At 36.1% G+C, this 530,301-nt stretch overlaps 2 protein-coding genes across 2 annotated transcripts; both read right to left on the bottom strand.

Moving 5' to 3' along the window:
* Positions 1–88,611: 88,611 nt before the first annotated feature.
* Positions 88,612–225,334, bottom strand: LOC150107635 (uncharacterized). Its single transcript, XM_090392145.1, has 8 exons — positions 225,326–225,334; positions 223,808–223,944; positions 211,372–211,534; positions 192,954–193,057; positions 169,166–169,271; positions 144,453–144,582; positions 113,993–114,156; positions 88,612–88,836 (listed from the first exon to the last, which is right to left on the bottom strand). Exons 1-8 carry the CDS (start codon positions 225,332–225,334, stop codon positions 88,612–88,614), a joined length of 1,038 nt encoding a protein of 345 aa, XP_090248271.1.
* A 22,904-nt stretch (positions 225,335–248,238) lies between these two features.
* On the bottom strand, positions 248,239–525,157 carry LOC150107634 (uncharacterized). Its single transcript, XM_090392144.1, has 12 exons — positions 525,009–525,157; positions 485,963–486,007; positions 470,525–470,611; positions 431,285–431,498; positions 404,192–404,482; positions 382,056–382,189; positions 373,587–374,453; positions 344,671–344,778; positions 298,069–298,287; positions 290,503–290,701; positions 248,500–249,410; positions 248,239–248,265 (listed from the first exon to the last, which is right to left on the bottom strand). Exons 5-12 carry the CDS (start codon positions 404,451–404,453, stop codon positions 248,239–248,241), a joined length of 2,727 nt encoding a protein of 908 aa, XP_090248270.1. The 5' UTR covers positions 404,454–404,482; positions 431,285–431,498; positions 470,525–470,611; positions 485,963–486,007; positions 525,009–525,157.
* Positions 525,158–530,301: the final 5,144 nt, after the last annotated feature.

The raw sequence follows: 530,301 nt of genomic DNA, 5'->3' as shown, positions 1-530,301 counted from the left end.
ATGAAAAACAAACGAAAACCATTTTACAGTATAATGTTACCTACGGTTTAGTCCTGCTTATACAAATTTTTTTTACACGGAACTCAACAATTAATCATAAGTTGATTTATGATATATCAAAAAATAAAGAAGAACTATTTTAGGTATATTTTTGTAAATTTTAATCAAAAATTACAGTGCTATAATCGGTCTAGGATACAATTTCAGAATTTATTTGAAATTGTATCCTAGAACTCTTATCTTATATTTTTTGACATCTTTTAGGCGCCTGTTCTTCTGCGGCACCTGTGTATATTGCACACGCCACCAGCCAGGCCTGCATAGGGGGAAACAGGATGCACCATCCCAATCAGAAAAGACATACACAAATGGCACATTAAATACCTCCACTATGGTAAAACAGGCCAATCAGACCATGCACTCCAAACATGTCACTGAATCGACTGCAAAGGCACCGAGTCCCTACACTGCACCAAAACCTGGTTTGAGAGAAATTTCAAAGAAGCTTGTGAAATGCTAAAACATCATCCAAACCTGAACAAAAATGATGGATTAATCATTCAAAGAATGTGGAAGACACATCTGAAACCCTTATAACAACCACAAGAAGCTCGGAAGAACATCTCAATACAAGAGGACTCTTTAGAAATGTTTAATGTAGTTCTGTTTTTAATTTTATTTATTTATTAATTTTTTTCCCCACAAGAGGTCAGGCTAGTTTAAAAGATTAAGCATCTAGATCCATTTTACCTTTGTATAGTGCAGTGTCATGTATCTTATACATACGCATTTTTCCTGATGATGACCTCAATACAGATTGAAACATCAAATGTTAATTTCCTAATGGCAAAGGTTGGTCGATTGGTAGAGCCTCTGCTACTAATGGCTCAGTTAGGTAAGTTTGAGCGTGGTTAGTAGTTGGAAGGGGTCCAAACGTTCGATGCTGTTGGCACACTCTCCCTCGATGAGTCTTTGGACTCTCTGGAGGTGTCAAATAATACTACTACTACTACTAATAATAATAATGTTTAGTAAAGTAATTATTCTAACACGTGTGTTGTGTCTCCATAAATTCTTCATTATGAATGCTGACCACTGTGCAACCTTAAAAGAAAGAAGTCCATGTTAATAAACCTGTTTACTCCATAACATATATCGTTGTAGTTATTCGTACTTTTTTTTTGTGCCATATTCTATCATCAAGTCCCACAGCCTTATTAACATTGAGTTTGTTCATTTCCCCATATCTCTCCTCCTCATCATCATCCACTGCTCCCAAACTCTCTATGATGTAGCATTCACAAGGATGAAAGACCTTTTCAAACTTCTCATTAAGTTGTCCTAATACCATTTTCTCCAATCAATGCCATCCTACCATAATCATTCTTTGTCTTGCAGGCTACTTTTTAACCTTCTAATTCTTGGTTATACATAGCCATTTGCTTCTACTAGATAGTTCTTGAATATCACCCAAGCATCACTGATCTCATTTCCACCAGCTCCTCATTCCATGCTACAGCTGCAAGCTGTCTCCTAAGCTTCTCATAATCAAAAGGCTTGTAATTCTACATATATCCTTTCCTCACATGGCTGGCAACCACATGGATAATCGCCTCGTGGTCACTCTCACCAAATGGAGGGAGATTTGACACCTCATTTATAATAACATCCTGTGATGATATGATCAAATCCAATAACCTCAATCCTTGTGTGCCCTCTTTAGCTATTGCTTGAGATAGTTGTCCCTCAGACATTCGAGAAACTCATTTTCTTTACTTCTGGTTGCTATCTCATCATGCCATAATTAAAATCACCCATAACATCACCCATTTCTTATTTGCTTGGTTAATTTACTTATACATTTCGTGGTCACTATCCTTCACATTACCAGGTCTACAGTAATATCCAACTAAGTATTTCATTCTATTCAACTCTATCTTACACCATACTGATTCAAAAGCACTACCATTATTTCTCCCTTGCATCTGTACCTTGTATGGACATAACTCTTTTTCTATTGTCAATAACACTCTACCTCCCTTTTTTTACCCTTTCTATCTTCATGAAATAAATCATACCCTTTTATTGCTTTTCCTGTCAGGTTGTCATCCCCATCCAACCATCTCTCACTTACTCCAACAATTTTTGGGTGAACAAGTTCAATCAATGCAACTATTTCATTTCCCTTGTTTCTGATACTTCTAGCTTTCATATACAAACATAACAGCTTTAACAAGTTTCACAGATACCACTTATTAGATCTTCTTCATACTTTCCTCAAGTCATTTCTTTTCCTCTTTACTTATCCCAGAATCTTCTTCAAATCCAAATGTTTTCCCTACAGTCTAGACCAGGGGTTGGCAACCATTTTGGATTGAAGAGCCATTTTTAAAATTATATCTTTCAAAAAAAAATTTAGGGAGCCGCACGCAGTGATTAGCAACCAATGGTCTGTGGGTTGCATGCGGCCCTCTCAGGTTTTTTGTGCGGTCCACAGTGTTCGTTTTGTACGGCAGAATTAGTATATTTTAATTAAAAATCTATTTTATAAATGTTGATTTTTACATGTGGATTTATTTGTGCAGGTTAAAAAATTAAAATATAGCTAAATGGAAAATAAATTAATACTTTCTTATCAAAGAAAAAGAAAATATTCTTTATGCGGATCGAACTGAGTATTTGATTTACTATTTAATTGCTCATCACTGCTTTAAATTTAGAAACTACATTAAAAAAATATTATAATTAAATTATTTATTCTTTTTTTTTTTTTTTTTTTTACAGTAACACGTTATCATACTTGTAAAACAGGGATGCATGTCACACCAAATTATATGATATTTTTAAATATTAAATAATAAAACAAAGATTTGCTCCTCCTTACAAAAACATGTGTATAAAATCCAATAACATACCTATTTCTTTAATTTTTTTTTTTAATTTAAAATATCTTCTTGGTGCAACTTTTGCTGTTGAACTTCTTGGGATAGTTTCTCAAAATGCGGCAAATACGCTGTAATTTTCATTTTCAAACATGAAGAAAGACTCACGTTTAGTAGGTTTCTCAACTTACTTTTAATAAAATTCATATTAGAAAATATTTGCTCACAGAAATATGCCGATCCGAAAATCGACAGAAGTCCAAATGCGTATGTTTGAAATCACCGAATGTAAGTGTCCGGTAAACAATTCCACGTGTCAAATACAATCTGATCTTGCTTTTTAAGATCTTCTATTTCATACCTTTTTTGTATTGCAAAGGTAGATTTTTGTCTTTCCAACTCTGCTAGGTCAGCTTTAAGATTTCTAAATTTTGATTTCCACAAATCCTGGGTTTTCAGGTCCTCTAACTGAAGTTGAAATTCAGCCTCATCAATTCCAGCAGAAGGTGAAAAATTTAATTCGGCAGGATTAATTTCTAGTGGTCGCAATAAAAATGACATAGTTGCCTTGTTCTTTCTAAATTCCTCAAATCTCCCATTAAATGCAGATCACATATTTACCACAATTTCTTTGTAAAAGGTTAAATTTATGGAATTATTATCAGCTTGTTATTGTTGATATTTCTTCAATGTAGGAAAATGTAATAATGTGCCTTTCTCTAAGTCTGTTGCAAACAAATATAATTTTCGTTCAAACGAAATCACTTCTTCTAAAAGCAAAACTGCTGTATTTCCCTTTACCTGTAGTTTCTTATTTAGTGTGTTTAAATGGGAAGTCATATCCGCCATAAAGTAGAATTTTTGTAAAATGTAAATAGAATGTAAATAAGAATTATTGCGTATGATTTCAAAGAGTTCAAACATGAAAGTTTGTTGATATTTCTTCAACGTAGGAAAATGTAATAATGTGCCTTTCTCTAAGTCTGTCGCAAACAAATATAATTTTTGTTCGAATGAAATCACTTCTTCTAAAAGCAAAACTGCTGTATTTCCCTTTCCCTGTAGTTTCTTATTTAGTGTGTTTAAATGGGAAGTCATATCCACCATAAAGTAGAATTTTTGTAAAATGTAAATAGACTGTAAAGAAGGATTATCGCGTATGATTTCAAAGAGTTCAAACATGAAAGTATTAATTTTTTCAGCATCACATGTACTATTTTTGATTGTAAATGTAAATTCTTGACTTAATGTAAAATGTGATTAATTTATTGCAAATGCTAAATTTAGGGTTTTTAGTTTCTAATTTAATAAATAACATTAATTTTGCATTATTCAAAAATAGATTGTTTAATAACAAAAAGAGCCACAGGTTGCCAACCCCTGGTCTAGACCATGATATTCCCTTCTCATCTACACAAGCATTCACATCCTCTTTGAGCATCAACCTTTCCCACACTATGTTCCCCTGTTTACCCTGAATATCCCCGCTTCTCTGTTTGCCTTGAACAATTGTTCTCTCATTCTCTGAACTCATGCTACCCACTTCTTCATTCATAAGCACCACTTCAATCTCTTCTTCCTTACTATCCCACTTTTTCACATTGTTTCTTACTTACTTAGATTCATTCTCTGCACTCATTACTCTCCAAATGACTTACACCAAAGATTCAAATGCAGGCTATCACTCTTATACAGTTCAATTCTTCATTCAAACTCATTCCACACATTAACAATCTGCACTCCTCTCTGTTCACACATTGTCGCTAACACATCATTCATCATCCTTACTCTCTTCATCTCATCACTGTCATACTTGGGCAACACACTGACTACCTCTCCTATCATACTATTATCTTTTATCCTTTTCAACAACCTCCTGATATCCAGTGTTACATCCTCCTTATTCCCAGTCAAGTCATTTGTTCATACTATCACTACCAACTTTTGCCTGCTTACTCCTCACATCCAATGCCTCAATCACACTATTCATTTCACCTCCTGTAAAGCAAACATTGTGCATTTTCTTATTTATCACACCTCTAATAATCGAATCCTAATACAATACCACTTGCTAGTCTTTCATTACCTTCTTCATACTGACATCATTCACTTTTGTCTTCTTCACTCTTCCATACATATCTACAGTTCTCTTTATTTCACTCTGCATCCATCTTATCTCAACCAACTCAGCTTTCAAATCTTGCACCATTTTTTTTGCTATCATTCATGCTTTGATTTTTTGTCACCAGTTACACTCACTTGTTCACCAACAACTCCACTGGCCATAGTTCCCTAGCACATTCTCTCAAAACTCATGGTAAAATACCATTCAGTCCCACAGCTTTATTGACATCCAGAGTACTCAGTATTTGAAACACACTCTCCTCCTCTACCTCTAAACCACGAACCTGCCCTATCACTCTAGCATTAAAACTGACTCCTCCAGGATGAAATACTCCAATAAAGTGGTCATTGAACAATTCTACTATGTCCTCTGCATCAGTCACTCTATTCCCATTTTTATCCCACAATATCATTCTTCCAGAGTCATTTCTCCTCCTACTGGCCACATATCTAAAAAATTCCCTAGGATTTTCTTTGGATCTTAGGGCTAATCTCCTCTCATATTCCAGTTTTGTCTTCCTTACCATACTAGTCACTCTTCTGGCCTGTGTCTTATATCTTCATGCATCTTCTCTTCTCCTGTCTCCTTATATCTCTTCCACAGCCTCTTTTCCGCATGCAATACCTGTTTAATATTGTTTGTCATCCACTTTACTCCAAATTGTATCCTCTTGTTCACTCGTGGTATACAACTTACCATTGCTGCTAACAAATATTCTTTCATAATTTCTCACGCACTAATGATATCCCGGCCTTCCAATTCCTCCCTCCATGAAACTTCCCCAAGTTGACGTCTTAGACTATTATAATCACCTGTCTTATAATTCCACATACGTTCCCATTTCTTTGAGACTCCTGCATGTCTATTCATTTTCCAAGTCAAAACCATATGGTCACTCTTTCCAACTGGTGGGAGAGATGTCATCTCAGTTATTATCAACTCTTCTGATGCTATAACCAAATCCAAAACTCTTGAACCTCTTGTTCCCTCTATTACATGTTGCCTAAGACATTTGTCCCTCAAGCAACACCCCACTAAATATCCTGTCTTGCCTACCTCTACCTCACACCATATGCTTTCAAAATCATTAGTGTCACTGCCTTGAAAAAGTCTCCACTCATAGTGGACATAGGTCGTCACTTATCATAAACAGTACTCCACCACCACGCTTTCCCTTCCTATCCTGCCGAAAAATGCTGTACCCGGCGACTTCTATTCCTGTTATTATATCCTCTTCTGTCAACCACGTCTCAGTGATCCCAATAATTTTTGGCCAGGCTGATGCTATCTGTGCCACCAATTCCTCTCCCTTATTCCGGATACTCCTGGCATTAGTATATAGCATATAAATGCCGTTGTTTCTATACCCAGCATTATTCCCTCTAGACTCCACTGAGCTCAGTGTTACCTGATGTCATCCCCCCTTCTCCCAAGTACCCATTCCCACAAGAGGCCAGTCCTGCTACCACTGACTTTTTCAGAACAGCAATCTCTCCAGATGCCTAACGTCCTTCCTCATTCAAATGTAAGTGGTCTCTTGCGTACAATTCCTCTCTGTCCTCAAACACACTCCAAGCATCCACATATTCCAGTCCTCTCTTATCACACATTCTAGCTATTATGTCATTCAATATTACCGCTCTTCTGCTCAGTTCGTCATTATCATACCTAGGCAACACACCACACACAATCTTTCCTCTCTCTGTGTCTTCTTTCATACCACCTCAAGCAAGAATCTCATCTCTCTCGCTGCCCTATTTACACCACCACTCAAGTCATTTGTTCTCACCATCACAATCATTTCATCCACCCTTTCACCTCTCTTAACTGCCAAAGCAATCCTTTCTATCATTCCTCCTGGCAAACACTCCTCATGCATCCTATCTTGAACTTCACGGATCATTGAGTCCCCATACATTATACCTCTTACCCTTCCCTCTCTCCTATTGTTTCCATTTTCTCCTCTTCTTTCATTACCATACCTCTCTCTCATTCTGTTTTCATTTTCTCCTCTTCTAGCACTCCCATACCTCTTTCTCATTCCATTCTTTCCTCTTCCAGCACTGCCATACCTCTCTCATTCTGTCTCTCCTACTACTTCCATTCTCTTCACCTCTAGCGCCCCCATACTGCTCTCTCTCTCTCTCATTCCGTCTCTCCTACTGTTTCCATTCTCTCCTCTTCTAGCATTCCCATACCCCTCTCTCCTACTGTTTCCATTTTCTCCTCTTCTAGCACTGCCATACCTCTCTCTCATTCTGTCTCTCCTACTGTTTCCATTCTCTTCTAGCATTCCCATACCTCTCTCTCTCATTCTGTCTCTCCTACTGTTTCCATTCTCTTCTAGCATTCCCATACCTCTCTCTCTCATTCCGTCTCTCCTACTGTTTCCATTCTCTCCTCTTCTAGCACTTCCATACCTCTCTCTCCTGTTTCCATTTCCATATCCAATTCCATTCTCTCCTCTTTTATCATTCCCAAAACTCTCTCTCTCCTACTTGGATTTGCCTTGCATTTATCTCTTCCATTCTTCTAATCTCATCTTTCATACTTATTACTTCTCCCAAGACATTTCACCTCTTCTTTTGGCTCCTCTATCTTCCTCTGCAGGTCAGTCACACTAAATGGAAATTCACAACCCCAAACAAAACCATCTAAACTTTCACAGGCACTCACGCCTTCTACACTATCAACTATTATTTTCTCATTCACATTTTTTTCTTCATTCTCTCCTATCACACTACTCATCTTCTTGTATTCATTTCCCATTCCTGGAGCAACAAGATCGGTTATTGAGATATCTGCTGCATTTATTTCCTTCCACTGCCTGCACTTTAAACACACACACACCCCCATCCTCTGTCACAAGCCAGACATCCAATTCCCGAGACGCATACATGCCGCAAATACTGCATGCTGCCACAAACTCCCTTATTATATTGCTTATAATTATTCCAAGAATTTGGAGGATCATCTTCAACTGTACAGCATCCAGAACAACCCCAAACAAAAGAAAATCTTAATACCAGAGGACTCTAGAAATTGTTTAATGTAGTTCAATTTATTATTATTATTATTGTATTTAGTTATTTTTTTTATTATTTATTTTTCCACCAGAGGTCAGGCTAGAGTAAATGATTAACAAACATTTAGATTCATCTTTACCTATGTGTAGTGTATTGTCATGTGACTGATGATAACCTCAATACAGATATCGAAACGTTGAATGTTATTTTCTTAATGATAAGTAAAGTAATTATTCTAACACATGTGCTGTGTCTCCATAAATTCTTCACTATGAATACACCCTTACAAACTTCCATGACATGAAGCTTTTGTCTCTCCACTGTTTTGAAAAATTTCTTCTAGAAGCATTAGTAAATGTTTCTATTGTATCCTCCCCAGTTTTCTATCTATCTACTAGAGTTTGTGAACTTCTTCTTTCTTCTTCTTCTTCCTATCATGGAATATAGGCCATGTGGCCTGTTCCGGTCTCATGCCATCTCTTTCTTGGTCTTCCGATTCTTCTTTTTCCACTTATTTTGTATCTTAGTTTGTGAACAAAACCTTTAATTTTTCTTTGTTGGAAATATTCAAAAAGACCTGCAGCTATCATGATCAGTTTCCTCTGAATTCTCTCCACTGCTTTCTCATCTGATCAGTTTCCTCTGAATTCTCTCCACTGCTTTCTCATCTCAAGGATTCCAGGCTAGTAAATCTATGCACAGTAATCAAGATGTAGTCATATAAATAGCTTATAAGAAAGGATAAGAATTTTCTTACCTCTGTCTTCAGTGTTTTCTTCAAAATCCATGTGATGCTATGAGCAAATGTGCCCACTTTTCACCAAGTCTCTCTGAATTTAACTACTCATCCATCGCTGTGCGAAATAACATAGCCTGTCTGGTTCCATCAAAGTAAGACTAGTCTTTACATCGTAAGGTGTGCAAGGTTACATTTTGCCACTCTAAACCAGTCACATTATCCTTTTCCACATTACAGGTCTATTTAGATCATCCTGTAGGAACACTGCATCACTTCTGTTAACTATTGTCATCTTTGGTTTAGCATAATCAGCAAACAGGATATTCCCCTTCAAATCAATGTTTGTGCAATATCTTCCATAGCACCAAAAGTTCACAACCCTACACTCAATTGCTGACAGTATAAACAGTCCAACATACAAACTTGCTAAACGTTTGGCTAAATTACTAGCTTTAATTTATTAAAGCTAGTAATTTAGCCAAATTACTAGTAATTTGGCTAAAATTACTAGCCAAATCTAGTAATTTACCTGTAATTATTCAAAGTTACACTACATGCTGGTTATTTCACATGGAAAGGGAAAATATACAACTAATAGTAGATGGGGACAGCCATGGGCTACCCCCCCCTCTTCTCCAATTTCTACATAGGACACTTAGAGAACAATGCACTCAACACAGTCACTCTCAAACAAGTGGTTTAGCTGTGTTGATGATGTGTTTGCTATTTGGCTACATGGTCCAGACAATTAGATATATATTTGGTGCATTTAAATAGTCAACATTAAAATCCACTTCACCATGGAAAAGGAATCTAATAACTGTCTGCCCTTCCTAGATACAATAGTCACATGCCATCCAAATGGTTTGTTATTTTTTTTCTATTTATATAGGAAAAAAAACTACACATACTGGAACCAGAGCTATCTGTTTTGATCATAATGCTCTTACCACTGAATTCATCTACCTTCACCACACTTTTTTAGACAATGGCTATAATACCCCAAGAATAGAAAAAAATACTAAATGTCCCTCTCAAATTACTTCCCTTGCCTAATACATTATGCCACAACAAAACCATTCCCATCCCACACATTCAGGGCACATTTGAAAAGATATCCAGAATGCTTAATAAATATCAGCTCATCACTACATTTAAACTATATATCAAGTTAGCAACCTTCGTCTGTTCAACTAAGGGCAAACTTTCTCCTTTTGAAGTGTCATGTACTTGTGACCTGGCTTACTATGGACAAACAGGAAGATCTATTGGCATCTTTCCTGGAGAACATAAAAAATACATTCTGCACCATCATTATCGCAAGTTGGGACTAATAGTCTATGTCATGGATATCCCTTCATACAGAATCAGATGGAGACAGACAAAAGCGCTACACAGAAATCATCATAAATCAGAGAGACACGGAAACAGCTGCAGCAGCAGCTTTAAACACATCCCCCAAACCTCAACAAGTATGGCGGTATCAATTTACCAAAAATCTGGGAGACAGTCATTTTAAAATGAAATTAATATTTCTTAACTCGCTCTTTATTCAACAACAGATGGCACCAATTAGGAACTTGAGTTCTTTGTGTTGTCTGTTACAATTTCAAACAGTTTCCACTATTAACTAATTGTTGCCGTTCCATACTATGACAAACTGTTTTGTGCTCTCAAGATGATGGGTATAACATCAGCAAACTAACAGCAAATAAATATTAATTATTTTCTTATTATTCTTGGGTTGTGAATTAAAACTGATAAAGAAATAATAATGATAATGTGACTGCTTATGTAAGTACCTTCCAGTCAGAGGCGTAGCTAAAGGGGGGGCGGTCCACTCCGGGCAGCACTTTGAACCTTTTTGAACTTTTGCAGTTAATTCTAAAATACAGTCTCGAGAACTCATTTCCAAATATTGTAATACTATATTTGGAAATGCGAATTTTCCTCACAATTGCTGTAAGTGTTGTTAGTTGTGAGAGGAGTTTTTTCTAAATTAAAATTGATTAAAAATTACCTACATTATTATGAAACAGACTTTGCCAATGTCATCGACGATTTTGTTAATAGAAAAGCAAGAAAAATAACATTTTAGAATGTTGGAATTAAAGTTTTACTTCAAAAAACAAACAAACAAACAGTGTTTTAATTTATTCCCCTATATGTTGGTTAGACTTTTTGTAGTATTTTTGGTGTGTATTGAGAGGGGCAGCAAACTCAGGGACTGCCCCGGGCGGCAAAAGCTCTAGCTACACCACTGCCTTGCCATATTTACATTCTGATGTGAGCATCCTAAATTTATGATAACCAAATTCCTGATGTGTACCCTCTAGGGATGTGTGTAATGATACTATGATAGTAATACATGGTATATATACATTGTTATTTACTTCCGAGTTACAATTTTCCTCTAACTACATCAATCTATCAAAGTAAGATACCTCTAACTATGCTAAACCACCTAGACCATGGTCTTCTTCTTCTAAGACATTTTTGTAACATTCTTGCATCAAACACCTATTATGTTAAATGTTCTTCTCCTATTCTGTTTAAATGACCATACCACCACAGATTAAATATGTGCACACACTCTGAATGCTAACAATATCAAGTTCCTTTGTAAAATTTACATTTTTAATATGATTCACTACTGATGAAATCTATTTGCTCTCCTCTTTTTTTCTCAAAACTTTCATATCTGTGGTCTCTATCTAGTCTTTGATCATCTGTTTTTTTTCTAATCCGACTCTCAGATCCAAATGTTAAACTTGGTTTGAACAATGCTTTTATACAGCTACTTTAATGTTTTGACTAATTTCTCTTTTATTCCACCCATTCAGTTAACTCACCATCATACTAGCATTGCTTATTCTGCTGTTTATTTCCATATTTAATTTGCCAATCTTCACTAAAAATTGTGTGTATTTAGCTGAAATATTTTACTTCTGAAGATTCTCTATGCAGGCTGCAATTTGATAGTTTCCATGTGAATGCCTATTTTTCTATTTAAAAATATTTTTTTCTCTTTGGAAAAAAAATGCCAGGCAACAAACTGCATCTCTGCTATCAGACTTCAAGATGGCAGCATCACAGAAGATCCAAGTAAAATCACTTCTGAAATCCTGCAATACTACAAGAATGCATACAGCTTCACACGAACATCCCATCATGCCATTCACGAAATACTGAAACAAAAAAAAATCTCTGCAAAAGACCAGAACTACTTAGAAAACAAAATCATGCTAGATGAACTGAAAACTGCATGCACATCCTTGCCAAAGAACAAATCTCCCAGCCTTGATGGTCTAACATCAGAGTTTTTCCAAGTCTTCTGGAATCAGCTCGGACCACTTCTCCTCAAAACACTGCAAGAAGCCTATCTTAATGGGCTCCCACAATCCGTCACGACCTCAGTAGCGTGATTGATACCGAAGAAGGGAGAGCATATAGGTGTCCAATCTCCCTAATTAATACTGATTGCAAAATCATTTCCAAAGTTATAGCAAACCGAATAAAGCCAACACTGCCAACATCAAATGTACTCTGTTCCAGGAAGATCAATACATGAAAACCTCCATTTAATAAGAGATCTCATCCACATCGCGAACAGCCAACATGAAAACCTAGCACTCTTCAGCCTTGATCAGGAGAAGGCTTTCGACAGGGTAGAGCATGAGTACCTTTATTATTATTATTATTATTATTGTTCCAGGCAACTCCAAGGAATCAACAGACTCATCGAGGGAGGCCCTAACATCATGTCAAGAACAACTATTCGACATTCACACAATATCTATCACCTTGCCTTGAACTCATTCACGGTCGTAGCACCCACAACAGACTCTGGAAGCTTATTCCACTCATTCACTACTCTCCAAGTAAAAAACCTAGCTCCAACACCCTTGTCAACCACGCTCTTGCCCAGCTTCCATTCATGGCCCCTAGTCCTCCCACCACCAGTCATATTTTCAAAAATATCTTCTGGATCAATCTTATAGAAACCCTTCAGTAATTTGAATGTCTCAATCATATCACCCCTCCTTCGCCTATCGACCAATTTCTGCAACCCACAAATCTTCAACCTATTCTCATAAGGTTCATTCCACAGACTTTATGAAGTTCTAAAGGCATTTGGCTATGGTCTTCTAATCATTGAAACAGTGCAATTGCAATATAGAGATGCATACTTCTGTTTAAAAATCAACAACAGGCTCACTCACACTTTGTCATACTCTCGAGGGATCAAGCAAGGATGTCCTCTCTCTGGACAATTATACACACTGGCCATAGAACCCTTCTTAAAAAAGAGTACATAACACCATCATCTCCAAAGGAACCAGCATAACAGATCCTCATAAAAAAAATAATCCTATCAGCATATGCCGATGACGTCACTGTAATAATCCGAAATGAAGAAGAAATGACAGTAACCGAGGAAGCACACAGACTATATGCACAAGCCTCAGGGGCCAAATTAAATTCATCAAAAACTACAGGCTTGTGGTCAGGCAGATGGAAGGATAGAACTGATTCTCCGAATGAATGTACCTGGTCAACTGAAGGACAAAGATACTTAGGTGTGTACCTTGGCAACAGCAGAATATATAACACACTGAACTGGACACAGCTGCACAACTGTTTTAAACAGGTGCTAGGTAAATGGAACAGCATTCGTTCCATGTCTTCACTTAGAGGAAGAGTACTAATAGTTAACCAGATGGCTGCGAGTGTGTTATAACATACCCTCAAAGTACTCACACCCCCTGAAGAATTTATCCATCACATTCAAAAGGCAATCAAACATTTAATCTGGAACAATACTAACTGGACAACATACTCTGACCTCTGTAAGCCACTCAATAAGGGAGGTCAAGGCCTGATTTCTCTTGGAAACAAGATTACATCCTTCAGGATAATCCTTCTCCTAAAGACACTTCAGTCCAGTCATATATGGTGCTTACGTAACCACCTTTGATTACATCATGAAATCATCCACCCGAGGATTTACACTTTCCACAATCCTCCGAATGGCCGGAAGAGAGATGATGCAGAAATGCATCATCTCCTCTTAAACTACTTCATTTTTACAAAGATACCCAACAGCGGTGGAAAAAGACAGAACTTCATCACACACTGACAGGATCAACAGAGTCAGCTGTACTATCAGAACCACTGTTTTCTAACAGAGACATAGCAAGTCTCACAACTGGCCAGCCCGTTGTTTTCCCTACATGGAACTGGGCAGGAATAAGAATCAAAGGGGAATCAAAAACAATACCAACAGATGCAAGCTGCTATTAGAAAAGCCTATCCAGATATCGCTACATCTCAGGGAATCCGTATTTCTTTTAGAAACTACAGGGAGCCTACCTTTCATCTTGCATCATCTGAAGACTCACTTCCAATTATTCCGTCCAACTACAAGAAAATATACCACTTCCTCATATCAGTGCCTCCAGCTTCGCCCCTTCATATATTCATCCTTGACTCTCTCATTTACTAAGCTGCACACGCCACCCAGTTTTCAGTGGGATCTTCCATATAAATCGAGGTGTGCCAAACCAGATTCCGACATACAGTGGAGGCTATGGCATAACATCTTGCCAACTCCTACTAAGCTCCACAAATTTTAGCTAAGACAATCAGATCAGTGTCTATTCTGCGAAGTTTCAAGCACCTTGGAACACACATATCAAACCTGTCCTGCAAACAAAGCAATGATCATCTACGCTCTGAATACAGCCTCTAGCACCTGTAACTATGCACACAGCCAAGAAGACTACTGGAATTTAGTCCATACAGAAGAGAACAAACACAAAATATGCAATTTCCTCTTCATCTGCGGCAAGGCCGTCATTTATAGTTTCTACATGATGTCTACAAGCTCTCATCACTCCTTGTGCATGTAATGTGCATGTAATGCACAAGCTCTCATCACTCCTTGTCTTAGTATCTCCCATAATGCAAAGCACATGCATTACATGTGCTTTGCATTATGGGAGATACTAAGACAAGGAGTGATGAGAGCTTGGTCCACCTTTGCTACGAGTTGCCAACAGATGTACCACCTTGCCTCAGTCCTGAAGATATTTTCAGGCGCAAACTTGTTTGCTTACACACTTGGATAAAGGATTAAACTAAACTTATTATTATTATTTTATATATATATATAATATGCATTTTTTTTCTTTTAATGGTGATTTTCATGTGAAATTTGTGCCAATGTGGACAGTTATCCTGGTGTGAAAAAGAGCGATGCTCTAGGTTGTGTTTATAGCGTACATCCCAATAATGCCTCAATGTTTTTTTTATGAATGTTCTCGATGTGTGTAAAAGGACCAAAATCATTCAGAGACCTAAGAACAGTAAATGGTGTAGTTCATCCGAGATACTGGAATGCATGTAAGGCTTTGAATTAGATAGAAGATGATTCTCACCGGTCCAATTGTCTTGGCGATGCAATAATTTCAAACTGACCATCATCTATGCACCTTTTGTTCACTGTAATGTTGGTTCATTGCAACATGACTGATCCTCATCACTATGGTCAACTTACAAAAATAATTTTTTGGAAGAATTCTCACACAAAGAATATTCTGCTGATTCTCAGGCTCAGTTTAAGGAAACAATATATAATGAGGCATTACTGAGACTTGAATCAATTGTTAAGTCAATAAGTGATAAAAGTGTTAAAGATTTTGGTCTTCCGATACCAAATAATCCTTTGCTTCTAGATACAGATTTAATCCAGGAAACCTGATACAATTTCAATGAACTTGAGGATTTATTAAGTCGGCATGAACAATCACTAACTTCAGATCAAGCTGAAGTTTTTCACAATGTTTTAACATGCTATAAAAATCAATCAGGGAAAACTGTTTTTCTTGGATGCTCCAGGTGGTACTGAGAAAACATTTTTACTAAATTTGTTATTAGCTAAGTTGAGAAGCCAAGGTAAAATCGCTCTGCTGTGGCATCCTCAGGTATAGCAGCTACTCTACTGCAAGGTGGTCAAACTGCTCATTCTACTTTCAAAGTACCACTTACAAATGTGACTAATGATACACCTATATGTAATATATCAAAACAAAGTAATTTGTCAAAATTATTACAAAAGGTTTCTACGATTGTTTGGGATGAATGTACAACATCCCATAAAACATCTGTTGAAGAAGTCGACAGAATAATGAGGGTTATCAGATCAGATGATCGAAGAATGGGCAGAATAACTGTTTTATTTGCAGGTGATTTTCGCAAACACTGTCTGTCATATCCTGCAGAATCAGGGCAGATGAAGTGAATGCTTGCCTTAAGAAATCATCATTATGGCATAATATAGAGAAGTTTTCTCTCAAAACCAATATGCATGTTCATCTACTCTAATGCACATTCCTTCTCCTCAAAAATGTTAAAAATTGGCAATGGTGAAGTACAAAGAGATGGAAAAATTATATTAACACACCTAAATATTGGGAAAATTGTCCAAACTGCAGACGGACTGTTGCGCAGTGTCTACCCATCTATTGAGAACATAACAGAAAAGTCATGGTTCAGGGAGAGAGTTATCCTCACACCTTGAAATGATGCCATGTCAATAATGAACGAGTTGGTTCTTAATAGGGTTAATGGATCTGTTCGTGTTTACAAATCAGTAGATACTCCCGTGGATGCAGATGATGCAGTTCATTTTCCCATTGAATTTTTAAATTTGCTTAATCCACCTGGATTTCCTGGTCATGAAATTAAATTGAAAATAGGTGTTTCTATTATGTTGCTCAGAAATCTGCATCTCCCCAAATCTTTACAATGGAAATGGCTTCATGTAAAATTGTTGAAACCAAATATGATAGAGGCCATGATATTTACAGGTCCTAGTATCAGAGAAATTGTCTTCATACCTGCAGACATCCCTTCATCCCTGCATTTGCAATCAAATGGTTACAATTTCCAATAAGAGCCTTTGCAATGACGATTAATAAAGCCCAAAGACAGAATCTAAATCTAAACCTGCAGACCATTAGGTATGCAGGTTTAGATTTAAGAGGTGAATGTTTCAGACATAGGCAGTCATATGTAACATGTTCTCGAGTTAGCAGTCCTGAGAATTCAATTATTTTTGTTGAGGATGATGAAATTTCTAATGTTATTTACAAAGAAGTGTTATAATGCTCACAATTCTACACCATGATGAAAGCACCAGCACCAAATACTCACGTAAATACCCTGAAGTGAACTGCTGGCAGTTCACCTCAGTGAAGTGGGAGGGCTCAGCTAGTTTCAATATAAATTGGCAGATCAGTTTGAAAGTGTATATGGGACAGATTTTCCCCAAGGCTGTAAGCTGGGCATATCTGATATAGATAAAGAATAATAGAGGAGATAATAAATCATACTTGACAAGAAATTATATTCTTGTTAATTATATTCTTTATCCAAGTGTAAGCAAATAAAGTTTGTGCATGATGAATCTTTATGACTAGGCTACTTGTATATAAAACCAATTATATATTTGGTTTAATCCTTTATCCAAATGTAGGCAAACAAAGTTTGCGGCTGAAGTATTTTCAGGACTGGAGCAACTTGTGGTAAAGGTGAACAAGTTCTGATCACTTATCACCATCTCTGGGTCTGGCTCCCATTGATGAGACCTCAATAAAGGTCGAAACCGATCTGGGTAGTGGCCCTTCCCCTTAATGCATAACATTATATATGTCCGCAAGGAGATGTGCTTTGCATTATGGGAGATACTAAGGCAAATGATCATATTCCACCTTTACCACGAGTTGCCCCCAGTCCTGAAAATACTTCAGGTGCAAACTTTGTTTGCTTACACTTGGATAAAGGATTAAACCAAATATATAATAGGCTATTGACTTCACATCAGTTGCCTTAGTATTCCATAATGCAAAACACACTTCCTTTCAGAAGTACATATTGCTATGCATTATGGGAATGGTCACTACTCAGACCAGTATGATCTTTTTTGAGGTCTTTTTGTTTGCTTGTGCTTGGATAAAGGATTAAAAAGAATATAATTTCTGGCAGCAATAATTTACTTCATAAATAAGTGAAAAAAATTTCTACAACTATCTCTGATTTCAGAGTATTTTGATAATAAGGTGATACACCTTTCAACTACTTGTAGATGGAAAATATATAACTTCTGCATTTATTCAACTTTAATATCTTCCAAGGTATGGTTCCCAAATAATATTCGTCTTGTTTCCTGGAAAAAGAGTAGTTCGGGTTGGAAGTGGGTTTTTGCCAGTCACTTGAGTACAGCCACTGCTAGGTATTCTGTCCCAGAATGATAACTTTGATGAATTGAGTGATCCTTTTGGTTGTTCACTAAGATTTAGGGCGATCATGTAGATCACTCATAGTTTTTGGATAGGTACCCCCCCTGCACTCTAACAATATCTTAATAAAGATCATATTCAGTCTGGGTAGTGACTATATGTCCAAAAGGAAGTGTATTTTGCATTATAGTTGTCAACTGATGTGAAGTCAAACAGCCTCTATATACAAGGAGCCTAGTCATGCAGATACTTCACATACAAACTTTGTTTGCTTACACTTTACCATTCCCATTCACGAAGCCCTGCAATGTACATTCCTGCCATTTGTCCTCGTACTCAACATTCCAAAGATCACTGACCACTTTTGTGAATCTTCTCTGGACCTTTTCCAACATATCCTCATCATCATGAAAACCTGTGCACAACAATCCATATGAGACCTGATCAAGGGCCCACACAATGGCATCATAACCTGTTTATTTCTGCATGTCAAGGTCCTCTGCACTGTTGCCATTATTCGATGTGACGTCATCACAACTTGTGAATGCAGCCCTGAACTTCATGTTCCAGTCCACCACTACATCCAGATCTCTAACCTCCTCCACCTTCCCCACCAAGTACACACTTTGCTTCCAATTGTTACTTACCAAATTTCAAAATTCTACATTTTACAACATTGAACTGATGGTTCCACTCACTTGCCCATTCATGTGATCTATTCAAGTCCTCCTGCAAGGCCATAACATCTGCTTGACTCTGCATTGCTCTCCAATTTTGCACCATATCACTAGTTAAACCCATCATAATATCATCAGTATACAAACTGAACAACAATGGTCTCAAAACTGACCTCTGTGGCACACGACTAGTGACCCTCCTCTTTCAGGACACCACATCCCCACACAAAACTTTCTGATACCTATATGACAGCCAGTCACTGATCCAACTCAGAAGTCTGTTATCTAATCCCATCTGCTTCAATTTATTTAACAGCTAGTTATGTGGCAGCCTGTCAAAAGCCTCTGCAAAATCCAAGTACACCACTGTATACATATCTCCCTGTTCTAGGTATTTATTATTATTATTATTACCCCAAGATCTCATGGAGACAAAGACTCATCTGGGAGGTCCTTTTAGAACACACACAGCTCATCATACTGTGTCTTAAACACACTCAAACTTCTTGCAGACACCACACTCTCAGGCAAGACATTCCAATCATTCACAACTCTGCACGAAAAAAAACCTGTCTCTCACTACCCTACTCACACCCTCTTTACACAGTTTCCAGGGATGACCTCTGGTTCTCCTCCTAACTCCCACTATTTTATGTAGAACTTCTCCAGCATTAATCATATAACAACCCCTTACCAACTTGTAGGTCTCTATAATATCTCCCCTCTTCCTCCTGTCCACCAGACTCATCAAATTACATCTTCTCAATCTTTCCTCATACTAGACATTCCAGAGGTCAGAAACTACCTTAGTCTGTCTCCTTTGGACCCTTTCCACCATCTCTTCATCCTCCTGAAAACCAGGTAACCAAATCTGGGTACAATAGTCCATGTGTCGCCTAATCAAAGTCAGTGTCCTCCGCATCATTCCCAGAAGCCTTTGTGTTGTCTTCACAATTTTGGCTACGTGTCCCCTAAATTTCAGATCTTTATCCACTATCACCCCCCCCAGATCTCCCATTTCCTCCACTTCCAACAATATATCCTCACCAAGTATAAATTCTGCATCCCATCTTTGTTTTCCAAATTTTAAAACCTTACATTTTGCAACATTAAACTTACATACCCATTTCCGTGCCCAATCACTCAATTTATTCAACTATTCCTGTAAGGCCACAGCATCTTCACTACTCTTCATGGTACGTAACAACTTCGCATCATCTGCAAACAACTGAATATCTCCATCCAAATCTTCACCAATATCATTAATATAAAAGTTAAACAGTAATGGCCCTAAAACAGACCATTGAGGCACTCTACTAGTGACTTTCCTTTTGCAGGATATCACTCCCCTACACACAATTTGTTGATACCTATCAGATAGCCAGTTTCCAATCCAATGCACTAGTCTAATATCGAACCCCATCTGATCTAGTTTGACCGTCAATTTATCATGAGGTACTCTATCAAAAGCCTTTGCGAAATCCAAGTATATTACTCTGTATCCTTCTTCTCTGTCCAAGGAAGCAGTCACTTTTGTAATAAGTAAGTAGATTACTAAAACATGACCTCCCTTTAGCAAATCCATGCTGTCCATCAAAGATAATACCATTGTTGTCAACCCAACTCTGGATCCTAGTTCTCATAAGCTTCTCCACCAACTTAACCACAACACCTGACACACAGATAGGCCTATAGTTTGATGCTTGAGTTTGATCACCTCCTTTATAAAGTGGCACAATCTTGCCCTCCTTCCACTCCTTAGGAACTTGACCGAGTGCAAGATTCGTATTAAAAAAATATGTCAAGGCAGGTGTCAACTCCCTGGCACATTCTTTAAGAATACGTGGTGATATATTATCCAGTCCCACAGCCTTATTAACATATAGTTTACTCAACTCCTCAAACACCTCTTGCTCACTTACAGTCAATCTCTCCTCTCCCATCATCAACTGCTCTCAATCTCTCCATGAAGTCACATTCACAAGATTGAAAGACCTTTATGAACTGCTCATTAAGTATCTCCACCACACATTCTGCAACAGCTGTCTTTATACCATTTTCTCCAATCAATGTCATCCTTCCATAATCACTCTTTCTTTTGCTGGCTACATATCGAAAGAACTCCTTAGGATTCTGCAAGAATAACTAATTCCATGCTCCTTGCATGGAATTAGTTATTTCCACTTCTCTTATGCTGCCTCCGCAATGCCCTCTTTCTCTGTATCGCATGCTTAATCTCTTTATACATCCATCTCACACCTACCTTATTTAACCTTCTCACCCTCGGAATATATTTAGACATTGCATCTATTAGATAGTTTTTGAAGATTCCCCAAGCTGCATTGATCTCTTTTCCAGCGAACTCCTCATTCCACGCTACACCCACAAGCTGTCTCCTTAGCTCTTCATAATCCCCCCCCCCTCTCTTTGTAGTTCCACATATACCCTTTTCTCACAGAGGTCCTCACACTGCTGGTAACCACCCAGTTAATCACCTCATGGTCACTCTCACCAATTGGTGGATGATTTGACACCTCATTTAGAATTACATCCTCTGATGAGATGACCAAATCCAAGACCCTTAATCCTCGTGTGCCCTCTGTTACATGCTGTCTGAGGTAGTTATCCCTCAAAAACTCAAGAAACTTATTTTCTTTACTTCCAGTTGCTATCTCATCTTTCCAGTCTATATTGCCATAATTAAAATCACCCATAATGATTATCCTTTTCTTATTTGCTTGGCTAATTTGACTATACATTTCACTATCAGCACCATCCACATTACCTGGTCTATAACAACATCCAACCAAGTATTTGATTCCATTCACCTCTATCTCACACCATACTGCCTCAAAACCACTGACACTATTTTCCTCTTGCACCTCTACTTTGTATGGATATAACTCTTTCTCTATCATCAATAGCACTCCCCCTTCCTTTTTACCTCTTCTATCCTCACGAAACACATCATACATAACCTTCCATCTCTATTCCTGTCAGTATGTCATCCTCTTCCAACCATGTCTCACTTATTCCAACAATCTTTGGGTGAACAGAAGCAATTTTTGCAACCATTTCATCTGCCTTGTTTCTTATACTTCTAGCATTTGTATACAAATTATACAATATATATTATACAAAAAATAAGTATACAACAGCTCATTTCTGGATCTACAGCTAGTTCCACCGATACCACTCACTTGATGTGATCTCTCCATGGGGCCATTTTCCTTTCTGCCCATTCTTTCTAGAACCCTCCCTAATTCCAACTGTTTCCTCTCAATCTCAGGTCATCCATTCCTTTCCTGTCTACACATGCTCTCACCTCCTCTTGGAGCATCCACCCTTCTCACACTCTGTACCCCTCTCCACCCTGAGTCTCCCCATTTCCCTGCTCCTCTTGCACACCCTTTCTCTCATTTTCTATACTCATACCACTCACTTCCCCATTCATAACCACCTCTTCAATCTCTCCTGCTCTTCCACATCACTTCCCACTTGATCTGATTCATTCTCTCTATTCACGTCACTACCTTCCTGCAGCAGTCTCTCCAAGCGACTCACACCATAACCACTCAAATGCAGTCCATCGCTCCCATACAGTTCACTTCGTCCTTCAAACTCATTCCACACATTAACAAACTGTACTCCCATCTCCTCACACATTTCAGCCAGCATATCATTCATAATCCTTGCTCTCCACCTCATCTCACCACAGTCATACTTAGGCAACACGCTCAATACCTTTCCTGTCACATTATTCTCTTTTATCCTTCTAAGCAGCCTCCTGATATTCATTCTGACTTGCTCTTTGCCCTATGTCAAATCATTCGTTTCTATTAAAACCATCAACTCCTTTGCTCGCTCCCTCCTCATCACCTTGTTATTTATAATTTATTTCTAGGCCTCCATTTTCTCCTTGATGAGTCAGAAGACTCATCACAGCAGTGTATACATGAGCACTTAATTACTTCAGTAGAAGTAATATTTATTATTTGCTGTTTCCATTTTTTATCTTGCCTGATGTTACTCAGTAGGTTAAAAATTAGGTAATGTTTTATTGAAGAAACACACACACACAACAGAAATATAGATAGAGACTTATTTTGAACAAAATATGCAGAAACAATATTTACATGGAATTAAATGGAAAGCCCAAACATAGAGGTGAAGGAAGAGAGCAACATGTTTTGCTTCAAGAGCAGAGTTTCAGGCTTATTTAATTGTCCATATGCTTACTACTAATGTGCTATAGTCTAACATGTATATATAAAAAAAAAGATGGTAATGGAAAGTTTTTTCAATATACGATAAGCAGAATTATGCTTAGCTTCTATACATTTTTCAGTGGCACAGTAATGACCAATTCAGAGATCATTATCTGCCTCACTTCTAAAAAAAAGTCATCTATTATAACATCACTTATCTGAGGGTTATCCTCAAGGCTCGACGAATTATGAAAAATCCTACCTCACCATAAAAAAACTTACTTGTCCAAGACCCACATGTTTCCAATTTTTTTTTTTTAATGATATGTCTCAATAACTCAATAGGAGTTCATTTAAGTGATTAGTAGTGCTTTATCATTTGGAGAATGTAAAAACCATTCCAAGAAGGAAAAGTCATTAAAGAATAAGAATAGGAAAAACAGTAAAACCAACATGGATTTTTTTTTTTTTTTGGAAAATATAATATGTTACATTATTTTTTGCAGTAAGAATGACCCTTTATATTATGCATATTTTTCTATGCTTTCTTAAATAAAAAAAATAATGTTTGGAATAAAAAATATTTTATTTTGTCCAGTCTGCTACTGGCTAGCTGGCAAATTCTACTCACCACAGGTGAGTGGGCAAGTGCATTTGTAAAGCCCTGGTTATCCTTATAACTTTTTTGGCCACTTGCTAACTTGTGCTTTTGTTACATTTTTGTGTATCATGTTGTAGGATAAATCAGAACTTCATTGGACTTAGGAAGATAAAATGCAGTTATAAAAAAAAGTGATCTATGCCCTCAGTCCTACCATATCACAAACACAAAAATTAATTCATTAAAAATAATTTCAGAAAAATCACATAACATAATTGTTAAGAATGACATATGCAATCAGGCGAAAGTTACTTTATCTTGTATGAAATATAAGACTGTAAACTAGAATGTCTGAATGCACCTAATTTTGCCAGCCACATGGTCAAGTGAATTGTAATGTTTGTGCAGCTGTTCTGCACAAACAGGATGGGCACTTCTATCATTCAGGTTTTGTTAATTATAATTCATATTTTGCTTTTTTAATTTTAATAGATAATAGATAGATGGTGTGAAATCTTGATCATAACAATACAATTAGTGATTTTGCTGATACATAATAATTTATGAATTATTTATGTTTTTATTTTATTGTTCATTCAAACGCTGCTGGCCCATTGACAGAACACTCAGAACAATGCACAATAATCATTAAATTCAGTTGATGAAGATGCATTATCTCAATAAAAAGGATAAAACATATTTCATTTAACAGTTTGTTAGCTTTGTTTATAGCTTTTAAATATTTAGACATATGGAATGTGGGTCTCCATCTGTACTCTTGCCACCATGGGCCTTAGGGCAGGCCTCTGTGTAAGAGTAGCTAAACAAAACTCACAGAAAGATTTTGTAAGAATCTAGATAATAAATATTAGAAATGTTCTGAAGGCTATTGAATAGTAGAAAGAATATTGTAAAAGGAATCAAAAATCAAAATGGTGACATTAAAACTGAGAAAAAAGATATGCTGAATATTTGGGATAATTACTGTGGAAGGTTGTTAAATGAAAAAAGCAGTGACAAAAGTGGTAGAAAATATCAAGAGGAATGAAATCAGAAGCACATATTACTTGAGGCAGAAAAAGCCATAGGAAACCTTAAATGCAGAAAGGCAATTGGAGTCAATAACATCTGACCAGAAATGTTCAGATGTAGATATATAAAAATTTTACAGTGACTACACCACCTAATTCAAAGAACCTTTTTGGAGCATAGCTCTCACAATACCCATCTATAAAAAAGAAGACAAAACAGAATGTGAGAATTACAGAGAAATTTACTTACGGAGGTTAACCACAATTTTATTATCTCTTCTCAAGTATACCTGAGAAAAGACCAAGTAAAATTGCAGATGCCCTGGTTATCCTTATAACTTGGGGAAGAACATGATGGATTGAAGCCAAATCAGGGATTGTCAGGATAAGGTTTTTCACTTTATACATATTTTTATACACATTTTTACCATTCAAGATTAATTGAGAAATTGCAGGATTTTTTGAAGATCTTGAAAAGCATATGACAAAGTGCCAAGAGAACAGTTGTTCAAAATTATGCAACTATATGGTGAAAATACATCCTGTTTATAACAATATGGCACAGTCAGAATTGAAGGAGGTATAGGAAGATGGTCTGATGTAAAATCAGGTATGATACATGTACACTATCACCACTGTTATTTATTTTCTATATGAAAGAAATGGCATTAAACCCAGATGTTAATCTCAGCTCTCTATGCAGATGATGTTATACTATTAAATAAAATCCAGTTAAAAGTGTGCAGGATCCCTTAACTAAATTGGATAATTGCAGTAGCAAATTTGGTATGGAAATCAGCAATAAAAAGACAAAGAGTATGAAAATAGGCAGAAATACTGAAAATCAGCTGTATCTAATGGGAAACTTAGTAAAACATTTCAGCTATTTAGGCAGTGAAGTGGCAAATTAAATTTATACAGAATAAGAGAGATCAGTCAAAACACTAAACTACTAATTTTTAATTTATGAATCTGAGAGCTGGGTTAGAAATAAAACAGTTGATCAAAAATTAGAGGCCACAGATAAGAGTCCTGAGAAAAATTAGGAGAGTGAACAGATTGTATCGGTGATAGAATATTAAATTAATATTAAAATTGAAGTATCAGCAAGAAACTGAACATTTTTACCTTCAAGAATGTATGAGCAGAGCTAATTTAAGAGGTGGGGATAAACATGATCAATTAGCTGAGTGGTTAGTATATCTGCTCTCCAGCCAACAAGCTGTGTGTCTGAATTCTACTGTGGGCATAGATTTTGTGACTGCCTTTAGGTGGGAGACCAACTTTATCACAGTGTGAGACCACCACTTCACTTAGAGATCTGAAGTGGCTTCAAAAAGTTTCACGTTTGGTCTCTAGAGCAGGGATTAGTTAAAAAAAATATAAAAAAGATATTTACTTCACCCATGATACTACATACTATAGGTTTACAAAACCTTTTGGGGGGGGGGGGGGGCTACATAAAAAACATGGAATGGAAGACAAAAGATTAGTAAGACAACTGTCTGAGGCTAATTTAAAAATATAATAAATGAATAAAATAAAATAGAAGTAGATCAAGACCAAATTCTAGAAGGGTTGATGCAGTTAGAAGAGTGTCTTAAAAGACTGAAATAAAACCTATCAATGTTAGCACCAAACAAATAGACTAATCTGGAGGAAAACTGTTGACAAGCAGTCAGTAATAATGTAAACGTTTCATGCAGTATTATCTGAGTATGTTGTACATACATTGGGATGCTGAGCATACATCAGAAATATGATGTATTCGAGTGCTTTGTCTATTTTGTGGGAACATTTTTTGAATAAAAAAAAAAACTTATCATGTTTCCATCTATGATCAGATAGCTTTGTACTTCCTAAAGAAGGCCTATATAAAATTGTTGTTGTCATAACTGGAATTCAAACCCACTCTCTTTTCCAGACAGTTGGTATATGGGGAAGTCACTCAGCCATGATCATGTTAATTAGTTTAATCATATACACAGTTATCAACTGATATTTATGTAAGGTTAGATCTGGACCTTCTATTCCATATTGCAAAGATGGATACATTCAAGTTTCTATTTTTTCAATTTTGAGAACTGATTATTATTATTATTATTATTTTTTTTTGAGGTCCCAAATAATTTATTACTGACTACTTCAGAGTTATTTACCTGTAGTTTTACTGATTTTTGAGCAAAGTTGGAAAACACTTAATCATAAACTTTTTTATGCTGCAAAACTCAACAGCAAGATATTTGAATTAAAAAAAAAATGCATAAAAGAGAGGAAATAAAAAGATAGTTGTATTCCAAAAAATGAATATATATATATATATATATATATATATATATATTCAATAGTTATATTTAGAAACAATGATGAAAACCATATTCAACCTTTATTTATTTTTAATATAATCCAATCCAAGAATAGTTATCAAGTTCAAATTTTCTATATTACTTAATAAATATTATGATAGCTTGCTAATGATTTCTTCCACTTAAGTTTTTTATTATTCAGTTTACTATTTTGTGTTGTCTTAAAAATAGTTTCATTTTATGAATGAAGGTCTCAATAATAAATACTTTTATTTCATTGCACAGTTCACATATTTTTAAAACAAATTCAAGTTCATTTTTACACAGACAAATGCAAAATGGTATCAAAGATGTTAATTCAAACACTCGTTATTTTTACTTCTAAATATAAGTAGCTACAAATAGAGATGAACATTAAGTTTGTACAATTAAAACTGTAAAATAAAACGTTTTGTATTTTTTAAATGAATTATATGCAGTTCTAAAAAGTTAGGACAAATTACAGGATGATTTTTCAAAGAAAATAGAATTATATTAACTATATATTTCAAACTCAACAATGGATAGAAATTTAACAATAACAATCTATTTTCAGTGAGCATTTACAGAATGCACAAAGAAAGTAATTTAAAAAAAAAATCAGGAAATAATATATAAAAATAACACCGATACAGTATTGACAAAAGGATGAAGAAATAAATACAAAGAAAATAAAATGTTTCCTGGAAATGCTTCACTTTTAAGATAAAAGAGTGAGAGGTGCATAAAAAAATAAAACCATGTGTGATGTATATATGGCTAACATGCTGCAAGAGAAACTGCAATTTTAAACAATGATCATTACAGATAACAGACCATACTCATAATATGATGGGGGGGGATTAATGTTTTATAATGAGCATTTAAAGTGATAATAAAAGACCATTTTGGTAACAATATATGCATTTTAGTGGCAACCATTATTTGATATGGATTATAAATTCATAAGATGCATTAAACTGATTAGATTAAAATACTTTCAAATATAAGAGAAATGATAAAACACTTAATGAACAAAACAAAAGTATCAGTAAAAACACACATGCCAGCCTAGTTGGCCGAGTGGTTGGCATATCTGCTCTCCAGCCAAAAGGCTGTAGGTTTGAATACCGTTGTAGGCATGGATGTTTGTGTCTGTGAAAATACTAGTGCTGGCAGATGGTAGATGTAGTTGGTGGATTAAGTGGTGGAGAGGAGAGTTGTAGAGTAGATGCCCTCCTTCGATGAGTTTTTGGACTCCTTAGAGGTGTCATGTAATAATAAACAAAACAACTGATCTCAGATATGCTTTTAGACATGCAATGGAGTCTTCTCTCTCATGTTATCTTTATTTGATAAGTTAATATGAATATAACTAGCTCATATGACATATGACTAGCAAAGCAGTTATATCATAAATCAATATTTCAGTCATGGATAGTAGTTATACAATCATTCACTTCTCAACATCATAATTTGAGAAGTGAAGCATGAGGATGGCGATGTGTTTATAGTTTACAGAATGAATTAAATTCTCTCTCTCTCTGTGTGTGCATGTGTGTGTGTGAGAGAGAGAGAGAGGAATACTTAAATATATAATTGATATACAAGTGTTTCCCTAATAACTGATATCAGGGAAACACTTCAATGAATTAAAAAAAAAAAAATTATGCTATTTGCATGTTTAATCACTTGTGAATCTTCGTTCAGCTTCATATATGAATGTACATTGTGAGCCTGCAACAACGTGAAGAGCGTACAATAGTGACTGATAAAAAAGTAATTATATGAATCATTAGTAGATGTAATTAAGACATTTAAGCAGATATTAATCAATGTTAATAATTAACAGGTTTGTACTACTTTTACAGTGATATAATTGCATTAATAACATATGGAAGTCATAATACCTATAATAAATATTATAATTTTTTTAGCTTTCAAATTCTTAAGTACAGATCATTGGTTAAAAGACTGGATTTATAAAATGCACAAAAGAGAGCAATATAGCAGATACAAGTAGCTAATAAGCAACAAGAAAACGTTGATATTGTATCTGAATCAAATGAAATTGATAATGGTGTATCATCTGAAATCTCTAAAGAACCAACTTGGAAGAAGATGAAAAAAACTTTAAGTATGATATGAATTACTTGAAATGTGGATTTTCATATATCGTAAATGAAGAGGAACCTATTCCATTATGTACCATTTGTGGTGAAACTTTAAAAAATGAAAGCAGGAAACCATCTAATTTAAATCGCCATTTTGAATCGAAACATAATGAATACAAGGACAAACCTGTAGAATTTTTTTTAAAATAAACTAAAAAATGTAAAAGAATTTCAAAAAACGATATGAAAATAAGACTTTAGAAGCTTCATATTGTGTGTCGCTATTAATAGCAAAAAGTGGTGCAGCGGAAACAATTGGTGAAGTCTGCAGCAAAAATAATAGCAGAAATTATGTTTGGAGATAATGCAAAATGGTCTTTTAATCAGATTTGCCTTTCAAATAGTATCATCGAAGAATCATTGAAATGGCTAAAAATATAAAATAAATGTTGTCATCCGATATACATAAGAGTCATTATGTGTTGCAGGTTGACGAATCCACCAACATTACAAATTTTGCAAATCTTTTAGTGTTTGTTAGGTACAAAAAAAATCAAAAACTTCATGACAACCCTTGCCAGAACATACAACAGGAGAAGAAATATTCAACAATATAAATACATTTATGTGTCAAAACGTCGACACACTGCTGCATACACAGGGGGGGGGGGGCTTTGGCTACATATATGATGTCTACAGACCTAAGAAAAGTTCTGGATGAAGCTGTAAAAATCATAAAGTATAAATGCCAGACGCCAGACTTTTCTTCTTGACTTTGCAAAGAAATGGGAAGTAATCATACACAACTTCTTTTCTATACTGATGTTCGTTGGCTTTCTTGTGGAAAAGTCCTTATTTGTTTATTTGAACTTCGGAATGAACTACAAGTTTTTCTTGATGAAAATTTTGAATTGAAAAAATATTTACATAACTGGAAATGGCTCAATCAATTAGCATACCTGGCAGATATATTTACAGTATTAAATAATCTTAATTTGTCTTTACAAGGCAAGGAAATTTCTATATTTCATGTCCAAGATAAAGTGAACGCGTCACATTGGCAAAGATGACATTATGGTAAAAGCGGGTTGGCAATGGAGAATATGACCCGTTTCCATCTCTTCTTAATGAGAACTGTTTGCAAGTTCAAATGAACAAATTGTTGATTTTGTGAAAATTACTATCATGCAGCATTTACAAAGCTTACAAATCAATCTAGAAAAGTATTTCCCTGAATTGGACATTAATATTGAGTGGATAAGATACCCTTTCAATATTAACAAATCTATGCCAAAGGGTTTGTCACCAACAGAAGAAGAAGAACTTTTAGAACTAGCTTCAGATGGTTTCCTGAATTAACAGATAAAGCTAAGATTCATTTCCAAGTTATAGTATTGACACAGAAGGCCCCCCCCCTTTTTTTTTTCATTAGATGGCAGGAAGGGAAAGAATGAGGGGAGGGGGGGGTCATCCATGGAAATTGTGTGAAGGTGTGGTTAGCACTAGATTTTTTGCTTGTAGGGTGGTGAATGGATTGCTAGAGGTGGTTGTGAATGTTTTGTCAGCGAACAAGGAGAGGTATGATAGGTATTATGTGAATAATAGTTAATGCATGAATAATGGGTCTCCCACAATGAGTCTTCTAACTCTGTGGAGATATTCATATGATGAGAATAATACTAACACACCCATTCAGATTTACAAGAGAAATTAATATGTATAAAATAACCATTGTAGATTAATCAAAAGGCAAAAAAAAAAAGGGCATGTGCCAGAGTGTGGAATATAAAAGCAGGTAAACCATTATTTCAGGTATAATTCATATATTTTTTAATGTTTGTAGATATGTAATGATTTACATAAAATTTTTATGAATTAAATGAAAAAATAATCTTATATTTTCCAGCATTAAATTTTAAAACAAAAGAATGCATTAATGATTGTCTTGGATAGAGCATTCGTTATTTTGCATCTAGGTGCAAGTGTGGCAGTTTTGGCTTGTTCACAAAGCTCACAGCAAATTACTCCTCTTAGTTCAGAGTTTGAAAAAAAAATATCCTTAAGTTATTATATTATTACCTAATCTATTGTTATTTCTCCTGCTAATGTACAAATGGATTAAAAATTATTTATAACAAATTTATCTTAGAGATAAATCATATCATTTATCTGTACCATTAAAAATTACTACAGTTTTACTATAATAGTAAAATTAACATTTTCAAAGATGGTTGAAAGATGGTGCAGTGTTAAGGATAAACAGTCTTACTTTATCTTTGTTTCATTTTGTATGTTAATTTATCTATAAAGATAAATTAACATACCTTATGATAAAAAATTAACTACAAATTTTTGCTAGAAGACTAAGATGAAGACTGTTGTAATAAGATTTTTGGCTTGGTTAGAAAGTAAATTATACTCAACAAAAAATATATTATTGTTTTTATTCTTTAAAGTGTGAGTAAACAAAAGTGGTGATACAACTTTTAGCATACATTTAGTGATAAGCAAATACCACGATAATTGTAGATGTATGCTAACCACTTGATGAACTGAGCTGAACTAGTTTCTTAAGTAGTTGGTTTTTCTGCTCTCCAACTAACAAGCTGAGGGTTTGAATGGGAAATGTCAGTATGAGCAGGAAAAATAGCACCCATCAGTGGCACTGAAGGCTTCAGTAAGAAGTTGAGTTCTGCCTCGGATTTTTTTCCAGTGGATGCAATGCAAAAATTGCTCCATGTATGCCCGAAAAATATGAAAGATTTGTGGACTGTTAGAGTGAATGAAGGAAGGAAAGAATTAATGTATGTAAAAAGTGTACTGATACCAAAGGTTAGTGATTAGAAATGGGAACTACAGTCAGGACAGTAGTAGAAGAGCTTAGCCAAGGGTTAGTGAAAATGAAAAGTGAAATAAGACACCTGGAAGATGATATTAAACACCTAAAGCAGAGATTGACTGAGGAGAATGAGAAGGAGGAAATTAGCATTATGAATAAAGTTAAAGGATAATCGTATATCATTGTATGGGGGGACTTGATCATTAGAGGTTTCATGACTAATAAAGTACACAAAAAATGCTTTCCTGGTGAAACAATGTAACAAATAACTGATGCTTTGCAGAGAAAGAGAGAGTGGGCATCAGAATTAGTGGCAGTTGTGGGCACAAATGAATTAGTTGGTCAAAAAATTAATGTTAATAGAGAATTGAGGAAGTTGTTGGAGGAGGTAATAGATAATAGTATTGTTGGAAAAGTCAATAGAGTATCGACCAGATATGACAATAGTGAATTAAGGAGCAGAGATAATAAAAAGCAAGATGGTTGAAATGCATGAGGCAAAGGGGGTTCACAGTTTGTAAATTTAAAGGAAAGTTGGAATGATTTAAATTCGATGGATTGCATCTGAATGGGTTTAGTATCGGGTATTTAGAAAGGCTATTATTTTCTGAGAAGCAACAAAGTCAAGAAGTTAATGTAGTAAATGATCAGAGTCTACTTGTGAACCAGGATAGAACACAACTACATGGATTATATGAAAGGAGGAAGATGGATATGATGCTGAAGATGTGGTTGCAGCAGCACAAGGTGATGGAATGCATAAAGGTGAGGATGAGACAGGTAGGAATGGAAATCAGGTTCATGATCAGGGAAATGGGAGTGGTCAGGCCAAAGAGAGATGTGTGGTATAGCAGTTAGAATAGAGAATGTTGGTGTTGGTAGAATAGCCTCAAAGACACAAGGATTGTTGTAAGGAGTATTTGAAATAAGCGAGCTGAGTTTGATTGAGTCAGTATGTCCAGAGATAATCGGTATAAATGAAACTTTGTTGTTTTAGGATGATGTGCTATCAGGAATAGAAATAGAAGGATATACAATTTTCTGGGGGAATAGAAGATGAGAAGAGGACAGGAGGAGGAGTACTGTTAATGATTGCAGAGAAATTATGTCCACAAATAATAAATTTAGTTTAATCCTTTATCCAAGTTGCACCTGAAGTATCTTCAGGACTGAGGCAACTAGTGGTAAAGGTGGATTAAGCTCTTATCACTTGTCTTAGTATCTCCCATAATGCAAAGCATATCTCCTTGTGGACATGTATAATGCTATGCATTAAGGGAAGGGCCACTAACACCAGTTTCGACCTTTATTGAGGTCTAGTCAGTGGGAGCCAGACCCAGAGGTGGTGATACTAAGGTGGAAGTAATGGAGAAGTCATATTTACTTATATGAGTTGCCAAAAGGTGTCTCACCTTATTATTAAATTACTCTGGATTAGAGAAAGATGTTGGAAGTTTTTTCCCACTTGGTTAGACTATAATAAATTTAGTTTAATCCTTTATCCAAGTGTGGGAGATACTAAGACAAGTGATGAGAGCTTAGTCCACCTTGCCACGAGTTGCCTCAGTCCTGAAGATACTTCAGGTACAAACGTTGTTTACTTGCACTTGGATAAAGGATTAAACTAAATTTATTATAGTCTAACCAAGTGGGAAAAAACTTCCAACATCTTTCTTTAATCCAGAGTAATTTAATAATAAGGTGAAACACCTTTTGGCAACGCATATAGGTAGATATGACTTCTCCATTACTTCCACCTTAGTATCACCCCCTCAGTCTGACTCCCACTGACGAGACCTGATCTGGTCTGGGGAGTGGCCCTTCCCTTAATGCATAGCATTATACATGTCCGCAAGGAGATGTGCTTTGCATTATGGGAGATACTAAGACAAGTGATGAGAGCTTATCCACCTTTATCAGGAGTTGCTTCAGTCATGAAGATACTTCAGGTGCAAACTTTGTTTGTTTACACTTGGATAAAGGATTAAACTAAATTTATTATAGTCTAACCAAGTGGAAAAACACTTCCAATATGTCCACAAAGTGTGGATGCTGATAGTACATGTGAAGATTCTGAATCCGTGTGGTGTGAAGTTGAAATTAAGAGGTTGGTATATCTGATAAATTGCTGTTATATGCCAGGGAATATAGAGAATACTGAGTGTGAAATGTTTAAGCGAATTGGTTGGGCATGTAAAAAGAAGGTGATTCTGAGAGGAGACTTTAATTGTAAAAGTGAGTTTGTTGAATTTCTGAGAGATAAATACCTCAAGCAGCATATGACTGAAGCAACTAGAGGTTCTAATGTTTTGGATTTGGTAATAACTTCACAAGATGTAGTTGTTAATGAGGTATTAAGACTGTTACTGGTTGGTGAGAGTGATCGTGAGGTATTTGTTTGGGAGGTGGTGAAACAAGAATGAGTTACTACCAAAAACAGATACATGTGGCAGCATAAGGTGGCTGATCAATGGAAATTTTTAGTCATCTAGCATCAATATGTTAGGTAGATTGTGCAAAAAAGATGTTGACATCATCATACGTTCACTGGGCATCCACAGATGCCATATGGTCACTCCAATGCTTGGTGATGTTACACACCTGGCCTCGCCATGTAGTCGTGATGTATGCTTTTCTGGAGGCTTACTCTCTCTGAAGATCAGCCACTCCACTCCACACACACACACACCATCCATCCATCTCATTGATGGTCTACCCCTTCCTCTTTTTCCAGGAACTTTACCTTCCATTACTGTTCTGAGAAGTCTTCTTTCCATCCTTTCAATGTGTCCAAAATATTTTAACTTTCTTCTGTCAATATCCTTAAGGAGCCTTAAAGTTCTAATGATCTTTTCTAATTCATTTGTATTCATTAGTATATGATGTCCTCAAGAGCCTTCTGTAACACCACATTTCAAAAGCAGCTATCCTTTACTTATCTGACTTCTTTAGGTTCCAAGTCTCATGCCCATAAGTCACTGTTGGAAAAACAACTGTATCCAAAATCGTGAACTTTATTCCCATGGAGATAGATTCATCCTTCCAGATTTTAGACAAGTCTCTGACTGTTGTTTTAGAAATTCCTAATCTTTGCATGGAAACCAATAAGGCAATATCTGACATAAGCAGTGTATAACTGCATATCAATTGTTAAGTGAGTAAATATGCAAAGGGATATTCAGTTGTTTGCGGATGATGCAAAGTTGGGAAGGATTATCAGTAATAGTGCAGATGTGGTAGCCCTGCAAGGATTTGAATAACCTAGATAGATAGGCAAATGAATGGGGGTGTCAGTTTAATGCAGCAAAATGTAAGGTCTTGAGGTTTGGGAAACATCGATGGGATGCCTGCTGCATACTCTATGGGAGGAGTTATACTGGAGGAAGTAGGGGAGACAAGAGATCTGGGGTTGATGATTGATAGAAACCTGAAATTTAGGGGACATATTGCAAAGGTGGTGAAGGTAACACAGAGGATTGCTGCAATTATGAGAAGGACACTTCCCTGCAGAGATAAAAGAGTTATCATTCCGTTGTATAAGTCTGCGATCAGACCACACTTAGACTATTGTTCTCAGATTTGGTGCCCAGGATTTGAAGGGGATAAATTAACTGTGGAAAGGGTACAGAGACGGATGACAAAGATGGTTTCAGGACTGTACAATTTTGGTTATGAGGATCGGCTGAGGGAATGTGGAATGCAGAGTTTGGTGGATAGAAGAAGGAGAGGTGATATGATTGAGACTTTTAAACTGTTGAGAGGTGGTTACAGGGTTGACACTGGGGAGTTCTTTTGCTTGGTTGAACAGAGGGCGGGAGTGATGACAAGAGGCCATCCCTGGAAGTTACGAAAGGAAACTGAGCAAGCGGGTGAGGAGTGGTTTCTTTGCATGGAGGGTCATTGAACCATGGTATGCATTGCCTGATGGAGTGGTGAGAGCGAGAACAGTCAATGAGTTTAAGGAGTGGTATGATAGACTGTGTTTCTTAGGAAGGACCTCCCACGATGAGTCTTTTGACTCTATGGAGGCCTGAATAATAATAATAATAATAAAATAGACTAGGAGTGAAATGGATGAACAGTGAAATCAAGCAAGCTGTGTTAGAAAAGAAAATGTCACGAAGACGGTACTTGGTGGTGGTCGGATCCATAAAGAGTATAAAGTGCAGGCTAGAAAGGTGACAAGAATGATAAAGAAAGAAAAGGTGCAGCATGAGAGGAGATTGATTGATGAGGTCAAGGTTAATTCAAGTGAATTCTTCTGCTATATGGCAAGCAAGAGAAAGAATAATTATAGCAGGTTGACAATGGTGGATCTTAAAGGCAACAGAATGACCATTGCAAAGAATATAGTGGAATTATTGAATGAGCATTTTATCAGTGTATATCATACTGGTGTAAATGATGGTGTACAATGTATAGAAGGGAGGCAAATATTAGCAGAATGGGAAGTGAAAGAATCAGGGTTGTATCAAGTGTTGATTGGGCTAGATGTTAATAAAGCTGTGTGAATGGATGACATAGCACCATATATTCTTAAGGAATGTGCATAACATTCCTTAAGAATACGTTTATTCTTAATGAATAAATTAATGTATTCTTAATACATTTATTCCTTAAGAATAAATTTATTCTCAAGGAATAAATGTATTCTTGACCAATTTATTTCATTAAAGTCTTGCAGTGAGAAGGTAAGTAAGGACTGGAAAGGCAAAACAGTACCACTCCTCAAGCATGGTCCTAGGATAAAAGTTTCTAATTATAGACCAGTCTGTATAACTTCAGTCGTAGTCACGGTGTTGAAGAGATTGGTTAGGAATAGAATACAAGATTGGGTTGATGGAAATAGCATAAGGGAGAATCATATACAGTGGTATTCTTTGACTTTGCAAAAATGTTTGATAGATTACCATCTGATAAGTTGGTGTACAAGCTACAGAGGATCAGGACAGATAGTATATTGGTTAGATGAATCGGAGATTGGCTCTCTTAATGATACTAGAAAGTGTTCATAGAGCAGTGCCTCAAAAAAGGAGAATAACCAGTGGCATGGCCAGGGTTCAGTTCTTGGGCCCCTGCTATTTAACTTGTTTGTAAATGAAATATGAATTGCAGATTTTGGTGGATAGGAGGAAAAGAGGTGATATGATAGAGATGTTTAAGATAGTGAAGGGATTTTACCCGATTAATCAAGAGGGGATTATAAAAAGAGTAGAAGGTGAGAGGGGAAGAACCATCCCTGGAAATTATGTTCTAAGAGAGTGGTAAAGAAGGGTCTGAGAAGTAGATTTTTTACATGGAAAATTGCAGGCAAATGGAACTCATTACTGGAATATGTTCTTAATGCAAGGAGTGTTAAGGAAGATTCAGTATGACAAATATGTTGTCAATTGAATTAACCTCCCAGAATGAGTCTGCCAACTCCATGGAGGGTGCAATAATAATAATAATAATAATGTGATGAGCAGTGCTTAATGATCAAAGCTGTATAACTGGGAGGAGACTTCCACATAGCCTTTTAAGGAATGTAAAGAACACCAGAACATCTGACCTAATGTCCAATCCACACCTTCTCATAGTGCACCGTGTTAGTTATCTACCCAGATACTGAATGAATGAATGAAGATGGGCTGGCAATTTGGGATTTAGCCAACCAAACTATATTCTTATTGGTTTAAACCACAATGTAAAATGATGTTAACCTCCTAACCAAGTGAAAAATAAATTTTCAACATCCTTCTCCAAATCCAGAGTAATTTAATAAAAAGGTGGCACAACTTTTGGCAACTCCTATAGGTAAAGATGACCTCGCCATTGCTTCTGCCTGGTATCTCCACTTCTGGGACTGGCTCCCACTGATGAGACCTCAATAAAGGTTGAAACTGGTGCGGGTTAGGTTTGGGTTCTGAGAGGCTCTGCTTGGGGATAGGTTTTTGCCTGTCTCTGAGTAGAGCCACCACTGAGCTCTACTCAGAGACAGGCAAATTATGGCTCTGTCTGGTGGTGGGTGAGCCTGCCACACTGGGTAGAGCCAACACTGAGAAGTTCTTCTTGGTGACGGGGTGAGCCTGTTACTGAGTGGAACAAAGCTGAGTTGGGTGATCTTTTGGGATCGTCTAATTTTTAGAGAGGTCTTTACTTAAATACACCTCAATAAAGGTCAAAACTAGTCTGGGTAGTGGCCCTTCCCTTAATGCATAACATTATACATATTCACAAGAAGATGTATTTTGCATTATGGGAGATACTGAGATAGGAGTGATGTTAGCTTGGTCCACCTTTGCTACGAGTTGCCCGGTGTTGTACTAACTTACCCCAGTCCTGAAGATATTTTCAGGTGCAAACTTTGTTTGCTCACACTTGGATAAAGGATTAAACTAAATTTATTAAGGTCCTCATTGTTTTCATCAGGGAACCAGGGCAAACAGAGAAAAGTCAGCTACTGGACAAATTCTGGAACACATTCCAACTTAACATCAGCAGAGCTCAAGATTGGTATTATCAACATAACAAGCATCAATGGTAAAGAAACAGTACTAGCAGAAGAACTGAATAAGTACCAGATCAACATAATAGGCATGACTCAAAGAGACAAAAATAGGCAAGATCTTTCTGAGCAACAAATACAAAATGTTATATTCAGGCAATAAAAATCAGGGAAAAGAGGGAGTAACTATAATATTCAATACTAAATATGAGGATAATCTTCTTGAAGTGATCACTATCTAGTTTCAAGTAGGATAAAACTGAATTTCATATTAAAAACAAGAGTGTGTAAGGAAGTTTTAAAACAAATCAAAGTTGAGTAGCTTTCAGAGTTGAACTGTAGACTGAAATGCACAAACATCATTGAAGAAAAAAATGAAAGAGTTTGAAAGCAAGTACCAAACCTTGGAGATTCAATGGCAAACCCTGAAGAAAACCTGAATTGATTCAGCCAGAGAGGCATGTGATAAGGTTATCCATATGGATAGAAAAATCAGAACTCCATAGTGGACTCAGGAAGTTAAAGAGGGAGTCAAGGGAAAGAAGAAAGCATATGGAAAGATTCTGGCAAGTAAGTCAGGTTGTGCTCTTAGAGAATACAGAGCAAATTTAAGAAAGTGAAGCACTGTGTAAAACTAGCAAAACAAAAGTCATGGGAACATGGTAAGAACATAGAAAATAAATATCAGGAAGGTGGAAAAATATTCTAGAGGCTATTTAAAAAGTTTAGAAAAAGAGGAAAAAGTACTGTAAAAGAAATCAGAGATGATAAAGGTGACATGAAAACTGAAGATAAAGATATTCTAGATGTTTGGAGTAATTATTTTGAAAGAGTGCTAAATGAAACAAGCAGTGACAGCACAGTGGTAGAAAACTCCCAACAGGAATGCAGTCAGGATTACATATCCACCTTTGAAGTAGGAAAAAAGTCATCAAAAACCTGACACGCAGAAAGGCAGCCAGAGTATATGAAATTTGACGGATGCTCAAATATGGATGTATAAAAGTTTTACAGTGGCTGCATTACATAATTCAGCAGATCTGGTCGATTAGAGCAGAGCTCTCATAGTACCCATCTATAAAAAGGAAAATAAAACTGAATGTGAGAATTACAGATGTATTTCCCTACACTTTTTTGTAGGGAAATACATTTGTACATCTTTAATGGTGAAGAACAAGCTGGATTCATGCTAAATAAAGGTTGTCAGGATCAGATTTTCCTGATCAAGACAAATAGTTGAGAAATCTTAGGAAGACAACAAGGATTTATATTTAAGTTTTGTTGATCTGGAAAAGACACATAACAAGGTGCCAATAGGAAAGCTCTTTAAAATACTACAGTTATATGGTGTAAATGGGACATTATATTGAGCAATGCACGGTCTTTATTCAAGCTGTAAGTCAGCAGTTAGAATTGAAGGAGATACAGGAAGATGCTTTGAGGTAAAAGCAGGCGTGCGACAAGATTGCACATTATCTCCACTGTTATTCATTATCTATATGGATCACATTATGAAGGAAAGTGGTATTAAATCTGATATCAAACTTGGCGATATTAATCTTAGCTCTTTACTTTATCAGATGATGTTAAACTTCTAAATAAATCCAGCACGAGTCTGCAAGATTCCTGACACTAAACTGAATAACTGCTGTAAAAAATAGTAAATTTAGATTTTAGATTTCAGTGGTGGTGAAGATATTCACTGAACTGCCAGTATAATAACTACACTATGTGAAGACACAAAATATTTTATTAAACTAAAAATCTTGACTAATTTCATGGGCTAACCATTTTGTCAGAAGTGTGCTTACATTATAAAAGAAATCAAATATTTATCTTTGCAGTGGAAAGATAGAAATTTTGCCAGTTGGGGGTGGGTGGGTGAATGAATCACTGGCATCCACAATGAATCGTAATGGAATCTTTGGTTTATGAATCTTCAGAGTGCTCTGTAAATTCTTGGAACCAGTGTGTGTGTTTTGAAATAAGATTTTTATTTATATTTTTTAATATCTCTAGCCAGAAAGCTTTTCTTTTCTTTTTAAATCAAATCATTGGTTTTGAGTATACACCAAGTTGAGTTTGAATCTAAAGCAGCATAGATGTTATTTTCATCTAATAGGCTATTTATTTTGGTAATATATTCTTCAGAGCCAACACAACTGAGGCATTTCCTTTATCCATTTTAATGACTATGATGTTGTTGTTGTTGTAATACAATTTGTTTGCTTGAAATAACAAAGAAACTCTTGAAATGCAGATACGGTCAGTTGGATCGCTTAGTAAACATCCAATCATTTTGCTATATTAATTATTCTGCATTCTTTGTGGATATATTCGAAAGTGGTAATGAATGCACATATGTGGATGGTCAGCACACAGGAATGGAATAGCTAGGAATACATGGGTTATTGGGTTTTGGGGGCTATGTAGGGCAGAAGATGAGCAGAGAGGAGCAGGCGAGAAGAAGGCACAAATGGAGAAGAGCATGAGGAGGACTAGTTATAGACCAAGCAATAAATTGTTATGTTTATTTTTGAAAGCCAAGAGTATCAGAAATAATGGAGATAAATTGCTGCATTGATTACATTAATGTGTCTGAAAAGTGAAATATGATTGGATGAGAATGACATCTTGAAAAGAACACAAATGGAGGGATATAATGTTTTTCATGAAAATAGCAGGCAAGAAGGGGAAGTGCTGCTGATGATATGTAGAATTATGTCCACATAAAGTTAAGATACAAGGAGAAAAAATTGGCAGTAGTTTTGAAACAGTATGGTGTGAGGTGGAAGTTCATAGAATGAGATATTTGGTGGGGTGTTGCTACAGACCAGGGAATGTGGAAGATGGAGACAAAGAAACGTATAGACAATTTGGCTTAATGAGCAAGCAAAGAGTAATCATTATGGGTGACTTTAACCATGGCAATACTGAATGGAATGAAGAGATAGCATCTGGGGATAGGGGGAATGATTTTCTGGAGTTCTATAAAGAAGGAATATATAGAACATATGTATATATGTTCTGTACATATGTGTACATAAATACATACATATATGTGTATAAATGAATATATGTATATAAAAATAGGCAAAATAGCCATAAAAATTAATAATATCTATATCTATAGAACTACATATATTCCTTCTTTATCCAAGGCTGGTAAGCTTAGGAGACAAATGGGAGCTATAGTGTGGAAAGAGGAGATAAGTGGGAAGAATATGAAGAATATAGATGCTGTGTGGGCAATGATTAAGAGCTATGTAACAGCAGCAATGCCTGAGCATATCCCAAAGGTGAAAAGACTGAATAAGGTAGGAGTAAAAAGATCAAGCATGAAAAAAAAAAAAGAAAGCACCATGGAGGCAACACAAGATGAAGGTTGATAATGACTGGCTGCATGAAGAGTACAAAGAGCAGGCTGGGAAGGTAACTTGGTTGATAAAGGGAGCAAAAGTGCAGTATAAGAAGAAATTAGCCAATCAAGCTAAGAAAAATCCTAGTGAATTCTTTCAACATGTGACACGTAGAAGGAAAAATGACACTAACACTGGCAGATTGGTAACCAATGCAGAGGATATAGTTGAATTATTCAATGATCTCGGGCATGGCAAACCTGAGATACCCAAGCTAGACCTGATCTTACTTCATGCAATATACACTTGGTATATCACATCTGGAGACTGGTCTTCTACTCTTCTTTCCCTCTACTCTCTCTTACTTCTTACTCCCCCCCAAGTGCTATTAGAGCAACTCGAGAGCGAGGGGGTGACTCTTTCCTCTCAAACTGTAGTTTCTACTATCTACTAAAAAAGATGGCTGAATTCAGGTCAAGGAGTGGTGGTTGACACTTGACGAAAACTTAACCATTGAAACCGAATGAACTCTAACCAACCTAAAGATACATGCTGGCTTGACCATCGTCTGGTCAAACAAGGGTCACGCCCGCCAAGACAAGAAAAACATAACAAGCATAGGAACATGAATGTAAGAACTCTTCACTAGGAAGGAGCATTTGGAAATACCACTGCATGAATTAGATAACTACCAATGGGAAGTGATTGGACTCTGCGAAACCAGATGGACTGGAAAAGGAGAATTCCACCATGGACAGTACAAAATCTTAACTTCAGGCAGGGAGGACAACAAACACCAAGAAGGAGTAGCATCTATATTAAAACCAAAGGCTCAAAACTCTCTATTGTCCTACAATCCTATCTCACCTAGAATAATTAAAGCAAGATTTAAAACATCAATTGGATCACTAACTATTATTCAAGTATACTCACCAACTTCGGCATCATCAGAAGAAGACATTGAGGAGTTCTATGTAGATTTGCAAAAAGCAGTACAGCAGACATCAAGTCAAGATCTTCTAATTGTAATGGGGGACTTAAACGTAAAAGTAGGCAAAGACTGGGATACCTGACCAAGAGTAATCGTAAAGTTCGGGTATGGAGAAAGCAATGAACGTGGCGAAAGACTGCTAAACTTCTGCTCAAATAATAGACTAACAATAACCAACACTCTCTTTAAACACCCAAAACCCCAAAGAAAATGGACGTGGAAATCACCAGACAGGCAAACCAAGAATATGATAGACTATATTATTGTAAACCAAAGATGGAAATCAAGTATCCTAAACTGCAGATCCTTCTCTGCAGATTGTGGATCAGACCATAAGCTAGTATTATGGTCAAATTAGCAAACCTAAGAATAAAGTTAAAATCTGGGAGCACTTTTAGATCAAAAGGAGACTGAATGTAAAAAAACTACAAGACAACAATATTCTAAGAAAATATCAAGTAGAACTAGATAAAAACCTGAAGGAACTACCAAAACAGAATATAAACATCGAAGAACATTGGTGCAAATTAAAGGAAATAACATTAAATTCGGCAGAAAAAACAATAGGTTACACAGAAAGAGAAAGTAAAAAGGATTGGATCTCGAATGAAATAAAATGGTTAAGCGATCAAAAGAAAAGCATGAAACTAAAACAGAATTATAACAGAAATGAATATAATAGATTAACTAGAGAAATTAGAAAACTAGTTAAAAGAGACAAGAATAACTGGTTAGAAGAAAAATGCAAAATGGCAGAAAAGCTATCAAAAGAAAGTAACCTTCATGGATTATATAAACAAATAGACCAAATTAATAAGACACCAACAACAAAAATTATAAGGATCAAAAACAAAGAGGGACAACTAACTGAAAGTAAAACAAAAAGAATGGCCAGATGGGAAGAATACTTCAAAGATTTATATAATAAAAACAGCTCCCAGGATATTATGATTCCAGCCACTGAAATGGAAGAGGAAACAAATATCTTTACCAAACAAATAATAGCACACAGCATAGAAAAACTCAAAACTAGGAAAACACCTCGTATTGATCAAATACATGCAGAATTCTTAAAAGCAGGAAAGGAACAACTTTTGGAACCATTAAAAACCTTATTTGAAAGGATCTACAAAAACGAAGCAGTGCCCACTGATTGGACCAAATCAGTCATAACTCCTATATACAAAAAAGGAGATTAAAACAGAATGCAATAATTACAGAGGCATTAGCCTCCTCAGTATTCTAAGTAAGGATTTTACGAAAGTACTCCAAAAACAAATTAAGCCATATATAGAACTGGCACTAGGAACAAGCTGGTTTCAGACCAGGGCGAAGCACAATTGATCAACTATTCACCTTAAGACAGCTAATAGAAAAGACACTAGAGTACAACCAAAGTTGCTACATAAATTTCATAGACTTTTGTCAGGCATTTGATTCAATCTGTAGAAGAGAACTACGGAAAACTATGGAAGAATTTGGAATTCTCAACAAAACCATAAGAATAATAAAGAATCTGTATGAGAAATCTGAAAGTGCAGTACGAATGGAGGACACCTTAACCAACTGGTTCCACACAGAGAGCGGAGTAAGACAGGGATGCAATCTGTCACCAGACCTGTTCAATCTTACACTGGAAGAAGCAACCAATAAGGCCTTAAACAATGAAGACTCTGGAATCAAAATATATGGGAAAAATGTGACAAATTTAAAATTTGCAGACGACATTGCTATACTTGCAAGCACAGAAGAAAATCTACAGCAAATTTCAGATAAAATAAAGGAGGAGTGTATAAAATCTGGATTAAACATAAATATAGACAAAACAAAAATGATGTAAATAGGAAAAAGAAGCACCAATCTGAAAATTGAAATAAGAATCTAGAGCAGGTAGAAAACTTCACTTAACTTGGAGGCGTTATCGAGTACAATGGTGAAATTATAAAAGATATAAGCAGACGAATCAGTCAAGCATCCCAAACTTTTGGACGACTTAATAAAATATGGAAGTCAAGAGACATCAAACAAGTAACAAAAGTAAGAATCTATGAAACAGCGGTCCTCCCAATACTCCTCTATGAAAGTGAATGCTGGACTCTCAAAAAGGCTGAAGAGAAAAAATTATTAGTTACTGAAATGGGTTGGCTAAGAAGATTACTTGGAGTATCTCTGCTGGATCAACTAAGAAACGAAGACATAAGGAAATGACAAAAACAAGAAATAACAATAATAGATAAAATCCAAGAAAGCAGACTGCGATGGTTTGGCCACGTGACCAGAAAGACTATCATCTAAAGCCCCGAATACAACGAAGGTAAAAGATCCAAAGGACGGCCCAGAATTAGATGGATAGACAAAATAAAAGAGGACCTGAAAACCAAATCACAAAAAGCGACACCAAACTGGACAGAATTGTTCGGACTCTCCCGGGACAGAAAGAAGTGGAAAGAGTTCATTCAGCCTTATCATCCACATAGATGATGGAAGAGAGAAGAAGAAGAAAAAGATTCAATGATCAGTTTATTAGGGTATGGTCATCATGAGGACGACCATCTCAGGAGAAGCCAGAGTGTAGAATGAAGGACTGATGGTGAATAAACAGGAAGTATATGAGGAATTAAAAAAACTTGATGTTAATAGGGCAGTAAGATTTGACAGTATATTGTCATGTGTCATAAGAGACTGCTCTATGGAATTAATGGAACATTTGGCATAAATATTTAACATGAGTTTTGCAACAGGGTGAGTTCCAAAGGAATGGAAGGCACAAAAAATTGTGAGAAAAAAGTCTACAAATTATAGCCCAATCTGTGTGTCTGTGGTTGTTGTTAAGATCTTAGAGAAGTTGGTGAGGACTAGGATTCAGAAGTGGGTTGATAATAGCAGTATTCTTTATGATGGTCAGCATGAATATGCTAGGGGGGGGGAGGTCATGTTTTGGCAACCTGCTTGTGTTTTACAACAAGGTGATAAATTCACTCGATAAAGGAAATATATAGTGGTGTATTTAAATTTTTTAAAAACCTTTGATAGACTGCCACATGAAAAGCTAGTAGCTAAACTGAAATGGATGGGACTAGATAACAGAATCATAAGTTGGATAGCTGATTGGCTGTTAGACATCAGTAGGTTGTATTTGGAGGAATGGAGTCCCAATAGAAGAAGGTCAGTGGAGTGCCACAGTAATCTGTTTTGGCACCATTACTGTTTAACTTGTACATTAGTGACATTGGGAGCAGCTTAACTGGCAATGTGCAGCTGTTCGCTAATGATGCAAAGTTGGGAAGAATGAGTAGAGCAGACGTTGTGGCCTTGCAGGAGGATATGAATAGACTATCGGAGTGGAAAAATGAGTGGAGCTTTTGTTTAATGTTGCAAAGTGCAAATTCTTGAAATTTGGTAAGCAAAGTTGGGATATGCAGAGTACACAATAATGGAGAAATTTTGAAGCAGGTGGAGGAGATAAGATATCTGGAAGTGATGGTGGACAGAGAATTGAAGTTTAGGGGCCACATGCTAAAATTGTAAGCATATCCATTAGGATTATGGTGATAATGAGGAGGACACTCACATGTAGAAATGAAGAGGCTATGGTTCCCATGTATAAGGCTATGCACAGGCCACAGATTTGGTCACCTGATTTTCAGGGGAATGAGGATGTATTAGAGAAGATCCAGAGAAGGTTTATTAAATTAATGTCAGGTTTATGGAATGTAAGATATGAGGAGAGATTGAGGGAATGCAATTTACAGAGCCTTGTGAATAGATGAAAGAGAGGGAATATGACTGTGACATATATGTTGGTGAGAGGTTGTTACCAGATTAATGTGGACAAGATATTTCATACAGTAGAGGGAGACAAGGATAGAACTAGAGGCTATCCATGGAAACTGTATAAGGGGAGTAAGAAGCAGATTAATTGCATGGAGAGTAATTGGTGAGTGGAATGCTTGCCTGAAAGTGTGGCAAGTATGGAAACTGTGAATGGATTTAAGGCATGATTTGATGATTTTTTGGGATGAGAGAGTTTAGACCTCCCACTACAAGTCCTTTGACTCCATGGAGGTTAGATGTTAATAATAATAATTGTAAGGATTTAAAGCAAAATTAAATCCCTTTGATAATAAATTCTCTGATTGAGACAAGATATACGAGAGTTGTTTGAAAAGTTTGGAAAATTTCCAATAGATGGCGACACAATTTGTTCGTTCATACCAGTCGGCATGTATCATCTTTTTCATGACCCCTGGCAAAATTTTAGCCATGTACAACGCGTAGTTCTTGTTTGGTAAACATTTAAAATGATCGTGTTTGCATTTTTCATAAAAATTGAGAAAAACGAGTTTTGTGCAGTGATAAAACACTTTTATTTGAAGAAGTGGACAGCTGTGCAGATCAAAGCCGAGTTAGATGCAGTTCATGAGGCCTCTGCACCAGCATTAAAGACTATTTATTTTTGGATAAATGAGTTTAAATATAGTCATAAGTCCATCAAAAATGAAGTGTGCTCAGGACACCTCACTGAAGTCACTAAGAAGGAAATGATTGACAAAATCCATGGTATCGTTATGGAAGACCGCAAAGTGAAAGTGCATGAGATTGCAGGCATCTCAACTGAACATGTGTATAATATCCTGCATGAAAAAGATGTGTGCATGATGGGTGCTGCGATTGTTGAATGTCGATCAAAAACGCATGCGAAAAGATATTTCAATGCAGTGTTTGGCAACGTTTAATCACAATTTGCAGGATATTTTGCATCAATTTGTAATTGTAGACGAAACTTGGATCTACCACTACACACCTGAGTCCAAGCAGCAGTCAAAACAGTGGACAATGTCTGGTGAAAGAGCACCGTAAAAAGCAAAGACCGTTTTGTCAGCTGGGAAGGTGATGGCCACTAATTTTTGGGATTTCCCAAGGAATTATCATGATAGACTATTTGGAAAAGGGTAAGACAATAACAGGAGTCTACTATGTGTCATTGTTGGATCATTGGAACTGAAGAAAAAATGGCCAAGATTGGTGCACAAAAAAAAGTACTCCTTCATCAAGACAATGCACCGTCCCACACAATTTTGCTATTGCCACAGCCGTCGCAATAGCAAAATTGCATGAATTGAGGTTCGAATTGGTTCCACATCCACCATATTCTCTGGACTCGGCCCCTTGAGACTTCTTCTTGTTTCCAAACTTAAAAATTCAGCTCGGTGGGAAAGAATTTTCTTTGAATGAGGATGTCCTATCAAGGCTGTCAATGACTATTTTGCACAATTTGACAAATCCTACTTTTTAGATGGGATGAAAAAATTGGAAACTCGCTGAACCAAATGTGTAGACCTCGATGGAGACTATGTTGAGAAAAAAATTGTGATTTTTTTCAAAAAAAAAGTGTTTAACTTATTTTTTACCAAACTTTTCAAACAACCCTTGTATGATGATGATGGACTGATCATGATCTTCAATAGGGTAAATGCCTGTTCTGCATTTCCTTTTTTTTTTTTTTTTTTTTGCACAGTGGCCTACTGAATTTTTTTCTGTAAATTGGTTTTTCTCCTTAGAAAAATTAAAAGTTTTGTTGGTAGATAATTTGTCTACAATGTCCTATAAATCTGAGATAGTGAGGATATAGGAAGAATGTGTTGTAATCAATCTTAGATAGTTTATATCTGGTTGCAGCAATGGAAGCATCTTTAAATTTCAAGACAAAACAGTTATATTTGATGTAAGCATTTTTTTTTTTTTTTGGAAAAGTATTGAATGGTCTTCACTGATCATGTGAAAAACTAAACCAGATTTGTATTTCCTTTTCTTCTTGACATCTTTAAAACATTCTAACATGTGGACCACTCCAGAACATTCTGTGTGACCAATATGCATAGCAAAGGTCACGTGAACAAGAATCATGCAGACCAGTTTCTTAGGAAAGCGGGGGGAGAAGAGTTTCGAGATCACAAATCATAGCATTTGGCTTGAACATGAAAATAAAAAGCAAAACTGGCATTTCCCCCACTCAACATCATAATCCATTTGTCTTCACATACCATGTCTCGATTATAGAAAAACATATTATCAAAGGAATATAATTTTGCTTTTTTTTAAGTTTCTTACAATAGTATCCTCAAAGTTGACACCATAGGCAGTGTAGAAAAAGGACTGAGAAGATTACCATGCGATTCAGTAGATGTAATCCATATTCAAACAGTTTCTTTGTTGAGCAAAAAGACACCAGTCAGAAATATTCCAAAAATGGAACCGACATCACTAAAAACATTATGCAGCAAAAACATCACTGGTCATTAAAGCAGATAAAGGAAATGCCTCAGTTGTTATGGCCTCTGAAGAATAGATCACCAAAATGAATAAATAACCTGTAGTTACACCTATCTTACTCTAGATTCAGCTTAAAGTTGATACACACAAAATAAGACCAATGATTTGAAAAAACTTGATAACTGGTCTGAGGAATTAAAAAAAACAGCTTACTTCTAAACACCGACTACTCTCAAGAATTTATAGCCCCCACATACTCATAAACTAGATTTGTTTTTCAGGCTCATTGTAGCTGGCAGAGATTTACCTGCCTCAGAATCCAGCTAAATATCTATTCCATACTGGTGTTACCACACATAAGAAAAACAGTATCATTTGCCAAATACAGCTTCCACTTCATTGAGAGAATGAAAGAAATAGAAACAGAACTATCAGACCTTCTGGCACATGAGAAATTATCAATCCATTCATAAAATGTACCCAAGGAAAAAACTTTAGAACTACTTCAAGATCTCCTCCTTTCCTCCCAATGGATGGTATTATCCAGACATTACACAGAAAATACAAATCTCCTTCCTCGATGGATGGTATTATCCAGTTTAAGACATTACATAGAAAAAAAAATTTTTTTTTTTTTCTATTCAAGAATAGGTACTGGGAATAAACACAAGGTCTTGTTATGGGCTCCCTCCACTGATGTCCAGTTTTGGCTAACTTATTTATGGAATCCTTTGAAAAAAAAAGCCATAGCATGATACCATTAAAAACCTAAAATTTGGCTGGCATATATTGACAATATCTTTCATTATTTCTGCCCAGTTTCAAACAAAGAAATAGCGGATTGTAAGAATTATATTAGCAGCCTACATGGTAATATAGTTTCTCGAAAACTACCTTTCTTGCTATTCTCCTAGCAGTCTCTGAGGATAAAAACATCAGTATAATAAAACCTCCAAACACTGGTTCATCCATGCTTCTTTTCACCACTATCCCTTACAGAAGATAGGATTAATAAAGCACAAAGGGACATAACCTGTAACATCTTCAACAAGAGAAAATAAAGAATTTTCTTACCTTACCCATGCTCTTCCTCTTAATCCATATGGGTGCAAGATGATACAAGATTTTACAAATCCCACCCAAGGCATCAAATAACAAACAAGACTTCAAAGGTGTCACTTTGAAGTCTTGTTTGCCTCCACAATGATATCGACAAAATCTCTTAGTTTCTTTGATGTCATGATGACAGAAAGGTGGCTTTCACTCCACTATACAAGATCTCCAGATTACTAAAGTCACCAAAAATACCCCCCCCCCAATCAAAAATAAATAAATAAATAAAAAAAGAGAGAGAGAGAAACAAGATTCACTATGTGATATTTGCTATGTTGGTTAAACAGGTATTTTTTGAAGAGATTTGCATGTCAGAGCATTTTAATGATATCGAAAAGAAAAAAGAAAAGAAAAAAACAAATATGGTTTGCTTTTTGCATAATCAATGAAAATCTGTTTTCTCCCTCCCCCTAAAAAAAAACAGAAATGCCTTATATCAGACATAGCCTTTTGTCAAGAAATTGAAGGTGGTTTCTCAAGTGCTGTACACTCCTATACTCAGTGCAATAAGAATCAGGGGTATCATCCTACATCAAGTTTGGTCTTCGTTCATCAAAAATCTCACATTTACAGACCTTGGCTGTGACACCATTTGCTCTTTATTTTCATCTGTTGTATTCTTGTAAAATGTAAAATACTTAATTTAATACATTTTACATCTTTAACTTATGAAATCTTTTGTAATATAAGCAAGCTGCTGATGAAGTGTACCTGTCAGCACAAAACTAGTCAAGATTTTCAGTTCAATAAAGTAATTTATGTTATTAACATTATTAGGTCATTAACCTGGAAATTCCATGAATGTCTTTATGGCCACCAAAATCTACAATTTTAGCTCTCAGTATCTCCAAGGACTAAAACGTCAATGAAGGATAAAATGGTCTGGGTAGAGATCCTTTTCATAATGCATATCATTGTATACATCTGTAAGGTGTGCTTGTATATTATGGAATACTAGGGAAATCTGATGTGAAGTTATATGCCTCCACATAGAAGCAGTCTAGTCATGAAGGTTTTTTCACTTGCATGCTTTTGTTTGTTCGTGTTTGAGTAAAGAATAAAAACAAGAATATAATTTCTTGTTAAGTACAATTTACAAAGTAAATCTATTTTCTTAATTAAGTCTTAGATGCTCTTAAGAGACAAAGAATATCTTGTATGTTTTCTTTGTCTTCAAAGAAAACACACTGAATATAATATGCAATTTTAATGAGTCAAAATGTTCATAATAATAATAGAACATTTATCAACACAATGTAAGTTAAATATAAATATTGACAACAATATAACCTAACAAAAAAATACATGACTGTCTATATGGCCACTGCTGTAAATTAACTAAGCATACAGAAAGGTGTTAAATTCAAAAATAATAAAATATTACATCAACATATCTCCCTCTTTTCCAATATTCCGATCTTATGAAAGTCAGAAATTATTTACCATAAAAGTTATGCAGTCAATAAAAAAAATAAAATAAAATAAATCTTGCCAGGAATTTTTTAGCTACTTTTTAAAGCATCACTCATGAAAAGTCTCCAATGTTCAAAATAAGTGATATAAACAGTGAATTTTCTCAAAAAGTTTTAATAATACACATCCCTTCAATATAAGTATTGTACCTACAGCACATTTTGATAAAGCCTATTTTCAAGTTAAAATCTGAATCAATATGTGAAATGTTCTAAAGCACTGAATCACATAAGAACACAACAAAAAAGAGAAGATACTGTAATATCAACAATTTTTCCCCTTTCTTGAATAAATAATTAATATTCATAGTCAGAAGAATGTGAATTATAATAACAACAGAAAGTGGAGAATTTACAGCTGCTCTATTTTGTTATTTTCTGCTTTCTTAATAATTTTGAATGCAGAGAATTTGAAGAACAAGTGGAATTGCAAATAGTGCAAGCAGCAATTCAATAGAAATAATTTAATAATTTAAAAAACCATGATCACTGGAACATTTTGATAAGTCACCTGGTTAATCTAAAACAAAAACCTAGGCACATTTATTGCCTAAGGCTTATTACAATCACATAAGGTTGTTATTTTTTCATTTATTTTTGAATGACACATAGTGCAACTGTTCAAGTATTTGTGTTCTGTGTAGTGATGGAAACAACTGGTTTATTTAAGTGACAACTATTACTCTTTTGTACTTTGTACAAGGAAGACATAAGTTTTAGAACTAGTAATCCGTGTACAAAAATATTTGACATCATAATTTACCAATTAACAGAGTGAGTTTGAATGAACACTGATTTCTTTCTAATAACTTTTATTAAAACTTACTAAAATGCTGTTATAAAATTTAACTTATAATTTCAACCTCTATATAGCTATGTAAATACTATAACAAGTAATGGAGTGTTCTGAAAACTTTCAAATATGATAGTTATCATGGTCCATTAAAAAAGATTATGATGAAAGACAGATGCAAGTGATTAGGGCAAATGCAGAGTTAGATAAAATTTCCTAATGCGACTACAAAAACTTGTAGACAGATCCAAAGGATGAAATTTTTGTTATCAAAATAGTCGCTAAATTTCAACTTGAATATGTATAAGATTTTAAATCTATTTTATGAAAATGAGAAACAAGTATGACTATGAAATTGATGGTAAAATCTTTAGATTATTAAATATTAAACTGTCAATATTACACAAACAAACAAACAAACCAAAAAGGTTTAAAATATAAAAATTTCACATATTCAATACAGTCAAAGAGAAAAACACCTTTTTTTTTTAAATTGTTATCATAAATATGCAGATAAGTAAAGGCAAGAAGCATTATGAAACTGTACAATATTTTGCATGATTTATATTATAATATATTTATAATTATTATACACCAATGAAACGTCAATTATATATATACTGTATATCCAGTGTTGTCCAAAATTGCAGACTACATTCTGCATTTTTAATGCTAAAGGAGTTTTAGCATAAATTTAGACCATGAGTGATTTCATGTGAACTCAATAATCTGCATATTACTTAGTTTTACATTTTTATAAGTCATTATTTTAATGTGACATTTAAAATGTCACATTAAAATTCGCTTGGTTGCATGCTAAAGTAAGCCAATCAGTGAACGTAATTTTTTTCAATGTCACTAATGAAATATGAGCATGTGTGCTATTAAAATTCACATTTACCGGGAATAAAAAGCATCCTGTGCAAGTTTACAACGTGAATCAATATTTGAGAAATAAACTTTATTTTTGATCTCAGCCAATTTTGAAGATATTTGCATCTTCAAAATTGATCATCTCTCCCTGAAATGAGAAATTTTATGCCAATTTCAAAGTTTTGGGAAGTGATTACCATTAACTGTTCATATTTTTCTTATTTAAATCTAATTGTAGAAACTTTTACAATTGTTCATTTGACCTCTAATAGTGCATTCCTGTCACTCTCAGCTGAGATTGAGACACCGAACTAGTAAGCACATGCCATGTGACTCATTCTTATGATTCGTGTTTTGAATGTATTCAACAATCATCTGTTCTTTTTCCCTGATGATGTCCAACATTACATTAGATAAAATATATTCATTTTTTTTTGTTTTTTTTTTAAATGAATTCTATACGTTTTCTATATTATTATTATTATTATTATTATGTGACATCTCCAGGGAGTCCAAAGACTCATCAAGGGAGGGCTACTCTACAACTTTCTGTCTCTACCACTCAATCCACCAACTACAATGAACCTTTCTCCCTACTACACAAACACCATCTACTGTCCACCACCACTAGTACTTTCACAGACAATCACAAACATCCATGCCCATGGCAGGATTCAAACCCTCAGCTTTTTGGCTGGAGAGCAGATACACTAACCATTTGGCCAACCAGGCTGGCAATATACTTATATGCATTAGCCATATAAGTATTTAGAAATAAGTTTATGTTATATATATGATCGTGTTTTCCTTATCTTTAAAGCTCCCATTTGTGTCCTGAAATAAAAGTTTTATTTATAATTTATCATATTAATATTATATTTCTTTAGAATAAAAATTTTTATGTGTTTATATTTTTATGTCATGTTTTATGTTTCATTTTGGTATTTTTTAAAATTATATTTTTTTACAGAGTCCAGAAACTGCTCTGGACACAAGACATTGAAATTTTCCAAGATACTAGAAGCTTCCATTAAGAAGGGTAGTGGTTTTTCACTGGTGGCGGAGTTCATCTCCCACCCAAAGATTATCACAAATATCCATACCCATGGCTGTATTTAAACCTGCAACCCATTTGTTGGAGAATGGATATGTTAATCACTCAGCCAACCAGGCTGAAAACATGATATGATTAATAAAATTTCTACAAATTTCAAAATCACATGGGGTAAAATGATATATGAACACACACACACACACACACACACACACACACACACACACACACACACACACACACACACACACACAGTGGCTGAAATATTTAAGATATCCCTTGCTAAATGGAATCCACTAGTAGTAACATTATTATTATTATTTAAGCCTCCAAGGAGTCAAAAGACTCTTCCCGGGAGGTCCTTCCTAGGAAACACAAGTCTATCAAGACTCATTGTGGGAGGTCCCTCCTAGGAAACACAAAGTCTATCATACCACTCCTTAAACTCACTGACCTTTCCGTTCTCACCTCTCTATCAGGAAGTGCATTCCACGCTTCAACCATCTTCCAAGCAAAGAAACCACTCCTCACCCTCTTGCTCACAGTTTCCTTTCATAACTTCCAGGGATGGCCCCTTGTCATCACTCCTTCCCACTGTTCAACCAAGCGAAAGAACTCCCCAGTGTCAACCCTGTAACCACCTCTCAACAGTTTAAAAGTCTCAATCATATCACCTCTACTCCTTCTATCCACCAAATTCTGCAGTCCACATTCCCTCAGTCAATCCTCATAACTCATATTGTACAGTCCTGAAACCATCTTTGTTATCTGCCTCTGTACCATTTCCACAGTCAATTTATCCCCTTCAAATCCTGGGGACCAAATCTGAGAACAGTAGTCTAAGTGTGGTCTGATCAGAGTCTTATACAATAGAATGATAACTCTTTTATCTCTGCAGTCAGCATCTTACTCATTATTGCAGCAATCCTCTGTATTACCTTCACCACCTTTGCAATATGTCCCCTGAATTTCAGGTTTCTATCAATCATCAACCCCAGATCTCTTGTCTCTCCTACTTCCTCCAGTATAGCTCCCCCCCAATAGAATATGCAGCATCCCATTGATGTGTCCCAAACTTCAAGACCTTACATTTTGCTGCATTAAATCGACACTCCCCATTCATTTGCCCATCTGTCTAGCTTTTCCAATCCTCCTGCAGGACTACCACATCTGCACTATTACTTATAAACCTTCCCAGCTTCACATCATCTGCAAACAACTGAATATTCCCTGTAATCCGCTGACAATGTCATTGATATAAAGGTTAAACAACATAGGTCCCAGTACTGAGCCCTATGGGACCCCACTTGTAACCCTCTGCCCCCTTGAAACTGCCCCACCATACACAACTCTCTGATACCTGTCGGACAGCCAATCTTGAATCCAGTTGACCAACCTGACATCCAAACCCATGTGCTGCAACTTAAATATGAGCTTATCATGTGGAATCCTGTCAAATGCCTTCACTAAATCCAAGAAAATGGCAGTATATGCCTTTCCCTCATCTACTGCTCTTGTGACTTTATTATAAAAGGCTAGCATATTACTAAAACAAGAGTGCCCCTTCACAAATCCATGTTGACTCTCACAGATAACATTACCCTTATCTGCCCAATGTTGTATACGGTCCCTAACTAATTTCTCCAAGATCTTAACAACTACTGATCTTAACAACAAAACTGGCCTATAATTAGACCAGTCTGCTACCGCCCTCATGCAATGGCACTATCTTATCTTCCTTCCATTCCCTGGGCACCTTTCCCATAGCCAGACTTTCATTGAAAAGCTAGGTCAAAGAAGCTGTCAGTTCATTAGCACATTCTCTCAAAACTCATGGTGAAATACCATCCAGTCCCACAGCTTTACTGAGCTTATCATGTCGAATGACATCCAGAGCACTCAGTATTTGAAACACGCTGTCCTCCTGCACCTCTAAACCTGCCCTATCCCTCTACTATTAAAATTTACTCCTCCAAGATGAAATACACCAATAAAGTATTCATTGAACAATTCCACTATGTCCTCTGCATCAGTCACTCTATTCCCATTTTTATCCCACAATGTCATTCATCCACAATCATTTCTCCTCCTACTGGCCACATAGCTAAAAAATTCCCTAGGATTTTCTTTGGATCTTAGGGCCAATCTCTTCTCATATTCCAGTTTCACCTTCCTTACCATACTAGTCACTCTCCTGGCCTGTCTTATATTCTTCATGCATCTGCTCTTCACCTGTCTCCTTGTATCTCTTTCATAGCCTCTTTTTCACATGCAGTTCCTGTTTAATATTGTTTGTCATCCACTTTACACCAAATTGTGTCCTCTTCTTCACTTGTGGAATACAGCTTACTATTGCTGCTAACAAATATTCCTTCACAATTTCCCAAGGACTAATGATATTCCAGCCTTCCAATTCCTCCTTCCATGAAACTTCCCCAAGTTAATGTCTAAGACTATTATAATCACCTCCTTTATAATTCCACATAAATACTAACATACAACTAAAGAAGCATGGCAGGCACTGCATATAAATAAGCAACAGATTGCCTTTGGAAGGTATGCACTGAAATGCAAGTATGTAATGCAAAGGGAGACTTGAAACATGAAATGGTGTCCTGTTAGGATAGTCAGATGCATGAGTGTCTCACAAATACCAAGAAATATGTAACTGACAGTGAACATCAAATTAATATTATGCTTGTGACAGGTAATGGCAGATTAATGAAAATAGGGAGATGAAGGATACACAAAATCAATAAGTTCAAAGGCCATGTTACAATTGCTTAGTGACAGTGTAACACAATCAGGGACTGCAAGAAAGCATATCTCAATATACCATGTGGCAGACACTGTCCCTAATGGATATAAGCAGCAAACTACTAGTGTACCAGTGGAGAAAGGAAGCATGGCATGATGAATCCTGGCTCCTGTTATTTTGTGTATATAAAATGGGTGGGGGAAGGATAAGGTGACAAAATGGAGCCAAGGTCAAGGATCGCATTGGTCAAAACAATGCAAATGTTCATGGCATAGGAATGCTGGTTTTGGGCACATTCTCCTTTAGTCCACCTGATACCGAAAAAGCAAAGGTGATGGACACTTCTAGCAGGGCAAATTATGTGCCCCTGTCATGGGACATATTTGTTATCTACAATGGTTACAGAAACATCATGGACTTCATCCAAATGGAAACAGCTCTCTCAGTTCATTGATCTCAACTGCACTTAGCATCTCTGGAATTTAATGGGATGAGATATCCATGATATCATGAATATCATAAAGTATCAGTAAATTTGATGGTGCTGATGCTTCATCATGTTCACCTGGAATACCTGTGAAATATTTTACAGAGATGATACCTCAGTATGTTAGTTATGCCATCTGAAGACTTGTGATGGTCTGCCATGTCTATCAGGCATGTAACGTTAATAAACTATAATAACTACTAATAACAAATCAGGATTTTCCTGCATTTCCACACTGTGTTAGGGATTTTTTCACATTATAAACTTAAAAAAAAAAAAATGATAATTGCTATTTTATCTTCTCTTCTTTCAGAACTTATTTTACAGTAGAGTAACAAGGGCAGTTTATGAAGGTAAGGCATACACTGCCATTTTTTTGGATTTTTCCAAGACATTATTTGACAGGGTGCCAATGACAAGTTGATTTTTAAGCTGCATCAGATGGGTTTGGATATCAGGTTAGCAGATTGTTGATTGGCTCTCTGATAGATATCAGAGAGTTGTATATGGGAAAACAGTATCAGGGAGTAGGAAGGCTGCAAGTGAAGTTACACAGGGTTCAGTCCTGGGAGCATGGGAGGGTTATTAGTAACAGTGGATGTTTTGGCTCTTCAAGAGGATTTGAATAAGCTGGAAGGGTGGGCAAAGGCATGGGAATACCAGTTCAATGCAATGAAAGGTAAGGTTTTAAAATCTAGGATCCACAGAAGAGATTCTTCATACTCACTTGGTGGAATTATACTGTAAGAAGCAGAGGAAGTAATGGATCTTGGGGTAATTGTGGAAAGTTCCAGTGACATACTGCAAAAGTTGTGAGGACATCTCAGAGAATTGCATCAATGTTGAGGAGAACATTGACTATGAGAGATAAAAGTGTGCTAGTCCCACTGTATACAGTTTTGATTAGGCCACATCTGGAATTTTATGCTCAGATCTGGTCACCAGGATTTGAAGGGGATGAAGTAACCTTGGAGAGGATGCAGAGATGGATAACAAAAATGATATCAGAACTATACAACGTTGATTATGAGGATAGACCGATGGCATGCGGACTGCAGAGTTTGGTGAATAGAAGGCAAAGGGGTATATGATCAAGATATTCAAGTTGTTGAAGGGTTATTATCATATTAGCAGTAAGGAGACTTTTCGTATGGGAACAAAAGATAGGAACAAGGACAACTGGCCATTCCTGGAAGTTGCAAAAGGAGGTTGTGAGTAAAAGGGTAAAAAGTAAGTTTTCTACATGGAGAGTGGTAGGAGCATGGAATGCATTGTCTGAGAGGGTGGTGAATGTGCAGATTGTGGATAATTTTAAGGAGTGATATGATAAATTTTGTGTTCACTAGTGTTAACTTCCTGTGATGAGTCTTGTGATTCCATGGGGGGGGGGGGTCCAGGAAAATAATAACAACAACTTTGTACTGTCTAATCCTGATGCTTTATCTTTTATTTCTTTTATTTTTGTTCATGGCCAACACAATTTTTCGCAATATTTCCACTACTGTTTGCTCTATTTCTTCTGTGTTCTTCAGATATTTTCATTCATAACTTAATTTTTTTTTTTATCTTACTTGTGATCAGGAACTGTCATCTAGGATTGCTGTAAATTAGTAGTTTATTCATTCTATTATTCTTCTGGATTGCCCTTTATATCTATATATTGTATTATTGCAAAGTTTTAATTTCTTATAGATTAGAAAGTTTGAAAGTTCTACATTAGAATAAATACATTAAGTACATTTTCTTTTTTTTTTTCTTGAATAAGTGGTAGATGGCATTGGTGTAGTTACAGTTTATTGTAGTAGTTGGTGGATTAAGTGGTGGAACAGAGAGTTGTAGAGTAGGTGTCCTCCCTTGATGAGTCTCTGAACTCCCTGGAGGTGTCACGTAATAATAATAATAAATGAATAAATAAATAAATGACACCCCTAGAGACCGCGTCCCCTGGATGGCAGATAGGGGAACCCACCGTGTGTGTGCGCATGCATGTGTGCGTGTATATGGTGGGATGGTCCGAATATACTGAATAAGGACTCGTGGACCAACAGGGCCATAATCTTGATTGTAAGGGAAGTGGCACTCCCATGGACCCCTAGCTGGATCTATCCTCTCCTTCTACTACTTTGAGGAAGATCCACTTACTTTAATCTTTCGTATAAGGCCTTATCAGCCAACTCTTCTTATTTTATGACCCCCTATTAGAGTACTTGAGGGCCATGGGGGCTTTCTTTTCTTGCCTTACAATTATGCCCTCTCTATAAATCTTACTATAATTCCTCTATAATCTACTCTTTCCCCCTTCAATATACCCTATTCCTCCTATGGGTTTAAATTCAGACGAAGGCTAGTTCAGAAGCCTTAAGGTAGCAGCCCTACCAGTGAACTATTCCATCATCAGGCCCTGACATGGAGAACATAATTCTACTAGTAAGCTGAAAGAAAAAGATAATCTGATTGAATCTATAGGAAACGACCCTGGAATGGAAAAGGTAAAACAAAAATGGAAACGACAAAATACAATACACATAGCAAACTGGAATGTAAGAGGAGTAGCATATAAAGAAATAGAATTAGATCAATTATTAAATGAAAGAAATTTTAAAATAGCAGTAATCATTGAAACAAAAAAGAAATTAAAAGGAACCATGAGAACTGAAAATTTTAATGTGATATACAGTGGAGTTGACAGGGACCAAAGAGCACAAGCAGGAGTCATGATTTGGATTCATAACTCCCTTTCAAAACAGTTAAAACATTATAAATTATGGAATGAAAGAATAATAGAAGCTAGAATAAAAATAGATAGAGGCTATTTAACAATAATTGGTTTATATGCCCCAGAACAGGGAAGAGAACAAGATAAAATTGATTTTTACAATCAGCTACAAAACATATTTAATAAAATAAATAAAAATGATTACATAATTTCAGCAGGAGACTTAAATGCAAGAATTGGAAACACAAAAATTAATAATAATATAGGAATACATGGAGAACATACTCTAAACAGGAATGGTAAAAAATTGATTGACTTTGTAGTTTATAATAACTTAAAAATAATGAATTCCTTCTATAAACATAAAGACATACATAAATATACTTGGGCAGCAAGAGGATGGAAATCAATATTAGATTACTTTATACTTAATGAAAAGACATCAAAATTTTCACTAGATGTTAGAGTTCACAGAGAATATGAAATAAGCAGTGACCACGTCCTTGTTAAAATAAAATTAAGATTACCACCTAAATGGCTACAAGTAACAAGAACAGAAAGAAAATTTGAAACATTTGTTTATAAAACTAGACTATTGAATGACACAAATGTACAATGGCTATATAAACAAAGAATTAACCAATATCTAGACAAAATAAAACAAAATGAAGAAATAGAAATAGAATGGCTTAATATAAAAAACGATACTAAATGCAGCAGGAAATGAAGGAAAGACCAAAAAATTCAATAAAAGAAGAAAAGCTTAGGAAAGACCAAAAAATTCAATAAAAGGAAAAAACTGAAGATCTGGGATGATACAATGAAAGAAATAATCAAAAAGAAAAAAGAAGCCTATCACAAATGGTTAAGCAGCAAAATATTAGAAGATGAAATAGAATATAAAAGAATAAGAGCCATAGCTAAAAGAGAAGGCAGAAAAAGACACAGAGAATCATGGAACAAATTTGTTTCTAATTTAGAACATGATTTATATAAAATAAGACCCAATGTATAAACTATTTTGAAACACTTAAATGCAGATACCAAAGAAAACATAAAATTAAACACTGAATTGAAATTAGAAGAATTTCTAAATTACTACACAGAATTGTGGACAGACAAATATTTTAAAAAAGACAATTGGCAAACAATTAACAAAAATGAAAAGAAAATAACTAAAGAAGAATTAGAAATCAGCCTGAAAAAAAAAACAAAAAAAAACGGAAAATCACCTGGAGAAGATAAACTAGGTTCAGAACTATATAAATATGCAGGAACTAGATTCAAAGAAAGACTCTTATTATTTTTAAATAAAATTTATTCAACTGGTATCCCCCCCCCCAATAGAATGGAAAAAAGCAATTGTGATTCCTATCTTTAAAAAAGGTAATAGAGATGACCCTAAAAACTATAGAGGTATCAGTATACTAAATTCCTGTTACAAAATATATAGCAGAATCTTAAATAGCAAACTAATAAAATATTCCTAAAACTTTATTTTAAAAGTGCAGAATGGATTTAGAAAAGGACGATCATGCATAGACCCGGCCTTCTGCCTAAAATTAATAATAGAGAAAAGAAGAGAATACAATTTAGAAACACATATTGCATTTATTGACTTTGAAAAAGTATTTCACAAAGTTAAAAGAAACATATTATTTAACATATTAAAAGAAAGACAAATACCAAATAATATCCTAAAAGCTATCACAAGTATATATGAAAATAATCAAATACAAATAAGATTAAATCACGAGCTATCATATACGAGAGAGATAAACCAAGGGGTCCGACAGGGATGTCCCCTCTCAGCAACTCTTTTTAATATCTACTTAAATGAAATAATAATAAAATGGAATAAAAATTTACATCAAGGAATTAAACTTTCTCCTACAGTTAACTTAAACACTCTCCTCTTTGCCGAAGACAAAATAATAATTACAAATTCTCAAGATAACTTACAGAAAGCTAAGCTATTTTAGATCTAAATGATATATCCAAAGATTATGGTATGATAATATCAACAGAAAAATCAAAAACTATGGCCTTTAAAGGACAAGATCCAGCAAGAACTAAAATAGTAATAGATAACAAGATCTTAGAACAGGTGAATTCATTTAATTACCTAGGATGTATGATCACATATGAAAATGAAAAAGATATAAACGTAAAAATTGCAAAATATTTAAAAATAACAGGTGTAATTAACTCTATATTTAAACCAAACCTAGTTCAAAAACAAACCAGACTAAAAGTATACAATACATTAGCCCTACCAGTCTTAATGTATGGAAGCAAAATCTGGACAATAAAACAAAAAGACAAACAAAGATTAATAACAGCAGAAATGAAGTTTATGAGAAAAACTGCAAAGTATACCCTATTTGATCACAAAAGAAACAAAGAAATTATGAAAGAATTAAACCAAGAACCAGTAATAGAAAAAATTAAAAAATATAAACATAAATGGATGGAACACGTTCAAAGAATGAAAACAGAAAGATTACCAAAACAAGCCTTCAAGTACAAGCCATTAGGAAAAAGAAAACCAGGACTTCCTCTTAAACGATGACTTCTAAGGCCAGAACAGGCCATGCTAAGCCTAAATCCTTGATATGCATGATGATGATAAATGATATGAAACAGGAACAGGTGAAAAAGAGAAACAAGGAGAGAGATTGAGAGTAGATGCATGAAGACTATAAGACTCAGGTGAGGAGAGTGATCATTAAAGTAAAGAAGGAAAAACTTCAATATGAGAAGGAATTGTTTCATTATGTGGTCAGCAGGAAGAAGAATGATTGTGAAAGAAAGACTTTGTTAGACAAAGATTGTAGTAACTCTACTACAATCTTTGTGTGAGACTGAATAGTGGAGTTGTTTAATGAACACTTTATTGGGGTATGATCCCTGGAGAAGTAAGTTTTAATACTAGAGGGATGGGGTGGGTTTGAGGTTTAGAAGTGCAAGAGGAGAGTATGTTTCAAATACTGAGTACTCTGGATGTCAAAAAAGCAATGGGACTGGATTGGACTTGTTTTGCTTAAAGTGTGGGAGATTTACTGTTTTCAAGTAAAGCGTCATAATGATAACATGAAATGTTGGCTCATTTTTCTCACTTCATGATAAACGAAAACCAGAGGTATGATGCATAGTAGAGTGAGAACATTGTATAACTGTTGTGAGAGAAATGAGATGTTTCTGGAACTCAACTGCAGATACTTATGAGGTCTTTCATACAGAAAGAAAAATGTTTAAAAGTTATCATTTATATTTTGTCAATGCTGTAACATAAAGATACGAGAGGTTGAGTTTTTAATGACTGTTCAATCATTTTTTTGTAGTTTTTCATATAGAACGAAAAATAAAGTTCTAAACCTTAAAGAAGAATAAAGGATGGAAGAAAATGAATATGTCTGGTTTACATTATGACTTTTAGAGAAAACCTGCAACTAAATTTGAAAGTATTTTTGTTCTTTAAAGGGGAACACCGTAGAATTATAATTAAGCATTTCAGATTCAGAAGTTATATTTCCAGAGACTGGAAATGTAACTTCCTTTCTTTTCTTCCTAAACCTTCTTTAATATATTCATTGGCAGCCACCCCCAATCAACTTGACAGGGAATGAGATTCTGTTTTAAAATGAAGAAGAAAATAATATATTCTGAATGCATTTAGAACAAAGCTAAAAATTCACTTGCTGCTTGTCCCTCATAACTTGTTTCTGGCAAGTGGATTTCTGGAGTCCTGGTTTATATCTATTAGTGAATTCAACTATTAATTGGCATAATCTATCAAAGAGTAACTATATCTGTGACTTGATTTTTATATTTGTCATGGATGAAGAAGCAGAATCAATTTCTCTGTTCCCTCTCTTTCACTTCCACTGGTTAACAGTAAGTGTCAACCTTTCAGCTCTATTACATTTCCACCATTTTTCCCCCCTAAAAATATAATAGTTCATTTAAGCATATTATGTTCCATTTTATAGGCTGTAGCTGTTCTTCAAAATCATAAATTCTTCTATCATTCAAAATTGATCCCATTTTACAGACTGTCAAATAAAATGAGTCTGGGGAGCTAGCTTGATGATTAGGATTGACCTGATGCCTAATACAATATGAAAGATTTCATTTCCTGGCTTTTTTGAATGGAAGACTATTTCAAAAAGAGTAATATGGACAAACTTCAAAATATGAAATTGCAAATTGACACTTATTTGTGTCTATGGTCCTAATGAAGGTATAAGTAAAAAAGAAGTAAAGGAAGTCTTAGAAACATCAGAGAGGAAAATTGGCATGAAGAAAAGTTGTTTCTGGAGACCTAAACAGTAAAGAAGGAGATGAATCCCTTCTTTACTGTTTAGGTCTCCAGAAATGATTTGATGAAATGTAGAAAAAAAAGGGAAATAATGACAATGGCAAGTACCTGCTGGATTTCTATTCAGGACATGGACTGGTTAGTATTAGCAGCAGATTTCAACATAAAAATGCATATAAATTCACATGGAGAGAACACAAAAATTAAGAAGAGTTTTATTATGTTACTACTGACAGTGATAATGCAAATAAAGTTTCTATGTGAAGTCACTTCACACACAAACTTTGTTTGCTTAAACTTAGATAAAGGATGAAACCAAGAATATAATTTCTTGGCATCTTTAATTTATAATATAACCAAGTACTTTCAACATCTATCTGTAATCCAGAGTATTTTAGTAATAAGGTGTGATACCTTTTGACTACTTGTAGAAGGGTGGTCTGAAAAATTCTCGGCTTTGAATATAGATAGCAACGCTATCAGCAAGATTTTTTTTTTCTACGTTGGTACATCTGTTCTAAGCATCCATGTGAAATTGCAAGTCATTCTATCAAGTAGTTTGTTTTATACAGCTGTCTGAAGCAAGTCTTGTCTGCATCCCTTGAAATGGATAAAACTGAGTATCATTCGGTTATAAAATTCTTTGTAAAAGAAGGTTTAACGCCTAAAGAAATTCATTCAAAGTTCATAAAAATTTTTGGGCACTGTTCTCCTTCGTTTTCGACAATTAAGGAATGGGCTACCGAATTTAAACATGGCCGTACCAGCCTTGAAGATGATCCATGTGAAGGACGTCCAAAAAGTGTAGCAACACCAGAAATCATTGATCAAGTGCACGATATGGTATTGGATGACCGGCAAGTCAAAGTGCACGAACTTGCTGAGACTATAGACATTTCAAAAGAATGTGTAGGATATATTTTGCATGAAGCTTTTTCCTTTGCAATTCTTCATGCAAAATATATCCTATATATATCCACAGCAGCCAAGATGGGTGCTGTGCTTGCTCACAGCAGATCAAAAACGCACTCACATGAAAATCTCTGAACAGTGCTTGTAGCATTTTAACAAGAATAAAACTGATTTTATGCATCGATTTATTACTGTGGATGAGACTTGGATTCACCATTACACACCAGAATCCAAACAGCAGTCAAAACAGTGGGCAGAAGCCGGTTGTTCAGCATCAAAGACAAAGTCGATTCCATCAGCGTCATGGAATCCATGTTTTGGGATGCTAAAGGCATTTTGTTTATTAATTATCTTGAAAAGGGTAAAACAATAACCAGGAAATATGATTCTGATCTTTTAACCCGACTAGACAAAAAATTTCGACAGAAAAGACCCGGTTTGCAAAAGAAAAAAAATCATGTTTCATCAGGACAATGCACCTGCCCACAAAGGTGTTTTGGTAATGAGAAAATTAAGGGATCTGCACTATGAACTATTGGAACAACCACCTTATTCCCCAGATTTGGCTCCCTCTGACTTCTGTCTCTTCCCAAAACTAAAACTCTTCCTCACTGGTCAGCGTTTTTCTTCGAATCAAGAGGTAATTGCAGTTGTAGAGGGGTATTTTCCAGATCTTACTGAGAGCCACTACAGAGATGGGATAATGGTGCTGGAGCATCGCTGGAATAAATGTGTTAGTCTTACGGGCGATTATGTTGAAAAATAAAAATAATTTTAAAATTATAAATTCCTTTTTTCATTGTTAGGCCAAGAACTTTTCAGACCACCCTTGTATATGTAAATATGACTTCTGCATTACTTCAATCTTGGTATCACTTCTGGGTCTGGCTCCCACTGATGATAGCTCTGATTTCGGCAAAGTTAAGGATTTCAGTTTTCTTTCGTTTGTTTTTCAGTTTGATTTTATTTTACTGGTGCTAGTGGTGGTTTCGTCCCCACTAGCACTGGTTTTTTTTTAAAGTAAATATTAAGATTGGTGGCAGTGCAGTTAATATATGCATTATAGTAGTTCAAATAGGGCATTTACTGGTGGTGTAGAATCATTTCTATATAATGGTCTTATTTAAGTCTTATGACTAAAATTTTTTTTTTTTTTTTCTCTCTCTTACAATTAAACACAGAGGTTTTAGTCTTTTTCCAAACCTGAGATAATGGTACCATTTCTTTCAAGAGTGTGAACTCTCTAGGAATTGAAATTTCAGGGTGCGAAGAAGCGAGACAAATGAATAAGGTTTCAAAAGAGATAGGTGGTGCTAGTAAGATTTATTCTTTCACCCTGTACGACAGAGCGAAATATTTAATTGTAGTTAAAGATGTGGAAATAAAGGACATCATAGCAGCTGGAAATTGGAAAGGTATTGAAAACCCTGCATTAGGCAAAATAGGAGGACACCCCCAAGAGCGGAAAAGTGGAAGATGCACATTTAAAAACATATCTTGACAATGCTGAACTAGTAGAAAAGTGGAGGATTCACAATCTTAATCTCCAAGCTTACACGTACATAAATTAAAGTATTGGAACCCATTTTGATCAAATTTATATTTCTTCTTCCTTATAAATAGGATAATTCAGATAAAACATGTTGACATCAACATGTCAGATCATTATCCAGTTCTACTGGATAATGATCTGACATATATAATATTATATATGTATGTATATATATATAATTATATTATATAATAATATATAACATATAATACTCTACTTAAATTCCACTGCGTGGAACAAGTAGAGATCAGTTCTGGACCATAGAGACTTCCACCAAATTTTCTGTTGACTTCCTAGGAAACACAGAATCTCACAAGATACACTTGTAAAATTTCTAGTGCATCATGTTTCTTTCTTAACTTTTCTTAACACATTGTTCTATGTACATTATTTTATTATTATTATTATTATTCAGGCCTCCATGGAGTTAAGAGACTCATCATGGGAGGACCTTCCTAAAAAACACAAAGTCTATCATACCACTCCTTGAATTCATTGACTGGTCTTGCTCTCACCACTCTATCAGACAATGCATTCCACAGTTTAATCACTCTCCATGCAAAGAAACCACTCCTCACCCTCTTGCTCACAGCTTCCTTTCATAACTTCCAGGGATGGCCCCTTCGTCATCACTTCTTCCTGGTGTTCCACCAAGCGAAAGAAATTATGGCGACAACTACCATGTCATAACAAAACTGTAGTTTAATTTAAATCAAAAATAATCATCCACATTTTGACTATCATATCAAGTTCATCATATGGAGTATACATTATATAGAAAGAGACAAGCTATGTTACGATACTCATAGTATGCTAAAGCATACTAATTTGGTCAATCATTAACACTACTGGCCTGACCTCTGGTGGAAAAAAAACACCTACTACATCAAAGCTAAAGTGCTGATATCTGCTTGGGTAAAATTACAAACAGATAAATTAGAACAAAAACAGTTTTGGTGGTGACCAATATATTAAATAAGTGATGAAATTATTTCTGAGAGTCCTAAAGTGAGTGTTTGATGGAGAACTTAAAACAGAAGTTATGCAGGCTGCATGTGTGTTCTCCATATTCTTTGGATTTTTAGACCACTGTTATTGTTTGGATTAGGATCATTGATAAAAATTTCACAGGCTTCCTTGAATTTATGTTGATACTAGGTTTTTGTATGATATGATATGATATGACAGCCTGCAAAATCTTAGCGATGGCCAAAATCAAGTAATGAACTTGAAATCTGAACTCCAGTTACGTGAATCCTGATATTTGGAATGTGCTTGAAAGGATCACTGACACTGTAAATAACAGTGAACTTTTGCTACTTGATAAAGGCATAAACTCTACAGCAACACCTACAACCAGGGTTGCCGTATTGGCCTTTTTATGGTCAAATTTCAACTTTTTGAAAGTTTCTAACTGCAAATTTTTTATTTTCAACATATTTATATTTATGGCCTTTTTGCAAAATTATATTTACATTCATATTAACATTTTTCTTGTGGATGTATCAAAATGCTGAATAACATGTTTAATCTAGAGTTAATATAATAATAATAATAATAATAATAATAATATAACATTTATGCTTTGAAAAAAGCAAGTTTAGAACATGCATAATTTAAAGATACCAAGAAATTATATACTTGGTTTAATCCTTATCTAAGTGTACGCAAACAAAGTTTGCACCTTAAGTATTTTCAGGACTGGGGCAACTCGTGGTAAAGGTGGTATGACTTCACATCCCTTGACTTATTCTATAATGCAAAGCACATCCCCTTGTGGACATGTATAATGCTATGCATTATGGGAAGGGTCACAACCAGACCAGTTTCGACCTTTATTGAGGTCTCATCAGTGGGGGCCAGACCCATAGGTGATACCAAGGTTGAAACAAACTTTGTTTGTTTCAACCTTGGTATCACTTGCAAACTTTGTTTGCTTACACTTGGATAAAGGATTAAACCAAGTATATAATTTCTTGGTATCTTTAATTTATAGTATAACCAAGTGAAAAACTTTCAACAACTTTAGAACATGTAACGAACAAACTGTATGGTTTGCCATGCAGGTATTAGTCTCTAATACTTAGTTCTATTGTTTTCACATGTGTGGGTAAAAGTGAGTGCCAATTTCAAAACGATTTTCTATAACCCTTGATCAAAATATCTAAGTAGAAGCCTTGTTATGATAGTAAGTGGATATTAAAAAAAAATGAGAAGTTTTCATGGTTAAAAAAAAAGCAAAAGTAATAGTGAGGATGCTTTCTGCAAATTCTGTTGTTGCACTGTGAAAAGTAAATCGTATGATTTTACTTAACATGAAGCTTTTTTAAGCATAAATCTAAAACTATTGATTTGAACTAAAGTACCCTCATCCGCTCTCTGGGCCAAAAGGCTATGGGTTCGAATCCCACCATGGGCATGGATGTTTGTGATTGTCTGTTGTGAAAATAGTAGTAGTGGTCGTAGACAGTAGATGGCAATGGTGTGGTTGTGGTTCGTTGTAGTTGGTGGATTGAGTAGTGGAGACAGACTTGTAGAGTAGGTGCCCTCCCTCGATGAGTCTTTGATTCCATGGAGGCGTCAAGTAATAATAATAATAATAATGTCTTTTGTGGCTAGAGAAAACTCAGACTCTCAAGAAAACATTAAACAGGTTGAAATTAAGTACACAATGAGAAGTAACAGTAGCAGTTACTTCTCATTGTGCAATGTTGGTTGTTGATTATTTGAATGAGGTAATAAAAGATCATGGAAAAGGTAGCATTCTTGAAAGTATAAAATTGCATTGGACTCAGTGCATACAGATAATTGAAAAGGTGATTACTTTGGCATTGCAGGTAGATTTGAAAGTAGATGTTACAGTTAAAATGTCTGTATTTTGCTAATTGATGAATCAACTGATACTGCTATACAAAAGCCTTTGTATACACAAGTGCCTGTACTTATATATACAAGAAAAATTTTCTGAAAACATAGGCACTAAAACTGCATTTTTAGGCATATTTTCCATACCATTGATAGCAGCACAATCTCTTTATGATGCATTGAAGACTGAGCTGAGTAAAAATGATATGACTGGAAGTAACAATTCAGTGTAGATGCGAATAAAGGACGTAGCACTCAATTGTGTGCAAATGAAGTATGTTTGTCATTCTTTGGCATTGTGCATTCTACATGCTTTTGGAAAACTTCCATCTAAGGCTTGGATTCCTCATAAGTGAGATTCCAAACTTTGGTTCTCAAATAGTCAATTATACAGAGACGAATAGAAATCTGTATTTGAAACATTAAATCCACAAACTGGATCTGAAAGTGATTATCAATCCTTGCCATTTTGGAAGACTTCTAAGACTAGAGGGTTTGTCAAAGGAAAAATAATGCTTAATATACAAAGCCAGAATATTAAAAGAAATGTTTTATGATAAAAGGAATCATCTCTATTTTGCATCTGGTACACCAAGTGTAAGATATTTTGAAGATGTTAATGCAATGCTTCAGTCTACTAACATAAATTTCTATAAACTCTCTAATGAATTAAAGTTACTCAGAAAAATTCTTTGGAACAGAATTTACAATCCTGATGGAACTGAAGAAGCTATAGAAAATGTTGATCATGAAACCAAATTTAAGCAAGAAGTTGGTACTCATCTAAATGAATTCAAGAAGACACCATACACTAGTAAAGAAAGTTCTTGAGGTAAAAAGAAGATGCCGAATGTTCATTAATGAGGATAATGATGAAGTGAATTCCAGACTGTGTGATGCATCTAAAGTATCCAAAGATCTGTCATTGCTCCATCCTGATATCACATTAAGCCAAGCACAGTAAAGGGTAATTTTTTAGATCTGCCTATGTTGCATTTAGCTGAAAATAATTTAGATTAAATTGAATAACAATATAGGAAAATTAATTTAACTGATTGGATAGTAGATTATGTTTTCAAAAACAATGAAATTCCAAAAGATACAACAAAATTTTGGCTGGGTGTCAATTGGTACCAGCATTTTAAGCAGTTGGCAACATATGCAGTTAATTGTCTGGTAAACACCAATAAGTAATACAGTTATTGAAAGAATTTTTTATCTTAACTGGTGTTTAAACATGACCAAGAAACAGAATACAACTTAACCTCCTAGATGCAGTTATTAGAATTAGAGCACATCTCCTTGAAAATTCAATATACTGCAAGGAGTCTGTTATAGACAGCATGCAGAATAATTTCAAATCAGATATAGTTTATGGTCTTGACACTACAACTGTCACTGCAGCAACTCCACAGATTTGCAGTATCTTATATATAATTTAGAAATTTGGCCAACAGTTAATAAACTGTATGTTATACACTATACTGAAAGGGGCATTAAATTTCTTTAACTAATATAGCTGATAAATTTCATTTGAAAACTTGTAACCTGTAACATTTTGAATAATACCAAAGCAATATGTAGCAATCTCACCAAAACAAAACTAGCAGCCATCAAGTCCTCAAAATCTAACAAAGGCTGCCAAAGGTAATGCTACAGTCATCTTAAACAGATCAAATTTACCTTCATCAAATAAGTCAATTAGTTTCAGACAGCAACATTTATCAACTTGTGAAGTATAATCCAACTAACAGGATTAAAAAGAAAACTGTTAAATTACTTAAGTCTGTCACTTCTTGGCTATCAGATGCACTGTTAAAAAACCTTTACCACATTACAATCAATCTCCTAGAAATTTTGGTGTTCCTGAAGTACACAAACATAATATTCTGCTTCAGCCAATAGTTGAAGGTATAGAGAGCCCTAAAATTATCATCTGCTTCAACATTCAAGGAGTAGATAGGTCATTCATCTCCTATATAAAGTACACACAACCCTTCATAAACAAAATTAAAAACACAATACTCAGCAAAGATGACTTATTACTCAGTTTTGATGTTTATGCTCTTTTCACAAATGCCCCAATCAGTGACACAATTCTTTGCTTACACAACAAATTTCTACCTAATATTACGGCTCTCTTTGCCAACATACTAGGTTCTTGTGTGGCAAAATAATTTTTACTTACAAAAAGAAGCTACAGCCATGGGCTCATCACTACCCCCCCCCCCCCCACCCATCACTAACTTTCATATGGAAGCTTTTGAGCAATGTACTTTAGATTCCTTTATTTTAAAATCTACAGTCTGGCATAGGTACGTTAATAATGTTTTCATTATTTGGCCACATGGCTGCCAAACTTTAAACACCTTCCTCAGTCACTTGAACAAACAACATGAATGCATACAATTAACTACTGAAATTGAAATTCAAAACTCACTTCCTTTCCTGAATATACTTGTCACACATCTTTCCTCAGGCATAAAAGCCATTAACCATATTTAATGTGTAAGAAGCAGATGAACATACAATCATCTTTTCTTCATAATCCATTATTAATCATATTTTTATCATTAATATAGTTGCATAACTTAGTCACTCTAACACACAGATTTGCACCATTCTTCCTATCACAGTTTTGTTTCCCTGACTTTATATTAAGTCTCATACCAATAAATAATTTTTGAGACTTCCGATACCAAACACATTCAAGTGCAGGCCGTCCCTCTTAGATAAATCCCTTTTTTCCTTCAAACTCACTCCATATAAAAAAAAAAAAATAAAAAAAAAAAAAATCATAACCATGCTTTCTAAATAGTCTATGCATCAAATCATTTGCTATCATAGACCTTCTTAATTCCATGTTACCATATCTAGGTAATATATTGACTATGTTCACTTTCTCACTCTCTTCTTCCAGTAGTCATATCCTCTCTCATGCTGTATTTATCACTAGAAAAATTGCTTGTTCCTACCAGAACTACCATCTCTTTTACTTTTCTTTTCTACTTTTCAGTTACAATAGTTAAATTTTTGATTTTAGTAGTAGAAATCTTGTAGTAGTAATACTGTCATTAATTGCAATGTTTAATAACTGAATCTCCATACCACATAATATCCTTCTTTTTAATAATCAATTTTATCTATTTGATTATCATAACATAATAGTTTACCTGATTCAGTGTTTTTTGTTTCTCATTTTACAGCTTACTGTTCATATCCTTCTGATGCCTCTCTAACTGCCTTTCAAATTTTTTTCCAATTCTCTCATTGCTTTTGTGTAATGATTGGTTTAGTCTAGATATTTCCAAAGTTAATTTATACTCAATATCTCTGTCACTTTCTGAAATGCCATAATTATGTTAACTGGGGAAAGCCACCTTGTTAACAATTTCCTTAGTATTCCTCTTTGTTGCTGCTGGATTGTTCCTGTAAGGTTTTGGCTCCATTTTATAGTATTACTTGAATATTAAAGAAATCAACAAAATTACAAAAAAATATATCACATACTATAAACAGTCAAAAATCAGGGGTAATATTACTATAGAAAACAAATTATTCTAAGAAAAGAATACAATAAAACTATAAAATCACTAAATTTCACAAGGTGCTAACTACTGACTGTTCACTACATAGCCTCCAACCAACCAGTGACATTTGCATCACTGGCTTTGTTTTGTTTAAACTATTTCTTGGTTTCTTAATAATATCACACAGCTAATCAAAGGAAGAAGAAAGAATGTTCATAATGTTGTTTTCATTTCTATTCTAGCTTCACATAACTGTCCATTTGTGTGTTTGCTCTTATGATATGATCTGATACTCATCAAGAAATACAAGTGTTAAAACTGTATTTTTTCATCAACAATATTGTATGTGGATAGTCAGTTTATGATGCTTTTCAACTATAATTAGTATTAATAATAATAAAAAAAGGAAGAGTATTAACATCTGCAAATGCATTTTTATCCTTAAATAATTTATGCATATAGTCAATCAGTTCATCATGTTTTTTAGTTATCTTGGTATTAATAATCAAAAAGAAAGAAAGAAGCTTTAACATAGCCTTTGAAAAATATAAGCCATAAGCAGGACACCATTATTATGGCAAATCAGGACTAGCATATCACATGCAGGACATTCTTCCCATTATTAGGTTTAATGGAATGTAAACACCACAGAGAAAGAATAAAATACCAAGGTTTATTGGATCCTATATTTTGTCTCTGTCACAGAGACATCGTCAAGAATACAATCGTTTGATCTCTGGCATGGGCAAGTGGGTTTTTTCTCCTGGAAACTCAGGTTTTTCATCCCGTAAACTCAAGAAAATCAACCATTGAACCCACACTATTTCAGACATTAAAAATATTGTGTTAGGGTTAGAACCACAAGATCTTGAGCACTTGTTGAGCCATCTCTGATTGGCTACCAGTGGAGAATGAACTGCCTACTCATTCTCCAAAAAGTTAGATAGGGTTAAAATGGCATCACCTGCTCACATAGCAAAAGTGACTGAACAGCTCATCAGGTTACTGAAGAATACTTTGACGAGCAGAGACAAGCAAGTTACTGTTCCTCTTTATCGAGCCTTGATAAGACCCCATCTTGACTGCTGCATGCAGATCTGGGTGCTAGGGTTTCTTGGTGATGAGGAGGTGGAGAGGATCCAGAGACGAGTGACCAAGATGGTAGCAGGTCTATGGAATAAACAGTACAAGAACAGGTTGAAGATTTGTGGTTTACAGAAATTGGCTGATAGGCAGAAAAGGGGTGATATGATTGAGACATACAAATTATTGAATTGTTTTTACAAGATTAATACAGAGGAAATTTTTCAGAACAAGTGTGTTGGTGCTAGAACTAGGGGCCATCCATGGAAACTGAGTAAGGGTGTAGTTAGCAGGGGTTTTAGAACTAGGTTTTTTTGCTTGGAAAGTGGTGAACGATAGAATAGGTTGCCAGAGTCTGTTGTGGGTGCCATGAGTGTGAATGAGTTAAAGCAAAGTATGATAGATATGGCACAAATGTTGCATAGTTCTTGATATGATGTTTAGGGCCTACCTTTATGAGTCTAAGGACTCCTTGGAGTTGCCCGTAATAATAATAATAATCTTAAGATTGTAAAAGCACACACAAAAATACCCAAAACAATAAAGGAAAAAAATTAGACTAAAAGCATGAAGTTCTATGAGGGGGGTGTCCTCTATGCTGCTGTTGTTCCACCCTTAGCAGGTTGGGTGGAAGGAGTAAGAATTAAAGTTTCCGAAATCCTAAGATGTTTAAGAGAACCATTTTATTAAGATTATGCTGGTTTAACAAATCTAATTCTGATTCTAAGAAGTCTTGAAAATTTTTACTTCTCTTGAAAGTACTTCACTGTACTTTGAAGAGAAGTACCATGAAGCATAGTTTTTTTTTTTTTTTTTCCAATTTGATTCTGTGCCAGGCATCCAAAAGCATGGTCAGTTAGATCAGACTGATAGTTATAGCAGTGGATGCATTTCTTGTGTTCTTCTAGGTCAATGTTGCAGATCTCGCAGAATGACCATAATAAGATAATCTGTAATAACAATAAACCTTGTAAACACCTGGAACAGAAAAGGGAAGTAGGTGACTTTAGGAGAGTAGATAAGGGCAGCCACCTTCAAATGAGGTTTCGAAAGCAGTATAGAGATTATGTTTTTTTTAGAGTGTTCTGGCTATTTTTTCTGAGGTTCTCTGGATACAGGGAACAGTAACAGCATTACTGTAGTCTGTATGTTGAGAGAGGGGATGGGAGGAAGAATAAATTGGTAATCTTTATGTATGGTAACTATTGGACGTGAAAGTCTGGAAAATAAAGGAGCTCAGCTAAAAAGCTTGTGCAGAACAGAGGTTGGAGGCTCATCACAAGGAGGGTCTTGATAACACCATACTTGTGTGTATGTGTGTGTGGGGGGGGAAGTGATGGGAAAGTTGATATATGTATCAATCTGTGTGAGTGGGATTTTCTGTAAGCAGAGAAAGAAAGAAAGTGTGCCACTGTAAGATGTGGGATTAGAGTATCTAGAAAAGGCAGGCTATTATTATTTTCTTTATCCATGATGAACTAGATTCTGATGCTGGTTGTTGAGGTAGAAGAGGAAGGAGTCTAATCATCAATATATCTTAGCCAGATAGAAGGTTTAAGAATAGCAGTATCAAGGGAATATTTTTCAAAATGTTCTAAAAAGAAACTGGTTAGAGGGGGAGAGCTATAGCTGTACCCTCTATTTGTTTATATGTGCTATCATTCCAAGAGAAGTAGTCAGCATAGATGGCAAAATTGAAAAGAACAATAATATTGCAGGCAAAGCATTTTTCAGTAAAGAAGTCAGAAAGTGGAGTATTGGTAAATAAAGAGCTGACATCAAAGCTTATCATGATATCATTATTATTTAAAACTAAATTTTGAATTAAAGATTTGAACTGAATGGAATTTTTAATATATGATGAATTATGACTTGTAAAATGGGGGTTAAAGATTTATCTAATTGTTCCTCTAACTGAAAGAGAAGGGGGGGAGGGTTAGTGGCATATACTATGGGACAGAGAGAGTTATTAGGTTTATTAATATTAGGCAATCTGTATATCTGGGGAGGGGGAAGGATTTGAGTTCTTTAACCATTTCAAGAGGCCAAGATGTGACTTTTTTGGAAACTTTTTAATGTTTTTTTCTGAGAACTGGTGGAATCATAATCTAGAGATTTGTACCTAGAATGGTCTCTGAGCAACACATTAATTTTCCAATTATAATCACTAGCACAGATGATCAGACTAGTGTTATCCTTGTTGGCTCTAGCAAATATTATGTTTTTGTCATTGTGTAATTTATGGAGAATATGCAACTGTCAGAGAAAGATTATTTAGGTGGCAATGCTTGCATAAAGATAAAAATAAAGGCAATGTTTTGTCGCTGGGACGTTGTGTAATAGCTCTCTATGAGGGCATAAGAAAGGTTGTTTACAACTTTTATGTAGGAGAAAGTGCTTACAAGCTCTGCGCATAAACACCTCCAAAGTCAGTCTAAAAGTTTCAAACAACTTTCCGCTGGTCGACAACTTATGATCAAAAGTGTGCATGGATGAGAACAAAGAGTGGGTTGAACTTAAAAAAAGACAAAAGAGTCATGCCGAATTCTTCGGGGTTTACTACCCTTAGTGCAAGGACCCAAGATTGCAAAATAAAAGGGGACTGAGCCGAGCATAAGGAGATTTCAGTCATCAGCAGAGAGTCACCACAAGTCGGAACCTGAGTGAAGGCAAACTGCAGACCATAAGCAGAGTCTGAACCAGAGCAGTGGCGGCAGAGAAAAGAGATGAGGCAAGACCCCAAAGTGATACCACTGTAGCAAGATACTCCTGAAGGAAGTCTAAAAGTTGAGATGAAATACTCTTGACTGAATGTGCAATACATTCAGTCAAGAGTCTTATACAAAGGGAAAGTTACTTTCCTTTGTATATTTTCTCTTATAATCTAGGAGATATGTTGTATATGGACTGTTAAGAATTAGTTTAATAATGATAAGAAGTGTCCATAAGAGAGTCAATTGGCATGTTAGAAGTTGATATCTAATTTGTAAAAATAACCTCTTTGAGAGTAAACTAGAAGTTTAATAAGTTGAGAGGTTATTTTTCACTTGGTTAGACTATAATAAGTTTAGTTTAATCCTTTATCTACCACAACTTTTGCAACGAGTTGCCTGGTGTTGTACTACCTTACCTCAGTCCTGAAGTGCAAACTTTGTTTGCTCACACTTGGATAAAGGATTAAACTAAACTTATTATAGTCTAACCAAGTGAAAAATAAACTCCTCTCAACGTCATTCTCTGAATCTGGAGTAATTTAATAATAAAGTTGTACACTCTTTGGCAACCCCTATAGGTTGGTATGACCTCTCATTGCTTCTGTCTTGGTGTCTCCACTACTGGGCCTGGCTCCCACTGACGAGACCTCAATAAAGGTCGAAACCGGTATGGGTAGGTGGCCCTTGCCTTAATGCATAGCATTACACATATCCACAAGATGTGCCTTGCATTATAGGAGATACTGAGATAGGAGTGATGAGCTTTCTCCACCTTTTGCAACGAGTTGCCTGGTGTTGTACTACCTTACCCCAGTCCTGAAGATACTTTCAGGTGCAAACTTTGTTTGCTCACACTTGGATAAAGGATTAAACTAAACTTATTATAGAAGTTTAATAAGTAGAATTTGTAAGCAGAGAGTAAATAAGTTTTAAGAGTTAAAGAGATTATTTAGTGTTGAAGTGAAAGGGTTGTAATTTTATGCTAAAGATTTTTTAGATGGGTAGAGAAAGCAATCTCCCTGTCATCTGATTCATGTATATTTCATATTAATGTAAATAAATGTGTTTTAATTATTTGTTAAAAGAGTGATGCCTGATCCTTTATTTTACAACTGCAATGTTCCTAAATAAATCGGACTTGTGAGTGGGAAACAACTAAGGCATTAGAAGCACAGTTTTATTACTTAAGAACCATGACTGTTTATGTAAACTTTGTTGAAGGAAGTTATGCTAGTAAGAGAGAGAGAGAGAAATCTACCAGGAAGTTTTATTGAGTCTTATGCCGAATATTTGATTTATTGATGGCACAGTCTGACAAATAAATTTTTCAGTGTTCATAGGCATATGACTAATAAATACTGAAGGTGGATAAACATAGGAAGCAAGAAAGATTACGAGAGAGAGAAAGTGCACATAGCTAATTAGTATAAAGAATATAAAAGAAGATATTACAATAACACAACAAACAGCCTCAGTTTACAAATAAATGCAGCAGACAGCATATTTGTTACAGTGCATGAGAATGAGGTCATAAGCTGTTAAATAACCTGGATATGAATTTGGCAATTGGGATAAAACATGTACTCTAAAGGAATGTTCAGCCAAATTGACTTAGCTGTTGACATATTTATTTGTTATAAATTGAGTCTCAGCTCAGGCAAGATTTCACAGGAATAGAAAGAATGTAGTCATGTTGTACAAGGGTAGTGCAAAAATTGATGTGTCTGACTACCAACATATCTGGAGTAGTGGTGATGATTTAAGTTGGATAGAGAAATGGGTAGACAGAAATGCTATACTTTGCAAAGAACAGCATGTGTTTATCAAAGGGAGGTCATGTTTTTGCAATTTGCTTATTTTTTATAACAATGTGATAGCTGTATTGGATAAAGGGAATGGATATGCTATGGTACTGTTGGACAGCTAAGGTATTTGATTAGGATAACACCTGAGAGGCTGTCACATTAACTAGAGAAAATAGGAATGTGACAGCCTCTCAGGTGTTATCCTGAGAGGCATATAAATTGATGACCTGGATAAGTGGATGGCACGCACAAACACACACACTTATCAGAGAGTGGTATATGGGGAGAGGATCTGTAAGATTTAAGGTGACCAGTGGTGTACCCCCAGGAATCAGTTCTTGAACATTGTTATTCAATCAACTGAGAAAGACCTGACAGGAGATGTTCAATTGGTCACTGATGATGCAAAGATAGATAAGACAATCAGGGATATTACTGATATACAGCACTTACAGAATGATTTGAATAAGCTGAAGCACTGGGAAAATGATAATGGTAATCTATTCAGTGTAAGTGTAAAGTTTACACTGTCTAAAGTTTACTGTTTAAATAACTATCTAAAGGCATTTTATATTGATGGGATTAGGCTCGTGAGCCATTTTGTGGCCACCCCTGTTATATACTGAAGTCCTCTGCTCATAATTTATTCAAAAATAATAATAATTCAATCTCTATTAAATATATGCTGCTTTGAAGCACTTCTCCAACAGGAAATTTCATGTATTTAACAAATCTTTTATTTATCTCTCTTTCTCTCTCTCAATGGCTATAACACAGAAGTGATTCAAAAAAAATTATTAACTGATTCTCTGCATATCCTTAAAACCAAGATGAAATCTGTCAAATCCCCATGCCTTATATGAAAGATGATTTCAAGCGTGTTAAGAATTTTTTCAAGAAGTTTTAGTTCACTGCCTCATTCAAATCTATCAAAACACCTGTCAGCTATTGCATTCTTCTGAACACAAGCTTGTTCCCTTGTAACTATTAGATGTTAATCAAGTCCCATGCTCTTGTAAATAATCATCTATTGGTCATATGGGCTGTTCGGTTGAGTGGCAAATCTCTGAATATCAGGGATATATTTAGCTGATTAAACCTCATAAGTCCAAGTCAACATATTTGATAATAACCATGGGATCCTTTGGAGTAATATCAAATTGTTTCACTGATATCCAGATATGATAATCTGTGCAGAGAAAGCTCTGAAACCATGTTACATCAATTGAATCTTAATTCCAGTCATGTACTATCCACTCTCAACTGTAATTTCCCATTACTTAACAATATCTCCCCCCCCCCCACACACAAATTTTTGATAATGTTAAAATTTTAAATCTAGTACACATTAACTGTGGTTAAAAGATAATCAGTTTAACAACATATAGTGATAATTCTGCTACATATGAATTTCCACTGTGTTCTTAGTTTGAACACTGACAATGTTTTTGATACTCAAAATGAAATATCTGTTAATTAGTTAAATAGTTTATCCTTTTTCACTATAATTACGGTTTCTCTTCAATATAGAAACCTCATAGACTCCTTTACAGTAAAGAAATTTAATATGCTAAAATTTCTGAAATTGTAAAGTTTATAACTTTTCTGATTGTTGAAATATTTTCTGATTACTAGTGATAATAATCAATCTTAATATTATATGAATTGAATAATGAAATTTATTAATGTGCTCATGTTTCTTTCAGTGAAGAGTCGCTTACATGTTTATTTAAATTATTAACAGATTTGCTATACATTAGTGTGTATAGCAAATTATAGTGCTATACATTATATATTTTATAAATTTAGATATAACCTGAATTTTACTGTAGACATGACCGTTTTCTTCATGGATTTGGCAGATCTTTCACATTTTATGGCTAATGGATCTAATTAGAACAAATCACAGAGCATGTCCCAACCCAAAGCAAGAAATACAAAATGTTATATTCAGGCAATAACAATCAGGGAAAAGAGGGAGTAGCTATAATATTAAACACTACATATAAGGATAATATTCTTGAATGGCAAGCAATATCAAGTAGAGTGATGTGGGCTAATAATCAGATTGGGAAAATGGACAATCAGACTTATTTGTGCTTGGTCAAAACGAAGGTTCTACTAAGGTAGAAGTGGAGAAATATTTTGAGGCTTCAGAGAAAGCAAATGACACAATGAAAAAGGAAAAGTTGGTCCTTGTTGGGGATCTAAATAGCAGAGTAGGAAATGATTGTCAGACATACAAAAATATTTTGAAATTTAGAAAGAAATTTAGAGAAAAGAACAAAGCTAATAATAATGGCAACTACCTGTTGAATTTCTGTTCAGGACATGGACTAGTTATTACCAACACAATGTTCCAACATAAAAATGTGCACAAATTCACATGGAGAGAAGAGGCAAGGAATAAAAAAAAAGTCTCATTGACTATGTTATTGTTGATAGTGATGTTTTCTCCCTGGTGCTGGACACCAGAGTACACAGAGGATTTGAAATTGGAAATGATCACCATTTAGTCTTGAGCAGGATAAAATTGAATTTCATATCGAAAAGAAGAACATGTAAGAAAGTTTTAAAGTGAATAAAAGTTGAGCAGCTCTCAGATGTGAACTGTAGAGTAAAATATACAAATATTATTAAAAAAAAAATGAAAGAGTTTGAGAACAGGAATCAAACCTTGGAGATTCAGTGGCAAGCCCTGAAGAAAACACTGATTGATTCAGCCAGAGCAGCATGTGGTGAGGTTGTCTGAAAGGACAGAAAAATCAAAACTCCATGGAGGACACAGGAAGTTAAAGAGACAGTGGAGGAATTTTTTGATGCATTAGAGAATGCATCTGACACAGAAAAAAAGGAAAAGTTGGTCCTTGTTGGAGATCTAAACAGCAGAGTAGGAAATGATTATAAGGCATATAAGAATATTTTGTGAAAATTTCGGATAAAGAGCAAAACTAATAATAATAGTAAATACCTTCTAGATTTCTGCTCAGGACATGGACTAGTTATTATAAATACCATGTTCCAACATAAAAATGTGCACAAATTCATCACATGGAAAGAAGATGCAATGAATCAGAAAAATCTCACTGACCATATTATTGTTGACAGTGATGTTTTTTTCACTGGTTCAGGATACTAGAATGCACAGAGGATTTAAAATTGGAAGTGATTACCATTTAGTGTTGAACAGGATAAAATTGAACTTCATATGAAAAGAAGGATGTGTAAGAGAGTTTTGAAGCGAATCAAAGTCGAACAGTTATCAGATGTGGACTGTAGACTGAAATACACAAACATTATTCAAGGAAAAACTGAATGAATTTGTAAACAAGAACCAAACCTTGGAGATTCAGTGGCAAGCACTGAAGAAAATACTGACTGATTCAGCATGTGGTGATGTTGTCTGTAAGGATAGAAAACTCAAAACTCCGTGGTGGACACAGGAAGTAAAACAGGAATTGAAGGAAAAGAAGAAAGTATATTGAAAGTTCTTAGCAAGTAAGTCAGCTTGTGCACTTAGAAAATATAGAGAAAAATGTAAGAAAGTGAAGCATTGTAAAACTAGCTAAACACAAATCCTGGGAAGACTTTGGTAAGAATGCAGAAAATAAATATCAGGAAGGAAGCAAAATATTATAAAGGTTATTGAAAAAGCACAAAAATGGAGGGAAGAATGCTGTAAAAGGAATTAGAGATGATAAAGGTGACATGAAAACTGGAGAAAAAGATATCCGTGATGAATGGAGTAATTACTTCGAAAAATTGCTAAATGAAACAATCAGTGACAACACAGGTAAAAAAACACTCAACAAACATGCAGTCCGGAATACATATCCATACTTGAAGTAGAAAAAGCCATCAAAAGCCTGAAATGTGGAAAGGTAGCAGGAGCAGATGATATTTGGCCAGAAATGCTCAAGTATGGAGGTATAAAAGTCTTACAGTGGCTGCGCTGCATAGTTCAGAAGGCCTGGACAGAGGGACGAATTCCAGATGATTGGAGTAGAGCTCTCATACCACCCATATATAAAAAGGGAAATAAAATTGAATGCGAGAATTACAGAGGTATTTCATTACTGAGTGTTCCTGATAAGATATATGCAAGTATACTTGAGAAATGGTTGATAGGATGGTGGAAGAAAAGCTTGGTGAAGAACAAGGTGGATTCAGGCCAAATAGAGGCTGCCAGGATCAGATTTTCACTTTATGACAGATAGTTGAGAAATCATGGGAATATAACAAAGAACTGTATTTAAGTTTTGTAGATCTGGAAAAGGCACATGAGAAGGTGCCAAGAGAGAAGCTATTCAAAACATTATAGTTGTATGGTGTATGGAGGCAATATATCAAGCAATACTGAGTCTTTATTTGAGTTGTAAGTCAGCAGTTAGAATTGAAGGAAGTACAGGAAAGTGGTTTAATGTTAAATCTGGTGTCAGACAAGGATGTACATTATCCCCTCTGTTATTCATTATCTATATGGATCACATTATGAAGGAAAGTGGTATTGATATCAAAATTGGAGATGTTAATTGCCCTCATATATATCTTGATATATATGGGGGCAATATATCAAGCAATACCGAGTCTTTATTTGAGTTGTAAGTCAGCAGTTAGAATTGAAGGAAGTACAGGAAAATGGGTTAATGTTAAATCTGGTGTCAGACAAGGATGTACATTATCCCCTCTGTTATTCATTATCTATATGGATCACATTATGAAGGAAAGTGGTATTAAACCTGATATCAAAATTGGAGATGTTAATCTCAGCTTTTTGCTTTATGCAGATGATGCTATACTTCTAAATAAATCCACTACAAGTCTGCAAGATTCCCTGAATAAATTAAATTGAATAACTGTTGTAATAGATATGTTATGAAGGTCAGCATTAAAAAGACAATGAAAATAGGTAGAAACATGGAAAATATCAACTGCATTGTGAATGGAGAACCTATAGAACAAGTAAACCATTTCAGCTAATTAGGCATGATTTTTAGCAAAGATGCTAAATTAAATATGGAAATAGACAACAGAATCAACAAAGCTGGTATGGTAGGAAGTTAGCTGAATAAATATATATGGAATAAGAGAGAAATTAGCCAAAACACTCAATTAGCTGCATACAAGACAGCGTTCAAACCAATTTTAACTTATGGAGCTGACAGCTGGTTAAGAAGACTACAGATATGAGAGTCCTGAGAAAGATTAGCGGCATGAACAGATGGCATCAATGACAATATCATATTAAAAACGAGGATATTAGGAAAAACTTGACATTGTCAGCATCCAGGAATGCATTGGCAGAGCTAATCTCAGATGGTATGGTCACTTAAACAGAATGGGAGAGGAAAGATTAGCAAAACAAGTGTTCTCTGCTAGATTGGCAGGAAAAAGACCCAGAGGAAGACCAAGATGTAGGTGGATTGATATGGTAAAAAGTGCCTTGAAGACAGAAATATAAGATCTGATAATATTGGAGTCTTGACAGGTAATTAATTTGGAGGAAAATTGTAGATAGGAAGTTAGAAATGATGTAAATTTTTCATGTAGTACTATCATATCCTATACATATCAGGAATTTGATAATGATGATGAAAAGGGACTTAGAAAGAGAGAAATATACGATCTGATAATATTGTAGTCTTGACAGATTAATTTGGAGGAAAATTCTTGATAGGAAGTTAGTGATGGTGTAACTTTTTCGTGTAGTATTATCCTGTAAGCGCTCCCCACTGAGGGTACATATCAGGAATTTGATGATGATAGATCTAATTAAGTTCATAAAACAGATATACTGTATATATGCTCTCTCTGATAAGATCAAGCCTATCTGCCATTCATGTGTGTATACACATATTTTTTTTTTTATTATGCATTCTTTACTATCAAACCATTGGTATGTATGTATGTGAGAAAATAAAATTTGGGTCTTAACATAAAAAAAAAGCACATGCCTGCATGAACAATTAATTATATAAAAAGCAATGCTTTCATAATGAGCAAGCAAGAAACAAAGCTATGACTCATCTATCAAGGATAGTTACACTAGTGATTTCAAAACCCATTCATAATTTTTAACCTCAACATTAGAACCTTAAAAATTATAAATTAAAGATGTCAAAAAATAATATTCTTGGTTTAATCCTTTATCCAAGTGTAAGCAAAAAATGTTTGCATGCAAAGTATCTTCATGACTGAGCTTCTTGTATATAGAGGCTAATGACTTCATATCAAGTCATTGACTTGATGTGAAGACTTGATGACTTCACTTCACATTATTGGGGTATGTTAAAGTCCAGGAGATACCTTGCCAAAAATGCTGAGTGATTTACAAGATTACTAAATCTCCCTGGGTGACTCTAAAGGATCACTACTAAACTCATCAATCTTGACCAGAATCAGGAAACTCAGCAGTGACTCCACTTAGTGACAGGCAAAAACACACAACAAAGCAGTGCTGCCTCTACTCCCCAGGAATCAAGCAAATCCAGAGACTAACTTGATCAAATGTCATCAGTGGGAGCCAGACCCAGAAGAGATACTAAGGTTGAAGTAATACAGAAATCATATGCTACCCATATACAAGTAGCCAAAAGGTGTTACACCTTATTATTAAAATACTCTGGATTAGAGATACATGTTGAAAGTTTTTTTCACTTGGTTTTACTATAACCTAGGCAATTAAGGATGCCAAGAAATAACATTTTTAGCTGAATCCTTTATCCTCTATACAAATAGCTTAGTTGTGAAGATACTTCACGCAGGGCCGTACTTACACTTTTCCTGATTTGCTAGAGTGCTCCAAGAAATAACATTCTTTATTTAATCTTTTTTCTTATATATAAGTAGCCTAGTTGTGAAGATACTTCATGCATGGCCATATTTACACTTTTTACGAAGCACTAGAGTGCTCCGGGGTTCCTCCCTCATTGTTTGGGCCCTTAAATCGACCCAAATTTTTTGGGACCCCCAACTAGAGCCTTGTGCACCTGTGCATAAGTACGGCTCCGATTTCATGTGCAAACATTGTTTGCTCACAGTTGGATAATAGATTAAACCAAGAATATTATTTCTTAGCATCTTTAATCTATAGTATAACCAAGTGAAAAAACTTGCAACTTAAAAATTACGTCAGAAACTTATGTAAGGTGTAATGTAGTGTATATGGATCTTAAAATTTAAGGAATTAAGCAAAAGTAAAGATAAAAGGAGCATACTTGCTCTCCAACCAATAGATTGAGGATTCGAATCCCACTACAGACACAGATATTTGTGATTGTCTTTAGGTAGGAGATGAATTTCACTGCCCAGTGTGAGACCACTGTCTCACTTACTGAAGGCCTGAAGTATCTTGAAAAAAGTTCCATGTTTGGTATCTAGAAAAGGATTTCTGGACTATGCAAAAATAAATAAATTATAAAAAAAAATATAAGACTGATAAAAAATGTAAAAAAAATTATTAGCCCATCCAGTACTAATGTACTATAGGTTTACTAATAACTTTTCATGGGTGAGAAACACACACACAAAAAGTAAACTACAAAGCAATATAAAACAGTCTGTGTATGCATCAGCTGGCTTCTTAAATAAGAAGCTAAAGTGATTTGGATAAAAGGATATGAAGTCAGAAGAAAAAGAGAAAACACAGAAAAAAAAATCAATTTCAGAAGTGTAAGAAGTCGCATATGGTGCTGAGAGTAGATACTATGATAATGTTGGACTTTGCTAAGGCATGTGATAGGATGCCACATGGAAGGCTGTTGCATAAACCAGAGAATATGGGATTGGAATATAAACTATTCGCTTGGATAAGTGGGGTGGCTGATGACCAAGTATCAGAGGGTGGAGAGGATGTGTCAGATTTAAGGTAACCAGTGGTGTACCCCCAAAAATCAGTCCTTGGACTACTATTATTCAGTCTATATGTTAATCATATTGGGAAGGACCTGATAGAAGACCTTCAGTTGTTTGCTCATGATGCAAAGATAGGCAGGACATATATTGATGGAATTATGCTTGGAGTAGCTCATGGGTGGAGTAGTTATAGTTGATAGAAAGTTCAGAGGTCACATAACAAAACTGCAATTACAACTCAGAGGATAACTGCAATGTTGAAATGAACATTGAATGTAAGGATATGGAAGTCACTTTTCTTCTCAAGGCCTTGATACAACTGCACCTGGCCTACTGTGTGCAGATTTGGTCACCTGGATTCCAAAGAGATAAAGAATCTGTGAAAAGGCTACAAAGAAGATTACAAAGATGAGGGATTATGGAATATAGATTACAAGGATAGACTGAGAGCATGTGGACTGCAAACCTTGGTAGACAGAAGAAAAAGGAGTGATATGATAAAAGTCTATAAGCTTTTGAGAAGGCATTATAGAAAATGGGCTGATAAAATTTTTCATTATAAGGAAGGTAGGGAGACAACAAATGGGCATCTGTGAAATTTAAATTTGTATGCAGTTAAGAAAGGAGTAAGAGTTTGATTTTTCTCTCATAGAGCTGTAAGTGAGTGGAACAGTTTGCCCAATGAAGTAGTGAGTGCATCTAGCCATGAATGAGTTTAAGAAAAGGTATAAACAGCTGGTAATGTATGCCTCCATTGATGAGTCCTTGACTCTCTGGAGGTCTAATAATAATAATAAACTTTTGTCTTTAGAAGAGAAAAGGGTAATGGATTCTCATATAATTAAATGTATGTTACACATTGATTAATTAGAAAGCCTTTTGCTAATAAATGCTATCTTACGTACTGTATAGTATATAAAAAAAAAACTCCTGTGCTTTCTTTCCAAGTTGTTGCCTACATTTTATGAAAAAAAAAAAAAACTGGTTTCCAGTCTAGAAAGGGATTAAATAATATTCCCTCCCCCTTTTATCAGTGCCTGTTTATTGGGAAAATTTTTTTAAATTAATCTTGTTTTACAATCCAACTGTTTTTAAATCCAATATCTGAATTTATATTTAAAATGAATTTTTTTAAACTAAAATTTTTGTTGCAAAGTTATTTTTTAAAAATTTTTAAAAAATGCAATAAGGCATTTATCAAATAACAATTGATGAAATGGATAAATAAGGTGAACTGGCAAACCCAATATATGTGTAAATGGCTAACTCTGACAACTGTATTGTGAATATATATATATATATATATTTTTTTATATTACTCCCACACAAAAAAAGGCAGAAAGGTCTATAGCAAATAAATGCAATGTATGGGCAAAATGTTGCTATTCTCAGTAATCACATCAAGATTTGATTGTATTTTAGAATAAATGGCAAACATCCCTAGTAAATACTACAATTAAGAGTACTGTGTAATGAATTATTTTATTTTTGTAATAAACATTACTGATCATTCCAAAATATTTGTGATCCTAAAATTCAGAGTACTGATTTGGCATAAGTAAGTTTTCAAACTTGATTGGCACTTATTAATATGAATCATGCTACTGTATTTAAAAAAAAGTTCATAAAATTTTACTGTTTATCATAGCATTTTTATGAGATTTTCTTAATTAAAAAAAAAGAGTAAAACTAGAAGTAGCAATAAACAAGTTGAAGAATAATGTTAGTCCATTACTTAATTTTTTCTTCATCCTGTTTAATAATTTCCTGTTCACAATTCATCTGTTCTATAACTTTCTTTAATTCCCTAACAGCAGTCAAAAGTTTCTTATTATCTTCTCTTCGGTCTGCAATTAACTCTTTACAGTGACATGACGGATGAGTGAGTATGGAATGCGTTCCTTTTAACCCTACTACATGCATACATGTAGCTAGGTTATCCACTAGTGAGAGGTACTGTAATATTACAAAAGTAAATATTAAAGATACCATAAAAATCATTATTACACAGCTTATTATTATTATTATTATAAACAAAATTTGTACTCAATTTTTACTTATTTTGCAAAGAGAAGAGACAGGAGAGAAACAGTATAGTGATTTCGTGATCATGGGGGGGGGGGGTGCTGATGAGCACATGAGAAAATCAATCTTTCTTAGTGCAATTAAAGATATTAGTGAGATGAACATCTAACAAATACAAAGGGGGGGTTCATTTTTGTAGAAACAAATAATTTAAAAGATGATAAGTATTCCTGGAATGAAGAGGATGAAAGAGTTACAGAAAGAAATGAAAATAAGAGAGAGAGAGTAAAGCTTGTAAGTCTACTGCTAAGGTATGATAGCAAGTCGATAAAAAGAAGAGTGAAAATTAGTCTATGCATAGGTTGATTAATAAATGTATGGAGTGAATCTGATGAATTAAAGGCCTAGTATATGACTAATGGACTGCACTTAAAAGGATCTGAAGTTAGGTTGGAGAATGTTTTGTTTAGTAAGAAAATGGAGGTGGATCACAGGTGGGTGCAACATATGCAACAAGTGTGAAAAAAAGAGAAGATCAAAGAAGGCTAAATGCAGTTTCACAGTCTCAAATCTGAATGGGATAGTAATTAAATGATGCAAGGTACCTATGGTCCAAGGGGGATTTTGAAATTCATGTATACTAATGCCAAAAGCATCAGGAACAAGGATGAGGAGTTTTTGGCATTGGTTAGCTTAGCATGGCCAAAAATTATAGGCAATTTTAATTCTAGTGGGAGATCAAAGCCAAAAAGCCAACAGAATAAAAGACATAGTTGACTGCTGCTGAAAATCAGAGGTGCAAAGGGAAATGCAGATGATATATATTTTAGGCAAATTAGCTCAATGAACACAGGACAAGTAATCATTATGATAGGAAACTTCAATTATAGGAATATTACAGTATCTGTATAAGAAATTTAGTTTAATCCTTTATCCAAGTGTGAGCAAACAAAGTTTGCGCCTGTATCTTCAGGACTGGGGTAAGGTGGTACAACACCAGGGAAACTTGTTGCAAAGGTGGAGCAAGCTACCAACACTCCTATCTCAGTATCTCCCATAATGCAAAACACATCTCCTTGCGGATATGTCTAATGTTATGCATTAGACATATCTGCAAGCCCTGGCTCCCACTGAAGAGACCTCAATAAAGGTTGAAACTAGTCTGGGTTGTGGCCCTTTCCTTAATGCATAACATTAGACATATCCGAAAGGAGATGTGTTTTGCATTATGGGAGATACTGAGATAGGAGTGTTGGTAGCTTGCTCCACCTTTGCAAGGAGTGCCCTGCTGTTGTACCACCTTACCCCAGTACTGAAGATACTTTCAGGTGCAAACTTTGTTTGCTCACACTTGGATAAAGGATTAAACTAAATTTATTATACTCTAACCAAGTGAGAAATAAACCTTCAACATCTTTCTCTAAATCCAGAGTAATTTATTAAAAAAGGGTGGCACACCATTTGGCAACTCCTATAGGTAGAGATGACCTGCTAATGCTTCTGCTTGGTATCTCCACTTGGGCCTGGCTCCCACTGAAGAGACCTCAATAAAGGTTGAAACTAGTCTGGGTTGTGGTGCTTCCCTTAATGCATAACATGAGACATATCCCAAGGAGATGTGTTTTGCATTATAGGAGATACTGAGAGAGGAGTGTTGGTATCTTGCTCCACCTTTGCAACGAGTTGCCCTGGTGTTGTACCACCTTACTCCAGTCCTGAAGATACTTTCAGGCGCAAACTTTGTTTGCTCACACTTGGATAAAGGATTAAACTAAATTTATTATACTTTAACCAAGTGAAAAATAAACTTTCAATTACAGTATCTGATCTGATCAAAAATATTTGAATGCCTGCTCATCCCAACTCTTACTCAATTATTTTTGATCAGAACTGCTGATTATACTGCTGCAGTAATTCCTTCCATTCTTCCAGAAGAGCATTGGTGAGGTTCATTGCTGAAGCCAGGTAATTCAGCCTGGCTTGCAGAAGGCATTCCAATTCATCCCAGAGGTGTTTGATGGGATTGAGATCAGGAAAGTAAAGTTCTTCAACATTCACCTCATCAAACTATTCCTGTACAGACTTTGCTTTGTGAATGAGAGGATACAGGAAAGGGGCCATAAAAACTTGGAAGCACAGTATTGCTTAAAATGTCATTATAGGCTGCAGCATTAAGATTACCTGTCACTGAAACTAAGGGGGGCCCAGCAAGAACCATGATGCCTTGTCCACCAAGGTTCACAGCTAGCACAAAATATTTGGACAGGTAGTGTTCTGAAATCTGCCAAACCCAAACTCATCACACTCGCCATCTGGTGAAATGTGATGATTCCAAACCCAAACTCGTCTGTTGGACTGTCAGATGGTGTAGTGTGATTCATCACACTTCACCATCAGCAAGAGCAACACCAAGTGTTGCCCTTGCTGATTAGTGTGTAGCTGCACGGCTATGGAAACAAACCAATGTCCTTCAGCTCACAATTAACAATTGTGGTGCTGGGATTGCAGAGGCATTTTGGACTTCAGTAGCAAATATTTCAACTGAGGGTGATTTTTTAATGCATGCTTAAGCACTTAGCTCTGTGATTTTATGTGGCCTGCAAAGTTTCAATTGTGCTGTTGTTGCTAATAGGTGTTTATACTTCACAATAACATCACTTGCAGTTGATCGGGGCAGTGCCATGCTGAAAGTTACTGAGCTCTTTAGTATGGCCCATTATAAGATATAAAAAGAAGCACATGTTTGTTTATGAAGGCTACAAGACCATGTGCTTGCTTTTATATCTGTACAAGCCAAGGTTGTGATGTGTACAGCCATATACACTACTACAAAAGGGGCATCCAGATATTTTTTATCGTATTTTTATAATGTAGATGGGATATAGGAAAGAGTATATGGGGAAAGGAAATAAATTTATGCAACTACTAAGAGATAATTACCTAAAATGACGATGTAGAAGGAACCTCAGGGTTTGAGTGTGCTAGATCTGATAATAGCATCAGAAAATTTGATCATAAAGTATGCCTGCAACCAGGGAGTGTGAGGGTGATTGTGCAGTCTTCACTTAGGAGATAACTAAGAATGTAGAATTTCCAATTAAGAAGAGGTATATATGGAACTACAAAGCCAGTAATTATATCAAACTTAAGAAGTAGCCTTAGGAGTAGTGCCATGGAATTAAGCAAATGCAAAGGAAGGATTATTAGCCATTCAACCACCAAAAGTCTGTGATGGATGAAATATATCAACCATATTAAACTTCATATCCAAGTTTTGTATGACAGTTAAACACAGCATGGCTGGTAGAGTAGTTAAGGAAAGCAGTAACAGACTGTATAACAAGGGTAAATCAGGTAGTCATTAAATCAATGATAGCAGCATCAAGCAAGAGCTAAAAAAAAAAAGAAGATGAAAATGTTGTAGAGTAATTATAAAGAGACGTAATCAGCAAACTCATGAGCAGTAGAAAGTTTGGATGAGAAGGATGATGAGCAGTGTAAGAAAGGCAAAATCAGATTATGAAATAAAATTAGCCAAAGTGATCCAAAGGAAATCTCAAAGTTTTTTCAAGATATAGCAAGTAAAAGGTAGAATGATTATGAAAGGATAAGAATGATTACAAAAGGATAATTTTAATGTATGGAGGTGACAGAAGCAGAAGAAATAGTTGAAATACTGAGTGATAATCACTTTTGTGAGGGTGTATCATTTCAGGTAGAGTGACTAATGTGCAACAGATACAAGAAAAGGTAGAATGAACTGGATGAAATATCAGACCATGTCTTATGAGAAAGTGCAAGAGAAATTGACAGCACTTTTAACTAGGCTGTTTAACTTTATTCTCAATAGTGGCAGAGTTCCAAGTGAAGTGGAATAATGGCAAGATAGTCCCATTACATGAAATCACTAGACTGAGGTAGCAATTATAGACCGGAAGTTAAGGTATTGGAAAAGTCAGTAAAGACAGAATTCAGGAATAGATGAATAGGAATATGATACGCTGTTCCTTTTTACAATAACATGATATTGCTGCATCCTGCAAAGACATATGGCAGAATATTGCACAGAATGTTATTCTATATGCTGGAGCAAAAAGGATGAACATGAAGCTGGTGACATGGATAACATAGAGGCTGATGGATAGTTATCAAAGAGCAGTAAATGCACTAGAGTGGAATTCTAGATATGTAAATGCATGTTATGCTACCAAAGTGCTCTGTATGTAGGCTACTGCTGTTTATTCAATTTGTAAATTAATGATGTAGGAAGTAATGTGAGAGAAAATCAATTGTTTGATGACAATGAAAAGCCACATAGGGGCAATAGTTAATAAAAGTGAAGAACAGATCCTATAGGCTGATCTAAATTGACTTGCAGTCCAGGTAAAGGATACCAGTTCAAAGTGTATGGTGCACTTTACACTCTGACTACTGTATAATTAGACATAGGAAACTGGACTGCAGGAAACCGATGAGGCTAAGGATTTGGGGGTGAGGATGGAGAGCAGGTTGATAGAGGAAAAGTGGATAGAACAGCTCAAAGGATCACTTGGTTGAGAAACACATTGACAACCAGGGATAAGTAGTTCATATATGTCATATATGGACTACTATAGACTGGAAACAGACTGCTCTCTGTCAGGATACTGAAGGTCATCATCATCAAATTCCTGCCATGTACCCTCAAGGGGTGTACAGGATATGATAGTACTACATGAAAAATTTACATCATTACTAACTTCCTATCTACAATTTTCCTCCAAATCAGTCTGTTACTTGTCAAGACTCCAACATTATCAGATCTTATATTTCTATCGTCTAAGGCACTTTGTACCGTATCAATCCAAGTGTACCGTATCAAAACAAGTGTTCTCTGCCAACCTGGCAGAGAACGCTTGTTTTGCCAATCTTTCCTCTCCCATTCTATTTAAGTGACCATACCAACTGAGATTAGCTCTGCTAACGCATTCCTGGATGCTGACAATGTCAAGTTCTTTCCTAATATCCTCGTTTTAATATGATATTGCCATTGATGCCATCTGTTCATGCCTCTAATCTTTCTCAGGACTCTCATATCTGCAGTCTCTAGTCAAGTGTTTTACTTCTGACCCAGCTCTCAGATCCATAAGTTAAAACCGGTTTGAACACTGTCTTGTATACAGCTAATTTAGTGTTCCAACTAATTTCTCTCTTGACTTCCTACCATACCAGCTTTGTTGATTCTGTTGTCTATTTCCATATTTAATTTACCATCTTCACTAAAAATTGTGCCTAAGTAGCTGAAATGTTTTACTTATTCCGCAGGTTCTCCGTTCACAATGCAGTTGATATTTTCAGCAATTCTGCCTATTTTCATTGTCTTTGTCTTTTTATTGATTACCTTCATACCATAACTATTACAACAGTTATTCAATTTAGTCAGGGAATCTTGCAGATTGGTAGCGGATTTATTTAGAAGTATAACATCGTCTGCATAAAGCAAAGAGCTGATATTAACATCTCCTATTTTGATATCATGTTTAATACCACTTTCCTTCATAATGTGATTCATTATGGTCCCACCTTATTTGTGACCATAGGCATAAATGTCTCATTGTCCAGTTCCCCATTCTCATATTTGCCCACATCACTCTACTTGAGACTGTGTACCGTTCAAGAAGATTAGCCTTGTATTTAGTGTTGAATACTATGGCTACTTTTTCTTTTCTTTGATTGTTATTGCCTGAATATAGCATTTTGTATTTATTTCTCAGAAAGATCTCACCAGTTTTTGTCTTTTTTGTTTCAGTCAACCCTATTATGTTGATCTGGATCTGGTACTTATCTAATTCCTCAGCTAGCTCCATTTCTTTGCCATTCAGGCTTCTTATGTTGATAGTACCGATCTTTAACTTGGGGTGTGTTTTCAGATACTGAAGGTTTGGGTTAGAAATATGGAACACATGAAGAAAAGAGGGGGAATGTGATAGAAACATATAGGTTTTATAGATCAGAAAAATTTCTTTTCGATACAATATAAAAAGAGAGGAAAAAAAGTATTGGTGAAAAATGGGGAGAAAAAAAAAGTAACAGTGTGAGTAACAAAAACATCAGGACTAAATTTTTTAAGTGGAAGGTTGGAAGTGATTGTGAGCACTTTGCTAGTGAATGAATTTAAAGGGAGTTTTTATAGTCAGTGCGAACCATCTAAGATGAGTCTTCAGACTACAAGGTTATTCCTGTGCTATAATAATAATGATTAAAATAATCCTGTTTCATTTTTTAAAATAAATCTAATTAAGCTCATTAAAAATACTGCCTTAACTTTTTGCAAGCTATGTAAACTTTTACATAAACTAAACAAAATTCAGTAATACTTTGGAATAATCATTCTACATACATAGAAGGTATGGATTTATTATTATTTTTTTTTTGATAATTTGCAAAACATATTGAAGTAATAATATTTACAGGTAACTTACTTTATGATTTTGTGCATGTTTTATAATTCAAAAGCACAGATTGCACAGGCAACTGATAGCTGAAGTGTAGTATCTACACTGGTGTCCAAAAGCTAAGGATGAATTACATTTTTACCTGTATATGAAAAATTTTTTTTGTGACTACAGCCAAATGTGGACACATATATTTCTTGCCAAAATACTAATAAATTACATTACACAAAAAAATTGTTGCAAATTTTGTACATATTAAAATTATGATACATTTTTGGCAAAAGTTACAAATTTCCTAAGGGCATAGTTAAGGAATTAACGTACAGTGCTTACACAAAACTATACAGAGAGAGATTTTAGTATAGAATATGTCCACTCTGAACTGTGATGTAGCTCTCTCACAACATTCTACCATGCTTAACGCCAAGTGATTCAGGAGTTCTTCAGGCAAACTAGTCCATTCATTTTTCAGAGTAAGGATAAGGCCTGGTTTGTTTCTGGAGAGGAATTTTGAGCAGCAATGAGTTTTGATTCGATTAATATCCTAGTCTCAGATGTATCTCCACTGCTCGCGTATGATGTGGTGTGGCATTGTCATCCATAAAAATGATTTCTCTGAATTTGGAAGTATAATCTTCAAAAATAGTGTTCGCCCTTAGGTTTTGGACACCACTGTATAAACAGTATTCATTTCATATAAGTGAAACATTAATTTCATGGCTAAAAAAAAAAAAAAAAAAAAAAAAAAAAACTGAATTTTTCAATCATTTAAATAAAATTGATGGGGAACTTCAGAATTAGCTGGAGATGCCTATCAATTTATATATATATAAGAAAGAGAGAGAGAAAATAAATATGTGTATGTGATGCAAATTTTACAAGCTTATTTTAGGATGCCCAGTTGGTGAACATTAATTTTTGCATTCCATTGCCCTGATGAGTATTATAAATCTCATCACACCTCTAGTATCAAACAGAGTAATTTAATTTATTTATCAAATTAAAAATGATTAATTTAATATAAAATATATATGATACTGATGTATATTATACAAAATATGAAATCTTCTTAACATAAAGTACTGTTCTGAAATATAATAAATTTAGTTTAATCCTTTATCCAAGTGTGAGCAAACAAAGTTTGCACCTGAAAGTATCTTCAGGACTGGGGTAAGGTGGTGCAACACCAGGGAAACTCCTTGCAAAGGTGGAGCAAGGTACTATCACTCCTATCTCAGTATCTCCCATAATGCAAAACACATCTCCTGAAAGTATCTTCAGGACTGGGGTAAGGTGGTGCATAACATTAGACATATCCGCAAGGAGATGTGTTTTGCATTATGGGAGATACTGAGATAGGAGTGATAGTACCTTGCTCCACCTTTGCAAGGAGTTGCCCTGGTGTTGCACCACCTTACCCCAGTCCTGAAGATACTTTCAGGTGCAAACTTTGTTTGCTCACACTTGGATAATGGATTAAACTAAATTTATTATATTCTAACCAAGTGGAAAAAAAAACAAAACTGTCAACTACTGTTCTGAAAGAAAAAAGTTTTAATCAAAGCAGAAATTGTTACCCTGACAATGGTTTTGTTTGTGTTAAAATAATTACATAATTTTCTTTTTTAGACAATTTAAAAACACTGACTTTAAATAATATAAATATATAAAAATGTGACTGAAAATATGCTACATGGTACCTACAGCATTTAAGATGCGCAATACATGTGCTCAAGCAGTTTTTTGCACAACAAAGTGCTATTTTCAATTTCCTAGACCACTATAGTTCACTGTTACAAAACATAAGAGTAGTGTGCCACAGTGGACAGTAGTAGTTTGTTACATACATAGAAAGTAGGGATTTTTTTTTTTTTTTGATAATTTGCAAAACATATTGAAGTAATGATATTTGCAGATAACTAACTTACTTTATGATTTTGTGCATGTTTTATAAGGTGAATTTTTCTTAGCAGAGCACTGCATCTCTGCTAATGGAACTTTGGTTGAGGATTTTCAGTAGTCTGTTAGAGAGAAATTGAAATAACAAATAATTGTTATTTTTACATTATATTGAATATATATCCCCCACCCACCCACCCCTGCCCCACATTTTTCTGCTTTTGTGCTTGGACCTGGACATGACTTCTTTTAATTATGGAAAATTTTAAAAGCAATAATAATAGTACAGTGAACTGTGTATTATTCCAATCTCAATTAACCAGGTACCTCATATAATTGAATTAAAAATTCCAGAGCTAGCTAGTTCCATCACCAGAAGTGCAATATTCCTGATATTGGCACTGTGATTTGTTTCTTTGGTTTTTTGATATGGATACATACATACACACATCAAATGGTCATATGATGTGTGTATGTATGTATCCATATCTAATATTAAGGTGGAAATTAAAAACATGATTTGTTTTTAATTTCCACCTTAATATTAGAAATTTTCCCAATTAAACTATACTGCAAAAAGTTCAAAATCAAAGACTAACATGAAATATTTTCTATTTTGTTTATACGTTTGGTGTTAAATGCAATGCTACTGTTTTGGTATGGTAAAAGGTTGATTTGAAAATAAAATTTGCAAATATTTCATTTCAAAAATGTTACTTTGTGCATGAATCATGCACAAAGCCTTAGAACAACCGCTGATGTTGAAAGTTTTTCTACTTGGTTATACTATAAATTAAAGATGACAAGAAATTATATTCTTGGTTTAATCCTTCATCCAAGTGTAAGCACACAAAGTTTGTGCATGAAGTAACTTCACAACTAGGCCATCCATATATAAAGGCTAATGACTTCATTATCACTTGCCATAGTATTCCATAATGCAAAGCACATATCCTCACGTACATGCATAGTGTTATGCATTATGGGAAAGGTCACTTTCTAGACTGGTTTCAACCTTTACTGAGGTCTCATCAGTGGAAGCCAGACCAAGAAGTGATGCCAAGGTTGAAGTAATGCAGAGGTCATATGACCATATACATGTAGCCAAAAGGTGTCGTGTCACACCATATTATAAATAACTCTGGATTAGAGATAGATGCTGAAAGTTTTTCCACTTGGTTATACTATAAATTAAAGATGACAAGAAATTATGGGATACTAAGACAAGTGATATGAAGTCATTAGTCACTATATACGAGTTGCTTGGTTGTAAGTTACTTCATATGCAAACTTTGTTTGCTTACACTTGGATAAAGGATGAAACCAAGAATATAATTTCTTGGCATTTTTAATTTATAGTATAACCCACTGGAAAATCTTTCAATATCTATCTCTAATCCAGAGTATTTTAGTAATAAGGTGTGACACCTTTTGGCTACTTTTATATGGAAATATACCTTCTCCATTGCTTCAACCTTAGTATCATGATTAACAGTGAATTGTGAATTCTGAATAAGCTGGTGTAAGATCCTTTGGAGTGAAGTAATGTGAAGTAATGGCACATACTAATTCTATAAAATAGTGATCTTTTGCTTTTTGGTTTGATCAAATATTTGACTGTATGCATATATGTAAAGTTTTATATATGTTTTGGTAAGTTCTATAATTCAGAAAACTTTTAAGTGCAAATTTTTTTTGATTCCTATGCTGGTAGATCGATTTGACGGGATATTAATATTGGGTTCTAGGACCCACTTCTCAAACTTTATTCTAACAAGATTATTACCACTTATCAAACATGACAAAACCTATAAATGAAACCATATTCGAAGAGGTAAACAGAAAATTTCTAAGATTAGGAAAATTATTGAGTGACAACTGGCCAGGGAAAGTAAAGCTGTTCGATACATCCCCCCCCCCTCTACAGCAGTCACAGATGACAGTATGGATGATTTAAATCACGGAAGTATGCTGACTCAATCAGAATTAGGATTCTCCACAAATCTAGAGGATGCTGCATCCCTAGATAGCATTCAGCAGTCTTTGGAAACTAACACAGAATTCCAAATAGTCAAAAAGAAGAGGAAAATCTCCTCTACTGCAGATGCACCCAAAACAGCAGAGACAGAACCAGATAATGAACCTAAAGAAAGGGTTCCCCCAGTCATTCTAAGGGCCAAAGAGCACTGGACATCCATTACATCCACAATAAAATCTTCAGATATCACCTTCACAAAAGCTACAAACACAGAAGAAGGAATACGTATACAGCCAAAAATGTCATCAGACTACAGAAAAATAACCAAATTCCTAGACAACAACAACCTGCCATACCACACATTTGCACTCAACAGTGAGAAGAATCTAAAAGTGGTATTAAGAGGGGTAACTGAAACAATACAGATAGAAGTCACAGCAGACCTCTAATTTTAGGGATTTAGCCCAATTAAATTCAGCCATGCAGAGAACTGATAAAACACCCTACTCCCCTAATTCTAGTGGAAATAAGTAGACCAAAAACACATATACAATCTCTAGACCATCTGTGATCTAGCCATAAAAGTAGAGGCATTAAAACATAAATCAACTACAACACAATGTCACAGATGCCAAAAATTTGGGCACGCACAATGATTCTACAAGGCTGAATTTCGTTGCATGAAATGTGGTGGCAAACACGCAAAAAATGAATGCCAAAAAAACCTGCACACATCCAGCAAAGTGTGCAAATTGCGGAGGCCCAAACCCTGCAAACTATGGGCTGCATAGCATTTCCTCAAAACCAAAAGACACAACTCAAAACAGCAAACCAATACAAGAACGCACGTCCTCCCATCAAACGACAATCTCCACAACGGATGGAAGATCGTATGCTGAAGTTACAAGACCAACCTACCTACTTACAATGCTCACAGTGAGCGGGAAAATTACCCACAATAATCCCAGCACCCACAAACTAAAATCCAGATGAAGGGATGAAGAGTCAAGGACTCAGTCCATCAACCAAAGAAGTTCCAATTCCTTAGTATCATTTTTTGGTCCAGCTGATACCAAGAAGTTAAAAAGGAATTTTTTCAGCTATCAAAGAAGCATGGAGAATTTGGGCTTCCAGTCTGAAAATTACTTGTATACAGAAGCTAATGACTTCACATCACTTGCCTTAGTATCCCAAATCTTTAATTTATAGTATAACCAAGTGGAAAAACTTCCAACAACTATCTCTAATCCAGAGTATTTTAATAATAAGGTGTGACACCTTTTGGCTACTCGTATATGAAAATATGACCTTGGCATTACTTCGACCTTAGTATCACCTCTGGATCTGGCTCCCACTGACGAGACCTCAATAAAGGTTGAAACAGGTCTGGGTAGTGACTCTTCCCATAATACAAAGCATTATACATACCTGTAAGGATATGTGCTTTGCATTATGGGATACCAAGGCAAGTGATATGAGGTCATTAGCTTCTATATACGAGTTGCCTCAGTCCTGATTATATTTCAGGCACACTTTGTTTGCTTACACTTGGATAAAGGATTAAGCTAAGTATATAATTTCTTGGTATCTTTAATTTATAGTATAACCAAGAGGAAAAACTTCCAGAGTGATTTGTAGCTGATGCTGATTCTAAAAATAGTCTTTCAGACCTATAACGACATCTCTAATAAAGATAGTTTCTTCCATCTGATTCTATATCAAGGATGGTCTGCTAATCCTGACTTGTCATGTAGATGACTGTGGATGTAATTTTTGTGTTCTTCACGGCAGATGTTAACTGATCTATTAGTCTCTCCAAAGTAGGCCAAACTGCAGGCATACGAAACCTTATACACTCGTGCAAGAGGATGAAGTTGATCTTTAGGAGAAGGTGGTTAACTGAACGTATGATTTGAAAGCAGCATGGAGATCACAATTGCAGAGAACGTTAGCTATCTTTTCTGATGTATCCTTAATATGTAGGATGGGAATAGCTTTTCTGTGATCCTGTGTGTCGGCATTTTAAGGATGGGGATTGCATACAATAGCTTATCTGTTTAGACACTGGTTAAAAAGGTGTTGCAAAGGTCCTTGAACTCAGTTACAAGATGTCAAGGGTTGTGTCATTTGAACAAATAGCCTTGACTCGTTGAGTAAGTGTTTTGAGGATGCTATAAAGTTGGCAATGGTCATATGATATGTGTATGTAAATAACTTCCTGTATGAGTAGATTTTCTGTAACTGGAGATGGATAATCAGCCATTAGGAAGTCATGTCTTAATAGGATTAACTTTATGATTATACTTGATCGTATTCATGACAACAATGGCATTATTGTTGTCAGTCTTCATGACAGTGTTCATGATATTATTGGTGTTCTGGCATAGGGAGCAAAGCGCATGTACTTCTGAGAAGGGTATATTTAAAGGTGGTGGTTTTGCTTTGTATACAATTTGGGAAATATAAAAATGTAATTTATTAGCTTCATTTGCATGTAATTCTCAGATACCTTTTTCTACATTTACCATAAGGTATACTTCAAGGAAACAAGAGATAGATCAATCTACAGTGTTATCAGCAGGGATCCAACAAAAAAATTGTTGTGAGGTGGTTGATAGAAAGACATACGAGGGTGGTCTGAAAAGTTCTCGGCCTCAACCATAGATGGCAACACTATCAGCAAGATTTTTTTTTCTTAAGTTGGTACATCTGTCATAAGCATCCATGTGAAATTGCAAGTCATTCTATCAAGTAGCTTGTTTTATACAGCTGTTGGAAAACCAAAAGTGTTGTCTGTATCCCTTGAAATGGATAAAGTTGAGTATCATGGAGTTATAAAATTCTTTGTAAAAGAAGGTTTAACTACAAAAGAAATTTATTCGAAATTCATAAGTTTATTGTCACTCTTCTCTTTTGTTTTTGACAATTAAGAAATGGGCTGCTTTAAACACGGAGTTTAAACACGGTCGTACCAGCCTTGAAGATGATAAACGTGAAGGACGTCCAAAAAGTGTAACACCACCAGAAATCATTGATCAAGTGCATGATATGGTATTGGATGACAGGCGAGTCAAAGTGCATGAAATTGCTGAGACTATAGGCATTTCAACAGAACACGTAGGATTTTGAATGAAGAATTGCAAATGAAAAAGCTTTGTGCAAGATGGGAGCCATGCGTGCTCACAGCAGATCAAAAACTCACTTGCATGAAAATCTCTGAACAGTGCTTGAAGCATTTTAACAAGAACAAAACTGATTTGTACATCAATTTATTACTATGGATGAGACTTGGATTCACCATTACACACCAGAATCCAAAGAGCAGTCAAAACAGCGGACAAACTGGTTGTTCAGCTCCAAAGAAGAGAAAGTCAGTTCCATCAGCAGGAAAGGTCATGGCATCGGTGTTTTGGGATGCTAAAGGCATTTTGTTTATTAATTATCTTGAAAAGGGTAAAACAATAACTGGGGAATATTATTCCGATCTTTTAATCAAACTAGATGAAAAAATTCATGAGAAAAGATCCGGTTTGCAGAAGGAAAAAAATCATCTTTCATCAGGACAATGCACCTGCCCACAAAGGTGTTTTGGCAATGAGAAAATTAAGGGATCTGCACTATGAATTATTGGAACATCCACCCTATTCCCAGATTTGGCTCCCTCTGACTTCTGTGTCTTCCCAAAACTAAAACTCTTCCTCGCTAGTCAGCGTTTTTCTTCAAATCAAGAGGTGATTGCATCTGTAGAGGGGTATTTTGCAGATCTTACTGAGAACCACTACAGGGATTGGATAATGGTGCTGGAGCATCACTGGAATAAATGTATTAGTCTTAAGGGAGATTATGTTGAAAAATAAAAATAATTTTGAAATTATAAATTCGTTTTTTCATTGTTAGGCTGAGAACTTTTCAGACCACTCTCGTATTTAGTTGGATGCTGCTATGGGCCAGGGAATGTGGAGGGTGGTGATGAAGAAATGTATAAACAACTTGGATTAGTGAACAAAGGAAGGACGATTATTATGGACGACTTTAATTATGGCATTATGGATTGGAATGAAGATATAGCATTTGGGAATAAGGAAAATGAATTTCTTGAGTTCTTGAGACATAACATGTAAAGGCATGTAATGGATGCAGAATCTCAGGCAGCATGTAAAGGAGGGCATGCGAGGATTGAGAGTTTTAGATTTGATCACTTCATCAGAGAATGCAATTCTGAGTGGGGATTCGCACTTTCTTCCAGTTGGTGAGATGTGATCATGAAGTGATCATCTGGGTTGTGGCTAGCCATATGCAGTGTGAAGAAAGGATGCATGTGGAAGTACAAGGCTGGTGATTATGACAAGCTTAGGAGACAGCATGGAATGAGGAGTTGAATGGTAAGGTTATAGATGCTGCTATGGAAATGACAAAGAAACACATAACAGCATCAATGTGTGAATGCATTCCGAAGGTCAAAAGGCTGAATAAGATAGGTGTAAAATGGATGAATGAGGGTCTTAAGCAGAAATCTGGAGGAGGTACTTTGGAGACAGCACAAGAAGAATAATGGTAATAATCAGTTACATGAAAAGTAAAAAGAACAAGCCAGGCAAAGAAAAAAATCCTAGAGTTTTTTAGATATGTGACAAGTAAAAGGAAGAATGATTATGGTAAGATGATGTTAATGGATGAAAATGGTAGAATGGCAACTGCTGCAGAAGACATTGTTGATGTATTCAGTGATCAATTTATAAGGGTATTTCATCCTGATCAGGGTGGAATCATGAAAAACTTAAGTGTAGAGGACACAGGAGAGGATGGCTTAATTGTGATTGAGCAGGAGGTATACGAGGAAATAAATAACCTTGATTCAGTAAGGCGATAGGATTTGCTAACATATCACCACACATCTTAAGGGAATATTCCAAGGAAATGGCAGTAGCATTGGAATGCCTGTTTAATAAGAATTACAACAGCACAAGTTTCAAGGGATTGGAAAGAAGGTAAAATTGTTCTATTGCATAAAGGTGGTGTTAAGGTTGTGGCTACAAATTATAGGCCAATCTGTATATCTAGAGTTGTGGTGAAGGTACTAGAGAGATTTGTGAGAAGTAAGATACAGAAATGGGTTGATAACAGCAGTATTCTCTGTGGTTATCAGCATGGGTTTGTTAATGGGAGATCATGTTTCCCTAGCTTACTTATGTACTATAACAAGGTGTGGATTTTGCAAAGACTTTTGATAGACTGCCACATGACAAGCTGTTAAATAAATTGAAACAGATGGGATCAGTTAACAGATTTCTGAGTTGGATCATTGACCAGTAACTGGCTGTCAGATAGGTATCAGAAAGTTGTACATAGCAGGGCAGTATCCCGAAAGAGGAGGGTCACTAGTGCTGTGCTGCAGGCATCATTTTTTGGACCATTCTTGTTCGGTTTGTATATTAATGATATTGGAATGGGTTTAACCAGTGATATGCAGCTGTTTGCAGATGATGCAAAATTGGGAAGAGCACTGCAGAGTCAAGTAGACGTTATGGCCTTACAGGAGGAACTGAATAGATTTTATGAATTGAATGGGCAGGTATGTGGAACTATCAGTTAATGTTGCAAAGTGTAAGGTTTTGGGATGTGGTAAGCATCAATAGGATGCAAAGTATACACTTGGTGAGAAAACTTTAAAGGAGGTAGAGGAGATGAGAGATCTGAGAGTGGTGATAGGCAAGGACCTGAAATTCAGGGGCCACATTGCACAAGTTGTGAAGATGTCATACTGGATAATGGCAATGATGAGGAGGAGGGCCCTGACTTGCAGAAACAAAGAGGTTATGTCATTGTATAAGGCCTCGATCAAGATTATTGTGCACAGATTTGGTCGCCGGGTTTTCATGGTGATGAGAATATGTTAGAAAGGGTCGAGAAAGATTCACAAAGTGGTCAGTGTTTGGAATGTGGAGTATGAGGACAGAGATTGAGAGAATGTAAATTGCAAAGCCTCGTGATTAGCAGGAGGAGGGTAGAGATATGATTGAAACATATAAGCTAATCAGCAGTTGTTATCAGGTTGATAGAGGAGATTTTTCATAGAATGGGATAGGGGTGTGTAAGAAGGGTGTGAGCAGAAGAGTGAGGAGTAGGTTCTTTGCATGGAGAGTGGTTGGCGAGTTGCCAACCACTGAGTGTGTTGTGAATGTGGACACGTTGAATCAGTTTAAAGCATGGTTGTGTGCAATAGCGTGTACCTCCCATGATGAGTCTCTGACTCCATAGATGTTAGATATTAATAATAATAATAAATTAAATAAATTATTAGCAAATGTACATTTGTGAGATGACACTACTGTTAGGAAGTTGCAAATTCATCATGCCTGTCCACTTCGTCTCCATGATCTTACTAAAATAGATAAGGAAGACAATTCACAATGCCCAATTAATGGACTATATTGGCTCTCCAACTGACTACCTTGAAAAAAACATCTCTCTGATCATCTTTGGAATCTCATTGACCATACTGCTCTTATATCAAAAACAGTGTTGACTTTAAAGAGAAAATGCCTGTCCACTTTGTCTCCATGGTCTTCCTAAAATACATAAGGAAGACAACCCACTATGCCCAATAGTGGACTACAATGGCTCTCCAACTGACTACCTTGAAAAAACATCTCTCTCATCATCTTCGGAATCTCACTGACCATACAGCTTTTATATCAAAAACAGTGTTGACTTCAAAGAGAAAATAAAAGATCTACATCTGACTGATAATGAAATTATGGTTTCTTTTGATGTAATCTTCTTATTCACCAACATATACTACAAGACTCTCCAGTTTTTACAATCTGATTCCCCAGAAGACACTGTCAACCTATTTAAATTTATCCTCATATGCAGGCTATTTTACATGGCCTAATAAGTTGTTTAAACAAACAGAAGAAACAGCAATGGTGATCTTATCTCACCAGCCTTAGCTGATTATTTTATGGAGCATCTAGCAAAGGAACTCTTTGGTTGCAATTGCAAATATGTCATCAACAAAATATAACCATATATAAGGCTGAGGAAATATAGTGTTGCTGACATATTTGCAATAATTCTGACTCGGTCCCACACCGAGTCAGAATTACTTCAGTTTCTAGAGAAAATAAACTCTTTGTATTATTATATCACGTGAATTCAATAACCAACTACCCTTTTGGATACCATAATAATTTGTAATCCCACAGATGTTGAATTTTCGGTTTATCGGAAACCATCCTTTACTGGCATATACATTCACTCATCCTCCCACCTTCATTCATCACAAAAAATAGGTATTATTAAGCATCTTGTACTTAGAGCTCATATGATTTGCTCTTCTGATGCCCTTTTGTTAGATGAACTAAAAAAATTAAAAGCAATCATGATATGTAATGAATACAACAAAACACCATTCAAAAAAGTAATGATAATTATCATCCTTCTACCCAGACTACAATCCAATGTGAAAATAATTTCAATACCCTGCCTTAAAGGACTATTGGAACAAATAGCAAGGATTATTTAAAAATTCAATCTATATGTTTCCTTCAAATCCACTCAGAAACTGTCTTCCTTCCTACCATCAACAAAGGATATATTACCACCTCTTTCCTTACCAGGTGTCTATCAAATAGCCTGCTCATATCATCTTTCCTATTTTCAACAGACTGGCCATTCTGCCTTGATTAGAATTAAAGAACATCATGGCTATATTACATTTTTGAAATCTCACAAGTCTGGCCTTCCTTCCTTCTCACACTAATGACACTAGGAACAGAGTTCTATGGAACCAGACAAAACTTCATCATTCCAGCAAGTTCAAATTCGACCATATTTTCCTAGAAACAACTACACTTTGAAACCATCTGAATCTGAATTCATCAGACTGTATGCCAATATCCAAGTTTTGGGAAGTGATCACTATTAATTGTTCAATAAGTTATATTAATAATTTTTATTTTCATTTTTTTAATTAATAATTATTTTAAATAATTTTTATCTACACAACTTACTACAATTGTTCCTTCAAACTATAATAGGGTATATCATATATTTCAGCAGTGACCAGGCCAGAAGCTAATATACGTATGATTTATGATTCATTATTTTGATTCATATTTTGAATGTAGCTGATGGTCCATTTCCCTGATGGTGTCTATGTAACATTGCATGAAATATATTGGAGTTTTTGAATAAATTGTATATCATTTTCATTACATGTATAAGATGTGAAAGTTATTTTAATACAATTTAAATTGTTTCCACAATTAGTTAGTTTAGTGCTGTGTGCCTGTCACAGTTATCATTGTGTTCTGATGACGACAGGTAGAAAATCAGTGAAATATCAGCAAGTTTAATAAATGTATATTTTCCTCTTGGTGTTGTTCATACCTTAAAATAACATTATCAATCATCACGACATGATGGTCTTAAATTAAATACTTGAATATCAGAATGATATTTGCTCACATCACTCTACTTGATACTATCTTCCATTCAAGAAGATTATCCTCATATTTAGTGTTGAATAATACAGCTTCTCATTTTCTTTTATTATAATTGAATATAACATATTGTATTTGTTGCTCAAGAAATCTCACCTATTTTTGTAATTTTGTTTCAACAATACCTATTATGTCAATCTGTTACTCATCAGATCTTCTGCTAGTTCCATTTTTTTCCCCCATTGATACTTCTTATGTAGATAGTGCCAATCTTGAACTCTGTTGATGTTAATTTGGTATTTGTTCTGGTATCTGACAACTCACTATTCATTCTGGTTCCTGGATGAAAACAACAGTTATAATTTGGTCGGCTATATCCCAAAGTGGCAGCCCATCCTTGTTTGTTCAATATCCATGTAGATACTTACTAATAGAGTGCAACATGAAAAGGTGGAGATTGGATATATATATATATATATTTTTAAGTCAGAAGCCTTGGTTGTATCTCTGTATTCCTTAAAAGGTGATGTGGAAGTCTCCTCTGATTATCCAGCTTTGATCTTTAAGTACCAAAAAAGTTATTTTCTTAATTAAATACTTGAAATTTGAGTATTGTTATAAGCATATCTGCAGTAATATGGTAATTATTATTAAGTAATAGTGATTTTACAATTTAGAAAAATGTTTCAATTTAATTATTTTATTTAATTTTCTATCATAAAAGTTTTCAAATCTGAACCTGTTATTTCTCTGATAATGCAGACTCTGAAAAAATTTATTAATGAACTTTATAATAAATATAAGTATTTGATATTCAAATTTTACAGTCTTCTGATTTTTCACTTCAGTTTCATCTTTTCAAGTCAGCCAAGCGATAATGTGAGTTAATGCCAGCTGCCTCTCTATTATAGGAAGAACTAGTATTTTGTAAACATTCTTCTAGTTTCACTATCGTAAGGTGGTTACCATGCTTATGCCCTCAAAGACATAATGCCACATCAGATAACTTATATTTAGTGTAAAAGTTTTATTGAGACATTCAAGTGCATATACCTTCTTTAAGAATACTTTAAGAATAGTTAATCCTTTTGATTGCAAAAGTGAAATCATAATAATTTATCAAAGCAATACAAAAATGCCCTATATCAGTAATGCATGCAGTTTTTGTATCATCATGTTTTTTTTTTTTTTTTAAATTATTACTAGCATTCTTAGGTGATAATTAACTTGGAATCAAGAAGATAAATTAAATTTCTCTTTAAATATACCTCTAAAATCATCTTAAAGCAATTTTCTCATTACAAGTGACTACCAATACTGCACATTTCTGTACTTGGAAAGTTAACAGAAGTTCTATGAAACTGAACAAAGCTGCAAACTAAGCAGCTGCAAAAAAAGCAAAATGTAATAATTTTTATTGTCAAAATTTAGGATTATGTATATTCAGATAATCATCTTTATAAATAAAGGAAAAAAAAGCCTTTAAAAGGTTTTAGAATCATGGAAGTTTTTTCACTTGGCTATGCTACCAATTATATATTTGGTTTAATCCTTTATCCAAGTATAAGCAAACAAAGTTTGCCTGAAGTATTTTCAGGGCTGGGCAACTTGTGTGGTAAAGGTGCGATAAGTTCTGATCACTTGCCTTAGTATCCCATAATGCAAAGCACATCTCCTTGCGAACATGTATACTGATATGCATTAAGGGAAGGGTCACTACCCAGACTGGTTTTTTGACCTTTATTGAGGTTTCATCAGTGGGAGCCAGACCCAGAGGTGGTGATAAGGCAAGTGATCAGAACTTATCCCACCTTTACCACACGAGTTGCCCAGTCCTGAAAAATACTTCAGGAGCAAACTTTGTTTGCTTACACTTGGATAAAGGATTAAACCAAATATATAATTGGTAGCTTAGCCAAGTGAAAAACTTCCATCAACTATCTCTAATCCAGAGAATTTTAATAATAAGGTGTTGGCACCTTTTGGCAACCGGTATATAGTGATATGACTTCTGCATTACTTCCGCCTTAGTATCACCACTTCTGGGTCTGGCTCCCCTTCCCTTAATGCATAACAGTATACATGTCCGCAAGGAGATGTGTTTTGCATTATGGAATACTAAGGCAAGTGATCAGAACTTATCCCACTTTTACCACAAGTTGCCCAACTCCTGAAAATACTTCAAGTGCAAACTTTGTTTGCTTACACTTGGATAAAGGATTAAACCAAATATATAACTGGTAGCATAGCCAAGAAAAAAACTCAAATCTAAGAGTGAAAAGTGCAATGAAGGCGATAGAAGATGCAGTTGAAGAAACAGTACCAGAAGAAAATATCAAGAAGAAATGGATCAGACAAGAAACACTGAAGTTAGTACAGGAGAAAAAAATGTTGAAGATAAGAAGGGATACATCAGAACAAATAGAGGAAGCAATATAGAAGAAAGTGTAATGAGGTGAAAAAAGCAGTCAGAATGGATAAGATGAAATGGTTAGAAGTCCAGTGCAACAATATAGGACAGTACTATGGAGAGCATAAAACAAGGGCAGTATGCAAAATGATCAGAACCATTAATAAAAAGTGACAACCAAAACAGACCACAATTAAAGATGAAAAAGGCAAAATATTGATGAATAAAGAAAAAATTGTACAGCAGTGGACAAGATACTGTAGTGAGTTATACGAAGAAAAACTAGATTTAGATAGCATTGGGAAATTGACTGAAGAATTGAAGCAGATATCACCACCAGGTAATGAGCATGATATGGACATTTTAAGAGGAGAGGTAGAAAAAAGCAATAGGATGGCTAAAACACAACAATGATTAAAATTGAAAAGATTAAATATGGTGGTGAAAGTATGGTTACAGAAATGCACCAACTATGTAATATGGTATGGAAAGAAGGGAAATTGCCAGAGGAGTGGGTGAAATCAATATTAGTGACATTATGCAAGAAAGGAAATAAGCTAGAATGAAAAATTATAGAACAATTGCCTTGACAAGTCACCTTGGTAAAGTGATGATGATGATGATATTGACAGAAAGATTGAGAACACAATTGGAAGCATACCTTGCAGACTTGCAGCAGGATTTAGTTATATATATACTTGCTTTGTTGATTTTCAGAAAGCATTTGACAATACTGTCAAATGCTTTTTGACAGTATTGTCGACAGTATTTTTGACAGTAATGACAGAAAGTGACATTAGCAGTTTTGGAATCCTATGGAATTGATAAAAAAAACTAATAGCTATATTAAAAGATGTTTTTAATATAGCTATCAGAATGCAGTTGCAGCAGTTAGAATATATGATGAGTTTGGGAAATGGTTTAGAACAAGCAGACATACTAGACGGGGGGGAGGCAATATCACCAAGCATCATTTTCATCGCACATTTAGAAAGAGCAATGGACAAACTGAAGGAAGATGCAAAAGGAATATCTGTACACGGAATTAGAATTAACAATCTGAGATTTGCAGATGACATTGTTATTATTGAAGAAGACGAAAGAGAACTACAAAAAAACACCAAAACTGTTAAATGAGGAAGGGAAGAGATTTGGACCTTGTTATGAACTTGGAAAAAACAAAGATGATGGTATTTGGTGAGAAGAAAATGAAACAAAAGATACAAGTGGATGGAATTGATAATAGAAAATGTAGAACAATTCATATATTTGGGAAGTAAAACAATGATTTGGACTGTAAAAAAGAAATAAAGATCAGGATTGCAAAGGGAAGAACAAATCTGAATGCCATGGATAACATCTGGAAAAGTAAAGTGATCAGCCTGCAAACAAAACTAAAAGTACTGGAAACAAGTATCTTTAGAGGTGTACTGTATGGATCTGAAACATGGGTAATAAATAAAGAATCAAGAAAAAGAATCTTGGCATTTGAAAGAACTTGTTACAGGAAGATTCTAAGAATAGGATGGATACAGAAAATCACAAATGAAGAGCTCTATCAGAAGATACAACCAAAAGAGAATCTAATGCAGAAGATTATAAAATGGAAGCTGCAATTATCTGGACATAGCTGTAGAATGAGTGAGAACCGGAAGATAAAGACATTTATGTTTGGTATTTTGGATGGTTTACACAGAAGAGGTAGACCATACAGAGAATGGATAGATGATATAAAGGACTGGTGTGGAATGGGTGTACACAAACTGCGACACTGGACAAAGAAAGGTGGAAGAAGATAGTGAAGAGGCATCGGATGCCAACGGGCAGTGAGCCCATGGTTCGTGATGATGATAGCCAAGTGAAAAAACTTCCATCAACTATCTCTAATCTAGAGAATTTTAGTAATAAGGTGTTGACACCTTTTGGCAACTGGTATATGGTGATATGACTTCTGCATTACTTCCACCTTAGTATTACCACCTCTGGGTCTGACTTCCACTGATGAGACCTCGATAAAGGTTAAACCAGTCTGGGTAGTGACCCTTCCCTTAATGCATAGCAGTATACATGTCCACAAGGAGATTTGCTTTGCATTATAGGATACTAAGGCAAGTAATCAGAACTTATCCCAACTTTTTCCACAAGTTGCCCCAGTCCTGAAAATACTTCAGGTGCAAACTTTGTTTGCTTACACTTGGATAACAGATTAAATCAAATATATAATTGGAAGCTTTAGAATCATATTTTAAAAAAGGATAAGCAATACTGCTTCTAACATTTGGAAGCACATATACACATATAAAAGAGGAGTGGCATAGTGAGATTTTGTTGCTCTAGGCATTGTCATGCATTTTTTGCATGACAATTTAGATAATTCGAAAAATATCCTGTTGGCAGTGCCATAGCATTTCTATGCTACTGCAAAAGAAAATAAGGCACAAAAAAAGTACTGCTTACATCTTCTCATGTTAAATGAAGTAACTGCAAACTATAGTTGCACTATGACATGGAAAATTCTTTTCCTACAGTGTACAAATGCCAATTATTGCAGGCAACTTATTTCTCTTTGCAAATGAAATGCAATTTACTTTATGCAGTTGACAGATATTTATAAAATAAGAATAAATATTTTTCTTAATTAGATATGAATGAAAGACAATTTGTACTAAAAATGAATTCTGATACTGATTGGTGAAAGTACTGTATATTTTGTGACAGCCACTATAACATAGTGACTGTCAATACTATGCTCTGACACCAGCCAAAGTGTTGGAAGAGTATAGCAATGTTGCAATTATCCAACTTTCTATGAACAAACCTTCAACCATGTTTTGTATAATAAATTTAGTTTAATCCTATTTAAATATAAAGAGCCAATAGGCTTCATTTCGGTGATATAAACATTATTTATATCCCTTAGTTTAATCCTTTATCCAAGTGTGAGCAAACAAACGTACCCCAGTCCTGAAGATACTTTCAGGCACAAACTTTGTCTGCTCACTTGGATAAAGGATTAAACTAAATTTATTATAGTCTAACCAAGTGAAAAATAAGCTTTCAACATCTTTCTCTAAATCCAGAGTAATTTAATAAAAAGGTGGCACACCGTTTGGCAACTCCTATAGGTACTTGCTAATGCTTCTACTTGGTATCTCCACTTGGGACTGGCTCCCATTGAAGAGACCTCAATAAAGGTCGAAACTAGTCTGGGTAGTGGCCCTTCCCTTAATGCATAACATTATACATATCCGCAAGGAGATGTGTTTTGCATTATGAGAGATACTGGGATAGGAGTGATGTCATCTTGCTCCACCTTTGCAACGAGTTGTCCAGTGTTGTACCACCTTACCCCAGTCCTGAAGATACTTTCAGGTACAAACTTTGTTTGCTCACACTTGAATAAAGGATTAAACTAAATTTATTATAGTGTAACCAAGTGAAAAATAAACTTTCAACATGTTTTGTATATTTAGTTATCTAATCCTTCAATTATTTAACTGGCAAATTCTCTGCCGCTGCTGTGATTAGATAATTGAGGGATTGATGTACATCATAATTAATTTTTTTTTTTTTTTTTTTTTTTTTAAATGTCATTTGTAGGTGTATGTAACTTCAGGATGTGGTTCTGAATGACATACATAACACATTTATATATAATTAGAATGACTGAACAAGTTAAAATTTCACTAAATTGAAAAACTGTTCTTCATCCCTTCCCTTCCCAGGTACTCATACAAGTTAGATCACTGCAAATTAAATATTGTGCTAAAAAATATAATATTTACCACAAGACTTAATAACATACATGTACTAGATTATTTGTTAGTTTGTTACAAAAGAAATAGATAAATTGAAGGTATAGAACTTCTATTAGGTCTAATATTTAAATCATAAAAATTTGCAAGCATAGCAAACTTACTGTTTCTTCACTCATTTCTAAAATACTATACAAATTTTCTTCCTCAGTCATAACTTGGAGTAACTTGTTTTGTATGGTATCTGAATAAGTGGCTGTACAGGATGCAATATCCTTCAAAAGGTTTTTAATTTCTTCTTCTTTAAACTTAACTGGATGATCATTGTCTGTCAGTTAACACATATAAATTAAATGAACCTTAATCATTTGATCACTTATAACAAAAATAACAATAACTTCAGATCATCGACAGAAAATTAAAAAACAAAGAAACTTTCTCTTATATTAAATTTAAGTTTCAGAATGATCTATACTCTCTATCCACTCCTTTTCTTACTTTTGCAGTGAATAACTACATTAGAAAATAAACTGTTGTTTTATTAAACTTGGTATGACAATTATAAAAATGACAGTACCAAAAAATTGTAATACAAATCATATAACATATATATTTTAATTTTTATTCTAAATATATAATTTGAATAATTATATGTCACTAATGTACTTTGAAAAATGCATGTTATTTAAACATAAAATTTGGAACTGCTACTAAAATTTAAAAAAAAATCAAAAATCTCTTGTGATTCTAAATTCATTATATAAAGCATTCAATGCTAACAGCACCTATACTGATTTGATAAGAATACAAAGAGCAATTTTATGACATTCAGAATTCTATATTTTAATATTCAATCAGCAGTTCCATCAAAAATCGATAGTCCTCCTCTTTATTCCTGCAGAAGTTTCTGTGGTAAAGAAGTTCAAGATAATTATTTCAGTTTTGTGACCACATCTTTATTAAAGAAAACTGTTTTTAAAACTAAACAAGTACTAAAACCAAGACCCGACAAGTTTCGTTAGTCGTCAGACTAACATCTTCAGGGGTAAAGAGAACTAAAAGTTTAAAGCACAAACTACTCGAAGGTACGAAAATTAGTTCATTTGTTGGTATTTGTAAACATCAAAACAGTTCGTTAAAAAACTGAATAACAGATCTATACAACCGTTAATGCGTGTTAGCTGGAGACAATGCTATTTGTTGTTGCGTTCTGTGGTTCATGTTCACTCTGTCCGAGGTCTGAAATTGGTAAATTTTTAATAAACGATGACCAAACTTGATTTAAAATCAAACCTTGGTTTTTGTTGCACTGAGTAAGAATTTTAATCATATTTTCTGCCTCTGAATTTCCTTGTGAAACAATTCTTATCTATAATGAATGTTTATTTTCTTGATCATCTAACTAGAGTAATTATTTGGACAATAGATCAAGTGTTAACTAATAAATATTTATTAAACATACTAGTTTGACCAAACTTTCGCTGTTGGCATCTTCAGTATACAAGCACTTAGGTTAAAACACATTACACAAATATGAATAATTGTAAAATTCTAATGATTATAGTTGCAAACTGAAATAGCATTGAACGTGAGTGATACACGTATCGCGTGTAAATGATTAACTAGTTGTTGCTAAGGAACATTCTGTAGGTTGCATTAAAGTTCATTTCCTGTGTGTTAAGAGAACTAATTAGGGTTTTCCATATCTCTGGGAGTATTAAACCTTGGTTCTTGTTAAGATTATCAGCAGAGCGAGCGACTGTAGATGCTTCTTTAAACATTCGGGAGTGGTAGTCTTCTTCTATGTAAGGGGAACAGCTTTTGTCCCACTCAATGACCTGGTTAGTTATAGAAAAATGAGATGACAGGCCTGATATGTCTTGTCTGTTGTTTTTGACGTAACCAATGTGCTCCTTCTGTCTAATTTCGAGGCTTCTTGTTGTCTGCCCGATGTAACTTGAACCACATGAGCATGGAATATTGTAAAACTCCAGCATATTTATAGAAAGGATGGTTATCTTTTGGAGATCTTAGTAGTTTATGGATTGTTTCTATAGGTTTGAATGTCACTCTTATTTTGTGTGGTTTGAGGAGACTAGCGAGCTTGTTGGAGATGCCACTCACATACGGAATCGCGATAGTTTTGATATATTGAGTATCCTCTTACTCTCTTTGTGGTGGTTGAGAAAAAGATTTTGTTGACGAGTCTTCGTGGGTATCCGTTCAAGTAAAGATAATTAGATATCAATGTTAACTCATCTTGAAGGTCCTTGTTATCTGTTGTGATGTGGACAGCTCTTTTCTTTAACATGTGTACTATGCTGAGTTTGTGAGAAATATGGTGAGAGGAGATGAAATGTAGATAGCGACCTGTATTCGTAGGTTTCCTGTAAACTGATAGGTTTATGTGGTCATTAATTTGCTTCTTAATTAAGATATCTAAGAACAGCAGTTGTTTGCCTCTTTCAAGTTCCAGAGTAAATTTAATAGAATGATGAAAGGAGTTGATCTTATTGAGGAAGTCAAGTAGGTCATCCTTTTTGTGGTTCCATACAATGAAGATGTCATCCACACATCTCCACAAAATTGTTGGTTTAGGAATTATTTGAGATAGGATTTTATTTTCGAGGTGTTCCATAAATAGGTCAGCACAAGAAGGTGATTGTTTACTTTATCCTATAGTCCTTGGTGTTCAGTATTACAGTAGTGTTGCCTTTATCTGCCTTAAGTATTATGATGTCTTTGTTCCTTTTTAGATTATGAATAGTTCTTCTATCTGGAGAGGTGAAGTTTTGTTTTGTGGTTCTAGGAGAGGAGAGTATTATGCTACTTTTTTAGTCTGAGATCATTTGCTATGTGTAGTGGTAATAATGAGATTGCTTTGTCTAAACTGCAGATTAATTCCACTTTACGTATCTGTTGAGGAGTTATGGCATAGTTGAAGCCTTTCTTGAGAATAGTGATTTCAGATTTCTTTAAGATGTGGTCTGAGAAATTAAGAATAACTTGGTTATCTGGTAGAGAACATTTAGACTTATTATGGATTGTATAAAGGTAGATGAATTTCTTGATCTGGGTCTGTTTGCTTTTATAAAAAACTTTAGCGTAGCTAGTGTTGATTATTCTACCCAAGACTTGCCAAACTTCCTTATCTAGAGAGCTGGAGAGATCCATGAAGAAGTCATAACACTGTGAGTCTATTTGACTAAGCAAGAATCTTGTGTGTTGTAACCTTTCATGAAGGAGTAACATAGATATCTTGAAATAAATATTTCTGGCCCGACTAGAATTGAAATGATGTTTAAAAGTGTAAGAACATAGGAATTATACTTAGGAATTATTCTTGTGCTGACCTATTTATAGAACACCTCGAAAATAAAATCCTATCTCAAATAATTCCTAAACCAACAATTTGGTGGAGATATGTAGATGGCATCTTCATTGTATGGAACCACAAAAAGGATGACCTACTTGACTTCCTCAATAAGATCAACTCCTTTCATCATTCTATTAAATTAATCTGGAACTTGAAAGAGGCAAACAACTCCCATTCTTAGATATCTTAATTAAGAAGCAAATTAATGACCACATAAACCTATCAGTTTACAGGAAACCTACGAATACAGGTCGCTATCTACATTTCAGCTCCTCTTACCATATTTCTCACAAACTCAGCGTAGTACACGTTAAAGAAAAGAGCTGTCTGCATCACAACAGATAACAAGGACCTTCAAGATGAGTTAACATTGATATCTAATTATCTTTACTTGAACGGCTACCCACGAAAACTCGTCAACAAAATCCTTTTCTCTGAACCACCACAAAGAGAGCGAGAGGATACTCAATATATCAAAACTATCGCGATTTCGTATGTAAATTGCATCTCAACAAGCTCGCTAGTCTCCTCAAACCACACAAAATAAGAGTGACATTCAAACCTATAGAAACAATCCGTAAACTACTAAGATCTCCAAAAGATAACCATCCTTTCTATAAATATGCTGGAGTTTTACAATATTCCATGCTCATGTGGTTCAAGTTACATCGAGCAGACATCAAGAAGCCTCGAAATTAGATAGAAGGAGCACATTGGTTACGTCAAAAACAACAGACAAGACATATCAGGCCTGTCATCTCATTTTTCTATAACTAACCGGGTCATTGAGTGGGACAAAAGCTGTTCCCCTTACATAGAAGAAGATTACCACTCTGGAATGTTTAAAGAAGCAGCTATAGTCGCTCGCTCTGCTGATAATCTTAACAAGAACCAAGGTTTAATACTCCCAGAGATATGGAAAACCCTAATTAGATCTCTTAACACACAGGAAATGAACTTTAATGCAACCTACAGAACGTTCCTTAGCAACAACTAGTTAATCATGTACACGCGATACGTGTATCACTCACGTTCAATGCTATTTCAGTTTGCAACTATAATCGTTAGAATTTTACAGTTATTCATATTTGTGTAATGTTTTTTAACCCAAGTGCTTGTATACTGAAGATGCCAACAGCTAAAATTTGGTGAAATTAGTAGGTTTAATAAATATTAATTAGTTAACACTTTATCTATTGTCCAAATAATTACTCTAATTCTTATCTTAGGACATGTTTGTTCTATCCCAGAGGACATCATGACCGGTAGAGGTTGTGTGAAATGCCAATCCTGATTTATGTTCTCTCTTATTATGTACGTCTCTTTGATGTTCGCTCATGCGGATTTCTCCCAATCTCCCCGTCTGGCCCACATAACAGATGCCACAGGAACAGTGAATATTATAAACCCCTGGTTTTTTCATTGGGTCATGTGGAGGATAAAGAGATCTTGATATTTTTTTTTTCAAGTGGGAGGAAAGTCACTTTTATGCTGTATTTGTAGAGAAGTTTGGTTAATTTATCTGTTACATTCTTGATATAAGGAAGGGTGACTGCATTCTTGAAATCTTGTTTATTTAAGTTTCTTGTAGGTGATGTATTGAGAATTTTCTTAATTAACTTAGTTGAAACCATTCAGTTGTAGGATCTGTGTTAAGTATTGTATTTCTTCTTTCCGTTTTTCTTCTGTACTGGAGATATATGCTTTATCCCTTAAGATTTTTATTAGGCCTATTTTTTGCTTGGGGTGGTGATGTGAAGTAGCATGCAGAAATCTTCCTGTGTTTGTTGGTTTTCTATAGATGGAGAATGATAATCTGTTTTTCTTTTATTTATTTCTATAAGGATGTCTAGGAAAGGAAGTTTTTTAGTTCCAGAGTGAATTTTATGTTAGAATGTAAGTTATTAAGATAGTCTTGAAATGTAGTCAGTTCTAGTGCTGTTCCTGGCCAAATAATGAAGATATCGTCACATAGCGGAGCTATATTTTTGGTTTTTTGTGCCAGTTTTGTAAAGCTGTATTTTCAAAATTTTCCATGTAGAGGTTTGCTAAAGCTGGTGAACCCACTGCTAGTCCTTCTTTTTGTTCCCAGAGTTTGTCTTGGTTAAAAAACACGTTCTTCCTTTAAGAACGTGTTTTTTATGCAATGTTTGTAGAGCTGTACAATGTCTGGTGGGAAGAGATTTTCTAGGATGTTTAGTTTCATTTCTTGGAATCTTTGTGAAAAAGCTGACTACATCTAAACTCGCTAATATCATCCCCAGTACATTCCAGTTTTTTCTGAATGATCTTAAGTAAGACTTTACTTGCATAGAAATCAGTGCTATAGTTCTGTAATTCTCACACTCTCTTGCATCGCCTTTCTTCAATAAAGGTATATAAACTGATTTTTTCCATTCCCTAGGGAATGGAAAAAATCAGTTTATAGATTTAGGCTATAAATAGATTATAAATCTATAGATTTATAGATTTATAGTTTATAAATAATCAGTTTATAGATATAGGCCATTTAGTTGTGATCCAAATTTGCTGACATAGAGCCGAATGGCAATGCTTTAACATTTTTTAACATTTAAAAATTAACATTAAAAATTTAACTGTCTCTTCTCCCAGGGCTTTGAGCAGCTCAATAGGTATTCCATCTCCTCCTGGTGCCTTCTTACTGGATAGCTGTTGCAGTGACCACCTCACTTCACTCTCCAGTGGTACTGGCTCCTGTGTATAATCCTGCTCTTCCAATTTCTCAGTAATTTTGGAGTCCTTTCTGTAAAGGGCTTCTATATACTCTTTCCATCTTCTTTGATATCTGCAGCTTCTGTAAGATATCCTTTGTGTTTATTTTTCAATATTGTCACATTGGTACTAAACGTCCCTATTAGTTATCTGATCTTTTTGAAAAGATCTCTTGTTTTGGTCTTCTATTTGTTGGCATTCCTGGTTAAAGTATTTTTCCTCGTCTCTTCTGGCTTGTCGTTGAAACTCTCAATTCAAATGCCGTACTTCCTGCAAATTTCCTGTGGCCTTCATTTTCGTACTTTCCTGAGCAGTTTTGATGGCATCTTCTGACAGCCATTTAAACTTCCTCTTACAAACTGTTGGAATATTCTTCTTTGCTTCTGTTTTAATTATATCTTTAATCTCTTCCCATAGTTCATCTGGTTCTCTTTCACACAAATTGAGTGTGTTGAATCTGCTCTGTATACTAATATTGTATTCGGCTGGTATGTTTGCAAGATTATATCTGATCGACATTTGTGTTGTTTTCAGTTTCCGTAATTTCACATGCATTGTAGCCACTAATATTATGGACTTTATAACCATGTAATAAATTTAGTTTAATCCTTTATCCAAGTGCAAGCAAACAAAATTGGCACCTGAAAATATCTTCAGGACTGAGGTAAGGTGGTGCAACACCAGGAAACTCTGAGCAAAGGTGGACCAAGCTCTCATCATTCCTTGTCTCAGTATCTCCCATAATGCAAAGCACATCTCCTTGTGGACATGTATACTGCTATGCATTAAGGGAAGGGGCCACTACCCAGACTGGTTTCCCTTTGTTTAAGTGTGGGGATACCTTTCCAAAAATTCATAAAATCCCCAGGATCACACAATAATGAGCGACCTGCAGGATCAGAAAGTCAGAAATGCTCCTTTGCTCATCTAGAAGGGTAACAGCAACAGCCCTGCCTCAGTTAACTTCACAGGGTACAGCACTGCCATTCATTACCCCACCATGCAGGCCCTAGGTGACAGCAACAGCCGAGCCTCAGTTAAAACTTCATGGGTTACAGCATTGCCATTCATCACCCGAGCTTCCAACTGGTTTTGACCTTTATTGAGGTCTCGTCAGTGGGAGGCAAACCCAAACGTGGAGATATTAAGGCAGAAGCAATAGGAGAAGTCATATTTACCTATACAAGTTGCCAACAGGTGCATCACCTTATTATTGAATTACTCTGGATTTAGAGGAAAGATGTTGGAAGTTTATTTTGCACTTGGTTAGACTATAATAAATTTAGTTTAATCCTTTATCCAAGTGTAAGCAAACAAAGTTTGCGCCTGAAAATATCTTCAGGACTGAGTAAGGTGGTGAAACACCAGGCAACTCCGAGCAAAGGTGGACCAAGCTCTCATCGCTCCTTGTCTCAGTATCTCCCATAATGCAAAGCACATCTCCTTGGAGACAAGTATACTGCTATGCATTAAGGAAAGGGCCACTACCCAGACTGGTTTCGACCTTTATTGAGGTCTCCTCAGTGGGAGGCAGACCCAAACGTGGAGATATAGCAGTATACATGAAAGAGGATGAAAGAAGATGTGCTTTGCATTATAGGAGATATTGAGACAAGGAGTGATGAGAGCTTGGGCCACCTTCGCTCAGAGTTGTCTGGTGTTGCACCACCTTACCTCAGTCCTGAAGATATTTTCAGGCACAAACTTTGTTTGCTTACACTTGGATAAAGGATTAAACTAAATTTATTATAGTCTAACCAAGTACAAAATAAACTTCCAACATCTTTCTCTAAATCCAGAGTAATTCAATAATAAGGTGGTGCACCTGCTGACAACTTGTATAGGTAAATATGACCTCTCCTATTGCTTCTTCCTTAATATATCTACGTTTGAGTCTGCCTCCCACTGACGAGACCTCAATAAAGATCGAAACCGGTCTGGGTAGTGGCCTTTCCCTTAATGCATGTCTGCAAGGAGATGCGCTTTGCATTATGGGAGATACTGAGACAAGGAGTAATGAGAGCTTGGTCCACCTTTGCTCGGAATCGCCTGGTGTTGCACCACCTTACCTCAGTCCTAAAGATATTTTCAGGTGCAAACTTTGTTTGCTTACACTTGGATAAAGGATTAAACTAAATTTATTATAGTCTAACCAAGCGCAAAATAAACTTCCAACATCTTTACAACCATATTATAAATAACTATTTTAATTTCCTGACATTTTGACCTTCATATTAAGGTCACCATCTGGAGTATATACAAGGACAAGCTAAGTTACATTTCACACAGTAAACTAAAGAAACAATGATTAGATCACTGGTTATTCTACTGGCATGACCTCTAGTAAAAAAAAAAAAAATACAGATAAAATTATAAATTAATTAATTATTTAGAAACTGCATCAAAGCTAAATTCTATTTAAAATAACATGAGAGTTTTAGAAATTATGGACTTTACAACCATGTTATAAATAACTATTTCAATTTCCCAAAGTTAATAAGAAGGTCAAAATGTTGGGAAATTAAAATAGTTATTTATAACACGGTTGTAAAGTCCATAACCTCTCATGTTATCTTAAATAGAATTTAGTTTTGATGTAGTTTCTAAATAATTAATTAATTTGTAATTTTATCTGTATTTATTTATTTTTTTCACTAGAGGTCAAGCCAGTAGAATAACCGGTCAAATCATTGTTTCTTTAGCTTACTGTGTGAAATGTAACTCAGCTTGTTCTTGTATATTTGTATATACTCCAGATGATGATCTAATATGAAGGTCGGGAAATTAAAATAGTTATTTATAACACGGTTATAAAGTCCATAATTTCTAAAATGAATGCTGATCACCACACAACACTAAAAGAAAACTAGTCACTAATAACTCAAGTCTGTTCTACAGTCTGCACCTGGAAAAGTCTTGATAGACTGAATTGTACTTCTCCATCTTCTTTGTCCAAGTATATAGTCAATTTGATTTCGGTATTGTCCATCAGGTGATATCCATGTGTACAATCTTCTTTTGTGCTGTTTAAAGCAGGTGTTGTTAGCAACAAACAAAGAATTGTCTGCACAAAACTTAACTAGTCTCTTCCCTGCAGTGTTACGAATACCTAAACCAAAACGACCTGCTATTCCTTGTTTCTCGGTCTCTCCCACTTTTGCATTCCAATCTCTGATAAGTAGCCATAAATCATGCTTTGGTGTTGCATCTATCACTTCTTGTAACTTGCCATAAAATTCTTCAATGTCTTCTTCTGGTGCCTCTGTAGTGGGTGCATAAACTTGAATGATGATCATATTCATTGGATGTCCATTCACTCTGAGAGAAATGATTTAGTCACTCACTGGATTATAACCTAATATACCTAGCCATCTTTTTCCTGAGTAAGAAAGATACTCCATTTTGACGACTTGTCTCATGTCCTAAGTAATACACCATATAGTCCCCTGACCGAAAAGGGCCCATTCCTGTCCATCTAAGTTCATTTATTCCTAATATATCTAGCTTCTTGTGCTCCATTTCCATCTTTATTATTTCCAGCTTACCTTGGTTCATACTTTTAACATTCCAAGTTCCAATCCTGTGGTTTGTTATGAAACAGGGAGCCTCCCTTTTCCAACCAGCAACATCCGTGACCAAGCTTCCTTTTGGGATTGACCTGGACACATCATAAAAACTAGTTCTATTTGTGGAAGCCCTCTGTTCTTCCCCAATTGCATGCCTTCAGGCCCAGGGGCTGAAGTACATATATACAAGCAGGGGTGGCTTGTCTATAGGGGCCGGGCCCCACCTATATTTGTATAACTAGCCCAATAATTGTAGTTTTAAAAAATATGTTTCTTGTAATTATTATTTTTTGATCTATTTCCAACACATTTTATTGTTTAATAAAAAAATTACTGTAATATTTTGTGAAAATATCGTATAATGCGACTTAGTACGGTCTCTGGGGCCAGCCACGGCTGGCCCTATTTTATACATGTAGAACACAGGGCATGCATGAGGCAAGTGCACTAGCGATCGCGTTTGTTTACCAGGCACAACGCTTATCTTGGGGCCAGTTTAGTCTGGCCCAGTCACTGTATTTTCACGTACGTACATAGCGTGCAATTCTTTAATTGTGAAGCACGTGCACTAGCGATCGTGTTTGTTTACCGGGCGCAACGCTTATCTTGGGGCCAGTTTAGTCTGGCCCAGTCGCTGCGTTTGTACGTAAATAGCGGGCGATTCTTTCATTGTCTTATTACTTATTCTTGTTGATTTGTTTTATTGTTTTTAGTGTGTTTAATTATTGTTGTCGTTTTTTGTTATAATTTATTTTAAAGTTTAAATTTTTATTACGTCCATAAACAATACATTTTAACTATAAACAAAATCGACAGTTTATTGGAAAAACATTTCTCGTTATTTCTCAGAATCTCGGAAGTTTCGACATTGATTCATAAAATAAATAATAGAAATAATAACTTTTCTGTTTTAACACTTGAAAAGTGAAACATTCTGCAGGGCGGCCAGCTGGAGTCGAACCAGCGTCGTTGGATTTGTGGTTCACTGCTCTAGTCCATTGAGCTTTTTTTTTTTTGCTCTAGTCCGTTGAGCTTTTATTTGTATAATCAACATGCTATGTACATTCGGAAGTATATACAAATATTTACAATCTATGTACAATATTTACATAGCATGGTTGTTGTTGTTTACATATTATTTTAATATGTTGACAATATCAGTTTGCAGAACATTTTTTTTTTTTTACTTCATATTAACATGTCACTTAACATTCCGCCCACCTTTTTTTTTTTTTTTTTTTTTTTTTTTTTTTTTTTTTTTTTACACATAATATTTTAGATATATCTATTTTCATATTATGTTACTAACCAATTACATTAGTTCTATATTTCTATGATTTTTTTTTTGCATGTTATTTTTACTCTTTACATCATTCATGTCTATTCCCACAGCTATACAGCTGGTGGGTCTAGTCCGTTGAGCTATGCCCGCAACTGCAAATCTTTAGAGTTATCATGTTGAGCCTGTATATGTTAGGTCCTAACAATTTAAAAAAATTAATAGCTCAATGCATCAATAGATTCTGACTAAACATTATTGTAATAGAAATAATAACTATAAATCAATAATAGAACCCACTATATAAATATAAAAAAATTAAGTTGTTTTTGGCCCTGGCCCCACCTGTTTCTATTGTCACCAGCCACCACTGTATACAAGTATAAAACTAAAACCTGTTTGGAATTACAGGATTAAAATAAATTTGAACATTGCAAGGTCTAAAAAAAATTACATGATATTACAGTTTTCCAGATTACGTATAGAAAGTCCGTAATAAATTACATGATAACCACAGTAATTAACTTTAATGAAATGAAAGTACTGTACAGATATTTCGTACTGAAATTAACAGCACATCATCATCAGTGTGCAGAAACAAGCAAATCAAAGGAACCGGAATACAAAGTACATACAGCAGTTCGGTGGTTTACCAATTAAAAACTGTTGCTGCATGCTGGAAATTAATATTAATAAATAATATTATTAAAAATATTATTAAAAACTATTTTTGATGGTTACATAAGATAAGAATCTCTCAAACTTTTTGGAGAGAGAGAGACGATCTTTCCAATTCAGATTTGGCTGATGTAAAAAAGCTTCACAACTTTCTTTGAAAAGGTGTTCATCTAACTTATAAATGCATCTATTCACTTAGATCTTAGTCGCTGGGATTTTTTTCCTGCCATCAAACATTTCTGCTCACACATTCTTAACTGCTATAATGTGCAATTCCATCCCAATATTTTCATTTTTCATATAATTTCATCTGTTCACTATAATTTATCTCAAAACTATCATATATTTATGTTCTCTAATTACTCATCATCAAATTCCTGATATATACCCTTAAGGGGGGGGGGAGGTACATGATATGATAGTACTACATGAAAAATTTACACCATTACTAACTTCCTATTATAGGATTAAATCAGTTTTAATTTAGTTTTAAACAATTTTCCTCCAAATCAGTCTGTTACCTGTAAAGACTCCAATAATATCAGGGCTTATATTTCTGTCTTCTAAGGCACTTTTTTACTGTATCAATCCACCTACATCTTGGTCTTCCTCTGGGTCTTTTTCCTGCCAACCGGGCAGAAAACACTTTCTTTCCTCTCCCATTCTGCTTAAGTGACCATACCACCTGTGATTAGCTCTGCTAATGCATTCATGGATTCTGACAATATCAAGTTCTTTCCTAATATTATTATTATTACGGGCAACTCCAAGGAGTCCTTAGACTCATTGAGGAAGGCCCTAACATCATGTCAAGAACAACCATTCGACATTGACACAGTATCTATCATACCTTGCCTTGAACTCATTCACGGTCGTAGCACCCACAACAGACTCTGGAAGCTTATTCCACTCATTCACCACTCTCCAAGTAAAAAACCTAGCTCTAACACCCTTGTCAACCACGCTCTTGCCCAGTTTCATGGATGGCCCCCTAGTCCTCCCATCCTTAGTCCTGTTCTCAAAACTATCTTCTGAATTAATCTTATAGAAACCCTTCAGTAATTTGATTTCTCAATCATATCATCCCTCTTCCGCCTATCAACCAATTTCTGCAGCCCACAAATCTTCAACCTGTTCTCATAAGGTTCATTCCATAGACCTGCTATCATCTTGGTCACTCGTCTCTGGATCCTCTACACCTCCTCCCCATCAAGAAGAAACCCTGGCACACAAATCTGGGCACAATAGTCTAGTGGGGTCTTATCAAGGCTCGATACAGAGGAACAATAACTTGCTTGTCTCTACTTGTCAAAGTATTCTTCAGTAACCAAGTGATTTGATAAGCTGATTTAGTCACTTTTGCAATGTGCCCCCCCCCCAAACTTCAACTCCCCATCCACAAAAACTCCCAAATCCCTGGCCTTGTCAGTCTCCTGGAGTACAGTTCCACAAATTTGGTATACTGCTGCTAATCTTTTCACCCCAAAATGCATAACCTTACATTTTGCCAGATTAAATTGACATCCATTCTCCATAGCCCAGTTCTCCAAATTATCCAAATCTTCCTGCAAAATTTTGACATCCTGTGCATTCACTATTGCTCTACCCAACTTTGCAAAATCAGCAAACAAATGAACAGTTCCTCTCAGATCCTTTCCTATATCGTTAATGAACAAACTGAACAGTAGTGGTCCAAGATCAGAACCCTGCGGCACACCATTAGTCACAAGTGTCTTTTGGGCTCTACTGCTGAATAAACAACTCTCTGATATCTCTCTATCAACCACTACTAATATCTTTGTTTTTAATATGATATTGCCATTGATGTCATCTGTTCTCTTCTTCTTCTTCATCCTAACATGGAATATAGGCCATGTGGCCTGTTCCGGTCTCATGCCATCTCTTTCTTGGTCTTCCGATTCTTCTTTTTCCACTTATTTTGTATCTGTATAATATTTTTGGTAGTCTGCTGTTGTCCATTCGATTTAAATGTTCTAGCCATTTTTGTTTATACTGTCTTATGTAGTAATTAATTGGTTTTATTTTTAGGAATTGTAAGATTTCTTCATTTGTTTTGTGGTATACCCACTTGGTATATCCAGCTGTTTTTCTGAGGAACTTCATTTCTGCTGTTTGAATTCGTTTTTCATCTTTCCTTTTCATGGTCCATGTTTCGCTTCCGTATAGTAGAGCTGGTTTTGACAAGACATTATATAGTCTGATTCTAGTGTGTTTTTGTACCAGGGATGGCTTAAATATATTATTTATTATGCCATTTACTTTGACAAAGTTTGATATTTTAGTGTCTATGTCTTTTTCTTCTTCGTATGATAGATCACATCCCAAGTATCTGAACGTGTTTACTTGTTCTAGTATTTTATTATCTATCACTATTTTACTTCTTATTGGGTTTTCTCCTTTGAATGCCATTATTTTTGTTTTTTCTTTGGATATTGTCATATTATATTGCTTTGAGATATCATTTAATGATTTTAATGATCTTTGTAAGTCATCTTCTGATGTAGCTAATACTATTTGATCATCTGCAAATAGTAGTGTATCTATCTTCATTTGCGGGATCATTTGTATACCAAATGGGTTATGCTGTTTCCAGATTGTTAATATTTCATTTATATATATATTGAAAAACAGAGGTGAGAGGGTACATCCTTGTCGTACTCCTTTTGATATATCTTTCCATTCTGAAGTGTGTTCTAATTTAACTGCTATTTTATTTCCTGTATATATTTTTTGAATAGATTGTAAAAGTTGGTTTGGTATGTTTAAATTGGTTAATATTTTAAACAATTTTTGTCTACTAATTTTGTCAAAAGCTTTTTCATAATCAATAAACACCACATGTGTTTCTTTTTTGAAATTCTCTTCTCTTTTCTATTAATAATTTTAAAGTAAAAATTGGATCTATGCAGGATCGGCCTTTTTGGAAGCCATTTTGTTCTTCTAGTAATTTGTTTTCTACAATGCTGCTTAGTTTCTCTTTTAATATTCCTGCATATATCTTATATCCTGTGTTCAGCAGGCTAATTCCCCTATAATGTGCAATTGTCTTTATTTCCTTTTTTATAGATTGGGATGACCAGTGCTTTTTTCCAAGAGTTAGGGGTTTTTCCGGACATCCAAACCATATTAAAAAATTTCTAAAGTCTTTCATTAAATTTTTCACCTGCATTTTTGTATAGTTCTATATTTATATTGTCTTCTCCTGGCGTTTTCCTATTTTTCATCTTCTTTATTATATTTTTCAGTTCTAACATTGTGATATTTTCTATTATGTCATTCTTTGTCTTATAAAATTTTAATTCATTGTTCTCATCTGTCCAGAGATTTTGGAAATAGGTCACCCATTTTTCTAAATCTATTGTTTGTATTTTTATCTTTTCTTTTATTTCTTTATTCATGTATTTTATTACTTTATAGGTTTTGGGTTGTGGCTTAAATAAATCCTTTTCTAGTTCTGTTACGAAATTGTTCCATCTTTCTCTATGTTTTTTCCTTACTTCTCGTTTTGCAATTGCACTATTTCTTTTATACTCTATTTCTGCTTCTATTGTTTTGGAATTTAGCCATTTCTGGTAACTGTCCTTTTTGGTTTTTATTATATTTTCTATTTCTTTGTTCCAGTCTCGCAGTCCTCTTTTTCTAATCCATTTGTGCTTTATTCCTAAGGTTTCTGTTGCTGCTTTTGTGAGAATTTGTTTCAAATTTTCCCATTCATCTTCTATGTCACTTGATTCATGTGTGGTTTCTGTTTTTAAGTTTGTGCATTTCTGATATTGTAGTCTAACTTGAGGATCCTGTAATGAAGAAATTTTGTAACTTGGCTGGTAAGAATTTTCAATTCTATGTGTTTTTAGCCACTTTGGTTTAAAACAAATTTTTGCTGATACCATATAATGATCAGAGTTTAATTCAAAGCCTCGATATGCTCTTACGTCTAAAATTAACTCCGCTAATTTAAAATTTGTGATAACATAGTCAATTACTGATTTGTATCCTCTGGCTGACCAAGTATATTTATGTATTTCCTTGCGTTTAAACATTGAATTCATTATTCTCATATTATTATAAATGACAAAATCACGCAATCTGCGACCATTTTGATTACATGTATCTTCGCCAAATTTACCTATGTTTGTTTTGTATTTTTTGTTTCCTATTCTGGCATTTAAATCTCCTGCTAGCAGTAAATAGTCAGTTTTGTTTGTTTTATCTATGGCATTCTGTAATTCTTTATAAAATATATTACTGTCTTCTTCTTTTCCCTCTTCTGGTACATATGCACCAATTATTGTTATGTGGCCTCTTAATGTCTTGAGTCTAATTTCTATTAGTCTTTCATTCAAATAGTTGTAATATACAATATTGTTCTTCAGGGATTTATGTACCATAATCATTATACCTGCTTTTGCTCTTTCTTCTTTTTTTACTCCACTGTAGATTTGTATATAGTTGTTTGTTTCTTTTGTACCTTTTTGTTTTTTCTTTGTTTTCTTCTTTTTTTACTCCACTGTAGATTTGTATATAGTTGTTTGTTTCTTTTGTACCTTTTTGTTTTTTCTTTGTTTCTGTTACTATACATATCTTTATGTTAGCTTGGTTTAGTTGTTTATCAAGTTATTCTTCTTTGTGTGCAATGCTTCTCACATTCCATGTTGCAATCTTCATTATGTGTTCCTTTTTCCAATTTCGTTTACCGTTTCCTGGGTTGTGGTCTTTTCCCTGACAGTCCGTCCGGCTTTTCTTTGCATGAAACTTGAAAGTATTGTGAATTTCCCCAGGGCAGGTTACTAACCTGTCACTGGGTAAGTCCAGTGGTAGGGCTGCTACCTAACGCCTCTGGACAGGCAGATCTAACAGCATTTACTCTGTTAGGGTGATAAGGTTATACCGCCCATACTCGGTTGCCAGTGCCTCGTTTGTACTTTTAGAACAGGATGGACCATGGTAAGGTGAGGTTGACATTTGAGTGGGAGAGGCTATGTATTGCACTTCACCACCCCTTCCACCCCGTCATCTGTTCATGCTCCCAATTTTTCTCAGGACTCTCATATCTGCGGTCTATTCTTTGGTCAAGTGTTTTACTTCTAACCCAGCTCTCAGATCCTTTCCATATTTAATTTATCATCTTCACTAAAAATCGTGCCTAAGTAGTTGAAATGTTTTACTTGTTCTATACATTCTCCATTCACAATGCAGTTAATATTTTCAATGTTTCTGCCTATTTTCATTGTCTTTGTCTTTTTAAATATATATTGCAACAGTTATTCAATTTAGTCAGGGAATCTTGCAGATTCGTAGCAGATTTATTTAGAAGTATAACATCATCTGCATAAAGCAAAGAGCTAAGATTAACATCTCCAATTTTGATATCAGGTTTAATATCACTTTCCTTCATAATGTGATCCATATAGATAGTGAATAACAGAGGGGATAATGTACATCCTTGTCTCACACCAGATTTAACATTAAACCACCTTCCTTTACTTCCTTCAATTCTAACTGCTGACTTACAACTCAAATAAAGACTCAGTATTGCTTGATATATTGCCTCCATATACCATACAACTATAATGTTTTGAATAGCTGTCACATGCCTTTTCCAGATCTATAAAACTTAAATACAGATTTTTGTTATATTCGCATGATTTCTCAACTATCTGTCGTAAAGTGAAAATCTGATCCTTGCAGCTTCTATTTGGCCTGAATCCAGCTTGTTCTTCACCAAGCTTCTCTTCCACCATTCTCTCAACCATTTCTCAAGTATACTTGCATATATCTTATCAGGAACACTCAGTAATGAAATACCTCTGTAATTCTCACATTCAGTTTTATTTCCCTTTTTATATATGGGTAGTATGACAGCTCTACTCCAATCATCTGGAATTCATCCCTCTATCCAAGCCTTCTGAACTATGCAGTGCAGCCACTGTAAGACTTTTATATCTACATACTTGAGAATTTCTGGTCGATTATCATCTACTCCTGCTGCCTTTCCATATTTCAGCCTTTTGATGGCCTTTTCTACTTCAAGTATTATTATTATTACGGGCGACTCCAGGGAATCCTGAGATTCATCGAGGGAGGCCATAAACATCATGTTCACACAACTATTCGACATTCTCACAGTATCTATCATACCTTGCTTTGAACTCACTCATTGTCATAGCACCCACAATAGACTGGCAGCTTATTTCACTCATTTACCACTATAAAAGTAAAGAACCCAGCTCTAACTTCTTTAGCCACTTCATAAGACCCGTGCCGGTATACTATCCAATCCCACAGATGTAGTAATAGACCATTCACCTCCACCTCATTCATCACAATTTCCATATAAACTAATGGTTCCTTCATTCTTTCAATGTCATCACCTGGATGATATGTTCTTGCAAAGTGCTCTCTCAGTAATTCCACTATATCGACTGAATCAGTGACCTTCTTACCATCAGCATTCCTTAAAATCATTCTGCCGTGTACAATTTTTTTTTTTTTGCTTGCAGCGTATTGAAAGAACTGTTTGGGATTCTCTTTAGCTTGCATCGCTAGTTTCCTTTCATAAACAGCTTTTGCTTTTTTTTACCATAATCGTTACCCTTCTGGCCTGTGCTTTATACCGTTCGTGTGCCAGCAGTTCACCTTTCTCTTTAAATTCCCTCCACAGTTGTTTCTTTTTTTTGCAGCTCAAGCTTAATGGTGTTATTCATTCATTTAACGCCTACTTGTTTTACTATTCAGACCCTAGGTATACAGTCAGCCATAACCTCCTGTAAATGCTCCTTGACCACTTCCCATGCTCTATCGACATCCAGCCCTTGCAGTTTTACATGCCATAGCACTGAACCAAGCAATCTCCTAAGCTTGTCATACTTGCCAGCATGGTAATTCCACATATACCCTGTCTTAATCAAAAATTCCACACCTTTAGCCACCTCCCAGGTTCTATCATATAGGTGGCAACATGGTCATATTCATTACAGTCAAATTCTCAGATGCTATTACCAGGTTAAGCACTCTCAAACCCCTAGTATTTTCAATTACATGCTGTCTCAGATAGTTATCCCTTAATAATTGAATAAAATCCAGTTCCTTCCTCGCATGTGTCCTCTCCTCCTTCCAATCAATGTTACCATAGTTGAAATCCCCCATAATAATTACCCTCCTTCCACTCATTTCATCAATTTGTTTATGCATACTATCTCTGCCATCTATTCCATCACCTGGTCTATAGCAGCACGCAATTGTATATTTTATATTTTGTTCTACCAGTCTCAATCTCACACCAAATAGCCTCAAATTAGCTCTTTTCACTATTCTGTAATACAACTTCAATTTTCCTTGGCTGCAGTTCATCAGCTATCATCAATAACACTCTTCCCCCCATTTTATTCTCTCTGTCCCTCCTAAACACACTATAACCTTCACATTCTATCCAACTAACTATATCATCTTCCGTCAGCCATGTTTCACTAATACCAATAACATGTAGCCAGGAAGAGCCAACCAAGGCCAAAAAATTCTTACTTCTTGTTCCTAATACTCCTGGCATTAGTATACATGAAATGCAGAGGTCCCTTTGTCCCTTTTGTATGGATATGTATTCCTGACTGCATGCCTAGTCAGTATTTTTTATCACTGTGCTGTCATCACTGCTTGTTTAATTTAGCAATTTTTTTAATTAATTACTCCATACGTCAAGGATACCTTTTTTTCTGTTTTCATGTCACCTTTATCATCTCTAATTCCTTCTACAGCACTCTTTCCTCCATATATTTGATATTTATTTTCTATGTTCTTGCCAAAGTCCTACCATGACTTGTTTAGCCAGTTTTACACAGTGTTTAGCTTTCTTACATTTGTCTCTGTATTCTCTAAGAGCACAAGCTGACTTATTTGACAGGAACTTTTGATATGCTTTCTTCTTTTCCTTCACTGCCTCTTTAACTTCCTGTGTCCACCATGGAGTTCTGATTTTTCTATCTTTGCAGACAACCTCACCACATGCCTCTCTGGCTGAATCAATTAGTGTTTTCTTCAAGGCTTGCCACTGAATCTCCAAGTTCTCAAACTCGTTCATTTTTTCTTGAATAATAATTGTGCATTTTAGTCTACAGTTCACATCTGAAAGCTGCTCAACTTTCATTTGCTTTAAAACTTTCATACATGTTCTTCTTTTCAATATGAAATTAAATTTTATTCTGCTCAAGACTAAATGGTGATCACTTCCAATTTCAAATCCTCTGTACACTCTGGTGTTCTGCAGTGGGAAAACATCACTATCAACATCACTATCTTTTCCAGTGGGAAAACATCACTATCAACAATAACATAGTCAATTAGACTTTTCTTATTCCTTGCCTCTTCTCTCCATGTGAATTTGTGCACATTTTTATGTTGGAACATGGTGTTAGTAATAACCAGTCCACGTCCAGAGCAGAAATCCAACAGGTATTTGCTATTATTATTAGCTTTGCTCTTTTCTCCAAATTTTCCCAAAATATTTTTGTATGTCTGACAATCATTTCCTACTCTGCAATTTAGATCTCCAACAATGATCATCTTTTCCTTTTTCAGTGTGTCAGTTGCTTTCTCTAAAGCCTCAAAAAATTCCTCCACTTCTACCTTAGTAGAACCTTCTGTGGGACCATAGGCACAAATAAGTCTCATTGTCCAGTTCCCCATTCTCATATTTGCCCACATCACTCTACTTGAGACTGCCTGCCATTCAAGAAGATTAGCCTCGTATTTAGTGTTGAATACTATGGCTATTCCTTCTTTTCCTTGATTGTCATTGCCTGAATATAATATATTGTGTTCATTGCTCAGAAAGATCTCACCAGTTTTTGCCTTTTTTGTTTTAGTCACTCCTATTATGTCAATTGTACTTATCCAATTCCTCAGCTAGCTCCATTTCTTTGCCATTCAGGCTTTTTATGTTGATAGTACCCATCTTGAACTCTGGCGATGTTGACTTGGGTGGGTTTTAGGATTTGTTCCAGTACCTGACTTTTCAGTGTTCGCCCTGGTTCCCTGGCGAAAACAATGGGGGGCCTTGTTTAACCGGGCGACGACCCAGCCAGCATGAAATTCTGTCATGTTGTACCATTATTTGAAATTTTTGTTTAAGCCAATAAGAATTCAATTTGGTCGGCTAAATCCCAAATTGCCAGCCCATCCTCGTCCGTTCAGTATCCAGGTAGATACCTAACAGGGTGCACCACGAGAAGGTGAGAATTGGACATTAGGTCAGAAGCCCTGGTCGGTTCTCTGCATTCCATTGAAGGCTGTGTGGTCTCCTCTCAGTTATACAGCTTTGATCCTTTGACACCCCTCTCTCATTACTCTCAGATGCATAAGTTAAAACTGGTTTGAACTCTAAATTAAAGATACCAAGAAATTATATTCTTGGTTTAATCCTTTATCCAAGTGTAAGCAAACAAAGCTTGCGCATGAGGTATCTTCACTACTGCACTACTTTTGTATACATCCTTTCAGACATGTATAATGCTATGCAATTTTGAGAAGTGCCACTACCCAGAGTTTCCACCTTTATTGAGGTATGTTAAAGTGCAGTTATACCTCTGCAAAAACTCTGAGTGGTCTACAAGATCACTATAAATCTCACTGAGTGATCCTAAATTATCGTTATTACTAAACTCATCACTCCTGTACTGAATCATTCTGGGACAAGAAACTCAGCAGTGGCTTCACTCAGTAACAGTGAAACAAGCAAACCCAAAGGTAAATGTTATTACTGTTCAAGTGCTGGTTTTTTCCAAAAACTCAGGCGATCTCTCAGATCACCAATCAATGAGTGACCCAAAGGATTATTTAAGGATTAGTCACTGGTAGTGCCACTCAATGACAGGCAAAGACTTGCCAACAGGCAGACCCTCTCTACTTTCCAGGACACATGCAAGTCCAAAGATGAACATCAATGTCATCAGTGGCAGCCAGAACCAGAAAAGATACCCAAGTTGAAGTAATGCAGAAGTCATATATTTCCCACATACATGTAGTGAAAATACTCTGTATTAGAGATAGATGGTGAAAGTTTTTTGCTTGGTTGAACTATAAATTCAAGAGGCCAAGAAATTATATTCTTATTTCAATCATTTATCCAAGTGTAGCCAAGCATCTATCTCTAATACACAGTATTTTAATAATAAGGAGATACACCGTTTCACTACTTGTATAGGAAATATATGACTTCTGCATACATCAACCTTGGTATCTTTTCTGAGTCTGGCACCCACTGTTACCTCAATAAAGGCTGAAACAAGTCTGGATAGTGAGTGGCCCTACTCATAATTACATAGCACTATACAAATTTGAAATAGGTGTGTTTTGCATTATGCAATACAATGGCAATTGATGTGAAGTCATTTGCTTCTATATACAAGTAGCCCAGTTGTGAAGATACTTCATGTGCAAACTTTGTTTGCTTACACTTGGATAAAGGATTAAACCAAGAATACAATTTCTTAGCATCTTTAATTTATAGTACAACCAAGTGAAAAAAACTTTCAACATCTATCTCTGGCTTGAACACTTTCATATACAGCTAGTTTAGTGTTTTTTGCCTAATTTTTCTTATTGCATATAAATTTATTATTATCTGGTTCCTCCGAGGAGTCTAAGATTTTATTGAGTGGCGGGCCTTTTTTTTTAATCACACTCATGCCTAAAAAGTCAAGAGTGACAAAAATGGAAGATATAATAGGGAAATACCTATCAAATCTTCCATACATTTACATCTAATGGTAGTCCATTCCACATACACCATGGGAAGAACCTGGACCTCACATGGTTTCTAACTGAATGATTAGCTTCTGGCAATAACTCCAAGAATTGAAGGTTTATTTTTCACTTGGTTAGAGTATAATAAATTTAGTTTAATCTTTTATCCAAGTGTGAGCAAACAGAGTTTGCACCTGAAAGTATCTTCAGGACTGGGGTAAGGTGGTACAACACCAGGGCACTCCTTGCAAAGGTGGAGCAAGCTACCAACTCTCCTATCTCAGTATCTCCCATAATGCAAAACACATCTCCTTGGGATATGTCTAATGTTATGCATTAAGGGAAGGGCCACAACCCAGACTTTCGGATATGTCTAATGTTATGCACTAAGGGAAGGGCCACAACCCAGGCTAGTTTCAACCTTTATTGAGGTCTCTTCAGTGGGAGCCAGGCCTTGCAGATATGTCTAATGCATAACATTAGACATATCCGCAAGGAGATGTGTTTTGCATTATGGGAGATACTGAGATAGGAGTGTTGGTAGCTTGCTCCACCTTTGCAAGGAGTTCCCTGGTGTTGTACCACCTTACCCCAGTCCTGAAGATACTTTCAAGTGCAAACTTTGTCTGCTCACACTTGGATAAAGGATTAAAGTAAATTTATTATACTCTAACCAAGTGAAAAATAAACCTTCAACATCTTTCTCTAAATCCAGAGTAATTTATTAAAAAAGGGTGGCACACCATTTGGCAACTCCTATAGGTAGAGATGACCTGCTAATGCTTCTGCCTGGTATCTCCACTTGGGCCTGGCTCCCACTGAAGAGACCTCAATAAAGGTTGAAACTAGCCTGGGTTGTGGCCCTTCCCTTAATGCATAACATTAGACATATCCGAAAGGAGATGTGTTTTGCATTATGGGAGATACTGAGATAGGAGTGTTGGTAGCTTGCTCCACCTTTGCAAGGAGTGCCCTGGTGTTGTACCACCTTACCCCAGTCCTGAAGATACTTTCAGGTGCAAACTTTGTTTGCTCACACTTGGATAAAGGATTAAACTAAATTTATTAAACTCCAAGAATTACCTCTCCCATCTGCTGTAAGTTGCTAAATCTTACTTGCAGCTATGCTTCAATCTATACCGTATGATCTCCCCTTATTAATTTGTATGTTTCTATGTCTCCCTCTGTGTAGTCCTAAAGCATCGAAGACCACATTCCTCAAGCTGTCCTCATATGCATAGGATAGTCATCATCTTGGTTATTTACTGCTGACTGTTTTCAAATGTTATCTCATCTCCTTGGAACCCAGGTAACCTTACCTGCTCACAACAGTCTAGGTGTTATCAAACCTTGGAAAGTGGGAGAATCACTTTCTTTTTTCTTACAAGTCAGTATTCTCTACAACACTGCAAATATCCAGTGTGTTTAACCATCGTAACATTATGGCTCCTGCACTTTCATTCTCTGTTCAACATAACAGTTTGCCACTAGGTAGTGAAGAGAGAGATGTGCTCATTGAGATCTCTTTTAAAAGATTAAAAAAAAAAAAAAAATCAGCTAACGCCTTTTTATTCCCGTATATACGGGAGTAGGCGAGGCCATTTAGCCCTATCTAACTTTTGGAGACTGAGTGGGCAGTTCAATCTCCACTGGTACCCAATCAGAGACAGATGGCCCAAGGCTATCACTAATTTAGCGGTACGCAGTGAAGAGAGACGGCTCAAATGTGCCGCCATCTCGTGGTCTCTAACCCTAACACAATATATTTAATGTCTGAAATAATGTGGGTTCTACGGTCGATTTTCTTGAGTTTACAGGACGAAAAACCCGAGTTTCCAGGAGGAAAAACCTGCTTTCCCGTGCCAGAGATCGACTAACTCGGGAACCGGTCGAAAAAAGGCTTAGAAAAATTTCCTCTAGTCGCCGACTAGACTCGAAACCAAGACTTCCTTCGTGCGGCCTAGCGCGGTGGTGTGCAAACGCCACATCCACTGAGCTACACAGGCTCTTTTTTTTCTTTTATTAAAAATCAGCTAACGCCTTTTTATTCCCGTATATACGGGAGTAGGCGAGGCCATTTAGCCCTATCTAACTTTTGGAGACTGAGTGGGCAGTTCAATCTCCACTCTTTTAAAAGATAAGTTTAAATTTTAAAGTTGTGTGCTGCAATAGTAATAATTTATTTAAATATTGTGGTATGGTAGTTGTGATCAGTTGGTGGTGTTCAGTACAGTTAAAGTTCTATAATTATTAAATTTCTTTTTGTTTCTTGTGTGTAGCTTTGAGAGTGACTAAAATGGTGGTGAGATGTAGATCAGTGCAAAAGACAAATGCAAGTGGCCCAGATTTTTCAAAAATTGTGAGGTGCTGTGAATGCTGAATGCAATATGTATACTTGGGGAGAGATTAAAGATATTTATGTGGAGGGAATTAATAGGAGAGATGAGAGAGTGTGGCTGTGCAAGAAGTGTAGCATGCTTATAGATTATCAGATATCACTGAATGTGAGATGCAGCAAGCAAAAGATTGTGGATGTAGCTAAGGGAGTAAGTGGAGTTGACATACTGTTATGTTTGAGTGCTAATGTTGAGCAGTAAGGCAGCATGTGAAGATGGTGGCAAGTTAGCAGAAGTGAGAGGTAAGAGCGTGGGCATAACTGGCAGTGAGCAGTAAGACAGCAGATGTGCGAAGTAGTGAAAATGTGATTGGCATAAATGGCAGTGAGAAAGTAATTGAAGAGTTGAAAGCAAAGTTGGTAAAGATAAGACAAAAGATTAAACATATGAGTAATGAACTGAGAAGAATTATGGATTTGCATGGAAGTGTGATGAAGAATTATATTCAAAAATAATGGAAAAAGTCATCAATAGCCAACTTCTCCACTACCTAGAGGCCCATGAATTAATCAGTGACCATGAGTATGGATTTTGCCATACTAACATCTGAGCATGTGCTATGGAAAGACTTGGAGAAATTTGTTGCTTTCAATATTCCCAGCGCTTTTGATCATATATGGCATTGAAGCCTGCTAAATAAATTGCCATCCTTTGGTCTACCTCCCAACAATTATATTGGGTTTCCAGCTTCCAATCTGGTTGTTCACTATATATATCATGGTGGAATGCTACCTCTCTTTGTGCTTCACTACCAATGCAGGAGTACCTTACAGCTCTGTCTTATCGCCTACTCTCCCTCTCTTTCTCCTGTACCTAAATGACTTACTCTGAAACATCACTAATCTTATTGATAGCTTTGATAAGCTGTGAATTGCACAAACATCCCAGGAATCAAGAACGTCTACAACCAATGTCTTAAACATTAATTTACATATCCTTCAATGGGGGGGAGGATGATCTGGTCATCTTTAGTGCCACCAAAACACAGTGTTGCCTCTTTTCTCGCAAAAGAGATCTCAGTTAACCTACCCTTACCCTCAGTAATACACAAATCACCAAACATGATTAGATCTCTCACTGTCTGGACTTGCACTTACCTCCAGTCTCTCCTAGTATAAACACATCATATCAATAGCTTTGTCAGAATCCAAAAACTAGGCATCCTCTTTTGTTTATGATGCTATTCATTTTACATCCAACTAGCTCTTAACTTTATACAAATCCCAAATCCACACAACCTCATAATACTGCTCATGTTTGTGGTGTTGCACTTAAAACTTCTCTAAAAATTCTTGATGCTGTCCAGAGGAGAGTAATTTAGCTCGCAGATAATCCCTCTCTTACAGATTTACTTCACCCTTCATTTCAGAGATGCAAGGTTTTGGCACTGTGTCTATTTCTACAGGAACTTCCAAAGTCAATGATCCAGTGAATTATAGTCATCATTCCTCCACTTGCTTGCATTTGATAATACAAGAGTAGTAGTGGCCCAGCACCACTATATGACTGCAAACACATCAAACCTGCTTCTCCTAAGCCTTTATGAATTATTTACACATAAATAACTTTTATACTTATACTGTACAGCCTTCATAGCTTAGTCAATTACAGTGATGACTTTTGGCTTGAAAAGCATAGGCTTACTCAAACCCATGAATTCAAATCCAGGTTTTTCCTCCTAACAGAAATAAAAAAAGCTGGCTTGAGAATACTCATTAACACACACAATAGACCACACAGATAGGATTACTGCCTTTCAGAGAAATAAGTTTAGATGAAGCCAAGGTTCAAGGTTCTCAGAGCACTGTAGCAAAAAAAAAAAAAAAATGTATTGGACAAAATTCAACTAAATTTGGTATAAGTACACTCTAGAATATGGAGTTTTGATTTACGGGGGGGGGGGAGTACAAAATTCTGCCACCAGACAATTGGCACAGCACATGATATTTCCATAATCTCACTGTTTCTACTAATGAGTTGGTTAATATAAGGAAATCTTCTGAAATGAATTTGCATTATTCTGTTTATTCATTATTCTATGGATCTCACCTTACCAGAACATGCATTGTTAGTCAAGCTTTACTATGAACAACGCTGCAACACTAATGCCATGCTTCAAGAATTCCAGCATTTGGAGGATAGGAAAAAAGATCCAATGACAATAACAAATCTTAGAAAAATCAGTTTACAATTTGAAAATAGCGGATCTCTAACAGAGAGGTCAGAACAAGGGCATAAACGAATTGTTCCTCAACAAGTTGACGAAGTTGCAAATGCCGTTGTGGCACATAGAATGAGTAATGCACAAGGGTCGAGCAGTGATCGGGCAATATCAAGGCAAATGGACATGCCATACTCAACTGTGTGGAAAATCCTGAGTTTTTTCCCCTTCCAAGATCTCCCAAATTCAAGGTTTGCTTCATGATGATGGGAAACTCAACTGCAGTTTTCCCGACTTTTTAGCTCGACTGGAGGTGAATGATGAATGGCTGTGGAAGATCTTGTAGAGTGACAAGGTACATTTTTATCTGATGGTAGTGTTAACTCAGACAATTGCCACATTTAGGGGTGTGAATAACCTTCGTGGTACTCATTTCCATCAGACCCCTTTACACTCACCAAAAGTAACAGTGTGGTATGGTTTCACTGCATTGTTTATTGTCGGTCTGTACTTTTTCAAAGAACCTCGCTCGATAGGACCAGTGACTTGTATCATCTCTGCTGTTGGATATCAAGAGATGTTGCACCACTTTGTTATTCTGCAACTGCAGCAGCGAAGATGCCTTGACTCTACCATATTCATCTAGGATGGAGCACTGCCTCACACTGGATTGCTGGTATAGCAAATGTTACGAAAACACTTCTCAGAACACAGTGTGATTAGTCGTGCATTTCCCACAGCATGGCCACCTCATTTGCTTGATCTCAACCCCTATGGCTTTTGGTGATGAGGCCATTTGAAATGCATAGTGTATGAGGGATATGTTCCTGATTTGGCAATCGTGAAAGACAGAATAACGCAGCACGAGGCAAATCAGCATAGATCTGTTATGTTCCACTACAGAAAATGTCATTAACAGAATGCAATTCTTAGAAGATCTGAAAAAAAGACATACGGAACCACATCTATAAGTTATACGAACACGAAAATTGATTTGTAATGAATCTTCTAGTCATTATTTAATTATTCCCAAACCACATGCTTATAGTACCAAATGTCCCCTGGTAGTAGAATTTTGTACTATTTTTTATCTTCTGTAAATAAAAATCCCATGTTCCAGAGTGTACTTACACAAATTTTGGTTGAATTTCATCCAATACATTTTTTTGCTACAGGGCTCTGACCACCTCTTTAATTATGGCCACCCTGTGTATACACACACACACACAGACAAAGAAATTAGAACACCAAGAAGGAAGCATAGGATTCAACTGAAATTTTATTGTTGTAATGATACAGGTGAGTGATGCACATGATGGCAAAACCAGAGCTGAAGGATAATTACAAAGGGATCTGTGGTACGCAATCCGGTCATCATCAATAACGTGTTGCACTGCCTCGTGCGGCGTTACATGCTGCAATACGGTCCAGCATGGTGGCGAACAGACACCTGATGTTGTCCTGCGGTAGACTGTCCACATGTGTTGGACACTGTGCTCCAAATCCCGGATATTGCAGCACGGTGGGAGCTGCCGTTTCAGCTGCTCCCAAACATGCTCGATAGGGGAGATAAGTCTGGGGAGTGGGCAGGCCATGGAAGTATCTGTACACGATGTAGGCAGGCCTGGGCAACCTGAGCCGTGTGCAGATGGGCATTATCATGCTGGTATAGCACTCCTGGTATCATGGCCAGGAATGGGAGAATGCGGGGCCGTAGAATGTAGTCTACATACCACTGCCCCGTCAATGCGCCATGTACCACTATGAGGGGGATGATCGGCTATCGTAAGCTATGGCTCCCCAGACCATAATACCTGCAGTGTAGGAGGTGTGGTGCTCGATAGCGAGATCGGGATTGTGTCCTTGACCAGGGATCCTCCACACCCGGACACGATGATCATCTGTACCAAAGACGAAGCGGCACTCATTACTGAAGACCAGTCTGTGGCGTTCCATGTCACTCTCGTCTGGCACCACTGCAAACGGAGTCGGTGATGTTGCAGTGTTCATGGGAGCACACGTAAGTGGCGCTGGGATCGTAGATTCGTCTCCGCGAGGCATCGCGAAATGGTTTGTGGGCACACAGGAGCCCCTGCATCTGCCTGTATAGTGGACTGGATCACCGTGGGATCCCTCCGTGCTTGCCACACGATCCATCAATCCTCCCTAGCGTTGGTCCTCCTGATCCAACCATGTGGCAGTGCTGGAACGTGTCCACAACTCCCAACACAGTCGGATGGTATGGTCAGAACGGTTCATGTGAACACTTATATGTGTGCTGACCACCCCTCCGGTTTCAGGCTGATGATCATGCCTCTGTCAAAGTCCTTAAGTTGCTTAAATCGACATCTCTTGCATCTACCCAGCTTTATTGTCACTCTGTACTCCAGATTATGTCGGCCGGTGCTTTTCGCTTTAATCAGTTACATGCCGGCTTTATAAGGCTGCCGGTTCGTGCTTGCAGCACCACCACAGGGTGTGTGAGCATGCGCAATCGCACCAAACTTGGATCATTTGCATGCTACTCCGCTCTAGCTATTTGCTTAGTTTCGCCATTGTACCATGTTTTCTTCCAGGTGTGCTAATTTCTTTGTCCGTGTGTGTATATATGAAAAAATTAGTTTGAATGACTATAATACCGAGAATAAAAAGAATAAAGTTTAATGCTGAGATACTACTAGTTTTATTGAACAAAATCCAACTTCTTCAGGTATCAGACAAAGAATTATGTAAAATAACAGAGACATAATAAAATTACATCAACAGAACTAATATAAAAGACCGAAGTATGGTTTAAAACAGGAATGCGTGCTGGAATTCCAATTAAAGTTGACTACATGTGAGAGTTGTCATGAGAACGCAGTATTGGACAGTGGCAATGTGTGCGTCAGAAAGATTGTAACTAAGGCTGTTGTTTATATGGGATGAATCAATGGATATTTCTTTAGATTCGACTATCTTTCTTTCGAACTCATCATAACTCATCATCCTATGAACATTAGAAGTTTGTGGCCAGTCTACGAGGTGTTGAAGGCCTTCATCCGAGTTAATAGATAAGAGAACGTGGCTTGAGAGAGCGCTGGCCCTTATCCTATTGTAGGATATGTCTCTTCTGTGTTCCTCAATACGTAAAAGGATAGATTTAGCCGTCTGACCGTAATATGCTTTGCCACATTCATAGGTGTTATGATGAGCTTGAAAGGAAGATAGTCGAATCTAAAGAAATATTCCTTGATTCATCCCATATAAACAACAGTCTTAGATACAATCTTTCTGATGCACACATTGCCACTGCCCCAATACTGGCGCTCTCGTGACAACTCTCGCATGTAGTCAACTTTAATTGGAATTCCAGCACGTATTCCTGTTTTAAACTGTCCTTCAGACTTTCATATTAGTTCTGTTGATGTAATATTATTATATCTCTGTTATTTAACATAATTCTTTGTCTGATACTGAAGAAGTTGAACTTTGTTCAACAAAACTAGTAGTATCTCAGCATTAAACTTTATTCTTTTTATTCTTGATATTATAGTCATTCAAACTAATTTTTTCATAACATTATCTACCGAGTAAATATGTACGCTAATATATATATATATAATATACCATCATATATATATAACATTATACATGCATATTAAAATAATATTTTAAAACTTAAAAATATTCCATACCATTTAAACCATTAAGAGACAGGGTTTCTAGGAATTCTTCTAAGTGCTGCAAAATTTCACTTTGCCTTTTAAGCACCACACTATGTTTTTCTCCTAAACATTTTGTACCAACAGTTAAGAGTTTCTGTTCCTATTTTTAGAATAACAATGTAATGCATATTTTGATAATCAGATTTATAAATTTTATTAAATATTTTAAAACTCAGAAAACAAAACAAAAAAAAATATTCACAAACATCCTATTTTTTCCAAATATAACATATAATTTTATTAGTATAAATAGACAACATAAATGGTGTACATTTCAATACAAACAGTGATGACTAACACATGGTGTCCCAAAAATCGCTGAATAGCAAAGACTGCACATCGTATCTGCTATGATAAAAAGTATGTTGACATGTAGCAATAAGTAGGTGATGGTGACTCTATATAAGGCATTGGTCAGACCACATATGAATTATTGTGCTCAGATTTGGTCACCTACTTTTCACTGTGATGTGGAAACACGAGGGAGGGCTCAAAGATGAATAACCAAAGTGATATCAGGAGTCTTGAGTGTTGGTTATGAAGAGCATTTGAGAGAATGTAGATTACAGAGGTTTGGTGGATAGGAGGAAAAGAGGAAATATGATAGTAACCTTCAAGTTAGTTAAGGAATTCTAATGGATTAATACAGAAGAAATGATAAAAAGAGTGGATGTTAAGAACGAGAGGCCATTCCTGGAAGTGTAAAGATGTGGTGAAGAAGGGTGTGAGGAGTAGATTTTTAAGATGGATAGTAGTTCAAAGCTTATTATGATAGACGTGTAGCGGGTCGAGTGGGCCTCCAACAATGCGTCTGTTGACTCTATAGAGGTTACCAATAATAATATTATTATTACCATATTTTTCCGTGTATAAGACGATACTTTTTTCTAAAATTTTTAGACCAAAAATTGGGGATCGTCTTATACACAGGGGGGGGGGGTAACCAGTTGCCATAGCGAAACTGCCGGTACCTTGTCTCTGCGAACAGGCTTCTGCCAATCAGCCTTTGCTAACTCTGTCGATTCATGTCATTAAAGCCGATTCTGAATAAACCAATCAGAACTCTGAAAGCATTCATATGTCTGCAACTTGTTGGTGGGGTAAGTTAATGCATTAACAATATGTTGAGCACTAGCCCATAAAAATGCTCAAAAATAAAAAATGATTGTCATATTCTTCAAAATTAAAGTTAAAAGTCATCAATTATGAAAACGAACATGGAAATAAAGCTTCAGAGAGACAGTTTGGACCTCCTCCCACTGAGTGTATGATTAGACAGTGGAGAAAACAGGAAGGACAACTACTCAAGATGCCAAAAAAGAAGAGGACCTTAAGAGTAAAAAACAGCAAAATGGCCAAACTTATAATAGGTGCTCTCTCAATTTTAATGTGCCTTCCAATAGAACTGTTGATATGAAAGGGATCAAAACAGTGGCAATCAAAACAAGTGGTCATGAAAAAGACACACTGCCTCCTATGCTCATTTTTAAGAAAACGTATCCTAAAGAGAACATACCACTTGGCATTCTTGTCAAAGTTCATGAGAACAGCTGGATGAATGAAGAAATCATGGCTATTTGGTTTGCAAAGATCTGGTCCAGAAGACCTGAAGGGCTCTCGAAGAGACCAGCTCTGCTCGTGTTTGATTAGTTCCGAGCACATTTAACAGAAATGACAAAAAGGATTGCAGCAGATTTGCCAACATAGCTGGCAGTTATTCCTGGTGGACTTACAGGGCAGCTACAGCCACTAGATATTTCTATCAACAAGCCCTTCAAAGCTCTGATGACAGAAGAATGGAACAAAAAGCAGGTAATAATTTGACACCGACAGAAAAGAGTGAAAAAAAAAAAACCATTACTGAGGTATGCAAATGGCTCCTAAACTCATAGAATGGAGTCAAGCAAGAGGTGGTTGTGAAGTCCTACAAGAAATGTGGAATCAGCAATGCCATGGATGGAACTGAGGATGATCTCATATATGTAGACAAGTTATGCCCAGAACTGAGAGTGATGCATAATTACTTAGTATGTATCTTAAAAATATTACCTAATTACTAAATATACTTTGAATATTTAAAAAATATCAAATGTGTTCTGTTTTATGTTTAAAATATTGATTTCTTAATTTTGGGTTCAAAAAAGTAGGGTTCATCTTATACATGGAAAAATACGGTATTTTGGTTAAATAGAATAATTTTCAAACAACTTAATGATATGATTATACAGGAAAACCTTGCTTAATGCGAATTCGATATGAGTTAGTATGAAGGAGTGAAATGATACCATTTCCTACAAGTGATTAATCAGTTTAGTGCAATTTTTTTTTACATTATGAGAAAATTTTTTGTTGACAATCTGCAGTGAATGGAAAAGCTGGAGATCATTAAGAGACATGAAAGTGGTGCTAGTAATACAGTGATTGTGTGAGACCTGGGATACAACGAGTCTACAGTTTGGACTATATTAAATAAGAGCAAAGAATACAAAGAACAAGGAAAAGTTGAAACTGCTTTTTTAAACATGCAGATAACCTGAAATAGAAGCCATTTAATGATCGAGATGGAGTGTCTTCTATCACTCTGGATTGAAGATTATAACCAAAAAAGAATACCTCTTAAGTACAGAGCATATTCAGGCAAAAGATCTCAATATTTTTACCAAATCAAAAGAGACCAAATTTCAAGAGGAATGTAAAAGCTTTACTGTGAGTTTAGGATGGTTTGGCCGTTTTAAAAAATCCAGCTGGACCATAACACAAGAATAACCAGGGAATCTGCAGTGCTGTTAAAGATTCTGTGGCCAAGTTTCCTGAAGAATTGCAAAGCATAATTCAGCAGGGTTATTATGACAATCAGCAAATATTCAACGTCGATGACATCTCTTTTGGAAGCGTATGCCAACAAAAACTTTCCTATCTAAAACTGAAGCATCTCAACCAGGATACCAAGTATCTAAAGATTGTCTTATGCTTTTATTAGGAGACAATCCAGAAGGCGACTTTAAACTGAAGCCTATATTAGTTTATTGTGCGTAAAATCCAAGATCTAACATTATTGAAAAAATCAGCACAATTGGAAAAGAACTTGGATTTAATGAACTGGATAATGAAGATGTGAGAAACTTTCTCGATTCTCATTCAGAACAGTTAAGCGAGAATGATCTCCTTCAACTAGAAGAACAGCATGTATATGAAGAAGATAAGGAGTGCGAACAAGAGAGAATGTTACGACTAAGAAGCTAACTGCAAAAGAACTTGAGCTAGTTTTCAATCACATTGAGTATGCTAATGAAATTATAATAAATTTAGTTTAATCCTTTATCCAAGTGCGAGCAAACAAAGTTTTCCCCTGAAAATATCTTCAGGACTAGTGTAAGGTAGTACAACACCGGACAACTAGCAGCAAAGGTGGAGCAAGCTAACATCACTCCTATTTCAGTATCTCCTTAATGCATAACATTATACATATCTGCAAGGAGATGTGTTTTGCATTATGGGAGATACTGAGATAGGAGTGATGTTAGCTTGCTCCACCTTTGCTGTGAGTTTCCCAGTGTAGTACTACCTTACCCCAGTCCTGAAGATATTTTTAGGTGCAAACTTTGTTTGCTCGCACTTGGATAAAGGATTAAACTAAATTTATTATAGTCTAACCAAGTGAAAAATAAACTTTCAACATCTTTCTCTAAATCCAGAGTATTTTAATAAAAAAAAGGTGGCACACCGTTTGGCAACTCCTATAGGGAAGGGCAACTACCCAAACTAGTCTGGGTAGTTGCCCTTCCCTTAATGCATAACATTATACATATCCGCAAGGAGATGCGTTTTGCATTATGGGAGATACTGAGATAGGAGTGATGTTAGCTTGCTCCACCTTTGCTGCCAGTAGCCCGATGTTGAACTACCTTACCCCAGTCCTGAAGATATTTTCAGGCGCAACCTTTGCTTGCTCGCACTTGGATAAAGGATTAAACTAAATTTATTATAGTCTAACCAAGTGAAAAATAAACTTTCAAATAATGAAATTTTGTTTGATGCTGATCCTGATATGGAATGAAGCTTCGCTGAATTTTTGATAAAGCGATTGCCAGCTATTGCAAATTACATGACAAGATGAAAAAAGTCGAGCAGGATTCAACCATCTTTACTTAACGTTTTTGTAAAAAAGTAGCTCAATCAAATGGTTGGACATTAAATAAAAATTTAAGCAATTGATTTTTATTAACTTTGATGATTTTATCCTCTAATATAGTTTATACTGTAAATTGTTTTTCAAAATTTACGGCAACTGATGGATGAATTATAATTATTCCTATTGTTTATTGTATTCGCTTAACGCGCTTTCGCTTAGCATGATTAATTGATGGATTAATGAATCGCATTAAGCAAGGGTTTTCTATATGTCTATTTTTAAACAAAACACAAGTATTTAAATTGTGAATAAATTTAAAAGAACTGGATCTGTGCATATTGATGAGAAATCTGAACACCCACGGACAGCACAAGAAAGTATTGAATCTGTTTGTGATGTCTTTAAAGAGGATCAGAAATTATCAGCCACGAGTGATAGGTCGGTAAACGTTGCTGCTGAAAAGCTAAATTTTATTTTTATCGAAAAAAGTAGTGATTTAGACTTGAGTTTTGGAGGTTTGTTTAATTTTTATAGTTTGTCATAAATGAGTGATTCTGGAGATTTGTGTTTGAAACAGGTTTTTATTTTTACTATTTTTGTAGCTTGTAATGAATGACAACAAAATGGTGGTACAAACAAGATCAGGAATTCAGGAAAATTGGGCTGCACAAAAATCAAATGTAATTAATGCCATGGACTTTTCGGCAATGGTACATTCCCGAATGCAATGTATACTGTAGTGAATGCAATGTATACATTGCATTGTATACATTGTAGGGAATGTACTGTATACCTGGCAGAATGTGAAGAGTGTGTTTGTGGAGAGACTGAACAGGAGACAAGAGAGGGCATGGATATGTCTAAAGTGTGATATTCTGTTGGACTACAAGTTATCGGTAAATTCAAAATTGGCTGATGATGGAATCAAAGAGTGCATAATTGATGGAGCAAATGACCATCTGCTCATATCATGAATCACAGAACAGAAGCAACTACAGGAGTAAATGATTGCATAAATCATGGAACAGAAGCGATGGGAACTGTGGAAGCAAAGGAATGTTGGAATGAGAAAATTAAAGAAACAAATGATAAACTGATAGATAGTGTAACGCCGGATGAAAGACTTGAAAACTGAATCAATCAGAATGAGAAGCGAAATGAAAAATATGCATAGTGAGATGAGAAGTTTGGTGAAAAAGAATGGACGAGTAGTACAAAAGGTTAGAACAAAGGAAAACAGTGAAAAAGAGGTGACAAATGACTCGAAAATAGCAATGTATGGAAATTCCACTATGAGAGGTGTGGTAAATGAGAGATTTACCACACCTCTGATGCATTAGATAAGAGAAGCAGATGAATAAGATAGCTGGTGGGTGTTGGAATGACTTGTAAGGACATAAAGGCCACGTAAGAATGGATATCAACAGATTGTTGAGGAGAGTGAAAGATAACAGTGTGGTTGGAAGGATGGTCAGTGTAGCTTAGATATGATAATGGTGAGTTAAGATGAAGAGCAGGTATCGAGAATGGGACATTGGCAGAGTTGTGTGAGGAGAAGGTAGTGGAATTTGTGAATGTGTGGGATGTATTTGAAGGAAAGATGTAAATGTACAAAAGTGACAGGATGCATTTGAACAGATTTGGTGTGAGTCAGTTTGAGAGACTACTGCTGCAAGGAGGAATGAGTGATGTGAGGAAGAGTGTGGAAGAAGCAGAGAAGTGAAGCAAAAGACAGTAGAGCTGAACTGGTGAGACTGAAGTTACTGAATAGAAGAATAAAAGCACTGTGAGTGATGATGATGATAGAACGAGAATGCAAGATGGGTAAGGGAAATGTGATAGTCAGGGTAGACAGGGAAACATAGTATAAGAAGAGTAGATGTTGAAAGTAGGTAAATGTGTATATGGAAATAGGATGTATGTGAGTCTGAAGAGATAGATAGGTTAGGTGGTCACAAAGGCAATTGGGAATGGTTAGGTGTGGGAAATCACAACCTACAAGTGGCATGATTAGGATCTAAAAGTGAATTGCTGTCTTTATTTACAACTCCATAGTTGAAGTCCCTCATGATAATTATCTGCCCCTCCTCTGAGTTTATTTGCTGATGCATAACCATTCACATAATCCTTCACACTCCCTGGTCTATGACAGCAACTAACTACATATTTTGTCCTGCTAGCCTATGTCTCACACGAGATGACCTCAAATGTGTTGCTTTCTATTTCACTGATTCCCTATTGAACTTCTAGAGTGTTTTTTAGCTGCAATTCATCTGTTATCATCAGTAATACCACCCTTCCCAATCTCAACTCGTGTTTGCTCTATTTGTCCTGATATATATATATCAGGACAAATATTTGCTCTATATAGCCTTCACATTCTATACCTAAAACTTCTGTCAGCCATGTCTTGCTAATACCTATAACATTTAGCCAAGGAAAGCTAACCAATTCCAGAAACTGTGCCCACTCCTGTGCAATGGGATTACCATACATTCTTTCCATTCCTGCAGAATCTTCCCTGTTCTGAGACTCAAATTAATAACCTGGTCAAAGGAATAGCCAGTTCAGCTGAATAGCCTTTTAGTACCCATGCTGATATCCCATTAGTCCCTACTGCTGAACTGTTATTCAGTTTGTGCAACAGCTCTTGTCTCCTATCTTGTGTGCAGTCTGCAACAGTGAACTTAATGCTGCATACACCAGGTTGATGGCTTTTAGCAAAATGGGCACTCATTATTTGAACAACCTCTTCTGCATTTGTCACTCTCACACTATCTCCATTCAGAAGAGTTATTCTTACATATTCATTCTTTCTTTTAGTTGCAGCATATCAACAGAATTCTTTAGGAGTGTCTTTAACTTGCAAAGCCAGTTTCTTTTCATACTCAGATTAGCTTACTGTACAACAGTTGTGACTCTTCTAGCCTGCTGCTTATAATTTTCATAATGGACATCATCCTTATGTACACGGTATTCCTTCCACATCATTGTTTTCTTATGAATCTCCTGCTGAATAAGATTACACATCCATTTGACTCCTACCCTATTTATTCTTCAAACTCTTGGGACACATTCTGATATTGCATCATTTAAGCATTTTTTAAATGCTTCCCATGCGTTGTCAATATTCATCTCATCCAGTAACTGAAACCATTCCCCTGAACTCAGTATATACTCCTCAGTTGATCATAATTTCCTGCTTTGTAGTTCACAGCATGTAACCTTTTCTGAATGGAACATTCATAAACTTAGTCACTTCCCAAGTGAGTACCGCATGATCACTGTTAACAACAAGAGGAAGAATAGTTACATCTTTAACTGAAACACCCTCTGACACTATAATCAAATCTAATATTCTTTGACCTTGAGTTCCTTCTGTCACATATTACTGCTACCCAAGCAATATTTGGATAATTAAAACTATCATTATGATTACTCTTTTCATGACCATTGTCTCTATTTGATGATGCATTTCTTCTTCATTAGCAACTGATCCACCAGGTGTAACAACATCCCAGTATGTAACTGATCTTTTTCGATTCTACCTCACACCAGATGGCTTCAAATTCAGTGCCACATGAAATACTGTTACTAGTAGTACAATCATAGGTTTCAATACTAACTGGATTCTACCCCCTCCTCTCCTATCCTGTCTATCCTTCCTAAAAATACTGCACTCTTTACACTCAACAGTTAGTGTGTCTGATTCTGATAACCAGGTCTCACTAATGCCTGCAATCTAAGGTCCCATTGACCAAGGCAACAAACTACCCCTTTGTTTCTGATACTCCTAGCATTTGTGTATAGACACAACACGAGGCTGGTCTGAAAAGTTCTCAGCCTCTACCATAGATTGCAACACTATCAGCAAGATTTTTTTTTTTTTCTAAGTTGGTACATCTGTCATAAAGCATCCAAGTGAAATTGCAAGTCATTCTATCAAGTAGTGTTTTATACAGCTGTCTGAAGCAAAAGCGTTGTCTGTATCCCTTGAAATGGATAAAACTGAGTATCGTGCAGTTATAAAATTCTTTGTAAAAGAAGGTTTAACACCAAAAGAAATTCATTCAAAGTTCATAAAAGTTTATGGGTACTCTTCTCCTTCATTTTCGACAATTGAGAAATGGGCTACCGAGTTTAAACGTGGCCGTACCAGCCTTGAAGATGATCCATGTGAAGGACATCCAAAAAGTGTAACAACACCAGAAATCATTGCTCAAGTGCACGATATGGCATTGGATGACTGGCAGGTCAAGGTGCATGAAATTGTTGAAACTATAGGCATTTCAAAAGAACGCGTAGGATATATTTTGCATGAAGAATTGCAAATAAAAAAGCTTTGCACAAGATGGGTGCTGCACTTGCTCACAGCAGATCAAAAACGCACTTGCATGAAAATCTCTGAACAGTGCTTGGAGCATTTTAACAAGAATAAAACTGATTTTGTGCATCGATTTATTACTATGGACGAGACTTGGATTCACCATTACACACCAGAATTCAAACAGCAGTCAAAACAGTGGACAGAAGCTGGTTGTTCAGTGCCAAAGAAGACAAAGTCGGTTCCATCAAGGAAAGGGCATGGCATCGGTGTTTTGGGATGCTAAAGGCATTTTGTTTATTAATTATCTTGAAAAGGGTAAAACAATAACTGAGGAATATTATTCTGATCTTTTAACCAGACTAGAGAAAAAAAATTGTGAGAAAAGACCCAGTTTGCAGAAGAAAAAAATCATCTTTCATCAGGACAATGCACCTGCCCAAAAAGTGTTTTAGCAATGGGAAAATTAAGGGATCTGCACTATGAATTGTTGGAACATCCACCCTATTCACCAGATTTGGCTCCCTCTGACTTTTATCTCTTCCCAAAACTAAAACTCTTCCTTGCTGGTCAGCATTTTTCTTCAAATCAAGAGGTGAGTGCAGCTGTAGAGGGGTATTTTGCAGATCTTACTGAGAACCACTACAGGGGGGATAATGGTGCTGGAGCATCATTGGAATAAATGTATTAGTCTTAAGGGAGATTATGTTCAAAAATAAAAATAATTTTGAAATTATAAATTCATTTTTTCATTGTTTGGCCAAGAACCTTTCAGGCCACTCTTGTAATCTACCTGCATGTCCTTTTGTATACCCTTGTCTTGCAGTCTGCATGATGCAGTTGGACAATTTGCAGATCGCAGTTCTTCTCTAGTTCCTTATACACATAGAAATCTTTGCACATGCTTAATGGGTCTGAACCAGAGGAACAGAAAGTTGAAATCATTCCCTCCTTTTAATTATTTCCATGATAATGCCCATTCCCATCATTAGCACAATTATATAATATCATCGCTCTTACATTCATATTCTCACCATTCCTCCAATTATCATTTAGTTTCCCTGACTCTTTCTGTGTTAGGTCTCATTCCAGTTATTAGTTTTTCAAGATTCCTGATATGAAATGCATTCAGTTGTAGGCTGTCCCTCTTATACAAGCCTAATCTTCCCTAAAACTCACTCCACATATCCAAAAACTCACATCCACTGCTTCTACACAGCCTACGCATAGAATAGTTTGCCATCATAGCCCTTCTTCTTAATTCATTTTTATCATATTGAGGTAAAATGCTTATTATTTCACTTACTTAAATTAAGGGGATATTAAATCCCACATAGTTTTAAAACCGAATAAGAAACTCAAAGATTGGAATCAGAGAGTTTCTTGCCGAATATAGTAAACTATAAAGTATCGGCGACACTAGCGTTAGCAAATGCCAGTGATCCTAGTACGTAGTACAATACCGGGCAACTCGTTGCAAAGGTGAGGGAAGTTCAGATCGCTATTCTTAGGTATTTTCCATAATGTAAAAACACATTTCCTAGGAAATGTATGCTGTTATTACATTATGGAGGGAGGTCACTACCCACACCGGTTTCAGCCTTTTTTGAGGCTTCATCAGTGAGTAGCTAGACCTAATACCAAAGTGTATAGCGAAAAGAACTTATATACTCTGCGAACGAGTTATCCAAACAGGTGCAACCATTAAGTTACTTAAATATAAAGAGCTAATAAGCTTCATTTCGGCAATGAAAACATTACTTAAATTAAGGGGATATTAAATCCCACATAGTTTTAAAACCGAATAAGAAACTCAAAGATTGGAATCAGAGAGTTTCTTGCCTAATATAGTAAAGTATCGGCAACAACTAGCGTTAGCAAATGCAAGTGATCCTAGTACGTAGTACAATACAGGGCAACTCGTTGCAAAGGTAGGGGAAGTTCAGATTGCTATTCTTAGGTATTTTCCATAATGTAAAAACACATTTCCTAGGAAATGTATGCTGTTATTACATTATGGAGAGAGGTCACTACCCAGACCGGTTTCAGCCTTTTTTGAGGCTTCATCAGTGAGTAGCTAGACCTAATACCAAAGTGTATAGCGAAAAGAACTTATATACTCTGTGAACGAGTTATCCAAACAGGTGCAACCATTAAGTTACTTAAATATAAAGAGCTAATAAGCTTCATTTCGGCAATGAAAACATTACTTAAATTAAGGTGATATTAAATCCCACATAGTTTTAAAACCGAATAAGAAACTCAAAGATTAAGTTTAAAGATTATTCAAAGACAAAGACTTTAAGTTATTATTTCACTTTCTCACTGTTCACTCTTGCTCTTCCAACAACCCTTTGATGTCCTCTCTCATACTGAACTTATTGCTAGTTAGTAACTAACTACTGCAATATTAGTAAAAAAGATGATACAGGGAATTCACCAGCTGCACTAGTTCTCTAATGCTATGAAAGTCAAGGTAGCCATGAAAGGGGAAAATAGTGGTAATGGTTATGAGGCAGGGTAGTGTAATGTGGAAGTTGAGAGGAAGACATTTAGCTGGATGTTGCTCTAGGCCTGGGAATGTGGAGGGTGGTGATGAAGAAATGTATAAGCAACTTGGATTAGTGAACAAAGGAAGAGTAATTATTATGGTAGTACAGATTGAAATGAAGAGATAGTATTTGGGAATAAGGAAAATGAATTTCTCGAGTTCTTGAGAGATACCGTATTTTTCGGAACATAAGACACACCTTTTTACACAGAAAAATTGACTGAAAATTGGGGTGCGTCTTATGGTCCGAAGGCAACATTAAAATACGAATCTTTAAACTGTACCGAAGCTGTTAGCGAAGTTCAATTACTGGCGCAATATGTTAATAAAATTAGTAATTACGCCACTGAAGGTAGGTACCTAAGTTATCTCGCTGCATGTGGGTGAATCACCGATTTAGAGTGTCAATAGTCATTAGTGTGTAAACATATGTGCTTTTGTACGGTTCATTTGAATTATTTTTTATAAGTCGTTAAAATTTTTATCTTAAAATTAGAAAAAATGAGTGTAAAACAAAAAAGATTTTCATATAATGTGAGTTATAAATTAAATGTGATAAATTATGCAAAACAATATGGAAACAGAGCAGCAGAAAGACATTTTGGTCCACCACCAACAGAAAAAATGGTTTATGAGTGGAACAATTGTTCCATTCATAAACAAGAAAAAAAAAGAGGAACAATTAAAACTGCTATGTAAACATAAGAAAACATTCTGTTCGCACCTAGAAAAATGGCAAGAATTGGAAGTACAAATGAAAAATTGGGTAACAAATCATCGAAACATGGGAATATCTGTTTCTACAAAAATGATCATTTTTTAAGTGAAACGATGGGCAACTGCTAATGGAATTTTAGATTTTACTGGATCACCCTCTTGGTAATTTAGAATAATGAAAAGACACGGGTTATGCATGCGTACAAAAACCACTCTAGCCCAAAAAATGCCGGCTGACTATGAAGCAAATTATAGAATTCCATAGATTTGTCATATCAGCAAGAAGGAAATTTAACTTTGAGCTTAATCAAACTGCGAACATGGATGAAGTGCCTCTAACTTTTGATGTTCCTTCAAATTGGACAGTAGATTCAAAAGGCACCAAATCAATAGTGATCAAAACAACAGGTCACGAAAAAACTCACTACACTGTAGTTTTAGCTTGTTGCACGTGGAACAAAACTATCCCCCCATGTTAATCTTCAAGAGAAAAACGTTACCGAGAGATGAAATTCCTCGTGGCATTATTATCCACATTCAAAATAAAGGCTGGATGGACGAAACAGGAATGAAATTATGGATACAAAAGATATGGGCAAAACGTCCAGGTGCATTGTTTAAAAAGCCTGTGATGTTAGTGTGGGATCAATTCAGAGTGCATAAAACAGAATCAACCAAGAAGCTTCTAAAAGAAATGAATACAGAATTAGCTGTCATTCCTGGAGGCCTTACAAGTCAATTACAACCCTTGGATGGATCTATTAATAAACCATTCAAAAATTTTATGCGGGAAGAGTGGAACAAATAGATGGCAAAGCCAAATCACGATGTTACAGCAACAGAACGTATGAAATGGCCAACAATTTTAGAAGTATGTACCTGGGTGAAAAATTCATGGGAAGCTGTGAAAGAAGAGACAATTATAGTCATTTAAGAAATGCGGGATAAGTAATGCGATGGATGGTACCAAAGATGATGCAGTTTTTGAAGGGAGTGACAACAATAGTTCAGACGAAAGTAATACGAATGGTGACATTAACAAGACGAGTGATAGTACTGAGAGTGAAGATGAACTGAATATTGCTAATACAAATGATTCTAACAATAAATAAAAATTACGTAAGAATTTGTAAATATCTTTATATAATAAAATATTTTTTTCTAAAAATCATCTCATAAATTTGGGGTGCGTCTTATCGTCCAAAAAATACGGTAACTATCTCAGGTAGCATGTAAAGGAGGGCACACAAAAATCGAGAGTTCTAGATCTGATCATTTCATCAGAGGATAGAATTGTGACACTTTCCTCCAGTTGGTGAGGGTGATCATGAAGTGATCACCTGTGTTTTATGCAGACTTTTGTGAGAAAAGGATACATGTGGAATTATAAGGCTGGTGATTATGACAAGCTTAGGAGACAGCTTGGAGCTATAACATGGAACGAGGAGTTGAGTGGTAAGGAAATAAATGCTGCACAGGAACTGACAAAGAAATATGTAACAGCATCAATATATGAATGTATTCTGAAAGCCAAAAGGCTGAATAAGGCAAGTGTAAAATGGATGAATGTGGAGCATAAGCATGAAATCTGGAAAAAGAAAGTACTTTGGAGAAAGAACAAGATAAATAATCATAATAATCAGTTATATGAAGAGTATAAAGAACAAGCCAGGAAGGTGAATCAGTTAGTAAGGAAAACTAAAGCAGAATATGAGCAGAAATTGGAAAATCAGGCAAAGAAAAACCCTAGGGTTTTTAAATATGTGGCAAGTAGAAGGAAGAATGATCATGGTAAGATGATGTTAATGGATGAAAGTGGTAGAATGGTAACTGCAGCAGAAGACATTGTTGAGGTATTCAGTTATTAATTTATAAGGATGATTCATCCTGATCAGAGTGGAATCATGAGGAACTTAAGTGTACAGGAGAGGATGGCTCAATTGTGAGTGAGCAAAGGTATGTGAGGAAATAAATAAACTTGATTTCAATAAGGCAATAGGATTTGATGATGACATATAATCACACATCTTAAGGAAATATTCCAGGGAATTGGCAGGAGGGTAAAATTGTTCCACTGCACAGAGGTAGTGATAAGGCTGTAGCCTCAAATTATAGGCTGGTCTGTATATCTGGAGTTGTGGTGAAGGTACTGGAGAGATTAGTGAGAGGTAGGATAGATACAGAAATAGATTGATAACAGCAGTATTCTCTGTGGTTATCAGCATGAGTTTGTTAAGGGAAGATCACGTTTCACCAACTTATGTACTATAACAAGGTGACAAATACCTTGGACATGGAAGATGTGGCATATTTGGATTTTTGCAAAGGCTTCTGATAGACTGCCACACAACAAGCTCTTAAATAAATTGAAACAGAGGGGATTGGATAACAGATTCCTGAGTTGGATCAGTGACTGGCCCTCAGATAGGTATCAGAAAGTTGTATATGGGGGGTGCAGTATCCTGAAAAAGAAAGGTCACTAGTGCTGTGCCTCAGTGGTTCAGTTTTGTGGCCATTGTTGTTCAATTTGTATATTAATGATATTGGGATGCATTTAACCAGTGATAAGCAGCTGTTTATCACTGGTTAATAAGCAGAGTCAAGCAAATGTTATGGCCTTACAAGAAGACTTGAACAGATTTCACAAATGGGTAGGTAAGTGGAACTATCAGTTCAACGTTGCAAAGTGTAAGGTTTTGAGATTTGGTAAACAATGGGATGCAAAGTATACACTTGGTAGGGAAACTTTAAAGGAAGTAGAGAAGGTGAGAAATCTAGGAGTGATGGTAGATATGGACTTGAAATTCAGGGAACACCTTGCACAAGTTGAAAAGACGTCACATCGGATAATGGCAATGATGCAGAGGACCCTGTGCAGAAATACAGAGGTTATGATGCCATTGTATAAGGCCTTAATCAGGCCTCATATGGATTATTGTGCACAGATTTGGTCACTGTGTTTTCATGGTGATGAGGATATGTTGGAAAGAGTTCAAATCATATCCCCTCTTTTTTTTTTTTTTAACTGTCAACCAACTTCTGTTGGTTGACAGTTAAATCTTCTCTGAATCTTCTCCACTGCATCCACATCCCCAAGAACCCAAGAGACCAGACTTGAACACAGTAATCCAGATGTGGACATATCAAAATTTTATAAAGAGGAATAACAACTTCTTTATCTCTACTTGTTGATGCGTTCTTCAATAACCAAGTAAGCTTATGGGCTACCTTAGCAATATGTCCTCTAAACTTTAATTCTCTGTCTACGACCATCCCTAAATCTCTAGCTTAATCTATTTCCTGGAGTACAGTGCCATCAATGTGATACACAGTTTGTAATCTATGTATCCCAAAATGCATAATTTTACATTTCTTTACATTAAACTGACACCCATTATATTTTGCCCATACTGACAGCCTACTTAAATAGTTCTGCTAGCTCTCCGCATTGCGTTGATTAACTAATATTCTACCTAATTTTGTATCACCAGCAAGCAACTGAATATTTCCTTTTAAGTTAGTTCCTAAATCATTTATGTACAAATTAAACAGCAATGGTCCCAGCACTCAACCTTGCAGCACATTACTAGTCACCTGTTTTTGTCTCCATTTTACCCCTCCATATACCAATTTTTGATATCTGTCCAGCAGTTACCCTTTTATCCACTTAATCAGTGTCATATCCATCCCCATTTGTTTAATTTGCCTAACAGAGTTCCATGTAGTATTCTGTCAAATGCCTTTGCAAAATCCAGCAGAAATCACCATTTAGCCATTTCCTTTATCAAACTCTGTGGTTACTCTATTATAAAAAACTTAGTAAATTACTAAGGCATAACTGACCCTTCACAAAGCCATGTTGTCCCTCATACAGTATAATATTTATATCCAGCCATTTTTGAATTCTCTTTTTGACCAATTTTTCCAGTACTTTTACTACCACACTTTTGCTACTGCAGTCTTAGAACCTTCCTTATGCAAGAGAATTATTTTGCCTCTTTCCACTTGTTTGTAACTCTACCAGAGCTGAGACTTAAAAAGCCTAGTCAGAGGCACTGCCAGTTCCCTTGCACATTCTCGCAAAACCCACTCCGCAATATCCTAAGAACCTCCAATTCATCCACCTCTTTTCCCACATTAGTATCTGTCACATATGTTAAAGCAGCAACTTTACTAGGATGATATACCTTGCAATGCAGTCACTTAGTAACTCGACTATTTTATCTGCTTCTGTCACCTTGTAACCTTCATCACTCATTAGGGTTAATCTTCCATAATTATTCTTCCTTTTACTTGCCACATAACAAAATAATTCTTTCGGATTTCCTTTGGCCTGCTCGGCTAGATTATTATTATTATTATTATTATTATTATTATTATTTATTATTATTATTATTATTATTATTTTTTTTTTTTTATTATTATTACGGGTATCTCCATGGAGTCAGTAGACTCATCGCGGGAGACCCAAGCTAGCAAAACAATATCTGTCATATCTCTTCTTGAATTCATTTACAGATGAAGAGCTCACAACAAAGTCAGGCAATGAATTCCACTCATTCACCACCCTCCAGGCAAAAAACCTTGTTCTGACACCTTTGTTAACCACACTCTTCTTTAATTTCCAGAGATGACCTCTTGTTCTTCCATCACTATCACACAGCTGAAACATTTCCCCTGCATCAATCCTATAAAAACCTTTTAGTAATTTGAATGTTTCTATCATATCCCCTCTTCTTCGCCTATCAACCAATCTCTGCAATCCACAAGCTCTCAATCTATCAATGTAGGGAGCATTTTTTATATCACTCACCAACTTGGTCACTCTTCTCTGAACCCTCTCCACAGCCTCCTCATCTCCAAGGAATCCAGGTGACCAGACCTGAGCACAGTAATCCAAATGTGGAAGTATCAATGCTTTATAAAGGGGAATAATAACCTCTTTATCTCTGGATGTCAGTGTGTTCCTCAACAACCAAGTAATCCTATGTGCAATCTTGGACACCTTAGCAATGTGTCCTCTGAACTTCATCTCCTTATCTACCAATACCCCTAAGTCCCTAGCCTCATCAATCTCTTGGAGTACCTTTCCATCTATGTAGTACACAGCTGGTAATCTTTTAATCCCAAAATGCAAGACTTTACACTTTTCCACATTGAACTGACATCCATTTTCTTTTGCCCATTTTACCAGCTTATTTAAATCCTCCTGCAAACTTTCAACATCAGCTTGATTTTTTATTGCACTACACAACTTTGCATCATCAGCAAATAACTGAATATCTCCCTTTAAGCCGTTTCCTATATCATTTATATACAAATTAAACAACATTGGCCCAAGCACAGAGCCCTGAGGCACACCACTGGTCACCTGCCTCATTCTGGACTCGGCTCCTCCATACACCACCTTATGGTATCTCTCCCTGAGCCATTCTCCTATCCATATCACCAATTTAATATCCATTCCCATCTGCTCCAATTTGCATAACAGTGTTCTATGGGGTATCCTGTCAAAAGCCTTAGCAAAATCCAGAAGTACCACTGTGTAGCCAGTTCCTTTGTCCAACTCTGATGTTATTCTATTATGGATAGTTAATAGATTGCTAAGGCAGGATCTACCTTTAACAAAACCATGTTGGCCTCTATAGAGTATCAATTCTTTTCTTTTCATAATCTGATTTAGCCTTCCTTGCCAAGTCAGTCATTTTTCTTGTCTGAGCTTTGTACTGTTAATGAGTTTGCTGGTCACCTTTTTCCTTAACATATCCTCCACATCATTTTCTTCTTCTTCTCTTGCAGCTCATGCTTGTTGGATGGATGATATTACTCATCCATCTAACGCCTACCTAAGGTATACAATTTAATATTGCATCCTCCAGATGACCCTTCACCATCTCCCATTCACTACTAATATCCTTACCCTGCAGTGCTTTATGCCATGGCACAGATTTAAGCTTCTTCCTAAGCTTGTTATAATCACCTGCCTTTTAGTTCCACATATATCCCTTCTTGATAGAATATTCCTCATGTTGCACAATCTCCCAAGTCAAAGCACATGGTCACTTTCACCAATTGGAGGCAATGTGGTTACACTGGTTATGGATACCTCTTGTGATCCTATGACCAGGTCCAATACTCTCATACCCCCTGGTTGAAGTTCCCCATAATAATCACTTAACATGTACCCATTGTACTAATTTGGTGATGCATGTCTTCCAGCTCATCCATGAAACTCCCTATATTTTGTCTTACTAGCCTTAATCTCAAACCAGATTGCCTCAAATGAACAGCCATCCTCCTGCCTATCTCATATTCTTTTTGGCTGGAATTCATCTACTATCATCAGCAGTACCCCTGCCCCATCCTATCTTATCTGAACACACTAAACCCTTCACATTCTATTCCTGTAACTACATCACCTGCTGAAGCCAAGTCTCACTAATGCCTATAATTTTTGCCAAAAAATTATAGGCTATATGACTAACAATGCCAAAAACTCCTCTCTGTTGTTTCTGACACTTCTGGCATTAGTAAATAGAAACTGCAGCATTCTTTTAGGTGCCCACCCACCTTTACTTCCTGAACTGACTACCCTATTCGATGTTTTTATTTGAGAGACTAGATTTCACACTTGGTCATTCTTCCACTCACTTGCCTCATGGGTGTCTTCACAAAATCTCACCGGCTTCCACACTAATTGCTTATAAAAGACTATATCAAGCTATAAATGAAGGAAAAATCCTGCTAAAACCTGCCAGAGACTGTAGAACAAAATTTCCACTGAATCTGCTGTTGAAAGAATGACAACAAAATGGCTTGAATTAAAGATCTATTTTGATATTATGAGAAAAGATGAAAAATGCTGTTGTTCTGAAATTTTAAATGAAATATATCCTAGCCTTCTTACTCTTTTTTGCATCCAATTATTGAGGAAGTTCAGAAGGTTAATAAAATTTTTGAATTGACTACTACTGATAAAGTAAAGCTTCCAGGTGATCTCACCCTTCTTATAAAATCAGATGCTGATAAACTGATACAGTAAAACATCAATTATCCATAGTAATTGGGGGTGGGGTTGCTAAATCCTCTTTGCTAAAAACATAAGAAAACTATAAAAACATAAGCATTCTTGTAGTATGTAAATACAAAAACTGAAAAATTTTAAACTTATTTAGATAGAAAGTTTGTTTTTCTTTGTAGCATTATTTTTTGTTTTTAATGACCTGTTATTTTATGAATCCACTTGCATAGAAAATTTTAAAATTTGTATATGCTACAGAGGACCATGGTTAATCTAATCCCATGGATAATTGAAACTATATAATTGCCATTTTACTGTACTTCAAACTACTAAAGTCAATCTTCTTATTTTGAATATTAAGGAATTTCTAGATCCAAAGCCTTATTTGGGATATAGATTAGAATTATATGGATGAAGAAATAGAATTATTACTAGGCCAAAGAAAGCTCTTTAAGACAAACATGCCAAAATTTTCTTTTGGCATTATTTAAACAATTGAAGCAAAGACTACTAGAAAATTTGCATATTCCAAAAATAACATTTTTATCTGTTGAAAATGTCCTTCATCCAATTATTCAGAATCAATTGTTAGTTTGATGGAACATATAGGAGCATCTGAAAAAGTCATATCTGCTTCTGAATATCAACATAAAAATATTCATTTAATTAAATAAAATTGTTCAGCACATCCCCCCCCCCTTTCCAAGAGTGTACCAAATTAAACAAATTGCCAATCTTCCAAACATAGGTAAAACTGGACAAACATACACAAAAAGTGGAAATTAGAAAAGAAGAGCATAAAAGCCATTAAATAAATTCATTAATTGGATTAATTCATGGGAATAAATTCTTATTTGGAGTCTTGACAAGTAACAGACTGATTTGGAGGAAAATTGTAGATAGGAAGTTAGCATTGATGTAAATTTTTCATGTAGTACTATCATATCCTGTACATCCCTTGAGGGTACATGGCAGGAATTTGATGATGATGAAATTCTTAAATTAAACCATGCTATGGAACCTGTCCAAACCCCCATGGTGTAACTCTGTGAATGTTCACTGTGCATCTAGAATTGTGCTCATGTTTGAGAACTGACTTCTCTCTTAAACAGTAGTTCAGCATGTTTATCTGCATCTGAGTAAATAAATGCGTAGCTTACTGTAATTTGTGAAGTAAAACTTTAGGTTTCTCTACCAGCAGTTATCATAGAATTAGAGGTAAATGAAATTAAGTTACACAGATGCATTAAATTCAACATTATTAAACATTATTTTAGTCTGTGTTATGTATGCTACAGTTTATTTCCAGAAATTTTTAAGATTAATTAATTAGACTACAAGTCTAAAATAGCAAATTACTGAATGCATTAAACATTAAATTAGTCTTTGTGTTATGTTTATAGAAATTTGTAAATATTCTAAGAATATTAAGAAAGCTGTTTATTTGTCCTAAGTAGTGGTTCTTTACTCATTAAATTCTTAAATGTTATTTAGTCCTTTCCTAAATCTAAAGTACACTCACAGCTAAATATTTCAGAAGAATGAAAGTTTATTCTCTCGTAGACAGGCTTACACATTGGTTATGGCATTATTAAATCACTTAAGGAATTGAACAATGAATATAAATTAAATTACACTTTAATAAATATTTCCAATATTTCGGCAACGTCACGTTGCCATCTTCAAAAGGAACTTACAAAAAAAGGCATGTGCACGTAGGCACTACAACACAGTAAACTGAGAATGAAGAGATGAAGCTATTGTTCTCCTAAAAGTCCTGATGGTGCCCTCTAGTGGGCTAAGTAGGTGTTCTTGGCTGTTGGGCTGAAGGTCTGTTGATGTAAGCCTGCCAAATTTGGGGCAGTTGCATACAACCAAATTTGTTGAGGTTTGGAGAGTTTCTTAGGGCTGAGGCTGATTCCATAAAGAGTCTTTAGAATTTGTATTTGCTACGGTGTATTATTCCTCATTTCCTGCAGGAATAATAAAGAATTAATTATCACCAAAGCGGATAAGGGAAATGCAACTGTAGTACTTAACCAAAAGGACTACACGGGTAAGCTTAATGCTCTTCTATTAGATTGGGCTACTTACCTCTCTATCGAATACAATCCCACCAACTCACAAATTAGAAACTTCACAGGCTCCTTAAGAAAGTCACTTCTTGGCCTGTAGAAGTTACCAACAGATTAAAGCCATTTACCTCTATACCCCCCCCCCCCCCCGTATTTACGGACTCCCAAAAATACATAAAGAAAACGTGTCATTACGTCCCATAGTGGATGGCATTGATTCCCCCACATACAAATTAGCTAAACATTTGGCCAAAGAGCTCACACACTATACTAGCAACACACCATCACACATAAAAAACTCAGCCCACTTCAAAGCCAGCATAGAAAACCTTACACTCCAACATACTGACATAATGGTCAGCTCTGACGTTTCCTCCTTATTCACAAATGTTCCACTCAAGGAAACTTTAGAGCTAATCCCGATATCTCAGCCTGATTTCAGTTCACAATGAACTCAGGCTATTTCGTTTGGCAGGAAAAATTCTACAAACAAATAGAGGGAACAGCCATGGGTTCACCACTCTCCCCACCCCTGGCCAATTTCTTTATGGAGACCTTTGAAGAAAAAGCCTTAGCCCCTGCTCCACAAAAACCAACCATACAGCTTCGCTATGTTGATGATGTATTTGCTATTTGGCCACATGGCTCTGAAACACTCCTCTCCTTCTTAACACACGTAAACAACCAACACCCCCAGAATCAAGTTCCCCCTGGAAAAAGCGGAAAACAACAGCCTCCCTTTCCTAGACACCTGCCAGCCTGATGGAACCTTGGTTTTCTCAGTTTATAGAAAACCCACCCATACAGGTAGATACATTCACCAACCCCCCCCCCCCCCACCTCACAATAATATGGAGTGGTGAAAACACTATACAACAGGGCTAAATTAATCTGTTTTGAAGACATGGCCCTAAACACTGAACTAAATCATATCCTCAACACTTTCTCAGCCAATGGCTACCCCCCCCCCCAAAAAAAAAATCCCCTCCTCACCTCCACAACAAGGATTACTCTAAATCCATCACCATTCCCTACATCAGAGGCACCTCGGAAAAAAATTAACAAAATCTTAAAAAAACATGACCTGACCTCCTGTTACAGGCCATACAGAAAATTGGCATCCCTTATCTACTCCACGAAAGACCAACTAGGGGACCTGGTGTATACCAGGTCCTTTACAGCTGTAAACTGTCTTACTTTGGCCAAACAGGCAGGACAGCGAATATCAGAATTTCTGAACACAAGAACTACATCCGTTTTCACAAGTACAGCCATTCTGGTCTTGCAGACCATGCTCTGGATACATGCCACAGAATACGGTGGAAGAAAGCTACAATAATACACCATAGCAAATACAAACTCGAAAGACTATTTATGGAATCAGCCTCAGCACTAAGAAACTCTCCAAACATCAACAAATTTGGTTGTATGTGACTGCCCCAAATTTGGGAGGCTTACATCAGCAGACCTTCAGCCCGGCCAAGAACACCTACTTAGCCTGCTAGAGGGCACCATCAGGACTTTTAGGAGAACAATAGCGAACAAATGAGGGAATTTAGCATTACTATTATATAATAATAGCAGTTATTACTTTCTATGTTATAGCAGATTTAGGAATCCTGGCAAGAATTACATTTGGAGGTTTAGATATGTATGTGATTAATTGTTTTAAAAGCTGCTTATACAAAAAAAACTGTTTATTTTGAATCTCTGTATAATGTCTCTGTTCTTCAATAAAACATTTAACAGCTTCAGAACTTTGATTTCCATCCATTTCATTATCATATAATCCTATATCCAGATGAAAATTCTGAAAATCAAAATGTTTCCATGACTGAAAAAGTGGGTAATTAAAAATATCATTGTCGTCCGGTAGCATCCTCTAGCAAGAGGGTTGCAGCAGATGAGCAGCTCTTCTCCATTTCTCTCTGTCTGTCGCTTCCATCATTCTTAAACCAGTCCATTCCACAATGTCATTAAACCACTCTCTAGTTGGTCTTCCACGTCTTTTCTTCCCCTCAACTTTCCCTTGTAATATAGTTCTTGTCAGATGTTCCGAAGAACCTCTCAGAAGATGTCCTGCAAATCTAGTCTTTCTTTGCATAATATTCTTTAACAGTGTTCTTTCCATCCCAACTCGTCTTAAAACTTCTTGATTTGATATTCTTTCTGTATAGCTAATCTTTTCCATCTTTCTATAACACCACATTTCCAATGCATTAATTCTTTCCATATCTCTCTTTCTTAGTGTCCATGACTCACTTCCATAACTTGCAATACTCCAAACTGTTGCTTTAACTATTCCAATTCTAACGCCTATTTTAGTGTTCTTGTTTATTAAAATTCTCTTCATTTCCATAAATGCCGATTTAGCTTTGCCTATTCTATTTCTAATGTCCAACTCTGAAGTTCCTTTCTCTGAGATCCAGCTACCAAATATTGAAATCTTTCCACTTCTTCTAAAATCTTTCCTCCACATCTTATTTTTACATTATCTCCTATTTTTCTACCCATTATCATTATGTTGGTCTTTTTTGTGTTAATTCTTAGTCCATACTCTTTACAAGAGTTTTCAATTCTTTGAATAATTTGTTGTAACCCATTTTCACTTTCTGCCATCACTACTACATCATCCGCATAGCTTAAGTTATTAATGATTCTTCCGTTTATTTTTATTCCTTCTTCTACATCCTCAAGTGCTTCTCTAAACATTTGTTCACTATAAAAGTTAAACAATAATGGTGATAACTTGCATCCTTGTCTGACTCCTCTCTCCACTGGGAATTCTCCCGTTTCCTCTCCATTTACACACACTGACGCTATTTCTGACCAATATAATCTCTTTAAAATTTCCAAATCATGAGTCAATATCAGTATTTTCTAGAATGTCATAAAGCCTTTCATGTTTCACTGTATCAAATGCCTTTTCAAAATCTAGAAATCCCCAAAACAACTTTCCACCATGGTTTAGTGTTTTCTCCCCAATAATTCTTAGACAAGTTATAGCCTCTCTAGTTCCTCTGTTGGTTCTGAATCCAAACTGTTGCTCGTTCATTTCTTTTTCTATTTTATTCCTAATTCTCTCTAAAATTATTTGCACCAGAATTTTTGAAGTGTGAGTTATAAGACTTATCGTTCTAAAATTGTTACAGTCTAAAACTCCCATCTCTTTTGGAATGGGGATAAAAATTGATCTTCTAAACTCCTCTGGTAATTCTTGTCCTTCATAAATTCCGTTAATAATTTGCCATAACACTTCCATATCTTTTTCACCTATATTCCTTATGAGTTCTATCTGTATACCATCTATTCCAGGGGATTTTCCTTCTTTCATCTTTTGAATTGCTAGATTCAATTCCTCCTTCATGATGCACAGTCTCTGCCCACTATGTTCTTTCCTTTGATTTTCTCCTCTTTCCCTGTCTTCGTAAAATTTACTTACATATTCTTCCCATCTCTGTAATATCTTCTCTTTTTCTATCAGAATTTCACCTCTTTCATTCTTGATTGCTCCAGTCCTTAGCATCTTTCTCCTTCCTGTCATCATATTAATGTTTTTATAAACACCTTTTATGTCCTTTCTTTCTGCCTTTGCTGTTGTATCTTTACTTATTTCATCTAACCACTCTTCCTTTTTCCTTTTTATCTCTCTTTGTATCTCCCTACTCAAGTCTTTATACTGCTTTTTTTTCTCCTCTGTTTTACTATTAATTAAAAATATATAGGTGCAAAATTTCTTGGTACAATGATTGTTAATAATTTAATTCATTAACATTAAATGAATCAAGTTTTATCTTATTGTGTGAAAATCCATTCAGTGCCAGTTCATTTAGAAATTATCAATTCTAATGGGTTACACTTACTTCTGTTTGATCTATTTGACTAAGGGAGTTACCAATTTTCTGTAATTCATGTTGTTCTCGTTCTCTTATTGCTTTTTCATACCTTGCAATTCTAGCATAGAACTGCCTGGAAAATTAAATGAAAACTTAAATAATCAAGAAAATTCAGTTAAAAGTTTCTAGTGATATAAGTTTTAAAAAACAATAATTTAGACAAGAAAAGATTTAATTGCCAAGTAATTTAAGAATATTTAATGCCGATAATACAATCAGCATGAAAAAACACTGTAAAATATTAGATATACAGAGGCAAAAGAATAGAACTCAGATATACACTATCTAATCAAGAATAGCTGGACACCCCTTCGTCTTACTATGAAAGGTGCCCAGATATTTTATCCATCACAACCATGGCTCATACATGTATAAAAGAAAGCACATAGTCTTGCATTCCTCACAGACATTAACAGTAAAATGGGCCACACATTGAAGAGCTCAGTGACTTTCCAAGTGGCACTATCACAGAATGTCACCTTAGCATCAACTCAGGTTAGGAAATTTCTGCCCAGCTACAGCTGCCCCAATCAACTGGGAAGTTACTGTGAAGAGGAAATAACTAGGAGCAACAGAATTACAATCGTGTCCCGGTAGGTTCGTAAAATCACAGAGCAGGACAGCAGAATAGAGCAAAAAATCTTTTATCTTCAGTTAAAAAAACGATGTACAAGGAAATGGGGGAGGTCAGGGTGGACAGGGAGACGCCACGTGAAAACTGTATATGATGGTATCAGGAGTAGATATGTGAGTGCCCAAGAAAGGATTAAGACAGAAGAGGATGTGGGAGTGATATTTAGGTATGGAAAGGGGTATAATATAAGTGATGATAGACTGGAATGGACAGAGGAGAGTGTAGAGAAGTCATGTCCAAAAAGTTTGGTTAGTGGAGCTTGTTATAGAAACAGAAATGAGTTGGTGTGTATGTTTACAAATCTAGAAGTATTTGAAACCAGGAGAATGAAATTATAGTGTTGATAAAATTGTTGGTATAGGTGAGATATGGTTGAACAAGGATGACATACTGACAGGAACAGAGATGGAGGGATATGTAATCTTTTGAAAAGACAGACAAAGCAAAAAGAGAGGAGGAGTGTTATTGATAATAGCGGAGGAGTTGTGCCCATCTAGGGTGAAGATGAAAGAGCAAGGGATAACTACTCAAGTTTTTAAGGGCTTACATACTTAAGCAGTATGTAACAAAGGCCACATGTGGATCAAGGGTCTTGGATTTCATTATCTCATCAGAAGATGTTGTAAATGAAGTGTCACATCATCCTCCAGTTGGTAAATCAGCAAAAAGTGATCACTTGGGTGGTGGTGGTATATCAGCCATATCAGGACTTCTGTGAGAAAGGGTTACATGTGGAACTATAAGGCAGGTGATTATGGCAAACTCAAGAGGCAACTTCAGCGATATCGTGGAATGAGGAACTGAATGAGAAGGAAATCAGTGCCGTTTGGTCTCTACTCAGAAACTATCTGGCAGAAGCAATGACTGAGTGTATTCCAAAGGTCAGGAGATTATACAAGGTAAGCATAAAATGGATGATTGAAGAGGTGAAGAATGCAATCTCAAAGAAAAAGGCATTGTGGAGACAGCACAAGATGAGTGGTAATAATCAGTTATTGCAATATGAGATGAGGAGTACAAAGAGCAAGCAAACAAGGTGACTTGCTTGGTAAGGGTAGTGAAAGTGCAGCACATGGACAGCAGTTAGCAAATGAGGTTAAAAGAAATCCTAGGGAGTTTTTTTGATATGTGGCCAGTAGAAGGAAGAATGATTATGGGAGGATGATGTTGGTTGGTGATGATGGAAGAACAATAAGCACTGAGGAGGATATATATATATATATATATATATATATATATATAGTAGAGGTGTTCAATAAGCAGTTTATTAAAGTATTCCATCCTTGTTATTATAACATAATATAGAACTTGAGAGCAGTGGGAATGGGGGAGGAACCCACTGATGGTGAGTGAGCAGGAGGTATGAGGAATTGAGTAAACTTGATGTCAACAAGGCCATGGGACTTGATGGTATATCACTGTATATCTTGAGGGAATGTTCCAGGGAGTTAACAGCTATAACTTATCTTTTTAACATAAGCTTCGATTGGCACAAGTTCTGAAGGAGTGGAAAGAGGGCAAAATTGTTCCACTTCATGTGGAACAATTTTGCCCTCTTTCCACTCCTTCAGATATTTGTGGTCAAGGTGTTTGGAAAAGCTAGAGAAGACAAGGATTCTTGAAAGTTTATTTTTCACTTGGTTAGAGTATAATAAATTTAGTTTAATCCTTTATCCAAGTGTGAACAAACAAAGTTTGCGCCTGAAAGTATCTTCAGGACTGGGGTAAGGTGGTACAACATCAGGGCAACTTGTTGCAAAGGTGGAGCAAGCTACCAACAATCCTGTCTCAGTATCTCCTATAATGCAAAACACATCTCCTTGCGGATATGTCTAATTTTATGCATTAAGGGAAGGGCCACTACCCAGACTAGTTTTGACCTTCATTGAGGTCGAATGGGAGTTCATGTCTCTCATCATCGGCCTTTGGAGAATAAAGCATGCTGAGGGTCAGCGAACAGTAAGAGAGGAGAATAATGAAAGATAGAGTAGGACAGTAGGAGGTAAAAGAGGCCTCAGTCAACCTGTTTAGCCTTATATGGCTAATTGGTCTGTGACACATATTCTCAATTTATCTGTTAAAAAAAAAAGAAAATTTAACCATAAAAATTTTGACTAATAGTTCACTTATAAATTTATCCTTAATAATTTCATCAGTTATCTCTCAAGGAGATCCATTGACCTGTTTTGAAAACAATAATTTCAGTTAGAACTTTTTTTTTTTTTTTTAAATTACATAAAAATCAAAGGACTTAAGGTCCGGTCAGTTGAAATGAAAGGAAACAAAATAAGGAACTTGCAAACCTGGTACCACTGGGACTTAGAATGGGGTAGAAGACTGGCCCGGGAGATGCCGCTCACAAGGAGCAGCACCGCCTCGCAGTAAGCCTTCGCAGCCTGGGTTCTCAGATCTACCCCCCTTATTTGGAGTAAAGGAAACTGTGCCAGCGAAAGCTTTGTGGCAAGGAAGAACAGAGTGGTTGTTACTTTTCCTAGGGAGAGTTAGGTGGAGTTTTGGAGTTACTAAAGAAATATACAGGGCTTGATGCGTCCCTGTATAAGAAAGCATATTTTCGGTGGTTTGCAGTATTTGTTCACAAATTTAAAGTCGCCTAGTAGATGTCTCTCTTGCGCAAGAAATTTAGGAAGGTAAAAAAAGAAACCTTTCCTTATTCCTGCATACATTAAATTTGCGTCCCGTACCTTCCAGATGTGATACTTTAAGACGTTAATTAAAAAAATGGCGAATTTTTGGGTCTTGTTGACTGGTTGTGGGAATTGCAGGTATATGACCTCTTCTAGTCATAGCATCGGGATTCCCAGTGCTGTGCTCAGTCTTTGCCAGACGCGTTGGGCTGGTGGGCAAAAATAAAAGAAATGCTCCACCGTTTCCACGCCCCAGCAGACATCACAAAAGGGATCGCACGGACTGGGTACGTACCTAGATTTAACCTGTTTCACCGGGAGCCGCCCATAGGCTGTTCGCCAGGCCAGATCCCGATGAAAAGGCTGTCCCCAGCTATTCTTGATGTTTTTAAAGAGAATTTCATTGTTTGTCCCGAGGTTTGGTGTATCACGCCTGGAGAGTTGGAAGAAATCCCAGTATACTGCTTTTGGTTTGTGTGTGAGGATTTCTGTTCCTTTGTCTCTAAGTACTGTGAGTGATTTTACTAGTGTGCAGTACCACTTGGGCACAACCCTTGCACGGGGTCCAGCATAGTCCGTGGTTCCAAAGAGGGGGAGGAAAAGTCCTATAAAATATCTAATTAGGAGGCCTGAAATATGGTTTGAGTTTAAGGCCTTCCGTACGGTTTTGAATGTATTTGCATAAAGCAAGCTTTTGAGATCAGGCAGAGCGTACCCCCCTTCTTCATGTTTTAGTTGCAAGTATTGTTTTTTAACCTCATGTTTTTTTTCATTCCAGAAGAAATCTACGAGTTTTTTGGATAATTGGTTTTCTTGTAGCAGTGTGATGCCTGTGATATTGATTGTGTGCATCAGCATTGGGGTAATGATTGTTTTTATCACTGTGGCTCTGCCATAAAAGGAGAAAAAGGTCGGTTTGAATAGACTTATCTTTTCCGTACTTATTTCCTGTAATTTTTTGACTGGTAAAGCTAGCGACTCAGAAAAGGGAACTCCTAGTATTGTTAGCGGCTGCGTATGCAGCGCTAAACTGTAGGGAAGTCCGGTGTTATGGAAATTTCCAAAATTTTTGATTTTGGTTTTTTGTGCATTAACTCGGAGACCACTGACTATGCTGAAGTTTTGCAGTATGTCAAGATAGATGCAGATAGACTCAGAGTCTCTGAGTGTGGCCACTACATCATCTGCATATGCTACTATTTTGCACTGTTTGGAAACTTGGGGCAGTGGAATACCATTAATTGCAGGGGTGTTCTCTATTCTTTTAATGAGGGGTTCTAATGCTAGGGAAAAGAGAAGGGGGCTTAGTGGGCAGCCTTGCCTAACCCCTCTCTTTATACGGATTGATTCTGTCAGAAACCCATTAATAGACAGTTGTGTCGAGGCCTCCGCGTACATATGTTTAATTGTACGCCGAAGTCTCGGGCCTATGCCCGCTTTTTTTAGGGTGTCCTGTAAGTACGTGTGGCTGACGCTGTCGAACGCTTTTTCCAGGTCGGTGGAGAGAAGTGCCAGGGGGTATTTTTTTTCCTTGGCCAGTCTGATTAGGTCTCTTAGCAGGAAGAGATTAAATTCCATAGATCTACCTGGGATTCCATAGACCTGTGAACTTGTTATTATGTTTTCTATTCCGCCCTTAATGCGTGTACAGATAATTTTTGCGAAAAGTTTATAGTCTTGGTTAGTTAAGGAGATGGGACGCCAGTTATTTGACAAAGTCCGATCTCGGTCTTTTTTGGGGATAAAGATTGTATAGCTCTTAGCGAATTCCTCGGGGATGTTTCCCGAAGTGAGGAATTCGTTAAAGATCTTTACTAGTGCTGGCAGTACAAGGTCCCAGATAGATCTATAGAATTCTATCCCCAGTCCGTCTGGCCCTGGGGTCTTTTTTGTCTTCATCGTTTTGCACATGGCTTTTATTTCAGCTGCAGTTATCGGCCTGTCATGCAGGGCGCTAAGATGCTCGGGAAAACGTTTGACGTCCCACTCACTGAAGTCATCCGTGCCCTGCTGGTCAGCGAAGATGCCGAGATACTGCTGGTGAAAGTGACGGAGTATTTCATGGGTTGAATTTAGAATCTGGCCTTTCTCCTCGATCTGGTAAATCATTCTTTCATCGTTTGCTGCCACCCGTTGTTGATTGTAGAATGCGGCGGAGGGTGTTTCCAAATTTCTGAGATAGAATCTCGTGCGAAAGTCGAGGTCATCGACTCTACTCTGCCGCTCTTGCTGCAGCTCTATTTCTACCTGTCTGATAAGATGTCCGCAGGGAACTCCGCTCCGTTCGCTTGACCGGTACCAGCCGAGTTCCCTGTAGAGATCCCTCAGCCGTTTACGTTGTTGGTAGACCCTTTCGTGCCCACATTTTTGAAACAGTTTCTTAGCCTGCCACTTAAAATGCAGCCAGTTTTCCCAGTCCCAGTTGATGTTTGTCCATTCATCACAGAGTTTCTGTAGCTGGTCGCTAAAAAGACTGGGAAAGGTAGGAGGAAGCCTCCAAGGACCTCTGGCTGTTTCCATAACCTCTGGGAGTGTAATTTTTAAAATGACCAATTTGTGGTCTGTTGACATGTTGTGTGCTGTGGTGTGACGTGTCCTTTGAACATACTGTTCCAAGTTTTGGGACACGTACACCCTATCTAGTCTCGTCGATATCTGGCCGCGGCACCACGTTGTTTCTACCTTCGATGGGTTATTCCTCCTCCAGACATCGACGAGATCAAAATTTACACAGCATCTTTTTAGAGCGGCGGTTCCGCCGGTTCCGGAGTTTGCGTTCCCGCCTACTTTGTCCAAACGTGTGTCTTCCACACAATTCCAGTCCCCGGCTACTATTAGGTGTTCTGCTCCCAAGAGGTAGTTTCTGTGGTATGGGCTGTTCGGGGCGTATACTGCAACAAGCCGGATGGTACGGCCACCGTACTTCCAGTCTACCGTTATTAGACGTCCCATGGCGTCCTTCTGGATGTTGAAGAACCCCCCCCCCCCGCGATTGGGGGGCGAATTAGTATCCCCACCCCTCGCGAGTGAGCATCCCCAAAGCACCAGTAGCTAGTGACTGGGTAGCTTCTCGAGAAGTTCTCCACGTCCCAATGCTTATAAAAATGGGTTTCTTGAATCAGGAGGATATTAATTTTGTACCTTAACATTAGCTTCCAGACAGTGCTTTGTGCAAAGGGGTTGCATAAACCGTTGGTGTTTAAAGTGGCAATTTTAAAATCCATGTTGGTATTTGGAGGAAGGGGGGGTGTTGTCTGTTTGTTGCTCTACATGTTCCACCTGTGATTCACTATCGGAGTTGTTTGGAATATCCATAACAAGGTCGTTTTGAAATTCCATTTCTGTGATGCTATAAATGTCCGTGCTGCAGATATGTGAATGGGATTCTGCAGGTTGGTCCGCTACTGGGGATAGGTTTCCTGTCTTTGTTACCGCCTCCTCAAGGGGCTGGGTGCCTTCGCGTTGGCTTGTAGTTTGGATGTTGTCCATTTCATCTTCTGACGAGAGTAGGCTGCTTTGTTTAGCCTTTTTTGCCTCTTCTGTTTCTGCCTCTCTTGTGCGCTTTATTGGGGCGCTGGTTGTTACAACTTCTTCCTCTTTACTGCGGGTTTCGGAGTTGGCTGTTATTTCCTTAATGTGGCGGGTTGCCCTGGGTGTCTTACCCATTACGGGTTTCATGGAGGTTGTGTTTTCTGCTAGTGTTTCTTTTTCGGTCTGTTGCCGGAGCTCTGGAAAATCGCTCCCTGATGATACCTCAGGTGTACCGAGGGGTATAGCCCTGATCGGTATTATGGTCCCTCCGGCTGCTTCTGAGCTTGTTCTGTGCGAGCACATGTCCACTTTATGGGTCAAGTCCCCACATTTAAGACAAGCTTCTGTGCAGTTTACTATTTTGTGCTCTGTTGATTTGCAATTTTTGCACTGTAGTTTTGGGCATTCTGCCCCTAGGTGACCCTCGGAGTTACATCGGAAACACAATCTTTTAACACCCGGGTAATTAACCATGACTCTTGTTTGGCCCACTAAAATGAAGTTGGGAACTTCCTTTTTCATATCCATCTGTACTTCAACGTCGCCTGTTTTCCAGCCTTTGTAATCTGGATGTTCAAATGCTTTGATATTAATAATATCGCCCCATTGGCTAAAAAATTTCTTGACGTTGTCTTTATTCTCCAGGTATTCCAAGGGAAATCTAGTTATTCTTAACGTTTTTCGTAAACTCCCTATTAAATAAGGTTTAATTGTTTGTCCCGCACAGGGAAAACCTTCTAATAATTTGCTTCTTGTTTGGTCATTTTTAACTACAATTTGGAATCTTTCTTTTGAGTACGGTGTGAAACCATATATGTTTTCTGCCCCTACTGTATCAATCAGAGCTTTCGCTAACGTCCGCTCATCTGGGAGCCGCTTGACTTCGATGCCAAGCGTTCTAGTTCTGGGTAAGAATAACGGCATTGTTGGGGGAAGACCTAACTACTGGCTGTAGAAGGGGGGGGGGGGGGGGGAGGTAAAGGAGGGCAAAGTCGGGGAACGCCCGGTGTCCCTCACAACAAGCAAAGAGATACCAGAAGGAATGGGTAAAAGAGCCAATAATAAGAAAAAAGGTCTTACCAACGCCGAGGTACTTCTGTAGAAAGTGAGCATGGAGCTCTCTCTCTTCGGGCTGCGGGAAATGGATCCTCTTTTTGACTGGTAGGCACAGGTTCTTTCAAACAAAGTTTGCACCTGAAAGTATCTTCAGGATATCTTCACCTTACCTTACCCCAGTCCTGAAGATACTTTCAGGTGCAAACTTTGTTTGCTCACACTTGGATAAAGGATTAAACGAAATTTATTATACTCTAACCAAGTGAAAAATAAACTTTCAACATCTTTCTCTAAATCCAGAGTAATTTATTAAAAAAGAGTGGCACACCATTTGGCAACTCCTATAGGTAGAGATGACCTGTGAATGCTTCTGCCTGGTATCTCAGCTTGGGCCTAGCTCCCACTGAAGAGACCTCAATAAAGGTCGAAACTAGTCTGGGTAGTGGCCCTTCCCTTAATGCATAACATTAGACATATCCGCAAGGAGATGTGTTTTGCATTATAGGAGATACTGAGACAGGAGTGTTGGTAGCTTGCTCCACCTTTGCAACGAGTTGCCCTGATGTTGTACCACCTTACCCCAGTCCTGAAGATACTTTCAGGAGCAAACTTTGTTTGCTCACACTTGGATAAAGGATTAAACTAAATTTATTAAAGACAAGGATTCAGAACTGGGTTGACAGCAGCAGAATTCTCTTTAAGGGACAGCATGGGTTTGCTAAAGGAAGATCATGCTTTAGCAATCTGCTTCCTTATTATAACAAGGTGACGAATACATTCGACGAGGGGGGGATGCATATATTTTGCAAAGGCTTTTGATAGATTACCACATGACAAACTAGTAACTAAATTGGAATAGATGGGATTGGATAGTAGATTAGTGCATTGAATTGGAGATTGTCTGTCTGATAGGTATCAACAGGTTGTGTATGCAAGGTGTTATACAACAGGAAAGCTATGAGCTATGCTAGAGCAGATGTTATAGCCTTGTGAGAGGACTTGAATAGACTGTCTGAATGGGCGAGTGTGTGGAGATATCAGTTTAATATAGCAAAGTGTAAGGTTTTAAAATTTGGGAAAGAAAGATGGGATGCAGAGTATAAGATTGGTGGGGATATCTCTTAGAGGAGATGAAAAATTTGGGGGTGATGGTGGATAGGGACTTGAAATTTCATGGATATTTTATTAAAAGTGTATGGACAACACAATGGATTATGGGAATGATGCGGTGAACATTGACATGCAGAAGTAAGAATGTTATGATTCCGATGTTCAAGGTTTTGATCAGGCCGCATATGGATTACTGTGTACAGATTTGGTCACCTTGTTTTCAAAAGGATGATGAGTTGTTGGAGAGGGTTCAGAAACAGTTGACTAAGTTGGTTTCCAGATTGAGAGAATGCAAATTACAGAACCTAGTGGAAAGAAAAGAGGGAAGAAATGATCAAGACATATAAGTTAATAAGGGGTAATTACCAGATTATCACGGATGAGATTTTTCATAGAATATCTGTAGACAGGGGAAGCTATAAGCTATCCCTGGAAGCTGTATAAAGTGGATGTGAGGAGTAGAAATTTTGCATGGAGAATGGTGGGTGATTGGAATACACTGGCCGAGAGTGTGGTTAGAGCAGGGACAGTGAATGCATTTAAGTTGAGGTATAATGAGTTGTGCAAGTGAGAGTAGGACCTCCCACAATGATTCTCTTGACTCCATGGAGGTCTGTTGATGATAATAACTCACTACAGAATCTCAAAGTAGAATTTTATCCATTTTGTATGAGTTGTAACCATTGGCCAAGAAAGCATGCTGAAGATAATTGAGTTCTGTGGAAATATCTGCATCATTAGAACAAACAGCCCTAGCTCTACGAGTAAGTGTTTTGAGAATTTCATACTGTTGCCCTGGATGATAATGTGATAATTTATGTAGATATCATCCAGTGTGTGTGTGTGTGGTGGCTTTCTCTGAATGGAAAAAGATAGGGAAACATTTGAAAGGCAAGTGTATACATGTTTACACAAGAATAATGTGTAAAGAAAGGCAAATAGTTATTTGATTCTTTTTGAATAATGGGGTGCTCAGGTACTTTACAAAGGAATCCAACAATTGAGACCATTAGATGGAAGAAAACCAATGTGTTGAACAGAAGTCGTTACAGGTCAGCAGAGGCGTAGTGAGGCTATGGCCAATGTGGCCCTGGCCATAGGTGTACATAGGCACAAAAATTAAGATTTATTTAAGTTTTTTTTTTTTTTTTTAGAACTGTGCAATTTTCTTTCCTGGGCATAGGCGCCAAAATTCCTCACAACGTCTCTGCAGGTCAGAGACTTTTTTTTAGACTCTGTAATGACTATGAAGCACTCTCCTAACCTTAATAACTATGGCTGCATTAATCTGCCAAAAATTTGGGAGACACTCATCTTACTGTAAGATCAGCTCTTACACAACTAATAATTTATTTTATACAACATTAGAGGGTGACATCTGTAACATGTTTTACTTTGAGGATGGTGGTTTCAAATCTAGTGAAATATAAGCCAGTTAATAAACATCCCTTTATAATTTAGTATTTTGCTCAGTGTTGTAATACTGTTAAAATAAGTTATGAATAATGTCGACACTGAAGCCTGTCAGTAACACTGATGATCCTCCACAGTGATGATACTGTACACAAAGCACGACAATTCGATAAGTCGAAACTAAAACTGGCTAGACATCATCAGGTATATGTATGTGTTCTAATGATGCAGTCCTTTCCACAGTACATAGCTATCTTGGGCATACTTTCATAGTCAATGGCTGTAGTTCCATTGACCTGAGGATGTGTTTGAAATACAGCAAAATATAAGCTAGTTAATAAATGTAGAAAGTTTTTTTTTTTAGTTAATAAATTAGTTAATAAGCTAGTTAATAAATATCATTTTACAATTTAGAATTTTATGTGGTGTTGTAATGCTGTTAATATAAGTTATGAATGAAGAGTAATGTAAATCTCACCACCACTGGACTCTGAAGCAGTGGAAATGAGTTCTCTGGAGTGATGAATCACACTTAATCATCATCTGGCAGAATGATCACATAGTATAACATTTCTTGAGAACTCAGAAAACAATGAAGCTAAAAGTTACAGAACTTTCTTCCTCTGTTATCTGCTAGCAAATAATTATTTCTGTTTATGGCTAAAAACCTCATGCTGGGATAATGAATCATATGATACAGCTGAGTTTATATGAACTTTTATGAATATATAGTCATCCTTTCCTTGAATACAAAAATTTAAAGTAAAATAAGAACACAAACTGTTTAGGTTAATATGTATATGTGGTTAAAACCTGACTAGCATTTCATTGGCTGTCTCAACTGCCATCAGATCAAATCAGACATACAAAACATAACTTGACAAATTAGAACCAAAAAAGGAAAAAAATAATAATTAGTTAAACATAATATGGATTTAACTAAATATTTTATTAGCATGAAATTTTTGCATTAGTATCAAGGAAATCTTCGGGAGGACTTTCAAATTAAAAAAGAACAGAAACCAGTAGATTCAAAAATTAAGCAAACACATAAAATGCATGTACATGATGTAGTGTCATGGTTGTTACATAATTAGTTGCACTGTTATGATATTTCTATAATTTCTCAATATTTCTCATGAAATGTTTTTATTTATTATAAGGTTGATTATGGTGAGTAAAATGAAATAAACAAATCATTAATATTGCTTTATTTGTATATTAATTATTAACATTTTTATTCAGTTTTAATTTTCCATACAATTATTGCATCCTCCTGAATGCTCATTACAACAAAAGCTCAGACATTTTTCACACTTTGACCTTATTTTTCGATCCTTTGATCTTGGACATATTACACAGCGGTGTCAACAAATGTAATGATTGCAACTAGAACAAGAAAATATGCAAAAAAAAAAAAATACAAAATTGAAAAAAAAAATCGCTCAAAAAATACTCACATAAGTAGTTGCATGGAGTCAGAAATCACTCCTTACTCCACAACTGATTGTGCCAAAAGTCAGCACAGGACTGATTTGGCGTGGGGGCAGCAAGAAACTCAGCTACTCAAAATCACAACAAAAATCAGTCATTGGTTTTGTCAGAAATTGAGCTTGAATGACGGCTGGGCTCAAATAAACCCGATGCAACTAATTAAAGGTTAAGGTTCTAGTAAAAATAACTATGAAGAGATTTAAAAAAAGTAAATTAATTTACTTTTTTTAAAACTTGCGGCATGTATGCGTCTTGGAAATTGGATATGTGGCTTGTCAGAGAAGGGGGTGCTCGTGTGTGCGTAAAGTGCAGACAGTGGGAGAAAATATATGCATTAGATATATCAATAACTGACCTTGTTGCTCAAGGAACGGGGAAATGAATATAGGAAGACGAGTAGTGTGATATGAGAGAATGAAAAAAGAAATATGAATGAGAAAATAATAGTTGATAGTGTGGAAGGCATGAGTGACTGTGAAAGTTTAGGAGATGGTTTTGTTTGGGAGAGTGAATTTCGATTAAGAGTGACTGACCTGTAGAAGGAGATAGATGAGCTGAAAGAGGAGGTGGAATGTCTTGTGAATGAGAGGAGAAGTATGAAAGAGGAGTGTAGGAGAATGGAAGAGATAAATGCAAGGCGAATCAGAGTAGGGGATAGAGAATGTTTTGGGAATGATAGAAGAGGAGAGAATGAATATGAGACAGAATGAGAGAGAGAGGTATGGGAGTGCTAGAAGAGGAGAAAATGGAAACAGCAGGAGAGAGAGGGGGAATGAGAGAGAGGTATGGGAATGCTAAAAGAGAGAATAGGAGCAGTAGAGGAGGGGGGGATGACAGAGACATATGGGAATGAAAGAAGAGGAGAGAATGGAAACAATAGGAGAGAGGGAATGGTAAGAGGTATAATGTATGGGGACTCAATGATCCGTAGTGTTCAAGATAGGATGTGTGAAGATTGTTTGCCAGGAGGAACGATAGAAAGTTTGGCTATGGCAATTAACAGAGGTGAAAGGGTGGATGAGATGATTGCGATGGTAGGAACAAATGACTCGAGTGGTAATGTAAGTTGGGCAGCGAGAGATATGAGATTTTTGCTTGAGGCTGTAAGGAAGATGACAGAGGAAAGATAGTGTGCATGTTGCCTATGTATGATAATGACGAGCTGAGCAGAAGAGTAATAATACTGAATAACATAATAGCTAGAATGTGTGTGATAAGAGAGGACTGGAATATGTGGATGCTTGGAGTGCATTTGAGGACAGAGAGGAATTGTATGCGAGAGACTGCTTACATTTGAATGTAGAAGGACGTAGGCATCTGGAGAGATCGCTGTTCTGAACGAGTCAGTGTGTCCCGGGGAGGAAGGTAGCAGGGGTGGCCTCTTGTGGGAATGGCTACTTGGGAGAAGGGGGACGACTTCAGGTAACACTGAGCCCAGTGGAGTCTGTAAGCCTGGCCAAAAATTATTGGGATCACTGAAACGTGGTTGACAGAAGGGGATATAATAACAGGAATAGAAGTTGCTGGGTACAGCATTTTTCGGCAGGATAGGAAGGGAAATAGTGGTGGTGGATTACTGTTTATGATAAGTGATGACCTAAGTCCTCTAAGAGTGGAGGTTTTGGAAAGCAGTGACACTAATGATTATGAAAGCATATGATGTGAGATAGAGGTGGGCAAGACAGGATATTTAGTGGGGTGTTGGTACAGACCCAGGAGCACAGAGGGTGGGGACCAGGAGATGTTTAGACAGTTGAGTTTGGAAAGTGCAAGAAGAATGACTGTTATGGGAGATTTTAACTACAGTAGTATAAATTGGGGAGAGGAAGATGCATGTAGCAATAAGGAAATGCAATTTCTAGAATTCTTGAGGGACAAATGTCTTAGGCAACATGTAATAGAGGAAACAAGAGGTTCAAGAGTTTTGGATTTGGTTATAGCATCAGAAGAGTTGATAATAACTGAGATGACATCTCTCCCATCAGTTGGAGAGATGTGACCATATGGTTTTGACTAGAAAATGAATAGACAATGCAGGAGTATCAAAGAGACAGGAACGTATGTGGAATTATAAGGCATGTGATTATAATAGTCTAAGACGTCAACTTGGGGAAGTTTCATGGAGGGAGGAATTGGAAGGCTGGGATATCATTAGTGCATGGGAAATTGTGAAAGAATATTTCTTAGCAGCAATAGTAAGTTGTATACCGTGAGTGAAGAAGAGGCCACAATTTGGAGTAAAGTGGATGACAAACAATATTAAACAGGAATTGCATGCGAAAAAGAGGCTATGGAAGAGATATAAGGAGGCAGGTGAAGAGAAGATGCATGAAGAATATAAGACACAGGCCAGAAAAGTGACTAGTATGGTAAGGAAGGCAAAACTGGAATATGAGAAATGATTGGCTCTAAGATCCAAAGAAAATCCTAGGGATTTTCTTTGGATCTTAGAAAATCCTAGGGAATTTTTTAGCTATGAGGCCAATAGAGGAGAAATGACTGTGGAAGAATGATATTGTGGGATAAAAATAAGAATAGAGTGACTGATGCAGAGGACATAGTGGAATTGTTCAATGAACACTTTATTGGAGTATTTCATCCTGGAGGAGTCAGTTTTAATACTAGAGAGATAGGGCAGGTTCGAGGTACAGGAGGAGAGTGTGTTTCAAATACTGAGTACTCTGGATATCAGTAAAGCTGTGGGACTGGATGGTATTTCACCAAGAGTTTTGAGAGAATGTGCTAAAGAACTGACAGTGCCTTTGACCTGGCTTTTCAATGAAAGTCTGGCTGCGGGAAAGGTGCCTATGGAATGGAAGGAAGGTAAGATAGTGCCATTGCATAAGGGCGGTAGCAGACTGGAAGTGTCTAATTATAGGCCAGTTTGTGTGTCATCAGTAGTTGTTAAGATCTTGGAGAAAGTAGTGAGGGACTGTATACAACATTGGGCAGATGAGGGTAATGTTATCTGTGAGAGAGTCAACATGGATTTGTGAAGGGGTGCTCTTGTTTTAGCAACATGCTAGCCTTTTATAATAAAGTTACAAGAGCAGTAGATGAGGGAAAAGGCATATAATGCCATTTTCTTAGACTTAGCGAAGGCATTTGACAGGGTGTCACATTATAAGCTGATATTTAAGTTGCAGCACATGGGTCTGGATGTCAGATTGGTCAACTGGATTCAGGATTGGCTGTCCAATAGGCAACAGAGAGTTGTGTATGGTGGGGCAGTTTCAAGGAGGCAGAGGGTTACAAGTGGGGTCCCACATGGCTCAGTAGTGGGACCAATATTGTTTAACCTTTATATCAGTGACATTATCAGTGGATAGCAAGGGGATATTCAGTTGTTTGCAGATGATGCGAAACTGAGAAGGATTATTAGTAATAGTGCAGATGTGGTAGCCCTGCAAGAGGATTTGAATAGGCTAGATAGATGGGCAAATGAATGGGGGTGTCAGTTTAATGCAGCAAAATGTAAGGTCTTGAGGTTTGGGAAACATCGATGGGATGCTGCATACTCTATGGGAGGAGTTATACTGGAGGAAGTAGGGAAGACAAGAGATCTGGGATTGATGATTGAAATTTAGGGGACATATTGCAAAGATGGTGAAGGTAACACAGAGGATTGCTGCAATAATGAGAAGGACATTGACCTGCAGAGATAAAAGGGTTATCATTCCGTTGTATAACACTCTGATCAGACCACACTTAGACTATTGTTCTCAGATTTGGTCCCCATGATTTGAAGGGGATAAATTAACTGTGGAAAGGGTACAAAGGCAGATAACAAAGATAGTTTCAGGACTGTACAACGGTAGTTATGAGGATCGGCTGAGGGAATGTGGACTGCAGAGTTTGGTGGATAGAAGAAGGAGAGGTGATATGATTGAGACTTTAAATCTGTTGAGAGGTGGTTACAGGGTTGAAACTGGGGAATTCTTTCGCTTGGTTGAACAGCGGGAAGGAGTGATGACAAGAGGCCATCCCTGGAAGTTACGAAAGGAAACCGTGAGAAAGAGGGTGAGGAGTGGTTTCTTTGCATGGAGGGTGGTTGAACCGTGGAATGCATTGCCTGATGGAGTGGTGGGAGCAAGAACGGTCAATGAGTTTAAGGAGTGATATGATAGGCTTTGTGTTTCTTAGGGTGGGACCTCCCCTCGATGAGTCTTGACAGACTTTATGTTCTTAGGAAGGACCTCCCACGAAGAGTCTTTTGACTCCATGGAGGCCTGGATAATAATAATAATTAAAAAATAAAAAAATAAAATGAATAAAAATTAAGTTAATTCTGGAACTTGAAGAAGAACTATTTCCCATAAGAGAGATAATTTAAGTACATCACTTCTATTTAGATTTTCCAATGTAGCAAGGTAACTTTCTTTATATAGATGTTCTAAGAGATTATTACTTTTATGGAGAACCTTAATTTTCTTCCAAAGGATTTAGTGTCTGGTGTGACAACATGTTTTGCAAGTCCTGATTGTTCTAGCTCATGAAACCTAATGTAGTCTAAATGTATATCATGAAGCATATGGCTGCATATCTACATGTTTAGACATAATATGATAATCCACACTGGTAAGGAATATGATATGCTCCAGGGTGGGCCAAAGGTGGAAGCTTATTTTTAGCTGAGCTTAAAAAAGTAGATATCTTGTTGATATAGCAGAATGACACTTGTAGGCCAACAGATCTCTCTAAGTAGTTTGGCTGTATCTTCCGAACATCTTTAACATAAGGAATGGTGGCATGACAGACCACTTCTGTATCGCTATCATGATGAAAGGCAGATGACAGGGAAACTCTATAATTATCAATTCAATAAAGCCATTAGTAAGGACTTGATTTATTTCAGTGCAGCAGAGATAGAGTGTGTTCAATACAATACACTCTTAACGGTATCAAATTTTTGACAATTATAATCGTGTGAAAGAAGATGAATGTAGAGTCCAGTATGCATTTCTTTCTAAAAACTAAGAAATGAAGGCTATTGTTAGATCCTAAATGAAGAAATCTTGCAAAGAAATCATTCATTCAAGATTTAACATGATAAATATTACTAATTAAGGAGATACCTGTGCATCAGCTAATAATTATGAGAAATTTCTTTATGTTATTATGTGATAATGTGTAATCCATATGTGCCATATATTGAAATTTATTCCTGTATCACTGAAATAAGAAACAGAGAATTTTGTGTCAGAAAAGTAAGAATTATGTAAGGGAATTGTTAAGTTATTTGTAAACCCTATTAAGCTGTCTAGTACATTACGAAATTTCCAGAAAGATCATCATCATCATCATCATCAAATTCCTGCCATGTACCCTCAAGGGGTGTACAGGATATGACAGTACTACATGAAAAAATTACATCATCACTAACTTCCTATCTACAATTTTCCTCCAAATCAGTCTGTTACTTGTCAAGACTCCAACATTATCAGATCTTATATTTCTATCGTCTAAGGCACTTTGTACCGTATCAATCCACCTATATTTTGGTCTTCCTCTGGGTCGTTTTCCTGCCAACCTGGCAGAGAACACTTGTTTTGCTTTGCTAATCTTTCCTCTATTTAAGTGACCATACCATCTGAGATTAGCTCTGCTAACGCATTCCTGGATGCTGACAATGTCAAGTTCTTTCCTATTATCCTCATTTTTAATATGATATTGCCATTGATGCCATCTGTTCACGCCTCTAATCTTTCTCAGGACTCTCATATCTGCGGTCTCTAGTCTTTGGTCAAGTGTTTTACTTCTGACCCAGCTCTCAGATCCATAAGTTAAAATTGGTTTGAACACAGTCTTGTATACAGCTAATTTAGTGTTCCGACTAATTTCTTTCTTATTCCATATGAATTTATTCAATTGACTTCCCACGATACCAGCTTTGCTGATTCTGTTGTCTATTTCTATATTTAGTTTACCATCTTCAGTAAAAATTGTGCCTAAGTAGCTGAAATGTTTTACTTGTTCCACCGGTTCTCCATTCACAACACAGTTGACATTTTCAATGATTCTGCCTATTTTCATTGTCTTTGTCTTTTTATTGCTGACCTTCATACCATATCTATTACAACAGCTATTCAATTTAGTCAGAGAATCTTGCAGACTTGTAGCGGATTTATTTAGAAGTATAACATCATCCACATAAAGCAAAGAGCTGACATTAACATCTCCAATTTTGATATCAGGTTTAATACCACATTCCTTCATAATGTGATCCATATAGATAATGAATAACAGAGGGGATAATGTACATTTTTGTCTCACACCAGATTTAATATTAAACCATCTTCCTGTACTTCCTTCAATTCTAACTGCTGACTCACAACTCAAATAAAGACTAAGTATTGCTTGATATAATGCCCCATCGACACCATATAACTGCAGCGTATTGAATAGCTTCTCTCTTGGCACCTTGTCATATGCCTTTTCCAAATCGACAAAACTTAAATACAGATCTTTGTTATATTCCCATGCTTTCTCGACTATTTGTCGTAAAGTGAAGATCTGATCCTGACAGCCTCTATTTGGCCTGAATCCAGCTTGTTCTTCACCAAGCTTTTCTTCCACAATTCTTCTCAACCGTTTCTCAAGTATACTGGCATAGATCTTGCCAGGAACACTCGGTAGGGAAATACCTCTGTAATTCTCACATTCAGTTTTATTTCCCTTTTTATATATGGGTACTATGAGAGCTCTACTCCAATCATCGGGAATTCGTCCCTCTGTCCAGGCTTTCTGAACTATGCAGTGCAGCCACTGTAAGACTCTTATACCACCATACTTCAGCATTTCTGGTCGAATATCATCTACTCCTGCTGCCTTTCCACATTTCAAGCCTTTGATGGCTTTTTCTACTTCAAGTATGGATATGTATTCCTGACTGCATGCCTGGTCAGTGTTTTTTATCACTGTGCTGTCATCACTACTTGTTTCATTTAGCAGTTTTTCAAAGTAATTACTCCATACTTCAAGGATATCTTTTTCTCCTGTTTTCATTTCACCTTTATCATCTCTAATTCCTTTTACAGCACTCTTTCCTCCATTCCTAAGCTTCTTCAACAACCTCCAGAATATTTTGCCACCTTCTTGATATTTATTTTCTATATTCTTGCCAAAGTCCTCCCATGACTTTTGTTTAGCTAGTTTTACACACTGGTTAGCTTTCTTACATTTGTCTCTGTATTCTGTAAGAGTAAAAGCTGACTTATTTGCCAGGAACTTTTGATATGCTTTCTTCTTTTTCTTCACTGCCTCTTTAACTTCCTGTGTCCACCAGGGAGTTCTGATTTTTTTATCCTTGCACACAACCTCACCACATGCCTCTCTGGCAGAATCAATCAATGTTTCCTTCAGAGTTTGCCACTGAATCTCCAAGGCTTGATTCCTGTTCTCAAACTCTTTCATTTTCTTTTCAATAATATTTCTGTATTTTAGTCTACAGTTCACATCTGAGAGCTGCTCAACTTTTATTCGCTTTAAAACTTTCTTATATGTTATTCTTTTCAATATGAAATTCAATTTTATCCTGCTCAAGACTAAATAGTGATCACTTCCAATTTCAAATCCTCTGTACACTCTGGTGTCCTGCACCAGGGAGAAAACATCACTATCAACAATAACATAGTCAATGAGACTTTTCTTATTCCTAGCCTCTTCTCTCCATGTGAATTTGTGCACATTTTTATGTTGGAACATGGTGTTAGTAATAACCAGTCCATGTCCTGAGCAGAAATCCAACAGATATTTGCCATTATTATTAGCTTTGCTCTTTTCTCCAAATTTTCCCAAAATATTTTTGTATGTCTCACAATCATTTCCTACTCTACTATTTAGATCCCCAACAAGGACCAACTTTTCCTTTTTCATTGTGTCAGTTGCTTTTTCTAAAGCCTCAAAAAATTCCTCCACTTCTACCTTAGTAGAACCTTCTGTGGGACCATAGGCACAAATAAGTCTCATTGTCCAGTTCCCCATTCTCATATTTGCCCACATTACTCTACTTGAGACTGACTGCCATTCAAGAAGATTAGCCTCGTATTTTGTGTTGAATACTATGGCTACTCCTTCTTTTCCTTGATTGTCATTGCCTGAATATAACATTTTGTATTTATTGCTCAGAAAGATCTCACCAGTTTTGGTCTTTTTTGTTTCAGTCACCCCTATTATGTCGATCTGGTACTTATCTAATTCCTCAGCTAGCTCCATTTCTTTGCCATTCAGGCTTCTTACATTGATAGTACCGATCTTTAACTCTGGTGATGTTGAGTTGGGGTTTGTTTTCAGATTTGTTCCAGTAGCTGACTTTTCGCTGTTCGCCCTGGTTCCCTGGCGAAAACAACGGGGGCCTTGTTTAACCGGACAATGCCCCAGCCGGCATGAAATTTTGTCATGTTGCACCATCATTTTTTATTTTGGTTTAACCAATAAGAATACAATTTGGTCGGCTAAATCCCAAATTGTCAGCCCATCCTCGTTCGTTCAGTATCAAAGTAGATATCCAACAGGGTGCACCACGAGAAGGTGAGGATTGGACATTAGGTCAGAAGCCCTGGTCGGTTCTCCGCATTCCTTTAAAGGCTATGTGGAGGTCTCCTCTCAGTTATACAGCTTTGACCCTTAAGCACTTCTAGAAAGATAATAAGTAGTAATCCGGAATAATTGTGTATAATACGAGTCGAGCATAGCGATGGAGGCTGTACCGATGCGGAAAGTGATGTCAGAGCAACTACCTGGAATAGGCTAATGTAACAGATTAGGGAGAGTGCAGGATCACCCAAGGGGCATGAATGATGGGTTTTGTGGGTAAAAAACACATCGAATAGAGGGCGCCCGATAGGGTGAATAAAAGACGATGCACGCGATATTACAGGGCTTTTTCTTCTTCGGTGATTCCGGTTTTAGGAGAATTGTCGGGGGGTTCACAAGAGAGCGGTGGATCGACTACAGTGATGACGGACGGTGGGTTCTTTTCTTGAGAATGCTTGAAGATTTCCAAGCGGAGCTGATCGCGATATGACGGCCTATGCAGAATCGAGCCTTGATAGAATGTCCCATCGGAGAGAATGGAGAAAGTTTCCTGCGGAGCGGTAGACAGCACGCCACAGTCCAGAAAGGATTCAAAGAAAAGCGTAGTGCATTGCCAGGCGCAAAGATGACCGATAAATATACAGTAAGGTAATCCAGATCTACATGAGATGGTTGCATGAAATCTGAAAGGATCCGGTAATGTAAAGATTTTCATTCTATGTTGTTACAAATCGCTTAGAAGAATAAGAAATTTTGTGTATACTGTAAACTAAGGACACTAATAGAGAACTTTTAAGTGAGAATTTGATTGAATTAGTTAAGACCCTGTGGAATAAAGAAGAATTGTTGATAGGCAGTATTTTGATTGAGAATCGCTAGGCTTGACTAATGAAATTTAGAATTAAGATAGTTATTGATAGAGTATTAATGAAAGTGTTCAATGCATGTACTGTGAATAACTTGTGAAAGGAATTATATCCTAGTAGTGTTATGCTTACACTTAATCTTATCTTTTCGTAATTGAAAGATATTATCTTACTCAATTTCATTGTGATTTAGTACGAACCTTAACTTAGAGTGAGTTTTGTTCTATTGAGTATTTGAATTTTCTTAACTGTAAATGTTTTGTGTTTTTCCAATAAACATGTTTTGTACCTTATACTTGAGTTTATGCCTGATTACGAATTCAAACCACCACTTATGAAATAGAACCTTTTGGTGGGAGGGAATTAGATATTATTGCTTAAGTGAGATTCAGGTCACGACTGCTAACTGAATCTGCACAGCGCTAGTGTAAGATTAATAACTGTGTGTATCCCTTTAGAATTTAGAATTATTTCCCTGAACAAGAGTCTCTTCTGTTATAGGATATTGGCTGGCGCAGCATAAAAATAAATTTTGCCAATATCCGAAGAGGAAATAGTACTGAATTAATATTTTAAGGGCACAACAGTAGATTAGAAAGTGGGCTATTTAGAGGTAGAACAAGGTATAATATAGAGAAAGCAACGACGTAACACTATCACTTGGTTGACAAAAGTAACAGGATCTCTAAAAAAGATAATCCAATTGTTTTGTTCTTTCTCAAGTGTGAACTGGATATGATGGTGAAAAGTGTTCATCTTATTGACAAACTCTTGTAGATCTATATGGTACCCATGCCAAACAGCAAAAACATCATCAAACATATCTAAGGACAGTTTAAGAAGGACGCTATTCAGTACCCGTTGTTCAAATTGTTTTAATGAAGTAGTTAGGGGAGAAAGAGGACTATCCATTGATGTACACTCAATTTGTTGGTAAAGTTTATTTTGGCATGTGAAGTAGCCAGAGTGAATGACAAAGTCAAATAGACTGACAATGTCTGCTGGAAAGTCTTGCTTTTGAAAGTTTAGTGTTTCAACTAAAGGAACATTTATGAACAAGGGTACATTATCTAGGCTAAAAAGGAGATAACCTAGGGAAAGACAAAGCTCAGATATATTTTCTTTGAAATGAGAACTATTTTTGATAAAAGAAGAGAGGTTTTAAGTATGCTAACTTGCAAGAACAAGGAACTCTATATACATCTGGAAATGAGAGGAGAGGAAGTTTGTCTTTAGTGGAGCAGATAAGGATAACTAGTTTTAAGTGGAGCTTGAAAGTGGTGAAAAAATTGTATTTCTTTAAGATTCTGGATATTTTTTTTGATGTGCCTCGGAAATAGAAGATGGCGATAGCATTACTAAAATCTTTCTGAAGAGAAGGTGATGGATTATATAATTTTTTTTATATTGCTCCCATAATATAAATTTTTTTTATATTATGGGAGCAATTTGTGAAATTTGTGGGAGCTGTATTCATTAGATAGAAAAGTGTGGTGTATTGCAAGCAAGGTCTCATTGTTTTTATGACCCCATATTGTTGAGATGAAGGGTGATGGAAAAGTTTGTAAATGTATCTACCTGTGTCAGTGGGTTTCCTATATACTGAAAAGGACAAGTTACCATTAGGCAGGTGGGTGACCAGAAAACCAGACTATTATTAGTTTCCTTTTCCATTGTAAATTAAGAGTTTGTTTTTTAAAATCTTCCATAAAAAATTGGCAAGGGGGTCCCCCCATAAAGGTATCCCCTGTTTATAAATTTTGTTCTTCCAAAAAGAGAAATAACCAGAATAGATAGCCAAGGAAAAGAGGTCAATGATAAACCTTAACATGGATGCAAAGAACTTTTATCAAAGCTTTTCAACAGAAGGTGAGTTAGTCAGTCTCGTACTGAGATACCTACTACATACAGGTAAATCAACCAGGAAAACACACAATTTACATACAAAGTATGCTTATAGATATAGGACTAACCACCTTATTCTAGAATCATGGTTATGAAATCCAATGACACCATGTACGGTTATGGACACGTAAGAGCCCGTTAAAATCATAGAAGAAGACTATAGCAACTATGTTATAATCAGTTTTCACTATGACATGTTTGCAGAGATTATTATAGTGGACAGTTTGCTATACTGAATTTTTTTTACTATAGTTTGTCCATTTTGTGGTAGGAGTATGGTTTAGAAATACTTTATGGATCTATAGTGGTACTATATTATTGTTTTGGAATGAGAGAGACAGCGGTTTCAACACAATCTGTTTATGAGAACTTAATGCTCTCAGTATTTCATAAGTTAAAAACAAATAAAGCTTCATTTGCAAATCATGTAGTGGGCCTTTTCTCAACTCTATTGATGTGTTCTATTGAAAAGCTTAAAAAATAGCATCAACTCTATGAGGAAATTTATTTATTTTTACAGTATCTGAATGAAAAAAATTATTTTGGATAAATGAAAGAAGTCTTACTTGACATCTCTTTTCTGTTTGGATATGACAGATTCTTTCCCTTCTGCTTCTGAAATTAATTTTTCAATTTCACGATGAAGTCTTTTAATTTGTCGTTCTTTCTTCTATTAAAGATACAAAACCCAGGTTTCTTAAATAAGGATAAAATGATATATAAAGTAGCAAATAATAATTGAAAATAATACAGAAAAAATATTACTGTAATCTTATTATTATTATTATTACATGACACCTCTAAGGAGTACAAAGACTCATTGATAGAGGGCATACACTCTATAACTCTCCGTCTCCACCACTTAATCCACCAACTACAGTGAACTGCAACTACCATCATCATCTACACCAATGCCATCTACTGCCCACCACCACTAGTGTTTTTGTCTATGTGTGATGAAAAATCCTAGTTTTCAGGAGAAAAAACTCTGCTGCCTCCGTATGAGATCGGCTAACTCACCTTCAATTGAAAAAGTCCATAAAGATTCCTCTTGTCACGACAAGAATCGAACTTAGGTCTTTTCCAATCGAAGGGTGCAACGTACTGTCGTTCTTCTACTGTCGCTACATCTTATTGAGAAATATCAAATTATGAAATATTATCAGAGTACAACTTTTTATGCAAAACTGAGTTGGATATAAAATACAACTCTGGAGCAGAAACTCCAGCAAATGTAATTCTGAAAGTACTTCAGAGAATGGATTTTCTTTATTTTGATCTTTTCATCTTCCTCAACAGCTTAATGGACAATCTAGCTCTAATTCTGCAATAACTAATTTCTACATCTGTCTCTATCATAAGCTGCATTCTGGTGTAAAGTGCTCATCCAGCTTATAAGTCATAAGTTCATTACCACATCCATCATGTTTGGGGGTCTTCCTGTGGATCTTTTCTTGTCAATTTTATTTCTAAGTACAGGCAGTCCACAGATTATGGACGACCCGTGAACTGCCTGTACTTATGCAAAACTGAGGCATTCTGTACTTATAAATGGGCCCTAAGGCTCCCCAATAATTAAATTAATAATTTGAGAACTAGTTTCTTTCACACACGTAAACAAACCCACATGGCGTAAGCGGTTTGTAGGTGCAGTATCTTTACACTAGTGACTAGTCTCATTGTTTATATGGTCGTTTATGCACAGCATCGCTTTTGTCTTAACTTGCATTATGCAATTTTAATATTATGCATATATGCATAATATTAAAAGGGAGAGGCAGCCAGTGCCGATGTAGCTGCAGCAAATGAATTTCCTGAAATGTTGAAGAAAATTACTGAGGATGGGGTTATTTACTAGAACAAATATTTAACGCAGAGGAAAGTGGTTTGCTCTGGAAAAAAATACCTGAAAGAACATAAACCTCAAAAGAAGAACAAAAATGCACCAGTGCATACAGTAGCAAAGGACAGACTAATCTTAATGCTTGAGGGTAATGCATCTGGAGATTTTAAGCTCAAGCCTTTGCTTACTTACTGCTCCAAAAATCCAAGAGCACCTTACTGCATTATCAAAGCAGCTCTTCCCATTATTTGGAAGTCAAATTTAAGTGCCTGAGTCACACTTGCTATGTCTGAAGATTGGTTCTTGAACTGTTTTATTCCTGCTGTGGGACATTATTGTTCAGAAAAGAAAATTCCCTTTAAAATTCTGCTTGTGCTGGACAATGCTCCTGGACATACAACATCTTTAGATGACCTTAACCCTAATGTAAAGGTCATATTTTTACCACCCAACACTACATCATTACTACAGACAATGGACCAGGGAGTCATTTCTGCATGTAAGGCTTATTACTTACAGCATACATTCCTGCAAGTAGTCAGGGCTACAGAATATGACGTGATGACCTTGAGAGAATTCTGAAAGAATTATAACATCCATAATGCCATCAAAAACATTGCTGATTCTTGGAAGGAAGTGAAGCAATCAATAATTAAAGAGGTGTGGAACAAACTGTGCCCTCAATTTTGAGATGATTTTTGTGGCTTCACAGAAGAAGAAGAAGACATCGCCAAAGCCAGAAATGCTGTGATGGATAGTGGTAATTCACTGCAATTGGACATCAATGAAGTCAGTGACTTACTAGAGTCTAATTCACAAGAATTAAAATGAAAATCTTACGGAGATAGTGAAGTTTATAGAAACACAAGAACACAAAGAATCAGAAGATCCAGAGCCAAGAAAGTTTATGACAAAAGAATTAGCTGAAGACTTTTGTCTCATTGAAGCAGGATTTGCTAAGAACTGAGGAGCAAGATCCTAACATTGAGCTGTTTATAAAGGTTTAACATGCAGTTAGTAAGACCATCAGCTGCTACAAGGTAATTTATGATGAAAAAAAGAAAAAGGTTGTGCAAACAATCCTAGATACCTTTTCCAAGAACCGACTTCAGTGGTAAGCTCCCCTCCTCCAGCAACAGAATCAAATCCTAATTCTCCAGCACCCACTCTATCCTCTCTAGCACACCTCCATCATCATCTTCTGATTAATGTTAGCCTACCTTCTTGTCTCAAAAATGCTCCTTCCAGTAAGAAAGGCATTGATGCAACCTTCAAAATTTTGAAATTTTTCCTAACTAAACTTTTTGTATAAGTTTGTTTTTATGTTCTGTTTGTTTGAATTAAAAGAAAGAGCACAATAGTTTCTGCAACTTATTATCACAGCACAGGGGTATTATTATTATTACTGCATATGCGCTGTTCACCATGGATCCAAGTTACATACAAATCTGACCTAAAGACGTTCTCAAGGAACATATCTTGTCCGTAACCTGGGGATTGCCTGTACTTGTCTGATTCTGCTTTCTAAATGTGACCAAACCACTGAATTCTCTCACCTCTTATAAATGATAGGATGTTTTATCTTTGAAACAGATTCTGCAGGTACTCATTATGCCTCCATTCATACAGTCTAGTATTTTGATTGTAAGATGGTCCAGAAATTTTTTTCAGTATTTTTCTTTCAAATGTGATATGCTTCCTATTATCTCCCTATCTTATTTTTTTGTTGACCGTGTTTCAATTGCAGGTTAATGCTGTAGATAGCTTTAAATAGATTTCTTTTGATTTTCTTGACAGTATTCTAAACTTCAGGAGTTATAAATCACAAAAACACCCATAGTTGGCCTTCTCAATTCTCTCCTCTATCTCTTGATGCATATCATTGTGGTTGTAAATGTTAACTCCTAGATAGTTAAATTTATCCACTTGCTCAAAGCATATAATTATTAACAGCCACGTTGAATCAGCCTTGACGGGTCCTTGAAACACATATGTTTAGTCTTTTCGTGATTTATGACAAGACCCACAGGCTTATTTGCCTTGATTAAAATAGATACACTTTGTATATATCCTGATGGGAATCTCCAAGGATAACAATGTCATCAGTATAAACCAACAGGATGTTGTTCCCATTCATTTCCATTCTCCTTTATTTATTTAGGTCTCTAATGACTTTTTCCAATTCTAGACTAAACAAAATTAGTGAAGAGCATCTCCTTGGCAGAGTCCAGATTTTATTTCAAAATTTGATAATTGTTCCTGGAGAAAACATACCTCTCAGAGGGATGTAACAATTACACAGTTGTATCATATTTATATACTTTTGTGGTATTCTAAAAAGTCTCATTGCATCCCACAGTATGTTTTGATGTATACTGTCATATGCTTGTTTATAGTCTACAAATACTAGATGTAATTCTTTATCAAACTCATAAATTTTTCTAAGAGTTGTTCAAGAATGAAAATATAATCAATTGTCAACTTTCCCTTGAAGAATCCACACTGAAACACTCCTATGTTTGAAGAACATGGATTAATCCTTTTCCAGATCAGTGTAGACAGTATTTTGTAGCAGGTGGCTGAGAGAGAGAGAGAGAGAGAGAGAGAGAGAGAGAGAGAGAGAGAGAGAGAGAGAGATACCTCCACGGTTACTGGTTATCGTAAGGTCACTTAAAAAAAAAAAAAAAAAAAAAAAAAAATAGAACACAGTATTGCTGTATTACAATCAACTGGGATTTATTATTTTTGTCATATCATCTTGATGAGTTCATAAATATTGGTTGTTAGGAGTGTTTCTCTAATTTTTAGAAGTTTTGCTGTAATTTTATTTTCACTGGCTGTGTTATTATTTTTTAGTGATTTAATAACATTGTCAACTTCAATCAGAATGATGCCTCAATTGTGATTTCTTCATCAACATTTTCTTCTAAACATTGTAAACTTGGATTACTCTAATAGGTTAAGGACTAACCACGGTTGATGTGCAGACTTTTTTTACAAGTGCCAGAAAATTTGTTCCCCACAATGTGTGACTGTGGAAGTGAGAAGAAGACCATTTGCTATATTCGCCAAGAATGTCCACAGAGAGCATATGAAGGAGAGGAACAAGATTTCCTAGTTCCAACACTTGCGACGACTATTGACTGGATTAATAACTAAGATATAAACTTGTAATATCTGACTGATAGAAGAATCTTAATTTTCGTATTTGTAATTTCTACTGGTGTTGTCTGTATATTTAGTGTGTTTATGTTATATACATATATTTAGAGATGTCGAGTTTAGATTTTATATACATACTAGTGGGCTCTGCTCCCTGACGTCTCCCCCCCGTGTTCCGGACTGGTAGGTCGGTTCTCCTTGAATTCCGATGACTCGAATTTTGAAGACTCGACACTCAGGGTAGCCCGAGTTTCCAAACGTTTCAAATAACTTGACAAAAACGTTACACAAAAAAGTTACAGCCTACATCCATTTCAAGCCGACATCACATAAAATGATAAGCTGAAATTAGAAACATCCTTTCTAATTTCAGCTTATCATTTTATAGCATAGAGTAGATATATATATATATATGTCTATTTATATTTTAATTATATACATAGTTATAATTGTTACCGATACTGTATATGTTTCTTTTTCTTGCAATGTAATAGCCATACAATAAATAATAAATTAATCTAAACATTGTGCCTCTAGTATAAGGTTTCTATCTGGTGATGGTAAAGACTTGTTTAGTAGTCTCTCAAAATATTGTCTTAATTCCTCAAGAATTCCTCATTCTTTCTCTCTTGGATAATTAAATTTCCTTGGTTGTTAGTATTAGTATTTTTTCTCTGCCAGTCTTCTTTCTTTTTTGGTGCAGTCTGTATTATACATGTTAAATTTCTGCAGGTCCTATAATTTCAGCATTTTCTGGTGATGGGTTCTGTAGCATTTTCAACCTCATCTTATTGTTTCTTTATAGTCTTTACATACCCTTATTGAACCATTTGCTTTTCTTTCTGTGGTTTGTGAATTGAAGAATTTATTCTGCACAATGAATAATAATATTTTTGATTTGAGTCCATTTACTTTCTGTTTCCCATTTTATCTTTTCTGCATATTGTCTTTGTATGTGCACATCCCCCCATTTTTCAATATTATATTGATTAGTATTTCTGTTTATGATAAAACTTCTCTATTCAACAAAAAATTTTAGACTGAAATGTGCTATTACCAGGTAATGATCATTACCTGGTAATAAATAATGATGTAACCTGGTAAAAAGTAACGATGCACAGCTTCTCTATACATAGAGAGACATTTTTTTATGCATGCCATGTATACATTGTTTATCATTACATGATCTATTTGGTTGTTTACTGTTCCATCTGGGGAAAGCCAAGTTTGTTTATGAATATTTCTTCTGGGAAAGTATGTGCTACTGACTGTAAACATCTGGAGGATGCAAAATTAATAACTCGGATCCCATTGTCATTACTAACTTCAGGCAGACTATCTGGGCTAAAGAAACAAGATCTACATCTTGTTTCTTTTTATATTTGAGCATTAAAGTCATGCATAACTAATTTTATAAAATGATCAGGTTAAGAATCATATATCGTTTCTAGTTACTCATAAACTTTATCTTTAACATCATCATCTTTATCTTCTGTTGATGCATAAACATTGGTAATTGCAACATCAAACAGATGACCAAGAATACAGATATAACACAGTTGATCATCTAATGATGTGAAAATTTTTACACATGGTAAGATCTGCACCATAAAACCCACACCATTTTCACGTCTTTCACTATATGTTCCACTGCAGAATATTGTTCTATTATTTGTCTGTAGGTTTCCTTGACCTGGCCATCTGATTTATTGTACAGTCAAGATCTGAATATTGTAATTTTCTACTGCGTCAATTACACATTTAAGGGATCCAAGTTTAAACAAAGTTTTTATAGTCCATGTTCAACCTTGAAATCTGTTAGACAGTTCCAGGCAATGGTGGTGACTGACTGCCTGCTGCAACAACCACCCACCAACCTGAGGAGACTGCAGGGTATCTCTTTAGTTTGGTCTTTGACCTGTCCAGCATGGGAGGCTCTACTGATAGCTATGTTACCTCCAGCATAGCTCCGAATCATTGAAAGGCACAAGCCCTCCATCACAAAAAAAAATAAGTAATTTTTTCCTCTATCACACAAGTTGTGAGAAATCTACATACAGTAGCTAGGATTAAGTAAAAGAAATTCATCATTATGGAAAAAAAAAAGTGCAGATAAAAACCCAAGTTGTATTATAAAGAGTACTTTATTTGAATCACTAAATAGCCACAATGTGCAGCATATCCCATTTTGAGAGAGGATAAAATTAAATTTAGTTTGTTGTAATTAATCAAAGACACAAAGACTGCACAGCCATCATATTATGTCTGTTAGTATTTGCATGTGTGTTGTTCAGTTAGTTTGTCAATTTTACTGAATAAAAAACCAGAGTTGAGCCTTAATAGCTCAGATGGTAATGACAAAGCCCTTGGATTGAAAAGATCCTCATTTGAATCCTGTCTTGGATACAAAGAACCTTCATAAGATCTTTTGAATCCAAAGTGTCTAATATGGAGAATGGCATATTAAACAGACAAAGTGCCAAGAGAATGCATGTGACTGATAGATATAAGAGATACAATACTAGCCTGGTTAACAGAGCAGGTGCACTCATTATCCAACCAATAGGATATGAGGTTTGAATCCCATATTTTTGGTATGGATGTTTGTGAAAATCCTTAAGTGACAGAGGATTTGAATCACCGAGTGTGAGATTGCCATCCTCCTTACTGAAGGCTTGAAAAACTATATTTGTTCTCAAGTGCAAGATTCCCAGGTTATCTAATTCTTATCCCAGCCACAGTCACACTGATTTTATGATAGGTTTATAGCATTTCATGGATGGAATGTCTCCCAAGATGAACTGGGTCACCATGGGAGAAGTAGACACAACTGTCCTACAATGGAAGAGGTCTTCACCCTGAAGAGGGGAATATACAGGCTGAATATCATCATCGTATCAATAATAGGTTTAACCATCCTATTATTGATATCATGATATTAGGTCTAATGTCACTTTCCTACATAATGTGATTCATATAGATAACGAATAACAATGAAGATAGTGTATACTCTTTCTTACTCCTGATGTTACATCAAACCATCTTCCTCCTTCAATCCTAAGTGCTGAAGGAGAAAGTGTTGACTTATTTGACTTATAACTCAACTACAGACAATGTATTGCTCAATACAATGCCCTTTTACATCATCTAACTGCAGCTTTTCTCTTAGCACAATGCAACATGCCTTTTACAGATTTACAAAAAATAAACATAGATCCTTAATATATTCTATTTGGTCTGAAACCAGCTTGCTGTTCTCCAAGTTTCTCTTAAATAATTTTTCTTAGCTTTTTCACAAATGCTTGCAGAAATCATATCTAGAACCTATTCAGTAGAGAAATTCTTCTATAATTCTCATATGATTTGATCATCAAATCATTGTCTCTTTAGCATACGGTGTGAAATGTAACACAGCTTGTCTCTCTCTCTCTATATATATGTGTGTGTGTGTGTATACTCCAGATGATGATCTTAATAATTTTAATTTCTCAACATTTCAATCTTCATATTATTTTTAACATGGTTGTAAAGTCCATAATTTGTCTAAAATGAATGCTGATCACTGTGTAATACTAAAGGAAAGTATACAGTATTCTCTCTTCCCCTTCTAAGCTTTTTCAATAGCCTCTAGAACATTTTTTCACACCTCCCTGATATTTGCCACCATAGTTTTCCTGTGACTTTCACTTAGTTATTTTTACATAATACTTAGTTTTCTTACATTTTTCTCTGTATTCTCTCAGAGCACATACTGAACTACTTGTAAGGAACTTTCAATATGCTGTCTTCTTCTTTTCCATGATTGCCTCTTTAACTTTCTGAGTCCACCACAGAGTTCAGATTTTTCTACCCTTGTAGACAAATTAATAGTTAGGTTAATATTTTTATTGGAGGTTTTTATTAGCATCCTGACAAAATCTGACTAGTTAAACGTTTGGAAATTTAAATCTACTTGTGTTAAATACAGAGTTACATTGTGTAAAATCAATGAAATGGCTGTTTTGGGGATTTTCTTAAGACAATTTCTATTAATTTTTATAAAATACGAAAAATATAAAATATTTCTGTTATATTTGTTCTGTGCCAACAATAACTGCTAATGAATTTGTAAACAAATCACTGCCACATACTGCTGATATTGAGCACAGCATGTGTACTACAGAGAATTGCAAGGAAGAATAAAAGCCTCGAGTCTTTGAGAGAGCCTTTACAATTAAAATTTTATTTTTACATCTATGATAGGTTGTAAATTTATACATCACAGATTTTAAATACCGTTTTTTTTTGGGGGGGGGGGGATCAAATGTTGAATAATATTGAAACCTTATTCTAGACACCAAACATAGTACTTTTTCAAGCCACTTCGGATCTCCAAATTTGGAAGGTAGAGGTCTCAAAATGAATGACAAAAACTGTCTACACCTAAAGACATTAAAAAATGTCCATGTCTAAAGGAACTAAATCTATATCTGCTGGTTGAAGAGCAGAGACAGTATCCACTCAGTCAACCAGGACAGCTGAAAGTCTTAATACATCATAGAAATGAAAGAATAGGTGGCACCTCCACATTGGTTATATTGTTCTAGAAATTACCTTGTTAGCTCATGTTACTTGCATTATTCTTCAGACTTTTTTGATGGAATGTATATTTGATATTGTATAGGATACTACTGTTGACTTGGAAATTCAGAGTTGGATAAGCAGAAGTACCACACTGAATGAATGCAGAGGTCATTCATTCATTCTTTCTTTCTTTCTTCTTATTTGGTTTATCCATGCCTTAGATCCATGACTAGCCTAGCATCCTTGGCTTCCAAAATCATAATGTAGTAGGAAAATTAAAAATTGTGTTTCTTGTGACTACTGACAAATTCACCATTTGTCAGGTACTGTATAAGTAAAGCATTTCTCTAAAAATTAGGTGATCCCCCCCCCCCCAAACCACTCCCAACGAGTGACCAAAGGATCGTCCAATTCAGTGGTGGTTCCACTCAGTGACAGGCTCACCCTACCACTGAGCAGAACTGTTCATATTCCAGAGGAAAGCATCCACTGAACACGGCCCTGATAGAGGCCATGCTGGAAAACACTAAACCCTGGATACTCAAAATGCTCTCCCAAGGCAAAAGTCTTTGATTTAGCAAATCAAAACAACACCTATTCAAGGTTTTTTTTTTTTTTGGCTTTTAAAATAGCAAACTTTTTCAGCATTTAAATGTTTCTTTGTCACTTTGTGGTAACAATTATAGCTGCATGCCTGTTTTTGGAAAGCGCAAAATAAGATAAGAAAATAATGAACATTGTTATTATTATCATAATTAGACCTCACAGAGTCAAAAGACAAATTATAGGAGGTTCCACTGCCACAAACATATACACCTTCATACCATGCTTTAAATGCATTCACCATCTTAGCACTCACATTTCAATCATCTGCCACTCTCCATGCTAAAAAAAAAAAAAACCTACTTGTCATCCTAACATGTTTATACCCTCCTTATATATATTCCAGGGATGGCCTCTTGTTCTCCCCTGTTTTTCCGCATTCTATAAAAAAACTTCAACCACATTAATATGGTAATAATTCCTTACCGATTTATATGTCTCAATCATATAAGTTGGTAAGGAATTATACCTCCCTCCTCCTCCTCCTCCTCTTATCTGCCAGACTATGCAAATTGCATTTCCTCCATTCACCTTCATACTTAACATTCCAGAGCTCAGAAACTACTTCAGTCAATCATCTCTATGTGGCCTGATCAAAGCCTTATACAATGGAACCATAACATCCTTACTTCCACATGTCAGTATCCTTCATATCATTGCCATAATCTGCTGTGCTGCCCACACACACACACACATTTAACAACAAGTCCTTGAAGTTTTTGGTCCTTGTCCACAATCATTTGCTTCCCAAATTTTGAAACCTTACACTCCACAACACTGAATTATCAACCCCACTCACTTGTCTATTGACTGCATCTATTCAAGTCCTCTTGCAGAGCTATAACAACATCTCCTCCCCCAACTTTGTATAATCTTAAAACAACTGCAAATCACCATTCAAACCTTTCTCTATATCATTAGCACACAAGTTAAACAGCAACAGCCCCAAAGCAGATCACTGATGCACATCACCACTGACTTTCCTCTTCTGAGATATCACTCTTCCATATACTGCAGATACATATAAGACAGTCAATCTCAAATTTAGCACACTAATCTACTATCCCATCCTATCTATCTGTTCCAATTTAATTACTAGCCTATCAAATAGCAATCTATCAAAGGCTTTTGTAAAATCTAAATATACCACACCATATATGAATCGCTTTTGTCCACTGCATTTGTCACGTTGTTATAATATGTAAGCAATCATAAAGAAAGATCATGCTAAAACATGATCTTTCTTTAGCAAATGCATACTTACCATCAATGAGAATGCTACTGTTGTCAACCCAATTCTGAATCTATCTTAGTCCACATTAACCTCTAAGACTTCAACCACTACTTCAGACATGCAGATTGGCCTTTGAAGCTTTAGTCTTATCACTTCCCTTATGAAGTGGCCCAATTCTCTACTTTTTTCCCCCGGTGTAAACCTCATTAAAAAAAGTATGGCAAAGCTGTTGTTAATATCCTGGAACATTCCACTCAAACATGTAGTGATATATATATCATTGAACCATATAGCCTTATTAATACTAAGTTTACTCAATTCCTCACACACCTCCTGCACAATTACCATCAGTTCGTCCACCACCCTTCCCAGTGTATTCAAGTTCTACATGATGTCACATTCATGATGATAAAATACTTAAACAAATGCTCATTTAATACATCAGCTTTATCTTCTGCAATGGTTATCAATCTACCATTTTTGCCAACTAGTATTCAATGGACACATATCAAAAGGATTCTGGGACTTTTTTTTTTTTGCCTCACTAGCTAACTACTGTGCATACTGCATTCCTGCTACCCTTACCAAGCACATCACATTCATTGCTTGCTCTCATTCATCTTGTACTGCTTCCATAATGCTGTCTTCTTCCAGACAACATGTCTAATACCTACATTCATCCATTTTGCCTAACTTATTTAACTTCCTGATCCTTGGAACATATTCAGACATGGCCCTCTGCAAGAAAGATCTTTAGTAGGGTCCAAAAAGCACTCATCTCCTTTCAATTCAATTCCTTATTCCATAATATAGCTGCAAGCTGTTCCTGATTTTTTCACAATCTCACCAGCCATATACTGTAGTTCCACGTATGTCCCTCTCTCTCACAGAAGTCCTCATATGGCTGGCCGCTGTCCAGGTGATCACCTCATGGTCACTCTCACCAACTCATGGAGGAAGATTTGACACCTCATTTATAGCAACCCTTTGATGAGATGATCAAATCCAAGACCCTTGATTCTTGTATGCCCTCTCTTACATACTGCCTAAGGTAGTTAGGCTGTATGTAACAAAGCTCATTCTTCACGGATGCCATCTCTTCATTCTAATCTATATGACATTAATTAAAATCACCCATAACAATCACTCTTTTCTTATTTGCTAATATTACATTTCTTTCCCAATGCCTTCCACATTTGCTATATACCTGGTAATGTGGTAGGCATTGGGAAAGAAATGTATGAGCCTCATATCACACCCAACTAAATTTTCATCCTATTTCCCACTACCTCACACTATACTGTCTCAAAATCACTGCCAACTATTTGCTCCTTGCATCTCCATCTTGGATGGGTATAAACTCTTCCATCAACAGCACTTCTACTACCTTCATGAAACACATGATATTCCTCCATCTCTATTCCTGTTTGGATGTCATCCTCCTCAACTATCCACATTTCACTTATTCCAACAATTTTTAGGCAAATGAACTTTACTATCACAACAGTTTTATTCCTCTTATTTCAGATAAATTTTAATAATGGCAAACCGTGAGCAGACATATAAATACAAAATTAATAACGGAAAAACTCAAGTAAAAAGATTTAATAGTAATTTTCGCCTGTGTGTCAGTACATTTTAATCTCAAATTAAACAATAACTGACAATTCCAAAAAGTGCCACCTAAGTAGCTAGTGTAAGATAACTAAAAAGGTCAATAAATTTCCTAACAAAGAAAAAAAAAAAAAAAATATATATATATATATATACACACACACACAATAAAAAGTTAGGAAAGATTAGCTGAATTATAAAGTATTATCTCCCATAAAGGGGATAGACGTAAACCATCAGATCTGTTTAAGTTAGGTGCATGAAGTAAAGTTTCACATGTTTCTTTATAAAGCCATTCCACGAGGAACTGACTTTTGTGAAGGACTCTTGTTTTTTTCCAATGAACTCTATGTTTAGTGATGATGGCATGTTCTGCAAGTCCAGACTGTTCAGGTTCAAGGTATTGAATATAAGACTGGTTTTCTTCTAGCCGAATAGAGGCCGATCTTCCTGTTTGTCCGAAAAAAGATAATCCACAAGAGCAAGGAATCTGGTAAACACCTGGATAATTAAGATGCGGAAGCTTGTCCTTAGGAGAAGTGAGAAAGGTGGAGATTTTTCTGAATGGTTGAAAAGCAACAAAAATATTCAGTGGTTTTAAAACTTCTGCTATACGTTCACTAATGCCTTGTACATAAGGGATAAGAATGCACGTTATTTCTTCTGTATTTGAAAAGGAAGACATATTAAAACTACTCAAAGCTCTTTTGATGAAGGAATTCTTATCCATTAGATAGAAAGGAAGAAGTAATATATTGCAGTTCTTTCTGTAATAGATCGTCTGAAGAACAAAAGGAGTGGGCACGATGAACCAGTGTTTTAATAGTTCCTGCCTTTTGACTGGGATGGTGATGAGATTCAGCATGGATATAATGGCCTGTATGAGTCTTCTTTCTATAGACTGAGAAATGTAGGTTACCATCTGGTTGGCGAAGAATCAGAAGACCTAAAAAAGCTAACTGCTTATTTGATTCTATTTCTAGGGTAAACTAGATCCTTGGATGAAATGCATTTAACTTAGTGAGAAACTGTTGAAGTTCATCAGAAGAGCCATTCCATATAGCAAAAATGTCATCGACATATCTGAACCAATGAGTAGGTCTGGGAGAAATGTTGTCAAAGATATGTTGTTCAAAATGTTCCATAAAGAAGTTTGAGATAGCAGAAGAAAGAGGATTGCCCATTGCTGTTCCTTCAATTTGTTAATACAAATTATTTTTAAAGGAAAAATAACCAGAATGTATTACAAAATCAAATATTTTTGCAATGTCTGAAGGAATTTCCTGTTGCAGTAATTCAATGCTGTCAGATAAAGGAACATTTGTAAATAAAGAAACAATATCTAAACTGATCATGATATCCGAAACATCCAAATGAAGATCTAAAATTTTATTTTTGAAATCCAAAGTATTTTTTATATAAGTATCAGTTCTTCTAGTTGAAGAAGTGAGAAGATTTGATAAAAATTTTGAAATTTTGTAAGTGGGACAACCTATGCGATCTACAACTGGCCTCAACGGAATGCCTGGTTTATGAACTTTCGGAAGACCATACAATCTATGTGGACGACCGAAGAAGGTTTTAAGTTTTTACTTTTGATCTTCATTCCATGTAGATATATTATCTATAAGAGAATTAAGTTTCTTCAATTGACTCCCGGTAGGATCCAATGTAAGAGGCCTATAAGTTGAAGTATCTGATGGTTTACGTCTATCCCCTTTATAGGAGATAGTACTTTATAATTCAGCTAATCTTTCCTAACTTTTTATTGTATATATAATTTTTTTTTTTTTTGTTAGGAAATTTATTGACCTTTTTAGTTATCTTACACTAGCTACTTAGGTGGCGCTTTTTGGAATTGTCAGTTATTGTTTCATTTGAGCTTAAAATGTACTGAAGATGCCCGTGACACACAGGCAAAAATTATACTATTAAATAATCTTTTTACGTAAGTTTTTTCGTTATTAATTTTGTATTTATTTCATATACTTCTGGCATTCATAAACAAACCTAATGGCTCATTTCTGGTTCTCTCAGTTATGACTTCTTCATTCCTCTCTATCACCACCAATCCTCAATCTCCCCAGATCCAAACACTCTCCTCCCCACATTCTTGCCTTCTCAATCCTTCTGTTTACTCAAACATTCACTTCTGCATCAGGTATCCATACTTCTTGCACAATGTCTCCCTGTCTGTCTTAACCCCCTCCCCCCTTTCCTTGGCTGTCTTGTATTCCTGCTTTTTCATATTTTTCAACTCACATTACTCACCTCTCCATTGACAAACTCTCCTGCCTTACTTTCCTGTTTTTTTTTTTTTTTTTTGCATCAGCTTCTTACTTCCTTTATTTTCTCAGAGCTTCTATTCACTGCAGTCCCTCTCACTTTCAGAAAGTCTCTCCAGCTGCCTCACACCAAACCATTTAAATGTAGTCTCTCTCTCTCTCTCTCTTATAAAGTTCCATCCATCTCTCAAATTCATTGAATTTGAGAAATGGATGCACTCAAATGCACTCCTTTCTCTTTACACAGCTCTGCCAACACATCATTTGTGATCTTCACTCATTACCTCAACTCATTGACTGGGCAACACACCAACTATTTTTCTTATCACAACTGTTATCTTTTACTGTACTTAAACATCTCCTTAGATCCATTCTCACATTCTCCTTGTTCATGATCAAACCATTCATTCTCAATAGCAATTCTTTTGCTTACTTGAGCCCTCACACCAATATCTCAATCACTTTGCTCATGCTACCTCCAGGAAAACACACTGTGCACCTTCTCATTCACCCACTTGAATAAAATGCATAACTCAGAGGCCCACTAGCCCTATACCTTATCCTTTACCAATAGGTCAGATTTTACTAGAAGTGAGCCTTCATATACTGCTCTTAAATGCAAAATTATGGAGAAGTTGGCATAAAATATGCATGACATTATAGTTTTCAGCAGAAAACTAGGAAAACTAGGATGGGAATGGGATATATTGTAAATAATACCAAAAAGTGAGACACTTTATAAGTGTCTCATTTTTGGTATTATTACTCACTTCTTTATTCAAGTTCTCAAGCATTCAGATTCATTCTCACATTGGATGTGTGATATAAAAAGTCTGTATAAAAAAGTACAAAATATATGAATGCAAATAATGGTACTGCTTTCTTTCAGACACCACTAAACATGTCAAGTTCCAAGCTGGAGAGTTTTAGTTTCATCGTATAAAAAGAAGTGTTGAAAATCCAACTTTTAAATCAGAATTTTTCCAAACCAAGAAAAATATTATTTTATAAAAATTTTTCACATCCACTAGAGAAACCATGTGGCCCATGGACCACACTTTGAGAAACAGTGCTCTGATAAATATATCTCCTTACAGAGTCACTCTCGAATCATTAGTTACCTCTTTCACATGGACATCTTCCATTACATTCTTCCTCACTCTTCCATGCACATCAAATTAAATAACTGATAAAACTTTGTATGGAACCATAATAAGAGAGTTAACGTAATACATAAATACACACCCACTGCATTACTGGGTTTGTATTTCACGTCTCAGCTATATAAGAGTGATAGTCAGTGCACTTTTTTTTACATACTTAAAAACAGGAGCTAATAAACTTCTAGGAAAAGCATTTTTTAAAGATTTTAAAATAATGCATCAGATTATTTTCTAAGAAAAATGAATGAAAAAGAATATATACAAAAATGTACAAGTCAGAAAAAAAAAAAAAATCAGCTAATGCCTTTTTATTCCTGTATATAGGGAGTAGGCGAGGCCATTTTAGCCCTATCTAACTTTTGGAGACTGAGTGGGCAGTTCAATCTCCACTGGTACGCAATCAGAGGATAGCTGGCCCAAGGCTATCACTAATTAAGCAGCACGTAGTGAAGAGAGACAGTTCAACAAGTGCTGCCATCTCATGGTCCCTAACCCTAACACTTGTATTTTTTTAATTAATGTCTGAAATAATGTGGGTTCTACGGGCAATTTTCTTGAGTTTACGGGATGAAAAACCCGAGTTTCTGGGAGAAAAAACCTGCTTGCCCATGCCAGAGATCAATTAACTCGGGAACCGGTCCAAAAAATGCTTAGAAAAATTTCTTCTAGTCGCCGACTAGATTCGAAGTCTTCCTTCGTGCGGTCAAGCGCCGTGGTATGCAAACGCCACACCACTGAGCTACACACTGACAAAAAATATAAGCCCTTGTTGTCTCACTAAATCATTGGTTTATATATACTACACAAGGCAAGAATTTCTTTCTGAATGAAATTCACTACTCTGATAAAAGAAAGCAGAAGAAAACTACATTCCAATACAATACAGCTTCGAACTGAAAGAAGATAATTAACAGCACTGCATTTCATATTCAAATTAATTTACTAGACATTCTCTCTCAATCCTAGTAATATTGGACTGGTAATATTCCCAAAATTAAAACTCTCATACTGCCATTTTCACCTCTATCCTAAGTAAGCAAAATTCCTCTATTATTAAAAGTCCCCCACCACCACCACACACACACCCTTCCTCTTTTGTCCTTCAAATCCTGCAGAAATATTCTAAATCCCTTAATTTCTATTTTCACCTGTATACCAACCCCAGCCAATTTTTTCATATGTTAACAATCCCAATGCCACAATCTTAGCAATTATTTCAAACTTCAAGCATTAGTTACAGAAATATAACTCTGTAACTAATGCTCAAAAATATAACGCTCACATGAAAACACATAGCTCATGATTGTGGCATTAATCGCTTGTGTTACTTCACCTTACCAACCTTTCCCTTCCCATCACTATATTTCCATACTTGTCCAGATACAACTGATTTTACTCTGCGTGTGATTATCTTCTCTCTAGTTGCTATATTCTATGCTCTCTCTCACCTCACTCTGACTACTCTGTCATTTCACTGCTTCTTTTCCTCAATCACTCCCTTTCTTTCATATGTTCTTTCCTTGCCCTGCTATAATCACTATCGCTGTATCTTTGTATCTACCTTATCCTTCTGCAACATGCTTTCAATATTCTTCTTAATAACTTTCTCCCTTATCCACACTCACTTTATCCTGCATGCACTCTTTCTCTCTGTAATAACCTAACAGCAATCAATCCAAATGTCCAACATGAAACCCATTCAAATACTACCCATCTAATCCTCTCTTAAACTATTCCAGTTTCCCTTTTAAAGTCTCATGGAACTCAACCATAAGGCTATTCATTCTCTGCTCTCCTTCTCAACTCTCATATCTAAGCAACAATATCATCCTTCACATTTCTGCAAATCCTCTTTCAGCATCCTTTTATCCACTTTCAAGTCACATGTGTCCATAACGAAACTCCTGTTCATTCCTTCCACCAAAATTGCTTCCATTGTTTGTTCAGCCTCAGATCATGTTGAACAACCTAGAAAATATATTTTATATACTCATTTATCTATTTATGATGCCAAGTCACACAAGTAATTTGCAAAATCCCCTTTTCCACACAAAGCTTTACTCTCTCTCTCTCTCATATCAGCCAATGACTTTTTCAGTCATCCAAGTTCATACTCGACAAACTTCTTTTCATTTCTCCCTTCATTTGCACACTCTTGTCTAAATTCTTCCAAATGTATCTTACCACCAGTTCTATCTTCACTTTGTTCCCCAATGTTTGTAGCATTGCTGTTTTTCTTCATATGTTCCATTCTATCTTCATACTTCTTTCACAATACTGCTACCAGATATGCTATTTCAATGCAGACTTTTCTGATTACACTGCACATATTGGATGATCACCATAGTATTTTTAATTTTTACTACAATCAAAGAAAGCCATTTATAACCAATAAACATCAAACCTTATGTTCTAATTCTGTGATTAATTTGGTATTATAAACTTAAGGGCAGATATATTTATATAATCCAGCATAGCTTTTGTTACTGAAATGGGTGAGAAAGTAGTGATAATTACCTGAATTACATCATCACGATGGCTAATTTCTCTTTTCAGTTTGATTGCTGCTTCTGCTTTGAAAGTTGCAAGTCGAGAAGTGGCTGTTTTTAACTGCACCTTCAAATCATCAGACTGCTTGAGCTGGTTCTCCATCTGTCTCTGACAGTTAAGAGTCTTGGAACTGTAAGTTTTATCATTAAAAAGCTTGATTAATGGATGATTTAAAGAATTTCAAAATAATAGTTTTTTTTTTCTTTTCTGAATCTGAAGTGAAAATGAAAGGCACAAATTATGATTCTTAATAATAATTTGAGCTATAAATTACAATTAAATATTTTGGTTGCTGGGTAGATAGTCCTATTTATGATTAAGACAATCTATAGAAAATGAAAAGAAAAAAAAAAGTCCTGGAACACATATGAACATCTTATGAATCTCCAAAGCAGACTAACTTGCATGCCCAAGGAACTTTATACACTCTTGGATGTTGAAGAGGATGTAGTCAATCTTTAGAAGAATGTATAAAAGTACTAGTTGAATGAAATGTTTGAAAGTGGTGTGGAGATCATATCTGCAAAGAATTTTGGCTATTTTTTCTTATGTATTAACATATGGAATGGGAATGGTCTTTGTGTGATCCTGCATGCTGAGTGCAGGAGGGGGTGGGGATAAATGTAATATTTTATCTATTTTATATGGGCTGTAGCAATTGGCTAAAAAAGATGTTGCAAAGATCCCTAAGCTCAGTTTTACGTAAGGACATTTGGTGTCAGTTATAATTTAAACTATTTCTACAGTTACTTGGTTTAATGTTATGTGTCTGTCATAGTTTCACTGTGCTCTGATGATGATGCTGAGTAGAAAACCAGAGAAATATTAGTGAGTTTAATAAATGTATTTTTTGACTCTTGGTGTTAGTTACACCATTAAACTTTATTATAGATAATGAACAATACCTAGCCTTTTTGTATGAATTCAATTTCTGTATGACATTCTTTATCCACATAAAGCATGTCAACTCAGTAAGTGGAAACTGAAATTGTCAAGACAACTCATTCAGCTGACCTTCCTCAGGAGATGTCAGGACACAAATACCTAATTCCTAATTCATGAATAGATTGGCGGCACTCGAGTCAAAATGGCAAAAATTAATGCTGCTGTCATCACATTACACGAAGAGCTTTCGAAAATACTCAATCCAGAACTATGGTTTATTCTAATCTCCATCTCATAAAATGTTGCCAGTAAAGAATATGAAAAAAAGTTAAGAATCGTCATCTGAAAAACATTTGCAGCATTTCAACAGCGAAGTTGTTCTTGCTCACAACTATGACAAGAATGCATAGTCATAAATCTATTGCCGCAAACACACTCAGAGGATGGAATCTGTGCATAATTTTGCCACCACATTCTCCTTCCCCCCCCCCCCCCAAAAAAAGTATCATTTTTAAAAATTACAATCAGAATAGAATGTGGTAACTATGAGCTTGCACCAATTATGGCTACGAACATTTGGTTGGATGCGACTAGTATTCTAAGCAAAGCCAAACCTCCCAAGAATAACATTCCACCAAAAGAAATATCAGCACTTAGAAAGCTACACAAGAATAAACAAATTGTTGTAACTAAAGCTGAAGGATAAGCAGAGTACAACAGAAAAATGAATCAACTTCTTAAAGACTCCTCCACTTATCAGATCATAGATCAGGATCCTACAAAATCCCCTCCCCCCCAAAAAAAGTGTACAATTATTAAAAAAAAATTACATCCTGGCATAAAGAAATTACCAAAAAACTTAAACCTTATCAAGTCCAACCACCCCAGATATGTGGGGTTCCTAAAATTCACAAACCCAATACCCCCTTTGTTAAATTTTAGATAACATAGACAGCCCACCTATAAACTCGTTAAACATTTATCCAAATCACTTTCCTCCCTTACAGGCAACTGTCCCTCATCTATTAAAAATTCTTTACAACTTTAATAGAAAATTTAACTCTGAGAGATTCTGACATCATGGTCAGTTTTGATATCACCTCAGTTTTTACTAATGTACCTTTGACAGAGACCCTTGACTTTATCAAGCCGCATCCCCCCCCCCCCATCCCATAAACATAATTGAATTATTCAGATTCACCATACATGCTGGTTATTTCCTGTGGAAAGGAAAAAAATATACAAGCAGCTAGACTGGATTGCTACGAGCCCCCCCCCCCCCCTTTTATATGAAGCATTTTGAAAACCAAGCTTTTAACACAGCCACACAACAACAAACAGTTTGGCTGCACTATGCTGATGATGTGTTTGCTGTTTAGCCTCATGGTCCAGACACATTAGATATATTATTTTTGTCACATCTTAACAATGAACATCCTAAAATAAATTTCACCATAGAAAAAAGAAAGTAAAAATAGTCTCCCCCTTTTTAGATACACTAGCGACATGGCTCATTATCCTTCTCTATCTACAGAAAACCCACTCATACTGGTATTTACATAAACAATCAAATCACTATCCCTTTCCAACAGTATGGCATCCTCAAAACTCTTACTTGCTGATCCAGGGCTACTTTGTACATATGACACAGCCTGTGAAACTGAGCTTAGGGATCGTAGCAACATCTTTTTAGCCAATTGCTACAGCTAATATAAAATATATAAAATATTACATGCACCCCCAATCCCTCCTGCACCCAACACACAGGATCACAGCAAAACCATTTCCATTCCATATGTTAAGTTTACATCAGAAAAAAATAGCCAAAGTTCTTTGCAAATATGATTGCATACCATTTTCAAACCTTTCATTCAACTAGCTACTTTTATACATTCTTTTAAAGATCGATTACATCCTCTTCAAAATCCAAGAGTGTATAAAGTCTCTTGTGCATACAAGTTAGTCTACTTTGGAAAGACTGGTAGATGAGTTAACATATGCCTTGAAGAACATAACACTTACATCCGAGATCATGTATATGGCAAGTTGGAACTAGTAGACCATGCTCTGAACACTCCTTAATATAGGATCAGATGGAGCAAACATCTTTATTACATAGAAGTCATTATAGGTCTGAAAGGCTGTTCTCAGAGTCAGCATCAGCTATGAAGCACTCTCCCAACCTCAAAAAATATGGGTGCATTAATTTACAAAAGGTCTGGGAGACTATAATTTACCACTCATCCATTTTAAGACCTAATAGCCAGGCTTCTCTGAATTAACTTTGTAGTTATCTGACTAAAAGAGGATGCTATGTAAGGACATTAGGTGTCAGTTACAATTACTTGGTTCACTGCTGTGTGCCTGTCACTGTTTCATTGTGCTCTGAGCTTTATTATGCATAAAAAACTACATAGAATGGATGTTATTAATGCATGGGAAGCACTCAAATAGTACCTCATTCAGGATTGTTGGAGTGAGGCAGTATTACAGTGCATATCTAGGTCAGGAGGATAAATCAAGTAAGGATTAAGTGGATGAGTAGTAATATATAGAGGAGCTGCAAAAAAGGATTGTGGAAGGAATATAAACAAAAAGGTGATCGGCATGCTCATGAGCACAAGCAAGAAGAGTAACTAGTAGTAAGGAACACTAAATCAAATTTTGAAAGAAAACTAGCTAAGCAAATGAAAGTAAATCCAAAAGTTTTTTTCACTACACAGCAAGTAAGAGAAAGAATAATTATGGAAAGATTACTTTGCTCAGTGCTGAGGGTAGGAAGGTGAAGGAAGCAGAAGAATTAGTTCCGTTACTAAGTGATAACTTGCAAGGATATATCTCAAGGATATATCAGATGACTTTGCAGTTACTAATGTGACAGACTGATGTGAGAATTGAAGCAGATGAACTGGAAGTACTCAGTATATTGAAAAATATCAATGTGAATACAGCAGTTGGCCTGGATGGTATGTCAGTTAGTGTGCTACGAGCATGTGCAAGTGAACTGGCAGTGCCTCTGATGAAGTTGTTTAATCTAAGTCACAGCTCTGGCAAGGTCCAAGGAAGTGGAAAGAGGGCAGAATAGTTCCTTTATGTAAAGATGATTCCAAGACAGAAGTAGCAAATTACAAATCAATTAGTATCTCTGGAGTAGTCATTAAAAGTAATGGAAAAGTTGGTTAAAAATAAATTCAGAAATGGGTGGATAGAATATGATACTCTGTAGGGGACAGCATGGCTTTGTAAAATGTAAGTTCTACCTCAGTATATTCACATTTTATAATAAGATAATAGTGGAATTAGGTAAAGGAAATGGCTTCGCAATCATTTACTACTCTATAAAATAAAAATCAAGCTGTCACTCCATTTTTGACTGAATTCATTCTCAAGCTCAATTGGATGTCCTCTCATTCTCATTCTTTCCATCTTCCATAAAATTAAAAATTCCATTTACTGGTATCCTGCGTGACCCTTCTAGAAGTTTCCTCTTTCTCCTGTTTGCTAGTATCTGCATTCCACAAATTCTCAATCTTTCCTTACAGCTTACATTCTACAGTCCTGTATCATCTTTAATAGTCTCCAATGTATCAATGTTTGTTTCAGCATTACAATTATTCTCCGAGTTGTATTTACTATTTTTGCTATATGACCCCTGAACTTCAACTTCATATCTACTAAAACTCTAAGATCCCTAACATGGTCAGTTTCTTCTAGCATAATCTCACCAATATGCCACTGAATATCACATTACACCCAAGTGCATACCTTTACATTTAATAACATTGAACTGACAGTCTTTTCACATGCACAAAATTCCAAAAATCAGTCTGCAAGTGTTTCATGTTGTTCACATGCCTGATTACCCTGCGTGTCTTTGCATCTGCTGTGCCTGTCAAATCATGCACAGTCAGTACTTCCTGATATCATTAATGTAAAGGCTGAATAACAATTGACCATGGATTGATTCCTGTGGTACGCCACTAGTCACCTTAAATCTTGTGGACTCACATCCCCAATACACTGATTTGACATCTGTCAGTCTGCCATATTCTTATCTATACTAACAGTTTATAATTAAATCCCATATCCTCCAATTCATACAACAGCTTTCCATGCTGCAGCCCATCAAAAGATAGCAAAGTTCGAGAGTATCGATTCTCCTCTTGTCTAACTCAACCAAAACATCATAAAATAAAAGTTGTCTGTTCAAACTCTTAACATAATAAATTTAGTTTAATCCTTTATGCAAGTGTGAGCAAACAGGGTTTGCGCCTGAAAGTATCTTCAGGACTGGGGTAAGGTGGTACAACACCAGGGCAACTCCTTGCAAAGGTGGAGCAAGCTACCAACACTCCTGTCTCAGTATCTCCCATAATGCAAAACACATCTCCTTGCAGATATGTCTAATGTTATGCATTAAGGGAAGGGCCACAGCCCACACTAGTTTCGACCTTTATTGAGGTCTCTTCAGAGGGAGCCAGGCCCACGTGGAGATACCAGGCAGAAGCATTAGCAGGTCATCTCTACCTATAGGATTTGCCAAATGGTGTGCCACCCTTTTTTAATAAATTACTCTGGATTTAGAGAAAGATGTTGAAAGTTTATTTTTCACTTGGTTAGAGTATAATAAATTTAGTTTAATCCTTTATCCAAGTGTGAGCAAACAGGGTTTGCGTCTGAAAGTATAGTACTTTCAGACGTGAGCCTGGCTCCCTCTGAAGAGACCTCAATAAAGGTCGAAACTAGTGTGGGCTGTGGCCCTTCCCTTAATGCATAACATTAGACATATCTGCAAGGAGATGTGTTTTGCATTATGGGAGATACTGAGACAGGAGTGTTGGTAGCTTGCTCCACCTTTGCAAGGAGTTGTCCTGGTGTTGTACCACCTTACCCCAGTCCTGAAGATACTTTCAGGCACAAACCCTGTTTGCTCACACTTGGATAAAGGATTAAACTAAATTTATTATACTCTAACCAAGTGAAAAATAAACTTTCAAAAAAAAAAAAACTCTTAACAGGTTCATCACAGTTTACGAGATGGTTAAATACTCTCTCTCTACCTGTTTGCTATTTAATGTCCAGTAGCTAGTGTTTGTCAATTACTACTACTGATAATTGTTGTTTTGATATGTGGATTTATTGTCTTTGGTTATTTAACATCAACTGTTTCTATATTTCTTCAATCTGTTCATATAAAAATTTTCTTTTTAAAGAAAGGGTTCAATTTTGTCGTCATGTCAGAACACATTCCTAAAATAGATATTATTTGCAACATAGTAAAGGCACTAATTTCAACTGCAACCTGTTGCAAATGACATTAGATTGAAGACTGTGATCCTTCTCTCTTCTTCTCATCCTCTTAAAATGAACACCAGTTCCTTAGAAAAAAAGAGCACTTTCAAATTTGAAGAAGAAAAAAGATATTATAGTACTCAAGGCTGATAAAGGCAATTCAACTGTTATCTTGAATATAACTGAGTATATGTCCAAAATTTCAATTTTACTTTCTGATACTACTTATACTTCATTAGATTATGCCCAATTGGACAAACCATGAAGAAACCAATAACCGCTTATGCGACATGATTACATGGCCCATGGATCTTAAAAAAAAAGACTGAAATCTATGCATTCCTTAACTCCTTTATATGGAATGCCCAAGGTACATAAGACTGATATTCCTCTTTGGCCTATTGTAGATAGTATTAGCTCACCTACTTAGGTGTTATCCAAACATCTCACTAATCTTCTAAAGGAGCAATCAGACACACGAATGCCTACATCAAAAATTCACAACACTTTGTAGAAAATCTAGGAGAAATTTGTATCTTACTAATGGACATTCTAACTAGTATGGATATTGTATCATTGTTTTCAAATGTTCCTGAAGACAAAGTTATGGCACTTGCAGATAATCTGTTTCCTCAGGATATCTCCCAACTATTTAGACATTGTCTCAACTCAGATTTTTTTTCCAATGGAATGGGAAAATCTACAGACATATCTGGTCTTGCAATGGGAAGACTTTGAAACAGATTTCTTGCTATCTACAAATCCTAAACTGTCACTTTGGTGGAGATATATAGATGACATATTTATAATCTGGAAATACATTTATTTATTTATTTAGCGTATGGTATAATAAAGACACATGACATCAGAATACATAAATACATACACATGAAATTACAAGCAATAAAATCACCAAATGATCCTTTTCAGGAGCACAAGAAAAGAAAACTGGGTGCTAATTTCCAGATTTGCCAACTCAACATTGAAGGAATCAGCTTTGCTAAAAGTCAATATCTCTCAAAAATCCTTCAAGAAAATGATATAGACATAGATGTCATTCAAGAGATGCACACAGATAATGAACAACAATTGAAATCTGGAAACACAATGTGGCTGAGTTACACGATTTTCTGTCATCTATTAACTCCTTCCGCCATAAAATTAAATTCACTTTAGAACTTGAAAATGAAGGGAAATTACCTTTCCTAGATGTTCTAATTTCAAAAAATGCAGAAGGAGGCATATCTCTCTCTCTCTCTCTTAGAGTATACCGTAAGACCACTTATACAGTTGTTACTTAAATTTCTCTTCATTGCATCATATATCGCAAAAATTAGGTATTATACACATACATACACTGAAAAAAAGAGCGATAATGTTTCTTCATCTCTATTACAAGAGATGAAGAAACACTAAATTATTATTATTATTATTTGATATCTCCATGGAGTTCAAAGACTCATCAAAGGAGGGCACCTGCTCTACAACTGTCTCCACAACTCAATCCACCAACTGACCACACCAATGCCATCTACTGCCAGCCACCACTAGTATTTCCAAAGACGATCACAAATATCCATGCCCATGCCGGGATTCGAACCTACAGCCTTTTGGATGGAGAGCAGATACGTTAACCACTCAGCCAGCCAGGCTGGCAAAAGAAGAATTACATTCTCTTCTTCAACTATTGCTCACCAATAGTTGGAGAAGAGAATGTAAAGAAAATGGCAGAAAGAATACTATTCTCTACTCCTTCTCCACAACATCCATGGTAGCAGGGTTTTTTCCCCTGGAAACTCGGGTTTTTCATTCCGCATACAAACAAATCGGCCCTTCAGAACACACGCAATTTACACACAAAAAACACTAGGTTGTGGTGGTGGTGGTGGTGGTGGGTGGTAGATGGCATTGATGGAGATGATTGGTTGTAGAAGTTCAGTGTAGTGGTGGAGACAGTTGTATAGTGAGTGTCCTCCGCGATGAGTCTTCGGACTCCTTGGAGGTGTCACGAATAATAATAATAATAATGATGATGATGACATTCGCTACAGAGCTTTGGTTTCCATCCCTTATAATTGAAAACTTTCAAAATCACCAGTCTCTCCTGAAATCTCATGACATAAGAGTGGCTTTCAAACCCATTGTAGCTATACAAGCTCTTTTACATTTGCCTAAGGACCACAATCCTTTTAACAAACATCCTGGAGTTTCTAATATTCCATGTTCTTGTGGCCTTGTTTACATAGGGCAAACATCTAGAAATTTTGAAATTAGGCAAAAAGAGTATTGGAGATGTCAATAACAACAGAGAAGACAGCTCAGCTCAGCTCAGGCCTGGCATTCCATTTCTCCCACACTCACCACAATATTGAATGAGACAAGATTTCCATGCCTTACATAGAAGATAATTTCAGTGCACGAAACATGAAAGAGGCTACAATGGTTATCCACTCAGAAGGCATTCTAAACAGAAACCAAAGAATGATTTTATGTTACATTTGGAAGTCACTTATTAGATCTTTCAACATATCAGACTAACTTTTCTGCCAACATGCACACCTACCTGAACAACGACTGACCTGTGCCAGATTCCATGCTTCACGTGTTTCTGTTTTTATTTTTGTCTAATGATTACTATATATATATATATATATCCAGTTTTTAGTGATGTAATGGTTCCTGTTTACTGCTTATTGTATATTTTTTTGTTCTTCCTAACCCAGAAGAAACCACTGGCATATGTGGCAAAACTAGTTGGTTTAATTAAATATCTATTATAACCTATTAAATCCAGTATTAGTTATCTTTTGTTACATTTTTGGCCAAAAAAATCATCATATTCATATGCTTACTATTTATTTTGACTCTCTTAAGAATAACACCAATTAGAAAATAATTACTATCACACTAAGTATTCTGTAACTCTGAATATGCTAGATGCCTTTTACTGATTATGATATGGTCTATTTAGTTATATGTATTTATTATTATTATTATCTGAGACCTTCAGGGAGTCAAGGACTCATTGAGGGAGGCTATAAATCACCCAAACCAGTTATCATACCCTCCCTTAAATTCATTCACATTAGATGCATTCACTATCCCCAAGGGCAAATTATTCCACTCACTCATTGCTCTCAGGGAAAAAAACCTAACTCTTACCCCTTTCTCAAGTGATACGAACAAACTTAACTTCCATGGATGTCCCCCCCCCCCATGTTCTCTCACCACGTTCCATATAAGTATATGGAAGGTGATTTTTCTTATAGGGATCTTGTGCATGGGATCATTTTTGGTGTATTTTCAAGAGTGAAGGTATATTCACTTCTTTTATTTGATTTACTCTAATAAGATTCTGAGTAAATCATTGTTCAAGAATGATGTGATTATGATAACATGGTTACAGTCATGCATATAAATGTCTCCTTAGATACTTTTTTTTTTACTGTTACCTTCTCAGAGGAAGAGGGTTTTCCACTAGATGTAACTGTTGTTGTAATATACTTTTTCTTTGCCTCCTGATATGGAATATTCTTGATCTTTTGAATCTCTTTCTCATCTCTGCATACTTGGAAGTATGCTTGATGTTCTCCCTTGTAATTAGCACATCTGGATGTTTTGCACTTTGTTTTTATTTTCACACTCAGGATCTTCCTTAGTTTCTGCTATAAGGGTTGTACACTTGCATATCCTAAATTATTTATTTTTCTGCCACCAATCATAATTCCAGCTGGATCCTTGTCTTAATTAGCCCTTCTCATAATATATTCACTATAAATATTAAAAAGATAGGGCGACAGTATACAACTCTGCTGCAACCCTTTTCCACTCGAATACTCTGTTTCTCCAAGGAATGAAGCTTCTTGATTGTCATACAACTCTCTTATCAAGAGAATTAGATGCTCATATATGATCAATTCCCATTGACCTCATTGCAATCCACAGTCTGTTGTGATCCATGCAATCAAAAACTTTTTATAATTGTAATCACCTCTAATTTCATTTTGTTTAAACTTATTAAACAAAATGAAATTAGAGTTAGCATACTCACTCTCCAAACAACTAGTCGTGGGGTTCAAAAATCCTGCCACAGGAATGGATGTTTATGATTATTAGATGGATTTGGTGAGAGATAAAGTTCATCACCTAGTGTGTGATATCATTTATTGGAAGCCTGAAGTGGCTTGAAAAAGTTCCATGTTTAGTCTTTAGGGCAGGGTTTTGAGATCATATAAAATAAATTAAAAATAGAAAAATTATAATAAAATCTATGTGGTTCCCATCCATGCAAATAACTTTTCGTGGATGGGAACCACACATAGAAACATCTATGCAAATTTTACTCCGAATTCGTTCAACTTAATTTTCTTTTACGATAAAGAGCCAAGAGGCTATTTTTTCCGGCGATATAAATTAAGTTAAGGGGATAACAAATCCCGTATTATTTTACAGCCGGGCACGAAACTCGGAGATCAAAATCTAAGAGTCTCATGCCGAAGAACTATCAGCGAGTCCAAGCGTAAGTGATCACTTGGGTAGTACAACACTATGGCAACTCGTGTCAAAGGTGGAGCAAGCTCCATCACTATTAATATTTTCTTAATATTTTCTCATAATGTAAAACGCAGCTCCTAGGAGATGTATTACTGTTTTACATTATGAGGAGAGGTCACTACCCAGACTGGTTTCGACCTTTATTGAGGTCTCATCAGTGAGTAGGTAGACCTGGAATATCAAGGTTTAAGTGAACCGAACTTACATATACCCCTACTAACGAACTGCCAGAACCAGTGTACCCATATATTATTATTACTACAATAAAGAGCCAAGAGGCTATTTTTTTTTTCCGGCTATATAAATTAAGTTAAGGGGATAATAAATCCCGTATTATTTTACAGCCGGGTACGAAACGCGGAGATCAAAATCCATTGAAATCTAAGAGTCTCATGCCGAAAAACTATCGGCGAGTCCAAGCGCAAGTGATCACTTGGGTAGTACAACACTATAGCAACTCGTGTCAAAGGTGAAGCAAGCTCCGTCACTATCCTTAATATTTTCTCATAATGCAAAATGCAACTCCTAGGAGATGCGTTTTACATTATCCAAATCCATCCACCTACTAACTGATGAGACCTCAATAAAGGTCAAAACCGGTCTGGGTAGTGACCTCTCCTCATAATGTAAAACAGTAATACATGAGAAACATGTAATACAGTAATATATGAGAAAATATTAAGGATAGTGACAGAGCTTGCACCACCTTTGACACGAGTTGCCATAGTGTTGTACTACCCAAGCGATCACTTACGCTTGGACTCGCTGATAGTTCTTCGGCATGAGACTCTTAGATTTCGATCTCCGAGTTTCGTACCCGGCTGCAAAATAATACAGGATTTATTATCCCCTTAACTTAATTTATATCACCAGAAAAAATAGCCTCTTGGCTCTTCATCGTAAAAGAAAATTAAGTTGAATGAATTGGGAGTAAAATTTGCATAGATGTTTCTATGTGGTTTCCATCCACGAAAAGTTATTTGCGAACCTATAGTACATTTTGTACCATGGGTCTCTTGGCTCTTTATCATAGTAATAATAATATATGGGTACACCGGACTGGCAATTCATTAGTAGGGATATATGTAAGTTCGGTTCACTTAAACCTTGATATTCCAGGTCTACCTACTCATTGATGAGACCTCAAATAAAGGTCGAAACCGGTCTGGTAGTGACCTCTCCTCATAATGTAAAACAGTAATACATCTCCTAGGCGCTGCATTTTACATTATGAGAAAATATATACACGAGTTGCCATAGTGTTGTACTACCCAAGTGATCACTTACGCTTGGACTCGCTGATTGTTCTTCGGCATGAAACTCTTAGATTTCGATCTCTGAGTTTCGGATCCGGCTGTAAAATAATACGGGATTTATTATCCCCTTAACTTAAATTTTCTTTTCTTTTTCATTTTTTGCTGTGTTAATTAAAACTCAAAAATGCCTTGTGATAACATGTTTCTTTGATTTTATCCTTCAACCAATGTATTAAAGCTATAAATAAAATAAACAAATAAATAAAAATCTGAGAAAAATTACCGTATATTAAAATGTGAAGCTTTATTTTATTGGGATTAAGGCTGAAGCTAAATCTCCTACAGTACTATCTTTCTTTCTTTTCTTTTTTTTTTTTTTTTTTTTAGCAAATGCAATCTAAAGCTGAAATACTAACCTTAAGTCATGTATTGCAGTTTGTAATGTCCTACATTTAAGACAATCTTCTGTCTGTTGTCCTTTATCTAAGGTTCTTCGCTTTCGAAATCGTATTTTCATATCCTCAATCTTCTTCTGTAAAACTACAAATGAAAGCTAAAAAATGAAGTAATTACAGGAAAGAAAAGAAATTTTGTTGACTGCCCAGAATGTCAACAAACACACCAATATAAAAATTCCATTAATCAAAAATTAGCCAAAATAAAATATATTTATTTAGTCAGTTTATTTCTTATTTATTAGCATATGCTTATTCAAGAGAAGTAATTAGAATTTTTCATGGTACCTAATCATAGGGAAGAACTTTCTTTCCAAACCACATTGCCAAAATGCGATGAGTGAAAACAAAATTAAAACGTTACTGGAAGAGGGGGAAAAAACACCCTGTTTACAGATATTAATATATAATTTAGTACACTGAAACTGAGTCTGGTCAATTTATTTTATTTTATCCCAGAAAAAGCAGCTCACATTGAAGAAAGTAACAACACAAATTTTTGAATAAAGCATAAGAGATGACTCCATAATCTAAAACATGTAACTTTTTTTTTTCTTTTCTGATAGAGTAAAAACCATTTTTACCTCTCTCTTTTTATTTATTTAGTTTTGATATCACTTCCATAATTAAAGGTTGGAGAACCTATAGCAAACTGACACTGTGTTAATTACTCTATCTTCTTAATATGATCTGGTGTTTCAATACTGGGTTTTGGTGTTTCAAAGTTCTTGGTTTTTTAAAATAACAAAATAAAGTAATTAATGAAAAGAAAAGAAATTTTGGTCATTGTACAATATGGAGTAAGTGGTAATAAAGGTGACTGGGCAGGTGTGGTGGGAAAATCACAAACAACAGGTGACTTGGTCAGGACTGGTTACAGACCAGTCCTAATCAAGGCTCTGTTTATTTACAAATGCCAGGGGTATCGGAAATAAAGAAGATGAAATTGCTTCAACGATTGAGTTTATCTGCCCCAAAATTATTGAAATAAGAGAAACATGGTTGACATGAAGGTGTATCTTAACAAGAAAAGTTCAGTGTTTTTCGCAAGGACAAGAAGGGAGTTTGAGTGCTAGCTACTAATGATAACATGGGAATAATAGGAGAATATTCCTTATTTCATGTCTACACATAAGGTAGACATAAAACAGGGAAATAGTGGCAATAGTTTTGGGGCGGGCGATGTGGTATGAGGTGGAGGTTGACAGGAAGAGATATTTAGTTGGATATTGCTATAGACCAGGGAATGTGGAGGGTTGTGATGAAGAAATATATAAGTGAACAAGAGAAGGGTAATTTTAATTAAAGTAGTATAGATTGGAATGAAGAGATAGCATTTGGGAATAATGAAAATAAATTTCTTCTGTTCTTGGGAGAGACAACTATCTAAGGCAGTAAGCAAAGGAGAAAGCAAGCAAGGATTGTGAGTTTTAGTTCTAATCATTTCATCAGAGGGTAGAGTGATCATGAAGTGCTCACCTGAGTCATGGCTAGTCATCTAAAGGATATATATATGGAATTATGAGGCTGATAATTATGAGAAGCTTGGGCTGAAGGCTTAGGAAAAAGAGATACTTAACAGCATCAATGTGTGAATGTATTCTGAAGATCAAAAGGTTGAATGAGGTAGGTGTCAAATGGAGGAATAAGGGGATTAAACATAAAATCTGGAAAAAGAAGCAGAAGGCAATTTGGAGACATGACAAGATGAATAATAGTAATATACAGCAATCCCTCGATAATGTGTTCTTTAAAACAGGTGCATTAATCCAAAATGCACTAATCGAATATAATAACCTATGGGAAAATGTATAATTCGTTCCTCAGATTTCTTTTTTGAACCTTAATTTTTTTTATAAAAGAATTAGAGTATGTCTCAGGGCCTAGTTAAAGGAAAACCATGAAGCTGAAAGACAATAAAACATATTCAGAATATAAATTCATTATTCTGCTTCTTAACAAAGAATTGATCTAACGTAGTTTGGCAGGCATTCTGTTTCTTTTTTTCATACAACTGACAGTATGGCCCTATTGCCTCTTCTGCAAATTTTACTGGTTCTCTCTTCACCAGGGTCTCTAAGCATTGCTGCTTAAAAACGTCAATTGTACAAAAACTATTTTCAAATTGTTTCTGCAAAACCTCTTTGGGCTTGTCAGTGATTAAATTTTCTTCATATTCTTCAGAACCTTCCTGTGCATCTAAATTTAGCAGGTCAGAATCACTCAACTTCTCAGAATGAGATTTAATTAACTTAGATTCATTTGAAAAAGCCTCTAAAATCATTTGCACAATGTGGAAGAACGTGCTTCCAAACGTCTCGCAGATTGCTAGCAGTAATTTCATTCAACTTTGCAACTTTATAACCAGACTGAGATTTCTCCGATTTGGCTAGAAAAGTCTTGGAAAGCATTCGCTTCCGAAAAAAGGCCGGTTTCATCAACGTTAAATATTTGTTTATCACAATAGTCTCCCTCTCGCACAATTTTCTTCAAAATCTCTGGATATCTCTTATCTGCACTTGCAGCTTTGCCTGTGATTAGAACATTATGTAGGCTATTTCTCTTTTTGAAACGCTCAAATCATCCTTGCACTAAGGTGGAATTCTTCTTCTTTTCCATCATTGATAGCCCTTTCTTTCCAGGTTAAGAGACAATGCTTTTGATTTAATAAGGCCAGTGTATAGCAGGATCCGTTTTTTGTTCCAATCTTCAATCCATGTAAAAAGAAGTCTCTCTAATTCAATCATTATAATACTTTGATTTTCAGTGCATGCATGATGAACTTCAAGAAACCTTACTTTCTCTTTGTATTCAGCAGTTGATTCATCCATTTTTGTGTTCTTATCCTATCTTTGCTCTGGACTCGCCTTGTTCATTTTTCTTTATTATTTCAAGTTTTTCTTTCAATCAGATTACTTTTTGAATCATTTTCACACTTCTGTTTTTTGCTCACTAATTCTTTTACTCATGATTAAAGGTAAGGAAAATAATTTAAAATAAAAAAGTACGGAAAAGCATGAGATATGATGAGCATAATGCTATGTAAAGCAGACATAAATGTTTGAGGTAAATTTGGAACATGGTGTAGTATGCCATTAAAAATAACTCTAAAATGTTTCAAATTGGTAACTAAATTATTTCATCCTGGTGAGTGATTTTTTAAAATAGTTAGCCATAAAAAAAGTATAGATCGAAAATTTTAAAAATCTGTAACATTTATTTTTAAGAGTATATAGGCACACTAATTGAATTTGGGTATCGGAAAAAAATGATGCACTAATCGAAAACGCACTAATCGGGGGTGCATTAATTAAGGGATTGCTGTAATCAAGTTGCACAAAAAGCATAAAGAACAGGACAGGAAAGCAGCTCAGTGAGTAAGGTCATCCTTCACTTTTTGCTGTCCTTACTGACTGAGCTGCTCTCCTGTCCTGTTCTTTATGCTTTTTGTGCAACTTGATTACAGCAATCCCTTAATTAATGCACCCCCGATTAGTGTGTTTTCGATTAGTGCATCATTTTTTTTTTCGATTCAGAAATTAGCTCATACTTCAAAACTATTACAAGAAAAAAAAAACGCAGTTTTTTCAATAAGGAGAGAGGGGAAAGAATGATTACGGCAAGATGATTTTAAAAGGATTAAAACCAGATGTTGGTAACTGCTGCAGTCGACATATTCGAGGTACTAAGCAGTTCATCAGGGAGTTTCATCCTCAGTGTGAAATCAGAAGTTCAAGTGTACATAATAAAATGACAGAAGGCTTAATGTTTGTTTTGTGAGCAAGAGGTATATGAAGAGTTAAATAACCAGATGTCAATAAGGCAATGGCACACTTGATGGCATATCACCAAGTATTTTAGGGAAATGTTCCAGGGAGTTAGCCTCAGTCTTAGCCTATCTGTTTAACAAGTCTTGCAGCAGCACAAGCCCCAATGGAGTGGATGGAAGGTAAAATTTTTACACTTCCTTCATGCTTATTAGCATGGGTTTGTTAAAGGGAGGTTGTTGGTAACCATTTACTAACATGGTTATGCACTATAACAAAGTGACAAATGTATTGCCATAATTAGATGTGAAGACTTCACAACTGTGCAGTGCGACCTCTGAACTCAGATCCTTGTCCTCCTCCACCACCACCAGTCCTAAGTCTCATATGATTTTTGAGCACAGATTTGGTCCCCCAGTTTTCATGGCAACGAGGATATATTGGAAAGAGCCAAGAGAAGATTGACTAAGTGATAACTGGTGTTTGGGAAGTGAAATACGAAGACAAATTGAAGGAAAGCAGTTTGCAACAAATCCTTGCATATAGCATGAAGAGAGAAGATGTGATTGAGAAATTTAAGTTGGTAGGGTTGTTACCAGGCTAATGTGGAAGAAATTTTTCATAGAACAGGAAAAGGTGGCAGAACAAGGGGATATCCCTTCAAGCTGTATGAAGAAGGTGAGACCAGGGACATATGGAGTAGGTTCTTTGCACGCAGAGTGGAATGCACTGTTTGCCATTGTTGTGAACGCAGATACATTTACTGTGTTAAAGGCACGACTTGATGGGCTTTGTGAGTAACAGTATGTACTTCCCATGATGAGTCTTTCGACTCCATGAGGGTCTGTTGTTAATAATAATAAAATACGATTCTGCTGTTCATTTCTGTTATTTTAAAAAATACTAATTTGTAGATGCTGTATCATATTGCTATGCAAATATGAATAGTTGCTCTTTGGGAATATAATAGTTAGCATATGTGAAGCAGATTTACTTGAAGATGGTAATACAGAATGAACCCTGTAAATATGGAAAAGTCTCTATATTAACTATACAGGCAATGATATGGTTACATATCAATAAATGCACTGATATGATATCCACTGAAACTGAGATAACATTTGATACCACTGAAATATAAAGGATAACAAACAAATTATTTGACATATTTGATCCATATGGACACTTGGACAGTTATCAAAATAAGAGACTTGGATGCAGGAGTGTTGTTAGAGTATTATGTTGCGAGGGATGGTAGACTTGAGAAATTGCAAGGATTGTGTAGTACAGACCCAATAGTGCAATTGTCTAGGCAGATGATGCAAAGTTTAGAATGCAATGGGTACAGGAGCTGAAGTTTGTATGGCTCAGATTTATCCAAGCATTTATTTCCATTAAGTGTGAAGGTGGGCATAAGTGATTAAGAGCATATGATGACTTATGTGATAAAAAAATTTCTATGGTCTACTATAAAGTATATCCTACTTCTTCACTGTCCTGCCACCACCCTTTTCCTTTTGTTTTCACCTCTCCTCCAAATATGCTGTGGCTGTCAGTGATCCTACTGGTAACACATGTAGACTATAAGGCTCATTCAAGTTTTTTTTAATTTTTTTTTTTACTACAGAACACCCTTCAAAACATTTTCAGTTTTATGTTTTTTAGTCATTACAATGCTGCCAAATTAGATGAACATGACTTCTACTCCACTTCTCCTTTCTTTGGTCTGATGATAGTGTGAATAACAGAAATAACCCTAACAGAAGGAAAGCCTCCATCCCCCCCCCCCCCCTCAAACACCATCCAAGTCTTGGTTCTCCAAGAAGTGTGCCAAGGCACTACAAAAAAAAATTCATCATATTATAAGTGGCTTGAAATCAAAACTCTAATGTAGCCCTCACCTTACAATCAAGATTACAACAGCTGTTAAAAAAAAAGCCTAATTTTGAAGAAGCCTGATAGAAAATGTGCCTCCTATACAAACTACACAGTGCCATTCTCTTGATGGCACTGTGTAAATATCTTCAGGACTGATGGCACCTGAAAATATCTTCAGGACTGACGTAAGGTGGTACATCCCTTGGCAACTTGTAGCAAAGGTGGACCAAGCTCTCATCACTCCTTCTCTCAGTATCTCCCATAATGCAAAGCACATCTCCTTGCAGACATGTATACTGCTATGCATTAAGGGAAGGGCCACTACCCAGACCGGTTTCGACCTTTATTGAGGTCTCGTCAGTGGGAGGCAGACCCAGAATGGTGATGTTAAGGCAGAAGGATGGAGAGGTCATATTTACCTATACGAGTTGCCAACTGGTGTACCACCTTATTATTAAATTACTCTTGGATTTAGAGAAAGATGTTGGAAGTTTATTTTGCACTTGGTTAGACTATAATAAATTTAGTTTAATCCTTTATCCATGTGTACCTCAGTCCTGAAGATATTTTCAGGGCAAACTTTGTTTGCTTACACTTGGATACAGGATTAAACTCTCTTCTCTCCACTAGTTTACATAAGCACATCCAAGCAGGACTGCATTAACTCAAGCAATTATGGCAATGCCTAAGCGTGAGTTTGGAGGGTGACAAAATCTGTCAAAATTGTACCTCAATCATTAAAAACAATTTAAAAAAAAACCAAACAAACATATTTTCTTGAATTTAGAGGCAACATAGTACTCTAACAATGCTCCTGCATCCAAATCTCTTATTTTGATAATTTAGCTAGATTATACTTTCCATGGAAGTCTTTTTTTTTTTTTAATCAGTCCAGAAACTTGGTCAATCATTAATATCAATCATTCCTTGCTGTTGAATGCTGATACTATCATGAACAAAACGTTTTTAGCAAAGCTTCTGTAGTTAACTTTTCACTAATTTTTCTCACCTGTTTTTAATTTTTTAAGTGTGGAAGGAGAAAAGAAACTAGTAATCCTTTTCATTTTTTACTTCATGCTTCAAGTAAATTTTTTTATATTGTTTCTTAGATAAACAGAGCATCTCTAATGTCATATAAAACATAGTAACATAATTTCCTTAACACATTTGCGAGAGAAAAATCAAATTGTGTTGTACTTGACCATTAAGCAAGACACCAGAATTTCTTTAGTGCTTTTTATTTGCATTCCAGTATATATTGGTAATTTAGTACTAGAATGAAAATGACCCTATATGGTGAAACATGCCACCACTTACAAGCACCACTAAAAACGCATATACAAACAAACACATAGGCAAGCAAAACAAAGGAAATTTTTAATATACTACTTAAAAACAGCACACAGATACAGTCAGTGTATATTGTATTTAGTAAACATTAAAGCTGCTAGAGAGGGTGCTTAAGGGCCAAAGCTGAGAGGAGACCTACACATAACCTTTAAAAAAATGCGGAGAACCGACCAAGGCTTCTGACCTAATGTCCAATCCTCACCTTCTCGTGGTGCACCCTGGTGGGTATCTACCTGGATACTGAACGAACGAGAATGGGCTGGTTTGGGATTTAGCCGACCAAATTGTATTCTTACCGGTTAAACCAAAATACAAAATGATGGTACAACATGACAAAATTTCATGCCAGCTGGGGTGTCGCCTGGTTAAACAAGCCCCCCCCCCCGTTGTTTTTGCCAGGGAACCAGGGAAAATAGCAAAAAGTCAGCTACTGGAACAAATCTGAAAACACACCCCAACTCAACATCACCAGAGTTAAAGATCAGTACTCTCCGCATAAGAAGCCCGAATGGCAAAGAAATGGAGCTTGCTGAGGAATTAAATAAGTACCAGATTGACATAATAGGGGTGACTGAAACAAAAAAGACAAAAACTGGTGAGATCTTTTTGAGCAATAAATATAAAATGTTATATTCAGACAATGACAATCAAGGAAAAGGAGTAGCCATAGTATTCAACAATACAAGGCTAATCTTCTTGAATGGCGGGCAGTCTCAAGTAGAGTGATGTGGGCAAATATGAGAATGGGGAGCTGGACAATGAGACTTATCTGTGCCTATGGTCCCACAGAAGGTTCTACTAAGGTAGAAGTGGAGGAAATTTTTGAGGCTTTAGAGGAAAGCAACTGACACACTGAAAAAGGAAAAGTTGATCATTGTTGGAGATCTAAATTGCAGAGTAGGAAATGATTGTCAGACATACAAAAATATTTTGGGAAAATTTGGAGAAAAGAGCAAAGCTAATAATAATGGCAAATACCTGTTGGATTTCTGCTCTGGACATGGACTGGTTATTACTAACACCATGTTCCAACATAAAAATATGCATAAAATCACATGGAGAGAAGAGGCAAGGAATAAGAAACGTCTAATTGACTATGTTATTGTTGATAGTGATGTTTTCTCCCTGGTGCAGGACACCAGAGTGTACAGAGGATTTGAAATTGGAAGTGATCACTATTTAGTCTTGAGCAGGATAAAATTGAATTTCATATCGGAAAGAAAAACATCTAAGAAAGTTTTAAAGCGAATAAAAGTTGAGCAGCTCTCAGATGTGAACTGTAGACTAAAATACACAAAGATTATTGAAGAAAACAAAAGTCATGGGAGGACTTTGGCAAGAACATAGAAAATAAATATCAAGAAGGTGGCAAAATATTCTGGAGGTTGTTGAAGAAGCTTAGAAATGGAGGAAAAAGTGCTGTAAAAGGAGTTAGAGATAATAAAGGTGACATGAAAACGGGAGAAAAGGATATCCTTGAAGTATGGAGTAATTACTTTGAAAAACTGCTAAATGAAACAAGCAGTGATGACAGCACAGTGGTAAAAAACACTCAAAAGGCATACAGTCACATATCCATACTTGAAGTAGAAAAAGCCATCAAAGGCTTGAAATGTGGAAAGTCAGCAGTAGAAGATGATATTCGACCAGAAATGCTGAAGTATGGTGGGTGGTATAAGAGTCTTACAGTGGCTGCACTGCATAGTTCAGAAAGCCTGGACAGAGGTACAAATTCCAGACGATTGGAGTAGAGCTCTAATAGTACCCATATATAAAAAGGGAAATAAAACTGAATGTGAGAATTACAGAGGTATTTCCCTACTGAGTGTTCCTGGCAAGATCTATGCAAGTATACTTGAGAAACGGTTGAGAAGAATTGTGGAAGAAAAGCTTGGTGAAGAACAAGCTGGATTCAGGCCAAATAGAGGCTGTCAGAATCAGATCTTCACTTTACGACAAATAGTCGAGAAAGCATGGGAATATAACAGAGATCTGTATTTAAGTTTTGTCGATTTGGAAAAGGCATATGACAAGTTGCCAAGAGAGAAGCTATTCAATATGCTATAGTTATATGGTGTCAATGGGACATTATATCAAGCAATACTTAGTCTTTATTTGAGTTGTAAGTCAGCAGTTAGAATTGAAGGAAATAAAGGAAGGTGGTTTAATGTTAAATCTGGTTTCAGACAAGGATATTCATTATCCCCTCTGTTATTCATTATCTATATGGATTACATTATGAAGGAAAGTGGTATTAAACATGATATCAAACTTGGAGATGTTAATGTCAGCTCTTTGCTTTATGCGGACGATGTTATACTTCTAAATAAATCCACTACTAGTCTGCAAGATTCACTGACTAAATTGAATAACTGTTGTAATAGATATGGTATGAAGGTCAGCAATAAAAAGACAAAGACAATGAAAATAGGCAGAATGATTGAAAATGTCAACTGTGTTGTGAATGGAGAACTTGTGGAACAAGTAAAACATTTCAGCTACTTAGGCACGATTTTTAGTGAAGATGGCAAATTAAGTATGGAAATAGACAACAGAATCAACAAAGCCGGTATGGTAGGAAGTCAATTGAATAAATTCATATGGAATAAGAGAGAAATTAGTCGGAACACTAAATTAGCTGTATACAAATCAGTGTTCCAACCAGTTTTAACTTATGGATCTGAGGGCTGGGTTAGAAGTAAAACGCTTGACCAAAGACTAGAGACCACAGATATGAGAGTCCTGAGAAAGATTAGAGGCGTGAACAGATAGCATCAATGGCAATATCATATTAAAAACGAGGATATTAGGAAAGAACTTGATATTGTCAGCATCCAGGAATGTGTTAGCAGAGCTAATCTCAGGTGGTATGGTCACTTAAACAGAATGGGCGGCAAAACAAGTGTTCTCTGCCAGGTTGGAAGGAAAACGACCCAGAGGAAGACCAAGAAATAGGTGGCTTGATACGGTACAAAGTTCCTTAGACGATAGAAATCTAAGATCTGATAATGTTGGAGTCTTGACAAGTAACAGACTGATCTGGAGGAAAATTGTAGATAGGAAGTCAGTAATGATGTAAATTTTTTCATGTAGTATCATATCCTGTACACCCCCTTGAGGGTACATGGCAGGAATTTGATGATGATGATGATAAAGCTGCTAGAATATTTAGCTTAATTTTTCAGGATCACTTGAACTGTTTTTTTTTTTTTTTTAGCCATTTTTACAAACATTTGGCTAATAGTTTCATATTCTTTATTCAGTGCCTTCTCATTGGAGCAAATTGTTAGAGCTCTGTGTTGTGCTGGATGGTGCCATAAATTTTTATGTATGCATTGGCCTGTGCGTGTAGGTTTGCGGTAGACCATGAAGGAGAGACAGCATGAGGGAAGATGTGTGATAAGTGTGTCTAGAAAAGGAAGAGAGTTATTGTTTTCAGTCGTTTGTTTTATTCAGGTGGCTTAGGAATGTATTTAATGTTTTGTAGTTGTGGGACTAAATGACAAAAATATCATCAGCAAATCTGAGCCAGACTTTGGGCTTGCTGAATCTAGAGTTTGTTGCTTGAAGTCTTCTATGTAAAAATTAGCTATGGAGGGGGCAGGCGAAGTGGTGAGCCCATGACTGCACCTTCTTTTTGTGGGTAAAAATTATTACCCATGTGGAATACCTGGAGTGAAGTACGTGGGCAAAGAGGGCTGTGATATCGGGCGGAAGTATGTTCTGTATGAGAAGAATAGTATAATTGATCAGGACATTTTAAGATCAGTACAAAGGGCAGTTATGTCAAAGCTGACTAATAAATCTTCATTGTTCAGTGTGATGTTTCTAATTTGTTGTGTAATTTTTATGTAGGAAGGGGAATGACCTATCAACTCTTTGAGTGTAGCTGCTAGTTTCCTAGCTAAGTGTTTTTTCCAGGTATGCTGTCCGATCAATGACGATGGTAGCATTGACTTTATTTGCACTCTGGTAATAACGATCTTGGCTATTTCTTAAAGATTTAAGAGCTAATTTTTCTACTTTGATTAAATTGCAACTTAGCAGTTTATTGGAATTTAGTATGTAGGAGAGGAGGGATTTTAGACCTCTTTCAATATGGTATATGAAATCTAGTTTGTTTACTGACCTTGATGAGATGGCATAGTTCAGGCCTTTTTTCAGAAGCGAGAGAGTTCTCCTTCATTAAGGTTGTAGCTGGATATGTTGATAACCTGGTTGTGATCCATTAGTGGTTGGTTGCTCCTTACTTCGTTTGTCACCATGAAGATCAGGGGACCAAATCTGTACACAATACTCCATATGAGACCTGATCAAGGTCTCTTGTCTTCTCAACTTTCAACCAGAACCTCTTCATTTCTGCATGTTAAGATCCTCTGCATCATTGCCATAATTTGATGTGAAGACTTCACAACTGTGCAGTGTGACCTCTAGACTCAGATCCTTGTTCACCACTACCAGGTCTCTTGTCTTCTCAATTTCATCCAAAATTTCCCAACCAAGTGTATACTTTGCATCCCATTGTTGCCTGCCAGTTTCAGAACCTTATACTTTGCAACATCGAATTGACAATTCAATATTGTTGTCACTCTATTTAAGTCCTTCTGTAAGATCACAACATCCTGCTTGATTTCTCATTACTCTTCCCAGTTTTGCATCATCTGCAAATAGATGTTTATCACTAGTCAAACCCATCTCAATATCATTAACATTCAAATTAAATAACAATGGTTCTAAAATGGAACCCTGCCACATAACCCCCTAGTGACTTTCCACTTCTGGGATAGTGCATCCCTATGCCAAATTGCTGATACCCATCTGAGAACCAGTTGCCTATCCAACTCACTAATCTATCATCAAATCCCATCTGCATCAGTTTAGTTACCATTTTGTGGTGTGGCAGTCTATTAAAAGTCTTTGCAAAATCTAAGTATATCATTGTATATACATCTCCCTTTAACCCATGCTGACAAGTACTGAGAATGCCACTGTTATTAAACTACTTTTGTAGTCTAGCTCTCATTAATCTCTTGAACCTAAACTACAATTCCAGAGATACAGATTGGCCTATCACTATTAGCTTATCACCATCTTTGTGTAGTGTAACATGGGGGGGGGGGTGGGGGGGGGGGGGGGTGGGGGGGGGGGGGGGTGGGGGGGGGGGGGGGTGGGGGGGGGGGGGGGTGGGGGGGGGGGGGGGTGGGGGGGGGGGGGGGTGGGGGGGGGGGGGGGTGGGGGGGGGGGGGGGTGGGGGGGGGGGGGGGTGGGGGGGGGGGGGGGTGGGGGGGGGGGGGGGTGGGGGGGGGGGGGGGTGGGGGGGGGGGGGGGTGGGGGGGGGGGGGGGTGGGGGGGGGGGGGGGTGGGGGGGGGGGGGGGTGGGGGGGGGGGGGGGTGGGGGGGGGGGGGGGTGGGGGGGGGGGGGGGTGGGGGGGGGGGGGGGTGGGGGGGGGGGGGGGTGGGGGGGGGGGGGGGTGGGGGGGGGGGGGGGTGGGGGGGGGGGGGGGTGGGGGGGGGGGGGGGTGGGGGGGGGGGGGGGTGGGGGGGGGGGGGGGTGGGGGGGGGGGGGGGTGGGGGGGGGGGGGGGTGGGGGGGGGGGGGGGTGGGGGGGGTCACTTCACAACTGTGCATAGAGGCTTGTGAAGTCATTTCACGAGCCTCTATATACAAGACCTACTGACTTCACATCAATTGCCTTAGTAACATATAATGCAATGCAAATATTCTTGCAAACATGTAAAATGCTATACATTATGGGAAAGGACACTACCCAGACTAATACGATCTGGATAATCAGGAGATATGAAAAGAGCTCCATCTCATTATAGCAAAAATGTATTGAGGTGTCTTCTAGGTGCAGCAACAGTCTTATTTGGGTATGTCCATGAAGAATAATTCTGTTATTGTTTGTTCAAAAACAGATTATTCATATTCCAAGACCCCATGGAAATATATGAAATCATCAAGAAGGAAGGGAAAAAAACAGAAAAAAAAAAAAGATTAATGAAATTCTTGTCATCTTGTAACATCACCAACTTTCATAAGATGTTGGATTCTGATTATGTAGAGATTAAAGTAATTATTATTTGCTTCAGCATCCAACATGATCTTCCATCACAAAGGCTAGACTTGTAAATATTATTTAATGTAAACAACTTATTTTACAATTTAATATTCATATAACTACCTTAATTTTGTCTAATATTTGATTATTTATTCAAAGATATATGTATTAATAATGAAAACACTGTATTAAATATTATTAAGCTATTTTATTTATTACTATGTTAATATTATAAGAGTTTGTATTTGATAATTTAACTGCGCATTAATTGAAATGTAAATATTCTCTATTTATTCCTATTTGTAGAAGTTTAACGTATATGCAATAGCTCAATTTTATTATATTTTGTTTGGTTGTCATGGAAGTAAGCGAGCGCGAGTTGGAACACCATGTGAGGAGAAGGTTTATTGAAAAGAGTTTTAGAAAGAAAGCACGTGAACAATTTAGGCGGGAAGAATGGATATAAAAAAGAAGAACGCTGGAAATTATGATTATTAAGAGAGAGAGAGAAAGGAGAGGATTGGCATTAGGTTGGAATCGGGGCATTCGGGAATCACAGTGCGATAATAGCGAGTCGGCAAGTCACTCAAGCAGCTAATAAAGTCTACTAGTCGAGAGGCAGTTAGCTAATAAATTGTAGAATAACAATTATAGCTACGGAAGACAGCTGAGTGACTACTAAATAGACTAGCGATATTTGAGTTGAGATTCAATTTCAGGGCCGACCTTTCAAGGACATACAGAACCTTGAAGCAAAGCACAGAGTTATTAGCGTATAGTAGAGACTGTAAAGTTGAAATTTACCGTTAGCTGTGCTTAGAAATATATTGCCTAAAGAATTAAATAAATGCAGGAAGAATGAACAGATGTGCATACTAAACCTCAAGTTAAGGAATTATTGTGTATTGCCTTAATTTATAAGTGATCAGTAGTATTTCATGCAAGAACGTTTGTTTATGTGTATAGTGACCGACGATTAATTCAGTTATTGCTTAGAAGATTTATTTAATGAGTGCTGTATACTGTTTAAAGTGTTTACAGTTATAAAAAGTGTTTACGTATAAGTAGATGAAGAAAAAAGATTATCGGTAAGATTATTCCAACCATTAATATTTCTATACAGAGAAGTGTGTGAGTTTCATCCTAGAATTTCCTTATATTAACAGTAACTATTGGTGAGAATTAGCTGAAGTGTAAAATTAAAAGTGTTTGTTTGTGAAGAGGTGTGTTACTGCAAGAAGACTGTAATAGAGATAACAGATTTACCTTTGTCTGAGTCTGTATGATTGAACTTATCTGAGAAGCTAAAATGTTTGTGATATCTTAATTACTGATTTGAACTTAGGTGTAAAATTTGTGATTTAAAATTAAATGTTTGTTTTTGTTAATCTAAAGTTGTGTTTTGCCTGAATCTCTTTTACTGCGCCATTCATAAAATATTCGAACCAAAGCGGGTAAATTAAGAAAGTTAAATATTCTCGGCCAGTATATATAATAACAGTATATTACGGAGAAATAGTTGAGGGTTGATTTATCTTCAATTCTTGAACTAATTCAGATATAGAGTGGCGCAGTCTATAAATATAAATTTTCTCTATATTTGTATTAGAAATCAACTAGCAACTTAATTATTATTATTATTATTGTTCAGGGCAACTCCAAGGAGTCGACAGACTCATCAAGGGAGGCCTTAACATCATGTCAAGAACAACTATTCGACATTGACATAGTATCTATCATACCTTGCCTTGAACTCATTCACGGTCGTAGCACCCACAACAGACTCTGGAAGCTTATTTCACTCATTCACCACTCTCCAAGTAAAAAACCTGGCTCTAACACCCTTGTCAATCACGCTCTTGCCCAGCTTCCATGCATGGCCCCTAGTCCTCCCACCACCAGTCACATTTTCAAAAATATCTTCTGGATCAATCTTATAGAAACCCTTCATTAATTTGAATGTCTCAATCATATCACCCCTCCTTCGCCTATCGTCCAATCTCTGCAACCCACAAATCTTCAACCTATTCTCGTAAGGTTCATTCCACAGACCTGCTATCATCTTGGTCACTCGTCTCTATATCCTCTCTACTTCCTCCCCCATCACGAAGAAACCCTGGTGCCCATAACTGGGCACAGTAGTCCAGGTGGGATCTTATCAAGGCTCGATACAGAGGAACAACAACTTGTTTGTCTCTGCATGTTAAAGTATTTTTCAGAAGCCAAGTGATTTGATGAGCTGATTTAGTCACTTTTGCAATGTGCCCCCTAAACTTCAATTCCCTATCCACCAACACTCCCAAATCCCTGGCTTCATCAATCTCCTGGCGTATGGTTCCACCAATGTGATATACTGCTGCTATTCTTTTCACCCCAAAGTGCATAACCTTACACTTTGCCACATTAAATTGACATCCATTTTTCCTAGCCCAGTCCTCCAAACTATCCAAATCATCTTGTAAAATTTTGACATCCTGTGCACTCACAATTGCTCTACCCAACTTTGCATCATCAGCAAACAAGTGAACACTTCCTCTCAAATCCTTTCCTATATCATTGATGAACAAATTGAAAAGCAGTGGTCCAAGAACAGAGCCCTGCGGCACACCACTAGTCACAAGCCGTCTTTTAGACTCCACTCCTGAATAAACCACTCTCTGGTATCTCTCCTTCAACCACCCTCCTATCCATCTCACCAACCCTATATCTATCTAGTTCTCACATGAACTCATTATCCTTCCAGAAATTGCTGACACAAATGACCAGATCATACTAGGACTTGATTTCCTAGAGAAGAATAAATTCATGTGTGACTTTGCCTCCAAAACCATTTCCTTGTGTGGCGTGAGTTATCAATTAATGTACAATGAAGACAATAAAAGGGAACTATATAACAAGATGGAGATTGAAACCTTAAACTTTGAAGGCGGAATAAGTGATAAAAAAAGAAAATTGTTGCACGAAGCTATCAATTTAGCTGAATCAAAAACCGATAGAGTAGAAATAAGGAAATTCATTCTGTCAATTTTCCAAAAATATCCCCAAACATTCACTGAAGATATTTGCTCATTGACCTGTACAAACAAGGTAGAGCATTCCATTGAAATCACTTCAGAAACGCCTATCTACACTAAGCAGTACAAAACCCCCTTAAATATCTAGATAGACTTCAGATCCTTCTAAATGATTATGAAAGAGCTGGGATCATAGAAAAATCTAATTCCAGATGGAATAGCCCATTTTTGTTGGTAGAAAAACCTGATGGAAGTCTCGGATTTATATTAGATCTGCGTGAGATTAATAAGGTCACTAAGCCCATTGATTTTCCTCTATGTAACATAGAAGAGCTCCTGACTAGTCTAGAGGGAGCAAAATACTTTTCAAAATTGGACCTGAACTCTGGCTATTTCCAGATACCTCTTAGAAAGGAGGACAGACCGTTTTTTGCCTTTACCACTCGATGGCAAAAATACCAACTCTGTCGGCTTCCTCAAGGGGCCAGAAATTCAACTATGAGTTTTCAGTGTCTGATGAACACTGTACTCTCAGACATGTTAGGAAAGGGAGTCATATGTTTCCAAGATGACCTATTAATTTACACCCCAGACCTAACATCACATGAAGAAATTTTAGATAATGTATTAAATAGACTAAACTTGTCACATCTATCGTTGAAGTGCTCAAAATGTAAATTCTTCATGAAGAAGGTTGAATACCTAGGACATGTTGTCAGTGAGGCTGGAATAATCCCCACTCAAGAAAACATCTCGGCCATTCTAAGGGCGAAAATACCCACCTCTGTGAGACAAGTACGAAGGTACTTAGGAATGGTATACTTCTATAGAAAATTTACCGCAAATTGTTCTCAAATAATGGAGCCCATAATTAAATTAACTAAAAAGGAGGAAAAGTTCATTTGGGGAAAGGAACAGAAATCTGCCCATAAATCCTTAAATTTAGCATTAACTAGATCTCCTGTCCTCACTCATCCCACTCTTGGAAAACCCTTCTATCTTGCAGCAGATGCCTCGAATGACACCATTGCAGCTGTAATAGAACAAAAGAAGAAAGAAGAAATTAGACCCATTGCATTCCTAAGTAGAAAACTATCTGCATCAGAAAAAAATTACTCAGTTATTGAAAAAGAAGCACTAGCTATTGTGCATGCCTTAAGGAAATTCAGATACATGTTACTGGGACAAGAAATTTTTTTAAGATCGGACCATAAACCCCTAACTTTTTTATCCATAATGAAGGATAAAAACCAAAGGATTATTCGATGGGCCTTAGAATTACAAGAGTTCCAAATACAGATATGTTATATTTCTGGAAAACTTAATGTAGTCGCTGACTACCTTTCCAGAGCGCTTCATGAAGAAACTAAAGAGAATTCAGATTATGAAGAAGGAAACATCAAATTAATAAAGACAGGAGGAAAACAACAAGAACACAGGAAACCACCTCACCTTCAGAATTGGGACAAGTCGTCCATAAGAGAAGCTCAGAGGCAAGACCCAGTATGGGGAGAAATTTATTTACGGATCCAAAAGGGAAATGGAGTTTTGGAAGAACATTCTTTCCTGCAATCCCTATTCATAGATGGTGATGGTCTTCTGTTGGCAAGGCAGAACTTCACTGGACGTTGGAAAAATAAGATAGTAGCTCCCATGATAATGATCCCCTGGATACTGCATTCCTTTCATGATGTAGTTTAGCAGGTCACCAGGGGTTTTACAGAACTTGGAACAGAATAAAAGATAGATATATATGGAAAGGAATGAGAAGAGATGTCGAAGCCTATGTATCTTCATGTATATTGTGTCAATGTAAATCGGATAACGGAAAAAAGGCTCCCCTCCAGCCCTTTCCCATTCCAAGTCATCCATTTCAAGCTGTGGCAATGGACATCATAGGGCACCTTCCAACCACATTGAAGGGAAACAGATATATATGGTGGTGATTGACACCTTGTCTAGATTTCCTGAGGCCACAGCTATGAAGGACCAAACTGCCCAGACAGTGGCAAACAAATTCTTTGAGTTGATAATTTCAAGATACGGAACCCCCCAAACCCTCCTCACTGATAAGGGAGCATATTTCACGGCTAAAGTCATGCTACAGTTATGTAAATTACTGAAAATACAGAAACTGTTCACCACTCCCTACCATCCTCAAGGAAATGGGATGTGTGAGAGAATGAATCGAACTCTCAAGCAAACCCTATCTAAACTTGCAGATGGTCAATTAACTAATTGGGACAACTTCCTCTCACACACCCTTTTTGCCTGTAGAACAGCGTTGCACTCTACTATAAAGGAGATTCCAGCTGTGGTCCTATACAGATTTGAACCCCCTTTCCCTCATGACTTTAAAGACTTGAAAGCTAGTTCTGGTTTCCTTGACATAGACGAATATCTTAACAACCTAATATATGAGAATAGAGTTGCACATGACCTTGTAGCAGAAGCCAGTCAGAATAGCTCACAAAAAGCCAGAGCTTACGCTAATAAGATAAGAAGGTATAAGGAGTTAAAGCGTGGGAACTTAGTATTTCTAGAAGAACAGCAACCCAGCAATAAAAGAGGAGGGAAATTTGGTAAAGGTGCTGCAGGCCCTTATGAGATAGTTAATAAAACATCCCCAGTAAACTATAGAATAAAAGAAATATCAGGACAAAAAAGAACCATAATTGTCCATTCAGACAGATTGAAATGAATTAAGAATAGGCCAGATCGCCTGGTCTGCCTAGGAGATCCCATTGAAAAAGTATGGAGTAGAAAAAGAAATTATCAAGGAGTGAGAGAATTTGGAAGAAATAACTTGGGATCAGGAAAAAAAGAAATGAAACAACCTAGGCGCATCACCAAAGGTCAAAGAAAAGATTTGTGTTCTGAAGAAGACCCCCCATATTACCAATATAGAAGATATGCTGCAGTCGAATGTGATGACAGTAGGAATCTGAGTAAAGACGGGGAAGATAATACATGCATTGTAGAAAAACACAGGAGGGAGTTTCATCCAAATGAGGTATAACCTGAGACCCAGAAAAAAGGTAGTAGAAGTCTGATTCCTCCACCAATGAGTTTAGTATGAAAAATTTTTCAAAACAAGAGTAAGCCTTTGTTGGATTCTGATTATGTAGCGATTAAAGTAATTATTATTTGTTTCAGAATCCAACATGATCTTCCATCACAAAGGCTAGACTTGTAAATATTATTTAATGTAAACAACTTATTTTACAATTTAATATTCATATAACTACCTTAATTTTGTCTAATATTTGATTATTTATTCAAAGATATATGTATTAATAATGAAAACACTGTATTAAATATTATTAAGCTATTTTATTTATTACTATGTTAATATTATAAGAGTTTGTATTTGATAATTTAACTGTGCATTAATTGAAATGTAAATATTCTTTATTTATTCCTATTTGTAGAAGTTTAACGTCATGCAATAGCTCAATTTTATTATATTTTGTTTGGTTGTCATGGAGACGCATGTAAGTAAGCGAGTGCGAGTTTTGGAACACCATGTGAGGAGAAGGTTTATTGTAAAGAATTTTAGAAAGAAAGCATGTGAACAATTTAGGCAGGAAGAATGGATATAAAAAGGAAGAACGCTGGAAATTATGATTATTAAGAGAGAGAGAAAGGAGAGGATTGGCATTAGGTTGGAATCGGAGCATTCGGGAATCACAGTGCGATAATAGCGAGTCGGCAAGTCACTCAAGCAGCTAATAAAGTCTACTAGTCGAGAGGTGGTTAGCTAATAAATTGTAGAATAACAATTATAGCTACGGAAGACAGCTGAGTGACTACTAAATAGACTAGCGATATTTGAGTTGAGATTCAATTTCAGGGCCGACCTTTCAAGGACATACAGAACCTTGAAGCAAAGCACAGAGTTATTAGCGTATAGTAGAGACTGTAAAGTTGAAATTTACCATTAGCTGTGCTTAGAAATATATTGCCTAAAGAAATAAATAAATGTAGGAAGAATGAACAGCTATGCATACAAAACCTCAAGTTAAGGAATTATTGTGTATTGCCTTAATTCATAAGTGATCAGTAGTATTTCATGCAAGAAAGTTTGTTTATGTGTATAATGACTGACGATTAATTCAGTTATTGCTTAGAAGATTTATTTAATGAGTGCCGTATACTGTTTAAAGTGTTTACAGTTATAAAAAGTGTTTACGTATAAGTAGATGAAGAAAAAAGATTATCGGTAAGATTATTCCAACCATTAATATTTCTATACAGAGAAGTGTGTGAGTTTCATCCTAGAATTTCCTTATATTAACAGTAACTATTGGTGAGAATTAGCTGAAGTGTAAAATTAAAAGTGTTTGTTTGTGAAGAGGTGTATTACTGCAATTTTTATTGTATTTGGAACTTAAGGAACTGCAAGAAGACTGTAATAGAGATAACAGATTTACCATTGTCTGAGTTTGTATGATTGTACTTATCAGAGAAGCTAAAATGTTTGTGATATCTTAATTACTGATTTAATCTTAAGTGTAAAATTTGTGATTTTAAAATTAAATGTTTGTTTTTGTTAATCAAATGTTGTGTTTTGCCTGAATCTCTTTTACTGCACCATTCATAAAATATTCGAATCAAACCGGGTAAAATAAGTAAGTTAAATATACTCGGCCAGTATATATATTAACATCATATAAGGGAAGGGTAGTTGAGAGTTGGTTTATCTTCAATTCTTGAACTAATTCAGATATAGAATGGTGCAGTCTATAAATATAAATTTTCTCTATATTTGTATTAGAAATCAACTAGCAACTTAATTTTAGGTTAAGAACATCGTAATAACTAAATGTCAGATCCAAGGTGTAGATTGAGAAGAAGTAGGATCCAACAGTACCATCTGCAGCATTGTCAACAACTTTTTTTTGAATGTCTGATCAATACATGATGAACTCTGTTCATATTATGTGAAGTTAATGAAAACATCCACTGCTTTAACTGTTACACAAGCCTTCCTCTGATAGCAGAATAGAATTGACTGAAATGATAAAAGATGCAGATTTGGATTTATGAATCAACCAACACAGGAAGATTTCTGCTGCTATATCAGCATCAGAGTGATATAAGTTTCCCTAGCAGTCAATCTTGCAGATGCATGAGAAACATTGAGCTGTTTCTCATAAGGGTTAATATCACTTTTGTAAGTTGTCTTTTATTTTTTTTTCTCTCAATACTTAAAATGTAAAAAAAAAATCACTTTTTGACATTTTTTAACTATGCATGAATGCGTGCACACACACACACTTGAGAAGTTTTAAACTTTTGTTTGCCTATAAATGGCAAAGTAGCATCATGTTTCAGAAGGACAAGATACAACTCTGTCTAATAATTTTTAAAGAGCTTTTGTGTGTGTGTGTGTGTGTGTGTGTGTGTGTGTGTGTGTGTGTGTGTGTGTGTGTGTGTGTGTGTGTGTGTGTGTGTGCATAGGATCATTAAGCTTTTCTGTCTAACCCACACTGGAAGGTATATCCATCACTTATCATTCCTAACAGCAGTATAGTGTTATCAAAACCTTAGCTAACAGAACCAGAACTATCTGTTCAGATCACACTGGTCTCTCCACTAAATTCAATCATATTCATGATACATTTTTAGCCAGTGGTTTACCCCCTTCAAAAATCAAGAGTTCTTTGCCCATTCTCCAATCCTAACCCCTCTTCCCCCACAAATCCAGAACACAAAAATCCATTTCTATCCCATACATCTAGGGCACCTCAGAAAAAATTGCATGCATTCTTAAATGGTATAACATACAGACCTTCAAACAATACCAAAAATAGCTACCATCCACTTCATTATCTAGATCAGGGTTTCCCAAATTGTGTTCCATGGAATGTGAATAAGTGTTCACATTCAGGAAAAGGGAATACTGCTGTTTATGACTGGTCATAAAAATTGCCTGCAAGCCGATTACAACAATGGATGATGTATCCTCTGTTCTCAAAATTAAACGAAATAACATCTGTGTTGCAAATGTTAGTGACCAATCAGCAAGGAAGTATAAAGAAATTTTCCACTGAAATTGAAGATCAAGGTAGTCTATATTCGGTTCTCAAATTTAGTAATACTGAATACTTTCTTCGTAAGTTCATATTGTAGGGTGAAAGTGCTTGCTTTGAAACCATAGTGCCAGGATTTTTTAAAAGTAACAGGCCTACAGATTTAAATTTTAATATGAATAAGAGACAAGGGGCTTTGTTTAATTTTGGTGTTAAGAAATCTCTTATTGAAGGTGTCTGTGGCACAACAGATAGTGATTCATCCACCTCCAGCCTACAAAGCAATCTCTAGGATGTTAGAGAGGAAAACTACCAGTACACATCAGAAAAAGTCTGCATTCACTCGTAAGTACTTATAATAATATAAATTTTTGGTGGTGGTATCAGAATGGGATATGTCAATGAAAATCAGCACAAATTAATTTAATGATATTGGCCTGAGGAAACTACAATATGCTACAAGATTTCATTAGTCCAGTGATTGATGACCGATTTAAATATAATTTTATATTTGTCAACATGTCACACCGTATACATAAGTATACTAATACTCTTTATGATTATGCCATAATTAATTATTAATACATTACAAAATAACCAAGGTGTTCCATCATAGGAAAAATCTGGGAAACGCTGATCTAGATCATCCTGGTGTCGACAGTATCCCTTGCTCCTGCAAGCTTAAACACTTTGAACAAACTGGAAGAAAACAGGAAATATGTGCGTCATCTATACTATAACCATTTCAGGGGGGCAGACCATACCATGGATACAGATCACGGGCCCAACAGAGAAACATCCCTCTTATACTGAAACAGATATAAATCAGAAAGCGACTGTGCCTAGAATCCACCACAGCACTACAAAATTCTCCAAATATAAACGAATTTGGGTGCATCACACTGTCAAAAATCTGGAAGACCATCATTGTGAGACTTTCATGAAGATTCCATAACCACACTCACAGATAACTTATTATTTAATTAGCTAAATAAATATTTCTTGCCACACATATTTCTTGTTCCACAAAGCTTGTTGTACATGGCTACTCACTTCCCATGTCAAAACCAAATGATTAGTTTCTCCAACTGGTGCACTGTGGTGACAATTCTATCATCACTGCATGAGATGATATTATTAAATCTAATACTCTAGTTGCATGTGTAACCTCAACTACATGCCGCATAAGATAACTGTCCCAGAGTAGCTCAAGAAACTCGATCTCCTTACACGATATTTCCTGCTTCCAATCAATACTTCCATAATTAAAGTCACCAATTATAATAACCCTTCTGTCACTCACCAGCCTCATCTGTCTGAACATTTCTACCTCTACATTCCCTCTGTAGCAACATCCCACTATATCTAAAATTTGTGCTAACCTCAACTTCACACCACCAGACCTCAAAGCCACTATCATTATTGCTTTCTTCAGGTTCCACCTTGAAAGGACATAACTGTTCTGAAATCATCGTTAATACTTCACCTCCTCTTTTATCTTATTTATCTTTTCAAAAAACGCCATAGCCATCACATTCTATTCTTGTAAGCACGTCATCCTCTGTTAACCGTGGCTCACTGACACCAATGATCTGTGGGCTGACTAACTGTATCAAGGCCACAAACTGCATCCTTATTCCTAATACTCCTTGCATTGGTGTATAATCCTACAACTCCTTATCCCATCATTTCTGTAATTTGCCTCTGTTAATCCCACTGAGGCCATCCCTGTCTTGTCTTTCTTTGTCTCTTATCTCACACTTTTGATATCTTACACTCACAGTCCCACCATCTAGTTTCCATTTCCCTGACTGGATGCACACTCACTTCTACTTTCACTCAAATGTAGATCATCTGTCTCCTACTTCTTCAGCAAACTCCAATCCTCTCTTCTGGCATATTCTAGCTCTCGTGCTATTCATGATCAATGCTTTTCTCCTCAGCTTTCCACTATCATACCATGGTACCACACTCATAATTCTACCACTCACACTCTTTTGCTTCACTATCTTTGTTCATTCAACACCCCATTCATTCTACAGACTTCTTTCTTAATACAGACTTCATAAGTGATCAGCAATATGTTATGCAGATGAGGGAATGTATGTATAATAAGAGTTGTTTCAATACTAAGAATTGTAGAACATTTTTATCTGTCTCAGTTTGTATATAATTTTAATTTTATTTTATTTTTTACTATACTTGAAGCAACTTAACATGTAATGCTTTCCACACTTCTTTCTGAGGCAGCAAATAACAGTATCAGTGATTATCTCATAAATAATGTTTATAAAGTAATATCCTGTTTCAACTTCTACAAATAAAGAAGAAACATATTACTTACATATAACATGACCCTAAAAATGTTTCAGGAGATTTAAGACAGTACTGGAGTTAGATAAATAATCTATTCAAAGTTACTTTCCTAGTAATCAAAATTTACTGTTGTTAACTTCATCAACAATAACTAAACTCTAACATAAACAAAACTAGAGCAAAAGTAAAAATAAGCATGATCACCATGTAATAGAATCAAATCATTACATACCATTTCCATGTCCTTAATTTTTTCACAGAGCTTTATTTCATGATCACTACTGGCTTCAACTTCAGTATCTTTTAAATCACTCATACTGCAGCCTACTTGAATACCAGCCTCTACATATATGTTACCAAATATGGTCTGAACCCCTTGGTCCTCAGTATGAAATGTGTTTTGATTGAGAAAATTGGCATCTATATTTTGTCCAAATGGAAGAGCTTTGGTATTAAATACTGACTGTTTGGAAAACTGAGGTTCAAAAGTATTGAAATAAGCTTTGTTAAGCATCTTGGAATTGATGTTATCTTCAGCATTTTGAGATGTTTCAGTTAGAGAATTCCTTGATTTATGCCATATATCAGGAGAAATGGCAATATCTTTACTAGAATCAGAAGTTTTCTTGTAAGATTCATTATGCAGCATTATTTGAGTTTGTAAATGTAAACCACATCCATCATCTGAATCTGCAGAATGTTTGCTTAAAGTTTTAATTTTCATATTAGCATTTGCAGATGAATCTTCATTACCATTTCTAGAAAGATAAGGATCTGATGACAAATTATTAGCACCAGACACAATTAAATGCTGTAATGATTCAGTATCAAAAGAATTCCTATCAGTTTTGATGTTCGTAATATCTGCTGGGTTCAATTCTTCATTATAAACATTTGAAGAATGCAAATGATTTGAGATTTGTGATGACTCTTCTAAATTTTTCTGTAATGAATTCTGTGGAGCGGAAAATACTATTTTCGGAATTTGAAATGATTTGTCTGCTTCATTTGAATGTATATTTGATATTTCATTGTCTACATCACACAGGCTAATATTCTCCATTTGACTAGAATTTTTGTTTTGAGATTCATCAAGAATGTTTCTTTCTTTTGAAAGAAAACTATGCAAAATTTCAGGCAAACCTGAAAGAAAAGGAATTAAGTTTGTAGCTGTATATTTATAAAAACAAAAATTTCATAAAAATTTTAAATGTTTTGGATTTAAACAAAAATTTTACATTTTTTGTATTTAAACAAAAATATCATGAGCTAAATTTTAAAATAAAAAAATATACAGGGTGGTCCATAAGTCATGGAAAATGCCACAAAAAAGCCCCGTCTTTGCAAAACAACTGCTTAAGTTATTTAGCATCACCAGATTTTTTATAAATTATGAAAAACCACATCAGATAAATGCCTTCCATATTCGATGGCAAAGAAGGCCTTTCTAAGGAATGTTCCATGCCTTATGAGCCACCTTCTACAAACAAATTTGTAATTTTAATTTTATATAATTCTAATTCTAGTTCAGCTTACACATTGCACAGGGGCCTACTTAACAAACTGACATACTACGATCTGCTTTCCTCACTCTGCAACTGGATCTCCAACTTTTTTACTGGTTGCACACTACGTGTCATCATGGTGGACAGTATACTCTCCTCAGATTTTTCCACCAATGCAGGAGTACTCCAGGGTTCTGTTCTTTCACCCACTCTCTTTCTCTTGTATATAAATGACTTGCTCTCACAGACTTCCAATCATATCTATAGCTTTGTTGATGACAGTACACTCCATTTCTCCTTTTCATTAGACAAACTTTGTATTAGTTGATCCTCAAGATCTACCATGTCCAGGGACCTGAACAATATCCCAGTAGGGCATGGACAACCTTGTAAACTTCAATGCTACCAACACTTGTCTAATCTCTCACAAGAAAGAATTCACATCCCCCCCCCCTTCAGTAATACTTAAGATATCCAAACCAATCAGATTTCTATTCTTGGAATGACCTGCACCTGTGATCTTCCCTAGTACAACCACATTTCAAGTATAGCTTCTGCAGTCACCATAAAACTTGATGTACTTTTTTGCACAAGACACTATTTTACACCTGCACAGCTTCAAAGCCCAAATCCATCCAGCCATGAAAGCTCCCATATTTGGAGTGGTAAATGCCAAATATGGGAGCTTCAATTCTACCCAGAAGAGGGCAATCCGGCTAATTAATGATCCCCCCCCCCCTCTCACATACCCACTTCAATTTCTTTCTCTCTCACACACAGGCATTCAGTTTCTGCCTTGTGCCTCTTCTACAGATACTATCATGGATGCTCTGCTGAATTGGCCATTATTATTCCATTATTTATCACTCTCTTCCAAAATTATTAAAACAAGAGCCACTGCTAACCTGCTAACCAACATCCCCTTTACAATCCATGTTGAAACTCAACGAACCATATACATTACTCCTAGAGGAAGAAAAGCAGGTAGAAGAGATGACTACCTCCTTCTTCACCCCATCTACTTCTATCCTTTGGAACAGTCTCCCCATTCTGCTTCCCCAAAGAATTACACTCCTCAGCTGTTCAAGCAAAATGTGAACAGATTCCTTCTTTCTTCTATTACTCTTGTGCACACAAGGTCTTGTGGCCTTTTGTGTGTGGATCAGATACATATAAAAAAAAAAATTACTGGTGCTTTATGCTGCTTCGGTTCTTTAAGAGCCTTATCAAATAAATTCTGACTTTAAGAAAAGTAAGAATTTTCTCATCTTCTTCTACCTGCTCTAGGAGTGATGTATATACTTTCTCTTCTCTAAGTTCTTCAGTATATTGCATTCATCTCAGAGTTATTTCATCCTCTTCAAAGCACACTTTTCCATCCTTACTGTGAATCGTGCTCAGTGCCTTTACCCTTTCTCTGAATTGCCTTTGAATATTGTTGTATGCACTTTCAGTGTTATCTCTATTAATGTTTATATCAATTGCCTAGCATGTTTGTTCAATCCATTATCCTTTTGCTTTCGTTCACCATGTTTCTATAAGGATCTTTCTCACACATAGCCAAGTTATCTTAAGATAGCTCTGTAGCAAACCAGTAGACCTAACATGTAGAAGGGAGGAGAAGAAGAAGAGTTCACATGGTTTATCGTTATGAATGAATCCATGTTTCTATATTTTCTGTATTCCTCTTGGTTTTTTTTGGCTTTTCCATGCTTTCTTCTTTGTATCATTAGCTCTAATATTTTCTGAAATGTTTTTCTGCAGCTTTATTTATTTATTATTTATGTGACACCTCCAGGGAGTTCGAAGACTCATCGAAGGAGGACACCTACTCTACAACTCTGTCTCCACCACTCAATCCACCAACTATAATGAACTGCAACTACACCTATGCCATCTATTGCCCACCACCACTAGTATTTTCACAGACAATCACAAACATCCATAGACAACCAGGCTGGCTTTGGATGTTTGTGAGATCTCTAAAAAGAGATTTCTCTCTTTAGATATACCCACTTTTCATTAATTTTTTTTTCCATGTGGCTTCTGGGAATTTATTAATTTGTCTGTTTCTTCTCTAAACTCTTTGCAGGCATTTAGTTCATTTTTTGTTTTAAATATATTCCATTTTTGTATGGTTTATTTATGCATGATTTTTTCAATCATAAATGACTTGTCATGATGACTGAGATACGGTCAGTGTTCACATGTTTTTTTTTTTGGATTATGTAGTCTACCTGATATTGTTCTGTGTTGGTTGGTGCAATCCATGTGTCTGGCTGTTCAAATAGCATATTTGCTATGGTTAGGTTGTTGGCTTTTGCAGAATTCAATGAATCTTTCTTTCTGCCATTCCGTTTACCAAGTCTCAATTTACCAATAATCTTCCTCCCTGCCTCTCCAACAACCACATTCCAGTCTGTGATCATTTACTCTCTCAGTATTTCTTCAATCCGTTTATATACTTATTCCAATTCCTCGTCACGGTATCTTGTTGTTGCCATGTATATCTGTATAAGGGCTAGGTACCTTGGTTCTGCTTGAATCTTAATAAGGATTATTCTTTCATTATATCCCCAAATGGTTTTAACCCTATCTCTGACTTTCTTATTTACCAGGAATCCACCATCTACTATGTCATTTGGTGAGCCCAAGTAGATCAATCTGTAATCTCTTCTCCAGAAATCTCCACTGTCTGGCCATCTTACCTCACCAACTCCAAGAATGTTAATGTTTAGTTGTCTCATTTCCATCTTTAAATTTTCTAGTTTTCCACACTGCTTCATGGATCTCACATTCCAAGTAACTATTTTGCAGGGATTTTGCTGGTTAACAGTCTAAGAGACCCTGTGGTGATTTTCTCTTTATCATGAGAGCAGGTTTCCCTTGCTTGGTAATCCTTTAGTTCGGTTTCCATGTTATGTAGTCTTAAGGAAATAAAGTGCCCGATTCGTGTTTCCTTCCATCTCATAGTGATGTAGCCATTAAAGACTTCCAATGCCTATACCAAAAATTGTTTGATCTTGATCCTTGCTGAATTATTCTTCTTCAGCCTCAATCCAGTACTGGTAGTGCTGCTGCTCACCAAATAACATGTATGTACAAAAAATTATGTTAAGCAATGCAGTTATCTACATGTAAATAAAATTTATAATCAAAATGTGTTTGTATAAATTAATTCTTTGTAAAAAATTAAAGACATCATGCAGTTTGTCCAAGTCTGATAACACCTGCCTGAGTGCATGGCTCAGCTAGATAGGTAAAAATTTCATTCCTCTCTTGTGTGTTGTATTTTTCACACAGGGATGGGTCATCAGCTCTCAGCATATAAGGATGTATAAGATGACTGTGATCTATTCACAGCCGAGCAAGAATAACTTCCTTTCTTAATGTACAGTCACCAGAGATTTCTGATCTCTGGTGACTGTACCACTGTATAAATGGAGAAATCAGAGTGGGCTGCTCTGTGTACATTAAACAATTGCAAGTAGACAGATGAATGAAAGAATTTGCAAGTTACGAATTAAACGGAAATTCCATAATATCACTTTTATTAACGTATATGCCCCAACTGAAAATGCTGATGAGATTGTAATAGATCAATTTTATGAGGATTTACAAGAAATGCGAAAAAATAAATAAAAATGATGACATAATAATGTTAGGGGATTTTAATGCACAAATAGGGAAAGAAGACATATTTCATGAAGTAACTGGAAAGTACAGCTTGCAGGAAAAACCAGTGAAAATGGAAATAGACTTATGCAATTAGCAATATCAAATAAACTTAGAATCATGAGTACATGTTTTCAACATAAGAGGATACATTTGAAGACTTGATTTATTCCAACAACCAAAAATTGTAATCAAATAGTCATGTCCTGATTTCGAAAAGATGGGCAAGTTCAGTTAAAAATGTATGAGCATATAGAGGAGCAAATTATGACTCTGATCATAAGTTAATTTATATAAATTTATATGTCAAATGTAGACTAAAAGAAAACTGAAAAGATAAAGAAATGGAACACTGAAGCATTCCAAAACAGAGAAATAATCGATAAATATCAGAAGAAAATAAAAGATAATATTAAAATAATACAAAAAGGAAAGAATATAGAAGAAAAATGGGACTTAATTCAATGAACAATCATAAATGCAGCTGAAGAAGAAATAGGATTGTATAGGAAAAAGTATTTACAAAGGAACACAAGAAATAATAGAGAAGAATATGAAGAGAAGCAGGAAAATAAAATTTGTAAAAAGAAATAGAAAGAAATGATGGAGAAGAAAGTGGAACAAAGAGTGCAGTATAATGAGAAAAGAGAAACTAGAAAATTTGATAAAGAATTAAAACAGTTAATACATAATTTTGATACACAAATGATAGGATGTAAGGATAAAGAAGGAAAAGTATTAACTGAGAAAGAATTAATTAAAGAAAGTTGGAGGGAATATTTTAAGGGATTATTTATGAAGACAGCAGAAGAAAATAAGGAATATGAAGATCAAAATAATTATAGAAGAAATAATTCAAGAACCAACTTATAAAGAAATAGTGGAAATAATAAAACAAATTTAAAGTTTTAAAGCACCAGGAGTAGATGGGATAACAGGAGAACTTATAAGAATGCAGGTTGAAATCTTATGGAAAGAAATTTATCATTTGATATTAGATATATGGAAAGAAGACAAGATGCCAAATAATTGGAAAATTTGAATAATCCAACTAATATAAAAAAAGAAGATAAGATGAATTGTCAGAACTATAGAGGAATTACATTATTGAATGTTATATACAAAATTTTATCAAGTATCATATATAAAAGATTATTAGAACTATATATAGAAACAATAAGAGGAGAGTACCAGTGTGGTTTCGGAAATAAAAGATCCACAATTAATAATATATTTATGCTATGAAATACGAGGGTGGTCTAAAAAAGTTCTCGGCCTAACAATGAAAAAACAAATTAATAATTTCAAAATTATTTTTATTTTTCAACATAATCTCCCTTAAGACTAATACATTTATTCCAGCAATGCTTCAGCACCATTATCCTGTCCCTGTAGTGGTTCTCAGTAAGATCTGCAAAATACCCCTCTACAGCTGCAATCACCTCTTGATTTGAAGAAAAAGCTGACCAGCGAGGAAGAGTTTTAGTTTTGGGAAGAAATAAAAGTCAGAGCAAGAAATAGGAGCCAAATCTGGGGAATAGGGTGGATGTTCCAACAATTCATAGTGCAGATCCCATAATTTTCCCATTGCCAAAACACCTTTGTGTGTAGATGCATTGTCCTGATGAAAGATGATTTTTTTTTAATTCTGCAAACCGGATCTTTTCTCACGAATTTTTTTGTCTAGTCTGGTTAAAAGATCAGAATAATATTCCCCACTTATTGTTTTACCCTTTAGCATCCCTAAACACTGATACCATGACCTTTCCTGCTAATGGAACCGACTTTGTCTTCCTTGGCTTCTGTCCACTGTTTTGACTGCTGTTTGGATTCTGGTGTGTATAATGGTGAATCCAAGTCTCATTCATAGTAATAAACTGACACACAAAATCAATTTTATTCTTGTTAAAATGCTCCAAGAACTGTTCAGAGATTTTCATGCGAGTACGTTTTTGATCTGCTGTGAGCAAGTGCAGCACCAATCTTCCGGAAAGCTTTTTCATTTGCAATTCTTCATGCAAAATATATCCTACACATTCTTTTGAAATGTCTAAGTCTTAGCAATTTCATCCAATACCATATTGTGCGCTTGATCAATGATTCCGGTGTTGTTACACTTTTTGGATGTCCTTCACATGTATCATCTTCAATTTTATAACCACAAGATACTCAATTTTATCCATTTCAAGGGATACAGACAATACTTTTGCTTCAGATAGCTGTATAAAACAAACTACTTGATAGAATGACTTGCAATTTCCCATGGATGCTTATGACAGATGTACCGACTTAGAAAAAAAAAAAAAATCTTGCTGATAGTGTCGCCATCTATGGTCGAGGCCGAGAAATTTTCAGACCACCCTCGTATATATGAAAAATGTTTAGCATATGATATAGAACTTCATAATTTATATATTGATTTCAAACAAGCAGTTGATAAATTAAATAGACAAAAAATGATACATAGCTTGAAAATACTGGGAATACCAGGAAAATTAATAAGATTAATTAAAATTACATTAGAAGGATCCAAAGTAGCAGTAAAAATAAAGAGGAATTAACGGATCCCTTTGAAATAACCTATGGAGTAAGACAAGATGTACTTTCAGCAAGTTTATTTAATTTGGTACTTGAAGCAATAATAATAAGAAATAAATCCTCTCATATTTAACTTTGAAAGTTAAATATGAGAGGATTTATTAATCTTCTTCTTCTTCTGCAGCTTGTCCCACTTAAGTGGGGGTTGCTGTTAATGATGAGTCTCCTCCACATCCTCCTGTGTTGGGCTGTCACCACATCCAAGTTCTTCATCCTTAAGTCCTCTTCTACCAGCTCTCTCCATCTCTTCTTTGGCCGCCCACGCTTCCTCCTCCCTTGCACATCCATCTGCATGACCTTTCTTCCCACATATTCGTCCTCCTTCCTCATCACATGACCAAACCATCTCAACCTTGCTTCCTGTATCTTTGCTCCTAAGTTCGTAACTTTCACTGTTCCCCTCACATAGTCATTTCTCAGACGATCCTTTCTAGTCACACTGCACACCCACCTAAGCATTCTCATCTCTGCTACCTGCTGATGTTATTTTTCCTCAGGGCCACAGTTTCCGTAGCATATATTCATAGCTGGTCTCACTACTGTCCTATAGATTTTGCCTTTCAGATTGATCGGCACTCTCTCATCGCATAGCACTCCAGCCATCTCTCGCCAGTTCCTCCAACCTGCTTATATCCTGCATCCCACTTCCTTCTCAGCCCCTCCATCTTCTTCCACTGTTGAACCTAAATATCTAAAGTCCCTCACCTTCCTGATGACATTTCCTTCCAGCTCCAGATCTGTCTCCTGGCCGCTGTCCACTTTGCAGCACATATACTCTGTCTTACTTCTGCTCAGTCTCAAACCTCTCTCTTCCAGTACTTTCCTCCATCTTTCCAGTTTAGCTGCCACTTCTCTTGAATCTGCACACAGCAAGATGTCATCTGCATACAACATTGTCCAAGGCGTGTCTTCTCTCACCACCTCCATCACAATATTAAACAGAAACGAACTTAATGCTGACTCTTGATGCAAGCCAACTGTTACTTGAAAACATTCTGTCTATCCGAGACAGGTCCGAACTCTTGTCTTCACATTTCTGTACATCTACTGAACCAACCTGACATATTTCTCCGATACCTTCTTCTCCCTCAGACACCTCCAGACTTCTTGCCTTGGCACTCTATTGTTTGCTTTATTCAGAAGTTTTACAACTGGATGCCCTTCCTGACGTCAACCCTTGCCATTTATCCGGGCTTGGGACCAGCACCTATTGAAGCTAACTTGCCTCCTTCGGTGGCTGTATAAGATGAAATGACTCAGCAAGATAGGAAAGATTCATCCCTCGCCCTCGAATACTCTAATAGCATTGGGGGGGAGCAAGAAGAGGAGAAAGAAGCAAAGAAAGAAGGGGATTTATTAATAATAAATTAATAAAAACACGTGCATATGCAGACGATATAGCAAAAATAAGTTGCAGGAGAAAAGATTTAGAAGAGAAATCTGAAGAAAATAGAAATGCTAAAGAAGTTGGATTACAGATATAATATAGGCAAATACAGTTTTGAAGTTGTAGATAGTTTTAAATATTCAGGTTCAATAATAACAAACAATAACATATCTGAAGAATTTAATAGTAGAATAATGGCTAGAAATAAGTGTTATTATATTTATCAAAAGTTAATCAGTAATAAGATTCTTAATTGTAATTCTTAATTAAAACTTTATAAAAGAATTATAAGACCTGTAACAACATATGGATGTGAAATGTGGCCATTAACACAAAAAGATCTAGATAGACTGAGAATCTTTGAAAGCAAAATATTAAGGAAAATATATGGACCCATAAAAGATGAAAATAGAATATGGAGAATTAGAACAAATAATGAACTTGAACAACTAATTAATGGTGAAGATGTAGTAAGATATATAAAGAATAGCGTGGTTGGGGTATATAGAAAGAATGGAAAAAGAGGAGTCAAAAAAATATTTGAATGGAAACCATTAGGACACAGGTAGACCAAGAAAAAGATGGATTGATGATTATATAAAAAGATCTTAAACTTTAAAAGTTAAGAATTGGAAGAATATTGCACAGAAAAGAATGGCTAAAAATTGTTTTGCAAGCTAAAACACTCATAAAGAGAGTTGTAAAGCTAGAAGAAGTAGACAGATGATGGAGTATGAGACATCTGTAGTTGACAATGCAGGATCAAGTGCAAACCTGCACTGAGAAATGCTGTTATGTTTAGTAGAGATAATATCATCAAAATTTATGGTAATCGCATGCATAATTTCTTTAACACACATACTAAAAAGATGTATGACAGTCTGACATTGAAGCTACCAATGCAGAGAAAAGAGACTAGTCCATGAAGGATGCTTCCATTTAAGTGATAAGGATAGTTCATTTGCTTCAACATAAAGATTTTGAGTGGACAATATGTGAAAGGTACCAGTAACTATCCGTATATAACTTGATGATGGATGGGAATCCAAAAATCACAAGTTATTCTGCCTTGCAGAAACTGATTTGAGACCCATAACCCAGCTTTGAATGTAAAAGTGCATGACAGAGACAAAGCAATGAAGATCAACAGGACTCAACCAGTAGAGGATAAAGCATGAAGGAGATTCAATGCTCTTCTGTACTTTTCCCTTAGTTGATGAATGTGTGCAAGGAATACAAGTTTTCTGACAAAGATGAGTCTGAAGAACTTGGCTTCTATTGCTATTGGAATAACAGTTTGTCACAATTTAAATTCAGGATCTGGATGAACATTGCATTTTCAACAGAGGCATACACAGACACTTTTTTCTGCAGAAAATCTGAACCCAATGAAAATACCTCTATAACCTGGTTAGAGAGAGAGTTTTTAATAAATACTGGAAGGTGCCCTCTGAGCAATAGGTTATAGAAGTCTTTTAATATTCCATATATCCAGACTATGTGATAAATTTTTCCATGTCAAAGAACACTGAAACTAGATGTTCTTGTTTCAGGAATGCATCTCTAATTAAATTTTCTAAATGGACCAAATGGTTGTTAAAAGTTTTTTCACTTGGTTATACTATAAATTAAAGATGCCAAGAAATTATATTTTTGGTTTCATCCTTTACCCAAGCGTAAGCAAACAAAGTAAAGTCACTTCATGACTGGGCTATGTGTATATAGAAGCTAATGACTTCACATGAATTGCCTTAGTATTCCATAATGCAATGCACATATCCATGAGGACATGTATAACACTATGCATTATAGGAAGGGCCACTACCAAGACTGGTTTCGACCTTTATTGAAGTCCCATCAGTGGGAGCCGGACTTAGAAGTGATACCAAGTTGAAGTAAATTGAGAAGTCATATTTCCATATAAATTTGGTCCAAAAATGGACCAAATGGTCAAAAGTTGGACATTGTCTATGAAAGCCACATTGTGTATTAGAGAAAAGATCGTTACTTTCTAAATACTACAGAGGTCTGGCATTAACCATTTTCTCTAATATCTTACATTATGTTGGATCCTTTCCCAGTTTAGGGATAGCAATGGCAACTGACTTATGCCAAGAATCCAGAAGTAATTCCTCTGTAAGTATTCTGTTGTATATTAAGAGGAGATCCATAGAAGATGTTTTATCATTTCATATTGGATGTGATCAGGACCTACTACACTAGGGTGATATATTAAAAGAAGTCTTTTTAGTTCCTCCTTAAGAAATGGCTAAATATAGGACTTAAGTCCATTGGTAGAAAAATTTAGCCTTTTTTTTTTTCTTGTTGTTCTTTCAATATTAAACATGAAGGAGGATATGACGCTGTTACTGAGATTCTGACAAAATTTTCTCCCAAAATGTCTGTAGTAGCTTTGGGATCAGCAAGAACACATCCATTATGGTTTAAGGTAGACAAGCGGTGTGTTCTGTGTCATTCTTTCTTTATCCAGATTTCATTCCATACAATTTTTGCACTGGTTGTTTGATTAATCGATGGGGTAAATTGAAATGGGGTAAATGTACTCAGGCAAATGTACTCTGTGTATGAAAACACAGTTCATGTGAAGATATTGTGCAAATAACAGGAAAATGATCACTTCAGTATATATGTTCTCTTTGAAATCCCATGTGAGCAGTGAAAAAATGGCAGGGAGCAGATTGTAAGATTGACTGCAGAATATGAGTGAGTAGGCATATGGATGAATATAATTTGGCCTGAGTACATTTAAAAGCTATTAAGTATAATGTGGAGGGGTGTCTCCAAAATACATTCTATGCTCCATGTCGATTTTTTTTTTTTTTTTTTTTTGCTGCCTGGCACGCTAGGTTCCACCAAGGCTTTGGATAGAGTGGAATTCAAGATTTTTGTAATTCAGCTATTGCTGCCTGGAGAATGCAATCTGTTACATATTTTACTGCTTCACTGATAGGTGTTTAACTGACTGTATCAGCATTAAATGTTGCAAGGTGGGAAGGTGCATCTGTGTATGAAAACACAGTTCATGTGAAGATATTGTGCAAATAACAAGAAAATTATCACGTCAGTATATGTTTTCTTTGAAATCCCATGTGAGCAGTGAAAAAATGGCAGGGGAGCAGATTGTAAGATTGACTGTAGAATATGAGTGAATAGGCATATGGATGGAATACAATGAGTCTATTATTTAAAAGCAAGAAAGCATTATTGTCAAGGATTCATTCAATATGACCTCATCCATTTGTATTGGCACTGCCACCACAGAGTGGTGTGCCCATTAAAGTCACCCATAAGAAGTATGAGCCCAAGCAATTGCAAGATAAAGTTATCAAGATCAATTTCATTTAATTCAGCAGCTGGTGGTAAATAAAATGAACATACTGTAATAAGAAATCCCACAGACTGGAAAATTGCTACTGCTTCCAGAGAAGTATTAAGCTGGACATGATGGAAAGGAGTATGACTGCTCACTAGGATTGCTACTCCAAGATGAACAGGACCACTTCCAATTCTGTTCTTGCATACAGGGGTCCTCATTGGGTTTTAAAAATGTTTTCTGCAGACAGAAACAAAAAGGTTTATGTTTCTGAAACAAAATCTTGATATCATCAATATTCTGGTGAAACCCACAACAGTCCCATCGTAAAAATTTTCCTGTTGTTTTGGCTGTATACACTTGTCTGATTTTCAGGAAATCAGGGCTTACCTTTGTCAGATTTATATTTATCAATTGATTCTGGGAAGTATGGACAGCAAGTATCTATCTTTTCCTCTGGAAAAAAGATTCAATAAATCACCTGACACAACAGGTGACATACTGATAGTGAAGATCAGTTGGCAAATTTAATCTTTTTTTATTATTATTACCTGACACCTCCAGAGAGTCAAAAACTCATCGAGGTAGGGCACCTATTCTACAACTCTCTGTCTTCAACTACAACGAACCACAACTACACCAACGCCATCTACTGCCCACCACCATCACTAGTATTTTCACAGACAATCACAAACATCCATGCCCATGGCGGGATTTGAACCCACAGCCTTTTGGCTGGAGAGCGGATACACTAACCACTCGGCCAACCAGGCTAGCCTAATTTACTTTCAGTGGATACCAAAATATACATTTTTTCTGTTGGGGTGTCTGGTGGTTTATCTTTAAGTGATATCTTCTCCATAATTTTTTTGACAAATAGGTTCTCATTGAATGGAACCATTTTTGGAGTTGTTTCCAGAGTGAGACTGTAGGTCATGCAATTGATACGCTGAACAGAGAAACACTCACGATCATAAAGTTCAGATATGGTGAAATTATCAGATGGCAGAATAGAAACGTGTTTGAAATGCTGTTGTCCTCAGTATAAGAGAATCTCAGGACAAATGTGGTGGTGTAAAATCTCTCATGATAAGTAACTTATCATGTTCGGTTTTACATGGTTTTTCTAGGGGAACTGCATTTAAAGAAATGTCAATTTGTCTGTCATAATTTTGTATTTTGTAATAACTTAAAAATAGGCCCTTGTTAAAATAATGCAATGCATGATGTCATTATGCAATGCAGTTAACCCATGGCAATTTCAAAAAGACAATTTCAAATCTGGCAATTTCAAAAAGACATGTGAAGTATGACATCATCATGGTGGATGTCAATACATGACCATGTATGGAAGTTTTGAGAGACATGCGCATGTGTACAATGGAAGTCCAGGCCTTCATAAGGCAAAACATAGAGAAGGAGTTTGTCTTAGGTTTCTCAATCTTCTCTTACCTAGATTTGCCACCACGTGAGGTCTGTTGTTGGTAATCAAAAGAGTAGCGTCGTAGGTCTAAGCTTTCTCAATCTTCTATTAGAAGAGAAGTGTCGTAGGTCTGAGGGTTCTCAATCTTCTCCTACCTGGATCCACGGCCATGAGAAGTATTGTGTCAATCGTCAATTGATTGACATTAGAAAATTAGGTGGAGCAGAACCAACAACACACAAAACAACAGAGATAACTCCTGATCAAATGGCTAATCATATTGTATTGTGTCAATCAGGAGGTCATTCTCGCTAGGAAAGAGCTGTACATGCTGCTATGTTAAGGGTCCTAGAGGGCATAGAATAAACCATGACTCGAACAAAGAAGAAATTTGGCAGGAGGTCATGAATGAGATAGCAGAAGAAAAAAGCAAAAAAGCAAAAAAAAAAGGGGGCGGCATTTTTGTGTGGGCAAAAGATTCATGTAAAAGCCAGTGCTGAATGAAAATTTAAGTACTTATATATGTGTTGTTTAAGAGCAAGAATGTGCATCAAGTGTGTCTGCTTATGGGTACAATATGATAGTGTAAGTTAATATTGAATTAGTTCACTCAAGGTGTCTTAATCTCAACTGTGTATAATTAATTGTTGTAAGAGCAAGAAGAGTACTACTGGATGATGTAAATTAATATTGATTTAAGCTTACTCAAGGTATGCTTTATTTTCAGTTTATGTATATATGATTAGCAGGATATTCTAGATTGTGACTTAACTTTAAGGGAAGAAACATAGAAACTTTTAGCCACATACGAGGAAACTGAAGACCCAACTGTTGCTAAGGCGGTCACAACAACTCTGGATAAAAACAGAAAGGAAAGATGGATCTCAACCATCCATGAACTCGATTTCACCACATCTAGTTGGAAAAGCTGGTCACTTCTGAGAGTGGAGCAGAACCAACAACACACAAAACAACAGAGATAACTCCTGATCAAATGGCTAATCTTTTATTGAAAACGTCCCAGCTCTATCAGGAAAACTGCTGTGCAATCTTCCATCAGACAAATTCTGAAGATGGGACCTGAGCTTCGTGAACTTGTACACCCAGAATCTCGAGAAGCGGTACAGGTAGCCTTAAAACTCACCAAGAATGGTAAGGCTGCAGGAGTAGATGGTATCCTCCCTGAGTTTCTAAAACATCTTGGTCAACAAAGCCAAATGCTGGCCGCCCTTTTCAAAGAAATTATCATGTCTGGTAAACTACCAAATCTGTGGCGGGAAGCCAAAATAATTGCCGTGCCCAAACCAGGGAAAGATCAAAATGATGTGAAAAATCTATGACCTATCTCCTTGCTTTGCTCCACCTTTAAGCTCTTTGAAAGAATTCTCCTTAAAAGAATTTCACCACTCATCGAAAGAGCACTCCCGATTGAACAAGCTGGCTTCAGGCCAGGAAGAAATTGCTGTGACCAGGTCCTGGCCCTGACAACACAGATTGAAGCAGGCCTCCAGAAGAAACTGAAATCCAGAGCCACTTTCATTGACCTAACATCTGCTTATGACACTGTCTGGATCAGGGGCCTCCTCCTAAAGCTAGGAAATATAATAAGTGCAAAAAAACTTTCCAGCTTTTTGAATCCATTCCCTCCAACAGAAAGATCCAGGTCCATATTGGCAGAAAAAGGAGCAGGCCTAGATTCCTCCACAAAAGTCTCCCACAGGGCTCCATGTTATCCCTTTTACTTTTTAACACATGCGTGTACGATCTACCACATACCAGCTCAAGCAAGTATATGTACGCTGATGACCTAGCAATCCTACATCAATCTACCTCATTTGCCAACCTGGAATCAACCTTGAACACAGACCTGTACATCCTGGAAGAGTACTTCAAGAAGTGGTACTTGAAGCCAAATCCACCAAAAACTGTCTACAGTATTTCACCTGAACAATGCTGAGGCGAACTGACACCTCAACCTTTCTTTCTGTGGGAAAATGGTACAACACGAGCCTCAGCCAAAATACCTTGGAGTGAGCCTATCCAATAAAATTAAAACAAGAAACAATATTATTTCAAGGCTTGCTGGAACAACCTGGGGTTGTGGCACAGAAATCCTAAGGTCTGCACTAGCCCTCGCATTCTCTGTAGCAGAATATTGTGCCCCTGTCTGGGAAAGAAGTGCACACCCAGCTAAACTCTACCATGCGCACAATTAGTGGGATAGTGAGAAGCACCCCTCTCTCCTGGCTGCGTGTCCTATCTAATATTGCTCCACCAAACTTACGGAGAAGACAAGCCTCGATTAAAGAATTTAATAAAGCAACGAGCAACCCTCTCCTGCCACTACACCAGACTCTCATAAATCCACCAGGTCTTTGCCTAAAATACAGAAAGCCTCACTGGTCCATGGACGAACTCTCTTTAGCTACCCTGCCATCAACACCTGACATGTGGAGAGAATTCTGATCCAACAATCTCCCAACAAACGGCTTCCTGGTAGAAGATCCCTGTGCTCTGCAGCCTGGCGTTGCACTTCCTAGGAAGATTTGGTCGTCAATCAATCAACAGGATCAGAACTAACCAGGGCAGATGTGGCTACCTACTACATAAATGGGGGTTAGACCACCCTTATTGTGACTTTTCTCCCCCATGATTCAGATGATTACTCATATTGTGTACGACTGCCCAAGCCACCAATTTCACGGTGGTGGCCTACAGGACATCAACAAGGTGACGGATGAGGCCTTGGATTGGCTTTCCAGACTGGACATTGACCTGTAGTTGTAATTGTGCCTTTTATGCAATGAACTTTTACATGTTAAAATTCATCATTTGTTTCTGGACATTGTGATTATACATTTCATGCCAGTTTCATATTAAATGGTTTGTGAACGACACATTGGGCTGATTCTGTCAATGTACTATCCCCAAAATTTCAAACCTGCATAAAATTAAGTTTAAGTGAATAATAATTGTCATTACTAATTAAAGGTAAAGATTAACATAAGCAGGGGAATACAAACAATATCTGCTTTGTCTTTAAGGTGAAAATCTTATAATCTTGCACTCAAATACATGGACTAACTGGTGCAGTCAAAAAACAAATAAATTTGTTAAGACTATAGAGTGTGAGAACATAAGATATAGTAGAAATAAATAAAATGGTGGCAATCAATGGCTAAGGCAGTCGACCATTTACAACATTTCATGAATATGAAGTGAAGGACAAAAACAAAAGACGAAGCAAGGGTTGTAAAATAAGAATATAAAGTGGCAGCTAACTTCCTTTTTTGTATTCTGATATATTTTGTTCTGTTTCAATCTTTTGTATTTCTTTTTAATCTTTCCACTTCTGGCATACATGAGAGTAAGCTGGATGACCTCCCTGCTTTTTTTTTTGCAGAGTAATTTGGTTATCATGCTCCATACTACCACATAGGGCACAGGTGACAGCCACAAACAGGCAGTTTGTGCATGTCCATATTTCTGATATTTAAAGTATCTTAGTAGATTAGGGATGTACACTCTAATGAGACAGCTGAGATAATTTGCTTTTACAGATTATTAAAAACAACAAGTAAGTCCACAGTAATAACTTTAATTATTAAATAAGGTAGATATTTCGTACTAAAAATAATAGTACATCTTCAGTGTTACAAACAGATAGGAATAGAATACAAGTAACGAATATTCGGTGGATACCTATTAAAATACAATGTTGTCGTGAGCTAGGAAATGAAAGAAATTAATAAAGAATTAATATTTAAGATAATTAGTTTTTTTAATGATTACATAAAATAAAAGTCTCCCAGATCTTCGAGAGAGAGAGAGAGAGAGAGAGAGAGAGAGAGAGAGAGAGAGAGAGGCAATCATTTCGATTTAAATTTTTTTAAAAAAGTACCAATTGATTCCCACTTATATTCCTATCAACAAAATTTCTTCCTTATTGCCTTCTACAAAAGATAAACTGTCATCTCTGTCTTTGGCTGGCGTTTACAAAATTCCTTGTGAATGCGATGTTTCTTATTTTGGACAAACTGGCCGTCCTGTGGAAAAAAGAATTAAAGAACATCAATATTATATTGATTACAACAAACCTCAGACGTCTGGTCTAGCACAACACAGTATTACCACTACCCATAATATCCAGTGGGATAAAGCTATTCTACTTCATAGATGCAGGTTCAAATATGAACGCCTCTTTAAAGAAAGTTGTGAAGCTTTTTTACACCAACCGAATTTAAATCGAAATGATTGCCCCTCTCTCTCTCTCGAAGATCTGGGAGACTTTTATTTTATGTAATCATTAAAAAAACTAATTATCTTAAATATTAATTCTTTATTAATTTCTTTCATTTCCTAGATCGCGAGAACATTATATTTTAATGGGTGATCCACCGAATATTCGTTACTTGTATTCTATTCCTATCTGTTTGTAACACTGAAGATGTACTATTATTTTTAGTATGAAATATCTACCTTATTTATTAATTAAAGTTATTACTGTGGACTTACGTATTGTTTTTAATAATTATACTATGCCACAGGTCCCTGTAAAAATTGCTTCATCATCATTCTCAAAAGTGAGGATGATGATGTTCCTGGTTGGAACCAGGTGACCATCTCTATGTATCCAGATGCACCTCATAGCTGTCACTTCCTGATCTTTATGCTCTGAACACATCAATTCATGTGGAACATCAAAGAGATCCAATTCTGATATCACTCCTCTACAATGATTGAGTTTTATGAGGTGTTACTGTGATTGGTATTCCAGCCACGAATGTTGCTGACATGATGTTTCCACAATGATATCACTAGAACAGTTTCTTAACAATTTTGGGAAATCTTGCCAGTCCATCTAAAACCTTTTGAATAAACAAGAGTTAATAAACATTTTCCCTATTGGCTTTTCACCTGTTGCATGGATGATCATAAACACTGGCATATTTATACTGGTATCACATATCTTTTGTTTCTTACTTCTGTTATCAAGTGATGTATCTATGGTATCAGTACTTGGTTAGAACCTTGTTAGGTCCCCTGAAACAGCTGAGGATGAAGAATTCATGCTCAAGGAGTTTTTTTGATTGGAGTCGGTGCTCCCCATCCACCACACATGGATGCCCACTGACAGACAAGCAATGACTGCACTCAGGAGTGGGGAGGAAGGGAGGGAAGGAGAGAGAGAGAGAGTAGAGGTTTGGATATGAGTTTATTTTTTTAAATCGCCTTCTTCCTAAATGCTTGAATATTCTGTCATATTTCATATACTGATTTAGTTTGGCCTTGTAGACATTTAGCCGATTTTGTTTTGACTTTAAGTCACTTAAAAATGCAGCATTTCTGCAGAAATCTAAATCCTTTTCAGAAAATTCACTATTTTGTTCTATGTAATTTGTAATTTTCTTAGTACTAAAATTTTTTCTAGACCTGTGACAATCAGCTTACTTTAGAGTGATAAAGAAGATCCACACTTAATGTCTGCTCCATCAATTTGAAGCACATTGCAAAATTGGCAATGTTTTGAAGCATTTGCTCAAATATAGTTATCAATATCAATTATTTACCTTAATGTGTCCTTGAAAAGTGTAAATTTGGTGCAAATATTCTGTTGATGTAATATACAATGAAATTAAATTATCGGAATACTGTATTTAATTTTGGAGCAATGCAACAAATCCTTTGTTATGTCTGTTTTTATCTCGGAGTCAAAAGACTCATCATGGGAGGTCCTTCCTAAGAACATAAAGTCTATCATACCACTCCTTAAACTCATTGACCGTTCTCGCTCTAACCACTCCATCAGGCAATGCATTCCATGGTTCAACCACCCTCCACGCAAAGAAACCACTCCTCATCCTCTTGCTCACAGTTTCCTTTCGTAACTTCCAGGGATGGCCCCTTATCATCACTCCTTCCCGCTGTTCAACCAAGCGAAAGAACTCCCTAGTGTCAACCCTGTAACCACCTCTCAACAGTTTAAAAGTCTCAATCATATCACCTCTCCTTCTTCTATCCACCAAACTCTGCAGTCCACATTCCCTCAGCCGATCCTCGTAACTATCCTTGTACAGTCCTGAAACCATCTTTGTCATCTGTCTTTGTATCCTTTCCACAGTTAATTTATCCCCTTCAAATCCTGGAGACCAAATCTGAGAACAATAGTCCAAGTGTGGTCTGATCAGAGACTTATACAACGGAATGATAACCCTCTTATCTTTGTAGGTCAGTGTCCTTCTCATAATTGCAGCAATCCTCTGTGTTACCTTCACCACCTTTGCAATATGTCCCCTAAACTTCAGGTTTCTATCAACTATCAATCCCAGATCTCTTGTCTCCCCTACTTCCTCCAGCATAACTCCTCTCATAGAGTATGCCGCATCCCATCGATGTTCCCAAACCTCAAGACCTTACATTTTGCTGCATTAAACTGACACCCCCATTCATTTGCCCATCTATCGAGCTTATTCAAATCCTCTTGCAGGGCTACCACATCTGCACTATTACTAATAATCTTTCCCAGCTTCGCATCATCCGCAAACAACTGAATATCCCCTTGCAATCCACTGGCAATGTCATTGATATAAAGGTTAAACAATATAGGTCCTAGTACTGAGCCCTGTGGGACCCCACTTGTAACCCTCTGCCTCCTTGAAACTGCTCCACCATACACAACTCTCTGATACCTATCAGACAGCCAATCCTGAATCCAGTTGACCACTCTACCATGCAGACCCATGTGCTGCAACTTAAATATCAGCTTATCATGTGGCACCCTGTCAAATGCCTTTGCTAAGTCTAAGAAAATTGCAGTATATGCCTTTCCCTCATCTAATGTTCTTGTAACTTTATTATAATAGGCTAGCATATTGTTAAAACAAGAGCGCCCTTTCACAAATCCATGTTGACTCTCACAGATAACATTACCCTCATCTGCCCAATGTTGTATATGGTCCCTCACTACTTTCTCCAAGATCTTAACAACTACTGATGACACACAGACTGGCCTATAATTAGACACTTCCAGTCTGTTACCACCCTTATGCAATGGCACTATCTTACCTTCCTTCCATTCCCTGGGCACCTTTACCGTCAAAACTAGTGGTGAAATACCATCTAGTCCCAAAGCTTTACTGACATCCAGAGTACACAGTATCTGAAACACACTCTCCTCCTGTACCTCTAAACCTCGAACCAGCCCTATCCCTCTAGCATTAAAACTGACTCCTCCAGGATGAAATACTCCAATAAAGTGTTCATTGAACAATGAACACTTTATTGGAGTATTGGAATAGTGGAATTGTTCATTGAACAATTCCACTATGTTCTCTGCATCAGTCACTCTATTCCCATTTTTATCCCACAATATCATTCTTCCACAGTCATTTCTCCTCCTACTGGCCACATAGCTAAAAAATTCCCTAGGATTTTCTTTGGATCTTGGGGCCAACCTCTTCTCATATTCCAGTTTCGCTTTCCATACCACACTAGTCACTCTTCTGGCCTGTGTCTAATATTCTTCATGCATCCTCTCTTCACCTGTCTCCTTATATCTCTTCCATAGCCTCTTTTTCGCATGCAATTCCTGTTTAATATTGTTTGTCATCTACTTAACTCCAAATTGTGTCCTCTTCTTCACTCATGGTATACAACTTACCATTGCTGCTAACAAATCTTTTTTCACAATTTCCCACGCACTAATGATATCTTATTATATATGTTAGCCTCTGTCTGCTATCTTTAACCCTTATATATCCCTAAATTGTCTGCCTAACACTGAGTATATGATCTTACTGCTTATCTGACAATTTCTAAGTTTTGGGTCCCCCGAAAATACCTATTCCCTGATCTCTACAAGTCATCCACATTCGCTCAGACAAATTTATTTCCTGCACCCAGCCTGGGCTTTAAGGACACAGTCAAACTCAGCCTAAGGATGGTTATAGAGTATCAGATGCTACTAATATATTTCGCTTGAAATCAGAAGCCATAGGTTTTCTTTTGTCTGTTTGCAGTCATGTCCCCTTTCCTTTCTTACTTAAAATGTCCCCGCGCACATATATGATCACCAGGTTTGTATTTTTTATGAATGGTCTAGGTCAGTCTACATGGTCAGAAAAGCAAGCATGGAAGGTAACAAACAAATTTAATGAATTCATAATTAATTACAATACAAAGACAAAATTGATATTTATGCTAGATTAAAACTCTTACGTTTCTCTCACTTTCTCATTCTTAGATAAACATGGATTTCTTAATCTCTACAATACTATTCCTTTAACTTATCAAATATTCAGTTTACAACTTGATAGGATCCAGCTAGGTATTTGGCACTTTATTAATCTCCCTCAAGTAGGTCACGACAGAATCTCCAGTAAATTAACAGTTCTCAGAATTCAGTCTAATGGTATAGAGTCATTCACACATATAATAATTCTTCATGCTTATCCTTATCATAAATTCGAGTTACACTTTCTTCCGTTCCTGTTAGTCAAGTTCTCTAAAGGGCTAGAATATGTAAAAGTACTTATCAACACTATCTTCGGTTCTTTCGGGATTTTCTCTGTCCTTCCTTCTTACGAAGTTCTGGCTGCCTTGGTTCTGTTGCCACGTGGGAATTACGTGCTCTCCCTGGATCGGGTGCTCGGTTTCTTTACTAAGGATTTACATAGAAGCTATTCCTTACCGACGGCCTATGTTCAAGATTTGCCGTGTTCTGTGGTGGTGCCACACTGGGATTTCTCGGAGTTCAGCTCTTAAAGATAAGAACTGAATCACGATGACCACTCAAAGCACACGGTGAGAATACAGGAACAAATAAAACGGGGAAGGGGGTTTCAATTCTGTGTTGCAGGTTTTATACGCTCCCCAAGAGCACCGCCTTTCCGAGTTTGATCTCTCCTTTCGCCCTTCCAATTTGTTTAGTTTAATTAAAATAAATTTAGTTTAATCCTTTATCCAAGTGTGAGCAAACAAAATTTGCGCTGAAAACATCTTCAGGACTGAGGTAAGGTAGTACAACATCGGGCAACTCGCAGCAAAGGTGGATCAAGTTCTCAACTCCTTGTCTCAGTATCTCCCATAATGCACAGCACATCTCTTTGTAGACTTGCTATGAATTAAGGGGGGGGGGCACTACCCATACCAATTTCAACCTTCCAAGTGGGAGCAAACTTTGTTTTCTCACACTTGGATAAAGGATTAAACTAAATTTATTATAATCTAACCAAGTGAAAAATAAACTTTCAACATCCTTCTCTAAATCCAGAGTAATTTAATAATAAGGCAGCACACCTTTTGGCAACTCCTATAGGTAAGGATGACCTCTCCTATTGCTTCTGGCTTAGCATCTGCACTCTGGGCCAGGCTCCCACTGATGAGACCTCAATAAAGGTCGAAACCAGTATGGGTAGTGTCCCCCCCCCCCCCTAATCCATAGCAGTATACATGTCCGCAAGGAGATGTGCTGTGCATTACGGGAGATACTGAGACAAGGAATTGAGAGCTTGATCTACTTTCCTGCGAGTTTCCCAGTATTGTACTACCTTACCTCAGTCCTGAAGATATTTTCAGGTGCAAACTTTGTTTGCTCACACTTGGATAAAGGATTAAACTAAATTTATTATAGTCTAACCAAGTGAAAAATAAACTTTCAAGTTGTGTATAGGGGAACAATATCCCAGATGTGGAAAATCACTCAGGGATCTGTTTTATGGTCATTGCTGTTTAACTTGTATGTTGATGATATTGGGGAAGATTTGAATGGAGATATTCAGTTGTTTGCAGATGATGCAAAGTTTGGATGAACTATGAGGAGTAGAGCAGATGTTGTGGCCTTACAAGAAGACTTGAACAGACTGAGTAAATGGGCATGGAAGTGGGCATGCCAGTTCAATGTTGTGAAATGTAAGGTTTTAAAATTTGGAAAGCAAAGATCAGCTGTAGAATTAACTCTTGGTGGGAATATATTGGTGGAGGAAATAAGATCTTGAGGTGATATGAGGTGATTGTGTTGTCCTCACAAAATTGTGAGGAAAACACAACGAAGTCTGGCACTGATACAGAGAACACTGAATTGTAGAAGGATGGAAATTCTTTGTTCCATTGTAGAAGGCCTTGATATGGACAGATATGGATTACATTTTTACAGATTTCGTCATCTGATTTTGAAAAGGATGAAGAGATGTCCGAAAATATCCAGAGGTAACTGACTAAAATGATATTTGCAATGCTGAATATGAAGAATGTTGAGAAGATGGAATATACAGTCTAGTGGATGGGAGAAAGTGGAGTGATATGATAGAGACATACAAGTTAGTAAGGGTTGTTATAGGATTAATATTGAAGGGTTTTCCATAAAATGGTGCGAGATGGGGAAGAAAAAGAGATCATCCCTAGAAGCTGTATAAGGAGGGTGTGAGCAGGGGAGTGAGAAGCAGGTTTTTTGCATGAAGAGTTGTGAATGATTGGAATACATTGCCTGAGAGAGAGACTGTGACTGAATGAAGTCTTGGGATGATGATAATGATAATAATAATAATATAGTAAAGGTGTTAAATGAGCAGTTCATTAAAGTATTCCATGCTTGTGACTGCAACATTATGCAGAACTTGAGAGCAGTGGGAATGAGGGAGGAACCAAACAAAAGAAAGAACATATCTGAAAACCGTTTAATCTCCATGCTTCATCAAATTGTAATAATTTGTTCTTTTTCTTTCAGGATATATAAGAAGACATGCCAGAGGTTTTGATGAAATTAAACACAGAGGTGCAGGACAGCATCAAGCTTTTTGTGCTGCAAGAAAAGTCTGCAACTGAGATTCACCAAACTTTGTGAGACTTTAAGGGACTGTATCCCCAGAATATCCAACAGTTGCAAGATGGATGGCTAAGTTTAAAACTGGGCATTCTGAGACAACAAATGCCCACAGATCAGGAAGACCTTCCACAGCGATCACACCTGAAAACATCGATGCAGTGCATGCCATGATCTTTGATGATAGATAAATATCAGCCAAAAACATTGCAAAGACTCTAGGGATATCCAGGGAATGAGTTGGGGTCATTAACCACTAACATCTGGGCATGCAGAAGCTCTCAGCAAAGTGGGTCCCTCAATGTTTGAATGCCTACCAAAAGAGAGAACATATGCTGTCATCTCAAGGGATTTGGGGTCATTCTGAGAAATCAGGTGACTATTGATGAAACACAGCTTCATCACTATGACCCAGAGACCAAACAACAGTCACTGGAGTGGAGACACAAAGGTTCTCCATGGCCAAAGAAGTTCCAAACCCAAAAGTCAGCAGGGAAGGTAATTGCCATTGTCATTTGGAATATGGGTGGTGTAATCCTTATCAAGTACCTTAAAAAAGGTGACACTGTTACAGCAGCAGCAGTTCAATCAACAAATCTGAAGGAATTGAAGGAGGTACCGAAGAAAAAACACCGTGGAAAACTGAGCAGTGAAGTGTTGCTTTTGCAAGACAATGCACTGTGCGTGAAACCCAACAGACAATGCACAACTTGGGCTTTCAATATCTGCCCCACCCACCTTATTTGCCAAACCTGACCATTTCCAATTCCTAAATTTAAAGAAGCACTTGAAAAGAACAAAATTTACCACAGATGATGAAGTCATACCTGCAGCTGAGGACTGGTTTGTGCAACAAGGGAAAGACTTTTTTTCCCATGGAATTGCAAATGATGAAAGCAGAATTGTAACAAGTGTTATAATGTTGCTGTTCACTTTGTGGGAACACATAAAATAATGTGTCAGTTGCATGGTTCTACTTCAATTCCTTCATGGTGATTAGCACAACTTTTCAGCACATCCTCATAGCCCAGGTTCCAAAGGAATAGAAAGACAGCAAAATTGTTCAGCTTCATACAGGAGGTGATAAGACTAAGCCTTCGAAATATAGACCAATCTGCTTGTCTGAAGTTGTGGTCAAGGTGTTGGAGAAGCTAATGAGGACAATGATTCAGAACTGGGTGGACAGAAGTAGAATTCTCTTTAATGGGCAGCATGGGTTTGCTAAAGGAAGAACTGTTTTAGTAATCTGTTTACTTATTATAACAAGGTGATGAATACATTGAACATGGGGATGCATATATACAGTAGTATATATTTTGCAAAGGCTTTCAATAGATTACCACATGACAAACTAGTAGTTAAATTGGAACAGATCGGGCAGGATAGTAGATTAGTGCATTGGAAAGGAGATTGGTTGTCTGGGTGAGTGATATTCTAGAAGAGGAGTCACTAGTGGCACATCCCCAGGGATCTGTTTTGGGGCCATTGTTTAATTTGTATGTAAATAACATTGGAAACTGCTTAAATAGTGATATACAGTTCTTAACAGATGATGCAAAGTTGGGGAGAGTTAAGAGAAGTACAGCAAAAGGATTTAAATAGACTCTGAATGGGTGAGTGTATATGGGGATTCAGTTTAATGTTACAAAGCCTAAGGCTTTAAAATTTGGGAAGCAAAGATGGGATGCAGAGTATACGATTGGTGGGCATATTTTGGAGGAGGTGGAGGAAATGAAGGATATTTGGGGGTTGTGGTGGATAGAGACTTGAAATTTTGTGGACATTTCGCTAAAATTGTGAGGATGACACTGTGGATTATGGGAATGTTGAACACTGACATGTAGAAGTAAGGATGTTTTAATTCCATTGTACAAGACTTTGATCAGACCACATATGGAGTACTGTGCACAGATTTGGTTGCCAGGTTTTCAAAAGGAGATGTTGGAGAGGGTCCAAGAGATGGTTTCTGGTCTCTGGAATGTGGAATATGAGGACAGATTGAGAGAATGCAAATTACAGAGCCTAGTGAATAGAAGGAAGAGGGGCAACATAATCGACGCATTAGCGAGAAGCATTAGCAAGAGGGACCTTGCTAATGCTTCTGACTGGTATCTCCACTTGGGCCTGGCTCCCACTGAAGAGACCTCAATAAAGGTCGAAACTAGTCTGGCTAGTGGCCCTTCCCTTAATGCATAACATTAGACATATCCGCAAGGAGATGTGTTTTACATTATGGGAGATACTGAGATAGGAGTGTTAGTAGCTTTCTCCACCTTTGCAAGCAGTTGCCCTGGTGTTGTATCATTTTACCCCAGTCCTGGAGATACTGTCAGGCGCAAACTTTGTTTGCTCACACTTGAATAAAGGATTAAACTAAATTTATTATATTTTAACCAAGTGAAAAATAAACTTTCAACATCTTCCTCTAAATCCAGAGTAATTTATTAAAAAGGTGGCACACCAATTGGCAACTCCTATAGGTAGAGATGACCTTGCTAATGCTTCTGACTGGTATCTCCACTTGTGCCTGGCTCCCACTGAAGAGACCTCAATAAAGGTCGAAACTAGTCTGGGTAGTGGCCCTTCGCTTAATGCATAACATTAGACATATCCGCAAGGAGATGTGTTTTGCATTATGGGAGATACTGAGATAGGAGTGTTAGTAGCTTGCTCCACCTTTGCAAGGAGTTGCCCTGGTGTTGTACCACCTTACCCCAGTCCTGGAGATACTGTCAGGCGCAAACTTTGTTTGCTCACACTTGAATAAAGGATTAAACTAAATTTATTATATTTTAACCAAGTGAAAAATAAACTTTCAACATCTTCCTCTAAATCCAGAGTAATTTATTAAAAAGGTGGCACACCAATTGGCAACTCCTATAGGTAGAGATGACCTTGCTAATGCTTCTGACTGGTATCTCCACTTGTGCCTGGCTCCCACTGAAGAGACCTCAATAAAGGTCGAAACTAGTCTGGGTAGTGGCCCTTCGCTTAATGCATAACATTAGACATATCCGCAAGGAGATGTGTTTTGCATTATGGGAGATACTGAGATAGGAGTGTTAGTAGCTTGCTCCACCTTTGCAAGGAGTTGCCCTGGTGTTGTACCACCTTACCCCAGTCCTGGAGATACTTTCAGGCGCAAACTTTGTTTGCTCACACTTGGATAAAGGATTAAACTAAATTTATTATATTTTAACCAAGTGAAAAATAAACTTTCAATATGCAAAAAAAAGGCCACACTGAATACCGCAAAAGACTGCATGCTGCCCTTTCCTATGCTAACGGGATGCTCTACTAAACTGGCTTAGCCCTTGACATGTTTGTTATAACTTGAGTCTCAACTCAGGAAAGATCTCACAAAATGGAAAAAAAAAGGATAGTTTTGATAATGGCTATCCAGTGATATTCATCTGTTGGTAGTTAGACACAGTTTCACTATAGAAGGGTGGTGAAAAATTGATGTGTCTAACTACAAACAGATGATTATCTCTGGAGTAATGGCGAAGAATTTAGAGAACCTGTTAAGAACTCTCATACAAAAATGGGTTGACATACAATCTTGCAAAGAATAGCATTTGTTTACTGAATGGAGGCATTATTTTAGCAATTTGCTCATATTTTATAATAATGTTATTGCTGAATTGGATATACAGAATGGATAATACATTATGATACTGTTGGATTTTGCTAAGGCACTGAATAGGATAGGATAAGATACCACATGAAAGGTTGTTGCATAAATTGAAGAATAAGCGAAAGACTATCTGCTTAAAGTGACCAGTGGTATACCCCAAGGATCAGTCTTTGGACTATTGTTGTTAAATCTATACATTAATGATATTGGAAAGGATATAACAGACCATATTTCATTGTTTACTGATGGTGCAAAGATAGGCAGGGCAATCAGGGGATGCTACTGATATACAGTGCATACAGAATGATTTGAATAAGCTGGAACAGTGGGAAAACGATAATGGCTATTAATTCAATGTTAGTAAGTATGAAGTTATGCACTTTGGTGTTATGAAATTTCCAACATCATATCAGACAGTAAGATTGAGTTACAAGAAACTGGTGAGCCTAGGGATCTTGGAGTGATGGTGGATAGGAAATGGAAGGTTAGAGGTCACATTGCAAAAACTGCAAATACAATTCAGAGGATAATTGCAATGACATGAACTCTGACATGTAAGTATAAGGAAGTGCTTTTAGCCTCTTTATAAGGTCTTGAAGAGCCTCTGTAGCTAAGTCAGTATAGACAATCCTTTGGTAGAAAGACACCTGGGTTCGATTCTGGTCTATGATATGAGAAACCTTTATCGGATCTCATATCGAGGTAGATGGATTCTTCACTTGGAAATTCGGGTTTTTTTGTCCCTCAGAAGAGGCAAACTGGTCCCATGAACACACATACATGGATTTACAGCCATGAATACTTATGACAATATGTGGAAGAGATAGAGTCCTCACCACATGTCATTATGTCCATAGTTAACCATGAGTCACATCATGGTAGTCAACCTCTGAGATAGGAGAAAGAAGGCACTCGAATGGGATAAGGTCTTGATATGACCACACCCAAACTACTGTGTGAACATTTTGTCTGTTAGTTTGGAGGGAATAAAGAAGATGTGGAAGGGTAAAAAGAAGCATTAAAAAGATGACTCAGGATTTTGGTATGCAAATTATGAGGACAGACTAATTAACTGAAAACACTGGTAAGACATGAGAAAGAGGGGTGATATGACGAGATCTATAAACTTCTGAAAGAGTGTTATGATAGGTTATTGACTGATGATATTTTTTGTTATATGGAAGGTGGGAGAGGACAAAGCAGCATCTGTGGAAGTCCAAAAGAGGATGACAGCTAGATTTTTCTCTCATAGAGCAGTGAGTGAGTGGACCCAGTTTGTCTGTTGAAGTAGCATGTATATCCAGTGTAAATGAGTTTAAGAGAAGGCACGATGTGCCTTCTCTTAAATGGTGTGGGTACTCTATTTGAAGCTGGTGTGGGTACTCTATTTGAACATTTCTGGTCTAATATCATCTACTCCATCTGTCTTTCTACATTTCAGGTTTTTGATGGATTTTTCTACCTCAAGTATTTTCTACCTCGATAAACATTCCGGACAGCATTCCTTTTAAACATTTTCTACCATTGCATTTCACTGTATGTTTCATTAAACAATCTTTCAAAGTAATTACTTCAGAAATCCAGAATATATTTTGATTTTGTCACCTTAATCATCTCTGATTCCTTTTACGGTGCTTTCTCCCTAATTTCTAAGCTTTTTCAATAGCCTACAGAATATTTTGCCACCACCATGATATTTATCTTCTATATTCTTCCCAGTCCTCCTATGATTCTTGTTTAGCTATTATTATGCACTGCTTCATTTTTTTTTTTTAATTCTTTGTATTTTCTCAGAGTACATGCTGCCTAACTTGCTAGGAACTTTTGATATACTTTCTTCTTTTTCCATGACTGCCTCTTAAATTTCCATAGTTCACAGTGAAGTTCTGATTATTCTTTACTTACAGATAAATTCACCACATGTGACTCTGACTGACGCAATCAATGTTTTCTTTAGAGTCAGCCAATAAGTTTCCCCAGGTTTGCACATGTGACTCTGACTGACGCAATCAATGTTTTCTTTAGAGTAAGCCAATAAGTTTCCCCAGGTTTGTTTCTTGTTTTCAAGCTCTTTCATTTTTTTTCTTAAATAATATTCATATATTTGAGTCTACAGTGTCTCTATGACAGATGCTGAACTTTGATTCTTTGTAAAACTTTCTTACATATATTCTTTTCAATATGAAGTTCATTTATCATCATCTTCATCATCAGAGACAACTTTTTTACTTAAGAAATTAAAGACTTAATTCTGTATGTTAGTCAAGTAGATAATAGTTTAATATCCGACATTTCACTGACTGATATCTGTCAGCATTTTCAAAGGATACATTGGCAAGCAATAGAAAGTAACAAAAACTAGGAAACTAACCGACAAATCTAAAAATTATATAAAGTTATCACTGTGCGTGATACAATGATATAATACGCATGTCACAATTACAACGTTTTATTTGTTGAGAAATTTATTGTAATTTTCATGAAAGTTCATTTCTTTTTGGTTAAATGATCTGATTACAGTTTTCCATATATCTGATAAGATTAGGCCTTGATTCTTATTTAAGTTACCTGTTGAATGGGTGACTGTAGCAGCTTCTTTAAATGTTCTGGAATGGAAGTTCTCTTCTATGTAGGGCATATGGCTCATATCCCATTCAATATTATGGTTGGTAGAGGCAAAGTGGGAAGAAAGGCCTGATATATCCTGTCTGTTGTTCCTTACATAGCCTATGTGTTCCTTCTTTCTTGTTTCAAAACTTCTAGATGTCTGTTCGATGTAATTAATACTGCATAAACAGGGTATGCTATAAACTCCAGAGTATTTGTAGAAAGGATGGCTATCTTTTGGTGATCTTATAAACTTTTGAATGGTCTCAATAGGTTTGAAGGTTACTCTGATATTATATGGTTTTAGAAGAAGAGCTAATTTTTTGGATATGGTACTAACAAATGGAATTGTTATAGAGTTGATGTATTGGATTTCATCTGTATGTCACTGAAGAGAATCTTGATGATGATTCTTGTAGGGTAGCCATTTAGGATAGATCTCTGGATATTTTCATTAATTCTTCTTCTTGTAAGTCGCCAGGGTTTGTGGTACACTGTATAGCTCTTTTTTTTGAGCATATGGATAATGCTGAGTTTCTGGGTATGTGGTGAGACGAGTCAAAATGGAGGTAGCGTCCCGTGTTAATAGGTTTTCTATATACCGACAGGTTGATGCTATTGTTAGTTTGTTTCTTAATAAGGACGTCTAGGAATGGAAGTTTATTATCTTTTTCTAGTTCCAAGGTGTAAACTTGATAGTGTTGTGGAAGCAATTAATTTTGTTTAGATAATCTATTAGTTCCTCTTTTTTGTGATTCCAAATGATGAAGATGTCATCAACATACCTAAACCATGTGGTTGGTATGGGGTAATTTAGGGGTAATTTGGGATAAAATTTGAGTTTCCAGATTTTCTTGATAAATAAGTCAAAAAGTTCATAATATGAACTTTTTTACTTATTTCTTGTGTCTTCTGTATGTGTTAATTTATGCACTTGATGTTGAAAGATGTTAGCAATCACCAGTCCATATCCTGAACAGAAATCCAGCAGGCATTTACCATTATTATTAGCTTTGCTATTTTACAACAAATTTTTCAAAATATTTCTAAATGTCTGGTATTTATTTCCTGGTCTGTTATTTATATCTCTAACAAGGATCAACCTTTTCTTTTTCTATATGTCAGCTACCTTTTCTAATGATTTGAAAATCCCTCCACTTCTTCCTTAGTAGAACCTTTGGCTGGATACCATGACACAAATGTGAAACTATAGTCTTGTCTGTTTGATTCCCATTTTGTTGTTAGTTTATGTCACTCCACTTGATATTATTTGCCATTCCAGATTATCCAGATTATCCAATAGTTTAGTTGGCTTGTTTGTTCAGTATCCAGGAAGACACTCACTAATGGGATATACATGAGAAAGTAAGGACTGGACATTAGATTAGAAGCCCTGGTCGGTTCATAGCATTTCTGGAAAAGCCACATAGCAGCCTCTTCCATGTTATTTAGCTTTGACCTTTAAGCAACCTCATGCAAACTAACATTCCTTGCAGAAGATGACTAGCCTTGAATCTCCTCTTTCTAACCTTCTGTGGCTTAAGATTTCTTTGCTTCATTATGTATCATTTATCTGCTAACTCTTCCATTCTCCTAATTATGAAAATTATTCTGACTCCTTTATCCTTGAAGCCTGATTCCTGCAACCGAACTACCCCAAAACAATGATGTGTTCATTCCTTGATGACTTTACTGCCCACAAGGCAGTAAAGTCATCAAGGAATGAACACATCATTGTGTTCATTCCTGGCTCCCTTTTTCTAATTCTGCTGGGCAAGCTAGAATAAAAGTGAGGTATTTGCTATAAGCAATATCCTAAAGGAAACTGTTCATTCACCAAACAATTCTCTTCAGCTCACCTAACACTCTGGATATTTTATTATCCAGTTCTTCCAGATGCATTGTTCAGGTAACATTCATTTGGTAATTCAGATTATACAGGGTGGTCCATAAGTCACAAAGTAATTTAAAATGTGAATAACGTTTTTTATTATTAATTTTTTTTTTTTCATTTTGTTTTTATCAGGTATTCTAAGGACCGTTTGGGAAATTAATCATGGAAAAGTTCATGCCTAACAATGAACCAAAATCATGCAATTTTATTTTGAAGATTTTTATACAAAGGATTAGGGCACTGCAGCAAGAAACATCAAAAGCTGTCATGGGACATGTGGTAGAAAGGGGGCATCTTTATGAAGCTGAAAATGGAAGGCATTTATGTAATGTGGTTTTTCGTAACAAATAAAAAACATCTGCAGGTTCTGTATTTCATTAGAACAAAAAAAAATTAATTAAATAAAAATGATAATTATTAAATAAAAAAGTTATTAAATGTTTAAACCCCTTCGTCACTTATGGGTCACACTGTAACTTCACACAGTTTTCTTCTGTAGTAGGACATCTTCCACTCGCCATTTTATTCTTTATATCCTTTCACACTACAGCAATGTCAAGCAGGAAAATCACCAAGACTTTTAATCCTTCTTTTCATGATCAAAGTATCATTTCCGTTTTCCTGATTCTGATACTTGTTGTGACCAATTGACAAAAATTATCCACACTGGAATGAGGGTCTTCATTCCTCACTCCATTCAAAATTCATAGATTTTTAAGATGTGCCAGGTAAGTAAAAACAACATATCATTAATGGGTCAAGACAAAATTTCCAGCTTTATTCAGAGCTTATATTAAAGCCTACAACATTCACCAAAAACAATCATTAACAGTGGTGAGTCTGACTCTGAAAGATCTAAATGTAGAAACTTGCTGGTTGTGCCAATAGCAACTGCACCTTCTGGTCCTAACAATTTCTGCCCATTTGTGCTCCCCCCCCCCTCTCTCTCTCTCTCTCTCTCTCTCTTTCTCATCCAAATGGCAGTACATATTGCCATTCAGGGAAGTAAAAATTCTTTTACTTCCCTGTTAATTCCATTAACAGGAAAGTAAAAGAATCATCAAGATAAATAAACATAAATAAGTAAAAAACATAATCTAAAGATAAATAATCTTTACCTGAAACATTACCAATTTATTGCATATATTTTTATAATTTAACCATATATTGTCATTTCTGGGGTGTTTAAGGGTCAAAGCTGTATAACTGAGAGGAGATCTCCACATAGCCTTTAAAGGAATGCAGAGAACCAACCAGGGCTTCTGAGCTAATGTCCAATCCTCACCTTCTCGTGGTGCACCATGTTGAGTATCTACCTGGATACTGAACAAATGAGGATGGGCTGGCAATTTGGGATTTAGCCGAACAAATTGTATTCTTATTGGCTTAAACCAAAATACAAAGTGATGGTACAACATGACAAATTTCATGCTGGATGGGGTGTCGCCCGGTTAAACAAGGTCCCCACTGTTTTCGCCAGGGAAATAGGGCAAACAGCGAAAAGTCAGTTACTGGAACAAATCTGAAAACACACCCCAACTCAACATCACCAGAATTAAAGATTGGTACTATCAACATGAGAAGCCTGAATGGCAAAGAAATGGAGCTAGCTGAGGAATTAGATAAGTACCAGATCGACATAATAAGGGTGACTGAAACAAAAAAGACAAAAACTGGTAAGATCTTTCTGAGCAATAAATACAAAATGTTATATTCAGGCAATGACAATCAAGGAAAAGGAGTAGCCATAGTATTCAACACTAAATACAAGGCTAATCTTCTCGAATGGCAAGCAATCTCAAGTAGAGTGATGTGGGCAAATATAAGAACGGGGAACTGAACAATGAGACTTATTTGTGCCTATGGTCCCACAGAAGGTTCTACTAAAGTAGAAATGGAGAAATGTTTTGATGCTTTAGAGAAAGCAACTGACACAATGAATAAAGAAAAGTTGATCCTTGTTGGCGATCTAAATAGCAAAGTAGGAAATGATTGTCAGACATACAAAAATATTTTGTGAAAATTTAGAGAAAAGAGCAAAGCTAATAATAATGGCAAATACCTGTTGGATTTCTGTTGAGGACAAGGAGTGGTTATCACTAACACCATGTTCCAACTTAAAAATGTGCACAAATTCACATGGAGAGAAGAGGCAAGGAATAAGAAAAAATCTCATTGACTATGTTATTGTTGATAGTGATGTTTTCTCCCTGGTGCGGGACACCCGAGTGTACAGAGGATTTGAAATTGGAAGTAATCATTATTTAGTCTTGAGCAGGATAAAATTGAATTTCATATTGAAAATAATAACATGTAAGAAAGTTTTAAAGCGAACAAAAGTTGAGCAGCTCTCAAATGTGAACTGTAGACTAAAATACACAAAGATTATTGAAGACAAAATGAGAGAATTTGAGTAAAGGAACCAAACCTTGGAGATTCAGTTGCAAGCTTTGAAGAAAACCCCGATTGATTCAGCCAGAGAGGCATGTGGTGAAGTTGTCTGCAAGGATAGAAAAATGAGAACTCCATGGTGGGCACAGGAAGTTAAAGAGACAGTGAAGGAAAAGAAGAAAGCATATCAAAAAGTTCCTGGCAAATAAGTCACCTTTTGCTCTTAGAGAATACAGAGACAAATGTAAGAAAGCTAAACACTGTGTAAAACTAGCTAAACAAGTCATTGGAGACTTTGGCAAGAACATAGAAAATAAATATAAGGAAGGCAAAATATTCTGGAAGTTGTTGAAGAAGATTAGAAATGGAGGAAAAAGTGCTGTAAAAGGAGTTAGAGATGATAAAGTGACATGAAAAATGGGAGAAAAAGATATCCTTGAAGTATGGAGTAATTACTTCGAAAAATTGCTAAATGAAACAAGCAGTGATAGCACAGTGGTAAAAAACAATCAACAGGCATACGGTCAGGAATACATATCTATACCTGAAGTAGAAAAAGCCATCAAAGGCTTTAAATGTAGAAAGGCAGCAAGAGTAGATGATATTCGACCAGAAATGCTGAAGTATGGTGGTATAAAAGTCTTACAGTGGCTGCACTGCATAGTTCAAAAGGCCTGGACAGAGGGACGAATTCCCGATGATTGGAGTAGAGCTCTCATAGTACCCATATATAAAAAGGAAATAAAACTGAATGTGAGAATTACAGAGGTATTTCCCTACTGAGTGTTCCTGGTAAGGTTTATGCAAGTATACTTGAGAAACGGAGAAGAATTGTGGAAGAAAAGCTTGGTGAAGAACAAGCTGGATTCAGGTCAAATAGAGGCTGTAAGGATCAGATCTTCACTTTACGACAGATAGTTGAAAAATCATGGGAATATAACAACGATCTGTATTTAAGTTTTGTCATTCTGGAAAAGACATATGACAGGGTTCCAAGAGAGAAGCTATTCAATACGCTACAGTTATGTGGTGTCAATGGGGCATTATATCAAGCAATACTTAGTCTCTATTTGAGTTGTAAGTCAGCAGTTAGAATTGAAGAAAGTACAGGAAGATGGTTTAATGTTAAATCTGGTGTGAGACATGGATGTACATTAACCCCTCAGTCATTAGTTATCTATATGGATCACATTATTAAGGAAGTGGTATTAAACATGATATTAAAATTGGAGATGTTAATGTCAGCTCTTTGCTTTATGCGGATGATGTTATACTTCTAAATAAATCTGCTACAAATTTGCAAGATTCCCTGACTAAATTGAATAACTGTTGTAATAGATACTGTATGAAGGTCATACCATATCTATTTCTACTGTAGTGATTCCCTTCATCAAGTCAATTTCTTATCAAATAGCCAGAATACTAAAAGCCCACAACATCAGAGTGATCTTCAAACCAACCACCAGCATCAAACATTTTTTAGGATCACCAAAAGACAAGGTGCGATTCTACAAACATCCAAGAGTATATTACATTCCATGCTCCTGTGGTCTCGCCTACATCGGACAAACTTCACGGAGTTTGGAGATCAGACAGAGAGAGAGCACTTTGGTGATGTAAACCACAACAGAAGTATTTCTTCCGGCTTAGCACATCATTTCTGTATGTCTAACCACACGATAGAATGGCAAAATAGCTCCATGCCATATTTAGACGGTGATTATAGACATATATCGTTTATTCAAGGAATCTGCAATAGTGTTAAAAACTGCCAGAAACCAGGGTACTATTCTTAACAGTTCATGGAAAAAACTCATCCTCTCTCTAAATCCATCTGAACTACAGCTAGCTAGTAATCACATTATGCGTTTACAACAAACCCGTATGCGTGATAATGATTAAGAACAATGAGTCCACTCAGTCTCTGTCATGCAAACGTGCAACCTTAGCTACTAGAGTGTTTACAATGTTTTTAATGTTCTTTTCAATTTACATTTACTAGTATTTTTTATACTTTTCCGTCAACGCCTTGAAAAAGCTAGACAGTTTGCTAGTGAAACTGGAAGGCAAAGAATGTTAAAATATTTGTATATGGTCAGTATTAAACAATAAGTTTTTTATGCTTAACTTTCAAATGACTAAATGTTTAATTTGAACAGTTTAATGAAAATATGCAGAAACGTTGAAAATGTCAACTGTGTTATGAACGGAGAACCTGTGGAACAAGTAAAACATTTCAGCTACTTAGGCACGATTTTTAGTGAAGATGGTAAATTCAATATAGAATAGACAACAGAATCAGCAAAGCTGGTATGGTGGGAAGTCAATTGAATAATTTCATATGGAATAAGAGAGAAATTAGTCGGAACACTAAATTAGGCTGTGTCTTGTGTTCAAACCAGTTTTAACTTATGGATCTGAGAGCGGGGTCAGAAGTAAAACACTTGACCAAAGACTAGAGACCGCAGATATGAGAGTCCTGAGAAAGATTAGAGGCATGAACAGATATCATTAATGGTAATACCATATTAAAAACGAATGTCAAGAAAGAACTTGACATTGTTAGCATCCAGGAATGCGTTAGCAGAGCTAATCTCAGGTGATATGGTCACTTAAACAGAATGGGAGAGGAAAGATTAGCAAAACAAGCGTTCTCTGCCAGGTTGGCAAGAAAACGATCCAGAGGAAGACCAAGATATAGGTGAATTGATACTGTACAAAGTGCCTTAGATGATAGAAATATAAGATCTGATAACAGAGTCTTGACAAGTAACAGACTGATTTGGAGGAAAATTATAGACAGGAAGTTAGTAATGATGTAAATTTTTCATGTAGTACTATCATATCTTGTACACCCCTTAGGGTACATGGCAGGAATTCGATGATGATGATGATTGTCATTTCTGTATTTATCGCAATGTTTATATTTCAATGTTTCCGTCTCTTACTGAATATGTATCTGCTCATTTACAAATGACCAGTTAAAAAAAATAAAAATTAAAAAAAAAAACTGTGATGATTCAAATTCAGCAATGAATTTGAATTTCATTGAAATTCAAAGAAAAAACAGGAAGAAAAATAGAAAGTAATTTATTATTTCTTGCTCACTTCAGTTATTTTTTTTTAATATCAGCTGCACACACAAGAGGTCCCAAGACCTATGCCATAATAGTGCTGTGCTTGTGGGTAAGTGAGAGATGAAAGAAGTTTCTTGATGTGGTTTGGTTTTTGAAAACCTGAAGATTGTAATTATTAGGGAAGACAGTAAGGGAGAGACATTTCCAAACAGCAAAGGTGTAGGAAATGAAAGCAGAGGGTGAGAAGCTGGTTCGATGAGTCTGGAGGTAGTAACTGGGTGCTGAATGGCAGCTACTCATGTTTGTTAAGGTCATCATTCAGAAAACTTTCAATGGGGTTTAAATTATTGCAAAAAAAATTAATAATAATACACACACATGCACATCCCATTATACCTTAAAATGTGATCTTACTATTTTCATGCTGCATGTTATTTATAAATAACCACTATGAAGTATCCAGATTATCAGTGAAATTGAACTTTAAATATATATTATTATTGTACAGGCACCTCCATGGAGTCTGAACACTCATCACAGGTGACCCAAACTATCCTCCACACAATCTATTATATCTCTCCATCAATTCATTAACAATGTACTCACAACTGACACTGGCAACCCATTCCATTTTTTCACAACTCTCCAACAGAAAAATCCATTCCTCACACCTTCTACTAATCCTGCATTTACTCAACTTCCAGGCATGATCTCTAGTTCTATACCCTCTAGCCAAGTGCCAAAACATTTCCCCTGCATCAATCCAATAAAAACTCTTTAACTTAAATGTTACTATTATATCCCCTCTTTTTTGTCTACTGACTAACTTCTGCAATCCACACACACACTCTCAATCTATCCTCATAGGAAACATTCCACAGACCACTCACCATCTTTATAGCTCAACTCTGAATATTCTGCACCACTTCCTCATTCCCAAGAAACCCAGGATACCAGACCTGGGCACAGTAACCTAGATGTGTACATATCAAGGCCATATAAAGAGAATTAATAACTTCATTATCTCTACTTGTCAGTGTGTTCTTCAATAGCCAAGTAATGTTATGAGCTACCTTGGCAAACTTATCAATATGTGATTTAAACTTCAACTCTAAATTCCTAGTTTCATCTATTTCATGGAGTACAGCTTCATCAATGTGGTATACAGCTGATAACTGATTTATCCCAAAATGCAAACTTTACATTTCTCCAGATTAAAGTGATGCCCATACTAACAGAACAGCCTATTTAAATCATCCTGCAAGCTCTCCATATCATCTTGATTAACTATTACACTACCTAATTATTTTACATCATGAGCAAACAACTGAATATTTCCATTCAGATTATTTCCTATGCCATTTATGTACAAATTAAACAGTAGTGGTACTAGCATGGAACCTTGCAGCACATGATGAGTCACCTGCTTTCTCGTGGATTCTGCTCCTCCATATGCCAGTGTTTGATATCTGCATAGAAGCCATCCCCTTATCTATTTAGCCAGTGGCACATCTTCCCATTTGTTCTAATTTGCAACAGAGGTCTATGTGGTATTCTGTCAAAAGCCTTTGCAAAATCCAGAAGTATCACCATGTAGCCATTTCCTCTAACCAGCTCAGCTGTCACTCTATTATAAAAAGTTAGTAAATTGTTAAGGCATGACCAACCCTTCACAAAACCATGTTGTCCCTCACAGAGTATCATATTCTTATCCACCCATTATTGAATTCTCTTGTTGACAAATTTTCCAATACTTTTACCACCATTTCTGAGATTCTGATTGGTCTATAATTTGCTACTGCTGTACTTAGAACCTTCCTTATGCAAAGGAATTATTGCTGCTCTCTTTTAAATCCTTTGGAACTCACCAGAACTGAGACTTAAATTAAAGAACCTAGTCAGAGGCATTACTCTGACTAGATTCTTTAATTTAAGTTCTCTTACACATCATAAAAAGTGAGCCGATATCCCATCTAATCTCACAGCTGCATTTGCATTGAGATTCTGCAATATTCTGAGCACCTCCAGTGCATCCACCTCTGTTTCCACATCAGTTCCTGTCACATATGTCGCAATATTAATTTCACTTGAATGATATACTTTTATAAAATGGTCATTCAGTAACTCAACTATTTTATCTGCTTCTGTTACCTCATCACAATCAGTATTCATTAAGGTTATTCTTCCACAGTCATTCTTCCTCTTACTTGCCACATAATGAAAGAATTCTTTGGGATTTCCTATGTTATGCTTGCTCTGCTCGGCTAGTTTCTACTTGTAATCTGATTCTCCCTTCCTCACTACGCTGATCACCTTTCTTTCTTGTACTGTTTATGAGCTTGCTAGTCACCTTTCTCCTTATATACTCTCCACAACAATTTCTGTTTTTGCAACTTATGCCTAATAATACCACTCATCCATCTAACTCCAACCTGATTTACTCTCCTAAGGTATAAAATTTAATGCTGCTTCCTCTAGATGTCTCTTAACTATCTCCTATGCACTATTAATATTCTTTCCTTGCAAAGTTTATGCCATGGCACAGCTTCAACTTTCCTCCTAAGCATGTCATAATCACCCGCCTTGTGGTTCACATATACCCCTTCTTGACAGAATATTCCTCATGTTTTGCAATTTCACAAGTCAAACTGCATGGTCATTTTTACCAATTGGAGGCAATGTGGCAACCATGGTTTTATGGAGAGCTCTTCCGATCCCATGACTAGGACCAATACTCTTGTACCCTGAGTCCTCTCCATCACATGTTGCCTCAATGAGTTATCTCTCAGCAGTCCATTTCCTTCCACTCATGTGATCTTTCTTCCTTCCAATCTATATCTCCATAGTTGAAGTTCCCAATAATAATCACTCAACCTGCACTAATAGTAATTTGTTTATGCATGTCTTCCAGGTCATTCCAGAAACTCCCTGGCCTAAACCACCAACCACATATTTTATCTTACTGATCTTGATCTTGCACCAGACTGCTTCAAATGAACAGCTACCCTCCTACTTATCTCCTTTTTGGCTGAAATTCATCTGCTATGATCAGCACTTTCCCTTCCTCATCTTATCTTCTCTATCCTTCCTGAAAAATACTAAACCCTTCACATCCTATCCCTGCAACTACATCGTCTGCTGTTAGCCAAGTCTCACTAATGCCTTATAACTTTTGGTGAGGTTGCACTAACCAATGCCAAAAATTCCTCCCTCTTGTTCCTGATACTTCTGGCATCAGTATACAGAAACTACAGCAACTCTTGAGGTCCCCAACTACCTTATTTCCTGAATTGACTACCCTATTCAATATTTTTGCTTGAGAGACTAAGATTCTGCACTTGTTGGTCATTCTCACACTCACCTACATCCGCCTATTTGCTTAAGTTTTCTTAGATTTTTACTTCGGCATGCTCGGTGAACAAAGCTCTCTCTAGACACCTAACATTAAAACCATTCAGTCACAGTCCATCAGCATACAAATACTTCTTTCCATCAAACTCAGACCACAGATGCATAAATTCTGCCTTATTCCTTCTGCACTATATATATACATATATGCATATCTGATTTTAGACTGATCAAAATGTTAATGGTGATATGTATCAGTAATTGAGATAATGACCATCTTTAATGTAATAGTTCTTCATGAATATTAAATTTTTTTTTTTTCGTTTACTCGCATTACTGACAATTGGACAGATAGAGAACTGGCAATATTATATATATATATATATATGAATAACATACTTCTACCTCTTACTATGACAGAACAAGAAAATATATTAACACTGTGCTGAAAAAATAAATTTAAATTTTGAATTTATCATTAAAATATCTAGGCAAGCATGTCTAAAAATTACACATGCATATACACATACACATACTAACCTTTCTTACAGTATTGCTGTGGTATTCCAAGATCTTGCAATTCATTTTCGACTGTTAAAAACCATTCCATTTGTCCTATATATAACTTTGAGACCACTTCTTCCAGCTTGATGAGTCTACTAACAGTCACAATCACTCCTAAACTATTGACTATATCTTTCAATGTGGAAGAAGTTCTACCATTTTCCTTTATTTTCAACTAAAAATAAAAATAATATTTCATAACTATATTAATCATAAATCATTATTTAAATAAAACATTGTAAAAAAGAATACATTTTAGCTGCTAAAGCACATATGAAATTGAGAATCTTAAAAATAAATACCTAAATAAATCAATGGTATGCACTGCACTCTATATCTATCCTACATATAAAATTATAAGCCTTTTTATGTCACGTTTTTTGAAACATTTTGAAACTCAGGGGCTACCCCCGAGCGTTGAGTCTTCAAATTCAAGGAGAGCTGGCCTACCAATCCGGAACTGAGGGGGGGGGCAGAACCCCTGGCACCTTTTTTTTAATATGAGTGCAAGACTCATATTTAAAAAAATGTCAAGGCAGATGTCAACTCCCTGGCACATTCCTTCAGAATACATGGTGATATATTATCAAGTCCCACAGTCTTATTAACATCTAATTTGCTCAACTCTCCATACATCTCTTGCTCACTTACAGTCAGTCTCTCCTCCCCATCATCAACTGCTCTCAATCTCTCCATGAAGTCACATTCACAAGAGTGAAAGACCTTTATGAACTGCTCATTAAGTATCTCCACCACACATTCTGAAACAGCTGTCTTCATACCATTTTCTCCAATCAATGTCATCCTTCCATAATCATTCTTTGTTTTGCTGGCTATATATCAAAAGAACTCCTTAGGATTCTTTTTGGCTTCGTTAGCTAACTGCTGTTCATACCTCACTTTAGCTACCCTCACCAACCAAGTCACCTGCCTTGCCTGGACTTTGTAAACCTTATGGAATTGGTTATTTCCACTTCTCTTATGCTGACTCCATAATGCCCTTTTTCTCTGTATCGCATGCTTAATCTCTTTATCCATCCATCTCACACCTACCTTATTTAACCTTCTCACCCTTGGAATACATTTAGACATTGCATCTACTAGATAGTTTTTGAAAATCCCCAAGCTGCATTGATCTCGTTTCCAGCTAACTCCTCATTCCATGCTACACCTGCAAGCCGTCTCCTCAGCTGTTCATAATCATCCCCCCCCCCTTGTAGTTCCACATATACCCTTTTCTCACAAAGGTCCTTACACTGCTGGCAACCACCCAGGTAATCACCTCATGGTCACTCTCACCAACTGGTGGATGATTTGACACCTCATTTATAATTACATCCTCTGGTGAAATGACCAAATCCAAGACCTTCAATCCTCACGTGCCCTCTGTTACATACTATCTGAGGTAGTAGTAGTAGTTATCCCTCAAAAACTCGAGAAACTCATTTTCTTTACTTACAGTTGCTATCTCCTCATTCCAGTCTACACCGCCATAATTAAAATCGCCCATAATGATCACCCTTTTCTTATTTGCTTGGCTCATACATTTCATTATCACCAGCCTGTGAGATAGAGGTGAATGGAATCAATTTCATTGATTCCATTCACCTCTATCTCACACCATACTGCCTCAAAACCACTGGCACTATTTCCCTCTTGCATCTCTACTTTGTATGGACATAACTCTTTCTCTATCATCAACAGCACTCCCCCTCTCTTTTTGTCTCTTCTATCCTCACAAAACACATCATACTTTTCCATCTCTATTCCTGTCAGGATGTCGTCCTCTTCCAACCATGTCTCACTTATTCCAACAATCTTTGGGTAAGCAGACGCAATTAGTGCAACCATTTCATCTGCCTTGTTTCCTACACTTATAGCATTTGTATGCAAACACAACAGCTCATTTCTGGATCTACAGCTAGTTCCACTGATACCACTCATTTGATGTGATCTCTCCATGCTCAACTGAAGCCATTTCCCTTTCTGCTTGTTCATTTTGGAACCGGCTTCAATTCCAACTGTTTCCTCTTGATCCCAGTTCATCCCATTCCTTTCCTGTCTACATGCTCTCACATTCTCTTGGTGCATCCACCTTTCTCATGCTGTGTATCCTTGTCAACCCTGAGCCACCCAGTTTCCCTGTTCCTCTTGCACACCCATTCTCTCATTTTCTATACTCATGCCACTCACTTCCCCATTCATAATCACCTCTTCACTCTCTCCTGCTCTTCTACATCATTTCCCACTTTATCCGATTCATTCTCTCTACTCACTTCTCTACCTTCCAGCGGCTGTCTCTCCAAGCGACTCACACCATACCCACTCAAATGCAGTCTATCGCTCCCATACAGTTCACTTCATCCTTTGAACTCATTCCACACATTAACAAACTGTACTCCCCTCTCCTTACACATTTAAGCCAACATATCATTCATAATCCTCGCTCTCTGCCTCATCTCACCACAGTCATACTTTGGCAACACGCTTACTACCCTTCCTGTCACACTATTTTCTTTTATCCTTCCAAGCAGCCTCCTGATGTAACAGGAGCAGGAACAAGAACAAAAATAATTATTAACTAAAGTGCTAGATCAATATATAATCTTTACACCACTATCACTTCTCCTATTTATTTATTCTTATGGCTACATGAAAATGGTAAGTGAAGAGTACAATCACAATTTCCAGCAACAAATGAAGAAAATCTTAACATATAAAAGTTAATTACATAAAAGGCACAAGCAGCTTTCTAAGTCTTTTTTTTTTTTTTTTTTTTTAAATAAAGCAAAAGTAACTTGTCATAATCAAGCCAGGGGCAATTATCATCCTACTGTAACAGGTATGACAAGGCTGCATGTTGTCACAACACTTCACAACATAAATGTAGCTGTATTCTAGGTTTAAATAGAGAGCAGTTAGGTCTTGTGTGAGAAAACTTGATCCATTAGAGGGGGCCATTTCACATTACATCATCTTCTAACATAAGGAGGAGTTCTGTTGATACTTCGTGGTGAGACGGGACCATGATTTTCTGTTTCCTCCATATCCACTGCCACATCAACTACAGGTCAAGATCCAGGCTGGAAAACCAATTTAAGGCCTCATCTATCACTTTGTGGATGTCCTGTAGGGCAGTGCTTCCCAAACTGTGGGCCACGGCCCCTTTGGGGGCCATACATTTTGCTGAGGGGGGGCCGTGAAATAATGAAAACAAATTTAAAATGTTTAAAAATTAAATTCGTTTAAAAAACGAATTTAATTTTTATTATTTTTTTTTTTTTGTTCTTTTTTATATTTTAATGGAAAAAAATCACACGTTGGTGTTGGTTCACAAATTTTGCTTCTTGCGTATTTCGGCGATTAATGAATATTAGTAAATATATGCTTATTCACATAAGTTTCATTTCAAAGGTATTAATAAGAAACACAAAAAAGATTACATACGCAAAATCGTATGTAATCTTGAACATAAATTGCATTGAATATAAATATAATAAATATTATAATAATATATGCCTACATGACAATTTTTTTTCCTATGGGGGCCGTGAAATATTTTAATTTTTCCAAAGGGGCCCTTGCATCCATAAGTTTGGGAAGCACTGCTGTAGGCCACCACCGTGAAATTTGCACCTTGGGCAGTTGTACACAATATGAGTAATCGCCTGAGCCACGGGAGAACAATCACAATAAGGGTGATCTGACAGCCCCCATTTATGTAGAAGGTAGCCACATCTGCCCTGACTAGTTCTGATTCCTGTTTATTGATGACCAAATCTTCTTAGGAAGATCAAAACCAGGCTGCGGAGCACAGGGATCTTCTACCAAGGAAGCCATTGGTTGGTAGATTGTTGGACCGGTGTTCTCAACACATGTCAGATATTGATGGCAGTGCAGCTGAAGAGAGTTCGTCCATGGACCAGAGAGGCTTTCTAGATTTGAGGCGTAGACTAGGCGGGTTTATGAGAGTCTGATGTAGGAGCAGGAGTGGGTTGCTCACTGCTTTATTAAATTCCTTAATCGAGGCTTGTCTTCTCCGTATGTGTGGTGGAGCAATGTTAGATAGAGCAGGCAGCCAGGAGAGAGAGGTGCTTCTCACTGTCCACTAATTGTGCGCATGGTAGAGTTTAGCTGGGTGTCTATAATGTTAGCATGTGTACTTCTTTCCCAGACAGGTGCACAATATTCTGCTGCAGAGAATGCGAGGGCTAGTGCAGACGACTTTAGGACTTCTGCACCACAGCCCCAGGTTGTAACAGCAAGCCTTGAAATGATATTATTTCTGGTTTTATTATTGGAGAGTTTGATGATGTGCCTTTTATAGGTTAGGCTTCTGTCCAGGCTCACCCCAAGGTATTTTGGGTGAGGCTCGTGTTCTACCATTTTTCCACAGAAAGAAAGGTTGAGTTATCAATTTGTCTCTGCATTGTACAGGTGGAATACTGAGGACACTGTTTTCGTTGGATTTGGCTTCGAGTACCACTGCTTAAAGTACTCTTCCAGGGTGTTCAGGTCTGTATTCAAGGTTGATTCTAGGTTGGTAAAGGAGGTGGATTGATGTAAGATTGCTAGGTCATTGGCATACACATACTTGCTTGATCTGGTATGAGGTAGATCATACATGTAGATGTTAAAAAGTATAGGGAATAACACAGAGCCCTGAGGAAGACTGTTGTGAAGGAATCTGGGCCTGCTCTTTTTTCTGCCAATATGGACCCGGTTCTTTCTGTTGGAGAGAATAGAATCAAAAAGTTGTCAAGTTTTTTTTACACTTTATAATATTTCCTAGTTTTAGGATGAGGCCCCTGATCCAGACAGTGTCATAAGCAGATGTTAGGGCAATGAAAGTGGCTCCAGATTTAAGTTTCTTCTGGAAACGAGGAAAAGTTTCTTCTGGAATGCGAGGGCTAGTGCAGACGACTTTAGGACTTCTGCACCACAGCCCCAGGTTGTAACAGCAAGCCTTGAAATGATATTATTTCTGGTTTTATTATTGGAGAGTTTGATGATGTGCCTTTTATAGGTTAGGCTTCTGTCCAGGCTCACCCCAAGGTATTTTGGGTGAGGCTCGTGTTCTACCATTTTTCCACAGAAAGAAAGGTTGAGTTATCAATTTGTCTCTGCATTGTACAGGTGGAATACTGAGGACACTGTTTTCGTTGGATTTGGCTTCGAGTACCACTGCTTAAAGTACTCTTCCAGGGTGTTCAGGTCTGTATTCAAGGTTGATTCTAGGTTGGTAAAGGAGGTGGATTGATGTAAGATTGCTAGGTCATTGGCATACACATACTTGCTTGATCTGGTATGAGGTAGATCATACATGTAGATGTTAAAAAGTATAGGGAATAACACAGAGCCCTGAGGAAGACTGTTGTGAAGGAATCTGGGCCTGCTCTTTTTTCTGCCAATATGGACCCGGTTCTTTCTGTTGGAGAGAATAGAATCAAAAAGTTGTCAAGTTTTTTTTACACTTTATAATATTTCCTAGTTTTAGGATGAGGCCCCTGATCCAGACAGTGTCATAAGCAGATGTTAGGGCAATGAAAGTGGCTCCAGATTTAAGTTTCTTCTGGAAGCCTGCTTCAATCTGTGTTGTCAGGGCCAGGACTTGGTCACAGCAATTTCTTGCTGGCCTGAAGCCAGCTTGTTAAGTCAGGAGTGCTCTTTCGATGAGTGGTGAAATTCTTTTAAGGAGAATTCTTTCAAAGAGCTTAAAGGTGGTGCAAAGCAAGGAGATAGGTCGCAGGTTTTTCACATCATTTGGATCTTTCCCTGGTTTGGGCATGCCAATTATTTTGGCTTCCCGCCACAGCTTTGGTAGTTTACCAGTCATGATGATTTCTGAGAAAAGGGTAGCCAGCCATGTTTGGCCATGTTGACCAAGATGTTTTAGGAACTCAGGGAGTATACCATCCACTCCTGCAGCTTTGCCATTTTTGATAAGTTTCGAAGGTTATTTGTACCTCTTCGCGAGATACTGGGTGTACGAGTTCAGGAAACTCGGGTTCCATCCTCAGGATTTGTCTGGTGGAAGCTTGTACAGCAATTTTCCTGGTAGAGCTGGGATGAATCTTGGAGGTTTTCAATAAATGGTTAGCCATTTAATCAGGAGTTATCTCTATTGTTTTTTATGTTGTTGGCTCTGTTCCACCTAATTTTCTCAGAAGTGACCAGCTTCTCCAACTAGATGTGATGAAATCGAGTTCATTGATGGTTGAGATCCATCTTTTCTTTCTGTTTTTATCCAGGATTGATATGAGCCCCTTAGCAATAGTTGGATCTTCAGATTCCTCATATTTGGCTAGGAGTTCCTCACTTTCTCTACTCCAACATGAGATATACTGTTTTCTGTAGCCTCTAGGGATAGAGGCTTTTGCTGCAGATTTCAGTAGTTTAACAAATCTAGGATAGCAATTAGGAGTGGGTGGAATTGCTGTAATGGTTTGCTCGATTGCAGTCCCGTTGGACCTGCGGAGATTTCATCTAACGGTTTGTGTTCCGCTGATGACTGGGATTGATGTTCCTATCTCTATTAATGTAGGACGATGTTGACTATTAGGGAATCTGTTAAGGATGGTTCTGGTTGATGGTAGAGGGTGGTCTTCGGAGTCTTTAGTGACTATGCACACATCTGGGGTGTAGGTTCTGTTCCATCTGGCTGAGTAAAGAGTGCCGTCTTGCTTGGCATCATAATTCAAATAAAAGTTATATGAACAGCCTCTATTGTTTGTCACATCCAAGAGTGTTTAAAATGCCTTGTACATGAGTGCAACATAGCCTACAATGGACAGAACGGGAAAAAATGCTAAAAGCTACCTGGAAGAACATAAGAAATACATATACTATTGGTTCACTGTTGCATGTTAGGACTAGTAGATCATGCAGTACACAGATCTTCACAAAGGAAAAAGTATATTACTATCAGTCTGAGAAACTAATTTTGGAGTTAGTATCAGCAATGATACTAACTCCAAACACACAACCTAACCCCCTCAAACAAGTGTAGTTGCATTTATTTATCCAAAATTTGGGGGGAGGGGCTCATTTTAGGACCACCTTCAGCCTAACAGTTATAACTACTTTAATTCCAGTTCTATACACGACAGTATGATAAAACATCGGTTAGTTCTTTAATCCATTAAAATATTGAATTGTTTTCACAATTAACTGTTACTGTCTTGGGATGTGTGACAATTTTTTTGTGCTTTGAGGATGCTAGTTTGATTAAGCCTGATATTTCACTGATCCAGTGAAATATCAGGCTATGTAAATAAATAATGACATTTATTTTGTTCTTGCATGGATTTGTGCATCAGTATCATAATGCTTAATGGAATAACAACAAACATCTGAATTTTTCTATGCATCATTACAGCAGATGCAATTTTAAGATGTATGCGATAAAAGGATATTCATAAGAATTACTACATGGAAATTCTACTCATTTTCAAGCCCACTGGCTATAACAATTCAAGCCATACTTCATGCACAGAATAAGTAGGGTAAATATTAATAACCACAACAATGGGTGAAACTCACCTCAGCATCCATAACATACTGGTGAAGCTTTTGCAATGAAACGTCTTCTTCTTTTTTCAGTCGTTTTGCAGCTTCTGTTTCCAACTGCAAAGCATGGCATTCTTCTGCTAATTCTGTAATTGCTTTGGCTAAAACTTCAGCAGTCACTCCATCAGCAGGAAGCTCAACATCCAGTGCTAATCTCATGGTTTCAAGGATTCCAACAAGAAAACCATCCAGCTGTGAGAAAATATTTATTATGATGATGATCAATGTGTAATAAAGGTTATCCTGATTTCTTATCAAACTGCTGATCAAAATATTATCAACACCTAATACTGTTTACACATCTTAAATATAATTTATTTAACTATATTTTCTTAAAGTAAAGAAAACCTGTCTGTGCTAATGTTGAATATTATAGAGGTATATCTATTTATACATCCCTTGTCAACTGCAATTCAGCCCCAATTCAAAAAAAATTCCAATTTACTTCTAAATTTCATAGTACCTCTATACTGGGATATATGAAATGTCACACATCACCTAGTGTATGAATTACTGAACAACCAGAATAACAATAGTATACCAATAATGGGAAGAGGCAAAATAAAATCTGGAGTAGATGATATCAGACCAGAAATGCTCAAATATGAAAGCACAGATAAATCCCCAACGTTTTATTATTATTTGACACCTCCAGGGAGCCCAAAGACTCATCGAGGGAGGACAGCTCTGTCGCCACCACTCAATCCACCAACTGACCGGAACTACACCAACGCCATCTATCGCTGACAACCGCAGTATTTCCACAGACAATCACAAACATCTATGCATAATTCAAACTTGCAGCCTTCTGGCTGGAGAGTGGATACGCTAACCACTTAGCCAGCCATGCTGGTCAAGTGGTTATATCAATTACAAAACTTATGAATATAATGTGTTCCTGGAAACATGTTTGTAAGATTAAGATTTGTAATATGATTTTATTTATTTTTTCATAAGATATATATATACAGGGTGTTCGGGATAAATTTGACATATTTATAATTAATTATATTTTTCCGTAAGTTACATGTATTAACACACACTTCTCTTCATTTAAAAGTTTGGACCCTTCTTCATTCATATACAAGATGTCAGAAAGGATGGATAGCTGGAACCCACCTGAATCATGGAAGAGAATAACTTGTATCATGATGATTCGTGCCCGCCATCAAAATAAGGATATTACGACTGCTGCCCAATGCTCCCTGAATACAGTAAAAACAATCAGGCATGAACTAGAGACTTGCAATGGTGACTACGAGGATGTAGCAAGAAGAAAGATCCCTAGCAGACGATCTGATTGCGTTCGTACAGCAGAATTCCTCGCAAATCTGCAGGAACAGGTGTTGAAGAACCCTGGCATTGGAATTTGGGCTTTGTTCGTGGAGTTGCTAACTGTAGTCAAGCCCTGGATAACAAGGGTAGCCAATGGTAGGCCGTATGTATGGCAGCAGGATTCGGCCCCTTGCCACACCACTGGGAAAAGTCAAAAATGGTTGTCTGAAAATTTCTACGACTTCACCAGTCCAAATGTTTGGCCTCCAAACTCCCCAGACCTTAACCCCATGGATTATTTTGTATGGGGCGCAGTTGAAAAAGACACCAATCGCACTTCCAGTAATACAAAAGCCCAGTTAATGGATAAAATTAAAACAGTTTTTGCGGCCCTTCCCAGGGAGACTGTAGCATCAGCTTGTTCGAGGTTCCGAAGCAGAATTGAAGCTGTGATCGATGCTAATGGTGGTTATTTTGAGTAAATCTTGTTGATAGTATTGTAATTAACTCTGCCTGTAATGTTTTTTTGTCAATTCATTAAATTTAATAGATACAAAGAAGATTTTCTTTTTCCTTACGAAACTGTCAAATTTATCCCGAACACCCTGTATATATATATTAACTTTATTCTAAAAAAATTCAATTTTTAATATATATTTTTAATTCAATATTACCAATGGCAGTACAGTGGTGTAAGTTGATTTTTAGTGTGCTCCTCTTAAAATTGAAAGGATTTCCTTTTATACGTGGGCGGTTCAATAAGTAATAAGACTAATTTTACTGTGGCGAAACCACTCATCACAATATTAATTTCTGTGGAATAAAGAAATATTGCTGTCTGTATTAACAAAAGAGGTTGATAGATGGCGTATATGGGCTGATGTGCCAGAGTGTCACGTGACTAAATGCAAGTGTTCATCTGCGCACCTACGAGGCGCAACCAGTCTTCGAAATGGAAGCGTCCTTGGAACAGTGTTATGTGATTAAATTTTGTGTGCGTTTGCAAAAATCGGCATCGGACACTTTTAACATGATACGCGAAGCTTTCCACAATGAAGTAATGTCGAGGGAAAGTGTTTTTCGCTGGCATATTATGGCAACATTGCTGAAGAATGGCTTCTTATTGCATCACGATAATGCAAGGCCACATATTGCTGGTTGTGTAGTGGACGTTTTGCAGAAGAACAACACAGATATCCTACCACACCCTCCATACAGTCCTGATCTCGCACCGTGCGATTTCTGGCTGTTTCCTCAGCTCAAGAAACCACTAAGAGGCTGCCATTTCGAAAGCAACAAAACATGTGTAAAAGCTGCGGAGGCAGTTTTGAAAGAACTCTCAAAAAACGGGCTCTCACATGTGTTTAAGAAGTGGACGCAACGTTGGGACAAATGCATCGAGTCTCACGGTAGTTACTTCGAAAAAAGACCATGTAAATGATGACGATTAAAGGTAATCTGTTTTCTGTATAAATATAGTCTTATTACTTATTGAACAGCCCACATACATGTAATTCTTAGTTAGATGCTTCTTTGAAGTTAAGTATGTATATTTTCGTGTGGAATATTTTTGTAATTAATATAATCGGTTTGTATTTGGTATAGTATCAGATTTGTAAGTATCAAATCATTGTTAAGCCTAATCTCGCAATCAAATTTAGAATGTGTAGGTTGGTTTTTAGTGTACTTCCTTTTAACCAGAAAAATGTTATTTTATAAGTGTGTGTGATACTCAGTTAGATGCTTCTTTGAATTTAAGCGTGTAAAATTTTTGTGTTGGGTATTTTTTATTTATTTATTGGTTTGCATAAATGAATTTATTATTGGTGTCACAAAGATTACTGAGGAAATAATTATTGGATATGCTTGTCTGATTGTATTAAAGGTACTTCAGTGAAGATTTATAAATATGTGTTATATATTGAATACTTACAAGTGTTTTGGGTAAGTTGACTAGTTTGTAGTGAGAATGGTATTTAATAGCAAGTTAAAATATGGAAACCCAGCAAATTTGTTTTAAACAGAACAATTACCAGACCAATATATTAGCCATCTTCTATCGTTACTTTCAAATTAAGTCTTAGTAGATGTGACATTAACATGTGAGGGATTGAGTTTAAAGGCTCACAAAATGGTGCTATCTGCATATAGTCCTTTCTTTCAGAGCTTATTTCTCGAATATTCTTGTAAACATTCTAGTTACCCACAATAACAAGAAATATTGATTTGAAAACAATTGTAGACTTCACTTACAGTGGATAGGTGAAGATTTCATAGGACTAGCTTCCTACACTCCTGAAAGCAGCTAAGTCACTGAAGGTGAAAGGTTTAGAAGACATCAAGGGTAAAGAATAGGGTAATTTGGATATTATAAAACAGGAAGTAATTCAGCAGAAGTCAAGTTTTCAAGCTTTGCCTCCCAGTGGAGTAATTAAACAAAGGTAATCATCCCTAGACTTTGTCAATACTGGTGACAACAGAAAATGTTCCAATATATATTCCAATAATCCACTTCACTAAGAACTTTTATTGTTAAAAGACCATAAGATTTAATGATTAAAAATACAAAGAGCCAACAAGTTTCACTAGCCACTGTCTAGCATTTTCAAAGCTGTACTGGTGTGAAAACAAATGCATCAAGTTACGTGAAAACATACACTTTAGTAACTGCTAGGCCATTACATTTGATAATTCATATTTGATGGCGTGCATGTATTCGAATGCTTCAGTTAGAATCCGGTACATGACCACGGGATGTGTAGTTTTTCACATGTAGTTCTGTTAAGCTGAGAGAATTGATGAGATATTTCCATATGTCTTTAAGAATAGCACCTTGATTTCTATTTAAATTATTGCCTGTGCTTCTTTGAAAGTTCTGTGTCTGTAGTCATTCTCGATGTAAGGCATAGAACTCTTTTTCCAATCTATAACATGATCTGATGTTGAGAAATGATGAGCTAAACCAGATGTGATGATTCTATTGTGATTGACATCCCCCCACATGTCCCTTCTGTCTTATTTCAAAACTTCTAGAATACACTGGACAGAAAACTTCTGTCCAACGTAAGAAAGGTCACACGTGCATGGAATTTCATATACTCCAGGAAATTAGAAAAAACTTACCTCATCTTTGGGTGATCTTAAGACTTGTCTGATCATGGTAGTTGGTTTAAAAACCACTCTGATGTTATGACTTTGAACATTCTTGCCAATTTTGTAGATACTGAATTAATATATGGAATGACGGCTGTAGACAGATATTGGGATTCTGTTCCACGTTGTTGGAGGTTGACTTTAAAAAGCAATTTGTTTAAAATGTTAGAAGGGTATCCATTCAGGGATAGAGTGTTAGCTATTTGTGACAGTTCTCTCTGTACATCTACTTCTTTCGAAATAGACCTTAAAGCTCTATTATGGAGCATATGAGTGATGCTGTGTTTCTGTGATCTATGATGGTTAGACGAATAATGTAGATATCTACTGCCTGTATCTGTGGGTTTCTTGTAAATGGACAGTTGGACATTGTTATCTTCTCTCCTCACCAGTATGTCAAGAAAGGGTAGTTCTTTGTTCTTCTCCAGTTCCATAGTGAATTTGATCTTGTTATGTAGTGAGCTGATTTTATTAAGAAACACGAGAAGGTTTTCCATGGTATCCTTCCAGATGATGAACATGTCATTGACATATCTCCTCAAAATCAATGGTTTAGGTGAAATAGTGGAAAAAATATCCTTTTCAAATTTTTCCATAAATAGGTCTGCGCATGGTGGTGACAGGGGGCTACCCATGGCTAGACCTTCCGATTGTTTGTATACTATGTTATTTACTTTGAAGAAATTTGATTTCAGGCAATGATGAAACAACTGGGTGATGTCCTGAGGAAAGAGATCTTTTAGAATGTTGACCACCTCTACAACCGGTACATTAGTGAATAAGGACACTACATCTAGATTAGCCATAATGTCCATTTGTGATATTTTGATACTCTTGATTTTTTCCACAAATTGTTGAGAGTTTTTAATATAGGTCTCTGTTTGTCTAATTTTTCCTTTCAATAAATTTGCCAGATGCTTTGCTAGTAAGTACATAGGTGAGGATCTCCCATCAACTATTGGACGAAGTGGTACGTTTTCTTTGTGAATCTTCGGTGCCCCATAAAGGTGTGGAGTAATAGGGTGTAAGGATTTAAGTTGTTTTTTTAGTTCATCCGACTAACCGGTCATATTGCAGATAAAAGCGTTAGTCTCCAGATGATTACTCATGATGGGATTTTTATCTAAGACTTGGTAAGTGGAACTGTCTGCTAGTAACAAGTTAATCTTATTAAAGAAATCTTTCAAGTTGAGAATGACTGTTGAATTTCCTTTTGAATCCATATGTATCATATGGATTGAACATATTGAATATTCAATCCAATATTCAATATATTGAATATTGAAAGATATTGAATCCATATGTATTACCCTGAATTTTATTCCTAAAATGGATTTCATATGTGGGATAGAAAAAAGTCTTTATCATATTCCAGAGGCTACAGCAAATACTATCCGATTCAATAGTACGATTATTCTTGCCTCAGCAAAACCACCAATACCTAATACTACTCCATATGATAAGAAAGCAATCCACAATTTACTTAACAACAAAGACATTATAATAACCAAAGTGGACAAAGGAAATTCAACAGTCATTCTCAACTTGAAAGATTTCTTTAATAAGATTAACTTGTTACTAGCAGACAGTTCCACTTATCAAGTCTTAGATAAAAATCCCATCATGAGTAATCATCTGGAGACTAACGCTCTTATCCGCAATATGACCAGTTGGTCGGATGAACTAAAAAAACCAAAAAAACAACTTAAATCCTTACACCCTATCACTCCACGCCTTTATGGGGGCACCGAAGATTCACAAAGAAAACGTAAACCACTTCGTCCAATATGGTGGCGCTAGTGTCCTTGGTAAATGTGGCGGTCGAGTTTAGCTAGTCTAGAAAACGTGTTTTTAAAGTTAAATATAGTGTGGCTTTTTGTCACAAATTGTGCTGCAATTGTGCATCGGTTAGAAACAAGTGTCCTTCAGTGGTATTATTGTTTAGAACTGTGTTGTATATATTGTGTTTTCACTGCCGTTTGTTTCACTATATCAACGTGTAAAGATGGCGTCCAACAAGAAACGTACGTCAGCGGCGCGCAGGACTTCTACTACTACACGAAAGGCTGGCTCAGCGTTAGATTTTTCGCAATGGATGCGTTGCGGAAACTGCTATATGTATGCACCGAAAAATGTGAAGGATCTGTGGTCGGTCTGGCAAAATGAGAAGAACAAAAATGTCGACGTATGTGAGAAGTGTCGGGATAGGCTGGAGCGTTTAGGAATGGAAGCTGACATCGAGACCGTAGCGGAAGAACTTCGGCGGGAGTTTATGAAAATGAAAAATGACCTTCTTCATGAGGAAGTGGAAGTGATCGGTAAGGAGATACTGGAAGTTAAAGCAGAGTTTAATGTGTTAAACAGAGAAATTAGGACTATAGAGATTACTTTAGCTGAAGTAACTAGAACAGGATTACATATGGGTGAGTCTTTGGTGAATGATTCAGTAATAAATAGTATGGGAGTGATTGGGAGTCAACATAATAAAACCACAAGTGGCCTAGAAGAAATGAGATGTAGTGAGAGTGGGGGGGTAAGTAATAGAGAGTTGAGTAATGAAGCTGGGAGAGTCATGCTGAATAGTGTAGAGAATGAGTCCATGAGTGTGGACTTGAATGATGTTAAGAGTGGTAAAATATATGGTGATTCTATGATTAAGGGTATGGAGAGTGGTATGCATGAGGAGTGCTTGGCTGATGGGACAATAGAAAGAGTGGCTTTAGCAATAAAGAGAGGGCATGAAGCAGACAAGATGATAGTTATGGTGGGTACGAATGACCTGAGAGGTAGTATAAATCAGGTAGGAAAAGATTTAAGAACATTATTAGATATTGTGAAGAGGAAAAGTGTCAATGGGAGAACAGTGTGTGTGCTGCCTCGTTTTGACAATTACGAGTTAAGTAGACGAGCAATGATAATGAATGATATGATTGCAAGAATGTGCAGAAAAAGAGGTCTGGAGTTTGTTGATGTTTGGAGTGTGTTTGAAGGAAAAAGGCAGTTGTATGCTAGAGATGGACTGCATCTTAACATGGAAGGACATAAGCGATTGAAGAAGTTATTGTTTTCTGAACAGGTTGAAGTTATTGGGCAGGGAAACTAATATTGAAAAGGTTGAGTGTAAGAGAGAGAAACTTTAGCACTGATTGTGTATTTATTGATCCTTATAGGCTGAATAAATTGCAGAAGAGAGGGGATAAAAATTGGCATAGGACTACGGTAGTTAGTGACTTATATATCAGTTCTAAAGCCGGTACAAGATCTAGAGGGAATCTGCAATTTTTGTATACCAATGCTAGAAGCATTCGAAATAAGAGAGAAGAATTTTTGGCATTAGTCAGTGAAATCTCACCAAAAGTTGTAGGCATTAGCGAAACTTGGCTGTCAGCAGAAGATGTGGTCACTGGAATTGAATGTGATGGGTACAGTATTTTCAGGGAGGACAGAGAAGATAGAACAGGAGGAGGAGTACTGTTGATGATAGCTGATGTGTTGCAGCCAAAGAAAGTAGTATATCATGATGATAGACATGTGAATGAGAGTTCATTTGAGGCAGTCTGGTGCAAAATAGTGACCAACGCAACCAAATATACAGTTGGATGCTGCTATAGGCCAGGGAGTACGGGGGGAGATATTGAATTCCTGCATCAGCAACTTAGTGCAATGAGTGAAGGCTTGGTGATTATTATGGGGGATTTTAATTACGGTGATATCAATTGGAAGGAGGAAATATCACGTAGCAAAAAGGAAATGGAATTCATACATCTTCTACGAGATAATTACTTGAAACAGCATGTAACTGAAGGGACACGTGGTGTGAGAGTGTTGGACCTGGTTATTGGTTCAGAGGTTATATGCATAAGTAAGGTGTCCTCATTACCTCCAGTTGGTGAAAGCGATCATGTGGTATTGACTTGGGAGGTTGCAAAATCTGTGGATTTTTCTATTAAGAAGGGGTATGTACGGAACTACAGGTTAGGCAATTATAACAAGCTTCGGAGTGAGCTTGCAGCCATCCCATGGCAGAACATATTGCAAGGGAAAGATGTTAGCAGTGCTTGGGATAAAATCAGCGGGTATCTGAGGAAAGCAATATCAGATTGTGTCCCCATGGTTAGGAGGTCAAACAAGGCAGGCATTAGATGGATGAGCAGTAGTATCAAGTTTGAACTGCAAAAAAAGAAAATGTTATGGAGAATTTACAAGGAGAAAGGCGATCAGGACACCCATGAGCAGTACAAGGCTCAAGCTAGGAAGGTTACCAGAATAGTAAGAAAAGCTAAATCAGATTATGAGAAGACCTTAGCCAAAGAGATCAAGGGTAATCCCAAAGAGTTCTTCCGCTATGTGGCAAGTAAGAGGAAGAATGACTTCGGAAGGATAACCTTAGTGGGTGCTGATGGTATTGAGGTGACAAAATCAGATGTAATAGTCGAGTTACTGAGTGATCACTTTTCAAAAGTCTATCACCCAAGTGAGGATATCTCTATACCTACAGCAATACCTAATGTGAGAATTGAAGCTAAAGAATCAGAGGTATTAAATATATTGCAAAACTTAAATGCAAACACTGCGGTAGGCTTAGATGGAATATCAGCTCGGGTGTTGCGTGAATGTGCAAATGAATTGTCAACCCCTCTCACCTGGATAATTAACTTAAGTTTGAACTCTGGTATGGTCCCTAGGGAGTGGAAGTTAGGCAAAGTGGTTCCTTTGCATAAGGGTGGCTCTAAAACTGCGGTATTGAATTATAGAGACCAATCACCATCTCAGGAGTAGTGGTAAAAGTATTGGAAAAGTTGATTAAAGACAAAATTCAAGAATGGGTGGATCAGGATATGATACTCTATAGAGGCCAACATGGTTTTGTTAAAGGTAGATCCTGCCTTAGCAATCTATTAACTATTCATAATAGAATAACATCTGAGTTGGACAAAGGAACTGGCTACAGTGGTACTTCTGGATTTTGCTAAGGCTTTTGACAGGATACCCCATAGAACACTGTTACGCAAATTGGAGCAGATGGGAATGGATATTAAATTGGTGATATGGATAGGAGAATGGCTCAGAGAGAGATACCATAAGGTTGTGTATGGAGGAGCTGAGTCCAGAATGAGGCAGGTGACCAGTGGTGTGCCTCAGGGCTCTGTGCTTGGGCCAATGTTGTTTAATTTGTATATAAATGATATAGGAAACGGCTTAAAGGGAGATATTCAGTTGTTTGCTGATGATGCAAAGTTGAGTAGTGCAATAAAAAATCAAGCTGATGTTGAAAGTTTGCAGGAGGATTTAAATAAGCTGGTAAAATGGGCAAAAGAAAATGGATGTCAGTTCAATGTGGAAAAGTGTAAAGTCATGCATTTTGGGATTAAAAGATTACCAGCTGTGTACTACATCGATGGAAAGGTACTCCAAGAGATTGATGAGGCTAGGGACTTAGGGGTATTGGTAGATAGGGAGATGAAGTTCAGAGGACACATTGCTAAGGTGTCCAAGATTGCACATAGGATTACTTGGTCGTTGAGGAACACACTGACATCCAGAGATAAAGAGGTTATTATTCCCCTTTATAAAGCATTGATACTTCCACATTTGGATTACTGTGCTCAGGTCTGGTCACCTGGATTCCTTGGAGATGAGGAGGCTGTGGAGAGGGTTCAGAGAAGAGTGACCAAGTTGGTGAGCGTAAAGATTTTTGTCACAAAGACTTGCGAATTCTCTTTAAAACTGTGTACTTTGGCGAGGAGGCGCTGCAGTCGTGACAGAAGCAGACGACGCTTAGGACTTGATTAGCAAAGTTTCCGCTGTGTGTGGTATCCATTTTTTTTAAATGTGCCCGAAGTGAAAGAATAAGTACAACATTAGTGTTTGAAGGCAAATTATAATGTTTTTGTAGTTTCAAGAATCTTGTAAATCAAGTTTGTGTCAAGTTTTTCAGAAATAAATAACATCACTAGAGTTACATCAGTGAAATGCGTATGAATGTGTTCTAAAAGTATACGTATAAGCGAGCATTCATTCTGCGTAATGATCAAGACTTTCACCAGCTTTACCACTCATCACAAGTCCGAATTTTACTGGCGCAGTCGACAGGATCTACAAGGTGAGAGCAATTCGTTATGTAAATGCATGCTCCCATGTTTTAGAGTTCTATTTTGATTATTTGGGCGAAAGTCTGTTTTAATACAAAACAAAAAAAAAAAATAGTGTTCGTAGTTTGTTCCATCCTGGAACAGTAGTAGTTTTGATTTCTCGCCAGAGAAAGAATACGTCAGTATTCAAATTTTGTTCCATCCTGGAACAGTAGTACAACAGTTTGGATAAATGAAAAACACGCCAGTGTTCAAGCTATATTTTCGTCCCAGATAGTTCAGAATAGTTGTTTTTTTTTTTTCATTTTAAATTTATTTTGTTCTGCAGTTACCGATTTGTCCTGTTTTGCATGTTAGTTCCAGCTTGGAACAGTCAGAACTTGTGATTTCTCGCCAGAGAAAGAACACGACAGTGTTATCATAGTTAATTTTTGCATACTGTTTTGATAGTTCTGTTTCGAGATTTCAGTTATTATATAGTAGCGGTGTAAAATCGGAACTATTTTTTTGTTTTTGTTTTCGTTTTGTTTTTATATATCCACACACATATATATATATATATATATATATATATATATATATATATATATATATATATATATTTGTGTATTTGAAAGTGTAGTAAATTGTGTAGTTGAAGTTTTTATCTGATAATATTGTAAGATTTATCTATGTTTACAAATGATATGTTGAATTTAATTATGAGTCCCATAATCGCCAAATGTATACATCTCTTTTTGGGCTTTTAAAAAAAAAAAAAGTGCAATTGATTCTTTTTTTTAGGGTGATTTTTTTTATCAGTAAAGAGAGTTATTGTTTAGCACCATGACTTATTTAACCAAAGGTAGAAAGGAAGATTTACGCAAATTGGCTGAAGAATTGGGAGAGAAGCCAACTGTTGAAATGAAAGTGATAGATCTTAAAATGATTATTACGGGAAGTAAATTTTATGAAGAAGAATTTGTTAAAGGGATGTTGGAGACGATTATTAGTACCAGACTCGAGGAAGAACTGATGAAGAAAGAAGAATTAGAAGCTCAACGGCGGAAGGAAGAACTAGAAGCCCAATGCCGGAAAGATGAATTGGGGGCCCAACAGAAAAGAGAACAAATGGAGTTCGAGTTGAAGAAACTGGAAATTGAAGCGCGTGTTCAACCAACCTCAACTCCAGTATCCAGTGACAATAAACCATATTGTCTTGAACTAATTAAGCTAATGCCTAGGTTTAGATTACAAGAGGATGACATTGTGATATACCTATCCCTGTTTGAAAGACAAGCTAAGAGAACAAAAGTAGATGTTAAAGACTGGATATCATGTCTCTTGACTTTGTTACCATTTGAGATTGTCCAATTAATTGGTAGAGAGTCAGAAGAAAATTGCGAAGATTATGAATATATTAAAACAATTCTACTAAAGAGATTTAGACTGAATCCTGAAAGTTTCAGAAAAAAGTTTGTGATGCACCAAAAGGTTGCTGAAAAATCTTGGAGGGATTTCTGTTATGAAATAACTAATTATTTCGAAGAGTGGATTGGTGGCCTTGATATCAAGGATTTTGAAGGGTTAAAAGATCTAATTATTACGGATCAACTGAAGAAGAAAGTACCACATGAAGTGAGAGAACATCTCTTAGACGACTGGACAAAATTCGTTTCTCCAACCAAGTTAGCTGACAGATTGGACGAATACGACAGTGTTCGTAGTACATCAAGGAAGCCCATCGGAGCTATTCCGAAGGACAAGGTTACTGAAAAGTTTAGACCTTATACTCCACCTGCTGAGCGAACATTCAAAAATAAGTTATCTCCCTCTCAAAGTCCACCGAGATGGTACCAGCCGTGGCGAAATGATGATTCATACAAGCCTCACTACAAACCAACTTGTTTTACTTGTAGAAGGGAAGGTCATATTGCCAAGTTTTGTATGAAAAATAGTCAATCAAAAGGTACTCCTAGTACAGCACACGGTAACCTAGTTCAAACGTCTAACACTGGGAATGACGATAAATCAGGTGTGTTGACTGCCAAAATTTCCATTCCAGTATCCAAATCAGTGGACATTGATCGAAATGTAGATGATTTGAAGGTGGTCAAAATCAAATGTGGAAGTAGGGTTTTAAATGGAATAATAGATACGGGAGCGCAAATATCGGTAGTGCGCGAAGATTTAGTGGCAGATACGCCCCATGATGGAGAAAGTAAGATAGAAATATCTTCTGCTTTCGGAGAAAATGAAATAACACCCTTAAGGATTTTTGAAATGAAAATTGATGATAATTTACATGGTAATGTTCCAGTCACATGTGCTGTCTCAAGAAAACTGGTACCGATCTGCTACTGAGCTCCTCTGCCTATGAAATGCTGGTCGAAAGCGTCGAGCTACATGAGAGTAGTCATCATTGGGAGACACCGGTTCTGAAATCAAAAGATTTAAGCGATAAACGGTCAGAAGATGATGAAGATGAAGACATGCCTTCGAAAATAACCAGTACAGCATTGGCAGTAAGTACGATAGAGTCCCCACCAGGTGAAGAAAATGAGTGTATACCAGAAAAAACAAAATTCGAATTCGGCAAACTTCAAAAGGATGATGAGACGCTTCGAAGGTGTTTTGAATGGGCAAAAAGACAGAAAAATTCCTATGCGTTTGACAATGGGGTTCTGCTTCATAATGAACATATTTGTGGCGAGAATATTAGACAAGTAGTGCTACCGCGTGTGAAACGAGAGAATGTCTTAAAGATGGCACATGAAATCCCTCTTGCTGGCCATCTCGGCGAAAAGAAAACCCGTCAGCGAATCAAGTACTCATTCTTTTGGCCTACCATTAAACAAGACGTGAAAAAATATTGCGAAAGCTGCAAGGAATGTCAAATGAGAAGGACTGCTACATATAGAGATAGAATCCCCATACGACCTATCGTCAGACCAGAAGCTCCGTTTGAGGTATGGAGCGTGGATTGTATCGGACCGTTAGAACCCCCATCGGGAAGAGGACATCGATTCATAATATGTGCTGTTGATTTATGCACTAGATGGGCCGAAGCCATACCTGTCAAGGAAATAAGTGCTAAAACTACATGTAACGTTCTAATGAGGATATTTACTCAGACTGGATTTCCTAAAATGGTCTGTACCGACCAAGGTACGAATTTCACATCTAAACTCACTCAAGCTTTTGAAGATCTGCTAGGCATAGCTCCACGTTTTTCCACTCCAGGACATCCTGAGAGTATGGGCGCTGTTGAACGTTGGAACAGAACTTTAAAAGAGATGATGAATAAGAATATACAGGAACATGGAAGAAACTGGGATTTACATCTTCCCTATCTTCTATTCGCATACCGAGAAGTACCACATAGCACTACTGGGTTATCACCTTTCCAGTTGGTATATGGAAGATTACCTCCAGGCCCCTTATCTTTGTTAAAAGAAATTTGGACTGGTGGACGAGTCATCCCAACTGCTGCCTCTCGCTCGGTTGAAAATTATTTACAAGAGCTTCTTGAAAATCTAAGAAAAGCTCATGAAATTGCATCCGAGAATGCCAAAGGGTCTCAAGAACAATACTCCTCCAGATATAATCTTCGTTCCAAAGGAAAATCCTTCATGGTTGGTGAAAAGGTTTTAGTATTGTTACCTTCATCCTCTCATAAGCTTCTAAATACTTGGACAGGACCTGCTACAGTCGTCCAACTTACTAGACCACATTCTGCGAAGGTTGAGATGAAGGATGGAAGCATCAGGGAGCTCCACATAAATAAGCTTCGACCATATATTCAAAGAATTAATCATGTCGGTCTAGTTTTCGAACTAGATGAAGATTTCGGAACACTCCACTATGCACCTGCTGACAAGATGAATAAATCAGTTGAAGATATTAGGAAACACCTTGAGGATATGAAAGCTCTCTTGATGGAAGAACAAAAACAAGAACTTTTTGACATCCTCCGGAAATATGCAGATGTTTTTAGTTCCAAACCTGGTCATGCCAAAGTTGATGGACACTCCATCAAAGTTACAGAGAACTGTTCCCCTAAGAGACTCAAACCCTATAGGGTGCCAATCACTCTACAAAAGGAAGTAGATCGACAAGTCAAAGAACTGTTAGATATGGGTCTCATTGAGCAAAGTGTCAGTGAATGGGCTCATCCCGTTGTTTGTGTGGCTAAGAAAAATGGAAGTGTCAGACTATGCATTGACTTTAGATTGCTGAATAGTTTTACTATTCCAGATGCTTATCCAATGAAAATAGCTAGAGATTTATTATTTGAGGTAGGACAAGCAAGATTTATCACTGTAGTTGACCTCACCAAGGGATATTGGCAAATCCCTATGGAAAAGGAAGCAAAGCCCTTCACCGCATTCGTGACGCATTCTGGTCACTATCAATGGAATGTCTTACCGTTTGGAATGAAGAACGCTGGAAGCACATTCCAGAAATCATTAGATAAAGCACTAGCTCCTCATAAGGCATACTGCCGATCTTATATCGACGATTTGGCTATATTTTCTAAAACATGGTCTGAACATCTCACCCATATAGATGAAGTCTTCAAAACATTAAGAGAGGTGGGTTTAACAGTAAACCTAGAAAAATGCGAATTCGGGAAAAATCAAGTGAAGTTCCTAGGTCATTTGATTGGATCCGGTCAACATTCTCCAGACCCAGAGAAGGTCGAGGTTATAAAAGGTTTAGCGACACCAGCAACAAAGAAGGAAGTAAGAAGTCTACTTGGACTGGCTAGCTACTACCGTGACTACATACCACGATTCTCCCAAATTGTATTACCACTGACAAATCTGACTAAGAAAAGTGTCCCAAACAACATTCCTTGGACTACTGATGCTGATGAAGCTTTTACGAAACTCAAGGAAGAGCTTATAAAAATGCCTTCTTTGCATACTCCAGATCTCGACAAGCCGTTCCAGTTGTATACGGATGCATCAGCAACAGCAATTGGCGCATGTTTAGCTCAAAACAACGAACAAGGAAAAGAATTGCCCATTGCTTTCTTCAGTAAGAAACTAAATTCCTGTCAAATGAAATGGTCAGCCATTGAAAGGGAAGCTTTTTGCGTCTTGGAGGCGTTGAAAAAGTTTGACACATGGGTATTTGGTGCTGAAATACAGGTAATTTCAGATCATAACCCTCTGACCTATCTAACTAAAAGTGCCCCTCATGGTGCCAAGTTGTCCCGATGGGCTTTAGCCCTACAACGTTATAATCTGACTGTTACATATAGAAAGGGTAGTCGTCACGGTAACGCTGATGCCCTTTCCAGTTTAAAAACTGATATAATTAATTAATGTTATTGGCTCGTTTCTTAATAATGATTATATATTTTCTTGATGTTTAGTTAATGATAATTATATAGTTTTTTTTTGTGTGTGTGGGAGCTGCATCGCACCATAAAGCTCTCACCTCATTTCTTGTATTTTAGAGTCAATTACTCGCCTGAGTTTTTTTTTTAGATGCAACATCGACACTCCTGTGACGGATGTGCTTCCCCCAAAGGGAGCTGTAAAGATTTTTGTCACAAAGACTTGCGAATTCTCTTTAAAATTGTGTACTTTGGCGAGGAGGCGCTGCAGTCGTGACAGAAGCAGACGACGCTTAGGACTTGATTAGCAAAGTTTCCGCTGTGTGTGGTATCCATTTTTTTTAAATGTGCCCGAAGTGAAAGAATAAGTACAACATTAGTGTTTGAAGGCAAATTATAATGTTTTTGTAGTTTCAAGAATCTTGTAAAGCAAGTTTGTGTCAAGTTTTTCAGAAATAAATAACATCACTAGAGTTACATCAGTGAAATGCGTATGAATGTGTTCTAAAAGTATACGTATAAGCGAGCATTCATTCTGCGTAATGATCAAGACTTTCACCAGCTTTACCACTCATCACAAGTCCGAATTTTACTGTGAGTGATATAAAAAATGCTCCCTACATTGATAGATTGAGAGCTTGTGGATTGCAGAGATTGGTTGATAGGCGAAGAAGAGGGGATATGATAGAAACATTCAAATTACTAAAAGGTTTTTATAGGATTGATGCAGGGGAAATGTTTCAGCTGTGTGATAGTGATGGAAGAACAAGAGGTCATCTCTGGAAATTAAAGAAGAGTGTGGTTAACAAAGGTGTCAGAACAAGGTTTTTTGCCTGGAGGGTGGTGAATGAGTGGAATTCATTGCCTGACTTAGTTGTGAGCTCTTCGTCTGTAAATGAATTCAAGAAGAGATATGACAGATATTGTTTTGCTAGTTTGGGTCTCCCGCGATGAGTCTACTGACTCCATGGAGATACCCGTAATAATAATAATAATAATAATAGTTGATGGAAGATCCTCTCCTACGTACTTACTAGCAAAGCATCTGGCAAATTTAATGAAAAGAAAAATTAGACAAACAGAGACCTACAGTAAAAACTCTCAACAATTTGTGGAAAAATCAACAGTATCAAAATATCACAAACGGACATTATGGCTAGTCTAGATGTAGTGTCCTTATTCACTAATGTACGAGTCATGGAGGTGGTCAACATTCTAAAAGATCTCTTCCCTCAGGACATCACCCAGTTGTTTCATCATTGCCTGAAATCAAATTTCTTCAAAGCAAATAACACAGTATACAAACAATTGGAAGGTCTAGCCATGGGTAGCCCCCTGTCACCACCATGCGCAGACCTATTTATGGAAAAACTTGAAAAGGATATTTTTTCCACCATTTCACCTAAACCATTGATTTGGTGGACACACATGTCCACAAGGAGATTAGTTTTGCATTATGGAAGATAATGAGATAAGGAGTGATGAGAAATTGGTCCACCTTTACCACGAGTTGCCTCAGTCCTGAAGATACTTCAGGTGCAAACTCTGTTTGCTTACACTTGGATAAAGGATTAAACTAAATTTATTATTATTTTTTTTCTTTTTTTATTATCCTATGGTATTATTACACCAGATCATAAAGGTCAAGTTCATGTATTTTACATAGCAGCTTTTTTGGGTTGTTATAGAGTTCACATTTGGAAATATTCATACAGTTTAGCAAATGCATTGGTGATGCTTCCTCGATGTTACAGATTTTGCAGGTGGGGAAGACTTTTATGACATTGTTAAACTTGATCGGTCTTGTGTGGCTGGACTTGAGGCGAGAGATCATGGTAGTGGCACTGCGATTAAAATTGGAGTTGATGGTAGCTCCTGGATTTTCTGCTGAGTGCCAGTGGTGAGTCATGTCCTAAAGAATTGTTCTTTTTGTTTTCTTTTTGGATGGTTTTAAAAAGATCGAAATCTGTGGTATCACTTGATGTTGCGTCCATTTTTGCTACTTCATCTGCAGTTTCGTTTACCTTTAATCCCACATGGGATGGGATCCAGTGGAAGATTATTTCAGAATCCTTATGTAGATTGTTTATGCTTTTTGCTATGTCTCTAAGTATTTCTTGATGGCTAGTGTAGCAATTCTTAATAGCTTGAAGGGCTGCTAAGGAATCTGTGAAAAATATAAACTCCTTTGGGTTTTGTTTGTCCAAATATTGCAGTGCTGTGTTAATGGCTATTAATTCTGCATGGTATGAATTGCATCCAATACTGTTAGTTGTTTTTAGTTCTATATTATGAGAGCCATAGATCAGTATGCCACTCGCAGAATTGCCATTTGGATTTTTGGAGCCATCTGTGTAGATCTTTATTGAGTCAGGTCCATATTCCATTATTTATGAAAGGGCTAATGATCTCAAGATTTCAGGGTTTTCTAGGCTTTTTTTTCTCATGTTTCCCTATTTCAGAGTTGATAACTATATTTTTCCTGTCTTGATATGGAAGAAATGCTGGGTAGTCAGCTATTTTATTTGGACAATCCAAGGGAATTTTATTTTCTATGATTTCATGCATTGTTGATTTTTTCTTTATTCTGTTTGTTGGTTTCCAATTTTTAAAAAGTTCACTTGTTCTATGATGTGCAAGGTTGGCTCTTTTTTCTACAAATTTGGTAAGATTTTCTTGCCACCTAATTTTTAAAGGAACAAGGTTGGATTTGAATTCTGCTATTTTTCCAAGAGTTGTATTCCTTAGTTCACATATGATTTTAGCTGCATTTTTCTGAATTTTTATAAGCTTGTCTAAACTGGTTTGTGATGTTTGCATCCAGATTGGTGAAGCATATTCCATTATGGGACAGATAATAGAGGTATATGTGACTTTTAAGGTTTTAGCATCGGCTCCCTACTCTTTGCCTGAGATACTTTTCATGATATTTAGTCTTCTTTTTGCTCTGACTGCAACATTGTTGATATGTTTATTGAAATATTGAAGCTTAGTGATGGATCCAGAGTAATTCCAAGGTATTTGGGGTTTTCATTAAATGTAATTAGTTGACTGTTTAGCTTAATCTTTGGTCTCCACTTTCTGAGGTGGTTATTAATAGTAAAAACACAGATTTCTGATTTAGTAGGGTTAATTTTGAACTTTTGGTTTTTCACAGTATGTAGCTAAACTTTCAATGGCTTTGTTTAAGTGACTTTCTGCTGTTTCTAGGTTGTTGTGAGCTGAGAATAGGACCAAATCATCAGCAAATAGCTATCTTTGTTTCTTTATTTATATTTTTATCTAAGTCATTCAAGTAGATGGAAAAAAAGGAGTGGGCTCAAAATGCTACCTTGAGAGAGTCCCTGTCTTATTTTCACTTTCTTGGAAAAGGTATTATTTATTCTAACTCGAATTGTTCTATTTCTTAGAAAGTCATAGATCCAGTTAAGAACTTTCCCTTCTATTCCAATATGACAAAGTTTGAAAAAGAGTTTCTGCCTCCATACCTTGTCAAAGGCATTGCTAAAATCTATAAAAGCTGCTATGGTGGATTTGGTAGGTTTGGTCTGGAAGTTATCTTGAATTGTCTGGGTTAAGTAGAAAAGTTGATCAGTTGTTGAGCGATTTCTTCTAAAGGCGGCCTGAAAATGTGGTACTATACTATTTTTGCTTAGATAGTAATTCAAACGTTGGAGTATCATTTTTTCCATTAATTTGCCTGAAATTGAAGTCAGTGAAAATGGTTTATAACTTCCTAGTTGGTCTTGTGGTTTGTTAGGCTTTAAGATTGGTATGATCATGGCTGACTTCCAGTATTTTGGAACTTTTCCTTGTTTTAGGCTATTGTTGTATAGGCGAAATAGGCAATCTAGGGCTAGGGAAGGAAGATGTTTGATCATAATTCCTTGTATGTTATCTGGTCCACATGATTTATTTATATCTAGTTTCTCCAAGGCATCTCCCAATTCAGAGATTGCAAATGGATCCCAGAATAGTTTGTTTTGATATTTTGGGAATTTGCAGCATTTTTCTGCTGTCGAGCTTTGATATTTGATGGTCTTTCCTAGTATTCATCTCTAGTTTGCTTATATTTTGAAAAGGAAAGGTCAAGGTATTTGAGATCTCTCTATCTCCAATTTTGATATTTCCATCTGGATCTTTTAGCGTGTTAGTCTCACTTGCCTTTGGTAGGTCTCTTTATAAATCAGCAGTCAGTTTCCAAAGTTTGGTATCGCCCATCCTTACCACTGTTGGGTTGTAAGATGCTTAGCCTCACCATAGTGTATCAGAACCTTGTGGAGATAGTCAAGGATTAGTTACTTGTTCTATGCCATCTAACATGCCTATGCCCAGTTATACTTCTTGGGACTCAGAACAGGCTATCAAATCAGGTACCTCAGAGTATTATTGAAGCAGAGTATTGTATCAGTTACCCATCTATCCAATATTGATGGTGTTAGATGTCAAACTTTAGCTGTGGATCTACAGTTCTGTGAAAATGGCCTACCACTTAATTCTGGCCCTAAAATATCATTTGAAGAACCTTCCATACCACCTATTGCTAGTTCTGCAAGTCATAAATAACATGCCTGGTCTTACCAGTATTGGATTGATCAACACATTCTCATCTTCAGGTGGTGATCCTTGCCTCTTACTGGAATACAATAAAAAAACATGGTGCAGAGTAGCCACTGTTAAGAAGACATAAAAGGAGAAAGCCTAAGAAGAGATCTCCTCATGACTCAATTAGTAAATATATAAATATCAGCACGTGTGTAAAAGAGTGTTCAGCTGAACTGAACTCCTGTTCATTAAACATCCTGTTCAAAGGAATGGCTAGGATGTTTAATATGAGTCTCAGAACATGGAAGATTTCACAGGAATGGAAGGAATGTATGGTAATACCATTGCACAAGGGTAGTGCAAAGACCGATGTATCCAACTATTGACCAATTAGTATCTCAGGAGTGGTGGGGAAGATTTTGGAAAAATTGGTTAGGGCCTGCATTCAGAAATGGGTTGAGTGAATCTCTACTTTGCAATGAACAACATGGGTTTACTAAGGGAAGGTCATGTTTTAGTAACTTGCTCACATTCTATAACAATGTTACCATTGACCTAGACAAGGGGAATGGATACACCATGATACTTTTGGATTTTGCTAAAGCTTTTGACAGAATACAGCATGATAGACTGTTGCATAAATTGCAGAATATGGGTTTAGGTTATAATATTGGCATGGATAAGAGGATTGCTGACTGACAGATATCAAAAAGTGGTATATACGGGGGATCTGAGTCTGCAGGGTTTAAGGTAACAAGTGGTGTACCACAAGGATCAGTGCTTGGCCCACTGTTATTCAATCTGTACATTAATGATATTGGGAAGGATATGACAAGCGACATACAGTTATTTGCTGATGATGCAAAGATAGGTAGGGTTATCAGGAATGCTGCTGATATGCAATCTTTGCAGAATGATTTGAATAGGCTGGAATTGTGGGTATGGGAAAATGGGTGTCAGTTCAATGTCAGTAAATGTAAAGTCATTCACTTTGGCATGATTAGATATCCAATGTCGTATTATATTGGTGGGATTAGGCTAGAAGAAACTGATGAGGCTAGGTATCTTGGAGTGTTAATAGATAGGAAGTTGAAGTTTAGGAGCGATGTGGCAAAGATTGCAAATAGAACTCAAAAGATAATTGCAATGCTGAAACAAATGTTCACATGTAAAGATAAGGATGTTATTTTGCCTCTTTACAAGGCCTTGATAAGACCGCACTTGGATTATTATGTGCAGGTCTGGTTTCCATTGTGATTCTGATAAATCGAAGAGAGCACAAAGGAAAGTGTTAAAAATGATATCAGGATTGTGGAATACTGATTATGAAGACAGATTGAGAATTTGTAGACTGCAGACACTAGCAAACAGGAGAAAGAGGGGGTGTACGATTGAGACTTACAAACTTCTGAAAGTGTCATACAGGATTTCAAATGATGGAATTTTTCAATTTATGGAGGGTGGCGAAAGGACGAGAGGGCATCCTTGGAAGCTGAGAATGAAGGCCGCCAAGAAGGGTGTGAGGGCTAGATTTTTCTCTCAGAGAGTGGTGCGTGATCGGAATGGATTGCCATTGGATGTTGTGAGTGCAAGCAGTGTGAATGAATTCAAGAATAAGTATGATAGCTGGTGTGTGTGTGTGTGTAGTATGTGGCCTCTCTCGATGAGTCTCTGACTCCCTGGAGATCTCTCTTAATAATAATAATTATAATAAAGAAGAGGTGAAGGTAAGGCCTATAGACCTGATCACAACAGGGGTGCTCCAGGATATTTAATAGTAATTTAAAATATGAGGCATATTAATGAGAGCAGTGTCAATTGCAGGAGAAGGAAGATCGCAGTTTTCTTATTACCCAACACTCCATTAACTTGTAGAAAGTATTTTTAACTTGGGTATAGTTATGTTAAAGATACCAAGCAATTTTAAACCTGGTTTTACTCCATTTTTTCCAAGTAAGCAAACAGACAAAATTCAAGTTTGCGCCTGCAATATATGCAACACTAGCTGATCCCACAGGTAGTGCAAGACCAAGGCAACTCGTGGTAGAAGTGGAGCAAGCTCTGATCACTAATCTTAATATTTATCCTTAATGCCAAAACACATCTCCAAGAAGGGGATGTATGATGTTTTGTATTAAAGGCACGGGGCCACTACCCAAATACAAATTTAATACAAAACATCATACATCCCCTTCTTGGAGATGTGTTTTGGCATTAAGGATAAATATTAAGATTAGTGATCAGAGCTTGCTCCACTTCTACCACGAGTTGCCTTGGTCTTGCACTACCTGTGGGATCAGCTAGTCTTGCATATATTGCAGGCGCAAACTTGACATTTTGTCTGTTTGCTTACTTGGAAAAAATGGAGTAAAACCAGGTTTAAAATTGCTTGGTATCTTTAACACTCCATTAACTTGAAGTTTCTCTTCTTCATTCATATACAAACAGTAGTGTGACTCAGACATCATTTTCCAACATTCTGTAATAGTGGAAAGATCGTGATCTGGAGATGATACAATAATTGTATAGAGTTATCTTCATTTAAACAGAGAGTTGGATATGGGTTTATCTGGAATACCTGCTATCCCTAATTCAAGTAATCATCAGTTAGATAAACAGAATCATCAGTTAGAGGTGCCGCTACAAGGTATTTGGAAGGAGTCCAACGCTTGTAAAGAGAAGAAAGAAGCCTCTTCACTCAATAGACAATCAGTTCTGGCCTCAGATCCAACTAGGCTGAAGCAGAGTATTGTATCAGTTATCCATCTATCCAATACTGATGGTGTTAAATGTCAAACTTTTTCTGTGGATCTACAGTTCTTCGAAAATGGCCTACCATTTAATTCTGGCCCTACAATATCTCAACTGCAATGCCTAGAAAGTGAAATAGATGTAGTCAGAAAGGCAGTGAATGTATGAGATCTGAACTGAGGGCAATGAATAAAAAGATCAAGATCATTCAGAATAGTTTAGTTGATACAACAAGAACAAGAATAAGTGGAAGAGAGTCAGATGAATGTGAGAATAAGGGAGAGAATGGAAGTGACAGGAAGTCAAGCGAATGGAAGAAAATAGAAAGGTAATAAGAGGATGCCATGAAAGTGCAGAAGAAAGGGGAAACCATGATAAGGAGAAGAAAGAAGAAGGGCTGTCGATGCACAATATATAGCCTCTTGCAGTCAAGTCATCCCCACCTTTCAGCAGAATAGCCTGTTTCCATAAATGGGGTTCTGGTAAATCTGGCATCACTGCCACCACAAAAGTATATCTTCCCTATTTGGAGAAAATGCCAACTAGGTATATTTCATTACCCAGTGAAATACAACCACCTTGCTTATTAGAGACCTGAAGTGGTGCAGCAATATTTGGTCACTAGTGCAAGGGTTCTGGTTTCTGTCTTCCCTCCCATACACACTCATCCCACACACAGTGACAGAGTGATATCCTCAATGACATGCCATTCTCACTGTAGGGGACCCCCTGATAGTCTCCCCATTTGTTACACCATCACAGAAATGTCTGTGACAGTGTAACAGTAAATACGATTGAAACAGGGGTTAAAAGTCACACAACAGAGAGAGAGAGAGAGCATACAAAAGAACTGATCAAAAGAATAGTAGTAGTAGTAGTGCAGATGTAAAGAATGAAGAATTGGCTATAATGAGGGAGATAGCTTAGTTACACAGAGTGATATACAGCATAAAGCAGGAGCTGCAACAAATGCAGAAACATCTGGCGAGTGGCTCAGCTGTTATCAGAAAGAAAGAAGTGTGAAAAAAGAGAAATGAATGCTTGACTAAGAGAGAGATGGAAAAACGAAAGAGTGAGTCTTGTATAGCAATTTTATCATAAGAGATGTGATTGGCGAGAGACTGACAAAATCATGCTTCCCAGATGCAAAAATTAACGATGTTAGTGAGGCTTTACCCTTTTGTACTCTAATAGCCTCACTAACATCGTTAATGAGGCTATTATCATTAACATGAAAGAGTTGATCATTGTGGCTGGAATGTATGATCTGAAAGAGAAAAGTATGGCATGAAGGAGGGTAGGAAAGAATTACTGATAAAGTTAAGGTAGTGAGTCGGTTACAGGTATGACAGAGTAGAGGTGAGAAAGTGGACCATAACAGTGAATGACTAAATGCGTAAGTTATGCAAGAGGAGTAATGTGGAGTTTGAGGAAGTGTGGAGTGAGTTTGATGGGCAAAAGGACTTATCCAAAAAGGATATTTTGCATCTCAATGGATTTGGTGCTCAGAGTAGTGTTGTTGAATGAAGTAAATGTGGATGTGCAAAATCACAGAAACTAGAGCTTTTTTTGGGGGGGGGGGGGATAGCTGTTGAGTGATTATGCAGATATTAGTGAGGCAGCTAAGTGTAAGAAGTGCATAAAATGCCTAGGTTAATACCACTGGTAACAAACCAGAATGGGATAATTAGTATACAAAGTCAAGATGGCAGGCCTAAGGGACTTTTGCACTTTATGTACACTAATGCATGAGCATTCAGAACAAGGGGAAAAGTTTGTAGCATCGGTTAGTTCATCCTGGTCAGAGATTATTGGTATTAGTGAGATATGGTTGACAGAAGATGATATAATTAGTAGGATAGAATGTGAAGGATATAGTGTGTTCAGGGAGGAATAACTGATAAACTGTAACCAAATCAAGTAGAAGTTCAACTGCAGGCCAATGAAAATAGCACATTTGAGGCCATCTGGTGTGAGATAAAGGCCAGCAGAACAAATATACAGGGTGTTCGGGATAAATTTGACATATTTATAATTAATTATATTTTTCCGTAAGTTACATGTATTAACACACACTTCTCTTCATTTAAAAGTTTGGACCCTTCTTCATTCATATACAAGATGTCAGAAAGGATGGATAGCTGGAACCCACCTGAATCATGGAAGAGAATAACTTGTATCATGATGATTCGTGCCCGCCATCAAAATAAGGATATTACGACTGCTGCCCAATGCTCCCTGAATACAGTAAAAACAATCAGGCATGAACTAGAGACTTGCAATGGTGACTACGAGGATGTAGCAAGAAGAAAGATCCCTAGCAGACGATCTGATTGCGTTCGTACAGCAGAATTCCTCGCAAATCTGCAGGAACAGGTGTTGAAGAACCCTGGCATTGGAATTCGGGCTTTGTTCGTGGAGTTGCTAACTGTAGTCAAGCCCTGGATAACAAGGGTAGCCAATGGTAGGCCGTATGTATGGCAGCAGGATTCGGCCCCTTGCCACACCTCTGGGAAAAGTCAAAAATGGTTGTCTGAAAATTTCTACGACTTCACCAGTCCAAATGTTTGGCCTCCAAACTCCCCAGACCTTAACCCCATGGATTATTTTGTATGGGGCGCAGTTGAAAAAGACACCAATCGCACTTCCTGTAATACAAAAGCCCAGTTAATGGATAAAATTAAAACAGTTTTTGCGGCCCTTCCCAGGGAGACTGTAGCATCAGCTTGTTCGAGGTTCCGAAGCAGAATTGAAGCTGTGATCGATGCTAATGGTGGTTATTTTGAGTAAATCTTGTTGATAGTATTGTAATTAACTCTGCCTGTAATGTTTTTTTGTCAATTCATTAAATTTAATAGATACAAAGAAGATTTTCTTTTTCCTTACGAAACTGTCAAATTTATCCCGAACACCCTGTATGTAGTTGGATGCTTCTATAGATCTGAGGATGGAAAAGATGATGGAATAGTATGCATCAGCAAATAAGCTCAATAAGTGGAGGGCAGATAATTATTATAGGGGATTTCAACTATGGGAGCATAGACTGGAAGGAGAAGAGGACACATGGGAGGAAAGAAATGGAATTTATGCAGTAATTAAAGAATAATTACCTGAGACAGCATGTGACGGAATATACTAGGAGTTTGAGATCTAGTAAATCTAGTGAAATTAGATGTAGTAAATTTACTAGATCTAGCAAATGCATCTGAGAATTTGACTGTAACCAATATGATCATGTTTCTGCCAGCTGGTGAGAATGATCATATGGTCTAGACCTGGGAGATGGCTAAGTGCATGGAATTTTCAGTTAAGAAGGTGTGTATGTCTAATTACAGGCTGATAAGTATAACAAGCTGAGGAAATTGCTTGGATCAGTGCCATGGCATGTGAAACTGCAAGAGCTGGATGTTGATAGTGCATGGGAAGTTGTAAAGGAGTATTTGAGGGAAGTAACGGCAGGCTGCATACATAGAATCAGGAAAGGAAAAGGGGGGTGATATGATTGAGACACAAATTGATGAGGGGGTTTACAAGATTAATTCAGAGAAAATTTTTCAAAACAGATTTGGTGGTGGGAGAACTAGGGGCCATCCTTGGAAACTGAGCAAGAGTGTAGTTAGCAAGGACATTAGAACTAGATTTTTTGCTTAGAGAGTAATGAATAAGTGGATTGTGAGTGTGACTGTGAATGAGTTCAGAGCAAAGTATGAAAGATACTGCGCAAATATCGGAAAGTGCTTGGCATGTTTAGGGCCTCCCTCGATGGGTCTAAGGACACTATGGAGTAGCCCATAATAATAATAATGATAGCACAGCAAGGCAAATCTAGAATGAGTATTACTTTTTATTTCAAATACAAAAAAAATGTCTTAACCTATAGCATGTTTTAATATTCATCCCATGTGTAAAAGTTAGAAATCCGAAGCACATCTCCCTCCCCTTTCCCTTAATTACTGTGAATAGGCTAAGAGTCAGATAACTTAAAAGAAATGCTATGGAGACTAAGATAAAATCTTTTTCATGTCATTTTGGAGCCACTAATAAGCAGAGTGTATTATTTCACCACTAGGTGATGTAGATCATCTATCTTCATCATGACACTAAGAAAATAAAATAAAAAGTAGAAGCTAATTAACATCAGACATAAAGTTAGTTATACAAATACATAATTTACTCATGTATTTTAGAAAATACATAAGAAGTGAGGTTGAGTCAAGCAATAAGAATGAAGACGATGCAGATGGCACCCCATTTAGCCAGTGTTGAGAAAGTGAATTTAATCTTTTTCTAGGTTTATCAGAAATCAAATGGATTTCTGATAAACCTAGTCTACCCCAAGAATAACAGGCTACAAGATATTTATTAAATTTCTGAATACAAGAGAGAGAGAGGGAGGGAGAGAATTTAACAGACAGTAACAAAGCAACAGCTTTTTGAGCTGTTCTGTACATAGTAAGAAGTTCAACTTTCCTTAAGATTTGGCAATTCATTTGCTAAGGTGCAAGAGAATGTGCGAGCAAGTCAAAAAATCTAATAAAGTTATTGTGAACAGATTGAATTCAAACAAAAATAATTATAAATTTCCAAAACTTTGAAGGGGATATTAATATGAGAAATGAGAAACAACAAAGCACTAAATCAGGTAAGATATTGCATAATGGTAATTAGGCAAGTAAAGTCAATCATAAAGAGAGGAATATTATTTGGTATGATAATTCCCTCATAAAACATGCCACTGATGACAAGGTTATTACTTCGAGTTTTCCAGGAGCATAAATTAAAAATATAATGAGCACAATTGAAAAACAGAAAAGAAAAGTAAAAGAGATGGTAATTCTAGTGGGGTATAAATGATTTAACTAATGAGAAGTTCAGCACAAGATAGTGTATGAAAAAATTGCTGAAAGAAGTGAGAAAATTAAATTCATTAGTCTGTTAGATAGGATAGAAACGAATTAAGAAGAAGGGTTATGATGGTAAATGTTTCAATGTGTAGGCTGAGTAGAAAGAATGAATGTGAGTTTTGGGAAGCTAAGAGTGAGTTTGAGGGAAGAAGGGATTTGTATAAGAGGGATGGCCTACACCTGAATGCATTATCTATAAGGAGTCAGGAGAAATTATTAATTAGTATGCAATCTAACACACTAACACAGAGTGTCACAGAAACCAGATTACGATGGGAGCAATGATGAGAATGTACACATAAGAACAACCATGTTATGCAACTATGTTAATGTTAGGAATTTGCATTATCGTGGAAATGATTATGAGCAAAGTATGATTGTATGTTCATTTGGTTTGGACTCATTAAGAATGTCTGCACAAGTAAGGTTAGGATAGGAACAGAGATTTGAAAATTGTCCAAGTAGGCCATGCAAACCACAGAAGTGTACATACAAAAAAGTACAGGTAACTTATTGTATTTGTACACTCTGAGGCACAGTGTATTCGACATGGCAACAAACTCTACCCATTGTTTCTGATACTCCTGGAATTAGTGCAACTTAACTCTAGGCAGATATACTAACTAATGTTGAGTGTAAAGAGCACAGTATTTTTAGGAAGGATAGGCAGGAAAGGATAGGGGAATAGCTGGTGTGCTGGTAATGATAAAGGATAATCTGAGTACAGTTGGGTAGAAAGCTATGGCTGCAATACTAGTAAAAATTTTCCATGTGGTAGTGAGGATGAAGCTATCTGGTGCGGTGTAGTCTAACAAGATCAAATATATGATAGGATATTGGTATAGACTTAGTGGATCAGTCGTTGGTGATGATGAAATGCACTGCCAAATAAACCTGATGGATACTAACTGAGTAATCATCATGGGTGACTTTAACTGAACATTGAATGGATAGTGGGGAAATCCCATGAAAAGAATGAAAACTGAATTTAGTGAGCTGTTGCGAGATAGCTCAAAATAACCTGATAATTTCAGCAGTCTGTCAACTTTAGAAATGGTCACGTCTAATTACAAACAGGGAAGAAATACAAGTAATGAAAATCTAGTTTGTAGTAGCCAGTCCAAGGAGTGGGGTAAAATTATTGGTAATTTTGATGTTTAAAAGTCAGGTTTCAAGCTGCTCATCAGAGAGCTCAAATAAGTTGATACTTTTCTCTTAAAATTGTGAATTAAAGAAATGTGATATAATATACAGTGTTTCTTTAAATCAAAGTATGTTTAATTAAAGTTAAGGGGATAATAAATCCCTCATTATTTTAGTCCCTAATAATAAGGGATTTATTATTCCCTTAACTTAATTTACGCCGCCAGAAAAAAAAATAGCCTCTTGGCTCTTTATCATAGTTATGAAATCTGCTTGAATAACAGCTCATTTTGTATTGACAAAATTAATTCTTCATCTATAAGGTAATAAAATTTTAAACTGATATTTGCTGATAAACACACTGACTTTACTCCCTTTCCTGATGAAAATAAAGCATTTCAGATGCATAGTTTTGATATGTATAACAAGTCAGTTGCACAAATTGGATCAAATGAGAATGAATACGAAGCTGGTGATTTGAATAAGAGGGTGATTGATATCAAAGAAATGTTTTTGCTGGTATTATTCCACATGAAAAAACCAAATAGGATGGAATGATTTTTATTGATCACTAAACTAGTTTTGTGAAAATTCTTGTGTTTCATATCATCAGGAGAAATATGTCAATAAACTATAAAAACAAGTTTTAAAAGGTAACGTACTTAATGAAATATTTAAAAAACAGGAATAATAATGGAAAGTATGCATTTGCCATGAAATTGTTTGCTGATTCATGGTCTGCCGTGAACTACTAGTAACAGCATATGTGTGTTTTGTGTGTGTGCGTGGTGTTGAATTAGAGAAGACCAGACTTCATTTAGAATCATCCCTTGTTTTAAGTTGCGCTGTTAAGGATGTTTGATCATTTCAGCTGATTCCTTCAATGCTCTTGGAAAAAAAAAATTGTAATCCATGTGGAGCATTTTAGTTTGCTGCCACAATACTTGATATTTGGTTTCATTTGTATGTGCTGCCAGTGCTGACTTGTGTTTCCTTTCATTTTCTACATCCTTGACATATTCAGATTGGTGTGTGTGTGTGTGTGTGTGTATCTCCCAACCTACCTGTTGTCCTATGTAGGGCAAACTACGTCGTCGTCGTCCGGTAGCATCCTCTAGCAAGAGGGTTGCAGCAGATGAGCAGCTCTTCTCCATTTCTCTCTGTCTGTCGCTTCCATCTCTGTATAATGTCTCTGTACTTCAATAAAACATTTAACAGCTTCAGAACTTTGATTTCCATCCATTTCATTATCATGTAATCCTACATCCAGATGAAAATTCTGAAAATCAAAATGTTTTCATGACTGAAAAATCCCCATCTATCTGAATGGAAAGTATGTTAATTGAGAAGTGGGTAATTAAAAATATCGTCGTCGTCCGGTAGCATCCTCTAGCAAGAGGGTTGCAGCAGATGAGTAGCTCTTCTCCATTTCTCTCTGTCTGTCGCTTCCATCATTCTTAAACCAGTCCATTCCACGATGTCATTAAACCACTCTCTAGTTGGTCTTCCACGTCTTTTCTTCCCCTCAACTTTCCCTTGTAATATAGTTCTTGTCAGGTGTCCCGAAAAACCTCTCAGAAGATGTCCTGCAAATCTAGTCTTTCTTTGCATAATATTCTTTAACAGTGTTCTTTCCATCCCAACTCGTCTTAAAACTTCTTGATTTGATATTCTTTCTGTATAGCTAATCTTTTAAATCTTTCTATAACACCACATTTCCAATGCATTAATTCTTTCCATATCTCTCTTTCTTAGTGTCCATGACTCACTTCCATAACTTGCAATACTCCAAACTGTTGCTTTAACTATTCCAATTCTAACGCCTATTTTAGTGTTCTTGTTTATTAAAATTCTCTTCATTTCCATAAATGATGATTTAGCTTTGCCTATTCTATTTCTAATGTCCAACTCTGAAGTTCCTTTCTCTGAGATCCAGCTACCTAAATATTGAAATTTTTCCACTTCTAAAATCTTTCCTCCACATCTTATTTTTACATTATCTCCTATTTTTCTACCCATTATCATTATGTTGGTCTTTTTTGTGTTAATTCTTAGTCCATACTCTTTACAAGAGTTTTCAATTCTTTGAATAATTTGTTGTAATCCATTTTCACTTTCTGCCATCACTACTACATCATCCGCATATCTTAAGTTATTAATGATTCTTCCGTTTATTTTTATTCCTTCTTCTACATCCTCAAGTGCCTCTCTAAACATTTGTTCACTATAAAAGTTAAACAATAAAGGTGATAACTTGCATCCTTGTCTGACTCCTCTCTCCACCAGGAATTCTCCTGTTTCCTCTCCATTTACACACACTGACGCTATTTGTGACCAATATAATCTCTTTAAAATTTCCAAATCATAAGAGTCAATATCAGTATTTTCTAGAATGTCAAAAAGCCTTTCATGTTTCACTGTATCAAATGCCTTTTCAAAATCAAGAAATCCCAAAAACAACTTTCCACCATGGTTTAGTGTTTTCTCCCCAATAATTCTTAGACAAGTTATAGCCTCTCTAGTTCCTCTGTTGGTTCTGAATCCAAACTGTTCCTCGTTCATTTCTTTTTCTATTTTATTCCTAATTCTCTCTAAAATTATTTGTACCAGAATTTTTGCTGTGTGAGTTATAAGACTTATCGTTCTAAAATTGTTACAGTCTAAAACTCCCGTCTTTTTTGGAATGGGGATAAAAATTGATCTTCTAAACTCCTCTGGTAATTCTTGTCCTTCATAAATTCCATTAATAATTTGCCATAACACTTCCATACCTTTTTTCACCTATATTCCTTATAAGTTCTATCTGTATACCATCTATTCCAGGGGATTTTCCTTCTTTCATCTTTTGAATTGCTAGTTTCAATTCCTCCCTCATGATGCATAGTCTCTGCCCACTATGTTCTTTACTTTGATTTTCTCCTCTTTCCCTGTCTTCGTAAAGTTTACTTACATATTCTTCCCATCTCTGTAATATCTTCTCTTTTTCTATCAGAATTTCACCTCTTTCATTCTTGATTGCTCCAGTCCTTAGCATCTTTCTCCTTCCTGTCATCATATTAATGTTTTTATAAACACCTTTTATGTCCTTTCTTTCTGCCTATGCTGTTGTATCTTTACTTATTTCATCTAACCACTCTTCCTTTTTCCTTTTTATCTCTCTTTGTATCTCCCTACTCAAGTCTTTATACTGCTTTTTTTTCTCCTCTGTTTTATTATTAACTAACGTTCTTCTTTATGTGTGTGTCTGTGTCTCCCAACCTATCTGTTGTCCTATGTAGGGCAAACTACAAATACAGTTTATCTTGTAGACACTGGGTTTCTTGAAAGGTGGATGGGGAGGTTTCAGGAGATTAAAGATCTTGCTGAGGAAGTAGAAAGCCACCTTTATATTTTGTTGATGTAGTATTCTTGATATTTTGTCTGTGACTGACTGTATATAAGGGAAAAATCACTGTTTCTCTGAAATCTTGTTTTTCATATTCAGCTGACTGTCTAGGAGGTCAACGTAGAATTTTGTCAACTAATGTTCTATTGTAACCATTCTTTGGTAGGATGGTACTTGTGTCATTGAGCTCTTGTTTCTTTTATCTATATTGTGATAGCAAACCAAAATGTTCAACACATATTACAATTTTTTCCCAAGGGCATTCAAGGAATCAACTGAAATGATCAAATACCCTCAACAGTGCAACTTAAAGTAAGGGATGGTTTTACATCAAGTCTAGTCTTCTCTAATTCAATACAACACATACAAGGTTATCAATAGTTTGAAGCAGACCACGAACCAGCAAACAACTTCAAAGTAAATATGTGCTTTCCATTGTTATTTCTGTTTTTTGAATATTTCATTATGTACATTACCCATTAAAACCAGTTTTTTTAGTTTATTCATGCATTTCTCCCAATGATGTGAAACACAAGAATTTTAATGAAACCTAGTATAGCGATCAATAAAAATTATTTTATCCCATCTGGTTTCTTCATGTGGAATAATATTGGCAAAACATTTCTAATATGTCCTCACTCCATAGAAGCCTATGCAACGATACAGATATCAAAGAGTGGTGTATGCAAGGGTTGAGGCTGGGAGTACAACAGGGCTAAGTACTTTATCCTCTGCTGTTTAATTTACACATCAAATATAAAAATTATTTAAGGAAAATTATTCCATTCTTTGCTGATGATGCAAACCTGAGAAAATCAAGAGTCAATGAAGATGATGTAGAAATCCTACAGGATGACTTTAAAAGGCTGACAGCATGGGCAAGGTAAATGTCTGACAGTTTAACATGACCAAGCGTACAGTCGTGGACTTTGGGATGAAAAGATCATGAGCTATGTACTATACCGATGGAATTGATGAGGCCAAGGAACTGAAGTTTACAGGACATATTTGAAAGGTGACTGAAACCAAATCAGTCACCTTTCTAATAGGCTATTTAAGAAAACAAACAAGTAGAGATAAAGAAGTTATTATAAGGCTTTAATAAAGCCACATGTAGACTACTGCACACAGATCTGGTATCTTGGGATGAAGAAGTGGTGGATATGATCCAGACCCAAGTGGAGACAAGATCATGGTAGATCTATGGAATATTCTCTACTGAGAATAAATGGACTATGGACTTCAAAAACTGGCTGACAGAAGCATATAAGGTCCGACACACACACACACACACACACAAAAAAAAAAAAAAAAAAAAAAAAAAAAAAAAAAAAAAAAACTAACCCTATAGCTTGGGAATGGAAAGTGGGAGAAGAAAGAAAAAGAAATGGTTATAGAGCATGTTCTAACCTGTCACTGTGAGAAAACACTCAACTCCATCACTTTACTCAGTACAAGTAGATGCATGTTAAAATATACACATTTTCTTACCCTCGATCTGAAAATGTTGGAGTGCAAGAGTGAATATCAAGTTTCTTGTGAAACTGAAGAAATCTACGACGGAAACTTTTCAATTATTGACTGAGGCTTACAGCGAGGATTACATGTCTTGTGCATGCATTTTTGAATGGCACAAACGATTTTTGGAAGGCAGAGAAAGCGTGAATGATGATCGTCCAGGCTGCCCACACACAGCAGTTACCGCTGACAACATTAAAAAAGTGCGAGATGTAATTAGAAAAGACAGAAGGTTGGGTGTTCGAGCTGTAGATGAGAAAGTTCATTTGGACAGGGAAAGTGTTCGACACATTTTAATGGAAGAATTGAACATAAAAAAGGTTTGTGAAAAAATGGTTTCAAAAATGTAGTCAGATCAACAAAAAGAATGTCACAAGGAACTGTGTTTGGACCTTTTGCACCACATTAAGGATGAACCAGATTTTTTGAATTCAGTAATTACTTGTGATGAAACTTGCATATTTACGTATGATCCAGAAACCAAGTGACAATCAATGCAGGAACTCAGCAACATCTCTAAGAGCAAAAAAAACATGCATGAGTCGTTCGAAGTTCAAAGCTATGTTGATTGTTTTCTTTGATATCCAGGGTATTGTAATGGCAGAGTTGGTTCCCAGAAGCCAGGCGGTAAATCAATAATATTACCTTGAGGTCTTGACGAAATTGCGTGAGAAGGAAACGACCAAAATTGTGGAGAAATGGTAGGATTTTGGACCAAGACAATGCGTGCCGGCCCACACGCTTTGTCTGTGAAGCAGTTTTTAGCTAATCACAACATACTGTGCTTGAGCACCCACCCTATTCACCAGACCTGGCTCCCTGTGACTTCTACCTCTTCCCAAAGATCAAGTCGGTGCTCAAAAAGGAACCTATTTTTTGTCAGTAGACAATGTGAAAGTAAAAACGATGGAGATCCTCAACAGCCTTTCAGAAAATGATCTGCAGAATTGCTTTGAACATTGGCAGCATCATATGCAGCTGTGTGTCAACTCAGAAGAGAACTATTTTGAAGGAGATTGTAGTTGATTTTTTCAATTTGCTAAATAAAAAGTGATACAGGCAGTCTCATTTTTTTCTGTGTCAGACTTCGTATAAGTTATTAAAGGGATTTTATAGGATTGAGACTGAAGTTTTTTCAATAGATGGTAAGAAGGAAGAAAACAAAGGGTCATACCTGGAAATTGTATAGAGTGTGGTTAGCAAGGTCTAGATTTTATACTTGGAGGGTGGTGAATGGGTTGTGAGTGCAGGATGATCCAAATTAAAGTATCCCTGTTTAAGGTCTTGTGGAATGCCATCCAGTGATCCAAATGCTGTGAAACTTTGCAGAAATACATTGTGTGTGTGTGTCATGTGAAAGCAATATCTGAGGGAAGAAAAAACGTAATTCCAAAATTCACAACTAGGAGGCATTGTAAACACCAAATGTTTGAAATTTGCATATCACACAACTCGGAAGGTGCCAGAAAGGTTTAGAAAGGTGGACACTAGATTTTTCCCTTTATTTTATTTGTTAATACCGTCAACAGTAATGGTACTAACCTTGCCCCAACGTGCTTTGCTTGTGAAGCTGTACTAACTACCTAAGCATCTGAAATGCAATTGCTGCACTCTGCGAATTTCCTCACCTGAAGAAATGTTGACAAGGTCCATTATCTCCATTTGAGCTGAAACAAATGATTAGTTGTCTTGATGAAATGGGATCATTGGGAGTAGACCTGGCAGAGGTTGCAAACCAGTCAGTTCACAACAAGTGAAAGAAATTGCTACAACTGTTGTGGAGCAGGCCATGAATAACAGTGTTAGTTCCTGCAGTGCACATGCTGACTACACAAATGTCTGGAAAAGTCTACAGAAGATTCTGCATTTCTACTCATTAAGGATTACCTGAAACAGGAGTTGCGCTCACAGGACTTTGAAAGTTGACTGATATTTGCTTTAATATTCCTTGCTCAAATGGAGTTGGATACTGTGCGACCTTGGATGATTCTGTGGAGAGATGAGGCTCAATTTCACCTGAACAAAGCTGTGAATAGCCAGAATTTCCTAGTATGGGCTATGCAAAACCCACATGCAATTCAACAATTCCCTTTGCATTCACACAAAGTTACTGTCTGGTACAGATTTACAGCTTCGTGTATCATTGGACCATTCTTCTTTGAGGACATTCGCCAGTCTGGTCATGTGACCTGCTCATTTACTGCCGGGAGGTATTGTGATATCATTATTAACATCTGACCTCCATGGAGTCAGAAACTCATTGTGGGAGGTGCACACAATGCTCATCCAACCGTGTCTTAAAATGATTTAATGTGTCTACATTCACAATACACTCAGGCAATGCATTCCATTGGTCAACCATTCTCCATGCAAAGAACCTTTCTCCTCACACCCTCCTTATACAATTTTCAGTGATGGCCTCTTGTTCTAGACCCCTCTCCCATTCTATGAAAATCTCCTCTTTGTTTCTGCATGCCAGGGTCCTCCGCATCATTGCCATTATCCAATTTGACGTCTTCACAACTTGTGCAATGTGGCCCCTGAATTTTGTGTCCACGACCACTCCCATATTTCACTTCTCCTGTACCTCTGTTAAAGTTTCCCTGCCAAATGTATACTTTGCAACCCATTGCTGCTTACCCAACCACTCTCCATGCAAAGCGCCTGCTCTCACCTCTCTGTTCACATCCTCCTTTATACATTCATACAACATATTCAAGTCCTCCTGTAAGGTCACAACATTTGCTTGACTCTGCATTGCTCTTCCGAATTTTGCATCATCTGCAAACAGCTGCATATCACTAGTTAAACCCATCCCAACATCATAAAACTGACCCCTGTGGCACACCACTGTCTGATATCTAGCAGACAGCCAGTCACTGATCCCACTTCGAAGTCTGTTATCCAATCCCATCTGTTTCAATTTATTTAAGAGCTTGTCATGTGATAGTCTATCAAAAGCCTTTGCAAAATCTAAGTACACCACTGTATGTGCATCTCTCCTGTTCAAGATATTTGTTCACCTTGTTATATCAGTAAGTTAGTAAAACATGATCTCCTTTTAACAAGCTCATGCTGATAACCACAGAGAATACAGCTGTTATCAAAATATTTCTGTATCCTACTTCTCACCACACTTCAGATAAACTGATTGACCTATAATTTGTAGCCACAGCCTTATTCACCATCTTGATGCAGTGGAACAATTTTACCTTCTTTGCACTTCCTTGGAACCTGTGCTGTTGTAAGACTCTTATTAAACAGGCATACCAATACTACTGCCAATTCCCTGGAACATTCCCTTAAAATGCACAGCGATATGTCATCAAATCCTATCGCCTTATTGATATCAAGGTTATTTATTTCCTCAAATACATCCTGCTCGCTCACTCACATTTAAACCATCTTTTCCTGTGTCCTCTACACTTAAGTTGTTCATGATTCCACTCTGATGAGGATGAAACACCCTTATAAATGGATCACTGAATACCTCAACAATGTCTGCAGCAGTTACCATTCTACCATTTTCATCCATTAACATCATCTTACCATAATTATTCTTACTTCTACTTGCCAGATATCTAAAAAACTTGCTAGGGTTTTATGTTCATATGATAAACATATTTTGTTGGGCCACAGCAGTGCCTGTGCATGGATTCAGTTATTTTCATGAAGGATGGGGTTCCCTCCACACATCAGTCAATCCATAAAGGAGGTTCTTTGAGAACATTTCCCAGAAGCCACAGTGATCAGCCATGCATTTCCCATTGCATGGCTACCTTGTTCACCTGATCTAACTCCCTGTGACTTCTAGCTCTGGGGACTTCTGAAAGGCAGGGTTTATCGGGATCATCCTGATAACTTGCCAGCACTGAAAAATAGCTGTTGGAAGTTTTTCCACTTGGTTCTACTATACTAAGGTTGAAGTAATGCAGAAGTCATATTTGCATTATGGGATACCAAGGCAAATGATGTGAAGTCATTAGCTTCTATATACGAGTTGTCCTAGTCTTGAAAATACTTTGGGGCACAAACTTTGTTTGCTTTCACTTGGATAAAGAATTAAACCAAGTATATAATTTCTTGCTATCTTTAATTTATACTGAAAAAATAGCATAACACAGCATGTGCACAACATTAGTCTTGACCCGCTGTGTTCTGCGGTTGAACACACTCTGCAAAGGATGCAGTTTGTGGCATAACGAGAAGGGCAGGACAATGAACAGTACAGCCTGTGAATGCATAATGGAAGTGAATAAAAATGTGTTATTTATGCTTGTGTTGCTTTTCTCCTTCTTACACACACACAAAAAAATTACTACATCTATATTTGGTACATTATACAGCAACCCTGGTGGTGAAGTTTAGAACTTTTTTTTCTTTCAGATATTGCTTCTACATGATGCATAATGTATTCCTGCAAAGTTTCACAGCATTTGGATCATAGAATGATGCCCTACAAGGCCTTAAATAGGGATACTTTAATTCTGATCACCCTGTACTTTGTCAATAAATGAGTTCAAGGAGAGGTATGATAAGTATGAATAATGTGTGAACAATGGTTAGAGTGGATCTTCCCATGATGCATCTTTGATTCCATGGCGATACCTGAGAAATAATAATAACAGGGTTGAGTTTTCAGGTTATTTTAGCTGTAGTTTTCAGTTATTTTAATGTTACAGACCACACATATTTAATTCTTCATGAAAATCTCACATAAGTGAAATTAATTTAAGCTATTGTAACATTTCAAAATTTAAATATTAATTCAGGATTTTCATTTTATAATTTCATACTCTTCTAGTTCCCTTTCTTATATGTCTCTCAATTACATTTTCTTATATGTTTCTCATCAGTGGGAGCCACTGCACACAAACCACAATTTTTCATATTGTGGTTTGTGTGCAGTTCCTTGCCAATCATTTGTATTCTGTCATCAATGTACAATTTTTATGCAAGAAACAGAACAAATTTCTTTTGTTCTGTTTCTTGCCACTTCCTTTGTATTCTGACATCTGCTACGGCTTTCTTCTCAAATTTATCTCTCTTCAGTAGAAGATCACATCACCTTGATTATAAAATATTGGGTATTTTATTTATTTATTTTTAGTTTTTATTTTTGTTTGTTTTCAAGTAACAGTGTACATCAAAACATTATGGCAGTCAAAACTGTACATGGCATTTTGTATTAGTTTACTTCCAAGTCCTCGATGGTATCCAAAGACATTGCAGGAGGTCAAACACTCACATACCACAATAATTATCATTTCACAATATTTAGCCTTGAAGTCATTCAGTATTGGAGCAATCACCACCCACTCCAGCAAAGCACAAGCTTTGCACTCATTCAGTACCACCAGGCAAAAAAAAAAATAAAATAAAATAAAATAATAATAAATAAATAAAATCTCCTTTATACTTCTTTACTTATATAAATGGCTTTGTATAGTCTGCAAAGATGATTAGGGTGATGGGAGAACCTCTTGTTCTTCCATCACCCTAAGCAATAATTCCCCTGTATCTACTGATAGGTTTTTCTCACCAACTTTAGTCTAAATCATATTACATCTCCTCCTCCTCCAATCTCCACAAGCTCTGTAGACTACATTGTCTTAATCTGTCATTCTCAACATTTTGGAGTCCTGACACTTTCTTAGTAATTCACCTCTACACTCTATCTGTCTAATATTTCCTTATCACCATTAAAGCCAGGTGACCAAATCGCACCAGATATACAAAATACGGATGGCGAACCAATTACATATGAAGAAATAGATTATGCTCTAAGTCAAATGAAAACAGGTAAAACACCAGGCCCTGATCAGATCCCTATTGAATTGTTAAAGAAATTAAATGAAAACACAATTAATCACTCATCACATTTTATAATAGGGTGAGTAGTGTATTGCACAGAGAGAGAGAGAGATGCTTATACAGTGATTTATCTGACTTTGCTAAAGCATTTAATATAGTAACACATAATAATCTACCGCTGCAACCATACTGCATTCTTTATTAGTTTAAACCAAAAGACAATGATGGCACAATAAGATGAAAAATCATGTTGGCAGGGACATCATCCAGTTAAACAAGCCCACAATAATTTCATTGGGGAATCAGGAAGCATAGTGAAAAGTCAACTACCTGAACAAATTCCAACGCAACATCATTAAAATTCAAGACGGACATTATCAACAAAGAATCAATGGAAAAGAAGTGGAACTGGAAGAAGAATTAGAGAAGTATCACATTGAATTAGCTGTTATTATTTTTATCCTGAAACAAATAAGGCAAAATTGTATTAGTTTACTTCCTATTCTATACTATTGTACTAAATAACACAAATATAAGATGATATATTTGGGCAATAATGATCGAGGAAAGGAAGGAACAACTACAGACATCAACACAAAACACAAAGATAATCTCTGTTTCAAGAATGAAATACTGTGAGTTGGCATATTGAAAAGAATTATAACACCAGAGGAAAACTCACGTAAAATACTTTATTAACATGGAAGTTTCACGTAAGTATCATAGGCATCATCAGTACAAGATCATAGAATGGCAATTAAACAGTAACAATTCTAAAAAATGCCACCCCTAAGCAGCTAATGTATGATAACTATAAAAAAGTCAGTAATTTCCTGACTTATTTAAAAAAAAAATATATATATATATATATATATGTGTGTGTGTTAAAAATACCAAGCAATTTTAAACCTGGTTTTACTCCATTTCCCAAGTAAGCAAACAGACAAACAAATCAAGTTTGCGCCTGCAAGTGATGCAAGTCTAGCTGATCCTACAGGTAGTGCAAGACCAAGGCAACTCGTGGTAAAGGTGGCATAAGCTCCGATCACTAATCTTAATATTTACCCTTAATGCCAAAACACATCTCCAAGGAGGGGATGTATGGTGTTTTGTATTAAAGGCAAGGGGGCCACTACCCAGACCGGTTTCGACCTTTATTGAGGTCTCATCAGTGGGAGCCAGGCTAGAAATACCAAGATTTAGTAATACAGAGCTTATAAGTATTTTACCAGAACAAGTTACCATAAGGTATTTTAACTTTATTAAATAAAAATCTCTGGAGGAGATATAAATGTAGAAAGTGTTTTACCTTGGGTATAATAAATGTTAAAAATACCAAGCAATTTTAAACCTGGTTTTACTCCATTTCCAGAAAAGGTTATCCATTTCCCAAGTAAGCAAACAGACAAACAAGTCAAGTTTGCGCCTGCAAGTGATGCAAGTCTAGCTGATTCTACAGGTAGTGCAAGACCAAGGCAACTCGTGGTAAAGGTGGCATAAGCTCCGATCACTAATCTTAATATTTACCCTTAATGCCAAAAAAACACATCTCCAAGGAGGGGATGTATGATGTTTTGTATTAAAGGCAAGGGGCCAATATCCAGTAAAACCAGGTTTAAAATTGCTTGGTATTTTTAACATTTATTATACCCAAGGTAAAATACTTTCTACACATATATATATCTATATGTAGACAATATAAAGTTAGGAAAGATTAGCTGATTTAAAAAGAACTATCTCCCACAAAGGGGATAGATGTAGACTATTGGATCTGTTTTAAGCTAGGAAAGTGAAGGTGTGAAACTTGACACTTTTACACAAAAGGTGTCGAGTTTCACACATTTCTTTATAAAACCATTCTATGAATGCTATGTTTAGTGTTGACAGCATGCTCTGCAAGTCCAGACTGTTCAGGCTCATTGTATTTAATATAAGACTTGTGTTCTTCTAGCCAAATAAAAGCATGAAAGAAGATAACCCACAAGAGCAAGGAATCTGGTAGACACCTGGATAATTGAGAGGAGAAAGCTTGTCTTTAGGAGAAGTGAAAAAGGTGGAGATTTTTCTAATTGAGCAAAAGGCAACAAAAATATTCAGTGCTTTTAAAACTTTTGCTATGTGTTCACTAATGCCATGCACATAAGGAATAGGAATGCAAGTTATTTCTTCTTTATTTGAAGAGGTAGAGATACTATAACTGTTAAAAGCTGTTTTGATGAAAGAATCCTTAAAACCATTAGATAAAAAAAAAGTGGAATTAACATGTTGTAATTCTTTCTGTAACAGTTCGTATGAAGAACATAAAGAATTGGCACAAAAAATCTCCTAAGGACAAGCTTCCGCCTTCAATTATCCAGGCATCTATCAGATTCCTTTCTCTTGTGGGTTATCTTATTTCATACAAACAGAAAGATCTGCTTTTATTCGGGTAGAAGAACACAAATTTTATATTAAATACCATGAATCTGAAGGGTCTGGTCTTGCAGAGTATACTATTAACACTAAACATAGAGTTCATTGGAACAAGACAAGAGTTCTTCATAAAAGTTGTTTCTTCACAGAACGGCTTTATAAAGAAATGTGTGAAACTTTACTTCACTCTCCTAACATAAACAGATTTGATGGTCTACATCTATCTCTCTTCTGTGGGGGATAGTACTTTTAAAATCAGCTAATCTTTCCTAACTATATATTGTTTAAATATATATAATTTTTTTTTTTTAAATAAGTTAGGAAATTACTGATCTTTTATAGTTATCTTACATTAGCTACTTAGGTGGCACTTTCTAGAATTGTCTGTTAATGTTTAATTGCCATTCTGTGATCTTGTACTGGTGATGCCTATGATTCTATGCTAATAAAGTACTTTATGCGAGTTTTCCTCCAGTGTTATAATTCTTTTCAAAGATAATCTACTTGAATGATAAGAAATATTGCACAGAGTGATGTGAGCAAATATCAAAATGGGAAATTGGAAAATGAAATCTTACTTGTGCCTATAGTTTGATAGAAGATTCTACCAAGGAAGAAGTGGAGGCATTTTTCAAGTTATTAGAGAAGGCAGATGATATAAAGAAAAAAGAAAAGTTAATCCTCATTTGAGATCTTAACAGCAGAGTAGGAAATGAATACTAAACATACAGAAATGCATTGGGAAAATCAGGGAAAAAGGACAAATCTTATAATAACAAATAATGCCTGATGAAGTTCTGTTCAGGACATGGACTAGTCATCACTAACCCCATGTTGCAACATGTGCAAGAAAAGTCTCTTTGACCATGTTATTGTAGATAGTGATATCTTCATGCTAGTTTCGGACAAAGCAGAAGATACATGGTTTTTGACATTGGTAGTGATCACCATTTAGTTTTGAGCAGAATAAAATTGAATATCACAATGAAAACAAAAATATGTATGAATTTTTTTTAAATAAAATTAAAGTTCAGCAGCTTTCAGCGGTGAACTGTAAATATATATATACACACAGAGTATATTATCTGAAGAAAATGAAGGAGTTTTGAAAACAATAATCAAAACGTGGAGAATCAGTGTAAAGTGCTAAAGAAAACATCGATTAATTCAGCAAGAGATGCAACGTAAAGTTATCTGCAAGAATAATAAAATCAGAATTTTGTAGCAGACAGAAGAAGTGAAAGAGGCAGTCCTGGAAAAGAAGACAGTATATAGAAAGTTCCTAGCAATTACTTAAGAGAATAGACAGAAAAATTTAAGAAAGTAATGCAATGTGTAAAAGTAGCTATACAAAAGTCTTGGAAAGACTTTGGTAAGAATATACAAGATAAATATCGGGAATGGGAATAAGAATACAGAAGAAGAGATATGGCTGATAGAAGATGATATAATTAGTGGGATAGAATGTGAAGATAATAGTATTTTCAGGGAGGATAGAGAGAAAAGAATTGAGGGAGGGCTATTTTTAATGACAGCTAATGAACTGCAACCAAAGAGAGGAGTTCAACTGGAGGTCAGTGAAAATAGTGCATTTGAGGCCATCTAGTATGAGATAGTGGCCAACAAGATAAAATATACAGTTGGTTGCTGCTATAGACCAGTGGATGTGAAGGCTGATGAGAACAGTATGCATTGGCAAATAAGCTCCATGAGTGAAAGGCAAATAATCATTATGGAGGACTTCAACTATGGAAACATAGGTTGGAAGGAGGAAAGGACATATGAGAGGAAAGAAATGGAATTTATGCAGTTACTAATAATTACCTGAGGTAGCATATGATGGAATGTATCAGGGGTCTGAGAGTGCTAGAACTAGTAATTACATCAGAGGATTTGTCTGTAACCAATGTAATGCCAATGAATGACACTGCAAGAGTTGGATGTTGACAGTGCATAGGAGATGCTAAAGGAGTATTCGAGGGAAATAATAGCAGATTGAATACCTAGTCATGAGGATAAATCAAGCGGCAGTTAAATGTATGAATAGAATCATTAAGAAGAAGCTATAAAAAAAGAAAAATTTGTGGAGAGAATTCAAAGAGAAAGTGACCAGCAAGCACATGAAGCACAGGTCAAGGGATGATTGGTATGTTAAGAAAGGCAAAATCCGAATATGAGAGGGAAATTAGTGGTGCAGGCCACTATCTTTGTTATACTCTTAAATAAATTCAGTTCAAGTTTGCAGGATTCCTAACTAATTTAATAGCACCTATAACAAACATGAAATAAAAATCAGCAATAAAAAAAACTTCAACTGCATTCTGAATGGAAAAACCTATAGAATAAGTAAAGCATTTCAGTTATTTCAGTACAAATATTAATAAAGATGGCAAATTAAATATGGAAATAGACAAACAGAATTAGGAAGCTAGTACGGTAGGGAGTCAACTGAATAAATTTATATGGAATAGGGAAGAAATTAGAACATTAAACTAGACAGTGTTCATGCCAATTTGAACTTATGAATCTGAGAACTCAGAACTAAAACAGTTAATGAAAGACTGGAGATCACAGATATGGCAGTTTGAAAAAAAATTAGAGTGGCCAGAGGTATCAATGGCAAAAATCATATTAAAAATGAAGATATTAGGAAGGAGCTTGACAGTGTTATGACAGAGGAAAGATTACAAAATTTAGCAGGAAAGCGAGAGAGGAAGATCAAGTTGTGAATGGATTGATGCAGTTCGAAGTGCCTTAGAAGACAAATATAAGAGCTGGTAATAATGAATCTTGACAGATAATAGATGATTTTGGAGGAAAAATGTCAATAAGAATTTAGTAATAAGGTAAACGTTTTGTGTAGTATCACCATGTAATATCCTGCACATGCCCCTGATTATACATAGGAATTTGATGACGATATCCATACAAAAGTCTCAAACAAAGATCAGAAATATCCTTGAGTTAAAACCTAAAATTTTTTTATTGAAATAATATTTCAATATTATTTATGCATTACTGGGCACATATATAGTCATCTGGGTTTCAAGAAAATGGGGATATAGTTCAAATGATTCAGTAAGTGACCAAGATGATAACTAGCATATGGAATAGTGTATATGAGGGAATGTGGTATTCTAAGTTTGAGTAATACAGAGAAAAGGAGATATGGCAGAAACAAACTTGTAAGAGGATTTTACAAGTGAGATTTTGCATCTTATGGATGGTTGAGGTAGAACTCATGGTCATCTCTGAAAGTTGGTTTCAGATAGTAAAAATGTGAGGTGTAGGTTTTTCTCATTGTGTGTGTGGAATGGCTACCATTATTCATTGGTGTGTATCTGTTAAATGTATGTTGTGGGAGAAATATGACAGGTATTTAACTATGATGTCTAAATGCCCCCCCCCCCCCCACTTGATGAGTCCTTGGACTCCATGGAGTAGCATTTGTAGTAAATAATAATACCCTACTATATGAAATTATGAGCCTCCATAGCTCAGTCAGTATGGACGAAGCCCTTTGGTCGGAAAGACCTGGGTTCGATTCCCGTCAGTGACGTGAGGAACCTTTATCTGGTCTCTTTCGATGAAAGGTGAGTCAGCCAGTCTCATATGAAGGTAGGGGTTTTTTCCCACCCGGAAACTCGGGTTTTTCATCCCCCAAACTGGTCCAGAGAATACATGCATCTATAGACATAGGACACATCAGGAGGCATAGGGCTAGCCACCTTATCCTTGAGTTACAGTTGCAAAGTCCAAGAATACTTGAGAAGGTCGTGGGTTGTCTAGTTTAATCCTTAGTTATTCAAAGTTTTAAATACTTCATAACTGGTTTCTTCATATAATAACTGAAAATGTAATGTATGGCAGAAAGAAAAATATGGAATAATATGCTTCATCAGGGGCTGAGTGATAATTCCAACACACCTACTTAAGCTCAGTGTGAGATAAGATCCAGAAGTCATAGTTACCTAACTGAATGCAAACACTTTCTCTGGTATATATTTCTTGGGAATGATGACCGTATTTATTTATTTTTTCCTAAATTCAGTATAGCAAAGTTTGCACTATGTGGTCTATGTGCATGATCAAACAAACAAAGCAGACCATAAGGATAGGATTCATCACCTTATCACAGTTTTAATTAGGTTTCTAAGAAGCCAAATTACTTTAGTAGAACAAATCACTGAGGCTAGCAGGATAAGGGTAGGATGAAATAAGAGAAATATGTCTACAAAGAATACAAATAAATATTACCTCATTTTTTGTTTCAGTAGTACCTTTCCTTAGATCATCTGCTGTTTTCTCTAATTCTTGACATTTCCTTCTTAAATGTGATAATTCACTCTGCAGTTGTTTTCCTAACTAAAATGTAAAGAGAGAGTTACACATTCGTAATTAATTCATCATTTAGTTTGAGTATTTTAGTATTTGCATTTATAAATGATCATAAAAATCCTGTTGTTATTAATAATTAATTTACGAGGGTGGTCTGAAAAGTTCTCGGCCTAACAATGGAAAAACAAATTTCTAATTTCAAAATTATTTTTATTTTTCAACATAATCTTCCTTAAGACTAATACATTTATTCTAGCGATGCTCCAGCATCATCAGCCCATCCCTGTAGTGGTTCTCAGTAAGATCTGCAAAATACCCCTCTACAGCTGCAATCACCTCTTGATTCAAAGAAAATCACTGACCACTAGTGAGGAAGAGTTTTAGTTTTGAGAAGAGACAGAAGTCAGAAGGAGCCAAATCTGGGGAATAGGGTGGATGTTCCAACAATTAATAGTGCAGATCCCTTAATTTTCCCATTGCCAAAACACCTTTGTGGGCAGGTGCATTGTCCTGATGAAAGATGATTTTTTTCTTCTGCAAACCGGGTCTTTTCTCATGAATTTTTTTTGTCTAGTCTGGTTAAAAGATCAGAATAATATTCCTCAGTTATTGTTTTACCCTTTTCAAGATAATTAATAAACAAAATGCCGTTAGCATCCCAAAACACCGATGCCATGACCTTTCCCCTGCTGATGGAACCGACTTCGTCTTCTTTGGCGCTGAACAACTGGCTTTTGTCCACTGTTTTGACTGCTGTTTGGATTCTGGTGTGTAATGGTGAATCCAAGTCTCACCCATAGTAATAAATCAATGCACAAAATCAGTTTTATTCTTGTTAAAATGCTCCAAGCACCGTTCAGAGAGTTCCATGTGAGTGCATTTTTGATCTTTTGTGAGCAAGCGTGGCACCCATCTTGCACAAAGCTTTTACATTTGCAATTGTTCATGCAAAATATATCCTACACATTCTTTTGAAATGCCTATAGTCTCAGCAATTTCATGCACTTTGACTCGCCCGTCATCCAATATCATATCGTGCACTTCATCAATGATTTCTGGTGTTGTTACACTTTTTGGATGTCTTTCACGTGGATCATCTTCAAGGCTGGTACAGCCATGTTTAAACTTGGCAGCCCATTTCTTAATTGTGGAAAACAAAGGAGAAGAGTGCCCATAAACTTTTATGAACTTTAAAGGAATTTCTTTTGGTGTTAAACCTTCTTTTACAAAGAATTTTATAACCACACGATACTCAGTTTTATCCATTTCGAGCGATAACATTTTTGCTTCAGACAGCTGTATAAAACAAACTGCTTCATAGTATGACTTGCAATTTCACATGGATGCTTATGACTGATGTACCAACTTAGAAAAAAAAAAATCTTGCTGAGAGCATTGCCATCTATGGCCAAGGCAAAGAACTTTTCTAGCATGATCCATGGAAAACTTGAGGTGAGTTAAAAAATTGGAATTAGTATATTTATTACTATTTCAGCTCATTCCACTGTGTGTGTGTACGTGCACATGCATACTTGGGAACCCTTTTTTTTTGCAGGCATTTATGAATGGATTTTAAAGATTCCTAAGAATGAATTCTCACAGAATTTGTCTAAAAGTATACTAAAATGATGATTTATCACTGCCATTTTGTCAAATCTTTTCCTATTTGAGAGTAATAGTAGATGTAGAGTATGCATACTCTCTACACTCCTACCCCTTTTTCCTAAATCTTGAATTTGTAGATATTATTTTTAAGTTTATTGTCTTTATTTATCACTTTCCAATTTGTATTTATGTTTGGGGTATCTGATTTTATATGACTAGTCCTTCAGTAATGAAGGTAATACACTCCACATTATCATCAAAAGGGAAGTGATAGATATAATTGGGTATATAAGGAGAAAGGTAACCAGCGTGATAAGATAGGCAAAATCAGATTATGAGAAGAAATTATCTGAAAAGGTGATTATGTAGCAAGTATAAGGAAGAATGTCTACAGAAGGATAACTCGATAACTTTAATGAGTGTAGATGGTAGAGAGATAATGGAGGCATACAAAATTGTTGAGCTACTAAGTGAACGTTTTGCAAGGGTATATCATTCAAGTGAAGATATTGTTATAGTATAGGGACTGATATGAGAACAGAAATTGATTGGAGGTATTTCAGACATTGCAGAATCTGAATCCAAATACAGTTGGGGTACTGGATGGGATATTGGCTCACATATTAAGAGCATGTGCTGGAGAACTGGCAAATGTCTTTGACCAGGCTGTTTTAAGTCTCAGCTGTGGCAAAGTCACAAGAGAGTGGAAGGAGGTCAAAATAATTCATTTGCATTAGGGAGGATCTAAGTCCGTGGTAGCAAATTATAGGCTAATCAGTCTATAAGCTGAGGGAACTGTACTCTCAGGAATGGTGGTACTGGAAAAGTTGATCAAAAAGAAAATTCAAGAATGAGTAGATAAGAATATGATACTCTATGAAGGGCAGCATGGCATTGTGAAGAGTCAGTCATGCCTTAGTAATCTATTAATGTTTTATAATAGACTGACAGCTGACCTGGATAAAGGGAATCACTACACGATGATTCTGCTGGATTTTGCAATGACATTTGACAGAATACCACATGGAACTCTGTTACACAAATTACACAAATTAGAACAACTGGGGGATGAATATGGTGCACTCAGGATTTAATCTTGTGGGGGGGGGGGGTGAGTGGAGTAGACGATTTGAGAATACACACTACACATCACATACGACCTACTAAGAAAGAAAAGGTGCAATATGAGAGGAGATTGACTGGTCAGGCCAAGGTTAACTCAAGGGAATTTTTCTGCTACATGGCACGCAAGAGGAAGAATAATTATGGCAGATTAACATTGGTGGATAGTCATGGCAGCAGACTAACAGCTGCAAAGGATATAGTGGAATTATTGAACGAGCACTTCATCGGAGTATATCATACTGGTGTAAATGATGTGGTGGAATATATAGAAGAGAGGCAAGTATTAGGAGAATTGGAAGTGAAAGAAACAGAGGTGTAGCAGATACTGGTTGGGTTAGATGTGAATAAGGCTGTGGGAATGGATGATATATCACCATGTATTCTTAAGGAACGAGTAACACAGTTGGCTATGACCCTGACTTGGTTATTTAATGAAAGTCTTGCAGTGGGTAGAGTTCCTAAGGAGTGGAAAGAAGGCAAAGTACCACTCCACAAGCATGGTTCTAAGACAGAAATCTCCAACTAAGATTCATCTGTTGTCTCTATCACTCCCAAAATTCTGAAACACCCTGAGCTAAAAGCTTTTACTATTTATTTATTGTGAAGTCTGATTTTCTGCAGTCCAACTTAATCAGTACAGTCATCATCTTGGGTGATTTTATAGTATAATAAGCATAGTATCATTGCAGCTATTAAAAAAAAAAAAACTTACATAAACGCCAAAAACAAAATAAAAAACTTATTTTCCATATCCACTTTATCAACATTCGTGATATAAATGCAAACAAATTATGTATACTACCACTGCTTACAGACATTCTGGACTCTAGCTCAAACTATACTCTGTAGGATCCCTTTGCCACAAAGGTGGAACGTATGCATTCATGTGGTCTGATATTCCATGCCAAAGAATGGTAATCTAGAATTCTTTTTTCTTTTGCCCTTCTGGTGCAACTTTATTTTTCCTACCATTTTTTAACATTCCTGCTTTCCATATTCTAAAAACCATCTTGATCTCTTTGACTTTTTATTCCTGAAGATTGATTCCAAAAAAATGATGCCAGTCTGTATAACTGTGTCAAAAACTATGCCAGTCTGAATAACAGTAATTGTGGTCAAGGTGTTGGAAAGATAAGGAATAGAATACAGTACTGGGTTATTGGACATAGCATTCTTTATGATGGTCAGCATTGATTTGTAAAGGGTAGGTCCTGTTTTAGAAATCTGCTTGCATTTTATGATAAGGTGATAAGTGTGTTATACAAGGGAGAATCATATACAGTGATATTCTTAGAGTTTTTCAAAAGTGTTTGATAGATTACAGCACGATAAGTTGGTGTACAAGCTGCAGAGGATGGGAATTGAGAATGCACACTACACATCACATACGACCTAAGAAAGAAAAGGTGCAATATGAGAGGAGATTGACTAGTCAGGCCAAGGTTAACTCAAGGGAATTTTTCTGCTACATGGCAAGCAAGAGGAAGATTTGGAGAGCCAATCTTCTGATGGATCAGAGATTGGCTCTCCGAATAATACCAGCAGGTTGTGTATGATGTAGCAGTGTCTCAAAAAAGGAAGGTAACCAGTGGTGTGCCCCAGGGTTCTGTTCTTGGGCCCCTGCTGTTTAACTTGTAAATGATATATTGTGGAATGACTGGGGATCTTCAGTTATTTGCTGATGATGCAAAGTTAGGAAGAATTATAAGTAGCACTGCTGATGTTCATTCCCTTCAGGAAGATTTGAAGAGACTTTTTAATTGGACAAAAGAGTGGGATTGGTTTAATATCAACAAGTGCAAGGTGTTGCATTTTGGGGTACAGAAATATAAGGCTGTGTATTATATTGATGGTGCCATACTGCAGGAAGTGGATGAGATTAGAGATTTGGGAGTGATGTTTGACAGTAGACTGAAGTTTAGAGGCATATCGATAGTGTTGTAAAGGCTGCACATAGTAGCACTGCTATGATAAGAAGTACTCTAACATGTAAGGATAAGGGAAGTGGATGTGCCACTGTATAAGGCACTGGTCAGACCACACTTGGACAATTGTGCTCAAGATCACCTGGTTTTCAATGTGATGTGGAGACATTGGAGAGGGTCCAGAGACGAGTGACTAAGACAATATCGGGCCTTTGGAATGCTGGCTATGGAGAGAGAGTTGAAGAAATGTGGATTGCAGAGTTTGGTGGTTAGGAGGTATGATAGAGACATTTAAGTCAGTGAGAAGATTTTATCAGATTAATCCAGAAGAGATTATAAAACGAGTAGATGGTGAGAGGGGAAGAACCAGAAGTCATTCCTAGAAGTTGTGTAAAAGTGTGGTGAGAAGGGGTGTGAGGAGCAAATTTTTTATATGGACAATTGTCAGTGAATGGAACGCATTACCTAAATGTGTTGTTAATTCAAGGAGTGTTAAGGATTTTAAGATTCTATATGATAAATATACTGTCAGTTGAATGAACCTCCCACGATGAGTCTGCTGACTCCATGGAGTGTGTAATAATAATAATAATAATAATAATAATGAGTAATAGATGATGAGTCAAGAATAGTGTGCATAACATTAAGCTGTGCATTACTGACAGAACACTTTAAGAGTAGTTTTAGCCTGGAGTCAAGGATTATATACTGCAGAGATTGAATAACTTTTATGATATTATTTCACATGTGACTCTTAGTGTTTCATATTGACTAAGATGGATCATACAGTAGAAGGGACAGTGCATAAACTTCTATGTGAAAACTTTCTTGCAAAGTACATCAACCAGATGGTGATGGTAACGTTTCTACTTCTGATTCTATTAGTTAGCTGACACAGCTATCCAGTACTCCAGGATGCTATCAAATTATAAATACTTTTGCATTCTTCCCATGTTTGATTCTATGAAACATTCTCTGCAAGAAACAAACTATGTATGGATCAAAGTACATAAGGCCTCTTCACTCTTCCAGCCCTGTATTAGATGGTCTTCTAGTGATATGGACTCTCTCATCAGGCACAATTCCACTAATTAGAACTCTAGGCTCTTGAATTCATGATAATTTATCACCCAGTAAAACACCACCATCTTGATGAAGAAGCCTGAAATTGCTGTAACATTTGGTTTGCAGAACAGAATTTTCAACTTATATTTCCCTCTTCACTCTCTCTCTCCTTTTAAAAAGTAGCATGTGAAATACCTTTCAAAGGTATGCTGAATACAATAGAGACTTAGAACTTCTTCCATTTGAGGATAAAACAGTAAAATAGTTTCACATCAGAGGTGTCTTATACACCTTAGCAAGCATATACACCTAATGCCAGACTGTGCCTGATGAGAGTCCAAATAGTGTGACACATAGATGTATTTGACACATCTTGGCAAGAAGACTGGGTACGTTTTTTCTGTTTGGGGTGATGACATACCCAAGATTCTATCTTCTCACTGCAAAATCCTTCTTACAACCAGAAAGAAAAACAATTAGTTCAATTTCTTTAGGATTAGTGCGGCTTCCAAAAAAATAATACAACAAAATCACTTCTTATTCACTTCAGCAAGATTTTCAGTATATAAATGGCATATGTTAGAACTTTCACACATCCAGATCTGATCTCTAGTTTTTGAGTAGACGAAATATTTCAATGTTCCAATTACACTCTGTATGATTCTTTTAACATATGGCACTTATGCATTTTTATAGGATATATACAGGCCAGAGAATGCCAAATTCAGAAACATTTCTTTTTGATCTCCTTGACTTAAGGCTTTTGATATATTCTATAAAATTCAATCTGTTGTCTCTATCTCTCCCAAAATTCTGAAACACCCTGAACTAAAAGCTTTTACTATTTATTTATTGTGAGGTCTGATTTTCTGCAGTCCAACTTAATCAGTACAGTCATCATCCTGGGTGATTTTATAGTATAATAAGCATAGTATCACTGCAGCTATTAAAAAAAAAAAAAAACTTACATAAACACCAAAAACAATATAAAAAACCTATTTTCCATATCCACTTTATCAACATCAAAAAAAAATCAGCTAACGCCTTTTTATTCCCGTATATACGGGAATAGGCGAGGCCATTTAGCCCTATCTAACTTTTGGAGACTGAGTGGGCAGTTCAATCTCCACTGGTACCCAATCAGAGACAGATGGCCCAAGGCTATCACTAATTAAGCGGTACGCAGTGAAGAGAGACGGCTCAAATGTGCCGCCATCTCGTGGTCTCTAACCCTAACACAATATATTTAATGTCTGAAATAATGTGGGTTCTACGGTCGATTTTCTTGAGTTTACAGGACGAAAAACCCGAGTTTCCGGGAGGAAAAACCTGCTTGCCCGTGCCAGAGATCGACTAACTCGGGAACCGGTCGAAAAAAGGCTTAGAAAAATTTCCTCTAGTCGCCGACTAGACTCGAAACCAAGACTTCCTTCGTGCGGCCTAGCGCGATGGTGTGCAAACGAAACATCCACTGAGCTACACAGGCTCTTCATGACATAAATGCAAACAAATTATGCATACTACCACTGCATTGTGGTAGTATACATAATGCCATGCCAAAGAATGGTAAATCTAGAATCCTTTTTTCTTTTGCCCTTCTGGTGCAAACTTTACTTTTCCACCGATTTTTTAACACTCCTGCTTTCCATATTCTAAAAACCATCTTGATCTCTTTGACTTTTTATTCCTGAAGATTGATTTTACCAAAAAAATGATGGATAAAATCAATGGTGACTTTTAAAGCCCATAATTCTGATTTTTTTTCTAGTTCCACTGGAACTGCTCTCATGCCAGAAAGTGAAATTCATCTCCTGCCTGACACTCGCAAACTTACAGTGGGATTCAAACCCATGACTTACTGGTTGGAGAGCAGATATACTATTCAGTTGACCAACCATGTGGCCAGCAGATGCCAAGTTATATGTAAGCAGTGATTTAATTACTGACACTACACAATAGGAGGACAAGGGGGGGGGGGGTTAACCTCTGGAAATTCTATTCCTCCTTTCAAACTTGCTCGAATCATGTTTAATCCCCACTCCATTTAAAATTTTTGTCAACTATCCAAAGTCTTGGATATACTAATAAATATGTCAAGGCAAGCCAAAAAATATTTAAAGAGTAGGTGAGAATGAAATCTCCAGTTTCATTCTCAACATAAGTGAAGCTTGTAACAACTGCAAAACAGCTAGCAAAAAATCTAAATCTGACTTCAAAAGATCTAAATGAAAAAAAAAAACCCACCCATTATACAAATGACAGTCATGCCTTCTGGTCCCTTGAAAATGCCACTGGGTGCAACTTCAGTCCATTTGTGCTTCCTTCCCTCTCTCATCCAGATGGCACTACTATACCAACACTTACAATTGACCTTCAGAAAATATAATGAAAATGGACAAAACAGCACAAAAATTCCCTTGAGTTGATGGAAACACTAACCAATATGGATAACGAATTTACTGTCCCTCATTGCTGGGGTTCAGAGAAATGGAAACTAGGATTCATAGTAGAATGCAATAATGCCGAGAGATCAATCATTCATTAAAATAACCACTCTCTTTTGCTCCTTAAAAATTACTGATTCAATAATCAAGAATTTTAGGAAGCAACCCAATGCAAAAGCAGTATGCAATGTTTAGATGGATTCATGATTCATATAATTCATAATTTTTCTCAAAGAGAAAGTAGAACCTTGAGCAAAAGAGAAAGTTTTTTGTTTTTTTTTAAATGTTCAGAAGGTTATCATCATCAACTTACTGACATATACCTCAGGGGCATGCAGGATATTATTATTGCATGGGCACCTCCATGGAGTCTTAGTATTCATCACAAGAGACTCAAACTATCAACATTATATCTATCGCATCTCTCCTTGAAACCATTAACAGACAAAGCACTCACAGCTGATTCAGGGGATCCATTCCATTCATTCACCACTCTCCAAGCAAAAAATCCAGCTCCCACGCCCTTCTTAACAACACTTTTACCCAATTTACAGGAATGACCCCTTATTCTGCCCCCCCCCTCTAGCTAAGTGCTGGTACATTTCTTTTCTATTAATCTTATAAAATCCATTAAGTAACTTAAATGTTTCTAATCATATCCCTCCTTTTTCATCTATCAACCAAACTTTGTAACCCACCAACCCTCAATAGGGAGCATTCCATGGATCACTCACCATCTTGGTCACTTGCCTCTGGATCCTCTCAAGAACTTCCTCATCCCCCAAGAAACCCAGGTGACCAGACCTCCAGCTGTGGTTGTACCAAGACTTTATAAAGAGGAATGATAACTCCCTTATCTCTGGTTGTTAGTGTTCTTCAATAACCAAGTAATCCTGTGAACTACCCTGGCTTTAGCAATATGCCCTCTAAATTCAGTTCTCTATCTACTAAAGTCTGCAAATCCCTTGCTTCATCAATTTCCCAGAGTACAGCTCTCTCAATGTGATACTCAGCTTGTAATCTTTATATCTCAAAATGCAATACTTGACACTTTTCCCATATTATATTAACATCCATTGTTTTACTGTCTGCCTATTTAAATCATCCTGCAAGCTCTGTACATCACCTTGATTCCCTAATAATTAGTAGTGAATCAAGTATTGAACAATACTTTGCATGGTCATCAAATAACTGAATATTTTCCTTCAAATTATTTCCTATATCATTTATGTAAAAATTAAACAGCAGTGGTCCAAGAACAGAATCCTGCAGCACACCACTAGTCACCTGTATTCTACTCTTCCATATATTACTGTCTGGTATCTGTCCATTAACCACCTTTTTTTTTTTTTTATACATATCACAATTTTCCTATCCATCCCCCATGCGGTTTGCCTAACACAGTTCTATGTGGTATCCTGTCAAACGCTTTTGCAAAATCCAGCAGTATCAATGCATAGCCCTTTCCTTTATCCAACTCAGTTGTCACTCTATTATAAAAAGGTAGGAGATTACTAAGGCATGATCGACCCTTCACAAAGCCATGCTGCCCCTTACAGAGTATCGTATTCTTATCTACCCATTCCTGATTCTCTTTTTCACCAACTTTTCCAGTACTTTTACCACCATTCCTGAGATACTAATTAGTCTATAACTTAAGTTAAAGGGAGATGGTAAATCCCGTTTTATTTGGCTTATTATAGTAGTAGTCTATAACTTGCTACCACAATCCTGCTTTATGCAAAGGAATTATTTTGCCCTCCTTCCACACGTTTGACACTTTGCCAGAGCTGAGGATGAAAATATACAGACTAATAAAAGGTATCAGAGCCTCCACAGCTCAGTCGGTATAGATGAAGCCCTTTGGTCGAACATGGGTTCGATTCCCATCCATGACATGAGAAACCTTTATCTGGTCTCTTTCAATGAAAGGTGAGTTAGCCGGTCTCATACAGAGTTAGGGTTTTTTTACAACTGGAAACTCGGGCTTTACGTCCCCCAAGAACACATGCATCTACAGACATAGGACACTGTGGGAGACATAGGGCTGACCTTATCTTTAAATTAGAATCCTTTCTTTTAGTAAAATGAATCCTCAAATTAGGTTTGCTATTAGCATAGGACTAACCACCTTATCTTCAAATTATGGTTATGAAATCCAAGAATAGTTGGAAGGTTGTGGGTGCTTAAGTGCTAGAACCACTTAAGCACCCACATTCATCATTCATCAGTGTTAGAACCACTAATGAATGAATGAAATCAAAGATATTGCAAGTTCTTTAGCACATTCTCTTAAAACGAGGCCTAGATTCCATCCAATCCAACATCTATATTTGCATTCAGATTCTGCAACATACGAAGTACCTCCTGTTCATCAACCTCTGTTCTCGTAAAATAATATCTTCACTTGGATGATATATGTTTGCATAATGATCACTCAGTAGTTCAACAATTCTGTCTGCCTCCATTACACTCATCAAAGTTATGTTTGATGAGTTAACTGGTCACTTTTCTCCTTAGTTACCCTCCACAATATTTCTTTGCTTGAAGCTCATGCTTAATGATACTTCTCATCCATCTAACTCCCACTTGATTTATCCTCCTGACTTCGGGAATACAGTGTGTTATTGCTCTTCCAGATATCTCTTGACTATTCCCCATGCACTGTGAGCATCCTTCTCTTACAGATCTTTATGCCATGGTACTGTTTCAAGTTGCCTCCCAGGTGCATCATAATCACTTGACTTGTAGTTCCACACATATACTCCCTTCTTACTGGGATTTTCACATGTTTTTCCAAGTCAAGACCACATGATCACTTTCCCCCAGTTGGAGGCAATATAGCAACTTTAGTTAAGGACAGTTCTATTGATCATGTAACTAGATCCAATGCTCATGTACCTTGAGTCCCCCTCCATCACATTCTGCTTGAATTTCCTTCCTGGCATGTGATCTTTCTACCTTCTAATCTATGTCTCCGAAGTTGAAGTCCCCCATAATAATTACTTGACTTGCATTCATTGGACTAATCTGTTCTTCCACATCATCACTGCAATCCTTGCAACCAATTTTATATATTTTTCTTATTGGCCTTAACCTCATACCAGATTGACTCAAAAGAACATCTGCCCACTGACTCCTACTCTTGTTGGCTGCAATTCATCTGCTTTCATTAGCAGTATCACACGTCCTGTCCTGTCTACTCTATCCTCGCTGAAAATGCTAAACCCATCACATTCTATCCCTATAACTACATCATTTGCTGTTAGCCAAGTCTCACTAATATCTATAACATTTAGCGAGGTTACTCTAACCAATGCCCAAAACTCCTCCCTATTGTTCCTGATACTCTTGGCATCAGTATACAGAAAATGCAGCATCCACGTAGATCCCCTCAACCACTTTTGATTCCTGAATTGACTACCCTATTGAATAGTTTTGCTTGAGAGACTAGTTTCTTCACTTGGTTGTTCTCATACTCATTTGCTTCATGGGTGAATTCACACACACACTCATCTGTCCTAATTTCTTTAGTTTTTCTGACTTTGTGCTTCCACATTCCATTTCGAATCCATTTAAGTGCAGTTCATTCATCAGCATTGTACAAATCTTTACATCAATCGAACTCAGGTCATAGGTCCACAAACTCTACCTCAATACTTCTGCACAATTTGCAATTTATACAAACTTCACCTTCTCATTCTTCTTTGTTGCTTCTTCCAATAATAACTCTTTCACATCCTCATTCATACAATACCTCTCACCTCTCAGATCATTCATTCCAGCCAAAATAATTCTTTCACTTTCCCTTTCTGCATTCTGACAGCATTACTAATCTTATTAATTTTGCATCAGGGAAACAAGGTTTAGCAGCGCTTTTGGGAAATATTCACTTTATCATAGAATCACTATAAAAAATTATCTGCTTATGCTCTTTCTCTCATTTATTCTTACAATTTTCATTAAGCTTTGAACCTCTTACTTTTTTCTGTTCTCAGTTCGACTGATCTCTTGCTGCAATCATTCAATCTCATGCTTTGTCCTGTGAAGGGCTGCATGACAACAAGCTATTTCTTTTTAGGTCTTTATGTTCTCCTGAACTTTACCAAAAGTTGTTATACAACTTTTGCATATGCTACTTTACAGCTTTCAATCATTTATACTCCCTTTCACATTTCTTTCACCATCGTTTAAACCCAGAAATCAATTCCATCATTCAATTGAAAAAGTCACTCCAATACTTTCGGCTTTCAGTACTAAGTTCAGCTACTTCATTCTATCGGTTCCAACCAGTCTTGCATTTCTGGCTTGTAAAATATCTATTGCTGCTTTTCATACCAAATTTGTTACAACAGTTCTTTAATATAGTCAGAGAATCCTGTAGACTTATAACAGATACATTTAAAAGTATGTCATCTGCATAAAGTAAGGTGCTAAATTTGATACCTCCAATTCTAATATCAGGTTTAATACCATTTTCATTCATAATGTGATCTATATATGGTTTTTGAGTGCTAAATTGTTTCTCTGAATACGAGTGTACTTCAGTGGTTGTTTTTTGGAAGTTAGTTGCTGTCGCGATATAATATATTTTGGTACCGTCGGAATCGAACGCATAACGGTGGAAGACAAAACGAAGCTAAGTTACTGTATTTAGTTATATTTCATTTTATTTAATTATATTTAGTACTTAAATGTTCTGATGTTTGTACTTTTTTTCCTCTTATTTATTAATTGAATAATTATTAAAGATTAGGGTATAATTTGACAAAACACGTCACAGATAAATATGGCACCTGTGCGAAGGAAAATGGCGGCCAGTAATGAAGGTTCGCCATCGTTATCAAAGTACGGTAGCATAAAAGAAATGAGTCAGTGTACTAGCTGTGAAATGTACGCTTTGCGGAGTGCGGTCGGAGTGTGGTTAGATGATAATAAAGGATTGAATGTGTGTAGAAAATGTAGGGAGAATGCGGAATTGAAGTGTATTTCGGATCGTGAGTGTGATATTTTTGTCAACCTTCAGAATGAAGGAAACAGGGATATGATAAGAAACGGCAAGGTTGTACATGAAAATTGTGAGAGTGTGAATGTAGAAAGTGTGAATGATAGTATAAATGGTTTCTCAGAGAACAAAAAAGATGAGATAGATGCATTGAGTGAGATCGCGTTGTTGAATAGTGCGATAGAAAGAGCAAAACAGCAGCTAGAGTGCATGAACAAAAGTAGACTGAATGAACCAACCAATAATAAAAGGTATGACAGGAAAAATAGACGTATGAATGTGAACATGAACAAAATGAAGGATAGAGTGCTGTATGGAGACTCGTTAGTACGAGGTGTGTTAGTAGAGGATTTGACAAAATCGTACCAACCTGGTGCGACCATAAAGGACGTAACTGCGTCTATTAGAGAGCAAAAGGAAAGGGTGAAAGAAATGATTGTTGTGGCAGGTACGAATGATTTGAAAGGAGATAAAATGGAAATGATAGAAGACCTGAATGAATTGTTTGAGGTAGCAAAAGAAAAGAGTGAGAGAGTTAGAATGATTAGTCTTTTGCCACGGTATGACAGTGAAATGTTTAAAAGGAGGGCTATAATTGCAAATGACTTTATGCGTGGGTTATGTATGACGAGTGGTGTGGAATTTGTGGATGTGTGGAGTGAGTTTGATGGGCGAAAGGATCTATATAAGATGGATGGCTTGCATTTGAATGGTTACGGTGTAAGAAGACTTGAGAAAGTGTTGCTGAATGTAGTGGATGTGCAAATTCAGGGAAACTAGATTTGTTAGGGGGGGCGAGTAGAGATACAGTCCTTATAGAGGCAGTTGAATGTAAGAATGAATATAATATGCCAGAGCAAATAACGACAACAAATCTGAGTGGGATAGTTAATATAAGGCATCAAGGTAGGGTTGGGGCTAATGGGGGTCTTAAATTCATGTACACTAATACTAGGAGTATTAGGAACAAGAAGGAAGAGTTTTTGGCCATGGTTGGCACTTCCAGACCACAGGTTATAGGTATTAGTGAAACATGGCTGACTGTAGATGATATAACTAGTGGGATTGAATGTGATGGGTATAGTGTGTTCAGGAATGACAGAGAGAATAAAATGGGGGTAGGAGTATTGTTGATGATAGCTGATGAGCTCCAGCCAAGGAGAATAGAAGTTGAATTGCAGGATAGAGAAAAGAGCACATTTGAGGCCATTTGGTGTGAGATTGTGGCTAGCAGAACTAAATATACAATTGGGTGCTGCTATAGACCAGGTGATGGAAAAGATGGTGGTGACAGTATGCACAAGCAAATAGAAGAAATGGGTGGAAGGAGGGTGATTATTATGGGAGATTTCAACTATGGTCGCATTGATTGGAGTGAGGAGAGGACACACGGGAGGAAGGAACTGGATTTTATGCGGTTATTAAGGGATAACTATCTGCGACAGCATGTAATGGAAAATACTAGGGGTCAGAGAGTGCTTGACCTAGTAATTACATCTGAGGATTTGGCTGTAACAAATATGACCACATTGCCACCAATCGGTGAGAGTGATCATAGGGTCTTAACTTGGGAGGTGGCTAAAGGTGTAGAAATTTCAATTAAGACAGGGTACATGTGGAATTATCGGGCTGGAAAGTATGACAAGCTTAGGAGTTTGATTGGTTCAGTGCCATGGCATGTACAACTGCAAGGACTAGAAGTTGATAGTGCATGGGAGGTAGTTAAGAAGTGCTTGCATGAAGCAATGGCTGACTGTATACCTAGAGTCCGAATAATAAATCAAGTAGGGGTTAAATGGATGAATAACACCATTAAGCTTGAGTTGCAAAAAAAGAAACAACTATGGAGGGAATTTAAGGAGAAGGGTGACCGGCAGGCACATGAACGGTATAAAGCACAGGCCAGAAGGGTGACGAGTGTGGTAAGAAAAGCAAAAAAGGATTACGAAAGAACATTGGCCATGCAGGCTAAAGAGAATCCTAAACAGTTTTTTAGATATGTGGCAAGTAAAAGGAAAAATGTACATGGCAGATTGATTTTAAAGAATGCCGATGGTAGGGAGGTAACTGAATCAGTTGAGATAGTTGAGTTACTGAGTGAGCACTTTGCAAAAGTATATCATCCAGGTGGTGACACTGCAGAAACGAATAAACCAGTAGACTATAAGGGAATTGTGGTTAATGAAGTGGAGGTGAGTAGTCTATTGCATAACTTCAATGTCAATACATCTGTGGGATTGGATGGTATACCAGCACGTGTTGTACGAGAAGCAGCTAAAGAATTGTCAGTACCCTTGACCATTTTGTTTAATTTGAGTCTCAGGTCTGGGTTAGTCCCGAGAGGGTGGAAAGAGGGGAAAATAGTTCCACTGCATAAAGGTGGTTCCAAGACTGCTGTAGTAAATTACCGACCGATTAGCATATCAGGAATCATTGTCAAGGTCTTAGAGAAAATAGTCAAGAGGAAAATTCAAGATTGGATAGAAGAAAATGGGATACTGTATCGGGGACAGCATGGTTTTGTGAAGGGTAGGTCATGCCTCAGTAACTTGCTCACGTATTATAACACAGTGACGGCTGAACTGGATAAGGGTAATGGGTTTACGGTGATTCTACTGGACCTTGCCAAGGCCTTTGACAGGATTCCACATGGAATTCTAATCAGTAAATTGCAGCATATGGGAATGGACATAGGGTTGGTGAGATGGATAGGAGGGTGGTTGATGGAGAGATATCAGAGAGTGGTTTACTCGGGAGTAGAGTCCACAAGACGGCCTGTGACTAGTGGTGTGCCACAAGGATCTGTTCTTGGACCACTGCTGTTTAATTTGTTCATAAATGATATAGGAAATGATCTGAGAGGAACAGTTCATTTGTTTGCGGATGATGCGAAGTTGGGTAGGGCAATAGTGAATGCAGATGACGTCAAAATTTTGCAGGATGATTTGGATAGATTGGAGGTCTGGGCTAAGGAGAATGGATGTCAATTTAATGTGGCAAAATGTAAGGTTATGCATTTTGGGGTGAAAAGATTGGCGGCAGTTTACTGCATTGGTGGAACCCTGCTCCAGGAAATTGATGAGGCACGAGATTTAGGAGTGTTGGTGGATAAGGAATTGAAATTTAGGGGACACATTGCAAAAGTGACCAAAACAGCTCATCAAATCACTTGGTTGCTGAAGAATACGATGACAAGCAGAGACAAGCAGGTTATTGTTCCTCTGTATCGAGCCTTGATAAGACCCCATCTAGACTACTGTGCTCAGATTTGGTCACCTAGGTTTCTTCTTGATGGGGAGGAGGTGGAGAGGATCCAGAGGCGAGTGACCAAGATGATAGCAGGTCTATGGAATGAACCGTATGAGAACAGGTTGAGGATTTGTGGGTTGCAAAAATTGGTTGATAGGCGGAGGAGGGGAGATATGATTGAGACATTCAAATTACTGAAGGGTTTCTATAAAATTAATTCAGAAGATATTTTTGAGAATAGGGCTGGTTGTGGGAGGACTAGGGGACATCCATGGAAACTGGGCAAAAGTGTGGTTAGTAAAGGTGTTAGAGCTGGGTTCTTTACTTTTAGAGTAGTGAATGAGTGGAATGCGCTCCCTGAGTCTGTGGTGGATGCTATGACAGTGAATAAGTTTAAGGCGAGGTATGATACATACTGTATGAATGTCAAATAGTTGTGATGAATATGATTTGGGGCCTCCCTTGATGAGTCCAATGACTCCCTGGAGTTGCCCGTAATAATAGTAATAATAATAATAATATAGATAATGAATAAGTGGAGATAATGCATATCCTTGTCTTACACCTTTTTTTTTTTTTTTACATAAAACCATCTTGCTGTATTTCCTTGAATTTAAACTGCTGAGTTACAACTCAAATACAGACCAAGTATTGCTTGATATAATGTCCCATTTATATCACATAACTATAGTGTTTTATAAAGATTTCCTCTTGGTACTTTGTTATACACCTTTTCCAGATCTATGAAACTTAAATACAGATCCTTATTATATTTTCATGATTTCTCAACTATTAATCTTAAAGTGATGAAAATCTGATCTTGACAACCTCTATTTGGACCTAGCTTGTTCTCCAAGTTTCCCTTCCACAATTTTTCTTAGCCGTTTCTCAAGTATACTTGCATAAATCTTACCAGGAATACTCAGTAGAGAGATATGTCTGTAATTCTCACATTCAATTTTATTTCCCTTTTTATAAATAGGTACATGTTTGTAATTCTCACATTCAGTTTTATTTCCCTTTTTATAAATAGGTACTATGAGAACTCTGCTCCAATCATTCAGAATTCAACCATCTGTCTAGGCCTTCTGAATTATGCAGTGAAGTCATTGTAAAACTTCATATTTGAGCATTTCTGGTCCTGGAGTTGGAGGCAGCTGGAGTTGAGCATCAACTCCAGCTGCCTTTCGACATTTCAGGTTTTTGATGATTCCTGAATTTCCATTCCCAACTGCATGCATGTTTTGTGTTTTCCACAGCATGCTGTCACTACTTGTTCCATTTATCAATCTTTTGAAGTAGTTACTCCAGACATCATGGATATTTTTATCTTCAGTTTTCATGTTACCCGGTCATCTCTAATTCCTTTTACAGTACTCTTTCCTCCATTTCTAAGCTTTTCAACAGCCTCCAGAATATTTTGCCATCTTCCTGATATTTATTTTCTATGTTATTATTATTATTACATGACACTTCCAAGGAGTCCAAGGACTCATTACGGGAGAGCACTCCACTCTACTGTGCTACACACATTTCTCTGTTTCCTTACTACTAATTCTCCATCTACACACAACAACACTACTGTCATAAATGTCAATCTATTGCCCATCATTACCAACAACAACAACGGTATTTTCTTTCTGTCTGTAAACTGCGTGTGTCCTCATGGCCAGTTTGCCTTTATACAGGATGAGAAACCTGAGTTTCCAGGAGGAAGAACCCTGTTATCTCTGTATGAGATCAGCTGACTAACATTCAATTGAAAAAGTCCATATAAGATTCCTCTCATCACAATGAGATTCCAACTCAGGTCTTTTTCAATCGTAGAGTACAATGCTCTTCTAATTGGACTATGGAAGTGCTTAATGTTCCTATCAAAGTCATTCCATTACTTTTGTTTTATCAAGTTTTACCCAGTGCTTCAATTACATTTTTCTCTGTATTCTAAGAGCACAAGCTGACTTCCTTGTCGGGAACTTTCAATATGCTTTCTTCTTTTCCTTAACTGCCACTAACTTTCTGAGTCTGCCATGGAATTCTGATTTTTCCATCCTTGCACACAACTATACATGCCTCTCTACCTGAATCAATCAATGTTTTCTCCAGAAGTTGCCAATGAATCTTCAAGGTTTGGTTCTTGTTTTCAAACTCCTTCATTTTTTCTTGAATAATGTTTGTCTTTTAGCCTACAATTCACATTTGACAGCTGCTCAACTTTAATTTGTTTTATAACTTGCTTAAACACACTTCTTTTTAATATGAAATTCAATTTTATCCAGCTCAAGACTAAATGGTGATCACTTCCAATTTCAAATCATCTGCATACTATTGTGTCCTGAACCAGTGGGAAAACATTGCTATCAATAAAAACATAATCAATAACTTTTTTTTTTTTAATTTCTTGCATCTTCTCAATGTGAATTTGTGCACATTTTTATATTGGAACATGGTGTTAGTAATAACTAGTCCATCTCCTGAAAAGCGAGATCCAGCATGTACTTATCATTATTATTAACTTTGCTATTTTCTCCAAATTTTTCTGAAACATTTCTATATGTCTGGTAATCATTTCCCTATTCTACTATTTAGAACTCCAACAAGGACCAACCATATTTTATTGTGTCAGCTGCTTTCTCTAATGCTTCAAAAAATTCCTCAACTTCCTTTTTGGTAGAACCTTCTGTGGGAAGATAGGCACAAATACATCTCATTGTCCAGTTACCCATCCTGATATTTGCCCACATAACTCGACTTGATGTTGTCCATCCACATTCCATTCAAGAAGATTATCCTAATATTTAATGTTGAATACTAGCTACTCCCTCTTTTCCCTGATTGTTATTGCCTGAATATAACATTTTGTATTTGTTGCTTAAAAAGATCTCACTGTTTTTGTCTGCTTTGTTTCAATCACACCTCTTATTTCAATCTGGTACTCACCCAATTCTTCTGCTAGTTCCATTCTTTTCCATTGATACATTTTATGTTGATAGTACCCAACAACAGGGGCTTTGTTTAACTGGACAACATCCCAGCTAGCATGAAATTCTGTCATGTTGTACCATAATTTTGCATTACATTTAAGTCCATAAGAATACAGTTTAGTCAGTTAAATCCAAAAGTGCCAGCCCAGGAGAAGATTGGACATTAGGTCAGAAACCTTGGTTGGTTCTCTGAATTCCTTAAAAGGCTATGTGGAGGTCTCCTCCCATAGCCTTTTAAGGGATTACACAGCTTTCACCCTTAAGCATCCCTTGAGAAGTTAATATTTATAATGCTTGTGCCAAGAAAGATTATAGTTCAGAAGTTTTGCAAAAAAGAAAGTCATTTTTGTCAGAGAATTTGGTTGTTGAAAGTACAACTGAAAGAAAATAATTACTTTTCTCTGAAAAATAAGACAGGACTAAATTTTACTAGCATTGAAATTAACAAGGTTGTCAAACCTTCCCCACTGAAGGATACTCAGAAAAGCAGAAAGTAGTGCTGATGACAATGATATTTTCTAAGTTTGTTGATCTGTGTAGTGTCAAATTTCTCAAATGAGTAAGAAGAGTGCAGTGCACTCTTATTAGTAGAACTGGAGATTAGATTCATAGTCAACTGGAGAAATTTCATAGATATACAGGAGCAAAATAGTAGATAAAAGAATGTAACCCCAGTATTAATTTCTAAATAACATAAATATCCATCCAATATTATATATAATGTGCAACCAAATAAAGAGAAAGAGAGAGATGGGGAGGTGGGCAATCTAGTTGAAAAAGTTAGATCAAGAAGTGGACCTATGCTTTGACTGATTTATGAAACACCTCAAAAAAATTTTTTTTAAGTCTTACTAATAGTGCAAATGGACCTAAATGTAAAAATTGGAATGGACATAGGAAGAAATTTTCTTCTTTTAGTTAGGCTTTTTGGACCCAGACACTAATTATCAGGAAATGATACCAATAGAATGAATTTGCTTTGCAGTGTTCTTGCCATAACCAACACACTTATCCCCCAAAAAATCATGAAATGAACTGTGAAACTTATAAAATACTTATATAAGTATCTTATACTTATAAAATCTAAATGTACACTATCTACCAATAGTTGTCCAGACACCCCTTTTATCTGAAGTAATGAAACATTCCAGGTTTGTTTTCATAAAACATAAAAAAAACTGGTGTACAGATAGTAAGAAGCAGTATTTCATCATAGCAGCTGAATACAGGTAGCATGGCAACACAACATGAACCCAGTGACTTTGAGAGGTGTCATTATGGGCCACCACATTAGTGGTATGTCCATACGTGCCACTGCCACTCAACTGGAGCATCCAAAATCAAGAGCTAGCTATGTGATCAACAAATGAAGACATTCCGGCATCACTAGTGCAGGAAAACACCCAGAACAGCTGCCGAAAATAACTAATAGTGAAAGGAAGGTGTTAAAACAGGTGGTATGCAAAAACCAGCTACAATCAGCACAGACCATCTGGGATGAGTTCCAGAGTGCCAGTAACACCATGATGAGCACTAATACTGTACGAAAAGAACTCCATTTACTGGGATTCCATGGAAGAGCAGCAGCACATAAGCTGAACATCACAACAAGGTGCATGCAATCAATCTGACTGGTTCAGGTTTGGACAATTTTGTAGAGCTTCACATATTTCCAGGAAAAGAAAATCAAATTTGAACTTGCTGGAATAAAGAGGTTTAGTCTGGATCCAAAGAACCGATCCCTAGTGTCTATAAAAGTTGCATAGATTAAAAAAAAAAAAAGAAGCTGATGAACAGTTAATAGTGATCACTTTCCAAAACTTGGATACTGACATGAAGTCTGATTGGTTCAGGTTCAGATGATCGAATTTGAACTTCCTGAAATGAAGTAGTTTAGTCTGGTTCCAAAGAACTCTGAGCCTAGTGTCAATAGTGTGCAAAGCAAGTCAGACTTGTGAGATTCCAAAAATCTAATAGTCTTGATGTTCTGCAATTCTAATCAATGCAGAATGGCCAGTCTGTCCAAAATAATAAAGATGGCATTAGAAGGGTACTTGCTAGACACCTGGTAAGGAAATAGGTAGTAATGCATCCTTTCTTGGAGTTCTTGGAAACTGTCTTCCTTTCCACAAAGGATGCATTACTACCTATTTCCTTACCAGGTGTCTATCAAGTACCCTTGTATCAAGTAAATCTATGCAACTTTTATGGACACTAGGGATGAGTTCTTTGGATCCAGACTAAACCTCTTCATTCCAGCAAGTTCAAATTTGTGTATAGATGGAATTTTTGAAGAATCCTTGCTATTTGTTTTGAAGTTCCCTTAAGGCAGGGTATTGAAATTCTTTTCACATCAGATTGTAGTCTGGTGGAAAGATGATAATTGATAATTATCAATGCAGGAAATTTTAAGTGGGATAATAAGTTGTCCAAGCAAATAGAAGGAACAGTGATAGGCTGTCCTATCTTGCCAGCCTTAGCAGATTATTTTATGGAACATCTAGAAAAAGAACTCATTGATACTATATTCCCTGAGCCTCATATATGGTTACATTTTGTTGATGATATATTCACAATCCAATCCCACTGATTCAGAATTACTTCAGTTCCTAGACAAAATAAACTCCTTGTACTCCCATATCAAGTTAGCTTTTGAATGAGAGTCCAATAACCAACTACCCTTTTTAGATACCTTAATTATTCATAATCCACAGGTCATGTTGAATTTTCAGTTTATCATGATCCAAGCTTTACTGGTAAACAGTCACTCATCCTACCACCATTATTCATCACTTTTGTGATGAATGATGGTGGGAGGATGAATATTCTCATCAAAAGTCTTATACATAGAGCTCATACAATTCCCTTTCATTCGATGAACTGAATAAAATTAATAACAATCTGATATGTAATGGATATGACAAAACTACCATTCAAAAGATTATCGATAATTTTCATCTTTTCACAAGACTATAATCTGATGTGAAAAGAATTTCAATACCCTACCTTAAATTAGGAACTTCGAAACAAATAGCAAGGATTCTTCAAACATTCAATATCTATAAACTTACTTAAAAGGATTCTTCAAAACTTCAATCTATAACCTTCAAGCCAACTCAAAAATTGACTACCTTTCTACCTCCACAAACGATGCATTACCACTCCTTTCCTTAGTAGATATCTATCAAGTACCCTACTGATGCCATATTTGTTATTTCGGACAGGCTGGCCATTCTGCATTGATTAGAACTGCAGAACATCAAGACTGTATTAGATTTTTGGAATCTCACAAGTCTGGCCTTGGTTTGCATGCTATTGACACTAGGTACAGAGTTCTTTGGGACCAGACTAAACTTCTTTATTCCAGGAAGTTCAAATTCGATCCCTGAACCTGAACCAATCAGACTGCATGCCAATATCCAAGTTGTGGAAAGTAATCACTATTAACTGTTCATTATTATTATATTTTTTTTTAATCTGTGCAACTTTTATGGACACCAGTAGGGAAACGTTCTTTGGATCCAGACTAAACTTCTTCATTCCAGCAAGTTCAAATTCGATGTCTTTTCCTAGAAATATATGAAGCTCTACGAAACTGTTCAAACCTGAACTGGTCAGATTGCATGCTGATATCCAAGTTTTGGGAAGTGATCACTATTTACTGTTTGTAGTTTTTTTGTAATCTATGAAACTTTTTGCAATTGTTCTTTTGAACTCCAATAGTACAACAATGTAATATCACATACCTCAGCTGTAACCGAGTCATGGATTAATATCCACATGAATTATGACTCATTATTGTGATTCATTTTTTGAATATAGTTAACAGCCTGTCTCCCTGATGAAGTCCACGTAACGCTAGATGAAATATATTGGAGAATTTTAAATAAAATTCTATATAATTTTTGCTATATGTATAAGCTGTAAAGTTACTTTATAAAACATGGAATGAGAAGGTTGACCAGAAGAGAAATAAATACTATTTCTGAACTGACAAAGAGAAACTTAACAGCATCAATGTGTGAATGTATTCTGATGCAGAACTTGGATGACTGCTGGCATAAATTCTGGGTGAAGTATGCTATATTCATTCCACAAAGTGATGAGAATGACAGTGTTAGAAGAGGGTGTTGCCCTGAACCTCCTTTGATAATAAAAAACATTTGCAATATGATAAGCTTTGAGTGCAAATAAAGTCTATGGAAAGACTATCTCTGAGCTCAAAATAATGTGTTCAAGCTTTCATCTCCTGTAATAAATGTTGCAGTGTGTACATTTATTATTATTATCACAACTCCATGGGGTCCCAGGACTCACCACAGGAAGCCACTTTACATTTACCAGTAATTAATTGACAAATGTGGAGAGGGGGATAAAATCCTTATGCATGCAAGTTGTGACATATCGGATTAGCAGTTATCACCTACTCTCACTTGTGAAATGCCAGTTTTTGTCTAGTGAAATACACCGATTCTCTCTCTTTCATTCACATAACTACAGTAAGCCACATCACTGCCATCCTAAATCTCTCACTGAAATATTTAGTATGACAGTGATGTAGCTCAGTGTCGTTTACAATGCAGATCAATACTAATGCCTCTATGTGAGCAACTTTTATTTACTAATGAACATAATTGGTGAAATGATTTCCAAAGTTCAATTACTGCACAGTATTTCATCAGCAGTGACCATTTAAGGTCAACTGATGTGCTGAGGATTGGGTGTTTTTCTATATTCTGAACTTAACTGGGAGTCAAAAAATCTGCACATCTTTCCTTTTGTTATTACATATTTTCATAGAATAATGTATAATAATACATCATTCCATAAAATAAAAAGCCAAAACTTAAAGCCAAATGTGGTTTTTTTATTTATGTATAAATAAGAATAAACATCAACTTAATCACCAACAGACATTCTAACTTGACCTCCTGTTTTTGGTCAAACTAAAATTACAGCTACAACAAACAGAATCCATCTTGGCTCCAAATTACATATGTATGATTCATTCTACCATAAGGGTAGCAGCACATATGTTTTTGTAAGGGATGATATTTCTTTAATCTTCTCTTTTTGATATTCTCTAGTTTAAGGTTTCTTGCACCTAAGGTGTCCATATACAAGATATCCATAAAGTTCTTGTGCAGTTTGAATTTTTAATAACTACTTCTATATTATTCTTATTAAGAGAGAGACTTCTAGGGAGCCTGGGACTCACCAAGGGAGGTCATATACTCTTTGCACTAGTTGTCATACCTTTTCCTGAATTCATTCACACCACTTGCGCACACACAGCATACAATAGCAATCTTCCAATCATGTGTACCACTCTATGAGAGAAAAATCTAGCTCTCTTCCCCTTCTTGACAGCAATCATTCTCGACCTCCAAAATGCCATCTCATCCTTTCCTCATTCTCTATTAAATGAAAAATTCTATCTACTGATATTCTTTATGACCCTTTCAGAAGTTTGTAAGTTTCAATCATATCAACCCTCTTTCTCCTGTTTGATAGTGCCTGCATCCTACAAATTCTCAATATATCTTCGTAATCAGTATTCCGCAATCCTGATATTTTTAACCCTTTCCTTTGCACTCTCTCCAATGTATCAGAAGCATCAGGAAAATTGGGAGACCAGACCTGCATATAACTGTCCAAGTGAGGTCCTATCAAGGCCTTGTAAGGAAGCAAAATAACTTTCTCATCTTTACATGTCAAGGTTCATTTCAGCATTCTAATTACCCTCTGAGTTATATTTGCAATTTTTGCCATATAGTTCTTGAACTTCAACTTCCTATCTACTAAAACTCCAAGATTTCTAGCCTGATTAGTTTCTTCTAGCATAATCCCGCCAATATAATATGACATTGGATATCTCATCACACCAAAGTGGATGACGTTACATTTACTAATATTGAACTGACAGTCATTTTCACATGCCCATAATTCCAGCCTATTCAAATTCTGCAAGTACTTATATAAGATATAAGCAATCTACAAAAAACAACACGAAGAGGATATTTAATTATGGGAATGTGAATCCTTCAACACATCCACAAACATTCTGGGTACAAAGAATAGCACAATTCTGAAGTGTTGAACAGATTTTGTAGTTGTGTGCTTGGGTTACAACACAACACATTTATTATCCTAACATAAAGACTATTTAGATAGTGAGGCTTTGTTGAGTAAACTTCAGTTTTAAAATATGATGAAAGGAAAAATTTAATGGAGAGAAGTCTGGAGAGCAGGGTACCCAAAATGTTGGTCAACCACTTGTGATCCCTCTATCAGGAAAACCTCATTTACAAATTCCCAAACCCTGCAGGCAAAGTGGAAAGTTGTTTCATCTTAATGAAAAACTGTAATATCAATAAGACTTGATACCTCAGTTAATTCTGAACCATTTTCAAAGCCTCAATATCACAATATTTCCTTCAAAAAAGAATAGACCAATTATGTGTGATTTTCTTAGAGCACACTAGACATTTACTTTAAGAAAATTCTTCCAAACTTCTTGTGGTTTCTGTTATCCATTAAATATAGCGACTGTGGCAATTAACCTTGCAGTTGATGTGTAATGTTGAATCATCACTAAACAATAAATTGCCAACTCATTATTCTCAACTTCATGATTATAATAACACCAGCCAATCGTGTATGGAAATCTTCTTACGACAACATATGGTGGACTTGAATCATGTTCGCTCACCGATATAATTTTGTTTTGACTATTCTATGAAAAATTACTCTAGGAATACCTAGATACAATGAAGCCTTACTAATTTTCATGGACTCTTTGTAAAAGCTTGTTCTACACACAACATATAGGTAAAAAGAACCCCCCCCCCCACACACACACCTTTGATAACAATCAGTTCAACAGTCAAGACTTGATCTCTCTTCTTGGACTGAGACTTATTTCTAACCTTTCCTAGTAATAAAACACATCACTTCTATAGTATTCTCTGTCTCAAGAAACACGGCATCCTTTTTCAATCAAGAAGTTACTTTCTTGTCACCTGTCTGGTTACAATTCCATAAAAATTTCAACCAAAACTATTAGAATAATGCTCTCACATATGCAGTGCAGACCAAAAACCATGCTAAAAAATTCTTCATGCTATCCAAAAGAGGACTGTTCAGCTAATTGATGATATCTCTTTCAGAGACTCTCCAGCCAGTATCTCACAGACAGAACTGCCATATCAATTCTTTCCCACTCCCAACTTCTGCTCACCTACAACAATAAAAACTGACCTTATCTCTCTTACTCATATTTCATTTCATCTATCCCTGGAACAGTCTTTCCCATAAAGTATTCCTTGAAGACTCTAACCTCCAACTCTCCAAAAAAAATCATCATCTACAGTTGAATTCATTCTTTCCAAAAAAAAAGTTACTCATTTTGCAGATGAAATGAAGCCCAAAAAAACAAATGAATTAGAAAGGATTAAAACAAAGGCAAAGATTGATAATAAGTGGTAGATACTTTCAGCTAATAGTATGCACACTTCTGCAGCATAAACTCACAGACATAAACATATCAAATAATCTCGAGGTAGACAAAATATGAAAATAAGAACAGTCATAAAACTATTGAATTCTGTGATGTAGTTCTGCCAAGTTCAAAAATTAGTGGACATGCAGTAATGATCGCATGGTGAATTAAAGTAACACAATGAATAATTAGGTATTTTCAATTAACACAAAAAAAAACACAGCAGATAAGTAATTCTATTTATTTCAGTGTGAATATTACAAGATCATCAGGGAAAACAACAGTTAATTACAAAGTAGAATGCAAACAATGGATTGATTTGAAAAATTAAGAGCCGTGTGATGTTATACATAAAACAATGCAATGGTATAACTGAGGAAATATTGATAATTCATTAGCTCTTAAAAAAAAAAATTACTCATGTGTGATTAAAAATAAGACTTTCCCATATCTTAGAGAGAGAGAGAGTCTAATTTAAGTTCAGATGGCAAAGTAAAGCCTCAGTGCTTTCTTTGAACAGCATTCAAATTTATACTGACACCAATGAAGTAAGCATGTTTCAGATGGTAGGATGTTGTGGTCTGTATCTATTCTGTGCTGTGCCAAGCCAGATTTTTCAAATTATTACTGTTACTAATGTTAGACTTGTTTTCTTGCATTCTCTTTTCCACAAAGTGTCTAGTTTGCCCAAAATAACAATGATCACAGTCACAAGGAACTTGGTAGATGCCAGGGAAATGTAAGGAACTGGAAGTTGGCATACTGTTTCTTTGATATTTGAGCTAGGATTATAGGAATTAAAAAGCGGTTGCATGGTCCTTTCTGAGAAGCCATTGAGTTTCATATATCTTTGATATTTAAGAGTTCCTGCTGTAATAGTTGAGGTATAGAACAAATAGTATAAGTTTTTATAAAATGTTTATAATTTTACATTTCTGGCATCTCAGAACCCATTTCCAGAATTCTTAAGAAATACAATTTAGTGGTTACTTTTCTTCCTATCAACAAATTATCAGCATGGTTTCCATATTCAAAAGATAAACAGTCTCCTCTAGCTCTCCCTAGCATCTATCAAGTTCCTTGTGACTGTCATCATTGTTACTTTGGGCGAACTGGACGCTCTGTGGAAAAGAGAATACAAGAACACCAGTCTTACATTAACAATAGTAAATCTGAAAAATCTGGCTTAGCATAGCACAGAACAGATACAGACCGCAACATCCTATGGTCTGAAACACGCTTACTTCATTGGTGTCAGTATAAATTTGAACACCTGTTCAAAGAAAGCGCTGAGGCTTTACTTAAATCAGAACAACTGCCTCTCTTTATCTAAGATATGAGAAAGTCTAATTTTAATCACACATCACTAATTTTTTTTTAAGAGCTAATGAATTATCAATACTATATCAATACATAAAACACTGCAATATTATACCATTGCAGTGTTTTATGTATAACATCACACAGTGGCTCTTACGTTTTCATATTAATCCATTTTTGCATTCTACTTTGTAATTAACTACTATTACCAACGATGATGATGGCTTGTAATATTCAGGCTGAAATGATGATGATGAACAGCCTATTTTTCTATCCACTACAGGTTGAATGTCTCTCCAATTGCAGGAGGTTTGGGTCTACTACTCCCATGGTGACCCAGTCCACCTTGGGAGAGTGTATTTATTCAGGCTGAAATATATGGCCTTAAATAAATAGTATTACTTATCCCTTGTGTTATTTTCTGGTTAACTGAAGAAACTTCTTATGGCACAAGTATCTCTTAAACAATGAATAATTGGCTAAGTTAAATGTACTAATTAAGACAATTTGTATGTATGATAATTCACTTTAAAAACTGTTCAAAGAGATATGCAATATTCAAAAAGTATGTTATCTAGTTTATCAATCTTATATATTACAATAAACACATACCAACTTTTCCTTAATAATTTCATCTTCTAATTTCTTCTTTTGTATTTTAATGCCAGATATTTCTTCTTCCAACTCCTTTTTTTTTGTTTCAGAAACAACAAATTCATCATTTAAATATCTGTTCGCTTCTAAAAGATTTTCATAATTTTTTTCAATAATCTGCAATTCCTTGTTTCCAGTAGATTCTATATTTAAAATTGATTTCTCATCTGTTGTGCTGTCCAACTGTTCTGATTTAAAACTATTTTCACTTGGAGATGGGCTTTCCAAGCATGCTTCTAAAGTATCCATAATTAATTTAATATTGAAATCAATTACCTTATCTTGAGATGTTGGATCATTACTGTCCTTCTTGCCTACTTTATTTTTTATGTTATTCATTTTGGAATAGAAGTCTGTAAGACATTTTTTGAGATCTTCTTTATCACTTTCATAGTGCTCATACTCATTACCTTGTCCAATTTCTTCATTTCTTTCTTTTTCAATTTCGGAAGCAGAAAGTTGGTATCCAAATGATTTCTTCATGCTATTTTCAGAATTTAATAATACAATTCTCTTCAAATCTCCCAGTTTTGCTTGAGAATTTTCATTTTTCCAGTCCATAACATCAGACAGTTTGGTTTCCACCAAGAGAAGCTGACTTCGCAATTTATCATTTTCTATGCTGATATGTTTAATGATTAAATCTTTCTTAGTAAGATCTTTCTGAGACTGCTTAAGCAAGTCTGACATTATCTGTTTGTCTTTTTTTAATCTTTCGACTTCCATCCGTAGATCTCCTGCCTCTGCTTCTTTTTCACGTAACATCCCAGACAGATGATCAGCAGAATTTGGAAACCAATGACTATGGGTTTTAATGTGTGTAATCTGGTAGAGGAAAAAATTTAATTAAGAGACAGAATTTCAAATTTTAAGAGATAGATTTTAAATTTTGACTGTAAAATACTACTAAAATTTATTTTACATCTAAATTTTCTTATAAAACAGAGCATATTATAAAAATTGTAAATGAAATATGCACCTACAGGATATTCAAGTTAGCTTACACACACACACATATTATCAATCTTACAAACGAATCCTATAAAAATTTTTTTTTTTAAATGCAGACTTTATATAGTGATATTTACATAGTGATATTACTGTGTATATCACTATGTATAGTAAATTTAGTTTAATCCTTTATGCAAGTGTGAGCAAACAAAGTTTGCGCCTGAAAGTATCTTCAGGACTGGGGTAAGGTAGTACAACACCGGGCAACTCGTTGCAAAGGTGGAGCAAGCTAACATAACTCCTATCTCAGTATCTCCCATAATGCAAAACACATCTCCTTGCAGATATGTATAATGTTATGCATTAAGGAGAGGGCCCTCCCCTTTATCCAAGTGTGAGCAAACAAAGTTTGCTCACACTTGGATAAAGGATTAAACTAAATTTATTATAGTCTAACCAAATGAAAAATAAACTTTCAACACTATGTATAGTGTATATCACTATGCATCACTAAAAAAAGTGCTGCATAGTGAATTTTATTATATAGATATATATAGACCAAAACAGAAGTTGCAGTAATCAATTTAGAATAGTAATGTAGATATGTTTAAACCATTGCATTAGTAAAATTTGTACTATATCTCTACTCGTGTGCTAAATATGGCAACACTCTTGGTGGTTCCAGGAGAAAATCTTATAGGTGATCATCAAGTCAACTTGTGATGGCTGCATGGTTAGTTTTAAAGTAAAAGTACTTTCCTTATCAAACATGCACAGCATTCACCAAATTATGCAGAATCTTACTTGCCACACAAAACATTTACTTGCCCAAGACCCATAATTTTTTTTATCCCAATGATATGTCCCAATAACACAAAATGATTAATATTGCTGTACAGTGATTGTGAATTTTTTTTTATTATTAAATAAATAAATTTTTCTCATCTGCAGCTACTTGCTGGCTAGCAAAATTTACTGGCCACAGGAAAATGGGTGAGTGTAATTGTCAAGCCCTGATTATACATATATTATATTATTAAGAGAGAATTCCAGGGAGCCAGGGACTCTTAAAGGAGGACACATAAAACCCCCACCAGCTGTCATATTTTTTCCTGAATTCATTCACACCTGCACTCACCACCTCCAAAGGCAAGCTATTCAAATCATGCACCACTCTAGGATAGAAAAATCTAACTCTCATCTCCTTCTTAACTGCATTCATTCTCAACTTCTAGGGATGCCCCCATCCTCCATAAAATGAAAAATTCCATTTACCAGTATCCAGCATAATCCTTTCAAAAGTTTGTAGGTCTCTATCATATTACCCCTCTTTCTCCTGTTTGCAGTGTCTGCAGTCCACAAATTTTCAATATGTTCTCATAATCTACATTCTACAGTCCTGATACTGGGAGAGAGAAGAAATGTAAGTACACGAAGATGGTACAAAACGCATGAAAAATTGCACAGAGAGAAGAGATGTACGTACAGAAAGTTGGTTTAAAATGGAAGACAGAATTGCACACCTGCTCTACAATTATAATCTACATGGACTGCACCATTAAGGAAAATAATGTTAAATTGATGTCCAAATAGGAGATGTTAAGATTAGATCTTTATGCAGATGAAGCTAAGAAATTCTTTTAAAAAATTTGTTAAAATCTTTAGCTAAATTAAATAATTGTGTGGCATATCGGTATGAAAATTAGCAATAAAAAAGACAAAAAATGAAAATAAGCAGGGAAACAGAAAATATCAGCTGCATTCTCAGCAGTGAATCCAAAGAGCATATTATATAAATTTAAGCTATTTAAGAATAACTATTAGTGAAGATGGCAAATTAAGGAGGTATAAAATTTTACAGTGCATAATAGAGAAGGCCTAGTCAGGTGAAATTCCAGAGGACTGAAGTAGAGCTGTTAAATAGCCCTCATCTACAAAAGCTGAAAAATAAAACTGAATGTGAGAATTAATAGTAATATTTATTCAAACATACTTAACACATTCGGTGCCATTGACACTTCTAAGTGTCATAAGACTCAAGTTTCTATGCTGCATAACTCAGTCTGGCCAGGGCAGTTGAATCGTGTGGATGAGTAGACCCTGCAGCAAGGTCATATTTGACATTTTATTGTATATATATATATATATATATATATATATATATATACTGTAAAACCCTGTTTTTACGTTCCTGCAATTTATGCCATTTATGTCATTTTCCATTGGTCCTGTCATAAGGCCTATTCTTACGATATATTGTTTTCCTGCCATTAACAACTTGGGACGTTATTTCCCGTGATTTATGTTTATTCTCGGGTGACAATACTGATTTTCGAATCGGTTTCTGCAGAAATCTGTGCATTTCTGTTCCCAGATGGCATTGCTTTCAGCTGTAGTTTCGTTTCCGCCATCACGGTGACTTGCACGCTTGCAGCAGTAATGTAGTGATGAGCGATACCGTGATTTTTCAATCACAGTACGAATTGATATTGCAGAATTTCTGCTACGTAATTTAGTGTGTGAAAGTTGCTTTCAAGTGGATTATTCATGTTACTAACATGGATAATCCACCATGGAGAAAAAAGACAGAAAATGTATTTCGGTAGAAGAAAAGATGGCAATTGTGTGATGTGTAGATCGGCATGCCAGTACACGTGTGCATTTAGCAAAAGATCTTGGACTCTCCGTGTCCACTTTGAACACAATAGTAAAAAACAGGTCAAGCACTGAACTTAATGCAAAGCAATCTAGCGCTATGTCAAAAAAACAAAGAGCAAAAACAAACAACAATTAAAGATTTTGTTTTAATAGATAAATGTAAGTAATTGTAAATTCATTTATTTTCAGTTATTAAATTTTGTAATCTAGTATGTAGACTCACATACTAGCAGTAAGCCATCTTTTAGCGTTTTTTAAAATGTTTTTTACATTTCCTGTTATTTACACTTTTTTCAATCAGTCCCCTGAAAAGTGTAAAAAAGGAGTTTTACTGTATATATATATATATACAGGGTGTTCGGGATAAATTTGACATATTTATAATTAATTATATTTTTCCGTAAGTTACATGTATTAACACACACTTCTCTTCATTTAAAAGTTTGGACCCTTCTTCATTCATATACAAGATGTCAGAAAGGATGGATAGCTGGAACCCACCTGAATCATGGAAGAGAATAACTTGTATCATGATGATTCGTGCCCGCCATCAAAATAAGGATATTACGACTGCTGCCCAATGCTCCCTGAATACAGTAAAAACAATCAGGCATGAACTAGAGACTTGCAATGGTGACTACGAGGATGTAGCAAGAAGAAAGATCCCTAGCAGACGATCTGATTGCGTTCGTACAGCAGAATTCCTCGCAAATCTGCAGGAACAGGTGTTGAAGAACCCTGGCATTGGAATTCGGGCTTTGTTCGTGGAGTTGCTAACTGTAGTCAAGCCCTGGATAACAAGGGTAGCCAATGGTAGGCCGTATGTATGGCAGCAGGATTCGGCCCCTTGCCACACCTCTGGGAAAAGTCAAAAATGGTTGTCTGAAAATTTCTACGACTTCACCAGTCCAAATGTTTGGCCTCCAAACTCCCCAGACCTTAACCCCATGGATTATTTTGTATGGGGCGCAGTTGAAAAAGACACCAATCGCACTTCCTGTAATACAAAAGCCCAGTTAATGGATAAAATTAAAACAGTTTTTGCGGCCCTTCCCAGGGAGACTGTAGCATCAGCTTGTTCGAGGTTCCGAAGCAGAATTGAAGCTGTGATCGATGCTAATGGTGGTTATTTTGAGTAAATCTTGTTGATAGTATTGTAATTAACTCTGCCTGTAATGTTTTTTTGTCAATTCATTAAATTTAATAGATACAAAGAAGATTTTCTTTTTCCTTACGAAACTGTCAAATTTATCCCGAACACCCTGTATATACATATACATATATATATATATATATATATATATATATATATATTTTTTTTTTTTTTTTGTGATTAACTGACTGAAAATTGCAGAAAGTAAGAGCTTTGTGCCTGGTCCATCTGGGGTACAAAAAAGTATGAGAAAAAATACTATGCTACTGATGAATTATTAAAGATATTATAGAGAATTCTGAGTGTGACTTGGATTTTGTGCTGGATTCGAAGTATGATGAGTGAGAAAATAGTGCCTCTGAGGATGAATTTCAAAATGACACTGTTTTTAGTAGATGAACTGTTGAATGCAAACGACAAAGATGAAGAAGACATTGAAATGCCAATAAAGGAAAATTAAGTCAACTCGCAAGATGATCCAGTTGGCATGAAGTTTTTCTCATTTACTAAAAATGAAATGCTAATTCTACTAAATTGCAATAGGCCAATCGACTACTTTTGTGTTCTATTGACAGATGAATATCTACAGGAAGTTATGGACCAAATCAATCACAACATCACTCAAATATTTTTTCTAAAGAAACCAAAGCATAATCCTGAAATTCTCTATGAAAAGATGTAACCATAGAAGAGTTAGTGTTTTGGGGTGTGTTTTCATACATAGGCAATGTAAAAATGAAAAGCTACAAGATTAACAAGATTAAGAAAAATCCTTTGTTTCATAATAAAGTGTTGCAATGAGTATGAGTCAAAATGGTTTCTTCTGATATCGTGCTTACTTCATTTTTCAAAACATCCCAATCAGATGGGCCTAAACCAGCAGACCTGTTATATAAAATAAAACCAGAGTTGTCAGTTATTTCAATAAAAGGATATCAGGAGTATACTATCAAGTTTGAGAACTTTCCTCAGATGAATCCATGGTCCTCTGGCAAGGTCAATTAGCATTTCATTAGTACATCAAAAATAAAAAGCATAAATATGGAATTAAACTTTAAATGTTGGCAATTCCCAAAGGATTAATTCAAAAATCCAAAAATATGCAGTCTATACCAGAATGTGGATGATTCTGGAGCAGAGGACATGCAAAAAAAAAAGGTGGTTTTACATTTATTAGAAGGAAAGCTAAACGCTGGTCACTATATTTACATGGACAACTATTATAATAGTTTTGATTTGGTTAAGACACTCTTTGAAAAAGAAACTCACTACACTGGAATGTTAAGGATGGATAGAAAAAATACTCCAAAAGTTAATAATCAAAAACTTAAAAAAAGGAGAACCAGTTGTCAGATATACTGATGGAATGATGACAGGCAAGAGATGTAAGTTACATCTCAACAGAATTGTAGAAGAAGAAAACAAAAGCAAGGAAAAAATAAGTGAACCACCACCAATTGTGAATTATAAAGTTTGTGTCAGGATTTGCTAACAAGACCAAATGTTATCTCTGTTAGAAAGGAAAATGATTTGCTGGCCAAAAAAACTTTCATCCATTCCATCAAAATGATTCTCTTGAATAGATATTATTTATTTAATAAATATTCTAGTGGTACTATGATACTATTTGATTATAGAATTAACATATAAAACAATTTTTATCTCCCATAAATGAAGAATATCCTGAACAAAATCAGGCACCCATAGAATGTGAAACAATACTTTAAAAAAATAAATAAATAAAATAATTATAAGAAAGAGATGTAAACTTGGCACTATGGATGGAAGATGCACAGATACTATATATGAATGCCAAAGTTGTCCTGTCAACCAGGATGTTGTCTAAACTGCAGTGTTATTTCTCACAACTAAATATCTATGACTTCCATATGTGAATATTTATTTGCCAGTATGTATCTCAGCTTTTGTTCATTTTGCAAATAAAAGTGGATTTGTCTGCAATTTTTTTCATATATCCTAATAAAACTTAACATCAAAATCACTAAATATGAAGTAAATTTTGTTCACTGTTTTAAAACATCAAGTGGCACTCAGTTCTGAAATACGTACAATGTATTGTACATCATGTACAATCTGATCCAATTATAACAAAATACTATAGTAGCTTTGACATTGCTACATGAACAAATATTCAACACCCAGTGAAACAATCAATGTGCATAATTTTAAAATGATTATGCATTGGCTCAATACTTTTGGTTTTATACAATTCACTTATTAAAGTGCAAGTTAACCTTAAATAGTGTAGAAAAATTTTAATTTCAAGATAATTTATAAAAGATATTTTGGAAGCATTGCCTGCTTGTGCATAGTGCTTTGAGTAACCATGAAATGAGTCTGGCCTCATTCTGTTCCTAAATCTCTCAGCTTAGAATACAGAGGTGTATTTTAGAAGCATGTCAAAACATAAAACAGCATGTGGTAATCAAATTTTTGAGGCATGAAAATATGGATAGTAATAAAACTCACTACTGATTACAAAGTTTTTATGATAAAACAACCATAGATGTGAGTACCATATGCCACTGGGTAAGTACAACAACTGAAATGGCAAGGTTGAAATTAATGAAATCATGAAGCAAGCAACCAAAAGCAACATTTGACAATTTTCACAAGCAGAAAGCTGATCAGTTAATCAAGAAAGTCAGCCCATAAGTCAAACATAACTAGCACTGGTTGAATGCTGGATTAGCAAGAATCAACCAACTCGTTACTAAGCTAGAATACAATAACATGTGCACATTGAGTGCGGCATCAATTCACTAGCAAAATTAAAGAGAGAAGAATGGAAGTTTGCTGCTGATTGCTTCAGCAACAAAAAATCATTACCAGGCAAACAACAAAGCATTACCAGAGAAAAGACCAAGCTTTGTTTTTCCTTTGGTAATGAAAGACCAAGACGAAAAACTGATCAGTTAATCAAAGAAAGTCAGCCCATAAGTCAAACATAACTAGCACTGGTTGAAGTGCTAGTTATGTTTGACCAGAATGAAAAACTATGACAGGGATAAATATTGCCACCCCACTTCACTGAGGTGCAAAAAATTAAAACTCAATCTTCTGGTGGAGAGCACTTGCTATCTTCTAGAACAGCAAAGAGCAAAGATATCATTTATCATGTTGCAGATGAGCACTTTTACTTCAATGGATACTGAGGAGATTGGATTTGAAGTTGTGCAACATCTTCAAGATGTGGCTCCATCAGAGTTCTGGTTAGTTCCTAATTTGAAGACATATTCAAGGTTATCCATTTTTGAATGACAAACAGGTCAAAGCTATCACAGTCAAACTCCCATATGATGAATTTAAAAACACTGCTACTTGGAAAAGAAAATGCATTTAAAGATCAAGGTTTATTTCACTGACATATCTCTTTTGGATAGAGAGCTATCACAAGAGAGACAATCCTTTCAGAATTCCCCTTGTATTATTATACCATTGGTTAAAATTTTACTGAAAATGCTATTAGACATTAAAAGTAAAACCACATTTATTAAAATAAAATGTATCACAGCAGTTTCACTGACTTTAAATCTTTATCTTTTGTGGTACTCCTAATTAAATTGAAACTGAATTAAAATTTTTTTTAAAAACTTATCTCATTATGAAAATTAAATTTCAACTTTAAAATAAATATCACATACCTCATTTTTTAGTTTCTCTAGGTCTTTGCTACGTGCAACTACTTCATTTTCTAAAACTGATAACTTCCAATTAACAGCACCTGGTGAACTCAGTTGACGCAAGGAAGGTGGTGCACTAACGCTACCGGGAATATCTAATAAAATAAATAATTTACAATCGGTGCTCACTGAATATGACAGAATGTCAAAGTTCAGTTTCAAAAAAAAACAAATACTGTCAAGTTATCTTACATCATGAAGGATCTGTATTACCTCTAAAAATCTGTATTACATCCATATTTGATATATTATGGCAAAAGCTTCTTATTAAAATAACAAATTTGCACTGATGAAAAAATTCAATCATATTACTAATTATATATCACTGATAAAAATAGAATGAAACAAGGGAAAGAAAGAATGTTGTTAGTGTAGTTGTTTCCTACAGTTCTCTAGGAAATGCTTCAGTGGATGCAAGAAAAGGAATGCCAGTATAACAAGTGTGGTCCGAACAAACTTTTTTTTTTGTGGATAGCAATTAAATTAACTAAACAAAAACTTAACCAAAAAGGCAGCTTTAAAGCAGTACATGAATACAAAGACAAAATGAATAAATAAACTTACAAACACTACTGAACACAAGTAAAATGACTCTGAAACAGATGAGAAATTTTGTTAATGGGAAATTATGTGGAAATAAGATGATACTTCTTCAAAATTCTACCAAAAGATTCAGAAATACCAGAAATATAAAGGATTGGAACCCTATGGTCTGATGAAGAATCCTTAGGTGCTGGAATACAGGAGACAATTATCTGCTGAATTTGATGAGGGTTGTAACCATTTAATTCTATTCGAGTTTTGATAGTGAGAAGTTCTTGTTATAAGCTTGAGGGAGAGGCACATTATGTGCACTATTAATTAAGGACCTGATAACACCAATTTTTTGAGAGGAGCAAGATGAGTAGACTTTTGATGAACATATCTGCCGGTAAAGGTAGGTTTCAATAAACACTGATTCAAAAAGTCCCTGAGGTACTTTGTCAGCCAGTCAGGTAACACAGCAAATTCATGGTCTTTAGCCAACACACTAGTCTCAGCATCAGATAATGGCATCCAGAAATGTTCATAACCATTTATTAGTAGGAATGTTGTCAGGATTAAATTTTTGCTTACAATATAATGATTCATATTTTTGCATCAGTCAATAGGAATGTCTTCCATAAGAGTAGATTGAAGATGGTTTAGAAACATGTTGAACGATATCATAGTAGCTGAAATCTTTCTTTCAAGATCTGAAATAGACTTAATATTAGATGCTAAATATTTTTAAGCTGCTCAAAGTTGGTTCTGTATCAAGGAAACTTGGGTGAATATAAATTGCATGAGCTCCAGGCGAGCAATAGTCTCTCTCTAAATTTAGCAAATGTAGGAATAACTTTTGTATCATGACATTTTTTGAGAAAGGCAATCAAAGCATGAAGCTAACCTTGTAAAACCAATACTTTTCCTAACATGCCTATTGGTTTAACAAACTTTTTCCTGTGTAGGATTATAAGTCTAATCTTTAAAGGTACCTGTGGCATAACTATAAAGTTAAAGTTAATTAAGGATTATTGTATAATTTATTGTTTATAGTTATGATGCAGATACTGTTAAAGATTAGTTTTTATTTAAAATATTTTCAAATATTTTTTAAAACGTTTATAGAGATGTTAACTAGAATTAACTAGAGATGTTAACTGTTATTACTTACTTTCTAGTTATCAGTTTATTGATGTTATTTCCTGATGAAGTGAAACAAAGTAATTCACAAAACTAGCTGAAATAAAAACATAGTTTCTATTCGACATCTTTGTTTGTGGTTTTATACCAAAAAAAAAAAAGTTCTAAAAATGTCCCATCTCTACAGAAGCATAAGCAACTGAAACTTATTCATACAGATTAATACAAATACATACAAATATGATTAGAGATAGCTGTTGGAAGTTTTTTCACTTGGTTATACTATAAATTAAAGATAAAAAGAAATTATATACTTGGTTTAATCCTTTATCCAAGTGTAAGCAAACAAAGTTTGCACCTGAAATATAATCAGGACTGAGGCAACTCGTATATAGAAGCTAATGACTTAACATCACTTGCCTTAGCATCCCATAATGCAAAGCACATATCCTTACAGGTATGTATAATGCTATGCATTATGGGAAGGGTCACTACCCAGAGTGGCCGGACGTCGTCATCACTTGAAATCTCTTCGACATCATTTGTATAATTCTCATTGCATACTTAAGCTGATTTAGTTATCAAGAAGTCAGTAATAAGACCTTGCTTAAAACTGTTAAGTTCATAATACAGAGCTAAACAAATATCCAATTGTCTCGTGAATTTTCCAGAGTGCTCCATTCAGAGATTATTATCCATAAAATAACTTTCTTGTCAAGTTCAATTCTGCTAATTTCTTTAAACTGAATTCTTTAACGGATTCATCGCAATCAGAATCTTCGGCAGAACTTTCCCTGCCATTTAGTTCGATGTCATCTATTAATTGTACCAGTTTCTCCTCATTTAAATCTATTTCCCCATCAATTAATTCACTCATTTCGTTTTCAACCATATCGCAAAAGCCCTCTAAGTGGCCATTATAATAAAAATAAATTTTTTCATTAAAAAAAAAACATTACACATTGTATGTAACTCACCAAAAAATAAAGTGCTCAGCTTGAGATTAACACACTTATGATTTTTAATGTGCTTTCCTGGCAGAAAACGAAGACAATTTTCAACAATAAACATTTTATATGTAAACAATTGACGTACATGTGTGTTAAAGGGTATTTCCCCTAATATAAATTCGCTACATAACTACATGCGCGATATGGGCAGATGAAAATTTGACGAAGATAAAATTAGATTTTTAAGTTGCGCGTTGAAAAATATATGTAAAGATAAAGGGTTACAGCGATTTGTAGATTTCAATATTCTTATATTGAAACCGCGCTGTATAAGTACTGCATTCAACAAAGGGATATAAATTTGTACACCACATTATATCGAAATCGCTTTGTATAAGTACTGCATTAAACGAGAGTTGTTACCTGTACTTGGTTTAATCCTTTATCCAAGTGTAAGCAAACACTTGGATAAAGATTTGACGAGATCTCAATAAAGGTTGAAACCGGTCTGGGTAGTGACCCTTCCCATAATGCATAGATGCATTATGTTATGCATCTACACGATGTATTACACATACCTGTAAGGATATGTGCTTTGCATTATGAGATACTAAGGCAAGTGATGTGAAGTCATTAGCTTCTATATATGAGTTGCCCTAGTCCTGATTATATTTCAGGTGCAAACTTTGTTTGCTTACACTTGGATAAAGGATTAAACCAAGTATATAATTTCTTGGTATCTTTAATTTATAGATTAATACAAAGTTTAACTTCTTATATTTACTGATTTGTTGCTGTTATTTTAGCAGCATGCTTTCTTGCACTCAGGATACCTCTTCCTGCAGTAATAACCAACAAAAGAAACTGTTTCTGGTCTTCATCATTGGTGTGCAATTTTCTGTATTCATCCATCAGGGCCATCACTCTATCTGCAATGTTATTGACAACTCATGCACTGAAAGGTCTTTATTACTAACCGGTATTTTCAAAGTACGGCATTTGTAATTGCTTCATTTACTTCTTTGTATAGATAAACATTCTTCAGGAACTGCAGGTCATACCTAGGAGCAAACAAAGCAGATGGAGCTTGGAACCAACTTTAACACAGAACCTACAGTGAATATGCAGACAATTGAGATTCCTTCCTGCTCCTCCTTCACCTCCAAATTTTCTGTGTTGTTCTTTCCAAAATTTTCCCATTCTCAGAATACGCCTTCAATTCTGTCCAAATATGCCTTCAAGCGGAAACGGTAATAACACCTACAAAGCTGAAAAATAAAGTTATTTTTCAGCTTTGTAGGTGTTATTGCCTTTTCCCAGATCACTAAACATTGTTATTTAACTGCCTTTTTGTAATGGAAAAAAAAACCCTGATTTCTTTTGTAAAAGGGAGTCAGTGCAGAGCAATGAGGCTATCTGTCCGATAAACCATATTTTTGTTATTTTGTGGCTAGCGATGCTGCTAGCCAACATGCTTTCCACAATGTAATTGAATACTGCTTGACAACACTCTGTTATGATTACCTGAATGTACGTAGGGAAAAGTAGCACAAAAATTCAAGAGTAGACTTGTTAAAACATGTTTGGGTTGCAAATGTGCATTGTAGTTTGCTTATTATACTATTTCAATACGTAAACTTTAACATGCTCTCACAACCACTAAACATTCAATAAATTTGCAAATTTTTTATGAATTTTTTACTTATTATATAGAATAAAATGAAAGACTGCCTCACAGTAAAAATTGACCTCTAAAAATAAGAAGCACCATAGTGCGTGCGCACGCACACACACACATTGGTTGTAAAAACTATAGTATATCAGTTCTATCTGCAGACAAGAAGGAGAAAGTAGCATCTATAGATATATATATTTTTTTTTTAATAGCTGGAGATTGTACTTGTAGGAGAAAATAGTGTGAGAAAGACTGTTTCAAATAACAGAAGTATGTGGAATGAAAGAGATGTTGGTTTAATAGGTTTAAAGCAGAACAACTAGTTGCTGCAACTAATTTTTCTTAGGCCATAAAGGAAAATGTTAGAATAAGACAAAAACAAAATATCTATAGGAAAGTGAACAGAACAAGAAACTCTGTTAACTTATGCCACTCTTTTGGGTGGCTTGAGTGTGAAAACCAAATAACTGTGAGGAAACCTCCACATCACTTTTCAGGAATGCAGGAACCAACATGAGCTTCTGACTTAATGTCCAATCTCACCTTCATGTGGTGCACCCTGTTAGTAAGTATCAACTGGGTACTAAAGGAACAAGGAGAGCAAATTGGGACTTAGCCAACTACACTGCACTCTCTAATGTCATCATCATCATCAATTTCCTGACATGTACCCTCAAGAGGGTGTACAGGATATGATAGCACTACATGAAAAATTTACATCATTACTAACTTCCTATCTACAATTTTCCTCCAAATCAGTCTGTTACTTGTCAAGACTCCAACATTATCAGATCTTATATTTTTATCGTTTAAGGGACTTTGTAAAGTATCAATCCACCTATATCTTGGTCTTCCTCTGGGTCGTTTTCCTGCCAACCTGGCAGAGAACACTTATTTTGTTAATCTTTCTTCGCCCATTCTGTTTAAATGACCATACCATCTGAGGTTAGCTCTGCTAACGCATTCCAGGATGCTGACAATGTCAAGTTCTTTCCTAATATCCTAGTTTTTAATATGATATTGCCATTGGTGTCATCTGTTCATGCCTCTAATCTTTCTCAGGACTCTCATATCTGCAGTCTCTAGTCTTTGGTCAAGTGTTTTACTTCTGGCCCTGCTCTCAGATCCACAAGTTAAAACTGGTTTGAACACTGTCTTGTATACCGCTAATTTAGTGTTCTGATTCATTTCTCTCTCATTCTCTCTCATTCTCAACAATAAATCATCTTCCTGTACTTCCTTCAATTCTAACTGCTGACTTACAACTCAAATAAAGACTAAGTATTGCTTGATATAATGCCCCATTGACACCATATAACTGTAGCGTATTGAATAACTTCTTTCTTGGCACCTTGTCATATGCTTTTCCAGATCGACAAAACTTAAATACAGATCTTTGTTATATTCCCATGATTTCTCAAATATTTGTCGTAAAGTGAAGATCAGATACTGACATCCTCTATTTGGTCTGAATCCAGCTTGTTCTTCACCAAGCTTTTCTTCCACAATTCTTCTCAACCGTTTCTCAAGTATACTTGCATAGATCTTACCAGGAACACTCAGTAGGGAAATATCTCTGTAATTCCCACATTCAGTTTTATTTCCCTTTTTATATATGGGTACTATCAGAGTTCTACTCCAATCATCGGGAATTTGTCCCTGTGTCCAGGCCTTTTGAACTATCCAGTGCAGCCACTGTAAAACTTTTATAACACCACACTTCAGCATTTCTGGTTGAATATCATCTACTACTACTGCTGCCTTTCCACATTTCAAGCCTTTGATGGCTTTTTCTACTTCAAATATGGATATGTATTCCTGACTGCATGCCTGGTCAGTGCTTTTTACCACTGTGCTATCACTGCATGTTTCATTTAGCAGTTTTTCGAAGTAATTACTCCATACTTCAAGGATATCTTTTTCTCCCGTTTTCATGTCACCTTTGTCATCTCTAACTCCTTTTACAGCCTCTTTTCTCCATTTCAGAGCTTCTTCAACAACCTCCAGAATATTTTGCCACCTTCTTGATATTTATTTTCTATGTTCTTGCCAAAGTCCTCCCATGACTTTTGTTTAGCTAGTTTTACACAGTGTTTAGCTTTCTTACATTTGTCTCTGTATTCTCTAAGAGCACAAGCTGACTTATTTGCCAGAAACTTTTGATATGCTTTCTTCTTTTCCTTCACAGCCTCTTTAACTTCCTGTGTCCACCATGGAGTTCTAATTTTTCTATCCTTGCAGACAACCTCACCACATGCTTCTCTGGCTGAATCAATCAGGGTTTTCTTCAAGGCTTGCCTCTGAATCTCCAAGGTTTGGTTCCTGTTCACAAACTGTTTCATTTTTTCTTCAATAAGCTTTGTGTATTTTAGTCTGCAGTTGATATCTAAGAGCTCTTCAACTTTTATTCGCTTTAAAACTTTCTTACATGTTATTCTTTTCAATATGAAATTCAGTTTTATCCTGCTCAAGACTAAATAGTGATCACTTCCAATTTCAAATGCTCTGTACACTCTGGTGTCCTGCACCAGAGAGAAAACATCATTATCAACAATAACATAGTCAATGAGACTTTTCTTATTCCTTGCCTCTTCTCTCCATGTGAATTTGTGCACATTTTTATGTTGGAACATGGTGTTAGTAATAGCCATTCCATGTCTAGAGAAGAAATCCAACAGGTATTTGTCATTATTATTAGCTTTGCTCTTTTCTCCAAATTTTCACAAAATATTTTTGTATGTCTGACAGTCATTTCCTACTCTGCTATTTAGATCCCCAAGAAGGACCAACTTTTCCTTTTTCATTGTGTGAGTTGCTTTTTCTAAAAGCATCAAAAAATTCCTCCACTGCTACCTTGGTAGAACCTTCTGTGGGACCAGAGGCACAAATAAGTCTCATTGTCCAGTTCTCCATTCTGATATTTGCCCACATCACTCTACTTGAGACTGCCTGCCATTCCAAAAGATTAGCCTCGTATTTTGTGTTGAATACTATGGCTACTCCTTCTTTTCCTTGATTATTATTGCCTGAATATAACATTTTGTATTTGTTGCTCAGAAAGATCTCACCAGTTTTTGTCTTTTTTTGTTTCCGTCACCCCTATTATGTCGATCTGGTACTTATCTAATTCCTCAGCTAGCTCCATTTCTTTGCCATTCAGGCTTCTTATGTTGATGGTACCGATCTTTAACTCTGGTGATGTTGAGTTGGGGTGTGCTTTCAGATTTGTTCCAGTAGCTGACTTTTCGCTGTTCGCCCTCGTTCCGTGGCGAAAACAACGGTGGCCTTGTGTAACCAGGCGAAGCTCCAGCTGGCATGAAATTTTGTCATATTGTACCATCATTTTGTATATTGGTTTAAGCCAATAAGAATACAATTTGGTCAGCTAAATCCCAAATTGCTGGCCCATCCTCATTCGTTCAGTATCCAGGTAGATACCCAACAGGGTGCACCACGAGAAGGTGAGATTGGACATTAGGTCAGAAGTCCTGGTCGGTTCTCCACATTCTTTTAAAGGCTATGTGGAGGTCTCCTCTCAGTTATACAGCTTTGACCCTTAAGCACCCTTCTATTGGTTTAAACTACAAATACAAATGATACAACAGGATGAAATTTCATGTCAGATGGAGTATTATCTGGTTAAAAAAGGCTCTGCTGTTTTGATCAGGGAACCAGGGCAGGCAAAGAGTGCAAAATCAGCTACTGGAACAAGCTCCAATTTAACAACTAGAAAAAGAAGAGGAATAAACCCAATGTCAGAAGAACTGAAGATAGGAACTTTCAATATAAGGAGTATTAATGGAAAGGAAATCGAACTTACAGAAGAATTGGAAAAGTACCACACACACACCGATATAACTGGCATTATTGAGACAAAGGAGACAAACACACACATGTGATTGTACTAAATAATAAGTACACGATGTTATATTCAGGCATAAAGATCAAGGAAAGGAAGGAGTAGTAATAGCATTCAACACCAAACACGAAGATAAACTTCTTGATTGGAAGGCGGTTTCAAGTAGAGTAATGTGGAAAAACTTCAAAATGAGGAAATGGACAATGAAACTTATTTGTGCCTATGGTCCTACAGAAGGTTCTTCTAAGGAAGAAGTGGAAGAATTCTTCAAGTCACTAGAACAAGGTGGCATAAAGAAAATAGAAAAAGTGGCCCTTGTTGGAGATCTGAACAGAAGAGTAGGAAATGAATCCCATCAGGCATATAGAAATGCTTTGGGAAAATTTGGAGAAAAGGTCAAAGCTAATAATAATGGTAAATATTTGCTAGACTTCTGCTCAGGACATGGAATAGTCATTACTAACACCAGTTATTTTGGTAGCATTTTCCCCGTGAAGGATAAGAATTTGTTGTTTTAAGGATACTTGCGACATAAGACTGAATGATATAATCACGTAATCACAAGAAAGATATTTATTTAACCAAATATTTCGGTCTGGAAATAGCAGACCATCGTCGGTGGTATTACAAGAACAGTTTAAAAAAATATATATACAAGCTAGAATACTAACAATAGATCGTTGAAATTAGAACATGTCGCGTGATGTTATATCACTAAGTATGAAACGAAATATTTTGAAGTAGAAACATGATTGAATTTGCTATAAAAAAAAAAAAAAAAAAAAAAAAAAAAAAAAAAAAAAAAAAAATTAATGAGTAATCTTGATTAGGCTTTCCCAGATTTTTGATATAGATATGCAGTCATTACGATTCAGGTTGGGATGATGGAGCAAGGCCTCCACGCTTTCCTTGAACAAACGTTCGAACCTATAACGGGATCTATGTAAGAGGCGAGTTTTGGACCAAAGGATGCTGTGGTCAGTTTCAATCCCGTGTTGAGCCAAACCAGACTTTTCAGGTTTATTGTGAAGAATGGATGATTGATGTTCTTGGATTTTATACACCAATGTACCTCTTAAGGAAACTTTAAAACTACTTGCTGACATCTTTCCTCAAGATATTATAAAACTATTCGATTTCGTTATACATTCTGGTTATTTCATATGTCAAAACAAATTTTATAGCCAAGTAGAAGGAACAGCCATGGGAAGTCCTCTTTCTCCAGCTTTAGCCAACTTTTATTTAGAACATTTAGAAAAAGTCCTCTTCACATCTAGTTTCCCTCTACCATCTTTTTGGGTAAGATATATAGATGACATATTTGCTATTTGGCCTCACAGTAAAAACACTTTATCTTCCTTTTTAAACAGTATTAATTCCTTACATCATCGCATAAAGTTTACTATGGAATTAGAAGAAAACAACCAGTTATCTTTTTTAGACGTTCTCCTCATCCGATCATCTTCAAATATTCTTACAACTACAGTATACAGGAAACCAACATTCACAGGTCGTTATATTCTGAAAGAATCAGCCCATCATCCATGTCAAAAAACAGGAATTATAAAATGTCTCATCAAAAGAGCCAAAACTAATTGTTCTACTTTTGATTATCTACAGAAAGAACTTTCTACTATCCAGCAACACATGAAACTCAATGGCTTTTCTGAAAAAAGTATTCAACGTCTTCTTACATCTTATAATCCTCCACAAAACAACAAAGATTCAATACGTCGAGTACCTATTCCTTATATCTCCGGTATTTCAGAACCTATCGCAAGAATTTTGAAGAAATATGATTTAACAGCTACGTATTCTCCTATTAACAAATTGTCTTCTCATTTTCCTTCTCCTAAAGACAAACGCTCAACTTTATCTCTTCCTGGAGTTTATCAAATTCCTTGCAACTGTGATCTCTCTTACTTTGGACAGACTGGACGTTCTCTTGAAAAAAGAATCCAAGAACATCAATCATCCATTCTTCACAATAAACCTGAAAAGTCTGGTTTGGCTCAACACGGGATTGAAACTGACCACAGCATCCTTTGGTCCAAAACTCGCCTCTTACATAGATCCCGTTATAGGTTCGAACGTTTGTTCAAGGAAAGCGTGGAGGCCTTGCTCCATCATCCCAACCTGAATCGTAATGACTGCATATCTATATCAAAAATCTGGGAAAGCCTAATCAAGATTACTCATTAATTTTTTTTTTTTTTTTTTTTTTTTTTTTTTTTTTTTTTTTTTTATAGCAAATTCAATCATGTTTCTACTTCAAAATATTTCGTTTCATACTTAGTGATATAACATCACGCGACATGTTCTAATTTCAACGATCTATTGTTAGTATTCTAGCTTGTATATTTTTTTTTTAAACTGTTCTTGTAATACCACCGACGATGGTCTGCTATTTCCAGACCGAAATATTTGGTTAAATAAATATCTTTCTTGTGATTACGTGATTATATCATTCATTACTAACACCATGTTTCAACATACAGGTGTGCACAAGTTCATGTGGAGAGAAGACACAAGAAATAAGAAAAGCCTCATACACTATGTCATGGTTTTCTTACATATAGTTCATTTCAATGTGCAAGGGTGCACACTGAAATGAACTATATGTAAGAAAGTATGGTGGTATAAAAATTTTGCAGTGGCTACACTGCATAATTCATTCAGAAGGCCTGGTCAGAAGGTCAAATTCCAGATGATTGGAGTAGAGCTCTCATAGTTTCCATCTGTTAAAAAGGGAATAAAGTTGAATGTGAGAATTACAAAGGAATTTCTCTACTAAGTGTTCCAGGTAAGATTTATGCAAGCATACTTGGAAAGAAGTTGAAAAAGATTGTGGAAGCGAAACTTGGAGAAGAACAAGCTGGATTCAGGCCAAATAGAGATCAAGTTCAGATTTTCACTTTATGTCAGATAGTTGAGAAACTCATGGAATATGACAAGGATCTGTACTTAAGTTTTGTAGATATGGAAAAAGCATATGACAAGGTGTCCAGAGAAAAGCTTTTGAAAACACTAGAATTATATGGGGTAAATGGAATTATACAGAGCGATACACAGTCTATATTTAAGTTGTCAGTCAGAAGTTAGAATTGAAGAAAATACAGGATGGTGGTTTGATATAAAATCAGGGATAAGACAAGGGTGCACATTATCTCCACTCTTATTCATCACCTATATGGCTCACACACATTATGAAAGAAAGTGTCATTAAGCCTGATATTAGAATTGGACATTTCAAACAGTTCATTTTCTTTATGCAGATGGTGTTGTACACCTCAACACATCTAGTGCAAATTTCCAGGATTCTCTATCTAAATTGAATAACAGCTGCAACAAATTTGGCATGAAAATTGCTAATAAAAAGACAAATGAGAGTCTATGTGAGTGAATGGAGAGTTATAGAACAGGTAAAATATTTCAGCTTATTTATGCACTGCTTTCGGTGAAGATCATCATCCTTTCAGGGATTTAGGCCCAGCTTGTTCCAGCCTCATTCCATCTTTTCCTTGGTCACCCCTGACTTCTATATCCTCCAACTGGGTAGTATTGGAGTATTTTGTTGAGTAGTCGTCTTGAACTGCCCATTCTTTTGATATGTTCAATGCACTTCTGTCGGTATTCATATACTTTGTCGATTTGAGTCTATTTTTAGTTCTTTAGGTATATCTGTGCTTCTTTTTTGTCCCAGAGGGTAAGTATAGCCTGCTGTCCTTAGGAATTTCATTTCTCCAGTTTCTATTCTTTTTTCTTCTACAGTGTTTATAGTCCGCATTTCACTTCTGTACAGTAGAGAAGGTCTTGCCAAAACTTTATAAACTCTTATTCTTGTATACTTTTGAACAGTTAGGTTTGAAAATATTATTGATTATTCTGTTATCTTTACAAAATTTGAAATTTTGATGTCAATGTCAGCTTCTTCTGTATATGATACAGCACATCCAAGGTATTTGAAGCAGTTAATTTGTTCTAAAATTTTATTTTCAATCATGATTTTACTTCTGACTGGAAATGGTCCTATTTAAAAGCCATAATTTTTGTTTTGTCTGTTGGTATTCACATTGCACACTTATGTTTAAAGTGTATATTGATTTTTGGAGTTCACCGTTACTCTTAAAAAAAAAAAAAATTTTCACATTTGATGTCCGTAGACACCGTATGGTCACTGCCGTACCTCACATGGTTTTGGCAATGATGTCTCCTGCTAGAATACGTGGTAGGGTCGCAGATTCCCTTTCCACACAAAATTTGTAGGACAATCACAAACATTCATGCCCATGGCGGGATTTGAACCCATGGCCTCTTGGCTGGAGAGCGGACAAGCTAATCACTCGGCCAACCAAGCTGGCTTTACTCCTTGCTATTATTATTTGGTCATCTGCAAACAAAAGGGTATTAAGTATAGTTCCACAATCCAGTTTAAATGTCAGTTTTATATTTTCCTTCCATTTCTTTACTAATTCATTTATACAGATATAAAATAACTGTGGTGACATTGGGCATCCGTGACAGACCCCCCACCCACTTTTTCATTAATTCTTACAGCTATTTGATTGCTCTGATACATGTTAGTTATTGCAGCAAACAATAACTTCCTTGGTCACCCCTGACTTCTTGGGTCAGGGGTGATGTTTTTCCATTAAGATTTTTAATGTAAAAGCTAAGTTAATGCATGAAACATTCTTTTCGAAAGCTGTTTTGTTTGCTTTATGTAAACCGAGTTTACATTTGTAAAGCAAACAACCCGATTTACACCTGGTTCAACTGACAAGAAAAATAAAGAAAATACACACCAAGTTAGAATGCATCATTGACTGATATATATCTGTGCCTTATTACACACACACAAAAAATTGCACTCTGCAAACCACTACAAAATAAAAGAAGTCATTGCAGCAAGAACTCTACCAAAAACTACACAAACTTTTTTGGTTACCTGATACTCTGTGTTCTTCTCTCCATGTGAATTTGAGCACATCTTTCTGCTGGAACATGGTGTTAGTAATGAATAGTCCATATCAGAAATCATCAATCTACATGGTACTGTCTGCCATTCAAGAATATTACCCTTGTCTTTAATGCTGAATACTATAGTCACTCCTTACTTTTGTTGCTCATTATTATTAGTATTATTATTTTTTAGCATCATGTATTTATTATTTAGAAGAATGAAACTGACCTGTTTTTGTCTGCTCTGTTTCTGTAACACTAATTATGACCTGGTAAACTACTTTAATTCTTCATTATTAAAACATTATAGGACAACTACCATGTTATAGTAAAACTTCAGTTTAATATAAACCAAAACAATCACCTGACATTTTGACCTTCATATCACGGTCATCATCTGAAGTATACACATTTATACAAAGATACAAGCTACATTACAATCAACATAGTATGCTACAAAGTAATACTATTTTGGTCAACTGTTAACACTACAGGCCTGACCTCTGGTGGAAAAAAATAGAAAAAGAAAAAACCTTACTACATCAATGCTGGAGTCCTGTTATTTGGTTACAACTCATTAAGAGAGCAATGTGCTCTCACATAATTACTCACAAATAAATTAGAACAAAAACAGTATAGATGGTGACCAACAAGGGCTGAAATTATTGCTTAGAATCCTAAACTAAAGGTTCATTGGAGAACTTATGAGAAATAAATATGTGCAATCCAAATTCTTGGAATGTTTATGCCACCGTTATTGTTTAGATTAAGATGGTTGATCAACATTTTTGTATGATGTAAGGAACAGGTACCTTTCCAATAAATCTGGTGCAGGATGTTAAGAGTGTGATCCAAAAGGCCTATTTTACCAAAATTGTTAAATTAAATGTGTCATTTTTGTTCTTTTTCATGGACTGGAAATGTGCATCCAGTTTCACCAATATAAGGTAAGTTACAGGTACGATGGATTCGGCATACTCCATGATGGGCAGGGGATGGGGGGGGGGCATTGGAGGAATTGAATATGTTTTTTTAATTTTGTAGGTTGTTTAAAGTATCATTAAGATTGTAATGGTGTAGATTTACACCATTACAATTTCTATTTATTTGTATGTGATAACCCTTTAACATATGGGATAGCTATGGTTTTACTGTAATCTATATTATTTGCATTTTTTGGTGAAGTTTGTGAAGGATTTTAATGGTGGTATTTTTGCTATAGCCATTGTTTATAAATGTATTACTAATAATTTTTTTTTTTTGCCAGAAGCCAGGCCAGTAGTCTTAACAGTTGACCAAATTAGTGTGACTAACATACTATATAGAATGCAAAATAGTTTGTTTCTTTGTATATATATGTGTATACTCCAGATGACGACCTTAAGATGAAGGTTGAAATGTCAGGTGATTGTTTTGGTTTATATTAAACTGAAGTTTTACTATAACAAGGTAGTTTTGTTTCTATAATTTATTAATAATGAATGCTGATCACTGTGTAAATATGAAAGAAAAAATTCTTTAATTCTTCTGCCAGTTATGCTTCTTTTCCACTGATACTTGTTGAACTTATAGTGCTTATCCTGAATTGAACTACTGAAATTGTCCAGTAGTCTAAAATTTCATTGTTTGCCCTACAAAAACAGTGGAGCCTTAGAAGAGTAAAAGTATTTCATAATATACTCTTCAATATCATATTTTTTCTGAAGTAGAGTTTCACATGTTTTTCACATTTAAAATAAGAAACATGTGAAACTCTACTTCATTCTTCTGACTTAAACAGATCCGACAGCTTACGTCTATCCCCTTTATGCGAGATAGTACTTTACAAATCAGCTAATCTTTCCTAACTTTTTATTGTATTGATTTTTTTTTTTTTTTTTTTTTTTTTTTTAGGAAATTTATTGACCTTTTTAGTTATCTTACACCAGCTACTTAGGTGGCGCTTTTTGGAATTGTCAGTTATTGTTTAATTTGAACTTAATGTACTGAAGATGCCTGTGACACACAGGCGAAAATTATACTATTAAATAATCTTTGTATGTGAGTTTTTTCTGTTATTAATTTTGTATCGACATTTCATCTTGTTTTAGCATCATTGTCTTTTGGTTTAAGCCAATACTGGATAAAATTTGATTAGCTAAATCGCAAATTTTCAACCCATTCTTATTCATTCCTTATCCAGGAAGTTACTAATGTAGTGCACCATGAGAAAGCAAAGACTGGAAATTTAGGCAGAAGTCCAAATTGGTTCTCAACATTTCTTAAAAAGGCTATGTGGAGGTCCCCTTTCAGTTATCTAATTTGATAGTTACAATATATATCGTGACCTCTGTGGACACAATATATATTGTAAACACCCTGCTTCTTTAATAGTGGATAAGTTAGCTTTGATGATCTTAGTACACTGGATAAATCCCACTCAACTAAGTGTCATTTTAGAAGAGTAAAGGTATTTTATAATATGCTCTTTAAGATGTGAGCTATTATGTTTTTTATGTAAGGTAGAGTAAGGACCTGTATAGTTGGGTTATTTCTTCTGATGTGTGGCTGCCTGGGCTCTTGCTGAAAAGTAATTATTATTATTAGTAGTAGTAGTATTTTTTTGTTTATAAATGAAATCAATTCTCGCATGGAGGTACTTAAGAGCTTCCATGACTCAATCATTATTATTATTATTTGGGTCAAATATGATTACTTGAGTCAAAGTCAAAGATCTGGGAGGTCCCTTTATCACACACACACACACACACATCTCATCATACCATGTCTTAAACACGCTCAAACTCCTTGCAGACACCACACTCTCAGGCAAGGCATTCCAATCATTCCCAACTCTGCACGAAAAAACCTGCCTCTCACCCCCCTACTCACACTCTCTTTATACAGTTTCCAGGGATGACCTCTGGTTCTCCCCTGATCTCCCACTATTCTCTGTACAACTTCTCCACCATTGATCTTATAACAACCCCTTACCAACTTGTAGGTCTCTATCATATCTTCCCTCTTCCTCCTCTCCACCAGAATCTACAAATTACATCTTCTCAATCTTTCCTCATACTCAACATTCCAGAGGTCAGAAACTACCTTGGTCAGTTGCCTTTGGACCCTTTCCAACATCTCTTCATCCTTCTGAAAACCCGGTGACCAAATCTGGGCACAATAGTCCATGTGTGGCCTAATCAAAGCCTTATACAATGGAACAAGAATCTCCCTACTTCTACAAGTCAGTTTCCTCCCCATCATTCCCAGAAGCCTATGTGTTGTCTTCACAATTTTGGCGATGTGTCCCCTAAATTTTAGATCCTTATCCGCTATCACCCCAGGATCTCTTATTTCCTCTACCTCCAATAATATATTCTCACCAAGCATAAATTCTGCATCCCATCTTTGTTTTCCAAATTTTAAAACCTTACATTTTGCAACATGGAACTCACATCCCCATTTCCGTGCCCAATCACTCAATTTATTCAAGTCTTCTTGCAAGGCCACAACATAATGGAACATATGGGAACATAATGGAACTTTACAACCAAAGGACATTAATAGCAATTTCCTTTGGTTTTAAGACCTGCATTTGAGTCCATCAAAGATACAAAGGACCTTTATAAGGACTTTTCTTTTCAACTGGAGTTAGCAAGCCTCACATGAGAAGTTATACAAACTGAACACATGCAGACTTTGTAGAAAGAATTAACTGTCCTAGTATAGAGTAGTATTAATTAGGTTTCTATAGAGCAAGTTACTGTAGCTTACAAACTGAGTTAGAGGAAAGACACACACACACTGCAGTGAACTCATTGGGATCACAAGAATAATTCATTCAGTGAATTTTCTTTAGAAATGCCTGCAGGTCAGAACTTTCAGTACTTTGGTATAGCAATTGATTCTGTTATAATGGTGTTGTCTATAGTGAAAGTGGATTGTACTATTTTTTTGTTGGTTTAATCCGGTGGTCGCCAAAAGGGTCGATATGACATTGTTAGGGGTCGATTTGGGCTCAGGGGTCAATTGGGGGTTGACAGAAAAATATAAGACATCATTGTATGGGTAATATTTAATTCGGTTAACTTGGATTACCTCCATGACAAAAGACACGGAGGTAATGACAATGCAATTAAGAGTGAATCGTGGGATCAGTACCTCCATCTTATAGGTCCATGAATAGGACCTGTAAGATGGAGTAAGGTCATGAAAATAGTTACTGAGGCCAATCAAGTAGGCCAAAATGACGTATTTACCAATAAACGGATGTTGGTGGTTCCTGCCGGCCGGTGCAGTGGGAGCGAGATTGCAACACGTGCATGGTTCTTATTTACTGATACTTACAAGTATTCAATCCCATTCTCATTTTTGCGCATCGACATACAAGTGAGTGTTAATGTTCTAAAATTCATCAACATACATATTATAATTCAATCGTTATTCATTCATGAACTAAACTTCTCTATGTTGAAGAGTTGAGCAGCGCTGGTAGTAATACCAGTAGTTTATTAATATCACTAGTAATACCAGTGATATTACTAGTGATAGTAATAGTAGTAGTAATAGTAATATAATAATATATACTATATTATACATACAATAAACACTGTAACTATAAAATAAACAATCTAAAAACTCACATAAGCGTCTTTTTTTTTTGCTTGTCCTATTATAATTACGTAACAGTAAAATATGGCAAAGAAATGGAGCTAGCTGAGGAATTAGATAAGTACCAGATCGACATAATAGGGGTGACTGAAACAAAAAAGACCAAAACTGGTGAGATCTATCTGAGCAATAAATACAAAATGTTATATTCAGGCAATGACAATCAAGGAAAAGAAGGAGTAGCCATAGTATTCAACACAAAATACGAGGCTAATCTTCTTGAATGGCAGTCAGTCTCAAGTAGAGTAATGTGGGCAAATATGAGAATGGGGAACTGGACAATGAGACTTATTTGTGCCTATGGTCCCACAGAAGGTTCTACTAAGGTAGAAATGGAGGAATTTTTGACGTTCTAGAAAAAGCAACTGACACAATGAAAAAGGAAAAGTTGGTCCTTGTTGGGGATCTAAATAGCAGAGTAGGAAATGATTGTGAGACATACAAAAATATTTTGGGAAAATTTGGAGAAAAGAGCAAAGCTAATAATAATGGCAAATATCTGTTGGATTTCTGCTCAGGGCATGGACTGGTTATTACTAACACCATGTTCCAACATAAAAATGTGCACAAATTCACATGGAGAGAAGAGGCTAGGAATAAGAAAAGTCTCATTGACTATGTTATTGTTGATAGTGATGTTTTCTCCCTGGTGCAGGACACCAGAGTGTACAGAGGATTTGAAATTGGAAGTGATCACTATTTAGTCTTGAGCAGGATAAAATTGAATTTCATATCGAAAAGAATAACATGTAAGAAAGTTTTAAAGCGAATAAAAGTTGAGCAGCTCTCAGATGTGAACTGTAGACTAAAATACAGAAAGATTATTGAAAAGAAAATGAAAGAGTTTGAGAACATGAACCAAACCTTGGAGATTCAGTTGTAAACTCTGAAGAAAACATTGATTGATTCAGAAAGAGAGGTATGTGGTGGGGTTGTCTGCAAGGATAGAAAAATCAGAACTCCATTGTGGACACAGGAAGTTAAAGAGGCAGTGAAGGTAAAGAAGAAAGCATATCAAAAGTTCCTGGCAAATAAGTCAGCTTTTACTCTTACAGAATACAGAGACAAATGTAAGAAAGCTAAACAGTGTGTAAAACTAGCTAAACAAAAGTCATGGGAGGACTTTGGCAAGAATATAGAAAATAAATATCAAGAAGGAGGTAAGATATTCTAGAGGTTGTTGAAGAAGCTTAGAAATGGAGGAAAGAGTGCTGTAAAAGGAGTTAGAGATGATAAAGGTGACATGAAAACAGGAGAAAAAGATATCCTTGAAGTATGGAGTAATTAGTTTGAAAAACTGCTAAGTGAAACAAGCAGTGATGACAGCACAGTGATAAAAAAACACTGACCAGGCATGCAGTCAGAAATACATATCCATACTTGAAGTAGAAAAAGCCATCAAAGGCTTGAAATGTGGAAAGGCAGCAGGAGTAGATGATATTCGACCAGAAATGCTGAAGCATGGTGGTATAAAAGTCTTACAGTGGCTGCACTGCATAGTTCAGAAAGCCTGGACAGAGGGGCGAATTCCCGATGATTGGAGTAGAGCTCTCATAGTACCCATATATAAAAAGGGAAATAAAACTGAATGTGAGAATTACAGAGTTATTTCCCTACTGAGTGTTCCTGGCAAGATCTATGCAAGTATACTTGAGAAACGGTTGAGAAGAATTGTGGAAGAAAATCTTGGTGAAGGCTGGATTCAGGCCAAATGGAGGCTGTCAGGATCAGATCTTCACTTTACGACAAATAGTCGAGAAAGCATGGGAATATAACAAAGATCTGTATTTAAGTTTTGTCGATTTGGAAAAGGCATATGACAAGGTGCCAAGAGAGAAGCTATTCAATACGCTGCAGTTATATGGTGTCAATGGGGCATTATATCAAGCAATACTTAGTCTTTATTTGAGTTGTAAGTCAGCAGTTAGAATTGAAGGAAGTACAGGAAGATGGTTTAATGTTAAATCTGGTGTGAGACAAGGATGTACATTATCCCCTCTGTTATTCATTATCTATATGGATCACATTATGAATGAAAGTGGTATTAAACCTGATATCAAAATTGGAGATGTTAATGTCAGCTCTTTGCTTTATGCGGATGATGTTATACATGTCTGCAAGATTCTCTGACTAAATTGAATAGCTGTTGTAATAGATATGGTATGAAGGTCAGCAATAAAAAGACAAAGACAATGAAAATAGGCAGAATGATTGAAAATGTCAACTGTGTTGTGAATGGAGAACCTGTGGAACAAGTAAAACATTTCAGCTACTTAGGCACAATTTTTACTGAAGATGGTAAATTAAATATAGAAATAGACAACAGAATTAGCAAAGTTGGTATGGTGGGAAGTCAATTGAATAAATTCATATGGAATAAGAGAGAAATTAGTCGGAACACTAAATTAGCTGTATACAAGACAGTGCTCAAACCAGTTTTAACTTATGGATCTGAGAGCTGGGTCAGAAGTAAAACAGTTGACCAAAGACTAGAGACCGTAGATATGAGAGTCCTGAGAAAGATTAGAGGCGTGAACAGATGGCATCAATGGCAATATCATATTAAAAATGAGGATATTAGGAAAAAACTTGACATTGTCAGCATCCAGGAATGCATTAGCAGAGCTAATCTCAGGTGGTATGGTCACTTAAATAGAATGGGAGAGGAAAGATTAGCAAAACATGTGTTCTCTGCCAGGTTGGCAGGAAAACGACCCAGAGGAAGACCAAGATATAGGTGGATTGATACAGTATTAAGTGCCTTAGACGATAGAAATATAAGATCTGATAATGTTGGAGTCTTGACAAGTAACAGACTGATTTGGAGGAAAATTGTAGATAGGAAGTTAGTAATGTAATTTTTTCATGTAGTACTGTCATATCCTGTACACTCCTTGAGGGTATATGGCAGGAATTTGATGATGATGATGATGAATAGTAAAATATAGGAAGTCAAGAAACTCTTGAAGGTGTCGGCGGGCAAATAACTTTGGCGACCCCTGGTTTAATCCCTCCTGTATGCCAGTCATGAAGCAGCTCCAAAATACTTTCACAGAAATAAAAATTACATGGTTACGTTTTGCCATTATAAGCGTATTGCTAATACAAAATGACTGCTTTTAACCCTTTAACTGCTGATTTTATATTCTACTGACATTGTCCCATGTGCTGAATTAATTTTGCAAAAAATTTATAAATAAAATCATTTAAAATTCAAAATTCTTACTGAAGTAAGAAGTCCAGACAGCATCATATATTCTTGATATGCACTTGTTCACTCACAAAAATGGCAATAATAGTGTTTTATAAAATTTGCATAATCGAGGGGGTGTCCACTTGATTATGCAAATTACACACATTAATTTATGTAGAAATTAATCAAAATATATAAAGAGCATATGATTACATATGATTACATATGATTAGTTGCACCAGTTAAAATTTTTCTCTTTAGATGTCATACAAGGACAGAAACTCAAGTCAAATAAACTTCAATTGGTTGGCAATAGATGGAGGAACCTACCCACAAAGTTTGAATATCTTACAACGAATCTTTCCATACTAAAAAATTGGCTGAATATGGGAGGTGTGCCAACTGTACATATATGTGCTCAGCAAAGCAGGCATGTATTTCCGAGCCCGTAATAATACGTTCTAAGCAGTTAAAGGGTAAAAACTATATTAATATATCAATAAAAACTTATGAGTTAAACTTTCCTAATTAGAAGAATCTTATTTATTATGCCATTCTAGAGAATCACATAATAACATGAACAATGAACATGTACAATTCATGAACAATGCTCTGCTGAACTGGCCACTATCATTCCTCCAAAACATTGGAACAAGAACAGCTGCAGTCTAGCTCCAAACTTGTCAAACCAACTTCTCTCTTTCATTCCCTCCACCTGTATTCTTTGGAACAGTCTCCCCCAACTGTCTTTCCCAAAGACAGTTGGAGGAGACTTCAGTTGTTAAAATAAAATGTGAACAGATTTCTCCTTTCTACTTACCCTCTTGCATACAGCACTGATATGCTATAGGTCTTGCAACCTTTTGTTAATTCTCAATCTTTGTTCTTCAAATGCTTTCCCAGAGCATGCTAAATGTAATTTAGCATATTCCAGGAAATTACACGATTGCATACTCATCAATTTTAACACAATTTGGTGGTTCACAAAAAATCTAACCTGAGAAAGTAAGAAAAAGGTTTCCAAGCTGTTATAAATTAGCTATATATCTTAGGCTAAAATTCATGTTAGCATCAACAGCATTTCCTATAATATTCAACAGAGAATAAAATCAATCAAGATAATAAGAAAATAACTAGTCATACTTTTTCGTAATGTTACAGCCTGATCGTTCAACCCATCATTTGATTCTTTTTCTATCTTCTGTTGGTAACAATCAATATTTAAAGGGAGTGGCCATATTTTTTCTGAATGTCCTGCAGGTATAACACTAACAGGAATAATAGTTACTTGTTCATCTTGACTATCTTCATTGGTAGGACTACTTTGAGATGGACTGGCTATTATGGCTGGAAGTTTCTCACAACTAGATGATGGCCTTGACATGTGATCTCTAATATTGGGCATACTTTCAATGTATAATTCTCAGTTCTTTACTGGAAAGAAGAAATAATTATGAGTAAATATGCTTAAATCAATATTTAAATAAAATACTAAATTTAACTAACTGAAATGTTGATGAATTACTTTAAGGCTATCAGCTGGGATATGAAATTTCCTGACAATTTTCCAACATACAATTCTCAGTTTTTGTCACATATAAGTATGATCCAAGAAGCATGGAGACACATGCCACACATAATTCATGAAAAACAATTACACCCTCATGGTTTATAATTGATGAAAAACAAAAACACTCTCATGGTTTTTCATGAACAGAGAGAGGATATTTTTCTTTAGTACAGCAGTCACATTATGGAACTACTGACAGTAAATTTCAGGTATGATAGACTATTGCACCGTAGTTCAAAAATAAACTCTATCTTGAATATCCCACTAAATATAAAATCAAACATGTGGTGGTGAAGAGTAGTGTGGCAGATTCCTATGACTAACCCCAGTGCTGACAGTTCCATGAAAATTGATCGAAAACTATTAATCGAAAGACAGTTTACCGAATGGCAATTCATCAAACAACAATTCGTCGAATAAACAATTAATTGAACAACAATTTAATGGATGGCAATTCATTGCACAACATTTGTCACAAATGCAAATGATCAAAAAACAATTTTTCATAAATTCTTTCATAATTCATCAAAAGATTAATTTTCTTGAGACTATGTTTTAAAGAGTTTGGTAACCCAAGATGCAGGCAACATCTGTAGGTGGTCACCGAAACATAATAACTATTTTGTTGTTTTTATAACATTATTCTGTAAGTGTACCTGATACTTTGTTGTGTAGATAGTGATTTATCTCTAGACAAAAAAAGTTCGTTCTACCTAATTTTTCACAACGACAACAACAATCAAACTGAAATCAAAACTGACAAAATTTAATATAAATCTTAACTGTTCAATTTCATCCATCCAGAGTGGAATTATTAATATAATTTTGAACCATCTTTACCAAAATTTTCTAATAAAAGTGATCCGGTTGGAACTAAAACTGAACCATACAGACTTCTAGTATGTTTAATAAATTCTGATGTGTTTGCACATATTCCACTAAGTCAGAGAGTTATTGCAATACAAAATTTTTACATGTTGTCCCTTTGTCATCGTTCCAGTTTTCAGTTCAACTATATCTGAATATAGTTAAACTGAAAACTGGAACAGTTCAACAAATTTCTGTAAAAGTTTGAAATATAAAATCTGAGTAAAATTCACTGCATAATAACTGGTGTATGAACATCGCATACTAATATTACTACAAGGGATTTCCAAAAAGTATGGTAACACATTTTTTTTCCCTTAATAATGTGAAAAGGGAATGCCATAAAACACAATGGACAATTACATTCAAAGCATAACATTCAAAAAGACTGCCACTGCAGTGAGGTACTACTGTCACCAAATAGCTAATTCCAGTTGCATGATGGCAGCTACCATTCGAATGTGGTCCAAAACAGACATCAGTGAAGTTATTCATTTTTTGTAAGCAAAATGGGCTACACCAAGTGACATTCATCGTAAACTGGTTGCTGTGTATGGCAAAAAGGTGATGTCAAAGAAGCAGGTGTGTTTTGGGTGCATTGAATTTAAAGCAGGCCATGTTAACATTGAAGACTGACACTGGGAGGGCAGGCATTCATTGAGCAAGACAAAAGCCCAGCAAGTGAAACTGTGTGAAATTGCACAAGTGGTGAACTTGATTGTGTCCACTGTTTACGAAACTGCTCACGATGTCCTTGGCTTTTGAAAGATGTGCTCCCAATGGGTGCCCCAACAATTGTCAGAGGAGCACAAGGCAACACACACATGGGAATGTGTCTGGAGAATCCTCTTGCTCACCTAGTCACAAGAGATGAAATGTGGGTTCATCACTTTACCACAGAGAGCAAACAATACTCCATGACCTGGAAACATCCACAAATCTCTTTGCACAAAAAATTCAAAACTGTTCCCACTATCTGAAAAGTCATGGCCATGGCCACATTGTTTTGGGATTGCCAAGACATTCTATTGATGGACTTCTTGCCATACGGAAGAGCAATCAATGCAGAGTTTTACTGTGCAATATTGAACAAACAGAAAGCCAACATTCGAAGCAAACAACTAGGATTCCTGACAAGTGGCTTGATTTTGGTACACGACAATGCTATTACACACACCACTTGTGAGTGGTGTGTGTGCAGAAGCAGTGCATGTTCACTTATTTCTTGGTGTGTAATTTCAACTTCCTATTATTAAACACCCTCAAAAAAAAAAAAAGAAAAAAAAAAGAGAGAAAAAAAAAGTGTTACATTACTTTTCAGAAACCGCTCATACTCTGTTAAGCGTACTCCAGCTGATAAAAACCTTTAGTTAGAAAGACTTGAGTTCGAATCCTGTGCATGAAGCAAGGAATTTTTATAAGTCTGATTAGTATGTAGATTTTTTAACCAAAAAATAAATGCAACAAATGATAACTCACAGTGGGTTTTAACAGGTCCTGATAATATAGGAAGTTAACACCTTACCTGCCATTATGGATCAAATACGCATCCTCATACACTTTGTATCCATCATATATTTCAATGTAATATCAATGATATTACAATTTTAATATGCACTTCGCATCCATGATAAACTGGACGTATATATACATCTTGGCTGGTAGCGTGGTTAAACTGACTGGTTTTGACACATATGCTAGTGGCTTCTTCTGGATTAGAAAGAAAGAAAAAAAAATACAATAAGCAGTAAAAATGAACCATCACATCACTAAAACCGAACATTTAGGAACCAAATATGTGATATTTGGAAGGCACATATTAGATCTTTCCCAACATCAGACTTTAATAACTTTTCTGCCAACTATCATGCATACCTATTGAACAATGACTGACCCATGCTCCACGTTTTTTTTTTTTTTTTTTTTTTTTTTCCCCTAACAGGTCCTACATGATTGGTTTTAGTTATGTAATGGTTTGTGTTAACCACTTATTGCATTGTATTTTTTTTTTTTTTTGTTCTTCCTAACCCAGAAGAAGCAACTAGCATATGTAGTGAAACTAGTCTGTTTAACTATCCATATTATCACGACCTATTAAACTCGGTGTCAGCTATCGTTTATTACATTTTATCAGTCCTCTTCAACTGAAGGTGAGTTAGCCAGTCTCATATGGAGATAGCAGGGTTTGGACTCCCAGAAATTCAGTTGTTTCATCTCGCAAACCAATCCCAAGAACACCCTATCTACAGACATAAGGAAGCCATTTGCTATCACATTGACTATTTGGTTGAGGAGAATAAGGGAGAATAATTATTATTATTCAAAGTAGGTGTATTTAATTAGAAATGTAAGGATTCCATGTGAGGAAGCATCCATGCCAATATACTTCTGCCAGTGAATGAATAGTATGGAATATTATTCCACAATATTGTAATTTCATAATGGCATATCTGCTCTCCAGCTAAAAGGTTGCGGGATCGAAATCCGCTGCGGGCATGGATGTTTGTGATTGTCTGTGCAAATACTGGCGGTGGAAGGTAGATGGCGCTGGTGTAGTTGCAGATAGCTGTAGATGGTGGATTGAGTAGTGGAGGCGGAGAGAGCTATAGAGTAGATGCCCTCCTTCGATGAGTCTGTGGACTCCCTGGAGGTGTCACATATTAATAATAATAATATTATTATTATTATTATTATTATTACTATTAATAAGTTAACCATGCAATTTGCAAAATGCTGATATTTTGATGTGAAGGATAAAAAACATAAAATTGACAAACATGCCCTGATGATAATCCCTCATGAATTTCATGAACACTATGTTTTGGGAATACTTGCAAGGTACTACAAACCAAAAGAGTGCTGTTTTTCATGATAAATGATTTTTCATATTAGTTTCCTATGGTAAAATACTCTAAGGTTAAAATTTGTACTTCGTATGTGCATCTTGTCACTTTTATGGTTTATAGTACCGTATTTTTCTATAGATAACGCACACCTCCAACATTTTCATCACTCCTTTTGCTGTATAGATAACGTGCATGCGCCAACTAGCAGTACAGTTAGGAAGTACAAACAGAGGATGGAGGAATTCTTTAAAAGCATGTGCGTTGCTAGTAGCAGTGAGTGGGTTGTTAGTGAAAGAGCTAAAGGTATGAGAATATCTACTGTCCATGTGTTGCAGGAATTGAAAAGAATTGCGATTTTGGTTGGAGAATGTGTGGCGAAAGAGAAAAATGGCATTTTTCAATCTTGCAATAAATAAACCATTCAAAGACAAATTGCAGGCTAAGTGGGAAGACTGGCATCCATGAATATAACAAAACAGGGCAGATGAAAAGAACATCATATAAAGATATAGTTACATGGATTGTAGAAAGTTGGAGTGCTGTAAGTGAAAACTGTGTTAGAAATGGTTTCATTAAAGCACAGAGGAATGCAGTGGTGTGTGGTGACAATGATTAACGAAGATGAAGAAATACCAAACGAACTTTTTAATGCAATTGATTCTTTCAATATTGAGTCTGATGAAGAATTTTTTGGATTTGAATAGTGTAATGTTCAATAAATATTAAGTAATACTTCTACCTTACTTTTGTTATTACATTTGATTTACCTCTCATACCTTTCAAATGTATACCGCGCATGTTCATTTTTAACGAATTTAGACTATTTTTGTATAGATAAATGCGCATTATCTATCGAAAAATATGGTATACGTGTTTTCAATTTTAAACAGCTGACTGTTTTCTCATCCTTATATAATTTATTTGTATTAAGTCAGAAGGGGTCTCTGTTAAGACTGGTGGTCAAATATGACTGACCACCAGTTGGTGACAGTGATCATGTTGTGCATTATAGGGAAGTATCTAATTATACTGATGTTCCCATTAAAACAGGTTACATGCCGAACTACAAAGCTGGGAATTATGATCAACTTAGAAGAATGCTCTTTGGTCTTATGTATCAGTTACTGAATGGGAAAAATGTCAGCAGTGAATGCACAGGAATCCTTGAAAAAAGTGAGGCAGTATTTGAATGTATCCCTAGTGTTCAAAGAATAAATAGGCTGAATTAAATAATAAAGATACACGTAAAAACCACAGTGATATCTTTAATTAGTAAAAGGACATATATTTCGTACTAAAATTAATAGTACATCTTCAGTGTCTGTTACAGTAATAGGAATGGAATACAAGCAAAACGTTCGGTGGATCTCCTATTAAAATACAATTGTTGCCGCATGCTAGGAAATTATAGAAAATAACAAATTTAATCTATTAAGATAAATGGTTTTTTATATAAGATAAAAGTCTCCCAGATCTTTGAGAGAGAAAGACAGTCATTTCTATTTAAATTTGGTCGGTGTAAGACAGTTTCACAACTTTCTTTGAATAAGCGTTCATATTTGAATCTGCATCTATGGAGGAGAACAGCTTTATTCCACTGGACACTATGAGTAGAGTCAATACTTTCTTTTGCTGCACCAGACCGGACTTCAGAGGTTTGTTATAATCAATATAATATTGATGTTCTTTTATTCTTTTTTCCCAAAGAATGGCCAGTTTGTCCAAAATAAGAGACATCGCATTCGCAAGGTATTTGGTAAACACCAGCCAAAGATAGAGAAGACAGTTTATCCTTTGTAGAAGGTAATAAAGAAGAAATTTTGTTGATAGGAATATATGTTGGAATCAATTGATACTTTTTCAGAATTCTAGCTATAGGTTCTGAGATTCCTGGAATATATGGAATAAGAACTCTGTGGACTGTTGAAGAAACTGTAGGTATTGGAACATAAGAGTCAAGTATCTGTTGGATTTGATTGGAGTTGTAATCATTTGATTCCATTAACTTTTTAATGATGGAAAGTTCTTGTTGTAAGATTATTGGGGAAGAGCAAACTTGTGCTCTATGAATTAGAGATTTAAGAATGCCAAATTTTTGAGATGTGTGGTGCACAGACGTTTTGTGAATGTATCTGCATGTAAATGTGGGTTTTCGAAAGACGCTTGTAGATAAGGTACCAAAAAATCAGAATAAATAGGTTGGGAGTGATTTGGATGTGCAACCTTATTAAGCAAGAGATCTACAAGAAGAGGATGTGAAAAGAATATTGTGAGAATAAGAGTGAGAAGTGTTATGAAATATATAAAGCTGGCCAGAAAAGTAACGCCTATTATGCAGAAAGCTTAATCAGGGTATGAAAAGAAATTGGCTATGCAAGTTAAAGGCAATCTAAAAGAATTTTATTGTTATGCCGCAAGCAAAAGAAAGAATGAATGTGGAAGAATAACTTTATCGAATTCAGATGGTAATTGAGAGTCAGAAGCTAGAGATTGTTCAATTAATGAATGCTCATTTTGCTAAGATATATCAACCAGGTATATGTAACATCGCACATGGTAATATTGCTGCATTGGATGAAGAGTTAAGAAGTGCATGAAAATGAGTTGAAGAGCTGTTGCATAACCTGGATAAGAATTTGTCAATAGGGACAGATGGAATATCAGCACGTTTGCTAAAGGAATGTTAAGCCAAACTTGTTCGTATACCTTGAGTCTCATCACAGGAATGGAAGAAATGTATGACAGTTACATTGTACAAGGATGGTGCAAAAACTGATTGTCTAACTACTGATCTATCAATATCTCTGGTGTGGTAGTAAAGATTTTAGAGAAGTAGAGAAGTCTCATGCCATACAGAAATGGCATGAGAATCTGGCATACAGAAATGGGTAGACAAACAAGCTATCCTCTGCAAGGAGCAGCATGGATTTATTCAAGGAAGGTCATGTTTTAGAAATTTGTTTATATTTTATAAAAATGTTATGGCCAAGTTGGATAAAGGGAATGGATACACTATGATAATCTTGGATTTTTCTAAAGCATTTGATAGGATACTACAAGAAAGGCTGTTGCATAAACTGGAAAACATGGGATTGGAATATAAACTCTTGACTTAGATCAGGGGATGGTTGACAGACAGATATCAAAAAGTGGTATGCAGTGGGTGTGAATCTGTCAGATTTAAGGTGACCAGTGGTGTACCTCAGAGTTCAGTCCTTGGGCCATTACTGTTCAATCTCTACATTAATGACATCAGGTAGGGTCCAACAGAAGATGAGCAACTGTTTGCCAATGATGCAAAGATGGGCAGGGCAATCAGGGATGCTACTGATATCCAGCACTTACAAAATGATTTGAATAGGCTGGAAATTTGAGCAAAAGAAAATGGCTGTCAATTTAATGTTAGTAAGTGTAAAGTTATGCACTTGGGCATGACAGGATTTCCAGAAGCATATTATATTAGTGGGGTTATGCTACAAGAAACTAATAAGGCTAACGTGGCATAAAAGTGGATAGGAATTTGAAGTTCAAAGGTCACATAGCAAAAGTTTCAAATACAAAGTAGAGGATAATTGCAATGTTGAAGCAAACCTTGACATGTAAGGAAAAGGAAGTCATTTTGCCTTTTTATAAAGGTTTAATATGACCACATCTAAATTATTGTGTGCAAATTTGGTCTCCTGGGTTCCAAGGAGATAAAGAAGCTGTGGAAAAGGTAAAGATTATATCAGGTCTGTGAGATTTAGATTATGAGGACAGATTGTGAGTACGTGGATTGCAGACTTTTGTTAACAGGAGAAAGAGGGGTGATATGATAGAGGTTTATAAATTTTGAATGGGTGTTATAGGATATCGTGTAATGAAAATTTTCATTATATGGAAGGTGAAGAAAGAACATGGGGGGGCATCCACGGAAGTTAAGTTTGTTTGCAGTCAAGAAAAGGGTAAGAGCTAGGTTTTTCACTCATAGAGAAGTGAGTGAGTGGAATAGTTTGCCTTTAGGGGTAGTGAGTGCATGTAGTGGGAATGAATTTGAGAGAAGGTATGATAGTGTGGGTAATTTATGGTCTCCCTTGATGAATCCTTGCCTCCTGGAGGTCTCAGATAATAATAATAACTCAGGTAACAAAATGAATCAGTAAGCTAAATCTACATTGTACTTGAAGGAATACTTCTGAAATCATCAGGTTAGTTAATTCAATCACTAAAAAAAAAAAAAAAAAGTATTCTTCTGCAAATCGCCAGATTCACTGATACCTCGATTAAAAAATAATTTATCCCTCTCAAAAAAAAAAAAATAATAAAATTTTTTTAAAAAAATAGTAAAATAAATAAAATATTTTAATGCATTCCTTCAAAAGAACAGAGATTATCAACTGAATTCTCTATTCATACGATGCCCTGCAGTTCTGATGAAGTTGATTTCATTTGTTCATCTATCTGATTGCCATATTTTAACTTTAATTTCAATAATGAAAAAAAAAATGAAAGACTGGTGTATCCTGGTAATGGGAATCGTAAAACAGTAACAAAACAGTAACAGAAATGTGAAATGACAATTCTGCAGGTATTGAGGAACGAAAAGGATTAAAAATTCTATCAACATGAAATTAATTATTTCATTTTTAATTTGCAAAAGGAAATAAAATAAAATTCATAATTTCATTAGACGAAATACATATAGCAAATGCAAATTACTGAAGCCATAAGTTCAATATAAACGCCTAAACAGTTAATAAAGCAGTTGCATTTGAAGTGAGTGGGCAGAAAGGTTCACCACCGGTATTTTTTAATGAAATAGTAGAAATATCAGAGTGGATCTCACAGACTTCTAGTTTTAAGACATTTAGACTACAAAAATGTGTACAAAATCAAATACAACTATAAGGCACAAATGAATGTCACATCCCCCCATGCATTAAAGGATATATTTCCTCATCATCATTATCAAATTCTTGATCCCTCAAGGGGTGTACAGGATATGATAGTACTACATGAAATATTTACATCATTACTAACTTCCTATCTACAACTGTCCTCCAAATCAGTCTGTTACTTGTCAAGACTCCAATATTATCAGATCTTATATTTCAACCTTCTAAGCCACTTTTTACCATATTAATCCACTTATATCTTGTTCTTCCTCTGGGTCTTTTTCCCGCCAACCTGGCTAAGAACACTTGTTTTGGTAATCTTTCCTTGCTCATTCTGTTTAAGTGATCATACCACCTGAGATTAGCTCTGCTAATGCCTTCCTGGATGCTGACTATGTCAAGTTCTTTCCTAATATCCTCATTTTTAATATGATATTACCACTGATGCCATCTGTTCATGCCCCTAATCTTTCTCAGGACTCTCTCATATCTGTGGTCTCTAGTCTTTGGTCAAGTGTTTTACTTCTGACCCAGTTCTCAGATCCATAAGCTAAAATTGGTTTGAACTCTGTCTTGTATACAGCTAATTTAGTATTTGACCAATTTCTCTCTTATTCCATATAAATGTGATCTGCAAAAAAAGAAAATGTTATGGAGAATGTACAAGGAGAAATGCGATCAGTACACCCATGAGCAGTACAAGGCTCAAAGCCAGGAATGTTACCAGCATAGTAAGAAAAGCTAAATCGAATTAAGAGAAGACCTTAGCCAATGAGATCAAGGGTAATCCCAAAGAGTAATCTGCTATGTGGCAAGTAAAAGGAACAATGACTTTGGAAGGATAACTTTAGTGGGTGCTGATGGTATTGAGGTGACACAATCAGATGTAATAGTCAAGTTACTGAGTGATCGCTTTTCAAAAGTCTATCACCCAAGTGAGCATACGTACCTGTAGCAATAACTAATGTGAGAATTGAAGTTAAGAAATCAGAGGTAATCAATATATTGCAAAATTTAAATGCAAACACTGCTGTAGGTTTAGATGGAATATCAGCTCGGGTGTTGCGTGAATGTGCAAAGGAATTATCAACCCCCTCTTACTTGGATATTTAACTTAAGTTTGAACTCTGGTATGGTCATTAGGGAGTGGAAGTTAGGCAAAGTGGTTCCTTTGCATAAAGTGGCTCTAAAACTGGGGTAGTTAATTACAGACCAATCACCATTTCAGGAGTAGTGGTAAAAGTATTGGAAAAGTTGGTTAAAGACAAAATTCAAGAATGGGTGGATCAGGATATGATACTCTATAGAGGACAACATGGTTTTGTTAAAGGTAGATCCTGCCTAAGCAATCTATTAACTTTTTACAATAGAATGACATATAAGTTGGACAAAGGAACTGGCTACACAGTGTTACTTCTGGATTTTGCTAAGTCCTTCGACAGGATACCCCATGGAACACTGTTCGCAAATTGGAGCAGATGAGAATGGATACTAAATTGGTGATATGGATAGGAGGATGGCTCAGAGAGAGAGAGAGAGATACCAGAAGGTGGTGTATGGAGGAGTGGAGTCCAGGATGAGGCAGGTGACCAGTGGTGTGCCTCAGGGCTCTGTGCTTGGGCCATTGTTGTTTAATTTGTATATAAATGATATAGGAAATGGCTTAAAGGGAGATAATCAATTGTTTGCTGATGATGCAAAGTTGGGTAGCGCAATAAAAAATCAAGCTGATGTTAAAAGCTTGCAGGATGATTTAAATGAACTGGTAGAATGGGCAAAAGGTAATGGATGTCAGTTCAATGTGGAAAAGTGTAAAGTTATGCATTTTGGGATTAAAAGATTACCAGCTGTGTACTACATTGATGGAACAGTACTCCAAGAGATTGATGAGGCTAGGGCCTTATGGGGTGTTGGCAGATAGGGAGATGAAGTTCAGGGGACACATTGCTAAGGTGTCCAAGACTGCACACAGGATTACTTGGTTGTTAAGGAACACACTGTCATCCAGAGATAAAGAGGTTATTATTTCCCTTTATAAAGCATTGATATTTCCACATTTGGATTACTGTGCTCAGGTCTGGTCACCTCGATTCCTTGGAGATGAGGAGGCTGTGGAGAGGGTTCAGAGAAGAGTGACAAAGTTGGTGAATGATGTAAAAAACCCTACATTGATAGAATGAGAGCTTGTGGATTGCAGAGGTTGGTTGATAGGCGGAGAAGACGAGATATGATAGAAACATTTAAATTACTGAAAGGTTTTTATAGGATTGATGCAGGGGAAATGTTTCAACTGTGTGATAGTGATGGAAGAACAAGAGGTCATCCCTGGAAATTAAAGAAGAGTGTGGTTAACAAGGGTGTGAGAACAAGGTTTTTTGCCTGGAGGATGGTGAATGAGTGGAATTCATTGCCTGACTTAGTTGTGAGTTCTTTGTCTGTAAATGAATTCAAGAAGAGATATGACAGATATTGTTTGGCTAGTTTTGGTCTCCTGCGATGCGTCTACTGACTCCATGGAGATACCTAATAATAATAATAATAATTTATTCAGGGGGGTGCTTAAGGGTCAAAGCTGTATAACTGAGAGGAGCCCTCCACATAGCCTTTAAAGGAATGCGGAGAACCGACCAGGGCTTCTGACCTAATGTCCAATCCTCACCTTCTCGTGGTGCACCCTGTTGGGTATCTACTTTGATACTGAACGAACGAGGATGGGATGGCAATTTGGGATTTAGCTGACCAAATTGTATTCTTATTGGTTAAACCAAAATAAAAAATGATGGTACAACCTGACAAAAAAAAAAAAAAAATAATAAATAATTTATTTAGCTGACTTCCTACCATACCATCTTTGTTGATTCTGTTGTTTATTTCCATATTTAATTTACCATCTTCACTACACATCGTGCCTAATTAGCTGAAATGTTTTACTTGTTCTATAGGTTCTCCATTCACAATGCAGATGATATTTTCAGTGCATCTGCCTATTTTCATTGTCATGTTATTGCTGACCTTCATACCATATCCATTACAACAGTTATTCAATTTAGTCAAGGAATCTTGCAGACTTGTAGCAGATTTATTTAGAAGTATAACATTGTTCACATAAAGCAAAGAGCTGACATTAACATCTCCAATTTTGATATCAGGTTTAATAGAACTTTCCTTCATAATGTGATCCATATAGATAATGAATAACAGAGGGGATAATGTATATATCCTTATCTGATGCCAGATTTAACATTAAACCATCTTCTGTACTTCCTTCAATTCTAACTGCTGACTTACAACTCAAATAAAGACCAAGTATAGCTTGATATAATATCCTATTGATACCATATAGCTGTAGCATTTTGAATAGCTTCTCTCTTGGCATCTTGTCATATGCCTTTTCCAGATCTACAACTCTAAAACACAGATCTTTGTTATATTCCCATGATTTCTCAAATATTTATCATAAAGTGAAAATCTGATCCTGACAGCCTTGTTCTTCAACAAGCTTCTCTTCCACAATCCTTCTCAGCTATTTCCCAAGTATACTTGCATATATCTTACCATGAACACTCAGTAGAGAAATACCCCTGTAATTCTCACATTCAGTTTTTATTTCCCTTTTTATATATGGATACTACAAGAGCTCTACTCCAATCATCTGGAATTCGTCCCTCTGTCCAGACTCTCTGAACTATCCAGTGCAACCACTGTAAGACTTTTATACCTCCATACTTGAGCATTTCTGGTCGAATATCTACTCCCGCAGCCTTTCCACATTTCAGGCTTTTGATGGCTTTTTTCTACTTCAAGTATAAATATGTATTCCTGACTGCATGACTGGTCAGTGTTTTTTTTATCACTATGCTGTCATCACTGCTTGTTTCATTTAGCAATTTTTCGAAGTAATTACTTCATACATCAAGGATATCTTTTTCACCAGTTTTCATATCACCTTTATCATCTATAATTGCTTTTACAGTATTCTTTCCTCCATTTCTGAGCTTCTTCAACAACCTCCAGAATGTCTTGCCACTTCTTGATATTTATTTTTTATGTTCTTACCAAAATCTTCCCATGACTTCTGTTTAGCTAGTTTTACACAGTGTTTAGCTTTTTTACATTTGTCTCTGTATTCTCTAAGAGCATAAGTTAATTTATTTGCCAGTAACTTTTGATATGCTTTCTTCTTTTTCTTCACTGCCTCTTTAACTTTTTCCACCAGGGAGTTCTGATTTTTCTATCCTTACAGACAACCTCACCACATGCCTCTCTGGCTGAATCAATCAATGTTTTCTTCAAGGCTTGCCACTGAATCTCCAAGGCTTGGTTCCTGTTCTCAAACTCTTTCATTTCTTCTTGAATAACATTTGTGTATTTTAGTCTACAGTTCACATCTGAGAGTTGCTCAACTTTTATTTGCCTTAAAACTTTCTTACATGTTCTTCTTTTCAATATGAAATTCAATTTTATCCTGCTCAAGACTAAATGGTGATCACTTCCAATTTCAAATCCTCTGTACACTCTAGTGTCCTGCACCAGTGGGAAAACATCACTATCAACAATAACATAGTCAATTAGACTTTTCTTATTCCTTGCCTCTTCTCTCCATGTGAATTTATGCACATTTTTATGTTGGAACATGTTGTTAGTAATAACCAGTCCATGTCCTGAGCAGAAATTCAACAGGTATTTGCCATTATTATTAGCTCTGCTCTTTTCCCCAAATTTTCCCAATATATTTTTGTGTCTCACAATCATTTCCTACTCTGCTATTTAAATACCCAACAAGGAACAACTTTTCTTTTTTTTATTGTCAGTTGCTTTCTCTAAAGCCTCAAAAAATTTCTCCATTTCTACTTTAGTAGAACCTTCTGTGGGACCATAGGCAAAAATAAGTCTCATTGTCCAGTTACCCATTCTGATATTTGCCCACATGTGCACTCTACTTGAAATTCTCTGCCATTCAAGATTAGTCTCGTATTTAGTGTTGAATACTATGGCTACTCCTTCTTTTCCTTGATTTTGATTGCCTGAATATAACATTTTACATTTATTGCTCAGAGAGATGTCACCCCTATTATGTCAATCTGGTACTTATCTAATTCCCCAGTTATCTCCATTTCTTTGCCATTCAGGCTTCTTATGTTGATAGTACCAATCTAGAACTCTGGTGATGTTGAATTGGGGTGTGCTTTAGGATTTGTTCCAGTAGCTGACTTTATGCTGTTCGTCCTGGTTCCCTGGCAAAAACGTGGGGTCTTCTTTAACCAGGCGCCACCCCAGCAGGCATGAAATTCTGTCATATTGTACCACCATTGTGTATTGTGGTTTAAGCCAAGAAGAATACCATTTGGTTGGTTAAAGCCCAAATTGCTAGCCCAGCCTCATTCGTTCAGTATCCAGGTAGATACCTAACAGTGTGTACTACGAGAAGGTGGGGATTGGACATTAGGTCAGAAGATCTGGTCGGTTCTCCGCATTCCTTTAAAGGCTATGTGGAGGTCTTCTCTCAGTTATACAGCTCTGATCCTTAAGCATCCCTAAAATATTTCCTATTTTCTGTTTTTGTTGTGTTTATATCAATAAAATCATATTTGATATTTTGTTCCATTTTTGTTTTTACTTTTATATGTAGGGGGCACTTATAGTTTTGTGAAACTCTTGTTTCAGCTTCGTGTGTGTGTGCTGCATCGCAACGTAAAATGTATTTCTTATTGTTAGTTGAGGTAAAAAAACCAGTCTAGAAAACAATTTTATAGAGTACATACTTAATACAACATAATAACAAAATATATAGTAATTTAAATTTTAAAAAATTGTTAAACTTGAAAAAAAAAATATTCTTTATAAAAATCTTTGAATCTGTTTCACTTATTTACACCTGTTTCTGCTATTTCTCAAGGAGAGAAGTGCCATATGCCCTTATCCTTCGTATGTCCTTGAAAGCAAATAATTGCAATTGACAAGGGGAGGATTAAGCTAAGAATAATGATGTGTATACATATGGGGTATATTTCTGGTTTGAGGAGGTGATTGGTGTAGTTTGTTAAAAAAAAGTTTAAAAGGTTCTCCCGAAAAGTAATAAAATAAGCATAAGTAAAAATCTTAAAGATATTTGAATCGTGTTCATCTGTTTTTATATTAAGATGAGCAGTGAATGCGATCATCCAAGTGTGGCTATTCAGCTGAACAGTGCTTGGAAGATTGTATTTAAGTTTCTCAAGGCTGTCAATGTCAATGCATTAAAGGAAAATGGGACTGGGTTGAGTTGTTCTGAATTACGGCGAAAGCAACCAGTCTTAATTAAATGCATGTGTTTTTCTATCCGTTTTGCTTGTTTTCTGGCAAGGAAAAACCCATGTTTCAGGGATTGACGGGTTTATCATATGAAAAACCCTAATAAAAGTTCTTGGCAATCTAGATAAAAGTAGAATTCTGAAGTTCTTTTGAGCAGTTTCTTTAAATGATGTGTAGAATTTTTCTTTTGTCAGTTTCTGCAGTTTTCTATAAAACAGGTTTAGAATGGAAGAGTGCAGGACCACCCAGTGTGTAACAGGTGCTTTTGTTCAATGTTATATTTCAGTGCCCCCATAAAATAAAATTTGCAAATTAAAATGAAATTTTAAATGAAATGGTGCCCTTCTTGATCAGGTGCTTTTGTGTGGGGCACAATCTGCACACCCTCACAGGGTGGCCCTGGAGGAGTGTTCCCCCCCCCCCATGTATGCATTAACAAATAAACAAACGAAATGCTTTATTTATTACATGATGCATTTGGATCAGTGGCAATTTATGCAGTTTTCTATAAGCTGTGCTAATATAAATTCCAGCATTCATTGTTGTTAAATTCAGACTTCTAGAAGAAAACACTATTCATTCCATCAAACAGTGATATTTTAAAAACTTAATGTTGGAACTGTTTCACTCATTGCATATTTTGGAATGTGTGTTTCTAACACTCAGTCAAGCAACTAATTATATATTATGTAAGAGATTTGTTTGGCACACTGGATTTACTCTACCACCACTATCTCCCGTGGTTCTCCCCGTATAAGCAATTTAGATATCTTGTAAAATACCCGTAGTTCTAATTCATTGCTGAACTACAACCATCCTTTAAAGAAATAAACAATGTGTGCTTCCATCTGTAAAAGCAAATGGAAGTAATGAATGTGGTATTTATGTAATGATCTTACTCTGATCTTAGCGGTACTTGTAGCACTCTGATCTTACAAGAACAAAGTGCTTGTAAGATCAGAGCATTACAAGTGCTGCTAATCTTACAAGTGCCACTATGATCAACTTTAAAAGTTCTTTTATTAGATACCACCAGTTACATAAACTGAATGTATGAATTAGAATAATTTCTTCATTTTTAATTACACTGCAGTTAACAACCTAATTTAATCCTCCTCAACGTCAAGCATATATACCTTTATAGCATATTTATGTTCTTACAAAGAAATAAACATTGCTTTAGACTCAGTGACCAACAGTGTACCCTCAGGGAAGATGGTCTACTTTTCCAGATACCTCATGCAAAATAGTAAAATGCAGCACAATTTACATTCCCAGCACCAATAATCTTTAACTCTCTCTTAAAGGAGAGCTATGAATTTGAGAAATCGGGAGCAGCCTTTAAGAGAGACAGGATTAAGACTATTTCTTGGATCTATAAATGACGCTGAAACACTGTGTTGACTTCTGTATGCAGAAGTGACTAATATTAAAAAAACATTTATTATACAATTTCTTGCCTTGTGACATTTTTATTGTTCTTTGAAAAAGGCACCATAATTCTAAATTTGATATTTTCCCTCCTCACCCAACGTATGATGGATCATATGGATTCATTCCAGTGTCAACTTTACAGAGCATTCTGCAGTCATTTCAACTGCATGGAAAAAATGACTCTTCTGTTTTCCTATTGTGATTATTGTAAATAATTTGCATGGTTCTCCTGATTAATTTTGTGCATCTTTCGGCATGTTTTTAAGCAACAGAAAATTTCCATAAAATATCATGTCAGGGGCGCCCTTCTGAAACCAGCACAATCATAGCATTCCGACCTCTGGATACTGATATATCTCTTAGCCTCGATGGAAAAATGTTTCTATCATAACGCTCAAAGTTTCTCATGATATTAAGTGTAATATAGCACAAGTTAGTGAAATAAGTCAGTCAGGTAAGGATGAACATTGATTTGTTTGCTATGTAACTTTCGTTTGCAGTTACTTGGCTGAATAGCTATACATGTGTGCTATATATTGATAACATTATTATTGTTAAACCAGCATTTCTTTTGCAAAAAGAAATTGGGATTACTCAAAAAAAAAAACATGGTTGTTTATACCGAGATCTTGGGGGAGGACTGCAATTGAGTGCCAGATGTGATAGCAAAAAAGAAAATATTACAGAAATAAAGTGAACAAGAAGTCGGGTAGCTCTAACGAAACAATATGTTGATACTCCTGTGATTCATTGACCATAATTTATCATTTTAGTTATCTTTAAAATTATCAGCAATCTTATTTTTTCCTCTAACTCTTACAGGAAAAAAAAAATCTTTAAGGCATTGTTAATATTCTTACTGTATGTTTTTTTAATTATTTAGTGATTGTGCAATTGCACTGCATTTTAAAATTTGAAATGATTTTTTTTCTGGGCCAGTACAAAAGAAATTAGTTTATTTTCTTTTTGGAGAGGAGGGGAGCTAGAATTCTCCATCTGATCGAAAAGAAGTTAGTCATAAAACAGTTCAGAGAAACGTCTTTCCGTTAGAAGCGGACTAAATATAGCAAGTAAAACTACTGTTTGTTTACAGTTTGTGATAAATATTTCTCCCTGCTTCGAGAATCTTCCCCCGCCCTTTTTTATTTATTTATAAGGTAATTTCTTCATGCACAACCTTTCCAACTTATATTTCAATTTTATTATTATTATTACTTCAATTCTCAAAGACTCATCAAGGGAGAGGGACAGAGGTCAATACCATTAACAGTTACATAAATTATATACATTACACTAATCCCTCGATTAATGCGTCTTTAAAACAGGCGCATTAATCAAAAACCCACTAATCGAATACAATAACCTATGAGAAAAAGTATAATTCGCTCCTCAAATTTCTTTTTTGACCCTTAATTTTTTTTATAAAAGAATTAGGGCAGGGGCCTAGTTAAAGGAAAACCATGAAACTGAAAGACAAAAAAACATATGCAGAAAATTTATTCTACTTCTTAACAAAGAATTGAGCTAACATAGTTTGGCAGGCATTCTGTTTCTTTTTTTTTTCATATGACTGACGGTATGGCCCTATTGCCTCTTTTACTATTCTGCAAATTTTACTGCTTCTCTCTTCATCAGGGTTAGCCTCTAAGCATTGCTGCTTAAAAACTTCAATTATATGAAAAATATTTTCAAATTGTTTCTGTGAAATCTCTTTGGGCTTGTCAGTGATTAAATTTTCTTCATATTCTTCAGGATCTTCCCGCTGTGCATCTAAATTTAGCAGGTCAGAATCACTAAATTTCTTAGAATGAGATTTAATTAACTTAGATTCATTTGAAAATTCTCTAAAATCATTTGCACAATGTGGAAGAATGTGCTTTCAAATGGCTTGAATATTGTTAGCAGTAATTTCATTCGACTTTGCAACTTTATAACCAGGCTGAGATTTCTCTGCTTTGGCCAGAAAAGTCTTGGAAGGCATTCACTTACAAAAAAAGGCCAGTTTTATCGACATTAAATATTTGTTGGTCACAAGAGCCATCTTCTTCCACAATTTTCTTCAAAAATCTCTGGATAATTTGCGGCCACCTTCTTATCTGCACTTGCAGCTTCGCCTGTGATTAGAACACTATGTCGGCTATTTCTCTTTTTGAAATGCTCAAACCACCCAGCACTAACGTGGAATTCTTCTTTTCCATCATTGTTAGCCCTTCAAGATTTCAAGGTTGCAGAGAGACTTAATGCTTTTGATTTAATCAGGTCAGTTCTTAGCGGGATCATTTTTGGTTACAATCTTCGAGCCATGAAGAAATAAATGTCTCTAATTCAATCATTATAATACTCTGATTTCGAATGCATGCATTAAACATGAATATAACATAATGAACTTGAAGCAGCCTTACCTTTCTCTTTGTATTCAGCAGATTTGCTTAAAATTGCTTTATAGTTGACTTACCCATTTTTGTGTTCTTGTCCTATCTTTGCTCTGGGCTCACCTTGTTCATTTTTCTTTATTATTTTAAGTTTTCACCCATTTTTGTGTTCTTGTCTTATCTTTGCTCTGGATTTGCGTTGTTCATTTTTTTTTTTTTTAATTATTATTTTAAGTTTTTCTTCCAATGAGATTACTTTTCAAATTCTTTTCACACTTCCACTCTTTTGCTCACTAATTCTTTTACTCATGATGAAAGGTTGGGAAAATACTTTAAAATAAAAAAAAAAGTAAAGAAAACAATTGCAAAGGAGGCACGAGATATGATCAGTAAAATGTTATGTAATTAGCAGACGACATTTTGGCAGTAACTTTGGGAATACAGTGTACATGGAAATAGTGTAGTATGCCATTAAAAAATAACTTTGTAAAATAAGTTAAGGGGATAATACATCCCGTATTATTTTACAGCCAAGTACGAAACTCGGAGATCGAAATCTAAGAGTTTCCTACCGAAGAACTATCGGCGAGTTCAAGCGTAAGTCATCACTTGGGTAGTACAACACTATGGCAACTCGTGTCAAAAGTGGAGCAAGCTCCGTCACTATTCTTAATATTTCTCATAATGTAAAACACAGCTCCTAGGAGATGTATTACTGTTTTACATTATGAGGAGAGGTCACTACCCACACCGGTTTCGACCTTTATTGAGGTCTCATCAGTGAGTAGGTAGACCTGAAATACCAAGGTTTAAGTGAACCAAACTTACACTTACAATTCGTACTAACGAATTGCCAGACCGGTGTACCCATATATTATTATTATTATTACTACGATAAAGAGCCAAGAGGCTATTTTTCCGGCAATATAATTAAGTTAAGGGGATAATAAATCCCATATTATTTTGGCAGTCTAGATAAAAGGCAAATGCTTCAGGGATGAAACCCATCCATCTCTGTATTAGGGATTGACGGGTTTATCATAAAAATGGATACATAGAAAATTTTTTAAATCTGTAACATTTATTTTAAAGATGTATATAGGTACACTAATCGAATTTGGGTATAGAAAAAAATGACACACTAATTGAAAACGCACTAATCAGAGGTGCATTCATTGAGGGATTCCTGTATATTACATTACAATGTGAAATAAGTATACATATATCACAAAAGTCCAGAAACTTATGGAAAATCTCTCCTGCATTGTAACAGATCTATCATACTGAAGCTTAAACTCATCCACAACATACTCTGGCAATGCATTCTACTCACCCACCAACTCTCCACGTAAAAACTTCTCACCCTCTTATTCACAAATTCCTTGCATAATTTTCAGGGAATTGGGAATCTTTTTTTTCTGGATGTGGAAGGAGTCTCTATTTTCCACAATCTGTAAAATCTCTCTCATATCCATAAGGCAAATATTTCTCAAGAGCTTAAAAGTCTTAACCACGCTACCGGCCAGGACGTATATATACGTCCAAGTTTCCATGGATGCGAAGTGCATATTAAAATTATAATACCATTGATATTACATTGAAATATATGATGGATACGAAGCGGATACGTATCCATCATCACTACCATTTTATCTCTGCTGAGTAATGTTCCTCTTTATATTGCAGCAATCCTCTGAGTTGTCTTAATCACCTTTGCAACATGCCTCTTAAATTTCAAATTTAGATCAACCCATCACCCCCAAGATCTCATGCTTCCACAACTTCCTCCAGCATACTTCCACATAGAGATATGCAGTATTCCATCTGCAGTTCCCAAAATTCAAAATCTTACATTTAGCAACATTAAACTGATAACTACTCCCCCCTTTCATCTGCCCACATTGTCAGCTTATTCAGATCCTCCTGAAGAGTCACTAGATCAGCACTACTCTCAATTATCTTCCCCAGCTTCACATCATCTGCAAACAACTGAATGCCTCCTCGAATTTCAGTGACAATATCATTGATATAAAGGTTGTAAAGTAGTGGTCCCATCCCAGCCCCGTGGAACTCCATTAATAGATTTCTTTTTCTCCAATATTGCCCCTGCATTCACAACACTTTGATATCTATCAGACAACTAATTGCCAATCCACTCCACCAACTTTAATATCTAAACACATACGTTGCAGCTTAAATATCAGTTTATCATGTGGTATCCTATCAAATGCCTTTGCAAAATCTAGAAGAAAATAAAAATAAAAAATAAAAATACAGTGTATGCATTGCCCTCACCAACCACTTGTTACTTTATCGCAAAAGTTAACAGGATTACTAAAACAAGAATACCCCTTAAAAAAATCCACTGTAAGCTGTTTATAACTATTATTTATTTTTATTATTGTTAATCATGGCATATAAAATTCAAAGTAAAGGTACTAATGCTTTCAGTGAAAAAGAAGAAGACGCGTAAACCCATTACATTAAACCTGGGTGGCTCATTGTAAGTGGCATTTGCATTCCATGGCGCTTGACTGAACGAGGAAAGACTTGGGTTCAAATCTAGTCGCCAACAAGATGAACATTTTTGTAAGCATTTTTTTCTACTGGTTCCCAAATTAGTCGATCTCTGGCACAGGCAAGCAGGTTTTTTCTCCTGGAAATTGGGGTTTTTTGTCCCGTAAACTCAAGAAAATTGACTGTAGAACCCACATTAGTTTCAGACATTAAAAATGTTGTTAAGTTAGGGACCATGAGGCGGCAGCATTTGTTAGTCATCTCTTCACTGTATGTCGATTAAATTAGTGATAATCTTGGGCCAGCTATCTCTGATTGGCTACCAGTGGAGATTGAACTGCCCACTAAGTCTTCAAAAGTTAGATAGGGCTAAAATGGTCTCACCTACTCTCTCTCTCTCTCTATTTGGGGAACAAAAGGTGCTAGTTGATTTTTTTTTTTTTTACTAAGATTAAAATGATTCAATTTAGTGATGTTGAGGTAGCATACACTGAGAGAGGCTGCACCACTGATGTTCCCTTTGTTAAAAACAAATATAAAGGTTTGTAGTCAGTGAAAAGTGATTCATTAATTAATATTACAGTTATCCGTAAATGTGACAATCTTATTTACGAGATGGAAAAACTTTTAATGTTGTAGATCAGTGGTTCCTGACCTTTTTCCACTCATGTACCCCTTTTAAACCCATTTCTATAAATTGTACCCCTTGTTTTTAAAATAGCTGTGATTCAAACTTAACATTTATTATTCCATAACTAACATTTTGCATTTTGTTTACTTTACTTGTTTTTCTGCCATTACTGATAATTTTTCGTGTACCCCTGAATGGCTCAGAACGTACCCCCAGGGGTACGCGTACCACCTGTTGGGAACTGATGTTGTAGATTGATGACCAAATAGCTTGGTGCATTCCCTTAAACCAGGCTATTCAGAAGAACTTTTACATTTGCGAAAATTATTCTAAATTTTTCTTTTGCATAACTAACGTAAACTAATGCTTTATTTACATCATTTATAGAACATATATATGACTGCAATGTCATTTAACCATTATACACATTCTACAAGTGATCAAAAAAAAAAAAAAAGGCAGTGACTCATTAACAATTGTATTGGCTATACGATGTATGACATGAGAGCGTCAATTCTTTATTTTCTAAACATCTTGAGATTTAAAAATGATTGAACATGTGATGGGAGTGCTCATGTTTTTGGACTGCTGCAGTTAAATGGTTAAGTTCAGAATATCCATGCTTATTACAAACACCTTTCTCTCTGGAGAATAATAAACAAGGCCAACAAAAAAAGTCGTGACCGCACTTCACATCCAGTTAACCATTCTACTGTATTGTGAAATAGAAGTGTCTCATGTACTCAGTTTTTGCATCTTTATGCATGCTCTGTAAATTTGGAAGAGGAGGAGGATGAGGTTTACCTCCCTCTAGTTCGGTCATACAATCCACAAAAGTTCTGGCAGAAAACGGGACATTCAGTACATCGTCAACACTGTTTCCAATTAAGTAAAGGGGATAAAAATAGCAGTTTGGCTTTTCATCTTACTGTTTCCAATTGTAAATATGAACAAAAAAGTTATAAATGTATGGAAAATTATATATTAAAACCTTGTCTATGTCTATATTATATAAAAAAAAACTTGCCTACCACATCAGTTCACACTTCATGCATGCTAAACAGATGAAACTCAGAAAACAAAACACCAACTCATGACAAATGACAACGTTCAATTGGATTGGTTGACACAATAATCATTCACAGCTATTGTGATTGATTATTGTGTCAATCACAATAAGGTGCTATTGTCTCTGAGGTCACCTAGCCTCACCTTCTGAGAGGTTTAAAAATACTAGAAAGCTAAGAATTTGACCCTCTGTGTCCTCTTTACATCTTTTCAAAGAGCTCAAAGGTGTATGTTTTCTGAAAGCACACCGTGCTATTAACACAAAAGTGATGCAATGCTTACATGTCAAAAAGTGTCCTCTTCATGAAGCATTAGTATATTTAATTTTAGGAATCACGTGAAGTCTGCAAACAATTAGGGGAGTCTTTAATGGGAATAAATGCAAAAATATAATACATTATCGGTGATACTGATATTTCGAGGATGTGCACCGCACACTAGCAACACCCAGAATATTCACCCCTGATATACATATATATATATATATATACATATACATATATATATATATATATATATTATTGAATTGGAGTATATTATGAATCCATCCATTTTTTTATTGCCAAAATAAAGAAACAAAAGTTTCAAAACTTACCACAGAGCTTATGAAAATATAACCTTCAAGATAGAAGTTTCTGTGGCTTGCACTACTTAAGAGAACATAAACTCTATTCAGGGGACTATATATTCACCTTTTATTAGTACAAGAGATTAGTTTAGTTTAATCCTTTATCCAAGTGTAAGCAAACAAAGTTTGCGCCTGAAAATATCTTCAGGACTGAGGTAAGGTGGTACATCCGTTGGAAACTCGTAGCAAAGGTGGCCCAAGCTCTCATTACTCCTTGTCTCAGTATCTCCCATAATGCAAAGCACCTCTCCTTCTAGACATGTATACTGCTATGTATTAAGGGAAGGGCCACTACCCAGACCGGTTTCGACCTTTATTGAGGTCTCATCAGTGGGAGGCAGAAGCTATGGAGAGGTCATATTTACCTATACGAGTTGACAACCAGTGTACAACCTTATTATTAAATTACTCTGGATTTATAGAAAATGTTGGAAGTTTATTTTGCACTTGGTTAGACTATAATAAATTTAGTTTAATCCTTCATCCAAGTGTAAGCAAACAAAGTTTGCACCTGAAAAAATCTTCAGGACTGAGGTAAGGTGGTACATCCCTTGGCAACTCGTAGCAAAGGTGGACCCAGAGTGGTGATACTAAGGCAGAAGCAATGACCTCTCCATTGCTTCTGCCTTAGTATCACCACTCTGGGTTTGCCTCCCACTGACGAGACCTCAATAAAGGTCAAAACCGGTCTGGGTAGTGGCCCCTTCCCTTAATGCGTAGCAGTATACATGTCCACAAGGAGATGTGCTTTGCATTATGGGAGATATTGAGACAAGGAGTGATGAGATCTTGGTCCACCTTTGCAACGAGTTGCCAACGAACCTTTTTATGTGCGCATGCCAAAAATTTGCAAATCGAGTTGCTGGCATGCCGGCGCGTGCCAAAAATTTACCAATCGATTTGCTGAAGTGCCGGGCAGTTTTTAATAGGGAAAAATTAATAGAAAATTAATCTAACTTAATTAATTTATTTATTTATAACATATATATTTATTTATAATATTTTATAAATAATTATTTCTAATTTTATAAATAATATTTCATTTTATTTATAATGTTTATTTATGTATAAATTTATAATGTTATTCAGTGTAAAATTGATTATTGTAATATTAAATTGATTTTCATTATGTTGGTTTGAAAAAAAAAACAGTAGTGAGAAAAATATTTAAGCATTGTAACTCACTATCAAAGTTAGCTGAGCAAGGAAAGCAGCAGAAGGATGTCAACTTGTCGGCGAAATGCTTACCATATTTACTCAAAAATAACTTGCCCTCGCATATAACTGATACCTCTGATTTTACTTTACAAAAAAAAAAGACATTAAAAAGTGTTGCATATGCCTCATACACAAAAAATGTTTAAACGTGGTCACGTCGAGGCGAATAGTAACTCTCTCCATGCGGTTAACAACACGACCTCCCCAATAGCCATTATACTGCAGATGCAAGAAAAACAAGTAGTTTTATTGTATCCCTGATTAAGGTAAGAAGGCTTTTAGAGTATGTGTAATATATTCCTCAATAAATAATGCAATTAGAGATAGCTGGAAAAAAAAAAAAGTGCTAACTAATGAATCACATGTCCCCACTCACAGAAACCACGCTGTACAGACTCAAGCAAAACCATATGTTGCACCAGAAACACAGTATCTAACTAAAAACTCTAACTAATGCAAAGCACATGTTCTTACGGATATGTATAATGCTATGCATTATGGGAAAGGTCACTACCCAGACCGGTTTTGACCTTTATTGAGGTCTCTTCAGTGGGAGCCAGGTCCTAGTCCTGATTATATTTCAGGTGCAAACTGTGTTTGCATACACTTTGATAAAGGATTAACCAAGTATATAATTTCTTGGTATCTTTAATTAATAGTATAAATTGTAACAAACTTCCAATTATAATAAAATTATAATAAACTTCCAACAACTATCTCTAATCCACAGTATTTTAATAATAAGGTGTGACACCTTTTGGCAACTTGTATATGAAAATATGACTTCTGTCTTACCTCAACCTTGGTATGACCTTTGGGTCTGGCTCCCACTGAAGAGACCTCAATGAAGGTCGAAACTGGTCTGGGTAGTGACCTTTTCCATAATGCATAGCATTATATATACCCGTAAGGATATGTGCTTTGCATTATGGGATACTAAGGCAAGTGATGTGAAGTCATTAGCTCCTATATGCGAGTTGCCCTAGTCCTGATTATATTTCAGGTGCAAACTTTGTTTGCCTACACTTGGATAAAGGATTACACCAAGTATATAATTTCTTGGTATCTTTAATTTATGTGCAATATGTTGTCAATTCCTACTGCCTAATTAAATCGAATTCACTTAATTCATCTTATATTTTCTGTTCATCCACCATCAGTCACTTCTCCACTATATCCTCTACACTCCAGCTTCTCACGATGTTGCATCATGAGGATGAAATACGCTGATAAGCTGCTCACTGAATACTTCAACTATATCTTTTGTATTGGTTACCAATCTGCTATGTCATCAACTAACATCATTCTTCCACAATTATTTTTCTTCTACTTACCACATATCAAAAGAACTCACTAAGATTTTTCTTAGCTTGGGATAATTTATTCTCATACTGCACTTTTGCTGTCTTTACCAAATGAGTTGCCTTCCTGGTTTGCTCTTTGTACTCTTCATGCAACTGATGATTAAACTGGTCCTTCACAGTGTATACCTGAAAGGTTATGTGCTTTGCATTATGGGATACTACGGCAATTAATATGATGTCATCAGCTTCCATATACAAGTAGTCTAGTCATGAAGAAACTTTATGCTCAAACTTTCTTTTCTTACACTTGGGTAAAGGATTAAACAAGAATATAATTTCTTGACATTTTTAATTTACATTAAAGGAGTATACAAAGAACTTATTCCATTTAGCAATTTTAGTTACTCTTATACCTCTTGAAAGGGTAACTGCATAAAATCAGCATATTGTCATCACAAAAATTCTCTTTTATTGATATACTATCCTGGTAAAACACGGGCTGAAATTGTACTGCACTTCATACAACTGCCCTGAAGCGTAGCATTCTTCTAATGCTGGAATGCAAGTGATTTTAAGGAAAATCTTAATAAGAGCTTCCAATTATTTAAATACTCACCTGGATTAAACAAAAGAAAGTGTAATTTCAGCATTTTTTTTTTTTTTTGATATGCTGAATTTACATTATTGCTTTTTCGGACAGAACTATTTTCTCCCTTTCATTTTCACACTAATGGATTTTATGTTTAATGTCACTCTTCATTCTGATTTTGTATATTATCTCTTTCTCTCTGAGAGTATGGTGACATAGCAGTAAACTTGAAGTGATTCAACTATCAGAAAAAAAAAGAAAAAAAAAAGAATTCAAAGTTATAAATTATATAAAAGGCATAAAAAGGATGCTGCTATTGTAAAACAATATAACAGAATTTATATATATACTATGTGAGTAAAAGTATTTGGACACCTTATGTGCTTATGCAAATTTCAGATTCCACCAAATGCAAATTCAGGGAGTGTCTACATAAGTCTGGTAATAAAACATGGGATGTGCTGCATGTTTTGCACTGTACTTGATGTCAAGATGCCATGTTCAGCTGAACTGACAGACTTCCAACATGGGATGGTAGCTGAGTATCACATCAGTGATCTTTCTGTCTGTGACATTGCTACCCATCTCAGTATACTGAAATCCACTGTTGTTATGTCATTCATAGTTGATGAATGGAAAGTTGATGGTGCTTCCACAGCAGGAAAATGCCCCGGGAGGCCACTTACAGACCGAGATCGACAAGATCTGTCTTGGAATGTTCAAGCATCCTTCATGTCATCAGTGACAGACCTCGCAGTCAATGGAAATTGCTGAAGGGACATATGTCAGCACTAGAATTGTCTGCAGAAAGTTGCATGCCTTAGATTACTACAACAGCTGTGAACAAGCCGCACCCCCTCCCCCAATTGCCAAACAAGTTTGGACTGATGTTTTTCACACTGTTCTTGAACCATAGATGACTGGAAAAGGATTTTGTGGAATGATGAATCATGCTTTCAAAAAATTGTTTGGAAGCATGATTGTTTCACTCTGATGATTGTATTTGGATCTGAAGATTACATGAGGAACAGTTCTAGTAGGACTGCATCATTCCAACTGTCAAGTATGGTGGAGGTTCGGTAATGGTGTGGGAGTGTTTCTGTTGGAGGGACTTGGTCCATTGGTGGATGTGCCAAAAACCATGACATCTGATGGCTACCTGGACATTCTGGACAACTTCATGCATCTGATGCTGTGGAAGTACTTTGGCAGCGACCCTAGCATGTTTCACATGACAATGCTCCATGCCATACTGCACTGTGTGTCCGAGACTGGTTTCCACAAAACAACAAAGAAGTATTGGACTGGCTGGTTCAGAGTCCAGATCTCAATCCCATTAAACATCTTTGTTAAAAATTAGAATGCCAAATTTTCTCTAGACCACAATGGCTGCCATCAGCAATGAGGGTAGCTTTGTGTGAGGGATGGAAGAACATTCCTGTTGCAATACATCAGAAATTGGTTGAAAGCATGCCCAGAAGGTTAGTTGCTGTCATTCAGACCAAAGGTGGTCCCACTCAGTACTAGAAATGTAATCAAAATACATTTTTTGACCACAACTAGGTGTCCAAATACTTTTGTCAACATACTGTATGTGTGTGTATATATATATATATGTATATATTATGCAATTAGACTATGAAAGATATCTTATAAAACTGTCCTACTGAAACTTTATATATCTCGTATTAGGTATGAGCTAAGAATAAGAGTAAGCTATGTAATTAGTTCCAACTTGAAATCAAACTTAAATGCTTTTAATTGTCATTTATTAGAAGAAATTTTTGTCTGCTATAAAACCTTACGTTTAGATTGCATTAAATTGCCATCCCCATTCATTTGCCTATTTTTCCAGTTGAAAAATAGGCAAATCTCTTAGTAGAGATTTGAATAAAATCTTACTAAGAGATTTTATTCAAATCCTCTTGAAAAGCCAAAACAAACATTGGCACTATTACTAATAACACTAATAAGCCTCACATTATCATTTGCAAACAACTGAGTATTATTATCATTATTATAAGGAGTCTCATTACAGGAGGATACTCCACATTACTTTAAATCTCCATCTACACAACGTCATTACGTACTATGCCTCAATCCAGCTACACACAACATCATCTACTGCCACTAATGGTATTTTTGTCTGAAATTGCATGTGTACTGGAGCCAATTTGCCTGTCTGTAATATCTCCCTGTAGTCCAGTGACACTACCATTTACCATTGACATAGACTAAACAGCAATGGTCTCAGTACTAAACTCTATGGAACTCCACTTGTAACCTTCTACTTTCAACTGCTCCTCCATATACAACTCTCAGATATCTATCAGAAAGCCAGTTACTAATTCATTCCATTAACTTTATATCCAAACTCATAGGTTGCAACTTAAAAACTAAATTGTCATGTGACAATTTGGGATTTTCTTTTTTTTTTTTTTGCAAAGGCATTCCTGTCAAATAGGTTTGTAAAAAAAAAAAAAAGACAGTATATCCTTACTCTCATCCACTGCTCTTGTTACTTTATTGTAAAAGGCAAATATATTACTAACACAAGAGCATCTCTTAACAAATCCAAGCTGGCCTGAATAAATAATATATTGCCTTCATCCACCCTATTTCTTATCAATTTCTCAAAAAATCTTAACCACAGAAGAAGTACAAACTAGCCTATAGTTTGATATAACTATCAGTGCTTATATTTGGACATTACACAACACATTGTGTACCACTATTAACAGTGATATGGGACACCTAAATGCAGCTGGTATATCTAGAAATTTATAATATTCAGTAAAATTTTACAATTACCTAGCGTGAAAAATAAGTTTAGCTATTTGATTAAATTGGATTTTTCTCTAATTCTGTTGTTAAGAATTTGCAATCTAAACCTTTTTTTAATGTTTCTTAAGTAAAATTTTTATGAAGACATGATCATACACATTTTATTTTTTTATATACTTGTACAATAAACTGATGCTTAATTTGTTGTTCTTATTTTAAACATCTGCACTATGAAGTATTACTAAATAATATTTTATTTTTGTTTAATATTCTTTTAATTTTCACTTTTTCCTGCTAGCAATAGTACCAGCACCTACTGTTTAAAAAACATTGCTTTCATTATAAAACCACCCATATGCAATAGCACTGGCTTGCCCAATTGCAAGACTTTCATTAAATAGTATGGTCAGTCCACATTGCATTCCCTTAAAACAAGTGGCAAAATTCTCTCTGGTCCCCTGCCTTACAGACAACTAACTTACTCAGTATTTAGAATATGAGGGTGTGCTGAAAAGTTGTGATAATCACTATGAAGGAATTGACATGTCTTCTTATATATCCTAAAAAAAATTGAACAAATGATTACAATTTGATGAAACATGGGAGTTAAAGAGTTTTCAGATATGTCCTTTCTTGTGGTTATATCAGATGCTTTAATAACATATTTGTTCTAGGTATTTATCAGAACTTTTCAGCCCCCTCATATAATCTCTTCATTCACTTCATGCCGGCCAGGTTGGCCAAGTGGTTAGTGTATCCACTCTCCAGCCAAAAGGCTGCAGGTTCAAATCCCACCATGGGCATGGATGTTTGTGATTGTCTGTGAATATACAAATGGTGGTGGTTGCAGTAGATGGTGCTGGTGTTGTGGAGGTTCGTTGTAGTTGGTGGATTGAGTGGTGGAGACAGAGCTGTAGAGTAGGAGCCCTCCCTCGATGAGCCCTTGGACTCCCTGGAGGTGTCGCATAATAATAATCCCCTCCTTATTCCTATAGGAAGAGAGCCTGTTTACCAGGATGGAACATGCTAATAAAGTGATCATTAAATAACACAATTATGTCATCTGCCTTAGTTATCCAAGTCTCATCTCCATCCAACAGGGTAAGCCATCCACAGTTTTTCCTTCTACTGGCCACACAGCAAAAAAAAAAAAAAAAAAAAAAAAAAAAAAACTCCATGGGATTCTCTTTGGAAATTAAACAGGAATTGCAGTGCTAGTCTCTTCTCATATTCTATTTTTATTCTCCTTATTATATTAGTCACCTTCCTGGACTGAGCCTTATACAGTATGCCCACACTTCAGAGAAGCTAGTCTGGCAATCTGTCAAGAATAGTCAATTCATGTTGAAGGGGAAAAAGAAATAAAGGATATACGAATTGGTCACCAGCACGTGAAATCACATGCTTTATACGTAAATTTCCAAGTACAAGCAAAATAGTTATCACTTTAAGAACTAGAATTTTCATAAAAGGAAAACTATTTTTTTGATGTATAATAATAAACACTCATCCCACGAAATGCATTGATTATCCTAATATCGGATTGAATTGGATTGGATTCTCCTTTTGACATGCACAGAGGTGTTGAAGGATCACGTATCTGTGGGCGTACAGTATTTCTCATGCAACTGTTCTTTACCTCTCTCTTTATATACCTCCATAATCTCTTTGTCGTCTGCAGTTCCTATATAATTTCTCTAGTCATCCATCTGCTCAAATCACTTTATATTCTTTGCTCAAGATTTACAATCTGCCATTGCAATTAACAAATTTTTCTTTAGTATCTTCCAAACGCTACAGACCTCTCTTCCTTCAAATTCTTTCATCCACTGTACTGCTCCAAGTTGGTTTCTAAGTCCATGATAGCTGCCTGTCTTATAATTTAATATAAATTTCTTCTGCCTTGATATGTCGACATGTCTATTCATCTGGCCAAGTACGCCACAGGAAATCTCAAAGAGTTATCTGTTTATGGGTTCAAGGAGAGGTATGATTGATTGTGCAGATAGTTTGGGTCTTCCATGATGAGTTTTCGGACTCCATAGGTGCCTGTATAATAATAATAATAATATTATTATTATTATTACACACACACACACACACACACACACACACACACACACACACACACACACATATATATATATATAGCTTTATCTGCATGACTGAGTTTCACTGTTTGTTTGTATGATTGTATAGCTAATTTGGACAGGTTATTTAGACAAGTAATTTGGACTGGAGTTAAGCTCTGCTCTCTATCCATTATGGTGACCTTCAGAATTCTGTTCACTAGCAAGTTGTCACCAAGCCTCCTTTTAAAGGGTATATTACATGGCATAGGGAGGATTTTATAGCATACCATGCTTGCACACGTATTTTTCTCATAAATTAAAAATATGGCAAGTGAAGAACAGTAAAAGGAATGTGTGAATGAAACAGGGAGTGGGACGTATGGGGTGATTTGAGTGTTACTGTCGCTAGCTTTAGTAGCAGAAGTAGGATATTGGTGAGTGCTGATATATAGATATAATTAGCATATTTGAGGATCAAGAGAAGGGAAAAAGGTATCGATATGGATTGATATATATATATATATATCAGTGGCGTCGCATGCCCATTTCGGTCGGGTGTTCTGTCATGTGGGGTGCTACAAAATTCATGTGAATTTGACCGTGTTATTGCATTTTTATTGATGTACAAAAGTTTTAAGAGTGCATAGCGCATCAGCACTCATCCTAATTGGTTCAATGCAATTAATTGCAGGGTAACTTTGAATACTTTATCAATTAATTGTAACCAAATCTGCGTAGAGTGGAGGAACAATCTGTTTGTTTTAGGATTTATTAGAAAACAACAATGAAGGAGAAAGCACTATTTGATTGTTATATTTGAATTACTCAAAGGCGAAAATATGCGAACCATCATTTATAAGACATGTGAGAATGGGAAATGAAAGAAAAGAATGAGTGTGAATAGAAATATTTTCATTAATGGCAAACGAATTATTAACAATTAACATTTGTGATATGTGTCCTATAACTGCGCTTCCCAAACTGTGGGGCACGGCCCCCATGGGGGCCATTAGTTTTGTTGAGGGTGCCAGGAAATAATGAAATTAAATTTAAAATATTTTAACACTAAGTAGATTTTTTTTTATCTTAAAAGAAGCATATTTAATTTTTATTATTTATTATTTCATTTTTGTTATTTTTTATAATTTAACGGAAAAGATCACACATTGATGTTGGTTCACGAATTTTACTTCCTGCGTATTTCGGCGCTTAACGAATATTAGTAAATGTATGCTTATTCATACAAGTTTCATTTCAAAGGTATTATTCGAAGCACAAAAAAGCTTACAAGCGCAAAATCTTCGTTCATTTTAAACGGCCAAGTTTTTCGTAGTTTAAATTAATGTTTCATTGCTAGTGTGCACAGGTGCGGGCGATGCTCGGGTGATAGGGGCCGTGAAATATTTTAATTTTTTTAAAGGGACCTTTACATCTATAAGTTTGGGAAGCACTGTCTTATAATTTGCTGAGTAGAGTGAATAGCATATGATCCTATAAAGTCTAAACATGAATAAGTGAAAAATGAATTAAAATAATTTAAAAAAAGTTACAAAGAGAGGGAAAGAGATTTGTTTGCAAAGTATAAATAACTAACCAATAATAAACAGCCACTAATATATTTAGTAGTTCAGTTAAAAACTGTAGGGAGAGGCTAATCCAATGAACTAATAATGTTGATCAGGTGATTATTCATTTAGGCTTGGCAGGAATACATGTGGTTTGATGGAGCAGCAAATCATCACGTAAAATTAGTTGTGCATGTTACGTGTATTTCTCTGGTTTATGTATATTTCGCTATTGTATATTAAAATTATATTGTATGTTATATATTCGCTTATGTATATTATAAGAATTTTCTTTTGTTTACCGAGACTCAGTATAAATTTTATGCAATAATAGGATACATAATATCCGATCATTATCCACACTTTCAGGAATCCTACATTCATTAGTTTTTTTGTTTTTTTTTAGTGTCAGCGGTTCTTCTGTCTTATCAAACTCCATATGCTGGTATTTTGTTATAGATCAATAACTTCTATAATACACAGAAGTGTATTTTTTTTTTTTTTTTCATTTTTATTCAGGAACAGATAAATTTTTACTGTCTGCTTCCAAAGACTAGAATAAAAATATCCCTATACCATTAAAAACCTTTACAACCTCAACAAGTGCTATGCTGCACAAGCAAGAAAAACATTAGCTTAGTTTATTACTAAATACAGTAAAACAGATATTTAACATCTGTGTATTATATTTAGGAACAATTAGTGTAAGACAACTCCAAGGACCCCCTTAAATAGAAAACCACTCATTAGATAATACATTGACTCAGTGATTAGATATGTTCATCTTTTTTTGACTGACTGAAACCAAGAAAATAGATAAGTTAATTTAATGGAGCACACAACATTTCGTCAAAACGACTTCTTCAGGTGTGGAACACTTAAAGCAAATTAAAAAAACATAAAAACACTGTGCCATTATAATAACAGACTTGTAAACTGAAGTTAAGTCTGAATTGTCATTATAGTCCGTTCTGTAGTTCTACTGTTGTGCAAATGCAGCCGTATGAGTTCATGCGTAAGCCAGTATCTAATGGCAGAGCTATGCGAGTCAGGTAGACTATAACTGAGGTTGCTATTGATGTGAAAAGGGTCTAGGACAATTTCTATGGATTCCACTATGTGCTGTTCCACTTCATCGTGACAAATATAAACGTTTTTGATGTTGCGTTCCAATCTACTCAGTGTTGGTGGCCTTCATCATTTGTGTTCACTGAAAATAAGACATGACTTGAGAGTTCGCTTGCACTGATTCTATTGTATGAAATGTCTCTCTGATGTTCCTCTAGCCACAGGAGGATTGACTTTTCAGTCTGGTTGAAGAACCATTTTCTTCAATCAGATATTATTTTATATACACTGGGGAACTGAAGATGGTTACGAGCTTGTTTTGGATGGCTTAGAACTGACCTTAGTTTCGGAAGAGTTGAAAAACACGTTTTTATATCAAATTTTTTCAAAATTCTTTCTAGTTTCTGGGGGGAGCAAGCTGATGTACGGTAAAGAAATATAACCCTTGGAGTTGTTACGGATCTCTGTGTTGTTTCGAAGGCGCTGCCTCTTAATGTTTTTGGAAGAGAATCCATTATTTAAGAAAGTTCTATCTAGATATTTTAGTTCATTTGTTAGCTCTTCATCGGACAATAGTGAGCGAGCATGGTGAGCCAATGTGGAAACGATACCTAACTTTTGTGCAAGATAGTGATGTGAGAATGTTTGTAGGTATCTATCCATGTGTGTGTTGATTTCCTGAAGATTGAGATCCTTAAAGAATCAGACATCTTAGTAAGATTCATGTCTAGAAAGGAAAGGGAACCATTTTCTTCAATCTCAACAGTAAATTTTATGTCTTGGTGGAAGTTGTTTAAATGATTTAGGAAGATGTGAAGATTCTCTACACCATGCTCCCAAATAAGTAATATATCGTCCACATAGCAGAGCCATGTTCTAGGTTTTAATGTTGCTTTAGAGATGCCATTTTTCCTCGAAATCTTCGAAGAAAATGTTGGCCAGTATTGGAGACAGGGGACTACCCATAGCTAGTCCTTTGTTCTGTTTATAAATTTTCTCTTTGAACTTAAAAGTTAGGTATTTTTTCCACATTGGCTCACCGTGCTCGTTCAGTATTGTCAGATGAAGAACTAAAATATCTAGAAAGAACTTTCTTCAATAATGGATACTCTTCCAAAAACATTAAGAGGCAACTATACCAGCACCCTTGAAACAACACAGATATCCCTAACAACCCCAAGAATTATATTTCTTTACCGTACATCAGCTCGCTCTCCCGGAAACTAGGAAGAATTTTGAAAAAAATTATTATAAAAACGTGTTTTTCAACTCTTCCAAAACTAAGGTCAGTTCTAAGCCTCCCAAAACAAGCTCATAACCATCTTCAGTTCCCCGGTGTATATAAAATAATATGTGATTGTGGGAGGCCATACTATGACCAGACTTGGCCTCATTCTCAAGTATCAATCCTCATATGGCTAGAGGAACATCAAGAGACATTTCATACAATAGAATCAGAGCAAGCACATTCTCAAGTCACGTCTTATTTTCAGTGAACACAAATGATGAAGGCCACCAACAGGGAGTAGATTGGAACGCAACATCAAAAGTTTATATTTGTCACGATGAAGTGGAACAGCACATAGCGGAATCCAAAGAAATTGTCCTAGACCCTTCTCGCATCAATAGCAACCTCAGTTATAGTCTACCTGACTTGCATAGTTCTGCCATTAGATACTGGCGTATGCATGAACTCGTATTCTCGCATTTGCACAACAATAGAACTACAGAATGGACTATAACGACAATTCTATTATTATAATGGCACAGTGTTTCATGTTTTTTTAATTTGCTTTAAGTGTTATCACACCTGAAGAAGTCGTTTTGATGAAACATGTTGTGTGCTCCATTAAATTAACTAATTTAATGGAGCACAACTAATTATCTATTTTCTCGGCTTCAGTCAGTCAAAAAAGATGAACTTTTGTTTTTCTGTTTTTTTTTCTCCCACATATGAAAGGCAGAAGAGTCTATAGTAAACAAACTCCATGTCTGGATAGGGTCAGGAGATTGTAGTCTTTTGGAAATGCTTCATGAAGGAGGTGGTTCCATAGAATTCAGAGTGAAGGAATGAAAGATGACTGGGAGTAGCAGGTTTGATAAATTTGCAGTTCGACTGTAAAGGGATATTGAACACCTGTTGCTTGAGTTCATGTACAACTTGCAGAAATTTGACAGATGCAAGTACTGCTGAACACTGCCCATGGAAATATCTGTAGAAGAGATACAATGCAGAAACTCAGCTTCTATGGGAAAGTGGCTGAAGAGAAGTGTCATTAATCAATTGGACTGCCCTTTTCTGAACAACATCAAGAATTTTTAGGGAGATCTTAGGTATACTACCACAAACATCAGATCAGTAATCTAATCCAATGTTAGTTGGAATTGGGATTTATACAGAGTAAGTAACTGTTAAAAAAAGAAGTATAGGTCTTGAGCAGAAAAGGATGCCAAATCTGCTCTCATTGAGCGGATCATTTTTTGAAGAATGAAATGGATTTGAAGAATGAAAACAAGAGTCTGAACACAGATAGCAGTAGCAAATGTCATTTAACTCCTCCTACTTGGTAGTGCTGTAATGTCAGAGCACACGAGGTTGTGAATGATTGAAGGAAGGACATTCCACCCGAGATGAAGCTTGGGTGAGATTGTGATCTGAATTACCACAAGAAGCAGTCACCTGAACAGAGTACCTAGAAGGAAAACTACTTAAGAAGAGATCCAGTGTTGGGTGAGTGAAGAGAATTCTCATGAATTCTGGTAGGGTGATGAATAATCAGTTTTGAGTCATTGCTTATAGCAAAAATCTCTGCCTCTCTTCAAGCTTGATCAGTGAAATTCAAAAATGAAGCCAATTATGGACATTGAAATCACCAAGAAAGATGACTTTACTGTTTGAAAATTCTGAGTAAATGAAATCAAGCTTTGAAGAAAGAAAGTCAAAGAGGTCTAAATGATTTTCAGAATTACCAGAATGATAAAGGCAACAGAAGAATGAAATAAAATGTGGCAAAGAAATTTTAAGCCACAGAAGATCAAAAAAAAGATGAGATTCTAGGTTAAGCATTCTTTGCAAAGGAATATCAGAAAGCACAAAAGCATAAGCACCTCCTTTATGATGGTGCATAAGGAAGGTGCAAAAAAACAACAACAAAACAAAAAAATATATATATATACACACATATATATATATACATGCGTGTGTGTGTAAGATGATCTCTTATATACAGTTGACCCTTGAACACGCAGGGATTAGGGGTGCCGACCTCCCACGTTGTTCGAAAATCTGCGTATAAATTTTGACTCCTCAAAAACTTAACTACTAATAGCCTACTGTTGACCAGAAGCATTACAGATAACAAAAAGTCGATTAGCACATATTTTATATGGTATGTATGTATGTATACTATATTCTTATAATAAAGTAAGCTAGAGAAAAGAAAATGTTATTAAAGAAAATCATAAGGAAATAAAAGTACATTTACAGTACTGTACTGCATTTATCGATACCATAAGTTTACATTGCCTGTTTAGAAGATGAATTACATTTATAACATACCTAATTTTTTCTTAATTTTTTGAATATTTCTAAGCTATGCAATTCATCTGCGAGTTTTTCAAATTGTTGCAAATCTCCAAAAATTTTTCCAATATGATTCATAAAAAACTGTGTGTATATATATATATATTTTTAAATAGATTAAATGACTATAAGCCGAGAGATAAAAATAAAAACACTATTTCAATTAAGTAGACTGTACAACTAGTTTTGTCTTCATAGAGGACCGAAGAGGTCCTCTATGAAGACAAAACTAGTTGTGTGGTCTACTTAATTAAAATAGTGTTTTTAATTAAATGTTTATTGGTAGTAGTTCCCTCATGTGCACCCGAAGAGTGCACATGAGGGAACTACTACCAATAAACATTGTGAAAGAGAAAAAATCTATACATTAAAGCATTAATGTATTAACATTTGAAGCTGTTCTGTGTATCTCTTCATTGTTGGGTGCGCACATGTGTTCAATTTCTCGTGAATGCCAAAGTTGAATAGCAGCACAATGACAGTCTGAGAGATTATAGCTAAGGTTAGTGTTGAGATGTACTGGATTGAGGACGATTTCTTTCGATTCTACAATTCTTCTTTCCAGTTCATCATAGCATAGAAAGATATTTTCCAATTTGTCCCATAAGACTGGATGAATGATAGAGTTTTCCTCATTAGTGGCAGCAGAATTCAAGTATATTAGATATATACCTGAATTTAGGAATTTATATATATATATATATATATAGATAGATAGATATACACCCACCACCCACCCACCCATATATATATATATATATATATATTTGATGCAATGGATTTACTTGGCTGTATGACATAATTAAAGAAATTTAATGACTGGAAGCCAAGAGAAACTAAAACAGAAAAAAACTATTTATTATTTGAACCCACAACTGGTTTCATCTTCTTAGACGACTTCTTTGGGTGCATAATAACATGAAAAGAGAAATGCAAAAATATACATTACAAGAGAAACAACAGCTATAAATTAACTTGCAAGCATATTGCTGACATTCTGGATGATATAGTATCATTGGGCACATTCACACAGGGATGATCTCGTGAATGCCAAAGATGGATATCTGAAGAGTGACAATCAGATATGTTATAGCTAAGGCTAGTAGTAAGATGAACCAGATGGAGGACAATTTCTGTTAATTTCATAATTCTTCTCTCTCTAGTTCATCGTAGCATCTAAAAATGTTTTCTGATTTGTACCAGATCACTAGATGAATGACATAATCTTCATTGTTGAGGCAATAGAATTAAGAATGCAATTAAATAGTGTGCTGGATCTAGTTCTACCATACATGATGTCTCTCTCATGTGTTTTTCCATGTGCAACTTAATGGATTTCACAGTCTGACCAAAATAGAGCACACTGCAGTTACATTGAAGACGATAAATTCCTTGATACTTCAGGCTATGATGTTCAGTTTAAGAGTGCCGAGTAAGGAATGGAGTTTGAATAGAGTAAAAGAAGTATGGATTTTAAATATCTTGAGAATTTTAGCTAACTTTGGTGAAACAGAGCTAATATACAGTACAGATATAAAACCTTTTATATCAGTACTATCTTCAGTACGGTGAGCAGGTGGATTAAAAAGTAGCTTACAAACAGTATGTTTAGGATAGCCATTTATATTTCTGAAAGGTTGTAAGAAGAAATTGTAATTCTTTGGTGATCTCTTCTTTTTTTTCATTGAGGATGGAACAATCACGTTTACCTAATGTAAAAACGATGGCAAGCTGTTGGGGAAGATAATTAAGGATTTGCACCTGAGGGAATATGTTGGTAAGTGTGGGTTTTTTATAAATAGAGATCTTCAGTTTTTTCTGACAAACAAGTGAGTTTGACGTTCAGGAATGGCTGAGAAACTTAAATTCTAATTCTGAAGTAAACTGTATTCTTGGGTGTTGATTTTTTTAGGTGGTTCAGAAACACCTTTAAAGAATCTGGTCCATGCTCCAAATTAAGAAAACATCATCAATATACCTTTTCCATAACCTTGACTTTAATGGGTTTCTAAGGCTTTAAAGATTTCTAAATATAAATTTGCTAATACAGGAAAAAATGGATTATCCCCCCCCCCCCAGTCAAGCCGAAGTTCTATTTGTAAACACTATTTCTAAAAAGAAAGTAATCAGAACTTATGCCATGTATCAGAAGTGACAAAACATTTTTGATAACTTATCTCATAAAAGAATTAAAACCTCTTCTGTAGAGATATTGACAAAGAGGGAAATAAAAACTTGCCAAAATTTCAACTTTTTGAAGATGCATGCAATTAACAATCAAATAAAGTGTTCAGAATACTTGAGAAAAGAGGCAGTAGAACTTGATAAACTTTTTTAAATTTTGGTCAAATGTTTCGAAAGCTTGTATTTGGAAAAATCAATGCTTTCTATGATGGATCTAAGTGGAGTTTCCTCATGTATATTAGGCAAACCACACCCACACCCACACACACACATGCACTGCTTGGAAAGAAATCAATGGACACTCCCATGGTCAAGGTGCATCATGCTATGTAATCAGTTCATAGCCAGTATAAACTGGAGTAATATGATGCTCAAAAATCAGTGCAACTGTGTCTAAGTAAAATGGCTGTGAAAAGGGAACTGACAGAGTTTGAAAGAGGCACTGTGATAGGATACCATTTTGCAGGCCTATCTGTTTGGCAAATTGTTGAAAAATGAACCATCCCAGGTTCAACAATCAGTGATACCATACTGAGATGGAAGGAGAGGAAGTCAACTGTAAGTGCTACCTGCAATAACTGACCCACCACACTTATTGAATATGACTGTAGAGTGCTACGAAGGATAATATGTAAAAACCACCTTCATCGGCTAACACATTGAATGTGGGGTTCTAGGTACTACAACATGAATCTGCATAAAACATTCAAAACTGATGCTCACAACATGGGTTTCCATGGTAGGATACTGCAATATGCAAGTCCCACATTACCTGAACCAACATGTAGCATCTTCAGTGGTGCAAAAAGCATGTAAAGTGGGATGTGGAAGCTTGGAAACCTGTGTTATGGAGCAATAAATCATGCTACACCCAGGTGTGGGTCTGGCAGCTGCCCTTTGAATGTCTCTCACAAGAGTAAGAGATATTCACCGCCACCTCCAAGTATGAAATTTGGAGGTGGCGGTGTGATAGTATGGTCCAGTTTATCCTAGTTTGGTCTTGTACCACTGTGATACCACTAACATTGAACCCCAGGAGGTATCTGAACATTCTGGACAATGCAATGCTTCTTACTTTGTGGGGTTTCTACAGACCTGACAGCAATATGCAAGCCCCCACATTACCTGAACCAATATGCAGAGTCATCTTCAGTAATGCAAAGAGCATGTAATGTACAAGCTTGGAAGGGTGTATTATGAAGCAAAAAATCATGCTACATCTTCTACAAATAGATGGACAGGTGTGGGTGTGGTAGATGCCTGGTGAACATCTCTTACCAGAGTGTGTAATCACTATGAAATTTGGAGGCTGCAGTGTGATGGTGTCATCCTGTTTTGGCCTCAGGCCTCTGTTTGTGGTGTCACTAACACTGAACTCCAAGAAGTATCTGAACATTTTGGACAATGTAATGCATCCTACTTTGTGGCATTTCTACAGAACTGTCTCTTTAGCAAGACAATGCAGTGCCATAAGGATGTTGCTGTAACTGTGTGGTTTGTGGATATGAGCATCACCACACTTGAAAGGCTTTCAGAGAACTCTGATCTCAACCCTATTGAACATCTGTAGGGTAAACTGGAGTGTTGGGTGAGGTCAAGGGTCATCTGTTCCACAAGAGTCCAGGACCTCATTAAATGCCTACAAGAAGAATGGTCCAAAATTCCCAATGATCCCTGTCATACACTTGTGGAAAGTATGCCCCCATAGGATTGCTGCAGTCATTTTAGTCAAAGGAGGTCCTACATCTTATTAAGATGGGTGCCATGGCTGTTTGTTCCTCACATTGTGGTGTCTCTTAACTTCTAGCCAAGCATGGTTAGAAGTTAACAGATGACCCAGCAGACCAAAATATGTGATATGAAAAGTGGCGTCAAATAAGAGACTAATTTGGAAGAAAACTACTGAGAGGAAGTTAGGAATAACGTAAACCTATTCTGTATGCACCCTATAGGGGTACATTCAGGAATTTGAAAATGATAACAGTTTTACATTAAGGTATATTATCTCGTTTTCCACATGAATAAATCTCACCATATACCAGCTTCGTTCATTGTAATTTGTGTATCCATATTTTATTTACAATATTCATAAAGGTACTTAAATAGCTGTAATATTTTACTAGTTTTATAGATTTCCTTATTGAGAATACAAATGATGTTTTTTCATATTTCTGAAAAATTTCATAGTTTATGTCTTTACACTGCAGACTGTCATACAACATTTAATATTCAATTTAGTTAAATAATTTAATTTAGTAACAAAATCCTATGACTTGTACTAGATTTTACTTGGTACTATAACATTATGTACATAAAGTAACCAGCTGCATTTAATATCTCCCATTTTCCATTTTGACATTAGGTATAATGTTTACTTTCCTTCAAACAAGTAATTGCATATATAGATTAACAAAAGCACAAAAGCAGGGACAGCATGCACTTTTGTGTTACATCAAAGTATATTATTCATAATATCCCTGTAGAAAGCTTTTTCACTTGGTTGCATATTAAATTAAACATGCCAAGAAATTATATTCTTGTTTAATCCTTTAACTAAGTGTACGCAAACAAAGTTTCAGGAGAAGTAGCTTCACTACTAGGCTACTTGTTTATAGAGGCTAATGACTTCACATAATGTGTCCAAAAGCACACATCCTTTTGGACATGCAGTACAGTTTAAGTGTGTGTGTGGGTGGTGGTGGGGAACCCTCTCCAAAAACTCAAAAGATCACTTTAAATCTTACTGAGCGATCCAAAAGGATTAATTCTAAACTCATCAATACTTTTACTGGTGGCAGGCAAAAAGCTACTATCAAGCCAAATCGATCTGCACCTCAGAATCAGCTGAAACATGAACATCATTAAAACGTCATTAGCGAAAACCAGGCCCAGAAGAGATACCAAGTTTGAATAAATGCAGAAGTCATATACTTCCCATATACAAGCAGTAAAAAAGTGTATCACCTTATTATTAAAATAAACTGATTAGAGATAGATATAGAAAGTTTTTCCCTTCATTATATTAAATTATACCAGCCAAAAAAATTATATTCTTGTTTAATCCTTTATCCAAGTAAAAGCACACAAAATTTGCATGTGAAGTATCTTCACACCTAGGCTATTTGTATATACAAGCTGATGTATACAGCCTTAAGAGCAGCTAAAGCTTTACATTATTCTTCTTATTATTAACATCTGACCTCTATGGAGTCAAAGGACTCATGGTGAGAGGTCTATACTTCCTCATGGCAAAAGACCATCAAACTGTGCCTTGAACCCATTCACAGTTTCTGCACTCACCACACTTTCAGGCAATGCATTCCACTAGCCAATCACTCTTCATGCAAAGAACCTGCTGCTCACACCGTCCTTATACAACTTCCATGGATGGCCTCCTCTAGTTCTAGTCTTGCTTCTCTCTACCCTATGAAATATCTTCTCACATTAACTGGTAAAAACCCTTAGCTAAATTATATGTCTCAATCATATCCTCTCTTCTTCTTCTATTCAAAAGGCTCTGTAAATTGCATTCTCTCAATCTCTCCTCATACCTTATATTCAATAAACCTGCCCCTATAACTTAGTAAACCTTCTCAGGAACTATTCCAATACATCCTCATTGAAAACAAGTGACCAAATCTGTGCACAGCAGTCCACATGTGGCCTGATCATAGCCTTATACAAGGGGAACTGTAACCTTTTTGCTTCTGTAAGTCAATGTCCTCCTCTTCATTGCCATAATCCAATGGGGTGTTCTTAAAATTTTAGCAATGTGATCCCCTAAACTGTCCACCATTATTCTTGGATCTCTCATCTCATTGCAGCATTAAACTGATAGCTCCACTCATTTGCCCACTCACATAGTCTATTCAGACGCTTCTTGCAAGGCCGCATCTGCTCTACTTCTCATAGTCCCCATATCGGCAAAAACCTGCACATTTCCAGTTAAGCTGGTCTCAATGTCATTAACATGCAAGTTAAACAATAATGGTCCCAAAATAGATTCCTGCAGCACTCCATTAGTGATCATCCTCTTTTGGGATAACCACTCCTCCACAAACAATCTACTGATACATGTCCAAGAGCCACTCAGCTGTCAAATTTATACTAGTCTGTTATCTAATGCCATCTGTTTACTAGCTGTCATGTGGCAGTCTATCAAAGGCTTTTGAAAAATCCAGGTACAGACTGTATAGGTACACTGCTAAAAACAATTAGGGGATATTTTAGTTTCTGTCAGATAATAATAAATTTATGTAAATAATTATAACTATTGGATACTTTATACATGAATAAATATTTCTTACTTATGGATAAGGTGTAATTGATGAGATATTGTTTAAATCAGTGGTCTCAAACTGGCGGCCTGCATCCGGCCCCTCAGCAATTTTACATGGCCTGCGAATACATTTCAATTATGTATTTGTTGTAAATACGGTGCTTATAGTTTTAGAGACATAGAGATATGGACTGAGCTTATGTGCGCATAAGCTCAGTCCATATCTACAATTTACAATCAGTAAATTTAGTTCGCCAGCCGACAGTTGGTGGCACTTCAGTATTCTGGTGTTTCCGATGCACAACTGTGCAATTTATATTGCAATATAGATGGAGACAAACTAACGTACGGCTTATAAAACCTGTTTATGTGTGCTTGTTATTAGATCTATATTATATCAATACCTTTAGAATTGTGCATAACTTTTGAGTGTTGCTTTCATATGAAAATTCATCTTGTTGAATTAAAGTTGTAAATAAAATTATAATAATGATTTTAATTAAGAGATTAAACTGCAAGCAATGTCTTTAACAAAGAGTAAAAGAAAAGTGGACGAAGAAGGACGTGTTTTTCAAGATAAATGGGAAAGTACTTTTGTGGTGTTGTGTGCAATAAAATTGTATGTTTTATTTGTAATAAGGGAATATCAGTTCCAAAAGAATATAATTTACGTTGCCATTACAAAACAAATCATGAAGAAAAATTTAAAATGTTGGAAGGCAAATTGAGGGAAGAAAAGTTACAGTTTCTGAAATCTGGCTTACAACGACAACAAAATTTTTTTACTGAAGCAAATAAATCCAGTGAAGCAACAGTTCACGTATATCATTGCAAAACGATCAAAACCATTTACTGATGGCAAATTCCTTAAAGATTGTTTGATTAAGTCAGCTGAACTTCTTTGTCCTGACAAACAACAACTATTTAAAAATATTAGTTTGTCAGCCAACACGGTAGCGAAACGTATTAACGAAATCGCTAGTGATTTACGATGTCAGTTAAAAGAAAAAAAGTATAGATTTTGCAGCATTCTCAATAGCAGTTGATGAGAGTACTGACATCACAGATATAGCACAACTTTCCGTTTTCGTACATGGTGTTACTGATGAATTTGAAGTAATTGAGGAATTATTGGAAATAATTCCTATGAAAGGAAAAACTGGTGCACAGGATATTTTTTCTGAAATAAAAACTGTAATAGATAAATATAAATTAAGTTGGGATAAAATGGTTGGATTTGCAAGTGATGGTGCAGCTGCTATGGTTGGTAAAAAAATGGACTAGCAGTAAAATTAAGAAATATAGTGAAAGAAGAAAAATTTCTGAATAAATTTTGCACTATACATTGCATTATTCATCAAGAAGCACTTTGTGCCAAAAGTTTCGGATAATGTTATGGAAATAGTAAACTTTATCCGTGGATGAGCTCCGAATCATCGAGAATTTGTTGCATCGCTTGAAGAAATTGAAAGTGAGTACGGAGAAATGATTTATTATAACAAGGTGAGGTGGTTAAGTCGGGGAGCTGTATTAAAACGGTTTTTTGATTTAATAAATGAAATCAAAATTTCATGACACAAAAAAAAAAACCATCAATGAGCTAGTAATGATACATGGATAACAGATTTAGCATTTCTTGTTGACTTAACCGGCCATTTACATATTCTCAATAAAGATCTGCAAGGAAAGAATAAACTTATCACTGACATGTATGCTTGTATTAAAGCTTTTAAAGTTAAATTACAATTATGGGAAACACAACTGGAATCAAAAAATTCCGTACATTTCCTACATCTTAAATCCTGCCCTATTATTTCAAATGAAAAATCTCAAGAATATGCAAGAAAAATAGCATTATTACGACAAGAATTTGAAGAAAGATTTAAAGATTTTAATGATTTGGAGTCTGATTTTACATTATTTTCATTACCATTAAAAACGAACGTGAATAATGCACCAGAAAATCTACAAATGGAGCTAATTAATTTACAGTGTGATATAAATCTTATTCAAAGATTTGAAGATACAGATTTGATTAACTTTTATTCGTACTTGTCAAAAGATAAATACTCTCAGTTACGAATTTTTGCAATAAGAATAATCGCTTTGTTTGGAAGTACATTTATATGTGAACAGTTTTTTTTGCAGTTGAAAATTAATAAGTTCAACTGCGAAAAAAACTGTTCACATATAAATGTACTTCCAAACAAAGCAATTATTCTTATTGCAAAAATTCGAAGAAAAGAACCTGATTGACCAATGAGCATCTACAATCTGTGATGAAGATAGTTTCTAGTAATTTTTCTCCAAGGCTACAAACTTTATCAGAATTGAAACGCCATCAAGTGTCAAGCTGCAGTAAGAAATAAAGAAGTTTATAATTATTTACATACAAACATATGTATTTTTTCTGTATGTGTCGAAGAAAAATTTAATAAAAAAAGAAAGAGAATAGGTTGTCATTATTTATTCTCAAGTTATAAAGGTTATAAAAGGGTTTCATAATTATAAAGGGGTGGTATCCATACATTAGAGGTAAGTATGATTCAATATATATATATATATATTCACTCTCATTTTGTTAAAAAAAAAAACTCCGGCCCGTCAAAGCTGCTTTCACATCGTGCATTCGGCCTGCATGCAATTTGAGTTTGAGAACACTGGTTTAAATAATCGATATTTATTACAAATTTAACAAATTATATATTTTAGCATGAAATTATTTTAACAAGAATAACAATAAGAATAGCCAAAAACTCTTTTGTTAATTTTTAATAGGGCGGATGGTCTCCATTAACAGCCAAAATAGCGGTACATCTTGATTGCATGGACTGGATCAAACAGTTCTTGTGGGATATTTTCCCACTCTTCTGTGAGAGCAATTTCGAGCTCTTGAAGCGATTGTGGTGGCACCAGTCGAGCAGAAACGCACCTACCTAAAGCAACCCAGGCATGTTCAATTGGATTATAATCTGGTGAACAGGCAGGCCAGTCCATTTGTTCAATACCTTCTTCCTCAAACCATTCTTGTACCAAATTTGCATGGTGTGGGCAAGCAAAATTTTCCTCCATAAAAATGAATTCTTGGCCAATTGCAGCCACAGCAGCATATGGACAAACTATAGGTTCCAAAATCTCATCACAATACCTTTGGACTGTTAAGGATAAAAATTTCTGATAAAATAGAGATCAGTATGGCCACCAATACTTATTCCAGCCCATACCATCAAACTCCCACCTTGATGTTGGGGTCTTTCATGAACAAACTGTGGATTATTTCTTGTTCCGCTTTCACAGCATATCAAGATATGTCGGTTATCTGGTTGCAGACTGAACCTGGATTCGTCACTAAAAAGTACATGAGCCCAATCCTCATGTGTCCAATTGTGGTGTTCTTGTGCCCAAATTCTTCGGGCTTTTTGTAATTTGCAGTAAGTGGAATGCAAGCCATTGGTCTTCAAGCATATAAACTTATGGCATGAAGACGATTTCGAACATTTCTTGTCTCCAGAAAGCGATTCCAAAGTTGTGATATTACACTTTCAGATACACAACACGCTTGAGCGACAACTTGTTGCATTTGTCCAGCTTCGAATTGATCAATGGCTCTCCAAGCCATGGATTCCAGGATATCATGTTGCCCTGCCATTTTTAACAAAATAATGGGTGGTAGGTGACACAAGTTTACAATTGAAGTGTTAATTATGCACTGTGGAAGCGAGCACAATAAGCCACACTTTTATACCCCCCCACATGCTAATACGGCTAAGACATGTTTCGACAAGTCTTAACATGATTTTGTATGGAGTTGTGTGTTCTACACTGTTGTATATTAAGAATATTTTAAAATAAATGTGTTACATTTGAAAATTATTTTTATAACTTTATAATTTACAAGAAAACCAAAATATAAATATCCCCCCCAACTGTTTTGAGCAGTGTATATCCATTATTGAGTGAATTTTTCACTTTTGTTGTAATATGTAAGCAGATTGCTGAAACATGACCTTCCCCTTAACAATCCCATGCTGACCATCATACATTTTGTAGTCTTAGTTTTATCCCCCTCCCCTTTGTGAAGTGGAACAATTTTTTCCACCTTCCCTCCTCCAACATACCTTTTACACTCCAGCTTCTCCTGATGTTGCCATCACTAGAATGAAATACACTGATAAATTGACTATCAAATAATTCAACTATATACTTCACACTGATTACCAATCTTCCAGTATCATCAACTAGCATCATCCTCCCACAGTCATTTTTCCTTCTACTTATCACATGCCGAAAGAACTCTCTAATATTTTTCTTAATTTGACTAGCTAACTTCTTCTCATACTGCACTTTTGCTGCCTTTACCAACTGAGTTACCTTCCTGGCTTGCTCTTTGTACTCATCATGCAATTGATCATTATCAACATTCATCTTGTGTGGCTTCTACAATGCCTTTTTCTTCCAGATTTCACACTTAATCTCTTCATTTATCCATTTTACTTATACCTTGTTTAGTCTTTTCACCTTTGGGATATACTCAGACATTGCTGCTGTTAAGCTGCTCTTGATCAATGCCCACGCAGTGTCTATATCTTTCTCACTCAATTCTTCTTTTCATACTATAGCTCTGAGTTGTCTCCTAATCACCCTTCCATAATCATCAGCCTTGTAGTTCCACATGTATCTCCTTTTTTACAGGGTTCTCACATGACTAGCTGCAACCCAGGTGATCACATCATGGTCACTCTAGCCAAATGGGGGAAGATTAGAAACTCAATTCACAATCACATCTGATAATATAACTAGATTTAATTCTTAACCCCCATATGCTCTCCGTTACACACTGCTTAAGATTGTTTCCCCTTAAGAACTTGAGAAATTCATCTCTCCACCTTCCACATTCCCTAGCCTGTAGCAACACCCCACCAAATATCTCATTTTATAAACCTTCTCTTAGCACCATGCTGCTTCAAAACTACTGCCACTTTTTTCTCTCTGTGTCTCAACATTGCACAGACATAATTCCCTCCTACCTTCTTGCCTTTTCTCTCTTCACAAAAAACATCATATCCCTCCATTTCTATTCCAATAAAGATGTCATTCCCATCCAACCATGTTTCACTTAATCCAACTATTTTCAGGTATGTAAACTCAATCAATGCAACAATTTCATCTCCCTCCCCCTTATTGCTGATACTCCTGGCATTTATAAATAAACATGTCAATTCATTTCTTAGTCTATAACCAGTGCTATTCATGCTGTCCCCCATCTGTGACTTCTCTCACCTGCTGCTGTCTGCTCATCTTCGGCCCCACATAGCTCCCAAATGCAATCCCACATGTATTCCATTCCTATGCTGACCATCTACATATCTGTATTCATTACCACTTTCAGAATCTAATCTCATTAAAATGTCAACTTGTATTCCTGTTCTCACATTCTCTTCTCTATTCACAACCACCTCAGTCTCACCTAGTCCAATCTGCTCATTTACATCATCTTTGACTTCCAATGATACTTTGTTTGCATCATTCATTACACTTCCTTCCAGCAGAAACCTTCCTTAAACTCACTCCAAAATCATTCAGATTCAGTCTGTTGCTATTATACAGTTTCATTCATTCCTCAAACTTATCCCACATGTTCAAAAACTGCACTCCTTTTTCTTCACACACTCCATTCAAGATCTTTACTCTCCACCACAACTCAACATTGTCATACCTGGGCAACACACAAACTAACCTTCTTACCACACTGTTGTCTTTCACTCACCTCAATAATCTCCTGATGTCCAATCTCACATTCCTTCTATGCCCAATCATTCATTCGTCCCAGCCACAATCACTAACTCCCTTACTCACTTCTCATATCCAGCGCTAAATCACACTGTTCATTCTTCTTCTTCCTGGAAAACACCTTGATATTTCTTTTTCTCCACTATCTTTCATTTTATTATTTCACACTCTTCCATTCATATCCACCACATGTTTAATTTCATTCTGTACAAGCCTCATTTCATTCCTCATCTTAATAATTTCACTCTTCAAATCTTGCATTCCAGCAACTGCTCCTGCTATTGCTCTGTTAGTCAAGCACACTTTTGCTTCTGTAATTACACCTGGTTTTCCTTTTCTAATCATTTCCATAATCACAATGACATTATCCACACTCACTCTTCTGGCTGTCATTCTTAAGCTTCATGTCCATCATCACTGGTATTCTTCACTTCTGGTTTCCAACTTTCATTCAAATCACTGCAATCCATAACATATTACATTTTCTACAGACCCTCACTCTTTCACTTCTCTTGTTTAATCGCTCAATAAACACATCTGCCACATTTGCGCTTGCATACACATTACATTCTCAGCAACAAACTATCTTGGTAAAATCCATACCACTCAATACACTTGACATTTGCACCATGCATCTGGATGTCCTTGTACTTAGTCATTTTTTTTGCCTCCATTACTTGTTATTCTGAAAAAGTGCCTGAAATTGATTAACTATGAAATGCAAACATGCCACATTCAATCACATATTCTACATATTCTATAATATTTTTTATGCATTTAATTAATTACATATTCTATATGTAAGTTTATATATACCTGTTTTGAACAAAATCTGTTCAAAACAGATAATTTTTTTAACAGTTTTTCACTTGGCATTTTGCCTTGTACTTTTTCCAGATCTATAAAACTTAAATAGAATCCCCTTGTTATATTCTCATTTGTATTAAGTAAAAGCTGATCTCTACCACCCTTATCTAGCCTGAGGCTTGTTCTTTCTCAAGTTTCTCTTCTACATTTTTCTTAGCTTTTTTGTAAAATATTCTTCAATAAATCTTACCCAGAACACTCATTAGGGAAATTCATCTGGTCAGCTTTTTTTTTCTTATGAAATATGAAAGAAAAACTAAAATCATTTGGAATTCAACCTTCTGAATTTAGCAGTGTAGCTACTATAAAACTTTATGCCTCCATATTTGAGCATTTATATGGAGTAGATGGTATTCTGATTGAATACCATCTACTCCAACTGTCTTTCAGGTTTCTGATTGCTTTTCTACTTTGAGTACTGATACTGATAAGTATTTTTGAATGCATTCCTGTTGAATATTTTCTATCACTTTCATTTAACAATCTTTCAAAGAAATATCTTTAGTTATTATGTTGCCTTTATCGTTTTTGATTCTTTTCACAATACTCTTCCCTCCATTTATTAGCCTTTTCAAGTCTTCAACACATATTTTTGCCTTCCTGATATTTATTTTCTATAAATTTTAGTATAGTTTTCCCTTTCTTTAGCTACTTTTAGACATAATTAGCTCTGGATACACGCCACAGAATACGGTGGAAGAAAGCCACGGTAATACACCATAGTAAATTCAAATTTGAAAGGCTATTAATGGAATCAGCCTCAGCCCTAAGAAACAGTCCAAACCTCCACAAATTTGGTTGCATGAGACTGCCCCAAATTTGGGAGACTTAGATCAGAAGACCTTCAGCCCAACAACCGAGAATACCCACATAGCCCACTAGGGCACACCATCAGAACTTTTAGGAGAAACAATAGCTTCCTGCTTCATCCTCATTTACTGTGTGTAGTGCCTGTGTGCACGTGTCTTTATTTTAAAGTTCCTGTGAAGAATATTTCCAAAATATTGGAAATATAGATTAAAGTTTAATTTAATTTATATCCTGTGTATGTTGTAAATTCCTTAAATTATTTAATAAGAATAATTAGCTATCTTGCATTTCTCTGTATTCTCTCAGGGGGGGGGGGCATGTACAAACTTACTTTCCAAGAGCTTTCAATATGATTTCTTCTTTTCCAGGCCTGCCACTTTAACTTCTTGAGTCCATCAAGAAGTTCTGGTTTTTCTATCCCTCCTTCACTCCTCCCCACATGCTTCCCTGGCTGAATCCATCAACAATTTCTTCAGATGATACCAGTGAGACCGAGATTTGGGTATTGTTATCTGTCTTCTCCAATAATAATAATAATAAGTTTCAGTAAGGAAATAAGGTTAGGGGAGTGAAGTAACGTTTCACATGTTTCTTTGTAAAGCCGTTCCATTAGGAACTGACTTTTGTGAATGACTTTTGTCTTCTTCCACTGCACTCTATGTCTAGTGTTGATGGCATGCTCTGCAAGTCCAGACTGTTCAGGTTCAAGGTATTGGATATATGACTTGTGTTCTTCTAACCGGACCAGAGCAGATCTTCCTGTTTGTCCGAAATATGATAACCCACAAGAGCAAGGAATCTGGTAGACACCTGAGATGTGGGAGCTTGTCCTTTGGAGACGTGAGGAATGCGGAGATTTTTCTGATGGGTCGAAAGACCACACAAATATTTAGTGGTTTTAACACTTTAGTTATGCATTCGCTAACACCTTGCACATAGGGGATAGGTATATGCGTAGGTTCTTCTGTATTAGAAGAGGATGCTGAAGCACGACTACTTAAAGGTCATTTAATGAAGGAATTCTTATAACCATTGGATATGAAGGAGGAATTAATATATTATAATTCTTTTTGTAATAGTTCTTCTGAAGAACAAAAGGAGTGAGCTCTATGAACCAGTGTTTTTATAGTACCTGCCTTTTGACTGGGATGGTGATGTGATTCAGCATGGATGTACTGGCCTGTATGAGTCTCCTTCCTATAGACTGTGAATAGTAGGTTGCCATCTGGTTGGCACAGAATTAAGATAAGAGGTCTAGAAAGGGCTGTTTATTTACTTCTACTTCTAGGGTGACCTGGATCCTTGGATGAAGTGCATTTATTTTTGAGAAAAACTGTTGTAATTCTTCCGAAGTGCCCTTCCATATGGCAAAAATGTCGTCCACATATCTGAACCAAAGGTTATGTCTGGGTGTAATGTCGTCAAAGATATGTTGTTTGAAGTGCTCCATGAAATAGTTGGCAATAGCAGGAGATATTGGATTACCCATTACTGTTCCTTCAGTTTGTTGGTATAACTGGTTTGTGAAGGAAAAATAACCGGACTTTATTACATATTCAAATAATTTGACTATGTCTGGAGGAAATTCTTGGTACAGTAATTCAATGCTGTCCACCAACGGAACATTTGTAAATAGTGAAACAACATCTAGACAAATCATAATCTCCGAATCGTCTAGATGCAGATCAGAAATTTCATTTCTGAAATCCACAGAATTTTTTATATACATAGCAGTTCTAGTTGAAGAAGTGATTAAATTTGACAGAAATTTTGATATTTTGTAAGTGGAACAACCCATACAGTCTACAGGAAGGAGACTCATACAGGCCAGTACATCCATGCTGAATCACATCACCATTCCAGTCAAAAGGCAGGTACTATAAAAACACTGGCTCATAGAGCCCACTCCTTTTGTTCTTCAGAAGAACTATTACAAAAAGAATTACAATATATATATTCCTTCTTCATATCCAATGGTTATAAGAATTCCTTCATAAAAAGAGCTTTAAGTAGTCGTACTTCAGCATCTTCTTCTAATACAGAAGAACCTATGCGTATACCTATCCCCTATGTGCAAGGCATTAGCGAACAAATAGCTAAAATGTTAAAACCACTAAATATTTGTGTGGCCTTTTGATCCGTCAGAAAAATCTCCACATTCCTCACGTCTCCAAAGGAAAAACTCCCCCATCTCAGCTATCCAGGTGTCTACCAGATTCCCTGCTCTTGTGGGCTGTCATATTTCGTACAAACAGGAAAATCTGCTCTGATCCAGTTAGAAGAACACAATAGGGGTGGTTTGAGGAGTAGATTTTTTGCATGGAGAGTGGTGGGTGATTGGAATGCAATGCCTGAGAGTGTGGTTAAGTTAAGTCGAGGTACGATGAGCTGTGCAAGTGAGAGTGGGACCTCCCACGATGAGACTGGACTCCATGGAGGTCTGATGATGATGATAATAATATGGTACGTTCTACTCAATGTTTATCTTTTGAATCCCCTTTTCATCCTTCCACCTTAGCAAGCTCGGGAGTAGGTTGGATATTCTCTAATGCAATTAGCATATTTAAGTGTTTTGAGCTTAGTCTTTATTCATGCTCTTTAGTCATATTGGGAACAGATAGCAAAGCAAAGGTAGGCAGTCAGAGCACAACCATATTTCTAACAATTAAATCAGCAGAATGGTTAGAGATATAGGGCAATTAAGGTATCCTACTTTCTCTGATGTTGGGGGGGGGGGGGTAAATTATTATTGTTATTAGGTGACACCTATTCTACAATTCTCCGTCTCCACCACACAACACTCAATCCACCAATTACAACTACTTTCATCATTTATCATCAACACCAACGACAACTAAAACTAGTATTTTCACAGACAATCACAAACATCCATGACCGCGGTGGGATTCGAACCAGCAGCCTTTTGGGTGGAGAACAAATACGCTTACCACTAGGCCAACCAGGAATGATATTCGTGGTCAGTACCTGGAATACCATCAAAAAGTAAGAGAATTGTTGTTAGAGCTGCCACTCTTTGATCTTTTAATTCTGAGCAAAGATCCTCAACAAGAAAATGAATGCAGTCCCATGCTGATATCACTCCTCTTGAAAGTTTATTGTGTATAGATACTGTAATTGGTATTTCTCTAATGATGTTGCAGAAAGGAATTGCTCCAATTGTTTTAGGTATTTTGGGAATCCTGCCAATCTCTCCAAACCATTCCGGATAAAGAAGAGTTTCGAGAGAATGGCCTTCTGTCTTGAAATGGATAAAACTGACTATCATGCAGTTATAAAATTCTTTGTAAAAGAAGGTTTAACGCCAAAAGAAATTCATTCGAAGTTTATAAAAGTTTACAGGCACTCTTTTCTTTCATTTTCAACAATTAAGAAATGGGCTGCCGAGTTTAAACGTGGCTGTACCAGCCTTGAACATGATTCACGTGAAGAACATCCAAAAAGTGTAACAACACTAGAAATCATTGATTAAGTGCACGCTATGGTATTAGATGACCGGCGAGTCAAGTTCATGAAATTGCTGAGACTATAGTCATTTCAAAAGAATGTGTAGAATATATTTTGCATGAAGAATTGCAAAGGAAAAAGTTTTGTGCAAGATGGGTGCTGTGCTTGCTCACAGCAGATCAAAAACGCACTCACATGAAAATCTCTGAACAGTGCTTGGAGCATTTTAGCAAAAATAAAACTGATTTTGTGCATCGATTTATTACTATGGATGAGACTTGGATTCGCCATTACACACCAGAATCCAAACTGCAGTCAAAACAGTGGACAGAAGCCAGTTGTTCAGCACCAAAGGAGACAAAGTTGGTTCCATCAGCAGGAAAGGGTCATGGCATTGGTGTTTTGGGATGCTAAAGGCATTTTGTTTATTAATTATCTTGAAAAGGGTAAAACAATAACAAGGGAATATCATTCCGATCTTTTAACCAGAATAGATGAAAATATTTGTGAGAAAAGACCTGGTTTTTACAGAAGAAAAAAATCATCTTTCATCAGTACAATGCACCTGCCCACAAAGGTGTTTTGGCAATGGGAAAATTAAGGGACCTGCACTATGAATTGTTGGAACATCCACCCTATTTCCCAGATTTGGTTCCTTCTGACTTCCATCTCTTCCTTGCTGGTCAGCGTTTTTCTTCGAATCAAGAGGTGTCGCAGCTGTAGAGGGGTATTTTGCAGATCTTACTGAGAACCACTACAGAGACGGGATAATGGCACTGGAGCATCACTGGAATAAATGTATTAGTCTTAAGGGAGATTATGTTGAAAAAATAAAAATAATTTTGAAATTATGTGTTTTTTCATTGTTAGGCCGAGAACTTTTCAGACCACCCTTGTATGTAGGTATCTCTGATGTTTGTTTCAATAATGAAATACCGTGAGTTGGCATATTGAAAAGAATTATAAAACTAGTGGAAAACTTAAATAAAAAAACTTTATTAGCATAGAATTTTTGCCTAAGTATCATAGGCATCATTAATACAAGATCACAGAGTGGCAATTAAACATTAACAGATAATTCTAAACAGCACCACCTAAGTAGCTAATGCAAGATAACTATAAGAGGTCAATAATTTCCTAACTTATATATAAAAAAAAAAAGAAATATATATATATATATATATATGTTAAAGATACCAAGCAATTTTATAAGCTAGGTTTTAATCCTTTTTCCCAAGTGAGCAAACAGATAAGTAAGTCAAGTTTGAGCATACACGTAGTGCAAGTCTGAGGCAACTCATGGTAAAAGGTGGAGTAAGTTCCGATCACTTTCCTTAGTATTTTCCCCTAATGCAAAGCATATCCCCTTGCGGAGATGTATGATGCTATGCATTAAAGGCAAGGGCCACTACTCAGACCGGTTTCGACCTTTATTGAGGTGTCTCGTCAGCGGTGACTAACACAAAAAAGAAAAAAACTGGTGAGATCTTTCTGAGTAATAAATACAAAATGTTATATTCAGGAAATCACAATCAAGGAAAAGAAGGAGTAGCCATAGTATTCAACTAAATATGAGGTCAATCTTCTTGAATGGAAGGCAGTCTCAAGTAGAGTGATGTGGGCAAATATCAGAATGGGGAATTGGACAATGAGACTTATTTGTGCCTATGGTCCCACAGAAGGTTCTACTAAGTTAGAAGTGGAGGAATTTTTTAATGCTTTAGAGAAAGCAACTGACACAATGAAAAAAGAAAAGTTGGTCCTTGTTGGGGATCTAAATAGCAGAGTAGGAAATGATTGTCAGACATACAAAAATATTTTGTGAAAATTTGGAGAAGGGAGCAAAGCTAATAATAATGGCAAATACCTGTTGAATTTCTGCTCAGGACATGGACCGGTTATTACTAACACCATGTTCCAACATAAAAATGTGCACAAATTCACATGGACAGAAGAGGCAAGGAATAAGAAAAGTCTCCTTGACTATGTTATTGTTGATAGTGATGTTTATTCCCTGGTGCAGGACACCAGAGTGTACAGAGGATTTGAAATTGGAAGCGATCACTATTTAGTCTTAAGCAGGATAAAATTGAATTTCATATTGAAAATAATAACATGTAAGAAAGTTTTAAAGCGAAAAAAAGTTGAGCAGCTCTCAGATGTGAACTGTAGACTAAAATACACAAAGATTATTGAAGAAAAAATGAAAGAGTTAGAGAACAGGAACCAAACCTTGGAGATTCAGTGGCAAACTTTGAAGAAACCCTGATTGATTCAGCCAGAGAGGCATGCGGTGAGGTTGTCTGCAAGGATAGAAAATTCAGAACTCCATGGTAGACACAGGAAGTTAAAGAGCCAGTGAAGGAAAAGAAGAAAGCATATCAAAAGTTCCTGGCAAATAAGCCAGCTTTTGCTCTTAGAGAATACAGAGACAAATGTAAGAAAGCGACACACTGTGTAAAACTAGCTAAACAAAAGTCATGGTAGGACTTTGGCAAGAATATAGAAAATAAATATCAAGAAGGAGGTAAGATATTCTGGAGGTTGTTGAAGAAGCTTAGAAATGGAGGAAAGAGTGCTGTACAAGGAGTTAGAGATGATCAAGGTTACATGAAAACAGGAGAAAAAGATATCCTTGAAGTATAGAGTAATTACTTCAAAAAATTGCTAAACGAAACAAGCAGTGATAGCACAGTGGTAAAAACACTCAACAGGCATATAGTCAGGAATACATATCCATACTTGAAGTAGAAAAAGCACCATCAAAGGCTTGAAATGTGAAAAGGCAGCAGGAGTAGATGATATTTGACTTGAAATGCTGAAGTATGGTGGTATAAAAGTCTTACAGTGGCTGTATACTGCATAGTTCAGAATGCCTGGACAGAGAGAGACGAATTCCCGATGATTGCCGTAGAGCTCTAATAGTACCCATATATAAAAAGGGAAATAAAACTGAATGTGAGAATTACAGAGGTATTTACCTACTGAGTGTTCCTGACATGATCTATGCAAGTATACTTGAGAAACGGTTGAGAAGAATTGTGGAAGAAAAGCTTGGTGAAGAACAAGCTGGATTCAGGCCAAATAGCGGCTGTCAGTATCAGATCTTCACTTTACGACAAATAGTTGAGAAATCATGGGAATATAACAAAGATCTGTATTTAAGTTTTGTCGATCTTGAAAAGCATATGACAAGGTGCCAAGAGAGAAGCTATTCAATACGCTACAGTTATATGGTGTCAATGGGCATTATATCAAGCAATACTTAGTCTTTATTTGAGTTGTAAGTCAGTAGTTAGAATTGAAGGAAGTACAGAAAGATAGTTTAATGTTAAATCTGGTGTCAGACACGGATGTACATTATCCCCTCTGTTATTCATTATCTATATGGATCATATTATGAAGGAAAGTGGTATTAAACATGATATCAGAATTGGAGATGTTAATGTCAGCTCTTTGCTTTATGTGGACGATGTTATACTTTTAAATAAATCTGCTACAAGTTTGCAAGATTCCCTGACCAAATTGAATAACTGTTGTAATAGATATGGTACGAAGGTCAGTATTAAATAGACAAAGACAATGAAAATAGGTAGAATTGTTGAAAATGTCAACCATGTTGTGAATGTGGAACAAGTAAAACATTTCAGCTACTTAGGCACGATTTTTATTGAAGATGGTAAATTAAATATGGAAATAGATAACAGAATCAACAAATCTGGTATGGTAGGCAGCCAACTGAATAAATTCATATGGAAGAAGAGAGAAATTAGTTGGAACACTAAATTAGCTGTATACAAGACAGTGTTCAAACCAGTTTTAACTTATGGATCTGAGAGCTAGGTCAGAAGTAAAACACTTGACCAAAGACTAGAGACCGCAGATATGAGAGTCCTGAGAAAGATTAGAGGCGTAATCAGATGGCATCAATGGCAATATCATATTAAAAATGAGGATATTAGGAAAGAACTTGACATTGTTAGCATCCAGGAATGCGTTAGCAGAGCTAATCTCAGGTGGTATGGTCACTTAAACAGAATGGGCGAGGAAAGATTAGCAAAACAAGTGTTCTCTGCCAGGCTGGCATGAAAACGACCCAGAGGAAGACCAAGATATAGGTGGATTGATACTTTACAAAGTGCCTTAGATGATAGAAATATAAGATCTGATAATGTTGGAGTCTTGACAGTAACAGACTGATTTGGAGGAAAATTGTAGATAGGAAGTTAGTAATGATGTAAATTTTTCATGTAGTACTATCATATCCTGTACATCCCCTTGAAGGTACATGTCAGGAATTGATGAAAATGATGATGTGCTGCACTTTACTGATTAAAATTCCATGTGGTATCCTGTCAAAGGCCTTTGAAAAGTCCAGCAGTATCACTGTAAACCCATTACCTGTATCCAACTCAGCTATCACTATATTATAAAACATGAGCAAGTTACTGAGGCATGATCTATCCTTCACAAAAGTATGCTACCCCCCCCCCCCCATACAGTATCCCATTTCCATCTATTCTATTCCTGTATTTGGCTCTTGACCAACTTCTTCAATAATTTGAGAATGACTCCTGATATGCTGATCAGTCGGTAATTTGCTACATCAGTCTTGGAGCTCCTTTATGCAATGAAATTTTCCCCTCTTTCAACCCCCCCACCTCCCCGGACTAACCTAGAGCTGAGGCTTAGATTAAACAATATAGTCAAGGTTCTGTAATATGCTATTCACCTCCATTTCATTTACCTCAGTTCCTGTATAAGCTCATTCCTGCAATATCACCACTTGCATGATATACTATTGCAAAGTGTTCACCTAGTAATTCTACTATTTCGACTGATTCAGTTACCTCTCTACCATCAGCAATCCTTAAAATCATTCTGCCATATACAGTATTTCTTTTACTTGCAGTATATCGAAAAAACTGTTTGGGATTCTCTTTAGCCTGCATTGCTAACTTCCTTTCATAATCTGCTTTTGCCTTTCTTACCACACTAGTTTAACTTCTGTAATGTGCCTTGTACTGTTCATGTGCCAGCAGGTCACCTTTCTCCTTAAATTCCTTCCACAATTGTTTCTTTTTTTGCAGCTCCAGCTTGAGGGTGTTATTTATTCATTTAACTCCCACTCGATTTACTCTCCTGACTCTAGGTATGCAGTCTGCCATTACCTCTCTGAAACACTCCTTTACCACTTCCCATGCGCTATCAACATCCAGCTCTTGCAGTTTTACAAGCTATGGCACCTATCCAAGCAATCTCCTAAGCTTGTTTATACTTATCAGCCCAGTAATTTCACATATATCCCGTCTTAACTGAAAATTCCACAAGTTTAGCCACCTCCCATGTCAAGACCATATGATCACTCTCACCAATTGGTGGCAACGTGGTCATATTTGTTACAGACACATTTTCAGATGTAATTACTAAATCGAGCACTCTTGAATCCATAATATATTCTATCACATGCTGTCTCAGGTAATTATCTATGCATACTATCTCCAACATCTTTTCTATCCCCTGGTCTATAGCAGCATTCAACTGTATATTTTGTTCTACTAACCTCAATCTCACACCAGATAGCTTCAAATATACTATTTTCGCTATCCTACAGTCGAAATTTTACTCTCTTTGGTGGCAGTTCATCAGCTATCATCAATAACACTCCTCCCCCCCATTCTATTCTCTCCCTGAACACACTATATCCTTCATATATCCCACTAACTATATCATCTTTCTGTTAGCCATGTCTCACTAGTGCCAATAACCTTTGGCCAGGATGAGCCAACCAATGCCAAAAATTCCCCCTGCTTGTTTCTAATGCTCCTGGAATTAGTGTACATAAGGTGCAAAAGTCCTTTAGGCCCATCCCTATCCCATTCTGGTTTGTTACCAGTGATACTAACTTGGGCATATTACACACATTCTTACACTCATCTGCCAAACTGATGTCTGCATATCCACTCACCAACTTACCCCCCCCCCCAAAAGCTCTAGTTTCCCTGATTCTGCACATCCACTTTCACTTCATTCAACAACACTTTTTCCAGTCTCTGCACACCAAATCCATTCTGATGCAAACTTTCCTTCTTATATAATTCCTTTCCCCCATCAAACTCACACCACCCCTCCTGAATAACCTATGTATCGAGTCATTTGCTATTATGGCCCTCCTTCTCAGCTGTACTCTGTCATACTGCAGCAATGGACTCATTATCTTAATTCTCTCAGTCTTTTCTTTCGATACTTAAAGTAATTTTTTCAGGTTCTGAAAGAATTACTGGAATTAGTCCTTAATATGAAACGTGTTCTTCTGGCCGAATAAAAGCAGATCTTCCTGTTTGTCTGAAATAAGATAATCCACAAGTGCAAAAAATCTGGTAGACACCTGGATAATTGAGAGGTGGAAACTTATTCTCAGGAGAATTGAAAAAAAGGTGGAGATTTTTCTGATGGGGCAAAAGGCAATAAAAATATTCAGTGGTTTAAAACTTTCTCTATGCATTCACTAATGCCATGCACATAAGGGATAGGAATGCAAGTTATTTCTTCTGTATTAGAAGAGGTAGAGATACCATAACTGTTAAAAGCTCTGTTGATGAAAGAATCCTTAAAACTCTTTGATAAAAAGGTGGAATTAATATGTTGTAATTCTTTCTGTAGCAATTCGTCTGAAGAACATAAAGAATGGGTACGATGTACTAATGTACATCGTACCCATTTTGATTAGGATGGGGATGAGATTCGGGATGAGATTCAGGATGAGATACTGAAAAATATAGGCTACCAGGTTGACAAAGAATTAAAAGATCTAAAAAGGCTAACTGCTGCTTATTTACTTCTTCTTCTAAGGTGAATTGGATCCTGAGATGAAATGCATTTAATTTAGAAAGAAACTGCTGTAACTCAGAGGAAGACCCATTCTAAATTGCCAAAACATCACCTACATATCTGAATCAGTGAGTAGGTCTAGGTGAAATGTTATCAAAAATCATTGTTCAACATGTTCCATGAAGAAGTTTGAGATAGTAGGAGAAATAGGATTGCCCATGGCTGTTTCTTCAATTTGTTGATATAATTTGTTTTTAAAGGAGAAATAACCAGAATGTATTAGAAAATCAAATTGTTTAACAATATTTGAAGGAAATTCTTATGGAAGTAATTCAATGGTGTTAGATAAAGGAACATTAGTAAACAAGGATACACCATCTAAACTAATTATAATATATGAGGCATCCAAAAGACAACCAGAAATTTTATTTTTTAAATCCAAAATATTTATTATATAAGTAGCAGTTCTTCTAGTTTAAGTAGCAATAAAGTTCTATGCTAATAAAGTTTTTTATGCGAGTTTTCCTCTGGTTTTGTAATTCATCTGTGATATTGCTATGGTCTCTGTACTTGGCTAGGGCTTGAGGGATCGTGATTAATATGAGAATGAAAGACTAATTCACAAATAAAGGGAGAATTATGTGTGAGAACTCTCCATCCACCATGGGGCATATATGAATCCAGCAAACAATGATTGTGCTCAGAAGTGAATTGCCAGAGCAATCCTGGACACCAAACTTGAAAGTGGTCTTTCTTTGAGAGATCTAACAGCAGAGCAAGAAAGGAATACCAGACATATAGAAAAGAGATAGGAAATTTTGGAGAAAAGAACAGCTAATAATAATTGTAAGCACATGCTAGATTTCTACTCAAGGAATGGAAGAGCCATTACTCATACCATGTTCCAACATAAAGATGTACACAAATTCACATCTAGAAAAGACACAAGAAATAAGAATCTCAACTTTACTGAACATCTGTGAGATGAACTAAAGCATTGGTTGAGGTCAAAGGATGACCACCACAGTTCAGGACCTCATTACATGTCTACAGGAAGAATGGTCCAAAATTCCCACTGATCGCTATCCTACGCTTATGGAAAGTATACCCTGTAGGATTGCTGCAGTCATCACAGTGAAAGGAGGTTCTACAACCTATTAAGATGGGCATGATGGCTGTTTGTTCCTCACACTACGGTATCCATTGACTTATTTCTAAGTGTATAAGCACATATTAAGAGGTGTTAATGGAAAGTGAATGTGGTATGATTTGTTGCCCAAAGTTGATAGTAGTGAACTGAGAAGAAGAGCAATGATACCAAAATTCTTGAATTGTGTCAAGTGAAGAGCGTTCAATTTGTGAATGTACAGAGTAAATTTGAAGGAAAGTTAGAATGGTTCAAAGCTGATGGATTTGGATTTGAAAGGGTTTGGGGGTGGACAACTGAATTGATTGCGATTTACTAAGAAGAAGTGATTATGGCCAGACAGAGTGATGTAGATACAGTGATGCTGATTTTGAGATGTGGTGTTCAGAAAGCTGTTGAGGATAACATATACTGAAAGGCAGACAGATGGATGGGTGCTAGAAAGGATCAGGGCTCCTTAAAGACATTGACAAATGAAAGTTAAAATAATCTGGACACTCTGAAAGGATGGAAGGAGGACTTCTCAAAACGGTTACGTTATAGAAGGTAAAGTTCACAGGGCTAGCAGAGCTAATCTCAGGTGATATGGTCACTTAAACAGAATGGGCGAGAAAAGATTAGCAAAACAAGTGTTCTCTGCCAGGTTGGCAGGAAAACGACCCAGAGGAAAACCAAGATATAGGTGGATTGATACGGTACAAAGTGCCTTAGACGATAGAAATATAAGATCTGATAATGTTGGAGTCTTGACAAGTAACAGACTGATTTGGAGGAAAATTGTAGATAGGAAGTTAGTAATGATGTAAATTTTTCATGTAGTACTATCATATCCTGTACACCCCTTGAGGGTACATGGCAGGAATTTGATGATGATGATGATGACGAAGTTCACAGGAAAAGAGGAAGAGATAGACCGTCAGTAAGATGAATGGATGTTGTGTCTGGATAGAATGATCTTCAGAGTTGAAGTCTCCATAAAAGCATATGATAGGAACACAAGGTGATATGGCACATCACTGAGCATCTGAGTGACCATATGGCATCTGTTGTCAAATTAACAGATGAAGTTACTTAATGAACACTTCATCAGTATGTATTATACTGGTGTGAATGATGCTGTACAACATGTAGAAGGGAGGCAAGTATTAGGAGAATTAAAGGTGAAAGAATCAGAGGTGTATCAAGTGTTGCTTGGGTTAGATGTTAATAAGGCTGTGGGAATTGGTGAGATATCACCGTGTATTTTTAAGAATGTGCAAAAGAGTTAGTCATGCCTTTGACCAGATTATTTAAAGAGTCTTGCAATAGGAAAGGTTCCTAAGGAGAAGGAAAGAAAGCAAAATAGTACCTCTCTACAAACATAGTTCTAGGACAGGAGTTTCCAATTGTAGACAGGTCTGTATATCTGTGGTTGATGTTAAATTTGGAAAAACTGGTTAGGAATAGAATACAGGATTGGGATGATGGACATAAGATTCTCTATGATAGTCAGCATGGGTTTGTGAAGGGCAGGTCTTGTTTTAGCAATCTGTTTACATTTTATGATATAACGACGAATGCAATGGATATGGGAAGATTTGCATTCAATGATTTTCTTGGACTCTGCAAAAGCATTTGATAGATCACCACATGTTTGATTAGTGTATAAGCTGCAGAAGATGGGATTGGATAACCTACTGATTAGATAGATTGAAGATTTGGCTTTCTGAAAGATACCAGAAGCTGCATGTGATGGAGCAGTGTCTCAGAAAAGGAAACTGACCAGTGGCATTCCTCAGTGTTCTGTTTATGGGCCTCTCTACTATTTAGCATATTTGTTAATGATATTTCATATGAATTGACTGGGAATCTTCAAACGTTTGCTGATGATGCAAAGTTAGGTAAAATTATCAGGAGTATTGCTGTTCATAATTCTCTACAGAAAAATTTGAATAGACTTTTAGTTTGGACAGATAATTGGAGTTGTAGTTTTAATATTAATAAATGCAAGATTTTACACTTTGGAGTACAGGGAAGGAAGGCTACATACTATATTGATGGAACTATACTTCAGGAAATAGATGAGATTCAGGAATCTTAGGATGACAGTAGACGGTTCACTAAAGTTCCGAGGACACATTGCAAGTGTTGTAAAGGCTGCACATCATATTGCTGCTATGCTAAACAGTACACTGACATGTAGAGATAAGGAGGTGGTGGCGTCCCTATATAAGAAATTGGTCTGACCACACAATAGACTACTGTACTCAAATTTGGTAACTAGTTTTCATTTTGATGTAGAAACACTAGAAAGGTGCAAAGACAAATAACCAAAAAGAAAAGGGGTGGTAGTTATGCAGAGCAGTTGAAAGAATGTGCATTACAGAGTTTTGTTGATAGGAGGAAAGGAGGAGATGTGACAGAGACCTTCAAGTTAGTTAAGAGATTCTACCAGGCTAATACAGAAGGAATTGTAAAAAAAGTGAACGTTAAGATGGGAAGAACAAGAGGCTATCCTTGCAAGTTGTACAAAGATGTGGTGAAGAAGGGTGTGAGGAGTAGATTTTTTTATGTGGAGAGTTGCTGGTAAGTGAATGCACTGGCAGAGTGCATTGTGAATGCAGAGAGTGTCTTGTTGCTGGTTTAGTGGGCCTCCCATGATGAGTCAGTTGACTCAATGGAAGTTACTGTAATAAAAATAATGAAATATAATGATTTCATTCATGCCCAAAAAAATTAAAAACTGTAATAACTGTTAATCAACTGCATTCCAGTTTAAAATAAAACAATAAAAATAATTTGAATAAATAAATATATACAAAAGAATATAAGCAATTTCTTACTTTTTCTGATTTTGGCACACATTTTTCAGCTACCTCGAATAAAATTTTCAGTATATTGCTTTATCCACATTCCTTCATCATTAATACCTATTTCAAAGACAATTATTGTCAGTTATTATTTGAAAAGTTTAGAAAAGAAATTTTTCATAACTGGGTTATTCTAAGTGTCCCTCATCAAGGGGCTGAAGCTACATAATTTCTGATGAAAGCTAGTTATTTATCATCCTGTCCTACAGTTCCGTATTTCCCATAGTGTGGTAGGATGCATATCCCCAGGTGAATGCAAAAGGTCTATATGGAGTATGAGTCAATGAAAATGTTGATTACTTATTTTCTTTTTTTTTTTATATTTTTTTTTGCAGTATGGTCATAGATAAGTAATGGTCTATTCAATAATTATTAATTTAAAAAATAAAAATTGAAAAATTTGTTTTATGTTAATATTATAGAAACCCTTTAGTAACAAGTTTTCTATCATGCCTCCTCTTTTCTACATATCAACTAAACTTTGCAACCCACACACCGTCAATCTATCCTCATAGAGAGCATTCCATAGACCTGTCACCAGCTTGGTCACTTGTTACTAGATCCTCTCCATCACTTCCTGATTCCCAAGAACTCCAAGTGACCAAATCTGTGCACAGTAGGCAAGCCTTATAAAGAGGAATAATATGAATCATAGCCTTATAAAGAGGGATAACCTCCCTATCCTTATTTGTTGATGTTATTTTCAGCATCCAAGCAATCCTTTGAACTAGTTTACCAACTTTTGCAATATATACCCTCTGAACTTCAACTCTCTGTCCATCATTATCCCCAAGTCTCTTTCCTCATCAATTTCCTGTGATCCAGTACCATCAATGTGATATAGAGTATAAAATACAAATAAGAAATCTAAAAGTTTTTGAGCATTAAAATGGCATTAAGTGAATTAGAAATTGAGCAATCTGAAAATAAACTATGATTCATTTTAAAACCCTCCAACATTGTAAAAATTCAGTGGATTCATTGAATAAAAATGGTCATCATAATTAACAGGATGCCAGGAAAAATCTAGAAAACATTTTATTATTTTTAAAAGATATGGTAACCAAATAACTTTCTTTAAAATACAAAATTATGCAGCTTAAAGTTAATTTTGATTTAATGATTTCACAAAATGATATGGATTTTAGGTATCCATGTCAACATGTTGATATGGATACCTATAATCCTGAAGGTGACATTATGTAGTAATAAAGATATTATTGGACTTGATTTATTGCATTGTAGCATCACAAAGTATATGAAACAGTTGTCAATACTATGATTTTGTGAATAATAGATTTCTCACAAAAAAAAAAAAATTAACTGAATTTCATGCAAATGAGCATCTCCACAAGCATGGTTCTAGGACAGAAATTTCCAATTATACAGTGGTCTGTATATCTACAGTTGTGGTCAAATTTGGAAAAATTGGTTAGGAATAGAATATTCTATACTATTCTAGAATAGAATAGAAATAGAAGGTGACCAGTGGCATGCCTCAGGGTTCTATTCAAGGCCCCCACTATTTAATTTATTTGTTAATGCTCTTCAAATGTTCATTGATGATGATGATACAAAGTTAGGCAGAATTATCAGGAGTATTATAGATCACAGAATCATTAGTGCTCACATCAAGCTTCAGTTAACAGCTACCAACTCAAAGAAAACAGCAACAAGGAATATAAAATGGAGCAGTTTAGAAGATCCCTCAAACCCAAAATAAATATAAAGAAGCCATTTGCTAACAACTAAAAAACCTAATGCTTACAAGTAATAACACTGAAAATAATAACAACTTCAATAATCTAATCAAAGAAGCTGCAACAGGAGCAGTGGATAAATATATTCCTAAACCAGCAGAAAACTGGGTCACACATAAAACTGATTAATCACAGAAATATCCTCAAGCAAAGAATGAGACAACTCAACAGTGAACAGATAAAGCAAAACTTTGAGATAATAAACAACCAAGTATATGAGTTCCTAAAAAGAGACAAAGAATCCCACATATAAAACATATGTCAAATTTTGGAGGAAACCATAAGACAAAAGAAGCTTTTCAGATTGTCAAACATCTTAGTAACAAATAAAGGAAATCCAAAAAAAATAAGAATTAAAGATAAAGATGGTAAAATTATAGAAGACAAAGATAAAGAATTATCACAATGGAAAAACTACTTTAAAAGTTTACTTAACATTAAAACACTTCACAAACTTCAGTGCCCAGAATCAAAATAACTGAAGAAATACCTATAAATGCAACAACTTCACTCTTGACGAACTCAAAACAGCAATCAGCAAGCAAAAAATAGGTAAAGCCGCAGGGTCTGATGGAATCGCAGTCAAAGCCATACTCCATGGTGGTGACCAACTACAGTATACTTTCCTCAATATATATGCAATAACACTCTCAGGATAAGGGAAATGCCTCCCTATTGGAAAGAAGGTATAATTATTCCAATACCAAAAAAAAGGAAACCTAAATAAACAAGAAAACTATCATGGAATAACTCTATTACCTACAGCTCTGAAACTTTACAATAAAATGATTCTTAATCATATAAAAACCTTATATTTCCCCACTATTAAGAAAAAATCAAGCAGGATTCCTAAAGAAAAAAAGCACATTAGAGCACATTCACAGTGTAAGAAGATTACTGGAATTCCAAAGACAAGAATATTTCTCTTATCCTCAATTTCATAGACTTAACAAAGGCATTTGATTCCATTAGTAGAATTAACATGTTTAGTATTCTTTATCATTATGGCATTCCAAACAAAATTAGCAATTGCAGCACTTTATCAAGAATTTCATGCACTTGTTCTTGTCAATAGAGAATTGACAGAAAAATTTCCTATAACAACAGAAGTTTAACAAGGAGACACCTTGGCTCCCTTCCTCTTTATAATAACCCTAAACTACATTTTCAGGATGGTTGAAGACAGATTTGGCATAATGCTAACAACCAACAATAAACAACTCTCTCTCAGTGACCTCAAGGTATGCAGATGATATATTATTAATAGATTCATCTTGATCCAAGGGTGCAACAACACTTTAACAAACCATGCCAAGCTGCAAAATATCAACACAACCAACTATTAGATAAAGTAGAAGACTTCCAATACTTAGGTTCAAATATAAATAATACTGTAAATGACACAATATTAAGAAAATATAAAACTTTCAATCAACACAGGAATCTAAGAAATATATGGATTTATATTGATGAGGGGTGGACAATAAATATATTTCTCACCCCTCATCACCTTGGAAACAAAATTTAGGCTTTACAAAGCAACCTCTCAGGCTATCTTCTTATATAGTGGAGAAACATTGAAATGAATGTTTCCATCCAAAAAGCATGAAAACCATTAATAGCTTTAATACAACCTGCTTAAGACTGTTACTTGGTTACTTCTGGAAGAATCATATTTGAAATTCCACTATTTAAGAAGAGGTAAACCAAAAACGCTTGAATGAAACCCAACGCAGACATCAACTGAGACATCCTCCTTCTCCATTCTTTGACATCTTAGTTTTATACGCTCCTTCAAATGGACAAAGATGGAGAGATAGACCAACTAAACAATTCTTGCAGTATATTAACCACCTTATTAGCACAGATACTCTCTCCCTACGAGAAATAACTCAACTAGCTCAAAACAGAGAAGCCTGGAAAGATACATACATTAATTAACTTTTTCTTAATCCAATGTATTTAGTTTGTTTCCCTATTTAAAAATTGTAAATAAACCATGAATTACTGATGCTAATTCTCTACAGGAAGATTTGAATAGACTTAGAATTAATATTAATAAATGCAAGGTGTTACCCTTTGGGATGCACAGATATAAGGCTGCATACTGTATTGGTGGAGCCATACTTCAGGAAGTGGATGAGATTCGGGATCTTGTAATGATGGTAGTCAGTGGACTAAAGTTCCGAGGGCACACTGCAAGTGTTGTGAAGGCTATACATTGTATTGAGTAGTGTCTCTTTATAATCAAATTTGGTCACCTAGTTGTCATTTTGACATGGAAACACTAGAGAGGGTCCAAAGACAAATGACCAAAGTGATATCAAGACTCTGGAGTGTTGATTATGTAGAGCAGTTGAGGGAATGTTGATTACAGGAATATTCATAGAGAAAAAGAAAAAGAGACAAGTTCATAGAGAAAAAAAGAAGATATGATAGAGACCTTCAAGTTAGTTAAGGGATTCTACCAGATTATTACAGAAGGAAAGATATAAAAGAGTAGATGTTAGGATGGGAAAAACAAGAGAACATCTCTGGAAGTTGTATAAAGATGTGGTGAAGAAGGAGGGTATAAAGATGTGGAGAGTTGATGGTGAGTGGAATGCATTGATAGAGTACAATGTGAATGCAGGGAGTGTAAATAATTTCAAAGTTTGTTATGACAGACATGTTGCTGATTGAGTCTCTAATGATGAGTCTATTGACTCCATGGAGATCACTAATAATAATAATAATAATAATAATCGAGTTCTAAGAGATAACAGATTAATTTGGGAGAAAATTGTTGATAGGAAATTCGTAATGATGTAACTTTTTTATGTAGTACTATCATAATATCTTGTACACCCTCTACTAGGGTACTTGTCAGGAATCTGATGATGTTGACAAGAGGAGAGGGGACAGCATGATATCCAATCTGCATGCAGTTGAACTAGTTGACATTCACAACAATAATGGAAAAAGTTTCTAAATAAGCTTAATACTGTCCAAGACTACAACAAAAGAATGTCTGGAATTGCCAGATCTAATCAAACACTGTTATTATTTGGGCTGTGAGTAAGGCAGTCAGATGGTCTAAATAAATTAGTACACATATTTGAAATCTACAGATCAAAATTAAAATATCCCTGTTGAATGCTTTGTAGCAAGGTGCCATCCAGTAATCCAAATGCTGTGTAACTTTGCAGGAATACATTGTGCTTCATGCAGAAGCAATAGCTGAGGGGGGGGGGGGGGGAGTTCTAAAATTCACCACCAAGGGCATTATAAACATCAAATGTGTGAAATTTGCATATCACCAACTCAGCAGGTGCCAGGTGGGTTTAAAAAGATGGACATCCTGTTCATCTTTTTAAACCTAAAAAGACAGGATTTTTCCCATTCATTCTGGTTGGTAATACTATCCACATTGATTGGCACTAATCTTGCCTCCAATGTGCTTTGCTCGTGAAACTGTACTACCTAAATAATTGCAATGCTGTTGCTGCACTCTGCAAATTTCGTCACCTGAACAAATATCAACGAGGTCCACTATCTCCATACATACTCTCTGCAATGAATGAATAGTCGTTTTGAAGAAATGGGATCATTGAAAGTTAGACCTGGCAGAGATCACAAACCAATCAGTTTACAACAAGTGAATGAAGCTGCTATTGGGGTTGTGGAGTGGGCCATGAATAACAGCGTTAGTTCCTGCAGTGTACATACTTACATACTGTATCAAGACACATGGATGTGCCTTACACAACTGTCTGGAAAATTCTATGGAAGATTCTGCATTTCTACCTATTCAAGATAACCCTAACACAGGAGTTGCACCTACAGGATTTCAAAAGTCAACTGACATTCGCTTTAACATTTCTTGCTCGAGTGGAGTTGGATGCTGCGTGGCTGTGAACGATTCTGTGGGGAGATGAGGCTCACTTTCACCTGATTGGAACAGTGAATACCCACAAATGCCGGGTGTGGGCTATGCAAAACCAACATGTAATCCAACAAATTCCCCCAAAGTTACTGTCTGGTGCGGATTTACAGCTTCATTTATCGTTGGACCATTTTTCTTTGAGGACATTTGCCAGTTTGGTTCTGTGACTTACTCAGTTACTGCTGAGAGGTATCGCGATATGGTAAACAATTCTGTTGTGCCACAGCTACAGCAGTGTCTGTGTGTGTGTGGATTCAGTCATTTTCATGCACAGGCCATTTTCAGGCCCTTCCACATCAGTCAATGCATACAGGAGATTCTTCAAGAACATTTCATGGAAGCCAGAGTGATCAGCCATGCGTTTCCCACTGCATGACTACCTCATTTACCTCATCTGATGTGCTGTGACTTCTGGCTACAGGGTTTTCTCAAAGACATGGAAGTCTTTGAGAAAAGTATGTGAGCAACATCAGTCTTGACTAGCTGCATTCTGCTGCTGAACACACTGTGCAAAGAATGCAGTTTGTGCATGCTGTCCTTCCTGGTATGCACAAACTGCATCCTTTGCACATTGAACAGTACAGCCCATGAATGCATAATAGAAGTGAATAAAAAGTGTTATTTATGATGGTGCTGCTTTTATCCGTCTTACAACACAGAAAAATATTACATCTACATTCGTGCCCTGGGTAGTGAATTTTGGAACTTTTTTTCTCAGATATTGCTTCTACGTGTTGAACAATGTATTCCTGCAAAGTTCTGCGGCATTTGGGACACTGGGTGGTGCTCAACAAGGCCTTAAACAGGGATACTTTAATTTTGATCACCCTGTATATACATACCTATTTACTATCATGAGAAAACCAATTTTGTCATAAAATCTCTAAAATTCAGGGAAAATTTAATTACATGCCACTATAGAAACAATATACCAGAACCAAAAAAATATATTACAGATTTTTCCTCATAATCTAGAATCTGTACATCCTGTGTGTGAGAGAGAGAGAGAAACAGTGCCTAATGAAACCATATCATGTATATTCCAAAGAAAAGAAATGCAGAAGAAACATGATATCATTGACCTGTTTATACAGAAAATGATGGTTTTATGCGTAGAAAACTATTTTAAAAAATATCATTGTTACCTTTATATATATATATATATATATATATATATATATATATATATATATATATATATATATATATATATTTAAAAGGTAACAATGATATTTTTTAAAACAGTTTTCTACACATAAAGCCATAGTTTTCTTTATAAACAGAAATGGCCATTAAAGAACTAAAATGTGGAAAGACAGAAGGAATAGATGAAATATCTGCAGAATTCTTGAAACAACTTCAGAAGAAAGGAAATGAAGAAATAACCATAATAATAAATTTAACTTATAACAAAGGAGAATTACCAAAAGATTTTATGACCTTAATATTTATACTACCAAAGAAAAATAATGCAGTGAACTGCAGGGATTTTAGAATAATAGGCCTCATTTCCCATATATCAAAAATACTCATGAGCAGTGCTGTAACGAGGGCATGGCAAAAGAGACACTTGCCAATGGGAACAACTAGGTTTGGGGCGCAAAACGTATAACATTTTTGTCATTTTTGAGTTGGGGTGGGTGCAAGTTAGACACTTGCCACAGGCGCTTCATACCCTCATTACGTCACTGCTTATGAGAATCCTAACATGGAGAATTGCATCTAAGGTGGAAGAATTTCTTGGAGAAGGTCAGTTGGGTTTCAGGAAGGGTAGGGGGAAGAAGAGATGCAATTGGACTATTAAGAATAAAAAGTGAAAGAAGCCTGGAAGTGAATAAAGAAGTTAATATCTGTTATATAGATTTTGAAAAATCTTTTGACTTTGTAAAATGGGATAAGATAGTGGAAGTAATGGAAAAGATTGGTATAGATTGGAAAGACAGAAGGCTAATTATTTCACTATACATGGGACAAACTACCATGGTGAGAGACATATATGGTACAACAGAACCAGATATCGTTGGATGAGGAGTAAGACAAGGCTGTTCTCTGGCACCAATTTTGTTTAACATGTATTCCAAAGCAATGTTAAAAGAAGGGCTGGAGAATGCAGAAGAAGGAATAAAGATTGGAGGTAGACAGATATTTGCAATATGATATGCAGATGACAAGGCATTATTATCAAATACTGAAACAGGACTACGTTTGGAGGTAGAGGAAATAAGAGATCTGGGGGTGATAGTGGATAAGGATCTAAAATTTAAGGGACACATCGTCAAAATTGTGAAGACAACACAAAGGCTTCTGGGAATGATATGGAGGACACTATAAAGAGGGTGTGAGTAGGGGAGTGAGAGGCAGGTTTTTTCATGCAGAGTTGTGAATGATTGGAATGCCTTGCCTGAGAGTGTGGTGTCTGCAAGGAGTTTGAGTGTGTTTAAGACACGGTATGATGAGATGTATGTGTGTGTGTGATAAAAAGACCTCCCTGATGAGTCTTTGACTCCTTGAGGTCTTGGGGTAATAATAAGAATAATATTAATAATATATTTTGCATGAAGAATTGCAAAGGAAAAAGCTCAAAAGAATGTGCAGGATATATATTGCATGAAGAATTGCAAAGGAAAAAGCTTTGCACAAGATGGGTGTCGTGCTTGCTCACAGCAGATCAAAAATGAATTGACATGAAAATCTCTGAACAGTGATCGGAGCGTTTTAACAAAAATAAAACTGATTTTGTGCATTGATTTATTACTATGGAAGAGACTTAAATTTGCCATTAAACACCAGAATCCAAACAGCAGTCAAAACAGTGGACAGAAGCTGGTTGTTCAGCGCCAAAGAAGACAAAGTCAATTTCATCAGCAGGAAAGGTCATGGCATCGGTGTGTTGGGATGCTAAAGGCATTTTGTTTATTAATTATCTTGAAAAGGGTAAAACAATAACCGGAGAATATTATTCCGATCTTTTAACCAGACTAGATGAAAAAATTCGTGAGAAAAGATCCAGTTTGCAGAAGAAAAAAATCATCTTTCATCAGGACAATGCATCCACAAAGGTGTTTTGGCAATGGGAAAATTAAAGGATCTCCACTATGAATTGTGCAGATGGCATTGGAACATCCACCCTATTTCCCAGATTTGGCTCCCTCTGACTTCTATCTCTTCCAAAAACTAAAACTCTTCCTTGCTGGTCAGCATTTTTCTTTGAATCAAGAGGTGATTGCAGCTGTAGAGGGATAGTTTGCAGATCTTACTTAGAACCACTACAGGGAAGGGATAATGGCGTGAAGCATCGCTTGAATAAATGTATTAGTCTTAAGGGAGATTATGTTGAAAAATTGAAATAATTTTGAAATTATAAATTCGTTTTTTCATTGTTAGGCCGAGAACTTTTCAGACCACTCTCACGTGTATATATATATATATATATGGCCGAGTGGCTAGCGTATCCGCTCTCCAGCCAAAGAGCTGCAGGTTCGAATCTCGCCATAGGCATGGATGTTTGTGATTGTCTTGAAAATACTACTGGTGATGGGCTGTAGATGGCATTGGTATAGAACATAAATGATGATGGTAACTGCAGTTTGTTGTAATTGGTAGATTTGAGTAGTGGAGATGGATAGTGTAGTAGGTGCCCCTCCCTCGATGAGTCTTTGGACTCCCTGGAGGTGTCACATAATAATAATATATATATAGAAGAGAACAAATTAATTCAAACACTCACATTATAAAGAAAAGTTTTAATTTCACAAAAAGAAAACTCGAAAATTAAATTCCAACTTTGCCTAATAATTTATGTGCTCCTCTGTTCCTAATAAGTTCATTAATTTGTTTATGCATGGACTCTACCAATATAGAACATAGCCACCCGGCCTGGTTGGCTGAGTGGTTAGGGTATCCGCTCTCCAGCCAAAAGACTGTGGATTAAAATCCCACCATGGGCATGGATGTTTGTGATTGTCTGTGAAAATACTAGTGATGGCGGTGTAGATGATGTGGTTTGCTGTAGTTGGTGGATTTGAGTGGTGGAGACAGAGAGTTGTACAGTAGGTGCCCTTCCTCGATGAGTCGTTGAATTCCTTGGAGGTGTCACGTGATAATAATAATTTTTTTTTCTTATTTCAGCATCTTGAAACTATACTTTTATAATGGATTGTATTAAGTTATCCTTTGTGGATCTGTGGGATCACTCTTTTCTCCAATATTTTTATGTATTGGTCACTTTTCATCATACCATCAACAGGCACAAGTGATCCTGGACCATTATGTGTAAAACAACCCCAGAACATCTTTTTAGCTGAATGTTTAGGAGCTTGTTGAAGGTGGGTGGGCAGGAGAAGTCTTCTCAATTGCTGATTTGCAAAAGAAGGGTACTCACCCTCCAAAAAAAGAGAAAGAGTTCCAGAATAGTATTCATTCTTGCTTTTATTTATGAATTATACTCTTGTGGAACTCATTCTCAAACAGTTTTTCCAAAAGATTACAACTTTCAGGTGTTTAAAAAACATATCAACAGTTCTTTTTGCTCCACCTTTGCAACGAGTTTCCCTGGTGTTGTACCACCTTACCCCAGTCCTGAAGATACTTTCAGGCGCAAACTTTGTTTGCTCACACTTGGATAAAGGATTAAACTAAATTTATTATACTCTAACCAAGTGAAAAATAAACTTTCAACATCTTTCTCTAAATCCAGAGTAATTTATTAAAAAAGGGTGGCACACCAATTGGCAACTCCTATAGGTAGAGATGACTTGCTAATGCTTCTGCCTGGTATTTCGACTTGGGCCTGGCTCCCACTGAAGAGACCTCAATAAAGGTCGAAACTAGTCTGGGTAGTGGCCCTTCCCTTAATGCATAACATTAGACATATCCGCAAGGAGATGTGTTTTGCATTATAGGAGATACTAAGATAGGAGTGTTGGTAGCTTGCTCTGCCTTTGCAAGGAGTTGCCCTGGTGTTGTTTCAGGCGCAAACTTTGTTTGTTCACACTTGGATAAAGGATTAAACTAAATTTATTATACTCTAACCAAGTGAAAAATAAACTTTCAATATCGACAGTTCTTTCTTACTTCTTGAACATCTACCTCCCAGATGTTCAAGAAGTAAGCTCTCACACACAAACATGCACATGACACTGATGCAGATTTGAAAATCAAGACATAAGTAGAAGACAGAATAACAATAAATTTTATTTTATTCCTTGAATTCTAATAATATAGATGGAATTATCTCCTCCTGTAATTGAAAGCACATATAATTTCATGTGCATTCAATTTAGGTGTTCTTTTTTTTATTTTTTTCTCTTCTTACTGTATGGGAAATGGCTAAGAAATGTAGTCAAAAAAATTGTGTGCAAAAATAAATAATAAATTGACGTAAGAGATATCCATATACATTTATTGTTATTCTAATGTGCTATAGATTTTGCAGTCTCTTGTGTGGACTGATATAAAAAAATGTGCTATTTAAGGCTGAACTTTACTGTATTTTAATATTAATGATTGGTGTTATAAGTATGAAATTGCACTTATTGTCAAAAAGCCAATGTGCTTTTTTATTTATTTAGCTTATGATGACACAACAGCCATGAGGTCCATATGGGCAAGCATGGCACATCTTATGAAATCATTATAATGCTATTGGCTGTAATGCAATTTTGTCTGTGAACTGTGTGTGTTTTCTAATTTGTTTTGCTTATACTTAGGATGAAAAACCTGAGTTTTCAGTGGGGGAAAACACTGCTCCTCCCATATGAGATTAGCTTACTCACCTTGAAAAGCCCAAATAAAGATTCCTCTCATCACAACAAGAGTTGAACTCAGATCTTTTTTTCAAATCAAATCCTATCATTCTTTCAAATGCACTACAGAAGCACTCACCAATGTGCTGAAATAGGCACAGCATCATGTGGACATAGTAGCACATGGCAGAGATGTTTTTGGCAGTAATATTGTGTCAGAATGGCACATATTATTGCCAAATATAGTCAAATTCATGAGCTTGGACAGCAGGATGCCCAACATCTGCTACAGTTGATGTTGGGCATCCTGCTGTCCACGCTCACCTGCTACAGGAAGCAAAATAACAGTACTGCAGCCATCCTGCACTGTTTATGAATGGAAGAAAAGATATAAGAAAAAAATCAGAGAAACTAAGTTTATTACAATATGAACAGTATAAGTTATGGATTATCACCAGTACTGTGGACATTTGAGCTCTTTTAGTGTTTATCATTTATAGAACCAGGTGAAGTTTTTTTCACTTGGTTAGACTATAATAAATTTAGTTTAACCAAGTGAAAAAAACTTCCAACATCTTTCTCTAAATCCAGAGTAATTTAATAATAAGGTGAGACACCTTTTGGCAACTTGTATAGGTAAATATTACCTTTCCATTGCTTCCACCTTGGTATCACTACCTCTGGGTCTGGCTCCCACTGACAAGACCTCAATAAAGGTCGAAACCGGTCTGGGTAGTGGCCCTTCCCTTAATGCATAGCATTATACATGTCTGCAAGGAGATGTGCTTTGCATTATGGGCGATAGTAAGACAAGGAGTGATGGGAGCTTGGTCCACCTTTACCACGAGTTGCCTCAGTCCTGAAGATACTTCAGGCGCAAACTTTGTTTGCTTACACTTGAATAAAGGATTAAACTAAATGTATTATGTTTTACAAAGTACTGCTCACTGCCTGCTTCTGCTAGTCATTCATTAGAAAAACACTGATAGAATCCTAAATAACTTAGATACCAACAAGTTTCTGGTCCTGTGGCATTCCCCCCCCCCTTCAAATGTGTTTAAAACTTCTGCTTCATAATTAGCTCCCATTCTATATCATTACAGTCTTTCATATTCATTTGGCATGTCTACCTTACAGAATGTAATCAAGCCATCTCAAAGAAAAGGATATGGGAACCAACCAAATTACTGTTCCACCACACTCAATTGAATAAATAATAAAGAAAGTCATCAATGGTTGACTCTTTCATTACCTGGAAGCACACCGATATGGATCATACCACTGTTGGTCTCTGTGGCAACATCACTCATCCACAGACACGAGATATGGAAATGTTTGGTGAAACGTAGAGTTAAGGTCCTCATTTAAAAAACATAAATGATACCTCCTAAAATTCTCACAGAAGGAAAAAACTTAGCCATGTAAGAACCCTCCCAATGAGAAATAAGAAGTTGGCTGATTTATAAACAGTTACACAACATTATTGTTTTGTTACTATTATTGTGCTGCTAAAATTTCCAAATATCAGCTTCAATTCAGAAGAAGCTACTTAGCTAACATTATTGTCAATTAAGTGGTTACTTTTAAACTGCCTCCTAATTTCTTAGTAATTGCCTAAGTGAAAATCTAAAAGGCCTCTTCTATTTCATTAACTAATTTATCAAAATTACACCATTTTTTCTTTTTTTCATTCAAGATTTATTTTAGGAGATAATATAAAAATACAAATACATAACTACAAAGCTAACCACACACAACATTATTATTAATATGTGACACCTCCAAGGAGTCCAAAGACTCATCAAGGGAGGACACCTACTCTACAACTCTCCATCTCCACCACTCAATCCACTAACTACAGCGAACCGCATCATCTACACTAGGGCTGTCCAACCTTAGGTAATCCGAGGGCTGCATTAAAAAGAAAAGATTTATCCAAGGGCCGCATCAAAATGTATATCTAGTAATTTAGTGAGCAGCAGTGACATAATCTCAATAGCTGAACAAACGAACAACACTAATTGCACACTAATCGCATGCTCACATTTCCCGTGAGCGCCTGAAGTATGCACATTGGAACAAAACAGTGTAAGAATGCTTCTTTGACACATCTAATATTTGAAAAATACATGGGTATATAGTGATGTAAAAACACCAAATAAAATTACCAACATCAAGATTATCGATTAGTGATAGAATTAAAATAACTAGTACGCATTCGATTCAAATTGTTATTTTATTTTTTCGCTTATAAAAATCTAAACCTACAGGTGGGCTGCACAAAATCACACTGTGGGCAGCATGCGGCCCACGGCCAGTGCTTTGGACAGCCCTGATCTACACCAATGCCATCTGCTGCACACCACTAATATTTTCACAGACAATCACAAACATCCATACCCATGGCAGAATTTTAACCCGCAGTCTTTTGGCTGGAAAGCAGACATGCTAACCACTTGGCCAATCAAGCTGGTCTGGTTGAAGGACCCCCCCCCCCCCTTCTCAAAAAAAAACTTTTTTTTTTTTTCAAGAAGAGCATGCTTTTGTGCAACAGCACCGTTCCCTGAAGACCGGTGATCTCTGATATAGTTTTATTATTATTATTACAACCTCCATGGAGTCAGTAGACCCATTGTAGGAGGTTCATTCAACTGACAACATATTTATCATATAGAATCTTAAATTCCTTAACTTTCTCCTTGCATTAACAACACATTCTGGTAACGCATTCCATTCACTGACAATTCTCCATGTAAAAAATCTACTCCTACAACCCTCTTCACCACACTTTTACACAACTTCCAGGGATGACGCCTGGTTCTTCTCCTCTCACCTTCTACTCTTTTTATAATCCCCTCTGGATTAATGTTTTTTAAGTTTATGATTTTAAGTTTTTTATGTGTCATGTCTTCTATTTCTATGCTACTTATGAATTAGCAGCCACATAAGGTGGGAATACACTATAGCTCTCGGGAATCCTGGCCGCTGTGAAAGCAAGGCGAACGAAATAGTGCTTGGGCGCTACTTCGTTTGACCGAGCCGGACCAGAGGAGATCGCTGCAGATGCTCAGTCATAGCTCGTATGCAATGCATAGTGTGTATTCTCAAATCATCTACTCAACTTGCCCCCAAGATTAAATCATGAGTGCTCGGCCCCCTCCAAGATTAAATCCTTAGTGCGCCACTGAGTCCAAGTGTGGCCTGACCAGTGCCTTATACAGTGGCACAACCACTTCCTTATTCCTACATGTTCAAGTACTTCTTATCATAGCACTATGATGTGCAGCCTTTGCAACACTAACAATATGCCCTCTAAACTTCAGTCTACTGTCAACCATCACTCCCAAATCTCTAATTTCATCCACTTCTTGCAGTACAGCAACATTGATATAGCACACAGCTTTATATTTCTGATACATCTGAATCAATTATGAATAATAACAAGACAAGCAAGGAAACAGCTATGCATGGCTTAAATATTCTGTATAAAAAAATAATAAAATAATAAATAAATAAATAAGAGTATGAAAAATGATAATTAACTATCTATGAAAACAACACCATTGCCAATTACACTGAGTTCAAGAGTTTCAAAATGAGTTAATAATTATATAATGATGAAGCATACATATACATGCAGTACATGAAATACTTTTCAGAGACAGCATGGCTTACAAAAAATTCTTTTCAGTATAAATAATTTTTTCATGAAAGGTAAACAAAGTTTGAATGAACAATATGTTGATAGCTATTTAATAATATGTTGTTGCAAGTTCAAATAATATGAAGTAGCATATGGTATGCACAGAGAGCTTATGTTTTAATATGATATGAAATCTATTCAAGTACATAAAAGTAAATAATGAATGTATTGAATCTGTTATGATTATGTTAAACCTATATTTTTAATTACCATACTCAGCAATATTCAATATTATTAACTACACTACTAATAATAGAAAATTTACTCTAAAACACTCACCAATTCAAAAATATTATTTTTCTTCTCAAAGCTTATCATGTTATCCTAAATGTATAGAATATATTTTATTAGTTTGAATCACTTAAAGAATCAAAAGTTTGTATGAAACAGTAAAGGATTTAATGCTAATGTATAATGTATGCTAATTTTAAAACAAAATTGAAAACAATTCATGGCATTATATTATAATATATACATAAATATATGCATAACAAAATAAATAAATAAAATAAAGAGTATTCAAATATATGTAGGTCATTAACTGACAGCAAGACTGTACACAACCTACAAGTGCTTGTTTTGTATATGAATACAGGTCAAATCAATAAAATGATCCTGACTATCTTAACTATTTAGACCAGACTATCTTGTAAACCAGTGTAAATCAATTGAGAGAAATGTTTGATAAAATGGCCATTTATCATAAATTTAATATGAAGTTTGTCTGATTAATTTATATATTACTGATACTTTCATTTCCTAAAATACAGTATTTACCACAGAGTTGCTATAGTAACAGCAATGACAAATTCATAACATAACAATATAACTGCGAAAGTAAAAGGTATTCTCACCTTCAATAAAGGAAACTAAGGAATGTAAATAAATGGAAGCAGCTAAAATGATCACTCATGCTGAATAATAGTGAATGACTACAAAAAATTGAATAGTTTTCTTTTTATAAAAATAAAGAAAAAAAGTTAGTATGTAATGATAAGAAAAATAAATAATATATATATATATTCCAATTAAAGAGAATAGTAAGAAAAATACTATCATTCATATAAATTGAATTCAATTACTGAACAGGCATTTAATATTACAGCATTAAATTTTTTAAAAATACACTTTTTTTTTTATATATGTGATTAGATGAATGCATCCTATTAAGGAGAGAAGGAAAGCAAATTATTATAATCTGCAAAATTAGCTGATCTCTTCAAATTCTTTGCTAATAGTGCTTTAATAATGGCTTGTACTAACTACGCTTGGTTTTTATATTTAAAGTCTTCATATATGGTGACATTTTGGCAAGATATAAATCAAAGTTTGCATCATTACATTTATATAGGCTGTGGGTTTGAATCCCACTTCAGCATGAATATTTGTAAAGTAAATTACATATTTTAAATAAATTAAAGATGCCAAGATGATAGTAGCAGTGTTGTAGTAGGAGAATTAAGCAGTAGTGGAGAGGATGAGATGAATTTAGCAAGGCAGAATAGAGTGCCCTCCCGTGATGAGTTCTTGGACTCCCTGGAGGTGTCACGTAATAATCTACCCTATATATATATATATATATATATAAAATGATAAGCATTTTTATGTCATGTTTTTTGAAACGCTTTGAAACTCAGGGGCTAGTCTCGAGTCTTCAAAATTTGAGTCATCAGAATTCAAGGAGAACCGGCCTACCAGTCCAGAACTCAGGGAGTTGGGTGGCGTAGGTGCCAGGGGACTGAGCCCCCCCCCCTTTTGAAGACTTGACACTCAGGGGCTACCCTAGGTGCCAGAACTCCCCCTTTCGAGTCTTCAAAATTCGAGTCATCAGAATTCAAGGAGAACCAGCCTACCAGTCTGGAACTCGCGCAGGGGGGTAGGCACCAGGGGGACCCCATTCGAGTCATCAGAATTAAAGGAGAACCGGCCTACCAGTCTGGAACTCAGGGGGGGGGGATATGCACCAGGGGGTCATAGCCCCCCTAGTAATAATAATAATAATAAATTATAATTCTTGGTTTCATACTTTATCCAAGTGTAAGCAAACAAAGTTTGTGTGTGAAGTAACTTCATGAACTGGGCTACTTGTATATAGAGGCTAATGACTTCACATCAACTGCCTTAGTATCCCATAATGCAATGCACATATCTTTACAGACATGTATAATATTATACATTATGGGAAGGGCCACTACCCAGACCAGTTTCGATCTTTACTGAAGTCTCATCAGTGGGATCCAGACCCAGAAGTGATACCAAGGTTGAAGTAATGCAAAGTCATATTTCCATATACAAGTAGTCAAAAGGTGTCACACCCTATTACTAAAATATTCTGGATTAGAGAAAGATGGTGAAAGTCGAAACCGGTCTGGGTAGTGGCCCTTCCTATAATGCATAGCATTATACATTGTCCGTAAGGATATGTGCATTGCATTATGGGATACTAAGGCAATTGATGAGGAATCATTAGTCTCTATATACAAGTAGCCCAGTTGTGAAGTTACTTCACATGCAAACTTTGTTTGCTTACACTTGGATAAAGGATGAAACCAAGAATATAATTTCTTGGCATTTTTAATTTATAGTATAACCAAGTGAAAAAACTTTCAACAATATTTGTAAAGATCTTTAAGTGTTAGATGATTCTGCATGAGATGAGACTACCACCTAACTTATTAGAGAGCTAGATTGACTTGAAAAAGTTTCCAATTTGGTTTGTAGTGCAGGGCTTCCAGATAATCTAATCCTTAGTCCATTCATGGTACTAATATGAACTACAAGTTTCCAACCTTATATAGATAGAATCATCATAAAGCAAAAAAAAAAAAAGTTTTACTTGGTTTGAAAAGATCGATCCTTCTTGAGCAAAAGTTAAACATCAAACAACCAGAATATTGATAAAACAACACTGGCAGATTGTGATAAATTATATATTTAATTAAATCCAATACTACCTTCAGAATACACAGAAATTGGCAATGGGAAGCCCCCTGTCTCCTATATTAGCTAACATCTTTTTTGAAGATTTCGAACAAAAGGCAATCTCCTCAGCTAACTCTTAAACCAAAAATTTGGCTAAGATTTGTAGATGACATATTTCTTATCTGGGACCATGGTACCAATAACCTTCAGTTCCTGGACGTAAGACTTGCTAAGTCATCTGATTCTATTAAAATCAGACTACAAAAGAACTAGAGCAAGATCTTTAGAAAATCTACACACACAGATAGATACCTGCATGCGTCCTCACATCACCATCCTGCACAGAAAGTGGGTATCATCTCAACCCTAGTACATAGTGCTAGATCTATACTGTCAGATGATGAAGATCTAAAAAATGAACTACAACATCTACAAAGAACCTTTACAAGTAATGGCTACTCGTCGAAAACTATTAATAAGCATCTATACCATCGGCATCAAAACAACTCTGAAACACAAGACAATCCAAAAGGTTATATCTCCTTACCATATATCAGCTCACTCTCCATGAAACTAAGAAGAATTTTAAGAAAGTTCAACATAAAAACCCCGTTTCTCTACTCTTCCTAAACTAAGATCGATTTTAAGCAAATACAAACAAGCTCACAACCATCTACAATTCCCAGGAGTGTACAAAATCACGTGCGACTGCAGGAACCAATACTATGGCCAAACTGAAAAATCCATCCTCCTACGTCTAGAAGAACGCCAGAGAGACATTGCCTACAAAAGAACTAGCCCTGTCAAGCCATGTACTGTTTTCAGTAAACACAAATGATGAAGGCCGTCAACATGAGATAAACTGGACAACAACCTCAAACCTTCATATATGCCGTGACGACGTGGAGCGACGCATAGTCAAGTCTAAGGATATTGTTATGGACCCTCATCACATAAATAATAACCTTAGCTATAATCTACCGGACTCTTTCAGCTCTGCTATCCGATATTGGCACACGCGTGAAATCAGACGCACGCAGCTACTTAACAATAGAACTTCAACACGGACTATAGCTACAGTTCAAAGCTAACTGATTTTATAATAGTCGTTTTATAGTGATACGATGTTTCTTATAGTGTTTACTTGCTTTCTATGTTCCCATGCCTGAAGAAGTCGGACAATCCGATGAAACATGTTATGTTTTGAATAAATTTAATTGTTATTCTAGTCTCGGTTATAGTCAGTATATATAAATATGAATATATATATATATATATGGTGCATTATATATTATACATATATATTATACTTGACAGGAAATTACCCTATACCCAAGCATAAGCATAAGCATAAGTACAGCTCTACAAAATTTCCAGAATAGCAACTTATATAACTCTACATTCTGATCTCCAAACCATTTTTAATGGTATTTTGATAATCTTGTAAATTCCAATGCTTGAAAATTTCAGTCCTGTCTTATTTCTTGGAGATAGAGGAAAAAAAAAAAAAAAAAAATCCTTTTCTTCCAGTCTTCCTTCAGCAATACTCAGATCTCAAAATGAGATTTCTCTACCTAAAATAACTCTTAGCTCCAATCATTCTTGGCATCAACATATTACAATTATTATTATTATATGACACCTTCAAGGAGTAAAATGAACTCATTACAGGAGAGCACTCCACAACTCACAACCTACCATATACACCGCTTATGTCTCTATCAACAACTGCATCATTACGCACCATCTACAGCCAACATGTGGATGTGTGGAGTCAGTCTGATGAATGAAAATGATTATAGAAATAATTTCCACTTGAATGGATATGGTATTTGGAGTCTGTAAAAAAAAAAAAGTGCTGCTGAATGGAGTGAGGTTGGAAATGCAAAATCTGAGAAACCAGATCTACTTGGGAAGGGGGGGGGGGGCAGATTAGTGAGTGTGCAGATATGATAATTAAAAAAAACCAAAAAAGAATGATTAATATAAAGCATACAGGTAGTGCTGGGCCTAGGGAAGGGGGGGCTGATCTCCAAACCATTTTTAATGGTATTTTGATAATCTTGTAAATTCTAATGCTTGAAAACTTCAGTCCTGTCTTATTTCTTGGAGATAGAGGGAAAAAAAAAAAAAAATCCTTTTCTTCCAGTCTTCCTTCAGCAATACTCAGATCTCAAAATGAGATTTCTCTACCTAAAATAACTCTTAGCTCCAATCATTCTTGGCATCAACATATTACAATTATTATTATTATATGACACCTTCAAGGAGTAAAATGAACTCATTACAGGAGAGCACTCCACAACTCACAACCTACCATATACACCGCTTATGTCTCTATCAACAACTGCATCATTACGCACCATCTACAGCCAACATGTGGATGTGTGGAGTCAGTCTGATGAATGAAAATGATTATAGCAATAATTTCCACTTGAATGGATGTGGTATTTGGAGTCTGTAAAAAAAAAAAAGTGCTGCTGAATGGAGTGAGGTTGGAAATGCAAAATCTGAGAAACCAGATCTACTTGGGAAGGGGGGGGGCAGATTAGTGAGTGTGCAGATATGATAATTAAAAAAAACCAAAAAAGAATGATTAATATAAAGCATACAGGTAGTGCTGGGCCTAGGGAAGGGGGGCTCTGCACTCTACATACAGACTACTACAATACAGGGGGGGTTGCATTAGTTAGTTCTTCTTGGCCAAAAGTTATTGGCATTAATGAGATGCAGCTAACAGAAGTCGATATAGTTAGTAGGGCAGACATGGAGGGTATAGTATTTTCAAGAGAATAGAGAGAAATTAGAGAGGATAGAGATGATATGAGGGATATTTCTGATGACAGCAATGAACTGTAGCCAAAAAAGAATTGGAGTCAATAGGAGGTCCATGAAAGTAGTGCATTAGAGGCTATATCTGGTGTCAGATAGAGGCCAACAGGACAAAACATACAGTTGGTTGATGCTACAGGCCTGGGGATGCAAAGGATGATGTGGATGGCATGCATCTGTAAATAAGTTCAGTGACTAGAGGGCAAGTAGTTGCTCTCCAATATTATAAGAGACTTCAACCATGGAAAAAATATAGAAAGGACACATGGGCAGAAGGAAATGGAATTCATGCTTACTAAAGAATAATTATCTGGGGCAGCATGTAATGAAAGGTACCAGGAGTTTTAGAGTGCTAGATATAGTAACTTCATCAGAAGATTTGTCTGTAATCCAAGGTTTACCACACTGCCACCAACTGTTGAGAGTGATTTTGTGGAATTTTCAGCTAAGAAGAGGAATATGTGGACTTATAGAACTGATAATTACAACAAATTCAGGAGACTGCTAGGAGCAGTACCATAAAATAAGAAACTGTAAGGATTAAATGTTAATAGTGCATGGGAGAAATGGTACAGGGATGTTTGAGGGAAGTAGTAATAGCAACAGACTGCATACCTAGAGCTAGGAGGATAAATCAGATAGGAGTTAAATTGATGCAATGATACCATTAAGCAAGAATTGAAAATAAAGAAAAGTCTGTGAAGAAAATTTAAAGAGAAAGGTAATCAGCAAGCACATGAGCAGTACGGAAGCACAGGCCAGAAGTGTGACCAGCATGGTAAAGAAGGTAAGTCAAAGGTAATCCCAAAGAGTTCTTTCAATATCTGACAAGTAAAAGGAAGAATGATTATGAGAGAATAATTCTGATGAATTCCGATGGTGAGGAGGGAGCTGAAGCAGATAAAAAAGCTGAATTACTTAAACTATGCAAGGATGTATCATCCTGGAGGCACTACTACTACTACTATAGTAACCAGCAGGGAGCAGTATTCAAAATATCATCATCATCATCATCATAACACTAATTACGGGTATAGACCATACTGGTCTCATTATCCATCCAATATCCTTTTTGAGGCCCACTCTGCCTTCTCTTTCCAATTGGCTTATATTTTAGTATTTGTTTAGGATGTCAGTTGTTGCCCATTCGGTTTATATGTTCAACCCATTTTTGTTTATATGTTTAGTTTTTTCTTCTATTGATTTTGTTTTTAGTTCTTTTAAAATGTCTTCGTTCCTTTTTTGATCTAATAATGTGTATTTTGCAGTTCTTCTCATAAATCTCATTTCACTTGTTTTTATTCTTTATCTTTTATTCTTTGTTTATTGCCCAAATTTCACTGTTATATAATAATGTGGGCACTGATAAAGTATTGTATATTTTCAAGCATGTTTCTTTTTGTACTATATTTGGGTTGAGTGTTCTATTTATCTGGCCTATAATCTGTAAAAAAATTTTAAGTTTTTAATTTTATGTCTTTTTCTCCTTCATATGATATTTCACATCCAAGATAACTGAAAGTATTTATCTGTTCTATTATTTTATTATTAATAACTATTTTGCTTCTAACTGGAGTTTGTCCACAAAATGCCATTGTTTTAGTTTTATCTATGGAAAATTTCATTCCAAACTGTTCTACTATAATGTTTAAATTATATATTGCTCTTTGCAAATTGTCTTTCTTATCTGATATTATTACCTGATCATCTGCAAATAATAGCGTATTTATTTTGTTATTCTGGGAAATTTCTATACCTTGATTGTTTAAGGTGTTCCACTGTATTAATATTTCATTAATGTAAATATTGAAAAGTGTTGGAGACAGAGGGCAGTAATCAAAATAAAAATGGATAAACTGAAGGTGAATAGGATATTACAGACCCTTGAAATGAATACACTATAGAATTAGATGGTCTATCAGCTCGCATGTTATGAGAATGTAATAGGGAATAGGAAGGATCTTTGACCAGATTGTTTAATTAGTCTCAGTCTTGGGTAGGTCCCCTTAGGACTTACCCATGACTGAGACTATTGAAAGAGAGGAAAAACAGTTCCACTACATAAGGAAATAGCTAAGAATGATGGTAAATTACAAACTGATCAGCATCTCAGGAGTGGTGGTGGAGTTGGTTAAGGGGAAAAAAAAATTCAGGAATGGGCAGGCAGAAATGGGATATTGTAAGGGAACAGCATGCTAAGGGTAGGTGATACCTCAGTAGCTTATTCACTTTTGGTAATAAAGTGATAGCTGAGTTGAAAAAATGGTAATGGCTACATTGTGATACTGAGCTGTGCAAAGGCATTTGACATAAATCGACAGAATTCTGCAGTGAATGGGAATGAAGTTGGCAATGTGGATAAAAAGTCAAAACTAAAATAAATGGGTGGAAACTTTGACACAACCTTTTAAGGAAAGTGGAGAGTTGACCAGGACTTTGAATCGAATGTCCAATCCTTACCCTCTCGTAGTACATCCTGCTAGGAGGTATCTAAATGTACTGAATGAATGAGGATAGGTTGAATATTTGGGATTTAGCAAACCAAACTGTATTCTTATCAGCTTAAACCAAAATACAAAATGATGGTACAACATGATGAAATTTCATGCTGGCTGGGACATTGTGCAGTTAAACAAGGGTCCCCTCCCCAGTGTTTTCATCAGGGAACCACGAAAAATAATGAAAAGTAAGCTGCTGAAACAAACTCCAAATCACTATCAGCAGAATATGAGAGTAACACTATCAACATAAGAAGTATTGACAGAAAAGAAGTGGGACTGGCAGAACTAAAGAAGTACCAGGTCAATACAGCTGACATCATCAAAACAATGAAGACAAAAACAGGTGAGATTCTTCTAAATAACTATTGCAAGATGTTATATTCAGGCCATAATGATCAGGAAAAGGAAGAAGTAGTTATAGTAATCAACACTAAGGAGATAATGTTCTTGAATGGCAGGCAATATCAAACAGTATGATGTGGACAAACATCAAAACAGGGAATTGGACAATGAGACTTCTTTGTGCCAATGATCCACAGAATGTTCTACTAAGGAATCAACAGAAGAATTTTTCAAGTCATTAGAAAAAGCAGCTGCTGATAGAAAGAAAAGTTGGTCCTTGTTGGAAATCTTAACAGTAAAGTAGAAAATAAATAATAGACAGACAAATGATTTGGAAAAATTTGGAGAAAAGATCATAGCTAATTTAAGTGCCTGCTTGATTTCTGTTCATAGACTAGTTGTCATTAATACCATGTTCCAGCATAAAGATGTGCATGCACAAATTCACATGGAGAGAGAGAAGACACAAGAAATGAGAAAAACTTCACTGACTTTGTTATTGTTTATAGCAGTATATTCAATGCTAGTTTAGGACAGAAGATTTGAAATATGAAGTGATCACCATTTAGTTCTGGGAAGGTTAAATCGAATATCATGTTGAAAATAAGTGTGTAAGAAAGTTTTAAAAAGAAATAAAATTGAACTGCTTTCAGAGGTGAACTATAGGTTCAAAATATACAAATATTATTTTTTTAAAAATAAGTGTTTGAAGACGAGAATCAAACTTTGAAGATTCACTCGCAATTTCTGAAGAAAACATGAATTCAGACAGTGAAACATGTAATTAAGCTGTCTTTGAGAATAGAAAAAAATCACAACTCCATGATGAATCAGGAAATTAAAGTTACAGTCTTGAAAAAAAAGAAGGAAGAATACTGAAAATTCCAAGCAAATAAATCAGCATGTGCTCTGAGAGAATAATGGCAAAATGTAAAAAAGCAAAACAATGTTTAAAAGCGTAGAGCTGTAGAAATGGCATTTATATCTATATCATTAGGCTGCCAGAGGAAAGATTGTTTTAAGTTCAGTTCTAGTCACTGACAACAGGAACAAAGTTCACGTTCCCAAGATAGTTAGTCAATCTCTGGCATGATGATGTTGTCGTTATTGTAGTAATAGTAGTACAGTCATCCCTCGACTTATGTCCGGGTTTTCGTTCCATCCGGCAGGACATAAGTCGATACATTAAATAAACAGAGTTATAGGGGTTAGGGACTTAACCACAAGAAGCATACTGTCATTTTAATTTTTAAACCTTATTAAAATGTACTGTGTGTCACTGCCACTATAAAACAGGGGAATAATCAGCCAAATCTTCTTCCACGATCACATCTTCATTGCCTTCCCTGTGTGAACGATCAGGCTGTGGCTCTTCTGGTGTAACCTTTTTTTTGATGAAAATATCCAATGTGCTTTGCTTATTCCTCTTGTTCTTTTCATCATAAATTTGCTCAGAGCAAACAAATGCATCATGTACTTTCGTTTCTATTATTAAGTAGCGTTCAACATTGGGGTCCATGTCTTCAGCCATTTTGAGAACTGCAAATCGCTAACTGCAAAGAACATTTCTGCAAGACCCTTCACTGTAAATTGCTTAACTACCGCTTCCTGTTTCTCTTTTCCCCCCTCTTCCTTTTCTTGTTTTTCCTCTTCTGCAGCAATTGTTCCTTCAGCTTGACCAATTCTTCATTGGTCAACTCTTCAGGGGAACTTTCTATGAGTTGAATTAAGTCATCATCATTCACTACGAGATTCAGATTGTTTGCTAGGTCCACTATTACAAACTTCCAAAATGATTTACAAACCTTTTTAATGTCTTTTTCCATATGCCACTCATACATTGAGAGGTCACTTCATCCCAAGCCACAGCAATACTTTTAACAGCACGATAAATATTGAATATTTTCCAGAATTGCATGAGAGTGTATTCATTTCCTTCAGTAGCAGAAATGGCCTGTGAAAAATTTCTCCATAGATAATAAGCCTTAAACACTGCAAGAACTCCCTGATCCATTGGTTGGATCAATGAAGTATTGTTTGGAGGGAGAAACATGACCTTGAACTTGGTGAAGATCACTGATATAAGGCTATAAGATGAATGACCTGGAGCATTATCCAGAATTAAAAATGCTCTTAATAATGTCATTATGTCATTGAGGATGCCTTAATGACATTATTAATGCTCTTAATAATGTCATTAAGGCATCCTCAAACAATTTTTGAGTCATCCACGACTTCTTATTACTCTGATAATGAACTGGAAGAGTATGCTTCCTAATGTTTTTGAAGATTTGTGGATTCTCACTGTGCCATATCACAAATGGTTTCAGTTTACATCTGGCCACATTACCCGTAACAGAATCGTAATACAGGCATTAAGAGCTTTGAAACTAGGTATAGATATTACCTTTTTTGTGGATGAATGCCCGCTTGAGCATTTTTTTCTGAAACACGGACGTCTCATCCATATTAAATATTTGCCATGGCAAATAATTTTTCTCTATAATAATTTTATCCAATTTTTCCACAAACTCCTTGGCAGCCTTCTCAGCACTTACAGATTCCCATACATTTTCACATTATGCAGCACAAAACATTGCTTTAATCTCATGACCAACTGGAAGAAGCGTTGAATTAGTCATCGGATTCTGCTTTCTCCCTCGACATGTTGAAGAGACATAGTGCCTTGTTATGGTCACAGTGCTGGGGGGGGGGGGGTGGTATGCGCTTTTGGTTCACGTCCTCTATCCATGATGTAGGTAGCTTTTCTATATCACTGATAAGACCTTGTCATTGCTTCGTCACTATCATCGATTTAATGGAAGCAGATCCTTTCGCAGCTTCTACGATTTTATCCTTATTTTTCAAAATGATCACTGTAGAATGAGACCATCTGAAGTTATGTGCGATCACATTGATGGCTTACCAGCTTCATGTTGTTTTATAACTTGCTACTTCATTCCAAGATCAATTGCTCGCCTGTTATTCTGTGATTCTTCACTAGGTTTTTTGATTGGACATGTAAGGGCCATGTTGCACAAAACATCGCAAAATATTTAACGATAAATACACAACTAACCCATTTCTCAAACACAAAATCAATATAGGAACTGTTGAAGACACGTGCCAAATGGGAGGTTGCTGCTGAAAGTGCTGTTGCCACTGTGCATGCTTTACCTTACGCTCGCTTGCGTCTTGTTTGAAAGTTTACCTGAAAATGTTATTTATTCCTTTATGGGATCACGGACATATCTTCAAGAGGACGTAACTCGAATGGACATAAGTTGAGGGATGACTGTAGTGGTTGTAGTAACAGTGGTAGTAGAAGAAAAAGACAATTTGAGTTTGTTCTCATTGTGACAACAGGAAATCAGCAAATGTGACATGGGCAAATCAGCCATGTATCCCACACAATTTATAAGCAAAAATACCATTTGTGAGCAGTAGATGGTGCTAGGAGCAAATTTCTTGAATTCTTTACAGGTGCCACTTAATAAATATCAGAAAGGTAGGAAAATGGTCTGGAGGCTACTGAAAAAGCTTAGAAAAAGAGGAAAGAGTACAGCAAAAGGAATCAGAGATAATAAAGGTGACAATAAGACTGAAGATAAAAGTACTCTACATGTCTGGAGTAATTACTTTTAAAGATTACTGAATGTAACAAGAAATGATAGAACAGTGATAGAAAACAATCAAGAAGAATGCAATGGAATACTTTAGAGAAAAAGCAATAATTAAAAAAGCTAACAAGATAAAAAGGAATAGATGATATTCAACCAGAAATGCTCAAATAAGGAGGTATGAAAGTTTTAAAGTAGTGCTGCAAAAAAGACTTGATTTTGATCATCTTTTATTTCTAATTCTGATCTCAGTCCAGTCTTTGGAATAGAGATCAGAGATGAGAGTTTTAAGAAAGATTAGGAGACTGAACAGATGACATTAATGGCAGACTTATATTAAAAATAGGGATAATAGGAAGGAATTTTGACATTGTCTTGAATCTTGCTTGAAACTTGAAGCTTGATTGTAAGGGAAGTGGAATTCATGTTCCCTAGCTGGATCAATCCTCTTCTTCTACCACTTTGAGGAAGATCCACTCACTTTAACCTTTCCTATAAGGCTTATCAGCAAACTCTTCATATTTTATGACCCTTATATATACTATTAGAGTACTCGAGGATTACATTCATGTTCCCCTCTAAAATCTCCTCTTTTCTTTTCAATACATCCTATTCCTCATATGGGTTTAAATTTGAAAGAAGTCAAGTTCAGAAGCCTTAAGGTAGCAGTCCTACAACTGGACTATCCACTGCCACACTAATAACCTGACATGGAGAACACTAAATTACTTTTTGGCGAACAGAGAAAGGTATTCGAAGGTATATGGAGAATGACCTGGGATGAAAAAGGTAAAGCAAAAATGGAAACGACAAAATATAATACACATAGCAAATTGGAATGTAAGAGGAATAGAATATAAAGAATTAGAATTAGATTTAATATTAAACAAAAGAAATTTTCAAATAGCAGTAATCACTGAAAGAAAAAAGAAATTAAAAGGAACTATGAAAACTGAAAATTTTAATGTAATATATAGTGGAGTCACCAGAGACCAAAGTGCACAAGCAGGTGTTATGATTTGGATTCATTATTCCCTTTCAAAACAGTTAGCATATGAGGTAGGTTCCAAAAGTTTCCGGCCTCACAAAATTCACACCAATTTTAAAATGCCGTGCATGCGTAATAGATAGCACCATCAATGGGGAGCTTAGTGTACCAGTTTCAACTCTCTACCTGCATCATTCAGTTGGAGGCGCTCATTTGTTAAAATAAAGGAAGAGATAGCCTTGGTTTCAAAATCCTCTAAGTAAATATTTGCAAGTACAGGGGATAAAGGATTACCCATAGCCAGTCCATGATTTTGTTTGTATATATTATCTTGAAATTTGAAGTAACCGGCTATCTCTTCCTTTATTTTAACACCTAAAGTTTGGAAATGCTATGTAGATGATGTCTTCATTATTTGGAGCCATGGACACAAATCCCTTATGGTTTTCCTCGAACATCTCAATAGCCGACATCAAAGTATTAAGTTTACTGCTGAGCTTGAAACCGATAATTCCTTGCCTTTTCTTGATGTCAAACTAACTCATTCTTCTGGTAAACTCAAAATATCGATATATATAGAAAGCCCACACATACCAACAGATATCTGCATAGTCAGTCCCATCACTTCCCTCCTCATAAGCTTGGAATAATTTCCACCTTGGGACATAGAGCCCGTTCTCTTCTGGATGATCCAAATGAACTTCTTACAGAAATAAACTATCTGAAAACTTCTTTCGAAGTTAATGGATATTCCAAGAGAATCATTGAAAAATTCCTTCTTAATCCTCCTAGACATCACTCAGAAGAAACAAATAGATTCAAAGGCAATACATCTATTCCTTACATAAGTACAGTTTCACATAAATCAGCAAAAGTTCTAAGAAAATACAATATAAGAACCTTGTTCACTCCACTTCCAAAGATCCGTTTCTTAATAAGCCAACCCAAAACCTTGTCATCATCAACTCAAATACCCTGGTGTATATAAAATATTGTGTGATTGTGATATTCCTTATTTTGGGCAGACAAACAAATCTGTCGAATTGCGTATGGAAGAACACATCAGGGACATTACTTACAAGAGACAGCGAGCCAGTGCATTATCAAGTCATATCCTTTTCTTGGCTAATCCTAATGATGAAAACCAAAGTCACAAAGTCTGCTGGGAAAAATCTACTAACATCTTCCGTTGCAATGATGAACTAGAGAGAAAAATCGTGGAATCTAGAGAAATCATCTTCAATCCTGTTCATCTAAATAATAACTTGGGCTACAACCTCCCAGATAGTCATTCAGCTGTAATCATGTACTGGCGTTCACGTGATGCTGCAAGCACGCACTCTCCCAACAATGCAACAAGCGAAAGAACAGCTTTAAATACAACTACAACATTTTCATGCTAATTATGTATAAAGATTCTCTATGTTGTTCATAGTCTTTTAACCTTTAGTGTTTAGTGTATTTTCTTTCTTTTATAATGTCACCTGATGAAGGCTGTTAGTCCGAAACTAGTAGTGTTTTTATATTAAAACCTTTTTTACTTAAATCTCGGTTCTAGTCATTCCATTCTTCATAAAAAAATATATATATATATAAATATATAAACCGAGATAACTTATAAAGTTTAATGAAAATAATACAACTAGTTTCGGCTTATAACAGCCTTCATTAAGTATTCATTAAAGGAAGAGAATAGTAATAAACATTGAAGTATCTAAAGAACTGGGAATTACAGGTAAAAATTGCAACACATAATTGAAACAAAAAACAGTGTATTTTTTAAGTTGTTCCAACTGGCGCGCTATTGTTTATTGCGTGTGTGCGTGCAGGCTCTCGTGAACGCCAATATTGAATAACTGCAGTATGGTATCTGGGATATTATAACTTAAATTGCTGTTTAAGTGTTCAGGATGATTTCCCTGGATTCTGCAATTTTTCTTTCGAACTCATCACCACAGCGAAAAATATTTTCTGAGTTCAAAAGAAAAATTTTTTTCAGGCAGTTGAGCTTGGCAAGTGCAAGAAGAATGATTGTTATGGGAGATTTTAACTACAGCAGTATAAGCTGGGAAGAGGAAAATGCAAGTAGTAAGAAGGGGATAGAATTTCTGGAATTCTTGAGGGACAAATGTCATTGGTAGCATGTAATAGAGGGAACAAGAGGTTCAGGAGTTTGGGATTTGGTCATAGCATCAGAAGAACTGATAATAAGTAAGATGACATCTCTCCCACCAGTTAGAGAGAGTGACCATGTGGTTTTGACTTGGAAGATGAACAGACATGCAGGTGTATCAAAGAAAAAGGGAACATATGTGGAATTATAAGGTGGGTGATTATAGTCTTAGGTATCTACTAGAGGCAGTTCCATGGAGGGCAGAATTCGAAGGCCAGGATATCATTAGTGCTTGGGAAATTGTGAAAGAATATTTGTTAGCAGCAATAGTAAGCTGTATTCCACGGGTGAAGAAACGGACACAATTTGGTGTAAAGTGGATGACAAACGATATCAAACAGGAACTGAAGTTGAAAAAGAGATTATGGAAGAGATATAAGGAGAGGGGGTGGAGGACAGATACACGAAGAATATAAGACGCAGGCCAGGAGAGTGACCAGAATGGTGAGGAAGGCAAAACTGGAATATGAGAAGAGATTGGCACTAAGATCCAAAGAAAATCCTAGGGAATTTTTTAGCTATGTGGCCAGTAGGCAGAGAAATGATAATGGAAGAATGACATTGCGGGATAAAAATGGGAATAGAGTGACTGATGCAGAGGATATAGTGGAGTTGTTCAATGAACACTTTATTGGAGTATTTCATCCTGGAGGAAGTTTTAATACTAGAGGGATAGGGCAGGTTCAGGGTTTAGAGGTGCAAGAGGAGAGTGTGTTCCAAATACTGAGTATTCTGGATACCAGTCAAGCTGTTGGACTGGATGGTATTTCACCATGGGTTTTGAGAGAATGTGCTAAAGAACTGACAGCTCCGTTGACCTGGCTTTTCAATAAAAGTCTGGCTGTGGGAAAAATACCCAGAGAATGGAAGGAAGGTAAGATAGTGCTGCTGCATAAGGGTGGTAGCAGACTGGAAGTGTCTAATTATAGGCCTGTTTGTGTGTCATCAGTAGTTGTTAAGGTCTTGGAGAAATTAGTGAGGAACTATATACAGCGTTGGACAGATGAGAGTAATGTTATCTGTGAGAATCAACATGGATTTGTTAAGGGCACTCTTGCTTTAGTAATACGATTGCATTTTATAATAAAGAGACAAGAGCAGTTGATGAGGGAAAGGCATATACTGCCATTTTTTGGATTTTGCAAAGGCATTTGATAGGGTGCCACATGATAAGCTGATATTTAAGTTGCAGCACATGGGTTTAAATGTCGGGTTAGTCAAATGGATTCAAGATTGGCTGACTGATAGGTATCAGAGAATTGTGTATGGTGGGGCAATATCAAAGAAGCAGAAGGTTACAAGTGGGGTTCCACAGGGCTCAGTACTAGGACCTATATTGTTCAACCTTTATATCAATGATATTGTCAATGGATTGCAAGGGGACATTTAGTTGTTTGCAGATGATGTGAAGCTGGGAAGAGTTATCAGTAATAGTGCAGATGTGGAAGCCCTGCAAGAGGATTTGAATAAACTAGACAGATGGGCAAATGAATGGGGTTGTCAGTTCAATGCAGCAAAAGGTAAAGTCTTGAGGTTTGGGATCCATCGATGGGAGGATGCATACTCGATTGGAGGAGCTGTACTGGAGGAGGTAGGGGAGATAAGAGATCTGGGGGTGATGATTGATAGAAAACTGAAATTCAGGGAGCATATTGGGTGGTGAGGGTAACTAAGAGGATTGCTGCAATACTAAGAAGGACGCTGACCTGCATAGATAAATGAGTTATCATTCTGTTGTATAAGACCCTGATCAGACCACACTTAGATTATTGTTCTCAAATTTGGTCCCCAGGATTTGAAGGGGATAAATTGACTGTGGAAAGGGTACAGAGGCAGATAACAAAGATGGTTTCAGGACTGTACAATATGAGTTATGAGGATCGACTGAGGGAATGTGGACTGCAGAGTTTGGTGGATAGAAGAAGGAGAGGTGATATGATTGAGACTTTTAAACTGTTGAGAGCTAGTTACAGGGTAGACATTGGAGAGTTCTTTCAATTAGTGGGACGGTGGGAAGGAGGCTGTGTGCAAGAGGGTGAGGAGTGGCTTCTTTGCGTGGAGGGTGAACCTTGGAATGCATTGCCTGAGAGAGTGGTTGGAGCAGGAATCGTCAATGGGTTCAAGTAGTGGTATGATAAACTTTGTGTTTCCTAAAAACGACCTCCCACGATGAGTCTTTTGACTCCATGGAGGCCTGGATAATAATAATAATAATAATAATAATAATAAATGGACGAAATTAATATTAAATACAAAACAAGTATTAAATTACAAACCATCAGAGAAAAAAAAACAGGGCATCCTCTAAAGAGATTCCACGATGAGGAGTGAACAGACCATTATAGGCCTAAATCCATGAAAAGTAGATAATGAACTTGACAATATCAGCATTCAGGAATGAGTGAGTAGGGCTAATCTAAGCTGGTATGATCACTAAAACAGAATGACAGAAGAAAGGTTAGCAAAATAAGTGTTGTTGTTTTTTTTTCCAGGATGCAAGAAAAAGACCCAGAAGAAAAAAACAAGATCTAAGTAGAATGATATAACAAAAAGTGTCTTGGAAGACTGAAACATAATCTCTAATGATATCGTAATCCTGAGAGATAAAACAGTAATTTGCAGAGAAATTATCAACAGGGAGTTAGTAATGATGTAAACGTTTCATGTAGTAATATCATAATATCCTGTACACTCCTCCTTGAGGGTAAATATCAGGAATTTGATCATGATGATGTTATTCAGGAGTAGAGTCCAAGAGAAGCCTGTGATTAGTTTTGTGCCAAAGGTCCCATGCTTGGACCACTGCGATTTAATGTGTACATTAATCATATAAGAAATAATCTGAGGAGAAATATTTAGTTGCTTGCTAGGGATTCAAAATTGGGTAGAGCAACAGTTAATAAAGGTAATGTGGCAAAGTATAAAGTTATGCATTTTGAGATGAAAAGATTATCAGCTGTGTACTACATTCATGGACCTATACTCATCAAAACTGATGAAGATTAGTGACCTAAGGTTGTTGATTGACAGGGAGTTGAAATTCAGTGGACATATCGTGAAAGTGGCTAATGGCTCAGGATTACCTGGTTACTGAAGAACATTCTAACAAGCAGAGATAAAGATGGGGATAAAAGATTATCAGCTATGCACTACATTCATGGAACTATACTGATCAAAACTGATGAAGATTATTGATCTGAGGTTGCTGACTGACAGGGAGTTGAAGTTCAGTGGGCATATCATGAAAGTCGCTAATAGCTCACAGGATTACCTGGTTACTGAAAAAATTCTGACAGCAGAGATAAAGATTTTATTATACCTCTTTATGAGGGCATGATAAAGTTCCATCTGGACTACTGTTATGCAGATTTAGTCACATAGTTTCTCAGGTTGAGGAAGAATCCCCCCCCCCCCCGTGGAGTATATGACCCACGTTGGGAAACATTTTTAGAGGCTATCTATTATCTATAACATTTGTCATGACCAACAAAATCAAACTGTAGACTAAATCTATATTTTTTTCCTTATTTTATTGTGACGTGTGTGTGTTTACATTAGTCATAGGTCATTGCCTATGACTAATGTAAACAGCCAAAGGTCATTGCTGGTTAAGTAATACTGTTAAAAAGGTTTGATATTATTTTGATATCCATTTATTGGTTTGTGATAGTGTCTTTTTGATTAAAAGCTTTCCAAGCAGCCTTTTTTTGCATCTATTTATTTCATCTGATATATCATTCTCCATTTTGATTTAGTCTAGCTTTCCACTCTGACTTTATTTTGTAATTCGATTTGTCATCATAGTATTCATTATTCATCCACTTTGTATAGTCTGAGTGGATTTGTAATCCTGCTATTTTTACAGCGCAAGTCTATTTCATTCAACATTATTTCTAGTTCAGATGGTTGTTCAGATATCAGAGCCACATCAACAGCAAACAGGACAATTTTAAGATTCTCTCCATCTATATCGAAACCTCTATCCAGGTTTCACAAAGTTAATTATAATATTCTCAGCATTTTTCAGTTAGATGGTTTAGTGCTTGCTTCACTCTTTGCTGCTATTTTCATATACATTATTATTATTATTCTATTTAGTATGGTTCTTATGAATAATTTATATGTGGAGGACAGAAAACATATTGGTCTACAGTTATCAATATTATCTTTTTCTCCTCTTTTATGGATCTGAATGTTTTTAGTGATTTCCATTGCTCAGGTATTATACTTTCATTTAGCTACTAAGTGAAACCTTTACTAGAGCTTCATAAAGAATATTTGCTCCTGCTTTGATAAATTCTATTCAAATTTCATCTGTCACTGTTACAATACATCCTCGAAAGTTTAACTCTCTGTCTACCACAATCCCTAAAATCCTAGCTTCATCTATTTCCATCTACTTCATCAATGTGAAGCTACCTTAGTTACAGTTTTTCTGATCCTATAACAAGATTCAACATCCATTCCCTGACTCCCCATCATCACATTCTACTTTAAGTATATATTATTTGGAAAGTGTAGCCTTTAAAGTAATGCGGAGAACCGACCAGGGCTTCTGACCTAATGTCCAATCCTCACCTTCTCGTAGTGCACCCAGTTGGGTCAACCAAGATACTGAACGAACAAGGATGGGCTGGCAATCTGGGATTTAGCCAACCAAATTGTATTCTTATTAGCTTAAACCAATATAGAAAATGATGGTACAACATGACAAAATTTCATGTCGACTGGGGTGTCGCCCGGTTAAACAAGGCCGCCGTTGTTTTTGCCAGGGAACCAGGACGAGCAGCGAAACATCAGCTACTGGAACAAATCTGAAAGCACACCCCAACTCAACATCACCAGAGTTAAAGATCGGTACTATCAACATAAGAAGCCTGAATGGCAAAGAAATGGAGCTAGCTGAAGAATTAGATAAATACCAGATCGACATAATAGGGGTGAATGAAACAAAAAAGACAAAACTGGTGAGATCTTTCTGAGCAATAAATACAAAATGTTATATTCAGGCAATGACAATCAAGGAAAAGAAGGAGTAGCCATAGTATTCAACACAAAATACGAGGCTAATCTTCTTGAATGGCAGGCAGTCTCAAGTAGAGTGATGTGGGAAAATATCAGAATGGGGAATTGGACAATGAGACTTATTTGTGCTTATGGTCCCACAGAAGGTTCTACTAAGGTAGAAGTGGAGGAATTTTTTGATGTTTTAGAAAAAAGCAACTGATACAATGAAAAAGGAAAAGTTGGTCCTTGTTGGGGATTTAAATAGCAGAGTAGGAAATGATTGTCAGACATACAAAAATATTTTGAGAAAATTTGGAGAAAAGAGCAAAGCTAATAATAATGGCAAATACCTGTTGAATTTCTGCTCAGGACATGGACTGGTTATTACTAACACCATGTTCCAACATAAAAATGTGCACAAATTCACATGGAGAGAAGAGGCAAGGAATAAGAAAAGTCTCATTGACTATGTTATTGTTGATAGTGATGTTTATTCCCTGGTGCAGGACACCAGAGTGTACAGAGGATTTGAAATTGGAAGTGATCACTATTTAGTCTTGAGCAGGATAAAATTGAATTTCATATTGAAAATAATAACATGTAAGAAAGTTTTAAAGCGAATAAAAGTTGAGCAGCTCTAAGATGTGAACTGTAGACTAAAATACACAAAGATTATTGAAGAAAAAATTAAAGAGTTTGAGAACAGGAACCAAACCTTGGAGATTCAGAGGCAAGCCTTGAAGAAAACCCTGATTGATTCAGCCAGAGAGGCAAGTAGTGAGGTTGTCTGCAAGGATAGAAAAATCAGAACTCCATGGTGGACACAGGAAGTTAAAGAGGCAGTGAAGGAAAAGAAGAAAGCATATCAAAAGTTCCTGGCAAATAAGTCAGCTTTTACTCTTACAGAATACAGAGACAAATGTAAGAAAGCGACACACTGTGTACAACTAGCTAAACAAAAGTCATGGGAGGACTTTGGCAAGAATATAGAAAATAAATATCAAGAAGGAGGTAAGATATTCTAGAGGTTGTTGAAGAAGCTTAGAAATGGAGGAAAGAGTGCTGTAAAAGGAGTTAGAGATGATAAAGGTGACATGAAAACAGGAGAAAAAAATATCCTTGAAGTATGGAGTCATTACTTCGAAAAATTGCTAAACGAAACAAGCAGTGATAGCACAGTGGTAAAAAACATTCAACAGGCATATAGTCAGGAATACATATCCATACTTGAAGTAGAAAAAGTGCCATCAAAGGCTTGAAATGTGGAAAGGCAGTAGTAGTTGATGATATTCAACTTGGAATGCTGAAGTATGGTGGTATAAAAGTCTTACAATGGCTGCACTGCATAGTTCAGAATGCCTGGACAGAGGGACGAATTCCCGATGACTGGAGTAGAGCTCTATTAGTACCCATAAATAAAAAGGGAAATAAAACTGAATGTTAGAATTACAGAGGTATTTCACTACTGAGTGTTCCTGGCATGATCTATGCAAGTATACTTGAGAAACGGTTGAGAAGAATTGTGGAAGAAAAGCTTGGTGAAGAACACGCTGGATTCAGACCAAATAGAGGCTGTCAGGGTCAGATCTTCGCTTTACGACAAATAGTTGAGAAATCATGGGAATATAACAAAGATCTGTAAATTTTTTCGATCTGGAAAAGGCATATGACAAGGTGCCAAGAGAGAAGCTATTCAATACGCTACAGTTATATGGTGTCAATGGGACATTATATCATGCAATACTTAGTCTTTATTTGAGTTGTAAGTCAGCAGTTAGAATTGAAGGAAGTACAGGAAGATGGTTTAATGTTAAATGTGGTGTCAGACAAAGATGTACATTATCCCACTGTTATTCATTATCTATATGGATCACATTATGAAGGAAGGTGGTATTAAACATGATATTAAAATTGGAGATGTTAATGTCAGCTCTTTGCTTTATGCAGATGATGTTATACTTCTAAATAAATCCGCTACAAGTTTGCAAGATTCCCTGACCAAATTGAATAACTGTTGTAATAGATATGGTATGAAGGTCAGCATTAAAAAGACAAAGACAATGAAAATAGGTAGAATTGTTGAAAATGTCAACAGTGTTGTGAATGTGGAACATGTAAAACATTTCAGCTACTTAGGCACAATTTTTACTGAAGATGGTAAATTAAATATGGAAATAGATAACAGAATCAACAAAACTGGTATGGTAGGAAGTCAATTGAATAAATTCATATGGAATAAGAGAGAAATTAGTTGGAACACTAAATTAGTGTATACAAGACAGTGTTCAAACCAGTTTTAACTTATGGATCTGAGAGCTGGGTCAGAAGTAAAACACTTGACCAAAGACTAGAGACCGCAGATATGAGAGTCCTGAGAAGGATTAGAGGCGTGAACAGATGGCATCAATGGCAATATCATATTAAAAACGAGGATATTAGGAAAGAACTTGACATTGTCAGCATCCAGGAATGCGTTAGCAGAGCTAATCTCAGGTGGTATGGTCACTTAATCAGAATAGGCGAGGAAAGATTAGCAAAACAAGTGTTCTCTGTCCAGGTTGGCAGGAAAACGACCCAGAGGACGACCAAGTTATAGGTGGATTGATACGGTACAAAGTGCCTTAGATGATAGAAATATAAGATCTGATAATGTTGGAGTCTTGACGAGTAACAGACTAATTTGGAGGAAAATTGTAGATAGGAAGTTAGTAATGATGTAAATTTTTCATGTAGTACTATCATATTCTGTATACCCCTTGAGGGTACATGTCAGGAATTTGATGATGATGACCCCATAATAATTATTTGACTCACACTGATTGTACTAATCTGCTGAAGTATGCATTCCACATCATCCCTGGTCTATAGCAGCAATCAATTTTATATTTTGTTCTATTGGCCTCAATCTCAACTATCAACCATCTACGGAAACATGTAGTGGAAAATACCAGGGGGCAGAGAGTGATGGACCTTGTAATTGCAACTGAGAATGTGGCTGTAACGAACATGACCATGTTGCCACCAATTGGTGAGAGTGATCATAAGGTCATGACTTGGGAGGTGGCTAAAGGAGTGGAATTTACAATTAAGACAGGGTACATGTGGAATTACTGGGCTGGTAAGTATGACAAGCTTAGGTGTGTGCTTGGCTCAGTGCCATGGCATGTAAAACTGCAAGGGCTGGATGTTGATAGTGCATGGGAGGTGGTTAAAAACTGTTTGCAGGAGGCAATGGTTGACTGTATACCAAGAGTCCGAATAAAAAATCAAGTAGGGGTTAAATGGATGAATAACACTATTAAGCTTGAGCTGCAAAAAAAGAAACAATTATGGAGGGAATTTAAGGAGAAAGGTGACCATCAGGTGCAGGAACAGTATAAGGCTCAGGCTAGGATGGTAACAAGGGTGGTAAGAAAAGTAAAAGCAGATTACGAAAAGAAAATTGGCCATGCAGGCTAAAGAGAATCCCAAGCAGTTTTTTCAATATGTTGCAAGTAAAAGGAAAAATGCTCATGGTAGAATCTTAAAAAATGCTGAGGGTAGGGAGGTAACCGAATCAGTCGATATTGTGGAATTACTGAGCGAGCACTTTGCAAGAGTATATCATCCAGGTGGTGACTTTGCAGGAATGGAAGAACCAACAGCTTATACTGGAATTGTGATGAATGAAGTAGAGGTAACTAGTCTATTACAGAACCTCAATGTCAATACATCTGTGGGATTGGATGGTATACCAGCTCGTGTCGTACGTGAAGCGGCTAAAGAATTGTCAGTGCCCCTGACCATTTTGTTTAATTTGAGCCTCGGGTCTGGGTCAGTCCCAAGGGGGGGGGGGGGGTGGAAAGAGGGGATAATAGTTCCGCTGCACAAAGGTGGTTCCAAGGCTGCTATTGAAAATTACCGGCCAATGAGCATAACAGGAATCATTATCAAGGTCTTAGAGAAAATAGTCAAGAGGAAAATACAAGATTGGATAGAAGAAAATGGGATACTGTATTGGGGACAGCATGGTTTTGTGAAGGGTAGGTCATGCCTCAGTAACTTGCTCACGTATTATAACACAGTGACGGCTGAACTGGATAAGGGTAATGGGTTTACAGTGATTCTACTGGACCTTGCTAAGGCCTTTGACAGGATACCACATGAAATTCTAATCAGTAATTTGCAGCATATGGGAATGGACATAGGGTTGGTGAGATGGATAGGAGGGTGGTTGATGGAGAGATATCAGAGAGTGGTTTACTCAGGAGTAGAGTCCACAAGATGGCCTGTGACTAGTGGTGTGCCACAAGGATCTGTTCTTGGACCACTGCTGTTTAATTTGTTCATTAATGATATAGGAAAGGATCTGAGGGGAACAGTTCATTCGTTTGCGGATGATGCGAAGTTGGGTAGGGCAATAGTGAATGCAGATGACGTCAAAATTTTGCAGGATGATTTGGATAGATTGGAGGTCTGGGCTAAGGAGAATAGATGTCAATTTAATGTGGCAAAATGTAAGGTTATGCATTTTGGGGTGAAAAGATTGGCAGCAGTTTACTGCATTGGTGGAACTGTGTTCCAGGAAATTGATGAGGCACGAGATTTAGGAGTGTTGGTGGATAAGGAATTGAAATTTAGGGGACACACTGCAAAAGTGGCCAAATCAGCTCATCAAATCACTTGGTTGCTGAAGAATACGTTGACAAGCAGAGACAAGCAGGTTATTGTTCCTCTGTATCGAGCCTTGATAAGACCCCATCTCAACTACTGTGCCCAGATTTGGTCACCTAGGTTTCTTCTTGATGGGGAGGAGGTGGAGAGGATCCAGAGGCGAGTGACCAAGATGATAGCAGGTCTGTGGAATGAACCTTATGAGAACAGGTTGAGAATTTGTGGGTTGCAAAAATTGGTTGATAGGCGGAGGAGGGGAGATATGATTGAGACATTCAAATTACTGAAGGGTTTCTATAAAATTAATTCAGAAGATATTTTTGAGAATAGGGCTGGTTGTGGGAGGACTAGGGGACATCCATGGAAACTAGGCAAAAGTGTGGTTAGTAAAGGTGTTAGAGTTGGGTTCTTTACTTTTAGAGTAGTGAATGAGTGGAATGCGCTCCCTGAGTCTGTGGTGGATGCTATGACAGTGAATGAGTTTAAGGCGAGGTATGATAGATACTGTATGAATGTCGAATAGTTGTGATGAATATGATTTGGGGCCTCCCTCGATGAGTCTAATGACTCCCTGGAGTTGCCCGTAATAATAATAATAATAATAATCTCACACCAGATTGACTCAAAAGACCTGCCATCAGCATGACAGACTCCTACTCTTGCTGGCTGCAATTCATCTCTTATCATCACCAGTATCCCCTCCCCTGTCCTGTCTACTGTATCCTCTCTGAAAATACTAAATTCATCATATTCTATTCTATTATTCTTGTAACTACATCATCTGCTGTTATCCAAGTCTCACTATGCCTGTGACATTTGGTGAGGTTCACTAACCAATCCTAAAAACTCCTCCCTCTTATTCCCGATACTTCTGGCATTAGTATATATGAAATGCAGCATCCCTGTAGATTCCCAACCACCTTTTTTTTCCTAAATTGACAATCCTATTAAATATTTTTGCTTGAGAGACTAGATTCTGCACTTGTTGGTCATTCTCATATTCATTTGCTTCATGATCCATGGAGCAAATCAGTATGAGATCATGGGTGCCTTCTCACTCACTCACTCACTCACTCACTCACTCACTCACTCACTCACTCACACACACACACACACACACACACACACACACACACACACACACACACACACACACACACACACACACACACACACACTTGTCTGCATCTGTCCAAATTTCTTTAGTTTTCCTGACTTTGTACTTTCCCACTCTCAGTGAACAAAGCTCTCGAGACACCTAATTCCAAATCCATTTTAAGTGCAGTCCATCAACATTGTACTAATCTTTATGTCCATCAAACTCAGGCCACAGATCCACAAACTTTACAATCTTCCTTCTGTACAACCAGCATATTGATTCATTAGCTATCATCACCCTCCTTCTCAGTTCATCTATCAGAGCATGGTAGCAGACTCACAAACTTCACCTTCTCATCCTTCTTTCTGCTTCTTCCAATAACTCTTTCACATCCTCCCTCACACAATATTCTAACCTCTCAATTCTTTCACCTTCCCTTTCTGCATTTTAACAGCATTACTAACATTATTAATTTTCACACCAGGAAAACAAGAGTTTGTAGAGCTTTAGTGACCATAGAATCGATGTAAAAAATTATCTGCTTACATTCTTTCTCTCATTTATTTGTAAAATTTCTTTTTGGCTTTGGACCTGTTGCTTGTTTCTATTCCCAGTTCGACTAATCTCTAGCTGGTCCTGCAAATTTTCAATCTTGCACTTTATCCTATGAAGGACTACATGTAAGCGAGCTATTTCTTTATTCAGTCTTCTATGTTCTCTCGAATTTCTGCCGGTGCAACTTTCACGAACAATATCTTAACACTACTTTAAATACCTCATTTATACTCTCTTTATTCTTACTATATTCTCTTCTGTTTGTTTTTCTGATATTCTGTTCATCTAGGAGAGCTGGAATTATTGTTTCAAAAGCATAAAAACCCAGATTACTCTTTTTAATAAACCCTTGATATATAAGGCAAGGCGATGTAATCTTCCCCAATGTCTTTACAGCAACTCTTGAAACACATTCTATAAAACAGAAACCTGGATAGAGGTTTCAATATATATATGGAGAGAATCTTAAAATACTCCTGTTTGCTGATGATGTTATTCTGATATCTGAGCAACCATCTGAACTATGTGGAGGATATATGTGAAGTTAAGTTTAAGTAAACTTGATATTAATAAGACAGTAGAACTGAATGATATATCAACATATCTCTTCAGGGAATGTTCCAAGATGCTAATGGCAGATTTAATATACCTGTTGATAGGATATCGTAGAAATATTCAATGAGCAACTGAGTATTTCATCTCATAAATGCGACATTTTGAGAGGTTTTAGTGTAGAGAATATGATAGAGGAGGGACTTGTGGTGAGTGAGTAAGATATCTTTCTTACTTAGATATCTTACTCACTCACCACAAGTCGAATTCGAAACAGATTGAAGGAATGAAAGTGAGAGCAAATGAAAGAAACATGAATGGAGATTTCACTGTTAAAGCATTAGTTAATGAGAGAGTCCATAAAGTCTGATATCCAGGAGGGAGAATGAGCAAGATAATTCATGCTTTAAATATGAAGGGGGGGGGGGGAGCAAGAGAGTTAGTGGTGGTTGTGGGAATGAATGATTTAGTTGGACACAAAGAGATTGTAAGGATGGATATCAGGAGGTTATTGAGGTTTGGTTTATTTATATTTATGGCTGAAGTAACTCAGACTATGAAGTCCTGAGTTACTTCAGCCATAAATATAAATTATGCATGTTATTGCATGCATTCTAATGGGTGATTTGCCTCCTTTTGCAGGATGAAAAACCTGAGTTTCCAGGTGCAAAAAATCTGACACCTCCGTATGAACCAGCTAACTCACTTTCAGTTGAAAAGCCCTGTACCCTGATAAAGGTTCTTTATGTCCTAGACAGGACTCAAACGAGGTCTTTCCAACCAAAGATCATTATCAAAACTGAATGAGCTATGGAGCCCTGGTTATTGAGGAGAGTGAAAGATATCTGTATAGTGGGAAAGGTTTAAGTGTGATGCCGAGGTATGACAATGATAAGTTGAGACAGAGAGCGAGAATCATGAATGGTATGCTGGCAAAGCTGAAGAGCGTGCAGTTTGTAGATATGTGACATGTATTTGAGGGAAGAATGGAATTATACAAAAGTGATGGATTACATTTGAATGGCTTTAAAGTGAGTAAACTGGACAAATTGTTGCTAGATGGTAGTGCACTGTGTGATGCATGCAGGAGATCAGAAGTGAGAAATGAAGTGAAAGATCAGAGGAACAGGGAAATGGGGAGAGCTTGAGTGGGCAGTGAGACATCGTGGAGAGAGTTGATGGTGGAAGTAGTTATAATGTGTATGAGGAGATAATCAGCATAGAAATGGAATGGATTGGGATGTGAGTGGGGTAAGCAATATAAAGGTAATATGAAAAGGAGAGGTGTAGTAGGGAAATCGCAACTAAAGTGGCTTGGGAGGGCCTAGTTACAGACCTAAAAGTAAACTACTGTAGTACAAGGGAGATGAAATTGTTTCACTGATTGAGTTTATTTGTTCAAAAATTGTTGGAGTAAGTGAAACATGGAAGAGAAATGGAACAGTACAGTGTTTGTTTTTCAAAAGGACAGAAAAGACACAAAGGGCAGGGGAGTGCTACTGATCATAGTGGGGGAATTATGTCCACATAAGGTAGTATATACGAAAGAGAGGCAGTGTAGTTTGAGGTGGAGGTTGACAGGAAGAGATATTTAGCTGGATGTTGCTATAGGCCAGGGAATGTGGAAAGAGAAAAAAAAGTATGATGAAAAAAGGTATAAGCAACTTGGGTTAGTGAACAAGGGAGGAGTGATTATTATGGATGGTTTTGATTATGTCAATATAGATTGAAATAAAGTGATAGCATTTGGAAATAAGAAAAATTAATTTCTTGAGTTTTTGAGAGACAACTAGCTTAGGCAGTATGGCAAGTGAGGATCATAAGTTTTAGATATGATAATTTTGCCAGAGGATGTCACTGTGAGTGGGATTTCACACTTCCCTCCAGTAGTTATGAAGTGATCATCTGGGTTGTGGCTAAACACATGAAGACTTTTGTGAAGAAACAATATATGCAGAATTACTAGGCTGGTGATTATGACAGGCTTAGGAGACAGCTTGCAGCTACAGCATGGAATGAAGAGTTGAGCAGAAAGGAAATAAATGCTGCTTGGGGACCAACAAAGAAATACTTAACAGCAGGGATGTGAGAATGTATTCCGAAGGTCAAAAGGCTGGATAAGGTAGGTGTCAAATGGACGATGAAAGGATTAAGACTGATGAAATCTGTAAGAAGAAGAGGATGCTTTGGAGGCAGCACAAGATGAGAATAATAATAATCAGTTGCACAAAGAGTATAAAGAGCAGGCCAGAAGAGTGACTCAGTTGGTAAGGACAATAAAAGTGCAATACAAGCAGAAATTGGGAAACCAGGGCAAGAAAAAAACCCTTGGGAGTTTTTATGATAAGTGGCAAGTAGAAAGAATGATTATGGCAAGATGATGTTAATAAATGAAAATGAGACATAGTTGAGATATTCAGTGAGCAGTTCATCAGTTTCATCCTCAGTGTGAAATCACAAGCTCAAGTGTAGAGAATGAAATGAAAGAAGATTTACTGGTGGGTGAGAAAGTGGTATATGAGGAGTTAAGTAAGCTAGATGTCAATAAGGTAATAAGACTTGATGACATTATCATGTAAGGGAATGTTCTAGGGAGGTAGCATCAACCTTGGCCTACCTGTTTAACAAGAGTCTTGCAACAGCACAAGTCCCAAAGTGGAAGGAAGGAAAAATTGTTCCACTTCACAAAGGTGATGATGATAAGGCTAAGGCTACAAATTACAGGCCAATCTGTATATCTGGAGCTTCAGTTAAGGTACTGGAGAGGTTGGTGAGAAATAAGATACAAAAGTGGGTTGATAACAGTGGTATTCTATGTGCTTGAGTTCATGAGCCTATGTACTATAACAAGGTGAAGAAGTATTGGAAAAAGGAGATGCATACACAGTGGTATACTTAGATTTTGTAAAGGCTTTTGATAGATTGCCACACCACAAATTGGTAACTAAACTGAAGTAGATGGGATTGAATGACAGATGAGTGAGAAGCAACGGTATCAGCAGACTGTGTATGGGATGCAGTGTCCCAAAAGAGGAAAGTTGCTGGTAGTGTGCTGCAGGAGCGTGTCTTGGAAACATTGTTATTTAATTTGTATTGTAATCATATTGGATGGGTTTAACTGGTGATATACAACTGTTTGTAGATGATGCAAAACTGGGGAGAGCGATGAGGAATCAAGCAGATGTTTTGGCCTTACAGGAGTACTTGAACAAATTGTATGAGTACACAAAATATGGAACTGGTAGTTCAATGTTGCAAAGAGAAGGTTCTGAAATTTTTTAAGCAACAGTGGGATGCAAAGTGTAGACTTGGTGGGGAAATTTTAGACTAAGTTGAGGAGATAAGAAGACTTGGAGTGGTGGGCAAGAATCTAAACTTCAGCAGTCGCACTGCACGAGTTGTGAAGTCATCACATCAGATTATGGCAATGATGTGGAGGACCAAAAGCAGAAATAGAGTTTCTGGTTCCATTGTATAAGGCCTTAATCAGGCACTGTATTGATTAGTGTGCATAGATTTGGTCCCTTGGTTTTCATAGTGATGAGGATATATAGGAAAGGCAAGAATCTAAACTTGATTTTAATAGGGCAGCAGGACAAAATGGCATATATCACCATATCCTCAGGAAATGGTGATATACTATAACTATGTTATTACAATTTTTATACTGTATCCTGGAAGATGTCTCTATGACAGAGACAACATATTGGATCTATCAAATTTCTGTTTAATTATTTCTTTGTGCAATTTTCTTTCCATCAAACCTATAAATGAGCAATAATAATGTAAACTCATTATTACATTAATCTCCATGAAGTCAGCAGGGTCATTCAACTAGCATCATATCTTTCAAACTGAACCTTCAAATCATTTATACTTCAAATTCACAATGTAATTTGGCAATATGTTTCACTCACCATAACAAATCTACTCCTCACACCCTTCTTTACCACCTTACACAACTTCAAGGGATAGTCCCTTATTCTTCCCCTCTCATTCTCCATGGGGTGTATAGGGTGTATGGAGAGGTAGCACCTTAGTATCGATATCAGCCACTGATCTCAGGGTCAGGATGTTGGGCTCTGGTCCTCACATACACTCAACTCTCACTTATGGCTCCAAGAAGTTGGTAGTGCACACCAGCGTCCACACCCCGGTAAACTGTCTTGGCTGGCGGACTAAACTAAGTGAGGGTATCAGCAATATAGAATGCTGTAAATAGGGAATGTCACCCCTTATGTGCACAAAGTCTGGAATGGCCAAGATGGCAGAAGAATCAACACTGACTGATCAATGGCATCAAGGGCATGACAGCAAGATGTGCAGCACATCGAGGGCACACTCCTGACATCTAAGGGACTTGTGGCCAGCCATCGTGGAAGAGATTGGAGCCTCACCATGTATTTATCCATTGTCAACCATGAAACACACCATGTCACAATATGAAGTTAGAGATGTGGTTGAGACCCCCTGCAACCATCAGCTCTTATACCTACAGGGAAGAAGAGCTTGAAACTGGGAATTGTAAGACAAGAACTACTAAGGTAGTGTATGAAGATAATATCCCAAACCCTTCAGGGAGGATATTCTCAGATATCCCTTGTCTGAAAACCAGGAGCAATCTCTTGAAAATAGTAACATGGAACGCCAGAACACACTACGAGGCAGGCAAATTAGATAACCTACTCCAGGAATTAGAAGTGATGAAGGCCGATATTGCAGGTATCAGTGAAGTGAAGTGGACAGATACAGGCATAATAAGAAGAAAAAATCACACTATAATATACTCTGGCAGTGACTTACACCTTAATGGAGTAGCGCTTGTCCTAAGTAATAGAATTGCAAAATCTCTACAGGGATATTGGCCCATAAATGACAGAATCATAACAGCCAAAATAACTGCACAACCATTCAACCTGTATATTATCCAAGCATATGCACTAACCCAAAATCACCCAGATGAAGAGTTGGAACAATTTTATGAAGACATCCAAACTGCAATCTCCAGTGCTAAGTCAGATGATGTTATCATACTGATGGGCGACCTAAATGCAAAAGTGGGCTCAGAAAAAATCTCATTTTGCATGGGAAACCATGGGCTTGGAATCAGAAATGAAAGAGGTGAAAGATTAATTCAATTCTGTGAAACCAATGACCTAATAATTGCCAACACACTGTTTAAACACACCCCCCCAGAAGACTATATACCTGGACAAGCCCTGGGGACATCTATAGAAGCCAAATTGAGTACATAATAATAAGCAAAAGATTCCGAAATGCAATAACACAAACAAAAACATATCCTGGAGCAGACATAGGATCGGACCACAACCCAGTGATTGCAAAAATCAAAATAAAACTTAAGATACCAAGCCAACCATTCATAAGAGAAACTTATAATTCAGACTAACTTAACAACCAAGAAGTTAAAGGCTGCTTTATAAAAGAATTCACAAAATCCCTTAACAAGTCTGACACCACAACTCACACAGAAAATAGAACGCCAACTGATGAAATTAACATGAACTGGCAAACATTCAAGAATAGCATCAATGAAACAGCCAAAAATACACTCCCACAATTAAAAAGGAATAAACCTTGGATGAATGAAAAAATACTGACATTGATGGAACAAAGAAAAAAGTTAAAGAACAAACCTGAATATAAAAGCATGAATAAAGAAATAAAAAAAGAATGCAGGAAAGCCAAAGAGGAATGGATTAAATATAAATGTATAGATATAGAAAACCTTGATACAGAAGCAGAGAAATGCATGAAAAGATCAAAGAAATGACAAGCAGGACAAATACAGCAAACCATGCAAGTGTCATTAGAGACTCAAGAGACCATATTCTAATGGATAAAAAAGAAATCATGGAAAGATGGATTGAATACACAAGGAAATTATATGAACAACAAAGAAATGATATTCCTGAAGACTGATTTAGAAGGACCATCCATTTTACTCTGTGAAGTTGAAAATGCCGTCAGAAAACTAAAATCACATAAAGCTGCAGGAATAGATAACATCTTGGTAGAATGGTTGAGGGCTCTCGATGAAGGACAACTGAAATTTCTAACAAAATTATGCAATAAAATATACGAGAGTGGATTTTTACCCAAAGATATTAATCACTCAATTTTCGTTCCAATTCCCAAAAAAACAAAAGCTACAAGATGTGAAGAGTTCACGACAATCAGCCTAATCAGTCAAGTATTATTATTATTATTTCAGGCAACTCCAGGGAGTCCTTAGACTCATCGAGGGAAGCCCTAAACATCATGTCACACAACTATACGACATTCTCACAGTATCTATCATACCTTGCCTTGAACTCGCTCACCGTCATAGCACCCACAACAGACTCTGGCAGCTTATTCCACTCACCACTCTAAAAGTAAAGAACCCAGCTCTAACACCCCTGCTAACCACACTCTTGCCCAGCTTCCATAGGTGTCCCCTAGTTCTCCCACCACCAGTCCTGATCTCAAAAATATCCTCTGAATTAATCCTATAGAATCCCTTTAGCAATTTGAATGTCTCAATCATATCTCCCCTTTTCCGCCTATCAACTAGTTTCTGCAACCCACAAATCTTCAACCTGTTCTCATATGGGTCATTCCATAGACCTGCTATCATCTTAGTCACTTGCCTCTGGATCCTCTCCACCTCCTCCCCATCAAGAAGGAACCAAGGTGATGACCAAATCTGGGCACAGTAGTCGAGATGAGGTCTTATCAAGGCTCGGTACAGAGGTACAATAACTTGTTTGTCCCTGCTCGTCAAGGTATTTTTCAACAACCAAGTGAGTGAGTTGATGAGCTGATTTAGCTACTTTTGCAATGTGTCCCCCTAAACTTCATCTCCCTATCCACCAACACTCCCAAGTTCCTGGCCTCATCAATCTCCTGGAGTACAGTTCCACCAATGTGGTATACTGCTGCTAATCTTTTCACCCCAAAATGCATAACCTTACATTTTGTCACATTAAATTGACATCCATTCTCCTTAGACCAGAACTCCAATCTATCCAAGTCATCCTGCAAGATTTTGACATCTTCTGCATTCACTATCGCCCTACCCAACTTGCATCATCAGCGAACAAATGAACTGTTCCACTTAGATCCTTCCCTATATCGTTAATGAACAGATTAAACAGCAGTGGTCCAAGAACAAAACCCTGCAGCACACCACTATCACCAGTATCTAAAGTCCTCCTATATGTTATTCTTGAAAGAAATAAAAGAAAAATAAACATAGAAATAAATGATACACAAAGTGGCTTCAAGGAAAATGTAGGTACAAGAGAGGGTATTTTCAACGTCAGAACCATCATAGAAAGATATCTAGAAAAACAAAAAGATGTGTACCTCTGCTTCATAGATTACAAAAAGTCATTCGACAATGTCCAACATGAACAATTAATTGAAATCCTTTCAAAAATAGGCATGGATGGAAAAGACATTAGGCTATTAACTAATCTTTACTGGGAACAGACTGCATCTTTGAGAATAAATAGAAAGACCTCAGAAGAATTCCCAGTTCAGAAAGGTGTGAGACAAGGCTGTGTCTTTTCTCCGATTCACTTTAACCTATACACAGAAGAAATATTTAATAAAATTAGTAACCTCAAAGGAATCACTGTAGGGAGCAGAAATATTAATAACCTAAGATATGCAGATGACACGGTTCTTCTAGCTGAAAACAAATGTGATCTCAAAACTCTTATAGATGAAACCCTCAAGTATAGCAAACAGTATGGCCTCAGTTTCAACTTTAAAAAGACAAAAATCATGATAATTTCAAGAGAAAAGAAAATACCAAAAATATGCATCGATATAAAAGGAAATAAATTAGAACAGGTGCAAAAATACATATACCTCAGACACTTGATCACAGAGAATGGCAGGACAGAAGATGAAATTAGAAAAAGGATTGAAATCGCAAGTTCAACTTTCAACAGTATGAAAAATCTACTAACATCTAGAGAATTAAATCTGAAAACAAGACTAAGAATCTCCAAATGCTACATATGGTCTACATTACTATATGGAGTAGAGACATGGACACTCTCCAATCTGAGTGTGAAAAAACTGGAGGCCTTTGAAATGTGGATGCTGTGAAGAATTATGAGAATATCATGGAAAGAAAAAACGACAAATGAAGAAGTACTAGAGACGGCAGGCGTCAACAGGAGCCTGACGAAAGAAATTAAAAAGAGAAGTCAGATATTTTGGACATATTCTGAGACATAAATGCCTACAAAGGACACTTCTCGAAGAAACTGTTGAGGGAAAGAGAAAGAGAGGAAGACAAAGACTGGAGTGGATGAAAAATATAGAAGACTGGACCTATCTATCATATGAGGAATGCAGCAGAGGCACAGAATAGGACATGGTGGAGACACATGGTAGTCAATCTCCTGGAGGGAGAGGACACCTGACAGGACAGGACAGGACATCCTCCACTCATTTTTATATCCCCTCTGTATTAATCCAGTAAAATCCTTTCAATGACTTAAATGTCTCTATTATATATTGCCTTTTTTCCTCCTATCCACAAAACTCTGCAATCTACATTCCCTCAACCTCTCCACATAATCAACATTCCAAAGTTCACAAAAAAAAAAAACAGTTAAAACCAAGTGATCAAAGCTAAGCACACAATAGTCAATGTAGTTTGACCAATACTACATATAGTGGCTCTAACAGAGTAAAACAGTAACAGCACTAAGAAAGGATTAAAAATATTATTTAATTATTCCAATATTTCATCTCAGTCACTGAGACATCATTCAAGGGTTACAATATGAGACTTGTAACACACACAAAACGGCAACACAAAACTAAATGAAACTCGTGGACAAACACTTAGAATCCTAACCTGATTGCCCTTTGTGAGCATGGTCTGCAAGGCCCAACTGAAAATAATCATGACAGCAGATGTATTTTTTGTATTCTTTCAAGCGAATGTTGGCTGATCTTCCTGTCTGCCCATAGTAGGCCAACTTGCAGGAACAGGGTACTTCATATACTCTAAGTACAGAGAAAGGACGGAGATGATCTTTAATAGAATGTATGAGGGTAACAAGCTTTTGGTGGAGCTTGAAAGTCATGCAGAGATTGTATTTCTTTAAGTTTCTGGCAATTTTTTCTGAAGTGCCTCGGACATACAGAATGATGATTGCGATACTAAAATTTTTCTGAAGAGAAAGTCGAAGATTGGGGCAGAAGGATTGGTTTTTTTGATACTGTGGGAACTGTAACCATTAGATAAGAAAGTGTGGTGTATATGATATTAGTTCTGCTGTAAGAGAGGACTCACTGGAACACTAACCAATAGAGCCTATAACTGTTGTTCCAGTGATTCCTCTTTTACACCAGAAAAGAATCATACACCACACCTTCTTACCTACTGGCTACAGTTCCCACAGGATCAAAAAATAACCAATTCTTCCTCCAATCCTCAACCTTCTCTTTAGATTTTAGTAATGCTATTGTCATTCTGTATGTGCAAGACACTTCAGAAAATATCTCTGCATGGCTTTCAAGCCTTATCGAAAGCTTACTACCTTTATGTTCTACGAAAGATAATCTCCCCCCCTCTTCTCTCTGTGCCTGGAGTATATGAAGTTGTCATTTACTGCAAGTTGGCCTACTATGGAAAGACAGGAAGATCAGCCAACATCTGTTTGGAAGAACACAAAAAATGCATCTGCACTCATGACTATGGTCAATCAGGATTTGCAGACTGTGCTTTAAATTACAGTTCATAGAATCAATTGGAAAAAAAAACCACTATGCCCAACTGCAATAAATTCAAAAGAGAAAGACTATTTTTGGAATTTCCAGCTGCTCTCAAATATCAACCTAATCTAAATAAATAAGGATGCATAAAATTTACCAAAATATGGGAAACACTAATACTTCGAGATGCCAGGTTTCATCCTAGGCTACCAACAGGTGCCCACAGAGGATGTCCCACAAGGGAGCAAGCAAACCTAAACAAAGATGAACATTATTAAATGTCAATGTAATCAGTGGCAGCCAGACCCAGAAGAGATACCAAGGTTAACTGTTTACAGTTCTGGTAAGACGGATTGATTATCCCTGTGGCCCTTTATCTCTTTGTCAGATATGCAATGAAATTTCCCGGTTAAGGAATAATATTATTGAGCACTCGGCTCACCCATTATGGGCTGCCAGTGAATTTTTTTTTCACTTTCCCCTTAAAAAAAACTACTTGTTTAGTATGTTGTTTTTATTTTTATCCTGATATATTTGTTTTTGTCTACTGCTAAGTGGTAGACAGTAATGGCTAGGAACACTGAGCCTTTGGCTTGCCAATTTTGGCCTTCTGGCAGCGGGTTTTTAAAAACTTAACTGTTCAGTATGGTTTTGGGATGTTTGTGTTTTGCACAATCATACTCACTGTAGTCTACAAGTTGGTGGATAGCAGCATTTGGAAAAATGTTGCATCCTTTTGAACATGGGAAAGTTTTGATCTCAGGGATATCGGATTCTTGGTGAAGCTGTATGTCTGAACAGTAATGGCCCCAGTACTGAGCCCTCTGGAACTCCACAAGTAATCTTCCTACTCCCCAATACTGCACCCCAATATGCAACTCTGATATCCATCAGAAAGCCAATCACGAATTCAATCCACTAACCTGATATCCAAACCTATATGCTGCAACTTAAAAAAACCAACTTGTCATGTGACACTCTCATCCACTGCTCCTGTTACTCTGCAAGAGCCAAAACTCCTCATCTTCCTTTCTTCATCCCATCTGCCTGTTCTTGTTTTTGACATAGTACAACAACCAAACCCTTTAAGAAACATATTAAAGATTACTTCTTTCTCCTTAATCACTTATCTACATATTGCACTATTGTGTTATAGGTCTTGTAACATTTCATGTGTATGGTCATGGTATTTATACATACATATATATATTTTTTTGGTATTTCACACGAGAACATTTGCTATCACAGCAGGATACTCAGTACCTTATGCAAGGAAGAAAGTATTTATTATGAAAAAGTCATGTGTGCATGCAGTATATGCCTTAAAATGTATGATATCTCATCCAATCTGATTAAAATATTAACTATAAGATGTTAATAAGAGAGAGAAGAGTGGAGAATGAGACATGGAAGCATTGTAATGTAACAATGTAAAGATGCTATTTACTTTATATCCTAACATATTTAAATAGACTCCTGATAGATTACTGCCCAAACACTTTTATGGGTGTGAATGATCTCAAAGGTATGCATGACATATCTGCAACATTCATTTTATACTTTATGGTGTCCTGAAGAAGTCTGCAGTATGTGCTCTGAGACATGCCAGAATCTCTAATCCTACTTCTCTTCTTTATGAATTCCAGAAATCAAGCTATGAATATCGTGTCAATTCCAAGGCGGTTTATCCTTTCGCCGAGGTATAAGGTAAACAATAACAATAATTTTAATTAAATACATTCTTCTTCCTATCATGGAATATAGGCCATGTGGCCTGTTCCGGTCTCATGCCATCTCTTTCTTGGTCTTCCAATTCTTCTTTTTCCACTTATTTTGTATCTGTATAATATTTTTGGTAGTCTGCTGTTGTCCATTCGATTTAAATGTTCTAGCCATTTTTGTTTATACTGTCTTATGTAGTAATTAATTGGTTTTATTTTTAGGGATTGTAAGATTTCTTCATTTGTTTTGTGGTCCCACTTGGTATATCCAGCTGTTTTTCTGAGGAACTTCATTTCTGCTGTTTGAATTCGTTTTTCATCTTTCCTTTTCATGGTCCATGTTTCGCTTCCGTATAGTAGAGTTGGTTTTGACAAGACATTATATAGTCTGATTCTAGTGTGTTTTTGTACCAGGGATTAAATACATATTTAATTAATTAAATATTTAATTTAATTTAATTAAATACATATGCTAGTTAAATTTTTAATTTCTCTTATAACATAGAATTATCATGCAAAATGATAACTTCGTTAGGAATGAATTGTTAATTAAAATCAGCTTGTGATTTTAATTAGTATTAATTATATTTAATTAAAATCACTTCAAGATCACCTTGTTCATTTTCGATTATTTGCTAAATCCTGTCATGATTATCCAACGTAATACTATTCTTGAATAAAGTGTATACTGTAAGTAACCAAGCAATGAGACTTTTCGGTTTTATTACAAAGAATAAATGTCGGAATGAGTAAAAATGCAGTTCGAATTTAACTTTACGTAACAAACAGCAAAATATAACTGTCAGCCATTCTATAAAGGCAATGGCAAGCACAAACAAATTCCATTACTTGCGCACTTTAAACCGAACATGCCTGATAGAAATAATTTTTTATATAATATAAATAAAACACACGAGGAGAGGAGAGATGAGAAGAGAACGCTCTCTATCGAGAAATATTCAATTTAGATCAAACAAACAAATAACCTTTCCATATGTGCTATGAGGAGTTTTTATTATAATTATCTGAAGAAAAAAAAAGTATTTTTAACCAGTTCAGTTTAGAATAGTTGAAATATACAATTATAGCTGTAAATACAGCAGTAGTATAAAATGTCATTGTATACATTAAGATCAGCAAAAACTATAAATAGGATTTTCTAAACTTCTATGTTGTCAATATAGAAACTGTGACCTCAAACAATGCATTCCCAAGGATTATAGGTACATTATTTTAACAATTTGTCTAAAAATCTTATACTTGTGGTAATTAACAACTATTCATCTGCCTGAGGTTGAAGGCAGTCATGCCAAAGGAAAAACATGTTCTTACAGAAAATAAAACATTTTATAAAAGATTCAAATAGACAATTACGAATGGATACTACAAAACCCCAAGAAACAGTTGTAATAGTTTCAAGGCGAACAATATTCTATTTAAAACGCACATATATACTCATATAAGAGCTTCCGTAGCTCAGTCGGTATAGATGAAACGCTTTGGTCGGAATGAACTTGGCCCGATTCCCGTCCATGACGTGAGGAACATTCATCTGGTCTCTTTCAACTAAAGATGAGTTAGCCGGTCTCATACGGCGGTAGGACGGTTTTTCACCAGGAAACTCGGGTTTTTTTTCGTACCTTAGAACATGCAACCACCACCGTGAACATACACACACACACACGGATTTTCTGCGACGAATACTTACGACCCAGTTATAGGCCTGCTTCGTCAGCTATATGACTGTCCAAAGTCCAGATAAAATAGGGGAAAAGCAATGATGAACTACCCAGTAAAAATCTCACCAGAAACACTTTGTGAAAGAACACTTGCTTTCTGTGTTACCAATAGTCAGACATGGTTGAAGGGTTAAGTGATCATCATATAATCTTTCCCAGTGAATTTTGGTAATATGGAACTAACCTCTTTCGTAATCCATTTCGTGAATACTAATGAATACTTAGCCTAGTGAATACTGTCCATGTGCAGTGACAGCTTTTTTCTATGCAATCTTTAGGTGTGCATTTGCCACATTTTATTTCATTGGATCAGTCTGGTCGTCCATATATTATATAAGACAAACAAAACACACGACCAATGTCACCATTGTGGAGACCATGGACCAGAGCTCACTAAATGCTCAAAAACATCATTGAAGTACTTTTTGATATAAAACTACATCAACATTAACCAGAACTATTGCATATTTGTTGAAATTTATTCTTCAGCACACTATACAAATGGTTGAGAACAGTGGCGTCACATGCCCTTTCGGTTAGGTGTGCTGTCGTGTGGCTACAAAATCACGCCAATTTGACCGCATTTTTATCGATGTAAGTTTTAATAATGCATAACTCATCGGCTCTCATTTTAGTTAGTTCAATGCAATTAATTGTAGGATAACTTTGAATACTTTAATTTTTCAATTAATTGTACCCAAATCTGCATGCAGTGGGGGAACAATGTGTTTGGTTTTAAATATATTAGAAAACGATAATGAAGGAGAATGCTATATTTAGTTCGTATATATGAATTACTCAACGGTGTAAATATGTTAATCATCATTAATAAGTCATGTGAGAGTGGAAAATGTAAAGAAAGGAATAAGTGTGAATTAATGGCAAACGAATTATTAATAATTGGCATTTGTGATATGTGTGTCCTATAAGTTGCTAGGTTGTGCGAATAGCATGTGATTCTATTAAGTCTAGACATGAATAAGTGAATTTATAATGACATAATTAAAAAAAAAAACTTACGAGGAGAGGGAAAGAGATTTGTTTGCAAAGTATAAAAAAACTAACCAGTAATAAGCAGCCACTGTAGAGAGAGAGAGAGAGAGAGAGAGAGAGAGAGAGAGAGAGAGAGAGAGAGAGAGCTAATAATGTTGATCAGGTGATTCATTTAGGCGTGGCAGGAATATATGTCGTTTGATGGAGCAGCAAATCATCTCGTAAAATGTGTTGTGTATGTTATGTGTATTTCTCTGGTTTATGTATATTTCATTTCGTTTTCTAAGAATTTTATTTTCTTTACTGGGACTACGTATGTATTTTACGCATTAATAGGATGCATAATATCCGATCATTATCGGAATTGTGTATCCTTTCGGGAATCCTACATTATTATTATTATTTTTTTTTTTTAAGTGTCAGCGGCTCCTCTATCTCATCGATAAAAGATATCTCATATATGCTAGTATTTTGTTGTAGATCAACGACTTCTTTTAATACATAGAAGCGTTCATTTTTATTCAGGAATAGATAAAATGTTACGACATCTGTTGTTTCGGAAGACTAGAATAAATATATCCCTATATCGTTAAAAAAACTTTCCATTCTCAACAGGTGCACAAGCAAGTACAATCACTTTATTTAACACTCGAACGAATGGAAAAACACTCCTCTACCCCAGACTACGCAGCATGCATGCATCAGACACAATACCAAATCACAGCCACTAGGTGCTATTGTCTCAGCGCTCACACTGCCTCTCCTTCTGGGCGGTTTTAAAACCACTGAAACGCTAAAAATTTGACAAGCTGTCTACGTCTGTTCAAAGGACTCAAAGTTTTATGTATTTGTAACCCCACATCCGGGCTATAAACATGAATGTGAAGCAATATTTAAGTGTCGAAAACTGTCTCTTCATGAAACATTAGTGTATAGTGTTTAATTTTAGGAATCATGCGAAGCCAAGAAACAATTAGGAGAGTATTTAACGGGAATAAATGCAAAAATATAATATCGGTGATATTACTGTTCCATGAATGTGCACTGCATACCTAGCACATCCAGAATATTTGACCCTGGTTAAGAACCATGCCAGGAGAAAAGAGTAAGACAATTACAGCTCCAAAAGAAAAAATACGGTCTGTAGGAAACTCCCAAGCCTGGATTCGCTGGTCCTCAGAATGAAAAACGGAAATACAGACCTTCAGCAATTTTTGGATCAGATATCATCTACTTAACACACAAGAGATGACTTTTGACTGGGATTAGACGTTTAAGATAACCTGCATTGCAGGCATTATAACAAAGAAATAATAATTAACACGTAACAACCATGTCTAAAATGCCTTTTATTATAAGATGAAAAGCAAGGGCAAACTGACTGAAAAAAAAACTGCTTGTCAGCCAATCTAAAGCAAGAAGAGTGAGAAAGTAAAAGTTGTGAACCTATTACCACGATTTGATAGAGGAGAGCTTAGACAGAGAGTTATGATCGCGAATTAGTCAGTGCGCAGGAGGAACGGTACGGAGTTTATCGACTTGTAGTTTGAAATTGATGGAAAGGATTTATATAAGGTGAATGGCTTGCATCTAACCTGATTTGGTATCAGGAGTCTTGAAAAAGTGTTGTTTGGTGAAAGGTCAGAAGTACAAAGTCATGGAAAATAGAATGCTTAGGGAAGATGAATGTGAACTTCGGTCCAGGCAACCAGCTTAGTAAGTGGAAGAGTGATCCCGTGATGCAAAATGTAGCACCCCAAGTTAAATTTAGTGGGCTAAATAACATAAAATGTAAGTGAGATTGTAGGACGAAAGGGGTATGGCAGTTTATGTACACTAATGTCAGAAATATTCGAAATAACGTAGAGGAGTGTTTGACACTGGTTAGCACAATTGGGAAAAAGTTATAGACATTAGTGGGACGCGGCTGACTGATGATGATATGTCATTGGAACAGATTGCAAGGGATATAATATCTTCAGAGAAGACAGAAAGAACAGACTAAGGAAGGGGTTTTTGTAATAATAGCAGAGGAATTAAAGGAAAAGAAGTTGAAGTTCATTGGGGGGACAGCAATTCAGAGATCAGTTCACTTAACTCTAGCTGGAGATAAGATAAAGGCCAACAGGACGAAAGGCGTAGTCGTTTACTGCTATAATCTGGGAGTAAAAGGGAGAATGTAGACGACATGCACTCGCAAATAATAATGATAAGTAAATGTCGAGTAATTATTATGAGGGGTTTCAACTATGCAGACATAGATTGGAAGGAGGATTGATTACGGACGGGAAGAGAAATTGAATATTTACCTGAGGCAACATGCAATGAAGGGGCACGAGGTTCGAGAGTGCTGGATCTGATCATTACATCAGAGAACTCAACACTGACCAATTTATCCAAGCTGTCTTCACTTGGAGAATGTGATATGTAGCCTTGAATATTGGCAGACATGCAGAATGTTCCATTAAGAAGGTGTATGTGGGAAATTACAAGGAAGGTGATCATGAGAAGGTGAGGAGTCAGCTTTCATCAGAGCCATGCATAAGAATTTGGAGGGAGAAATGTTAGTGGGACGTGGAAGATGAGTGTTTGAAGAAAGCAATATTTGAATGTTACCGAGAGACAGAAGGATAAATCAGATAGGAGATAGATTATTGAAAAGCTGGCCTCATTAAACAGAAGATGCACACAAAGAAAAGGTTCTGAAGGGAACATGAAGAAAAACGTGATCAGCATGCCCGTGAGCAGCATAAAGCACAGGAAAGAAGGGTGGGCGGTATGATAACGAGGCTAAAGCTAATAATAAGAGAAAGCTAGCTGATGAGGCCAAATAATGACCATGGAAGAATGACTTTGAAAAGTGATGATGGAGGGGAGGAAACAGAACCAAACCAAATAGTTTAATTACTGAACGAGCATTTTGCAGGGATGTACCGTCTAGGTAGTGACAAAGCAATTCCAAGATGTGATATTAACTGATAGGAGAATACAAATTGGAGAAATGGATTTGCTTAAAATATCGCAGAAGACGCACACAGCCATGGTATACTAGTAAGTGTATTACTAAAATGTGCAAGAGCATTATCAACTCCTCTGACCATGCTGTTAAATTTTAGCCTCAGTACTGGGACGGTATCAATGGAATGGAAAGTGGGAAAACTAGTCCCATTGCAT

The sequence above is a fragment of the Typopeltis vanoorti genome, chromosome 4 (assembly GCF_054136105.1).
Source record: "Typopeltis vanoorti isolate ZY-2024b chromosome 4, IOZ_Tvanoo_1.0, whole genome shotgun sequence".
Classification (NCBI taxonomy): Eukaryota; Metazoa; Arthropoda; class Arachnida; order Uropygi; family Thelyphonidae; genus Typopeltis; species Typopeltis vanoorti.
Note: the sequence above shows the minus strand (reverse complement) of the source record. Positions and strands in the feature narration are given on the sequence as shown.

Bases quoted from the DNA above. Each gene is read 5' to 3' on its own strand.
- LOC150107635 (XM_090392145.1), bottom strand. The intron at 144,583-169,165 runs GTAAGTGTAACC...TTCTAAAAATAG, and splicing joins GTCAAATAGATCAAACAGAA to GAACAGAAACTCTTAACTGT. The intron at 114,157-144,452 runs GTATGGAATATT...GTTAACTGACAG, and splicing joins GTCTCTTAATGGTTTAAATG to ACAATGATCATCCAGTTAAG.
- LOC150107634 (XM_090392144.1), bottom strand. From the start codon at position 404,453: ATGCCCAATATTAGAGATCACATGTCAAGGCCATCATCTAGTTGTGAG. The intron at 374,454-382,055 runs GTATGTGATATT...TTCCTCTACCAG, and splicing joins TAGAGAAACTAAAAAATGAG to ATTACACACATTAAAACCCA. The intron at 298,288-344,670 runs GTAATATTTATT...ATTTTCTCACAG, and splicing joins CTACTGAAACAAAAAATGAG to CTGGATGGTTTTCTTGTTGG.